Source organism: Chrysemys picta, chromosome 11, assembly GCF_011386835.1.
Source record: "Chrysemys picta bellii isolate R12L10 chromosome 11, ASM1138683v2, whole genome shotgun sequence".
NCBI classification, from domain to species: domain Eukaryota; kingdom Metazoa; phylum Chordata; order Testudines; family Emydidae; genus Chrysemys; species Chrysemys picta.
Window position 1 is genome coordinate 55,507,305 of NC_088801.1, and position 436,437 is coordinate 55,943,741.

At 41.8% G+C, this 436,437-nt stretch overlaps 5 protein-coding genes and 2 long non-coding RNA genes across 34 annotated transcripts; 2 read left to right on the forward strand and 5 right to left on the reverse strand.

Moving 5' to 3' along the window:
- Positions 1-14,513: 14,513 nt before the first annotated feature.
- On the forward strand, positions 14,514-59,128 carry CCDC150 (coiled-coil domain containing 150). 6 transcript variants are annotated; one of them, XM_008174235.4, is made up of 28 exons: positions 14,514-14,646; positions 14,859-15,028; positions 15,277-15,497; positions 15,625-15,803; positions 17,459-17,527; positions 20,236-20,352; positions 26,904-27,033; positions 31,015-31,058; positions 32,203-32,295; positions 34,524-34,631; positions 36,056-36,180; positions 36,443-36,620; positions 37,098-37,176; positions 37,916-38,004; positions 39,888-39,971; positions 41,699-41,806; positions 41,913-41,975; positions 45,999-46,127; positions 48,121-48,290; positions 50,126-50,219; positions 51,072-51,241; positions 52,125-52,251; positions 52,931-53,125; positions 53,716-53,784; positions 53,871-54,032; positions 54,414-54,500; positions 55,635-55,754; positions 56,852-59,128. In XM_008174235.4, the coding sequence occupies exons 2-28, from the start codon at positions 14,883-14,885 to the stop codon at positions 56,966-56,968; spliced, it is 3,273 nt and encodes a 1,090-aa protein (XP_008172457.2). In that variant the 5' UTR covers positions 14,514-14,646; positions 14,859-14,882; the 3' UTR covers positions 56,969-59,128. The 6 variants fall into 6 exon arrangements, with proteins under 6 accessions (XP_008172457.2, XP_008172458.2, XP_008172459.2 ...); XM_008174236.4 differs by having other exon boundaries at positions 37,098-37,166; positions 37,912-38,004; XM_008174237.4 differs by lacking the exon at positions 45,999-46,127.
- Positions 26,191-56,852, reverse strand: LOC122173857 (uncharacterized). The gene is made up of 3 exons (XR_006174783.2): positions 56,674-56,852; positions 30,395-30,522; positions 26,191-26,456 (listed from the first exon to the last, which is right to left on the reverse strand). It is a non-coding gene; the product is annotated as an uncharacterized LOC122173857 (long non-coding RNA).
- Positions 59,129-60,555: 1,427 nt separating the features above from the next.
- Positions 60,556-89,323, reverse strand: GTF3C3 (general transcription factor IIIC subunit 3). Of its 5 annotated transcripts, none has more exons than XR_010591343.1 (19): positions 89,094-89,323; positions 86,408-86,510; positions 84,898-85,088; positions 83,702-83,825; positions 82,944-83,135; positions 80,424-80,589; positions 79,514-79,661; positions 78,281-78,353; positions 76,989-77,081; positions 75,658-75,761; positions 74,934-75,105; positions 74,114-74,316; positions 73,252-73,353; positions 72,013-72,148; positions 70,782-71,019; positions 70,086-70,276; positions 67,678-67,902; positions 63,332-63,484; positions 60,556-62,785 (listed from the first exon to the last, which is right to left on the reverse strand). XR_010591343.1 is itself a non-coding variant. In XM_065560871.1 (19 exons), exons 1-19 carry the CDS (start codon positions 89,193-89,195, stop codon positions 62,663-62,665), a joined length of 2,739 nt encoding a protein of 912 aa, XP_065416943.1. In that variant the 5' UTR covers positions 89,196-89,320; the 3' UTR covers positions 60,556-62,662. The 5 variants fall into 5 exon arrangements, 1 of the variants encoding a protein (XP_065416943.1); XM_065560871.1 differs by having other exon boundaries at positions 67,678-67,802; positions 89,094-89,320; XR_010591344.1 differs by lacking the exon at positions 70,086-70,276 and having other exon boundaries at positions 67,678-67,802; positions 89,094-89,322.
- Positions 89,324-92,215: 2,892 nt separating this feature from the next.
- C11H2orf66 (chromosome 11 C2orf66 homolog) lies at positions 92,216-101,616 on the reverse strand. Its single transcript, XM_065560873.1, has 4 exons — positions 97,370-101,616; positions 96,692-96,832; positions 94,614-94,814; positions 92,216-92,534 (listed from the first exon to the last, which is right to left on the reverse strand). Exons 2-3 carry the CDS (start codon positions 96,812-96,814, stop codon positions 94,632-94,634), a joined length of 306 nt encoding a protein of 101 aa, XP_065416945.1. The 5' UTR covers positions 96,815-96,832; positions 97,370-101,616; the 3' UTR covers positions 92,216-92,534; positions 94,614-94,631.
- A 10,399-nt stretch (positions 101,617-112,015) lies between these two features.
- Positions 112,016-174,876, reverse strand: PGAP1 (post-GPI attachment to proteins inositol deacylase 1). Of its 3 annotated transcripts, none has more exons than XM_065560878.1 (27): positions 174,723-174,876; positions 165,006-165,159; positions 159,924-160,099; positions 158,799-158,970; positions 157,010-157,170; positions 155,245-155,297; positions 154,998-155,064; positions 150,065-150,170; positions 148,533-148,588; positions 148,367-148,450; positions 145,060-145,109; positions 142,682-142,733; positions 141,062-141,139; positions 137,159-137,234; positions 136,770-136,843; positions 136,607-136,658; positions 135,265-135,331; positions 131,919-132,027; positions 131,440-131,478; positions 125,974-126,067; positions 125,224-125,314; positions 124,779-124,976; positions 120,677-120,812; positions 119,711-119,761; positions 116,391-116,617; positions 115,829-115,933; positions 112,016-114,408 (listed from the first exon to the last, which is right to left on the reverse strand). In XM_065560878.1, the coding sequence occupies exons 4-27, from the start codon at positions 158,923-158,925 to the stop codon at positions 114,270-114,272; spliced, it is 2,292 nt and encodes a 763-aa protein (XP_065416950.1). In that variant the 5' UTR covers positions 158,926-158,970; positions 159,924-160,099; positions 165,006-165,159; positions 174,723-174,876; the 3' UTR covers positions 112,016-114,269. The 3 variants fall into 3 exon arrangements, with proteins under 3 accessions (XP_065416950.1, XP_008172462.3, XP_065416951.1); XM_008174240.4 differs by lacking the exon at positions 174,723-174,876 and adding an exon at positions 174,534-174,716; XM_065560879.1 differs by lacking the exon at positions 131,440-131,478 and having other exon boundaries at positions 174,723-174,872.
- A 5,480-nt stretch (positions 174,877-180,356) lies between these two features.
- ANKRD44 (ankyrin repeat domain 44) lies at positions 180,357-393,426 on the reverse strand. Of its 17 annotated transcripts, XM_042851681.2 has the most exons (30): positions 393,174-393,426; positions 302,539-302,622; positions 291,612-291,690; positions 283,022-283,092; positions 270,614-270,814; positions 267,061-267,148; positions 264,529-264,671; positions 262,999-263,211; positions 260,937-261,015; positions 254,899-255,013; positions 249,827-249,909; positions 248,457-248,574; positions 244,353-244,421; positions 241,191-241,331; positions 237,114-237,197; positions 234,291-234,402; positions 224,543-224,569; positions 217,264-217,335; positions 213,551-213,752; positions 205,867-205,945; positions 204,612-204,729; positions 203,530-203,746; positions 202,671-202,758; positions 200,226-200,309; positions 197,431-197,576; positions 196,329-196,411; positions 194,710-194,792; positions 189,231-189,322; positions 185,142-185,412; positions 184,056-184,187 (listed from the first exon to the last, which is right to left on the reverse strand). In XM_042851681.2, exons 1-29 carry the CDS (start codon positions 393,198-393,200, stop codon positions 185,147-185,149), a joined length of 3,264 nt encoding a protein of 1,087 aa, XP_042707615.1. In that variant the 5' UTR covers positions 393,201-393,426; the 3' UTR covers positions 184,056-184,187; positions 185,142-185,146. The 17 variants fall into 17 exon arrangements, with proteins under 17 accessions (XP_005294345.1, XP_023966552.1, XP_005294344.1 ...); XM_005294288.5 differs by having other exon boundaries at positions 180,357-185,412; positions 237,114-237,194; XM_024110784.2 differs by lacking the exon at positions 185,142-185,412 and having other exon boundaries at positions 180,357-184,187.
- Positions 322,633-324,679, forward strand: LOC135974378 (uncharacterized). Its single transcript, XR_010591631.1, has 2 exons — positions 322,633-322,843; positions 322,971-324,679. It is a non-coding gene; the product is annotated as an uncharacterized LOC135974378 (long non-coding RNA).
- Positions 393,427-436,437: the final 43,011 nt, after the last annotated feature.

A 436,437-nucleotide genomic window follows, 5' to 3' on the forward strand; every position in this document is an offset into this window, starting at 1 on the left:
TACCACAGGTACAATCAAGATTTTATTACCATTGTATGTTTTGAGTTCAGAATTGTTTAGGTAATCCTGACAATATATTTTTCTCCCATCTAAGTGGGGAACTTTTTCTTTAAAATGCAGAAACTTCAATACGCTTTAAAAAAAAAAAGTCACATGTTTAAATCTCTGGGGCTCTGTCTACTGAGACAGATTAGCAATTATGGTATGTTCAGTTTGGTGCAGATTGTAAAAGGGACACACCCTGCATGCTATCTCAGATGGAGACTAGTTTTATTATTCACTTATTCTAAAGTGAAGATCATTCTGAAAGAATCTGTTTGTTCTTTGTGTATGAAAAAACATTACAGTACCAAACTAAAAACAGCACAGATGTGATGTCATTTCTTTACCTCCAACATCAATCAAATCGATATAGAACAAAATGGAGACGTGAGTAGAGATTAAGCTAAATTTGTTTGTCAATTAAGAGCCAACCCAATTGGGCCTGGGCGCCAGAGCCGCGGCCGCTGAGCTTGGCCATCGGCCGCTTCCTCCCCCCGCGGCAGTGGGAGCTGCAGCAGCAGCTGCTCCCGAGTCCCGCTGCCCGGGGGGGGCTTTATGTAGTACTGCTGAGGGAATTCTGCAACAAAAAGTTAAAAATTCTGGGCACAATATTTTTATATCTGCATATTTTATTGGTCAAAAACAACATAATAGAATCACATCAGTTTCAATTATTTTGGGTCATTTATTTCAAAATACCTGTCAAGTATGTCCGTAACAATACAGACAACAAAAAAGATTCAGGAAATGTTTTTTGACAAATAAATTCTTACTAGGGATATTAATACAGAATTCTGAGTAGGAATTCATTTAAACTACAATACAGAACTGTATTTTCCATACCCCTCAGAGGCAGTTCAAAGGCTTGGGGGAGTCAGGGGTAACGGAGGAGCTGAGGGAGAGGGAAGTAAATTGCTGGGAAGGAGACTGGGTATGAACTTGGAGGGTTGTTTTGGGTATGGGTGTGAAAAGTATGGAACAGGTTTGTTTGTTTTTTTGAGGGGGGGGGAGAGCGAGGAGGGATTGTTAGGGAGCTTCCCCCATGCAGACCCTGGCTGACCCCTTGCCTCTCCCATTCAGTCAGGCACATCTGTCCCCATGTGTTCCTGCACCCCCATGTGTCCCTGCACCTCCTGTCCACATGTGTCCCTCTACCCCCACTCAGACACCAACTCTCCCCATCTCCATGTGGCCCGCACCCCTCCCTGTGGCCCAGTACCCCCTCCCCCATCCCCGTGGTCCCATACCCTCTCCCCCATCCAGCCACTCCCCTGTCCCTATTTGTTCCTGTACCCCATCCCCCATCATAATGTGGCCCTGCAGCTCCTTCCCCCCTGTGGCCCTGTGCCTCCATCCCCATTCAGCCTCTGCCCCAGTCTGTCCTCCCCACTAGCCCTTATGAGCCCATCTGACTCCCCAGCAACCCCACGCTGTCTCCTGACCTGGCCTGGCAAGCGCTGTGAAGAAGGCAGGCTCTCTTCCCCCACTGGCCAGGAGCTGCTGCTGTGTTCTGTCACCACAGTGCCCTCTGGGGGCAAAAGGTGGAACTGCAGCAAGATTCCAACATCAGCTTTTTTCTGTGCAAAAAAATACACAGCTCATTAATTATGCATGCACACAGTAGCGCAGAATACCCCCAGGAGTAATATAGTTTTTGCATATGGCGGGAACCCTTAGTTCCAAAGCTTGGCTCCCAGACCACTCTGTGGAAAAATACTGACATCCCAAGATGGCATCCAGAGACATGTGATCTGATCACATGTCCTTGTAGAGTCATAGCAGTCATTACTTATAGGCTGTTTGGAGCATTCTCAGGAAGGCTCACCAGGTGGGAGATGAGCTTTTCCTAAGACCTACTGTTCTTTCTAATGGCTCCTTGCACTGAATAGGCCCTTCCCACCCAGCTGACTGAAAGCATCTTGCCTAGTGGGCATTACCCAGGTGTAACGACATTTGAAATATAGATATACAGTCAATATTCATAAATTCAGATGAAAAAAGATACATGCATACAAATAGGATAATACTATTCAGCAAATCATAATTTTCCCAATGACACATCTTGCATAAAAATGCATAATTATGGTATAACTATATCATAATAATATCACTGTGAGGAATATCGGGTGCATGTCACACCTCCCACTCCATGAAGGAGGCATTTGCCTCTGAAAAGCAAAAGGGTGAAGAGTTTGTACTGTCACAATTGGGCACTGAATGGTGAATCCCTAATGAAGATAGGGGGATCGGACTGTCAGCCGGGTTAAGTCAGCCATGTATATCAATGAAGGGAATGGAGCTATGCTAATTAAAGCAGCTGGCCCATGGTCAATTTAGTAGTAAAGGAGCTTCTAGCTGACCTTATTAGCCACAATAGTTCAGATGTGCCATTTAACAAACTTCCAAAGAGATCTGGTTGAGTGGTTGAATCCTAAAAGCTATTCCCTTTTACTGTGACAGTAAAATGAGACAGATAGTTTGTTTAAATGATGTGGAAGTATGGTAGTAAAATGGATCCTGATTAGAATAAGGATTATATTATACTAAAGGTACCAAGTTATGTTATTGTCTAGGAAATAATGATATAGAGGCCGATTCCGATATCACCTATACCAGTGTAAAGCAGGAGTAACCCTAATTAAATCTGTGGAGGTACACTGGAATACCATTAATAATGGAAATTAATAGTTTGCCTTTCTAAATCTCTCAGTATTATACGCATAGGTTAAAAAAGTGAAATACTTGCGCTGAGATTCTCAACTGCCTGCAAAAGAAATTGAGTATCATGAATAGAAATAATTCATAGGACTGAAACCTACTGTCACTGAAATCAAGGGGAGATTCTCAATTTACTTCAATGGGAGGAGGATAGGTCCCATACTTTGTAGACTGGTCAGACAGAAGACAGACAGCTGTTTGAATGAAAGCACATTTCTTTGATATTGATTGCCCTTGGTCAGGTGCCCTGTAGCCTAATTGGCTTCCAAGATCTAGACAAAGGGTTATTTGAAATCAATATACCACTTAAGTAGGGTTTTTTTTTAATTGAATTTCTTCCTGGAGTGACTGAATGCATTAGTTTGCTATAAACAGAGTGCTAATTAATTAGCATATTTTCTTATAAAGTTACCATATTTTGGACAGAAATTGTTGGCTATTCACTGGGAAATTCCTTGATCTCAGCATTTTGCTAAATCAAATATATTGACCATAGCAATCTTAAAACACTGTTGAAAACATTGTCAATTAATATGTGCTTATAGGAATGGATTTTAAAAAACATTAGATTGGACAAGACATTCTAGTGGATTAGTTTGGATGTCCTGAAGAGCATACTTCAGCTAAGCAAGTCTGTCTTCCATTGTGTAACTCCATGGTCTACGCGCTCCTCTATAACAACCCCCCCACACACACACTTCCTGTGTTTACTTGGATGTAACAACTATTAATTTGCACTATAGGAAAATTTCTTAAGATGTGAGGTCTGGGAAGAGCCTCATTGGGTGTGTCTGCAAAGCAGCGGGGAAGAAGCTGACACACATTTCCCCCAAATAACTAACACAAGGAGTACTATTATCCTTGAAAGGAAGAACGTCATACATGACCTATACAGAATGTTGTTTCAAACATTTAAGTTTCATATTAAAACAAAAAACAAGGGGGGGGGGAAACAAAGCCACATTATGGCAAATTTAAACTGGAGATTTCTTATGTGCCTAAAAAGTAAAAGGTAAGCCCATGCTGCAACATTCTGATCCAGATTTCAAACACCTCAATGGCTGCTGTTGTTCAGACCTGGAGTTTTAATATGGGTCTATTTCAGGGGTGGGAAAACTACGGCCCGAGCCGTTTTAAGCTGGCCCCCGCTCCGGCCAGGGCGCTGGGTTGGGGGCCGTACCACATGGCTCCCAGAAGCCGTGGCATGGCCCCACTCCAGCTCCTATGCGCTCCAATGGGAGCTGCAGAGGTGGTGCCTGTGGATGGGGGAGCGTGCAGAGCTGCCTGGCCATGCCTCCATGTAGGAGCTAGAGAAAGAACATACCACTGCTTCCGGGAGCCGCTTGAGGTAAGTGCTGCTCGGAACCTGCACCCCCTGAGCCTCTCCCCATGCCCCAACCTTCTGCCCCAGCCCTGATCCCCTTCCTACTGTCCAAACCCCTCGAACCCAGCCTGGAGCACCCTCCTGCACCCCAAACCTCTCATCCCCAGAGTCCACACCCACTCCCCAACCCCAATTTTGTGACCGTTCATGGCCCACCATACAATTTCTAATCCCCGATGTGGCCCTCGGACCCAAAAGTTTGCCCACCCCCGGTCTATTGTAAAGATAAGCACATCTGTGAAATTCAGGTTTGGATTTGTATACTTTCACAAACTCAAAGTTCAGGGTCGTAGGAAGGGGGTGGGTCTACATTTTTTAATTGGGCTTCATAGTGGTGGAGGAAAAAGATTTGAGAGACTGCAACAGGAAGGACGAGAGAAGAAGCTATTAGGTGGTCTCAGTGTGTCTCTCAGAAAGTAGGGGGAAGTCTGACTAACTTAAAGACCTACCTGCTGCTGTCACAATTAAAGCTTTGAAGAAGATTCCATTTAGACAAATATTTCTGTATTTTTCTTCCCGTTTTTATTAGAGATACTTGCCTGCAGACAAGATGTAAGTAAAGCATACGATGTTGTTGAGTTTCTCTGCTCCTACTGCTTATGCAATGCCAACAGACCCAGGGACATCTGGAGCTTTAGTGCATGAGCCTCTACCGCATGAGCGAAAAGCCAACTGGCTCTTTGCTAAGGCCGTAGAGCAGACTCATTTTCTCTCTCTCTCTCTCTCTCTGTGGTCTCGGTGCCACTAGATGGGACAGAATACCACATCCCGAAGGTGTATGGGTTACACTTACTCCTCACTGCAACATCAGAATTGGTTATCCTAGAGATTATGATGATGTTACAAACTACCTTCCAATAAAATAATAGAAAAAAGACATAAAATTACAACTATTCTTAGTGTCACAGGGCACTCTATGCACCACTAGATGGCACCTCCTCCTGGTCACTGTGGGGATTAGCTCAGCAAGGCTGACACCCCTTCCTGTGGTTGCACCCCATCTCTCCATTGCTCTCTCTATCTGCAGCCCCTCTCTCACTCCAGGAGTTACTGCTACTGTTTCTTCATGACTTGGCCCTCTAGACAGGTCACCACATGGTTTACCCTTCTGGGGTATTCTTTCAAAGTCTCTTTTCACCCACAGTGGCAGCCAGCCCTCATACCTGCTGCCCTAACTCAGCCACTCCTGCAGTGACACAAGCAGTCTTCCAGTTCACTGCCCTGCTGGAGCCATTTCCTCAGCGGCCAATAGGAGAACCCTGGCCCACCTACACCAGATTACAGCTCAGACCTCTAATCAGCAGAGAAGGTCTACTCCCCTCCTAGACCTTGCTGCTACTTTCCCTGAGCCTTTCCTACCTGGCTGGATGGCTAGCTAGCTTCTTCCCAAACCCTCTGTGTTTGCCAGCCTCCCAGCTCCCTCCTCTCAAGAAGTAGCTGTAGGCTACTTACCTCTGTAACCTGCAAACTTCCTCCAGGAAGTGACTGCAGCAGACTTCCCTACAGTCCCCTTCTGCTTGGAGCTTCTGGGCTATATACAGGCCTCTTCTTCCTTCACAGGTGAGCTTCTCCAAATTAGCTCCCTCCACACAGTTTAATTGTCTGATTGGGCTCACCTGGCCTAATTAAGCCCTCAGAACCAGTGTGGGAGTTCTCGAGGTGGGGGCAGCACGTGAAGCCCAATGGCCCCCCTGCCTAGGAGCCAGACCTGCTGTTGGCTGCTTCTGGGGTACAGCGTGGTGTCAGAACAGGTAGGGACTAGCCTGCCTTAGCCGGGCAGCACCGCCGACGGGACTTTTAACGACCCAGTCAGCGATGATGACCAGAGCCAACGCGACCCAGTGCCTTACATTCTGTGATCCAGTACTGGGTCGCGACCCACAGTTTGAAAACCATTGACCTAGGTATTGAAGAGGCATAATTCTTTCCTACCTCCCAAGTGAGCAGAAATACCACTTGCCATTAGAACTATGTGCTGGCATTTGTTCCCTGAAGTGACTTTACAACAAAGATTGTTTTATCAAAAGTGGGTTAAACAGGCAAATAATTGGGTGAGCTGAGAGGAAGAGAACCCTACAGACAATAGTTGTAGGGTGTTAGCAATCAAGATTCCACCTTGAATACAGAGTTCGGCTCTAGGCATTTAAATAACGGAAACGAGTAGACCAATTGAAGGGAATTTAGAAAAGAGCAACAAAAATATTAAGAGAATACAAGATTTTATATATGCAGGAAAGATTTAGAGGAGTATATATGTAAAGCTTTTCTACATAATGAGAAGGACAGGATATAACTAGCTACAATTAAATTAAAAATGTAAACAAGAAGGGAGAGGAATTGTTTAGAATAGTAAGGGATGGTATAACTAAGAGCAATGTGATTACAGTAAAAGGAAGTATAAGCAACACTTCTGGATAATGAGATCTATTGGACTGTGAAATAGTCTCCCAAAGGAAATAGTAGAAGCCCTGTTGTTTGAGGCATTTAAAACTAGACTGCACAAACTATGAAAAGAAAAGAAAACTGTTGAGAACAAAGTTGCCCTACCAGGGAAATTAACTTAGATAACCAGCATTTTTGTCTCTAGCTTTTACAATAGCGTCCTTAGAATTTGTGATCTGTTGTGAATGTAGAGTTTCAGAGTAGCAGCCGTGTTAGTCTGTATCCGCAAAAAGAAGAACAGGAGGACTTGTGGCACCTTAGAGACTAACAAATTTGTTAGTCTCTAAGGTGCCACAAGTCCTCCTGTTCTTCTTTTTGTGAATGTAGAGTGAATCATATGCACCTTTGCCTGAGAATGCAAGAAAAACAGAATGTTCTAAGTGAAGAGACAAAGTGTTTGGCAGAGAGGGAGGAAGAAGGGGCAGAGGCATGAAAATGTCTCCCTAGAAAAGTCAGATCTCAATCTAGCATTACTTTTAGAGCCTGGTTTACAATATGCCTCTGCTTACAATTTTTTGTGCACTGCCATCTGCAGCATGCAACTCTGATAATTATCAGATGCACAGGTAGATACTGTATAGGCTTTGTACACAAGTGGAGACTGATGTTGAGAACACAAGTTAAAGAAAATAATCCTTTATCATCACAGGGCCTTGTCTCCTGCATCGTTGTCTGTGCAGAAGAGCAATTTTAAATAAATAATCACAGTTTCAGGCACTTCTGAAGTCTGAAGTGAAACTCTATTGTGCAAGGATATCTGGGGCTGCTAAGTACATCAGACTGCTTCATCTCAGTCCTCACAGTTAAGTGCTTTGATCAGATTCTTCTTTTGAGAAGTTTAACATAGATAACACCACAGACCGGTTGATTTATGCTTTTTACTCCTGCTGTTTTGATGTGACGTTACTCTTGCACAGCAGTTTTTGAAAGGAAGATCAAGAATGTGAACAACAAGTTCTGCTCAATCATTTCTTTTAATGCAAACTAAATTGGAAATCTGTTTGATCTGTTTATTACAAAAATGAGTCTGTGCCTTCAGGCTGAGATATCTTTTGTCAAATATTGTTCCCATACAGCAACTTATGAAAGGATCTAATTTTAATTTAACCTACATATCAGTTGCTCTTTTTATATGTACACCTCAGGTATATGCTGTTCGTCTGTATAAGGGGAATTTTGCACACACACAAAATAAAGATTCTGCACACAATATTTTAAAATTCTGCAAATTTTATTTTTCAAAATAACACTATATAATCATGCCAGTTTCAATTATTTTGGTAATTTATTTCAAAATACCTGTCAGCAAGTATGTGTGTAACAATACAGACACACACAAAATTCCCCTAGGAGCAGAGAGTTAAAGAAACTCCTAAGTGTACTTCAAGGCTGTGTACCAGATTGGGTTCCATTCAAAATCAGGAAGGGAGGTGGGGTGCCCACCTTACAACTTTTAGCTCAGGCTTTCAGTCGTTAAAGCAGTCACCGGGGCTGTGGGAGACGGGTGTTCAATTCCTCCCTCTGCCAGAGGAGGAGAAAGGATTTAAACATGGGTATTCCATCTCTCAAGAGAGTGCCCTAATCACTGAGCTATGGGATATTCTGATGTGGGTCTCCCTCAATCTCTCCTCTTGAAGCTGTTCCATTTTTAATAAATAACTAGAGAGTCAGTAGAGCAGGGGGGACTAGATCCTTGGTCACCCATCCCAGATGAGTGCTCTAACCACAGAACTAAAATTTACAAAGTGGGTGGCACTGCTACTACCTCCTCCTCCTCTGGCTGTTTTGTGGGTAGTCCCGTGCCTGCCTAGCTCACTCTCACAAGAATGAGCCACCTGCCTCCTGGAGAGGGGTTCCCAGACATGAATCATTAGGAGAGACAGGCACTTAACTCCAGGCTGCAAGGAGGCACCTATCGCCATGAGCAGAGGAGGGATTAGGACATACCCCTGTTTTCAGCATTGCCCTTTGGTTAGCTTAGGTGACTTCTCACCTAGGGTGCTGACTTTTGCTGATCGCATTCTCAGCCACCTATCTCTCCCCATTCATTGTGTAAGGATCCTAGGCAACTCACACAGGCTTTGTGAACTGCAATGTTGTTCCTGTGATTTTTTTAGGCACCTAAAAGTTAGGTGTTGTGACTCTGTGTCAAAATACCTAAATCCCTTTGTGAATCTAGCCAGAAGCCTTAAATTAGCAAAAGCCTTCTAGTAAATTTTCATGTTAAGATTAATCTATCTGGGTTTTTTTTTTCATATTACTTCCAAAGGGTAAGAGCACAATCATAGTGGAAGGTAGTGATAAAGATAACAAATTATAAAATCAGTGCTTCTTATCCAGTTTCTATTGTGTAGAATGAAATATGGTATTAAAAGAAGGTCTTGTGCTGTTTTTAGATATGAAGCAATCCCTGGACCACTGAATGGGGAAATATTTGAAAGAACTTGTCAGAAACCACAGAGAGCTGCAGATGTAAGTCTATTGATAGCTGCCATTCATGGTAACACAAATCAACCAAACGGTCATCATGATCCCTTTTTGGGATAGCACAGATGTCTAGAGAAAACGTGTATTAAAATAAAGCCAAAAACAATCCAGTATACAAGAAAAACTGTATAGTTTAATGTATTACTCATACTTTCATAGAATCATAGAAGTATTCATGGCTGGAACAGATCCAGTTCCTCCTCCTCCTCCCCCCACCAACCTTGCACTGAGGCAGGATTAAATATACTTAGACCATCCTTAAGAGATGTTTGTTTAACCTCCAATTATGAGGATTCCACATTTGATTCTGTATATTTTGTTTTCCTCCCTACAAACATGGACCAAGCCTATATTAAGCTCAAAAATATTTTATGGTATCAGCTGTAAGTTACAATTGAATTTATTAGCCAATTTGTTACAAATATCATATCATTTATGATATCTTAAATTGAAATCATTAACACAAACACTAGAACAACAATTACTAATAGTTATCCTACTTAAGCCTTCTTTTGTATTATGCCAGAAAGCAGGAAGTCATTTGCAGTATTTGTCTCTCCAATAATTACCATTAAAAATTTAACAGGAACTGTCCACAGGTTTAGATTCCAAATTCAAAACTATGAATGTGATTTTTAAGTACTCTATTTGCAACTCTTATTTCTGTACTTAAGATTTCTGTAGTATTTGACTGAAATTTTTTTTATTCTTTTCAATATTAGTGCATAACCACCATTTGCAGTTATGCAAGATATTATAAGATGCATAGCCATCTCATTAGGATTACTGCATCTATTTTATAAATAAGGACGTTGAAGACCAGGTGTCTCATGGTGCCCAAACTTGTACTATCATGGCCCATGATAATAATTTGCCTGAAGGAGATACATAAATCTCCATATAAACTGACCTAAATGCTTATATTAAAAATATATACAAAACACCAAACTATTTCTTGTAGTGTAGTCTTCTGAATAGACTAACAGAAACTGAATGAGATATCATCAATAAAAATCTGCAGATACTTCAACTGGCTGCTACATTGATAGGCTGTGTTCACGGACCATATTTTATGCAGGGGTTAGCAAAAACACAAAAGTCTAAGCCTAATACATTAAGAAATTGATTACAGATAATATCTCACCCTCAGAGATGTTCCAGTAAGCTTCTTTCACAGACTAGACTCCTTCCTAGTCTGGGCCTAATCTTTTCCCTGGTACAGTCCTTGTTAGTTCCAGCAGACATCTTAGGTGAAAAACAGGGGCTCTCTCATAACTGGCAGCCCTTTGTCCTGTTTCATCCCCTTTTATAGCTTTGGCACAAGATAGGAATCTTTTGTCTTTCCCTAGGTCCCCACCCCTCTTTCTAAATCGAAAAGTACCAGATTTAAGATGGATTCCAGTATCATGTGATATGGTCACATGTCACTGTAAGATCTCATTCTTCATTACCCATGGGCTGGCCCACACATACACAGGAAGGTTTGCAGGTAAATAAACCATTTACAACCAATTGTCCTAGTCCAGGTGTGGCCAACCTGAGCCTGAGAAGGAGCCAGAATTTACCAATGTACATCGCCAAAGAGCCACAGTAATACATCAGCAGCCCCTCATCAGCTCCCCCGGCCCCAATCCCAGTGCCTCCCACCCACTGGCAGACCCGCTTATCAGTGCCTCCCTCTCCCTCCCGATCAGCTGTTTCATAGCGTCCAGGAGGCTCTGGGGGGATGGGGAGGAGCGAGGGCACGGCCGGCTCAGGGGAGGGAGCAGGAAGGGGTGGAGCAGGGGCAGGGCTTGTGGCAGAGCCAGGGGTTGAGCAGTGAGCACCCCCCGGCACATTGGAAAGTTGGCGCCAGTAGCTCCAGCCCCGGAGTCGGTGCCTATCCAGTAACTCCTCACTTAATATTGTAGTTATGTTCCTGAAAAATGCGACTTTAAGCAAAACCATGTTAAGCTAATCCAATTTCCCCATAAGAATTAATGTAAATGAGGGGGTTAGGTTCCAGTGAAAAATTTTTCACCAGACAAAAAATACTATATATATTGTGACAGACCCAGACCAGGGGGATACAGGAGTCTGGTAGAGGGCAAATATACTGGTCACTGGATGAGTAGTTTGCTGTTCCCTGAGTGACCAGAACAGGGGCTGCACTAGAGTAATCAGGAACCTGCTAGAACCGGTTAAGGCAGGCAGGCTAATTAGGACACCTGGAGTCAATTAAGAAGAAGCTGCTAGAATCAATTAAGGCAGGCTAATCAGGGCATCTGGGCTTTAAAAAGGAGCTCACTTCAGTTTGTGGTGTGAGGAGCTGGGAGCAAGAGGTGCAAAGAGCTGAGAGGGTGTGCTGCTGGAGGACTGAGGAGTACAAGTGTTATCAGACACCAGGAGGGAGGTCCTTTGGTGAGAATAAGGAAGGTGTTTGGAGGAGGCCATGGGAAAGTAGCCCAGGGAGTTGTAGCTGTTGTGCAGCTGTTTCAGGAGGGACTATAGACAGCTGCAGTCCACAGGGCCCTGGGCTGGAACCTGGAGTAGAGGGTGGGCCTGGGTTCCCCCCAAACCTCCCAATTGACCTGGACAGTGGGTTCTTCCAGAGGGGAAGGTCTCTAGGCTGTTCCCCAACCCACATGGTGAATCTCTGAGGCAAGAAAATCTGCCACTAAGTGCAGGACCCACCAAGATAGAGGAGGAACTTTGTCACCATACATACAGTATAAGTTTTAAACAATTAATTTAATACTGGTACACAGTGATGATATGATGATGTGAAGCTTGGTTGAGGTGGAAGAGTCAGAGGGTGGAATATTTCCCTTACTGCTAAATGATGAACTAGCAATTGGCTGAGCCCTCAAGGGTTAACTCTCTCACTCTGCAAGGCAGCAGGAATGGAGGAGATATGCGCATTTCCCTTAAGTACACTGCTGTTGTTAATTAGATCAGCTTGCTGAGACTGCAGCAGCTGCAAGCTCCCTCTGTCCTGAGCCCTGCTCTACGGAAAATAGGGTAAGCGAGGTGCATGATCAGGGGGAGGGGGACATCCTGATCCCTGGGGGGGGGGGGGGAATGGAAGGGAGGGGGGGGCTAATGTCAGGATGTCCCTCTCCCCCTTCCCTTCTCCCCCGGCACAGCAAGCAGGAGTCTCTGGGAGCAGCTCCAAGGCAGAGGGCAGGAGCAGCACATGGCAGTGGGGAGAGGGACACAGCTGAACTGCAGGCAGCTGCTGCACGGGGAGCTGATAGGGGGCTGCTGGTCCACCCTGGTTCCAAGCCCCCACCAGCTGGCTGCAATGGGCTGCTCTTCCTGCAAGCAGTAGACAAAGCAGGCAGCTGCCAACTGACATTAGAAGGGAGCATTGCACAACTTTAAATGAGCATGTTCCCTAATTGATCAGCAACGTAATAACGTTAAGCGGGACGACTTTAATTGAGGAGTTACTGTACAAGGAGCCGCATATTAACTTCTGAAGAGCTGCATGTGGCTCCGGATCTACAGGATGGCTACCCCTGTAGTCAGTGGGAGCCATCAAGATTCTAAACGGCCATTAATGGCCCACACTTTGCATAATTACAATAGGACCTCAGAGTTATACTTCATAATTCTCATTTCAGATACAAGAATGAAACACTTATACAAATAGGATGAATATATTCAGTAGGTTATAATCTTTGTAATGATACCTTGAGACCTTTTGCATAAGATATATTCCACTTACATCATATTCACGTTCATAAGAATATAAGGTGTCTCCCCCCTTTTTGCTGTGAAAGACAGGTAACTTTGGGACTAAATTAGGGTTACCATATTTCAACAATCAAAAAAGAGGATGGGAGGAGCCCTGCCCCTGTCCTAGCCCTGCCCCCGTCCTGTCCTAGCCCCGCCCCTGCCCCTTCCACTCCCTCCCACTTCCTGCCCCCTCAGAACCCCCAACCCTCCCCCCCACTCCTTGTCCCCTGACTGCCCCCCAGGACTCCACCCCCTCCCTAAGCCTCCCTGCCTCTTGTCCCCTGACTGCCTCCTCCTGAGACCTTCCCCACATCCTAACTGGCCCCCTAGGACCCTACCCCCTACTTGTCTCCTGACTGCCCCAACCCTTAGCCACCCCCCCACCCCCTGACAGCCCCCCCAGAACTCCTGACCCATCTAAACCCCTCTGCTCCCTTATCCACCCTCCCCCAGAAAGCCCACCCCGAACGCCCGATCCCCCCCCGCTCCTTGTCCCCTGACTGCCCCCTCCTGGGACCCCTGCTCCTAACTGCCCTCCAGAACCCCACCCCCTACCTAAGCCTCCCTGTTTCTTGTCCCCTAACTGCCCCCTCCTGAGACCCCCCCACCTGTACCCTGACTGCCCAAAACCTTACACCCCCAACCCCCAGACAGCCCCCCCGAACTCCCTGACCCATCCAACCCTCCCCCCTGCTCCCTGTCTCTTGACTACCCCCCCCCCCAGAACCTCCCTGCCGCTTCTCTGGCCCCCGGCCCCCTTACTGTGCTGCAGAGCAGCGCGCTCGACAGCAGGGGAGGGCAGCAGGGTCGGAGCTCCAGACGGCCTGAGGCCGAGGCCGGCGATCTGTGAATGCAGGGGGGGAGGGGGAGGAGGGGAGTGGTGTCAAGTTTCAGGAGAGAGGCGAGGGGAAGTGCAGGAAGGGCTCTGGCTCTGGCTGTCGGAGCCCCGGCTGGTCTGTAAGCCGCGCATGCTCTGCATGGGGAGGAGGGGAAGTCCGGACATTGACAAATTCCCCCCGGACGCTATTTTTAACCCGAAAAAGCCGGACATGTCCGGGGGAATCCGGACGAATGGTAACCCTAAGTGACTAAATGAGTGACATCCTTCAGAATGAGGAGGGAAACTGAGACCGATTATGAGGTGGGACAAAAAAGATGGTACCAATTTTGCCAATCCCAGCATTCAAAAACTGTGAGGTTTGGCCCTCCCAAAACCCAGTGAGATAGATTGGGGAGGAAAATCCATTATATGTTTTGTTTCCTTTTTATTTCCCTTCTGGGTTTTGAACCTTCAGGAACCACATTTTCAAGGTTTTTTTCTCTACACCCAAAAGGGCTAGAAACAAACTAAAAAAAAATGAACACTGAGATTCTTGTGTACTCATATCACTCTAAGAGCTGGAGCTTAAAACAACTCAAATTTTGTGACAAGCGGATTACTCACAATACCTGGAAACTAAAGCATCAAGTCACCTTGAATGCCATACAGAACGAGAACCCATAGTGCACTGCCAACCCTCAGCTCTCACCACTAGACCAGGCTGCCCCACGTTGCTCTATGCTGGCATAGCGAGAGACCGAAACTACATATCCCAGCATGACCCGCTCCACCCTGGTGAGGTTCATTGCGCATGCGCATCCGGCAAAAAAAAAATCATCCCAGGTGCCTCTCCGGCAGGCCGGCACTGTTTGGCTCCGTGGCCGGATGGGGCGGAAAGGACTACATATCCCAGAGTGCATCGGGAGTTGGGCTCGCGGCGCGTGCGCAGGATGGTGTCCGCTAAAGCCGCGGGTCGGTTTGAAGCGGGGAAGGAGCTCCATGGAAACGGGGCCGCGAAGTGTCAGCGAGCGGGGTAAGGGGTGACGCTGGCCCGGGTGGGGGGGAGATAGAGCGCAGCCCCCAGTGCCCGTGGGGCCCGTCTGCTCTCGCGGGGGAGAGGGGCTGGGGCGGGCGGCTGGGCCTGGGGGGTCGCAGTTAACGTGCCTGGGAGTGACCGAAGGGCCTGCCCCGTCCTGGGGCGGCAGGTCAGCCCGGCGCCCTGTGACATGGCCACATCGCCCCCAGGTAACGGCTGGGTGCGGGGCAGCTATGGCCAGGCCGACCATCGCCCCCATGAGCGTCAGTGCCACAGCGCCCGAAGCCTTCGCCGTGCTCCAGCAGAGGATGAGTGTGGTTGAGGAGCAGACCAGCGCGCTGGCGAGAGACCTGGAGCTGCTCGGTGTGAACGGACAGAGGTACGGTTCGGATCGGATCGGGTCCTCCTTTCCCTGGGGAACGCGCGATATTGTGTTAGTAACTTTTTCCCCGCTTGTTCCACTTTTGTTTGAGTGAGCTGGTTTCTCGGCTTCTCTGGGGAGTGGAAGTTGCTGGCAGAGACACATGCTGCAGCCATCAGGCATAGCAAGAAACATTCTAGGGGCATGAAACAAGTTGTTTTTTTTTTTAAACGATATAAATAGTGCCACGTGTTCTCTTCTTTCAGCCTTGATCTCTTCCATTCAAAGCCCTTAGAGACACCTGGGAGCCACCAGCCTGTTAGCCCTGTTCGGGCCAGGGTAGCCTTTGTAGGTGAAAGTGACATGCTATGGAAGAACTGTGAATCTCTAGTGAATCGAATGTGCCGGTTGGAGAGTGTTGTGCAGACCTTGAAGCTAAACCTCTTCCGGTTGCAGACTGAAAAGGAGCTGAATCCCAAGCATGCAGGTACAGAAGTAGAAAGCTGGTTTTTGTGTTGGTAGCAGATGTCCTCATTCTCTTTCAGCCCTTCAGATGCATTTTTTTCTGTATTCTTTATAATGACCATTTTTGATCCTCTCTTGTTGTCTGGCAGCCCATCTGGAACAGCGTATGAACGCAATGCAGGAGGAACACCTGCAGGAACTGAAGATTGTACAGATAGAGGCAATGAAGTTGCGCCAACAGCTAAGTGAGGCAAAAGAGGATGTAGAAAAGGCCCAGGAAGAAGTTCAAAGATTAAGTGCTGCTTTGGAAATTGCCACAGCAACTAAGGTACAGGAGCTAGCTGTGAATGTGCATGGTGGGCTGTTGAGCTAAGTTCCCTCTAAGCTGTGCGGCTACGCAGCTGCCTATTAAGCCCCACACAGGGGCTCAGGGCCACAGCGGGGAGAGATGTCTCTCCCCCAGCATGGACCTGCAGCGGCAGGGAGAGGCTCCCAGGGGTGAAAGTAACTTAAAAGTCTTACAGGTATGGAGGCCCAGCTCTGGGCCTCAGGTGGAAGGGGCGGGGATGGGGGTCAGCCTTCCCCAGCCAGCCTTCCCCACCCAGCCCTTCAGGGCTGCCTGGCCTGCGCTGCCTGGGTCTCTGGTGGCAATTTAAAGGACCCAGGGCTCTGGCTGCTGTTGCGGTAGCAGCGATGGCGGCCGGGAGCCCGAGGCCCTTTTAAATTGTCGGGCTTCAGGGCAGCTGCCTCTTTTGCAACACACGCACACCCCACCCCATCCCGGCGGCCGTGGGCTGTGGCGGCAGCGCTTTAACGTCAGCTGTGTACCGGCCCATACCAGCGGCCACTTCTTACCGGTACGCTGTACCGGCCCACTTTCACCTCCGGAGGCGCCCCTCCCCACCGGTCCCAGCATCGACCTGCCTGGACTTACTGTGGCTGGGGGAGAGGAGCCCCTCCCTCGGCCTGGCTCCACTTTGCCAGAGCTGTTGCAGCCGGGGAGAGGCGCCTCTTCCGCAGCCCCAAGCTGCTGCAGTGAGAGGGGCTGGGGGGAGTCTCTCCCACGGCAGCCCGGGGCAGCCTGCACCCCAAACCCCTCAGCCCTGGCCCCACCCCAGAGCCCGCACCTCCCCCGCATCCCAACCCTTTGCCCCAGTCCTAACCCTCCTCTCATAGCCCTCGTCCCTGACCACACCCCAGAGCCTGCACCCCCAGCTTTCATATGTGCATCAATATGAAGATAATGTGTCACACATCACCTCCATATGGGTGCACATAACAAAGTTCATTCTGCACATGGGTGGGAAAAATTAAAGGGAACACTGGGGCTGAAAGTTGTAGTTTTTGAAGAGTGTCTATACTGATTCCAATATTAATGCACTGGTCTTTAAATGCTGCCAACTTTGAAAATAAGACTGTGCTTTGATGTGCTCAGAGGTTAGGTGTGTGTGATTAGAAATGACATTGTGTGGCCGGTGCCATTTTTTGTTGGAGAAAAAGACAATCTCATCTTTGTGAATGGATCTCTCTAGATCCAGCAATAAATGATGGTGATAAATTGAGTGTGACTTAAAAAAAAAAAACGAACTCTGTATTTATATATTTTTTTAAACCCCTCAAGAATTGAGGTTTTTGCCCCCCCCAACTCATGGATTGCTAAGCACATCTCTATTTTTCCCCATATACGCTCTGGGTCCTACAGCTAGGCCACCATCCTTCCAACTGAAGAGGACTGTTCTGGAATCTGTTACCCATCTTCTTAATTGTCTTAAGTGGTTGCTGAAAAGCAATGCAAGGTGTTTGTTGCTTTAGAGCACGAGACTAGAACTAGGAATCAAACCCAGGTCTCAGCATGGCATGTAATGTAAAATAATATGCAATGGGTTACTGGCCAGCCTGGTTTTGAAATACTTTTGAAAGTTTTGCTGCAGTTGTTGTGAGGCATAAATTGTGTGTGTGTGTTTGTTTTTTGTCCTCTTTTAGACAGATGTAGCCATTGCAGCAGAGGAGCTGAGGACAACAAAACACATAATGAACCATAGACTTCACGAGGTAAGCGCAAAAGAAGGTTAGAAGGAAGAGTGAGGTGATAAATTTTTGGGGGAAAAGCCTGGATGGTGATCTGGGTGTGAATCTATGAAAACCAGGAATGGAATATGTACAGCTGAAAGAAGACTGCTGAGCATGTCCCGATCTACAAACCTAAGACAGAATTTCTTTCATGCAAGATACAAAAAGTATGAGTTGAAGTTACTAACAGAGACCTGAGTTCTATGCTGTGGAAGTAGGTTTTACCCTTAGCCTAAATGTAACTGCTTCTTGCAATCATGGAGAATGACTTTATTGCATCCAAAAATGGAACTGGTGACTTAATGTCTGCTAGCTAGTGAACAAGTTGTAGCACTTACCTTGTTATGGACTAATTAAAGAAATAGAGTGCAGGCATGAGGCATCTTATTGTCCTGATGAAGGAGGGTGTGAGCTTCTGAAAAGCAGCCTAATCCTGTTGGAGAGTGTGGGTTATGTCCCTTATGTCATTTAATAACTTTTCAAGCCAAATGAGCAGCCGTTCTGAAGGACTTAAAAGGGGTCTTGATCATGTCTTGGCCAGAAGGATGCTTGATGCACTATGCAAGCTGCAGTGGTGGTAATCCTTTTAGGGAACAGAAAGGATGTGAGGTGGGTAATGGAAGCAGTTGGTGGGATCATGCAAATTGCTCTTTCCATTGGGAAAATGGATTTCCTGCCCCCCAGCCCACCTTGCTCCATAAAATGGGAGGGAAAGAGAAGATGTATCCCCTCCTTGGTTTTAAAAAAAAAAGCCACAAATGCCTCATAGGAGTGCCAAAAAGCTAAGTGCTTTCTCTCACTGTTCTTGGAAGCTTAAGGCCCCAGTTGTCAAAACCTCCAACTACAAATACAATGTGGATACTCTGTCAACATAGGTCACACTGAAAACTTAATCATAAAAGTGAGTATCAAAGTAAGTAGTACACTTATGTGTACATGAGTGGCTTCTCTGACTTCTGGTGTGGACTACCTCCCCTCCCATTCACAATCACACACAACACCGTCAATTGATGATTAAGTCTCTCTGTAGCAACGATAACAATTACTTCCCTGGCATTCCTTTTCTATGTCTTTTCAGCTTCTTTTAATGTTCCTTAGTAGCTGGAAACAAGTAAAGTTATCACTGTGTGTAACTGACCAGATCTCCCCAGACCACTAGTCTGGTACAGAGATGATCACTCACTTTCAGTTAATTATTAAATAAAATCCTCTGTTTTTAAAAATAGAGGACGTTGCAATAGAACTTTCCAGTTTGCTATGCTGGAGAAAGGCTGTAGGCCTTGCAGTAACATTCAGATTGAGCTTGCTCTGAAGTACACATGGCCCTTGTTATAAGCAATGCATTTAGGTACTTGATGCTTCAGATCTGTCATCCTTCAGCGAGTACAGCACATGTGGAGTCTCTTCAGAGAAGAGTTGTCATTATACAACTTTAAACATTTCTCTTGGTGTGTATCTGATGCTCTCTTCTTATAGTTCACAGAGGAACAGAAGTCTCAATTCCCAGATACACTAGCTCACATGTTTAACACTCAGTATTTTGGCAGTACTCGTGACCAGCATGGAGCTAGGCCCTATTTCAAATTGGTGCTGGTTTCTCTGCAACAAACTGAAGAAAAGCCTCTTCTCATAGCCTAACTTATTAATGTTTGTCCCTAGGAATTCTCTTTTTATTATGGGCCCCTTCTTAGTAACTTGATATAAATGTCTTTAGCGAATCAGGCTTCAAAGTAATCTACATTTTCTGTCAACACCACCTGGAGATAAGAGAAACGCTCCTGGGTCCTAGCTTTTCCTGGGGACACCAGAGATTAGAATCACCTGTTGCATAGGGTCAAGAGCATATCATGTGTGATTTTGCTTTTATACGATGTTTCACACTATATATCTCAAGCTTGTAGTTCCAGTTACAGAAAGCTTTCATGGAAGAATCTTGCAGCAAGAAGTTTTCAGTGTTAATAAAATGATAGATTCCAACCTGGGAGATTCAGCTGAATTGGGTTTTTGGGGAAAAGAGTCGCTGCTTAGTCCTTATTGAATGGCAGCTATCCCTTTTAGCAATGAACCCAAAAGTCTCATAGTAACACAGTGTGCTACCCTGCAAGGAATTGAACTTTGAGTGTGGTGGGGAGACTATATGCCTGATTCTAGTCTTAATTACATTGATCGTCAACTGGAATTGCACTGATATGAGAACAAAATCAGGCCCACTGTGTTTGCTCAGTCCCTGTAGTAGAAGTGCCTCATCTCTGCAGTGACTCTTTCCAACATGTTCAGAAGCAATGTTGACTCTGTCCAGAGGAAGACAGACACAGCAGGCCCTTGGATGGAGGAATGGTAACGTGGCACAAGAGCAGTAAGATTTGAGACAGAGAAAAATAGTTGGGTCTCTGAGCACACTGTAGGGAGTAGAATTGCCACTCTCAGTAAACACAAATTTTGGTCCAGGTACTAAATCTGTCTGGTTATTAATACATTTTCCATAGCTGAGTGGGTTGTTTGGTATTGCTTCCTTGCTTTACCACTTCCATGAAATGCTTACTCCATAGTGTTATCACCTTTAACAGATCACTGGATATGACTAATAATGGTTGCTTTGCTGTATTGAACCCCTATCTGCTTCATTAATCTTCAGTTTTTATGGCTTGTTGCTGTCTCCAGCCACATACCCAGTGTTTTGTCTCTTGTAGCTAAGGGAGCAGCTTTCACAGGAGGCAAGTCTGCGGGAGTCTTTGGAGGAATCCCAAGCAACCATGCTGAGACGTGTGCAGGATATGGAGATAACAGTGGAGGCAGAACGGGAACAGGTTGGAGAAGCACAGCACCTCTTCCACTTTTTCTTTGTGTCTAACTTTTTTTTTTTGCCTCCTAGCAAGAAGAATAGTAAGAGGTTGGAGTGTTCTTCCTAGAGAGCAGTTAACATATCTTTGTAATCACTTAGCTTCAGTATGCAAGGTGTGGAAAAGGGAATCTTGATTAAATAATTATAATGAGGTGTTTAAAGGTCTAAAGGTTGACAAGCAATTCAGTGTGAATGCTCTGCAGAGAAACAGACGGGCAATTGTGAGATCCAGCAAAAGTAACAATAATGCAAGCAGAAAGTCCTGCAGCAGAGTGAGGGTGATTGAGTTTATTGCACTGAATGTAGCACGTATAATTACCTGCCTTGTGGGTAGATGGCATATGTGTGCATTCAGTGCAAGCACCTGATGGTCCGTAGAGACAGATTACAGGCTCTTGAAATCAGAGTGGCTGAACTGAAGGAACTAAGGGAGACAGATGTACATAGATAAGACTTTCCTGGACACAGTAGAGCAGTCCTACTCCCGCCTCATAGCCCCTGTGCTGTTGAGGAGGATGAGAGTCTTGGGGAAGGAGAACATCAAGCTGAAGTGAAGGGAAACAATCCCATAGTGGGGATCCTCCTTCCAGATGATGTCATGGTATCCTTGTAACAGATTTCTGTTACCAATCTGCCTGAGGCATCAGGTGATCAGGTTGAGGTCACAGGATCGTTGGGGAGGAGATGACGAAACACCAAGTGTTTAAGTTTTAAAGCTTTATTAATAAAATACTAAAACAACAGTGGAGAGTGCTGGGGGGAGGGAAGGGTTCCCCATGTCACTCAGAGGAAGGAAGGAAGAAAGAAAGCGTTAGTGCCCCAAGCCCTAAACCACTTTCATACTCACACCTGCACTACCCGAGACTGACCAAGCCTGGGTGAGAAGAAGAGGGGGAGGGATGGACAGGAGTTCTTGTCCTGGGCCCAGGTCGTCCGGGGTCCGCTGTGATCTCCAAGTTGCTCCAGCTCTCAAGAGGGTTTTAAGTCCTGGGTTCCTTTGGGGGTGTTCCATTTAGGGACCTCTGCTCCTGATGCTCTTTGTACCAATCAAAACCAGCTCTCTGTGGTCTCCTCAACTTTCCCAAAACACACGGGCTAGACTTTGTTGTCCTCTTTGCTGGCCTTTGCCCACTTGTTATGGGCTGGCTTTGCAAGTCTGTTCAGCTGAATCTTTCTTTCTCACATCTGGTCGGTGGATTCTGGGCCCACCTCTTTCTTGGCAGGCAGCCGAGAGTCAGCTGTGTGCTGTATGTGGCTTTGAGCTGGCTGGAGTCCGCGTCATATTTTCGGGCCTAGCAGGAGCATGGAGTTAACCCATTCTTTGCTCTCTTCCTTCTTCCCCCTCTGGCCTCTCTCAACCTGCAAAGGAATCTTCCATTCCACGCTCACTCACACCTTTGACCCTTCCCAAAATGTCCTGCGATGCTTGCAACAGCGTTAGCAATATACAATGCTAATCTGCCTTCCCCAGGGGACCCCTTGAGGGAGGGGGCCATTGGGGTGTGACATCCTCTCCCACAGAGCATACCTTTCTGGGGCAGGGATGCCTGTTATTAGGAAGAGACAGGTCATAGTAATAAGAGGATGCAATTATTAGAAATATAGATAGCTGGGTTTGTGATGACTGGGAGAACCGCACAGAGAATTGCCTGCCAAGTGCAAAGGTTACAGACTTATGGGTAGCTCTGGGGAGGAGCCAGTGGTCATGGTACATGTAGGTACCACTGACATAGGGAAAGATAAAAAGTCCTGGAGGCCAAATTTAGGCTGTTAGGTAAGCGATTTTAAAATTCAGGACCATCATGGTAGTACTCTCTGAAATGGTTCCAGTTCCAATAGGCAGACCTGCAGCATCTCGAATGAGACAGTGGTGTTGGGAGGAGGGATTTAGGATTATTAAGAACTGGGGAACCTTTTGGGAATGGAGGAATTTATATTGGAGGGATGGGCTCCACCTAAACCAAAACAAAACCAGATTACTGGCATGTAAAATTAAAAAGATCATAGAGGTTTTTAAGCTAAAGGCTGAAGGTAAGCCAACACGTGCAGAGGTGCACACAATTTGGGCAAACCCATCCCTTAGAAGAGGATTTATTAAAGGGGATACTCCATAGACTAGTAAAGAGAAGAGGATAGAAGTTGATAAAGTAGAGGTATGGACTGAAGAAAAACAGTCAAACAAAAAAGAGTGCTATTCAATTACACAACGTGCACAACTAAATAGTGACAAATTTTATAAGTGCTTGTATACAAATGCAAAAAGTCTAAATGCTAAGATGGGTGAACTTGAGTGCCTGGTATTAAATGAGAATATTGATATAATAGGCATCACAGAAACTTGCTGAAATGATGATAATGTGACATTATACCAGGGTATAAAATATATAGGAATGATAGAGTAAGTTGCACTGGTGGAAGAGTATCAGAGGGGTAGCCGTGTTAGTCTGTTTCCATGCATTTGAAGAAGTGGGTTTTTTACTCATGAAAACTTATGCCCAAATAAATCTGTTAATCTTTAAGGTGCCACCGGACTCCTTGTTGTACTGGTGGAAGAATGGCATTATATGTGAAAAAGCTTAGATTCAAATGTGTAAAAATCTTAAATGAATCTAATAGTGTCATGGTATCTCTATAGATAGAAATTCCATGCTTGAATAACAACAGTAGGAATATACTACTGATCACCTGACCAGGATGGTGACTTTCATTGTTAGATGCTAAGGGAGATTGTGTAGACTCTCTAAACAGAAAATTCAATAGTAATGTAAGGGATTTCAACTATCCCCTTATTGACTGGGAACATATCACCTCAGGATGGGAGGCAGAGATAAAATTTCTAGCCACTGTTCATGACTGCTTCTTGGAGCAGCTAGTTCTGGACCCACAAGGGGAGAGGCAGTTCTTGATTTAGTTGTAAGTGGCACACAGGATGTGGTCGAAAAGGTGAATATAGCTGAACCATTCAGTAACAGCAACCGTAATGTAATTATATTTAATATCCTTGTAGGGAGGAAAACCAAAGAAACCCAGCAGAGTAGCATTGAACTTCAAAAAGGGGAACTACACTTAATGAGGAGGTTAGTTAAATGGAAATTAAAAGCAACAGTCACGAGTGAAATGCCTGCAAGCTGCATGGGAACTTTTTAAAAACATCATAGTAGAGGCTCAAAACTATATATGCCCCAAACTTTAAACAAAAACAAAACAAAAAAATACCAATAAAATGCTACCATGGCTAAAAAGTGGAGTAAAAGATGGCTAGAAACAAAAAGACTTCTTTTAAAAATTGGAAGCCAGAGCCTAATAAGGAAAATAGAAAGGAGCAAAAATCTGGCAAGTCACGTATTGCCAAAAAAGAATTTGAAGAGCAACGAGCAAGAGACACAAAAACTAACAGCAAAAAATTGTTTAAGTACATGAGCCGCAGGAAGCCTGTGGCACCGCTGGATGATCAAGGAGATGAAGAAAGCTCTCAAGGAGCTAAATGCATCAATCATCATTACAGAGGATGTGAGGGAGATTCCCACACCTGAGCCATTCTTTTTAGGTGACAAATCTCAGGAAATATCCCAGGTTGCGGTGTAAATAAAGGAGGTTTTGGAATAAACTGATGAATTAAACAGTAATAAGTCACCAGGACCAGCTGGTATTCACCCAAGAATTCTGAAAGAACTCAACTATGAAATTTGAGAACTACTAACTTATGTGGAGCTTCTCTTGTAAATCAGCTCCTGTAGCAGGTGACTGGCGGATAGATAACGGGATGCTGAAATTTAAAAAAGGCTCCGGAGGCGATCCTGGCAATTCAGGTCAGGAAGCCTAATTTCAGTAACAGGCAAATTGGTTGAAACTATTGTAGAGAACAGAATTCTCAGACACACAGATGAACACGAGTTGTTGGGGAAGGTCAACATGGCTTCTGTAAAGGGAAGCCATGCCTCACCACTCAGAATTTTTGAGGGTGTCAACCAACATGTGAACAAGAGTGATGCAGTGGATATAATGTACTTGGACTTTCAGAAAACCTTTGACAAGGTCTCTGACCACAGGCTTTTAAACAAAGTAGGCAGTCATGGGATAACAGAGAAAAGTCCACGGGACCGGTTAAAAGATAGGAAAAAATGGTGGGAATAAATGGTCAATTTTCACAGTGGAGAGAGGTAAATAGCAGAGTCCCCCAAGGATCTGTACTGGAACCAGTGCTGTTCACTATATTCCTACATGATTTGGAAAAAGGGGTAATCAGTGAGATGACAAAGTTTACAGACAATACAAAATTAGTCAAGATAATTGAATCCAAAGCAGATTGTGAAGAGTTACAAAAGGGATCTCACAAAACTGGGTGACTGGACAATAGAAAGGCAGATGAAATTCAGTGTTGCTAAATGCAAAGTAATGCACATTGGAAAACATAATCCCAACTGTACATACAAAGTGATGAGATCTGAATTAGCTGTTACCACTCAAGAAAGATCTTCGTGTCATTGTGGATAGCTTTCTGGATACATCTGCTCAATGAGCAACAGCAGTCAAAAAAGCAACAGAATGTTAGGAATCATTAGGAAAGGGATATATAAGACAGAAAATATCATAATGCCACTATATAAATCCATGGTACACCCACACCTTGAATACTGCATGCAGTTCTGGTCACCCTATCTCAAAAGAGATATTAGAAGTGGAAAAAGTACAGAGAAGGGGGTGGGGGCGGGAAGATGAGGGGTATGGAATACCTTCCATATGAGAAGAGATTAAAAAGATGGGGACTGTTCAGTTTAAAAAAAAGAGACAACTAAGGGTGGGATATCTCAGAAGTCTATAAAAGTATGAATGGTGTGGGGAGGGGTGGGGGAGTTTTATTTACCCCTTCACATAGTACAAGAACCAGTGGTCACCCAATGAAATGAATAAGGCAGCAGGATTAAAGCAAACTTCTTCACACAATGCACAGTCAACCCATGGAACTCATTGCCAGGGGATGTTCTGAAGGCCAAAAGTATAACCGGGTTAAAAAAAAAAAAAAGTTCATGGAGGATAGGTCCATCAATGGCTATTAGCCAAGATGGTCAGGGATGCAACTCCATGCTTTGGGTGTCCCTAAACTTCTGACTGCCAGAAACGGACTGAACAACAGGGGATGGATCACTCAGTAAATTGCCCTGTTCTGTTCGTTCTCTCTGAAGCATCTGGCACTGGCCAGACAGGATACTGGGCTAGATGAACCATTGGTCTGACCCTGTATGGCCATTCTTCTGGAAGGCCTCTGTATGTATTGTGGTTCTATTAAGAAATCTATATTAATATTCATGATACACCAGAAGGTGAAGGAAGTTAATTATGACTGTTTTATCCTAACTTTTCAGCTGGCAATTTCTCTAATTTTAGTTAAGGGTTTGGGTTTTTTTTGGTCTTTTCAATATTATCAATGGTACAAATGTTTTCAGTGTTTTATAAGTAACTAAACAATATTGAACATTAAAAAGAAATATGCATAGTAGTATCAGCTAGCAAAGTACTGGTACAGCTTTCTGCTAGAAAACAACATTTCTGAAGATATGCCATAGAGTTCTTAAACCTTCTGGAGTAACAATGTTTTGCCCAGGAATTCCCACAATAACAAAGGTGGCTTTCAGTTCACAGGTGCGTTTGCAATATGAAGCCCTTGTGAAGCATGAGGGAGGTGAATGCAGAGAGAGATTGGTTATACTTCAGATCAACAACAACAAAAAACCCAAGCAACAAAGGCTGCCTAAACATTTCTAAATCCACAGCACTACAACAGGATTACAAACAACAAAAAATCAGATTGAGATTTATTCATGTTTAAATTAATCAAATGAGCAAACACTGATTTATTTATGTATTAAACACTGTCAATTTATGTATTTTGTCAATCCTGGGAAAACAGGTTTTGGGCTGTCAAGCATCTGCTTAATCTGTTCCTTCAAGGTCCCTTCTGCTGCCTCTGGAATTGTTCAGCATACTGCTAATAGAAATTTCATACTTTCTTCTTTTCCTAGCTTTTGTTAGTTATCTTAAGATTCTTGTAGACTTTAGTTATACAGGAAACTAACAGTGAATGAGCAAAACAAGATTGGATTAAAAGGAGAGAAAATGGTTTAATTTAATCCATCCCATGCTTTCTGATGTTTGTATCTATCACAATGTCCTGTTTTGATAAGTAGTGCGGGAAGAGACAGAATGGTTCAGACTTTGCTTACTCACCACCCTGCTAATTTGATTTCACTTCTCTTATAATATGCATCTTTATTATCTCTAGCTCCACCGGATTGACTGCATAAAATAAGCAGGCAATTGGGATCCTTTCTACAACCTCTGATACCCCACTACCTGCCCTTTGTGATTCTTCTTTAAAACATTATGCTTGAAACAATCTGATTAGCTTTTTCCTCTCCAATAGGCTAACCCTTTGGATTCCGAAACTTGCTTAGGTTCTCATGTTTTTTATAAAACTCTATATCCCAGAGAAAAGCTGATTGTGTGATATCCCTGTAGGTACAGGTGCTGCAGCAGGACTGCCATGGCCTGCACAAGGATGTCCAGCTTGCCCGGGAGAGGTTACAGAAGGAGGAGGAGAGAACTGCACAGCTGGGGCAGGAGTGTACACAGCTGAAAGCTGACCTGGGTATGATAGCAGGTTCTCAGCTAGGACTGAATATTGCCTTTTTTGTTTCAGTTTTCACCAAACAAGTTAGCAGTGATTGGACGACTAACAGAGTGAACATCATTGTAAATGGGGTAGAATCTGAGGCCAAGATAGGAAAAGAACAAGTTCATAATTACTTTAAACAAGTTAGATATCTTCAAGTCAGCAGGTCCTGATGAAATACATTCTAGAACACTTAAGGAACTGGCTGAAGATATTGCTGAGCCATTAGCGATTATCTTTGAGAACTCGTGGAGGATGGAAGAGATCTCACAGGACTGGAAAAGGGCAAATATAGTATCAATCTATAAAATGGGGGATAAGCACAACTCAGAGAATGATAGACCAGTCAGTTTAACCTCGGTACCCAAAAAGATGATGGAGGAAATAATCAAGCAAGCAATTTGTAAGTATCTAGAAGAAAACAGGGTGATAAGTAACAATCAACATGGTTTTGTTAAGAACAAATCATGGCACATCAACCTAATATCCTCCTTTGACAACAAGCTGGTGGATGTGGGGAAACAATAGATGCAATATCTCAATATCAGTAAGGCTTTTGATACTGACACGCTTGACCTTCTCATAAACAAACCAGTGATATATAGCCTAGACAAATCTACTAGAAGGTGGGTGCATAACTAGTTGCAAAAACAAAACAGAAAGTAGTTGTCAATGGTTCACAATCAAGCTGGAAGGGCATAGCGAGTGGGGTCCTGCAGGGACCTCTCCCGGGTCCAGTTCTATTCAATATTCTCATAAATGATTTGGATAACGGCACAGAGTACATTTATAAAGTTTACGGATGATACCAAGGTTGGAGAGGTTGCAAGCGCTTTGGAGTGCAGAATTAGAATTCAAAATGATCTGGACAAACTGGAGAAACGGTCTTAAATAAATAGGATGAAATTCACTAATACAAATGCAAAGTACTACACTTAGGAAGGAATAGTCAATTGTACAAACACAAAATGGGAAATGACTGCCTCGGAAGGAGTACTGCAGAAAAGGGATCTGGGTGTTAAGTGGATCACAAACTAAATGAGAGTCAACCATGTAATACTGTTGCCAAAAAAAAAAAAAGCGAACATCATTCTGGGATGTATTAACAGGAGTGTTTTAAACAAGACACGAGGAGTAATTCTTCCACTCTACTCAGCACTGATAAGGCCTCATCTGGAGTGCTGCGTCCAGGTCTGGGCACCACACATTAGGAAAGGTGGACAATTTGGAGAAAGTCCAGAGGAGAGCAACAAAAATGATTAAAAGTCTAGAAAACATGACTTATGAGGAAAGATTTTAAAAAACTGTTTGGTTAATCTGGGGAAAAAAAGACTCGGGGGGGGGGGGGGGAGGGCACGAGAAGTCTTCAAGTATATAAAAGGTTGTTACAAAGAAGAGGGTGAGAAATTGTTCTCCTTAACTACAGTGGATAGGACAAGTAGTACTGGGCTTAACTTGCAGCAAGGGAGATTTAGATTAGACATTAGGAAAAACTTCCTAACTGTAAAGGTAGTTAAGCACTAGAACAAATTACAGAGGAAGGTTGTGGAATCTGTCATTAGAGGCTTTTAAGAACAGGTTAGACAAACACCTGTCAGGGATGGTCTAGATAATAGTCCTGCCTCAGTGCTGGGGACTGGACTAAATGATCTATCAAGGTCCCTTCCAGTCCTACATTTCTATTATTCTGATTTGTTAGCTTTACAACACCTTCCCTACCAGACAGCAGAGGCTTGAGTGACTGAGGTCCATCATTTCAAAACTAGTAGGGTTCTCCTGATAGGATACAGCTATATTGGCTAATTGGAGGACTGGTTATGAGGTGATGAACTCTTGAAGAGACTTCTCTTGGGTTTTATCTGAAGCTCCTGAACCTTTTCCTAGCTGGAGGAAAGTGGCTGCAGTAATAATAGGGAGAAGGGAATAGAATGATAGCAATTTTCTTAACAGATTTCATCAATGCGAGTCTCTTTCAGAGAAGATTTGAGCTAGTGAGTAATCATGGGACTTAATTCTTGAACTGATATTTGGGTATTATGCTGGTTGCTAATGACTCGGTCTTTTGGAGCTATGGGTAGCCGTGTAAGATAGCACAGCATGGAAAGTTCCCTGACCACTTTTCCTTTAGATAATTTGGGAGATGCTGTGAGCACTGTGATGCAGGGGAGGGATTTAATAGGAACACAACAGCCTCTCAGAACAAAGATGTCAGTGAACGAAAATGTAGTTGATCTGATCAGGAATCCCTGCTTCAGTGAAGTAAGCCGGTGGAATCCCCCCAATTCCAAACAAAAGTTACACACTTGCAGAATGAAAGGACCACTCCTCCTAGGATCTGCTTTTTTCTTTAAAAATAAAACAAAAAATAAAATCCCTGTCCCCCACTCCCGGAAAATCCTCAATATTGCCTAAGCGTTCTTCCTAGGGTTCCTTCCCTCAAGACCTGTCTGTTCCAGATTCTAGTTTCTTCTGCCAGAGAGCCACTCCCGCTTCCTTTATATTCAGGATGAAATTTAATGAGCCATATCTGCCTCGAGACAGCAATAATTAACTTGCAGCTTGCTTAAGGGTTCCAGCACCCACTAGGAGGGTATGAAAACAGGAGAATCTTGGCACCTTGTTATAGTAGGAGTGGGTGGGTGGGTGGGTGGGAGAGAGCTCTCTTCCTGTACAAACACAGAACAGTTCCATCCCCCCCCTCCCCCCCCCCCAAAAAAATCCATCTGTTACCCAAGTGCCAAATTTGGGCTGAAATTTAGTGAATTTCTAGTGTTCACTAAAGGATTAAAACCCCGTACTTGTCACCAATGTTCCCTTTAATTTTTCCCACCCACATGCGGAATGAATGAATTTTGTTATGTGCACCAATATGGAGGTGATGTGTGACACAGCAGGGTGGGGCCAAGGAATTCGGTGTGTGGGAGGGGGCTAGGGCTGGGGCAGAGGGTTGGGATATGAGGGCTCCGTCTGGGGGTGCGGGCTCCGGGGTGGAGCTGGGCCTGAGAGGTTTGGGGTGCATTGGTGCTCCCTGGGGCTACAATGGAGAGAGGCATTTCTCCCCGCCGGAGCCCTGAGCACCTATGCAGTGCTTAATAGGCAGCCATGTGGCCATGCAGCTTAGAGGGAACTTAGCTTGTCACCATGTACTTTGATCCCTTCCCCACAGATTGAATTAGGAAGAAATGAAATGGCATTTTTCATTTAATTTTTTTTTCCCTTTAGCTTCCCCAAAGGAAGTTTGCTTACTTCTGGGGGAGAGATTCATGCAGAAAGTAAAAGTGAACTTATCCTTCTTAAGGCTTTCTTCCTTTGTTATTTGAAATATCTTTTGACTGACCTTTCCAGAATGTACTTTGGACGTTGTAACCAAGAATCTTTGATTGGCTTCATTTTTATATTCTTTTCATTCGTGTATCTCTTGTCCTCTTCACCTTTGTCAGTATCTCATTCAGAAGCAGTGCAGAACTGGAAGACACACAGTATACAGATAATTCATTCAGACCAACACAAGTACATTCTTTTTGTACCATGTGTGTTTTTAAACTAGGGGCCTGAGGTTTTAGACACAAAAACATATATGGTATTGCACATACTCTGTGTGTACAATTGCCACATAATTCAGGTTATGAGCACAGTTACCCAGGATGCGTGTGCAATCACAGTAATTGCATGCATAAGTGAGAGGTACAATTGTGTGCTTTCCTCTTTAAAAAAAAAAAAAAATAGTAGTAGTCTTGCCTGTGATTAACAGGAAGGAAGGATGTGCTCTACAGTGATCCTGCTGAAAGGTTAGATCCATCAATAAAAGTGTTATCAGACAGAGCAGCATGTTCATGGAAATCTTGCACATTTGTTCCATATTCAGTTACCTAAGCAAGCCACTTTAATTAAAAAGGTGACATTTTGATTTACAACCATATAGTTTCATGGCTTTGTTTTGATTTTGCTCTGCCTTAGATTCCAGAAACTGCATCATTTCCCAGCTCAGTGAAGAAGCAAAAGTAAGTTGTAAACAACTGTTGAGGGGGAAAGGGTTGATTTTTCTCCTTTTTCTAATGTAAGAAGCAAAATACAAATGTACCTCAGTCCTGACTTGCAGACCCTCTGTTATTCCTCTCATGTTCAGGGACTGTTATGTGGGTGAGATTGGATAGCGTCTTTTTTATGTGAACAAATGCCACTCAGAGACTCAAGGCTAAATAAAATTAAAGCCACTGTAATTCTGAATAAGAACGTCTACACGGGCTTAATGTGGTTCAACTAATCCATTTTAAATTCACACTTTAGTTAGTTTGGATTAATTTTTCTGAATTCCCTGTGTAAAACAAGCCCTTAAAGGCTACTACTAAACAGTTAGCAAAACAGGGATTAATGTCACAAGTTATGTGCCTAATCTAGGTTTGTCTTTGATTTTTGGAGGTATTTACTACTATGGGGAAGGGCTCCTATCAGTGAAGAGTCCAAAGTTGAATGCAAAATTCCAAGTGTGGCTGCAACAGGGTCATAGAAAGAAGCTATTTACTTTCTAATCCATTATTATTATTTATTTTGTGTATTGTGGTAGTGTGTAGGAGCCTGAGTGATGTAACAAGACCTCCTTGTGCTTGGCACTGTACAAATACAACAAATAGTCACTGCCCCCAATGAGTTTACAGTCTGTATGCAGTCTGTGTCTATGCAGCCCAAAGCTGTGCTTGAAAGTAAAAAGGTTTTAGTGATGTCAAGGCTTGGTATATACAAGTAGTGCTGCAGCAGTGGTGATAGATGAGCAGATGTAGAATTTGTAGCAGAAGGAAAGTTTAGGGTAAAAGATGATGCCAAGATCACTGACGGTAAAGGCAAATAGGTGTTTTGAATTGATATGAGGTTGTGCTTTACTATCCAAATAAGGAAAACACACGTGCAGAAAAGACTAACTGGAGTCTCATAATCTTGGCTAGAATTGGCAAGGAAGTTTATATTAATGGAGCCCAGTCTGGCATCTGCAGGTGCTTAGGTAGCACTGTTACAGGCTAACCAGCTCTGTTAAACAAAAGGTGAGAGACAAATGTGAAATGCCCTGAAATTCTTGGCTGTATGATGAAATATACTGTGTCTGTTTTAACCTTTTCTCATGGAGAAATTCTGTTTGATTCTTCCCTTTAGAATGCACAGCTGTCTTTCAGCAAAGAACATGAGGAAAATGTGCAACTACGATCTGAAATAACAGCTCTGCGAGAGACAGCAGAGAAAGTACAGGTAATGAAAGTAGCATCTCTTACCATATCACGGAGCTAAAATATGGGAGACAGGATCTACAATGACTAATTGAGTGTGATTCTCACATCTTGGTATGCCTCCCTGGTCTGGGGTAAAGCTACACAATGAAAGCTGCACAGTCTGCTTGCTGAGCTGGTGACAATGAAAAGGCTTCAGATACAGATGTTAAATATGAGGACTGAGTTTCTTGATGTTGTAATTTGAAATCCCAAAATATTCGCTTTAGTTTATGGTCTCTGTTTTAGCCACGATTCTAACATAGGCTTCCATTCTTGTGGCTGCTTTTATGGATATACTTAAACTTCTAAGAAGGCGCAATTTCTACATATTGAAAAGGTATATTAGGGCTGATTCTCCATTACTTGAAGACTTTAAATCAAGACTGGATAGCTTTCTAAAACAGATGTGATCGCTCAAACACAACTTATTGGCTTGATGCAGGATTTACTGGATGTGTTATTATGGCCTGTGTTAGGCAGGAGACAAGATGATTATAATGGTCCCTGCTGGCCTTAGAATCTATGAAAGACACTTAATTGCTGCTTTAGTAAAAACAAGATGTGCTGCAAAATGTTTGGAGTTTTTGGCTATCTAATGCTCTCCTTCACTTCCATCCTGTACAACAGTTTTTCTGTTTAGCAGCAGCTCTCCAGTGAAGTTAATGGATCTTTAGAGTCTTGGCATTTCTGCAGCACTGCCATAGTGTAAATTGTAAAGAGATGTCCCTTACAAAAAAGCATTCTGTAATGATTTTATCACAGAGCTGAGAATAATCACTCACAAAACTAAGTGATTGGGCAACAAAATGGCAAATGAAATTTAATGTGGATAAATGTCAAGTAATGCACATTGGAAAAAATAACCCCAACTATACATACAATATGATGGGGGCTAATTTAGTTACAACAAATCAGGAAAAAGATCTTGGAGTCATCGTGGATAGTTCTCTGAAGATGTCCGCGCAGTTTGCAGAGGCGGTCAAAAAAGCAAACAGGATGTTAGGGATCATTAAAAAGGGGATAGAGAATAAGACTGAGAATATATTATTGCTCTTATATAAATCGATGGTACACCCTCATCTCGAGTACTGCGTACAGATGTGGTCTCCTCATCTAAAAAAAAAAAAAAGGATATACTGGCACTAGAAAAGATTCAGAAAAAGGACAACTAAAATGATTAGGGGTTTGGAACAGGTCCCATATGAGGAGAGATTAAAGAGGCGAGAACTCTTCAGCTTGGAAAAGAGGCGACTAAGAGGGGATATGATAGAGGTATATAAAATCATGAGTGATGTGGAGAAAGTGGACAAGGAAAAGTTATTTACTTATTCCCATAATACAAGAACTAGGGGTCACCAAATGAAATTAATAGGCAGCAGGTTTAAAACAAATACAAGGAAGTTCTTCTTCACGCAGCGCACAGTCAACGTGTGGAACTCCTTACCTAAGGAGGTTGTGAAGGCTAGGACTATAACAGCGTTTAAAAGAGAACTGGATAAATTCATGGTGGTTAAGTCCATTAATGTCTATTAGCCAGGATGAGTAAGGAATGGTGTCCCTAGCCTCTGTTTGTCAGAGGATGGAGATGGATGGCAGGAGAGAGATCACTTGATCATTGCCTGTTGGTCCACTCCCTCTGGGGCACCCGGTATTGGCCACTGTCGGTAGACAGGATACTGGGCTAGATGGACCTTTGGTCTGACCCGGTATGGCTGTTCTTATGTTCTAATACCTAGATCTCCTGATTTCCCGTCCTGTATTTTTGTCACAAGGCCATCTTTCCCTTCCTGGAGAAAGGCAAAGGGCAACCAGCATCTAGACAGTCCTGCAGGGACTGGTTCTAGACAATGTATTTTTTAAACTATAGAATGGAATCTGGTCCTTTGTTCTTGCCTCGTGCTACTTCAAATACTAAGTGTCATTGAGTGAATCAGGGTAGAGCTTCAGTACCATTAGCTTTGCTGATACTGGTTTGTGCCAGTCTTACAGCATTTTTACAGCAGCACACTTTGTGACCCTTCCACTGAAAACTGGTGTTATCTGAACACTTTTCTCAGAGGACCTGGTTATAGCATAGGTCAGACTGACCTTCAAAACTGCAAGATGATGGGGGTAGAGGAAAGATAAAAGAAATTGATAGGGTTTTAAGTGTTTTTATTTCTACTGTAGAAAGTTTGAAATAAAACGTGTGTGTTTTCCCCTCTGTAGGCCATTAATGACCAGTTGACCCAACAATGCTCAGAACTGAGTACTACACTTCGAAGCGTTTCCATGGAGAATGCTAAACTCATTTCAGATCACCAGGCCATGCTTAAGGTATACAGTTCACAATTAGGCTAGTAACATAGCCAATGTGAAGCATCTGTGGCTCAGAGACCAGGAAGAATAGATGAGGGGAAAAGCTCAATAAACCAGTTACATCCAGTAAAATATTTTATGGAATAAGACTCTGAATTGTAGTCAGCTTGACATAGTTGGTTTTGAACACTTGGTATCAAACCCCAATAAAATGTAAAACCATGTTATAATTCTCCATCCTCTTCCTGCTCAAATGACAGGCAATATCCTTGATAAAATGAAAATTAATGTGAGAATAGAATCAGTGCACAGTTTGGTACCCAGGAGTGTGTTTAATTGACTAGATCCAATCTTTCCCCAGGTCACTCATTCTAATATGGATCACCTTCTGGAATTTATTCGCTCTTCTTTTCTCCTTGCTCCACACAGTTCCTGCCTTCTCTTCAGTGCAGAACTAGCCCCTGCTCATTCTGGCATCTATAACTATTTTTCTGTCAGCCAGTTGGTGTTATCAGAGAATGACACAGAGCATTCTTCCCTTGGAACAGAGAATTCAAAACTTAGACTGATAGCAATCTTCTGGGACTTGATTCATTTCTCAAAGGTTAAGGACTTCACTATTTTGGTTTGATGTGTCTCCAAGTATTTATTTAAAAGAGACATCATCAGAGTGATGATTTTTTTAATTGACTAAAGAAATTCCAGTTTATGGTTGGATACCCTTTAAATAGCAAGTACAGATTTTTTAAAAGTGTTTATGCTCTCTTGCATTGCTTAGAAGGGTATTTTGGGCAGGCCCAAACACACCACCAAACATTTACATTATTTAATATTTTTATGAATGACCTGGAAGAAAACAGAAAATCATTGCTGATAAAGATTGCTGATGACACACAGAGTGGGAGAGTGGTAAATAATACAGGCTAAACAGGGCACAAGCGGACAATGTGTTTCCATACAGCCAAATGTAAGGTCTTCTAAGAACAAAATATAAGTCATAGTTGCAGGATGGGGGACTGTATCCTGGAAAGCAGTGACTCTAAAAGAGATGTGAGGGTCGTGGTGGCTAATCAGCTGAACATCAGCTCCTGGTGTAATGCTATGGCCATACGCTCATGCAATCCTTGGATGTATAAACAGGGGGCTATCAAGCAGGAATAGAGAGATTATACTACCTCTGTATTTGGCACTGGTGCAATCTCTACAGGAATACTGTGTCCAGTTCTGGCGTCCACATTTCAAGAAAGATGTTGAAAAATTGGCATGAGTAGTGTTATACTATCCAGTACTAAGAGAGGATACAGAAATCCCCGAACTGACCAGGAGAGAACACTTTGGTTTAAATAATAGCTTTGTGCCCTCTACCAGTCTTTTTTTTTTTTGCTGAAGACTTTTCCATAATCCTTTGAGTTTTCACACTGACATTTCCTTTCCGTCTTTAGGCAGAACAGGAGAGGATGACTCAGAAACTGCTGGAACAAGACTTGCTGCTGGATGCTGCACGTGCCAACATTATAGGAGAGCTACAAAGCATACAGAACGAAAAAGGCCAACTTCAGAAAGAGCTGTGAGTGAGGAATATTCTAAATCTTTATCCTTTGATCTCTTCTCCCTTGTGTACTAGCCATCTTTGGTGTGTCCTGGTCCCTGTATCTCTCCAAGCCTCCTACAGGCTCTACTTATTTCCTGCTGGCTGACACTTAATCGGGACTTTTGAACACAGTAAAACAGGTACCAATAAGCATGTCTGGTATATAACAAAATCCATTTTCTGTTCACGACAGAGGTATAGAACTCCAACTCAGCTGTTTCCTGTCTCACTTACACAGGGAGGCTTTGCACACGGAGCATGCTGGCTGCAGACAAAAAGCATGCCTCGCCGAGGAGATGACAACCACACAGAAGCTGCTCCTGGAGTCTACTATTGCTAGACTACGAGGTGAACTGGAGACAGCACTGAAAGAGAGAGGATCTCTACTAATGGAGAAGGAGAGTCTTCAGCAAGAGGTACAATGGATATTTTACAGTCTCTTACACCTTTAAAATAAAAGTGTATCATAGTAGAAGACATTGGATCTACTTTGCTAAAATTCCCATCCTCCCCAGTATTGGTCCCATGGTGAAGTAGTATAGTCTCATATTCTCTGCAAATGTGGAAAGATGGGTTGGAACATAATCTTTGGCCTCCTCCCATTCTGATGCTTTAGTGTCATGGCAGACAGCATTGGTGATATGTTTAGTAGTGGATGGACATAAGAGAGTAGATTGCAATGTAACAGTTATGATGTTGCCTTGCCCTGTCAGGGAAGGAAAATGAGGAAAGTGCCTTGTTTCTAATTTCAGGGTTGGTCTTGTGACCCTTCTGTCTGAGATGAAGTGCTCCATCTCTCTGTTGGAAGTTTTAATGGATCTCTAGGGTGGATCTAGTAGAGTCGCTTTTTGGCTGATTTTTAAAAGTGATTTTATTTTAATTCCTTATTGCAGATGAAGAAAACAGCAAGTGACGTAACACAGGAGAAGAACAAACTGGAAGTGGAACTAACTGGGAACAAGGTACTACCAAGTACGCATGGCTTCACTCTGACTTCTTATTCTATCCCTTCTTTTGGGTTGGTATCCATAGTACAAACAGTGTTATCTTAACTGAACCTGTGACAGGGAGGTGAGAGTTTTCTTTAGCACTGATGTTAGTGATGCAGATGGATTGGAAGGGAGACCTGAATCTCTGGACTGGACTGCAGGATTGCATCTGCTTTAGCAAACTTTACAGCCATAATTTACCATTGGTGCAACTCTTTTGACTATAGCAATGATTGTAGCTGTGGTGAGACAGAACTCAGTTGTTTTTACAGCTATATAATCTGTGGTTAGACTCACATCTACACTACAGCTTCCACCATTGCTGGAGATTGATGGTCACACGAGACTAACTGTTCCTTAGGGGTTGAATGCACCACCTCAACAGCATTTTCAGCCCCCACTGAATTTTGAGGCCATATGTACTTATTTTCTGTGTAGCTTTCTCAAACCTGCATAGCTTGGAGAAATTAAAGGTTGGATTTGTGATGTATACTTGAGTGTGTTTGCAGCATAGTTACTGCTGAGCTTACCTGACAGGTTAACTTTTTGGGGAAGGCTGAATCACTAGTGCTGAAGGGAAGGTAAAAGCAAGTAGCTCTGGGTAGGAGGGCCTGTGAATAATTCACACACTTGGGGTTGAAATTTGGTCCATTGATTTATATTGCATCTAAGACACTTAAGGAAAAATCCAATTCCAATCATGTCTTTTGTTTTGAAGCTAGAAATGGGTGCTATGAGATCCACACTGCAGAATCTGGAGAGGGAGAACAAGAGGCTAATGGATCGCTTGGCAGCACTGGAACACCAGCAGGTAACCTGAGATTTTCAGTCAGCTTTTGTTGGCCTGTGTACTCTCGCCTTCAGTTTGTTCTAAAATAGGTAGGTAACCCTAGTGTCCTGCCTGGTGAGTGACTATGCTAGGAGTCAAGCTACAATCTGAAATAGTTATCCTGATCACATGATATTTCTGTGCCTAGTTTCCAAACTAATGGAATGTGAGAGAGGGGAGACAAAAGAATAAAATAACGGCTACATGTTAATTTTGTTTTCAGGTTTCCATTTGAATTTGTTAAAGAGTGAAAAGTGTTCATGCTGTGTGGAAGGGAATTTATGACTAGCTGAAGGGACCACTTATGCTATGGCTACACTTGGAGTTAGGGGTGTGATTCCAAACTTGTGTGGATGTACCTGTGCTAGTGCTCCTCGGGCTAGAGTGCTAAAAATAGCTGTATAGCCGGGATAGCATGGGCAGTGGCAAGCAGTGACACAGACTAACCACCCCGAGTATGTACCCATGGGGTCCTGAAGTACAACTATACCAGGGATTTTCCCCTGGGTATTCTGTTCCATTATGTAGTGTAGGTGGGACTTTAGCCTGCATACACTGTAAGATAGAAGATAGCCAGCTACAAGTCAGTTAACACTTCTGTTGGTACTTTGAGATGTCATTTCTGCTGTCTTTTTTCCTATCCTCTCTCACTGTTGCTGTAGCACTGAAACTTGACCAGTGCTAGAAACAGTGGAAGTGTTAGTGCAGACCAGCTGCAGAGTTTTTACCACTGTGTCCTCCAACTGTACTGAGCAGGTCCAGATCTCATGGTAGTAAAAACAGTCTACGCTAATTGTGTCAGAGACTTTCAGAAAAACTTCATTGTAAATAGGTCCTCAAATCAGGAAGCTAGAGAAAGTTCAGCTGAACCAGCTTATGAATGTCTGTCATGTGGTGATCAAAATTAATTATAAGATAGTTAAGTTCTTTAAAGTTAAAATATAATAAGGGACAGTTTATTTACCATCTCCCCTCCACACACAAAATTAGCTTCACAATAATTAATCACTCATAGGGTATGAATCAACAGAATGTTCTGCTGAAGCTTAAAAATAGTTCATCTCCATAATTTTCCAATTCTTTGTTCCTTCTGGTACCTGCTCTCACTCTGAACCATTTTTTTGCCTATGACCCTTGCCTTCTCCACTCTCTCTGTCCTTTGCCAATTCCTTTTCTCCTCCTTTCCCTCTTGCCAGAGGACAGGTTCTTCTGCCATTCACTTTCTTGCTGCCTGTGCTTGAGGTTAGGCTCTATGATCCAGGGATTGGTCTAGATCAGGGATAGGCAACCTATGGCACATGTGCCAAAGGCGGCACACGAGCGGATTTTCAGTGGCACTCACACTGCCCGGGCCTTGGCCATCGGTCTGGGGGGGGCTCTGCATTTTAATTTATTTTAAATGAAGCTTCTTAAACATTTTAAAAACCTTACTTACTTTACATATAATAGTTTAGTTATATATTATAGACTTATAGAAAGAGACCTTCTAAAAACGTTAAAATGTATTACTGTCACGCGAAACTTTACATTAGAGTGAATAAATGAAGACTTGGCACATCACTTCTGAAAGGTTGCCGACCCCTGGTCTAGATGGTTGAGAACCAGTGTGTGCCTGCTTCTTCCTATAGGCTGGCGTAGCTTAGTACCAGTGTGGTACAACTACATCTTTCTGCTGCTCTGTTTCACTTGGTGAGAACTCTTGTTCATTTTTAAATGAAAATCTGGACAAAACAGGAGGACAAAGGTAGTGCTAAAACTTGAAGGGGAAAAGGGCTAAACCTCAGGGAGAGACAAGATGCTGAAGCCCAAGTCCATTTTGGCTTGTTTTTCCTAGGAGAGCGTGACCTCTGCTCTTGTTTTCCCAGTGTGCTCAACAGCAGGTCGAACAGGTTCTAGCAGAGCTGACGGACAGTAAGAATAAACTGGCCTACGACAAAGGAAAGCTTCAGGTACCTGATTTTTGCCTTTATTTCAGTTTGTTCAGAGCAGGAAGAAATCCTTCTGCCCAGCCGATCCAGGATTATTTAACCACACCTTCACTATTATAGTTGAAAAGAAGTTCTTGTATTTCCTTCAGCAGATGTCATTTGTGCAACAGCTGCCAGATATTTTTAAGTAGTTTGGGATTTAAAACAGTCTTTGATCCTAGTCAGACCATTTATTGCCTTTAGGTAAAAGACTGGGTTGAGATGCCTCACTTATTACAGCTATAGGATTCCGGGTAAACAAGTCACTGGATGTATGAAAATCATTGAGTAATGAGGAAGGAAAGGGGAGCATTCTAAAGCAACATGCATGTTAAGAAACCCTTGTCAAAGAGAGCCTGGGAGTTTGGAGCGTCTTAGATAAGCAGGTTATTCCAAGGGATAAAATAAGAAGGGAACAGACAGCATGGTTATAAATATAGATAAAGAAAATTAAAGTAAGTGCACAATAGAAGGGGATGATGAAAGCGAGATATTTTCATTTCTGAGTTGCAGATGGGTGCCTTAGAATTTGGGAAAGGGGTGGATGGATTTTGGGGTGCTTGTGAAAAAACAGCCTAAAAGAGACCAGTGGAGAGAATGGTGGCTATTTACATGGTGAGACAGCTGCATGTTTGTGTAGTGTCACTACATCTGGTGATTAAAGCCTCCACAATAAAGTCTTGATAGACCAGCACGAGATGAGCAGCTATTCAATAGGTGTGCAATTTTCTCAACCTCACTGCAGCTACACAGAGGGCTGTTCCTGAGTCCCCAGGGGTGGTCATTTGCTGCACACCTCACCACTCCACATCTGAAATGGTTGAGTCTGCACCAGAGACAGCATGGCAACTCAAGGCCAGGAGTCTCTTGTAAAGCACTGAGTGATGAGGGAGGAGTTTCTTACAGGGGGAGCAGCTTGTTCCCATTCTGCTTGCCACAATGTGATGAGATGGTTGGTAACAAAGTCCATATTGGTCTTTTATTGATGAGTTGGTGGCAAGGCACCTCCTATCTATCTCTATATCTATATCTATCTCTCTTTGAAAAGTGGCAGTTGTAGTATCTCCTGGATTGTGTCAAGGAGATTCTTTCCTGCAATATAAGGCCTGATGTTAGGAGGAGGTATATTAGGAGGCCTGATGTTAGGAGACTGGTATCCACTTATGTTTTGTGCTCTCATGGTTCCTGTTGTTAGTCTCATCATTAGATTCAATTGTACATCAACTAGCTTTGTGTGGGGAGAGTTTGAGACCACACAGGAGCCCAATAGTCTCTAACCAAGTAGCAAAGAGCTATCGTGAAGCTGTACAGTGTTTGCGCATTAGCTCCCCAAGCTGAGCCTGCAAGCTTATTGAAGAAGCCATTTCTTTTCTTAATCTTCTGAGCTACTTGGAGAGGTAAGTGTGTGAGCTAGAATTACTCCTAAATGTACTGATGATAGTCATAGGTGAGGAGCCAAGACACTATACTGAGCTTTATATTAAAATGATTCATCCTGTTTTAATTTTGCCTTTATGTGAAGATAAAGTGAAATGACTCTCCTGCTGCTCCTCATATTCTGAGACTTTGCTCAGTGTTAATTTCTTTTAGTTTTACAAACACTCTCTCGCTCTCTGCTTCTCTGGCTGTCTCAAGCACATTCCTTCTCTTCACTTACTAAATAGGTGCATTGAGATTTATGCTGACTGCGTCTCTGCTTTTTCCTTTAGACCAAAGTACAGCAGCTGGAGGAAGAACTGCAATCTCTTGCAGATGCACATTCAGAGAATAGTCACCTTCGCAAGCTGAATGCAGCCTTGGAGACCAAATATACTCAGGTACAATCAAACTCAGAGGATTCTTCACTTCTCAGCGTTGGAGTCAAACTGCTCCCCTCAAGAACATCAATAGCTTAATACTAACTTTTATTATAATAAATTACAGGTGAATGTAGAACTTGGCTCTGTCAAGATTAACATGCAAAGGATGGAAGCTCAGCTGAAGCAGGTACCAAAACAACAAGGCTGTTTTCCTGCAAATGTTATGTGTGTGTTTAGGGCTGGAACTTGCCAAATCGGTGGGATTGTAGGAATTTTCACGTCTTTCTACTCCTGGCTCACAGTAGAAAGTATAAATTGTCACAAATTATTTGGTTGCTTTTCTGGGTGGGGAAAAAGGAAGAATGCTGTGAATGTTCAGCCTAATCTGATCTAGATCACTTATTCAGTCTTGTTAGGAACAGCACAAACAGGGGTTATGTTGCACTGGGCAGAGGTACCAAGCTTGCATGTTTTATTAGGTGCACTAGGCCATGTTTTCTGCTAGTCTTGTTTGGATGTCTGAGAAGAAACAGTCTGTGAGTGCCAGTTTAATATTGCCAATTAGTTCTTGGTCAGAGAAGGAAATCCTTTAGATTCTTAAAGAAAATTACAGTTTATAGTAACTGCCTTAAAGTGTGTTCTGTTGGGATGGATTGCTCCTAGAATGGTGAAGGAAAATGCTCAAGTTGTAGGATATGCAAATAGTATGTGCCACGGTAGTTTGCACTTCAGATTAGAGAGGCAGGATGCAGCTGTGATTAGGATGGGAATCCTGTAGCGCAGTAGGCCTTGGTTCAATTCCCTGCCCTACCACTTACTCCCATGGGTAAATAAGTCATCTAGTCGTCATACCTGTAATAATGCTGCCCTACCTCACAGGGATGTCAGGGGGGATAAATACTGGAGCTGGGCAGAAAAGTGTTTATTTGTCAAACACATGTTTTCCCATCCTGAATTGGGATGACTAGCTCAAATTTTCGCAAACCAAAAGTCCAACAACAAAAATGTGGTTTGGGGCACTCAAATGTTTAGAAAATCAAAAGTTGTTTTGAACTTGAAAACCAGAATTTTCAAATTTTTTTTCAAAAACTAATTTGAAAAATTCATCTAACTTAACCCTTTCCTGCAAAAAGTTTCACTTTTGACAAATTGGAATTTTTTGACAAAATATTTCATCAAGCAATTCCCAACTAGCTCTAACAGATACTTTAAAGATTGTGAGACAGTCTGACATTGTGGTAATGGGAGCCATAGATTCACACCAAAATACAGCAAAATCCACTATCCGAATGCCCTCAAACTTTGGGAAAGCAATTTACAAAGATAATATTAAGTTATCTCCATTCTACAGATAGGGGAAAAGTGGGAGACACAGAAAGAAAGGTCTCACAGCAAGAGATTGGCAGAATCATGAATAGAACCCTTAGAATGTTCTGCCTCACATGACGCAAGATTAAGTTCCAGATGGTGAGCTGTTACATTCTGCTTGGTGAGGTCACAGTGTATAATATGATCAGAAGGGGAAAGGCATAGTGACATTGCATATAGTTCTAATGCTGTACTGGTGAGCAGTGAGGTCTCAGTGCTAATAAGATATGAAGGGAAACCACACATATTTAGCTTCCCCAGATAAGTTGCTGTGGAAAATTTGGGCTTGCAAAGTATTGGGAAAGAAAACTGAAAACCCCCCTCAAATTAATCAGAAATAGTAAATGATGCTTTAAAATGGCTTACACGGTCTTTATAAAGTGCAGGGATAAGATGCAATATCTGAGTGTGGCCTCTGTTGTGTCTTCAGTGGGATAGACATTTTGGGGGTAGTTTGTTACCTTACTGTGCGCTCTTCTGGTTTTCTTTATTTCTTCCTTTTTCCCTCCTCCCACCCATTTCTGTCTACTTGGACTGATTGATTTGTTTTGTAGCAACAATGCCACCAAAAAGAAGAAAAGCCTCAGAGAGGCCCTGGCAGCAGAAGCCCAGTGTTCATTACGTTAGGTCAGATATGGGTGGTTTGGGAGAGGGAGCTGCAGGCTTTGGATCGCATGCTTCTACTGTCCATTGCCCTTCACACCGGGTTCATTTCATGCCGGGTCTACATTCAAGGAAGTCTGCTTCTGAATGTGGTGACTGTCCTAGAATCTCTCTGAGGACTTTGTTAAATGCTATTAAGACCATGGAGGAAAGACTAGAGGGTAAAATAGACATCCTCGCTCCAAGGCTATTGAAAGCTGAATGGTCTGCAGAACTTAGTGAAGAAGATTTCCGGATGGTGAGTGAAGACTTTGAAACAAACCAGCAGGGGTGCCTAGCCTATGGCCTACCAGAGCATTTCATAAGGCCCATGGCCTGTTTCAATACAATCTACTAACAGCGGATTCATTAGCATTTTGTCATCATGTGCACATCATTTTAGTTTACACAAGTGTATAAATAGATAATACCGCACATAGAAACAGTCTATCCAAATACACACAAAAGAAGCTGAACTTAAAATATAAATCAATACAAGTGACTTTAAATCTTATTAAAATATCTAGAATCTGTTTGGCCCATACAAGTTTGTGCCTAGGTTTACGTGGCCCTCCTGGGTAATAAGGTTGGGCACCTCTGAACTAGATGATGGAAACTTAAGGCAGTTTCTGGGGCACTAATAATTAAATTGTTAGCAAAAATTAGGAAATACTGGAAAATACCAAATACAGGTGTCTTTGGGAGCTTCTTGTATAGAAAGGTGCAGGCTTAGTTAATAAAGTCCACTTAGAAGACAAAGTTTTGAGACTGAAATTATTTCTGATTCTAGACTTGAGATAATGTAGTTATGGTCCTGTCTGAATTGTTGATGTAAAAAGGCCAGACCACCTTCTGTATATTTAGTTTGTTGGAAGATAATGATCAGGTTTGGTTTATAATGGGATTGGGACAAAGGAAGCCCTCTGTGTTCTAAATTGTATCTCAGTAACCCAGCTGAGAAGCTTCGAACTTGATTTACAAGTGGAAGTTTCAAGGAACAGGTAGAAACAAACTTTGAGTTACCGTGGGTGACACAAAGTAGATCACCTTTGATTTTGAGAAAGCCAAAAGTATTTTAGTTTTAAAGGGTTTTTTTTTTCCCTTGGGAAGCAGAGATTGGAGAATATTGTGTACCTGATACCCAGAGGACGTCAATAAAAGTTATAATTTTGGAATAAAAAATAGTAACTGGCTTATTCTGGTTCCCATTTTTTGGACAATATGTCAGGAGTTTGGCTAAAAAAAATTTCTTCTTTTCTGCCGTATCTTTTTGAATTACCTATTTTATGTTCTCTTTTAATATTAAAACAAGCGGTATACCTAAAGACTTGTTCCTATGCCTAGAGCTATAGTTATGGCTGGCAGTATCCAGAGGAGTCTCATGAAATGTCAGTTATTTGTGTTTAAAGTGGCCTTTGGATTTTGCAAACAATTGACTTGTCCCTCCCTCCTCTCTGTTACAAACTGTGGCTTAAGGATTGTGTTTATTGGGAGATTAGTGAGCAGCGGCTCTTTTCTTGCGTAGTCTAAATTTCTTATTTCATCTGATTTTAATTTTGTCAGATGTTATGTAAAATATTGCAGATCTCTAATGATAATAAATGTAACAATTAAACAGTAACGTGGACTAAAATGAGGAAATGCTTGAACTATGTATGATCTGCAGTGAGAAACCGTAATGACTATCGATAAAGCGAGCACCCATGACTCTGTACATTGTAACAAATATTTAAAAATCCATTAAACTAGAAGACTATTCTCTAAAAATAAAACCAAGGAAATAAATCCTATCAATAGATTCAGGAGAAAACACACATGCTTGTTTTACTGCTACTCATGTTTAATTTATTTTAAAGCTTGGATTCTGAGGGAAATATTGGATCTTTGTTTCATAAAGTCAAAAAGAGGTTTAATGCCCCTGAAGGAAAGTACTGCAGCCCCTACTGGGGTTGGAGTCTCCAATTCCATCTCTTTATCTCCCTCACCGAGGCCAGATGAGGGATGGCAGTTTCTTTATAATGCTTGTTTTGAAAAATAAAATCTCTTGTTCTAAATACCGAATCAAGGTGTCTAGATTTCAGGACATCTGGACCATTTCGCTGGTAAAGTCCCTCCACCACCTTAAATTGTAAACTATTAGAACCAATTCATTTGATTTGGAAAACTAAACTTCACCCTTTTCCTCTGTCTCTTTGCAAAGGCACAGACCACCTTTGAACACAAAGAAGAAGAATTTTCTATGGCAATCAAGTCCCGTGATGAGGCATTGCGAGAGAGTCAGAAAATTAAGGGGCACATGGAAGCCATGGAAGAGAGGGAGAAGCAAAAGGCAAGGAAACAGGATTTTTCTTTAAAGAAGACATGATTTTTCTTTAATCGAGACAAATCTGATATAGTCTGGCTCAGATTCCAGCACAGCAAATTTAAACTTCAACATAAGTCTTATTAGCTTGTTGATGTCTACATGGACAACAGTGCTCCAATACTGGTTCTGGAATGTGTGTAGAATACTGACTCCTGAGTCTCAAGGTGCTGTACAATCCTGTATGATGTTTTGCAGTATTATGCAGCATTCAACTGATGGTCATTGATAAAGTAGGCAGTTGATGCCAGCAACATACAGGTGGTAACCAGAGGTTAATATTTACTTAGAAAGTTCTGTATCAGCAACTGGGACTTGATTCTCCTCTTACATCACTGTAAGTCAGAAGTTACCTTGAAATCAGTGGAGTTAACACTTATGTAAATGTAACCCTTATTTAATGTTGGGCCATAAACCTTTGAATAAGAGTGCAGAGTCTGGCAGATGCAACATAGTCAATGTGGACTTCATAGTGGACAGTACCGCAACATGCTATTAGAGTTCGTATTCCACTCTCTCTTGTGCCCTATGCTGATGGGAACTGAATGCCACAGAGGCAGCATATTCAACCAGTGTTGGTAAAGTTGGAGGGGTTAGGGCTGGCCCTCCTTAGCCAGAATGACAGGTTCCTTTGATGATTACACCAAAGGGTGGGTGGGAAATGGAGAGGAATTCTGGAGAACTTTTCTCCTCCCGGCACACCTTCAAATACAGGCTGAAGGAGATGTTCTGATAATTGGGCCTACAAATTTACCCTAATTGTGAGGTAAACTTTAAATAGTAAGTGAAAGTTCATAAGATGTCACAAATCATAACAAATGTTGATGGGAAAAGGTACAAAAGGGAGACAGACTGAATTAGTCCATTAACCGCTCCTTTTTGGAGGCCTTAAGAAAGTGACTTTAGAGAGAAAAACTGGCTACTGGCTGCCACTCTCGCTGTCTCTTGGGACTCGGTCATCCTGATCCTGAGAAATGTCCTGACCAGGCCAGAGAGAGGGAGCCAGGTAACACTGCCACTGGCTCCAGCAGAATCCCGAATACCATTTGGGATGTGAGACTTCGTCTCCCCACCCCGCCCAAAAGTACGTGCTTTTCCTTCCCTGCCTTATGGCTTCTTTCCTATCCCCCCTCCTTTTTCCTGCTGTCTAATAAAACTCTGGCTTAGCTGGCCAAGATTATATTTTGTAACATAGTGGTAAGCCTGTGACCAGAAAGAGGCAGCTAAATGCAATGCCCTCCAAAATATGCAATGCCCTTGATGCTGGTACAAGTTTGCTAGGTCTCAGAGTGAATAAGACCAGGTACTGTGCCTGTGTTTTTCCAGCAATGAAGTTGAAAGTAAAAGTCAACACCAGAGACAGAAACTTCATTTTCTATCTTTGCTGTTCTTTTCTCTCTCCTTGTGTTTGTCTTGTTTTATCTTTTAGGTAGTGGAAATGGACTTTAATAACAAGAAGAAGAACTGCTCATACCCATCTCTACTTACTACTTTTCTTTTCCCCAAAAGGACAATTATTACCATCTTTAATACCATCAGACAAGGGTTTTTTTCTTTCTAAGAAAACCTCTTAACTAAAGGGAAAGGAAACAAGGGATGTTGTTGAAATGAAAGCCTTATTTGATACTTCTTATTTGAAATGCTTTAACTGTGTTTCCTTCTTTTCTTTATCTTTAATAAAAGGCTAAAAGGATTTTTAATTGTGTGTTTGCCATGGTACTAAGCAGGCTGAAATCGCTATATTACCAAACCTTGTTTAAAACTGTTTAGTGTTGGACAGTGACTGGGTTATATTAACACCTCTGGCTCATTTTTTAATTAATACAACAAAGACAAGACCAATCTTCCCTGAGCCTGCAGGGGTGTAGCCTACTTATGATTTATATAAAGAGTATGATCAAAGTAGTCTTTATTGGAAGATAACCAATTTCCCCCCTCTGCCTGCTTTCTTGTATTTTAGATGGCAAACTTAAAGCGCCAGCTAGAGGAGGCAAAGGAGGATAACGACAAGGTGACAGCTGTGCTGGAGAATGTGCTGGCTTCTCACAGCAGGATGCAGGCAGCTCTGGAGAAGGTGCAAACTGAGCTGGGGCGCAAGGATTCTGAGATCACAGGGCTCAGAAAAGACAGGTAACTGTGCTTGAAACTCTCTGACTCTCCGTATCTGCAATGTAGTGAAAAACTAAACAAGCCAGGCCAGGGAATGGCTTGATCACTAGCTCTTTCCCTAGGGCTCAAGACCATTATCTGCCTTTTGGTAAGCAAGCAGACTATATAGGACCAGATAAGGTGGGAACCCAGTTTGTTTTTATAGTCCCTGCAGTTAGTTTTTTTCTGCAATATTGGGAGAATGGAGTCATAGCAGTGGTGAAGCACCAGCTGATTTGCCCCTCAGGTACATATGACCAGTTGTGTAAGGGTTGTAGTTGAGAATACACTGCCTTCTCTGTTAACCTACCTATCATTCTTGTGCAACAGGTACCCTGCACTTATTTCATAAAAATATCTCCAGAAGTCAATCGTGTGTAGGGATTTATAACTGGGAATAGTGGGAGTCAACATCCAAAAACCTTTTACAGACTGTTTTAATATCGTTAACTGAGGGATCGGCAACCTTTGGCATGCGGCCCATCAGGGTAAGCCCCTGGCAGGCCGGGCCAGTTTGTTTACCTTCTGCGTCCACAGGTTTGACCGATCGCAGCTCCCACTGGCCACGGTTCACCGCTCCAGGCCAATGGGGGCTGCGGGAAGGGTGACCTGCACATCCCTTGGCCCGCGCCGCTTCCTGTGGCCCCCATTGGCCTGGAGCGGCGAATCGCGGCCAGTGGGAGTTGCAATCGGCTGAACCTGCAGACGCGGCAGGTAAACAAACCGGCCCGGCCCACCAGGGGCTTACCTGATGGGCCTCGCGCCAAAGGTTACTGATCCCTGCCTTAACATGTAACATTTTTCCCCACTGAGGCATAACTCCTTGAGTATCTCTGCAAATTTCAGGGCGCACATACCCTGCAATTTGTCTTACTTTGTGTAGTAACTGTTGATTCTTGAAATTTTAGGGGAAGTGCTCTGTTATTATAAAGCCAATATCTGATTATTAATCCCTATAGGAACTTACGTAGGCATCTAGCAGAGAGGAAATTGTAGTGTAAATGTAAATAGCACATTAACTATTTTTGTCTCTGATCTACCTTGATTAGCACATGGAAAGACTACTCCATTTCCTGTGTGGACAGAATTTATTCTGTATTTTTTTGAGGTTTTTATTCTAGTTTGAACCAGTTAACATCCTGGCCCAAAATCTCACAGGTCAAAGATATCTGAGAATTTGCAGCACTTTCCTCTTTATGTTTGTTGACTGTGTGTTAATTGTAAAAGAAAGTTTCAGATTAATGAGTTGGCAGAACATGTAATTACAGTTGTGATGTGAGCCAGTGAAGCATGTCAGCCACATGTACAATGGTATTTATGGGCAGGCAACTCCTGTCAGCCATGTGTATAGTGCCAGTCATGATACTATAGGCCAGCAATCCCTGTGTTGCAGATTTTCATGAATGGGAGATGACTGTACATTGCTGCATAGCAAATCATAGTGCTGGGAATTCAATGATGCTATAAAATTAAAACTGATCTTGGATGCCTAGACCTATGGCTATACCAGTTAGCTAACATTAACATCATTTGGCCTACCTTTACATGCTGCTTGGGAATACACCAAGTGGTATGATATCAGTGGCTGAAGCCAATTCATAATCTCATGGTGTGCATAAGAAGGGGAAGAAATTGGGGGTTGAGAGAGAAGATTGACAAATTAAAATTCAGTTCTAGTCCAAACCAAATACTTTGAAGGTAGAAAACTGAACTGTGATATGATCTCTGCTCTACAGGGCAAAGGAATGCATAGATATCTTTGCTGTTAACCATGTCCCTTGATCGATTCTTTATTCTCTAACTCTGTTTGTTTGCAGGACCCAGAACCAACAAAAAATCCAGAGATTAGAGGTAGAATTGGAACAGTACCAAGCCAAACTGGTTGTCATAGAAACTCAGCACAATAGTCAGGTAGAGACCAAGTTTTTCCAATGATAACAGGTTTGATTAGTTCTGTGGTACTGAACCATCCTGCTTTTTTGGAAGATGGAATGTGGGGGAGTACCTACTGGGAAACTTACAAGGCAAAATCTGTAAACCTTGGGGTAGATCATTTTCTGGAGATTATAGAAAGGAAGTTTTACTCCATCCAGAGATGCCTTGAGAGATGTAAACTTCCAACTGTCTTCAAATGGGAACAGAGAATGTGGACAAATGTTTCTGAAATGTGCATTTCCTTCTCATTAATATCTTTATTTTGTTCTTCACATTCTCCTCTTTACCTCTCTTTTTTTTGGGGTGGGGGGCATTGCTGCTTGTGTTTAAACTTAGAAATATTTAGTCTAGTCTTCTGTTTTTTTGCTGGATGGAGGCATCTCTTGGGCCATGTCTATACCAGGAGAAAGTTAAAACAAAATAGGTTTTAAAACACAATTCTAACACTTAAAGACAATTTTGCTCTTAACGTAGACAGGGCCGTTATTAGTGTCAGTCATGGTTATGCCTACCATGGAAAGCCTTCATTTGGAAGGAAGTTTGCTGTCTTGTGAAGCCTTGATGGAAAGCAGGATGTGATGCTTGGTCTTCTGAAATTGAGTCTGAGGATTTCCCTCTGGCAAATACAAATGGTGTGTTAGCAGCCTCTGCTTAATGACTATCAATTGTGGGCAACTGGTGGCCAGAATTCTAGTTCAGTGAACTGACACTGACTGGGAAAAAGATCCCTTCTGTTCTTACTGGGGAGGTGGTGAGGGAAGGAGTGTTTATACAAGTTCTTTTCATCCAACTAAATATAAATTAGATCTCTCTCTCTTTACCCCTGAGGTGGACCCACTTTGTAAAGCACTAGAAGTCGCTAGAGCAGACAATAAGAAGCTTGCTTTGAGTTTGGAACAAGCTCTGCAGGCCAATAGTACCCTGCAGAGCAAGGTGATACATACTCAGGAAGAATTGGACAGGAAAGAAATTGAGCATCAGCAATTGATGGCCTGCAGGTAAGAACAAGGGCAAGGTGCCGTGGCCGAGGAACAATTCGCTTTTCCATTTCTAACTGCAGAGCTTGTGGCCCTTTCCGTCCTTTTGTCAGTTGCAGCAACAATCTCTGTGGTGTTGCTGTTGCGCCAGCAGCTTGGTGGATTGATGGGCCGGTGCAAAGCCACATGCACGAGCTATTTGCCTGCTGATGCAGTGACTTCTCCGGGCTCCTCTGCAGTGTTGGAAGGCTGCAAATGGAGCCCAGTCTTTCCTCTGGGCTGTATGTGCGGCACAGCCCAGAATGCAGGAGCACTATACTGCTGTTTGAGTGAGTCACATGCCTGCGTGGCTGGCAGCACTTGCCACTGACAGCCTTGCGATATAGCTATTGTTCCTGTACTGCCAGCAAGGGATGGGGGCGGGGAAGGAGTCTGCCTCCTGGAAACTGCAGGCTGCTTGCTGATGGAATCCTTCAGGATTTCCTTAGAGATGAGGAACGCTATGAGCTGGAGCAGTCCACCTCATTCTCCTGTCAGAACTCTGCAGGCTGGCCTAGAGCAGCCACCTGCTGGCTCTGAGGGAAAAGCCTCCCTCAGGCAAGGAAAATCTGTCTTGTATTGCTATTTGGAGCTGTTGTTGAGGAAAGAAATGTGCTGAACATGCAGTTGGATGAACAGATTGAACTGGCCTCCTGGATGCCCATGCTTCAAAAGCTAAGTCAAATCCTCGTGGTGCACATAATGTGGCAAAATGAGGCCCGCCCAAGCAGAGGAAATATTTTTTGGATCATCACTTTTTCCTGCTGTTTTCTTTTTGTGGCCAGGTCTTCCCACTTGCAGTGTTTATGAATTCACTCAGTATGGTTTATTTCCTATAGCTTGTGTCTTCCTTCTTTCCTGAAAGGGAGCAGCTAATTGAAGAAGCCACAATGGAAGAAAGGCTGTATTCCGAACGCTTGGAGTCCTTGAAGAAGCAGTTTCAGACCGAGCGAGAGGCTATGAGGAAAGCAGGTCACAGAGAATCTGCTGAGGTGAGGAGGGGCAGAATTGCAAGATTCCTTCCATGGTCAGTGTCCCGAGAAGATCTCTGCTTCCCAACAATAAGAAAACAAAAGGGATCCATGACACTTCTTGTCCCCCTTTTGTGTTGCAGTATCATTTGGTAGCAACATAGAGTTTGGCCTGCAGTGGACAAAGTGATGCTCTAGCAGCTGTAGCATAGTTAGTGATGTATTTATCATGTCTGTCCCTCCCCTTTTGTTTTTTGTGCAAACCTAACTGTATTTCCCCCTAGGGCCTATGGAATAAACCAAAGATTAATTAGAACATGGTTTCCAGGAAGAACCAAAAGGCTATAGTTTGAAGGTTGTCTGATGTTTGATAGCATCCTCCAATTACTACAAAATCCTTGTCATAAAAACATGGTATATGGAAGAGAAGAGGCAGTAAAACAGTGATCTCTGCTTCTTTGGTCTGTCGTGGGCTATATTCTTTCTATAATCTGTGTCCTCTGACCATAGAAGTATTCAGAAACCCAGAGGTTAAGCTGTGTATTCTTTCATTCCCTATGAATAACTGGAGGATCCAGCTTACCAGCTACTTACCAGGCACTCTTCCTGGTGATGTTCACAGGAAATACATGTCTCTGATTACCCTAGCCAGACATTTTGGGGGATGAACGTGAATTAACCTCTTCTATATGCCTCCTAGCTGAAGAAAGCCCTTGAAGAGGCTTCTTCCAAATCTGCTGAAGTGTCCCGGGCTAACAGGGAACTGCGGCAGAAAATAATGGAGTTGGAAAAGTCCCTGGTCAGTTACAGGGGGAAGCTAAAGAGCCAAAGAGCTCAAATCAGACACTACTTGGCTTCTAAGGCTAACAACATCCAGAACACAGAGAGGATAAAGGTTTGTGCAGATACCTTTTCACTCTGAAAAACCCCATTCATCTCTCCCCCGAATGGGAAAAACTACTGCTGTCACTGCAGTGGGGCCAGGCCAGGATACTGCCATTGGTATGGAAAAAACCTGGTGCCAATAGGAGTCTGATCGTGTCAGTAACAGCTGGGAAATGCTTGTCCTTTGGGGTTTTTTTTGCTGCATTAAATGCTCCTTTTGCTATGGGGTCACTCTATAGTTTGACAGATCACTTCATGGCAGTCTTTTGTTTCCCAGTTCAGTGGATTGGATAAGGCATTTTTTTGCCAACGGATCATGCTGAAGGGAAGGGCCTGCAGCTTCTGGCCGCCTTTGTGTCCTTTTTAAAATGAGTGATTTCCAGTCAGTAGAACACTGCTGGGTGCCTGTGCCTTCCTCTCCCTGCCTTAATCCTCTGTTGCTGGGCTCCAGTCCCATTCTACTGCTTGCTTGCCCCCAGCAGAGCATGTGTTACTCCAAACCTCAGTCGCACAGTAAGGATGGGGTTTGGAGTAGCCCAAGCTCTGTCACATGAAACAGTTTCACTGGAGCTTCCTCCTTTCATTTAAAATTATTTTCAGGAGATTGAATCTGAGCTGAGGCAAATGGAGCTGATCAAGGAGCAGTATCAGAAGAAAAACTATGAGCAGGTGGGAGCTCGCTATACAACTCCCCCTTTCCATTAGATTAGAATCTGCACGCGGTCACTGAGGTCTCACTTTCATGCCATCCCTAGTCACAGAGCATCCAGAAATTCATGACAGAGTTAACAAGTCTTCAGAGTGAGATGCAGACCTTGGCCAAAAACCAGCATGAAGTGGCAACACGGAACAGGCAGCTTGAGAGCCAGCTGGAAATGGAGCAAAAAGTGCGGCAGCAGCTAGAGAACCAGTGTCAGGTAAAATGCTCACAGCCTTGGAAATACAGTATGATCCATGCTGAGCTGCGTGATCCTATCCTGGGAGCCGAATGCTTATTGCCTCTGAGCATGGCGCTGGGCCACACATGTAGGGTCCTATTGCCGGTGGTGGGTGCTCATTCCCATGCCAAGGGGGCTTTTATAACCTCTTTATAGCTGCTTATAGGAGCGTGGCCAGCAATGTAAGGCATGTGCTTTTATGGAACTTAATATTTGACCTACTGGGCTGGGAGTTGTTATTCTACTAAAACTTTCCAGTCCAGCTTCCTGCTCATTCTGTTACATAAAAATGGTTTGTGTTATATCCTGCATGAGCAAAATAAAGAGAGGGGTTTGGGTGTTATTTTTCTCTCTCTCTAGAAGCTAGATGATACAATCAAACACTTAAAGAAATGCAAAGAGGAAACTGAGCAGAAACTGAAAGAAGCCAGTGTAGAATCGGAACAGGTGAGTACAACAGTGGGAAAGAAGAGATCCTCTGGTACAAAGCTAGAGTTATCCTTCCTTGGGGATGACAAGATTTGTTTGTGGGACATGCACGGGGGACTTTTTAAATGTTAAGAGCAAGCTTTTGATGAGGTGGGAAGTAAGATGCAGCCACAGTCTATTGGCTGGTGCTTATCCCAGGCCCTTCTTCTGTTAGAACTCTTAATAGTCTCCTATACAAATTATTATAGTTTAGTTGGGCCTGCAAGAGGAAGTTCTCTCCATGTCTGTCAGTTTCCACCTGGTTCAATGGCTGGTGTGTGTTGACAAGTTTAAAACACCTGCATTTAATCTGTCCTCTCCATTAAGCAGTGTGTGAGCTGCTATGTTCTGCCATTTTGAATGACATTACACCAGAGCACCTCTTTTAAAGATGAGTCACATTTCCCCATGCACCTCATCACTTATTGAAAGCCGATGGTATTGCACAGTAATAGTCCAAAGCACGATACCTTACAGAAGTGTTACTACAGTATTTTGGTGCCAAATTGTACAGTACTGTAGTTATTTTACAAGGCAGGTCTCCTGTGTAGGTAAGGGAGTAAGTAATAAAGGGCCTTTCAATTCAAACTCTACAGTACTTTGTAGTATCTGCATATAGGATTGTCCTTAACAAGAGTTCTTGCTAACACAGGATGTGAAATAACTTGCTAATACAGTGGGAGTGGTAATTTTACAGCATTTGTTGTTCTTTAAATGATCCTGGAGCCAGCACATTGCCAAGCAAAGGCCATGCTCTCTCCCCTCATTCTTCTGTGGCTTACTGTAATTAGCCTTCCTTTTACTCTCTTCCTCTACCACCTTCTTTATGCTTTTCCCTCTAGTTAGAATGGTCTTCTCTTGGGCAAGTGCCAATGAGAGGCCCATTAGTTACCCAATAAGGGGGTAACAGCAGTGCAGTGTGGACCTTTCCACCCCCTCCACAATGTTGCAGGAAGTTGGCCAGGATAGCCAAGCAGCATGCTCTATGCTTGCATAGAGGGGGGAAGATTTAAAGAAGTGTGGCTTTGGAATTCTGCCTGTCCAGTGTGCAGCCCAGAAGTTGGAAATGTTAACAGTTCTCTCTCTGACTCTAATCACTACTCTCTTCCTCAGATCACAGCTAACCTGGAGGAAGCTCACCACTGGTTCAAATCTAAGTTTGACAGCCTGCAGCTAGAGCTAGTGAAAAACAAACAACAGAATATCCCCAGTGAAAGGAACTATGGCAAGGAGGTAAATAAGGGAATTGCCTTTACTTTCAAGGTAGAGGCGCATAGTTAATGGAAGGATGAGGAACAGGGAACAGCCTGTAGTAGAGTTCCCTGTGTATGTGTCAGAAGACCAATGATATTAGTACAGCCCGGCGGTGCTGTTGCAGGGAAGAGTGCTGGCGCTTGTTGAAGTGAAGGTAATAGCAAGGTCATGCGGGACTGTAGGAGGTGTTTCCTATACAGAGGCGAGTACCAGTGCCAGTACCAGAAGAAAGCCAACACTGTTTTGTTTGGATGCATTTAACATGGGCAGGAGACAGTTTCTGGAGAACTATAAGAGAACTCTACCCTGTTGTGATGTTCTGCTGTATGTAGAGCAGGAGCAGAGAGGCGTGATCTCCAAACAAAACTTCCCCACTTCAAGCGAGGGGAAGAGCAAACCTCAGACCAAAACTTCCCCCCCCTTTCCGATCTCATTTCTTTAGCAGGTTAAAGGTGACAATCAGAATTTTGGTTTCTTAAGCCCTATTGATTTCTGCAGTTCCCATCAGCCCACACCTCTCTCAGCCCAACTAGCATCTCCTTGGGGCAGGAAAACACTCTCAAAGGAGTAAGCCCCTAGACAAAGGTTTAGAAGTTTAGTTTGTTCTCTCACTTCTTGCTGATGTTTCACAGGATGTGCTTATTTGGTGGGTAAATGACATTTGTTTAACCTACTAGGGCCAGGTGGGAACAGGAGAGGAATGAGGGAGCCCCTTTCTCTCCATTATCCATGTCCTGCTTCTCTCCAGCTATATTTTATTTCTGATTAAGCTCCTACCCAAAAAACTGTATTGAAAATGAGTGGCTCTAGTGTGCCTTCCTCTCTTGCTTTTCTCCATCACTGCTGCCATTCTCCCCACCACTCATCCAAACAGTTCTGTAAAGACAGTTCTCCTTACCTTGTTTTGTATGGAGATCTCAAAGCCTTTGTTACAGCTATGGCAATTCCCAGATAGCTGTTTGACCTGCCTCTAAAGATGTATCTTGAGCTGCTGCAATCTCTGTATTTTCTGCTGTTGTTCATTGGGAATGAGAGGAGATAGATCAGTTTTCATCCAGTACCCTGTCCTTTAACAGACGGAGAAGGAAAAAGCTGTGAAACTCCCTAGCCAAGCCTCCCTGAATCGGTGGGAGACTAAACAGCAGCTCAAACTCATCTCCAGGAAGTACCAATCAGAGCTAGACAGGAAGTGATGTCATCTAACCCAGGAGATTCCAGGCTGCCATACCACCCTGCACCTGTGAATACCACAGTTCAGACCAGATCTTCACATGCTGGAAGATGAGCCCTAAGGTTGAAGTATCTTGATCTATAAGCAACTGCATAGTTCAGAAGATTTTAAGTGTCTATAAGCAGAGGTCCTGTATGAACTGGGTCTGCTTTGTATCAGTGAAGAAGACCCTTCAAATAAAATGCACATTGATTGGCTGGCTGATAGGAGACCAGTGCAGACAGGTTTTGGAATATTAATTTAAATTGTGTACTACAGTTCAGCTTAGCTAATAAGTCTCACCTGTCTGACACATACTAGAATGTATCATTTTGTGAGGCAGATTTCCATTTCCCCCGTCCTAACATGGTCTGTGAGTGTGACTAGTTTGCTTAAATGCTTCATCATGGAACCATAATTTATAGCAAAGAAATTATTCCTCTCTCTAAAGCTTCCTATACAAGTAAGTTTACATTCTGGATCTATGTCGCCAGTCACATCTCTCATTTGTGTTTTAGCAGCTCAAGAGGAGGGTAGTGGGTTGGAATGAGCCCTGCAAAGTGAGGAGGCATCATTATTATTGAGAGCTCAGATTGCTGTGCAGGGATTCTGCCTATCCAGAGGATGGTCTCCTGGATTCCTAGGCTGGTGATGATAAACTTGCTGAAACAGGACAGTTGTCCACTGTTGGATACTGATGGTTGCTTGACCAGTACAGGGAGAATCCCTTCTTAGCTGATGGGAATAGCTACCATTAGTAGGAGTAAAAGGAGCCTGGGCCTGGGCCCTGAGAGGACGGTGCCCTTGGGCAATTGCAGGAGCCCTGTCTTTGCCCAAGGCTCCATTGCTGGAAGGTGCGCCATGTGGGTGTGAGAGGCTGCCAGGTAGAACACCTTGCACCACTGGTACCCATGTGCTTAATAGAGTAGGTTAATTCTGCTCCACAGTGGAACAAGCTTCCCAAAGGGTAGGAGGTGTCCAGAGCAGGTGCTATACACCCGTAGTTGCAGCGGGTTAAGACTTTAACTACCATTCCCTTACAATATAGAAACAATTTTCATCCACTGTTCAATTAATGAGCACTTATGAGTAGCTCAGATTCCCTCCTTAAAACTTCATCTGTCTCGGCTTACAGTGTAACCTAGTTACAGCAGATGTGCTGTTACACACCTAATTTTAATTTAATAATTGCAGTGCTGTTTCCTAAGCTTCCTCCAGTTGTCTGATCCATTTGTTTCTGTGGGACTAGTTTGAAGCTCTATGGGGCAGAGGCCATGCCTTCCTCTGTGGTGTGTACAGGGCCAAGCATATTGCTGGGACTTGGCAAATAACAATCATTCCACCCATTTTATATACCTACCTTTATAGCATAATTAGGTTTATATGACAACAGCCTGAACCATTGTTTTAGGGCCTGGTCCTGCCCCTATTGCTGTCAATGGGTATTTTGCCATTGACATCAGTGAAAACAGGATCAGACCCTTAGTGATTAAGCACCTGATTGGAAGCTCTTTAATAGGTATCTTTCATTAACTTCAGTAGCCTTTGGCTCAGCCCTAATCCTAACGACTTATGTTGCTGAAATTCCTAAGCAGCAGAAGCCTTCAATACAACCTTATGTTCCTCCTCCCCATGGCGAGATGAGTTTCTGCACACCACATCACTTCTGAGTGGCGGGGTTAAAATGAGCCTATGTGCAGGATTCTGTTCTCCTCTCAGGTCAATAGCAGTTGTGTAGTCTAACTCTGCCAACTGTAGCACCAAGCTGTAGGCAGCGCCTGAAACCCACCTAGCCTGGCACTGGCAGCCTTATCTCACACTGCATCGATTTGATCTAGTTAAGCTATGTAGCTAACTGTTAATGACAAAACACACTGCCCTTTGTCTAGAAAGAGATGCTATGAGGTATGGTCCAGTGGCAGGGGACAACTCCAAATACTACCATCGAGTTTCCTGTTGTAGGAGTTGTTGCTACCAAGGAGTTGCTGTTTTAGTGATTAGTGGACATGGATTCCTTCTTTCATCAGATCTTCTTTTCACAAATACAGGGCACTAGAGTGCTGTGTGTATAATTGTTGTGTATAGTTATCTAATCTGCTGACTTTGTATTTAAATAGTCATTAAATCTGTTTTAATTACTACAGTATTTGCAGTTTGTCATTCTCATCCATGGTGCATGAAACCTATTATTTCTTTTAAAGAAGTCCACGATAAGCACTTGTCCTGAGGTGTTTAGGATTGAGTGTGGTGAGACTTAGGTGCAGTCTAAGCATAGAGTAATACTTACACTGCTATAGTGCTTTCCATCCTAACCACTACCAAACTATGGGCTATATACTTGCCTGCTACAGTAAACCGCAGAGGATGGGACAAAGGACTAGGGAAATGCCTTGTTGTTCACTGAATAGTTTTTGCTGAATACTCCCTTCATCGTGGCGAGGTTTGAGGAGTAGCATGACAGGAAGTAAGGATATCACAGCCTATCGCAACTGCATAGCAAATTGATAAAGGCAGAATGCAATTACCTGAATTTTACAGGAACAGTATGGTTAATGCTGTTCTTACAGAGAGCACCCTGGGCTTGGGCTCTGTTTTGTGTCTGAATGAGAAGAGAGATGCTCCTAGTACCATGCTGGGGCACTGATTACTGGCACTGAAGGAAGAATACCAGCTCCAGAGTCACCAACCAGCCTTTCCTGCAGGGCACAGCTATTCCCTGGCAGGCTGCTACCCTGCACTGACCTGCCATTGCCTTACTTGGCTTCTGAGCCCTATAGAATTAGAGCAGAAATAGCTAGGACTGCACTGTTGAGAGGTTCTGGGCTGGGTGGTCTCCACAGTTCTAAATTCTCAAGGAGGAGAAAAACAGCTTTGTTCTTATTAGGTACTGTCTCACAGTACACAGCTATGGGTTGGACTTTCCCGTGCACTTAATGGAGGTAGGCGCGCACACGCTGTTGAAAGCCATGGGATGTAATCTTTTAACTCCGTTTCATGTGGTGGGATTTCCAAATGCACCCAACTCTTTCTAAAAATTGTCAAAGGGGACAACAGGACAGCTGAGATCGCTTTATTTTCATTGTAGTAGGCCGAGTTAAATTCAGACCTTAACTTTACCACCACCTGCTGAATACTGGTATGAGTAGATAGATGTACACCTTTCATTGACACTGCCATACTGTAAGTGGATAATCAGGATAAGAACGATGAGCTGCCACGGTAAATAGCTATAGGAAGTGTGAAATTTCTACTAAATAAACATTTTCTACCTCAGTAATATTTGGAAGATGGCAAAACCGAATAAAAATATGCTCACTTACAGAGCTCTAGTATTACACAGCACTAGACAGTGTTAGCCCTTACTCTGGCTCCACAGCCTTCAATGAATACATACATGTGCTGAGAGCGAGCAGCTTTCTAATGGTCGTTCCCAGTATCACTCAGACAGAACACATTTGTGGTTAGGGTTTGAGGACACTTTTGTAAACAACCTTCTAGGGATGTCTAATCTACCCCTCACTACTGTACCTAAGCACACGCTAATAACTAAGAACAAGAATATCCAGGTAATTAAGCCCAATATTGTAATAATTTATTATTTGATACAGAACTGTCTACAAGTTATTTTCTTACATTCAACTGGAAAAGGAATGTTAGAGCTGGCAGCAACTACAGTTAAAGCTGCCTAACAATTTTTTTCCATTCTAAGCCACTTATCAATTGCTTACAACTTTGCCAACCATTAAAGCTAAAGGTTTCCGCCTCCGGATGATTTTTTTTTTAGTTCTAGCAAAAGCAGTTTGGCCATTTAAGAGAATGCAGTTGGGGGGGGGAAGGGGATTTTAACCTGTGAAAAACAATGTAACAAGTTTCTCTGAGAAACTTCCGTGCATTCATGTTTTGGATCCAATTAATTCCTTGAGTACTATCCATCCTGTGCACTGAATAAAGTTGTGGAAAAAGCAGTATCTGATCATAAAATTAGAGACTATCATACTGACACAAAAAAGGGAGCCAAATTAAGGTTGCACAGTCTAGCATTCAAGTTAGAAAATAGCAGAATTAAAGCTGGCTTTTGGGGAAGAAAGTATAATATGCGGGATACTAAATGCTGGTCAGTTATGACCTATCCTCCAAAACACAAGTCATTTTCTCTTACCTTCAGCACATTAGAAATCCACAGATTGTGTGATTTTTTTTTTAATGTGTTGATTAGTGAACAGCAAACTTTCAATAGTAGTATGTATGTGTCGTCATTTTGTCTGACCATTTGATCTCATCATCTGATCTAATATAAACAAATTATATTTTGGTTCCCCAGGAACAGAGTATTTGGCAAGACCATTGTTCCAATTTTCTTCAAGAGCTGTAACAAGTGGCTGAGATTTAATGCATGATACCACTAAGCTAACTAATGTGTTATCTAATAGAATTTGTGTTACCATTAAACTTTAATTAGTTGGGCCAGCTCAAAGTACTACACCATACCAAAATGTAGTGTTGTAATGCTACAAAGGCTTTTAAAACAAATCTTACTGAAGACAAGTTTCAGAGATAGGGCTATCATCATCACTTCCAGCATGAGGTTATTTCTCTGCTGGACAAGAGTAACATATATGACACCTGTATAATTGGAATTATCATTCTTGATTAGCAAAGCAATATACAGAATTTGCAGCAACTCTCTCTCTCTCAATATTTCCTTATTTAGTACAGGAAGATAATGGGCTGTAGGTTATTACACTAACAAATGTTTAGCCCACTAAACAACTTAGGACTTTTTTTGTGTGTTTGTCTTTGCTGAGAATAAGTTATTTAAATGATTGTTGATTTCATAAATAACTAAAGATCTTTACTAGACCAATTTACAATACTCCAGAAAATGGATACCTTTTACTGATGTGACACTGATTTACTAATAAAAGAAAATTACTTTTCTTAAACAGACACAGTTTGCAATGAAATAAAATATTTTTCCAGGAATCCTTATCATCCTTTTTAAGTACTTTAAAGGTCTTGCAATTGCAGTTATTTGTATCACTAAGTCTCTCTGGAAAAATTCCCCCAGGAATCCAAGAGCATCTATTGTCTGGGGGGTGTTCGGCTTATATCTTCCCCCGCCTCTCAAGCCCATTTCTTCAGTCTTCCCTCTCCTATATAATAGTAACAATTTTGTACAGCACACGGCAAATGTAACCAATTGCCAGAATTGAACTTGGACAGTAGCCAGTTAAATTACTTTTTAAAAATCTTCTCCAAAAAAATGTGCACATCATATTTAGTCCTTTATTCAGTTGAGAATTCTGTGTACCAGCACCAACTTCAGGCGTCACAAAAACTCATCAATAAGGTGCTCAACCAACATCTAAGTATGTCTGGAGAATCTGCTCACAAAAGCCTGCTTGTTGAACTTTGGTTGTATTGGGGCATTTTACAGTTCCAACCTCAGGAAATGGAAAAAATAGCTCAAAAGTTCAGGAAACAAAATATATACAGTAACTAACAACTCTGATCCAATCACATCTAGATCAGTTTAGAAAAAATATGTACATATCTTTTTGAATGGGTCTTTCCATTGGTGTGTAATGCCTGAGATCCTCAATGCCCCAGTGGAAATGACAAATGTTATTTTCCTAGCAGGCTACCTCTTAGTCACAAACAGGTGCCACAAACTCCATCATACGATTCCATATGTATACAACAGCTTTTGAGCCATTCTTAAATTTCCACTGCTCTGATAAATTAGTGACAAGTTGAAGGCAACATCTCTTCGCAAGTCTGTCTGATCAGCTTCTATTCCCTGGAAGAATTAAAAAATCATTTACTAGCTTGCATGAATACTATACCATAAGTTACATTAAAAAACAAAATCAGTGCAATAACATACATGGGCAAGTTCTTCATCATCTAGGTACTCAGTTCATTCCCACCACATTCAGATAGTTACATTGGAATTCTGTATTTTTATACTAAACCTTCATACTCATGAAACACAAAATGCCAGTTATATTTAATATTATTCTGTCTTTTAAAATGGCCCTTATGTACACTTCTTTATTCAGGTGGCAAAGTTCTTCAGCAACCATTTTCTTGCAGTTGCTACACCCAGCCAGATAATAAAATAAACCTGACAATCATTACCTGAGCAATTTGAGTTATACATGTTCATAAATACAGCTCAGATGATAAATCAAGTGCTTTCTCTAGTGCCTATGAAATTATATTGGGGTTATTCAATGCAAATATAAACTAGACACTCGTGCACTAGTTTTACTTCTGGTTAAAACATATTAGTAATGCTGATCTGATTTTACTTTTATAGTTCAAATGTTTAACCATATGGTACCTCTAAGATGAGAGGAGGAAGCTCAAGTGCCTTTTGGTAATAATGGATTGCCAGATGCACTAATCCCAGCTGATGAAGGCCACGGCCTAGGTTATAGAAAGATTCTTGGCACGGTCCACGGAGGCCCAGGTACCGGTGAAGGAAAGAGAATCCCTATGCACAAAACATACATTGGAAGCTTTATTTTTTGTAAAACAATAAAGCAGCATGTTTTAAATTTGCAAAAAAGAGTATTTTGCCCATAAATATAACTGCCTAATTTAAGACCAAACGTAAAAACTAGCCATCCACTTTCCATGACACACTAGACCAACAGAGGAGATGCTTTGTGGCCTCAGCGTCTCACAGGGTGAAGACAATGGACAGATCTTTTGATAAGCTGTGTGCAAAGTTGTTCAGAATTATTGTTATTTCTATAGTGCTCAAATTTGATAGATACTTTACAGACATGTAAGACAGGCCCGCGCCATGAAGAGCTTACCATCTAAATACAGAGACAAAAGGAAAGGAGGAACAAAGGGATACAATGAGATTGTTTGTTTAACCCCATACCTATTACGCTTTAGAACACCACCTCTTGTCTACTATTTTTTTTAAAAACTTGCCCACCCCACCCCCCTTTATCCCCATTTGAATTTGAACCTGCTGTGACGTTACACCTCATATTATTTATGGAAATATGCTTATGATATGGATATGGCATAACAGATATACACTTCTACCCCGATATGACACGAATTCGGATATAATGCGGTAAAGCAGTGCTCCAGGGGGGCGGGGCTGCGCACTCCGCAGAGGGGCGGGGCTGCTTTGGATCAAAGCAAGTTCAATGTAACATGGTTACACCTATAACGCGGTAAGATTTTTTGGCTCCCGAGGACAGCGTTATATCGAGATAGAGGTATTTTATGGGCTTTATAAGGTATCATCAGAAAGGTTATAATTTACTGAATGTGATTATCCAATTTATATGCATGTATCATTTCTGTATCTAAAGTTAGGAATATTGACCATGTAACAATTACAACTGTGTGTGCATTTGGGAGACACCCACTAGACAACAGGCCATCACGTTTGATGGGCCATTAGGAAGAAACAATAAGGCTTCTAAAGATACTAATCTCTCTCCTTCCTGAGAGGTGTCCTGGGACTAGCTGTGACATTACTAGGTCAGGTGGTCCTGTCACCTGGTATAAAACACCATCATGGACTTCTAATAATTTTCCACTAAAAGGAAGGGGAGGTCAAGACTGGGAAACAAAAGATTCCCGCCTTATGTAAATCTTATTTAAGGCTGGGGATTAAATTGATCTTCACTGAATTCCCACCCAGGATGACTGCTGGAAACACCTAAGGAACAAGGACAAAGGGAAAGGGGGAGGAGTACTGAACCCAGGCTGGAAAAGGGATCTAGTCTGTGAATAAGATGCTTGAAGATTTAAGCTGCAATCATGGTAGCTAACCTTCAAGAATTTCTGCAACCTGCCCCAAAAGCAGCATTTAGGGTGAGAAATTACTTCCTGAAACCAGTTTCTTTAAGATTTTAAGCTTAGTATGCATGTTTTGTTTTATTTGCTTAGTAATTTGCTTTGTTCTGTTTGCTATCCCTTATAATCACTTAAAATTTACTTTTTATAGTTAAACTTATTTCTTGTTTATAACATAACCCAGTTTGTGCAATTCATATCGGGGGGGGAGAGAGAAGCTGTGCATATCTCTCTCCACATTGAAGGACAGAGCGAATTTTTATGAGCTTGCGCTGTGCAGATCTTTCTAGACAGCACAAGACGATATTATCTTGGGTTTACTTTCCAGAGGGAAGTTGCACTTGAGTGCTGGGCAATTTCCTAGCTGAATCTTCCCATAGAGAGCTGTTTGCAGACTGCTGCGCCCCGGAAGTGGCCACCAGCGGGTCCAGCTTTTAGGCAGGTGGGCCATGAGGCTCTGTGCGCTGCCGCTGCGCCAAGCACTGGATAATTCCCCTTGCTCTCCCTCTGCCCCCCCATTCAGAAGGATCTACTGCCCCCATCCCTATCACCACCTCTGCCACTGACTTGCTATGTAACTTTGGTAAAGTCATTCAACCTCTGTGCCTCAGTTTCTCATCTATAAAATGAGAGATGATACACTTGCCTGCCTCTCTCCCTCACGGGGTTGCTGTGAGCATTCATTAGCTAATGTCTGTACAGTGCTATAAAGGTGAATAGTGTTAGGACCTGAGTCACCTCCCAAAGAGAACACATTCAACACAATCATTTTCAGATTAAAATTCACCAGAATATTTCTCTTTTTCAATTGGAAGAGTCTTGGGAAAAATCAAATTGGGTTCAGGAGGAGGCGGAAAATGGAACACAAATTACTGTATAGTAATTACAAGAGTTATGTCTCATTTTGATGTCACACAGGAACATGCAGCCTCTGCTGTAACCAGAGGGCTTGATTTCTACAGCCACTATTGATAATCAGAGAAAATAGCTCATTCAACAGTAAGGAATTAGCTCAGACTCTAACAGCTAATCATGATAATTAGGGTCCCCACTAGGTCACTGTCTGGGTGAACTACTGAACAAACAAACTTAGAAGCAAGCCAAGATTAAAACCCCTCAACATGGGTGAATACGAAATGAGAAAAGCAGAGACACAAAAAGAAAGGCGGGTGACATTTTTCAAGTATATTCTTAGGAGACCGTCAGTAACAGAGATAGGAAGGAAGGATTATGACAGAGAAAAAAAAGTGGTTAAACATATTTAAAATTAGGCCAAAGTATGGAAACTTGAATGCCTAAAGCTCGGCATCTAAACAAGTGCTCTGATTGTAGAGTTGTTCAGCACCTGCAACTCCTACTGAAATTAACGGAGCTGCAAGTGCTCAGCACTTCTAAAAATCAGGCCCCTTATTTAGGTGCCTCACTTCATGCCCCCGAACTGGAATCTGTTGGCCCGAGCTCTTAGCCTCATTTGGTTCACTGAACGGTAAAGGGAGGAGGAGGAGAGGGAATAAAAAAACTGGATTTTCCGAGGGAGGGATTAGAAATAATGAAGAAAATCAGGATCGTGCCTGCCCAAGAAATGGGCCTGATCCACAAGCTTCAGCTCCAGTGTAGGGCTGTCTGGCAGGCGAGGACATGAAGAAATGGGACGGGTTGAAGGGGGAAGAAGATAGGGTGGGTTGTGCTGGAGCTGCAATCCAAGAAGAGAGTCTCCTTGTGGGCCATGCAAATCCAGGAATCCGTGTAAACCTTCAAGGTTATTAACCTAAATTTGAATACAGGGATCCAGGAGAAATCAGCAGAAAGGACAGTGATTAGCACTTTCAATGTGTGTCATATTTTAAAAACAGACAGTAGCTGAAATAGCTTCAGAAAAAGAATGTGGGTTGAAATTTGACTTATAAGGTTGAATATCCAGATGCAAATTAGTTTGTTACTTTTTTTTAATTAAATCAATGACATTTTCTTCACGGGCTTAGGGTAAGAAATGAAATTTCATAGGCAATTTGTCCATAGTGGTCTTATGCACAGCTGATTATCCACACACTTTCCTGTACAAAACTTGCAAGCCAGGTATACAACTGAGCAGAGCCATTGCAGTATATCAAAAGTTAAATCACTTTAATACCATTATGCATAGGTGCCAACTTTCCCCGGAGCCGGTGGATGCTTGTCCCCCCCTACTGTACAGTTGGTAGAGCTGCCAAACTATTTCTCATGCTCTCTAGGAATTAGCCCGTTTTGCTTAATGAATCATTCATGAATCAATCCAGAATGATGATCTTCCCATGAGCGTCCCTTCATTTGTAGGTTTTCAGCAAATATTTTGGACAAAATTTTCAACCTATGGTTATTTGTGAACTGTTTGCTTCAGCTACATTATTCGTGGTTAGTCATCTAAGTCATTTGGTGGTGTTCCTGCTCCCTGGTTGGGTAAGGGACTCTTGTTTTTAAAAACCAGAGTAGTGAATGCTTCACTTCCAGCACAAGGGTCAGATGAATAAACATCCATATTAAAGCTAGTGAAGCTGAAATTATTTATATTTTCATGAATACATTGCAGCTGCCTAAATATATGCAAATAATTAAATATTCCCCAAGTCACAACAAAATGAACTGAATTGCTTTTATTCACAAAGGGGAGATTTTCAAGAACTGAAATGACTTAGGAGCACAAGCTGACTGTCACTGGGACACGTGTTCCTAAGGTACTTGGAGGGTTTTGAAAATCCTACCCTAAATCTATTTTTTAAATGTCTATCAGCTCTAATAATGTGTCAGAGCTGTAACTGTGTGAGCCAGGACAGAACTAAATGACACCATGTGCTATGCACAAAGAAGAACAAAATAACTCACTTGTACAAGAAGAGCATGTCTTTTTAACACATACTTCTGAGATGCCATATGGATGAAAGTTAAGCCTATGCAAAGGCTGTACAGAGGTTCATCTGGGTTAGTACGGAAGGCTTGCACATATTGTCCTAGGAGAAACAGAATAAATGATCTGACACTCTCTCTCTGAAACTGGGTTTCGTTTTTTTTTTTCTCCCCAAAAATCCAACACTTTTTTGGAAGTGTGAACTGAAAAAAGGAAAGAAACAAGAAAGAGAATCAGATTTCAAAATGACTGCATCAAAACAGGAAAGAGGGAGAATACGAGTTGCAGCAGATCTCAGATACCATACTTAACATTCAGAATAAAAACAAAGACTTACTGAGAGAGGAGAAAGAGGGTCTTGTTGGGGTTGGAGCTTAGAATGGCAAGGTGCAACAGCAACAATATCTTTTGAAACATCATGAGTAAATTCTGTACACTTTTGGTGTATACTGCTTTCTAATGAATTTTCTTTTGAGAGACCTGGGGCAGATCCTCAACTGGTATAAATTGTCATAGCTTAACTAATGTCAATGGAGCTATGATAATTTACACCAGGTGATGAACTGGTTGCTTCTAGCATATTAAAAACAAAACATTTATAATAATAAAGATCTGTATTATTTAAAAGCAGAAAAGAAATTAAATGGTATGTACTGAATGTGTACAATGAACAAAGTGTGAAATTAACTAATTTTGTTATAGAGTTCGTGGGCCAGAGCCCCAGATGGTATAAACTGATTTACACCAACTAAAGATCTAGGCCTCTCCTGCATATTTATTTTAAAGCCTGGTTAATGCTCTTTAGATGAAAGAGTAAAGACTATCATAATTCAGAACATGGTCAATGTTTCTGATTGAGTGCCTAGTGGTTACTTGACAAGAAAGAAACATCTTATTTTCCTATTGTCATTTTATAAAGAAAATGCCACTTTCTAATGGATCACAAATTTTAATTTCAAAAGGTTCATTCCGCACATTTTCTTTTTCTTGAATATTAGTGCTGAGAAAGATGTCAAACAGTCAGCCTTGTGAAGAAGAAGAAGAAGGGGTGAAATACTGAAGTCAATGGCAAAACTCCCACGGACTTCAACAGGGCAAGGATCTCACTCAAGACTTTCGAAAGAGAGTAGGTGATTTTGGGTGCCCAACTTTAGATACTTTAAAGGCACCTGATTTTCAGAGAGTGGGTGCTTAGCACTTTCTGAAAGTCAGACCCATTTGAAGTCTCTCAAGTTAGACAGCCAAAAATGGAGGCACTCAAAATCAGTAGTTACTTTGAACATTCTGGCTGCCTTCTATGGTTATCCACAATACAGGTAAGACATGGATAGTGGCAATACAGACCTCCCACTTGACCACCTCCAGTGTGCCTCAACACTAACCTGAGGTACCACTCTTAAGAATGGGAGGGTGGGTTCAAGCTCCAGGACCAGTCAGTCCTTGGTCACTCTACTGAGAATTACAAAAGGAGTTCCAAGCAGGATGTTGATTTTTTTTTTTATGTGGATTCATATCCATTAAGAACTGTGCTGAGACCACCAACTAATTTCACACCTTTGGACTCTGAGTGGTTGCTATCAGAACCTGAAATTCCTCTGCCCTAATCTATATAAGGAGACTGGCAAAATGGCAACTTCTTGTTTATTTTAATTATACAGGCGAGTCTCACCTTATGCGGGGGGTTCCGTTCCGCAGTTAGCGCGTAAAGCGAAAACCGCGTATAGTCAAAATTACACTGAGTTGAATGGTGGGCGAAATCGCCCGCACTACAGGTATAGTATTAAAATTGTTATTTTTCCCTTTTTTGGGGTTTTTGTTTTTGCCGACTGTGTAAAGCTGAAATCGCGCATGTTAAATGCGCGTAAGATGCGACAGACCTGTATTGTTAGTAACTTGCTCTTCTCTGAAACTGCATAGGCTGATGACAATTTCTTAAATTAACCCTGCAATGTTCCTTTGAACAAACACTTGAAACTTCACATTTGCCATATACTGCTGATTAAATGGGCCTGTTTCCTTCTTAGTGTCATCATTTAATTATCTTTCTTGCAGGTTAGTTAGAAAACTTCTAAATCACGTATACCATATATATTTTAAACCAAATATTGAAACATTGCCAGTCCATTCAGTAATGCTCAGAGATTCTGTTACCAAATGGTTAAATAGTATGAAAATGCCTACTAACACTAAGAACTGTACTTCATTTATTGAAGCAGGAAATAAATACAGTGATTTTTTTTCTACCTGAAGGGCACATTCACTCTACTTTGAAAAATACACTCAAAATATGAGAAATTTGATGGTAAAAATAAGTACAGGAGATTAACATTTCACACCCCCAAAGGTCATACTTGTTGATATTAGTACAGTATAATGATGGCCTTACCGAGAGCATGCTTGAAACTACCAGATACGAATGCATTATGCCCATTTAGGACACACAGTGCATGATTATCAGGATTTTTCAGCATTAATCGAAGACAAAAGCGATGATGTCGTACATCCTGAGAATGCATGGTGACTTGATTGAAGATGTTCCAGAGTTGTGGTTTATTAACATTTTCCATTAGCATTATCCTAAAATGTGAGCGAAAAGCATTTATTGAATATGTAAATATGCAATAAATCAGTGAGCGAACAATCTATAGGGGAAGCCACAGGAGCTACAATTTGCTTTAAGACTATTCTTTCACTTTGGACTTCCCAGAAGTAAACGTTAGATCAGTAAAAGAGACAAAACTTGGGATAAGAAAGCTTGTAGAGTACCTTCATAATGTACATCAAGATGACCAAAGAGCTGCACTGCATATAGAGCTAGTTACTGTATTACACTGCTTTGCAATTAAAGGACACCAAAAAGCCCTATCGTTTCAGTCAATGAATCTGCTTTTAAGGCAAATTTAAAGTAAACAGTATTCAGTTTCTTTTAGAAACAAAAGATCATCCCACCCGCAATTCAGAAATGAACTATTACATCAACAGCAAATGTTCTCAGCAATGTAACTACAACCTCAATCGAAATCATTATACAAACCATTAAAAAACACAACGTTGTGATCAGCTACAGTTCAATGCTTCTCACCTGATATAGTTGTAACCTTTTCTGAAGTTCTTGTCCAGAATTGCAGCTGAAAGACCGAAGTACTCCAGCTCTTTGCGCTTTTGCCTATCATCATAAAATGAATAATATTCCAGTGAGGAATCCACCAGCAGCTCTGCCTCCTCATATCGGGAAAGGTCACACAAAGAGTATATGGCTTTCAGGAGGAGGTTCCACCAGTCATCTTTTGTCAGCACACTTGTGAGCACAGCAAATATTGCTAAAATATTAATAAACACCATCAGTCAAGGAAATTCAAGTCTTAAAGGGCTAAAGACTTACACTCACACACAGGCTTTTTAAACTTCAGCCTAAACTTTTATTTGTTTTTTTGAACAAAGAGTCTTTTACATTAAGAGTGGAATCCATTTCAATGGTATTTGAAATCTTTCATAACACAATTTATGAAATACCTGGTTTTTAAACAAACCCATAACCATTAAAGTGAGAACTTCAGAATTTAAAACAGCAGCAATTCAAGCTGCTCCAGTATTACATAAACACACATTAAAAACCTCCCCATTCACCTGATGATGCTAAATAACTACAAGTCTGAATCAGTCACAGTTTGGATCTAGCTGGAAAACAAAGCATTCTGTTTTGTTTTTAAATATTGTTATGCCTACAGAGACTTTTCCCCTAGCAGCAGTACTGACTATACTATCTGCCTGTCAGATTAGAGTAACTTGCTTTTAAATAAGGGGAAAACATGACTTTCCTAAGCCCATCAATATAGGCTCGTGCAGTCCCAACGCTTGTGGCAAAGCTTGGCTTGATGGACTTTCATTCATTAATATACTCTCTTTCATGTTAACAACAAGATTTTGCAACCTTTACCCATTCAAGTAGTCCTTACTTATGAAAGTCATTTCCTTGGCTTCAATCAGACTATTCATCTGAGTAAAGTCTGTAGGATCAGAGTCTAAATTAGGCACTGTATGCAGGACCGACTCTAGGCACCAACAAACCAAGCACGTGCTTGGGGCAGCACAATTCCAGGGGCGGCATTCCGGGAGGGGTTTGGTTTTTTCTGTGCACGCTTGGGGCGGCAAAAAACCTAGAGCCGGCCCTGACTGTATGAATAAAGCATGGGGGTGAATCAGATCTAATAAAGTCATGTACATTTGAATAAGGATTTGGAATGTAACATAATTCCAGGATTTTTTGGTATGTAGGAAATTAACATGATTTATTTTTTTTAAAAGTCTGTTACCTTTTGCATCACAGTTTGCAGACTCTTGGTCATCATTGTCTGAAATTTTATCCCTAGACACCTTCATAAGGTAAAGGTGTCTCTCCCCGGATTTGGAACTAGATATCAAACACACCTGAGCTCTGTTCATTGCTACCTGGAAACAATTATGAAGGACAACCATTCTAAGTTTCTGATTATATGAATACATCCTGTTGCCAATACATCTCGCTCTAGCTGTGTTCAAAAATAGTTTTCAGATCAGTTATGCCATAATAAGCAGAAGCATACTTGACTATTGTTCACAAACAATAAGATTGTATTTAGCATTGTTTCATGTTCCTGTTTAGACTCCAAAAAAGAAAGATAAAAGCTCTCCAGAGGAGTTGAATTTTATGAAGGTTGGTAGACTTCTGTTTATAACCGAATCAAAACTTCTTTCCTAGAGGCATACTAAACAAGATGCCATGCTACCAGTATCAAGATTTTAGAAACAGGTGGACAGTCAACTATCCAATTGGTACAGTGACTGTGATCCCAAACTGTAACAATTTTGGGAAAATGGAACTCTGAATATAACAAAACTCAAACAAAAAGTAACAACTTGCAAACTAAGTAAATTCTACCTAAAAATATTTTTGTTATGATATGAATAGAACAACAAGAACATAAAAGAAAAGTTATTTAAATAATTCCACTTTAATTCATCTTATGTTGCTTGTGTAATTTACGGTAGCTATATGTGAAACACAATACTGTCTACCACAAAGATTAAAAAGTGATTCTATGTTCTGATTGTTCTATGCATAGTCAGGGATACTGTAGACCTGAAACAATCTTGAAATCATCCAGTAAAGACCCTAGTGTATATTTCATTTAACGAAACATATGCAGACACTTGTGAGAAAATACCACTAAAAACATGTCATATACTAATAGGGAGTATCCGTAAAGAAGGCATATCAGTAGTTTAACGCATACAATAGAAGTTCTGCTTATACAGAACAGAGCATTATTTTGATTACAAATTAATGGCCTAATTCTCAAAAGATACCTAGTGGCTTTGATTGGGGTACCTCTGAAAGACTCAGGTATACCAGATGATGATGCAGGCATATTAAACTATGATATTTCATATACAAGATATCGGTTTACAATTATTTCTATACATTTCTAATACTTTTGAGTACATTTATCCTTTGGCTTAAACAGGACATGTCTGTCCCTTCCAGTAAAGCTTGGCTACAAGAATTAACTTACCTTTAATAGCATTGCTAGCATGGTAAGCAAAGTGTCCACATAACCATACATTTTGCCTTGAGAATACAACAGCGTTGAACGATGGAGCAGTAACTTTAATTCCTAGATAACATTGAGCAGAGTTAATTAAGTCATAAACTACCACTACCTACACTAAGTGTTTTTATAAACATTACTTTTCTGGCTGCTAGTATAGTATCAGTACCAAAAAAGAAAATAACAATACTTAGAAAACTGTAGTAAAAGCTTAATGACAGCACAGGAAAATCAAAACTTCCCTCGGATAATAGTTGTTTTGTTTCATCATTTAAATTTAGAAGAAAATCTGTATAGATCTTATTCGATGGAGGAGCTATTGGAAATGGGATACAGAACCTATCAACTACGTCACCACTTACAATCAGATCAGTAGTAAACAAAAGTTAATGTCTGTTGAACAGCTGATGTGAAGTGACTGGTCTTTAGTCCAGTTCCTATTGGACAGGTGGTCATACAGCACGCAAAAATCAGAGTTAGAATTTAGATTCTGGGAGTCGGGATTAAACAGACATGTAGCGTGAGATACCCTCCTGACCCTAGCAGTGGTCCCTCTGGAGCACAGTAGGGAACGTTTCACCACAACCCCTATTGTGACTTGTGCTGTAGATAGATGGACCACAGTCTCCAGTATTGTCAAGCTGGCATCTTTTACCAGCGTTAAAATTACAATGTGTCTTTACAGAGTATACAAAATCACTCTAAATGCCATGGAGGAAATTTACCAAAGAAATGCATTTAGCAATACATTCTTGCCGTAACAGAATTATGTACACCAAAACTGTGGACAAAAGAGTCAAGACACATTATATAGCATTTCACCTACCTGCTGCGCAGCATTAGCATCTTGTGCCAATGTATCTGGATCATACATTGGTTCCAGAGCCTCCAGAGCTTTCTCAGGCCGACCCAGCTGCTGCTGAAGTGTAGAAAGTGAAATTCTTGCATCCAAATGTAACGGGGCAAGATCAACAACTTTTGCATAGCTCTCTGCAGCACGCTCCATATATCCCAAGGCTTTTAGACATTCTAGAAATAAACATCAACAAATAAAATATGCTTATATGACAGAAGTGAGACTGTGCCTATTTTCGTACAAACCAGACTAGTTCTGTATCACACACAGGCTTTTGCTGTGCTCTACAAATAGAACTACACTGAGCACATATTATTAAAATAGGAACACACAATACAGTATCTTGTACCTGAGGAATAACAGTGTCATTTAACCTGCAGAATCTTAAAAGAAAAAACACTGTTTAGTCTTAACAATGAAGACCCTTGTTCAACTTAATATTTATGTTGAAATTGTTTCAATCAATGTGAACATTTTTGGACACACTTGAAGGAGACCTCCATAAAAGAAAACCTTCCACCACAAGGATAAATGTGATATTCTCTAATCATAACTACAGCATGGTAGACACTTATGACAATTTATCATATGAACTCTCTATCCAATGTTCAGACATTCTTAACTAATGGCCTAAGAGGTCAATGGGACATGATGGTGGTCAGCACTGCAAAAGCACCTATCAGTTTCAGGCCTTTAAAGCACTAATGTCACCAGAATGTTATTAGCATCATATGGAAATGAGTTTCTACTCTTCAGTCAGAAGTGTTAAGCAGTATTGCGATGTCGTTACCTGCATGCCGGAGCCAAACTACAGCCAAGTTATATCTTTCAGAACAAACTAGGGCACTCAACAGTGGTAGTGCTGAATTGTATTCTCCAACATCCAGAAACGCCTCTGCAACATCCAGGTACAAGTCCCCCATATCTTCTGGATTTTGCTCCACTAGAGTAGTCAAAAGAGGCTTCCACCCAAAAAAATAATAATATAAAAAAAAACAAGTAAAAATGAAATATTAAGACCAGCCACATACATAAACAATTACTGTGCTAACCCATTTTATATTGGAAGGCAATGGAATATTTACATTTTCTATTCAACATCTGAAACAATGTGCATAGGTGGTCCATCCTGAAACTTGAACCCTTCATTTTTATGTGATTTCAAAGGGAAAAAATGAGATTAGTATTTCAGGATAGGTTCCTAAAAGAACAATGTTATTTTGGCTCTGATAGAGGAAAGGCAAACTTCACATCCAAATACCCTTGTAAAAGCTCCATCAGGATGGTGTGTGAGAGGTCTTGAGATTATATTATAATTATGATTTTTAAAATCCATCCTACATGCCTCCTGTAATGCTTGTGACGACCTTCCTAGCTTTGTGGCCATTTTTAAAAATGAACAGTAAAAAACATACTGTCAAACTTAAGTCCTCACTCATGAAAAAGTGAGAACACCACATTACATGATTTACCAACATTACCCCCATTTTATCTATGTATTAGTTTTTACTTACATTGAGTGGCTCTAGGATGTTCAGGTGAACCAGGCACACCATTAGTTTTACTGTGATGTCTATTGGAACTCCATCAGGTATAGAGCAGCTAACTTTATCTTCAGCTACAAAAGACAACACTTTGTTCTGAAACAACAGCTTTTAACAATGACACCACATCCTCAAAACCTTTCTATTATACCCTCTTCCTCATTACACTTCTCCGCACCCTCGTCTCTGGTCCTGATTCAGCTCCACAAAAGTCAATGGAAATCTTTCTATTGGTTCAATTAGTGTTAGATCAGGTCCTAACTGATTCACTTCTTTCTTGCTTTCCCTGATGTTTGAAGCAACTTCCTGCTCCCCGTGACCTAAGCACCTGAGCCTACGAATTGCCATCAATTTTGACTGACTTCAGCAGTAGTTGAAGGTGCTCTGCACCTTGCAGGATATACTCAGCACCAGAGTCCTTAGTGCCCTCCCTCTCCTCCTTCAAACTCTCTTCTTTCACAAAGCCTTCCTATACTGACCTACTCATCAGTGTCCCCAGCTCCTTTACTATTAAGTGAACTGTAGTCCTGCATATGCTACTTTTCCACATTAGACCACAAGCCCTATAAGAACAGGGACTAACTCTTTCTGCATTTTGTAACATACACAGCACATACCTACAGAACTCTCTAAGTAATACCTACAAAGACGGCAATAAGGAGAGAATGGCAAGTGTGCTGTACATGTCAAAGAGGTTACTCTTGTTAACTAACTACTAAATCGTATAGAAATCCCACACTAAAAGTTAATTAATTTGGGGTTACGGTTGCTCAAATGTACTTCCTGTAAACGCAATCACTAAATGTCAAGGAACTCACCAAATCTGGATCAACCTAACATGCCTCACCATCAATCAACATGAACCGCAAATACATTCACAGACTCCTCAGGTCTATAATAAACTCCATTTCACGTCTAATACACACTTCCAGGACCTATAAGTCACAGTTGTGAGGATTAGTCAATGTCTGTACATTTCTTTGAACAAATAAAGGACTCCAGATATGCCAAGTATAATAATTATCATTATTTAGTTGCTGATACATGTTTTAAAATCATCACAAAACAGCAGTTTCAAAATGGATAATTTCTGGAAACTGGGTGTTTTTAAAATGTGAAGGTAGACAGGGTAGGAGGCAGTAATTTTCAACCAAGGAGAAAGGCAGATCAAGAGTCTTCTCTAGACTAAATCCAACATCCCTCCTGTCAAAAACCTTCACTGTTGCCCAGACTTTCAAAAGCTGAATACTGACCATGATCAGGTTTCACATTTACACTAGATTCAGAATTAAACTGCTTACAAACAGTGCTGGATTCAGCTGGAAAATCTTGATAGTCAATCACGGCCACTTGACTCTCCTGAATTTCCACGACAGCCACTACATCTTTCATGTCTGACAGGAAACAAAAAATCAGATTAAACTCATTAGCAGTTTTCAGTGAATCCAAAACTATTTAATTTGGTGTCTACATTTGATTAGTAGCTTTTTGTTAACTACTGAAAAATAGGCCATCTTTTTAAAAGATGGCACAGTGACAAGGGCTTTAAAAAGTAGAGCGGGGAAAAAGGGAAAGCAAGCTCCTAGCAGATTGTATAGGTTTGTCCTAATAACTATGTGATCTGGCATGACATAATAAACTGCATTTATTTTTTGATTCATAGTAGTTTTGCTCCTTATTTATGTTTAGTAGTGAGAAGATTTTTGAGGAGTTTTGCCTGAAAAGGGAGTGCAGGACTAGCTCTTATACACCTCTACCCCAATAGAACGCTGTCCTTGGGAGCCAAAAAATCTTACCGCGTTATAGGTGAAACCGCATTATACTGAACTTGCTTTGATCTGCCGGAGTGTGCAGCCCTGCCTCCCTGGAGCGCTGCTTTACCGCGTTATATCTGAATTCGTGTTATATTGGGGTAGAGGTGTATTTGCACTGGGTTTGGACTTCACTGCTAAACCAACTGGTCAGCCACAGACAAATATTACTGGCCTGGGCTAGCTTATTTATTTATTTAAAAAAAAAAATCATTTTTCAGCTTGACAAACCATTTAAAAGGACGGCAGACAAACATTTTCAGAACCAAGCAATGGCTTTCATGTGGAAGCAAATTTATGATCCCAAGCTAGTATTTATACATCTGCATAAACCAAAAGACTTGAATTTGTAATTGCACAGGTAGGGTTTATAAAGAACATAATTAGTTTTATCTCATTTAGTATAAAGACAGATATTTGAGTCAAGATGCTATTAAATTAGTGTTTTTCAAAAGCTATTTATCTAAGAGAAGTAAATCATCTGATCTGAAAACCTCAGTGGGAGTTTTAGCAATTTAACTAGCCACCTATTATATTATACCCTAGACAGCAGCAGCCCATGGGTTTAATGAGTCACCACATCAAAGTGGCCAATTGGCTTTTATGGGCAAAATTAATTTACTATAAAAAGTTTAATAGACCATGTGTCACTCAATACAACAATGAAGAGCTTTTCAAGAAAAATCTAGAAGTATTGAATAGCTCAAAAAAACATGCACTATAAGGGAGATGGTATATTACACTGACAATGGCATCCTATTAGCTGTTTGTTTGCCAGTTACCTTTATTCTCCTCAGAAGAGCCTTGTTCAGTCACTTTCTTTGAAACTACAATTCCTGAAAAATCCGTAATAACCTAAAAATGGAAGAGCAATTCATGTCCTGTTAGAAACAATAAAATCAGCCCCATAAAATAACTGGTTTAAGTAAACAGCGTCACAACGTGGTCATAGCCAGAGTAACCCATGCAAAAAGTAGTTAATACAGGGTTTTTCAATTTTTTCTTTCCAGAGTCTAAACCCCGTCTTAATACAGAGACTGTCTTGATGTAAAATATTTAGACTTCCATAGAGAATTAGTGAGTAGGAGCAGGAAGGTGATTTCACCTCTGCATATGGCATAGACTGATACCGGTATTATGGGTAAAATTCTGGTTTCCACATTTTAAAAAGAATCTTGAAAAACCAGAGAAGTTGAAGAGTCAGAAAAATGACTGAAGGGCTGGAGAAAATGCCTTATCAGTCAAAGACAGAGAAGCGCTCAATCTGTTTAGTTTACCAAAAAGAAGGGGTGCTTTGATTACAGTGTTTAAATACCTTAATGGGGAAAAAAATAACAGGTACAAACGGGCTCTTTCATCTAGCGGGGAAAGGCATAACAAGAACCAATGGCGTGAAGCTGAAGCCTAACATATTCAAATTAGAAATAAGGCACACATTTTAACAGTGAGTGATTAACCATTTGAACAAACTATCAAGGGGAGGGTGTATTCTTCATCTTGCGAGGTCTTCGGATCGAATCTGTCTCTCTTTCTGGGAGATATGCTTTAGCCAAGCACTACCTGTGTTTGACTAAAGCATAACTTATTGGGCTCAACACAAGGGTAACTGGGTGTAATGACCTATGATGTATTATAGGTCATAAAGATGATCTAATGGTCCCTTCTTGCCCTAAACTATGAATAATCTGTGATGATGTGTCATAGACACATCGATCACGACTCATTGGCTTCATCAGGCTACCCAGATCAATACATCTAAGGAAAAGAAAATCACATTTTTAAAACCTTCCCCAAGAAACAACATACAAATCTTCTGTTGCCTCTTACCGAATAAATCAAACTTAATTTCAATGCTAATTACTGACGCACTGGAGTAATGAATATTAACTTATTTGACTTGCTGAACTATCACAAAACTGGAAAAACTATATTGCTTAATAACATCAAGATAAAATCTGTCCTTCTAAAGGGCACAAAACTGTTAAACCTGACACAAAAGCATTTCATTCTCATACCGCCATAGCTTTGTCATACTGTTTGTTGGAGATATACAGTTCAGCCGCTATGTTTATATCTTCCATGGAGATGAGGCTCTGATGTTTAGTAAAGGCTTCTTCCATTATCTCAATAGCAGAAGTGACATCATTGGCTTCATAGTAACTCCTATAAAAATATGGGTATGAGATATTAGTGACAATTTTCAATGCTACGCATATTATGAAAACTAGTCAACTAAGAGACTCACCAAAAAAAAGTAGATATTGAACATGTTCCCTTGTTCTCTTCATTTGTCTTCTCCTTATGAGAATTTTTATTAGAGCAAGTCAATTTTTTTTAAGTGAAAAGGGACAGATTTTTCAACCTTGTGACAATTTTTTTACCATTTGACTAACTGATTTTTATCATTAGTTTTTCTCTTACATGCTAGCATTTTATTGGGTTTTTAAAAAGTTTTCTCCTGCTTCCCCCCCCCCAGTAACCAAGTTTGCAGGCTTTATTGTATTAAGGTACTCTCAGCTGAAACTCTAATTTGCATATTTACACCAACTCCCATCCACGGATCTCAAAGAGCTTTAAATTATTAAAGAAGTAGCCTTGCTGGGCCTCTGTGAGATGAAGTAAGTTATTCTTAGCCTGTTTTACAGATGAGAAAACTGAGGCACAGAGCAGTAACTGATTTGCTGAATAAATCAAACAGTTGATTTCAGTGCTAATTATTGGATATGTAATACTGTCCAGAAAAGGCTTTAGTCCCTGATTTCAGGCATGGATCCTGAACAAACTAGGTTCTACAGAAAGAGCATTATTTTAAAGGCTGAAGAAGTCACAAGAAGAAATTCCCAATGATTTTTCTAAAGGTCTTAAATTAATCAGTTTTCTTTCAATCTTGGAAAATCAAGTCATGCTATTGGCAAATGAACTTACTTCGCCATGTCCCTGGCCAACTGCATAAAGCGTTCTCCATCAAAAGGGGACAGAAGATTTAAGATTCGTCTATAGCCATCCATTGCCATTTTATGGTCTCCCATCTGCTCATACAAGCTTGATCTCTCCCACAGATAACGCACATTGGTAGGGTCATACTTCAGAGCTACGACAATAACAACAAGTAGTCAGTACTGTACGTGGCTTAGACAAATGCAAGTCTGGGCTCACTATGCTTGCTTGACTATCCACCTGAATGATACATAAGAACATAAAAATGGCCACACTGGGTCAGACCAAAGGTCCATCCAGCCCTGTATCCTGTCTACCTACAGTGGCCAATGCCAGGTGCCCCAGAGGGAGTGAACCTAACAGGCAATGATCAAGTGATCTCTCTCCTGCCATCCATCACCACCCTCTGACAAACAGAGGCTAGGGACACCATTCCTTAACCATCCTGGCTAATAGCCATTAATGGACTTAACCTCCATGAATTTATCCAGTTCTCTTTTAAACCCTGTTATAGTCCTAGCCTTCACAACCTCTTCAGGCAAGGACTTCCACAAGTTGACTGTGCGCTGTGTGAAGAACTTCCTTTTATTTGTTTTAAACCTGCTGCCCATCAATTTCATTTGGTGGCCCCTAATTCTTATATTATGGGAACAAGTAAATAACTTTTCCTTATTCACTTTCTCCACATCACTCATGATTTTATATACCTCTATCATGTCTCCTCTTTTCCAAGCTGAAAAGTCCTAGCCTCTTTAATCTCTCCTCATATGGGACCCGTTCCAAACCCCTAATCATTTTAGTTGCCCTTCTCTGAACCTTTTCTAATGCCAGCATATCTTTTTTGAGATGAGAAGACCACATCGGTACGCAGTATTCAAGATGTGGGCATACCATGGATTTATATAAAGGCAATAAGATATTCTCCGTTTTATTCTCTATTCCCTTTTTAATGATTCCTAACATCCTGTTTGCTTTTTTGACTGCCACTGCACAGTGCGTGGACATCTTCAGAGAACTATCCACGATGACGCTAAGATCTTTTTCCTGATTAGTTGTAGCTAAATTAGCCCCCATCGTATTGTATGTATAGTTGGGGTTATTTTTCCCAATGTGCATTAGTTTACATTTATCCACATTAAATTTCATTTGCCATTTTGTTGCCCAATCACTTAGTTTTGTGACATCTTTTTGAAGCTCTTCACAGTCTGCTTTGGTCTTAACTATCTTGAGCAGTTTAGTATCATCTGCAAACTTTGCCACCTCACTTTTTACCCCTTTCTCCAGATAATTTATGAATAAGTTGAATAGGATTGGTCCCAGGACTGACCCTTGGGGAACACCACTAGGAGAACCCCCCTCCATTCTGAAAATTTACCATTTATTCCTACCCTTTGTTCCCTGTCTTTTAACCAGTTCTCAATCCATGAAAGGACTTTCCCTCTTATCCCATGACAACTTAATTTATTTACGAGCCTTTGGTGAGGGACCTTGTCAAAGGCTTTCTGGAAATCTAAGTACACTACGTCCACTGGATCCCCCTTGTCCACATGTTTGTTGACCCCTTCAAAGAACTCTAATAGATTAGTAAGACATGATTTCCCTTTACAGAAACCATGTTGACTTTTGCCCAACAATTTATGTTCTTCTATGTGTCTGACAATTTTATTCCTTACGATTGTTTCAACTAATTTGCCCGGTACTGACGTTAGACTTCCGGTCTGTAACTGCCGGGATCACCTCTAGAGCCCTTTTTAAATATTGGCGTTACATTAGCTATCTTCCAGTCACTGAGTACAGAAGCCGATTTAAAGGACAGGTTACAAACCATAGTTAGTTAGTTCTGCAATTTCACATTTGATTCTTTCAGAACTCTTGGGTGAATGCCATCTGGTCCCAGTGACTTGTTACAGTTAAGTTTCTCAATTAATTCCAAAACCTCTTCTAGTGAAACTTCAATCTATGACAATTCCTCAGATTTGTCACCTACAAAAGCCAGCTCAGGTTTGGGAATCTCCCTAACATTCTCAGCCGTGAAGACTGAAGCAAAGAATTCAGATATGATAAAGCCTGTGACACGTGTTAGTATCATCTTGGAAAATAAGAAAAATAGTACAGAAAACAATATTTGCAGCCTGAGGAACGGTCTCCTCTAACACTCCAAATCCAATAGACTTATCTAGTATGTACATTAGCTACTAATGTAACGCTTTCAAATATATAAGTTTATTACATTTATCTTCTCCCAATACACAGCAAAAGGGGTTGCTCGATCATCCATAGATTTTTAATGCTCCCACACACTTTTAGTAAGAAGAAAAAACTCTCAGACCTCGTAGAATGAGATATGCCTACACACAAAGTTCAAATCAGTTTTAAACAACGTTACCACAATCTCAGTGAACAGAAAACTGAATGGGATAGCTAAAGCAAATCAAATGATTATATCATTACATTATCAAATAAAATTACCACAAGTACAAAGGAATAGTAAAATAGTCATTACATTACCTTTTGAATAGCAAAATATGGCCTGTTTAATATTGTCCTGCTCTAGTGACATTTCTGCCAGTCTAACCCACTCCTCAGTGTCACTAGGGTTTAAATGAGCTGCAATCAACTCAAATTGCAATGATTTCTCCATATCACCTTGGTCTTCATAGATCATGGCAAGAGTAGAAAATGGCTCATAAGCAAGAGGAGCTATTAAAGACAAAAATACTCATTAAGTTTTAAACTTTTTAACCAACCTGAAATAAAATAATTTAGGCTTCTGAAAATAATGCACATTAGAAGTATATGAAATATTCAATTAATTTGTTAAAACAAAGAAGAAACTTTCAATCTCCCAGTTTATCTTATGTGCAATTAAACAAATTGACTAAACTTTACTACAACCTTATATAGTGTTTTATCCATACAGCAAACTATTTCTACAAGCCATTTAGACCCCAATTCTGCAAAGTTAATGGCACTTAAGTACTTAAAGCTAGGCAAGGGCATAAGTCTTTGCAGGAACAGGGTCTTAATTTCTTTTTACAAACAACAACAACAGAGAGAGAGAGAGTGCTTAAAGATGAGCTAGGAGTATTCATATCATTAATTTGGTATTAGAACCATTTACAAATAGTCCAGTTCCTGATGCTGCAGTATCTGATATTAAATGAAGCAACAGTTAATTTTTACAGTTTCCTTGATGAATACTATAAATTACACATAAATCTTATTCCTTTTGATGGCTCACACACTCCCACGAAATATTGAAATACCTTGTCTTATGATTTCCATGCACATCAGTATAGCCTCCTCGTGTTCCCCTCGAGCAAACCTAATGTTGGCTTCTCCCATGAGGCCTCTGAGGGCTCGAGGAAGTTTACTACGAGGCCTTTTCTCCTAAATTGAAAGATTATAATAGAAACAAATATAAATATACCATAATAGGTTTGGCAAGCTGATCAACTGACCAGTCCAACAATATCAAATTGACCGCCTATTATTTCACCAAGGTCAAACATTGTCAAATATTCTAACAAGAATGCCCTGATGTAGGCGGTGGCATACCTTTTAGATTACATCATGGTGTACGTCTCTCTTTTTTTATAACCTCATTTCACTGTGTTTTGCATTTTTCTGAGTTAAAATAACTGCTAAGTAACTTGGTTGTTGTAATTAGGCATAAGCATCTAAGGCTAAGCCTACTGAAGATCATAAAGCCTTACTCTTTTCGGTTACTGTTCTAATAAATTAGTGCTCTAAAATATTTGACCATTTTTGGCTTTACTTGACTGGTCAATTGTCCGATTATTTTTGGACTGCTCAAATGCCATCCCTATTCTATTATGCCCAAATTCAAAATCAATCAATCAATCACATCTGTAATTTTTGTTAAACAAATATGAAATATTTTAAATTTGTTTCAGTACCAGTGGTGCTGATACAACTGTCAGAACTCATTTTGGTAGCTCACTGTGTAAACATCCATTTATAAAAGTTTAAAATCTAATTATAGAAAAACTAAAAATTATTCCCCTATTCTTTAACCAAGTGCCTTTTTATGAGCAGCCCCACGCTGGGATAAAAGAGGAGGACTCTGCAGCTGAATTTGTGACTTTGGTGAAATCTCACTGCAACAAGAACAGTTCAGTTAAACCAAAACTTGAGGATGGTAAATGCACATGGAGCTCAAAACCCAAGCATGACAGATCTCAATGACAGCTGAAGGAAGCTTATATAAAGCACAGTCAACAAACCGACTCAGGAACCAGCAGGAATCTTTTAAAATATACAGACATGTAAACAAATCAAACAGTTAAAAGGGATCAGGAGACATCAATTAGAACATTTTCAGTTAAGTTTTCAAATATTAGCACCATGTCTCTAAAATGATGCTACAGAAAACATGTATTCACTGTGCCTCAGTGGTATCATGCAGACTACATGAAGATTTTTAAATGCAAATACTTGCTTTCATCATTTTCTTGGTCTCTCGATTAAGCACCATCTCCAATACAAAAACATCTCCTGCTGTGGGTTGCTCAGGGGTTTCTTCATCTTCCTCCTCCTCTTCCTCTTCTTCCTCCTCCTCATCTTCATTTTCCCCTAGCATGGAAGCGAAGACCCGATGGACAGATTTACTGACCCCATCTGTCGTTTCTCCTGGTTGAAGAGAGTCAGAACAGATTTACAATACATCCTGATGAATCAGTGTGTGTTGATGTTTAAGTCAGGTCTAAAATACTGCTAGTAGTACAAATGGAATTGCAACGGTTGTTGCTGACCCCCCCCCATAATTTCCCCAATTCCCCCCTATGATTGACTGAGCCTGCCTCTTGGAGATACAGGGCACCCACCGGTGCAATGGCAAGCTTGGATATGATGGAGAACAAACATTTCATACATACATTCTCTAATTGAACGAACTGTAAACTGTTTTTAAAAGTCACTGTGATAAATGGAGGGGGCGGGGGGGAGGGCTACCTTTTATGGACACCCAGCCAGCCTCTTAGCTATAAAATCCCTGTTAGTAGCGGTTCTCTACTTGCTTTACCTGTAAAGGGTTAAAAAGTCTGACTGCATGCCTAGGTAAACGGAAGTGAGTGGATATCTGGCCAAAAGAGCCAATGGGAAGGCTACAACTTTTTAAAATTGAAACAAGACTCCCCTTTTGTCTGTCCGTTGTTCTCCGGAGAGGGGACGGAGCAAAACGGGGCTGAAGCTATGATGTAAAAAGCTGTGAACCAGGTATGGAAATCATCAGATCATACCTAAAACTACTCAATTTGAAACCCCAGATATGTAAGTAGATCAGAAAACGTCTAGAAAGACACAATTAGGTTTCTTCCCCCCCCCCCCCCCCCAAATTGGCTTGTGGACTCCTCTGTGCTAACCCCAGATGCTTTTGTTTTGCTTGTAACCTTTAAGCTGGACCTCAAGAAAACCATTCTTGATGCTTAATTATTATATTTGCTCTTTTTAAATCTAGCAATAGCCTAAGTTCCAGATGTATTTTCTTTCTTTTTGTTTTTAATAAAGTTTACCTTTTTTAAGAACAGGATTGGTTTTTTGTGTCCTAAGAGGTTTGTGCACATGTTGTTTAATTTGCTGGTGGTAACAGCTGAGTTCCTTTGTTTTCTTTCTCAGCTCTTCCCCGGAGGGGGTGTGAAAGGGCTTGAGGGTACCCCACAGGGAGGAATTCCCAAGTGCGCCTTCTTGGGTAAAAAGGGTTTTTTGCATTTGGGTGGTGACAGCATCTACCCATCCAAGGTCAGAGAGAATCTGTAACCTTGGGAGTTTAATACAAGCCTGGAGTGGCCAGTATTAATTTTTAGAGTCCCTGCGGGCCCCCACCTTCTGCACTCGAAGTGCCAGAGTGGGGAATCAGCCTTGACAGTAACCTATCAAAGAACACATAGTTTCAGCAACAAAATACTGTGATTTTTACATTTCTTCACTTAAGCCAGCATAGTGACACGTACCTTCCGTTTCACTGTGACTCCGGGATTTACCAGATCCTTTTCCAGATGTCGATGGAGCATCTGGGTCATATGTATTTTCCTCAGTAGGTACACTTTCTCCATCCTAGATATGAACAAAATTAGTCACAAGGTTTGCAAAAATTAATTTAATTTTACTGTTCCACCTGTGTTTATAATTACTGGCATTTAGACTATGAGTTTCTGGCTTTTTGCATTGCTGATGGAACAGATGCTATATTATTCCATTAAAACAGGCACCAACATTGCTTTTAAGAAACTTCTGTTCTCATCAGTGCAAAGTGAACTCAAATTCTGACTGTACACTGTTGTCCTACATTAGTTTTGAATGAAGTCTCTTGAAGAATACGGCTTGTATTGAAATACACTGGAATAAGATTATATGGTACCCAACATCTCACAAAAAAACGAGGTGCGACTATCCAAGTGAACAAAACTGTAAACAAACATCATGAATACTTTTAAAAGCTTGCCTCCCTTATCAAAATTAAATGCAATGCTGAAACCACTACATGGTTAGATGTTGCAATTAATAGTTTCTTTAGTGGTTTGAGCATTGGCCTGCTAAACCCAGGGTTGTGAGTTCAATCCTTGAGGGGGCCATTTAGGGATCGGGGGGGAAAAAAAAAGTAGTTGGGGATTGGTCCTCCTTTGAGCAGGGGGTTGGACTAGATGACCTCCCGAGGTCCCTTCCAACCCTGATATCCTATGACCCTTAAAAATTTTGGATAAAAATGGTGTAATGCTCTCCTGACCAGTAAGGCCTCCTCTGGAGGAACAAAGTATTTTTGTTGTGGAACAGCAATTTCAATGGCCCACAGCAATGGCTCTCCTATTTACTGTAGTTGGAATATAATGGAAAATATACAAATAAATGAAGCAATGAAAAGAGCACTTCAATAATCTTTGAAGGAGTTGCTTCTTGTATCATGAAATTACATAAAGAAAAAGAAAATATCAGATGTTCCAAATTTCCAACATAATCTACGTTTCTTTTCGTTAACTAAACAAAAATTGCCTAGAAAATAAGAGGGGCAGTTTTTAGTCTACAAAAATAGCACGTTTATAAAACAAGACAACTCCTGCTAGCAAATCTACAGTCAGGAATAATGAATCAAAACAAAACCTTTGTATATGTACAAAATTATATTTATTTCATTATGGGAATGAAAAATGCGTGGCCTTCATGTTCCTGAGGGAACTTTGAGTATAATCCTCATTTTCTCCAATTTTAACCCACTCCAAACTCTGCAGTGTGCCAGCATTCCTGCCAGGGAATGCCAAGATTCTCTTCGGAGCCAGACACCTACCCACTCTGCAAAAGTAACTGCCATTTCTTATGGCGTCGGGCTCCGTTCACCAAGAATTGCCCTTGTCTTTCCAGAAACATGGCCATGTACAAGACTCTTATTTTAACAGTTATCAAATAATAATAATTTCTCACATGTATCTCAAGATCATAAATTAAGTTCAAAATGCACAAAGTATTTCATGGATTAACAATGTCCACATGAAGAGCACAGACACTATATGCGTAGCTACATGCCGCGGTGGAAGTTAGGCTGCGCCCACACGTGTCACTGCAGCACATACCTACATACCAAAGTGAAAGGCTCTGACAGCAGGGAGGTAATGGGGAAAGGCTCTGGCAGCAGGGAAAGGCTCCAGCAGTTCCCCACTGACAGAGCCTTTCCCCACAGCAGGGACGGTCACTCTGGCATGGAAAAGCTCTGGCAGCAGGGACACAACACTGTGGACACTACACTGCCAAAAACTGCAGTGTAGATGTGATAGGCACTGCTTGGGCATGTAGTGATTTGTGTAAGCTACACACCCATGGGAGATGGGAACATAGGGCACTTTACTTGCCTAAACCATTTCACTGTCTACACTGCTATTTATACCCTGCTGGGCATCCCCTGTCTGTGCCCTGCCTGCTGCAGGAAGCACAGCAGACCCGCAGGGCTGATCTACACTAGGGGGCGGATCGATCCAAGATACACAACTTCAGCTACGCAAATAGCATAGCTGAAGTCGAAGTATCTTGGATCGAATTACCTGAGGTCCACACGCCGCGGGATCGACGGCCGCGGCTCCCCGTCGACTGCGCTACCGCCGCTCGCTCTGGTGGAGTTCCGGAGTCGACATAGCGCGTCTTAACGAGACACGATATATCACTCCTGGATAAATCGATTGCTACCCGCCGATACGGCGGGTAGTGAAGACGTACCCTAAGACTGAGATTGCCAAAAACAACTCTATATAGCCTGGTTCTGTCATTAAAACAGCCGCCCTACGCATTCCAAGGCCATTGCCCTGCAAACTTCCCAGCCAGCAGCCATTCCCCCCTTCTCCTCCCCGCCCCAGGCCATTACCCTGCACCCTCCCCAGCCACTCATCCTCCTCCAGGCCATCCCCCCACGCGCACACACACACACCCCCGGCCATCCCCCCGCTGCTAGATGCACTCAGTTTTCGACACGGCGGCTCCCAGCCACTCCTGGGGCCCCTGTAACTCCCCGCATGCCCGCACAGTGTGCACACGCGCCGGCCACGGTGCGGCGCGCGCGGAGCCTCCCAGCGAAGGGGCACCGGGGCCGGGCGGGGGCGGCTCTAACGGGCCAACGAACGGCGTGACCCGCCTGAGAGGAGCGGCCGGGCCCCTCACCTTCCTCTCGCGGCTCTTGCGCTCCTCTCGGCGCCTCTCGAACTCCTCGAAGGAGATTTTCCCCTCCAGGTAATCGATCAGCTCGGGGCTGAAGCCCGACATCGCGCGCCTGCCGCTACGCCGCGAACCCGGGGACGGGGGGGTGTTTCGCGCACGGACTCGCGTCCCTTGTTAATCGGGTCCGACCGCAGCTCGCTGCCGCCGCGCAACAGTTCCGGGGTAGCGCCAGCTGGCTGAGCTCTGAGCATGCGCGGTACGGATGCGAAGCCGCTGGTCTCCCAGGCACAGAGGGAGGGGGGCAGCAGGGCGATGGTGGAAGGGGATTGGGCGGGTGGGGCCACAAGTGGCGGAGGGTGGGGCCAGGGTCAGGGTCAGGGGCCGCTCTGTCCTGCCCCTCCCTCCCCACGGGGTACGTAGTGATGCTAAGCAGCCTGATCCCACTTGGCCCTGGGTGCGACCCCGAGCTCGTGGCCGGCCTGAGGAAGAGCTCGGTGGAAGCTGGAGAGCGTCTCTCTCCCCCACAGAAAGTGATTCAATAAAAGATATTTTACCTGCCTCACCTTGTCTCTCTAATATTCTAGGACTAATAGGGTGACCAGACATCCCGATCAAAGCGGGACCGTCCCCGTATTTAGGTGTTTGTCCCGCGTCCCGACCAAAGCTTGGTCGGGACGCAATTTGTCCCGATATTTCGCTCCGCCGGCAGCACTCCGCTTTTTTTTTTTTTTTTGCTCTGCCGGTGGACTTCCCCCTCCCCCATGTGTCCCGATATTTTCTTCCTCTCATCTGGTCACCCTAGGGCCTGACAGCACTACACCAACACTGCATACATTAGGCAGAGCTGTCAGGGTGGGCCGGTAAGTGTACTGACTGCTATGCATCACCTCCCAACGGATCTGAACTTAAGCATTTCCTGTACTGAGTTTACCCAACATCTTTCCTAAACACTAAAATTACCCCAGATACACCACTCTTTTCATAATAAACCCTTATTTACAGCCCAGTGTTCTGTATGGGGCCGATCCAAAGTCTATTTCCATTGATGTCTTTCCTTTAACTTCAGTGGTCTTTGCATCAAGGAGGTACATATTAGAATAATAGAATATCAGGGTTGGAAGAGACCTTAGGAGGTCATCTAGTCCAAGCCCCTGCTCAAAGCAAGACCAATTCCCAACTAAATCATCCCAGCCAGGGCTTTGTCAAGCCTGACCTTAAAAACCTCTAAGGAAGGTATTGATAGCTGAAAGGGCATCTCCCATTCCTTGTACTGTTTTAAGTGGTTCAAAGATCACAGTAGACCGGAGTTACTGAATCCTGACCAGATAAAGGAAGTGAAGGACTACGACTAGAACATAAACTACAGCAATAGGTATATTAGAAGGCCACAGATAAATCAAATAAATGGATGCAGCTATCCAGGAAGAAGTCTATCTCCCTAATTTATAACGATACCATTGGATGTAAATATTTATGGAAATCTATATTGGGAAAGCACCCTAGATTTGCTCAGGATTAAGTCAGATTCTTGTGCAGCACAGTTCAAAGTGTGTATGAATCATAGAATTATAGGACTGAAAGAGACCAGTCCCTTGCACTCAGAGCAGGACTAAGTATTATGAAATGCTACAAAGTCATAATAAGAACAGTTTACACCCACGTTGCCCTCACTTTGTATTAGTGAAAATGAAAGGCAGTGTTAGATGAGCCAACTGATACAGGAAATACACAAAGGTTAGATGCATATTTAATAACTCCAGTTTTACGGATTACATTGATTGTTTGGAGGAAAGACATCTGTAGTTTTTCTTTTCTTTTCATCAAGTGGAAACAGAGTAGCAGAACCATTTCTATGACTCATCTGGAATAGGGCAGTGATTATGTTTCTAGAGCAATTATTGTATTATAAAACAGATGAAATCACTTACAGATATGTATTCTAGCTTCTGAGTTGCATTAACTTACATCAACTTCTATAGGCTTTTCTAAATATGCTAGTCAGTTTCCTGTTCCTTAAGAAAAAAAAAATTCTCCATTTGGTGGGCTAGATGGGTCCAGACTACATACCTGGTTTGTAAAATAAAATCCTTTCAACGACTAACAGCTAAAGGAGTTTAGTTTAGATGATAGATGCCTGTGTTTTGAAGCCAGTGGCCTGCCTTCTTGTCCCGGTTCTACAAGTGCGCACCTATAGCTGGTGACCATGTCAGTACTGAAACAACAGTGGAGCTAGTACCTCCATATTTCATACCTATTATTAAACAAGGGATTAGGCTCTGATTCTGCAAAGACTCATCCATGTGCTCAAGTTGGGTGAAATCCTGATCCTAGTGAAGTCAATGGGACTTTTGCCATCGACTTTAATTGGGCCAGGATTTCATCCTTTAACTTCAGTCAGTAGGACTACTCACATGTGGAGCATTAAGCATGTGTGTAAAAGTCTTCTCAGGATCAATGCTGTACCTTCCAAATGAGAAGTACCTGTGGTAATCTGAATGCAGGATTTCCTGATGCCATTTTAGAATATGGTACTGGAAATCTGTAATGGTTCAGCTACATAAGGAATGGTCAGAGCAGAAATAGTAAGATGGGCTCTTACGAATAATTTATTAGTTTAATTACTAAATTGTGGGAATCATAGGGATTCTTTACTATGAGATTCCTATCAAAACATAAAAGCCAAAACATTTACGTACTCTGATGGCTATTGTGTATCTGAATGAGACCTTGAATATGACATTAATAATGTATGTCTTAGGACTTCACAGGGTTTTTCTTATTTCCACGTTTATGGAGGCTCTTTTTGTATTATCTTCTGCCTTTTTCAGTAGGATGATCTTGGGATCTCTCTCAGATGTATACATCTGATGAGTCTATCTTTCTTTCATGAAGATTTAAAAAGGTTATTATTTGTATTGTGGTAGCACCGAGGAGCCCCGGTCAGGGACGAGGGCCCTTTGTGCTAGGTGCTGTACAAACAGAGAACAAAGAGATGGGTTTCTGTAATGACTGAAGTGGTGTTTTTTTTTTAAATTCCACACATCTCCAAACCAAATACAAAGCACTGTAATGAAGACTCAGTAAAATTCCATTCAAGAAAACAGATATCTAAAACCTAGATGTAATCAATTTAAAAGGTAACATTTATTTACATTCCTTGACAAAGACAATTAGGAATAGTCAGACATACTACATCAGATTGAACTTTTCCTTCATTTACATTTCAACAAGTAAAATCTTGTCAGACCAATCTTCACAACCATCCATACCTCACCACCTGAAAAGTGAGCAAATATGGCAATTGCAGCCAGATGTCAGATTTGTATATGTAAAGACTCGGATGCTGAAGAAAATGTTAAATTGTCAGATAATAGTTAGAAACCCCAAAGCAGTAACATTTTGCCATGTATGCTTCCAATTCACATGAAGTCCAAAAGTAACCACCTGAAAGGAAAAACAAATAAATAATAAAATAAGAATGGTAAGTAGGAGCATTTAAAAGCACATGGGGTCGGATCCAAAGCCAAAGGACCCTAACTGAAACACTCCCACTGACTTAGATGGGCTCATAAATCCCAAATTATTAGCATGAGCATTGTTAACCAGTAAATTATCTTTTCTGACTGGGAGTAATCTCTGTAAGGGTCAGGGTGAGGAACAGATTCCTCAAGGCCATGTAGTGTCAGTGGAGCTACTGTGGCTGCTTGTTTCTGGCCACTCATCTTTCATAGGACCAGCCATTGGCTGCATACGTACAAATACACAATTTCCATTCTTGCCCATCTCCCTGCATGATTATGGCACGGAGACCCGGAATACAGCTCTGTGGTGCCTGAGGACTGGATTTCAAATCCTGTCCCCACCTACAGTGGAAATGTACAGTTCTGTTGTGTTTAGCACATTATGTTGCTGCAAGACTGATAGGGTGGAGAGATTAGGAAGTTGTAATTAACTGAACACAAACCCTGGTTAGAATTAATTTTTTTTTTTAAATGCCGAGTCTTTCAGCCCCTAAATCTTCATCAAGTTAACAACAGAATCATATTTTGGGGGCCCAGAATCTGATCTTATGTGATGCAATATTTAGACAACAGAGTAAATCAAGGATAGGGGAGCATAGTTAATTCTGTGTTCCTAGGTCTTCATCAGTTTGTGTCAAACATCAGTGTTGTTTTATGTTCCTTAGGCCCCAGACCTTGAGTTATCCTCTGTGTGGCCGATGCAGCAAAACACAAGTGTCCAGTAATTTAGTAATTTCACAGTAAATATAAACTATTTTGTAAGAACACTCAAAGCAAATATTTTCATTTATGAACAGCCAGAAATTTATGTTCAGAAACCATCTCTTACCCACTATTTATTACTAAAAACAACCCAAAGAGTCATTTAAATCACATTTGAATTTATTTGAGTTTAGAATTTTCATAGCTTCACAAATTTTAAAGCCAGAAGGGATCACTATGATTATTTAGTCTGTCTTCCTGCGTGACACAAGCCATAGATTTTTACTCCATAATTCCTTCACCAAACTAATACATTCTGATTGAGGTAGAGCACATCTTTTAAAACCACTTTTTAATCCACTTTACATTGTGTGGTGCTGATTTTTTTTCCAAATTAAACCCATCAAAAGGTGATTTAAAATGAAAATATTAATACAATTGTCACTATAATGTAATGAATGGTGGTGGTGTGCTACATAGTTCAGACAGAGCCATGGACTAGTGAGCTAAGCACAGGACTGGCAGCCAGGAACTCCTGAATTTTAACCTTCACTGCCACTGACTCCTTGTAGGTCCTTGGGCGGGATCCAAATCCTATTGAAGTTCTTACTGTTTGTAGAATGGGGACAATAATACTTAGCTACCCTCATCCTGTTGTCATAAAGAGGATTATTATTTATATAGTATACAAAATAAATAACCAAGTTCCCTGCAGTACATTTGGTCATGGATATACTAAGCTTGATTCATATAGTATAGAATCAGTTTGCACACTATTTTATCCAACCTTCACTTTTAATTGAAGAAATAAAAACATCACATTTACAGAGATTTAAAAGGCCGATTACTCTTTGTTACTGTAATGTTTTCTTTTTTGAGTCTGTTTTTTCCTTGATGTGCACATATCATGGGAGGCTATCTGCCTCCATTAGAAAAATTTAGATTGTACTAGGTTTTACTTGATCTCTTGAAATCTTTCCCTGTTTAATCCAGCAAATGTCAAGTATGTGTCTCTGGAAATAAATTAGAGACATAAGCAGTGCATAAACTTCTGACTTCAGAATACTTCTTACCATGCATATACTCCTGTTATTCCAGAAAGAAATTAACTCCCCAGAAATTTCTCCTTAAATAAATTTCAATCACCTTTGAGTGAGAGTTAAAATACCACACATTTCTGATGTGTTATCAAGAGCAAGTTATTTTTTATCCTTCATATAGAAGGGAAAATTACCAGAATCCAAATCTGTAACTCAACCACATGTAACGGTCAGCACAGAGGAAAAACAATCACTTTTACCTTGGTCAGCAGCTTCTTTCAGCCTTTGAAGTAGTTCTGAAATAATTTTTTCTTTTTTTCATAATCTGCAAATGCAGAAGCAGTGGGATCCGAGTAGATAGCTACAGGCCTGGGTCTGTCATTATTCATGGAGAAAGTATCTAGGAACTTTCTCAGATCAAGACCTCTTCCCGAAAAATAACCCTGGAGTGTTCTGAAAAACTGAACACAGTTTACATTTTAAAAATGTAAAATGAATAATCATATCCATTAAAACAAAGTAAATATACTTGTGAAAGGAACTGGATGGGAATGAAGTCCTCTATTTTATCCACAAACATGTACAGCACAGGCAATGGCAGAGCAAGCTGCTCCACTCTGCTTTCACAATGTGTTTCAAGTGTGAACTGGAATGATTACACCTAGCAGTGATTTAGTCATATTCATTTGCTGAGTACAGTCATTAGCCCCTATGATGGGACTGGCCACACACAGACCCAGCAATTGTTGCCAGATTCTGACACTGAAGTTAATGGGATTGCATGTGGAGTAAGGTACTTCTCATCGTGAGGAAGGGAGTCAGAATCTGGCCTTGTGATATGGACACCTGTCCAAAGACCACCAACCCATTAATCTGCGAGGTCTCAGCTGAGCTGTACTGATTCAAACTGGTAACCTAGAGGAGAAAACCTCTCCCAACTGCCAGTCCCCACAATGTGTATACTTCTGACACTGAGAATATTAGTAAAAAATATTTGTTGGCTTTGGTTTTCCAAATAAGAGGTGGCATAAATCAGGAATCAGACTGCTTCAAAGGTCTTAAATTATTTCTTCAGATCCCTAGGCTTTAAGGATTGATTAATGGGGTAGATACTCAACTTTTTAATGCATGCCTTTTACACACGAACACACCTTAACTGTGAAGCTTATTAAACAGCCTACAATATCTGGAAGTCCCTCAAATTGACATGTGTTCTAAACTATACAAGAGTATAGTTTATGTAAAGCCTGTAAGATCTGCACAAGAAATGTGATCCGAGTATTATGCTGCCCAATTTGCTAACATTTTCTTTAGAAACGGCACACAGTGAAACCTCCATTAAGAGCAGCCTCTAGCAACAGCCACAGTAGCCTCAGGTTTTCCAGTACAATTTTATTTATCCTAAAAGTCACCTGCAACTGATTTGAGCTGATCCTTTGGCTGGATAGTCTTTGTTATAGTTCAAAAATATTAGGTTTTAGTTACTATTTTTTAAATGTTATATTTGGTCACCTTCCAAACAAGTGCAAACATTGCCGCTAACCACTGACATGTTTCTCACAACTTTTGCAGAAGACCTTATAAATAATCCTTTGTAATTGAATATTCTGTTATTGTTAATTGGCTGTCAGATCTTAAACCATTCAAGGTGCTGTGTCAGATATGAATATATTTGTGTTTTCAAACCATGGTTTACCATTTGACTTAAACAATATTGTCTATACAGTCAACAAGAACAGGACTAGGAGAACACACAGAGCATCCCTATTCTGTTGGATAAAATTAGTTGTATTTTCACAGATCAAAATACATCTCTTTTTAAATTAATGTGTATTGTACATAGGTATGAGGAAGATCCATGTGCAGTATATTAAATTGAAAGTGTTTCTTCAAGTTAGATTAAAGCATGTGCAGATGGCTGCTGACACTGACCATACAAAGCACATCAGAGTTACTAACACTAGCTAAGAGGGTCCCTTTTCACTTGGAAGTTTTTAACTACAAAAGGTAAGAAATTCTTATAATGAGACACCTAAATATGAGAAAAGAACAGGAGTACTTGTGGCACCTTAGAGACTAACAAATTTATTAGAGCATAAGCTTTCGTGGACTACAACCCACTTCTTCGGATGCATATAGAATGGAACATGCATCCGAAGAAGTGGGCTGTAGTCCACGAAAGCTTATGCTCTAATAAATTTGTTAGTCTCTAAGGTGCCACAAGTACTCCTGTTCTTTTTGAGGATACAGAGTAACACGGCTGCTACTCTGAAACCTAAATATGAGAAACACACAAAGTTTGGGCTTCATTACAATGTTTCCTGCAGGGTTTCCTTACCAGATCTCGGTTTCTGGGATTGTCCAGAGGTTTCCATTTTTCTTCTGGCCTCAGCGGAGCCCCCTTTGCCAACCCCCTCAGAGTAAGTATAGTACCCAGAACCAGAAGTGCCACTTTCCACATGCTGGAGAGATGAGCAGGCTGCACATGAGAGAAAAGAACAAGACTGTATGAGTTCTATAAAATGTGCACCACTGACACATGAAAGCAAACATTTCATATAATTAATGCGGATAAATGGTTTAAAACAATCAATCAGTCCATGACAAGGAGGATCTACCTACTGGAGAGGAGGAGGAGGAGGAGGAGTGTGTGTGTGTGTGTGTGTGTGTGTGTGTCTGTGTTCCCCCTACCCTGCCTTTAGTGTATCTTGAGGAACAGATTAGTCCTAAAGAAATGCTTCCCATTCCATTGCTACCTCTGAGACACTGCATCCCCTCTCTATTTCCATCATATAATAGTTCTAAAATAGTTAATCATTTAGTTACAGCAGCAGATCTTTGTGTGCCCTGAGGAAAATATAGCAATATAATTAAAAATCCAGATAGCCCAATTTTAAAACTGCTTGAGAAAAACTAAATGTAGTAAATATATGAAATAATAAATTAATAATAAATATAGAACATTTTACAACTTGATGCAACCCTTACTCTCACTCTCTCCTTAAATAAAGCTTACCTGTAAGTTTGGCTCTGGCTTGCCCCTTCCTGGTTAGCCTGTCTGTATCTGCAAAACAGACTGATCTCTCCACTTATATTGCTAGTGGACTGGCTGTGGGTGGGTGCCAATGACGTTAGTAGTATTGCAGTAATGATTCCATTTCCATCCATGACAAAGACCCTTGAGAATCTCATCCTCGATACTCTTAAGGCCCGTTGCTACTAAATCTTGCAGCACACACTGCCCTCCCTCCTCATCCAGCCACATCACTGAAAATTTGTGGATGGCAAAATAAAGAAATTTCCTGCAGGGATGGTGGAAGCTTAATAAAATGTTACTTTTAAATCAATTTTATACATTTGTTTTTCAGTTAATAATATCTAGCAGAAGGATTTCCAAGATAAGCTAGATATAGAGCAATTTCCTAGTGCTGGAAGACAGCAAGGTGAGGTCTATTTCAAGATGCAAAATCTTAGCACCTTAATGAAAGTATTGACCTGATATCCTGATGTTATCTGCATTCATTTACAGATTGCATATGGGGATACTAGAGTGGATGATTCCAAGGTATTACAGACAAAGATTCTAAAAAGGACTACACTGTTTAACTTGTTCTTATTCAATAATATCAGTTCAAAACTGCTATGACATTTGATTTTAGTTCTCCTCATATATTTTTCTCCTGACAGTTTAAAGAATATTTTAGTTACAGCAGTTGCACCAAACTGTCACTTTTCAAGTTGGGAATCTTGGTCATTCTTTTAGCAACAGTCCATTATTATTCTTAATAAATATTTGTATAGAATGCCATACCAGTAGGTGTGTATCTTTATTTATTGAGATTTAAACTTTTTAAAGACACTGATCTATGGCTCTATGAACCCTGACTTCGCTAACACAAATAAAATTCCAGTTGCATCATTTTGCTATCTATAGTAATGTGTGTACCTAGCACATAGATTATCTTATAGGTTACACTAGGAGTTATTGTAGTATTTAGACTAGAGTGTTTTAACTGCTTTGTTTTTGTTATCTGTGGGCAGCTTGGAGACATTGAGTTCTTAAGTACATGCATTCTGGCTTTCAGATCAGCACCAGGGACAGCAACAACAGGAGAAACAGAACGAAGGGGGAAAGGCTGAGTAAACTTAACGGGGTTTCAGCTATTTTAAATTAACCAGTCTGACAGAATAAGCTAGTCACAGCACACATAAACACCCCCCACACACTTTATATGTCTGTCAAGCAGATGCTTCTCATAGAAGGCAGGTGAAAGTTGGGAAGGACCTCAGTGTCCCCTAGTGGGGAAAACTTCTGGTTTCACTGCAGTTCCAGGGCATTCACCAAGTTTCACTCCAGCAATTCTGTTTGTAGACACAGAAGAGGCTGTGTTTTTCCTGGAGGTTTCTGCAGATTTTAATGAGACCAGAAAGAGAACATAAACTGATCCAATAATTAACTCATCTTTGTCTTTGCTATTTACTTTCCCCCCATAGAAACAGTTATTAAAAAAAGTTAATTGGCCACGTTGCATGAAAAAAACAAACTGTTGCTCCTCGATTAAGAGATCTCAGTCCTGGAACTCCGGTGATCTGGATTGAATGTCTGGCTCTGCCATTGGCTTCCTATGTGATCATGGGCAAGTCACTTAATCTTTGTGCCGCACTTCCCTGTCTGTAACCTGGGGATTGTCTTATCTATTTAGATTGTAGGGGCTTCAGGCAGGGATTGGCTTTTGCTAAGCATCTGTACCACACCTAGCACAAGGCCCTCCCCTCTGTTGAGGCCTCTATGCACTACTGTAATACAAATAATAATATTTTAAAAATATAAACAAGTGAGAAAAATAATTAGAAGTAACATGGAAAAATAAAACATTTCTGATATGTCCTGAAAAAGTATATATTGTTCATCTCATTTTTTTTAGGACTTGCTGCTGTAGAAGCCATTATTGCTTTTCTGTCTGCATTCACTCAAAAACCCCCGCAAATGAACAGACAAAAACATATACTATCTAGATAGTTCTTCAGAATAGAAGCAATTTCAGGTGTTTTATTTTATTATCTTATAATGTGGGCATCTTATCTACATGATATATTGGCTGCAGACTAAATTGAATATGACTAATACAATAATTGAACGATGTGTTGAAAAAAATCTTTTTAATTTCTATATCCATTATAAACATCTGAAATTGCCCATTACTACTTCTGTATTAATCAACTCCTGTACTGTAATTTAGCTTTCTAACCTAATATCTCACATTTGTACTCCTACCACTCCCTGATTGTGGCTGATCCTACTGTTGTATAAGACAATGCAAATTTCTCTGACTTTAATGGCAACAGGACGAGTCCAAAGGTATCACTTGTCTCAGACTTGACGAGCTATCTAGTGGTTTGTTTTGGCAATGAGGGGAGCGGAAGGAGATGCTGTTACATATTTTATGTTGGCCTCTGAACTAAAATCATTATATTCTTGTTCTTGAAATGAAATCAGAGTCAAAAATATCCCATAAAAACTCTCAGTACCTGGACCAGGAGAAAATAGCTGCTTCTATGGTCAGCTAAAGCAAAGGCTCATTGAGTCTTAGCCCTGGTCTACACTACGAGTTTAGGTCGAATTTAGCAGCATTAGATCAATTTAACCCTGCACCCGTCCACATGACAAAGCCATTTTTGTCAACTTAAAGGGCTCTTAAAATCGATTTATGTACTCCTTCCCTGACGAGGGGATTAGCGCTGAAATCGACTTTGCTGGGTTGAATTTGGGGTAGTGTGGATGCAATTCGACAGTACTGGCCTCCGGGAGCTATCCCAGAGTGCTCTACTCTGTGCTGGAGTATTGTGTCCAGTTCTGGGTGCCAGAAAAGATGTGCACAAATTGTATAAAGTCCATAGGAGAGCAACAAAAATGCTTAAAGGTCTAGAAATCATGATCTATGAGGAAAGAGTTAGAAAATTGGGTTTGTTTAGTCTGGAGAAGACTGAGGGGAGACCTAACAGTTTTCAACTATATAAAAGATTGTTACAAGGAGGAGGGAGAAAAATTGTTCTCGTTAATCTCTGAGGATAGGAAAAGAAACAAGGGGCTTAAATTGCAGCAAGGAAGGTTTAGGTTGGACATTAGGAAAAACTTCCTGTCTGGTTAGTTAAGCACTGGAACAAATTGCCCTAGGGAGATTGTGGAATCTCCGTCATTGGAGGTTTTTAAGAACAGGTTAGGCAAACACCTGTCAGGAATGGTTTATTACTTAGTCCTGCCTTGAATTCAGGGTGCTGGACTAGATTAGGGTTACCATTCGTCCGGATTTACCCGGACATGTCCTCCTTTTGTGTGCTAAAAATAGCGTCCGGGGGGAATTTGTAAAGCACTCACAATGTCCGGGATTTCCCCCTCCCCTGGCAGAGCGGGCGGCTGGGAGGGCTGCAGGAAAGTCCCGGGCTGGACTCCGGAGCAGCTTCCTCCTCCCACCCACCCCCCCTGCATTCTGAGCCGGCCGGCAGCTCCTCCTCCTGCAGCCCGCTCCGGCAGCCCTGTGCAGGGCCAGGGACCGGGTTTTGTGTTGTGCAGGGGAGCTCAGCCATGTGTCCGGCTGGCACAGAGCCCAACACCCTGTTCTGAGCAGCAGGGTAAGGGGGGGCAGGAGAAGGGACAGGGAGGTTCTGGAGGGGGCAGTCAAGAAACGGGGGGGGCTTTTGGAGGGGAGTGGAGAAAGTTTTGGGCAGTCAGGGTACAGGTAGGGGGTAGGGTCCTGGGGGGCAGTTGGGGGGGGGTCTTAGGAGGGGGCAGTTAGGGGACAAGGAACAGGGAGTCTTAGGTAGGGGGTGGGGTTCTGGAGGGCAGTTAGGAGCAGGGGTCCCAGGAGGGGGCAGTCAGGGGACAAGGAGCGGGGGGTAGGGGGCTGGGAGTTCTGGGGGGGAGCTGTCAGAGGGCAGGAGTGGGGAGAGGGATCGGAGCAGTCAGGGGACAGGGAGCAGAGGGGTTTAGATGGGTTGGGAGTTCTGGGGGGGCTGTCAGGGGGCAGGAGTGTGGAGAGGGATCGGAGCAGTCAGGGGACAGGGAGCAGAGGGGTTTAGATGGGTTGGGAGTTCTGGGGGGGGCTGTCAGGGGGTGGGGAGTGGTTGGATGGGGCGTGGGAGTCCCAGGGGTCTGTCTGGGGGTGGGGGTGTGGATAAGGGTTGGGGCAGTCAGGGGACAAGAGGCAAGGAGGCTTAGATAGGGAGTGGAGTCCCGGGGGGCAGTTAGGGGCAGGGGTCCCAGGAGGGGGCAGTCAGGGGACAAGGAACGGGGGGAGGGTTGGGGGTTCTGGTGGGGCGGGAAGTGGGAGGGGCAGGGGCGGGGCTAGGGCGGGGCTCCTCCCGTCCTCTTTTTTGCTTGTTGAAATATGGTAACCCTAGACTAGATGACCTTATGAAGTCCCTTCCAGTCCTACACTTGTATGATTCTACGCCTGCACCTTAAAACTGAAGAATATTTTAAAGCATGAATATTTTGCATATACGTGTCACTATTTTTCCCCTTTGCCACAGAAGAAAGAGGTGGGTTGATAATTTGAGATACTTCGGGGCATCTGTTATTGAACAGGCTGCTTATTATTGTATGGACAGTTCAAGAATTATGTTGATGATTAGTTTAATGTACTTTTTAAAATGTAAAACAAAACAAATCAAATAATTTAAATTTGATGAATGCTAATTTTCAAAGAGTAATCCATGTTATAAAGGAATGTAAATTAAATTTTGATTATATTTTAAATTTGCAAAGGGTAGTTGACAATACATAATGCTTTAACTTTAGACTTTGAGTCTACTTACGTTTAACCTACTGTTTTTGTATATACCCCACGATGATTCTTTCTGAGTAGGAGATATAGCTCTGTAGTTAAATGAGTAAAACCTCTGCTGGAACTATGGGAAGGAAAAAGGAGACTTGATGCATTTCTTCTGACTCTGCCTTCCCATACAACACTTTTGTGATGAAATCAGGTCCCATCTGAACAAATAAAAAAATCCTAAATAAGCTGCAAAAATCTGTCAAGAAGTTGTCTTTTGTACTGAACCACACTATGCCCTACAAAGAAGCAAGGAGTCCAATAGCCAAGATGACCCCACAGAGGAGTTCTCAGACTCAGTTGTACTTGGATCACATGATCAGACAGATCAAAAAGACATCAATGCTTTGTTGGAGTAGGCAGACTGCTTTTAGAGCAGAGAGAGTAGCCGTTGAAAATGTAGTTTCACTTTATGGGTCCTACTAATATAACCCCAGAAATTCAGAGAATCGGTCTGCTGCACGAGAATGTGGCAAGACTGTTGGAACACCAAAAAAAAAAAAAAATCCAAACAAAATACCCCAAATAAAACCAAAAACAAACTACCTTTTAATTAAACCTTTCCACTTTGTGTGTGAGAGAGACATCCCAGAAATACATTTGCCAAGTTCAAATCAGAAAAAGCTGTTATGAGATACTCTGATAATCAAATGCATTACATTAAGAAAATGAAAGTCTGAACAGGGATTGCAGATATCTGATTGGTACATAGAAATGAAAGCTTCAGTGAATTTGAAGATATTAGAGATAGTTTGAAGAACAAAGATTTTGATCAAATTGAGTCCTGGAAGTATATTCCTAATCTGAAAGTCTTGTACAAATATGTAATCTTCATGATCGTTTGCATACCAAGTTGCTTATACGTCTTCATTCCCCTATTTCTATTTAAACTTTTTAAAGTATTTCAGTAGGGAGTGAAATATTTCTCCTAAAAGTGTATTTTGACACTCTCAATATATTCTACTAGTAAATATGCTGAGAACTAATGTGAATTTTCAAAAATTACATTGCTTCTGGAGGAGCCTATGCTCCATATAACTGAGTTTAACAGAAACCATGAACATTGGGTGGCTGATGATGTAGGCACAAACATGAGAGAGTCAATTATTTTATCCTTGTTGAAGGTTCTCTTTTTAATTCAATAATCTTTTATCTGAAATTATGTTTGTTACTGAGCCAAAATGAAGTGTGAACAGATTTAGCACTGGCTTCAATACTGGGACTCTTTTTTGGCCAAAAGCATATTTTTGAAAGATAATTCAACTGCAACCTTTTCAGTGAAGTAAACTCAGACAAATAGTACACATTCAGAATTGAGTACTATTAGTGCAATTATACTCATTAGACAAAATTACATCCTTCTATGAGGACAGTGGTTGGCTTCACAAATGCTTTCCAGCTATCAAAATGTGCCACTTCAAATGTGTCTAAATTCAGATTCTGCTTTTCTCAGCAAACCTATCTAAATGGACACATCCCTGCCAAACTGAAGATTGTTAATTAAATACACTGTACATTATAATATGAATATTAATGTGTATCTGAATTAAACTTCACTGAAGTTAGATAACAATTCCTTAAACTAAGGCAACACTTTCAGATGATCAGCCTTTAGGAAGTCACTTCTCTATATCTTTAACCCCCTCCCCCGCCATTGGAACACCATAAAATCCAAACAAAATACCCCAAATAAAACCAAAAACAAACTACCTTTTAATTAAACCTTTTCACTTTGTTTATGTGAGAGAGACATCCCAGAAATGCATTCACCAAGTTCAAATCAGAAAAAGCTGTTATGAGATACTCTGATAATCAAATGCATTACATTAAGAAAATGAAGTCTGAACAGGGATTGCAGATTGATACATAGATATGAAAGCTGCAGTGAAATCCAAATCCAAAAAAATCCAAATCCAAACGAAAAAACAAAACAAAAAACAAAACAAAACCCCCACCAACCCCAACTGTTCTTGAGCAATGATCATGGGGGAAAAAAGAAAAGAAACCAGACCAGGTGGTGTCCTGGAGAGAGCAGAAAGATAAAACACCAGGAATGTGGTTTAACTAGGCTGAAACTTTGTTAGGTAACATATCTGATCATCTGAAAGTAACATATCTGGGAACTATTCGGCAATGGTGTGCCCAGTGCAGTCATCCTCCTTTTGTATTCCATTCCATCGTGTGAAGGGATGCAGACAGCTCCCCATCCCATTAACCTGGTCCCAGCACCCTTGATGAGATCCAATACCCTCCCCCTGGTCTGAGGGTTAAAGGGGGCATGAGGAAGAGAGGGTTGTCTCCCCACTGTACCAGTGGGTAGGAGCTCCTACCCCATACCCTACCTTCTTTAGGAGTTGCTTCTCCTAACCCACTTCCAATTCCAGTTTGTCAGGGAGCCAGAATACCTACTGAATGAGAACCTACCAAATTGTGACAAAACAACTTTGGTAACTTAACTTACCCACCAGGTCCCAGGGCTGCGGAGAGAAAGGTGAGAAAACTACAGTTATACTGTATAAGAAAATACTATGTGAAATATTAACAGTTTGGGAAAGAAGACAGACTAGAGGTGAGGAAAGAATAGTTAGATTTTTCAGCAAGCATCATCTCAGTTTATTATATTTTCCCTTATAAGAGCTAGGCAGATGATGCGTGCCTACTAACTAAGCATAAATTAACATTTTGGAATCTACTCTATATGGAGTATAATTACTGCTTCCTGAGTCCCAAGTAAGCCATGTACTCTTTAGGTCTGAACAAACAAATTATAAAATTCCCCAAGTAATGCTATTAATACACATGCTTTTTTTGTTCACTGTTTTTATTTTACCTTTTGAATACTTAGAATACCAAGTATTACAATTTAGAAAGAAAAGCACTAAACTGCTCCATCAATACCTGAGCAAAGACCAAAGGCAAATGTTCACCACTATGCCCAATAGCATAGGTAAAAATACAGGTAACAACATTCACAACACTCTGCACACAGTATGACTAATAAGTGACACTTTTTGTGAATTACAACCATTTATATTAATGTGTTAGTGTACCATACAAAAATTATATACAAAAAATAAGATGTGTATTTAATACAGTATATATAATGCTGGACAAGATACTCCAAAAGTCATGCACATTTGTGTGGAAAAGACAAGTAAAAATTAAATTTGGAGTACATACTGCAGAGAGTAGACACTTCACACAGTACATGAAGGTCCCAAACGAGTTCCCGTTCAAATATAATGTCAATAGAAAAAGGATGTGTCTCCAAGAGCACAACATTGCGAGATGGTGAGAGCTCTCAACTTTCTTTGATTTCAGTAAGGTACTCAACATCTTTCAAGGAGTGTTCAGCACCTCACAGGATCAGGCCCTAAGTATATTTATCATATATTGCACAAAATGTATTTGAGAACTCAATTACAATCATTTTTATAAAGAATGATAACTGATGATAACCGCAACATTCACACAACTTTAATTAAGACCCTGTCAACAGTCTCTATAAACCTGTAACTGCTGGGGTTAACTCCACCAAAAACATTCACACCAGGTTTAAACTGACCATACAAGATCTGAAACCGTAAGAAAAATTTTACAAAAAAGTCAATTAGGCTGTTTGGAAATTATAAAAATTCCAAAATTGTTTGTGGTTTCCAACATTTTTAAGAGCTCTCATAATTACACCTCTACCCCGATAGAACATGACCCGATATAACACGAATTCGGATATAATGCAGTAAAGCAGCGGGGAGCCCCGGGCCCTTTAAAGCGCCACCCGAGCCCCGCTGCTTTACCGCATTATATCTGAATTCGTGTGGAGCACCGGGCCCTTTAAATGACCGCCCGAGCCCTGCTGCCAGAGCTCCGGCGGTGATTTAAAGGGCCTGGGGCTCCCTGAAGTGGCTGGAGCACCGGGCCCTTTAAATCACCGCCGGGGAAGTCGGTCCAGTCCACCACGGCATAGCGGCTCTTGCTGTACCAGACCAAACCTGATATAACGGGGTCTCACCTATAAGGCAGTGAGATTTTTTGGCTCCCGAGGACCGCGTTATATCAGGGTAGAGGTGTACTTTAAAACAGTATGAACTGATATTTTGCAGGGGCAAGAGTCCATCATGGCATTTGGAGGAGAATCTAAAAGATGATCTGCAAAGGAAACAAAAATTATTGGGCTTGTTCAATTTTTTTGGTTATGATGTATAAAGGTGCTCTCAACATTGGTACGCGGTGTGTGGTAATGTTTTTTGTTTTTTTTAAAGATTTTTCATATTAGAAATTCAGGTTTTGGCTAGCCTGGAAAGGAACAATGATTGGAACTAGCAAAATGACAACAGCTAAAGAGTCAAGAGAGTGAAAGCTGAGTGACTGATAGGAGAAGATTTTTACTCACACCATTTAAACAGGAATTAATAAAAATAAAAGTTTTCAAGTCCAATGACTATTTAACATTTTGAAGAAAGGGCATCTTTGTTCTAGATTCAACATCCCTGCCCCTTCAATTGAAAAGTGAGGGTTAACAATCTTCTGATATCCATTAAGTCCTATACCAAGAGCCAGAAAAGCCACAGTTGACTGTCCTCATAGTCTTAAAAAATAAATAAAATAAAATAAAAAAAATAAAATAAAAATAAAATAAAATACCAACATTAACAATAAAAGAATCTGAAAGGCTTTAATGTAACAGAAGGATCCAAAATATGGCGTGTCTATTTTTTAAAATCCTTTGCAGGTTATATGTAAAATAATTATTTTCTCTTCAGAAATATAATTCACTATACAATGCTTATGGGGCAACTGCAGTATTATACCCTTTTGCTTTTAAATAGGCCGAGATATTAACTATTCATTGTTAAATACAATACTTTCTGTGGTCTTTACAGCTTTAGGTAAGGTTTCTAGAGGAAAAAATAAAATCTTAATATAATTACAATTAATTTCTATAGAAGATTAGGATTGTGACACAAAAAGCAACGAAAGCCAAGACACACACCTGAGGCTTATACGTCTTGCTACTCTGTGTGTGTGTGTGTGAATGAGTTCAGGAATTAAATGTAAACAACAATTCTGAATTTCCTGATTTTAAGGTTTGGATTCAAAGCAACCAATGTAAAGAAAATTTAGTTGTATTTAAAAATAGTGGAGGCCTCCAAGAATGCCACAGCTAACACAGGAAGAGTAAGAAACTAACATCCCCCTTTCTCCTGCTACTCAATCAAGTTGCAGTTATGATCCATACTTAAAAAAAAATTCTTTGGCCAACTTCATATGGACTTCCACAATGTAATCAGAGGCTACAGACGTTTACAGGCTAGAACTGCAGTGTATTCATTTAATTGTTTAAGGCACAATGTTTTGCCCCACAAAACTACATGCTTTAAATCACAGTGAGAAAATATTATGTCATTTTCATTTTGGTTTGGCATTCTAATTGTGTGTGTCATTTTTATTCTTTGTAGAGTGCTGTAATGTTATAGTTGTCAGTTACTGAAGTATCTCCAATATTGTTCTCAAACTGCAGTTACATAATTGAATATTAAAGTTTTGATTTTCACCAGAATAAAATTGTTAATAGTCAAACACTGCAATAGAAATAAAAAACTTAAAATCAAAATGCTTCATACATTTTTTCAGATTTAGAGTAAATACAAACATTTTCTCACTTGTTGGTATTTTGATGAACACACAAAGCTTCAAAACACTGATTTCTAATGGATCGATCCTGCATAAACTTAAGATGCTAGTTATAGCATTTATTACTGTGAACACAACGCTTGACAGTGTTTGCACAAATATGCCTTAGGGTTAGGTAATGATCCTGCAAACCTTTACTGACATAAACCCTTATAGACTATGGTCCTGATCCTGCAAGAAGCTCCACACAGTCAGGTCTTGTGCCCATGCAGACATGCTTGCAAGAGCAGAGTGTAAAGTGGGATTACTCATGAGTCAGGACTACCTATGTAAGGGTTTGCAGGATCAAGCCCTAAGTCTGAATCCAAATAAAGGGCCAAATATCACAGTTCTTTCTTAGGCCTCAATTCTGGTAGGCACATGCTTAAGTACCTTGCAGAATTGGGGGCCAAGGAGATTTGCCTGACTAAAGAAAGGCTGCCGAATTTTTCTAAAGTAATTTAAAAATTATTAGAAAACAGAAATACTGTAGTAAGGGTTTTCCAAGGTACAAATTTATACACTTTATTTAGTTTAAGCTTTAAAACACATAGAACTCTTTAAAAGAAGAACTTTGATTTGCATTCTTTCATTATTAATATATCAAAGTACTACCATTCTAAAAGGTTTTCAAAGAAAGATTTTAAATACTTATTCATTTTGAATGCTAGCTTAAAGTTCCAGGTTTTAAAAAAAATTAAGTAGAAAAACTTGATTTTATTTAGTCCAGTATGAATTTGTCTATTAAATGTAGGTCATCGGCACAAACATCAAGAGGTATATAACAGTTACATATAGCTTTGGTGGCAAATGTGCATGTTTTACTAAGGTAATGAACTTTTTAAAACAGTTTACAACACAGTGCTAAGTGTTATATAAACTAGCTCACTTATTTTCCAAAAATGGAATGTAAAAAATCTAACACTAAAACTGAACAAATGTCTAACATTTAACATGAAATATAAATCGAATCTCAAGATTTTAGGCTGTTTTGTGGTTAACAGCTCTCTAGTAGTTTAACAATTTATAACAGCAGCAGCAGTATTATTATATAAATACAAACTCAGAAAAGGACATTGCAGTTCTATTAAGCTGCAGGATTTTATATCTATAAAATGTCCACTCTCTTTTCTCTCACCACAAGCAAGACTGAGGTCCAAATATGCAAGTAATCTCTCATCATTTTACTGAAAGACATCTGGTCATCAGATATGTTCTTCATGAATGTTTAAATCTGTTCACAGACACTAAAACTGTATTTATACTCTTCTGTCAACATTTAGAAAGCAGATATCAAAAGCTATTACATATAATAAATTAATTGTTACTTGGCATTTGAGGTGTTTATTACTGGCAATGGAACAGAAAAAATAGACTTTGTATCAAGAATGGTAATGATAAAAAGCAGTAACTTTTTAAACCCTTAAATAAAATATATAAATCTGATTCATGTTATTATCAAGACTGTGATTTTTGTTCAACAGCAACTTTTAATATGACTGTTCATCTGTAGCCCGGCTGGGTTAACTTACATTTTGTTCTGTTCCATGCAGATGCTCCATTATATTTAATCACATAGCACTCCCAAGTTCTCCTACTTTGTGTTATAAATAGAATTTTTTTAGTTTATTTCTCAGTGCTGTATTGCTATATCATTCATTTTGCAATGTGCAATAGCTTGCTATTTCAATCAGCTCCATAAATGATAAAAATTGAACTGTGCTGAATATTAAAAATAATTCTAAATGAAACTCCAGTTACCACAATTATTTTTAAAACAACCCTACACACACACACACACACACACACACACACACACACACACACACGCCCTATTTAGGATGATGCTGACACCCAACTTGCAGAAGTCCAGTTTTGTTTTGAATAATTATGATACCACTCCTTGTGGGCAATATTAATTCAATTTTGAGGTAACATTGGTTTGAAAAGACCCAGCTAACAACAGAAGTGGTACGAGTTCTCCTTTCCATCATCACACATTATGGTCACATGATGAATTGGAAGCTACGGAGCAGATACTAATTATTGCAGGGGGACAAGACAGTGCAGAAAAAACCTGCATGCTTGGTCACAGTGACAAGAAAGACAATACACATCAAGTCAAGAACAACTGATGATACTGGACTTTATTCTGGGGACACCTTACTAACAAGTTCTAGTTATAGCCCATTTGCAAAATATTGATTTTACTGTATTTTAACTAAAGTTACTTAATTTTGTTACTGTGTTCCTGTCCTGCTTTTGATTCGGTTTCTGAAAACTTATAAAAACAAGCCAAAAAGCACACTTAAGAATTCTTACACTGAATGGATTTTGAAGTACAGCTAAGGAACATTTGCTCTATACATGGCATGCACCAATCCAAATCTGACAGATCCATTTGGAAACGTGCAAGCAACTAATATTGCATATTAATACCCTCCCTGCAGCTTTTATTCCCATCAGAGACAGGGAACAGGAGTTAGAAGACAGCATGGCTCCTGAGTGACTTGCTGTCAAGGGGGTGAGAGTCCCTAGTCTATTAAATTTTAGGACACGATTTTCCTGTGGTAGGCTAATTCCTTGGTCCTAATTCCCCTATATGTCAACAACCATCTTCACCCTGAGAAGGGAGACTGCCCCTAAAATATCACAAGATAACTCCGTTTTCAGACGGCTTTCTCTCATCTGACTATAGGAGAGGAGAATGTAGGCTAAATTACAAGAATAAACTGGAAACTGAATCCAATGAAATTTTTAAAAACATATTTTACATATCTGCTCAGAATTGTTTCATAAATATTGGAACACGGTATATTTATAAGGTATCAGAGCTACATTTACCATTATTCACAGAGTCAACTTGATTCCCTTACAGAGGGAGCACTTAAATTTGTGCTGGTTTAAAAGATTATTGGTTCTACCCCTATTCCCCATTTTAAATATAAGGACTCTCATTCCAACCCATAGGATCTTTAAAAGAAAAATAAACTGAAATTTAATAAAAAGTGTATTCTTTATACCAGTGTTTCCCAAACTTGGGACGCCGCTTGTGTAGGGAAAGCCCTTGGCGGGCCGGGCCGGTTTGTTTACCTGACGCGTCCGCAGGTCCTGCCGGTTGCAGCTCCCACTGGCCACGGTTCGCTGCTCCAGGCCAATGGGAGCTGCTGGAAGCAGCAGCCAATACGTCCCTACACAAGCGATGTCCCAAGTTTGGGAAACACTGCTTTATACCATATGAAACAGCGTGTCTTTTTTTTTTAGAAAGCAACAGAGGCAAGCAAAATTAAACCCGCATTAATAGAAACAAACATATATATGTACACACCTCTAAAGGAGCCTGATTTGCAGAGCGTCAGTGCTCAGCACAGTCTGAAAAATTAAGTCCCTAAAAGGAATTCCATGTTGGTCATCCAAAAATCATTGGTCACTTTTGAAAATCTAGACCAAAGATTTTAACAGATCTGCAAAACACACTCAGGCTGAGACTGCTGTATGGGAATCCTAAGAGTATCATCATCTCATTTGAGAAAAGGTACTGCTCTGTATAAACTAGAGAGACAAGGTAGATAAGATATTGTTTTTTTTACTGGACCAACTTCTGTTGGTGAAAGAGACAAGCTTTCAGGCTACACAGAGCTGTTCTTCAGATCTGGGAAAGGTATTCAGAGTGTCAGGGCTGATTTAGCTGTCAAGCTTGAAAGCTTGTCTCTTTCACCAACAGAAGTTGGCCCAATAAAAGATAATACGTCACCAACCTTGTCTCTCTAATCCCTGGTACCAATATGGTTAAACAACATTGCTATATAAATTACACCATTAATAAACGCAAGAAAGTTATGTCATTTCTACCTAACATGAAAGGTGTTCCATCCATACCCCATGACGGTGGTTTGGGATAGCAACAGCTCAGAGGTTTGTCTTAGAAAAACACAGTAATATTCTGGGTTTGACTTCCATCAGTTCTCATTTTGAGACATTTAGGTCCTAAAAGCAGTAAAAATACATTTCTATATTTGCTATTTAATGAATAGTTTACTTAAAATAGGGTAACATTTTATTCTAGTTTTCATAATGTCTTAACCTATGCTATGTAGATGGCAGTTTATAAAATAAAAATTTCATATGTACCCACAGAAGGCTATAATCAACAGAAATAAGCCGAAAGACAGGTTTTATTCTCCTCATTCACAAAGTGTTTTACGAACAGGGAAGGAGGTGATTTGACCTTTGCATAAGGCACTGGTGAGACCATTGCTGAAATACTGTAGCCAATTCTGGTGTCCATACTTTAAAAAGGGTGTTAAAAAACTAGAGGGGATTTGAAGAACAGCAACAAGAATGATTTATGGCCTGTCTTATTTAGCAAACCAGGACATAAAAAAGTTAAATTAGCAAAGTTCAAACAGGAAGTAAATATTTAACAGTGAGGATATCTAACCACTGCAATAGTGTAAATGGATCTATTTGCAGAATAAGGTATTACTCAGTGGTCAGGGTAGCAAAAATCAAGCCCGATGCTAGAAGCACAGTACAATATGCAGCAAGGAAGACCAACCTAGGATACTTTCCCTTGATTGTAATGGCTAAAAGAGAACTCTACATGGCTCTGCAACTCTCTCTCGTTACACAATCATCCTAAACTAGAAATATTATTACTCTACTCTATATTTGAATATGAGGTTTTAGGATAAAGGACTGCAGAATTTGGCTATAAATACACACACAGCATATTATGAGTGTTTGTGTCATATACATACATACTGTAGCATACATTTGGGTAGAAATCAAATTTCAGAGTGTAGTTTGTTCAAAGACCTTTTCTGATTTACAAAAGCTATGAATAGCCTAGCATTATATAAGTGTTAAGATTAGAAAACCAGCATATACATTACTGATAACAGTGATGGTGACACAGGTAGCTACTGTTATCTTATACTTAAAGCAGTCTTAAGGGTTCACGGATAGCTTGGACTGCTGGCTTGTTTATGAGCTGACAAAAGTAAGGTGCTGCAGTTCGTCATGTCACCTCACACTTTCAGTTTGGAAAGTCATTGCATAAACTTACAGAGACTTCCCAGCCAGCTCAGCTACATGACTCTTAAAAACAAGCCAGAATTAACGGAGGCACTTCAGGCAAGAATGATGCAATACAATAGAACAAATGGGTTTAGGCTCTACTGCTGCATGGAGCATATGCTGTAACTTGACTGTAGGTACTGGATTTCCTCAAACTATTCGTAAGAAGAGAAGATCAGAAAAAAGGAGCTATCAGATAGGATCAGTGCTTTGATATTAAGGTGATCGGTGCCTCAGAAATACTAGAGATAGATAAGACACACAGAAATGAGTAGACAGTCCATCCCTGTTTAGAATCAACCAATCAGATTTACAAGGACTATAGATCATTTTAGCTTGATGGACACAATTTTTGTTTCTTTTGTTTTAAAACACTTATACAGTACCAAGGAAGAGATTTCCCATACATTACAGATATCTGTCTTAGATATTTTAATAATGCCAGTCACTTTAGGATCGAGGCAATAAGATGCTACTTTACAGAGCTGATTATTATGGTCAGTATTTCCCACTATTACTGAAATTCTGGCACCGTTTTTTTTTCAGCATTTGTCAATGTTTTAAAACAACATTACAGAAATTGTGTATGAATCTATGACATCCTTCCTGAATAGAAAGCAACAGAGTATATATATAGTTTTATCACTCTTACAAAAGATAAAGTTTATAAGCCACCAACACTTTCAATAAATCACACAAATGTGCCACAGACACTGATAAAAATGTTTGATTTGTTAGAAATTAACAGATCAGTAGATAAAATACATTCTAGTTTGTATAGATACAAGAAAAGAAAATTGTGACAGCTTGTTACTGTGGCATAAAATGATTAAAAGTATTCTTGGCTATTTCGTTTTTGTGATACAGTGCACTTTCAATCATTTGTGAATTTTAACAATCACATTTTAAAACCCAAGAACAAGATGTAGGTTCAATTCATACACACAGGAGGGTAAACGTGTTTCAACAGAAAGCCAAGTGTCAACAGAAATATCAAAATATCTGCAGTGTGGATACAGAATGGTCTGCCTACTAAAATCTAGAACACTGAAGTGTTATGCTAATAAGAAAAGAGATTTTTTGTGTCCAGAGAAATATTGCAATTCTCCCATCAATTTTTCAATTAGTAGACTAACACCACAAGCAGGTTTCTGAGATTTCCCAAACACCCCAAACTTCACAAGAACTGTTCACAATTCTGTCATCTTCTCCAAATGATGTTGATTAGCGGTTACATTGATCTGGACATTTCTTTGTTCAACTTGACATTTTTTTCCAGCATCCATTTCTGGGCCACACTGCTTTTCCGATTTCATTTGGGAAACTAAAGATTTACACAATACAACATAACACATGTAGAAGAAGAGAACAGATTACAAAGTATGGTACTCTGTATAAATGCATTGGTCCAAAGGCCACCACAGCTACAGACAAAGGAAGAGGAAGTTGCGCTGCAATTTTTGACAGTTTACTGTGAGAAGAGAGAAAAACAGTTTACCATTTTTGTAACTGCAAGCCATATAGCAGGAGTCAAAGTTGTGCAAACACACTGTTTAACTTGATTTTAAGAAAGATGTATTGATTTTAAGGTTTTGTGATTTTCATTTAAAGAAGTTACCTGTTCCCCATTAAGGCTATTCATCTAAAAACAAGAATATACAACATGAAGGCTAAAAATAATCTTAACAAAAAACAAAACAAACATTTTAAAGCCACCTTAATGTCCATGTTTTTAATATTTGGAAAAATAGTATTTAAAAATAAATGCTCTATAATTGTTTTACACATAAAGAAAAAAACATGCTTGATGTTTTACAGCACTTTAAACAATTGGTACTAATTGATAGCTTTTGCATAGAAGCCAAAAGTTCTAATGGGCCTGGAAAGGACAGAGGTATTTTGGTGCAAACACACTATTGCACTTGCTTTTAAGAAGAATGTATTAATTTTAATGTGTAATGGGTAATTTGGAAAACTTTGTGCTGTGGCTCTCTGCACTATACCTGTACTCTGGATAAAGAAAGGACTTCATCTACTAGCATTGTCAACTGAAACCATTCATGGAGGGCTTCACTCTGTTGTTAAAGGCTAGGTTGACTATTCACACTGTGCTATTTTGCGCAACAAAGTATTTTAATTTAGAAGTAGATGATTCATGTGCACTAAGTTTTTCATGAAATTTTTTTATTAAAGGCTTGCCTATATGGGAATTTTTTCCAGTTATCCTGCCCTAATTATATGATGCAACTCCCTCATGTGGAGACACTAATTTTGGAATAAGAGCTGATTTTTTTAAAGTTTAACTTGAACATCTTCCAAAGCAACATAAAGTAAACCAGAAAAAGACATTCTTATCCCAGAATAAGTGTCCATTCAGGGAATTAACACAGTGCAACAATGTGGGAGCTTAAATTCACATCTTTACCTTATACAGATATAACTTGCCCATGTACACAAAGCCTTAGACTCACAATAACCTGCTAAGAATAAAGGTCTGAAGGATTCAATAAGGTCTGAATGGAAAGCTAAAAAAATAAGAAGTTCTTGATCTGACAGATTGTTTAGGTGTCAAATCAATATTACATTCATGTCCTGGTTGGTGAACACAAGTGATCTGCTGCATTTGACTAAACTATAGCTGATCTGTGTCAATTTTTAAATGTAGTTTGAAAAGATATCCACTCAGATACCTGGCTCTCCATTTCAAGGTTTTATAAAACAAATGTCATGAATGTTAATGAGAGGTTACCAGTTAAATATATGTGTATCACAAATCAAATTTAACCACAGAAGTGAAAAAAGGACTCAAGAGTAAGAATTAAACATTAAGACAGTTATATGGTCTACAAGAGGACTGGAAATAATTAATAATAGAGGATTAGCTAGCATACCTTGATTTTACTTTAGTAGTACTTGAATTCATGAGAATTCCCAAAGTGGATACAAGAATAATAGCCGTAGTTCTACATGGATCAGGATCAAGTCTAATATTGTACCTACAAAATAAGCAAATTGTGCAAAGACAGCATATTATTCCCGCCCTTTTTTTTTTTTGAACCACTATAAACCACACAGAAGTTAAACAATCAAAAGGACAGCCCGGCAACATGTGAATAGCTAATCCCATATGAATGAAAGAAATTAGGGTGGAAGCATTCTCAGTGTAAATCACAGGGAGCTAAGATTCGGCCCTGCCTGTAAATCCCTTATGAAATAAGTCTCTTTACCATATAATTTGATTTACATAATAGCTAACCATAAATCATTATACAAAACTGATGTGTACGGATACCTGTTATTTAAATCATTCGATTAGAGGCTTTGAGTGCTACTATAAAGTAATATTAATAGTCAGAGAAAGCTTTGTAATTTTGAATCATCAGCTGTTTGGAAGATAAGAACTAAGCAAACTATAATGCTGATTTTTTTTTTTCCTGGCAGCTTAAAGGTTACCTGAGATTTTTAAACCAATAAATTAAAGATGGTAAACTGAGTAGCACAATCCATGTGAGTAAATTGATGATTGTAACATGTATCTTAAGACTGTTTACAACATTGTCAATAGCTGTATTGGTGGTGGGTGATGCTGCTGCTGCTTCTGTAATGGTCTCTGCTGAATCACAGTTCTTTACTGTCTCTTTATTGGAATTATCTGAAGTTTCTTTTGAGTGCTTTGGATCCTGTAAAGAAAAAAAAATAAAATTTTGGTAGAGTAGATAAGACTAATACAATTAACTAGGGCTATCAAGCATTTAAAAGATTAATTGCAATTAATCGCACTGTTAATAATAGAATGCCATTTAAATATTTTTTGATGTTTTCTACATTTTCAAATATATTGATTTCAAGTACAACACAGAATACAAAGTGTACAGTGCTCACTTTATATTTATTTTTTATTACAAATATTTGCACTTGAAAAAAAAACAAAAGAAATAGTATTTATCAATTCCCTGATTGCAAGTACTGTAGTGCAATCTCTTTATCATGAAAGTTGAATTTACAAATGTAGAATTATGTAAAAAAAACCTGCATTCAAAATTAAAACAATGTAAAACTTTAGACCCTACAAGTCCACTCAGTCCTACTTCTTGTTCAGCCAATCACTCGGACAAACAAGTTTGTTTACATTTGCAGGAGATAATGCCACCCGCTTCTTGGTCACGTCACCTGAAAGTGAAAACAGGCATTCACATGGCACTGTTGTAGCCGACGTCACAAGATATTTATGTGCCAAATAACCTGAAGATTCATATGTCCCTTCATGCTTCAACCAGCATTCCAAAGGACATGCATCCATGCTGATGACAGGTTCTGCTCGATAACAATCCAAAGCAGTGCGGACAGACGCATGTTCATTTTCATCATCTGAGTCAGACGCCACCTGCAGAAGGTTGATTTTCTTTTTTGGTGGTTCGGGTTCTGTAGTTTCCGCATCGGAGTGTTGCTCTTTTAAGATTTCTGAAAGCATGTTCTTCATCTCGTCCCTCTCAGATTTTGGAAGGCACTTCAGATTCTTAAACCTTGGGTCAAGTGCTGTAGCTATCTTTAGAAATCTCACACTGGTACCTTTTGTGCATTTTGTCAGATCTGCAGTGAAAGTGTTCTTAAAACAAACATGTGCTGGGTCATCATCTGAGACTGCTAGAACATGAAATATATGGCAGAATGTGGGTAAAACAGAGCAGGAGACATACAATTGTCCCCCAAGGAGTTCAGTCACAAAATTTAATTAATGCATATTTTTTTAGACGAGCGTCATCAGCATGGAAGAATGTCCTCTGGAACGGTGGCCAAAGTATGAAGGGGTATATAAATGTTTAGCAGATCTGGCACGTAAATACCTTGAAATGCCAGCTACAAAAGTGCAAACACCTGGTCTCACTTTCAGGTGACATTGTAAATAAGAAGTAGACAGCACTATGTCCCATAAATGTAAACAAACTTGTTTGTGTTCGCAATTGGCTGAAGAAGTAGGACTGAGTGGACTTGTAGGCTCAACAGTTTTACATTGTTTTGTTTTTGAGTGCAGCTATGTAACAAAAAAAATCTACATTTGTAAGTTGCACTTTCAAAAAGAGATTGCATTACAGTACTTGTATGACGTGAACTGAAAAATACCATTTTATATCATTTTTGAGTGCAAATATTAGTAATAAAAATAATAATATAAAGTGAACACTGTACACTTTGTGGTCTGTGTTGTAATTGAAACCAATATATTTGAAAATATAGAAAAAAATCCAAAAATATTTAATAAATGTCACTTGATATTCTATTGCTTAACAGTGCAATTAAAACTGCAATTAATCGCGATTAATTTTTTTTTTTTACTTAATAGCATGAGTTAACTGCAAGTAATCAACAGCCCTAAAATTAACATAAAGAACCCCATTAACATAATAGCAATGTTCCATATCTGATCTAGGAAAATAAATAGATTTGCAATTTACCCAGACCTAGCCAAGGTTAAAGGACCACCATCTTGGATTCCCTGAAAAAGCCATTTTTAAAAGAAATATTCCTCTTTTAAAGCTTCTAATTCAACCAGCCTCTCCTTTTAGAGCAGTGGCTTCAGGACTCCAAGAAGGAATGAGAACAAGGATGGGGAGTGGAGGTACCTCAGGGAGCTTCTGGAGGAAGGACAGAAAAAAAAAAAAGAAAAGAACAGAATACAGGGGACAGTAAAGAATCTACGTGAAGATCAGAGATGAGACTGCAGAGAGAAAGGAGGAAGATACCATAAGCAGAGTTGGAGACAGGCAGCAGGAGTGAAAGATGAAAGAAAGGGGATGCTGATTTTCAAAGAGAATAATAAAAGAAAAAGGAAGACAAATGGGAATGTTATGGAGATGGACAGAATGAATTAGAGATGGAAGGAAAGAAATAAGACAGCAGAAAAAAAATTAGAAAAAAAGCAAGAAAAAATTGCAACTTTTAGGTTAGTGAATTAAAGATGTATTTTATTTCATTTCCCTGGCATAGAATTCTAAACTTGGAAAGTGATGGGTAGCTATTCTGAGCATATATATTAATATACATACCCCTAGCTTCTATTGTTAAGTAATGGGAAAAGAAGCAGAAAATATTCTAAGTGTCCCCATGCATGAAACTGGTCTAATATTGAGTTTTTCACTCATTCTTAACAGCTTCCTGGCCATCAGAATTTTAGTCAATATCTCCCCGCCCCCGGCCCGCAAGTCCTTATTAATTAAGTCCTACTACCTCTCCTCTTGTATCCCACCATGGTTAATTCCTGAGCTAAGTATTTACAGGCAGAGCACAGGTTATTACCAGCCTATACAATTAGACGCAAGAAAGAACATTTTCTCCCTATTATATACAGGGAACACAAAAGGAAAACTACACACAGGAAAATGCCAAAATAATTAGCTAGACAAATAATTACTGTTACTTCCTATCCTAAGATTAAAGGCTTCTTACCAATAGCATCAAATCTCAGGTTATCACCTCCGTGATCTTAAGAATGAGAATAAAATAGACATCAGTGCTGACAGAGGCTACTCAGAAGTCTCTACTTTTTCCTCTTCTACTCCAGGGAACCAAAGAAGCCATTACCTCTAGTGCTAGTTCTAGACCCCTCTCGTCACCAAACCACCGACTAAACTTATTTCCATTTTAAGTTACCAAGTCTGGGTAAATCACAGCTGTCAATGTCGCTTGCCACCAGACATTGTTGAGACATGATAAACACACAACCCCGTACAGGGGTGCTGATTGTTTTCTATCATCTGTAGTATTAATAGACTTACCATATTAAGAACATTTTGCTCTATTCTTACATTTGAATGCAGCTTGATAACCTGTGAGAAGACAGACATGTTTATTTTTTACATAGGTTCTACACACAACAGCTGCAGTGCCTAAATAAAAAAACCACTGTGCTGGCTCTAGAGTCTTCTGTCCTGATATTTTGGCTCCTTGGGAGCACAGCTTAACTGAAGCTGTAATGAAATGTCCCCCAGAAATGTCCTATGACACCTTTTCTTGTTCTCAGAATGGAGGGTGTATTAGCTTCTCTGTTTTTTCCACCGAGTTTGACATTTCCTTTAGTTCCATTTCGCCTCCTCAGAATCCCTCAACAAAATACACCAGAGATGCCTATTTTCAGAGAATCTGCTGCAGTCAAAAAGGTGTGCGTGTGTTGAAGGGGTGTCAACATGGAGGTAACATGCAAATGGCCCTAGCCCTCCTGTGGATCACAGAGAATACAGGGAGTTTGGAGACCAAATTGCTACTCATTTGACAGTGTGCACACACACGTCCCCTCTTTCCCTACCCCAGAAAATTTTTGGCAAAACTCAGTGATGGAATTTTTGCAGAATTTTCCTCCTATCAAGGTCTCTTCCCATTACTCAAATTCCATAAGGGGGCAAGATCAGGCCCTTGGTTTTATAAACCTGGGTTTGAAAAGTAGACTCACCCCATTAAACACCTGTGCCTAATATCACTTTACAATAGAGACAAACAGATTAAGTTTGTAGTTCCTTCAGGAGGACATGCTCAGATGAGTAAAAGACTTAAAAAGTATCATTGGATTATGAAGCACACCAGATAAGTAATGATTTTAAAGGTTTCTGCAAATAAGCATATTAGGGCATTTTTAAAATCCTGAAAAGGATAAACTGTTCTATATTTTCCCTTTGGTATTCATCTACTATTAAAATACCTAAAGAGTTTAATTCAGATATTGACTCAATTATTTATTGTTTTAATACCTTGAATATGTAGTGAAGATAGATAATCAATATAGCAAATGCCCCACAAGTGGTACAACTAACAAAAACCAGAAGAATAGCCATAAATGCTCTTCTTGGTGTCATCAACTTGCTGTCTTTAGGAAGTCCAGTGGGTCTACAATGACAAAATTACTATCTGTTACAGTTCTGAGACAAAAATCCACAATTACATAGAAGGAAAAAGGTTTCTGGTACATGAATAACTTAAATCAATTATGTAATAAGTTAGGAACTAGCTCAGTGATTTTCAAACTTTTGTACTGGTGACCTCTTTCACATAGCAAGCCTCTGAGTGCGACCCCCCTTATACATTAAAAACACTTTTTTATATATTTAACACCATTATAAATGCTAGAGGCAAAGCGGGGTTTGGGGTGGAGGTGGACAGCTCATGACCCCCATGCAAGAGCCTTGTGACCCCCTGAGGGGTCCCGACCCCCAGTTTGCGAAACCCTGATCTAGCTACTGCTTACCTTCTCAGCGGCCCATAAGCAAGTTTAGAACATTGTTAACCAATCAAATCACATGCAAATTACAGTGCCTGAAATACTCTTCAGCTGTCAGTTTGTTACCTCATACTTCTATTTCTTCAAGAATTTCAGGTATTTGAGTTAATAAATTCATGGCCTTTTAAGTGTCTGAGACTCTATGTAATAAATAGTTCAGAATCTGACTTCTTGTGTGCATGAAAATCAAAATTTTTAAAAACACTGGCCTAGGTTTTGCATCAATCATTAAATCGTCATGTTTACCTAAGGAGAAGCCAATAACTGGGAATAACTGGCTAAGCTGTAGTCCTGCGGAAAAGGATCTGGCAGTTATAGTGGATCACGAATTGAATAAGAACAAACATGAAGATGTAATTGTGAAAAAGCACTGAAACAGATTTCAAGGGAGGTTCTGGAATCCTGTCATTGGAGTTTTAAAAAACAGGTTAGACAAACACCTGTCAAGGATGATCTAGGTATACTTGGTCTTGCCTCAGTGCAGGGGCTGGACTAGATGACCTCTCGAGGTCCTTTTCAGTCCAATACATTTCTGATTCTATCTGCTTATTATTATTGTAGTACTAGATCAATACACAATGGTGCTTTCTATTAGCAGTGTTAATGAAATGTAGTGTTACATGACAGTACAGAAGCCATAACAGAGTGCTAAAAAAAATTCACTTTGTGACACACATTTTTCCTCAAATAGAGATTATTTCCTGCTCAAAGTGTCAGAAAGACAGGAGCAGATATCCCAATTCTTTGGACATTCAGTTGACATTACCATGAGTCAAGAATTAGTTTTTGAGATTACAAAAACCAGCTGAGAGGAGGTATTTCAGCAACAAAATGAGTGAATGGAAAAATGAAAATCCTAATGAAAAATATGTTCTTTGTGGAAATACAGTGGGCATTTTGATGCTAAAAATATTTCAAAATAGTAATTTTAGAACAGAAACTGAAAATAGAAACAAAAGCTATCTGGGCTGATTAGGAGGTGTGAAATGATGTACAACTGAACACATTGTGCTAATTGGTAAAACTGGATGTTTCTGAAGAAGCTCAATGATTTTCTGAGGATCAGAAGAAGATGCTAGATATCAACAGTTCATCTTGAACTTTGAGATACCAGCTGAAGTTAGGACTCATGATGTTATTTCCCAATAAGAAAAATGTTTGGTCTGAGTGGAATTGAGGCACAGAATGGGTGAAACAAGGCAAGAATTCAACAACTTAAATGTTCGCAATGACCAGAAAGACAGCAAACAGGTTAGTTCTTAAAAAAAATAAAATAAAAGAAGAGACATTCTATTATGTAATACTTAAACATGAGACAAGGACATGATTGAATGGAAGAAACATCAACTGAGAAAGTTTTCCAATTGAACCAAGGTAGTCTGATATGGAAGATGTGCAGTACGGATTCAGATCAGGAGGATAGATAAAGTATTCACAATGTGAAAACAGGTTTGTATTCTGGAAGAGACAGAGGAGATGGGGAAGTGGGGGAAGGACAGGGCCGGTGCTACCATTTAGGCAAACTAGGCGGTTGCCTAGGGCGCCAAGATTTGGGGGCGCCAAAAAGCGGTGCCCCCAATTTTTTTTTTTTTTTTACAGCGTTCCTGGGCTGGGCTGCCGGCGGCACGCTGACACGTGCGGCTCAGACTCCCTCCCCCAGCACAGCGGCCGCTCCACTTCTCCCGCCTCCCAGGCTTGCGGCGCTAATCAGCTGATTGGCAAGCCTGGGAGGGGAGGAGAATTAAAGCGGGGGCAGTGTGCTCGGGGAGGAAGCGGAGCAGAGGTGAGCTGGGGTAGGGAACTGCCGCACGGCTACCCGGGAGGGTGGGGGGAGAGCTGCCGCGGGGGGGCGCGCTGCCGTGGGTGGGGGAGCTGCCGCAGGGCTGAGGGTCGGGGCGCAAGGTGGAAGTTTTGCCAAGGGTGCAAAACTTCCTTGCACCGGCCCTGGGGAAGGATGCCCAAATGGACAGAAATTTCAAACAAGAGGAGCCAAGACAGCTAGAGATCATGGATTGGATGGCTGTGTTGGAGGATTAAGATGACAGGACTTCTACACTTTTCTCCAAGTAGCAGCACTCTGATTAAGGGGACATTTATCATTTTTACTTTGTGCCATAATGCACCCATTAGAGGCATCCAAGACATCATGCTTCTTTCAAAAGTCACTAAAATAATATTGGTCCTAGTGATCTAGAAACCACCCATTCAACTCAATGTGGGCAAAAATTATAATCTAAACAGGAAAGGAGTGTGTAAAATATGGACTGCTCCAACTGAAAAGGTTTAGGTCCAAATAGTGAAGACAGCTACACAGGGACCCTGGCCGACAGTATTTAAGAAAGAATTCTACAGAAGGGCCCCGACACACAAATCCCCTGCTCCTGGCCTTGGCACACCACGTAAGTATAGACAGCAATTCTCAATTGCCTTCTAGGGATTCATGGAAAGATATAGTTAGTCACAAACCTCAGGACTAGACTACTCCGGTCTTTAAAAACAAAACAAAACAAAACAAAAAATCAGCAAAACTCGGAATGAAATCTATTGATTTACTGGCAGCCAATGCAAACTGTGGAGCATGGGTATTAAATTTCTTTACCCTACCCTGAATGTTCTCAGACTTAGCAGGCAGTCACGTTGTTCAGTCAACATAGAACAAGAATTGGGCATCTATAAGAGAAATCTATCCATAGCAGGATTCTAATAAAAATATCCTCAAACTGAAAAGTTACAGCTTTATCACTTCAGCTAAATTCTATTAGGTTTCAGCAGTGATAAGAGTATCTCAGTTGAAATGTGACAGGTTGTGTGTGCACTACATGTATTATTGACACCTACTTGATGGAATGTCAAAAGTGCAAATGTGTAGAAAAGGTTCATCTGGTGGATCAGCTCTTTGCTCAGAGAGTAGAGAGATTAAGTTTCTGGAGCTAAAACACTAAATTAATTTCTATGTGAATACAGCCAAACTATTAAAATATGATTAAATATATAATCCAATTTGGCTAATTTAGTGTTCTGTCCTTTCAAAAAGTCTTGTTAGGCTTCTAATAGTTTAATAGTCTGTACATATAAATAAAAATTGAACATTAAAGTGTTTTCAGATATATCCGTAAAATACATGTTTTCTGTACACTGAAATGTGTATCTGTACAATTCTCTAATTCAGGGTATCAGACACTAATAACAGATTATGAGTTTATGGCTTGCCCTGGGCAAGAGTGCATGTTGTTGTGCTGCCCCTGGAGCAATCTGGGAAGGAGATGGTGACTCTGTCACTGTCGTCTTCCCAGTTTTCCGAAATCAAAATCGCAATATAGGTAGCCAGCGCAAGAAAGGGGGCACCTTAATGTCCCATTACCTGGGGCTGTAGTACAGGCCACAGTCTGGCCCCTTATATTGCTTTTGTATTTGGTGTTGGCAAATCCTGATGATCAATAAAAAGGAGTTTATTATAACTGTATTGTAGGATCTCATCCACCCAAGTATTCCCAATCTTACAACTGCTATGTTTCTCTGATTTACTTATTATTGTTGCAGTCATCTACAGGAAGATAAGTATTATGCTGCTTTACCTTGTCAAAGATAACCACAATGAAGACAAGAGCCTTAGAGATGAAGAGAAGAGTATGCCACCCCAGTAGGCAATTCCTGTCCCAAAAAGAAATAGAATCAGGGACACAAGGGGGAACCACATATCCTGCTTATTCAGTAAAACAGCATCCAACTCTGGCAAAAACAATACATTCCATATATCTTTAAACCAGTTAAACCTGCCAAAATATGAAAGAAATATTAGTTGTCTTTTCTGGTCACGGTTTCAACAAAAAATACATAATTATTCCCGACACTACAGCCTTTTAATCAGATCAACATCACATGGCAAAAGATGTCTCTGAATCAAAGGATCACAAAGAAAATAAAAGAATACTACTTTGTTTTTAAAAAACGTATAAATAAAACTTCTACACTTTGGAAACTGCTACACAAAATTAAAACAAGTAACAGAAAATAACTTACCCCAATAGAAATTTAACAACATTCACAAAAGGGTCCACTTTGTAGGGTCTGGCTGCTCTACCCAGTGCAAGAACAAAATCTGAACAGTGGCCTAGAAAAAAAAAATTATCGAGACACAATTCATACCTTGCCACAAAGTTCAAAACAAAAGCACAAAAACAGAAAGTGAAATTAAACACAAAGCTTCAAAAGTGAAAATAAGAATGATAACATACTAAGACTATTACTGTACAATAGCAAGGCTCTTGTTCAAAATCCTTATTAATCAGTTGATTGCTCAGAAACAGATGGCATGGGACAACAGTTTTTGATAGATAGACACGATAAAAAAAAAGTTTGTGACCGATACTAACATCACCTGAGCTGGAATAAAGATGCTTTTAGTGACAAGAGATTACCAGTTTCCTGCACACATTTCAGTTTATTTTTAACTCTTTCAAAATAAGTCCTACCCCTATTTTTTTCTTAAACTTCTGACCAGGGCAGAATGTCGCTAGAGGAGGACACTAATGGGGAAAAACACTGTGCTCCTTTTTGTTTGTTTGTTTGATATCATGGCCCAACTCTTAAAAGAAGAAAACTCTTAATTCTGAGGGATTAATATGATCGTAAACCACAAGAAAAACTACAGTGATGTTTCATATGAGGAGAATATTAATATGGTGGTTTCTAAATTCACAATGTATGAAGATATGACTACTATACACACAAAAAAAAGTGTGGCTAACAAATCTTTTTACACAATGTTACCTGTTGAAATTAAGGCACTTAATTGTCCTCCATATGCAAGAAGCATATTAGAAATAACATACACAGGAAGGGAACCACTGTGAAACCTTATTACCTAGAAAACAAGGATATTATACAGTTAACTTGAGCATGCCAAAAAGGATTTAAAAGATTAACATGAGTTACCTCATGGAACAATAATGAAATTGTTTTCATGAGGTTCAGGTTCTGCTTTCCCCTTGATGTGTATGCTTCAGTAACTCCCATTAGCAATAAAAGTTATACTTGATAAATATCCACGAACCATACTCCTGAATGGCCACCTGATTGTGTTTGGTTTAGAAATAAAATACCAAATTACATGTGGTTCTGATAAAGTATTTTGCAGTCAGGATAAGTGTGGAAGGAATACCGTTGCATCTGAATCATGTTTCACTGATAAAATCAAATATATTTAACAAAACTTAGAAATCAGTTTGAGATAATCATTTGTCTGCAGTGCCAGTAAGTATGTAGCCAAGGAGCTTTTCAAATCACAGTTTTAGACATTAGTTAGAACGGGTATAGAAACATAAAAATACTTATAACAAGTGACAGAGAGGAAATAACTGAGCAAAACGGACAGGTCCGATTGTTTAGTGAATATTTTATTCCTTTTTCATTAACAGCATCAGAATTTAGTAAAAAACTAGGATAACAGGAGAGTATAATTCAAAGACTCCATGTTAACTATCCAATAAACCAGTATTTCATGATACAAAGCTGTTTTATTTTGCCAAATCTGTGTAACTGATGTCCTAAAATGACAGCTAATAAGTTTTTTTAAATGTACATCGTAACATAGAGACACCTTCTGGGAGGCTAGAAAGGTGGAAATATTTTAGACTGATGTATACATTTTGGAGATGCTTGTGAACAGCATTCCTAGTTACCAGTACTTTGGTACCATGAAGCTTCAGATGGCCTGTCTATTTCTACTGATTCTAGCATGGAAATGCATCCTTCCTGTATGACAATGTCTGCCGAAGAAACAGATGACGACTCTAATTAGAGGTTTTTTTGCCATTAGAATAAGTTATGTTCACCACCAAGCAACATTTCTATGTCTTCAATGGAACAAAATAAATACCTGGAGGCAAGGTGAAGAACACCCACTGCAGCACCCTTTTCAGAGGTTTAAGTCTAAATAAGTGATTGAGGACTGGCACAATCGAGTCTTACCCCTCACTTGGAACTAGGGAATTTCTACTTACATAGCAAGTCCATCATTAGCACGTGCCAGTGATCTGTAGTGCAAGATTTGTCTTGTTCAGTGCTCCATTATGCTATTAAGACACAACCCATCACTGGGTTCTGCACAGGTGCACTGTCCCAATGGGTGCTCCTGGAGGCATTGTGCCTGACTCAAGTACAAACACCTCTGGAAGCTTCAGAAAGGTTTGGCTGCTAGTCTACATTTTAGCCTCATCTACATTAGCCTCTTCCTTATAAAATCTCCCACAGTTGCTATCACCATTTTAAGTCTAACAGTGGGAACTCTAGCATAGACAAGATTCCGATGTTCGCTGGTTCTCCTGCAACCATACTGTCTAGACCTGTTCAGAATCCTTCTGGGTCCTCTGATTGTGCCCTGCTTTTGGGCAGGACTCAGTTAGGTCTGACATAGGCAAAAAATTCCTTTTATGTTTCCCTAACCCTTTTGCACTCAGGTAAATACAAAGGGTTTGATTTCACAGCAACAAATTAGCTTGAGTTACTACACTCTAGTTCAGGGGTGGGCAAACATTTTGGCCTGAGGGCCACATCGGGGTTCCGAAACTGTATGGAGGGCCGGGTAGGGAAGATGGTGCCTCCCCAAACAGCCTGATCCCCATCCCCTAGCCATCCCCTCCCACTTCCTGGCCCCCAACTGCCCCCCTCAGAATCCCTGAACCATCCAACCCCCCTTGCTCCTTGTCCCCTGACCGCCCCCTCCCGGGACCCCCTGTCCCTAACAGCCTCCCCCGGGACCCCACCCTCTATCCAACCTGCCCTGCTCCCGACTGCCCCGACCCCTATCCACATCCCCACCTTGACAGGCCCCCAGGGACTCCCACGCCTATCTGCACCCCCCCCCAGGACCTCCGCCCCATCCAACCGCTCCCTGTCCCCTGATTGCCCCCTGGGACCTCCTGCCCCTTACCCAACCCCCTTGCTCCCCACCCCCTTACCATGCCACTCAGAGCCAGCAGGACTGACAGCCGCTCCACCCGGCTGGAGCCAGCCATGCCGCTGCGCTCAGCAGGAGCTTGCAGCCCCGCTGCCCAGAGCGTTCACGGCACAGTGAGCTGAGGCTGCAGGGGAGGGGGGGACAGCAGGGGAGGGGCCAGGGGCGAGCCTCCCCGGCCGGAAACTCAAGGGCCTGGCAGGACGGTCCCGCGGGCCGGATATGGCCTGCAGGCCGTAGTTTGCTCACCTCTGCTCTAGTTACTCCATTCAAGCTAGCCTAGCTGGAGTGAGAGTGACCATACTGCAAAACAACACTTGAGGTACACAAAGTGACTGGATAAGCAGCTGATGAATTGTTTTAATTCCAGCTGCTGCATCCCCACTCAAGCTTCACCCATTCCCATGCCCTAACCCGTTAACTAGCTCAAGTTTAAAATACCACTTAACTTGTCCTAAAGATTTTTGTGCATAGATGGGAGTCAGGGGGTGGGAGAAAAACTTGAGTTATAGCTCAAGCTGACAATGCAGTAAAGACAAGCCCTTAATGTTTATCATTTGTTGTATCTTTGCCTACTGATTTTATAAAGCTGGGTGGTAAGTGGAATGGAGGAAGGGAAGTGACCCAAGCTAGTGCTAAAAACACATTGTTAATATTAAAAAGTGTCTTAAGTGTAACAAGTCACAGTTCTTACTGATATACGAACATAGAATCATAGAATATCAGGGTTGGAAGGGATCTCAGGAGGTCATCTAGTCCAACCCCCTGCTCAAAGCAGGACCAATCCCCAACTAAATCATCCCAGCCAGGGCTTTGTCAAGCCGGGCCTTAAAAACCTCCAAGGAAGGAGACTCCACCACCTCCCTAGGTAACGCATTCCAGTGCTTCACCACCCTCCTAGTGAAATAGTGTTTCCTAATATCCAACCTGGACCTCCCCCACTGCAACTTGAGACCATTGCTCCTTGTTCTGTCGTCTGCCACCACTGAGAACAGCCGAGCTCCATCCTCTTTGGAACCCCCTTTCAGGTAGCTGAAGGCTGCTATCAAATCCCCCCTCATTCTTCTCTTCTGGAGACTAAACAATCCCAGTTCCCTCAGCCTCTCCTCATAAGTCATGTGCTCCAGACCCCTAATCATTTTTGTTGCCCTCCGTTGGACTCTTTCCAATTTTTCCACATCCTTCTTGTAGTGTGGAGTCCAAAACTGGACACAGTATTCCAGATGAGGCCTCACCAATGTCGAATAAAGGGGAACGATCACGTTCCTTGATCTGGCAATGCCCCTACTTATACAGCCCAAAATGCCATTAGCCTTCTTGGCAGCAAGAGCACACTGTTGACTCATATCCAGCTTCTCGTCCACTGTGACCCCTAGGTCCTTTTCTGCAGAACTGCTACCTAGCCATTCGGTCCCTAGTCTGTAGCAGTGCATGGGATTCTTCCGTCCTAAGTGCAGGACTCTGCACTTGTCCTTGTTGAACCTCATCAGGTTTTTTTTGGCCCAATCCTCTAATTTGTCTAGGTCCCTCTGTATCCGATCCCTACCCTCTAGTGTATCTACCACGCCCCCTAGTTTAGTGTCATCTGCAAACTTGCTGAGAGTGCAGTCCACACCATCCTCCAGATCATTAATAAAGATATTAAACAAAACCGGCCCCAGGACCGACCCTTGGGGCACTCCGCTTGAAACCGGCTGCCAACTAGACATGGAGCCATTGATCACTACCCGTTGAGCCCGACGATCTAGCCAGTTTTCTATCCACCTTACAGTCCATTCATCTAGCCCATATTTCTTTAACTTGGCGGCAAGAATACTGTGGGAGACCGTATCAAAAGCTTTGCTAAAGTCAAGGAATAACACATCCACTGCTTTTCCCTCATCCACAGAGCCAGTTATCTCATCATAGAAGGCAATTAGGTTAGTCAGGCACGACTTCCCCTTCGTGAATCCATGCTGACTGTTCCTGATCACTTTCCTCTCCTCTAAATGTTTCCTTGAGGACCTGCTCCATGATTTTTCCAGGGACTGAGGTGAGGCTGACTGGCCTGTAGTTCCCCGGATCCTCCTTCTTCCCTTTTTTAAAGATGGGCACTACATTAGCCTTTTTCCAGTCATCCGGGATCTCCCCCGATCGCCATGAGTTTTCAAAAATAATGGCTAATGGCTCTGCCCGCCATCTCACCCGCAATCTCACCCGCCAACTCCTTTAGCACCCTCGGATGCAGCGCATCCGGCCCCATGGACTTGTGCACGTCCAGTTTTTCTAAATAGTCCCGAACCACTTCTTTCTCCACAGAGGGCTGGTCACCTTCTCCCCATATTGTGCTGCCCAGTGCAGCAGTCTGGGAGCTGACCTTGTTCATGAAGATAGAGGCAAAAAAATCATTGAGTACATTAGCTTTTTCCACATCCTCTGTCACTAGGTTGCCTCCCTCATTCAGTAAGGGGCCCACACTTTCCTTGATTTTCTTCTTGTTGCTAACATACCTGAAGAAACCCTTCTTGTTACTCTTAACATCTCTTGCTAACGGCAACTCCAAGTGTGATTTGGCCTTCCTGATTTCACTCTTGCATGCCTGAGCAATATTTTTATACTCCTCCCTGGTCACTTGTCCACTGCGCACTAACTGGTTCAATTTAGTTTGTTGAAACACCTTGTAGTCACAGCTAATCAAATTACTAATTCTGTTATTAACCATTAACTATTATTAAAAATTTCAAATGTTTGTTTTTAGTACAACTTGCCATGACAGAATCAGTGCAAAATATATTAGAACCCATCCATACCAAAAATAAATAAATAAAATAAAATAAAATAAAAAAATCTACACAGATCTGAGGAAAGCTAGAATACTTTTTATAATTCTTTAAAAATTTAGGGCAACATCTATCCTGGTATGTTGTCTTGCTGAGTAAAAATACTTTAATCTAACATTGGATGGTATCTTACAGCAACACGCACACTCTATCTTAAGAGAATCCAAGAAGGGCATAGTAAAACAGCTAGTTTTAAAATAGCGCATACACATTTAAAAGAAAAAAAAATCCGAAAACTACTTTTGGCAGAACTTTGGGTTCCATACATCATTCTTTTGAAATATTGCTTTTATAGTCCACATAATTTTCTCAGATACAGGACAGACTTACTTCACTCAAGACACAGTACTCAAGAATGTCACATGTACTTTCATTTAAGTCTGGCATTAAGCAAGAGGGCCAACCACAGACTTACACTAGTGATGCACAAAACAAAATTAAATATTAAAAGGGTTTCCTTACTTGCCCAAGAACTTGTGAGAATGAGGTCTTGATGGTTACCTAATTGAACACACATATTAAAAAGAACTTTAATATTTTGTTGTATATTACTGTCAAGTGATGAACCTTTTGAATAATGCGAAGCACAAAAAATAGAAAATTAACACTATATTTCAGGTTTTGGCTTTCTGAAAGAAAAAAATTACTCTGTATCAGCAGCAGATCAGTAGTTGAAATGTACATCATATCACCCACACACACAGGGAAAGCTCAATATTTTAAAAGGTTTTATTTGTTTGAAGACATCAGCCCACCTTTAATAGCCCTTCACCTGCTCCAAACTACTTTTAACTGCACGACATAAATAAAAAGTGATTGAGAATATTAAACACCTTTAGATTTGATGAGCAAGAAATAAAAACGTTAATTGTTAATTCCTCAAAATATGCAGATAGAGACACAAATTATATATGGTAAAGAAAATAACCCCTGTTACTTACTTCATATTGACAATCTGAAGATGAATAAATATTTAATACTGCAACAGTGCTGTCATTTTCAGGTTGTGCAATGTGCAGTTTTGCAGAAATCTCAGTAAAAGATGGAACTCTGAAAGGAAAATGATTAGTAAATGCTCTAGTTATAATCAAAAGATACAGAAATATTTTAGCATGTTCAATACAAGTGGCTGCAAAACACTAGCAACATATAAAAGCATCACAGCAAGGACCAGCCTGATGGCATAGTGGTGGTGATTTATACGATCATGAAGAATATTAATCCAAGTCTCTTTTTCTCTGAGCTGGCATGGGCCAGGGTACTAACAAAGGAAGACTTCAAGATCAATCCCGTAGGGGAGGAGGCCTCATAACACTCCTGCGTGAGCTAAGTGAGTGATGGGCTCTGATTGACTCAAAAAATTCAATCCCGTCCTCAGCAAGTAAACTGTCGATTGGGGCTTGAGCCTTCAAGAGCTGAGGAGGATGAATATGTGCAAAAAAAAAAAAAAGGAAAGTGAGAAGCTTCAGAGCTCTGAAATGAACAGGGAAGGCTATTTTCAAAACATTAAATCTAACTGTAACGTGCGATGTATTACAATTAATCCTATTTCAAACCCATTTTATGTTCTAACCTCAAACCCAACAAGCTTTTGATGTTGGCCAGAGCAGCTGGTTATTTATGAGAACCATTAGAATAAATTGTAGACTATTTTAAATATGTACTTGCCTAAGAGAGCATAAAAGTATAATTGTCACTAGGTTATCGCTAACCATTAAATACAGTATGAATTTTGGAACTTGTTTTATATGAAAGAATATTTCTTCAAAGCACCATAAGCATTATCACAGTGTAGGTCAGATAAATAAATGGACTGTGTTACCTGATGTTCAGGGACTGACTTCCCCAGTCTGAAATAATTGGCTGCACTTCTCCTCCTGCAAATACTAGAGGCAGTTCAAACTTGTTCATGTCTTTTCTGCTATTACCCACCATGTACTTCCAAACCTCCATGGATACACTAGGCCTAGATGCTTGCCCCGCTCTGTCCCTTTTGTTCACCTCTAGGAGCACAAAGAGGGAACGTCACCCTTTTTTTCCCTGGTGAGAATTCCTGCGGCATCGATGAGTCGCCAGGGACTGATAGCCCAGGTAACAAGCTTCTATGCCACCTCCTCCACATAGCCATGGGACATTGAGTCTGTCAGGGTACAGAGGAGCATGCTACACCCCAGTTGGCAGCTAGCATAGGTTAAAGAAGCTTCCAGGTCATAATCAACTCTGATGCCTGTCCCCGATTACACCAAGTAGAGCTTTGGCGCAGCAGAAAATCTAGGCTTAAATTCTTCTTACTAGAGTAAATATAATCTAACAGAAATATCTTATTCAGTTGTGTTAACTACATACATGGACCCTGAAGAAGCCATCAGAAAGATACCTCAAGGAATAGTTAATAGGGAGAAATACAGGGGAAAAAAGTTTTCCCCATTTCTAAAAATCAGTAATATTAATCTAATTTAGAAGCACTGTTAGAAGCATACTTCCAAAGGGTGCTTCTGTGTAGTGCTTTAAATGGTGTTGACCAGACAGCTGCTTAAAGATTTCCTTTGTGATGGCTGTCATCTTTTCTATTCAGGAAGCCACCCCATGGCACATTTTCTGTGGGCTCTCATCCCTTTTGGCTTCTGTTATGCTATGATACAGCACTTGATCCACTTAATTATGGAGGATTTGGATTCCTCCAAGGCCAGACATGTAAGCTGGTGGTAAAAGAATACTGATGACATTTTCCAGAACTGAACAGTTCTACTCACGTATATTTTAAACAGAGCTTCACGTATCTACTATGTGCCATGCTGCTCCTTTAGGGCGCTAAGGCTTCAGGTAAAAATGAAGGAAGAACAAATTCCTATGATACGGAATGACTCTGAGGCACGCAACACCCACCCCATTTGTCCTTAAGGAAAATGCAGTAAGGCTTGTGCCCTCCAAGAATAAAATTTCTGAGACTCTTCTGGCCAATGGGACTGCAACCAAGAAGCAAATTTTATGGAAACGAGTGGCCTATCTCCCAGGATTTCAGCTGAAATACTACTTGGATCAGGGACAATTCTATGTTGCCCATCTGCTCTCCCATTCACGTGGCTTGCCCTCACACCCTAGAAAGATATTTGCCCTGGCTTAAAGCTTGGTCTTCCTCTTCACCACATTCATCTCCAGGGACTAAAAAAGTATCTTGGAGAGGAAAGGAACCTTTCAAGCTTCTATGGCTCAGGGTTATCGTGGAAAATGAAGAACTGAATTTTTTTCTGGCTTTTTTCCCCTCTCTGGGTTTTGACCATTTTAGTTCAGATTATCCTTCTGGAGGATTTGTGACAGCGCTCATTTTTAGGAAATGAGTCTCCTCCTTGCCTGGTGTTCTATTTTAGACTTTATCTCAGGGTTCTGAGCCCTGGTATTCACTCCTCATCCTCTGAAATATAGCTGGAAAGGAATAAGAAGAACGTCCAAGATAGCCCAGATCTTCTTAGGCAGGAGAAAATGAGAACTGTGCATGAGAACTACATGTGCTCTAAGTGGATAATTGTGTCATTTGGTAAGATGCCAGATTCCTTACCAAATGACTCAATTATCCACTTAAAGCACATGCAATTGAACCGTGACGCTTTTCCCCTTTAGAAGTGGTTCAGAACAAAAACTGTGGGATATTTTAGATTTACTACTGAAAAGCTGTCAATCAGTGAGGAGGGTCCAGTTTGCCGAGTCCCAAGGGCTGAAGAGGACAGAGAGAGAGAGAGAGAGAGAGAGAGAGAACACACAGAAATCCAGACACACATAACAAGCTGCCCAGACTCCACTCCTGGCAGAGTGAAGATCCGCATCCCTTCTACAGCTTCTGGGAGGTTTTCTTGCACAGATATAACATCTCCAACTTCAGATTGCTGCAGGGATATGGCCTGTCTACACTGATGGGACAGGAGGGAGCACATAGAGAGAAAGAACAGCACTGGAAACGTTGGCCCCTTAAGGGAGAGGAGTCAAGATTTTACTTGTTGCTTCCCCTAAATCAGCTTTACAAGCAAAAATTTGCAATATATAAAGGGAGAGCGCTGAACTACTCATCTGTCTTCATTGGTGGATTTAGAGAATCTGGTGCAAGCGGTGCAGCCAATCCCCTAAATCTCATGGACAGATCTGAACTATCTCTGGTATTTAGAGGAAGAGAGAGGCAGCTCAAATGTCTAAAACTGAAATCTAATTCCAGAAAGTTTACTCTTCTAATATGTCTGGGATGTAAACTCTACTTTGAAAGATAACAAGGAAAAACAGAACCTCAAAACACCTTACTTAGAGACAGTTATTGAGTCTTCATGTGACCATGGTATGTGGAGTCTGTAAACACTAGTTTTTCTTCCTGGAAAGAAATAGAAGTAAAAATGAATTATGAAACATTATTGAAATGTGAAATTAAAATTACTGTAGCTCATTCACAGTTCAACACAATGGATAACATGACTATTGGATTATTTCTACATTTCAAATACCTGCAACAACTGTTACAATTTGCACTTTTAAAAATCACTATTGATACTTTGTAAAACAAGATTAAATGGAGAATATAGACTATATCAATCTGTATGGAAAGAAATCTAAATTGAAAGCCATATAATAATATATTGAGAGTTCATATTTGGTTGACAGTATAAAGTTTGGAATAGCGTGTGTGTGAGATAGATATATATAGAGAGAGATGTATATATCTCTATCTATCTATCTATCAATATATGACCGTTAAGAGTGAAATGTGTCAACTATCCTCCAATAAGCAAAGTAGGAAAACTTAACAGGCACCCCACTGTGCCTAGATCATCTTTTTGTGTCCATTTTGTAGTCCTTGCAAGATCTTCCATGGTGCATAGTATCTTCAGGAACCTAGATAAATCCTTGCTAATTATTTTCATTTAGAACCACTCTCCCACATACCCAGTGATATAGATTATAGATTTTTCCTTTGAAACATGTATTCACAACAGAATTTTTTCCAGCTTTTGTTTAAAAGAAGTGTTTAAACAGATTGAGACCTGCGCAAAGATGATTTGGGTTCTTTTTAAAAGCCATAAAAATCTTCTACACCAAACTGAAGGGTCTAAATGGTACAGGAAAGCAGTAATAAGACACAGAGCATCTCATCCCTAAGTCAACAATTCAGATTTTACTTCAGTCAATAGCAACTGAAAACCCTTGCCATACAAGGACTCTAGAACTCATAGTCCAGATCCTGAGAGACAGTGTCAACCTAACCAAAGCTCACTAATATAAGTGGCACCTCTCTTTGCAGAGACACCAATGATGGAATGGTTAAGGAGACCAGACTACTCCCTCACCTTTACAAATGGTCCTTCTAGAAAGAGAGGTGAAGCACACTGGCAGGGTTGGGAAGCTTGTTCAGACACTGCCCATATTTTATCTATTCACTGGACAGAACAGAGGATTTCAGTCTCCAGAGCGCTCAGTCTGGCAACTTTCACAGCAAAAACAATTATATAAAAAGTAAAGAACTTGATAGCAATCACATTACAGTATGGAACATGAGAGAGCTGGGAGGCAGATGTACAATAGAAAAAAAAGCTGTCAAAAATATATTTTACTGCAACCATTTATGTGCACTTCAGGAAAACATTAAATTTACCTTTGTGTGGTTGGCAGTGGCTCTCAATGTAGATTTTAAAAGCTTGGTATATCTAAACAAAACAAACAAACAAACAAACAAAAACCCAAGAAACATTTATTCACTTGCATTTCAAAAGGAACTAGTTAGTTAATATCAATTTTGTTTAATTCAGTATTTTTACCTGGCCAAAGTGTTGGAGCTGTACATTGTAAATTAAACCAGTTGAATTTAATACAATTTTGCTTGAAGAAAGCCCTGTAGAAATGACAACCCTATATTATTTCCAATTAGTAAATCTAAAAGTAAAGGACTAGAGACTGATTTGCTTGAAAAGTTTACTACATCTAAGGTTTTTCTTGGAAGTTGAGATACTTTACATGTACACCCGATATACAATATTTATGAAATCCCTAATAGTAAGAGGGTGAAATAAGGCTTGCTTAATAGGAAATTATCTTTGAACTTCACTCCAAAGATCAATGTTTTAGTATTTTAAGGCCAAATTTATTACTCAAAATATGCCAACAAATGCAGTTTTCAAGTTTTGCAAGAGCAGTGCATTATACCTACCAAAAGAAAAAAGATGTGTTACAGGAAGTTGTACTGTTCGGGAATCCTCTTTAAAGAATTCACAGTCCAAAGTAAACTGCAACATAGACATATTATTTTATTGCATAGATCTGAAATGAACATAAAACTAGAGCATTGAGTCTGGCCATACTCTCTTCAGAACCCCAGGCAAACGACAACGCTCAAAGGTTGCTGCAAGTCACATTTCCATGCTTCACTTACAGTGGCTGGCCAGCCATTGGTTCAGCCACTAGCACAAGCCAGAACAACTTTAGAGTAGTTTGCTCCGATTTTCACCCAGCTGCAACGTGTTGCGGCATGGCCAGAGAGCTAGTATCTCTAAGTCAGTGCCTCCTATTCTGGGCACAAGAGGGTGGTATATGGCAGGCTGTGCCCCTCAAGGATTCCCACACACGAAGAATATTTAGCTGGCCAATTATGCCAGCTTTAACTATGCTTTGTGCCCCAGCACAAATGGGCTGAGCTGAGCTGAGAATCTGGTCCACAATCTATAAAATATATTTAGTTCATTTAAAACTATTCTCTCACCTCACCTTAAAATCAGTATTTCTCACTTTCCTTTATAAAAGTGGTTTTCAAGCTGTTTATAGCTTGAAAGTTATTAGTTAACAGAAAGATGGTCTCTCTATGAAACAATCTCCCTTCTTATTCATGATTATACAGACCACCTATTATCATATTCTCAATCACTAAAACATTTGTGTCACAGCTAGTGCAGCTACTTACATGAAAACGTAGTACTAGGAAAGTATTAATGTATATTGAGCTCTCTTAAAAATAAGCAGAAAAACAGAAGGAAGAGAGAACATAAGAATGGCCGTACCGGGTCAGACCAAAAGTCCATCTAGCCCAGTATCCTGTCTACCGACAGTGACCAATGCCAGGTGCCCCAGAGGGAGTGGACCTAACAGGCAATGATAAAGTGATCTCTCTCCTGCCATCTATCTCCATCCTCTGATAAACAGAGGCTAGGAACACCATTCCTTACCCATCCTGGCTAATAGCCATTAATGGACTTAACCTCCATGAATTTATCCAGTTCTCTTTTAAACTCTGTTATAGTCCTAGCCTTCACAACCTCCTCAGGTAAGGAGTTCCACAAGTTGACTGTGTGCCTTGTGAAGAAGAACTTCCTTGTATTTGTTTTAAACCTGCTGCCTATTAATTTCATTTGGTGATCCCTAGTTCTTGTATTATGGGAATAAGTAAATAACTTTTCCTTATCCACTTTCTCCACAACACTCATGATTTTATATACCTCTATCATATCCCCCCTTAGTCTCCTCTTTTCCAAGCTGAAGAGTCCTAGCCTCTTTAAACTCTCCTCATATGGGACCCGTTCCAAACCCCTAATCATTTTAGTTGCCCTTTTCTGAACCTTTTCTAATGCCAGTACATCTTTTTTGAGATGAGGAGACCACATCTGTATGCAGTATTCGAGATGGGGGCGTACCATCAATTTATATAAGGGCAATAATATATTCTCTGTCTTATTCTCTATCCCCTTTTTAATGATTCCTAACATCCTGTTTGCTTTTTTGACTGCTTCTGCACACTGCGTGGATATCTTCAGAGAACTATCCACGATGACGCCAAGATCTTTTTCCTGACTTCTTGTAGCTAAATTAGCCCCCATCATACTGTATGTATAGTTGGGGTTATTTTTTCCAATGTGCATTACTTGACATTTATCCACATTGAATTTCATTTGCCATTTTGTTGCCCAATCACTAGTTTTGTGAGATCTTTTTGAAGTTCGTCACAGTCTGCTTTGGTCTTAACTATCTTGAGCAGTTTAGAATAATCTGCAAACTTTTCCACCTCACTGTTCACCCCTTTCTCCAGATCATTTATGAATAAGTTGAATAGGATTGGTCCCAGGACTGACCCTTGGGGAACACCACTAGTTACCCCTCTCCATTCTGAGAATTTACCATTAATTCCTACCCTTTGTTCCCTGTCTTTTAACCAGTTCTCAATCCATGAAAGGACCTTCCCTTTTATCCCATGACAGCTTAATTTACGTAAGAGCCTTTGGTGAGGGACCTTGTCAAAGGCTTTCTGGAAATCTAAGTACACTATGTCCACTGGATCCCCCTTGTCCACATGTTTGTTGACCCCTTCAAAGAACTCTAATAGATTAGTAAGACATGATTTCCCTTTACAGAAACCATGTTGACTACTGCTCAACAGTTTGTTTTTCTGTGTGTCTGACAATTTTATTCTTAACTATTGTTTCGACTAATTTGCCCGGTACCGAAGTTAGACTTACCGGTCTGTAATTGCCGGGATCACCTCGAGAGCCCTTTTCAAATATTGGTGTTACATTAGCTAACTTCCAGTCATTGAGTACAGAAGCCGATTTACAGGACAGGTTACAAACCTTAGTTAATAGTTCCGCAACTTGACATTTGAATTCTTTCAGAACTCCTGGGTGAATGCCATCTGGTCCCGGTGACTTGTTAATGTTAAGTTTATCAATTAATTCCAAAACCTCCTCTAGTGACACTTCAATCTGTGACAGTTCCTCAGATTTGTCACCTACAAAAGCCGACTCAGGTTTGGGAATCTCCCTAACATCCTTAGCCGTGAAGACTGAAGCAAAGAATCCATTTAGTTTCTCCGCAATGACTTTATCATCTTTAAGCGCTCCTTTTGTATCTCGATCATCAAGGGGCCCCACGGGTTGTTTAGCAGGCTTCCTGCTTCTGATGTACTTAAAAAACATTTTATTACCTTTGGAGTTTTTGGCTAGCCGTTCTTCAAACTCCTTTTTGGCTTTTCTTATTACATTCTTGCACTTAATTTGGCAGTGCTTATGCTCCTTTCTATTTGCCTCACTAGGATTTGACTTCCACTTTTTAAAGGAAGTCTTTTTATCTCTCACTGCTTCTTTTACATGGTTGTTAAGCCACGGTGGCTCTTTTTTTAGTTCTTCTACTGTGTTTCTTAATTTAGGGTATACATTGAAGTTGGGCCTCTATTATGGTGTCTTTAAAAAGCGCCCACGCAGCTTGCAGGGATTTCATTTTAGTCACTGTACTTTTTAACTTCTGTTTAACTAACCCCCTCATTTCCCTTTTGAAATTAAATGCCACAGTGTTGGGCTGTTGAGATGTTCTTCCCACCACAGAGATGTTGAATGCTATTGTATTATGGTCACTATTTCCAAGCGGTCCTGTTATAGTTACCTCTTGGACCAGCTCCTGTGCTCCACTCAGGACTAAATCTAGAGTTGCCTCTCCCCTTGTGGGTTCCCGTACCAGCTGCTCCATGAAGCAGTCATTTAAAATATCGAGAAATTTTATCTCTGCATTTCATCCTGAAGTGAAAAGTTCCCAGTCAATATGGGGATAATTGAAATCTCCCACTATTATCGAGTTCTTAATTTTGATAGCCTCTCTAATTCCCCTTAGCATTTCATCATCACTATCACTGTCCTGGTCAGGTGGTCTATAACAGATCCCTAATGTTATATTCTTATTAGAGCATGAAATTCTATCCATAGAGGTTCTATGGAACATGTGGATTCACTTAAGATTTTTACTTCATTTGATTCTACATTTTCTTTCACATATAGAGCTAGAACCACAAGCAAGCAGCAGTTCAAAAATCACTGCTCTATACTTGTTTGTGAGTAAATATACAATCTGTAACTCGTGTTAGGAATTATAGCTACTTTCAGTAGACTAGATGTTAAATTAGTTGAAAAATCTACCTTTGAATCACATACTGTAAGACAGAACTATAATTTGTAAAAGATATTTAGTGCAATTCTCCATATTTAATACATTTTCCTTGCAACCAAGAATGACAAAATATAGTATTCGGTTGTCTTTAACAGATGCTGAATAAAGTGTTTTTAAGTCTCATCTTTGTTACCTTATTGCCATTAATAGCTGGAACATAAACTACAAGATTGGTCAAAGAAGGATATTCCTGGAGTTTCAGAGTTACAACCTAAAACAGGAAAACAAAAATTACTTACAGTAAAAGTATAGTTTGGTTCAGTTAAAAACCTGAGGTGAGAGCCTCACTCCTACTCCAGCTCTTTTATGTGGGGTAAGGGGCCCTAAAAACCTGATATCTGGCCGGGGAGAAACTTGCAAGCCCTGGTACTAAGGGGATATGCCAGGGCAGGGCTAGAGCCCACAGTGCTACTTAGATTCCAAGAAGCAATGCAGGAGGTTGCTGACACTGAGAAAGGCTCCCAGGGCTGTCTAAATTATGCCAGGGCCTGCTCCAGCCCCTACAGATGACTGGGAGTGCTCAAAAGGAGACTTAGAGCTACCATCACACCCCACACACTGCCGGCACTGGGTTCTGTGCTGTGCCTCTTGAAGGTACATCACAGAATCTCACACCTAAATGTGAACACTTGTAATCATTGTAACCTTCACAAATAATAGCAGTTACAATTAAGGAAAAACCACAGTTCATATGTAAGTGTCCTGCATTAAAAGAGTGCTGTGTACTATAGTGAACTACACTGTGCACCATATCACGTACTCTACTGAAGTTTAATACAGTGTTGGAAGACTGTACACAACTTTTTAGAGATGGCCCAATCCTGCTCCCATTAAAAAGCTACAGGTAAAACATTTTATTATGAATTTCCAGTTACAGATTTCAGATACAGTAGGTGCTGAAGGAATTGATGAAATACACCCTTAAATTGCATATATTTGGATAGCAATTGAGAAATGGATTACTATAACTACCACTGCTCATGTACTGTCACTCCCCATGGATTATTAACTTAAATAAATATTCTCCTGCTATGATGAATGTGTACCATTGAAGTTTCATTAACGATCGCATATCACACAATATTCAGTCTGTTTGAACTCTGTTGCTGTCTTTATTTATGTGGCTGCAAACTACTATCAACTTTAGAAGTGAAAGAAAATGTCTGCCAATAGAGGTGAACTATACAAAGTCTACAAGATGTAAAATACATGCTGAGCCTTCTGCTATAAGAAAGGGAGTGAAGGAAAATCTCCTAAGAGTAGAATGACAGAAGAAGGTATTGACTTTGCCAACAGTAACAGAGAAGTCAAGTTGCATTCTAGAACAACTCAAACACAATTTAGAGTCTATTTGTTTCCTTTGATTATAAACCCAAGATGATTTTTTAAACACAATTTTATTGGTGTAGTTTTAGTAAACTACAATGTTCTTTTAAGTTTTCTGTAGGCTTATCAATGAATTAGCCTTTTGAAAACTTCAACTTTCTTGCTGGACTTCTGAAAACCAAGTCATTGATATGGAATAAATATCACTTTCATATACCCTCAAAAATGGGGAAGAAGCTGAATTTTTAATTAAGATGTTTCCCACTCCCCCAGTAGCATATATCCCAAGAGGAAACCTGGCTTAGAAATCATATCAATGCTATACAATATGTGAATGTATTAAATTATTCATAAACCCACACAAAACCTCTTCACGTAAATGCTCACTCTATTTTGTTGCAACAAAATAACATATAGTACAATTTACCTTAACAGTTGGCAGTAACTCAGCTTTCCAGGATAAATCAAAACCTTCCAGGCTGTAAAAGTTAAAATACTTTAAAGTGCAAATATACAAAATGCACATATTCATTATGAAAGGAGGTAGGCAGTAACAGTGTATTATTAATGCACCAGCCTTTCTCTACCTCTATAGAAATGCACAAGGTTAAAAACAGGACACAGATCTAAGTCTACTATAATTAAGGCTCCGTATTTGTCATGGAGGTCACGGATTCTGTCACGGGAGCTGCCTGAGCGGCTCGTACACCCTCTGGGCCAAGTGCACCAGCCGCTGCTGGGGCAGTCTCAGCCCCCCACCTCACTCCCCAGTAGCAGGAGTCTGTGTGTGGGGGGCTTTGGGGTGGGGGAGATGGATGGTGCTTACCTGGGGCGTAGGGGGTCCCCAGAAGGGCGACAGCAACTCCCCTCCCTCAGCTCCTAGTTCCATGTGCTGCCTCCGCCCACAGGCACCATCCCCGCAGCTCCCATTGACCGCGGTTCCCAGCCAATGGGAGCTACAGAACTGGGGCTTAGGGCAGAGCGGAGGCAGCACATGGAACTAGGGTCGCCACTTTCCAGGAGCTGGGTAGGGAGTATGCCCCAGACCCACCAACACCCCCCTCCCCAGCACCCGCGGAGCCCCTCTCCTCAGCACCCACAGCGCTGCACCCCCAGGCTGCACCCCCCTCCCCAGGACCTGTGGCACCCCCAAGGCCGCCCTCCTAAGGGGCCCCTCCCCAAGTTTTAGTCAGGGGTATATAGTAAAAGTCATGGACAAGTCACGGGCCGTGAATTTTTGTTTACTGCCTGTGACCTAACCATGACTTTTAGTAAAATTACCAGTGACTAAAACATAGCCTTAACTATAGTTAACTGAACGATTGTCTGTATACCGAACATTATAATTTAGCAATCTAAAGTAATTTACAACTCAAATAGCAGAGATGTTGCAAATCTGATTTCAGACAGAGCTGTATAGCTAGCAATATCGCTGCATTCACAAGATCTGGCTGTTATTAGCCTCAACTTTTTGAAGCATAATGAAAACACTTAATGAACTGATATCTGCATTTGTACTGAAGTAATGCACAATAAGTAAAAGCATCCACTGCTCTCACAGCTTAAGGGAACTTATAAAAGTGTATCATATGCAACATCAGCTTTGCCTATTGGTGCAAACCTTTCAGGTGGCAGTTCAAAGTGGATATTGGATTAATGATTATCTGTTAATGAATTTACTTTAGGTCAGTTATACATATTTTAAACAAAATCCGAGACATTTCACAAAAGATGCACTTTAAGATACCAAGGCCAGAAGGCACCACTGTCATCATCTAGTATGACCTCTTGTATACCACAGGCCATAAAACTTTCCTAAACTAATTTCTAGAGAAAATCTTTTAGAAGACCATCCAATTTTGATTTAAAAATAGTCAGTGATTGAGAATCCACAACCACATTTGAAACTGTTCCAGATCCCTTTAAATGGTGCTGTTTGACTAAATGGATTTAACTCACAATTAAAAAAAGATACTATATTTAATTAGATTTAATGGCCCCAACTCCCTCTACTGGCAGAGCTTGATGCAGAGGGTGTGCAAAGGGTTATAAAGACACCTTAGTGGTTCCTAATCCAAAGCAGGGCAATTATAACACCTAGGTACCAGGTGGTCATACAAGCACCTTGGCCATGCTCCCTTACTTCTGGGCCAGAACACAAAGGCATAGGACCACTACACTGACCTATGCCAAATGGGGATTCCCCCAACCCAAGCAGTAGATTAAATTTGCTTTAAGACAGCTCTGAGCAGTTGGAGTGCAACAAAGCAGATTTTAAAAGGCTAGTAAATCTGGCCCTAAAAATAGTTTCAATTTGCATTAATTCATTACAAATTCCAAAATTTATCAATTAAACCGGACAATCTAATTTGCTAAAATAAAGTTGCTAAAACAAGCACATCCATTTCTAAATGTCCTCAAGTGACAATAAATTCATAGTAGTATTTACAGAAGATGATCATTCAGTCCATCCTTTGCATACAACGGATACAGTCCCATGACAGAGGACTTATTAAAATGATATTACATATAAGTCAGGGACAAAACAAGTTACACTGTCATAAAAGTTAGGAGAGCCATATTTTTTCTTTAAATACTAGGTCACTTATTATTGCTTTGAATTTATTTAACTATTAAGAAAGCTGATTGTAAATTATACCAGATAATAATGAATTTTAACAGCAGTAATCCTTCTTAAATCCCTATAGTTCTTCCTCCTAAATTGCTCTGTGTTACAAGACTGAATGCCCAAAATTGATCTTATAGTAACTATTTAAATAAATTACAAGAAGCCTTTATACTCACCACATAGATGAACTATTGTCTGAACAGCCATAAATCCAGCTACTTGTATCCTGTTAAATCAATATCATGTGAAAATGTGCGTTACTACTTAAAATTTAAAAAGTGTGAGTTTATATATAAAAATATTAAACTTCACTCCAAAAAAATTTAGAGTTAAGTGTGGATCATCCACACTTAATTTATACCTGCCTAACTGTGACACCTCATCAGACATCACCCACTGTTCTAAACCTCCTTCAATACTTATATACATCAAAGTCTATTAAAAAGAGCAGACTTCAGTCTTCATTTTCCTATCCTTATCTATCACACATTTCTATAGTGGCCCTCACTATAACCACCAAGTGCTCCTAAGAGGGACTTTACACACACAATCAAAACACAAAAATGCAGTTATTTATGAAGTATGATTCATCTCCTGTTTCCTCAGCTATTTGTAATCAGTAAGATTCACCATCTGTTTTTCTTGATCCTGTAGAGTGTTAATGACATCGTGTCGGCTGCCAAGAGGCTAGATACCACAAACTCAGAATTATGATTATGAGATGAAGTAGAACGAACAACTTAAATACAAGAATGAGAATCTTTGGCTAGACAAGAAATATGTTTAATAATTTCCTTTTGTCGTTTTTGCTAACCATGAAAATGAACAGCAGATATTGCAGTCTAGAACACTTATTATTTCTTATGAAAAACAAAACTGAAATGTTTAGAAGAGTTCTTTGAGACTTCTCAAGAGATAGGGTGGTAATTCCAGTGTCTGGGTAGTTATATTGTGCCTACCTAAATCCCTCAAACAGAATGTGGTGGTGATCTTCATTTCTTGTCCCAAACTGTTGTGTAAAGTTACTGTATTATTATTAACCGACTGCTGTGCATTCCACAGGTGGCAAAAGTGTTCCCTATATATTCCTCACAAGCAAATTGAAAGTAAAGTATTTGGAAAACAACAGATCCTCCGATAAGATGATGATGACAGGGGCTGTACAAAACGAAAGTATTATTTATATACTTGTGTAATCAACAATTCTAGTTTAAGGACTGTTATGAAAAACAACTACTGAAGATGTACTGTAGTTATACTACAAACCATAAATAATTTTTGGCAATCAGCAATTGTTTTGTCAAAATCCTGTAAGCAATTGTATACCTTATAATGATGAAAAATTCAGTTTAGTTAGAAATTAAGCCTTGTCCAAAATACCCAAGCAGTCCAAGTAAAATTTATATTCTTACCAAGCAATGTTGTGTCTGATTTAAAGAACTTCAGTTATTTTACATCTTATAAAGCAAATTCTATTCTGATGCAAGAATCAGACACAACATTGCTAATGACTAAAGCTGATCAAAAGCCAGAATTTCTATTTTGCAGAAAATGCCAATATTTGGGGGGGGGGGGGGGGGGGAGAGGGGAAGAGGAGGAGGAGGAAGGTGCGCGACAGTGTTCCGTTTTGGAACAAAAAGTAGAATTTCCAAAATTTCCCACAGAAGGGAACATCTGAAAAAAAAATCATATTGAAATAATCAAAATATTTTGTTTAAAATTTTTTGAAATGAAATCGAACTTGGGAGCCCAAATTTTGAGGCCCCTGGCTCAGTTGTAGCTCCCAAGGCAGAAGGCTCCCAGATGGGCTGGGAGCCTAGAAGCCCTGGGGACCATGGCTGAGCCAGGAGCCTCTAGGCATGGGAGCCAAAGGCTTTCGGTGCCTGATTCCATGGACTAGCAGCCTTGAGAACCACACCTCAAGCTGAGTCTCCCAGTGTTTCCACAGCTTCCAGGTGCCTGGCTCTGCAGCAGGAAGCAGGCTCCAGCTATACCTAGGTCTCCAAGGGCTTCCAGGCTCCTAACTCCGCAGCAGGGCACCTAGAAGCCCTTGGTCCTCAGCCATGGGGTAGGTTTTATGTCTGGGCTGCCCCAGAGCCATGGACCCTGGAAGCCCACTAACTGAGCTAGCAGGAAGCCAGGCAGGGATTCAGGTAAGTCTGAAGTGATGCCGGTGGGAAGGGGGAACAATTATAGGAGCTAACCAAGACACTGATTTCTCCTTCCACTAAAGGCATCTACCCTCCATTCACCAAGGTCGTATGAAATCTTGGAGTCTTAGTGGACTCTTCTCGAATACCTATGTAGTAACAGTGGTGAGAAATGCATTCTTCCACCTCCATTTAAGAAACTACATTCCTTCTTTTCAAATGAGGAGGTGAGTCGAAGTGATCCATGTGTTTGCCTGGAGGTTAAACTACTGCAAATCATCATGTTTGAGGCTGAACGTGGAAGAAACACAAACTCCAGTTGTATAGCACACAGCAGCCCATCTCCTCAACAGGAAAAACGGCTGAGAACACATCAACTGGTGGTGCTCCATATCCTCTACTAGCTCCCGGTTCATTTATATTGCTCTGGGTAAGTCCCTTACTACAGCCCCATTTTTGGGATAGCCTCCCTATTCAGGAAGGTCACTTAAACACATGTTTTCCTGAATGAGGGCATAAGATGGGGCCTTGCTACATTAAAGACCTACTCTCCATTCACAAACCATTGAAACAGCTGCACCAGACCTTAAGGACAGTGCAGTCAACAGCAACAGAGACTAGACACAAGAGAACCAAAGATAAAGGGTCCAGGAGTCAATGGAATGTGCAATGGAGTAATGGAGGAGACAGAACTATGCTAAAGGCTGATCATTTTCATACCACAATTTGCATGTTGAATTATGATAACAGAGAATGGGGTTGAGAAACAGTTGCTAAACTGCTGAAGTTTGGAGTGGTGAACTGCAAAATCTATTATAGGCAACTCTAAGTCAGTCTTAGGGCTTGTCTTCATGAACAATTAGACCACAGCAAGCTGAGATGTGAATCCACCCAACACTAACCTGCCACGGTCTAACTGTCCATGTGCTGACACGTGTTAACAGTTCATTAAAATCTTAAAGAACCCTAACAAACTCTTAATGCGTCAGCAGGGTACATACACACAGTTAGACCTCAGCAGGCTAGTGTGGGGTGGATTCACACCTCAGCTTGTCACTGTCTAATTGTTCATGTAGAGCAGGCCTTAGTATATATGTGCAGTACTCAGATACTATGATAATGAACACACTAGAAATAACTAATACAAAGGCATGCACCCCTAAACAAATAATAGGTTGGGATTACAGTAGAAAAGCTGGCTCTGTTTAATAATTACTGGAGAAGTTATCTCAATACAGCTGTTTAAATGGAAATATCAATTCAGTTTCATAAAGTTAAAATCAGGTAACAACAGATATATTTACAAAAATACAGAAAGTATGTATTTTCTCACCAACATACTGTTTTGACAGTGGACATGACTGTAGGTTTTTCTGTGGTTTGAAAGAGGAAACATGAAATATTTTCCATCAGATTCCTTAAAAGAAAAAATATTGCTTATTAGAAAACACACAGAAATGACAAACTTGAAATTAGAAAAAGAAATTAATGCTACTTACATTGTAAACTGTATAGGTCCATTTTGAGGATTTGATTTTCATCCAAATCAAAGTTCCTAGAAGTAAATTATATGCTTTAATTTGCTCACTTGTGTGTGATAAGAAAACCTTAATTCTAGATGTATGTTACTGCAGGAATTGCCTATGATGTATAATATAATCTTCAGCAGACCTTCACAAAACACAAATATTCTACTTTAATCAAGCATATTTTAATCAACTTCCTGTTCATATCTCCAGAAGTTAGACATTGGAACATTAAAATATGTAATCCAATACTCACAACTGCTATTCAGAATTGCATACAATGGTTAAAATCAACTATCTATACAGCATGCCAAACCAAGGGATGCTATTATTACTTGCAAAATGTATTAATAAGTGCTGCTACTAAAATAAAAGGTCTCAAAGAAAAATAGCATTAGCATCTGGTGGACATCTACGTCAGTATGGGGGCTGAATACAGACAAGAGAGTGTTGAAAATATAGCAGCACAACATACTTTCTTTGCCCCACCACACTTTCAGTCTCACAGGGAAGGAACATAAAAAGCCCAAATTCAGGCAGCAGAATTAGGAGCAGAAGACTCACTACAAGAAGAAAGTATGAGCAGAAAGAAATATGAATAAAGGGGGACGAGTAATAGAAACAGATTTATTAGACAAACAAAACACACACGCTCAAATTCACCCTTACTGTAACTCCTTTGAACTTAATGGCATTACAGCATAGATAAATTTAGCCAACTGTCAAAGGGAATGAGGAGAGAGGAAAATCCAATTGAAAAAAATTGCACATAAATATACTCCAAATTGCTATTGAACAGGGAGGGCGGGGGGACGGCGGAATATCTGACTAAATGATTAATGAAAACTAAAGAAATGCAAAGATATTATTCACCTCCCCCAGTGTATTTCAACAAAATTAAGCCTTGGTATTTACTCCTGGGCTCTACAGCCATGGCTCCTCCTTGTTAACTTCCTAGCAGCCAGAGAATGCCAAATAAGGAATTCTGCAGATGTCCCAACCCAAGAGAGGAGCCAATTCTTCATTATAGCATGGGTCTCTTTGCCCAGCTCTGTCAAGGGAAAGGAGCCATTGAATCTGCACATCTGGGCACCTAGGAATTCCCCAAACAGCCAGAATTAGCATATTGGCTTTACAACACATACATACCAACCCCCACCAGGATAGGGGATGGACATGGGAAAGGCTATAGTCAGAACGTCTGAGCTCCAGCTACTCCTGTGATTGCTGGAGATCAGTTAGCCAGGCCTAAACTGGAACAACTGGCTACTCCCCAGAAACCGAGAAATACAAAATGGCATGTCTTTTCCCCACTATGGTCCTCAACCAAGCCTAGTTCAGCTAGAAACAAGAATCAAGACCATAGTTTGTCGCCATGCATTCCAAATGGTGTTTGAGTGGTGCCTAAAGAAAGAGAGTGCGCTTCAGCAATTTGGTAGTGAGAAGATTAACTCTTAGACAAAATGTGTCCCTGAATCCTGGTCAAAGCAATTAGAGTTGCATACCTTTAAGTTCAGTAAGTGTTTCAGGATCTTCCTCAAAGAACTTTGCTGGGTGCCTCACAAAGTGATGATTCAATACTAACATTCTCTTCTTTGGATCCTCAGTGATCTAAAAATACCAGACAACTTGTTAATAATCTGCTTAGCATTTTATGTGATTTATAAGAATTACCAAGACATCAAGCCAGCAACGCAGCTTTATTTATAGTAAAAGTCAGAGCTCCAAAAAGGCAGAGGATAATATGGTTTCTAGTTTCAATTCAATAACTGGAGCTAATAAAAATACTCTATTCATCTATATCCAATTACTGCTATATGCAAATTGCAACTGCTCAAACTATACAAAAAGTTAAACCTACGTATACATAAAACCAAAAAGCTTTAGCTATATTTATATAATATAATACAGAGACAGACACATGCACGCACCATAAGGTGATATCTATGTGATAAATTGCAGACCCATGTAACAAGTTAGTTATAGGTGCCTGAAAAATTAAGGCTAAGCTTTAGTCACGGGTATTTTTAGTAAAAGCCATGGACAGGTCACGGGTAATAAACAAAAATTCACGGCCAGTGACCTGTCCACGACTTTCACTATATGAATACCCATGACTAAAAAAAAACAGTTACTCACCTTTTCTGTAACTGTTGTTCTTCAAGATGTGTTGCTCATATCTATTCCAGTTAGGTGTGCGCGTACGCCGTGTACACGGATGTCGGAAACTTTTCCCCTAGCAGCTACCCGTCAGGCCGGTTGTGGAGCCCCCTGGAATGGCGCCGATATGGTGCTCTATATATGACCCTGCCGGCCTGAGCCCCCTTCAGTTCCTTCTTGCTGGCTACTCCAACAAAGGGGAAGGCGGGGGGGGGAAATGGAATAGATATGAGCAACACATCTCGAAGAACAACAGTTACAGAAAATGTGAGTAACGGTTATTTTTTCTTCAAGTGCTTGCTCATATCAATTCCAGTTAGGTGACTCCCAAGCCTTACCTCAGAGGTGGGGTCGGAGTCAAAGTATTGCAGACTGAAGAATCGCCCTGCCGAAGGCCGCATCATCACGAGATTGGTGGACGATGGCGTAGTGCGATGGGAAGGTGTGCACCGAGGCCCATGTGGCAGCCCTGTAGATTTCCTGGAGGGGTACGTCTGCCAAGAAGGCTGCTGATGAGGCCTGAGCCCTCGTGTAATGAGCCGTAACAGCAGGCGGAGGGACATTTGCCAGGTTATAACAAGTGCGGAAACACGCGGTGATCCATGAAGATATTCGCTGGGAGGAAACCGGTGCACCTTTCATTCGTTCGGCGATGGTGACGAACAACTGGGTTGTCTTGCGGAATGGCTTGTCCGGTCTATGTAGAAGGCGAGCGCCCTTCTGACATCCGGTGAACGCAGCTGTTGTTCTTGAAGGTCGGCATGTGGTTTTGGGTAGAAAACTGGCAGGAAGATGTCCTGGCTGACATGGAAATGGGATACAACTTTTGGTAGGAAAGCTGGATGAGGCCTCAGCTGAACTTTATCCTTATGGAAAATGGTATAAGGTGGTTCACACATGACAGCCCGTAGCTTGGAAACCCGTCGTGCTGAGGTAATGGCCACTAGGAAGGCAACCTTCCAGGGGAGGTAGAGGAGTGAGCAGGAAGCCAGCAGCTCGAAAGGGGGACCTGGATCGACAGATCCAAGAGAGTGGGGTACCAACACTGGCAAGGCCAAGCTGGCGCCACCAGTATGACGTCCACCTTGTCCCTGTGGATCTTGTGGACCTGAGGAAATGGCAGAAAGGTGTAAAGCCATTGGCCAGACCACGGGATCAGGAAGGCATCCACGATCGAGCCCAGGCTGTGACCCCGGAAGAAGCAGAAGGCTGGGCATTTCCTGTTGGTCCGCAAAGCGAACAGATCGATTCAGGGAAACCTCCAGCTGCGGAAAATGGAGTGGATGATGTCCGGATGCATCGACCATACATGCATAAGGAAACATCTGCTCAAGCTGTCCGCCAGTACATTTTGAACACCCGGCAGGTATGAAGCTTAAAGAAGGATGGAGTGGGCTAAACAGAATTCCCAAAGCAGAAGGGCTTCCTGGCAAAGGGGAAACGACCGGGCTCCGCCTTGTTTGTTCAGATAAAACATGGCTGTGGTGTTGTCTGTCAATTCTGCTACACAACGGCCCTGTAGGCGGGACAGGAACGCTTGGCACGCGAGGCGGATCACCCTGAGTTCCTTGATATTGATATGCAGGGTTAGTTCTTCTACCTGCCATAAACCCTACATTGTCAGGCTCCTGAGGTGTGCCCCCCATCCCAGCGCAGATGCGTCCATTACCAGGCTCAGAGTGGGCTGAGGAGGGAGGAACCGAACCCCAGCCCCTATCATGTGGGGGTCCAGCCACCAATGCAGGGAATCGAGAGTATGGCTTGGGACTGTGAGCACCATGTCCAGGATACACAGACGCCAACCACGTCTGTAGGGGCCTGAGCCTCAGTCTGGCGTGTTGCAGCACTTAGGTGCAGGATGCCATGTGCCCCAGTAACTTGAGACACTGCCTCGCTGTGGTAATGGGGAATCTGCAAAGGTCGGTGATTATGTTCGCAAGAGTCAGAGGTTGGGCCTCTGGGAGGAACGCTCTCACTTGGTTTGCATCCAGGACTGCCCCGATAAACTCTATTGTTCGAGTTGGGGTGAGAACAGACATTCAACATGATGCCCAAGCGGTCGAACACATCTGTGACCATCTGCACCTGAGACTGAACTTGCTGGCGAGATCGGCCCCGTATGAGCCAGTCGTCTAGATACGGGTAGATGTGTATGTGATGTCAGCGAAGAAAAGCTGCCACGACCGCCATACATTTGGTGAAGACAAGAGGGGCTGTGCACAGGCTGAACAGGAGGGCTGTGAACTGAACCACGAAACGGAAAAAACATCAGTGGGATGGGGTGATGGAAATCTGAAAGTATGCGTCTTTCATAGGGAGGGCAGCGTAGCAGTCTCCCGGATCCAGTGAGGGAATGATCGCAGCCAAGGAGACCATGCGGAACTTCAAGTTGACAATATGTTTGGTTAGGTCCCTGAGGTCCAGAATGGTCCTTAGGCCTCCTTTTGCCTTGGGGACGAGGAAGTAACGTGAGGAGAAACCCTTGCCCCAGAGCTCCCGAGGCACCTCCTCCACTGCTTCTAGGACGAGGAGTGCCTGCACTTCTTGAATAAGAAGATGCTCATGAGAGGGGTCCCTGAAGAGTGACGGGCAAGGAGGGTGGGAGGGCGGAGTAGAACAGAAGTGGATAGAATATCTATATACAGAGATAAGAGATAGCTAGGGAGTAGTGGAGCACTTGATAACAAGAGACCACTGTTCAACAACTGTCACAGGCGGTAAGAAGGAATTGAAGTGGGGGGTCGTGCCGGCAGGGTCATATATACAGCACCATATCGGCGCCACTCCAGGGGGCTCCACAACCGGTCTGATGGGTAGCTGGTAGGGAAAACGTTTCCAACATCTGTGCACACAGCGCGCGCGCACACCTAATTGGAATAGATATGAGCAAGCACTCGAAGAAGAACTTAGCAGTTCCTGGCGCCCCAGGCAATACTGCTCTGGGGGTCCTCAGGACACCACCTCTGTGGGGGCCCAGGGGCCGAAGGCTAGCCCCTACACTGTCTCCAAGACCCTGGGGACCGCTGCTTGGGCGCTCCCTGGGGCACTCCCCAGGGGAGCTGCCCCGGGCTGCCCGACCAGTGGTTGGAGCAGCTGGCCCCAGGGCTGCCCCCGGACCGCCGCTTGGGCGCTCCTCAGGGCCAGCCATCCTGGGGCCACCTGAGCAGCGCCCGGTGCAGCTGGCTGCAGGGTACCTGGGGCCAGCTGCTCTGGCGGCCCTGGGATCAGCCACACTGGCCATTGCATCTGCGAAAGTCAGAGGTTGCAGAAAGTCACGGAATCTGTGTGACAGTGTCACAGCCTTACCTATAACTGATTCACTTGCTTGCGCCCATTAATCCAACTTCCTGGGCCCAACTCATACACTTCACATGTCTGAGTAGCTTCAAACCTATGCCATTTCTTTTTAAAAAAAATCAACCTCCCAAAGTAAGTTTCCTCCTACTTCCTGCAAATATAGCTTTGCAATTTCTAAGTATTATGACCATCCCCAATGAGTTCTGAAAATTTTTACCCCCAATAGACCAGTCAACTTCCCTATATCCAACTGAACAAGCTTCAGAGACCAGTGAAGCTCTCAAAGAATGACCCAACCTCTCAGCCTTATTCCCAGTTCTTCATTTTTATTGCTGTAAAATTACACAAAGGTTCAGGAATAAGATGAAATATGGCGAAAGGTTCTTCAAATAGTTTTTCAAACAGTAACATGCAACATAACACTTAAGCAGGTAGAAAAGAAAAACGAGACAGCGGGAGTAAAAAGAAGAAATAAATAGGAAGAAAGCGAAGAAATGTAGTAAACTCATCAGCTTTTCCCTTGGTTTCCCCTAAGAAGCATTCCAAATTTACATAGAGGGTTTTTGTTTTGTTAAAATAATTTGCAACAGGACACTATACGTTAGTAAATTTGTATACCTAGTCACAGTACAGCTGAACAGATTTGTTCAGACTCACAAGGTCCCAGGCCTGTTTAACTCATTCTATCACAGTGAGAAGGTCAGGATTTTACCCCAGCTATAATTAACTCATCGACTCAGCCAGCAGCAAAAACTCAACCATTGTCACATTCTTCACAGAACCCAAAACACAAGATTCTGGAGCACTAGACATCAAAAAGCCAGCAATTTTTTCAACATGATACAAAATTATCAGAAAGTAATATAAAGTATTTGTCCCTGACTATTACAATGGTAGCTAAAACATCACTTTGTTGGGGGGAGAAAATCCCCACCTTCCTCCCAGTATTTGTGGGGCATGCAGGAGATGGGAACTACAGACCTGTTTGGTGGTTTCATCAATAAGATCAAAAAGTGCCCTAATGGTTGCCAAGATCAATTCTTTACACCTAGAACAAAACATAAGGAGGAACACTATATTTAAAAATGCAACAACAAAAAAAGGTATGGGCTAGATGTTTTCAGAATATTACACTCTGAAATTAAATGAATTTATAAAAGGTGATGAAGGTAAGGGATGGAGAAAGAGGTCATGTCAATTACCTAACTTCTTTGTTCTATTTGCTTACCATACTATAGAGAGGTGATCTGTTGAGGCCCAAGTTCTAGGCACTGCTGAGCTCTGTTTGGGGGAGAAAGAAATGCATTAGCTTTTGGGGGGTTCAATATTTAAACATTAGAAATTTGAAAAATTATTTGAGATTTATGTCTGAATATTTATTAATAAGATGGGCTTTTATAAATTTATCAAACGAAAGCTTGGTTAGCCTTAAGATAAAGCTGGGGGAAAAACCTTATCACTTCAGGAACACACTTTGAATTCTCATGGTTATTTTTATTTTTTTTTAAGAAAACTATATAATTTTCCCCAAAGCTAAGGTTCGCTTCCTTTAATGAAAAAGGAAGAAGATTTCTCAACTTATTTAAATTGATTCTATTATCCCTTGTTCCCAACTATACATCAGCCATCTGCAGCCACATCCAAAACCTGGGAAAGTAGGAGAGTCTTGCACTGTAGCCTGAATGTCACCAATTCTGGACTCTGACAGATCCAGGGTGGAACAGAGGGGGAAACAGTACCAGATGGAACATAACAGAACCAAGACACACACACCCATACCTCCCACCTACAAAGAATATTTATCGACTGTACATTCCAACCATTTAACCTTTTAGCCTTAGAGCATCACAATTTCTGTCCTACCACTCTGGGGGGAGAGTTGGACTTGTAAAAGGCAATATCCCATTTAGGGCTTTGCAGGTTAAAACTAACATCGTAAATTTCAACCGAAAGTCAACTGATAGCCATGGAAGATCATGGAGCAGAGTTGCAATATGTTATTTGAGTGAAATGCCAGTTAAGTGCCTTTATGTTCTGCACCAACTGCAGTTCCCTAATAACATGAAGATAATGTCTCACCTAGAACATTTTGTAATAGCTCAGCTTTGAGGTGAGAAAGACATAGATCACCACTGTGAACTCTGCACCAAAACTAAAATTATGCAAATTTATTACCGAAAAAAGATGATACTCTTGACTACTACTACCACCTGGATACTCAGAATCAGGTAGGAATTCAACAAGATTCACAGGCTGCAAACCTTAAAATGAATGGCAAGCACCTCTCAACAGACAGGGATTATTTCAAACTTTCAATGTAATCATTATAGCATGGGGTAAACAGCAATAGGGAAATAATTCACTTGTCTGGGTTGAGTTTCAAGTCACTAGCCAACACCCAAATTTCCATTTGACCCCAGGTAAATCTCTCCATACCTCCAATGGGGTTGGTGGAGACAGAAATATAAATCTGGGCGTTATCAGCATTACAAAGTTGCCATGTACCATTCTTCAATATACAGGTTGTAAACCTCTGGTACCCTTTGCTCAGCGTATGTATACAAGACCACCACTATGAAACAGCACATGAAAAGCCTTTGTTGAAAATAAACATTGTCCAATACTACCCTTTGATTATGCTCTTAGTTACTAGCCAGCTGAGTTCTGTTACAAAACAGGTTAAAGAAAAAACAAATTTCCAGTTATTTATTACTAGTGATGCAAGTTGCTTTAAATCCACCGTAACTGAGGCTTATGAAACAGAGTGGAAAAAGTAACTGCAAAATGAAATATTTTCTCCACCTCACCTTTGTGCTCCAAAGTGAAATTTGTATACAGCACATCTCATTATCAGATGTGTTCTTTCAAACCTAGTAATATTGCAATAAGAATTTATTATACTACGCCTTACATACTGTATTCAGACACAGGTACATACTGCCCCTAAACAGTTAACATAATACCATTAAGAGACAATTAAAAATTTTTTTTACCACAACAAATAAGGCACGGCTATGTTGACTTAATCTGGGTAGAAAAGCGAGTCCTGAACGAACTTGGTAATCTCGGAATCCTCCCGCCACAGAAAGTGTAGTTAGATTTCTTACATCTTGGGCTTTTAAAATCCAATGATTGTTTACAGCTGTATAAAAATCTTTTAAAAAATTGAAAATAGATTAAAATTCACTTTATACAAAGAAACAGTGGACATTTTTTCACAGCATTTAGTAAGAAAGTTTTTTGTGAGCTATGCTGGCAGTCTACCCAGCAGTCAATTTTCCATTCCCATTTTTGAGTCTTGTGTTAGAAAACAATACTGTATTTCTGTACCCAATGCAGGGGTGATGAGGCAAGTCAGATGCAACTATGCTTTTTTACACCAGCTAAGGATGCGCTTCCAAATATTTAGTCTCATGCCGAGAAAGGTCAAGACATCAACCACAACACACAACAAAACCCTGTAATGGCCCGTACATAGTATTGTAACAGTGATCGATAAGGAAGGCCAAATGGAAGTATGCATTTGTGATATAAGTCAACAGTAGAAGGAGAAATTAATAGAAAGGCAGCAGTTACAAAATCAAGGGGATAGGAATCACCCATGCTTAGCTGCCAGAAAACAAAAACAAAAAGATAGAACACAAAAAATTCTACATATAGCAGCACAATAAAATAGAGAATTTTTTCACTTGTACTACTGCACAGTTAGGGTTGCCAACTTTCTAATCGCACAAAACCGAACACTCTAGCCCTGCCCCTTCCCTGAGGCCTTGCCCCTTCCCCGAGGCCCTGCCCCCCCACTCACTACATTCCCCCTCCCTCAGCGGTCCACAGTTCCTGGCCAATGGGAGTGTGGAGCCGGTGCTCGGGGCAGGGAAGCGCGTGGAGCCCTGTGGGCCCCCCACCTAAGCTGGATCTGCTGGCCACTTCCAGGGTGCACCTCGGAGCCAGGACAGGTAGGGACTAGCCTGCCTTAGGTCCGCAGCACCACCGACTGGACTTTTAATGGCCCGGTTGAAAGTGCTGACCGGAGCCGCCAGGGTCCCTTTTCAATCAGGTGTTCCGGTCGAAAACTGGACACCTGGTCACCCGATGCACAGTACAGATTCATAACTTTTGAAATGTGCATTCTTATCAAGTCTAACTTCATAAAAATTAAAATATTGTAGAGTATTGATATAATGTCAATACAGTAATTCTTTTCTCCTTTTGGGCTCTGCAGATTTGTATGTTTTATGCCATCTTCAAACATTTAATCTCAATTAAGACCAATATTTGTATTTAATATTCTCACCACCCCACCCAAATACCTTTTAGTTCACTGAGTGGGCAGGATGAAACTTGCCAAATTACAAAAAAAGTAACAAAATAACTAGGTATTCGGTCAGAAGAGAAGATGATTTTGAATATGAAGGTTTAACACAAATAAGCATTTGCTCATGGGGGAAAACAGGAAATCACTTTGAGCTGTAATTTACAAGGTTCCAAATTGCTTCTATTTTCTGTGTAAAATGCTGGAAATTAAGTGCTCCTCCCACTACACCAAAGGTCAAGTTAAAAGCTGAAAGACAATATTTTGATATTTATGTGATATAAACTGATATTCTTTTAGTGTCCCAGTTCTGTCAAATAGGAGAAAGAGAGTAGAAGATTAGAGCATCTCTCTTTTTCCATAACAATGTGTTTTCAGGCCACAGTAATGCAGCAGATTCTCTCTCTCACACACACACACACACACACAAACATAGTGCCCAATGCAACACTTAACTGAAGTAAACTTACCAGTAAGATATTTGTCTAAAGGCATTACAGGTGCAACATGAGGTGTGGCTTGTGTAATGAGGAGGTTTATGAATTCAGGCTTAAAATTCTTTAGAGTGAGCAATGCTCTTGCAACAAGACCACCCATGGAATGACCTACTATTGCAACACTGCTTGGAGCAAATTCTTGATCCTTCAGAAAAAGAAAATAGCAATCACTCAAAGTTAGAATTTGAGAACATTCATTTAAACAAGCAGATGAAACTTAGGGCTTGTCTACACTTACTGGGAGATCGACAAGCAGCAATCGATGGTTGATTTAGCGGGTCTAGTGCCACTAAATGGACCGCAGATCGCTCTCCCATCGACATTGCGTAGTGTGGACCCCACGGTAAGTAGATGTAAGCTACTAAGCTATTCACGTAACTCAAATTGCGTAGCTTAGATCGAATTTCCCTTGTAGTTTAGACAAGGCCTTAGACATTGACCTATCATTTAGTTAACAGTTCTACATTTTTTCTCTGAAATTAATCATGTTGCTCAAAGAAAATAGTCTGGTTTAATAGTTTGACAAGTTGTTACTAACTGACCCATATTTTAGATGCTTTGGTCTTCCAAAATCACTAAGTAAACACAGGCTCATCACAAGAAAAAGTTAGCATGTAGGCGGTGCTGTACTTCAAAAACCGTAGTATATAGCTGATATTATGATGTTTGAAAACCTTAAGGAAGTAGACCAGCACATAAGCTTTTAGGCTGAGGAATATTTTCTAAATCTATATTAAACATTTAAATAAACAGTTCTGGAAACATAAATGAGCCTACTGCATTTCTACTACAAAGAAGTTTACATATTACATGGAGATATTTTATTTAAAAAAAATGATAAAACTATCCAGGGCTTTGGGCGCCCTCACCATGAGAGTAAACACAAAATCCAAAATTTGTTTACAAAATCAAGACTAAAGCAGGAGTATTTTTCTCCCATCCACATAATTTACACCACATAATTAATAGCCAATATATCTATTACAATTTAAAATTTCCATCCCACAATTTCCCACTGAACAAAAATCCCATCCCAGTTTTTAGGAGAAAAGGATAAAAAACTCAAAATACTATTCATGTGGATACTTCACGTCTTACCTTGTACAGCTTAAGAATTACTTTAATGCACTCATGCACAAATCTGGTTTGTCTTTGCAGACTACCACCATATAGTGCAACCAGCTCCTCATTAAAATTGACAGTGAAGAAATTGAAATGGTACTTGAAGTCAACGTCTTCTGCTTTTCTAAGTGCTATAGAGCCAAGAGAACGTACTAGGAAAAGAAATTGCACTAGTTAATCACGGAAACAAGATTAAATCAGTTATCCATATAATAAACCTCCATGACCACTGAAAAGAGAGTTTGTTTGGATTATATACAATTTGCTCAAGAGCATCAGATTGGACCACAGGTGTTCAATCTCCTCCAGATCTGGTTTTCTCCTCCTTACACATCAACAGCACAGCCTAGCAAGAGGAATATATTAGCCTTATTGTAGATGCTCTACTATTGCTAGGGTCTTCCAATTAGTTCTTTGCAGAACATGGGACCTGGGCAGCTTGACTTCCAAACTACATGGAGCCATGGAGAAAGCACTTTTCCCTTCATTCTCACCACAAGAGTAGATGTGATTCTCCCACTCCTTTCTTCCCCAAATCTTCAGCCTTGCAGAGGTAGAATCCTACTTTTCCTCTCCAGCCCTCGCTGCTACTGAGCATGGCCTTCTCACTGTAATGCTGCCACTCAGTTACTAGCTCTTAGAAACTGCACAGCTGAAAGACATGGGACCCACCCCAGGCTGCAAATGACTAGTTTGTGAAGACAATATAAAGCAGGGTTGTCAATTAATCGCAGTTAACTCACATGATTAACTCAAAAACTGAATCGCGATTTAAAAAGTTAATCGCGATTAATTGCACTGTTAAGCCACAGAAAACCAATTGAAATGTATTAAATATTTGGGATGTTTTTCTACATTTTCAAATATATCGATTTCAGTTACATCACAGAATACAGAAGTGTACAGTGCTCACTTTATATTATTTTTTATTACAAATATTTGCACTGTAAAAATTATAAACAAAAAAAAATAGTATTTTTCAATTCACCTCATACAAGTACTGTCGTGCAATCTCTTTATCCTGAAAGTGCAACTTAAAAATGTAGATTTTTTTTGTTACATAACTGCACTCAAAAACAAAATAATGTAAAACTTTAGAGCCTACAAGACCATTCAGTCCTACTTCTTGTTCAGCCAATCGCTAAGACGAACAGGTTTGTTTACATTTACAGAAGGTAATGCTGCCTGCTTCTTATTTACAATGTCACCTGAAAGTGAGAACAGGCGATCACATGACACTTGTAGCTGGCATCGCACAATTATTTTAATTGCTTGACAGCCCTAGTATAAAGACTACAAGGAAGAATGCTTGAGCACGGGGAAAAGTCTAACTGGGGACAAAATGCCAGTCTCTCCTAGAGAGCAACATTTTGTGAGATCTAGATCCTACTTTGTCTTTATTCACCCCTGGAAATATCTTCTCACTGTGGAGATTCAGTTATCTAATAACTTCAATGAGCCCTGTTGAAAAAGCTAAACAATACATTCAAAGCACTGAACAGATATTAAATAATTCCCACAGCACTCTGGTAAGATTAATATATTTTAAGATCAGAAGGGACCATAAATCATCTAATCTGACCACCTGTATAATACAGGCCATAGAATTTCATCCAGTTACTCCTGTACTGTACTGAGCCCAAAAACTTGTGCTTGACCAAGGCATATCTTCCAGAAAAGAATCCAGTCTTGAATTGAAGATTTCAAGAGAGGGAGCTCCATCACTTTCCTCGATAGTTTGTTCCAATGGTTAATCAACTTCGCTGTTAACTTTGTACCTTATTTCTAATACAAATTTGTCTGGCTTTAATTTCCAGCCACTAGTCTTTGTTATGCCTCTCTCCCCTAGATTAAAGAGATCTTAAGTACCTTTATGGGGAGAAAATATCCGGTACTAACACACTTTAACCAACTCTCTTCTTGATCTTTTTCCCTCACGGTAAGGCATTTTTGCAGCTATCAAATAATTTTTGTGCCTCTTCTCTATCCCATTTTTCAATATTATTTTTTAAAATGGAGACACCAGAACTGGATGAAGTATTCTGTTAGCAGGCTCAGAAACGCCACATATAGTGGTAAAATCACCTCACTACTCCTCGGTTTATACATCCAAGCATTGCATTAGCATCGGACTGGGAGCTTATGTTTGTCCACTATGATCCCTAAATCCTTTTCAGAATCACAGCTTTTCAGGATACAGTTCCCCCATTCTGTAGGTACAACCTGCATTTTTTGTTCCTAGATATATGACCTTCAGTTTGGTCGCAACAACACAAATTTTGTTTAAGTAGGCCCAGATTACCAAGTGATCCAGATGATGCTATGTTTCCCTTTGATTCCAAAACGGTCACTCTCTGAATTGCTGTGTTTTCAAAAAGACCTAATTAGTTCACAATAGGGTCTGTACTACTTTAAACATAATTACAAGTGTCCATTTGGCATCTTGTGTGATGATTATTTCAGTAATCTTCTTTGGATATCATTGTCCTCACATCCCTTTATTAAAGCTATAAATTATGAAATGTTTTACTATGTCATTATGACAAAGAATGTATAATTTCAGTCAAAAGAATTAAAGCACCTTTGAAGGTTAAAAAAGTCAACATAAAAGGCTTATTTACCCAGCTTAACAAACAAACTATTTTGGGGCATATATTAATGGTTTACAAAAGCACAGAGGTTTTTTTAACATGACCATTAGAGCGCTGAGTAATTCTGTTTCAAAGCACTTTATAAAACAAGTAATGGTCTAATGAAGAATGACTGTTCAGAATAACACTCATTATGCTATATTTAATTAGTTAATGGTTGCACAGCACTTTCAAAAACGTAAAGCACTACTTAACTGCAAAGTACTCACATATCTTCATTTTCCTCTACAAATATACAACTATTACTTCCAGTCTCTGAATGGAATGAAGTACAGCAGGAGATAATGAGTTTATACCGAATGTAGAAAGAGGATACATTAAGACTTAGAACAACATGCCAGGGTGGAGCCACTTGCCCATCAGGTAACTAGCAGGGAATCCAAAACCGCTTTTGTAGATGGGAGGAGGAGTTGAAGCTTATTTTTAAGGTATCTAAAACTAGATTTGATATCAAAGATCTCAGAATTCTCCAGTAGCTAGTGAGTTTTACCCCTTCTTCTAATTCAGTTGTGCTTTTATTCAATATGACTGTTCTAAAATATCATTCAAGTCAAAATCAGATGTTTGCAAGTCACCCAGGTTGCCAATAATGGTGTAAATCAACAGACCTGATTTGAGTAGCAGCCTGTGGGTTTTTCCTGCCTACGTTAGTGAAATTTAGAGGAATTACAGAGTGATCCCTGTGGGAAGCATACAGAGGTGCTGGGTTCCTAAAGCACAAGTACCTTTTAGGATGTATCCACAATAGTGAAAATAGGACCCCAAACTCATCACTGGAGCCCACAAGTGGTAGCAACAGTGAAACTATGATTTAGGGGCATTTTCACCACTGTGTGCCTGGGCTGGTCTGAACTCATTTACATAAGAGCTTCCACCAAAGGGCAACAGTATGGGTCCTACTTTTGCCAGTACAGAAAGGATCGCACTGACCCTAGTCTGTGAAGCTGTTTTCCTACTTTCCTTGGGTAGAGGACAAAGAACGCTTTGTGGTCAAGTGAAGGAAATGTAATAACGTAATTAAGTTATCTTAACCTCACGTAGAACTGTGTAAAAATTTTTAGTTAAATCATTGGACAGATAATATACATGCATCTTAAACACAGAGTGCATTATTTCAGTTTTACATTAAATCAATTTGATTTCAATGGACTTACACTGGGGTAAAGCCAGGGGCGGCTCTATGTTTTTTGCCGCCCCAAGCACGGAAGGCAGGCGGCTTTCGGTGGCATGCCTGCGGGAGGTCCGCCGGTGCCGCGCCATCAGCGTCCCCGCCGCCGAATTGCCGCCGAAGTCGTGAGACCGGCGAACCTCCCGCAGGCACGCCGCCGAAAGCCGCCTGCCTGTCGCTCTCACAGCAACCGGCAGGCCGCCCCCTGCGGCTTGCCACCCCAGGCATGTGCTTGCTGCGCTGGTGTCGCCCCTGGGTAAAGCTGGTGTAATGCTGTGGGGAATCAGGCCCAAAATTAAACCTATAATCTTAATAGGTTTAATACATAATACATTCTATCGAGTCAAGTTATTTAAAGCTATGCTATTCCTTTGTTTTTGTTTTACTATATATTTATTTATGAAGTGTTAACAGGCTTACAAATCCTTGCCATGTAAATCTCAGAAACAAAAAAATAATCATAGTTTTTGTTGAAAAAGACATTATACAAGAAAATAGTCATCAGCTCTCTACTGATTACAGTGTTACCATATTACAGACAGCATACATAAAACACCTTTGACATCATTTCTAGTTATTTTATTATATTGAGTGAAATGTCTGATTACACATTTTTAAACAGACTACACACGTCTATCAAGAATTAATATTAAAGAAAAGGACAGGTATGCTTTTTTTGGGGGGGGGGGGGAAGAGGGGACAGTTAAATGTATTTTGTCTAAGTATTGAATAAAAGGTAACCAAATTCTTAAGTATCTTTTTGTCCTCTATTTCGCTGGGTATGTAATTGGTATGTTAATTTTCCCATAAAACCAACCTCCTGTATTTTTTTAAATCATTTCTCTACAGTTGGACTATTTTTCTTTTTGCAACGAGAGGCTATCAGTCACTGAGCAAATATGTCTATGGCTTTATGGACTTCAAAAACTGTGAAGTCTCATTCCAGGTAAACATCTTCGACTGGGTTCTCCGCTGGTGAATAGCATCATAGCTTCCCTGACTTCAACTGAGCCACACCAATTTACAGCTAAGAATATGGCCCCTTATTTCCTGGACACTGTACATAAGGAAATTCTCCATTATTTATACTTAAAGTAGTAGCAAAGAGACATTTGGAGCTTTGACCATTAAAAGTGTCTTTCTTTGGCAATATTCCAGAGACTAAACTCTTCCTGCCTTTAACTAAAAAAGATAACTCTGTTTGTACAACTTTCAAAATTCACTTTACTATATTCTTACCTTGTTTGTAACTTCCGGCATTCCCAGGAAGGAAGAGAACTGGAATCCCTGTCAATATCAGATTTTTGTTTTCTTCAGCATAATTCCCTTCCCCATAGAGATAGAGCTCATAGGCTGGAAAACGTCTGGATATTTTCTTAGGTAGTTTTATTTTCTGTGACAACAAATACATATGGTTAAACGTACAGTATCTGACTAAAATTAATGGATCTTTAGGAACGCCTAAGAATTCAAGATACTGGACTCCTAAAATGTAAATTAAGAGTAACTACAAAAGAAGCAATTTGCATCATTACAGACAAAGAAGAGGATTTAGCCTCAGTAATGCTTACGCAAATTTACAAAAGGGAAAAAACTGCTATGGGAAATAATTCCCCCCCCCTTATAATCTATAAGTGAAGGAAATAAAACAAATGTGTTTTTTGTTTTTTTTTGGAGACCTATTCTGTATGATGCAACCAGAAAAAAAAAAAAGGTGTCTTATACTACAGCCTTGTGGTCTCTCCACCTAATACTCTTTTCTCTGTACTACTTTTAGAAATTTAATTGTAACTTTAATCAATTTGGGACTTGCATTTTCTGTAATACAGAAGCTCGTTGTCTTGACTAACAATTGCCTGGAAGGGTGAAATACATTAGCTTCTGTTTGCTGTTTTAGCTTCAGAAGAGCAATTGCATATATTGTAGCAAACAAAAAGTCATACGGTGTGCACAGCAATGTATTGTACCTTATGTATTACACACTGCTTTATCTTTATATTTTGACAGTGTACAAAATGCACCACTTAAATGGGTTTTGCTGTGAGGACCTACAAAAAGTTACTAAGATAAAACAAAAAAATGGTAGTTTTATTTATTATTTTTGCTACATATAACCAATCTCAAAAGCTGAAGCCAACAACAGGCAACAGTAGCTGGATAATAAGATCCTAATCCAAACTGTACTAACATCAATAAACTCCAATTGACTTCAGTAAGCTTTGATTCAACCTCCCAGTGAACTGCAATTATCATCTTTCAGAACTATAAAACTACACCAAAGTGAAAGCGAAGAAATATCTGTACACAAAATAAAGATCCACCCTGATTACTACATCTCAAAGGAAAAACAGCTTTGTGGAAATCCTTGTCACAAAGACCATTAAAAATTCCTCCTGAGGCATCAGGATCAGGGCTGGCTCTAGCTTTTTTGCCGCCCCAAGCAAAAAAGGGCAGCCGGACTGCCGAAGCAAAAAAAAAGGCAGCCGCAGGGAGCGCGTGGAGGGCGGTCAAGGTGGCTCGCAGGGGGGTGAAGGGCAGCGCCTCGCAGCCGGGTGAGAGGGGCTTCCCCCTCCAGCATTGGGGTGCCTCTCCTGGCCGGGTAGGCTTAGCCCCCGGGGACTGCAGGAGGTGTTGGCTCAGCCGCTCCTTTAAAGGCGGCTCGGCTGGGTCGGGCTCAGAGCGGCGCAGGAGGCGGAGGCCGGTGCAGGCAGCGGAGAGTGGCATGTCCCGGGGAGCCTGGCGGCACGGTGAGCGGTGGGGATTGCTAGTTCCTCCCCCCCCCGCCCCCCGAGGCCAGGGTCCGTGCCCCTGCAAGGCTGGGCTGGGACTGGCGGAGTGCGGGAAGCTGGCCGGGGGCTCCGGAGCTGCGGACCGGGCTGCCAAAGCACAAAAAAAGAACCACAGCAGGGCCTTACAATGTGCCGCCCCAGGCATGTGCTTTCTCGTCTGGTGCCTGGAGCCAGCCCTGATCAGGATCATAAATTGGGGCATCCGAGTGACCCTTGTCATTATTCCCAAATATAAAAGGTTCCAGAATCATGCTGGTGCAAATATTGTTCTACTCTGAAACAGGACATCCAATTTTACCTGACTTAAAAATTAAAACCCTAAAATGCAATTCTACCTGGAAAGTGACTAAAATGATAGTGTTTCACCTGCTTCCAATTCAAATGTACTCCATTTACAAGTAAGAGGTTTTCTTCACCCTCAGTCTGAACTCAAAGGCAACCTGGGTTCTTTTCTTCTTAATGAGCAACACCAGTAATAAAGAGTCTGCAGGCTAAATTATGCCCTCAATAGGACTACTAAGTATCTCTGTCTTCAGTGGGTTTTGCACAAATAAAATTGACTGGATATGTAATTAGAATTTAGCAAACAATTCTGATGGTGATGCACAAGACGGAATAGAAACCAGCTCATTCGGTCTTAAATGTGTTACCCATATAAGCCTGAAAGGAGTAAAAAAATAGTGTTATTTTTTGTCACTAGTCAGAAGATGCGACTCTGCATACGCGTATCAGATATGAATTGAGTAGAGACTCATTTTACAGTCATCCTTTAGACTAAAATCACATTCAGCTCTGAATGAGGTTTGGTTTTGGTTTTTAATAAAAGCAGATTTCTACTGTGCTACAGCAGCATTTCCTCCAGACAGTCTGAATCTTGGAAACAGGGTCTAACTACTGACATTTCTTGGGAAAGAGTTATGAGTTACCTACACGCTCAATTCAATCTCAGTTACAGAACCACGACCAGTGACCCCATAACTAACTAACCAACCAACCTGCGCGCGCACACACTCCCATCCCCCTTGTACTAGTATTTTTTGTACACATCCTGGGAAATAGAACTGACTGACTAAGTAAAAGAAATCTTCACAAGGAGGACAGAAATGGCAGGCTCTTCTTCCCTTCCTAATTAAAAGAAATATGTTTCACATGGCAAGGCAATACAAGAAGGGAATTTACACCAAAAATGCAAGACAATGTAGCAGACATGAGCAGAGCTACCCCTCCCCAAAATTAACTGAAATAAGTCAATTAAAATGACTAAAACTACAATTTTAGTGGAAAACATTTTATTCATACTCCTTACAAGGTTCTAGACCAGGGGTTGGCAACCTCTGGCACGCGGCTGGCCAGGGTAAGCACCCTGGAAGGCCGGACCAGTTTGTTTACCTGCCGCATCCGCAGGTTCGGCCGATCGCGGCTCACACTGGCTGCGGTTTGCCGCTCCAGGCCAATGCGGGCTGCGTGGGCCGAGGGATGTGCTGGCCGTGGCTTCCCGCCACCCCCATTGGCCTGGCGCGCCGAACCACAGCCAGTGGGAGCCGCGATCAGCCGAACCTGCGGACACAGCAGGTAAACAAGCTGGCCCCGCCTGCCAGGGTGCTTACCCTGGTGAGCTGCGTGCCAGAGGTTGCCGACCTCTGTTCTAGACTAATTGTACCATCTCAGGAAGAAGGACCTGAACATCATTATGGCCAGCTCAATGGAAACCTCTGCTTAATGTGCAGAAGCAGTCAACAAATCCAAGTATTAACATGCATAAGAAATAGAATACAATACGAAAAATGTTATAATGGCACTGTACAAATAGTATACCCTCACCAAGAGTACGGTGTTCAATTCAAATCACTACAGCAGAATTAGAGGGGTTTCAGAGAAAGTGTAAAGATAAACCATTATAAAATAAATCTATGGGCTTCATACAGAAGCAAAATATTCATAATTTTGAGCATTACCCTAGCAGCATGCTACGATTTCTCACCATACTGTTACTTAGAACCAGTATATAATGTACAAAAAGAGGAAAAAAATAATCAAAATGGTAATATTTCAAACAGACTGAGCTACAGAGAACTACATCACCATTCACTTAAAATAATTCAGAGAAATTCTCACTATTGCAATTTAATAAAATATAATATTACTGAGAACAAACGTGGCACTTTTCACTTTATCTTCCAGTTCTGTACAAACTATGTTCATAGAATCATAGAATATCAGGGTTGGAAGGGACCTCAGGAAGTCTTCTAGTCCAACCCCCTGCTCAAAGCAAGACCATCCCCAACTAAATCATCCCAACCAGGGCTTTGTCAAGCCTGACCTTAAAAACCTCGAAGGAAGGAGATTCCACCACCTCCCTAGGTAACCCATTCCAGTGCTTCACCACCCTCCTAATGAAAAAGTTTTTCCTAATATCCAACCTAGACCTCCCCCACTGCAACTTGAGACCATTACTCCTTGTTCTGTCATCTGCTACCACCGAGAATAGTCCTTATTATCCTACTTTTACAAATGAGGGAACTGAGGCACTGTGGTTAATTGACTCACCCAAGGTCACACAACAAATCCATGACAGAGATGAGAATAAAACTCTGACCTCCTAACTCCCAGTCCACTGACACATCCAATAGGCCATACTGCTTAAGACAGTAGAGAGATGAATCAACAGTCTGGGAGCAGCACCACTTGCTTGCATGTTAGGAGGTGATATCAAGAACAGAAAATTAAGGGTGAGGCCAGGTCTACACTACGAACATTTGGTGTCATAGTTATGTCAGTCATGGATGCGATGAAGTGTGACACAGGAAGAAATTCCCAAGTGCGCCTTCCTGGGATCTGAAAGGGGTTTTGCACTTGGGTGGTAGCAGCATCTACCCATCCAAGGTCAAAGAAAAGCTGTAACCTTGGAAGTTTAATACAAGCCTGGAGTGACCAGTATTAATTTTTTAGAATCCTTGCAGGCCCCCACCTTCTGCACTCGAAGTGCCAGAGTGGGGAATCAACCTTGACAACCTGTGAGAAGTGAGTAAGGGGAAAGGAGAGAAAAAACAAGTTAACGTAACCAGAAAGATACGTATGAGACTTATTGAGTAACTGAATGAAACAATTGTTGCATTGTCCTTCAACTCTCCTTCCCTCCTGCTTTTTTGGTCCACTTGTGACACCCCTTCTATCCCATAACTCGTATTAATAATAATAATAAAAAAAAATAGCCCCACCACAAACCAAGTTTAGACTCCAAACAGGGAGAAATGCTAGAGACTTCCTGAAGCCTACTAGGGATTTTGCTATTGATTTTAGTGAAAGGCACTCCGATATTATGATGCCTGGCAGCACTATAAAACTCTAAATAGATAGTTTTAGGACCTTCACATTTTGTCATGTTAAATTTAGGTTCTAAGTGCCTCAGGCTAGATACCATGTCATTATGGTTTTGTTAAGTGTCTAGCATATTTTTGGGTGTTTGAAAATAATAACGCCAATTAATATTGCACATACCTTTTGTGATGTGGATACTTGCCACTTAAAGTCAGGCTAGGTAGCTCTGACATACACCAAATTCTTATCTAATAACTTTCCGTCACTGCCAGCCTTAGCTACATTTAGACAGGCACTTTAAAGATAGACGGCAGATGGATTTTGTTCTGTGTATGTACAGCTCCTGAGAGCTACAGTAAACAAACAATAAATAATAGAATACAATACCTAAGCCATCCAGTCTACCTCATTTTCTTTCCCCAAACTTCCCCCTCCCCCATGCCCCAAAACAACAAAAGCCAGATACTTGGAGACAGAATATTCTGCGATGTTGTCCCTCTAGCTATGACTTCAGGCATATTGCTAGGGAAGTGTGGAGAACCTTGGACTATCACTGCTTGTTCTACCACTGTACTGTAGATTGACACTTCAATCTTGCACCTTTCACCCCCATAAAACTTGCTTATAAGACAGATAATGAGAATTTAAGTGCTGACAATCAATGAACAGAACAGTCATGCTGGTGGGTGTTAATTTTAGACAACTTCCAGTCCTATAATCAAAACAGAGATGTTGCCAATTACTTGTAAATTGGTAGTACTATATAGATTGAAGCTGAAGTAGGTTTTAGCTACCGGTAGTTCTGAATATTATATTTATAAAGATCGTAACCATGTACATGATTTTGCTTAATGAAGTGATCACTTAAGCAAGTTAGCCCATGTATTTACATTAAGTAAGCTTTCTCTTGTGTTTTCCTTTTCTAAAGTGATAGTCCCCAAGTAAGTAGATCCTAAAATTAACTTGCTGCTTTGTTACCTGTTTAGAACACGCAATGCAATATTTTGTTTAAAGAAAAGTGCTTTAGTGCTTTTCTCCTCCACAAACAATGCCCCCAGTTTTCATCTCATACCCACCAAACAATAACTGACCACTAGCTGGAAAAGTGATTTTCAGTACAGTATATATAGGATGCTTAAATATAATTTATTATAGTGACTTTTTTCTAAAAGTTATTTGTGTTGGGAAACATTTCATTAAAAAAATTAGAAGCACTCTATCAGTATACACACTGCAACCACTGACAAGTCATTCAGCAGATCAATAACAAGATTTAGGCTAGTTCCTGCCGAAGATCTAAGTTCATGAAGGATGTGGATAGATAAAACATCCTTGAAGTACAAGACATAAACTATGTCTACACTAGCACTTTTGTCAATATAACTTACGTTGCTCAGAGATGTGAAAAAACAGCCCCCCGAGTGACAAATTGCACCAACAGAAGTGCCGATGTGGACAGCAGTATGTTGGCGGGAGACATTCTCCCACCAACCTAGCTATCACCTCTCATTGGGGGTGGTTTAATTATGTTGACAGGAGAGCTCTCTCCTGTTGGCACAGAACGGCTACACAGGAGAGCTTACAGCAGCGCAGCTGCATCGGTACAGCTGTGCTGCTGTAAGCTCTCTAATGTAGACATGGCCATAGTTGTTTTGAGGAGGGACTATTTTTACAAAAAACTCTATTAGTACAGAACGTGTGCGCAAACACACCAGCTCTCTTCCACAGAATGGCGTCTCCTATTACTAGATTCGGCAATTGTGTCATAATCCTGTATTTGAAAAATGTTCATTATCGTAAAGGATAATTTGCAAAGCAAATTCAAAGGAAAACAGCTCTTCGTTTGATTCAGGGCAAAGTGGTCCTTATAAAACCCCAAAAATCTTTCTATCTTTCACTAATAAAACTAAGAAAAACAGTTATCAGATTTTATTGTTCAGATGTAATGTCCTACACCATATGAAAGTGTCACTTTAGAGACTTCTTCTTGTGTCCTTGCCACAAGCTAGAAGTTTTTCCGAAGCATGCACAAGAGATGGCTCTTTCTTTCACTGCAGCGAGGTCCTCCTTTGTACAGATTTCCCCAAAGAATCAGCAAACGTGTAAGTGCTCCATGCTCTGCATCTCACCACACTCCCATATATTCGTGTCATTAAAGTAATCCCATTTTATATTAGTCTTCGATCTGCCAGTTTGCATACGCAGGCGGTTCAGGCATCGCCACAATGACCAGTCTGTATTGGGCTCTCTGGTAAAGTCCTCCTGGGGCGCCAGGATGCGGATAGATAAAACTATTTCAGTGCATCCGGCTGCACATAGCCTTTCATTCCATAACCTCAGTCGTGCCTTGCCAACTGTCATATCCAAAGGCACAACACTGGTTATAAAACTCTTTCATAATATAAGGCATTTGATTATTCCTGTGTGGTCATATAACGAATGCCTTGAGTTTCATCTGTCATGATCTTTCCCTGTGACTTGCTACCTTCCTCCTGATATCAGGTAGTGCAATGCCAGCCAGTAAGTACAGGCTATCCTTTGGTGTTGGCTTCAGGCATCCTGTTATTCCATGACAACTGTCGTTTAGCATGGACGGATCATTCAGACACTGGACATGCATGCTGTATGGAGTAGCACAAGATAGCAATGGTTTGCAAAGTAACTGTATTGGCTCCCCACTTTGAGGTGACCAACTTTCAGAGGATATTGTTACAGGTGCTAACCTTCCCTGCTTTGAAGGAAACTGTCCGGTCCAATGTCACTCCCAGGTAGACAGGGTTCAGATGATTAGCCAATGGTATTCCATCCCAGATGAGGTTTAGTTTCTGCTTGGCTTTTCGGTGTAGATGAAAGGCCGTCATCTGCGTCTTGGTCAGGTTGGCACGAAGCTGGTTCTTATTGTAATAAATTGTGAGATTGCTCAGTGCACATCAATCTATTCTCGACAGTGGCAAAGTCCTTCTCCTGGGACATGATGCGTAGATTATCGACATACAGAGCTAATATTAATTAACGAAAAATATTTCTCTCTGAAGTTGAGTTTACTCTTTTAAATACTATTTGTTATTTCATGTTTATATAGAAACAGGGGAAATGCATTAGATACGAGTAGGATAATACTACAAGAAATCTATCATAAGCTTTTAAAGAAACATTGTGAGATCATATCTGGCCCCAAATTTTTGCTTTGTAAAACCTTAAAGGTTCATCTGCCACTCACAGATAGAGAGATGGAATTTCACTTGTCTGAAAATTTTGTCCTTACCATTAAACATTTTATTAAGATGACGTTAAAAAAAATAGTGAACAGAGTTTGAGCATAGAAGTTTCTGGTTATCAGAGAATAATGTACAGACTATCGAGGGTGCAAAGTTTGGTTTAAGATCAGGTGGCATAAGGAATACATAATGTGCAATATCCCCGATTGGGGGTAAAAGGCTGATGGGTCAAAGTACAGGCATTGAGATGAGGGTATGAAGTTCATATAGTGGCTATGTATGGGTTTGGGGTATAATGAGTAGATATGATGATGAGGATGGATTGACCCTCATTTGGTGAGATTTAATGTCCAGGGAGTTTATGGTTCCAGTTCATATGATCCAATGGAGAAAGTCTCTTGGTCCCTTTCTCGTAGTCGAAAAACGACGTCACTCTGGCTCACGCCTCCTGGTACTGTCGGTGGCCGGTGATGTGCTCGATGTAGATGTCCCTGGACCATCGGATGGTGACTGAGACCATGAGGCGCCGCATGAGCCGTGCGTAGCGTCAACCGATCCCACAGGTCTGCAGCACACGCTCATTGCAGGGGTCCCAGGCGCCCAGGACTCCGACAATCAGGGCATCCATCTGCCCCTCGTAACCCTTCACTCTCAGGGGGGCATACTTTTCCAGCTTACGAGTAGCAACTAACCTGTTTATAACTGAAAGTTTACAGAAAAAGCACTCTTTTCCGTTTGAGACAGCACTCTGTGCAGCATCACTTTCACAAACAGCCCAAGGAAAAGTCAGTTTTTCCCATGCTGAAAAGAGATTATATAAGGTATACTACTAGCAGCTGCTGTGCAAGCTTCTCTACAGCATATAAACTCTTAATACAATTTTAAGTGGATTTGGTTTACATTGCATGACACACCATTCAGGTGGCGTTCTATTCAAAACTAGAATTACAAGGAGTCAGTTGATTACAGAAAAGTAGCCCTCTAACAGTCATGCAACTGCTTTCTTGATGTTAGTTTTTCAGTGACCATAGTGCGGGGTGTGAACGACACGCATTGCTGACCCACAAGCCAGGCTAAACTCGCTGCACAGACGCTAACACCTGAGCGGCACACACAGGTTACTGGTCTGACTGCAGGGCTTGCAGCCGGGGGGATTGAGTGGCCTGGGGGAGACAGGACGGTCAGAGCAGAGGAGCTAATGGCCCCTCAGGACTAAAACCCAGGGGACGTTTGGACTCAACAGAGCAGCCGGGTACTGGCAAGCGCCCTGGGCGGGGACAGGGAACCGGAGAAGCCGGTTTGCTAGTGACACGCCAAAAGCAGGTCTGACCCGTTACACCCACTGTGGGGAGCGGCCGCCCCAAGGCGCAGGGCGGGCAGGTGCCCGGGCGCTGTGCCCACGGAGAAGTAGCCGCCCCGTTGCCCGGGGGCCCCGCACTCACCAGGTACTCGGGGTACTCGTACATGTAGGTCATGCTGCACCGGTTCTCCTCGTACAGGAACAGCACGTCCCGCACCCCCAGCAGCACCAGCGCCGCCACCGCCCCGTAGAACAGCGCGGCCGCCACCCCAGGACCCCTACCCATCGCCCCCGCCGCCCGCCAGCGCCACCGGCTCCACGCGCCGCTCACCGACGGGCGAAGGCAGGGCTGGTCTCCGGAGGAGGAGGGACGGGGGCGTGGCCGGCGCAAGAACCTGGGAAGAGGTCCGCCATGATGGAAAGGTCCGACTCTGGAGGAACCTGTCAGCCATGTTGGAGAGGTCAGGACCTCGAGGGGCCCGTCGGCCATGTTGGGAAGGTCGGGCTCGGCCTTAAGTAGGGGTGTGTCCATTACGTTCGGGATTACCTTCGGCAACACGCGCCTGCCATGTTGGGAAGGTCAAATGCAGGAAATAGGGACCTGCCCTGCCGGCCATGATGTCCCGGGTGAGGGAAGGCTGTACAACAGTGGGAAGCAGGGCTGGTGCTCATTAAGGCAAATTAGGCGGTTGCCTAGGGCGTGCAGATTTGGGGGCGCCAAAAAGCAGTACCCCAATTTTTTTAACAGCTTTCCTACGCCCCCTCCCCGAGCGCACGGTCGCCGCTCCAGTTCTCTCGCCTCCCCGGCTTGCAGCGCCAATCAGCTGTTTGGCACCACAAACCTGGGAGGGAAGGAGAATTAGAGTGAGGGGCAGCGTGCTCGGGGAGGAGGCGGAGCAGAGGTGAGCTGGGGTGGGGAGCTGCCGCATGGCTCCCCAGGGGGTCGGGAGCTGCCGTGGGGGGGAGGGCGCCTCAGGGCAGAGGGGGGAAGCTTGCACGTGGGGGCAGGGAGCTGCCGCAGGGCTGCGGGGGGCGCAAGGTGGAAGTTGCGCCTAGGGCACGAAACATCCTTGCACCGGCCCTGGTGGGAAGGTGAGAGGACTCTCAGAGAGCTTGGGAGCCGGTATCTCCTCACTGCTTCTGTTGAGCTGCTCTGGCACTGCATGACCCTGCCTCCTTTGCATGAGGCATGAGCAGCCCTGCCTAGCCACTATGCCCCCCTTCCACTCAACGCTGCCCCCATCCCCTTATCAGTTCTGCCCAGCCCCCGCCCCACCCCTGCCAGGCACCAGTCCCTCAGCTCTGCCTGGCCGCTGCCCCAGCACTGCCGGGCACCAGCGCCTCAGTGCTGCCTCCAGATCAGTTTTGCTCCCCTCATCCTCACCACTGAGGTGTGGGCCTATTAGGGTTGCTGTGACGTTATTGACATAAACTGGGACCGTATAGATCATTGTTGCAACCAAGGTCCTGTAGTGGCACCCAAATCTTGTATAAAGGGGGTCAAATGGGGTGTCTAGGACAAGGTTATGGTTTACTGGTTATGATTATGCTGTCTAGATGTGTGTATCAGTTTTGTAGTTGAAGTTATGAATATTGGCTCTATACTGTCTGTATGGCAAACTTATGCTATGCTTCTGGGTGACATCCCAGACAAGCTGAGATTAGCTCTGCCTAGCCTGCTTGATGGCCCATTAAGGACCATCAGCTATACAATGGACTCATTGAGAGAAGGCAGATACGCCTTGTACCTCAGCGAAGTATGCAGGGACTGGCCCATGTGACTCCAGACTCCATGTTGCTGTAATCTTCCACAGTAAGAACAAAGAGGTGTTCTTACACCTGGAAAAGACTATATAAGGCTGATGCCTGATCTCCATCTTGTCTTCAATCCTGCTTCTTACCTCTGGAGGAACTTTGCTACAAGCTGAAGCTTTGAACAAAGGACTGAGGACCCATCCCAGCGGGGGATGTATTCCAGAGACTTGATTTGAACCTGCAGTTTATTCCATCGCTGCTGCAAGCCTGAACCAAGAACTTTGCCATTACTGTATGTAATTGATTCCATTTAACCAATTCTAACTCTCATCTCTATCTTTTTCCTTTTATGAATAAACCTTTAGATTTTAGATTCTAAAGGATCGGCAACAGCGTGATTTGTGGGTAAGATCTGATTTGTATATTGACCTGGGTCTGGGGCTTGGTCCTTTGGGATCAGGAGAACCTTTTTCTTTTACTGGGGTATTGGTTTTCATAACCATTTGTCCCCATAACGAGTGGTACTGGTGGTAATACTGGGAAACTGGAGTATCTAAGGAGATTGCTTGTGAGACTTGCAGTTAGCCAGTGGGGTGAGACTGGAGTCCTCTTAGTCTGGCTGGTGGTTTGCCTTAGAGGTGGAAAAAACCCCAGCCTTGGGCTGTAACTGCCCTATTTGAGCAATTTGTCCTGAGTTGGCACTCTCAGTTGGGTTCCGCCAGAACCGCATTGTCACAGTTGCCAGGTGTCCAGTTTTAGATCGGAACGCCAGGTTGTAAAGGGATCCTGGTGGCTCCAGTCAGTACCCGCCGACCGGGCCATTAAAGGTGCAGTCGGTGGTGCTGTGGCACTAAGGCAGGCTAGTCCCTACGGGGCCTGGCATTGCGCTGTGCCCCAGAAGCAGCCAGCAGGTCCAGCTCCTGCCCCAAGCACCGGCTCCGCAGTCCCATTGGCTGGGAACTGTGGCCAATGAGAGCTGCAGGGTGGTGCCTGCGGGCAAGAAGTCTGCTGCGCCTCCACCTAGAAATGAGATCTGCTGGCCACTTCCGGGGCACAGTGCAGAGTCAGGACAGGCAGGAAGCCTGCCTTAGCCTCGCTGACCGGGAGCCACCAGAGGTAAGTTCATGCCCCAACCTGCCCCCGCCCTGAGCCACGAACTCAGAGCCCCCTCCTACACCCTAATCCCTCATCCCCAGCCCCACCCCACAGCCTACACCCCCAGATACAGCTCTCATGCCCCCAAACCCTAACCACCGTCCAGAGTCCCTTCCCACACCCTGAACCCCTCTGCCCCACCTCCCAGCCTGGAGCCCCTCCTGCACCCCATGCCCTGCCTCAACCTGCAGCCCCCTCCCACACCTTGAACCCCTCTGCCCTGCCCCCAGTCTAGATTCTGCACCCCCAGCTCAAGCCCTCATCCCTTGCCCCAGCCTGGAGCCCCCTCCTGCACCCTGAACCCCTCATTTCTGGCCTCATCCCAAAGCCCTCATCCCAGAGCCCACACCCCCAGTTAGAGCCCTCACCTCCTCTCACCCCCACCGTCAGTGAAAGTGAGTGAGGGTGTGGGAGAGAGAGCCACTGAAGGAGGGGGAATATATTGAGCAGGGGACAGAGCCTCAGGGAAGGGGTGGGGGAAGAGGGCATGGCCTCAGGAAGGGGCAGGGGAACATTGTTCCGATTTGTACGATTAGAAAGTTGGCAACCCTAGGGCCCATGAGGGCCGACAGCAATAAAGACTCCTAGGACTCACACAGAGCTGGGGGGAAAATGGTGAACAGAACCACCTGCCACGTGGGCAAGGGGCCCAAACGTCCCAGGGGGGTGGAGGGGGGGAAACAAGGAAGAAACTCTGCTAGTAGGCCCTGGGTGGTTTTCCAAGCCATTCTGTAAGAGATACAGAGCCGGGGACCAAAGACAGTTTAGGGTCTTGAAGGTAGCTGTGAAAATACATAGATAAAATGAATAGCTTGTGTTTCGGAGGGTGCATTTGGATTGATGAAGACATCATATCTTTTAAAAACATAGCAACCGAACAGAAATACTTGAGTTTTTTCCAAAATACAATGGGGCATTTTACTTGAAAAGTGCTCAAAACTCTATGAAGGAAAAAAACAAAACAAAACCAAGGCTTCCTCCATGGTAGAGCTGTCATACCAATGTGTAATACTAAAGATAACTTGAGCAGAAGATCCACAAAAGGATATTTTCCTTACCTGGTGTTTATTTTTCAAGGACTTCTCTATCGATCCAGACACTTGGGTCATAGTTTCTCTCAGCGAATATGTGGAGACAGAACGCTGACACTTGGCCTTTTCCAGAGGGGCTGGCATGGTACACTCTTAAAAAAGAAAAAAAAAACACTACCAAAAGAAGGCAGTGGTATTTTCTCTCAGGCTCTCAACAACTCTGCAGGTTCAGGAGGTGCCACAAAGCATATGCTCAGGACTGTTGTTCTACACTTTTCTTATCTAAGGGGTTGTGAGGGGGAAGGAGTAGAGTTGCTGCTCTGGAAGAGGGCTACTGGGGTTTAAGTGCAGTCATTTGGCTGGACAGCTCTGGCACTAAATGGAGAATCTTGGGAGGAGTTTGTTACAAGGATTCCTATGTTTACAGGACTTCCTTAGGGGAGACTCCTCCCTAGTCACCTCTTCCAAGTCTGAACTGCCCCTGGATGCCAGGGAGAATGATCTGACTGAAATGAAGTCTGGCCCTCCTCCTAACCTGGACTTGGCTCTGGTTCCCTTATGCGACCAGTTATAATGGATGTCTCTAAAGGGTGGCTCCCCTGTTGCATGTGAGACTGAGCCCTCACAGGTTGTCAAGTGCCTCACGTACTGCTAGAGGAGCTTTGGGTCTTTGAGGCATGTTCTTTCTTCTCTCCTGCAACAGGGTCTTCAAAGGACAAGGTTCCCTATCTTACAGTCAGAATCAGACAACAGCTCAAGGCTGAGAGATATCCTCACATAGAAGGGTCTTGGGTGTGACATCCTCAGGTTGAGAGGAGCTATAACCCCAAGTATCTGCCATGGTATAAATTATTTACAAACTCCAAAAGAATAGTGTGTAGTCTCAGGAAGTAAGAGGAACTACGGTAAAACCATAATACTGCTTATGCTACCAGGCAATAATCTAAGTTACTTAGGGTATGTCTATACTACCTGCCGGAACGGCGGGCAGCGATCGATCCAGCGAGGGTCGATTTATCGCGTCTAGTCTAGATGCGATAAATTGATTCCCCCCTAGCCCTCTCCCGTCGACTCCTGCATTCCACCACCGCGAGAGGCGCAGGGAGAGTCAACGGGAGAGCGGCAGCAGTCGACTCACCGCAGTGAAGACACCGTGGTGAGTAGATCTAAGTATGTCGACTTCAGCTACATTATTCATGTAGCTGAAGTTGCGTAACTTAGATCAATCTCTCCCCCCTCTCCACCACCGTCCCCCCCGCCATTGTAGACCAGGCCTTAAAAACTGAAGTCTGCACCTTTGTGACAAAGTAAAACATTTCAGGGGACATGTGGACTTCATATCAGACTACAAGTATCTCAGAAAAATGTAATGCACATTACTGTGTGCTGTGGCTCCTTTGCTACAGATACTGACATATGCGTAGTAGTACAGTGCTCTGTCTTCTTCCCATTTTTCCTCAACAGTATCTACAGTATTTTAATCTCTTCAAGTGGGTAGAATTCTAGTTATGCATGCTGCAGGTTACTACAGGTGAAGCTAGAATTTAACCCTGTATCTTTCTTCCCCCATAAGTTAGCTGAATACCTAGTTATGCAGCTCATTTTTATGGATATTAACCCTTTTTACTACAAAGAGGAACATATCGGTTTATAATATTAAAATAGGTAATTGCATTGTTGAATTTATTTTAGTATTGGCTAGTCCCTAAAGATACAGCAATACAGTTTTAGTGAAATAGTCTGAATTTTTTTTATCAAAAAAATTCAAGAGCACATTTGTCCAAATACGTAACTGAACAAAATTACGTATACAGTAGTTAATACTATCCTAGTACATTTCTTGAGCCAACTGAGATAGTCAATGCGTAAGAGAAAATGTAGAAATACAAAATGAAGTATAGACAGTTCAACCTACATTATCCATCTTTTTTCTGCTATACTGCTTAAAACATTTTTCTAGTGTAATTTCACAAAAAGTTTTTGATAAATATACAATAGTTTTAAACAAACAATATATTACTCAGTTTTGCAACAATATTTGTACCATTTTTATTTGTAAAAATAACCATCTGAATGCATTTCAATAGTAGTTTACAGTCAGGGTACTTCATTACATTAATACAGCATTCAGTAGTTGAAAAAGATACTAAGCTGTGCTTGAACAGATTCAGATTGGATTCCAAGTCATTCACTGGAATAAGTATTTTTTCCCTCATTTTGTACAGTCATGACATTTACTGAAGTAATTAAACTCCAATTTACATAAGAAAACATTACAGACAAAACCCCACCAAAACCATCAAACAATATTTTATATTGTTTATAACAAATATGTTATGCAAAATATAACACTGGCACCAGATTTGTATCACCATGGTTTGTAAAGATATATTGCACATGCTAAAGCATAAAATAAGACAAAACCACAAAACATAAGGTTATTGGCTTTTAATATGTAGATCACTGCATAAGAAAGGCATAGAATTACATTTTATGCACACTCTCAGATTGTCACTATTTTAAAACGTTCTGCCCTATAAACACTGACCTAAAGTTTACTTTTTGTGTAATAAGAAAGCCTTTTCAGCACTGCAAAAATTATACATAATTTCCTATAGAAATTTAGCAAATTAATTTTCATTTCAATGCAGGTAGAACATACAAAAAGAAAAAAACTACTTTATACTTTCCCAAAAAGGCTTGAAATGAAAATTTACTGGTATTATATTGCTTTGATAACACTCAAATGAAAAACAAAAGATAACAAGTTTCACAAAAAACTTCCAGAATACACAAATATAAAAAGGCACTCTAAAGTTTCTTACATGACAAAAAAAATCACAAAGTCATTAATTCATCTCAACTGATACATAACCAAATTTCTCAACATTACAAAGGATAATAATCCATTTTATGTATTTGTTCTGATTTAATAATAAATCTGGCAGCTGTTTACTGCATAAAAAAGTACCAAACATACTATGGTGCCCTTTTAGTAATGATAAACTGAAATTCCCATAGCTATTTCAATGTAGAATCATGGCAGGTTTTAGGCAATTTGAAGATTGTAACTTTTGGTATTTATGATAGAGACTTGAGAACCATTCCTGCAATTAAGTCCACCTACAACTGTGGTTAAAATATAAACTAAAACCCTGATCCTTCACATAGAACCCTGGGGACGGACCAGTGCATTCACACAGAGCCCCATGTTGTGTACAGGCACAGAGGTAGCCCCTATAACAACATTATAACTCGCCGAATCAGGGCTGAAGTGCCTCATCCTGTAACATTTATGCACATAGGTAACTTTACTCCTGTGAATAGTTCCATTAACTCTGTGGGACTGACTATTACAAGAGTAAAATTATTCCCATGTTTAAATGTTTGCAAGATAACGTCCTAAATCACAAATTTATTTCTGTAAGTGTGTACAAATTATTGTACTAATAAAAATATGAGGGTGGGATTTTCAAAAGTGTTCAACATTTTACCTAACTCTGTTCCCATTGACTTCAAAAAGAGCAGAATTAAACCAAAGCTGACCACTTTTGAAAATCTCACCCAAATTGTACTTTTTTTCTCTTAAGAGTACTATGCTCAACACATGATTTTCCCAGTGCCCTTAAGAGGGTAACCAACAAAGCATATGTGATATCTTTTCTACGATTCCTGTAATATAGCATGCTTGAAATCACCGCTAAAACTGGATGGCCAGTTTGTAGTCAATGAGAAAATTTAGATTTGGTTCCTTTGTCTTTGTTTTAAATACCAGATATACACTTTTGCTATTTGTAGATTGTACTCAATCCAAAATCTATTTAATTCAATAGGAATCTTATTCTGCTGACTTCAATGGATTTTGAATTGGGACCACAGAATGATCAAAGAAATTCAATAATCATCTAAAGTTCTATAATGTTAGATATAATGGGTCATCATAAAATCAGCATTTATTGACAAATACCACACAGATACCACAATTACTTCCTACTAAAATATTGGTATCTTCGCTATCACTGTGTGGTAGCTAATAGGGAATGCTGACTTTTTTTAAATGACCACTGTGACTATTACCTCTGCATTTCTAGGGTAAGTGTGACCCTTTTCTCCTTCTAATAAAAAAAAAAAAACATGGCAAATGAAGTTTTAAGTGTTTGTTCCATTTAGAAACAACAAAAAGCAAAATGTGGGATTTCCATTCACTTCTAAACAGACACCACAGAACCCACCACTCTTTCCATGTTGGTCTCTCCCCTTATTTTCAGTGCTTTAAGTAAAGTAGTTATTGCTCTTTAGCAATTTAAAAAAAATCAAAATAGTCATACAGTACTAATGTAGGAGAGGAAAGCCCATGGTTCAGGTGCTTGGGATTTCCACTGCAGGAAAAATATAGAAAAAGAGAAATGTGAATCCTTAAAGGGAACACCCCTTGAGTTTTTTTTAACTTTTAAGATTTGAAATTTTCTATTTCATAATATTCATAGAGACATTAAAATCATTTAATTTTAGCAGGGCAAAATACAGGTAATGTATTATCTATACTACTAGATACCCATATATGCATTAAAAGTCTCACAAAGAATTACATACTTAAAATGTTTTTTTCCCCTTCATGAAGAATGGGAACCTGTCAACAAATTTTAGAAAATGTTGACATTGATTATATAGAATACTGTCAGAATTGGCAATTAAAAAAAAAAAACACCAAAACTATTTTTTCTTTTGCCCTGCCTAAAGTGTTTACTGAGGAGACAGCTCCCATCCTTCCAGCATAGACTTAAGCCTGCAAACAGCCTGAGTGGGAATCATAGGTAGTTTCAACAAATTTCTTTACTCCAAGCCACATTACATCTCCTCTATCCTCCCTGTGCCACATAATTTAGCTGCGTTATGATGCCCCCCCTTCCCTGCTAGGAAGTTGCGAGTTTTTCCTATGCTCTAATCTGTCGGATAAAGGGTGTTCGAGTGGTGCAATGCACAAATTCACTCTCCACCCTTTACCAACAGAGGCTGGTTGTTTCATCTTCACATTACATCCAGCCATATGAGTAAGGACCTGAGGTTAGTTTTGAGCCCATGTGGCCACACTACACACTCCCACCCTCCTCCCCACTCAGGCCAACAGGCTTGGCTTATATTCACATTTCATTTTGTGTTATGCCAAATAAGATTCACAAAAAAGGAGAACAAGCCATAGTTATTTTTCCTGGGCATTGGTTTCATTTAAAATAAATATAAACACATTTACATTAAAAGTATATGAACATTCTCTCTAGTCTGGAAAAAAATAAACTGTGGTCAACACATCATCAGTTAAAAACGTCAAGCTGTCAGCTAGAAATTTGTGTCATAAAATGTAAAATACACCCCAGACTATTCATTACTCAAAAAGTTTACATTTTTATTGTTTAGAAAAATTACTTCATTCTGTCACTTGCATTCAGAAAAAAATTAAAATCTTCCATTTAAATACTGAAGCATTTTGGTCCTCGTGGTATAGAGCTGGTTAGTTCATGGTAATTTATTTGCTTATTTTTTTAAAGTCTCAGTCTTCCTTTTGTACATCTGTTCCAGACGAGGAACGGGGTCCATTTGACCTAGAAGCTTTGGCAGAAGGAGTAGATATATTCACAATGTTGATGTTGCTTAAGCAAGCTGGTGTCAATCGGCTGTTCTAGTACATCATGATTCCCTTTCCATAATATGCTTTCAAATTTACTGGCGTTTGTTTGGTATGTCCACTTTTGATGTAATGCTTTCACTTGCTCTGTATTTACCTTTGCTCTATTCATTTTAACCCAAATATTGGCAAAAGTATTTTAAAACCTGATAATGTTCCTGGTAAAAACAAGCTATATAAGTTTAGAAAAGAAAATGAAAAATATCAATTTAAATTGGCAACAAAATTTAGATGCATCATAAATCAACAACTTATTTTTTTTCTGATCTCAGATTGGTGGTTAATTGCTCAGGTAACAGAAGCTCCTAATGACCCTAATTCTGTAGTGCAAATAAACCATATATATTTGTGCTGAATTGAAAAAAAAAAATCATGCTGAATCATGCTGACTTCACACAAGTAATTCCACTGATGGTCAGTGGGGAAATATTGGTATGAGAGAGACAAGCAGGATTTGGCCTTAAATTTTTATATCAGTATTCTTCTAATTGTGTGCTGTACCTAAGATCTTTAAAAAGTGCCTTCTGTATATTTAAGTGCTTAATACATGCAGAGTGTAAAATGTTTTATTTCCCTTAGAGAAGGTAATACAGGCAGTAATTTAAAAAGATGCACAACTTTACCTTTGGTTTGTGTAACAAACTATTATCTACCCAACAGAATCTGTGTTAACTAGGAAATAGACAACAATGAGGAGAGGGTTGGGGTTCTTTCTTGGAATCTAAGAAAGCCACATTGGAAAGACATCTGTGTACCAACTATACAGCTAGGACATATGAATATTTTATACAACAGTTCCCTGTTCATTTGTGCTGTCAAAAAGAAAAAGGCATTTTCTCTTTTTCTACTTAAAAAAAGAGGTAGAAACTTTCATAGGAGCACTTGGGGCCTAAAGAAAACACGGTGAAACTTGAAGCTACAGAACATAAACGTGAATTCATTCAAATGAAAATCCCTAACTTCTGTATTAAAGGTTAGATTATTTTTAATGTTACTAATCCTTCCAATGCCTAATTCCGGAAGTTTCAGTCAATAATAATACTTTAAAAATATAATGTGGGATTCAAGCTTTTTAAAAAAAAAAACAAAAAAACCCCAAATGTAATTAAGAAAAAGCTTTGAATACCAAAGTCAAAACGTTTCAGAATCGGAATCATTTTCATTGTACCCATCCTCTGTTCCTATATTGTTACTCAAGGGTTTACTGTAAGAGTTAATGCTGCCCATATTGGAGCCATCGCAGAGATGTGTCCTGCTTAAATTGTCTTTTTTAAAACAAACGAAGTTGAAAGGCATCATTGAACTGGAAGGAGAAAAAGGCATCATGGTAGCCAAAATGAGTGCCAGGCAGTCAGCCACGTCTTTGTTAGGAGCGCAAGCCAGGGCTGGCGTATGACCTGGGCACAAATGCAGACAAGGCAATGGTTAGTACTGGGAGTACTGAGAAGGGAAATGAGCATTCCTCAAATACATCTCTAGATGACTTCATAATAAGGAGATGTATGTTTAGTTACAATCATGCCAGGCAAGAGAGTGTGTTACTTATTTTAAATTAGGCATGCTGGGAAAATACACAATGTATGGAGTGTTTAAGCTAATGTGACCACAAAAAGCACTATTTTAAAAGTCAGGCAGCATACAGCCTTCACAAAATGAATAAAAATATTTGGTAAACACAGTTCCACAACACAGACAATATGATTGCAAAACGACAACATAAATAAGCATATGGCACTATGAACTGAAGTTGATTTCCACTTCAGTTCATATGAACAAATCACATTCTGAGAACAATGACCTTCAGTTGAAGATAAATGTGCATTACATAAAAATATTAAGTTCTGCATTAATGAATTTTTAAAAAATGTTATAATATTGATCAATTGAGTATTTTAGAGAGTAATGTATCTAGGAATTAAGTTATCAAAGGGACTAGCCACCCCCCCCAACACACGATATTTACAGTAAGTATGACTGTATTGCTTATTATCCAAAATTTACCTTCCTGTTAAGAGAAGAATGGTTTTATTCAGGAAGCATGAAATATATTTTTTAAAATTAAGTAAATGTAATAAGGGCTTGGTGAAATGAAGAACTGGGAAACTACTAATGGCAGCCAATCACCCAATTGCAGAGTTAACTTGGGCTCTTATTTGGATGTTTGTTCCACAGCTCCAATCTACTCACAAAAAGCTTTAAAAGACTGAGTTTTGCTTACAAGTGAGTTGCTAATCTTTGCAGTGAAGACACTGGCTAAATCACTCAAGTCCAGTGCCTTCCCACAATTCCCTCTGTATGCCCAGAAGGACAAACAAGTTCTCCTACAATTCACTGGGAATCAGAGTAGCTAAGCTTACTGTACCACTAGGAACCATGGGATACTCCTAGCAGTTCCCACAATTTAAGTACAGCACCACTATGGATGCAGCCAAGCGGACATCCTCAGGTATAGCTTTGCAGTGTGGCCACTCACACCTGAGTTTGGCCAACCATGGTTCTTACACTTGAGTGCCAATCACTGAAGTTAATTCTGCAGTGAAGACGTACCCTCTGTGGGTTTCATATACAACTACAGCCGAGCAAATAATTTGCAGCTAATAATTATTAGTAATAATAATAATTGATTAATTTAACCTTTTTTTCTTTGGGTACTATGTCCATGAGCAGATCATGACTTCCTAAAATTTATTCATTAATTTGAGTTACTCAGATATGTTTTTGTACTTTGGTTTGGTTGCTGTTGCTTTAAAATTTCTAAGGATGATAATAAATAATCCATTACAAGTATTTTAGAGTGGAGATAAGAAATTTGAACTGTGGTGATTAGTTATGATCACATGATATTAGTTTTGTTCTATGACTGGAGAAGTGTGACATTTTTTTAAATTTGGAGGTTGGCTTGAAATCCCTCAGTGAGAGGTAGATGATGAGGATTAGGAAAATCTGAACCTTTTCCTTTCAGGGCAGCAAAGCCTTATCCAAGACACCATTCATCATTACAGTGCTTTCAGACGTACTGCCTGTGTGAAGAGTTTAAATTCAATCTTCACTCTTTATAGTCACACAAAAGTAATTGGTTTTATATTAGTTGTAAAGAGTGTGGGGTTTAGAGCCAAATCTGGCTCATTTACTTCTTTCTATCCCGAGCTCTAGCAAAAGATTTTCAGAGCCCCATCCTTTGGCCACTTCAAGAGATGTACTATCTCATACAAAACATACCACTTCTAATACAAATACTAGAGCCTGGAAAGTTAAAACTGATAAAACTTGATAACTCATACATTTGTAGAAAGTGGCTTAGGCAAATTCACTTTTATGTTTGAGAGAATATTTGAAGAAAACGTTTGCAGTATTCATTACTCTAGGTACAACTTTTGATACAGTAAGTGAGACTCCAGTTATTTATTTTTAATCAGCTGCCAAATGCTATTTATTAATTGGGTTCTTGTTTGTAGTCATATAATAGATACTTCAAGTACACTTTTTCAGGAAGATGGGAGCCAGGCAAACAGTGAAAGCTCCGGCATAATTCCATTCAATTAATTGCTTTTTTTTTTTTAACATAAAGAATGTTTAGATTGCTGAACAAAAACAATCTTTGTAGATTGCTTTATTAAAAAGAGAAAAACAGGGCCAGCCTGAAATTGTAGCAACACTGCTCTTTAGGAGCCTCAGATTCAGCAATGACCTTGAGGTTCTGACTCATCAGTTTGGTGGAAGTTTTGCAAGCCATGGAAATGGTTGGATCCTGGGAATAGTATCCTTTCTGGACTGCTCTTCAGAACATTCTAACAGCAAATCGATGGAGTGGCAAATCAGTGGCATTGAGAAAAGCAATGTGTCTTTGCATTCAGCTACAATCAGGTACCACAACAGTAGCCATTCACTAAAAGCATAAGGGTGAGGTGAAGGGTAATAAAAGGAAAAAATTAAGCAGTAAGATTAAATAGTTTAGAAACCTTCTGCTCCTCCCAGATCAGTTGGAGGGGATGTAGAAGATTGCATGCTATAATAAATGGGACTGTGGCAAACAAAAAATCTTTAGGAGTTATCTAATGTTATTGGTACAATTGCTTAATTCTGTGAAATATGCAGGAGCTGTTCATTAGAATACCTGTAATAAACAGGTAATTACATTTAGTTAATACATTTTATTATCATAATTAGTGCTACATTTTGGGTCAGGCAAAATTCATTCAACAGTGCTCCACAGGTTTTTTTTGTAATAAAACATGATATTTTAGTCTTGATGTAATAGACATTCTTCTTACAAATGCATTTATTTGGGACCAAATCCTGTCCACAACTTAGATCCAGATGACTTTAATAGAATTAATTCATGCAGTCTGACTAGTATAATTTGGCAAATAAGATTAATCGCTTTTATAGTGTTTTTCATCCATAGATCTCAAAGTGTCTTACAGTGATGGGTAAAAATTATTATTCCCACTTTACAGGTAGGGAAACTGAGGCACATAAATGTTACATCAAATACTTAAATGCCATTGAGTCAGTGTTGTAAGAGAAACCAGCTTATTTCAAGAAAGAAGGAATTTTAAAGGTTAATTTCAGAATACCAGAAAAACAGAGTTTTGACTTTCCCTTACAGATATTTTGTGTTTAGAAAAAGGATTTCATAGATGTCTGAAATAAAGTGTTTAATTGGTGACTAAACTTGAAAATATGTTTCACACTGTAGTCACACTTACTACAGGCTGGTAATAATTTGTTAGCATATCAGATTTGGTCAGAAAATTTGATTATTAACTTTGATCTCAGAATGAATTGGGGTACAAACAAACAATTGCTGATGTTTTTTCTCCTAACCATTAAACATGCTCTGATGAGATGTATAATCCTTAACTCTAGAGCAAGGAGTCAGAATTTTCTGTTGCCTTTTGCATGTTTAGAAAATTCAAACCACCATTGCACCCAGGGGTTAAAGAAAGATTAGCCGTTGACAGCACATGCAAAATTAACATTAAGGGGACTGTTGTGATGTCTGCAGTGTGTTTGATATAAAATATACAAAAGTAGTATCCTTGTTTGGGTACTTATTGACTGAACGTCTATATAACTGAACATCTTATTCACAAAGGAGTATAGGCATCAGTGTTGTCTAATTAACCAGTTGGCAGGTCTATTTCTTTGGTCACTTGTAAAAATCACCTTAGGTGCTCTTCTTAAGGCTGTCCAATTACATTGTTTCACTTACCATTTTCATCTACTGCTAGTACGCACGCCCCCTTAGCCAGCAACTGCTCAACCACCATTTTTAGGCCATTTCGTGCAGCAATATGGAGAGGTCTACAAAACATAACACTCTAGATTCAAGTATGGTTTGAAATATATTTGAAACATCTGGTTAAGTAACACTTAAGAGCATGTTCAGTTGCTTTTCTGGATCCTCAGAATTGTATTCTAGATAGATTTTAAATAGCATCACCTCTTTTAAACATAAAATTTTAATTCCACATCTATAAAACATCTTGTTTTTACATACATACATTTTACATACTCTTTCGGAATGTGCATGCACATATATGTGTGTATAGATAGATAGAGGGGGAACTGATAGTGACCCTGTATATAGTGCACGCATAACACTTTTCATTATAAAATATTTAGTTGAAAAGCTCTCACACCTCCCTTGTTTGCAGCAGGCCTTTGATATTTGGCAGGGGAACTGACCTCAGTCTAGCGAAATGCCTTTACTTTGTCCCATCTTCAGTTTGGCTAAGATATCAGTTTGGCTACGATGAAAAATTCACTATTTCCCTTTCCTTTTCTGCAGGAAAATTATGGCAGAATGCCAGAATCATTATACATTTTGTTGCTAGACTCTTTCATTGCTGAAGTAGCAGGGGGTGGAGAGACTCTACTCAGCACTGTTGCAATACATCCCAACTGGTAATCAAGGCATCCCTTCTCTCCCCCTGGAGATGGACTGTTGTGTTTTCACCTCTTCTCCAGGGGTGAAACCTCCATCAGCCTTCCACACATGCCCTCTTGTCAGTGGGAGCAAATAAACCCCTCAGTCTACAAGACAGGTCTTGATCCTATCCTTAGATATGTGGGTGCATCATTATCTGCAGCATTGCCGACCCCAAACATTCAAAAACCACGAGTCACAGATTACAGTGCAGGCAGTGACAGGACCCCTGACTGGTCTAGGCCTATACAAATTGCTGTATTGTCACCTCTGGAGAACTGGCTCTGAGCTCCCCTGGAACAGTATTTGCTGCACTTCCTGTTAGCCTGGGAGGCGAACAGATCTGGCTAGGGAATTCCCCACTGAGCGCAGAAGTTCACCACTGAGCTGTCAAACTCCTACTGATGGTCAGTGGCAAAGTGCCTGCTGAGGCTATTTGCAAGCCCATTCTTGGTTCCTAGGAGTACACTGCTGATAGGGTAATATGGTTATTGATACACCAGTTCCATAAACTTGACAGCTTTTATACACAGGGGAATGGATCTCGCATCTCCCTGTTTGTTTACGTAGAATACGGTTGTCCTGTTGTCTGACATGAGAATGTGGTGAGACTGGATTAATGGTAAGAATGCCTTGCCTCTTTCTTGGACTGCTCTGAGCTCCAGAGATGTATGTGTATCCTGGTTTCCAAGGGCATCCAAGTGTGACCATCTATGTGAGCCTCCAAACTAACAAAGAGGTATCTGTGATTATTATCTTGCTGGGTGTGGGGGGTAGAAAAGGAATGCTCATGCACACTTGTGCAAGATCTTTCAGCAAGTCAGAGAGGCCCTTATTGTGGTGGGAATTGTTACTACAATGTTTATGCTGTGTTTGCTCAGTATATATGCTGTTCGAAGCCAAGCCTACAGGCAACGGAGTTGGAGTCTGGCAAATGGAGTTACTTAAGTACATGACTCCAAATGACCCAGGAGAGTTAAACAAATCCAGACTGATGTCCAAGGGTTGTGCATAACTTGATCTCTCAGGCTACCCATGGCTTAGAATCTGTCCATAGGAAGATAAGCTCTTGCTGTGACTGAGTCTAAGGTCACTCCTATGAAATCTATAGTCTGTGTCAAAGTCACAGTAGACTTTTCCATGTTCACAAAGGTTTCCAGAGATGCTAGGAGACAAAGTAGCAATGAGGTCAGTGCTATGACTTTTGGACATGTCCTGCCTTTAAGAAGCCAGTCGTCTAGGAAGATGGTGGAATCACCTTATCCGAGTGGCGCTGCTATTATGGAAAACACTTTTGTGAAGACCCTGGATGCAGTTGCTAGACCAAACCAAAGTAGCCTGTATTGACAGTGGTTGGGACCCACCAGAAATCTGAGGAATCTTCTGTGGAAAGGGTGAATATCAGTGTGAAAGTACAAATCTTTCATATTGAGAGCTGTGAATCATGTGTCTTTATCCACAGATGGTATTATTGTTGCCAATCTAATCATGCAGAATTTCAGTTTGCAAATAAATACATTGAGTTGCTGCAGGTTGAGAATGGGTCTCCACCCTCCTCATATTTAGAATAAAACCCTTTTTCTTGATTTGCTTTTCCTTGCTCCCACTGGAGGAGAAATTCTACTCCTAATGTAGGATCGCCTCATGAGAATGGTCTCTGAAGAGAGACAGGGAAAGAAATTTTGGTGGGGTTGGGAGCCAATAGTATAACCAGAATGGATGATATCTAGTACCCACTTGTCCTTTGTTATTGCTGTCAGCTGTAGGGAAAATTGTGCTAGATGTCCACCAAAGGAAATCTCGTAATTGGGTGGAGATGGCATCAACATTAGTTCGTAGCTCCCAAGTGTCCCATCAAAAGAATCATTTGGCTGATGGGAAGAGACAGGCCGTGGAGGCCAGGTAGCTGCAATAGAGGTGGATGGGGCAGTATCTCAATATTTTTGCACCTTCTACGGTTTGCAAGATAGCTCATAAGAGCACTGGTAAAGACCTCAACTTGTAAGACTGCTTACGGTACTTCCTCTTCAGGGCTCGTCTATATACACCCTGGGAATGGAGGGTTGCCCTGGAGTCTTTTAGTGAGTGCAAAGACTTGTCTATCTTCTGATTGAAAATACTGACTTAATCAAAAGACTAGTGTTCTGTACCTCCCCGAAACCCCAAAAATGCAGCTAAATTTCATAGCACATCACTATAGATCTTGAAGCAATATTGGCAGCGTTGACTGCAGCCTTTAATGAGGTTCTTGCCACTAATCTTTCCTTGTCAATAAGGGCTTGAAATTGAGCCCTGTCCTCCTGGGGTAACTTGTCTTTAAAGCTCAGGAACTTCGAATATTTTGCCAGGAAGTCCTGGTAGTTGGAAATTCTAAATTGAAGGCTGATGGAATTAAACACTTTTCTCCCCTCAACACTTGACTTCCTTATCCGCACAGGTTGCCCTTGGGAGCTGGTGGCTGGACCTTTTTGTGGCTGTTTGGATGACTAGGGTGTATGGGGCAGGGTCAGAGAACAAAAACTCCACTTCCTTAGCTGGGACAAAGTACCACTTTTCCATCCTCTTAGGTGTACTGGCACACATAACTGGCATGTGCCATTCAGTTCTTGCTGGTTCTAGTATGGCCTCATTCACTGGGAGTGCTATTTAGCTAGACTCCTTAGGCTGTAGGATGTCCAAGAGCTTGTGTCCTGGATCTCCTGGGATCTGGAACTTTTCTGCTACTCTCAAAAGCATGTGTTGGTGACTAAGACTTTCTTGGAGATTTACTCTTTACATCTTTCTGTGTAGAGACAGATGTTGAGGCTACCTTTGGTGAGGTCTTTGGTGCTGTGGATGCAATCGGTGCCATGATACTGCCTAAGTCTCTAGCGACCTCTGGTATTCTAGATGTTGATGTAGTCATACTGGGAGGCCTATGAACAGGGAGATCCTCTGCCCCTGGATCTGAAGCCGGTCTTAAGGATTGTTGCATCACTAGGAGTTTAAACTTCATCCTCCTATTGTTTCAGAATCTACCCTTGAAGGAAGTGTAGATCTTGCACTTACTGGGTATATGAGCATCTCCCAAACAGCAACGGCACTGAAAATGCCTGGCACTGATCAGGACAACCTCACTGCAGGAGAAGCGCCTTTTAAATCTCTGGGAAACCCCAGCATCCCCAAACAAAATAACAAAAAATGATTTCCTAAATGGGGAAAGATTTGAAATCTCTAACTATATCTATGAATGAAATTTTTTCCTAAGGGAAAGGGAAAAAAAGGGGGGACAACTGTTCCAACAACTATAAACCATATAAAATAACTAACTATATACTAACTAGCTAACTAACTAACCGCTGAATACTAAAGAGAACAGATACACAGTAGACTAGTGATTCTCAACTTGCGGCCCAATCAGCACACAGCTGAGGTCCATGTGACATCCTCAGGGCTACACAGGTAATATTGGATGTGGCCCACAATGGTAAATAGATTGAGAACCACTGCAGTAGACCCTGTCTTAGGTCACAGGTGATTGAGAAGGAACTGAGGGCAGTTCGCTGTGCATCCCCATATAGACTCTGTGTGTGAGGTGCATGCACAGGCCAAACGGGCACTGCTACCAAACAGCCTCGCACGTGAATTGGCGCCCCCACAGGGACTCTACTTGAAGAAAAAGAAAAAGTTATTGCTAGCTTTCCTTCATCAGATCAAGCCAGGAGAACTTATTCTTTCAGCCATAAAATCTGAAAAAGGACCAGATTTCTTCAGGACCCATTGTGGACATTACACTAGTTGCCCTTCTTTCCTTGGGGGCTAGGAAGGAATTTTTCCCTTACCACCAGGTTGGTCAAGACAGGGGGAGATTTTTTATTTTTTTTGCCTTTCCCAAAGTAGGTTTGGAACCCAGTGGGGTGGGGCAAGGCCAGGAGATTAAGTTATAGTGTCACAATTTAGTATATAAAATGCAGGACAGATGTCCAGTGCAATGGAAGGATTACAGTTATTGGATAAAATGGATTGGAAAAGGATCTGAAGGAAAGTATCCCTTAAGGGAGCTGAAGGAGGAAGGTTCGGGGCTCCTATGTCTGGTATAGTGGGGAGCCAACTCTCCTCCTTTTCTAACCCCCCTTTAGCCCTCATATGAGGGAAGGAGGCGAGGTCCAACCAGGCTGGAGATTATGTGGAAGTGATTAAGGAACTGATGATGACCTGCACTGTACAATTTATGGCCGGGTACTTCCAGATATTTTAAGTGAACAAAGTTGCAGCCTAATTAAGCCACATCCACTGCCTTGTATCTTTCTTTTGGTGTGGCTGGACAATGTGCGGATCAGATCCTAGTACTTTTCTAAAGACCATAGCAGGGGGGGAAAGTGTTGCTCTTCTTTAACTTACTTTGTTTAATCTGCAAGGGATAATACTTTTTTTTTTTTTTTAAGACATTAGGAGTCACATTCAATACAACAGGCTAAGATTTCTGCTTTATTGACTGGAAAACCTATGTTTGTTTTTAAAAGAATAAAGCAGCTGATCTTCACAGAAACACCTTATACTACATGCTCCATAGGACTAAATATAGCTCAAGATATTTCAAAATTCAACAGTTTTCAGATATTCTACCACAGTGAAACATTTTAAGATTAATTTTTTTTTAACTACACACTAATGAAAAATCTAAGTAACTTTAACTTGAAATTCCAAATCTGAATTTTCTGGTAAAAACAATACATAAGAACACAAGTGAATAAATAGTAAAATTATTTCAGCATTTACTTACGTCTGCAATGCATTATTTTTTGCATTAATAAGGCTCTGTTCTTGGATCTTGTCAAGTATTAACAAGGCACATTTTTCATGACCCTAATATTAAAAATAAAATAAATAATGTTAATTTGTAGAGGGCTTTAAAATTGAGGCAACATAAATTAAAAATCCAAATCCAAATTAAATGCATTTAGAATTACAAACATGCTTCTGAGTTTATAAAAGGGTGCATATTTGATGAATGTCAAAGGCCAGGAGAGACAGATTGCAGTCCCTACCATTATTACTGGGTGAATTTTAAGTAATCCAAATGTGCCAATTGTGGCTTTTTTCCCTTTAAAACACTGCATGCCTTATACATATAGACCCTACTTTAAGCTGTATTTGAATCCATGTCTTCATGAAACAGTAGTGATCTTTTGAAAGAGCAGTTAACTGATTGTATATTTTTTAAAAATAAATGAGCAATATTTAGCACTAGTAATAGTACTTCTTTGACCTTTAAATGCCTGATTGCTTATGCATTTTAATTAGGCAAGGAAACTTTAAATAATTTTTTTCAGTTAAATAGTTGAAGAAGTATTTTCCCTCTGTATGATAAGGGCACTATTGACAATTAAACTTTCCAAAGATTTTATTAAATAATGCAAAATTGGGCCACAATTCTGCAACTTCTTCTGCATATGTGCAGGGGTCAGCCTGGGCAGAACAAGTTGCAGGGTTGGGGCTTTGGAGTATAGGTGTCTAGCACACTGTCCATTCCTTGAAGGTGGTCCAGTGCCAAATGTACCATATTAAACAGCTGATATGAGATGCTAACAAATAAAATAGCTGATGCATCTTTATAAATTGGGGAGGGGTGTACAGTGGGGTATGGCAAAGAGGTTTTGAACAAACTTGATCACTATTAAAACTCCCACCTATTAAAAGGTGCAATCGAAAAAAAAAAACCTGTTAAGGGAATGAGAGCATTTCTTTCTTGCTAAGCCAGGTAGTGGCAGCAGAAGACTAGGAGGAGAGAGGAGGTGAAGCCTACTGAGGTTACTAACAGGGCTGGCTCCAGGACCAGCTCAGCAAGCAGGTGCTTGGGGTGGCCAACGGAGAGGGGCGGCACATCCGGCTATTCGGCGGCGGGTCCCTCACTCCCTCTCGGAGCGAAGGACCTGGTGCCGAAGAATGAAGCGGCGGCGTTAGAGCCACCGCCGAAGATCACGATCACAGCTTTTTTTTTCTTTTTTTTTTTGCGCTGCTTTGGGCGGCAAAATCCCTGGAGCCAGCCCTGGTTCTTCTTCGAGAGATGTCCCTGTGGGTGCTCCACTCTAGGTGTTGGTGCGTCCCTGGACACAGAGCCTGGAAAAGAAAACCATGACCTAACCTGATCTCTGCTGTAACCTTGCTGGATAGGCCGGAGAGCAAGCCAACTCTACTACATTTCCTCCCCACCCCCACCCCCCAAGTTTGTGTACATCACAGCTTCATTGCACTCAGGATTTCATTGGCCTGAGAAATGAATGTCTTCAATACTCTGCCAAGGCCTTGTTTTAAATACCTCTTCAATGCACACATATATAGTATATAATGCGAGTCAGTGTGTGTGTGTGCACATGTAGTCTACAAAGTTCCTTAACATACTTTACTGCTAGCCAAGTGCAAGGGTGTATTCAAGTCCTTATCCTTTACAGTCAGATCAGCCTTGGCACTGTTCACCAAAAAATCTGAAATACAGAAACAAAAACCATCGGATAAATCCTACAGACAGATGCACATGCAAACTGCAAAGGAGAAAATTAACTCCCATCTCCATAATATGTGCACGCAGTACTGTACGTGGTCAAATAGATCCTTATTCTATATAAACCATACAAATACGGAGGGAAAATTATCAATGAACAAATTGTAATTTGTGCAGTTAATCAGCAATCAAACCAAAGCTAACAGCTGGTTGAAAATGGAAAACTGTTAATTAAATGTTCACTTTACCCAAAACTGTCAGTTCAAAGGTATTCATTTTAATTTGACTGATGAAATCTGCAGCATCAGAATAGCAGTTTTGGCCTGAAACAGTCCACCCAGTTAACAACTGTGGATCCTGCTTTGAGAGGATTAAGTGGGTTCTGCTGACTCATTACATCTTTGAGGGGGATAATGGGTGTAGCAATTCAGGATGTGGGCTACACAGTCAAGTCTGGAGAGAAAGTATGAGTTAATCTTTGTTATAGGGTTTTTAAAAAAAACAGTAAGTCCAGACTCAACTTACAGTTGCCCTTTCAAAACAATATTTTGCACTTCAAAATAAACATCTTTTAATAATTTAACTACAAAAGATTACTCTTCATCTTCCTGCTAGAAGGAGATTCTATTGCCCTGTATAATCAGGGAAATTAGACAAATGAAGGAATTAATACCAAGATCACTTTTTAATCACATGCTACACAACTTTTGGCAGAATAATGGGCATGGTTTATCTGTTATTGAGACTATTTGCAAAGTGAAATGAAAACAACTGACAAGAATTCTGGGTGCAATAAACATGAGACTTTTTAAAAATATGAAGGTAACTTCTTTTTACCCATTATATAAAATAGATGGACACACATTTAGGTATGTACTCTTAGTATCTCTTAGTATTTTAATTATAATCCCCAAGGGGGAAAAAAATGATAAAGCACTTGGATGGGTAAGTACAGTAGCCTTCATTTTCTTTCAAGATTTACAGAAGCAAGTAGGTACCTACCTACAGCACCTGCATGTCCATTTTCAGCTGCCATCATAAGTGGCGTTTTCCCTGAATTATCTGCAGCATTTACCAGTGCATTGTGATTTAAAAGAAGCTGCAAGCATTCTACATGATCAGCAAAGGCTGCCGCATGAAGTGGAGTTCTAAGAGAAAAAACAGCATGATTATAGCTTTAGGATATTAAATGATCTATAAAGAATTACAATATTGTTGTCCTTTGTAGCCTTAGGCAGAACAGTACAAGAAGTTTTGAAGCTTTTTTCCTATGAAACTTAAAACTCTCAACAAGGCAAGTTAGGATGCTACTCTCATATAAGCAATAAAGATAACAGTTGCCTCCTCAGTGTTTGTACACAAAAAGTCTAAAACTGGCAAGCATCAGATGGATGGAGTTGTGGACAAGCTCATAAAAACAGGATGTTTAACTTAACAGAACATACCGCACAATGCAAAAAACTAGCAGACCTCCCTATTATTCCTGATTTTTTTAATAAGCTTGTGACAGAGATAAAATATAAGGAAAATTTGGATCTGCCCTTCCTGTTATTAAAAAAATGCTACAGTATTCTACCTACACTAATGACCTGAAAACTGCAGTAACAGTACTGTAACCCATAATGTTTGACAACATTATTGTAAAGTGTAGCGGTGATTTTATAAGGTTTGTAGCTTATTGTAATTTTGAGAGGATCCCACAACTCTAAGAATGGGTTCTTTGTCTCCACATATTAAGACTGAGACATTTTGGGGGGGAAGGAATTGGGGGGCAGGAGTTGTTTCCAGCAGTGTCTGATGATTGGGTGTTCTTATTTTGTTTTATGGCTGTTTTTGTTTTATTTTGCCTTTTAGCTTTATTGTTATCTGGAAAACTTTGAGAGTGAGGTATTTAATTTTAATTATATGACCACAATTTTATTTGTTGTAAGGGTACCCAGAGCATGCAATGGGCAGCAATTCAATTGTTATACAACTTTAACAAAACGAAATAAATACATAGTGTGACGTTGCACTCCATATGTTTTATGGAAATATGCTAATGAGTGTGAATATAATGTAACTGGAATATGCTTTATGCAAAAGGTCTCTTGTAAGATATCATTACAAAGCTTATAATCTACTGAGTGTGTTCATCCTATTTGTAAGAATGTATCATTCTTGTATCTGAAGCTAGAAATCTGAAGTATTACTCTGAGGTCCTATTGTAATTATGCAAAGTGTGGGCCATTAATGGTGGCTTAGAATCTTGATGGCTCTCATTGACTAGGACAATTGGTTGTGAATGGGTTTATTTTCCTGCAAGCCTTCCTGTGTACATGACTTGGGTAATGAAGAATGAGGTCTTACAGTGACATGTGACCATGATACCGGAATCCATCCACCTGGTGCTTTTCCATTTAGAAGGAGGGGTTGGGACCGAGAAAAACAAAAGATTCCCGCCTGGGGCCAAAGCTATAAAAGGGGGTGGAACAGAACAAAGGGGGCTGCCAGTCATGAGAAATCCCCTAGTTACCACCTGAGCTGGAACTAACAAGGATTGTACCAGGGGAAAGGATTGGGCCCAGACGAAGAAGGAGTCTAGTCTGTGAAAGAAGCTTATGAGGGTGAGATTTACCTGTATTCAGTTTCTTAATGTATTAGGCTTAGACTTGCGTGTTTTGTTTTATTTTGCTTGGTAACTTATTTTGTTCTGTCTGTTATTGCTTGAAACCATTTGGATCCTATTTTTTATACTTAATATAATCACTTTTGTTTATTAACAAACCCAAGTAAGTGATTAATACCTGGGGGAGCAAACAGCTGTGCATATCTCTCTATCAGTGTTATTGAGGGCGGACAATTCTTGAGTTTACCCTGTATAAGCTTTATACAGAGTAAAACGGATTTATTTGGGGTTTGGATCCCATCTGGAACTGGGTATCTGGGTGCTGGAGTTAGGTAACCTGCTGAGTGGTTTTCAGTTAAAGCCTGCGGGGGCATGGTTCAGAGCCGGGTCTGTGTTGCAGCAGACTAGCGTGTCTGGCTCAACTAGGCAGGGTCCTGGAGTCCCAAGCCATCAGGGAAAACAGTCTCAGGTAATTTCAGCACATCAGGTGACAGTCCCAAAGGGGCCTCTGTGACCGAACCCGTCACACATAGAAATACACTGAGGAGATTTTCACTGCCCCCAAATAAATTAAAGATTTGGGTGTGTCCATGACCCAGCTGATCCCATCTGTCATTCAGAGTCCGTAGTGTATTCTGTTTAATAAGAGTTCTTTTAGAAGTTAAATACTTTTCTATCTAAATTATGGTCTTGCAAAACTGAATGTGCTTATATGTTTTTGCTTAATCAAAGCCTATGTGAGGACGCATATATAGTTCTACTCTTGTTTCATAATCCCTGTCAAGTGCACTCTTAGCTTACAATTTTTATGCTTTACAACTAGGAATTAACGCAGCTTTTTCATTTGCCCCAAACTGGAGTCTACTGTTTCCTTTTAACCATAAACAGCAATCTGAGAAGGGGGGTAAAAAAAAAGCTTAACTACCACCATACTGGGTTGCAGTGAACAGCCCTTAGCCCTGGGCATTTTAAAGAAAACAAAGTCATATTTATTTTGGTAGCAATGTGAAATAATATTCTCTCTTGAAGTGGATCACCACTTCCTTTGTTAAAGTTCAACTTCTGTGTCATCAGGAGCTGCTCTGACAAATTTTAGCCCAGATGTAGATTAGTTGCACAAATAAAAATTATGATCTTAGACTGATTTGTGAAGGTGAAATGCATTCTGTTCAAGAAACTGAACTCTTACCTTCCTTTGTCATCTTTACAGTTGACAATGCTGGCATCTATGGCCCCAATGAGCAGTGAAGCACAATTTTCATGATCATTGATTCTATAAAGGAAAGAACAATTCTTTTTAAGGAAGAATGTCTAACTGTTTTCCACTGTGCCAATACCCATTTCCTTTCCCCAACTGACAGGACATTAGTATTTCTTTCTGTATATTTGTAAGGTGTCCCAATTAATTTTTGCTTTAATAGTACGGGCCTGATCCTAGCTGCTATAAATCAGTGTAACTCCATTACAATAAAATTGCAGCTACTATTTTGGATTTGTAAAAAGCAACAGAGGGTCCTGTGGCACCTTTAAGACTAACAGAAGTATTGGAGCATAAGCTTTCGTGGGTGAATGGCCACTTCGTCAGACACAAGATTTTGGATTTGAATCACAAAAGAAAAATAGACACTGGTCCTGCAACTGGCTGTGCACAGCTGATCCCGTCAACGGAGCTCCGCCGACACAAAACAAGCTGAAGGTTCAATGCACTGACTAAACCTTAAAGCAAAACAAAACAAAAACCAAACACACCCCTTCATATTCAACTGGAACACTTGTCAAAGTTTAAAATGGCTATGGGGAATCCTTCTCAGAAGTAAATCCGAACTAGTGGCCCTGAGTGAACTCCCCAAAACTTCTTTAAACCCTTTAAAATTAGTTTAAACTTAAATCATATGTCTGAGCCTAGGCAACACTCAGATGTGTGGGCTTAAGTGACAGTAACTTTATTCAAACATTTAAAGTATTCACAAAGTCTCACTATTTCCAAGGAGTTGAGAGGTTGGGGGTGGGAGGGCGAGAGGAGAGAAATAGCGGTCTGTATTTGGCAAAACATTGCAACACCAAGCAGTTTGTCTCCTGGATCCAACAGGCCTTTAAGCTGAGAAGAATGTTGTCCCCTTAGTCTTTAATGAAGTTTTTAATGTTTAAAAATATTAACTGTAATTATTATATGCAGCATATGCCATTTTATAGTTAATATAGAAAACTATTTTTTCATAGAATACTGTCACTTTTTAGTAACCTTTTAGTCAAGCCACTATTTCTATAGAAATGCTGTCATTTTATGGATGACCATGACCTCTATTATCTTAAACCCAAAGAAAAGTTTATTGAGTTTTGGTCCCTGTCTCCGGATTGCTCTACTGGGGAGAAGGAGACCATGTTTTTTTTTTTTAAAGTGACCATTTGGGGTTAAGATTTTATATATCAAGTTTCAGTCAGAAGCAGTTTTATTTTAAGCAGGTTTTTGAAGGGTTCTATTTTTTTTAATTTATCATTTTTATTATTAAAAAAATCAAGGTTTAGTTTAGGATGAACAAATAGATCATACAAATAGAAAAGCTGACAATTAACTAGAGAAGTGAGAGCAGACCTCTGTACATTTATATAGGATCCACACATTAATTATCTTCTCCCAGAAATGACTGTTCTACCAGCAGAATGAAGAGTTCATAAATCAGTAATTCTAAACCTCAGCAGGAATCATGAATGTGTCTGTTTGATTCTATAATTATTATTGATTTTTCTGCTGGCTTACCCCACTCAAAAAGCACATTCTTCCAAAATACTGCATATGCTTTGCCCTAAATTGAGCTAATTTTTTCTGAGTGTGACAGGCAAATTTGGAGCTGGCCTGTGGTAATTTATTGACAGTGTATGTTGGCCTAGTTATTGGGATGTTTACTCTGTGAATATGCTGGTTTAACTCAATAGAAGTCTGTCTTAAATACAGATAGGAAGGAGATGAATGGCTCAACGCAGCCATCTATTAGTAAACACTTCGGAGTTGTTAAGGCACAATGCCAGAACTGCCAGAGCTTTGATGATGCTGCCTCCATCTTCAGCCAACCTACAAAACTGGTTTTGGCCAGGAATGGCCAGAACCTGGCAAAACAAAAGAACAAAGAACTGGAGCAGGGTTTAAAGAGGGATGCTCTCTCTCGGGGCAGAGAGCGCTCCAGGGAACCAGACTCAAACCAGCCTCCTCCCCAGGAGCCTGCTGGGGGTGTCTCAGCATGCGAAGCCTGCTTAGGTCACCATTAGGGGATGCCTGAACTTGAGGTAAGGTAAATATTTGTGTAAACTTGTTTTAAATCCTTTTTTCTCTAATGCTGCACTCAGAGAGACCAGAAAGGGGACAGAAGTGCAGCTTGCCCTGTAATCGTGAGAGTGCAACTTCAGGCCATTAGATGAAAAGTGTAACAAATTCATTCAAACTGCAGTAATTCATATGGCTCTTGATAGCTCCAGTTTTTCACCACAAGGATATATACATTATCATCATCAGATCTAAAAATCATTTGCTAGTACTATTATCTCTACACCCAGCTAACTTTATTGTTCTCATACTACTCATTTTCTGGATATATCCTTAAGCAAAATAGTCAGATTTAATATTGATATTTCTACTTACACGGCACAGTGCAATGGAGAGAAGTTATTACCATTAAATTTGCGGAAATATTTCTGTTCCAATAGTACCTCTATGCAGTTTTCATTACCTACAAGAGATCAGATGATTTATTGTTATAAAAAAACAAGAGAATAGTACATTTTCATATTAAGATCACATGTGCACTGCATTTTAGCATTTGAAATAAGCTAGGCTGTACTGCATATGTAAGTTCTTATGCAATAAAACATAAGGCACGTGAGATACTTTTAGAAGTGCTGCGAACTAGACCGATATCTAATTTGGGCGCTTTTTTTTTTTTATAAAGGTCTCTTGTGTTTTCACATTGTGCTATGACACTTTGCAAAATAGTCTTTTAGATCTTCAGAGATGGTCAGCCATCTATCACTCTGTACTTAGAAGCTTAGTCTTCGATGTACAGCCCCAAACCACCCTAATGAGAAGCCACTAATGCAAGCCTGTTGTACTGTGTGTACTACAGTAACTGGAGGGATAGTCTCATGCACCAGTGTACAAGAGGTGACTCTTGTAGGATGGAATCCTAGTCTCAGTGATGTCAATGGGAGATATGCCATTAATGTTAAAGGAGCCAGATTTCATGCCCAGCCTCCAAGGGATGGCTCCAGTGTGCATCATGATTGAGGCATGCACCTAGTGGCTGACTCTGAAGCAAAGTTGCTGTCTTGCTGGAATTTCCCTGCCTTTTGACTTGAAGGATAAATATAGCAATTTCTTGCTACAACTTCAAAAGGCAAAAGGAGAGAATCTACATCTCAAACTTTTTATGCTGCTAGCCATTTTACTATTCTACTTCCTAACACTAAAGTTTGGCAAAAGGTATAAAAAGAGAAAAGCTTACCATTATAACAAGCCCAGTGCAATGGTGTATAACCTTGATTATCTTTGAAACTACAGTCCTCTTCTGACAGTGCAATCTGCAGTAATTCACTTAACCAAGTGGCATGACCATGAGCTGCTGCATAATGTAGAGGTGTCCTGCCTCTGGAGTCTTTACACAAGATAGATACTTCTTGTTCCAACAGCATTTGAACGCATTCCTCATGCCCAGTCATAATCTGTTAACAACAAAGAAGTGAATCAGCAGGTTGATATAGTGTCGGCACTGTGACAAAGGATTTGTGAGCTACGTGATGTGCTTTTGAATACTGGGTGGCAAGGTTGCGCTCCAGGAAATTGGTGAGAAGCAACTTGCTCCCGAGTGCCTCTTTATATTGAAAAGCACTAGTACCAGCTTCCAGTGTACCTGACCTCACAGTTTGAGGATGAACACCTCCAGTGAAGTCAGGTACAACTTAGACCATTAGGAGTTTATGGCTGAACACAGAGATTCTTAGAATAAAGGGTGGAGTCCTAAAGATCCTATTTGAGTCTAACTGAATGGGCGTCAGTCAAGAATGAAACCACAAATACTAGGGAAGAAAGGGTGAGTGAGGAGCAATAACAACATTACCAAAAATATCAAATATTTTAGAAAGCTGCTCCAGTAATCCAACTACTGCTATCACATCTGCTGCCTCTGACATTGATTTATCTCCTACAGTATTTTAATCATGTTCATATATTGTTATCAGTATGGAACAGAAGCTTTATGCAATGGTTTCTATTTTGTACAGGTATTTCCAGGACTCTTATGGAAAACTGTTCACTACATGGTCATATTGACATGTAACCCTATTAGCTCTCTCAGCAACTGCATCTTGACTGAGGAGCTTACTCCTAGAAGAGATTATATCTACCCCGAATCTCATTGCCTCCCACTCAAAATTTATGACTCACTTCTTTAACCCAACCTTCCCATGCTGGTTAATATTTTCATTTATTTACAATCATCTCTCCATTTAATACCCCTTTGTTCATAAAAGAAAAGCCATAACCATCAAGTTAATGTGCATAGTTAAGGGTCATAAAATTAATAGTCACCCCTCGATGTAAAGCTGTGCATCCCAGGAAATCGGCTGCATCTACAGATGCTTCTTTTTCAAGTAACAAGGAAACAGCATCAATGTGCCCATATGCCACAGCTAGCATCAGTGGGGTTCTAGAAAATGAGAAGTAATCACAGCTTTAAGAACACATGCCATTTCTATTGATAACTTATCCTTTGGGGAAGAGGGGCACCAGGAATTCCTGCCATTTTCCACCACCATCTTCATGCCCTATATTCATCTATATAACCCAAATTAAGGTACTTTTGTACAATTTTATTGTTAAGCAATGCAACAAACAAAATCATTATTAACAGAGAAACACATATCTGATTTATAGGCAGTTTACATTGCAGCATCATTCAAGCCAGTCCATGTTAAAAATTTGTTCTTTAATAACCCATGATTATAGCAAACTGCAGCAGAATATCAGCCTCATGATAAACCACGAAGCTCACTTGTGTAATCACCCCCCCGCCAGGTATTAAGGTAACTATTTATGTAATTTTTAAAAAATCCTGGGCAGAATTGTTTAATAAGTGGGAGAAGCCAATTGTATTCAGTATCTCATTTGCACCAATCATCCCTCAGCCAGACACTGGAGCAATATTTCTTCCACTTCTTTTCAAAATGGGATTTATTCTCTTTTTGCTTTAAGGTGATGGTTCAGGGACTGAAATTGATGCCCTTTAAAAACATGGCATTCATCTGTCTGTGTTTTCCCAGGTGAAATTTTAAAGCCATTCACAATTTCCACATTTAGAATATACAGTACTTGCATCCTCCCTCCATAAGTACCCTTTAATAAGAAGTGAAAACCACCATCATATACATCAACTCCAATGTAAGTGTCATATTAAATTAATACTCTGTCCAAATTCTCTGTCCCAAAAGACCAAGTATGTCCTAAAATATCAATGTTTTGGGAGGGATGAGGATCTCCCTAGAAACAGTTCAGAAACTTATCAGTTTTTAACTGAATTTAGCTTTAAACATCTCAGAAGAATTGCATAAAGATTGGGGTAGCATCTAAAATTAATAAGTAATGGTTTCCTAATGTTTATTCCATGGCTTTGATCGACTGAATGTGTACTTTGTAATGTTTGCCAAATTCTATGAGGAAAAATTGGACTGGTGCAGGAGATGTACACAGTACTATATTCAGTACTTCATACAAGTACCTATACTGTGAGCAATTTATGGAGCTGCCGTTCATATCACAGTACTGTATCGAAACAAAGAAAACTTACTGTCCTTTGGCATCTGTCACATCAGGGTTGTCTGCAACTTCCAGCAACAGCCGCAAACATGGTGTGTGACCGTTGATGACTAGAAAGAAACAACACATATTTACCAGTCTGTAAACATACGAAAACTTATGAAACTAACACAAGAACTGCAGTTCAGACGGTTCCATCAAAACACCTATGGCAGGGAGATTTATTTAAGGTGGGAAAAGACATTCTTCAATGACAGAAATGAACAGTCAGGTAATTTTCACTTAGCTTGTGCTAATGAAATTGTGCTCTTGGTTCTGACTGCAGCAAAAAGAGGTTTTTTGTTACATACAAAAATCACAAACAAGCAACGCAAAAAAGTATCTGATATTTTTTGAGTCACATCTGAGAAGACCCCTACCAAAGGAAGTAACATTTCAGAATCCTGCAGATTGGATGAGACAATACTTTTTATTTTTAATGCATTGGCAGTTACATGAGAAAATCTTATTATTGTTGCTTGGACCTCTGTATGCTGTTCCTTGGACACCTTAATGCTACATGCCTCCACAACTGGCACCCAAGAGGCGTAAGGACTGACTGGAGACACCCTCAGAGTTTGTCCCTACAAAACAGGGATGAGATAACATTGGTAGAGGAGTGAGGGAAGCTTGTGCTACTGCTCCCCACATTGTTCCTTGGCAGCGGGACATCAAGTGTCTCCCTCCACCCCCCATTGCCAACCTCAGACCTTTCGATGGCATAAGTATCAAGAATTCACCAATTCTCAAATAAATAATTTTTTGTAAAAGTAAATTTGTTTGTCTCAAGGCTAGTTTCTTCTCCCCGTTCCCTCCTACTTTCCCCACACCATTTGGCCAAGATTGTCAAAAGTGATTAGCGGTTTTGGATGCCCAACCGGGGACCTCAAAGGAGTCTGATTTTAAGGAAGTGATGACAACTTGCCCTCTGACAATCGGCCCCCTTTAAGAGGACTCAAACTGGGCACCCCAAATCACCCTCATTTCTGAAATTCTCAGTCTTTATCATCGAAAAATGGCTCTCTCTCTCAGTTCTCAACAGAGAGCTCCAATCTTCCTCTCATCCCTCCAGGCCCTTTCCTTAGCCAGTGGAGGTTGGATAAGACTCTTTGGATCCTCACAACACAGTTAGCAGGGGGTTACAGTGCACAGTGATTTGAGGCATTTTCTTGTACGTCAGTGCAGAGGGCTAACCAGAGCCAAGAATTCAACTTGAGTTTTTCCTCTGTTTTTCTAGTTTAACATTGGATGTCAGAATCATAGAAGATTAGGGTTGGAAGAGACTTCAGGAGGTCATCTAGTCCAACCCCTGCTCAAAGCAGGACCAACACCAATTAAATAATCCCAGCCAAGGCTTTGTCAAGCCAGGCCTTAAAAACCCCTAAGGATGGAGGTTCCACCACCTCTCTAGGTAACCCATTCCAGTGCTTCACCACCTTGCTAGTGAAATAGTGTTTCCTAAGATCCAACCTAGACCTCCCGCACTGCAACTTGAGACCATTGCTCCTTGTTCTGTCATCTACCACCACTGAGAACAGCTGAGCTCCATCCTCTTTGGAACCCCCCTTCAGGTAGTTGAAGGCTGCTATCAAATTCCCCCTCACTCTTCTCTTCTGCAAACTAAACAAGCCCACTTCCCTCAGCCTCTCCTCGTAAGTCATGTGCCCCAGCCCCCTGATAATTTTCATTGCCCTCCGCTGGACTCTCTCCAATTTATCCACATCCTTTCTGTAGTGGGGGGCCCAAAACTGGATGCAATACTCCAGATGTGGCCTCACCAATGCTGAATAGAGGGGAATAATCACTTCCCTCGATCTGCTGGCAATGCTCCTACTAATGCAGCCCAATATGCCATTAGCCTTCTTGGCAAAAAGGGCACACTGCTGACTCACATCCAGCTTCTCATCCTCTGTAATCCCCAGGTCCTTTTCTGCTGAACTGCTGCTTAGCCAGTTGGTCCCCAGCCTGTAGCAGCGCATGGGATTCTTCTGTCCTAAGTGCAGGACTCTGCACTTGTCCTTGTTGAACCTCATCAGATTTCTTTTGGCCCAATCCTCCAATTTGTCTAGGTCACTCTGGACCCTATCCATACCCTCCAGCATATCTACCTCTCCCCCCAGTTTAGTGTCATCTGCGAACTTGCTGAGGGTGCAATCCATCCCATCATCCAGATCTTTAATAAAGATGTTGAACAAAACCAGCCCCAAGACTGACCCTTGGGGCAATCCGCTTGATACTGGCTGCCAACTAGACATCAAGCCGTTGATCACTACCTGTTGAGCCGACAATCTAGCCAGCTTTCTATCCACCTCATAGTCCATTCATCCAATCCATAAATTTGTAACTTGCTGGCAAGAATACTGTGGGAGACCATATCAAAAGCTTTGCTAAAGTCAAGATATATCATGTCCATTGCTTTCCCCATATCCAGAGAGCCAGTTATCTCATCATAGAAGGCAATCAGGTTGGTCAGGCATGACTTGCTCTTGGTGAATCCATGTTGACTGTTTCTGATCACCTTCCTCTCGTCCAAGTGCTTCAAAATGGTTTCCTTGAGGACCCGCTCCATGATTTTTCTGGGGACTGAGGTGAGACTGTAGTTCCCTGGATTCTCCTTCTTCCCTTTTTTAAAGATGGGCACTATATTTGCCTTTTTTCAATCATCCGAGACCTCCCCCGATTGCCACGAATTTTCAAAGATAATGGCCAATGGCTCTGCAATCACATCAGCCAATTCCCTCAGCATCCTCGGATGCATTAGATCTGGACCCATAGACTTGTGCATGTCCAGCTTTTCTAAATAGTCCTTAACCTGTTCTTTCACCATTGAGGGCTGCTCACCTTCTCCCCATACTGTGTTGCCCAGGACAGCAGTGTGGGAGCTGACCTTGTCTGTGAAGACCGAGGCAAAAAAAGCATTGAGTACTTCAGCTTTTTCCACATCATCTGTCACTAGGTTGTCTCCCCCATTCATTAATGGTCCCAGACTATCCCTGACCTTTTTCTTGTTGCTAACATACCTGTAGAAACCCTTCTTATTACCCTTCACATCCCTTGCTATCTGCAACTCCAGTTGTGTTTTGGCCTTCCTAATCACACCCGTGCATGCTCGAGCAATATTTGTATACTCCTCCCTAGTCATCTGTCTAAGTTTCCACTTCTTGTAAGATTCTTTTTTGTGTTTAAGCTCACCGATTATTTCACTGTTAAGCCAAGCTGGTTGCCTGCCATGTTTGCTATTCTTTCTGCACATGGGGATGGTTTGTTCCTGCACCTCAGTAAGGCGTCTTTAAAATACAGCCAGGTTTCTTGGACTCCTTTCCCCCTCATATTAGCCTCCCAGGGGATCCTGACCATCAGTTCCCTAAGGGAGTCAAAGTCTGCTTTTCTGAAGTCCAGGGTCCATATTTTGCTACTTTCCTTTCTTCCTTTTGTGAGGATCCTGAACTCAACCATCTCATGGTCACTATTTCTCAACTGAAGAAAAAAAATTAAATGTAACCCTTACAATTTTACAGCTCTTACAGACCTGGAGAAAACCTCTCTCAGTTTAACACATTATGTTTTTGCAGGGCTAGAAACTGACAACATTTTTGCTTTTTTCATCTGTTGCAGGACTTGTGTTTACACAATCCACCAAATGGATGATACAGCACTGGATTTTTTTTAATTTTTTTTGCGGGTGGAGGGAGAGGAGTTGTTTTTAATTGCAATAATTTCTCCACCATGTGATCCTGTTCCCATCCTAACAGGAGAGTTGTTCCTTCTCACTGCCTGGTTTCCATGGGCTGATGCAACAAACTTTTTGTGCACAATGCCATGTCACATTGTGCTGGCTGAGAAACTTGTACACATCATCACGGCTTTAAATTGCATACCCAAAAATAACCTTCCCTGCTCTAGCTACAAAAATAAGAATTTCTCTGATATTTACCATTAAGTAATGGCATAGGCAGAACATGTAAACAACTCTGCAGTGCAAATGAGTCACCGCTTCACAGTAAAATCTCTCCTTCAGTAGGAACTAGAGAAATCAACACTTTTCACACCAATGTGTGAAAAGGGTTTAGGCAAATGATCAATAGAACAGACACTCCAAGATGTTACTTCTGTTAGCACTGCAGAATCCAAACACCTCTGTGAGAATGACCTCTGGACTCTGTATTAGCTTGTGCAGGTATAACAGAATTATGAACTACTTCTGAATTGCAAAATCTTTGATACTGGTAATGATTCACAAGCCGGAATGAATACTGCTTGTCCTTAACTCAGTTTGCAACTTTGGCAGTTCGAAAAATTCTGGGCCTGATTCAAAATTGCATTACTCTAATTTTATGCAGGCTTTGCTCTGTTGATTTAAACAGCATTAAACCAGCATAAGGCTGCAGAAAGGCAGAAGTGAATCAGGTTGTTTTTTGTGTTTTTTTTTTAACTGAACACACATGAGATTGAGTCACTGAAACACAATGAACATGGAAAGCAGCTATGCCATTTGCACAAATAACTTTCCAGAGTATGACCACATTTTAACGGAGAGAGGGAAACCTTCTATTGTGACCATCCTCATTACTGCAACATTACAGAGAGGTCAGGCAGACAATCCTTAAGCCCTGACCATGTTATACAAATAGAATCAGAGGTTTTTGGTGGCAGAGTAATTATGTTTTCTCTATCCAAGTAAAATACCAAACTCCCAGGGTGTCTTTTGAGTCTGCAGGAGCTGACTGTGAGCACAAGTCTTCACTAATGCTTCTGTCACATCTTGAAGCTATAATGATTTGCCAATCTCGGGTTGAATGTGCTCTGGTCTTTGAATAATGTGATGTCATTTAAATACAGCAATTTTTAAATGTCACAATTAATGGGAAGGAGTGTGGAAGGGCAGGACCCCCTCTGATTGTGCAACTCCAGATACCATGCTCCCCCTAGATGAAAAATAACAAAAGGCTAAGGCCTGAAGAATTTTAAAACATCAGTACCACAAGGCTCTGCCTCTTGAGCTAACATTACTGCTGAAGCTAATGGAGAGTCACTAACAGTTCTATCCTCTTTTCAGATGTTTAGCCACTAGAAGGTAAAATCATTGCATGATACTGAATCATACGTCCAACTTCAACCACACCACTTGTCTCCTTTACTTTTCTGAGACTAATCCCATGCTCAAAGGATAGTCAGGTGCTTAAGAACCTTTCTGACTTAGGCCTAAAGCTTTGAGCAGTTCTGATATATTCCAACCAATTGAAGAGAGTGGATGCAGTCGACATTGGGTGCATGCCAATACATTACAGTTGACAGGAAAAATAATATATTCAGGCTAAAGACTCAGCTGCAGGCTAACAACCTGTGCACTAGCTGCCTAGATGGCAACTTGGGACATCTCCAGCCCACCAGGAGCCTTCAACATGATAAGGCGGGACTCTGGTAGGTATAGATACACATTGAAAAATATGAGCAATAAGAAAACATACTGTAATTTTCAGCGGCTTTAATAGGGCATGGACTTTTTGAAAGAACTATAAACATATGGAAATAAAGCAGGAGGCACAATTTGAAGATGAGGTGAAAGGAAAGGAAATCAAATGACATCAATACTTATGGCAAACGTATACACAGAGCATGATCTCTCAGTGCAAATCTTATGTGCATACATTACATTTAATCATGGCGTTGTAAGGCGTATATTCTCCTCTTGCACCACATGCACTATTAATTCTATACAGGAATTAAAGTATGTGATATATCAAAAGGAAATTATACCCTTATATCTGCACTCAGGGCTGCCTCCAGCGTTTTTGCCACCCCAAGCGATGGAAAAACAAAACAAACAAACAAGCAAGCCGCAATCGGCGCGGCACTTAGGCAGCAGCTCCACCACGCTGCTTCATAATTCAGCGGTAGGTCCTTCCCTCCGAGAGGGACCGAGGGACCCGCCGCCGAATTGCCACGAAGACCCAGACATGCCATCCCTTTCCGTTGGCCGCCCCAAGCACCTGCTTGCTGCACTGGTTCCTGGAGCCGGCCCTGTCTGCGCTGCATTTTACAGTCTACACTCAGTGACACATTGGACAACCATCTAAAAGACACTCTTTTTTCAAAATAAAGATTCGGTGACTTCTGATAATCAGTTTGTGCAGTTGCCATACAGCTCTTCTTTGCTGCACTATGGCAATGTTACTATATGCATCTTTGATCCACAATTTAAGAAGGTCCAAAGCATATTGTTTAATGCAGAGGTGGGCAAACTATGGCCCGTGGGCCACGTCCGGCCCGCAGGACCGTCCTGCCCGGCCCCTGAGCTCCTGGCCAGGGAGGCCCAGGGGGCGGTTAGGGCAGGGGGGTCCCGGGAGGGGGCAGTTAGGGGACAAGGAGCAGGCGGGAGGTTGGATGGGTCAGAGGTTCTGAGCAGGGCAGTCAGGGGGTGGGAAGTGGGAGGGGTCAGATAGGTGGCAGGGGCCAGGCTGTTTGGGGTGGCACAGCCTTCCCTACCTGACCCTCCATCCAGTTTTGCAAACCCAATGTGGCCCTCGGGCCAAAAAGTTTGCCCACCCCTGGTTTAATGTATACCACAGGACAACAATCTAGGTTTTCCTCAGATACCGTTAAAATGTTCTGCAGACAAAGGTGAGCCACAAAATAGGCACAGCATATTTTATCTTGTGTTGCCTGTTTGCATATATGATTGCATTTTAAAAATTGTCAGAGAGATTTTAGAGATTTAGATTTTATTCTAAGCAGAAAAAACAGCTGCGCAGGAAGACAAGTAAGTCTGGCCCTGAAAACGAATCTATAGCAAACAATGTACGGATTGTATTTTGCCACTAGAGGTTGCTGTTAGACCATCTGAGTCCATCAGTGTGAGGCACGATGACAAGTAGGTTTATTGTTCTGTTTGTCAACTATACATATATTAGCGGGGAAAAAACCTGCATATACAGAAATCTTTAACTGTTAAAGAACAGCCTTTAAGATGTAAGATACCAATTCCATACTCTGTAATCAGAATACCTGACTTACTAAGGAGCACTCAACAAGCGAAGAAGAGAGAGAGAGGCTATTAACCCTTATGGAACTCTCTGGTTTCCAAGAAGTTTACTAGCTAGGTGGATAACACGTAGAACCTGGTGATTTTCTCTGGGTTTGAGGGGAAATAAAGGTGCGGGGGATGTGCTGCTGCAGAAGGTCACTGAAGGTTTCCGACAGTGGAAGGGTAGGGTGGGACATATCTGGAGTGAGTACAAACTACCTCACTTCATCATCAATGGGAATCCACCTTGATTTTCAGTCTTTTTTCCTAGTAAGATCTGCCTCATTACTACTTACTTCTTCATCTGATTCTCTAGCCTGAAACCATCAAGTATGAGGTGGGGTGGGGGAAAACTGTCATGCATCAGAGAAGGCAGATAGGTGTGGAAAGAGGAAATAGTCCTGGTGACTGGGGTCTAGGGTCAGTGGGGGGAGAATTGGAGCACTTCATGGTGACAGAGGGAAGGTTGAGGAATGGAAAGATAGTTAGCTCAAGTTCCTGGTAGCAATTCACTAAGATGACGTCTTAATGCTCCAATAGTTAATTAGGTTAGCAATAGCCTTCAAAAGAGATGGTAGCTAAGCAAACTTCACTACTAACCTCTGTCATGTTATAGGTTTTCTCTCTCAAGATAAAATACAACTACACTCACCTGAGGCATGGAGTGGGGTTCTTTTGGTGACATCATCTTTTACCAAGATGGAAGCACCCTGGCTGATGAGAGCTTCAACACATTCTGCATGTCCTTTAAAGGCAGCCAGGTCCAAGGCAGTGCGTCCTTTCTCATCCTTAATATCCAAGTCTACCAGAGACTGAAGAAGTACCTCCAAGGCTTGATGATGACCATTATAGGCCTAGAAATCCAAAACAGCTTATGTTTGGAATAAAGCAATACAGATCTTACTCACTACTCTCCTGACTGAAAAGCACAACATGTGCTGCCCAGGAATACAATTGTTCATTGCGATAGTTATTTGAACACAATGGAAACTATAGTACAGAGATACTTTATTCTGATGTTTCATGGTTCTATGGCCCTGAAACTCCCAAGAACATGTGGGTTTTCCCGCATGCCAGTGTGAATGGTATAGGAGGCCAGAGGGTTGCAGGTGCCTGAAAAAATTTGTTTTTTAATGACAGAAGAGGCCATAATGAACATCTAGTCTCTGATCTCCTACATGCCACAGTGAAAAGACCCTCACCCAGTCATTTCTGCATCAAGCATTATCAAATATATACAGATAGCTCATTGTAATGACACATGCAGGATATAAATATGAGAGAAGACACAGGATGGTGTAGTGTGCCGCCGAGGTATGAACAGCATGAGTCAGGCACAGCCACATTACTCAGAAGTAGCAAAGCCACAAATGAGTTCTGCATGCCAGCCCAAACAAGTGCTCATAAAACTTATACCCACACCATCTTTGTATATTCTTTATATGGAATGTCTTTTAAATAAAAAATATTTTAGATATTTAAAGTCAAATTTACTGGCATATCCTTCCACAGTCAGGCCAAATTACCTTATTACCATGAGTCCAATTATTGAGATCTCTATGGAAGAGAAAAATTCTAAGTAGTAAAATGTACAGAAAAGCTATTTCAATTACCTATTAATATTGCAGCTTTTGGCTCTCACATTTTGGGGACCTTCTGGCACTAAAAGCCAGAGAATGCTTCATTGGAGAAGCCTGCCTAGTGAGCTTCCCATTTACAAAGGTGTTTGGCTCTCATTTCTAACCCTGACAGCATGAAAGATAGTTGATGTTAAACCTCTCATTCGTCCTGTACTCTATGTTGCCTGTCCTGGTCCTTAGGCCAATGTGATATGGGTAGAGAAGAAAACAAAGAAAACTTCTGGCATCAGGTTGATTTTAAAATAAAATAGTGGCTTGCCAAAAATTGTGGAACTTTTTGGCTAGACATCCCTGGAAGGCTTTGTCTCATGCAACTTTGGAAGTCCACAAGAACGAGCCCCTCCTTTTGTCAACCTTCCCTCCAGCTCTTTCTTTTTAACCCAGAGTATTCCATACAAAAAACAGCTCTAAGAGAACCACTGGTAAGCAGCCAAAAGTTAGGAATTGCCAAAATTAAGTTTGTATGAGGTAGGAGGAGGGTGGAAAGGAATTTGAGTGGGAAAAAAAAAAGTCAAATGTTGATAAAATCCATGACTTTTTGCAAAATTTGCTGTCTTACATGAGATTTTATTGAATGTATCAATACAACAGAAAAAGAGGCTCCCTTAAATTAGTGAATTCTCTAATTGGAAACAAGAAGATATTTTCTCCCGTAGGCTTCTGACCCTTCAAGAATTATTATGCATATGCTTACTCTAGTGCTGTGAGTAGTCCCATTAAAAAAAACTACTCACAGTTGTATGAATTTAAGCATGTGCTTAAGTTTTTGCAGGATCAGGACTTTGTTTATTTTATTTTAGTGGAATTTTAAGATTCCACAGCAGCTTTCAGAAAAATAGTTGCTTCAAAAACAAGGTGCAGTGATCATCAGATGTCAGGTGTGTGCATATGCTAGGGAATCTGTGTATATCCACAGATAGCACAGATAACATGTCGTCTCATTGCTCATTCAGTTTCAAGAAAATTTAAATTAATCCCTGCCGAGAGAGTTTTGTGAAAAACAAACCACTGAACATGCATTACGAGAGAAAGAGCAAATTAATTTGAAACAAAGGGTTTGATACACTTCACCCCTTTTCCAGTTCAGACCCATTCTCATAAAGACTGTGACGTTCTTTAATTTATATAATATTCAAACTGATTTGTTGAATAATTTCTTCTAACAATCCTTGGGCTGTGATTTATTTCTGAGCAAGCAGTTTGCTGTAAAGTCAACATTTGTGCTATTTTGATTGGATATTGAGGTTACATGGAATGTTTCTGGTCTCTGATTGAATAAGACCAATTCTCAGAACAGGTTTCCGGTGCAAATGTTCAGTTATAAGCTTGAAAGTTTGTTTATATTTGATGTTTCAGGGAACATGTATGCCAGTAAACTCAAGCAAAAAAGAGGGATGAAACCAGCTGAAGCTTATTCATTTAAAAACTCCAGTGAATATCCATGAAAATTATTTGCAAGGTTCACCCAACTCTAGTGGGCATGAACTGCGCTGCTTATCATTGGACTCAGTCACATGCTGGGTTGTTGTTTTTTTGGTCTTTTATTGATTGATTGATTGATTGCATTAACATCTGCAGAGTTGAAACAATTCATGACAAAGACATACAAGAAGGAAACACAAATGTTAAAGAAAACAAAAAAAACCACCCACTAATAGTCATTGTAGTTCAAAGTCAAGTCTTATTTTTCATTTTAAAAATTATGACTTTCCAAAAATAGCATCAACTAAGGATTAAAGAAGCTAATTCTTCCCCTGCCTAACTCCTATTAACATTAACCGGAACCATACATATGTATCCAAGGGAAGATTAACCTGAGGACTCAGAATTTCCTGGCTTTTAGGTATGAACCAGACTATTAACCTTATTTAAAGATTTGATTGTCCTCAATATTTACAGCATACCTACTGGACCTGTTTTTTTTCTGACTCACATTGGTTTTACATTGCTGTAATGTGAGAAGGATATGGACCCCCAACATTCTAAGTATAATTAGTATGATTATACACCAGCAGTAATAGAAAAGATTTCAGAATCATATGTAGATGCAAAAAAGAATAATCAAGATTTTCTAAAAATGAGTTCCTAAAGTAAGGCTCCTAAATCCTTCTTTAGGGACCATTTTGAGAAGTGCTGAGCAGCTCCTATGGACTACATTGGGAGCTGCTGAATGCTCAGCCCTTTTGAAAACCCGGCCAAGTCAGGTATGTCTACACTTGGAGCTGGGGGTGTGATTCCCAGCTCCAGGTGACATACCCACGCTAGCGCTGATCAAGCTAGTGCATTAAAAACAGAATGTAGCCATGGTGGCGCAAGCAACTAGCCACCCAAAGTGCATGCCCTCAAAGACACTAGATGGGTAACTTGGGTGGCTTGCACGCTAGCTCAGTGAGAGCTAACACACGTATGTCTCCTGGAGCTGGGAATTACACCCCTGGCTTGAAGTGCAGACATACCCTTAGTTAGGTACCTTGATAAGGATTTAGGGCTATGATTTTCAAAAGAAATTCAATGTGAGCTGTGCACCTAGCTCCCTTACAATTGCGGGGAGGTTGTTTTGTTTTTTGTTTTGAAAATCCCAATCAAGGAAGCATTTTTTAAAATCTTGGCCGTAAGTCCCTTTCCAGCTGTTACAATGCAAGTCTACATTTCAGGTAAAGCTTACTTCAAAGAGGTTAAGTGGTTATTTATCCGATCAAACACTGAACATGTGTCATATACTTACAGCTAAATGCAAAGGACTTTTAGTAGCTACTGAATCTGGTTCATCAAAAATGTTGCTGGTTTTTTCCAGAAGCTAAAAAGAAGAAGAAGAGTTTTAAAACATCTTGCAAAACATAAACACTTCACAGCAACCTAAATAAAATCAAATCAAATCAGATTAAGAGTTACAACTTGTTAAAAGCAGGTTTACGGTTACTTTCGAGAAGACAGAAATATTTGCCATTTTTACTGTATACCAACTAAAGTACCAGGAACATTTTAATACTAATCTTCAAGAATACCCGATTTCTAAATATAAAGGAAAACACTAAGAATCCTACTTCTATACAAATGGCTTTACAAAGTGCCCAGAGTATGGGGTACTCTACTGTATGTAAAACAGATGTTATTTGTAGTCATCTGTCTCTGTTAAATAGATGCTAGATTTAAAAGTCAATCTGGTTCCCACTGAAGTCAAACCACTCACTGATTTTAATGGCAGCAGGATTGCCCCCTTAATTTGTTCTCTTTTGAGTGACTATTAACTTGAAAAAATGTGGTCTTTTAAAAAAAAACAAAAAAACCCCCAACTTATTCTTATATACACAGAGTCCGTATGTAGCTATGCTAAATGGAATGATAAAATTAGAAAACAGAAGTCTACGTGTGGATCTTTCCAGCACTATCATCACCTGTAAGCCTTCCTGGAAATGACCTCCTGTACTAACCAAATTCCTGTCCTAGCTTGACTGTTAGTCAGAGTGAGATAGGATAACCTCTGTCACTTCAAGTGTCATAAATTAGCAGGCAGACAAAAATATTTTGTTTGCAGTCTCAGTCATTTCCCATAAATACTTAAGGAAGGTTTTAATGAGTGTTCAGCAGCTTTTTGTTGTGACCTCACCCACAAAATATTTTCCAATTATTTGACACAATGAAGTCAAAACTAGTCTAAGCCCCAGTACGTTCTCATCCATGTTAAGAGTCCCACTGAAATCAGAGGGACGACTTGCATGAGAAAGGATTACTCACAAAGGAACAAGGGTTTGCAGAGCCGAGCCCTTAGCCCAAATTATGAATGATAATAAAACTGTAAGAAGAATGTACTGTTTGTATATGCTTATCAAAGAAGGAGTTACCTTTATAATGACACGGCCAGCACATCTCATAACTAATCATACTTACAGACAGCTCTCAAAGCACTTTACAGGCTTGTCAAGTGGGATAACTATTTGCCATCTGAATGGAACACGGCAGCTATTTAACAGCAGTAGCAACATTTCACTGGGATGATTATTATTTATATTATAGCACCTATGAGTTGGGGTCATGGACCAGGACCCAATTGTGCTAGGCGCTGTACAGGTAGAAAGTGGAGTCCAATAACTTGTCCAAGTGAAGCTGCCCAAGGGTGATGATGTGTTTGTATACAGTGCCACTGGTGTGCGTGGAATGTTGCATTACAATTAGAGACAGTTCCTGTCCTAAGGCCTTTATGATCTAAGATGAGTATGGGTATGACACCAAGAGGATGCTGGAGGAAATAATATCAGGTAAGAGTTGATGGAAAGAATGATGGGTAATTAATAAATTTGTGGGGCTGCAGAAGCCATGACAGTTCTTTTTATAGTTGTTTATTTTTATGATGTAGATAGATAGTTGAGGATTTGTAGGAAAAGGTGGGTTTCAAGGAGGAGAGGAAGTTTTGTGGCATACACAGGATCAGGGGCAACACTCCAAGCATATAGGGCAGCATGGAAGAAGGTATGAAGATGCTTGTATGAGAGGAGACGAACTGTAGCCACAATATCAAATGTTTCCCTGATGTAATGCCATTGACTTTAAGAGTTACACCAAGAATAAATTTGACCCATCATAACTATCCAACCTGAATCCCATCTAGTGTTAACAATCTAGTCAAATGCCACAAAGATATGTATATGTATAATTCTACTGTAATTTTAGGAAAATAAACTGATTTTATTTACAAATACATGGTTAGTGTTTTAGAAAATATTAAGATTGGGAAAGAAAAATATGTTCATGTTGGACACTGCTGATAATTTAATATTCATGTATGTTAACACAAAATATACTCCTTGCAGATATAGGCCTCAGTCATGCAATCTAAATCTGGAATCAAATCCAACTCTGATCTTTCAGAATATTGGGTGGTGTGGGGATGGGTGTTGGGTTTAGTTTTCCAGTTTGGGCTCATCTCTAATGCCTACTTTGTTTTCCTCTCTCTTTATAAAGTTATTTAACCATTTATGAAAAAATCTTTATTTAATAATCTGCATTTTTAAGGTGCCTTTTTGATATATCTATTTTCTTTGGAGAAATTTCGCAGTGAGCAGCCAATATATATACACATTAGTATTCAGCACCATTTTAATCTAAATATTTGGCCAGTAGTCCTCAGTTCCATGAGGCATGCTCTTGTACAGATGATTAATTTGAATTCCTATTTTCTCCAGTGGGTAATTAAACCTCTAAAAATAAAAGTGACCACTAAACTGGCTCCCCTGTCTGCTTAACACTTATCCCTTTTTAATTAAATTCCTTCCATTTATTGAACATCAAACCACTACATTTTGGGATCAGAACCTTAACATGGAAACATCTCCCGTTATCTATTAGGAGGCTCTAGAAGTCTTTGAGCAAGACAGATAATTGTCTTTAGAACAGAGCAAAAATAATTTGCAAGTTGCCAGAATTAAGGCTCTAGATGAAGAAACTGCAGGATTGGAGAGCTCTCACAAAAGGAATCTTAGTGTCTTAGAATTAAAGCATCTTAGATTCTGCAGACTAATCTTAAAGAGCTTACTCCTCAAAATGCTGAATTTATCCATCATAAAGTCAAGCATAAACCCAAATTTGATGGTAAACCAGGTAACTCTCGGGGCTCTCAGGTACACAGCCAAAAATACAAGACAAGAAATTTATAAAAGAAAATAAGCTTAAAAAGTTCAAAGAGATACAAGTAATGATTTTTGAGTGCATCTTGCTACGTGTAATTCTTCATACTAATTAAGGCTAAATTTCCTTTGGATTCTATAGAATTAAACATTACACCCACAAAACAGACAAAAATGGCCAGATCCATGTTACTGTGCAAAATGTCTCCGCAGTTAAGGTTTTGTCATTATTTCCATGACTTTACAATTTGTTCATAATAAATCACAATTGTTCATGTGCCTAGACAACTCGGGGGTGGGGAGAGGAGGTGGCATGACGACTTTAGACTTGCTCCCCAAACACACATTTTGGGATTCAATTAATAAATAAAGGAAACGGAGTTTGGAACATAAGTTCATTTATCTCACTTTAATAAAAGTGAATAAATTTAGTTATGGTGCAAGACTACTCACTAAAGCGATATTCAACAGCTATTATTTTATCTCTAGCTCCATCCCACCCTTCAAAAGAAGTTATCTACACTCCTGTTATTGTCACATTTGTCATAAGAACAGGTAAATGTAAAGTAATGGGTCTATATGGAGTGCATTTATAGTTCTAACTCCATAATGCATTCATCTCGCATTACACTTGTGCAGAAATTATATACAATTAGGTATTTTTTAAACATATGTGAATTTAGTGCTCATGAAAGGTGACAGACTGACAGCCCTGGAGACCAAAATGCTCTTAACCAACAGAACTTGGTTTGGTGTGGTTTGTTTTTTTGTGATGTGGACACTTGTCCACTGAAAACAGGACATAGATGAATGTATTTCACACAAAACCATCCAATAACCATCAGATGTTAGCAACTTTTGGTCACTACTGAACTGGACTAAAACCAATACCTGACTGTGAAAGGCTTCTCATATCCCATTTCTAATCCCCTGAGCAATCTAGTCCTTTTAGTAATCTAGCCTGTTTACTAAGTAGGCTTCTATGGCATTTAAGCCAGTGTCAATAACTTAACATCATAAAGGGACATTTTAAGTAAAAGTGGTGAGTGACACTTTTTAAAAGATTAGGGATAGGATACCCATGCTTTCTACTTTCCACATTTCCTCACTTGACACAAGCACCTTTAAAAATGTTCAGTTTATGTATGAAGAGTTGGAGAAAAGGCTTCATTTTCCTTCACACGGTCAACCTCTTCTGAACCCACGTCCCTGCAGGGCATTTTAGTAGCATGATGCTAGTTTCACAAAGCTGGTACAATGTAAGCAAACTCTATGGCAATGACTTAGTTATGTTACTGCTCGTTAATTACCCTGTGAAGCTGTTATTATAAACTGTATCCTGTCTCTCTCAACTCTGTGCCATGATTAGTAATACTTATTGTTCTTGCACTGTTTTTTACAGTAGGGGTATTTATTGACATCAAGAGGATTTGTTGCCTGTTTTAATCCTCTGGTTATAATAATGGATTATGATCAATTATTGTCAAAGTTTTTCTGGTTCTGATATATCACTCAATGATACAGGATGGTTTATATGCTTCTTCTTATAGACTATATAGTATGTTCTAGAAATTAGCTCTGGTAAAAATAAGAAAAAGCTCTACATGGCATTTCTGAAATTTATAATTATTGTTAGACAGAATGGCAGATGAACAGTTTAGTCACTCATAACATTTTTAAATCAGGCTGCTTAAAGGAAGAAGTTAGAAGCAATTTCAGTCCATACATATCATAGTGAGGGGTGCTATGTTAAATCATACAATAGATAGAAATACATGGTTGCAGACAAGATCTGACAAGTTCAAAAGTATTATGTGTATTGCTGGTAACTGTGTTAATTAAAGGTCTGATCCAGCTCCCACTGAAGTTAATGAGAGACTTTCCATTGATAAGTACTCCACTCTACACTGTAATACAACTTCTATATAGATATTCAGAGTTATATTCAAACACGAATATTTTAAACACGTTAATGAACTTTTTCAACTAGTATGATTAATATTAATCACATAAAATAGACCTTTAGGTTGGATGGGTATAATGTGATAATCTAGCAGTGGTATTTATTTTGAAAGGGTGTCGAGCAAATAGTATATGGAAATTTTCACACTCACACAGAGCTAATCAGAAGGCAATTAAGACAGAAATATTAGAACAGTGCACTTTTGCATTAAAAAAATTATGTACAGATATAACTTCTAATACATGAGGTCATCCAGAACAAGCAACTAGTTACGATTTCAGAATGCCACTTTCAAAACGGAGCATAAATATTAGACTGACATGTAGGTTTGAGACTGATCTCCCCTTCTCCATTGCAATATGAAGACTCAAGCACTGTCTACACTGCAGGAAAAACATATTAGCCAAAGCTGTGTTTAAATATAGCTCTGCACCATTCTACATCAAAGGGAGAACATGTTTTAGCTTCAGAGTTCATTCTAAATTAAAGGGCTACATTCAAAGCTGATGTATAAAGTGATACAAATTACACATCAGTAAGTAGGAGTAAGGGTATCTATACTAGAAAAGCTGCATAGGTTTAACTCGATCAAGTCAAACTGGTGTGAACCTCGATTCAGGAAACAAGCCCTTGGTTAAGTACTTTAATGAAATCAGGATCTTAAACAAGATTAACCATTTATAAATCAATTTAGCTCATGTTAGTAATTTAGCTCAGTAATTTACTGAATTAATCTAATGCAATTTAAAGACTAAATAAATTTAGGTGCCTGTACAATTCAGATTTACACCAGTTCAGTTAGATTGATTTCAGTTTTGATTCACAGATTAACCAGTGCAATTTTTCTAATGCAGACAAGGCCTTTAGAGGTCAAGAGTCATGAAGAAGGTGTAAATTGAAATAGAGTTGGAGCTAATTTAAATCTGCACCTTTTGTACATACTCCTGGTTAGCTGATTTTCCAGCTATGCTCCTTTCTTTTGTGCACTCTCTGTGTAAATTACTTAGGGCTTGTCTACAGTTAAAGCACTACAGCAGCACAGCTATACCGCTGTAGCGCTTCAGTGAAGACACTACTTACGCAGATGGAAAGGGTTCTCCCATGGGTGAAAGCCACCTCCCCGAAGTGGTTGATCAGAGAATTCATCCCTTGACCTAGCGCTGTCTACACTGGGCGTTAGGTTGGTTTAACTGTGTTGCTTGGGTGACATAGTTATACCGACCTAATTCCCTAGTGTAGATCAGGCCTTAGAGTCCCATAGGGCATGGCTACACTTGCAAGTTAGAGCGGATTAAAGCAGCCCCGGGTGCCCTAGCTTACTACCTGTCCACACTGGCAAGGCATGTAGAGCACTCTGACTCCAGGGCTAGAGCGCTCCTGGTACTCCACCTTGGCGAGAAGATTAACACTTGGTGCGCATTGGCTGAAACGCCCAGGCGTCAGTGTGAACGAGGTGTTGCATTAGCCTCCGGAAACGTCCCATAATCCCCTTAAGTCAAGTGGCCACTCTTGTCATTGTTTTGGAATCACTCCAGGCATGCTGATATGCCCTTTGAAAGCTCCATTTCTGACAGCCGGCATGCTTATCTGCTCCGAAACAAATCATTACTGTGGAATGCTGTGTGTGAGAGAGAGAGAGAGAGAGGCAGGGAAGGGAGAGGGGGGTCTGTTGCTGTCTGAACTTACAAGACAGCATGCTGACATGCTCTCAGCCCCCCAAAAACCCACTCTCTCTCCCTCCACATACACACAACACACTCCCTGTCACATTCCATCCCACCCCCCTCATTTGAAAAGCATGTTGCAGCCACTTGCATGCTGGGATAGCTACCACAATGCACTGCTCTCTGTAGCTGTTGCAAGAGCTGCTAATGTGGCCACGCCAGTGTGCCTGCAGCTGTCAGTGTGGACAGATTGCAGCGCTTTCCCTACTGCACTCTAAAAAGGCTGTTTTAACTCAAAGCGCTCTACATCTACAAGTCTAGCCATGCCCACAGATTCAGACGCACTTCTGAAATGGCTCTGTAATTTTAAAAAAAACAAAACAAAAAAAAACCTAGAAACTGTAGATTTTGCTTAACATTACCAAAAGCAGCATTAATTTATATACAGAAAGTGACATACCAATCAGATACATGTGACTGATCCACTGGATCTAGAAAATCACACTGATTGAAGAAAAGCAAAATATTTTCAAGTGGAAGCTTGAAATCTAGTTTTTAAGAAGCAGCAATCAGAAGGCTTGGTTTAAATAAAAGTGATACACATGCATTTATTTGACATACATAGCATGCTGGCTAAGAAATTGTGATTGTTCTGTTGAGTTCACAACAGAATGAATACAAGAAAGTGTGTAGCAGTAAGAACTTTAAATGAAAATCAAAATACACAACATGCAATTATTTTTTTCATTTACTTACTATATCCAATGGAGTTTTGTTTCCAATCTGATTAAAAATGGTAATTAGTATAATTAAAACACAGAATATGAAAACATTTTGGTGCATTACAGATGTTTCTTTTTTAGTTCTTTGCTTTACAATAAACTGCATTACAAATATTTCTTGAAATTTGTTGCATGAAATAGGTCTCTGATCTAAAGGTCTTGATCCTGCAGGTGTCTACTTATATATGTAGCACTTCTAAAGCAAACGGGACAACTCACTACTGAAAGACTGGGCCCCTGAATATGTACAATGTGGAGTCAAACATTTTCTTTACTGGAAAAAAAATAGAAAAGTAGGGGGGAAATACTATGGAATACAGATCTATCACTAACCTGTTTGTTCAATGGGTACTGCTAGAGATATATGCTTAAAATTATAAAAAATGCTTTTTTATGCTAGCAAAAAAAAAAACTTAATTGTTTTTATATTATCAATGAACACAGAGAGTAAGCAAACTATTAAAAAAAACTTTGTTAAGAAGCTAGAAAACTCTGTCAGCAACCCAATTATTTCATTAACTCAATCACAGAAATAAGGACGTTTATTTACCATTGGATGGAATTTGGACTTGACCTAAAACTAGCAATAAGAAATCATTTTAATGGCTGTGTTACAGGTGATAATTATGTTGCCGATGTGCTATTTAAGGACACATTTTGATTCTTGCATGAGATTTATACACATAATTGCCATTTGTGCTAATGGGAGTTCCATGACTCTCTCCAACACACAGCCATGCGCTAATAGATTCTCCGTAGACTCCACTCTAAGCAAAGTCACACTAGAATCCTTCCTGTTCCACTAAAAGATTAATCATCAATATGGTGATGCAGGAGACATTGCTAACTGGTGGTGCCACTAGGAAGCCTGAATGATGTTGAATAGCTATTGCAATTGCAATTTGAGTCCAGTCAGAGAAGAACAATTCATATTACTCCATTTTAGATATTGTTTAATAAAGTTACTAATTAAATTACACATTAGGACAGTGAAGTGACTCTAGTGTATTTCCCAGTTTTGTTCCACAAAAAAAGAAGGTGAAAGTGGTTGAGGTTTAAGTTTAATAAAAAAAGCACAATGAGCCACAAAAGTTTCCTGTGCTCTAAAATGTACAGCTTTGAACCTTGTTTCCTGCATGGAAAGTCAGTTTCAGTTAATGTTAAAACCATGTAGTTTTACAATGTTGCCTTCCTAAAAACCTAGCTTTCTCTTTGTTAAATACATGTGAAGAACGAATGCTCATCTGCAAGTTGCCTTCAGGAGGGCTAGAATAGAGATCATAATTTTATCTTCATTATAGTTCTTTAAAACAACTGCAGAGATGCAATTATATGTGTTATGCTGCAATTTTCCTATCATAATGAACTCAGGTTATGCAGTAAAACACTGTTACACCGTTTCGATTTCAGTAAGGTTCTATGCATTAACAAAAACAGATTTACTAACCAATCTTTAATCCAGCAATAATTCTACGTATTCTATTTAACGCTGTTCCTACATTTTATTAGAGTCCTTGGCACATATCCCACAGCTCTGTACATCTGAAGAAAGGAGATGGCAGGATATTGCTGCTGTGGGGATAGGAGTCTTCTGTCATTGATTTGTGTTATTAAAGTTGGGCAGATTTTTTTTTTTTAATTACATGACATGGTTACAAGTGATTTTTTCCCTCTGAATTTCAAGCTTTGATTTGGGACAAAAGCGAAGGAATTAAAACAGCTAAAAGGGAATTAAAGGGAACAAAGAAGGAAATAGAGCAGTGAATGTGAGGTCCTAACATTACAGCAATCAGACAGTTTAGAGGTAGACATGCTGCTCCTTGAGTCACCAGGAAGGTCAAGAAGTCTGACAGCCACCCACCCACTCAGCAGTGCATATACATTCCAGACCACAAAGAGATACAGGCAGTATTGGCCTGGGTATATGTATGGCTACTAGGTACTCTGGGTACTCACATTAAATAAATATCACTGCCTATATTATTTCGGGTTAAATAATTTGGACTGACTTGGATGATAATCGTTTTTTAAAAAATGCTGTAGGAATTTTCGTTTCCCTTCCTTGGAAATTTTGATGTCTCCAGACAGGGCTCAGCATGACTGTCACTTGGTTTATGAGCACTCCCTCTCTTAGTAGTAAAGGGCATTTTTCTCCCTCCATTTTATGCCTAGATTTGTGTGGTGATGGTAGTTGGAACTACTCTTGGTTAGTTATGGTCACATTCCAGCAGCCTGAACCAGGTATATGCTCTTTTGTCAGAATACCTTATGCTATACCAGTAGATCTTTCTTATTGTTAGAAATAAAGGGCCCCATTATTAAAGGGTGAAAGATGATTTCAAGTTACTTCAATAGAACTAGGATGATTTACACCAGTTGAGGTGCTGCCATCCTTTTGCCTTGTCCACACAGAATCCAATTCTTTAATGTACTCTTCACAATACAGTTTCCAGGGGAGACACCGAAACCCCTCTTTTATTAAAAGCCACTTTTAAAAGAAGGATTAATGAAGCAGAGCTGGCCTCATACAGACCTCCTGTATACGCTCCTGATGTTTACACTTGCTTCCACAATGCACACTTTTACCCAAAATGATGCCCTGGAGACTGCTGGACTCCAATTTTTAAATATCCTGACAACAACTCGAAGTAAAGTGCAGAATGAGGATACTTTTCCTTCTATACACCTCTTCTCCACCAAGGTAGTAATACCAATAGGGTCAAGCTCATCCCTGGTACAATCCCTTGGCTCTGGCATCCAGCCTCTGACTCCAGCTCCGGCCTGAGCTCCAATTCCTGAACGCTGACTCCAGCTCTAACCACTAGACATGACCACCCACGTCCTGGTCTCTGACACTAAATCTGGGATGGTTAATGTTGTGTATTTGGTTGTCGTGGTTTTTGTTCCTATGGCAACTGAGTTAGATTATTAGGGGATAGCCAGCCAGTTCCAACTGGCTGGCCAGGTCAGTGAGTGTCTATAAATAAATGGTTGCTTTGTAAGCTTGCTGTTCTCTGGTCTCAAGTGATTTCTTCCTAAATCTGCTGCCCCCAAGGATATGACAGTTAACAACTCCGGTATCAAAGTCATGAGCAAGTTACTCTAGTCATCCCAAACAAGTGCTGATAAAGGCCTCGATGCTGGATACACTTATGCATATGCTTCATTTTCAGTTCATGCTTAAATTTTCCAGAATTGGATCTAAAATCTTGACCCTTGAAGAACCAGAGTGGGAACTGCCTCCATTTAGGGCAGTCACAGCAGGGGTGTGCCCACAGTAGGTAGAACCGTGTCCTCATAATAAAGAGGTGGAGACGCAGGCAACAAGGAAGCCCAACAGCTGCATCTGTACAAATATCTGAGTCATGGCCAGATGTGGAAAGGGAACTTTTGAATGCTTATCCAAACCAAACATGAGGTTAATTTATCAATAATAATTAGCCTCTACTCCCTGCTGTGATGGATGGATGATTGTTGATAAGGGATATATAAAATTAGCATTAACCATATGACCGATTTACTGGGTTAATGATTTTAGCTTCTTCACATACCAGGTTTACATTGTATGTCCTCTGCATTCTTAAGATGTTTTTCTGAGCGTAGGGGCTCTCTCTCACACTTCAACAGACTGCCTCAGTTAAATGAAAGAGACATATCGAGATCTGACTCTTCTATTAGATGTGATTTTCAGTGCAATGATGTTCTCATTCCACCCTCAACTGTATTACAGTTGCATTAATTCACTTTCTGCCTCAGCCAAAAGGTAGAATTCATTTGCTGACAGAACAGAGGGGATAATAGATTACAATAAAAAAGAATAATTAATTCTTGTGGCCAATCAAAATATTTCACTGCTGCAGAAGGACATTTATTTTACAGGCTCTAAACCTACATAAAATCAAAAGGATTTAAATGGCTTTCCAGATAACACTTTAATGTGAAATTACAGTTTAAATTTCACACTTTGCACATCAATTCAGATTTTACATTAATAGCCCATTTCAGTGAAATATTCAGGTTTTTTAAAAACACCAATATTAACTCAGTGATGTTAATCTCACCATGACTCCAAAATATTAGGTAGTGACCTCCCTGAATACTAAAGAAATCAGTCCAGATTTAAACAAATGTGTAGGAAAAGAGGTTATTTTTAGCAGAAAGAAAGCAGATGGGAGATACTGACACACATTTACTCAAATATGTGTGCCTACCATTCAGTCTTTTATGGCTGGTTACAGATGGAGATAGAATTCAGGTATCCACTCTCATCCCCATTCGTTTAGCTGCATGATGTCATTCACTGCTGTACAGATATTCCATTAACATCACAGATGATGTAAGTGTCATCAGCTACAAAAGCCCTCTGGATTGAACACTATTTCAGAACAAGATATTATGATAGCGGGTGACCATGTAAGCTTTATCCGACTGGGTCAAAAGATTTGCCTTTTCACTATTAATCCCCTTCTCTCCTAACTACCCCCATTCACACACAACACTCAGTTCACTCCAACTGGTGTGGGAAGATGTAGGATTTCCAACTCCATGCCCTGGGGCAGGCAGATACTACACACAGGATGTCATCACAAAGGATGGACAGGTAACATTTCCATGCCACCCTCCCTCCAAGGTTCCACTGTGGGGGAGGCAACGTTAAGTCACGATTGACTAGCAGCCCTACCAGTTTAGACTGACATGGGACTATCTCCCAGCTGCCTAGGGCACACCCCTCTCCAGCTAGCACCTCCTACTTTGGGGCCTGTGGTGGAAGAACGGAGATCGTCATGCCTTAATATGCCCACAGTCTTTTTGCCCCACCCAGATGTACTTTCCAGTATCCAGAGCCCTGCTTTACGTTGGGAGAAGCTTACACTTCTGAATAAAACGCATACACACACATATAATGCTGTGAATCACACATTTTAATTGTAAGGTTGGACATTTTTCTAAAATCACCTTCCTGTTTGCAATGTGAATACTGAGGGTCTGAGTTTCTGAGGGCACTACAGATCACTGATGCTTTGAGGATAGAATCTCGCCCTCAGTTATACATGTGCAACCTCAACCTTATAGAAAAGCATAATTGTGAGCAGAAATTAACCTTAATTATTTAATCTTAATGAGAGCTGAGGGGGCTTCTTTGTTCCTAGGATAGGGTCCACAATGAATTACAGAGAAGCCAAAAAAACATCATATTCCATGGACAATTATCCTTTCCCCAACTGAAACCAAGGAATTTTTTTAAATAATACTGATAATAGTGGGATGCTTAAGAAAACATGGATCAGTTCTACTAACTAATTTATCTCCATTTTATATTGTCTCTTCCCCTTTATATCTTTTAATTAAGAAGTGACTAATTATTTGAAATAGGATTTTTTATATACAGTTTTGGTCAGAAACCTCCATAAAACAGAAAAACAAGAATATAATCAGACCTTTGAAAAGTCTGATGAATTGCAGAATGCTTGAAGCAAGCAACCCTATGCATCAATCCACAGATTCAACCTTGGGGTTAATTAGAATTGAATGCTTCCTGCAACATTAACTAAGGAGTTCTGTAACAGGGTGGGTAGCCCAACCCTTCAGACATTAAGAGTCAAATCACCCTGTTTTGTATCTCCTTCCCCCCACCAGGAACACTGCCCACACCAGGACAAGTGCTACGGGGGGATATATTTATATTTTCCTCCATTTAGTGATGCTTTCGGCTTTGGGACTGCAGGGTCTGGGCACTCTCCAATTCTCTGTCCGGTTCGCTAACCATAATAAGCAGATGATCCCTTTCTTCTAGTGTTGTCTGATGCTCCTCAGCAAGATCACCCCTTTCCCTCAGGGCCACCTGCCTGGCCGCCTCCAATGCAGCCATTTTCTCCTGGTACTCCTCTGTCAGAAAGATCAGCCTTTCACTCTTCTCCCGTCAGCAATGTGTCACACACAACAATGTGTCTGTGAACTGTTCGTACACGCTCCTGGCTGACGTTTTCTGCTGCTTGACTTCTTAGACCCAAGTCTGCAGCTGTCCTGCTTTACTCAGGGGAACTTTCAACTCATTAGCCTCCTCCTTCATTCTGTGCTTCAGTTCTTTTACTCGGTACCTGATCCTCTCCGGCTCATCCTTCCAACGCAGTGTCATCTCCCGCACCTTGGTCAGGGAAATGATTTGTCCCTCTGGAGCTGGCAGCAGACTATAGCATTCCCCTATCCTATGGGCTTCTGATGCTACAGAATGCTTCTTGACTTTTTTCTCCTTAGGCCTCTCTCTTGGGAATCTGCTGCACCCTCTCACCCTTGATCCGTCTAGCCAAGGATTATCTTCCTTATTCTGCAGGGCTTTCCTCAACTGCTTCTTCAGAGGGCAGACCTAATGTGCCCAGCCTTTCCACACTTATAGCATTTAGGTTGCCTCTTCCCCCATCCTTCAGCATTGCTCTGATTCTGACCAGATCACCTCTGGAATCAGGTTGCCATCCTGGGCATTCAAACTGTCTGTCCTCGTTTCCCCCACTAGAAACAGAAGCCCATTGCATACCTCTCCAGCTGATCACGTGCTGTTGATTTTGCTGGGCTGCTCACAGCACGTCCGGTTGTCTGCTGATCCTGCAGAAGCTGCAAGAGGACAACCTGGATTTGCTGTTGTCACACCAGATACTGCAGTATTTCTTCCATCTTGCGCTCCAGCGCTACACCATTGTTGCTTCCCTCCTTGACAGGAAGGGGTTCAGAGATCCTGGCGACTGCACTAATTTGTAGCAGTGTGGCCACTATTGCCTCCTGAGCTCCCTGTCACAGACAGGGGTGCCTCTGCAGCTGTCCATCCCTGTTTTCTCCTTCATGGGGCTCCTTAAACTCCACACAGTTTAAAGGAAAAAATAAAATATTCCCCACCTGGTGTCCAATTTATTTAGTCCTGAGACACTCACTGATCCTTCTGACCCCAACGTGTCTCTTTTCCCTTAGTTGGGGAGTTCCTTGTCTTCTTTCCCAGACCAGGGCCACAGTTCAATGTCTCCACAGAAGTCAGTCTTGCTTCCTGCAGCTGCTTCTTCAAGCCAGCTCCCACTTCTCAGGCTTCTGTTTTCTGAGCATCCCCCACTCACTGCAGCTACCTGCTGCTCTTTATAGGGAATTAGCAGCCCGCACACAGGTCTATCTCCTTTAATGATCAGGGTTGGCTAGGCCCGGGCCCTCCAGCCATTAAGGGGCAAGCCACCCTGTTACACGTCCCTATTCTTATTTATGGTAGAGGAGATGGTCAGATTGGGCATGATTCTAAATCTCAGTCTAGGATGAAGAAAATAGTTTATATTTTCTTTCTCTCAAATGAATAAATGGAGGGTGGAAGAACAGGTATCAGAATTTGACGACTTACTCTTCCTCCTTGTGTTACATGGAAAAGGAGGGGCTTGCAGTACAAAAAAAATCATGGATGGAAATGAATAAAAATTAAGGGCTGATTTGTTTAAACTAAGAAAAACCGTGGCAATCTGCTGCAGTCAATAGCTAAAATCAAGGTTGTGGTTCCAGACAAAATCCTAGACACACCTCTCTTGTTGAAGGCACACTAAATTATAACCAAACCGTGCCAGGGTCTCCCACCACACACACTGCTGCTGTTCCTTTTCACCTGAACTGTATAGATTCATATCTTAGCAGACACACAATCTTCTACCACATCTCCATAAAATAATCATGGTACACGACAGCAGTGATGATTTTACACTGGCCCCTCTGCAAGTCACAGCATAGTGGATGTGCTGTGGATGGAACTGCTCTGTTATGGCCACTCTGGCTTACGCTACAAACAGCACCAATGAGGCTGCTATAACCCTTCAGACTGTCTTAGTTATTTCAGGGTCCATTTTGGCCAGGGGAACAGCCAAAGATGGGCAAGATGCAAAGGTGGCGCAAAGCCCCCTTTGTCTTCTCCCCCTTGCCTCTGGGAGGCACAACATAGAATCTGACCCAGTGCAGCCCTAGAACTCAGACAAAGGAGAATGAGAGATCAGAGCAGAATACGTTTGCTTTCCTTGCACATCTGTGTCATTTCTAAATGAAAGATCCACACAAGGACAGCCTCCCAAACAGGACAGGACACATGAGAACATTGCTAGGAGGAGGCGCCAAACAAGGGAAGCCTGGCAGCAGTGACTAGGAAGAGGGGACATGTATGCTCACAAATTAAGGGGGGGGGAGTTAGTAAGGCTTAATGCTCCACCTAAAACTTGGACTTAGCGCTGCCATAGGGAAATTTCAATTTGGAGTTTCCTTGCTTTTGTGACTTTGATGTAGACCATCAACACAATTTCACATATGGCAACTATGATTATTACTATGCATATTATGAAAAGTAGTCCATGTGTATTGTGCAGTCATCCCTTTCAATACAGAAATACTTTGGCCTATTAAGCAAACCCAGGAAGCAAAAAAAGGTACTAAAAAGGCACCAGATGCCTCCATTTTACGGGACTGAGTATATATAACATTTCATTTCTCAACTTTAAGCCATTTTTGGTGTGATTAGAGCCTGCAAAACATCCAACAATATTAATAAAGTCTTCATCATACTGCAAATTTCAAGCACTTCAGCTAATCTGCATCACATGCTACTCATTTTTACAAGTCATAGCTTTTTATGAATTCACACTATATAATTTTCTAGCAACTCTGCTTTTTTGCTGACAAGTACACCTCTACCCTGATATAACGCTGTCCTCAGGAGCCAAAAAATCTTACTGCGTGATAGGTGAAACCGCATTATATCGAACTTGCTTTGATCCGCCGGAGTGCGCAGGCCCCCCCCCCCCCGGAGCACTGCTTTACCGTGTTATATCGGAATTCGTGTTATATCGGGGTAGAGGTGTACTTTTGTGCAGTTGACAGTAAGGAGTGTCATGCTACCATTACTTAGCTTCCTTAGATCATTCAGTTAATGTGTTATCTATGATGAAGAACCACATAAAAAAACACATGTAAGTAATGTTTTGACTGCAATCAAAACTCAGCAAAGCCATGCAACACTTAGGCTCTGATCCAGTGAAGCATGTAACATGTGCTTAAGTCCCATTGATCTTGTGTGTTTAAGTGTTTTGTTGAACAGAGATTGGATTAATCACATATTTTATAGCTAAGCAATGCTTAAGTACTTTGTTGAATTGGAGCCTTAAAGCAAACACAGACCACATGTTCAACACCACCTAAACACAAAGACCCAAACTCTGCCTCCATTCCTACAGGCAAGGACATTTCTAATCAGAGATAAACCCATTATGGTTCCCCTGTGCAGGGGAAAGAGGCTTCGAGTCTGTATCTCCTGCAGTCCTCCTTAGTGGCTCTTTTCATAGCAATGCAAAAGGACAGCTGGGACTGGGGCACATTCAGTATGCCCATGACTTCATGGATAAGATATAACAACTAGCTTTGTGCTCCATGCCCCTGGAAAATGGGGTGGGAGAAAGGGAGGAGAATGCCACCTCTCTGCCCCCACATGAGGGCCATTTACTCTGGCTTTGTGCAGGGATCAAGGATTTGTCTTGAAAAGGCCATAACAATGCCAAGTTACATCTGGTTCTGAATATTTGTCTGTAGTGTACCTTCCTCTACATTTCTTCAGCATCGTGAACATCCATGGTGCTCAAACAATAACAATTCTGTAGAGTTCATAACATGCCCATGAACATCTTCTAAAAATGGAAGTCTTAGCACTGATTGAGCTGACTCACCAATTCCAAACACTGTCTATGGCCATAAGCAGCAGCATAGTGCACTGTGTTGTACCCTTCTTTGTCTTGGATCGATGGATTGGCATCATTTTGAAGCAGGAACTCTAGACACCTGTGAATAATTTACACATTTAAATTACAGATCATACCATTTAACAGAATCATCTCCATTGCAACTATGAGCAATACTAAAGCTTATTTTATAAAAGGCTGGCTATTAAATATCAGAGGGGTAGCCGTGTTAGTCTGAATCTGTAAAAAGCAACAGAGGGTCCTGTGGCACCTTTAAGACTAACAGAAGTATTGGGAGCATAAGCTTTCGTGGGTAAGAACCTCACTTCTTCAGATGCAGACATCTGAAGAAGTGAGGTTCTTACCCACGAAAGCTTATGCTCCCAATACTTCTGTTAGTCTTAAAGGTGCCACAGGACCCTCTGTTGCTTCTGGCTATTTAATGTTATATTCCCTACAGAATCGTATTCACCCACGAAAGGTCATGCTCCAATACGTCTGTTAGTCTATAAGGTGCCACAGAACTCTTTGCTGCTTTTACAGATCCAGACTAACACGGCTACCCCTTTGATACTTACAGAATCTTGTACAACACAAGAGTTTTCCTGCCTTAAACTTCTATGCAGCAATATCTGCTGGTCTTGGAGTAGCTTGTTTGATACTGTGACACTCTGTATCCCAAAGCAACACCATGACACCCCCATATATACCATGATTATATGATTATGGTATGTCTTATATGAAGTATGTCATGTAAAGTATCAATGGAAAAGTTATGATTTGCTGAATATGATTACCCTATTTGTATGCATGTATCATTTTTGTATCTAAAGTTATGAATATTGACTATGTACCAGTATTTCAAATGTGTTTGCTCCTGGATAACACCCACAAGGTAGTTTACATCCAGTGTAGCCAGTACATTGTGGATGAACCATTCAAGGTGATGGCCCATTAAGAAACACAATAGGCCATAGAAGAACCTTATCTCCACCTGATGGGCTTTCCTGTGGACAGTTCAGTCAGTATATGGATAATGTCTGCTATGACTCATCAAAGCATGCAAGGGCATGTGACTAGATCATGTGATACTGGACTCCATCTTGTACTTGTACTTTTCTACAAACTGTGCTGGAGACTCTGCTTGGAAAAATGAAGTTCCCTCCACATGGAAGAAGCTATAAAAGGGGGAAGTGACATAATCACTTGTCCTCACTCCCTCCTCCCCCCAACTCAACACCTGGAAATACCTTAGGAACAAAGACTGAACTGGGGAGGTGGTCTCAGATGGGAAAGGAGGAATCCCAGCCTGTGTATGGAAGACTGATGAACTGTTTGTACCATAAGGGTGAGACACTGCTTGATTCAAATCCTGTCTAGTTTATAGGACTTAGATTGAGATTTTGTTTTGTTTCTTAGGTAATCTACTTTGATCTGTACACTTATTACTTATAATCACTTAAAATCTTTCTGTATCTAATAAATCTATTTTATATTTTACCTAAATACCATGTGGTTTGAGTGAAGTGCATGAAAAAATCGTAGCTCAGTTAACAAAAACCTCTGTATGTCCTCTCCACATTGAGGGAGGAGCGCACTGGGTAATAAACTTACACTGCTCAGGCTTTTGACCAGGGCAGGATGGTACAGTTCTGGGGTCCTAGGCTGGGGAGCTGCGAGGGAACTGGATGGAGTCTCTCTATTTGTTGGTTCGTGAGTGGCTGGAAAAAGCATTCATGTAACTCAGTTTGTTGTGTCCCTGCCTGTAAATGTTTGTGTGAGTGCAGGACCAGGAGAGGTCTGCAGCTTGTCACAGCATCATGGTGAGAGGGGTAGCCCATGCTGGTGCAACAGAGGGCTCAACAGTACACCAGTTCCAGGTTGCACCTCAGCAACGCCCGTCAGAGATAGTAACAGATCTGAAGTTCAACGCAGCCAGTACTGCCACTATAGTTTTTAAGATACATTTCTACAACAAAGAGCCAACAAGAAAATTATGTTTAACTTTATCATGGGGTAAATACCTAGAACTAAGAAAAGTGACAATGTCATCACATCTGTTAGTCTTAAAGGTGCCACAGGACTCTCTGTTGCTTTTTACAGATCCAGACTAACACGGCTACCCCTCTGATACTTAATGTTATTATTGATACAGTTCAAAATTCACTGATCAAAATCACAGGTATCTAAACTAATCCAATAGCTGGCTGACTCTGAGCTCAATGGCAACTAAGCTATTATCCCAAATACATATATTTTTAATTCTTTTGATAGTGATAATTTCTCTATCTGAATCAAATATGTTCTGGGTACTCCCTGGGTCATCTATCAGAGTTTAATTTTTTACCCCTCTGGAAAAAGATTTCAAAGTCACTCTCTTCCATATGTCACAACATGTAGTCAAACTAACGTAAAACTATTACCAACAACAGTGACATTTTAAACAAAAACACAGCACAAAAACATCAGCTTTGAACACAGTAATACTTGTGGAGGACACTGGGTTATATTTTCCTTGCAACATACAAACCTAGTGTATCGCATTTAAATAAAATAGTGTGTGATATTAAAGAATTATCAGAGTACCAATGCAATAAACATGTAGTTAGGAAAAGCAACAAGCATGGAAACAGAATTGGAAAATACATTAATAGATCAACGAGCATTTTACTCAGGTTAGCTCCCAATAATATCAGGCAACGTTTGTAGCAGAGCAATGAGTGAACAAGACAGGAGTGTAAACTGCAGCCCAAAGAAGCAGAGGCATTCTCTAAAAATGGAGTCTAACTGCTGTATTGACACCAAACTTACAATGCAGCTTCTTTTTCCTTCATCTCATTGGCTCTTTCAAGTTCTTCGGCATTTTCGTGGGAGTTACCTAAAATATTCTTTCTTCTTAACATAAGGGACAGAAAATGCAACTCGTTTTCAAAATGTCAGATCAGTGATTTTGGTGTAATTTACCACCCCCACTCTCTCCTCCAATCAAGTGACCACTTCTAGGCATTAGTAAGGTTAAATAAAGGGCCTAGTATATGGGCTAATCACATTCCCAGACATTGAACACACCTAAAATATGCCAGCTCTTCATTCTGTACGTCAACTTCAAAAGTAATCAAAAAGTTTTGATTTCTATCAGAACCAGTTTGTTCATCACTTTCTGGAACTTTCTGTTTCCCCACACCCAGGGCCGGTGCAAGGATGTTTCAAAGCATCCTAGGCGAAACTTCCACCTTGTGCCCCCCCCAGCCCTGCGGCAGCTCCCCGCCCCCCCTCCGCTGTGAGGCGCCCCCCCCCATGGCAGCTCCCCCCCTCTGCCGTGAGGCACCTCCACCACAGCAGCTCTCCCCCCACCCCGGGAGCCGTGCGGCAGCTCCCCACCCCAGCTCACCTCTGCTCTGCCTCCTCCCCGAGCACGCTGCCCCCGCTCTAATTCTCCTTCCCTCCCAGGCTTGCGGCACCAAACAGCTGATTGGTGCTGCAAGCCTGGGAGGCGGGAGAAGTGGAGCAGCGACCGTGCGCTCGGGGAGGGGGTGTAGGAACGCTGTAAAAAAAAATTGGTGGCACTGCTTTTTGGCACCCCCAAATCTTGGCACCCTAGGCAACCGCCTAGTTTGCCTTAATGGTAGCACCGGCCCTGCCCACACCTGCCCCTTGCCCTCAAAGACTCTTCTTTGCAACCCTATGTTCCCAATCGTTATCTCCATCCTCTACCCATGGTAACTTGCTGTACTTCCCTGTTGACCAAAGGATAGAACCCTGTGAAATTTTAACCACTAAATTGGCCTGACTTGACCCTGCTCTCCATGTGTTGCTGGGTACAAAGAAGAATCATCTTCAATGGTCTTTGGACCTAAATAGCCTGATTTCTGGAACTTTTTTCCATATGTTGGAAATAGCCATGATGACCTACAAAATGACTTAATTCTGTCCAGGTAGAAAATAATGGCCCTCTTCACCCTTAGCCTATACAACCTGGCCTCTCCTAGCAAGTCTCAAGCTCTAGGAAAAAAAGAGAGGGCAACGAATATGAAATAATCATCAGGCATAAATTCAGGGTAAGGCCACAAAAGCATAGTATCACTCCACAGCATACTAAAGGCAGATCAGCCAGGAGTTCTTGAATCTTACTCACTCATCTAAGTGATACAGTGGCTACTAAAAGGACAATATAAGAAGACAAGAACACTCCCCTTGATGTTCAAATCCAATTTCCAGTTGGAACTAAGTTTGAAATGTGTTTTTTCTGTGAAAAATGACTGGGCGTGGAGGGGAGAGAAGAAGATGCATCCACGTGTGCTGTGTCTCAGTGCCTTCCACATCAAATTTGCTCAGTGTTTTCTAACTGCCAGCACCTTCTCCAGTCTCCAAGATTCAACAGACTGTGCTGACTGTAAGCAACAGGAGTAGTGGGTCAGACAATCTTACTCGTCTTGAAACAGAGCATGATGAATTCATGATTGGGATTACATGACAGGACTGCCTGTAATTTAGGACTGGACTCAATGACCCAGGAGACCCCTTCCAGTCCTAAATCCCTTTGTTCCCTCTCAAAGAACAGGAAGGAGTAGGATTAGTTTCAAGCTCTATGGCACCACCAGGTGAAACAGCAGACAAGGAGGACATATACCATGGCAGATAAACATGGTCTTTACTGCAGTTGTTAAATTCAGAAGTCTTAGCAGGCTTAGATGCTTTTTGCTATTGCTGGGATTGGCACCCAGAGAGATAAGAGGACTGAGGAGATTCTGAAATGAGAAAGATGACAACTTTGGTCTGAAAGATGGGTGAGAAACCCCTAGGGATTTAGCAATAGATCTAGTATCTAGTTTTCTAATTTCAACAGATTTACTATTACCTCAGGGTCTCTAGAGAGCAAATCAAAAACATTAGAGTGCACTTCTTGCGGCAACCCAGACAGTCTGAGCCATAAAACATTGTGAAGTATCACTGCTGATGCCAGAAAATGAGCAACAGTGCTAGACATGTCCACCAACATGTGTCTCACCAGGAAAGGGTCATATCATAGGAAATTTTTACTGCATAAGACGACATTATAGAGGTCCACCGCCACCTGATAGTTTAGTATCTTTTTGGATATGCACATTGCAAGATCCACCAACAAATAAGATTGTTTTCAAAGCTGGACTAGTTTATGTGATTCTCTATCCTGGGGGGGGTCTCATGTGAAGGTACTGCCACCCTTCACTATCTTGGAAGCCATAGAAACAACCAGGGGTGCAACGAGGGAAAAGCAATCTTACTAATGTTTGGGGACTTGTCTAAATGAATCAGGCTTTTTGCCACTGCTAAAACTGTCTTGATGCATCCTAAACTTGGTCAAGGGCCCCTGATTTGTCATGTCAGAACTCCAGACAGCAGGAGAGGCCCAAAATCTGAAAAGTTGGCTTTGAACCAAGAGTTTCAGTACAAGGAGTAGCAGCTCCTGATGGAGACTGGCCTAGAAACTTCCACTTGCCTTCCCTCTACTCTATCATATACTAGGGATGGATGTACAGGAAGTGCAGTCCTTGGAAGACCCTGCTGCCTCATGGCTAGGACCATATGGATCTGAGGGTGACGTTCATGTACTTCCTATCCGTTTTACTGCAGGTAATGGTTCTGTGGTTTGCAATTGCCTGGCACACAACCTTCTACAGTGGGGCCATTTCAAGAGAGCAATGAAGCTTTTAGAAGGTGTTATACTGGAAATTAATTGTATGTCAAACAATTTTTTACAAGACTTAAATGTATAAGAAACCAAAGTGAATGATCCCTTAGACCAGGAGAGAAGCAGAGAAGGAACAGAGAAAACTGTGTGGGGATATCGAACAGGAAATGAAAACAGCTGACTAATGGTTTTAAATTCCAAAGGAGACCTAAGGCTATAATCAAGGCCATTCGATCTATACGTCATGTCATAGGGCAGACACCACCAAATTATGTAACAAACTGAGAATTAGAAATTGTACAGACTAACCAGAGATTTGAGAGAAGGGGAGATGTCATTAATGAAGCTGTTGAAGAGAGTTTCTTAATCCCACTAGAATCAGACTTTGTTCCCAATGGGCTTAAGAGCACTGCATAACACTGGCCCCATCCTCCAACCAACATACCTCCAGTTCCCACAAGTACAGTGGTCTTTTCTGCTAGTGGCTGTTCCCAGTGGCTGGAACACAGAATCTTGCCTCTCCTGTTGCTTAGCAGCCTCTCACCCCCAACGGGGGTTCTGTTTCTGTCAGTCCACACAGTGACGTTCACGAGGGGCCTAACTCATAGGTGCTGGAACTAGAGATGCTGGTGCACCCCCTGGCTTGAAGCGGTTTCCATGATATACAAGATTCACAGTTTGGCTGAATGGCTCTTAGCACCCCCACTGTACAAATTGTCCCAGCACCCTCGGACCTATTCCACCTCTGACAGAAAAGTATGAGTAGGCTGGCAATAGCTTGTCTTTGTTGTCATCCCCCATCTGGAAAGATCTCCCCTCCCATTGCCTCAAGCTCTATCCTTTTAAAAAGACCACAACAGTAGAGCAGGAATGGGAAATTCGCTGAACTCTCCCTTGTGGGAAAACCACCAGAATAAGGAAACAGGAAGGCAAAGTGGGAAGGGAAGTCGTTCAGCAGGAGAAGGTCGGCAGCATTTGGGGGATTTATGTGGCAACTTGAATAAAAAGGTAAATTGCGCAGCTGCGTAACTGCACTATACATGACTCTGCTTATAATCAAAGCTATTTCAATAATGGGTGTATCTATGAGGAGGAGGATTACCTTTGCTAGGGGGTTTATTTTTGTTTGTTTAAATGAGATTGTGGCATGAAAAGAATATAAATGACAATGAGTTAGAAACACAGTAAAAACAAGGAATACAAATAGGCTTTTTTACTTTCTGTCCATGTCAGAAGCAGCAGCATAGTGCAAAGCAGTACGTCCCCAGTCATCCGTTTCATTAATATTTGCCCCTGTGGTCACCAGTGTCTCAATACAATGGAAATGACAATTCGCAGCTGCATAGTGCAAAGGTGTCCTGCAAAACAAATAGCAATTTATTACTTCAGACACTATCTAAAACATGACATGGATTATACTAATGAGTCCCAATTGCACCATTCCTATAGAGGCCTCAGGTAAAACAAAACAACCCCCCCATGCTCCTCCTTCCCTTCCCCCCCCAAAAACCTCAGGTTTTGGGGTTTATTTACAGCTTCTTGTTCAACCAAAAAACACAAATTAGTCTCTGGCCACATTCACTTAATTAAGTTTAATGGTCTAAACCAGCGGTGGGCAAACTACGGCCCGCGGGCCACATCCAGGCCGCGGGATGGTACTGCCCGGCCCCTGAGCTCCTGGCCCGGGAGGCTAGCCCCGGGCCCCTCTCCCACTGCTCCCCATCTCCCGCAGCCATGGGGCCGGGGGGTTGGATAAGGGGCAGGAGGTCCCCGGGGGGCAGTCAGGGGACAGGGAGCGGTTGGATGGGGCGGAGGTTTGGGGGGGCAATCAGGGGACGGGGTACAGGGGGCAGTTGGATAGGACAGAGGTTCTGGGGTGGGCCAGGGGATGGGGAAAGGGGGAGTTAGATAGTGGGTGGGGTCCCGGGGGGCAGTTAGGGGCAGTCAGGGGACAAGGAGCGAGGGGAAGGGTTGGATGGGTGGAGGTTTCTGAGGGGGGCAGTCAGGGGGCGGGAGGGGTCGGATAGGGGTCGGGGGCCAGGCTGTTTGGGGTGGCACAGCCTTCCCTACCCAGCCCTCCATACAGTTTCACACCCCAATGTGGCCCTCGGGCCAAAAAGTTTGCCCACCCCTGGACTTAACTCCAGACAAGCAATATAAAACCAAACAAACCACCACCAACAGGCCAGTTCTTATGTTTCCAGAGCTCTCTGCCTGGTTTGTGCCCGGTCTCTCCCTCCAATGAAAGTAGCTCAGCCCCTTTTTAAGTCAGCAGGCTCAGCTGCAGCCTGTTGCCTCAACTCAGGGTGACACAATGAAACATCAGCCTGTATTTAATCCTCAAAACATCATGATGTTGCCTAGCTCAGTCAGAGCCTATGGGCAATGACTGCGGTGAGGTGTGACATAGCTGTGCGATGACCTATCCACCTTGTCACACTGACAGATTCCAACATCCAAGAAAGGATTCATTGTGCAGTATAGTTCACAGAGTCAGAGATTTGGCATCCCCAGCTCAGAAGCATGAGTATCATTCAGAAAGCACATTCATTGCGGGAAGGCAGGAGTACCCTGCTGGGTATGAAATTTTCAAAGGCTGCTTCTACCACTCAAAGACACAAAAAACCTCTACCAATTAAAATTCTTCTCTCAAAAAAAAAAAAAAGTTTTTTTGTTTCACTTATTTTTTGGGGAAGTTGTGAAATGCAAATAACCAAAGAGTGCTTCATTTTCTTACTAGCTCTCTCAGTTTTGTACCTGTTTCGTTTACACGGGATAAAGAACAGCTTTGTTTTTATTTCAAAGCTGTTGCTGAAAGGTGACATACCTCACTGTGTCTCTTTAGTGCATATGGTTTAAAAACAAATCAGAAAGCCCTTTATTGCACCTTAAGGATGGAATGCCAATAATGCCTGTAACACATTAGAGCCTTTTAATGTTAGATTAGTTTATATCGTCATTACGAACAAGAACAAAACTTCCTAAAAATTATAATCTTGTATATTTAGTTTGCTAAGGCTTTTACAATGTCCTTTGTGGGATAAACAGCACAAATGGTCCTTAAAGAGTACCCATTTAAAAATACTGCAAGACTCATTTTTTTTCTATTTTAATTTGGTTACAGTACATTTATGTAGTATTTTTTGGATTACACTTTCCTTCCTATCCAGCTATTTAAAGTGAACTTTGCTATTACTCATATAGCAGTTCAAAAGCAAGTAACACACATATTGGGACCAAGATGTTCAAAAGTGGGGACCTAAAGTGAGGCTCCTAACTCATTTTGGTATTAGCTTTGCTGCACTGCCACCATTGAGAAAAGCAAAGGTGTTTGAGCTGGTGCCCTGCTGGCTAGCATGACAGGGAATTCTGTGAACACAGATTTGAAATTTCTTCCCACCTGTGGTCCAAAATAGCCCAAATCTGACTAATGTCTGGGTTCATTACAAGGCTCATCTGTTTTCCGATTTTAAAATGGGGAGGAGGGGGTTGGGAGAAGAGAAATTTTAATGGGAAGGATGGAAAATTGTTCAAGAGGGAGGAGGAGATTTGTGATGGGTTATTTTAAGCTGTTGCCCTCAAAGGTGCATAGTGCATAAGATCTGGCCCCCTTTTTACCCTTTCAATAACACAAAAATAATTTAGGCTCTTGAAATATTCACTTGATTTTCAAAATGGCAGACCAATTCAGCTGTTCCCATTGACTGACAGCTCAGCCATTTTGAAAATTTGTTTAGGTGCCTAAGGCCTCAATCTTGCAAAGTCTTATGCACATGGTTAACTTTACACACCATGAGTAGCCACTAAAGTTAATGGGACTACTAACAGTGTGTGAAGTTAAGCACATGCATATGCATTTCCAGGATCAGAGCTTAAAGATGGAGTAGGCTCTTATTTTTTAAATCCGTGGCCTGGGTGAAAACTGTTTGGCTGAATGTGTAATGTACATCCGGGGCGCTCAGGAAGTTGAATCAGCACATCCATTTCAGTCATAACAATACCGGCATTATTTACTTTGAGAAAGTCTAGAAAGCAGGCTGATGAGCAATAGTTCTCCCCACAGTGATGTGCAGGTGCTATCTTGGGCACAAAAGCACAAGGATCCAAGCAATGCGAAGAGCAATGAGGAATAAAATTAAACCACTGATATTTTTAAACAAGAAAGACTCAAGAGCATGGGCTTGGCTTTCATGTATTTAATGTAGTCTGCACCTGCCTTTTTGGCATTTAACTTCAAGCGCAGTATCCTCTTGGGAATGGTGATTTCCTACCTCCTTTTACAGTTTACCTTTTTAAGCGGAACATATGATTTCCAGATTGAGGGCTTTTTCTCTTTCTTTCTTTGAGATATATCTGAAAAAGCTTACAAATTTACATACCTCCCACATTTGTCCTTTTTATTAAAATCTGCTCCACTGCTCTGCAAGAGTTTTACACATTCAACGTTACTGAAAAGACAAGGAAAGAAAACAAAGCATGAGCAAAACAAAAGTTTTCATCTTGGTCAGTACCAAAAAAAAAGTTTTATTTCACTATTTGCAGTGCAGAAACTGGGCATAAACTGCAATTCAAGCCCGAACAAAAGAACCGAGAAAAAGGCAACTTGTAAAGATCACACCTTTATTACTTGATAAGCTTGGAATGCTATTCCAGACAAGTTAAAAACTAGGGCTGTCAAGCGATTAAAAAATTAATCGCAATTAATCACACTGTTAAACAATCATAGAATACCATTTATTTAAATATTTTTGGATGTTTTCTACATTTTCAAATATATTGATTTCAATTACAACACAGAATACAAAGTGTACAGTGCTCACTTTAAATTTATTTTTTATTACAAATATTTTCACTGTAAAAAACAAAAGAAATAGTATTTTTCAATTCACCTAATACTGTGGTGCAATCTCTATCATGAAAGTTGAACTTACAAATGTAGAATTATGTACAAAAAATAACTGCATTCAAAAATAAAACAATGTAAAACTTTAGAGCCTACAAGTCCATCAGTCGTACGTCAGCCAATCGCTCAGACAAACAAGTTTGATTACAATCTGCAGAAGATAATGCTGCCCATTTCTTGTTTACAATATCACCTGTAAGTCAGAACAGGCATTCACGTGGCATTGTTGTATCTGGCATCGCAAGATATTTACATGCCAGATGCGCTAAAGATTCATATGTCCCTTCATGGTTCAACCACCAGTCCAGAGGATATGCATCCATGCTGATGACAGGTTTTGCTTGATAACAATCCAAAGCAGTGTGGACCGAAGCATGTTCATTTTCATCATCTGAGTCAGATGCCACCAGCAGAAAGTTGATTTTCTTTTTTGGTGTTTCAGGTTCTGCAGTTTCCACATCCAAGTGTTGCTCTTTTAAGACTTCTGAAACAAAGCTCCACACTTGGTCCTTCTCAGATTTTGGACAGAAATTCAGATTCTTAAACCTTGGGCCGAGTGCTGTAGCTATTTTTAGATATCTCACATTGATACCTTCTTTGCATTTTGTCAAACCTGTTGTGAAAGTGTTCTTAAAACGAACATGTGCTGGGTCATCATCCAACATTGCTATAACATGAAATATATGGCAGAATGCGGGTAAAACAAAGCAGGAGACATACTATTCTCCCCCAAGGAGTTCAGTCATAAATTTAATTAACACATTATTTTTTTAACGAGCATAATCAGCATAGAAGCATGTCCTCTGGAATGGTGGCCAACGCATGAAGGGGCATACGAATGTTTAGCATATCTGGCATGTAAATACCTTCCAACGCCGGCTACAAAAGTGCCAGGCGAACGCCTGTTCTCACTTTCAGGTTACATTGTAAATAAGAAGCAGGCAGCATTATCTCCTGTAAACGTTCCTGTGGCCTGTCACTTCTCGCAGCTCCCACTGGCCAGGAATGGCGAACCATGGCCACTGAGAGCTGTAGAGGGCCGTGCCTGCAGATGGTCAACATAAACAAAATGTCTCACGGCCTGCCAGTGGATTACCCTGGTGGGCCGCATGCCGAAGGTTGCTGACCCTGCTCTAAAGTTTTACATTGTTTTGTTTTTGAGTACAGTTATGTAACAAAAAAAAAAAAGTTACACTTTCACGATAGAGATTGCACTACAGTACTTGTATGAGGTGAATTGAAAAATACTATTTCTTTTGTTTATCATTTTTACAGTGCAAATATTTGTAATAAAAAAGAATATGAAGTGAGCACCATACACTTTGTATTCTGTGTTGTAATAGAAATCAAAACACCCAAAATATTTAATAAATTTCAAGTGGTATTCTATTATTTAACAGTGTGATTAATCAGAATTAATTTTTTTAGTTAAACACGTGAGTTAACTGTGATTAATCAACAGCCCTAGTAAAAACAAATCAATAATATAAATAGGAAGTAATAAATATATCCTGGATTCAAGGTGAGAGAAGGCAGTCAAAAATTTCCAAAGGGAGTTGTGCTGCTAATGCTTCCTATGCTGAGCTGAGAATTTTTCCAAGAACAATTTTGAAGTTTGAAGCAAGCTTACAAAATGCTGGGCTAATAATGAGGAGGAGATTTAGGCCCCAATTCAGGAAAGCACTTAAGGACATGATTAATTTTTTATGCATATGCTGAAGTCCACTTTTTTCTGCAAAACATTTAGCATAAATTTAACTTTAAGCACTACTTAAATCCCATTTTCTTCAATGAGACTTAAGAACAAGCTTAAAGTTAAGCACATCCTTAAGAGCTTTATTGCATTCAAATAGGATTATTCATAGTTTTTATTCCCGCTGCATGAATTCAATATGTGTTGTTATTGTTTAAACTGAAGTGATTCTTAATGGAAAATAAAATAGCTGCATTTTAATGTCTTTGTAATTCAAGTAAATAAATGTACAATACCAAACCAGAAAATGATGTAATGAAGCACAATAATCTTCCAAGACTCCTTTGTCATTCAGAGGGGCAATAAATCATTTCTACTACGAAACAGGAAAAAAGAGATCCTTTGGAAGGTAATCTTGTCTCAATGCCAATATAACTCCCATTAATATTAATGGGAGTTACAGGCAAGCATCAAGAGGAAAATATGTGTTTTATGTACAGCTCCAGTTCCAGTCTAAAAGAAGCGGATGGAACAAAACTGGTGTTCACCCCAATCTAAAATTGCCAGTGTATAAAATATCTACAAAATGCTCCCCACAACGTACCCAATTTTTGCCTCTTATTTCAGTCCCTTTCTTTCAGACACCTGGGGTATTATTTTGAGTCCAGCTTTAAGGAGAGGTACTTTCTGAAGAGTGCTCTATCATGGTATTCAGTCCACCCAACTACTATACATCTTCTGTTAACCATATGAAATAAATGCTTAACAAGAACAATTCTGTCCAGTGTTTGAAACACTTTCATTATGTACTTGTGTTGGTGACGACTTGTGTGAGGTGGACAATGGTCCACTAAGAAGTGAGCTGACAACTCATTCTTACAAAGGCTACCACATAGTCACCAGGTAGTTACCATATTTGGTCAATACAACCACTGCCAATCTAGGATGGATTCTAGAAGCTCAATCCAGCAATCTTCTGAGCAATCAAGTCCTCAACAGAAGAGCAAGAAAACAATAGCTTGCCAAGTGTTTTGTGCTTTTTCTGTGTTAATTTAAAAAAAAATCTACTGGGAATTAACAAGAAATCTTGAAAGGAAGTAGGCAGGAGGGCTACAAATGAAACTGACGTAATTTAATTTTCATTCATTTTCACTCCTAGGATCCCATCGCCCATCTGAATTGCATCATCAGAGGATGAAAACCTTTTGATTCTGTATTTTGGTTACTTTCAATGGGCTTCAGAGGCTTAAAATAATCTTTCTCTGACTGAAACCTAGAAAAAATGCCTTACAAATCTTCTTTTATAACTAGATTTTGATGCAAGGACACAACAAGGGGGCAGTGCCTCGCTGCATCCCACCAGGAGCATCTCAGGGAGCCGCTATTCCTTCCCTGCATCCACCTTCAAGGGATGGTCATTTATTGCTGGCCCATGTCAGCCTTAAACTACAACCCCACCTCCTGTGCTGACGTGTCAGTACTGGCCAGTGAGTGAGAGGCATGGAAGCCAAGAGTCCAACCCAGGCCATCAGGGAGAAGCGAGTGAGTGTGTAGCCTCTCTTGCTCCTGGTACTGGGACCCAAAGTCTAAGGAGTCTGTATATAGGAAGAAGACAGGGGGATGTATGTTTCAAATCACAAACTAGCCTTCTGTAATAAAAGGCCAGGTCCTACCACTCTTACTCACAATACAAGTAGCCCTAATTTGAGCCTCAGTTTACCAAATGGTGGCGGGACACGGCCTGGAGAGAGAAAGATTTTACATCGAATTGTTTTGCTCCTCTTTAATTAGAACGAATTCCTTTGCAGATTGTTCAGCTGGCTTGAGTTACACCGACTCCACAATTAAATTACAACTAGCGTAACAGCTACAATTGTAACTACTCACCCTCCTGCAGCAGCAGCGTGGAGGCACGTTCTTCCAAAATTATCTGGGGTGTCTATTTCAAAGCCTGCAGACAGCACGTGCTCATTACTAAACAAGGACACTATGCTATACTTTTGTCCTAGTTAAACCACAAGAAACATTGCAGAGACAGAAAAAACAGTTAGTTAGAAAAACCAGAACGCAAGCAACTCTAGTCAGCAAGTGGTTGTCATGGAAACGGACAGTGGCTGCTCAAGCTTGGTGGCTCTATAAAAAGAACTATGAAGTCAAAAAGAATCTATTTCCACATTCAGCCTTGGGCTACATAACTATTAAATCATGTGACAGGCATTTATGAGGCAGATTCTTATCGAGAGAATTGTGATAGCACGCTATGCAGACACAAAAAAATAATGAAATGAGGAGAGGCACAGAGTGAGCCCTAGCATGCAGGGAGTTGAATTTTATTTCTTTGTGTGTTTTCCAGGTTGTTTTTAGATTCTGGAAAGATGCTTCCAGGAATGTGCAACAGATGTTTTTAAAGATGCACCAGGCTGTAGACGTAAAACCCACCGCAGATTCTTACGGAATTAACCCTGTTTCCCCTGCTGACCTAATAGCCCGGGACAGAGCACATCAGGGTTTGTTGTAATTGGATATGCAAGTTACATTTTTCACGCTATTTTCCCCCTAAACATCCCAGGGGACTCAACCTTATGGCTGAGAGTGGTTGTGGAGGTTTCACATGCTAAGGAGTGATACATTTTTCTGGAAAATATATGAACTGCTCTCCATCTTTGAACTCAGTGGAACTTCTGCCTGCATAAGGAAGTCAGGAGTTGGCACCTTATTTCTTTGAAAGAGCAGTATCAGCAAACTAACACTTTCCCCCCACCCCCTTCTGAGAACTTTAGCTACCTCATTTTCTTTACTAGAGCCGTGATTCAGGAAAGCATGTGTTTTAGTCCCATGAACTTCAACGGAATGTAAGCATTTGCTCAAGTGTTGTCCTCAGTAAGGGTACTTTCCCCTGAATCAGGTCCTACAGTTGTTTGTTTCAGAAGAACCTACCATATCTCACATTTTTACAGCTTGGTAAAGGATTTTCCCTTTCCTCCCCTTCCCTGTGAATTAAAATAAACTCTCTGTGACTGCCAAGGGGAAAAAAAGCATTCTAAGGGCTTCAGGCATGAACGATACAGGATGCTAGTAATTATCAGCATGCAGTTAGGAAAGCCACGCACACTCCCGTATGCCAAGCCACACAATCACATGAAGCAGCACAGGAAGTCTTTCATTTGGACAATTCACAACACTGAATAAAACAGAGGCCATAAGCAGCATGTTCATGATATTAATTAAGCTCCACAGTCGCAGCTGGATTCACTTACCTGATGACAACAACTTCCTGCAGCAGTCCGAGTGAGCGTTTAGTGCTGCTAAATGTAAGGGGAACATGTTGTGGATACCACACCTGTTAGGCAGAACAGTTTGATTAGTTACCAAAAGACTGGGTTACATTCAACACAGATGATGAAAATTCCTCTCTTAAAAAATATTGTGTCCATACTTCTGTAGGTGGCTCTTTCGTGCATCATTAATTTTATTTGTACCTTCTATAATCTCTCTCTGGGGTTTAGTTTGTTTGTTAAAGTATAATGTTAGCATCTGATTTTGATTACAATCTGACAGCAAGGCTAGTGGTTTTAAAAACGAGATGAGAACCTAAGAGAGAAGAAGCTAAGAGAACGGATTTTGTTTAGATTCAATTTCTACTGTGACTGTCAGTTGCAACACAAGTATTCTATCACATGAGGTGAAAAAGTAAATGCTGAAAGAATCCCTGTATTGTCTCTAAAATCCATCTTTCTTCTGCATCCCTATTGCTAACATGCCAGTGTAAGTCTTATTTAGTTCTCACCTAGATTATTGCATCTCCCCCTCGTCTTTGGCTTCTTGGTGTCTCCTTTTTCCATACTTCAGTCCATCCAAAATACCATTGTAAGGACATCTCCCTGTGCTCTGATCACCACACCCCTTTCCTCACTCATGTCTCACAATTGCCCTTTCCATCTACATCAAGTTCCAAGTCCTCATCCTCATCTTTGAGGTTCTGCCCCAGCCCATACATTTCTCCTTTTTTCCCCACACTATATGGCTGCTTCAGCTAACTGCTCTCTTTGTCTCCTGCCACTTGCAGCTTCTTGCCTTCTGTCAGACTGCCATTACACTTGTAACCGCCTCCCAAGTCCTGTGGGCCAAACATCCCACTTCATCTCATCCATCCTTAAACCCTCCACTTTCCCCAACCCTGCCTATATCCTCATGAGCAGTGTCTCCAGGCATTTTTGTTTTCAAATCATTATCCCATGAATCCTTTTTCAGTTAGACTGTAGGCTCCTCAAAGTAGACACCTTGGCAAAACCCTAAAACAGAAACCTAAAAAGTTAGGGTCCTACATCCATATCAGTCATTTGCTTGATTTTTCAAATATACTGAACCCTTAACAGCTCCCACTCACATCAATGTGGAGTGCTCTGTACCTTTCAAAATCAGGCAGGTGGCTAAATATGGATTTAGAAGCCTAAGTTTAGGCTCCTGGTTTTGAGACTCTTGACTCTTGTATTTTGGCAAGTTTTTGCAAAGTGTCATTTATGCTTACATTGTTTTACCAATACTACGACATAGACAGTCATAGAATCATAGAATATCAGGGTTGGAAGGGAACTCAGGAGGTCATCTAGTCCACCCCCCTGCTCAAAGCAGGACCAATTTCCAACTAAATCATCCCAGCCAGGGCTTTGTCAAGCCTTACCTTAAAAACCTCTAAGGAAGGAGATTCCACCACCTTCTTAGGTAACCCATTCCAGTGCTTCACCACCCTGCTAGTGAAAACATTTTTCCTAATATCCAACCTAAACCTCCCCAACTGCAACTTGAGACCATTACTCCTTGTTCTGTCATCTGGTACCACCGAGAACAGTCTAGATCCATCCTCTTTGGAACCACCTTTCAGGTAGTTGAAAGCAGCTATCAAATCGCCCCTCATTCCTCTCTTTTGCAGACTAAACAATCCCAATTCCCTCAGCCTCTCCTCATAAGTCATGTGCTCCAGCCCCCTAATCATTTTTGTTGCCTTCTGCTGGACTCTTTCCAATTTTTACACATCCTTCTTGTAGTGTGGGGCCCAAAACTGGACACAGTACTCCAGATGAGGCCTCACCAATGTCGAATAGAGGGGAATGATCACATCCCTCGATCTGCTGGCAATGCCCCTACTTATACAGCCCAAAATGCCATTAGCCTTCTTGGCAACAAGGGCACACTGTTGATTCATATCCAGCTTCTTGTCCACTGTAGCCCCTAGGTCCTTTTCTGCAGAACTGCTGCTTAGCTATTCGGTCCCTAGTCTGTAACAGTACATGGGATTCTTCCATCCTAAGTGCAGGACTCTGCACTTGTCCTTGTTGAACCTCATCAGGTTTCTTTTGGGCCAATCCTCTAATTTGTCTAGGTCCCTCTGTATCCTATCCCTACCCTCCAGCATATCTACCACTCCTCCGAGCTTAGTGTCATCTAAAAACTTTCTGAGAGTGCAGTCCACGCCATCTTCCAGATCATTAATGAAGATATTGAACAAAACCCGCCCCAGGACCGATCCTTGGGGCAATCCGCTTGATACTGGCTGCCAACTAGACATGGAGACATTGATCACTACCCGTTGAGCCCGACGATCTAGCCAGCTTTCTATCCACCTTATAGTCCATTCATCCAGCCCATACTTCTTTAACCTGCCGGCAAGTCCTTTGGTGCATATCACTGTAGAGCTTCTGAAATCAGCTATTGTGTATGAGATGAGAATCTACTATTTGCTTTTGCAGATGCAGCTAAAAACAGTTAACTAAATTCCTGGATGATGCCAGATGGATTCATAGCCATCACTCAATTTCTTCAAGACAACCCAAGGATATACGTAACATGATCATATCACTAGGCAGGATTTCAGATATGGACCTGAAGGAACTTGTTTTCATGAAAGATTTGGTGGCAGAAAAATTCTTAGAGGAGAACTACAAAGCTTTAGTGAAAGTTATTAAATACCCAGGATAAACTGTTTAAAATCCAGCTTTTACACAAAGGCTTAAATTTACAAAAGGTGGCAACTGAGCTGAAACTGCAAAATATGTAGCTGTGCATACAACCCAGGCAGACGTTTGTGCAAATATGTGCTGTCTTTCTCTCTCACATCATATACATTTTTATTATGCACACAAACATGAGTGCAGTTTTTAAAAAAATATGTATGATTTGTTGCAAAATCTATATTCCCATTCCTCTTTTCCTTTCACATTGCATTTGTCAACCTTCCTACTTGGCCACAATCAGAAGTGATCTACAGTGCTGTACACATTTAATTTAATCAATGCCCTGCCAGCATCTAGGGCTCCCACAGAGTAAACCTGCCCAAGGATGTTCTGACACTCTATTCTTTGAAAGGCAATAGCACAAGCTCCACCAAGCTGCTCAAGTCTGTCTAAACAGGTTGCATTTCTAAGCTGTGGATGTATTTATTTAACTTTAAATCACAAAGAGGATTTGTTATATAGTCATAGTATTCTCCATGCAGCTCTGATTTTTACATCAATTTCCCCTTCCCCCCTAGTTATCTCAAGCCACATTTCCCCATCACTGTATAGAGATTTCCACCCCAGTGCATATTTTGGCTGGTGTCCATCAAGAGATGCAATTTGCACATCTGCTAGCCAGTGCCATACTGTGCAGAGCTGCTCACAACTGCTCCCTACATTATTTACCTTCCATATCCCTGAAATGGAATTGCATCAAATAGCTGACCCTGTTGTCTGCAGTTTCTGCTAGCAGCACTGTAGAAATTCTTCCTTTTCCATGCCAGTTCAAGGAATTAAGCCAAAGTTATTTACATAGAACACCTATTAAAAGCTCATTCCCTCTGGCAGGTAGGTAATTTCTTTTTCAGAACAGTGCCATCATTTGGATCTGCCTACTACATCTAAGCAGTCTTCTCACTTCAGATATTTCTGCTGTTGGCAGAGATATTTTATTTGATCAATGCACAGGTCACCCAAGTGTGAAATAGAAATTTTGAGCAGAAATCTTAGATTGCAAGAGCTAGTTATCTCACTGCTATTCATTGTTACCTTAAAACTCAGAAAACAGATGGACTGAAACTTTATATATTAGAAAGAGCTAGCAAAAATCATATTTAGACACAAAGGACCAGATGCTCAAGCTCGTATAAATCTGACCCTGTCTTTTTTGTCTGACGAGAAGCAGTTTTAATGAAGCAGATAGCAAAACGTGGTGAAAAAATACTTATTTCAAAATCTCCAAATGAAAAGCCTAGAAAACTGCAAACATCTTTAAAAAGAAAACAGGTTGACCTGGGTCCTAAAGCAGGATGTTCCCCAGCAACTACGGCAGTATTAGGCATCACATATACTTATGGTTGGTTCTAGTCAGGAAATACTCAATTGCATGTTCAGATGTGTATGGTGAATATTACAAAACATTTATAAGAATCTTTATGATGCTTCATTCATAGAGATGGGCAAATAACTAGATCTATCTGTTCCCTGCTTGTTCAGGGAACAGGAGATTCACAGTAGATATCTAAATCAGGTCTCCTCCCTGGCATTACCCTATGGCCACCAGGCTGCACTCTACACTCCGAATACCATTTCCTTTCCCTTTCAGAGTTAATTTTACTCTTCCCTCAACTATTTTGGAAATGTAGTGCTTTGTTACCTCACTACTCTAGGGCGAGGTCCTAGGAGGTGCTAAACGTCCAACTCTCACTGAAATCAATGCACCTCCTAGGATTCGGCCTGCAATATGTATACATATATGTAATCATTAACATAGTCTAATGCAGTCTCTTTCTCATACACACAAAAATGCAGAGTAAAATCAGCCTAGCAAATTCAACCCCTTGGAGCACAAAGAGTTGAACAACATATCGAAATGTATCTCTCAGTTTCACTCAATAAAACCCCAAAACAAAAATCAGCCTCATCATCTCAGCCAGCTGAAGATCTGAAACTAAGACACAAAGACTGGGCACCACGGCTGCATTAGGTTCTGAAATAATTTTACTGACTAAACCCTGCTTTGTCTTTGAACATTTCTACTGATACTTATCCAGCACCAATGGATACTAGATAAAGGAATAAATCAGTTTAGTACTACAAGCTTATGGACGTAAATATATTTATTTTAAAAACTGAGGGAATTACATGCCCTTCATTAGCAGCTTTATATTTTATACTGATTTCAAACTGACTTCCTGATACAAACTATTTGTTACTGAATTCATAATTATGCACATGCATTTTAACCTGAATACACCGGAATCTGAAAAATAAGCATTATCTAGCATTACCCATAATATTTGACCATTAGGAACAGCATTTCTTCAGCAACCTACTTGGCAGCATCAGCTCCGCTGGTTATTAGGGTGTTAATCAAAAGCTCATGTCCATATCTCGCAGCCACATGCAGAGGGGTGTTGCCATCCTTATCAACACAGTCAATTTCACCTCCTGGAAAAGACATTTTCACACAGTGTAACACACAAGGATTTAGTGAGAGTCAGCGACCAGAAATACCATTTATTTATTTCCAGTGAATGCAGCTTACCCTCATAGTTACAGCTGTAGTTTAGTTTGTATACTAGCAGCAGAAACACTAAATTTCTGGGACAGAAATACACAGCAAGCCATTTGCTGTGCCAGTCATGCAGGATGGCCACAATTCTGGCTGCTGCATTTTTTTTACTTCATTCTATTCCCACCTCTCTGTATATTTCACATAGGCCTTTCCCCATAATTGCCTAGTGTGGTACACAGATACTGTAGGTGCTTCTGTGACTCTGAATTGTTGCTGATATAAAGGCATGAGCAGTTGCCCTAAATTAAATCAACAAAAGTAATTGTTGAAATTTTGCCACAATTCTTTAGATCACTGGTGCTCAACCTTGTCCATAAACCAATGACAGAAGATGGAGCTCTTCCAGGTGGCTCACCTGGCTGCCTACTGCACCCTCACCAACTCTGTCAATATTTGACCAGTGGTGCTGCCTGGTAGCTGTAGCCCAATCTACAGCTGCCTGAGGGTTTTCACAAACAGAAGACCCCAAGTACTTGCATAGCTGCTTCCTATCTTTGTTTGTCATGTGCTTCTTCAGGTGTAAATTCATCTGTAATCAAACCTACATGCCACAACACAATTGTAGGTGCAGCAAGAGACACAGGAAGAGAGAACTGAATGCAAAGTAACCTGGAGTAGAGCAGGGAGAGCTGCAGGTTGTAAGAGAAGGTTTATTCACAAAGAGAGAAAATAAACAGCACAGATACAAAACAGAGGTGGGGGAGAGAGTGTATTTAACCAAACAGCCCAACCCATGACACTAAAGCAGGTTTACTTTCAGCTTGTCTCCATAACCCTTTTGTAACATCACTATTTCATGTAACTAACTACTATATTTGCCACCGCTTTAGGCAGTCAGAAGGGAAGATAACCCTCCAAGAGGATCTCTATCCAGAGACACGATCCTCAGTATTAAGAAGTTTAAACACCACTGCATTAGATGATGTTCTAGATGGGTCATAGATTCTAAGGTCAGAAGGGACCACTGTGATCATCTAGTCTGACCTCCCATGTAGCACAGGCCATAGAACTTCCCCAAAATAATTCCCAGAGCAGATCTTGTAGAAAAACATCCAATCTTGATTTACCAATTGTCAATGGTGGAGAATCTACCATGACCCTTGGTAAATTATTCCAATAGTTAATTATTCTACTAGTTAAAAACGCACACCTTATTTCTTGTCTGAATTTGTCTAGCTTCAACTTCCAGCCACTGGATTGTGTTATATCTTTCTCTGCTAGACTGAAGAGCCTATTATTAAATATTTGTTCCCTGTGTAGGTACTTACAGACTGCAATCAATTCACCCCTTAACCTTCTCTTTGTTACGCTAAATAGATTGAGCTCTTTGAGTCTATCACTATAAGGCATGTTTTCTAATCTTTTAGTCATTCTCATGGCACTTCTCTGAGCCCTCTCCAAATTATCAACACCCTTCTTGAATTGTGAACACCAGAACTGGACACAATATTCCACCAGCGGTCACATGAGTGCCAAATACAAAGTTAAAATAATCTCTCTATTCCTACCCGAGATTCCTGTTTATGCATTCAAGGATTTCATTAGCCCATTAGGCCACAGCATCACACCGGGAGCTCACGTTCAGTGATTATCCACCACGGCCCTCAAATCTTTTTCAGAGTCACTACTTCCCAGGATAGAGTCCCCCATCATGTATGTATGGCCTACATTCTTTGTCCCTAGATGTACACATCACTTAGCCATATTAAAACGCATATTGTTTACTTGTGCCTAGCTTACCAAGTGATCCAGATCGCTCTGTATCAGTGACCTGTCCTCATCATTCTTTACCACTCCCCCAATTTTTGTGTCATCAGCAAAACTTTATCAGTGATTATTTTATGTTTTCTTCCAGGTCATGGATAAAAATGTTAAATAGCGAAGTGCCAAGAACTGATCCCTGTGGGGACCACACTGGAAACACATCCTTTTGACAATGATTCTCCATTTACAATTACATTTTGAGACCTATCAGTTAGCCAGTTTTTAATCCATTTAATGTTATGCCATGTTAATTTTATAATCAAAATGCCATGCAATACCAAGTCAAACTCCTTACAGAAGTCTAAGTATATTACACATCAACACTATTACTTTTATCATTCAAACTTGTAATCTCATAAAAAAGATATCAAGTTAGTTTGACAGGATCTATTTTCCATAATCCCATGTTGATGGGTATTAATTATATTACCCAACTTTAATTCTTTATTAATCAAATCCTGCATCAGTTGCTCCATTATCTTGCCTGGGATCAATGTCAGCCTGATAGGCCTATAAGGCATAAACCAGATTTTTGATTCTTTTCCCTTGTAATAATTTAGGGTATTGTTAGAAACATGGGTAAGGTATTTTTCTTTTTTTAAATATGACTGAGTATCAAAGACACCTGAATTCTATTCTTGACTCCACCATTGACACATTCTGTGACATTTGCCAAGTTATTTCACCTCTCTATCTTCTGGCATAAAACAAGGATAACTACCCTAAAATAAGGATAAACAACACTGCACACCTTTGTAAAGCACTTTGATGTTTACACATGAAAACTGCCAAGTAAATGCTAAAAATTAGGATTATTACAATCGAGAACTAGCATTCAATGTTTTCACTCACTCTCTCAGCATTTCTAGTGGATCCATCACCATTGGTGCTCTTCTAAATCATGTGATTTATTTTAAGTTGGACAGTATTAGGGCAAAGATGTGAGTCATGACATGTACACTGGTGGTCCCCAAAGTTTTTCATTAATACAACTTCACTTCTTAGTCATAGAACCCAACAAAAACAAAAGATCACTCAGCTGCAAATCTTACTGAAAGAAGAGCAGTGAGAGAACATAGCTGATTCAAATCAGCCTTCTAGTCTCATCTAAGCCTCTACCGATCTCAACAATAAAATAGTGATTTAACATTACCAGGACAATAATTTGAAGACTTATCAGATGTCTCCAACATTCATACTCAACACAAACAGTAGTTGGCAAGGTATGTGAACGGGGACTTCTGATCAAAACATTAACAGCTTGATTAAGCTATGACACCAGGAATACTTCTGTATGTTCAGGTATACGCGGATGTCATAAAAATTGACTGTACAAATAAAGCTAGTTCTTTCTGAGAATCACCAAATTGGTGTCAATATCCTGCTGTACTAAGTCACCTAGCAAAGTCCTCACAGACATCTGAGAGAGATTTAAATTACTAGAACAACTGTTATCATACTGTATACTCCATCCCTTTACAAGGTATTACCAGCTAAAGCTGTAACCTTCTGTCTTGATTTTCAGATGGTTATTCACCCTCAAGGCTCTTTCAGGCACAGTAGGTGGGAAAGGGAGCTATTTCTGCTAACTAAACCCTTGGCTCCATTCCATATTTTTCTGGCCAGCTGACTTGCACCTTTGGCTATTATCTTATTTTTGTGACACTGGCCCACAATACCCATACTGTAGTCCCCAGGGGTTACAGATGATGTCTGATTAAATTAAATTTAATGCAATTAAACCAAACTGCTACTACATTTCTGACAGTGAGAACATTTTCAAGAGTAGTCACTGATTTTTGGTGCCTCAATTTTTGGATGCTTAATATGAGACATAACGGGGCCTGATTTTCAGAAGCACTCACAGCTCCTCTACATGATCTGAAGGGGAGAAGCAGGCACTTAATACTTTTATAGACCCGCCCCTTCCTGTATCATGACACAGGCATATCCCACCCTCTTCTCTGTTACTCAAACCCATAATCTCAGCTTCATCTCTGACTCAGCTCTCTCTTTTGGGCCTCACATCCAGGCCATGTCTAGATCTTACCCCCTTCTTTCTACGCAATGTCTATGAGAGCTGACTTCTCCTCTCTCCCTATACAGCCAAGACTCTTGCCCAAGCTGTGATAATCTTATGCTCTTATGCCTTGACGACAGTGTCTTTTCTAGCCTTGATGCCTGCCACCTTACACCACCCATTTCCTGGCTTGGTGGTCTGCCTATGTCACACACACACACACACACACACACACCCCCTTTAAGTCCCTCCACTAAATCCCCCTCTTCCACCACATCAGACACTAACGCCTTGTTCTAGCCTTCAAAGCCCTTCACAATTTAGTCACACCCACCTGTCTGCCCTGTTTCCTTATCACGAGGTCAGCTCTCGCCTTCACTCTTGAATTGCCTGCTTGTCCACATTGCCACAAGAACCTTTGTGCTTTCTCCGAGGCTGCTCTTCCAAGTGGGAAAAACTCCCAGTCAAAATCCATAAAGCCACCACTTTATCCTTCTTCACATCCCTCCTTACAACTCACCTCTGCTTGAATTACACAAGAAACTGCCATACAATAGTGAGTAGGCAGGAGGTGTGTTATGATCACGCCTTCAGATGGACTAAGAATTGCTCACAGAGCTAGTCTGTGCTAAAACATCTTATTATTTCTGTTACTCTGTCCTCCTCCTCTACGCTCCCCATCCGTTGTTTGTCTCACTCTCATCCTATGCCATTTAGTCTGTAATTTCTTTGGAGCAAGGACTGTTGTTAAGCTGGAGCTGGTGGTGACAGTATAGTTAAAGTTGTGTTTTTAACATGTTTCTACAATGCCTGTTACAATGACGTTTCCACCTGGTCGACATCTGTGAATGCTACCATGATATAAAGGGTAAATAACGATAGTAAGAACAGGACAAACTGGAGGGTTATTATATTTGATATAGGAGAACAACTTAACATGTGTTAGGTGCTTTACGCACAAGAAAGAAGACTGGTCATTGCCCTGAAGAGGCCGCAATCTGAACAGACAAAAATGAACACACAAAAGAAGGAGAGGAGGAGAATGACAAAATGTCACAGGTAGGACTGTTTTGATTTGGCCTTTACTTAGTGCAACAAATCCCCGTTTCTCGGTGAGTAAAATTTGAAGACAAAAATTAAGAAGCTGGGCTGATGCCACTTGGAAAATGTGTGTTTATCAGACCACTCCCAGAAAAGCTTAGCCATGCTGCATACTGAATATTTCTGGAGGACATGGGGGGGTGGCAGGAGTTGAATTCCAACACTCCCACCCAAGGCACATACAAGAAAAAAATGCACTTTATTCCATGGTTTGAAGCCGAATGATTTATAATTTCATACAAATAAAAATGTAGTTGTCTAAAATATGAATAATTATTGCATCTTCATATCTGGGATGGAAGGAGGGCTATAGGGGTAACGGGCTTAGTCCAAAAGGCAGAGGGGGCAGGGGAGATGAAAAGAGTGCCTAGTATTGCACAAATATGTCTTCTCCAGGCCATTAAGGAAGAGGGTATTTACTCCTTAGCAAGAGAGGTGGCTATAATGGAATTATGATCTTTAAGAAGTGAAGGAAAAGCGTGGGAAAAGAGATTCTTAGAGTCTGGAGAACTCCTGGAAGTGGAAAAATTGCAAACTTTTTTTTTTTAAAGCTTGTTTTAAGAAACAAATTGTGGCCTCTTCTGTAAGATACAGAATCTGAATGCTGCTTTTGCTTTCATTTTCAGGTCAGGAAACACACACACACACAAATCATAGACCACTGTCCGCTGGTGGAGAATGGGATTTCTTGATTAATTATAAGCTTTGTCTAACATCACATTATTAAATGACAGCTTTAGGACTAGCTAGCAATCAGATTTCAGTTGAGTACTTACATACCTTTGAATTTTGGTCCCTCAGCATTTTAGCACAGAACAACAAACTGCCCCCTCAAGGCAGTAAGTGGCTTGGAAAAAGCTCTGAGCAGATCATTGCTGATGAATTACTTAAGAATCAGAAAGACAACTTACCATTCTGAATAAGGGTTTGCGACCGTGTGAACCTCCCGTGGACAGCTGTCATGTGCAGTGGACTCTTGCCATCTTTACTCTAACAAAAACAAAATGAAAGACACTTACCTACAGTATAAAGTAATGCCATCAATGTAGAGTTTCTCAAATACAGTACTATCAATAGTTTGAAATAATAAAAGTAACTAGAGCTCAATCCTGTAGTTCTTACTCAGACCAAAATCCCATCAACTTTAAAGGGCTGTATGACTGAACCCAAGATTCATATGAGAATACATTCAGAATGCCTTTTTTCTGTAGGTGCCAGACCTTCTTCAGCAACAGGAGTAGGAAATAAGGCAGTGATTGTTGCAAATAAATTTTCAGAGACATTCCACCAATGTGGGGTGCGTGGTCCAAATTGTTAATGTCAATTATATTCCTGAGTGTTATTTACTTTCTAAACATTATGAATAATTCTCACAGTATTTCCTTATCTTCCATATTGCTTGGGGAAAAGCCAGGAAGAACACAGAGCTAAGTTTCAGCAGTCCCTGGAAAGTGTAAGCAAATACCAACTATTTTGCAATTTAAATAGACACACATTAAAATGCAGTCCAGTACATAAAGAAAAGAGCTTTGGTTAATAAACTGCCACCCTAAGAAAAATTGGATGTCCATCAAAGACCATTAGAAAGCAGATGCAAACAATTAAGGAAAGGTATAATGTCTAATGGTCAAAGTTTTGGAGCCAAGGGAAAGGACCTCTGTCTAGGAATATTGACAGGGAGCCTGAAGAGGAATAGAGGAAGGATATTGAACCCGATGACTCAAGCCATACCTTGTTTATTTGAATCAGGCTTTGAATTCATTTTCAAACACAATTCCCAACTTTATTTTAATAAAATAATACTGATTTTTGAGCATCGATTAATTTCAAAAACTTTACAAAGGTGGGTAAGTACTATTATTTCCATTTTTCAGATGGGGAAACTAAGGCAGTATGTGTAGTAAAACTGTGTAGTATTTGTGATACAACAGCATACTTAGGTCTCAACCAGGATTGGGGCCCTATTGTGCTAGGACTGTACCTGACATTTTTACTACTGGACAGAAGCCCAGAGGAACATGCAGAACTGTGTTGAACACATTTTTGGGGGGAATACCCAAAAGAATAGTTTCTGTGATAACTGTAGCCCACTGGATGTGATCTGGGATTGTAGTTAAGTAACGGCGCAAGTCCTCAGAAACTGATTGGCCTGAAGTTTCAGGGTGCCATTATATCATATCAATCAAGGCACTGTGAGCTTCCCATGAAGAAAACTTAATTCCCAGCATCACTGTGTTATTCCATCAGCCAATTCCCTGAAGAATTTACAGTAACACTGCTGTTATTCTCATTTGCAGCCTCTTGTGGCATGCAGAGATTTTAAACCAAAAGGGTATATATATTTAGCAGGGCCGGCTCCAGGCACCAGATGAGAAAGCACGTGCCTGGGGCGGCACATAGTAAGGGGCGGCATTCCGGCCAATCTTGGGGCAGCACATTCCGGTCACCCTGCCGTGGTTCTTTTTTTTTTTTTTCCTGCTTTGGCAGCCCAGTCCACAGCTTCGGAGCCCCCGGCTGGCTCCCTGCACTCCGCCAGTCCCAGCCCAGCCCTGCAGGGGCACGGACCCCAGCCCAGGGGGGCAGGAACTAGCGATCCCCACCGCTCACCATGCCGCCGGGTTCCCCGGGACGCACCACTCCCCGCCGCCTGCACCAGCCTCCGCCTCCCGCGCCGCTCTGAGCCTGGCCCAGCCGAGCGGTCTTTAAAGGAGCGGCTCAGCTAGCATCTCCTGCAGCCCCTGGGGGCTCCGCCTGCCCGGCCGGGAGAGGCACCCCAAGGCCGGAGGGGGGAGCCCCTCTCACCCGGCTGCGAGGCGCCGCCCTTCACCCCCCTGCAAGCCACCTTGACCACCCTCCACGCGCTCCCTGCGGCTGCCTTTTTTTTTTTTTTTTTTTGCTTGGGGCAGCAAAAAAGCTAGAGCCGGCCCTGATATTTAGGTAGTTAAAATTGAAGAGATGAAAGATAAGCTGTACCTGAATATTAACATCTGCTCCATTATTCACTAGCAGTTCAAGACACAAAGCTCCATGAGTGGAGGCAGCAGCAAAATGCAAGGGGGTAAATCCACTGTTATTAGGCTGATTAACATTAGCACCATAGTCAATCAACTCATTAACTACAGAATCCTGACCATTATAACATGCAATGTGGAGCGCAGTATTTCCGTAGACATTCATTTCATCAATCTGCAATGAGACAAGAACATACAGTTAAAATTACAGACATCAGCTCATGGCTTTTCATCAATGATACTCAGACCTCAGTGGTTCATGAGCCACATTAGAGATCAACATTACCCAAGAGTCACAATAGTGTGAATGACAGGGGAAATATTTAGTTTCTATCTATCTATACTATAAATATAAAATTCTCATAGCAAATAAGTTAATAACATAGTGCAAGTTCATAACTTAATTGATTAATAACATAGTAAAAGCACCCTGATTGGTTAATTATTAAATCACAGTGTTTTAATATCATGTGCTGCAAAGAACCACAGGAGATACCCTGAAGAGCCACTTGCGGCTGGAGAGCCACAGTTTGAGTATCACTGCTTTACAAAATGCATTGCACACTGCAAGTGGAAATAGGTGGAGGTTTGAATTGTCATGGGTCAGTGTTCATAAGCACATTTCATTAATAACAATACACCCCAGTAACAATTCATTCTGAATGCTTTGCTTTTATTATTAACTTTTTGCCCTGGTGGCATTTTTTTAAAGTCAATGTAAAGCTAAAGACTGGCAGCAGAACAATCTGATGATGACAATGAAACTAAAAAACTGGAAAAATAATAAGTTCAGGTTCCTTTAAAAATAATTATTGCGGTTTCATTTTAGTGACAAGCCAGACTTCAGGTCTGTCTCTGCGGATTTCTTGGGGGGCAGGGGGACAAGGAAACCACACAGTCCTTTATACTGCATTCTAACAAGAAACCAATACTCAATACTACGGTATAATAAAGGTATTAAGAAAATCTTAGATACAGACTTTTCTGAATTGTTGGTGTAGAAATTAGTTTTTCTACAAAATTAGATGAAGCAAGGTCAACAATGACACTCTACAAAGTCAAGGAGACTACGGCGCAAGTCATTATCCCCGCTTCCCAGACACAAATGCTGTATGTTCCCCAATTTCATGGGATTATTAGTCTCTGCGAGAGATTTTTAGTCTACTGGGGAATGGACACTCAGATGATCACACACAAAATTTGCATCTCTTGGCAACTACTGTACACAGCATTTGGGCCTAAAAAGCTGTCCAGTGTGTGAAACAGATTCCGTAATCCAGAGAATGGGAAATGGTTTCTTCAAAAACTCTGCCAATGTCTGTAGCAGCAACGCCAGCCAGACAAAATCTCCAAATAAATAGGTGAACAAAAGCCAGGGGAGCAGGGAATTTTCCATGATTAAAGAAAGATTAAATTATATAAAAAGATTACAAATAGTGACTCAAACCTCAGTATTTTGTGGCTTTTGTTTAAAATACCAATTGCTACTTACCTCTACACCTAGATTAAGAAGGTGTTTCACTACATTAATCTGCCCATTGGATGCAGCAGCATGAAGTGGAGTGTAACCCTTTTTGTCCTTACAAGTCACCTCTGCACCATGGTTAATCAGCAAGGCAACAACTTCCAGGTGGCCTTTAAAAGATGGGGTAATGGAAATCATCAGTGACCTATACGCTCCTACAGTGTAATTGACTCAAATTACTGCTTTCTTCCTAACTCACTGTTCTTTTTGCTGCTGCTTCATAAATGCTCTCACAGATGGCGCATTTTGCAAGAAAGGATTCTTAATCCTAGTGTAAGCCATGCCTGCTCGGTGTGGCACTCTGTCCCCTTCTAGTAGTGGCTCGGTCAGCTCGAGATTGATGAGCCTGCTACAGCAGCTGAGGATACGGAATGCCTCTTTCCATGTTTTCCATCCAGTTTTTTTGTGACCTCAAGTTAGTCAGTAACGCCTCATTCTAACAGCCACGAACAAACTGGCTCTGGATGTAAAAATTCAGTTCAATGTCACTTATCCCTCCAGTTTATGAGATTTCTTGGGCTAAAATATGTTGCTGGTGTGAGCACAGGTTGAACTACTTCACGTACTCTACAGGCCACCACTTGGAGTGGGCAGCGGGGATCAAACCTGGGAGCTCTTGATCTTAATGCATCAGCCTCCACTGCCTGACCTAAAAAACACATCTCTGTCAGCCAAGGTTGTAGCAGTTGGTTAATCCATCTCTAGCTGGCCTAGCCACCACTAGATGGGGACAGACTGCCACACCGAGCAGGCATAGCATACACTAGCATCACTTCTCATTAAGGAATCCGGATGAAATGAGTGTTTGTCTTGAAAAATGTGTCAACTCCCTGCCCACTGAACAAGTTCCCCATTCTTCTCTTTACCCTTTCATAACCTGTTCTCATGCTACTCCCCCGTTAATACCAGCCTGACAGCACTGAAAGATTCCCAGAAGAGGGTTCTGTCAATGCCATCTATTAATTCAGCTGCCAGGTCCTTTCTATGATCATCTTTCTGGCAATTGCTCTGACTAAATGAACCTCCTGACTGGGGCATAAGTGCATTGCATTTAACTAGCCTCTCTGGTGACCCCGACCACACTGTGCCTACTACCGGGTTAAGACTGAGTTTTCCTCTATTATGGAGGACATAATTAGGTCACCTTAGTCAAGGGGTTGATCCCAAGCATTTTGAAACCAAATGTGAGACTTTCCATTGACTCCAGTGAGCTTAGATCATGTCATAGGTGAGCAAGTGTAGTAAGTGAACGTGCCCCCCACCAAAAAATTTTTTTTTTATTATTAACCTCAAAATATGCAAAGAGCCATAATACCCATGGTATTTACACATGCCTGAGTCCCAACCTTCCTTCTGTGTCATACAACCTGCACGCTGTAAAGGCTGGAAAATCTTTCATCTCTACAGAGCAAAGTTCAAATCCCATTCTAGGTCAGAAGCCAGTCTTTTCATTCAATATGTGGGCATCACAAAACTACACTACATTTTCCCACAGTTTGGTAACTACTTGTTATCTCTTTACCTAAGGGACCAAGATTAGAATTAAAGTGAATGTTACAGGTCAGATGTGAAGGTAGGGTGACCAGACGGAAAATGTGAAAAATCGGGACAGGGGGTGAGGGGTAATAGGAGCCTATATAAGAAAAAGACCCAAAAATCGGGACTGTCCCTATAAAATCGGGACATCTGGTCACCCTATGTGAAGGTGCAGTGGCAGCCACTTTGAGGGCCCAAGAATTGGGGATCAGGGGATGTGGTAGGTAGAATTGTGCGAGGGCATGCACAGCACTGGCCAACATTATGGTCCCTGTACTTCTACCATTTTTACAGGAGAGCTCCCATTGAATTCTATGGTGCGTATTATTTTTAAAATGGATGGGATGATATGGTCAATTATTAATTTAAAAAGCAAATTTGCTGAACATTGGCAAGGGTGTGAATGCATGAATCAAGTGATCTTGCCGGTCTTGTGATGAAGGAAGACAATTAAGAGTGGAAATTATTATATAGGACTTTACCGCTATGTTGTAACCCAACTTGTTCTGAATAAAGAGACAAATAGGAAAAACAACGATTTCAGAAAAAGTGTATTAACTACATTTGTGCTAGTCATTTTATCTAACCTAGTTCTTATTGAAATCCACGCTACTGCTAATTGTGGAAAGGAGAGTTTAATTTGTATTTTTCATACCAAATATATTTGAGGCTGGAATTAAAGTCAGGAGAGAAGATGAGATTTAAAAAAAAAAAGTAATATGAAAAAAATATACAGGTTGTGTTAGATGGACACTTTGGGCCAGACTCTCAGCTTGTATGAATCAGTGTAGTTCCATTGAAATCAGTGGAGCTGTGTCTATGATACCAACTGATGACCTGAGCCCATAGCCTTAATCAATGTAATTACAACTTTCACTTTCCATGGCAGGAACTGGGTGTTGTGTAATACAGAGCACACTGTCGGTACTTCAGTAATGAAACAAACTACAACATGGATCTTACCCATATATGCTGCCCAATGAATAGCTCTCCTGTCTTTTTTGTCGAAAGCATTGATGTTTGCCCCTTTGGCTAAAAGCAAGTTCACCATCTAAAACAACAATGAAAAGTAAATCTTTGGGTCAGCCATATATTCCATTTACAACAGATCAGTCTATGAAATAATGCTATCACCCTGAATGTAACGCTTGTGTCGAAGGGTAATACACATTGTTGTGAATTGCTGAGCAAATCACACTTGCCTTTGTGTGATATGAGCATAAGTTATGCAGGAAAACTTGAGCCTTAAAATTAGAGATAGTTTAAAAATCCCTTCCAGGAAACTGTAGTTTAATTAAACTAATCATTAAAAACGTATGCTTTTTTTGTAAAAGGCACTAGAACTCCCCAGCCTGGCCCAGCCCCACCTGAAACATGCTGGTTACAGCCCTGGTAAGAGTCAGTTTTCATTTGTATATTATAGTTCTACATTGCAACTCTTTCAATACTTTATTTTTTTTAAACGGTGTGGAGTTAGTGATTGTGGAAGGTGCTGGATTCATGACAGTGGGAGACACTCTGGAATCAGAAAACAGCATGAACAGCAGCACTGCATGCTTTTACATGCTACCCTTCCAATGCACCTCAATCCTGAGCGACAGGGACAACATTCTAAAGGTGAAAGGATAATTCAGTCTTCATGCTTATTCAGGACTCAATCCTGCAAGGTGCTGGGCCTTGAGCTAGGAAAGCACTTAAGTATCTGCTTAATTTTAAGCATGTGAGTAACCCTTAACATCAATGGTATTATTCATGTACTTAAAGTTAACTACACACTTAGATACTTTGCTGGATTGGGGCCAATTCTCCATGCCTAGCATGATAGAGCCTTCAGTCGTTGTTCCCTCTGCTGACACTGCCAACAAGTGTGCCATTTGCTATTAACTTATCACGATACTGGCTTGCTTGAAGTCACCTCCTGCCCACTGGCAACTGGACTGAGACCAACTCATTTCATATATGCCAGCGAATAGCTAGCAGAAAGTACAAAGCTTTAGTTGTGATGACGAAAGGTAAAAAGTTCCAGATCTCCAAGCGCCATCCAGACATTAATATAAGGATAAGCAAAACACACAAAACAATTTGAATGTAAAACATACAACACTTTAAGCTTTTCAGTACTCACTGGAGAAATGAATCAGAGATTTTATTAAAACTATTTAATCTATTACTAGTTATGCTCTTTATTACACTCTACCCTTAAACGGCATTACATCAAAGAAAGTCAATCATATTAAAAATGATAAATATTAACTCTTTCCTAAAATATAAAACTTTTAAAAGGCCAGTCTCTATAACCCTTTAATAGCAATTACCTGTAGGCTGCTTTTTGTAAGTTACAACACAGTAAATCAATTTCAGATTTTTTGTCAATTGTATCAATCTCAGTTGGAGAATTTTTATTCCACAGTGGTTCTCAACCTATTTACCATTGTGGGCAACATATGCAGCGCTCTCTGTGTTACGTGGGCTGCATCCACACACTATATATACTACCTGTATGGCCCTGAGGATATCACACAGGCTGCAGCTGTGTGCTGATTGGGCTGCAAGCAGCCTGCGGGCTGAGAACCACTGGCCTACATCCTGATGTCAATGAATCTCTGTGCTGGGATCAGGACCTTAATACAGTGGCTTTCAATTTATAATGGTGTAATTGTTTAGTTCAGTGGTTCTGAACCAGGGGTCCACGAGCAGGTTTCAGGGGGTCCTCCAAGCAGGGCCAGTGTTAGACTTGCTGGGGCCCTGGGCAGAAAGCCGAAGTCCCACTGCATGGGGCTGAAGCCCAGGGCCTGAACCCCGCCACCTGGGGCTGAAACCAAAGCCTGAGCAACTTAGCTTCGTGGGGGCCCTGTGGTGTGGGGCCCCAGGCAATTGCCCTGCGTGCTATCCCCTAATGCCACCCCTGGCTTTTATATGCAGAAAACCAGTTGTGGCACAGGTGGGCTGTGGAGTTTTTATATCATGTTGGCGGGGGGGGGGGGGGGGGGGGCTCTGAAAGAAAAAGGTTGAGAACCCCTGGTTTAGTGAATACTGTAGAGCAGTGGTTCTCACACTTATCTGATCGCACCCCCCTTCTTTGTGTTTGTAGTAGTTTATGCTCCCCACCACCACACAAGTACGTATACTGATAAAAAAAAATCAACATCAACATGCGACTCTCACTAAATCAGGGGTAGGCAACCAATGGCACGGGTGCCAAAGGCGGCACACAAGCTGATTTTCAGTGGCACTCACACTGCCCGGGTCCTGGCCACTGGTCTGGGGGGGCTCTGCATTTTAATTTAATTTTAAATGAAGCTTCTTAAACGTTTAAAAAACCTTATTTACTTTACATACAACAATAGTTTAGTTATATACTATAGACTTATAGAAAGAGACCTTCTAAAAATGTTAAAATGTATTACTGGTACGCAAAACCTTTAATTAGAGTGAATAAATGAAGACTCGGCACACCACTTCTGAAAGGTTGCTGACTCCTGCACTAAATATTAAAAACAGTAAGGCATTGATGGAAACAGAGCCAACGATCCATTGTAATAAGAGCAAAAAAGCAAAATTGTGCTTGTGGTCAATGCTTACAATTAAATGTGCACATCGCATCGTAGCAAACGGGTTAACGTACAGATGTCAACAACTTTGCATAATGCTACGCAAACTTAACAGAAATCTGTCAAAATGCACAGCACCATCTAGAGCCAACTGTACAGCACCATCTAAAGACCTGATCATAGAATCATAGAATATCTGGGTTGGAAGGGACCTCAGGCGGTCATATAGTCCAACCCCCTACTCAAAGCAGGACCAATCCCCAGACAGATTTTTACCCCAGTTCCCTAAATGGCCCTCTCAAGGACTGAACTCACAACCCTGGGTTTAGCAGGCCAATGCTCAAACCACTGAGCTATCCCTCCCCCGTTCTGTCTGGAGAAACCTGCTTAACTAGTAATTCATTACTGAGGGTAAAATGTGTGCAGTACGTTTTTTTTCCCCAAAAGCTTCTCACATACCCCCAGAATACATTCCGCACCCCTCACGTTTGGGAACTTCTGCTGTAGAAGGACTTACTCCACAACCCTACAAGGTAAACGGAAGTAGCATGTTCTAGTTTTAAACCAGAAACAAATTTTCTAGAAAGCGAATTAGAAAAGCACAATGATTGATTTCTGCATATCCCACACACTTGTGTTCCTCTTATGAGATAATTAATGCTTCTTCAACCATTTTTGCATAATTCATTGTGCTCATAAGTTTCTGTATTGCACAGGCAGTTAACTACAGGATAACACATTGGACCAAATTTTGCTTGCATTTACAAATGGTGCCAGCCCACTGACTTCAGTTAGGTATCACCAGTGTATCTGAGAGCAGAAGTTGGTCTAATGTCTCTCATAAGTGAAGGTTAGATATCTAGCTATCTATGTCATATAGAGATACATGAACTCATTGTTAATTCTGACAGACAACTGTGCCAAGAATCAATAAATTATATCAACAATGCTTCTAGGCCACTTACCTCAATGTGGCCGTTCAGAGCTGCATGGTGTAGTGCTGTCCGCCCCCCTCTGTCAGAGACATTGACGCTGCTCAGCATTGGAATGATTACTTCTGCGCACTTCACTGCTTTGTTTGCAGCTGCTACATGCAACGGTGTCTGCCAGTTCTTGTCCCGAGCATTAACATCCGCTGAATGCTTAATCAATACTTGTACTGCTTCCTGCAATGGAAACACAGTTATAAACAAACTATTAAAATAAACATAGGGCATGTCTACGTATAAACATATCTCTCTACACATCACATGGTGAAGTGTGGAGAAAACAAGGTTCTTGACTGTTACTGGTAGCCATAGGAAACTCATATGCGAGCAGAGAAAAAGACAACCAGAGTCAGTCATTCAAAAATATTTCAGGTGAGGGAAGTGAAATTGTTGATTCAAATGCCCTTATATTACGTGTCATCTTATTGTGATATATTTAACTTTCTTCATATATATTTGTTATCATTTAAGGCAGAGTATCGCATTTCTAGCCTACACAAACTTTCCCTTTGGGGTTTTAGGTTGTGCAAAACTGCAGGGTTGGGTCGTGCCAGATAGGTCCACTGACCTTTAACACTAGACATTATAGCCAAGTTCTACTCGAGGAAATGAATGTATTTAATGTATCTGAGATTGAAAAAATGGGGTTAGTGTATGATGAATCCATATATAAAATAAATGAAGCACTATTTAGAAAGTAAGGTTGAGACAAAATTGCTATACATAGCAGTGGTAACAGGACAGAGAGAACAAAAAATCCAAGTTAATTGTGCGGGCGAAAAATTTCAGGTTCAGAAAGTGAGAGAGTCCCAGATTAAGCTGACATTCATGTCCTTAGTTCCTATCAGCACTCTTTTCCTTTTCCAGTGACCAGAGTTTATGTCAAGTGTCTCAGTCGGAACACTGAATTTCTTTGGCTTTTTATCACTTTTAGATAAAACTTAGTTTTTACAAGTGATAATGTAAGTGCATATACCAACAAAATTAAACTACATATTTTCCATTTGAGACATTGCACATCTCTTGACCAAGGAAATATGTACCTCCCATACTTAGGTGGGGGGGAGAGGGATAATATATTTAGACATCTCACAGTTGAACAGAGAACTGTGCCTCAGAAGGGTGTCTCAGGCAGGCTGAGACTATACCAAGGGCAGTGTAACGTGGTCCTTTAGCTACAACCCTGAGCAAAGGATAATCTAGCCCTAAAAAATATCAGAAGGACCAGAAAGCTCACATTGTCTTGTCAAACGCATATATAATGGTACTACATATTTTTGTTAAAAAGTACAATTATACAATAGCATTTATACAAAGCGTAACTAGGTATTATATAAAGTTCTAGACACACACACACACACACACACACACAAACACTATTCACACAATTGCACCACTTTAGATAAAGGAAGAATAAGCAGTTTATTAACGTGCCTATTTGTGTATTTAATATTCATATTATACACAAACACACATGTATTACACATATATATGATACCTTAAGTTAGATTTAACAATTGTATCACAGTAAATGTGGTCTGACTCTTAGGGTGTGTCTACACTACGAAATTAGTTCGAATTTATAGAAGCCGGTTTTATTGAAATCGGTTGTATACAGCCGATTGTGTGTGTCCACACATAAAATGCTCTAGGTGCTCTAGTCGGCGGACCGCGTCCACAGTACGAGGCTAGCGTCGACTTCCGGAGCATTGCACTATGGGTAGCTATCCGACAGCTATCCCACAGTTCCCGCAGTCTCCGCCGCCCCTTGGAATTCTGGGTTGAGATCCCAATGCCCGGATGATGCAAAACAGTGTCGCGGGCGGTTCTGGGTACATGTCGTCAGGCCCCTCCCTCCCCCGTCACAGCAACGGCAGACAATAGATTCGCGCCTCTTTACCTGGGTTACCTGTGCAGACAACATGGAGCCCGCTCAGCTCAGCTGAGCTCACCGTCACCATATGTCCTCTGGGTGCCGGCAGACGTGGGACTGCATTGCTACACAGCAGCAGCTGCTAACTGCCTTTTGGCGGTAGACAGTGCAGTAGACTGGTATCCTTCATCGGCGATCTGGGTGCTGGCAGCCGTGGGGCTTGCCTTTTGGCAGTAGATGGTGTATTACGACTGTTAACCGTCCTATTACAAGTCGGGTCATCGCACATTAGCAGAGTCTTCCCCGAGCAGCCGATCGTGCAATAGGCCTGAAGACCATCGTCATACACTAACTGCCAAGCGCCCCGTATTTGCTGCCAAGTACCCAGAAAGATGCTGAGGGCTATCAGTCACGCTGCACCGTCGTCTTAAGATGTAAAAAATAGATTTGCTCTGTATTCATTTGCTTCCCCCTCCCTCCGTCAAATCAACGGCCTGCTAAACCCAGGGTTTTCAGTTTAATCTTTGGGGGGGACCATTCTGTGTGACAGTTGTTTGTGTTTCTCCCTGATGCACAGCCACCGTTCTTGATTTTAATTCCCTGTGCCTGTACGTCATGTCGTCACTCGGCCCGCCCTCCCTCCTTCCCCTAGTCCGTCAGATACTACTTTCGCACCTTTTCTTTGAATTCTGGGTTGAGATCCCAATGCCCGGATGATGCAAAACAGTGTCGCAGGCGGTTCTGGGTACATGTCGTTAGGCCCCTCCCCCCTTGTCACAGCAACGGCAGACAATAGATTTGCGCCTTTTTACCTGGGTTACCTGTGCAGACAACATACCATGGCAAGCATGGAGCCCGCTCAGCTCAGCTGAGCTCACCGTCACCATATGTCCTCTGGGTGCCGGCAGACGTGGGACTGCATTGCTACACAGCAGCAGCTGCTAACTGCCTTTTGGCGGTAGACGGTGTAGCATGAGTGATAGCTGTGGGGCTGGCATTGCACCAGCCCCTTGCCCTTTTGTAGGCGATGGTATATTATGACTGGTACCCATCGTCGTCATACTAGAGTGGCTGTCAATCATGGCCACCTGGGCAGACATGTTTCGATGATGATGGCTACCAATCGTAATATACTATTTTCTGCCAATTGCCCAGTATTGTCTGCTAAGCACCCAGAAGAGGCCGAGGGCGATGCTGGGTGCTGGCGGACGTGGGGCTGGCAGACGTGGGGCTGCATTGCTACACAGCAGCAGCCCCTTGCCTTTTGGCAGACGATGGTATATTATGATTGGTATCCATCATCATCGTACTGGAGAGGCTATCAGTCATGCTGCACCGTCGGCTGCCAGCTTAAGATGTAAAAAATAGATTTCTTCTGTATTCATTTGCTTCCCCTTCCTCCGTGAAATCAATGGCCTGCTAAGCCCAGGGTTTTCAGTTTAATCTTTGGGGGGACCATTCTGTGTGACAGTTGTTTGTGTTTCTCCCTGTTCCTGTACCCGTACGCCATGTCGTCACTCGGCCCTCCCTCCCTCCCACCCTCCCTCCTTCTCCGGTCCATCAGATACTACTTTCGCGCCTTTTTTCTGACCAGGGCGCCATAGCTAGCACTGGGATCATGGAGCCCGCTCAGATCACCGCGGCAAATATGAGCACTATGAACACCACGCGCATTGTCCTGGAGTATATGCAGAGCCAGGACATGCCAAGGCGAAACCCGGACCAGCCGAGGAGGCGATTGCAGCGCGGCGACGAGAGTGATGAGGAAATTGACATGGACATAGACCTCTCACAAGGCACAGGCCCCAGCAATGTGGAAATCATGGTGTCACTGGGGCAGGTTCATGCCGTGGAACGCCGATTCTGGGCCCAGGAAACAAGCACAGACAGGTGGGACCGCATCGTGCTGCAGGTATGGGACGATTCCCAGTGGCCCTGCCGAAACTTTCGCATGCGTAAGGGCACTTTCATGGAACTTTGTGACTTGCTTTCCCCTGCCCTGAAACGCCAGGATACCAAGATGAGAGCAGCCCTCACAGTTGAGAAGCGAGTGGCGATAGCCCTGTGGAAGCTTGCAACGCCAGACAGCTACCGGTCAGTCGGGAATCAATTTGGAGTGGGCAAATCTACGGGTGGGGCTGCTGTGATCCATTTGCCAGGGCAATGAAAGACCTGGTGATAGCAAGGGTAGTGACTCTGGGCAACGTGCAGTCAATAGTGGATGGTTTTGCTGAAATGGGATTCCCAAACTGTGGCGGGGCCATAGACGGAACCCATATCCCTATCTTGTCACCGGAGCACCAAGCCACCGACTACGTAAACCGCAAGGGGTACTTTTCAATGCTGCTGCAAGCCTGGTGGATCACAAGGGACGTTTCACCAACATCAACGTGGGATGGCCGGGAAAGGTACATGATGCTCGCGTCTTCAGGAACTCTGCTCTGTTTCGAAAGCTGGAGGAAGGGACTTTCTTCCAGACCAGAAAGTGACCATTGGGGATGTTGAAATGCCTATCGTGATCCTTGGGACCCGGCCTACCCCTTAATGCCATGGCTCATGAAGCCGTACACAGGCAGCCTGGACAGGAGTCAGGGACCTGTTCAACTACAGGCTGAGCAAGTGCCGAATGGTGGTGGAATGTGCATTTGGACGTTTAAAAGCGCGCTGGCGCAGCTTACTGACTCGCTCAGACCTCAGCGAAAAGAATATCCCCATTGTTATTGCTGCTTGCTGTGCGCTCCACAATATCTGTGAGAGTAAGGAGGAGACCTTTATGGCGGTGGTGGGAGGTTGAGGGCAACTCGCCTGGCCACTGATTACGTGCAGCCAGACACCAGGGCGGTTAGAGGAGCACAGCAGGGTGCGGTGCGCATCAGAGAAGCTTTGAAAACGAGTTTTGTGACTGGGCCAGGCTACTGTGTGAAACTTCTGTTTGTTTCTCCTTGATGAACCCTCCAAACCCCCCCCCCCCGACCCGGTTCACTCTACTTCCCTGTAAACCAACCACCCCACCCCACCCTCCCCTCCCCAATTCGAGCACCCGCTTGCAGAGGCAATAAAAAGTCATTGTTTTTTCACATTCATGCATTCATTATTAGTTCCTCACAGAAGTAGGGGGATAATTGCCAAGGTAGCCTGGGATGGGTGGGGGAGGAGGGATGGAAAAGGACACACTGCATTTTAAAACTTTAACTCTTATTGAAGGCCAGCCTTCTGATGCTTGGGCGATCATCTGGGTGAGTGACTGGGTGGACGGAGGCCCCCCCACCGTGTTCTTGGGCGTCTTGGTGAGGAGGCTATGGAACTTGGGAGGAGGGCTGTTGGTTACACAGGGGCTGTAGCGGCGGTCTCTGCTCCTGCTGCCTTTCCTGCAGCTCAACCATACGCTCGAGCATATCAGTTTGATGCTCCAGCAGACGGAGCATTGACTCTTGCCGTCTGTCTGCAAGCTGACGCCACCTATCGTCTTCAGCCCGCCACTTGCTCTTTTCATCCCGCCATTCAGCCCGCCACCTCTCCTCTCGTTCATATTGGGCTTTTCTCATCTCCGACATTGACTGCCTCCACGCATTCTGCTGTGCTCTATCAGCGTGGGAGGACATCTGCAGCTCCGTGAACATATCGTCCCTCGTCCTACGTTTTCTCTTTCTAATGTTCACGAGCCTCTGCGAAGGAGAAACATTTGCAGCTGGTGGAGGAGAAGGAGAGGTGGTTAAAAAAGACACATTTTAGAGAACAATGGGTACACTCTTTCATTACAAGGTCGCATATTTCGGCTTGCAGGCAGCCATGGTAGGCCACAGTGTTTTGGCTTTTTTAACCTCTTAACATGCGGGAAAGGTGCAAACAGCAGCGCATTTCCCATATCAAGGATGAATTGGGTTGTCCAATTTAAAATGGTTTTTCAATGTAAAAGGAGGGGCTGCGGTTTCCCGGTTAACATGTGGCACAAACACAAGTAAACCACCCCCCCCACACACACACACGATTCTCTGGGATGATCACTTCACCCCTCCCCTCCACCGCGTGGTTAACAGCGGGGAACATTTCTGTTCAGAAGAGCAGGAACGGGCGCCTCTGAATATCCCCTTAATAAAATCACCCCATTTCAACCAGGAGAGCTTTCTGGAGATGTCCCTGGAGGATTTCTGCTCCATCCCATACACGTTAACAGACTTTTCCAGTAGATGTACTGCCGCGATTGCCAGGGCAAATTAATCATTAAACACGCTTGCTTTTTTTTTTTTGTAATGTTTACAAATATTTACAAAGTTACACTCACCAGAGGTCTCCTGTGTGCCCTGAGGGTCTTGGATGAGTTCGGGGGTTACTGGTTCCAGGTCCAGGGTCACAAACATATCCTGGCTGTTGGGGAAACCGGTTTCTCCGCTTCCTTGCTGCTGTGAGCTACCTACAGTACCTCCATCCTCATCTTCCTCGTTCCCTGAACCGTCTTCCCTGTGTGTTTCTCCAGTGAGAGAGTCATAGCATACGGTTGGGGTAGTGTGGCTGCACCTCCTAGGATCGCATGCAGCTCCGCGTAGTAGCGGCAAGTTTGCGGCTCTGCCCGGACCTTCCGTTTGCTTCTCTGCCTTTGTGGTAAGCTTGCCGTAGCTCCTTATTTTCACGCGGCACTGCTGTGTGTCCCTGTTATGGCCTCGGTCCTTCATGGCCTTGGAGATCTTTTCTAATACTTTTCCATTTCTTTTACTGCTACGGAGTTCAGCTATCACTGCTTCATCTCCCCATATGGCGAGCAGATCTCGTACCTCCCGTTCGGTCCATGCTGGAGCTCTTTTGCGATCCTGGGACTCCATCATGGTTACCTGTGCTGATGAGCTCTGCGTGGTCACCTGTGCTCTCCACGCTGAGCAAACAGGAAATGAAATTCAAACATTCGCGGTGTCTTTTCCTGTCTACCTGGTCAGTGCATCTGAGTTGAGAGTGCTGTCCAGAGCGGTCACAATGAAGCACTGTGGGATAGCTCCCGGAGGCCAATAACGTCGATTCCGTCCACACTACCCAATTCCGACCCGCAAAGGCCGGTTTTATCGCTAATCCCCTCGTCGGAGGTGGTGTAAAGAACCGGTTTAAAGGACCCTTTAAGTCGAAAGAAAGGGCTTCGTTGTGTGGACGTGTCCAGGCTTAATTCGGTTTAACGCTGCTAAAGTCGACCTAAACCCGTAGTGTAGACCAGGCCTTAGAAGCGCTGAGCACCCTCAATGACTTCAGTGGGATTGTAGGTGCTCCAAAACCTCTGAAAATCAGAGCACTTACTGCCCCTGAAATTCTTTGGAGATGAAGACAGAATTTGAGGCTAGTGTCTGTGTAAATAATCTATGTATTGTAAAAATGGGACCTGATCCTGCAGTCGTTATTCATGGAGTAAGGGGCCCCTAATTAATTAAAAGTTTGGGTGCCTCAATTCGTAGATTTTTAAGACCCTAAGAGAATACTATGATAATCTTCTTTGACTTCCTGCATAACACAAGCCATCAAATTTTACACCGTGGGTTCGTCTTCAGTGCAACAATTAACTCAAGCTACTCCACTTGAGCTAGCGTCCACTCCCTGAAACAACACACAAGCTACATAGAATGATTGAATTAGCAGCTAATCAGTTCTAACTCAAGCTGCTGCATTCCCGCTACATTACTTGCTTGGGAATCAGCAGCACTCAAGCTTCAACCCACCTCCAACAGGTTATAACTAGCTTGAGTTTAAGGCACAACTTAACTCGAGCTAGAGATTTGTGTGAGCACATGGGGTAGAGGTAACACTAGGGTTACCATACGTCCGGATTTTCCCGGACATGTCCGGCTTTTTGGTCCTCAAATTCCCGTCCGGGGGGAATTGCCAAAAAGCCGAACATGTCCGGGAAAATACTCCCAGCTTTGCCGGCATCCCTACCCAGTTCCCTGCTTACCTTAGAGCGGCTCCGGCAGGCTGGGAGCTGCAGGTGGATTCTTCCGCGGTGGCGGCGGCAGCGCCTGCTGCTCCCTCCAGACACCTCAGCTCTGTGTAGCTGAAGAGCCGAGCTGCCCGAGCGCTACCGACTTCACGGTTTGCCAGGCAGCCCCCAGACCTCCAGACCCTGCACCCCCGGCCGGGCGCTTCCCCAGCACAGCCGGAGCCCGGGAGGGGAAATGCCCGGCCACGGCCAGGGGCGCAGGGTCTGGAGGTCTGGGGGCTGCCTGGCAAACCGTGAAGCCGGTAGTGCTCGGACAGCTGTTTCGCGTGGCTGGGAGGAGGAGGGGGAATGCGGGGCGCTCAGGGGAGGGGGCGGAGTTGGGGCGGGGCCGGGGGGCAGGGAAGGGATGGAGTTGGGGCAGGGCCGGGGTCCTCTTTTTCCAATATTCAAATATGGTAACCCTAGACAACACATGAGTTATAGCTCCAGCTATCCCTAGCCTCTGTTTGCCAGAAGCTGGGAATGGGCAACAGGGAATGGATCATTTGATGATTACCTGTTCTATTCATTCCCTCTGGGGCACCTGGCATTGACCACTGTTGGAAGACAGGATACTGGACTAGACCCAATATGGCCATTCTTATGTTATGTTCAACTAACAACTGCAGTGAAGACAAGCTCAACAATTCATGCATCATTCACATAGTTTCTGACTGAGCTACGCCCAGTCCTGATCTAAAGACTTAAAGTAATGGAGGATCCATCCCATCTTTATGTAAATTATTCCAGTGGTTAATTACTCTCCATGTTTAAAGTTTGCACCTTATTTCTAATCTGAATGTGTCCAACTTCAGCAATTGGAAGCTGAAAGACAAATTTAGACAGAAAATAAGGCCAGGCATCTAAATAAATTGCTTGATTTGCTTGCTTGATTTGCAGACTTGCTGCATGCTCTCAGCTCTAGAGCTAACAGGAAAATGGAAATCTCATCCTGGGAGAAATTCCAAGATTTCAAAATTTAATTTAATCATGAGTCAGGTAGAAATGTAGAAATCACGGCATTTTTTGTTAAATGAAACATTCCCGTAACATTTCATTTTGATAAGGTTGAAACATTTCATTCTGACATCATATTATAAAATTTAGAATACAATATAATTGAAATAATAAAGCCTGAACAAATATTTCAAAACTTATCAACACAACCTTTTGATATTGTCAAAATGAAATATTTTGACTTTACCAAAAACTAAATGTTTTGACAATTTCGACAAAAATCAGTATGTTCCCATAATTTGTTTGCAACAGAAAAACAGCATTTTCAATAGAAAAAACATTCTGTTGGAAAAGCTACGACAAGCTCTCTTCAGCTCTTAGTAACAATTGCCCTTAGGCAATACATATAGTCTTAAAAGAGGACTCTCAAAAATTTACTTTGTGTGCCTTTTGCTCTTTACACAAACATAACATGAAGGAACCATGTGAGGGTACAGTGGGATCCAAATAACCCTGTTTACTGACTATAAGTCACAACCATTTAAAGCGATACACCCATATTCCTGTACACTACAGTACTGTTTTTCATATACAGAAATGTTTTCTATTAAGGCTAGGCAAAGTTTTATTAATGTACAACAAATACATCATGTATGTATACATCACGTGCCTGGGAGAGCACACACAGCCTGGATTGACACTACAACTATTACTGTAAGAGTTTTACTCTTTTGTCCTCTATTGATTTCAGCAATTTCATCTTCTATGGCAATCCCATAAATTGGTGTATAGCAAATTTACTCAGGCCTTGGCTACACTGGCGCTGTACAGCGCTGCAACTTGCTGCGCTCAGGGGTGTGAAAACGTGCTCCCCCCCCTGAGCGCAGCAAGTACAGCGCAGTAAAGCGCCAGTGTAATCAGAGCCTGCAGCGCTGCACGCTCACTCGCAGCGCTGCAAGCTACTCCCCTCGGAGAGGTGGAGTACATACAGCGCCACGAGAGCTCTCTTGCCACGCTGGCGGCGCGACTACACTCGCGCTTCACAGCACTGCTGCGGCAGTGCTGTGAAGTCCTGAGTGTAGCCAAGGCCTCGGTAAATGAGAGTGCTTATCTTAAAGTGTTGATAATCATATATTATTGTTAGTCTCTTAGAAGTTTTATTATTAATTATTATTATTTACTACTACTACTACTACTACTACAGGCCAATTACTTTAAAGTTACTTAAAGAAAATTCACTTTGTACACCTTTGGGACCAAAATTCTACTTGAAGTCAATGGAAAAATGAACATAAATTTGACTCTTGAGATAGAAAGAAACAGGTGTTGGAGGGTAAAAATAAATAAATAAATAAATAAATAAATAAATAGACTTGGCAGGTAATTTTTTAATTCCATTTAAAAATGTGTATATACACTTTCATTTACATCTACATATGTATTCCGCTTACATTCCATTTGGGAGCTTAACTTTATTCCAATTCTTTACAGAGGTGTTTTTCTCGTAACTTTTAATTATCTGGCTTTTGAGGATATAAAATATCCTTTATTTTACTATAATTTCCCTGTGTATATTTAGTACAATGGTACTGCTTAGGACTCTGCATTTATATTTCTTTTAGCATTTGCAGTATAATCCAAATATCATAATGAAATTTCTCAATTACTTCTAATTGTACAATGCTAAAATTTGATATATACATGAAGTAGCCAGTACAGAGACATTTGAGGGGTTGCGGTTTTTTAAATAACCAATTTAAATCCCTGAAATGAACTTTACGTTTTAATGAGTTTTTAATCCAAAAAAAACATTTTTGTATGTGTTTTTGTCAGACTCTAAATGGTTGCAGGGAGACAGAATCTCAGTGTTGAATGGAAGCTTCAGAATAAGCCTCTCTCTGTATAAAACCTTAGCCTTACAGGTGATTGCTCTAGAAGTGGACTAAACCCATGGAGACTTGACAAAATATAATGAGGCCTTACAGTCAACTTTTGGCCCAAGAACCCCCTGGATGGCTGAGATTGATCTGGTATTATGGTATTCACATTGGAAATGTGTCAGATAACCTGTGCAACGATTTATTTTCGCAAACAAATCAGTACCAATAGCCGCAGGATTTTAAAAAAAATCTTATGATGCTAAATGTCATTCAAAATGTTAGTAAAGTAATGGCCTTCACATGAACAAGAATTAACAAAGGAAAAAGAACACAAGAAAATGACGTTTTAATAAAAATATATACATTGAATTAAGATGAGCCAGTTTACATGGGTGACAGCTCACTTTTTCTATTGCTTCCTCACATACTGTACCTGTGATATCATTCCTTTTGGGATGCTAGAATTACCAGAACTATGGAAAAGAAAGTTACTCAATGGGAACTCTGCACAGGGTCTTCACTTGCTTTCAGCAGCAACGGGTTAAGGGTGAGGCACAAAGCCATAGTAAGACATGGATTTTTAGCTAGGGACGGTCACAACAGATAAAATTCACCTGTATCTAAAACAGCTACACCATATAGTTGTAATTACTGGGTTATAAAGATTGTGGCTGTTATTTAAGGTTTATGTTTTATTTTTAATGTGGGTTTTTTTTTTGTATTTCACTCCTTTACAGCATTCGTATTCTATTAGCTATTTCTTTCAGTGGGCTTCATTGGACGTCAGCAGCTGGGAAGCTCGGCTAGTAGCTAAGCAATGCTTGAGTTCAGAAATGAGCTAAGGATTCCTGCCTCCAGGCTTGGCAAGCACTGGGATTGTTATGGAGGTGCTTCCATCAATTTCTGGAGGACAGCCAGCTCATGTCTCTTTTAAATGCTCCTCTCAGCAGCCAGTTCAGTCTGCAGTTGCATGCATCATGTTGACTCAATATTAAGAGGATAAAAATACACAAAGAGGCCAAAAATGGAAGCCCAGAATGATGGTATCCTTGAAAATTCAGTCATGCTTGGGTTATTCTCTCTGATAATTATTATCCCTCATCTTTTGAGGCAGCAATGAAAAACACTACAGTGAGATGCTGAATGATTTCTTGTTGCCAAATGGAAAAAATATGGACTTAACTCTATTTTATGGGTGAATCAGGGGAATTAAAAGGAAGCTTTATGGTTGCCTTTAAATACAGTTACTCAAATCAAACTACACATTAAGCCTGTTTGATCACTAGATTCACCCCCTCCCATTCCAATCCCTCCTTCTTACCTCCTCCCCACACCCTACTATGTCTAACCATTTTAAAGTGCTTAGACCAGCATCACTGCACAATATATCCCACTTACATCATGATCATTCTATCTACTGACTGTCCGCTGAAAGTCATGCATTACAGTAACTTAAATTAGGCACCATGTTAGGGAAAACAATCAAATACACAGGAGTGGAAAACCACAAGTATCCAGCAGGCTAACAATAAAAACAGCATACAGACAGTAACTGATTACTCTTGCTTTAGTGAAGAGCAAAGGGTTTTGGAATCAGAAAATCCTTTTCCCCTTTTTTTGGGGGGGGGGGGGCGGGGTCTCCATTATTACTTTATTGTGGTAATAGTATTTTTTTTCAGTATGTTGTTTGCATGCAACTACTGGGGTAATCAAACCTCACTCACTTCGCTCCTTGAGGCGACAGCCCGATGAAGAGGGGTCAGCCACATATTGTCCTTGGCATTGACACGAGCCCCTGCAAATAAACAGTACAGATTATTGACATGCTTTTGATGTAATAGAACAACAATAATAATATTAATACATTTCTTGATAACAAAGGCCATGCCGTATAAATATGCACAGAATTTAGCTAACCTTGCTAGCATCAGTTATTTTAGGGTTACCATACGTCCGGATTTCCCCGGACATGTCCTCCTTTTGTGTGCTAAAAATAGCGTCCGGGGAGAATTTGTAAAGCACTCACAATGTCCGGGATTAGCAGAGAGTGGCTGGGAGGGCTGCAGGGAAGTCCCGGGCTGGACTCAGGAGCAGCTGTAGAGGAGCCGGATCCGCCCTGCATTCTGAGCCAGCAGCTGCCTTGCAGCCCAGTCCGGCAACACTGTGCAGGGCCAGACCGGGTTTTGTTGTGCAGGGCCAGACCGGGTTTTGTTGTGCTGGGGAGCTCAGCCACGTGTCCGGCTCGGCTGCACAGAGCCCAACACTCTGTTCTGAGCAGCAGGGTAAGGAGGTCAGGGGGCAGGAAGGTTCTGGAGGTGGAGGTCAAGAAACGGGGGGGGCTTTTTGGGGGGAGTGGAGAAAGTTTTGGGCAGTCAGGGTACAGGTAGGGGGTAGGGTCCTGGGGGGCAGTTGGGGGGGGTCTTAGGAGGGGGGCAGTTAGGGGACAAGGAGCGGGGGGGGGGGGTAGGGGGCTGGGAGTTCTGGGGGGGAGCTGTCAGGGGGCAGGAGTGGAGAGAGGGATCGGAGCAGTCAGGGGACAGGGAGCAGAGGGGTTTAGATGGGTTGGGAGTTCTGGGGGGGGCTGTCAGGGGGCAGGAGTGCGGAGAGGGATCGGAGCAGTCAGGGGACAGGGAGCAGAGGGGTTTAGATGGGTTGGGAGTTCTGGGGGGGGCTGTCAGTGGGTGGGGAGTGGTTGGATGGGGCGTGGGAGTCCCAGGGGTCTGTCTGGGGGTGGGGGTGTGGATAAAGGTTGGGGCAGTCAGGGGACAAGAGGCAGGGAGGCTTAGATAGTCCTGGGGGGCAGTTAGGGGCAGGGGTCCCAGGAGGGGGTAGTCAGGGGACAAGGAACGGGGGGAGGGTTGGGAGGTCAGGGGGGGGCGGGAAGTGGGAGGGGCAGGGGCGGGGCTAGGGCGGGGCTCCTCCCGTCCTCTTTTTTGCTCGCTGAAATATGGTAACCCTAGTTATTTCTACTTCGTTAACTCTGAGAAAATTACCTTACTTTCAAAAACCAGAAAGGTTCGGCAGTAAAGGTGGGTAGGGGGCCTAGGTTGTCTATCAAAGATTAGCAGGTCTTCCTAGGACCAGGCAAATGTGCAAGGGATGTCAGGAGGCTGGACAGCTGAGGTAGTGATCTGGGACCTGATCCTGCAAGCTACTGAGCCGCTCAACTTTTGGAGCAGATAGCATTTAGCACCTCAGGATCAATTCCACAGTCACTCATCCAGGAGAAGGGAGGACGAGGATTCTTCAGCTTGGAGTGCTTGTTGGAAGTGTTAGTGAACTATTTAAAGGAGCAAATGGGGGGAAGTTGGGCAGCTGGATACTGTTGGGTCACTTGCTGAGTGGAGGGGTAACAAGGATGTTTTGGGGCAGCTAGAGTGGGGTGGGTCAACAGAACACACACTAAGAAAATGAGCTTCCACATCCATGGGGGGACACAAATTTAGTTTTAAGTAATATTTTAAAGCAATCTATTGAGGCAATAAGACAAACAAGGAGACATCACTGGAGGGAGCAGAGAAAATAAAGACAGCACCTTAATTTAAAATATTGTTATTATTGTTTGAAAGCAGAACATTTTACAAATTAGCAGAGTTGTCTGCAAATCTGTCCTGATACAATTGGATAAGCTTTAGACAAGTATAAGCATCCTGCATATATCACAAATGAGCCTTCAAATTCTTCACTAACAAAAAGGATGTTTTAACCACATTTTGCACTAGAACTTAAGCTCATATAATGTACCCAATACAGGGACTTTGGCTTTAATTTTCCCTGATGGTAGTGGATCATTCAAGGTCTAAGCACCAAAAGTATTTTCCAAAAACCCACTGCTCATGGGTGCTTACAAGTTTGCCCCTCACTTGTAATGGTCATTGAGAATTTGGTTCTAATGATCAGAGTGGAAGCAATTTCTCTGGGTTTCTTTTCAGGTTTTAAACGTTGGAAAAGGTTTCAAACCTCCCGTGTCACCTGGCTTCAGAAAAATAACATTACAATTTGTCAAAGTACCAATATGAGATCGACAGTTATAATCTATCTGACTGGCCTGGGAGTTTTACATCTAATGGAACTTGCTATGCCCATGCAAAACGCATGTCTGGTTTAGTGAGTTAGATGTTTGATTTGAGAAGTTCACTGATGATGGATTTACCTTTACAGATAATTCTGATATCATGAGTAAAACAGAAGTGAGGTGTTACCCTATTGATCTTCATAACAGGATTATTATTTATAATGCAGTGGTGCCTAGAGTCCTCCATTATAGAGCAGGGCCCCATTGTGCTAGGCACTGTGCAAACACAGAACAAAAGACAGTCTCTGCCCCAAGGAGCTTTCAATCTAGGATTCCAATGTAAATTGTGTTACACCATTTTGGATAAGTAAGGTTTGCCAGATGCAAACTGCTTGGCCTAAATCCCAATGACTGGCATCAAATATTTCTTTTCAAGTGATTTATTATGTGGTTCAATTTTTTTTTAACTGAGGTTCTCCTGATTTATCTTCACCCATTCAAGAACTCCCATGAGCAGAAAGGCTTATGGGACGAATAACATTATGTGATAAGCAGTTATATCATTCCTCAATATTCAGCAACTATAGTGGCATCTGAGAATAAGAAGATGATTAGAAAACCCAGGAAATTGTTTCTTTCAGTAGCTGGTTAAGCCTTTCACTGATCCACTCACCCTTCTACAAGCTGAATAGGCAGCTGCCTAGAAAACCACCGAAGAAAATGATAAAAGCAAAACGATCATGACACACACACACACAAATTATGCAGCATGTTCTCAATCTTATCTCCCTCTACTGTTTTCCACATCCTTTTCCTCTGTATGTTTTTCAATGTGCTGTTTACCTAACAGAGTGGAATGGCTCATTCATAGCTAGTTTAGTCTATCACACATTTGTAAACATTTGTCTTTTCAGATGTTTCACTCAATACACCTTGTTTGGTTTAACCAAATGCCTAGGATATATGGTGTTGCACTTTTAAGCTTCAGCTTCCATCCAGGGATCTCAAAGCACTTTTCAATACTATTAAGAAAGATTTTACATTCCTTAAAGGTGGGGAAATGTGACATTGTATAGAAGGTAAAACAGAGGCACAAAGAGGAAAAGGCCTACTTTGTCAAAAATGCTCTCTGTTTTTGGGTGCCAACTTTTAAAACCTAGGCAATGCTTTTCTGTTGCTGAACACCTACACTGCCCATTTAAGTCAAACTCTGACATCCAGGCCCTCTGTGTTTCAATTAGGGCACCCAAAGACAAAGGGACCCTCAAGTCAGTGAACACTTGTGAAAATGTAAACATAAACATATGTCTGTCTTCATTGCAAAGTTAACCTGGGCTCTTAGCTGGGTATTTTCTAAGTGGGGGGTCCTCAGAAGGCACCTTTATAGCTGTCCCCCTCAGTCTCTGCACTGGAGGAATTCTCCCCTAGCTGGAGACAAGGATTTTAGAGCCCCCTTTACACTGCTCTGGCCTTTCTACCCAGTTCAAATGGGCTGAAGTCTCACCCATGGTACCCAATTATCCAGGACTAAGGTGGCCTCAACTGAGTATTGTGTCCAGTTCTGGACGCCACATTCCAGGAAGGATGTGGACAAATTGGAGAGAGTCCAGAGAAGAGGAACAAAAATGATTAAAGATCTAGAAAACATGACCTATGAGGGAAGATTGAAAAAATTGGGTTTGTTTAGTTTGGAAAAAAGGAGACTAAGAGGAGACATGATAACAGTTTTCAAGTATGTAAAAGGTTGTTACAAGGAGGAGGAAGAAAAATTGTTTTTCTTAACCTCTGAGGATAGGACAAGAAGCAAATGGGCTTAAATTGCAGCAAGGGAGGTTTAGGTTGGAGATTAGGAAAAACTTCCTGTCAGGGTGGTTAATCATGGGAATAAATTGCCTACACAGGTTGTGGAATCTCCATCATTGGAGACTTTTAAGAGCAGGTTAGACAAACACCTGTCAGGAATGGTCTAGATAATTAGTCCTGCCACGAGTGCAGGGGACTGGACTAGATGACCTCTTGAGGTCCCTTCCAGTTCTATGAGTCTATGATTCTAACTGCAGCATTTGAGTGCAAGGACTGCACAGGACTAGAGGTGCACCAAAAGGGAGCAGAGAGGATGAAAAACCATGGCCAGTAGAGCTACGTGGAGAAGAAAGCATGCTGCGTCCTTGTAAGCAATGGTCAGGACTACACTCTCCGTGCCTGGCAGGAAGTTCATTGCCTCCTAAAGTTTTGTCGGGGCAGCATGGCTCCATGGTTAGTGCCTTAGTGACATTGCATGTGGTTCTGCCATAAAGGTTTGACAGTGTCCTTAGACAGCAAGCCCCTCAGGGCAGAGACCGGACCTCAGATTTCTACTCACTTGTACACCAGTGCCACCTCATTGAAGCCATGAGATTGCACTGAAATATATTTCCTCTCTTGTGTTTCTATTTGTCTGGACAGCTCTCCATGCACATCCATGATTGGGTGTGGTTACAGGTTGTCAAAATAAATAAAATTAACAGATTTTTACTACTTGACTGCACTTCCTATTCTGGGGAAAGGGCGTGAAGAAGGCAGTAAAGTCCAAATCTCAACTTCATGTGTTTTAATGCACATCAGACAAACTCACAATACACTCCCCCATTTCAGCCAAATATCACAGGCCAGATCCTCAGTTGATTTATACCCACTGAGGATCTGGCCCCACATCTTCCATTTTAATTCTGAATCCACTCCTATTTTAATGGTTATCTAGAATGCCATTTCTGGTATGTCTCAGTGCACCAGGGCAGAAGCTTTATTTATTAGCTGCTACATTTATTTGTGCTGCCACCAGTTCATGGGCTATAAATCTAAGTATGAGCATATGTCACTGAATTTCTCTCCTGAGTCCTGTCTGAAATGCAAGGGGCTGATACTTTTCTGGGCTTCTTGTCATGCTCCGAATATTGTGGTTCAAATCTGACAGTAAATATTCCATGCTTTTATTCTTTAAATATACTGCCTGTCCTCTGATTTTAAAGTCGGGCATCAGAGGTACACTTTTTAGAGTGCTAACTGTTATCATCAGATTAATCTTTTGTGAAGTATTTTACAAATTGGGTGGTGTTGAAGGCAGAAGGGAAACGTTGCTGTTGCGATCTGAGCTCTGCTGCTTGGCTAGCCCTGGCGGATCACTACATCACAGAAATTTACAAAGACCTTGTCTCTTCCAAGTGGGTACAAGTACTGGTATGTCGTGTGAATAATGATACTTCAGAGACTAAAATGAGATGAAGAGGTAGAACATACCACATACAGAATTAGCTCTGACTCAAGCCCTGGGAATGTAAGTATTAGTGTTAATAGTGCTCCACTAAGTCAAATCAAACTGAACCCTTGCTGGCATGAAGGTTAATCATTAAAACCTTAAATTATGAGCTAGTTTCTCTTTGTTTAACCCCCAGTTGGATATTTCACAGAGTTGGGCGCATCACCTGCATTTTATCCTATCCTCCAGACAAATACTAGAGCCAGTAGATGAATTTTGGCTTGTAACTTATTTGAATTCATATTGCCTATAAGAGCATGGAGATATTCTTTCCCACATAAGGAACACATTGGAAATCAAGAAATGAAATGTATTTTCCACAGCAAAGCCACATCTTCACTAGGTAATGCACTAGAGATGCTACAGGAATTCTTGGGAGACACGGGTCAGAGCTACCTTATCTATTCATTCATAGAAATCTTCCTTGTGCTGCTACTTGCAGTCCTTGAAAAGATAATGCCTCTGCATCCTGCTCATATGCTGACAATTCACAATAACAAGATATGACAATGGCTACATGCTGTATTACCACATGTCAAAATGAAAGTAATTAGTCTTTACCTCCTGTTGAAGAAAGGCATGCTTGTGTCTAATGTATTGGAGAAACCATCCAAGCTTAGTCTGTCAATGTAATATTCACTCACGTTTTTCTGCTGGGATCAATGACATACTGGATGATCACATGTGAAAATGTAAGTCTCACAAGTTAAAGCTCCATGACTAAGGCAATTGGCTAACCCACGATTTCTAAATATATGATGGACAGAGGGATTGTGCATAACTTTCTCGTTTAGTTGAATCCCTTTTTTGCTTTCCTCCAACCATTTTTTTTTTTTGGACAACAAACTCCGCTTACAAGCTGTCTGTACAACTTACGTCTGGTGGGAGAACAGCAACATCAAAATTTAAATGGAAGAGCTCTATTACAGTACTGTTGCATTTAAAGATGTACATATCACTGATAACTGGGGCATCAGGTAAGCCAGAATAGGAATTTCGAACAGATGATGTAAATGTCAGTAGGAATCTTGACAGATATTGCTTATTCCATAAAATACCACTCATGGGCTAATGCAGTGGTGTTTGATTAGGCTGCAGTTTATTGTTACAAACTTTGATATTCCCAAGTCATTTATCCATCACAGAACTAATACCATATTCATTACATGAATCCGATCTGAAAATAGTTTTATTGTTTTGGATTAGTAACAGCAGTCAGATGCAGAGTGCTAGACTCAATTACAACAACAATGATCTGATGCCCTATTGCAGGGGTTCTCAAACTGGGGGTCAGGACCCCACAGGGGGTCACAAGGTTATTATGTGGGGGGTCACGAGCTGTCAGCCTGCACCCCAAACCCTGTTTTGCATCCAGCATTTATAATGGTGTTAAATATATTAAAAAGTGCTTTTAATTTATAAGAGGGGGGGGTCACACTCAGAGGCTTGCTATGTGAAAGGGGTCACCAGGATAAAAGTTTGAGAACCACTGCCATACTGTCATATTCCATTCAGTTGGGGGAAAAAAGCTACCATCTGGCAAACCATACTCAGATAAAATCTTAGCCAATTTGCACTCTTACCCCAAACTAAAACAATTTTTTCCCCCAGATTGTAATAAATTCAACTATCTTCCCAACCCTCACTTTTAATTTTTGGTAATCTCTTCACATTCTGCATTTGGTCACAAGTAGAAATGCTATATTACTGTGAACAGCCCCTTTCTGTGAGATTTCCTTCCCTACCAGAACAGCAAAAGTGTTGGAAATTTTGCAGCAGAGCTTTTTCTTCTGAGATTTAAAGCCCAAATTCTTAACTAGAGAGATTCAAGGTAAGCCTTCAAATTTGCTCATCTGAACAACCAAAACTGAATTTGAGGTTTGCTCTTCAGAAGACAACTTATCAATTAAATAATTACTTTTTATAATACAGTATGTGTATATGTGCAATAATGTGATTCAATCTCTAGACTACATGTCACACATAGCAGTAGCTGTTTAATGCTACAGAATCTCAAGAGCTTGACGATCAGATATACGCCTGCACTCAATTCTTACCACATCAAGGATGTTGATAAATGTATTTCCTATTACAGCACAGTTATATTTTTAATATGTGCTCCTTACTCTTTCAACTTGTAGCTTCTTCCTCACCCTCAGTCAGTCGACTGTCATGCAATAAGCCCTACTCTTAACAATCTGGTTTAGAAACACATGATGTTTGGGCATTTGCAGGCACACCCAGGAGTTAGCCATGATCTTCTATGCTTCTTGTGAGGTGCCAACTCTACCTTTTATTCCGACAACTATCAATCATGCTTTTCATTTTCAAAGTAGTATTGAAGCACTACTAATTATTTATCACAATGCCTCTACAAAAGGTAGGTGGGTATTATGTTCCTGCTGCAAATTGGAAACCAATACAAAGAAGGTTAAGTGTCTTGTCAGAGGTCACAGAAGTAGGCAGTGTCAACCCCTGGGATGAAAATTCACAGTCCAGTGCTCAATACCCTGTCTCAGACTTTACATTGCACAACAATGCAAGGAGAGATTTGACATTCCATTCCTGAATCACCCCTCATACACTATATATACACATGGATAGGGATCCATCCATCACTATGAAGCAAAAAACTTAAGCATGTGATTAATCCCACTGGAGACATTAGGAGTTAACACATAAGTCCTTCGCTAAATAGGGATGGTCTTAAGCATGTGCTAAACTTGTTTTCTGAATCCACAAATATCAAATAGTTTTGACCCACTGCAAGTTAGTAACGATTTGTAGTTTTGGTTCATTGTGTTCTCAGAGTATATGTTATGTAACTATAGCAAGCAATTTAAACTGGTTCTCTTATCCTGCAAACAGCATAATGCTCCTTGGAACACAGAGATGGACAGGGCCCGCATTTAACCTGCATAAGTTAAAGATGCCTCCCTTGGGTATTCACTGTAGTTTGTAACATTGGCTTCTCTGTTGATGACCAATTCAGTCTTCACATTACCTGACAAAATGAGGAGCTCAATGATCTCTGCATCCCCCAGAAAAGCCGCAACATGAAGCGGGGTGCGTTTCTCACCATCCTGTAAAACAGCAAAGATTGCACAGCTATAAAGTATGGTCAATACTGGTAAGAGCTAATGCTAAAGTGTCATTAAGCTTTAACTAATATTTGATTTTTTACCAGTTTCTCATATTAGAAAGATGGGACTCAACCAGTAAAGAATGAACGAAAAGTTCTGAACCAGGCATTTGTCTTTAACAATCCACCTTACATGCTATATTTTTTCCATCAAGCATGGCACAGAAACTATTCTTTTCTGGGTATTCTTTTTCACATATATAGTGAATGTAATTTGTATCTCATCTGTACCTCTCTTCCTCCCAACCCTGGAGAAACAGTTATGCATGAGGGAAAACATTGTCCTCAGTTAGGCCCTTTTTGAAATGTTTGCTGCTTTGCTTTTATAATTCAAATCCTTCTGGACATCAGCCTTTGTGATGCAATTTAATTGAACAACACAGCACAAGGCTCTAAAAATAAATACTTTTGAGAAAGGAATGGAACAGTTCACAAGGTCATTATAGATAGAATGCCCTTTCTCTGCAAAGGTAATCCAAATACATGCAGCCTTTCATAAACTGTTCATCAGTAAGTCGTTGACTCAAAATAGAGATGTCTGGCACAGTCTAGTCCGATATTGCCAAGCCCAAGCATTCAAAAGTCTTCAGTCAGGCTTCCCTCCAAAAATCTTGAGATTGGCTTAAACACAAAGAGATTTTTAAAGTAACATATTTGAAGTTCTTTTTGTTTGCCTTCTGGCTTTTGAACCTTTAGGGTTCATGTTTTCAAGCTTATCTCTGCAACCAGGAAGGCTAGAAACTTCTGTAATTTAAAAATGAAAGCCAAAATTCTTTTGTAGTCTCATGAATCCAAGGTCTAGAGCTTTAAGAAAAAAATCCACCAAATATTACAAGACTCACAATAAAATCACAAGAGCAGGTAACAGTTCTAACCAGATAAGTACTGAGTGTTATTAGAGTTATCGTGCACTTCATATGTTTATTTATATTTAGAGACAAACAACATTAAAAAACAGCCATACAAAGAGATCTAAGTGCCCTATCAGTTAATAAAACCTACAATAACAGGACCACCCAGCATTAAATATTCATATACAGGTAACAAAGTAACTCACTAGCCAACAAATCAAAGCAATGGAAAAGCCCCATTTATATTCCCACCCCACTCCAGAGACATACCCCAGACCTCTGTCAAGTAAACAGCTGTTGCAGAATGCCTTTAGGATCATCATTTGTGGGTTATTCGGACCATCTTCAAAATGTTCTATAAACACTAACAAATCGATGCTGCAGAATCTTTTTTCTTCTGAACAATGAAAAATGTTTCCCCAGGTTACACTATACACAAGCACTGCAAGCCTAGGAGCCACTGATGGACAGGGTGAGTTATGGGTGGGAGAGTGTTTAAGTCTCTCATATGTATATATTATTACAAAGCCTTAGAATTATTTAAAAAAAAATCTAAAATACTGTAAAACACTTGAAGACAGACTACTCAAACACGGCCACACTGATGGAGGAAAGATTTTCTCACAATCTCCCTTTCTCACCTGGTGGGGAAGGTATAATAGTATTACAAATTTCTAGTTTTTCACTTCAAAAATATCACCACTCTATGCACTTGTAGGCCAGAATTCTCAAGAAACCTCAGTGCCTATTAAGGCACCTAAGTAAATGGCCAGATTTTCTAACATGCTCACTACTCAGCAGCACCTGCTGAGAACAACAGAGCGCTGAGCATTTTTGAAAATCTGGATCTACATAGTTTATTCAGTAACATTTTCTATGATGTAATATATTATGCTTCAGTTTGCATTGGCAGGGCAAGTGTTTGCTGTGGGATAGTGCACCATAATACCCATAAGGATTACTTCATGCTTCTCTCCTAAGACTGTACAATACATACAAAATCATAAAGCAAAGACTGGTCAAAATCCTGAACAAAAATAGAAATGTTTTCAGTGCATTATATTTTTTTAAATTAATGCATTGCACTGTAGAATCTCTCTTGGTTTTGGTGCAATATTAGCAACAGCTCTTGCATCTGTCAACTCTAAGCTTTATAGTATCACCTTGGGAACATATACAAGGCTTGATAAGAGAACAGAGGGATGTGAAATGGGGTATTAGTGATGCAAGTTCAAGCAAGTATCCAAAACAATCCCGTTAATTGATTGATGGCCTATAAGGAACATTTTACAATCATTCAAAACTTAATGGGGACTTGGCTATCAGAAAAAAAGGTGCAACAGGGAAGTGGAATTTTGTGCCTGTGACTTGTTTTGAGGTAACATTTTGAGCCAACAAGATATTTAGTGGATCATCTGAGATGATCAATTCATATGGTCCTAAAAATAAAAGCACCAACCAAGCGGAGCAATGTCTATCCACAAGCATCTGATCCTCAGACACCAAAGCCATTGAGAGACGACTTCCATAGCAGCAGCATCAGGTTTTAAACAAACAAAAAACGTTTTTTTAGTGATTTGGTTGTTTTTAAGCCTGATTTCTACGTTTCCTAGATGAGAAAATAAATCTTCCTCCACCTGTCACAATTGAGCACCCAACAACAAAACAGGGCTCATGCTGATGCAAGTTATAACTGAAGAAGATAGACTGAAATAATCTCTAGTAAAAGGCAATAAAACAAAACAAAACCCAACCCGCCAGAGAGTGATCATTTATTGGGTTACTTCTGAAGAAGCCTGACTATTACATCTGTAGCTGAGTATGTATATAAGTAGGTCAGTCAGAGGATCACTCTCAGGTTCCTGTTTATGCTACAAAAAGCATAACAAAGAAAACAAGAGGAACTAGGGCATATGCACATACAATGAAATTCACTCCTTGTGTTCACACACCACACAAAGACCATCCGCCAATTAAATGGTGCCCAGTCTTTGTGCAGAGCCTACGCACAGAGAGATAAGTTCAACCACAGACATAATTTTGACATGATGGTAGAACAGTGAAAAATCAATGAGGTCTAAACATTGAAGGCTACAAAGAGAGAGAGAGAGAGAGAGAGAGAGAGAGAGAGAGAGAGAGAGCATTATTTCAATCTGTAAAAGGTTTGGCAGTAACTAAGTTCATATAAACATTTAAAGGAAACAAAGAAGCAAGGGGAGATAGTGAAAGGAAAATTGGACACAATGGTAAGACAAATAATAAGGCATTTTTCAAATACAGTACTTAAAGGAACAAGACAATAGATATGTTACACCATGACTAAGACAAGTTACTGAAAGTGAGGTAAACATTCCCCCTTCAAAAATGAATTACTTTGTTGCCTTGGTTCACAAAAGAGCATGTACATCTACTGAAAGTGTAAATGAAGATTTAATGGAAAGCTAATGTCTGCCTTCATTTTTGGCCATATGAATTGGTTGAGCCACAGAGACCTATGTAATACATTCAAAATAGTGCTTAGCACGATTAAAATCAGAATAATACTTAACCAATTGCCAGGTCTGATTCTCCTCTCACTTACACCAATGTCAATCAGGAGAAATGCCACTGATGTTAATGGAGATAAGAACAGAATCAGAGCTAAAAAGCTTTAGGGATTCACACTTTCTCCAAATTAGCCAGGGTCAGTTTAGCCAAGGCAGACTAAATTACATCATATTGGATACATATCAATGACTAGAACAGAAATTGACTCAAATGTAATGGAAACAGTCACACAGAAAGAACCTTCAACTTATTTAACACAATTTAAGCCACACTTACAATTGCTAAGAGACAGGAATGTATCGACACAGAAGGGACAGTTCACAAACTGGGTGGTAGTGTTGATAGAATAATTCAGGTGCAATTTTACTTCAGAAAAAATAATGTAGGATGTTGGGAGCAAAGGCACACTTAGGCCTGCTAGAAGCCTGCTGGGAATTTTAAGAGTCTGCTCTGATAACATTTGACAGCATGAGTATAAATAAAACTGCACATGCGCACAAAATTGCAGAGCAATCGTTTAGTGCTGTGCATGTTAGGAAAAAGTTCCTGTCAGGGTGGTTAAACACCGGAATACATTGCCTAGGGAGGTTGTGGAATCTCCATCTCTGGAGATATTTAAGAGTAGGTTAGATAAATGTCTATCAGGGATGGTCTAGACAGTATTTGGTCCTGCCATGAGGGCAGGGGACTGGACTCGATGACCTCTCGAGGTCCCTTCCCGTTCTAGAACCTATGAATCTATGTGTAAGAAATTGCAGAGTAATCATCTTTGTGAGAAAAAGAAAAGACAAGATAAAGTAACTAAAAAAGCTAGAAAAGACCACTCTGAACTAAAACTAAACCTGTACTGACAGGAGGAGAGTTGACATGGAAATCAGAGACTAATACACACGTATAAGAAAAGATACGAAAAAAAGTTATAAATAAATCTGTGTAACAAAAGGGGGTTGAAGCTGTATTGTCTGGACTGGAAGGCAATGATGAGCTCCTCACTTGTAAGTAACTGATCACCACTTGGTGAGTGTTTTGCCTTAATAAAGATTTGTTAGACCCATCTGATGAGTAAGTGAATCTCAATCCAACATACAGTAGGCAACTGATTAGGAACTAGTAAGAGGAAAGAGCAATTGAGCTGGTTTAGCTCCTGGGCTATTTAAAAAGTAGCTATGGTCAAAAAAGTTTATTTTGTAAAAACAATATCTCTTTCTCTTCAATATTTATTTTCCTTCAGTGATTCCTCTGTTAAACTGTGCAATTTACAAAACAAATCCAAATGCCTAACCAGGAGCACCAGCTGGCATATGAAAGTCAACTTGTGTTATTTCTGCTCTCTGCATTTTCAACAGCCATAACCACCCATACAGGTTTCCTGAATCAAAACCTACTAATCTTAACCCCCCTAGGTATGTTTACACTGCAATCAAAGACCCTTGGCATGCCACTGCTGGCCCCTGTCAGCTGACTTGGGCTCACAGGGCTATAAAACTGCAGTACAGACATTCAGGCCTACACCCAAAAGTCAAGATTTGCATGACTGGATCCTTAACTGGTGATTTTGTGGATACCATATGAGGTAGAATAGAAATGCATTTTGCACTTACACAAGCGATAAGGATAACAACGTAGGGTTTTTGTAGCACTTTTCCTTCCATGGGGCTCAGAGTATTTTACAGAGATTTGTGAATACACCTCTATCCCGATATAACGCAACCCGATATAACATGAATTCTGATATAATGCGGTAAAGCAGCGCTCCGGGGGGACGGGGCTGCACACTCCAGGGGATTAAAGCAAGTTCGATATAACGCGGTTTCACCTATAACGCAGTAAGATTTTTTGGCTCCCGAGGACAGCGTTATATGGGGGTAGAGGTGTACTATCCCCTGCTTTCAGATGAGCAAACTGAAGCACAAAGAATTACAGGCTTGTCTACATGGGGCGGTAAGGTAATCCTGCTTGAAACAGTACTACAGTAACACTCATTTTTAGAGCACGTTAGCAGGGAGTACGAGGCAGTTAGAGTGCAACACTTGAACACTCTACAATTTATACCCCTCTGGTGTGCACTGCCGCACCATATAGACAAGCCCTAAGCAACTTGCCCAAAGTCACTCGCAAGTCATTAGCAGTTACGGCAATAAATCCAGATCTCCTGTCTCCCAACTGCATGCACAATGCAGTTTCCCCTGATATATTGACCCCAACATCCCAACAGTAGCTTGCTTATGTCAGTGAACAAGGCGCACAACAGAAAACACAAGAAAGAGATATGTGCAGTGGCAAGTGGCATTTTATGATCACACTTTAAACTACATGTGGAGTATTTCTATTCCAGTACTAGACTTTTCAGGATCCATATATGCACAAATAATTCTAGCTAAATGCAAGTGTGCTCAAGTCGTCTTCATTTACAGATGTGTCAGGGTGATGTATTAACAAATTCCAGGCCTATTCTGAGAATGCCAGCATTGAGCAAAATACAGGAAAACCTGAATTTTTCAATCAAACAAGGACATGTTGTGAAATGACAAGACACTTATATAAAGTGTGGTTACTAGCCTAGAATGGCTGCGCTTGCTAGTTAGAGTGGTTATTTTGTCACTGTTACAGAAAAGGTCATGTGCAGTTTCTGTTAAATATAAGTGACTCATCCCTCTTCTTAGATAAAATGGGATTTGAGGAAGATATGTGGCTTGCAGATCACTTGTCTAAGAGTCTCAGTCATTCTGAGGTTCTGTAGGGGCCAAATTAAGTCTTTTAAATAATATTTTTATTAATCAATCGATCATCAATACACAAATGTGACTTCATGAAAAGAACACAACTTTTTCTCACTGAAAATGGAAATACCATATATTAAATTGTATTAAATCTTCAAAATGATTTTTCAAATATCTCTACCTTACTCTGTTGACTCCTAGTAAGGGTCATGCTTATGGGTTTTGGTATTATACTTAAAATACCTTTAGTCTAATTCTTATAGAGTAAGACATTGCACTGGAGAATATTAAGTCCTATGCATAATAAGTATCTTCATTATTTTGGATGAATTCTTGATCTGTTATGACTATGTGGATTACATAAGGTAAGCAAAAGTGCTCAATATTGTTTTGCTGCTGGTTCTCTTTCTATACATAATCTCAGGCTAGGAAACTGTGGCTTCTCAATTTGGGCTACAAATCCTCGTTTATAGTGGTGTACATTGGTATCATTCCAAATTCATGCAAATGTATTTAAGTTTCTAGCTTTCATGGTTGCAGACTAAAGCTTGAAAGCATGGCATGAGTACTCTAAGCTCAATAAACAGAAGGCAAATAAAAAGCATCTGAAAATTAGTATTTTTTTTATTTTAGGATTTTGTAATAAATGATGATGATTTTGGGAGGCTTGACTCTCAAACTTTGAGCACTTCATGTTGGCAATGCTACTTTAAGGAAAATGAAACCAGTTGCATCTGCACACTGCCTACGCATTTTAATTTGTACCCCATCCTTCAAGCTAGTCCTTCTCAACCACTCCACTTCAAGAAACACTTGTGTAGATCTTCATAAAACGACTGCAAGAGACTTTATTTATTTATTTATTTTAATGGAAGGTGAAAGTGGAGAATGGGGAGGTATGCAGTGTTGTTCTTCCAGACCTGAAGAGCAGCTCCCGTGTAGCTCGAACGCTTGTCTCTCTCACAAACAGAAGCTGGTCCAATAATGTAGAGGTATGTCAGCAAGCTCTCCTAACGAAAGTCAATGTGATTTGAGCAACTACTTCCCTTATGCACCTTTGAAAATCCCAACCCAAGTTATTAATAAATCCCTACATAGATTAACTGTAACATCCCAGCAAAGGGGCTTAGGAGTTTAAATAAATAGTACATGCAGATGGTGCTTTGACTGGTAGAGCTGGTGAAAAATGCTATATATTTTCCATTAACAAGTTCAAACATGATATAACTTCTGGAAGAATTTTCTTCAGAATTTGTCACCTTTTTCAACAAAAATTAAAACAAAACACAATTTTGGTTTATTCCCCTCCTAGACACACACACTCTCTCTCTCTCTCTCTCTCTCTCCCTGGCATAAAGAAAAAAAGGAAAAAAGAAAAAGGGGAAGAGGGAAAAACAAAGAAGTTTTTCAGTTTTCAAAAACCACACACTTTTTGTTCTTTATCTTTTTGAAGTGGAAGATTTAAAGCTAGATGAAAATTTTCCATAAGTTAATTTGTTTCACTTGAAAAGCCGTTTTTCTCTGAAAAAAATTGACCTGCTCTTCTGCCTGGTGGGCTAGAATCCTGGATGAGGGAAGCCCTAAACAACCGCCTAGGTTTCAAATGCCCACCACTGGTTCACACTGTGTACAGGGCCATCACTAGAGAGAGGGTCAAAAAGCTTTTAGGGAAGAGAGAATGAAAGAAAAAAAAATGTCAAAGCTGTCCCCACCTCCTTCTCCAAATTAAAAAACAAACAAAATTACATTTATATTTCCATGTATAAAGGGTAAGTATTAAAAATACCTGCCTGCAGCTAGATCAGTGGTTTCATAATACCGTTGGTTTATAAAACTAAGGGCAGGTCTTCACTACGGGGGGGGTCGATTTAATATATGCAAATTCAGCTACGCGAATAGCGCAGCTGAATTCGACCTATCGGAGCCGACTTACCCCGCTATGAGGACGGCGGCAAAATCAACCTCCGCGGCTCCCCGTCGACGGCGCTTACTCCCACCTCTGCTGGTGGAGTAAGAGCGTCGATTCGGGGATCGATTGTCGCGTCCCAACGAGACACGATAATTCGATCCCTGAGAGATCGATTTCTACCCACCGATTCAGGCGGGTAGTGTAGACCTAGCCTAAGACACAGGGATTCCAATCAAAATCCCTATTCCCTGAGCTGTAGGCTAGTGAAAATTGCCTGCAGACCCACCTCTGGGTAAAAACAGTCAAATGTTTAGTGATAAGAAGCAACTACTGCCCGCTAGATAAAAAGGATCATTGCCATCAAAATTTAAAAGCAGCATCTTGTTCCCCATGACGACCAGTGAGAAACACAGAGCGGTCACTCTGACCTCTATCTTGGCAAAATGAACTAAAAACAAACAAGCCGTTCTAAGCCAAACAGTTACAACTTTTTCTTGGTTACAAAATAAAAGTCCCAATTACAGAAGTATCATCTAGACCTCAGAGTCTTTTATTTTTTAAACACACACTTCCAGGCTAGGAAAGATATTGTTTATATTGCTAGGTTACATAATTTGTTCTTCTAATTTATGATTTGCCCTGAAGTCTTTTCCCAAGGTTAATATTCTATTTCCTTAGATAAGGACAACTCTCATGCTGCTTTGACAGTTTACTATTGTTAGGTATCACTGATTTTTCATAGTTTCCCATGTCCCATTTTGTTCTGCCATGCTAATAGCTCTTCTGCTGTGGGCTCTGAAACATCACATATGACTTTAGAAATTCTTAAAGCTCACTGTGAGAGCAGTCAAATCATATTTTTACTTTGTATTTACATTTTAACTCTTTCAATATTTTTACTATTAACCAAAAATGATCGGGGGAAAAACCCATCACTAACAAACAGTGCCAAAGCTTCCTGTCACATGGCTAGAAATAGCCAAGCATTTCTGAAACACTTACATGGAAGGAATTAGAAACAGACTGAAGATAATTCGCATATACAACTACCGTGACTAGCCAGCTCACAGCAGATGGGAGATGTGGTGTCTTCTACCCATTCTTTTAGTGACATTTCCAGTGTTTGGTATTTATCTGAAATTACTACTTTAAATTTATATTTCTGAATATATCCTGGAAAATATTTTTGTAATTACTGCAAAGAACATTCCATTTCTTATATACAGGCAGCAAGCTGGTGGGTTAACACAGTCTTGCAAGAGCTTTCATTATACTGAACAGAATTCTGCATAAAAATGTTCACATCAACTATCTTTTTTCCATTAAAAGCCATGGTCTCCTCATAGAAAACATATGCTACCCACTTAATATTTTACCTGGGAATTGAGTACATCTCCATAGCAACAATACCCAGCAACCTTGGGCTGAAGGGGACATGAAAACATTTTATGGGTAGAACTTAAAAGCATGTAACCATATGGATCTGCACAACAAGAGCTATTTTTGACAAACTAATTGCAGTATAAAGAACAGATTACTCACCTTGCAAGTATGTCAAAATTCCATTGTTATCATTGGAGAAAACAAAAATAGAGGGGATATAAAGGAGACAATATTTTACAATTAGCATCTTTAGAATCTTATTTCAGGACAGGACACAAGAACTGATACAGTACTTACAAAAAGACATCATCAGCTTCACCTCAATCTCTCCTTTCATCTCTCTATATGAGCCTGATCTGGCTCCCATTTAAGTCAATGGCAACTCTTTCTGCTGATATCACTGGGAGTTGGATGGAGCTGTTTAACTAAAGCTGGGGAATCACTGCTACAGCTGTAAGACAAACCTCTAAGTCTACCTCTTTCAACCAGATTTTTGGCCCACAATGGCCACAGGAGCTGTAGTTCCAACCAAGAGCTCCTATGTTGTAAACAAACCAGACAAACCACTGGAACTAGCTCGGAATAAAATAATGGTGATTTTTTTGGTCTGGAAAAGACACAGGGAAAGGATGTTTAACTTAAAAGACCAAGTTGACAGCCTGCAAATCTCTGTGCTGTCTCAGCTTCACAGTCTAACCAGCTCCAGAGCTTACCAACTGTACTCAAGATGTCAGCAAAAACTGCTCATTTTAAAGTTCTAATGTAATTTAATACAACGGGGAAAAGTGTAAGACAAAAAACAAACAAGTTCCTAAAGAAGAACAGGCTCAGTTTTGAGATTTTCCCCTGTTAAATACTTAACCTCTGCTTGTTTACAGCTGTTTACCATTGTCTAAGCTAGACATAAGCCAATCCATCCTGCAATAATTCCTCTGTGTGTATATCACTGGCCAAGCTGCAGCTTCCTTAATCCTGTTGTTTGAGATAGCTGTATTGAAATTAACTTAGACGTTAAATATATTCAAATCCTGAATGAAGGTCAGTCCCAAATCTGCAAGGGCTCATTAGTGAGAAATTCTACAGAGATTCAAGATATACTAGTTTCAGCTGTTTTAGTTCACAACAATAGGGATTTGGACAAAACTTACTGTCCCTGACTGACTTGCACATTTGAAGTAATTATGGTACATGTAGGGAATTACTACTCTGTGCGGTAGATAATTATTTGTTCCAGTAATAATTAGGAATCTATTTAAACCATGAATCTCTAGCTACCAAATATTTTCCATTTTGTTAGATTTTTTTTTATACTTATGGAATAATTCATATTGAAGTTATGACAGTTCATAAGCACAGTACATACACACACAGTCACTTACCAGAGCATTAACATCCTCAGTTTTGTAGATCAACATCCGTATCTCCTCTGGATCACCGCTGAAAATTGCTTGGACCAGTGGTGGCTGAGAATAGAAAACAATCATTAAAGGTTTGGTTTTTGTTCTTTTAAAGACAACATATTATTCCTTCTAACATTTACCAATACAATGCACAGACATTATGCATTCAATCCTTTGTCAGCCTCAAATCAACATGAAAATCTTATAAGCAAGGGTTATTAGCTTGCACCAGGTATATTTGTATGCATGAACACGGAAGGGTACAGAGCGGGGTCCCCATTAAAATGGCAGCTTTTGCCAACAGATACCACACAGTCAGCATAGTTGTTTCCTAGTCTAAGTATGAAGTTACCAGTTTTCCCTTAGACACTACTTAGCTCTAGCTGTCAGCATATGGCAAAGTTTTAATGACAATCACTCTATAGACATATTTAAGCAGAAAATAAATGAACAGCAGTGTATTTCTCCATGATTATTATGCATCTCAGGTTAGTTTACTAAAGAAAAAGCCAATAAGCACAGTTTAACTATCCCAGAAGTGAAATAATTGTCTCACTGCTTGAAATTAGGAAGTGGAATGTACAAATATATAATAAGGCAGAAAGAAGGAAAAATCTGGCACACCCATTTCTTAAGTGTTGTTGACAGGAAAGATGACATCACTGCCAGTTAATCAGAATGTTGACTACTTCACTCTCTCTCTCTCTAGGTTTGTATTAGGCCCACAGCACTATTGTATCTGAGCTGTCAAGTAAACTGACAGGACACAATCAACTTCGAAATCTACTCAATTTAAAAAATAATTGTTTCAGATACCAGACTACAGATCCTGTGCCAATGTTTGCAGTTTTACAATCACATTTTGCCTTTTTTTTAATATTTTTCTCTCCCCCTTGGTGTATGAAAAGCCCACATAAGCAGTAGGGGGAAATGACTAAGACCCCCTATTCCTGTAAAGGGTTAAGCACATTTGTAAAGCAAATTGACTTCAAAGAGACTACTCAAGAACACAAAGTTAGACAGAGTTAGTCTTTGTAGGACACGGACCTAAGTGACTATGCACAAAATGCTGTATACTGCACAATGTCAACAAACTAAAGGAACGGGGAAGATTATCATTGAAAGAGGATGGAAGAAACACTGTCCTCTCAGTTCTTACTTGTAACAAAAGCAGGTAAAAAAATTCTGACAGACATGATTTTTAAGTTGACTGTGTCCCTTTAAGAGAGACTAATCTGGAGAAGAGGCCAGGGAATTTGGGGACTGGATGGATACAGCAGATGTAAGGAGGGAATGTGGGATAGGATGAAGGAAAATGGAGAAGAGAAAAGGGTTAGTTAAGTGGAAGGTTGAGGTGGAAATTGTTCCTCTCTCCTGGTATTTTGAGGATAAAATTAAATAACATATACTGTATATACTTGTTCACTAGCCTGTTCGTTTATAAGCCACCCACCCAAAATGGATAGGTAAAAATAGCAAAAACTGTATGACCCTTTCATAAGCCGACCCTATATTTCAGGGGTTGGAAAACTTTGGCGGGAAGTGGCGTGGGATGAGGGATCTGCTGGCCGCCGCTTCCTGCCTCCCTCATTGGCCTGGAGCGGCGAACCACGGCTAGTGGAAGCCGTGATCGGCTGAACCTGCGGACACAGCAAGTAAACAAACCGGCCCGGCCTGCCAAGGTGCTTACCCTGGCAGGCCACGTGCCAAAGGTTGCCGATCCCTGTATTAGATATTCAATTCCATGATTCCATAGAGTTTAAAATCATCAAATTTTGGTGTAGACCCATTTATAAGCCGACCACTGCTCTTTGATGCGTCACTTTTTTACCAAAAATATTCAGCTTATGAACAAGTATATATGGTACATATATCCAGTTATGGATACTACACTTTAAGAAATGCTGAACACCGAAGCATTATTATCCTTCCACTTCATCTCTCTACTTATCAGGTGTTCAGTTTGTGAAAGACATTCTTAATTAGGTTCCCCACTACTGATGACGCTTTTGCAGTGCAGGCTTCAAGTTCTCCTCAAGCTCTCTCTCAATGCTGCCCATGTTATCGACAATGGAGCTGAGGCAGGTGAAATCACCGACAATCTCAACTGGCTGGTCGCCCACTAAAATACTAGAGTCTGCAATATGTTCAAAATCATAGACTGGAAGAACTTCGTTTTTACCCTAATTAATTTTCAGGTCGACTATTGACACAGATCTTTTCAGGGCTTTACGTGTCATGACTAGCTCATTCATTGATTTGAAAATTAGCACTATGTCGTTGGCAAAATCTACATTGGTGAGGTTCTGATCATCATGGCGTATTTCTAAACTGCATTCACTTAATGTCTAGTCAAGCACATAGTCTATGACAGCACTGAAATGTTCTGGGGTAGCAACACATCCTTGTCAAAGGCCCAACCTAATCTGGAACAAGGAGGTTCTTTTCCCTTTTCCAAGAACACAGCTTGAGGAGCCATCATATAGAAGATGGAACATTCTACAGAGCTTGCCAGGGAGGCCTGTGAGTTTCAAGATCAGTTAAAGCGATTCCCTGTCAACAGAGTCAAAGGAGGCCTTGATATCCACAAATGCAATGTGAACAGGGCAATTCTCGTGCCTTCTCGATAAACTGGTGCACAGATGAAGATCTGCTCTGCTGTGAAACATCCAGGAGTGAAGCCAGCTTGTGGTCTGCTCTTATTCCTCAAGCTATCAGTGGCTCGGGGCAACAAGAAAGAAGCAAAATCTTTCCCCATGATGGACAGAAGAATAATGCCTTGATAGTTACAATAGTCTCATTTGCTGCCTTTACTGTGGAAGGGATTCACTTGTTATAAATAAATTACAATGACACTATTACTAGTAATTGTAACTATGTGTGTGTGTGTGTGTGTGTGTGTGTGTGTGTGTGTGTGTGTGTGTGTGTGTGTGTGTGTGTGTGTGAGAGAGAGAGAGAGAGAGAGAGAAGAGATCATCCATAATTTCGTAAAAAATGATTGTAAGGCTTATGGGTCAGTAGCTACCTTCAGTTACTCCTATGCATCCACTGACTAATGGATATTGTTTCTGAAGTGCACAATAGAGGAGATAAAGGTTTAGGGTTGCAAAAGACACTCTAAGATGTGTGTGTGAGTTCATGGAGAAGATAGCATCTTCATAAGATATGCCTATTTTTGGAAAAATATGCCTGAAATATTTTGATTTCCTTGATTTTCAGTCAATGCTGTTTACACATGGATGACTAACTGTACCAATGATTGTTTTATTTTTTTGGGCGGGGGCAAGGTGGAATTTCCTAGGTTTTTTAAAATGTAGAGTGTGATTTTGTAAGTAATGAGACTAACAGATTTAATGTGATATTCTATTGACAGAACAGTTAAAATATTTATTTATTTATAGAAAATATTTTGACTGAAAATTCCTCCAATTCCAAAAGCAGCAAAAATTCTAATACGAAAAAAATTAGAATATGAATGTCAAAAAATGCATAGTAAACTATGGAACTGGAAATAGAGTGCATATGTCATTTATGTTTTTTCTATTCCAGATTTTTAAAATGTGTACACTTGCTTTATTGATCTGGATTTTAAGTGGTGTCAGATTCCAGAGAAGAGGTCATTTAGGATGTGTCCAACATTTTCTCTTAGAAATCCAAACCAGCAGCCAACATAAAACTTTTGTTTTATTGTTCTTCTATAATAGCTATTACATTTGTGATTATGAAATGTGTCAATAAGTTTTCTTACTGTGGGACTTTAGGTGCATCATTTACTCAAAGAATCATGTGGATGAGAGATGTTCCCCAACTGTAATGTTCTGCTCTCCAACATTAGAGAAGCACTTCCCCTAGGGATAGATTAGCTCTGTTGAGGAGAAACTGAAGCAGTGAAAAATATATCTGAATACAGATTCAGGAGCACAAAGTTCCCTTGGACTTTTCTTGTGTATGCAGAACTTTATTTAGCAAACTACTAAAACATATACCTAACTTTACTTCAATAGGGCAGTCATGAACCTCATTTTAAGCATGTGAGTAAAGCACCTTACTGAATTGAGACCATAGTGAGTATCTGAGTAGTATACAGAAGCAACTCTAGAGGCAAGATCCTCAGGTGGCGTAACCTGTTGTAGTGGAGCAGGAGCGCCCCATGGAGGGATTCCATGCTGACCCCCACACCTTGCTTGAGAAGAGGAGGCTGGGGGCCACATGGGGAAGCTGATGGCGCCTCTGGGTCCCAAGGCAGTGCAGTCCAGGTCGGGCCTGCAACTGCCCCCCACCCTTGGGGTCATGTGGTGCTGCTACAGTGACCAAAAAGGACCCTGTGTCCTGAGGTGGACCTGGTGGGGCCAGGCCGGTTATCGTGGGACTTCCTTTACACCAGCTCACATGGAGGAGGGGGAAGGAGGCCGGGGGGTCACACGAGGCCACTACATCAGCTGAAGAGTGCCCTGTATCCCTAGGGGCCCTGCTGGACCTGGTTCTGAAAGCTGCTCCCCTCTTCGCAGTGGGCCACTGAAGACCTACTAAACAAGGTCAAATCTACAGGGGGCACCAGGAGAAAAGATTGCCACATTACAGCCAGCCAACAGGAGACACTCACGAGAGACAAGTGTCCCCGTTACAGGATGCATACTAAATCAAATCACCAGAAAAAAATCAGGACTCTCCCCTTACAACTTGAAAAGACAGTACATAATATTTGTAAATAGCGTTCTACGTGACATCCTTTGGGCTGGGATAGGGGATGCTTGAAGTCAACGGGAGTTGGGAGTTTGCAGAAAATACAGGACTTGTCCATTTGTGCTGCATGTGTTAATGATCGTTTTATTTCTTAATAAAGCTACTTTTCAAAAAAAATTAACTCAGTTTTACCATTAGACTTAAGATTTTTTTCAATTTGTCTTGCTGTAATAGCCAGGATGATCTCTCTTATAGAGATTCTCCCCTCCCCCAAATTTCCCTGCACAACATATGTGCACTCATTGTGATGGGACATGCTACTCTGCTTGGTCCTGAGAGAGGCAGAAGAGTGACTGCATTAGAAAGTACTCTCCAGGCCAAAGTTCTATGAGGGGAAGAAAGGGTTAATCAGCAGAACTACAAAACAACATGTGGGGTGGTGTCCCAGCCCCATTCACCACAGAAAACTAACTATCCTGTACTGTTCTTACTCTATATTGACACAAACAAATCTTTGCTTCCTCCAGTTTCATTATCCCATTAAGTTCCATAATACATTATACATCAAGTTGATGTAGAACACTCTACAAAAAATTATTTAAAAAAACACATTATTCAAAAGGCATTTCAAGCAAAAGAGAACAAAAAAACTATGCAGCAAAACAAAAAGTAGAAGGTAAAAGCAGTCATACAGACAATGCAGTGAGACAGGTGACATTTTAATACAAAACAAATTAATCTATTCAAGTCTTCACAATGCTCAGTAAAGACTACGGGACTGATTCTGCAATGTTCAAAGAATGCAAGATGAAGCCTAATATTTGTGTTCACACATTTTTTGCAGTGCCACTGTCGACAGTACAAATACAATAATCTCTTCTCTGATCCCTGTTCTATTCCTGGCTGTCAGTTTGGCTCCAGATCTTGGCTGCTTTCAATTTTTCTTTAAATAGGCAATCTTTTGCCCTAGGGATGGCTAATATTTCCAGGTGAAACAGAGGTTATTTCCTGCAATTCCTGGAATCCTGCAATTCTTCTACCCAGAAAACCTCAGTGACAAAGCTATGTTGTGGCAAACTTATGAGCCAAGTCACTGAAAATAACTCACAACTTTTTAAATTTTAGGTCACTTCTAAAAAGGTAAAGAGCAAAACAAATGGATGCAATTTGCCAAGTGTCTTTTCTTCGTATTAATTACTTCAAACTGACCATTTACCCCAATTTCTGTATCTCATTTTAAAATGTGTCTGGAGATCACATCTCCAAATTACCTGAACAATTAACAAACAGTGCTTTGGAGTTAAATGAATCAAATGGAGACAGAGATAACATGCCGCAGACTGGTTAAAATCTGGCAGTATTTTGCTGTGTTAAAAACGAGGATGACCAAAAAAATAATGTAGGGAAAAATTTGATTTATTCATCAGTTCTGGTGATAACAGACTTTCCCCCAAGCTTAAATGAAATATGTGCAGGACTAAATTATACATTATCTTTAGGATTATAAAGGGAAGATTTTCAAAAGCACACATGGGTTTCAGGAAACCAAGTCTTACTGGCTTCCTAATCTCTTAAGTGCTTCTGGAATTCTCCAAATTCCTTGGGACATGAAATGTCTTTAAATTTTGTGTACTGTATAGCATTTGAGCACAATGATGGCACCAAATCAATAAATAATAAACATGGGGCATTTGATAAAAAATTATTCTCGCTGCATGTTTCCAGCATTGGGTGCTTCATTGTCCATCTATTTCTATACTCTGTAGCTCATCAGTATTTTAGCTTGCAACCCTTTTTCATAATATATTTATTATATAGGAAGGACAAAGATCTAAGAACAACACTATGCCTAAAAGAGTCCACAGAATCCAAGAAGATACAACTTCTGAATGAAGTGAAGACCACACAGTAAAAATCTCTATGGATATAAATCCCAAATTACAAGAATACAAATAAATCAGGACTACTCTACTGGCCTCTTGATAAGGAAGACTATATTGAGTGCACAATGCTGATCCTGATGGGGGCCATCGGTGCTACTACTGTAATCACAAACCCTACTCACCTCCAATCCCACCCCAGAAAACAAGATCCAGAGTGCGGACAACTATAGTATGAACTAAGCCAGGAGTTACCTAGAATAAACCCAGGATACGCCCATGGTTGTCGGCTTTATGGGCAGAAGTAACTCTGACAGTGTTATGCCCAAATATAGATGCAGGGCTATGCATATATATAGACAGTATATATGACCCTCCGATGGTGTAAATCAGTTTAGCTACTTTGACATAAATGGTTTGATGCCAATTTACATTTGGCCTTCTGTCTTCAAGAGGGACCCAACCATTTGCTTTCTAAAGAGTGAGGAGCTTTCAAAAGAGCTTTTCACTTGCTCTCCCAAACAGAAGTCAGCAAAAGAGTGTTAGGTTTAGAATGTCAAAAGAGATAAAATGGTCATCAGCAGGACAGAGCAATAGAAACCATTGTGGTGGGCCTGCTATGTCCTGAAGACTTTATGGGGAGAGGAATTCTTTATTAATTAATAGCCATTGCCACTTTGGCTGTAACTGTCCTCTTAATTTCTCAATATCCTTAAAGCCTCACTCATATATGCAAACCCACACCCACCCCTGTTCTCCACTAACTCCAAATCCTCTAGAGACAGTCAGCATCCCCTCATCTCCCTCTATGCTATGCAACAGCTGCAAGCAAACAAACACAAAAATGGAAGAAAAATTGAACTTTTGCTAATTTGTCTTTCTTCATAGTTTCTGATTTATGAAACAATCTCATCTCAGATTATCATAAACCTACACACACACCACTTAAGCCAAAAGCTACAATGTTAATAATAAAAAACAGATTATAATCATCCTGCCATGATGATTGCTTATATCTCCACTTCTTTAATTGTGCCACATTCGGGTGCGAAATGGTTGAAAATTATTCAACAAGTAAATCGCACAGGTTGTGTACATCTAAAAATCAATTCCTAGATAACTGAGAGCTAGGGGCTCACACTAATGAAGAAATAGACTCCTCATATTTATTTAACCTTCATGAGATCAGACTAATCTGTTTTTAAAGCTCTTCCTTACCCTTCAAATCTACCTCTTATTTACAGTTACTTTCCTAGCTAAAAGGTCTGTTTTCTATAGAGCTTGGTCAAAATATCAATATTTCCATGATTACATACCATGCTTATAAAATCATTGTCCTAACAAAATCTGAAAACCCAACAATCAGATCCTGAAGCTGTTACTCAATTTCTATCTCACTCAGGCAGCAAGACCTGGATTTTCCCCCCAAATGAAGAAAATATCTTAGATTTATTTGATAAAGGAACAAATGCTGATGATACTATATAAATAAGTTACAGTTGCACTTTAAGTAAACAAAGCAGTATTAAAATCTCCTCAAGAAGATTCAGCTCAATTAAATATTGGTCACAGAAACTGTTCGAGGATACTTAGAAACCTTTGAAAAAGATTTCATCTTGCAGTAGGCTGAACAGATGTCCCGATTTTATAGGGACAGTCCTGATTTTGGGGTCTTTTTCTTATATAGGGTCCTATTACCCCCCACCCCCTGTCCTGATTTTTCACACTTGCTGTCTCCTCACCCTATCTTGCAGCAACTTTAAGTCCACAGGGAGATAATCTCAGAACATGGCCCACATACTGTGACTGAGACCCAGTCATTGCTGGTGTCTCTTTGTTCTTCCCTGCTATGGCTTGGAGGGAATGAAAAATTTCTGACATTTCAAAAGGGGAGGGGAGGGGGAAGGAAGGGCAGAGAAGGGATCATAGAGAACAGCTTGATTTGTGCAGTCCCATTGGAAATGTTAAAGATAAGTCTCTCAAGCCTTGGGGATTTGTACTACATTATATGCTATCCAAATAGCATTACAATTGACCACTGTGACAATACAGCCATGTGGGTTTAAAAAAAAAAAAAACACACACAGCAGCAGGGGGAGGAACTTTCTTTATCTGCCTAAATGTTCTACAGGAATGGAAGCTCAAATGCCATTTTGACTGTTCTGCATGATATTTCATCACAAGAAAAGCACAAGGGCGGGGGGGGGGGAAATATTAGATAAAAACAACCATCACCCCCACATTGGTATCAATTCAGTTTTCCAGGATATTTTTTACCAGCAGATTCACTTCCAGCCCTCCCCCACTTTAAAAGACTCATTACAAAAATGTTTCCCCAGTTATCTACAGCATTGACTAATTAATGGATATGAAACAAATATTGCATACGGTACTGGAGCCAAACCATTTCAGGTGTTAAGTGAGGAAAAAAAGAGAGTCATGTTCAAAATGGATACCTATAAAACAGCCATGTTAGAAAAGGCTAAACATTTAAATAGTCCTATTAAACAACACAATTAGGACTGACTAGAGGCCAAGTCCTCCTCTCTCTGGACTCAATGGGATGTCTGCCATTAACTTCAAACTGGAACAGAAGCAAATACCAGATCCAAATCTGGTATTCTAAAGTTCACACACATTTCTGCTCTCATTAAAGGCAATGCAAGTTATGCTGTTGATTTCATTGGCAGCAAGACTGGAAGCCCTGAACTGGGGAAGGAAACCAACTTTTCAGACATAAGGCCTGGTCCAAAGCCCACTCAAGTCAATAAGAGTCTTTGCACTGACTTGCGTGGGTTTTGGATCAAGCCCATAAAAGCTACTGAGCACAGACAAAGCCTCTTCCCCAAGTTCACAGTACACCTATAAGCATGCAAAATTCCATGCAAATTGGATATGATACTGTGCGTTTTGCAGCTTTAGTGAAGAAGAAAAAAAAAGTGCGATGAAGAACATTAATTTGTCCACATTTACACTGGACATTAATCCATAAAAGCGGCAGTTATTGAAGTAATGTTGTGTGTGAGGCTACAGACATTATGTCTGTATAGAAAGACAGAGGGCCAAATCCAGATTCTACTGAAAACAACAACAAAAGTCATGGAGTTTAATAAAGATTAAACAAAATACTAGTGCTTGTTATAACCACAACAAAATCCACAGATCCCAGTCACGTTCAGTCCTCTATAGGCAATGGTGCTTTTTCTGTTAGCTTGAGTCTCATGATGACACACTATTATGAATATAAGTATTTGGTAGGCATATACACTCTAGTTCTCTGCTTTTAGAGGTTATTTCTGTTCTGTGCACAAACTATTTCTTCCTGCTCTTCCTCTTTATTACTGTTAGTACATCAGCCAACTCATGACTCACGCTAGTTGCAGACTTTTGTTTCTCAGTTCCCTCTCCAAAAACTATTCAAGTATCACCAGTCCTAGTAATTGCTAGTCAGCTCACATTATTGATAGGCTCTTTCATCCAGTTTCCACTATCCCCAGCAGCAATTATTCTTAACAAAACATCTCTTCCTAACCTGTCAATGAAACGCTCATCTTGTGCTGGTAGTGTCAGGATCCAAATTCACCATCAAGTTCAATACAATTAAAAACCATAGTGAATACAGCTGAACACACATCTCAGATCAATAAAACTGGGAGGGGATGGTGATACTTTCCATTTCATATAAGGGAATGTTTTAAAGTTGAGCCTCAATGAGGAATTTGGATAGTTCAAAGAGAAGAGGACAACATATTGATTCAATTTTTATGCAGAAAATTCCCAGTGAAGCAATCATTAATATCTTTGTACGGGACTCCAATACTCAAAAATTCTGTGCAATCTTTGTTAACACAGGAGTTATTTTTTTCTTCAAGTGAGACAAAAAAGAGAAGCTGCCAAATCTGCCAGTTTGAAAGATGTTTTCTTGTAAATTAAAAAGCTTTTGCAAAAGTCTACAAAATTTGTGAGAAATAGAAAAGTGATTCTCTTGTTAATTCTTTAGGCTTCTCCTGATCCATAGGCATTCCTAAAGACAATCATGTGACACAGGAAATGCACTGCAAATGAAGATGTGCTTGTTGCAGGAGTAGGCATATCCACACTAACTTTAATCTAGCTAGCGCAGCAATGATAGCTGTGAATGTGTGGCAGTGTGGACGCTAGCTGGGCTAGCAACACTAGTATGTACCCAAAGTCCCCAGCAGGCTTGTACAAGGTTGGCTCCCCGACACCAAAACCTGTGTTATATCCTCACGACCATGTAACCCTTGCCAGCTAGATTAAAGCTAGTGTAGGTATGTCTGCAAGCCCCCACACCCCAACCCCGCTGCCTGGCAGGAGCACCGGGTGGAGCAGGGCAAGCCCCCGCACCCCAACCCTGCTCCCTGGCAGGAGCACCAGGCAGGCAGAGTAGGTCGGGGCATGGGGACGTCCATTTTTCTGAGGGCCCCATAATTGGCCTGGGCATGGGTCCTGCTGGCACAGTGGCTAATCCACCACTGGTCTCTCACTCCCTTCTGACCAGGGTATTTCCAAGCAGCACAATTCTCTGCCTTCACTGCCTTATTCCCAGCAGAGGCAGGCTGCCCAACCACACCTGCAGGGCCGGCTCCAGGCACCAGCCCACCAAGCATGTGCTTGGGGCGGCGCCTGGAAGGGGGCGGCGCAGCGGGGCCCCAGCCGGGCTTCCCCGCCCTCCCTCCGGTGCTCCGTCCCGTCGGGGAGAGCGGGGCCCCGGCTGGGCTCGCCGCCCTCCCCCCGGCGTTCTGGCCGGTTGGGGAGAGCGGAGAGCCCCGGCCGGGCTTGGCGCCCTCCCCTGCTGCGCTTGGGGCGGGGGGCGGCGAGGGCAGCAAAAAAGCCAGAGCCAGCCCTGCACACCTGCTTGCTTTCTCTTCAGATGTTAACATGTGTAATTACTACAGTTATAAAGTACCACACTGCACTGCCTATGCAAGCTTATTTTATTCCTGAGGTAAAAAGCTCAGTGTTAGCTCAGAACAAGTATACTCATGACATGTTTAGTCTGTTCTTTATACAGTTCAGGAGTCTTTGAACTGGAGTTTCCAGGAACAGGTACATTACAGGACAATTGGCTTCTCTCACCACAGTGTAGCTTCAAAAGGATGAATTCAAAGTGGGTCATGTGTATTCCCCTCACCCAGCAGGTATTTCTTAGGAAGCCCACTTTGCATGTAAGGTCCCCAAAAGTCCTTTGAAGTTCCTAACATTTACATTAGTCAAGTCCCTAGAAAAGCTACAAACAGTTCTACAATAACACAAACAGTTGCCTCTTCAATACACTGGACGCCAAAGGCACCAAGCCCAGTTAGTAAGGTGTAACTTAATTCAGGGAAGTTTATCTTAATTCCATAAGGTTTGTCAGGATATAGCAGGATACTGTCAGTCCGTCACACCATGATCTTTGGAAATACTCCAGTCACTGAGGTTACCAAACAAAGGATGAGAACTTCAAGTGGAGAATAAGCAGCAAGAACAAATTACTTCAAAACACAGATCCTAATTTCATAACAAAGTCCTTAGTTTTAAAGCCAAGGGTAAGCAAATAGGACATCTATGCAGCAGAGCTTATAAAAAGGGGTTCGCATGAAGCTTCAGTGGTCTCTAAGTTCTACTATTCTAAGCAGTCAGGTGTGGGAAGAAAGAGGGAAGCATCTTGGGTAAGAGAGAGGTCTGTGACACAGTGGGCCACTGGAAGTTCACTACTCTGTCAGCAATTTGTCAGGTGACATACTCACTACACCTAACACACTGCTGCCATGGTATATACCCAAAAGATGGCATGTAATATATCATTTGAAAACGAATAACTTACTTATCATTAGTATTCTCACATGATATACGTATGGGGTGTGCATAAAGTGTTATAAATATACACTAGACTGTTCTTAAAATGTGTTTGGCAAGCAATGCATAAGCACAAGACTGTCTACCTTAGACAAAGGAATATGTATTAGCTTGTGTGACCAGCCTGGTGGCCAGGCACAGATAACGAAGGTACATTTACATAAAAGGTAAACAAAGCCATCAACTAGTGAGTGGGGGAGATAGCCTCTTAATTATCATAACCGGTTGCAAAAATAAACATGGTGTCAGCTCCCTAGTGCAGTGGTTCTCAACCAGGAGTCCAGGGCCCCCGAGCAGGTTTCTGCGGGGCTGCAAAGAAGGGCCATTGTTAGACTTGCTGGGGCCCTGGGCAGACAGCCAAAGCCCCATCACATGGGAGTGAAGCCCGGGGTTCTGAGTCCCACCACCTGGGGCTGAAGCCAAAGCCTGAGCAATGTAGCTTCACCGGGGCCCCTGTGGCATGGGGGGGCCCCTGTGGCATGGGGGGCCCCAGGCAATTGCCCTGCTTGCTACCCCCTAATGCCGGCCCTGGCTTTTATATGCAGAAAACCAGTTATCATGGCACAGGTGGGCCGTGGAGTTTTTATAGCATGTTGGTGGGGGCCTCAGAAAAAAAAAAGTTGAGAACCCCTGCCCTAGTGGACACAGCAAGCTTAGCCTCCAGGAGGGCTTCCTGCATCCGGAAACAGGGTCAGTGAACTTTGGGAAGATATAAGGAGAAAGGAAAGCAATTTTGGCATCCTTCAAATGAAGAAACAAAGGAACGTTGAGATCTGTGAAGGATACTGGCCAGAGAGTCTGGTCAGCCATGCTCGAAAAGAGACTTGGTGACAATCTCTTATCTGTTCAAGAGAGAATCTAGTTTGTTAAATCTGGTTTTACTTTTAGAAACATTTTTACTTTTGTTTGCTTGTTACCCTTTCTATCTTTATTCCTTATTTTTGGTATCACTTAAGCCTATGACTTTTATTTAATAAACTTGTTTTACTTTTAATATAAACCAACACATGGGTTTATATTATAGGCTATAATATATAATATATAATTATATTATAATAGAATGTATTATAATGTTATAATATATTGTATTATTATATTAATAATATATAAACCTATGATTGAAATAAAATAATTTGTCAAACCCCAGTTAAATTAATGAGTTGCTGTTTACTGACTCTTTGAAAGAGCAGCAAACTTAACTTCTGTGAATGTGCCAGGATAGGGCTGGACACTAAAGGCAGAGAGTTTGAGGGAAATACAGGGAGGGAGGTTGGTCACCTTGCAAGGAGCAGCAAGGCCGGTGGAAGCCAGGGCAAGGCTACTGTACTGCGAGCATGTAACTGGTGTCAGGGCTCTGAACCAAGGCTGCACAGCACTGATGCCGAGTTACAGGACAGGTGGTAACACAACCTCTTACTGCTCTGCGTCTCATTTACTGATCCATGGAACGAGTGTCAGCTTCACTATACCTAATAGTAACAAAAAATGCTTTCAAGGAACTGAATATTCATGCACATCGTGCCAGACTTGTTTTCCCTTGGAATTCCTTGGTGGCAGTGAAGAGAACTTTAGGGAAATTATTCCTGTTTTCACAAAGTATGCTATTTCCTGTTGCTTGTTTCTGATCTAGTACACCTCTACCCTGATATAACGCGACCCGATATAACACAAATTCGGATATAACGCGGTAAAGCAATGCTCCAGGGGGGCGGGGCTGCGCACTCCGGTGGATCAAACAAGTTTGATATAACGCGGTTTCACCTATAACGTGGTAAGATTTTTTTGGCTCCCGAGAACAGCATAATATCAGGGTAGAGGTGTACTGCCCTTTTTTAGTTTAGCAGCTACAATGTAATGCAAGAGTCAGATTTTTTAAAAAAGATTAAAGTTGACTACAATGTTACTTGTATTAATAACACTGTAACCGTGTGAAGCTGCATATCAGTTCATAACAACACTTCATCCCTATGTTTGCATTTGGAATGTTAAAGTTGGCCTGGAGATTGGTTTAGCACATTAAACAGATGTTTCACCTCTAATTTGAATCTGGAACACATTAGCAAAATTAGTTTGATTCAATATGCCCTGACAACACCTTTGCATTCAGCACTAACCACACAACAGAACCTGACAACAAGCTCAAACTCTGGCTGCTGAATGCAAGGTTAGCTGTCAACAAAACCACGAGGCCAAGCAAAGAAACAAAATGGTATACAGAATAGTATCACTCCTGAAACCAACATTATGATCTTCAAGGCCTGACACACCTAGTGGCGTACGAACTCCAACACTCTACAGATGTAGCCAATGGTTTTGTAGAGGCTTCAGTCAATCAATCAGTCTAAAACAGGGCCCTGAGAGCTGTAATGACAATCTGCTCTTCTTCCCCAGGAGCTTTTATATTCAGGGTTCTACAGCTCTTATCCCTCCCTCTTCTTCAATATCTACACATGCTTTTGGAAAGATTGTGAGATGCCAGATTCTTGTCAGTGCTAATGATGTTCATCCCATAACTTCTTATTAGTCACAATCAATCCCGTCACAAAGACATCATTATGTGTGCATTCAATTAGCACTTGGATGAAGGGCAATTGGCTCAAACTGAACCCAAGACAAAACTGACATTAATATTGTATAAATACTGTGATGAGATAGCCAAGATGTTGACGTCTCTTCCATCAAAGACAAATATTCTCAATTCATCAAGGTACTGTGGTCCAAAATCTCAGTCTTACTACATTTATCATTAGTCCAGGATACGCCTATAGCAATAGTGGGAGCAACAGGCTTCTTTCACCTCCACTTTGACAGGAGGCTGTGCCCCTTCCTCTCAGAAGAGGTTCTACCCATAGTGATTCACAATAAACTGTTGTAACTCTTCATATCTTACGGTGAAGATGGAGGCAGCCTAGGAATTCAGCTTGTGCAGAATACAGAAGTCCACCTGCTAGGTAGGGAAAACAACCAAGAAAACATTTTAGCAGTGCTACCAAGCCCCCTACTGGCCACCTGTTCACTTCCAGTGACAATTCCTCACACACTACTCTTGATCTTTAAAGACTTCAGTTTGTTAGTACCCAGCTACATTAAAGACCACTTCTCCACTCATGAACCACTGAGATAGCTGCACTCCTCTAGGGCAATGCAGCTAATAGCTCCCAGAATGAAACTCTCATTAGCTGGAGACAAGGGGCTCTCCATTGAAGACATTTGAATGGGGTGGAATGACAGCCAAGCCCAACCCCAACCCCAACCATTTTCACAGAGCATGTTGCAAGACTCATCTGTTTGTAAAAGCTGCCTCACAATAATGGATGACAAGGAATTACAGCATGCAAACCAACCATAGAAAGTAAAAGCTGATGAACCTGAGAGACGTAAGGAGCACAGTCCACTATGGACATCTCCATGCAACATTTAATTACAGTGCATGGTGCTCAGATACTATAGTGTCTGGAAGTAATATAGGTTAGATAAATAGAAAAAGATTTCAAGTTCTTAAAAAAAAACAAACCCTGTATCATTTATTTAAAAAACCTACAGACCAGCTCTCAACACATTGCTAGGCAGTGCCACAGATTATTAAACCTGAAAGAACTTTAAAAAAAACGAATTAAACTTTAACACTTATGCTGTTTATTTTTTTCACATCACTCAGTTTGAACAACGAAAAAGTAGTTCGGTTTCACTCTTTCATACACAAGCATAATTAATCTTATAAAATAGAATGTTGTAATGTTTGGGTATGTGGGAAAAGTTCAAAATTAAAACATTTAAATTCATTAAAACATTTCTGTTAAAAACATTTTAGTGTTGTTTTTTTTAAAACAAATCTATGCCTTGAGCCTCAAATAGGCTTTTATAAAACAGTAGATCATTATTTGCTCTCCAGTTCCATCATATATAGTCTGATATTGTCTTTTTAAAAATTCCCTGTAAACAGGCAACATTACAAAAAAAGCTAATTAGATAATTTATGGAACTGCTTATTAGCCAAGGAAGTGGCAGCTTGCCTTACACTATTTGGGTCTGTATTATTGCAACTGAGCATGATTTAGAACATTTCTCTAATGATAGCAACAAAGAAAGTTGGCGATCATCAGTTGAATTGCTAAATTCAGATGAGCACACAACTAATTGGGTAATCAAATCAGGAGATGCAAATTGACCACTTCATTAAATAATTACACTGCATTACAAAAAAAACCCCCAACAAATGACGACAACACCAGTAGGATTTCCCAGTCGAGATCTATTTCACTGTCCTTTGACGTTTTCACAGCTTGCCGCTGCAATCAAGCCTTGGTGGAGGCTGTTGGGATTCTAACAGCATTTCCTTTTAACAGTGTTTCTCTCAGACACTCCCACATTTACAGGTGTTTCTGCAGTTCAGGGAAAAGCACATTAGAGGGACAGTGTGGGGGATAAATTTGTCGCCACCTATTCTACACCTAATCAATGGAAAAGGTCAGGGCTTTGGTTTCCATGCTTTCAATCTGGTTTACATGAGCACCTATGTTTAAGCTTAATTTTTTTAAACTGCATTTTCAAATGGTTAAGCACAATTTACTTTTCTTCTCATTTGGGCGCAGTGGGAAAACGGGCCACCATAGTTCACCATACTCTTGAACTTTTAGGCTTGGATTCTCAAAAGCATGCAGATTTGGCTTAACTCCACTCCCATTTAAATTAATAGTAAAACTTTCATTGACTTCACCAGGAAAAGAGGCCAATGCTGAGTGGTTTTGAAAATCCCATCCTTATAAAGTTCAACTATGAAACCTTTGGAGACATAAGAATGTATTTCATGGCAACTTACTTACATTTTACTCCACAATTTTACATTCAACAACACACACAGTCTCCAAATCATGGGAATAACCATGGGTACTAGGATGACTCCCCCGTATGCAACCTCTTCATGGGCCAGCTTGAGGAAGAATTTCTGGTTTTGTGGTGCATTTGCCTGATATATACCTGTGAGATTTTCATCCTCTTGACAGACGTCCAAAACTCCCTCATACATTTCCACCACAACTTCAACAACCACCACCCATCCATCAAACTCTTTCTAGAACACTCCCATACTTTAACAGTGGAAACCTACAGACAACTATATATAAGAAACCCACAGATTACCATTCTTACCTTCATACATCCAGTAGCCACCCCAAATACAATCTGTTATCTACAGCCAGGCATAGGCACCCACTCCATGGGTGCTCCAGCCAGCAGCCAGCTCCTCTCCCTCTCCCGTAGCGCCTCCTGCTCACCAGTGGCCCCACCAATTAACTCCTCCCCCTCGCTCCCAGTGCCTCCCGCCTGCTGTGGTTAGCTGTTCTACAGTGTGCAGGAGGCGCTGGGAGGAGGGGGAGGAGCAGGGATGGGGCATGCTCAGCGGAGGGGGCAGAACTGGGCAGGAAGAGACAGGATGGCAGAGGAGCAGGGGCAGGAAGAGGCGGGCGGGGCTTGGGGAAAGGGGTGGAGCAGAGGCAGGGCCTGGGGCGGAGCGGGGGCAGGGGCGGGAAGAGGCAGGGTGTGGTTGAGGGCTTGGGGGAAGGGGAGGGGTGGTTGAACACTCCCGGGGCAAGGAGGAAGCCGGTGCCTGTGCAGCCAGGCATTCAGATACCATAGAATATGCTCCTAGGAGAAAGTCCAGGATATACACCTTAACACACTTAAAACTGCCATCACCAAACAAGGAAATTCCGCCAGAGAATTAGATCACATCACGAAATAGGCCACCCAAATACCCCCAAGAGAACCTGCTACACCACAGGAAAAAACAAAAAACTTTCCAACCACACATCCCTAGTTGTCACCTACCACCCTACCCTGGAACCCATACCGGGTATCATCAAACAATTACAACCCATATTCGATGGGAACCATATCCTGAAAGCAATCTTTCCTGAACCCCCTCTTCTGGCCTTCAAACAAACTTGCCAAGCTCATAATCAGAAGCAAGCTCCCCACAGACCAGGACACACCAACTCCAAGTGGTACCAGACCCTGCCAGAACAGACAAAACTTGTAGACATATCTCCACTGCTGTAATGATCAACACCCTGCCCTCCTCACACACAACACACCTTTCAAGATCCTTGGGTCCTACACATGCCTATCACAAATTGTGTTGTACCTCATCCAGTGCACTAAATGCCCCAATAACTATGTGGGTAAAACCAGACAATCACTAGGCTCTCAAATGAACTCACACTGAACAATGGTAAGTGACAAAACATCACATCACTTGTGGGTGAACACTTTTCCACAAAGTGATCACTCCACATATGACCTCTCGGTTCTCATCCTCAAAGGAAATCTACACAAAACCTTCAAAAGACGAGCCTGGGAGCTTAAATTCATAACTTTGTTAGATACTAAAAATCATGGACTTAATAAATACCCTGGATTTATGGTTTATTACAACAATCTGTAACCTACTAAACCTTCCCCCCCTTTTGGCAGGAGTGTTAACTGGCCACTTCATCATTAATGGTCTCTTACAATATGTGTTAACTAATTACGCTAAACAATCTGTTCCACCTCCTATTTAGCTGAGTGCCTTTCCCAGACCGGAAGAAGAGCTGATCCAATAAAAGATATTACCTCATCCACCTTGTCTCTCTTTTACTCCACAAGGCATTTTCCATATTTAAATCCAGCTTCTACTTAGAGTACTCGCACCCCAGTATACAGAATTCCCTCTCTCTGAGTCTTTCACTCTTACATTACATTAACCTAATATTAAAGCAACTTTATTAGTTTCAGATTCCTTGCTCCTCAGGGCTAAATCCAGTAGGGAGACAGTGTGCTCTCTCCCCGGAGGGGACCAGACAAAGGCTTCCATTGTTCTACAGTGTTTCTGAAACCAGCTGAAAATAAACAACAGAGAGCGGCCCAAAGGTCCAATGCTACTCAACTTTGAGAACATGCTTTTGTGCTTTGGATACATTCTAACATCAGCTGTCCCCAATCAGTAACTTTGTTCTATCTGCACCATAATCATTTCCACCACACACTGAATTTTAGCCATTACTACTGTAACGTTAAACAAAACTGTATAAATATTTGAGCAAGTTTTTGCACACCAACTGCTGGAAATTTCCAATCTGGTTTCAGGTTATGCAGAAACTTTAGTATCACTGTGCTACAACAACTCTGCTCTCAGAGGCAGAGCTGTGGGGCGGCACTAGCGCTAATTTGCAGCTCTGCCGCGGTTTCTGAGAAAAACCTCAGGAAATACTTAAGGCACTTTTCTGTGTGAAAAAAAAATCATGTTTTCTAAATGACTTCATCCTCCCCCCCCCCCCCATAAGCTCAGCCTGTGTTTCAGATAATAGAAGAGCTACAAAATTACTTGGTCTTATAGCAAGTAGCAACTGAATGTGCCAGTCCTTTTGGGGTTGTTCACTGAAGTGGTATCTGACTCTATCTATTTTATTGGCCTTGCTGCGTTAAGAGAGTAGAGTCTGGCTACAGTGCACTCAGCTCAGAGTTTGCTAAGCAGTGTTTAATAGAGATAAGGAAAGTAAACCACAGTTCTTCATCACTGTTCAGCCTCCTGCCACACTTGGCTCAGATTGGACATTTGCAGCTGTAGTCACTCCCAAGCCAACATGCTCTCTGCGGTTCAACGCGTCTCATCGTTCTGCATTCAGGGTTTTAAAGCCTGCTGACAAAGTTCAACTGCTTTGAGAGGGATAAGTTAACAGCAAACTGACCCTCTGTGCAAAGTTTCCTGGATGTTCAGTGAATGGGAGGAGAAAAGATGCCAGGAGAGACCTGCATGTATAGCAGAGCCATGCCTGCCAACCACAACAATGACAAATGCTGGAGAGTAGGCTTCCTGCAAGGTATGTACACCCTTCCGTCCCTCATTATTTAGGCTGCAAGTGTAAGGAGTTAACCACCAAGCCATTCAAAACATACAATCCAGACTAGTCCTCTACAATTTCCCTCCTGTGTGTCCTCCCTCTGCAGGTGATGTGACCCTTCCAGGAGCATTCAGCAGCCATCAGAAGGCACCCTGCTGGGGTGCGAAAATCCAGCAGTGCGAGTAACAAGAGAGCAAGAGTCCTGTATGTCTGTCCCTTTGGATGGTGGGTTATTTGGCCTGCTAGAACGTACTCAACACGTTTTTAGATTACATGAAAAAAAAAAACACATTGGACAAACAAACGGAAGGTCGCAGAGTCTAGCACCCAACAGTTAGAAAAGCCAGATGTAAAGCTGCCTGTGGCATCCTTGCCCCAGCCTCCCTTCTCGCCTCCACCCTTTATCCTGCTCTCACTTCCTGTGCTGGGCACCACAATGACCCCTGGCTATCGGGGGAAGCAATTGCAGGGGGATTGATGCTCAGCCCCTGCAGTCTAGGGATGAAGCAGGCCCACGAAACAAACTCTTACTTGAGATATTTTAGCAGCTAAATTCTCCAGATTATGTGAGAACTGAGATTTTCAGAGACTCATAACTTGGCCAAATTTGGGCAGATTTTCATGGAGATGTGCCATTTGCTGTGCCTGACACCAATGCAACCCTCCTGCCAAATTTCAAGTGCCTGCTGTAAAGCTAAGAGGCACTAGAGCTTCTCAATGAAATGGCTACAAGAATTTTTTTTAACATGGACAAAACAATGTGTTTTTCCCTACCCTCATTCTAAGAAATAGCTGAACTGGTTTTGCTGAAAGCAGACAATAGCTATGGAAAATTTCAGTTCAAGCTGTTAAAGCTTGGCAAAATTATAAGCCACTGAAAACAAGGTCTTAAAATGGAAAGTGTCAGGAACCTTAGTTATACATGCAACTATGTGCACCACCTATTATAAATACAGGGTCCAGTGCATACAGTGTGTTAATCTGAGCCTGTTTTACCTACCTAATGGGGCCCAGTTAATTACCAGCATAGTCTCTGCTCTACTGACAGCATTGGTTTGCTGCAATTTAGGGCAGACAACAATAGAGACGTTCTCTTGCTGTCATTAAGAAATGTCACTGGGAGTTCACGCATTCATGAAGAATTACTATGCCCCTCAACCTGGATAAGAATATGACCATTAAAACAAATCTCCCACCCCTCCGCTTCCCAGAGTACACTACTGGGATTAGATTCTGTAATAAAGTGGAAGGCAATACTAGGAGTACATTTCCTGATAGTATTCCATAAGGCTAGACTGGATGGTTAGCACTTATTAACCCCTTTACATTAATAAGACTATTATAGCTCATAGCCTTAAAATGGGAGTGAATTTTCAATGTTGCTTCAGTGTTGATTTAGACAATCGGCTAATGTTATCTGAAGGCCAGGGTAACTTCTTTAGTTCCCATTACCATACATTTCATGACCTTTTAAAAATCATGGAAGCTTCTGTATGCTTCTAAGAAGCCAGGAATTATGCCATGACTTGGAATCTTAAAGTAATGCTCTAAAATGTACACAATTGTTATGATTATGTTGTATCACATTCATTCTGTGATATTGGCTTAGTGTTACTTATTTGCTCTATTTTTAAACTAGGTAACAATATGTAATTCAAGCAATCACAACACCCCTTGTTGTATTTGTTTCACCTGAGATTTTAAATCCTTGCTCAGAGCCTGACAACACCTAAGGATGAATATATTTTATTTAACCTATCAGTTTGCCAGGTTGCAGCAGGCTTAACACCATGGTCCACTTGAGTTTAAAACAAAGAATTGATGCATGCTATCTGATCACTATACAAAACCTATCTAAACCTTCTTCATCGAATAGCAATCTGGTAGCATTAAATATAGAAGGTCTTGATAATCAATACATTTGCTGGCATGATGGAAAAACAAAGAAAAACAGAGGCCCTGGAGGTTTTTCGCCTTCCTCCGCAGCATGGGGCGGGGGTCGCTAGCTGGAGGATACTCTGTGACTTGAAGTCTTTAAATCACAGGATTTGGGGACTTCAACAACAGAGTCAAGGGAAAGGGGGTGGGTCAGCTTTTGTGGCCTGCGTCATGCGGGAGGTCAGACTAGATGATCATAATGGTCCCTTCTGACCTTAAAGTCTATGAGTCTATGAACAATCTGAAGGCTCCAGCAGGCTGTAAAATGAAAGTCTGTGCCTGTTGGAAATTAAATAAAACTACAATATCTAACAATTGGCTGTCTAACAAAATACTGGAATAAGCAAGCTTCTATTAAAACAACAGTGCAGGTCACACTAAAACCCACAAATAAGAGGAAATTGATAGTTAAATCCTTCTGTTGTCCTGTTGTGCCAAAATCTTGCAGGGGTCTCTGCTCAATGAACAACTTTATATGCCATATGGGTTGCAGTATTTAGGCAGAACAGGGACAGTTAAAGGAGGTATGTTAGTTTCAACTATTCATTTTCAGGGGGTTGCCAGATTAAGAAAAAATGTAGGGCTACCATATGTCCAGATTTCCCCGGACATGTCCGGCTTTTCGATCTATAAATAGACGTCCGGGGGGGATTTTTAAAAATCTAAAAATGTCCGGGATTTCCCCCCGGTTGGCTATTTATAGATAGAAAAGCGGCGGCCAAGCGCCGCTGGGCACCCAAAGCCCGTTCCCGGCTCCCCCCATCCCCTGCAGCCTTACCATGCTGTCCGGCCCGCAGCTGTCTTCCCCCTCCTCCCCTCGCCTGAACACTCCGCCTACCTGCTCCTCCCCCTCCCCTGCTTCCCGCCAATCAGATCTTCACGGGAAGACTGAAAAGAAGCAGGGGCAAGCGGGAGGCAGCAGCAGGTAAGCTGGGGCGGGGGGCGTGAGGAGGAAAGCTCTGGGGAGGCGCAGCCTTGGCCGAGCAGCTCCCTCCAGCCCGGGCCGAGCGGCGCCCGGCTGCCCCAGAGGCTCCGGCCCAGCTCGGGCCGCAGCAGCCCCAACCCGGACCCAGCCCGGCTCGGGCCCCAGCACCCCCGGCCTGGACCCGGCCCGGCTCGGGCCCCAGAAGCGCCGGCCCGGCTCGGGCCCCAGCACCCCCGGCTTGGACCCGGCCCAGCTCGGGCCCCAGCACCCCCGGCCGAGCACCTCCGGCCCCAAACCCCACAACCCTGGCCGGAGCATAGCCCGATTCCTGGGCTCTTTAAAGCCGGCCCTGGTCAGGGTACAGGGAGGGGGGGTTGGATGGGTCGGGAGTTTGGGGGGGGGGCCTGTCAGGGGGGCAAGGGTGTGGAGATTGGTTGGGACAGTCAGGGACTGGGAGCAGGGGGGGTTAGATGGGTCTGGGGGGGCTGTCAGGGGGGCAGGGGTGTGGAGAGGGGTTGGGACAGTCAAGTAGCAGAGGGGGTTGGATGGGTCAGGAGTTCTGGGGGTCCTGTTGGGGGCAGGGAGCAGTTGGATAGGGCATGGGAGTCCCTGGGGGGTCTGTCTGGGGGTGGGGGTGTGAATATGGGGTGGGGGTGTGTATAAGGGTCGGGGCAGTCAGGGGACAGGTAGGGTCATAGGGCGTTCTCAGGAGGGGGCAGTCAGGGGACAAGAAGTAGGGCGGCTTAGATAAGCGGTGCGGTCCTAGGGGGCCGTTAGTGGCAGGGGTCCCAGGAGGGGGCAGTCAGGGGACAAGGAGCGGGGGGGGTTGGGGGTTCTGAGCGGGGCAATCAGGGGGTGGGAAGTGGGAGGGAGTGGATGGGGGTGGGGCAGGAGTGGGGCTAGAGCGGGGCTCCCCCCACAGTGTCTTCTTTTTTGCTTGTGGAAATATGGTAACCCTAAAAAATGTCAAACACTGTTTAATCTATTTCTTACTTTTACAGTTCATTTTGATAAAGGGACAAAATCAGATCTCTCTTCTGGAAGTATTGTATGGTGCACACACATTTACTGTACATATGTCTCCAAGTTAAATAGTTCATTTAATCTACTTTATAAACAAAGTACCAAATCAGGTAGATACCAGAGTGGTTGCTATAAATACAGGTACCAAAAAGCAGAGCCCCATGTCCAGAGGCTTTCAAATTTCAAGGGATTGAGGGTTTGGATTCTAATTCTGACCCTTTACAGTTTTGTTTTGGAGTCTGATAGGGCCTATTTCCCAGTTTGGATCAGACGCAGAGAATAATCTCATGAGAGAGCAGCTGTTTTTGTGAACTTTCAGTCCAAGACAAGGGAAATCCTCCAAGAATAGGATGTCATGATCTTTCCATGCTTCAAGATGGCAGAAGCCTCAGGAGATCAACTTTCTACCATTTCAATATAAATTCTCATAAAACAGCCCACAAGATTCCGTCAGCATTGAACCTGACCCTCTATTGACTTCAGACCCCATTCTTAGCATAAATAAACCTAATCCTGATCCAATAAAGTATCTCCTTAGCTCCTTAGTTATTAATAGCTCACCAGGTTTTATTTATTCAAACAAAATTTGTTCTTGGGTTTCACTTTTTCTTCTCTCGCAAATCAGATACATTTTTTGTTGTTGCTTCCAACACATGAATTGCCATACTGAATCAGACCACTGATCCATCTAGCTCAGTATCAAATGCTCCAGAGAAAGTAATACTCCTTCTCATACCAAAATGAATCTAATCAACTCTGCAAGGCTATACAGGAGAGCAGTGGGGGATTGTTTCCTGGAATGATCATTTTATGCTCCTGAAACCTGGAGATCTGATGATCCCGATCACAGTCTTAGTTTGCTAGCTCCCTTTATATCAGGGGCATAGTGCCAACTTTCCTCGGAGACAGTGGGTGCTCGTGCCCCCCCGCCCCAGCCTCGCCCCTACTCCACCCTTTCCCCATCCCTGCCCCACCCCCATTCCAACCCCTTCCTCAAAGTCCCCGCCCCAACTCCGTCCCCTCCCTGCTCCTATTGGACCCTTTCCCCATATCCCCGCCCCAGCCCTGCCTCTTCCCCAAGCGTGCCGCATTCCCTCTCCTCCCCCCTCCCTCCCAGCCATGCAAAACAGCTGTTTCGCGGCGCAAGCGCTGGGAGGGAAAGTGGGCACGTGGCGCATTCAGGGGAGGAGGCAGAGGTGAGCTGGAGGAGCGGGGCAGGAAGCTGTCGGTGGGTGCAGAGCACCTACCAATTTTTCGGTGCCTATTATCAGCAATTATCAATTATCCACTCCTTTTTTTAAAAAAAAAAAAAAGCCTGGCCCTCTGTGACAATGAATTTTACGGATTCAAATACAGGATACTGTACGTAGTGCAGGACTCCCTTTTACTGGTTCTAAATTTCTAAGTTTGAATTGTGTCTACACTCTTCAGAGCTCTGAATTGGAACCACTGCACTTTGTATTCAGTCTCAATGTGCCTTATGCAGCTATTTAAGGGAAAGAAGAAGATATCTTTCAAACTGGAATATTACCCACCTTCATAAAGACATGTTGATACAATCTATAAACAGAACTCCTAAGCACCACAGCAAGTAGAAAGGTTTTCAATGCTCTTTAAAAACTTCTTGTGCTTTTACCAATATATCCTCTGTCCCCCTCGTGGAGGTGAGGTGGTCTAGGGAGGTTATTAGAATGGAGAAACAAGTGTTCTCATATAAACCTATGTGATGTCAAACATTCCTTATTGGTATGTACATCTACATACCCTATGTTATTTCAAAAAGCCTGATTTAAAGGCTCACACAAGTGCTTGCTACTCACCGCTATCATCAATTCATTTGCAACCCCTGCTGTTTGACTTCTATTGGGGAAGGCAGAAGGGGAGCTGTTCTCAAAGTGAATGTCAATCCCAATTTGAGGTCCAAAGCACATGCCTGGCTGAAATGTCAGCAAATCAAAGTCAGGACTCAAAGACAATCATCTCTCTCTGACTATAAGCAGAAGCAGATAAAAATGTGCCCATTCTTCGGGAAATAATTTCATTTAAGGCCTGTTAGCAGAGTATCAACTGGGAACAAAGTTTTTAGAACGTAACTCTGGATCATTTATATAAAATCTCAAGTGAATGCAAATCATTAGCATGTTTATATCCATGATGAGGAAGTAAAGATATTAGCAGGTTACAGCTCACATACTGTATAGATATTACGGTACACTGGTGAAAAACATGCAAAATATTAAACTGCTCCCTGCCATCACTTTCCATAGGCTCAGTGTATCTTGATTATTGTATAGATTAATTAATGGATGTCTAATGGTTCTGCTAAGTCAGTCACATAACTGATGAGAACACAGACAAGAGTTTTGGATATACAAGAAATGCAAGATGTTAAGGGACATATTTACAAACTTTTTAGTTCCCATTACTATGATAAAACAGGGTAACACAGTGAAAAACCATTAAACTCTCAGCTAAGTTCTTTAGTCTCCTCCTCTGTCAGTTTTCTGCAGCATTTTGATACAAGGCTATTCTTTAACCCCAGGTTGGATAGAGGGCTCCAGCTAGCTGAGGGAATTAACAACATTCAAAGCCTTTCAGTTCTAGGACATCAGTTCAACTTCAACCCAGAGCAGTCCTGATTGTAAGCTGTTAACCAGGCAATGGCCATTTATTGGCTCAGGCAAAAAGAAGTTAGGTGGGGTCTTGGTTCTTGTCCACTTCCTAAGAGACGAGTGTCCACATCACAAAAAACACCATCACAACTGGCACCCAAATTGTCAGCAGGCTAAGCAAAGAGGCCAGTGAAAGAGAAGGAATGGAAACAGACTCCTTTCTCACCCTTAGAGATGGCCATTCCGGGGCTGAAGCACATTTATGTGGAAGCCTACATTGCCACTGCCTGGATTCTACATGTTTCTGTCTCCAGGACTGCCAGCTAGCCACCATTCCCTAAATGCTATCTCCACCCAAAAGACAACACACACCTAAATGGGATAGTGTAACAAAAGAGCACATTAATAGGGGAGTCAGTGTGGTACAGTGGAGCGGGTGCTGGACTGCAACTCAGGGGAGCTGGGTTCCATTCCTGGCTCTGCCACTGACCTACTAGGTGACCTTGGGAATATCACTTCACCTCTCCATGCCTCTAATGGGCAGATGGGGCTCATCAGCTGTGGCAGGCAGTCCAGCTAGATGGAAAACCTCAAATTTCATACCAAGATCAGCAGACCATCAGCTTATAAAAGTTGTGCCACTCCTGCATGCTCTATGCCAGGGGTAGGCAACCTATGGCACGCATGCCAAAGGCAGCACACGAGCGGATTTTCAGTGGCACTCACACTGCCCAGGTTCTGGACACCAATACAGGGGGGCTCTGCATTTTAATTTAATTTGAAATGAAGCTTCTCAAACATTTTAAAAACCTTATTTACTTTACATAACAATAGTTTAGTTATATATTATAGACTTATAGAAAGAGACCTTCTAAAAACGTTAAAATGTATTACTGGCACGCGAAATCTTAAATTAGAGTGAATAAATGAAGACTCAGCACACCACTTCTGAAAGGTTGCGGACCCTTGCTCTATGCAGTCTGCACCATCAATCCCAGCTAATGGGACAAGGCAAAGCAAGCAACAAAAGAGAGTGTTATCAGTGTGAAGCCTAACATGGACTGTATACGTTCCCAGGCATTGTTTGTTTAACCCACATCTGCAAAGTACTTAGCTACTTTGAAAACTGCATCTCAAAAAGTATCTATTTAAAAAAAAATCAATGTGCATTTGTTGCCCTTTCAATACATTATTTCATCACAGGAGTAAAGAGAGGTCAGCAGCAATATAGGCTGAATGCAGTTCCTTCGAAATTTCCAGAGATGCACACAGAATGCTGCAAGTACATCATAACCATACTGTGCTGCATTCTCCACTGCAGTCACTTACACTTGTGCAAAATGAGTGCAAAATGCCACCATTCTGATTTGTTAGTATTCTGCATGAACTTTATACAGCACTAAGTGACCAACACAAATCAAGGGAATAAATAATCAGGCCCACAATACAAATGGGAACAAGCTCATTTCAGTTGGAGACATATACACAGAAAAGTTCTATCGCATGAAGGAAAAGCAGGTATATTACATGGACTTTCTGTTTATACAACTTCCCATTAATTAAACCTCAATCCCTTGCCATATGCAGCATAGCAGTAAAATATGCTCTGACTCCAGTTATGGATCATTGTAATGCACAGTAGCTAAATAATCTATAGAATCATAAGAGAAATATGGTAATATTTATTTTAAGCTACCTTGCAAAACTAGAAAATTACATAATATATCTTATCTACTGCTCCAGCAGCACTGATTCAGCTATTCCAGGCTCATATGTGTAATTCTGATTGCACTGCATTGTACACCAAAGACTTCTGTGTATCGGATTCTGTTGAGTCATCACAGCATTGGATTCCTGGATCTGATCCCAAACAATAGGTAATATTCTATACAGGTCTTGTCTGAAACTGAATACGGTGTAAAAGTCACATATTGTAGGAGAAGAGGAGTTAACTTGTAATCGCTTTGAAGAACTATAATTAATCTGACAGGGCAATTAATTCAAGTCTTCATGGTGCAGCTATGCTAAATGCCGAGAAGTCTGAACACGCACAATGCATGGATACACAAAACAAAACTTCAAAAGCAAACCACAAACCCCAGTCATGTTCCACCCATTATGCAACATACATCTATCTACCTGAGCTGACAGCAGAATTTATATATGACATACAGGTTGTTCTCTTATTTGCAATTCAGTTTGGCAAAATGTAACGGTCATTAAAACTGCTAAGTCTGACTAGGAAATCAAATTTAATTCCTACTGTTCTTATGCACTATTTTTTCCTTGAATAATTCATTTTGCATGCAAACCAAGCTACCCTTGGATAACACAGCCACAACCTGTGAATTCTAAATAAGATGTGGAGAATGATCAAATACAAGGAATATTTCTCTGTAACAGTCTACAAAAACTGAGCTGGTTGAATGACATTGAAAATGTAATCAATGTTTCATCATAATATTTTTCTAACAATTATTTGCAAATTATTGTTTTCCATTATTATTATTTATATTTCCATATAAATTATTAGCCCAGCTCCAAGATACAGTATGCTTTTTAGTTCTCATATTTGAGCACTATTTCTTTTTCCCTGTGCCTTTTTAGCAAGATATTTAAGCAGAGCATACATGGCGATATAAATTTATTATTGGATTGAAAACTGAGAATCTTGGGGGCAATTAGAAAAATGGTTATAATCGCACAGTTCACACTCAAATTTGGTGTTATATATTCAGTTCTAAAGACCGATTTAAAAAAAGGCTAAGGATGCCACTGAATAAATAGTTGTTAATAAGACCATTAAGGAGAAAATGAGCTAAATTGTGGTAAAAAATAAAAATCAAGATAAAAAACAGCTCTTTGTACCAGACCTTTTAGCTATGACCAAGGGTTCCACCTGCTCCCATCAGAGGAAGTGGCAAAAGTGTAATATAAGTCTAATATCCTGAAATCAATGGCAGTTTTGCCATTGACATAAATGGAAAAAAACTGTTGACTTCAGTGGGGTCAGGATTTTGCCCTATACATTTTCTAATGGATGAATATATTGTATCCAAGTGGTGAAATGGGACCAGCAGCCCATCTGACTATATTATGAGAAGCAGCATGGTCTAGTTTATTAAGCACAAAACTGGGAGTCATGAGACCAGGGTTCTGGTCCCGGCTGTTCCAGTGACTTGTTATGCATTGTGGACAATTCACAACTTCTTTGTGCCCCAAATTCCACTTGTTTCACAAGGGTCTTGTGAGGAGTAAATGTTTATATAGCACTTACATACGTGCTAAGTATTATAACTAAATGTATTGTTATGGTCCTGGGGCAGCCACACTGGCCGCTTGTAGAAGTCACAGAGGTCGCGGAAAGTCATGGAATCCATGACTTCCACAATCTCCGTGACAGACAACGGAGCCCTAGTTAGCATCCATCCTATTTCAGTGATGGACAGAGTTGTCTCAGCTCATGTTCAGCAATCTATGATGTGAGCTGGCTCAGCATCCATGTTAAAAAGAAAACAATGCCCAGTAAGGACATGCTCTCTGAACTGAATTGAGTCCGTTAGCAAGTCAGGATAAGAAGTACGTACTGCCACTGCTTTTGCCATTTTTGTTCTGAACCCAGTCATGCATGGCTAAGATAAATGGTAACTTTGTCTGAATTAGGGTTACCATATCTAATAAATAAAAAAAAAAGGACCCTCCACGGGCCCTGGCCCCGCCCATTTCCCCACCCCTAGCCCAGCCCCAACTCCGCCCCTTCCCCGCCCTAACTCCGCCCCCTCCTCCCTCCCATTCCCAGCCACGGGGAAAGGGCTGACCCAGCGCTACCGGCTTCACGGTTTGATCCTGCGCCCCCGGCCGGCGCTTCCCCAGCGCATCTGGAGCCCGGGAGGGGAAGCGCCCACCCGGGGGCGCAGGGTCTGGAGGCTGCCCGGCAAACCGTGAAGCCGGTAGCGCTCGGGCTTTGGGCAGCCCCTATGCCTCCGGACCCTGCGCCCCCGGCTCGGCACTTCCCCTCCCGGGCGCCGGCGGCGCAGGGTCCGAAGGCACGGGGGCTGCCCGAAGCCGGTAGCGCTTGGGCAGCCCGGCTCTTAAACGGAGCCGAGCTGCCCGAGTGCTACCGGCTTCGGGCAGCCCCCCCGCCTCCGGACCCCGAGCCGCGGGCCAGGCACTTCCCTTCCCGGGCTCCAGCTGAGCTGCTCTGCTCCTCCCCTCTCAGACTTTAAGAGCCGAGCTGCCCGAGCCAGCGCTACCGGCTTCGGGCAGCCCCCCTTGCCTCCGGACCCCGAGCCACCGGAGCCGGGGAGGAGAAGTGCCTGGCCGGCGGCTCAGGGTCCGGAGGCAGGGGGGGCTGCCCGAAGCCGGTAGTGCTGGCTCGGGCAGCTCGGCTCTTGAAGTCTGAGAGGGGAGGAGCGGAGCAGAGCAGCCGCGGGAGGGGAAGTGCCCGGCCGGCATTTTCCCGGACATGTTTGGCTTTTCAGCAATACCCCCCGGACGGGGGTTTGATTGCCGAAAAGCAGGACATGTCCGGGAAAAACCGGACGTATGGTAACCCTAGTCTGAATAAATTGAGTGGGACCAAGAACATGATGGATAGAAGACATTAGTCTCCACGGCTGTAAGTCTGGCATCTTTCCCAAGCACCAAATTTCATTTTGAAGATATTGTAATATTATTAAACAATATTGCAATGATATCAAGTGGTTAATTTCTTTAATCAGTTTCAATTTGTAATATTAAAGAGCTACAGAAAAAGGAAAAGGAAAGCTGCTGAGAGAAGAGCAATACAATGAAATTACTAAAGCTTGTTATAGGAAACATTGTTAGAATATTTTACTCACCTCTTCCAGCAACTGTGAATGATGCTTTATTATTATTTGTAGCATATCAGACTGCTCGGTACTTTACAGAATATAGAGTATGATATAGTACTTGCCCTGAAGATCTTGAGGTCTAAGAAGCATTTTCATAGATTCATCGATTCTAAAGCCAGACGGGACCATTGTGATCATCTAGTCTGACCTCCTGTATATCACAAGCCATAGAACTTCCCCAAAATAATTCCTAGAGCAGATCTTTTAGTTAAACATCCAATCTTGATTTAAAAATTGCCAGGGATGGAGAATGCACCACGACCCTTGGTAAATTGTTCCACTGGTTAATTACTCTCACCGTTAAACATTTACACCTTATTTCCAGTCTGAATTTGTCTAGCTTCAACTTTCAGCCATTGGAATGTTTATACTTTTCTCTGCTTGACTGAAGAGCTCATTATAGAATATTTGTTCCCCATACTTATAGGCTACAATCAAGTCACTCAACCTTCTTTTTGTTAAGCTAAATAGATTGAGCTCCTTGAGTTTTATCAATATAAGGCATGTTTTGTAAGCCTTTAATAATTCTCATAGCTCTTCTCTGAACCCTCTCAAATTTATCAACATCCTTCTTGAATCTACCAACCCTACAAATAGAGAAAAAAGTGTAACAATCCCATTACAGATAAGCACCAACACAAATACCCCTACCACTTGAGCTAATGTCATAACTCCATTTGCTAATTGCAGTTAATAGTTTCTTATCCTCTAGGGAGACCAGCTGCTCATTAGAGGAGGAGGAGGAGGAGGAAACACCACACTTAGGCTTCATCTACACTTAAAAGTTCTGCCGGTATAGCTATACTGGCAAAATCCTCCTACTGTAGAGACAGCTTCTACAGTCAAAAAGTGCTTTTGTCAGTACAGCTTATACTGGTTCAGTGACGGATATAAGCTATACCAGTAAAAGCACTTTTAAGCAAGTATAACTGCTTCTAAGCTAGGGCTGTTGACAGTATAATTATGTTGCAAAATACAATTTTGAAAAAAGCACCAAACTAAAACACTACCACCCCAACTGAGATTGCTATACAGGCAAAAGTTTCTATTCTAGACCCGACTTTAGTCAGTCAGTGTGTTACACACACTTTACATACGCAGAGATAAAAAATTGAAGAACCATGTGATATAGAAATTATCTTGTACCTTGGAGTGCCTTATCTGCCCTCTGCTTACTAATCCATCTCCCTGGGATATATACCATTCCAAATAACTGACTATATTCATTCATTCATTCATTTTAAAATTGACCTGTCAGAAAAACACCTCTTCCACTTCCTGGGAAATGTAAGAATTTCTCCCCCCTCAAAATTATATTGCTCCAAAGCCCAGTATGGGCAAGACTCAGACCACAGCCATGAACAGCTCTTCTGTACCTAACATTTGCATGTCTTTGAAGTCTTATATAGGTACCATTAGAGGACTAGACGTGAATGCTGGGTCCCACTAACATAAATGGGTGAAAATCCACTGAAGTTAATGGAGCTGAACCCACTTATGCCAACAATGAACTAGGAGTGGGCAGGTGAGGCTGTTACAAAAGGTGCATGATAAATAAATGCATCATATGGCTCCGCAGTAGATCACATGGATATCTATATTTCTCATACATGGAGGAGTTATCCATGTGATAAATGTATTGCAGGGTTCTGCAATTTATCTATCCTGTGCCTTTCACTATCTCACCTGCCCTATGGTCACAAATCCATCTTCCTGGGCTTTATTATAGCATTCCAAACCTTTGAGCAGCTTCAAACAGCTGCCATTTGTTAAAACTATCAATCAGCCAGACAAATGCTCCCCTTCAAAAAACATTATTCCCACCACAGCCAAGATCAAGCAAGCTTGTCTTGAACCAACAGAAATTTTTCTATATCTTAAAGGGCTGTGACTATAAGTACTCCATCTCATTGCATTTCAGGTTTAGAAATGGGAGCTGTCCACCATCAGAAGCAGATGTCCTGTTCGCTATAAACATGTAGCAATGCTTCAGGGCCAAATTTACCACTGGCACAAATAGGTGAAAATCCACTCAAGTCAATAGAGTTGCACCCACTTATGCCAGCAGTGATCTTGACCCATACTTCTATGGTCTTGGGAAAAAACATTACAAGAATCAAAAATCTGAACAAACACAAGTGCTCCGGCAAATTAAACACAATTATAAATGTTACAAGCTGGGCAATGCAGATATATCTTTAACAGTGTAAGATCAGCACCATCTTCCCGCATGGCAATCACTTTATTTCAGGCAGTTTCCAAAGACTATTTGGAGGGAGGGAGGGGAAAGTAATTAAGACTTTACAAGTTTTTTGTAAAAAACAACAACAATCAGTTGTAAGGCTAAGTCACTCCATGGCAGCTTGAACTCCTGTTGCAGGAGTGAACCAAACCACGACTTGTACAGCAACTGCTTCAGGGTTGCTCTGGTGAGAGAAGTAACACACTGACAGGTGGTATGACCCAACCATAAATCCTGAATACGAACTCACAAAGCCAGAATGGGGAGCTGGCACATGGCCAGTGCTCTCTTAAACTACCCGTTATTATAACGCATTGTTGGCAAAGCTCCTGAAGCCACAGCAAGAGAGGAGGAAAATTAACTCAGGCTTAATAAATACTGTAGGATAAACATAATTTCAGACATGCACTGTATGTCTTAACTTTTTATTTTTAAAGACATATTCAACAATAATATCCAGCTCCTAAAACTATGCAGTCTCCCACATCCTTTCTTTATAGCAAGATGGAAGAGAGGTCCTGTCACTTTTTTCTGTCGTAACATAGGATCACAGTACAGAAAGGCTAAGAACACTTTGGAGTGAGTCTTTGCTGGCAAGTAGACTACAACAAGCAAAGCAAAATGGAAGCAAAGAAGAGTTAGTACTAAGTTTTTTTGCTTTTAAAGCAAGTAATGGGGGCAGGGAGCACTATCCATTCGCTTGTCCTCAAAATACACTGCAGATAGCACCAAAGGAAGTAAAAGTTTTGGCCATTTCCCTCTCAGTCTAGGTTTCTTTCTAGTAATGTCTTAAACTAAGTTTAGTAGAACCACAAAGACTAGATTATTGTTATTCAGCATGAAATGCACAACGTTCATTTTGTACCTTTAAGATGTATCAGTCATGCACCAATCCAATGTGAGATCATCAACAAATGTTTGCTCTTCCATTACTAAGGGCCAGTACCCAAGTACAATAGTTCTGTATACCTTTAAAATGACAACAGCTCGGGCGCTGGGAGAGAACAGGAGGGAAGAAACTTAAGTGCAATTGCTAGTTGTGACTAGTCTTATAATACCTGCCCAAATACCTACGACAATCATAATATATAAAAATACAGAAATAGAGGAAGGAAAAAAGAAAATACCATAATGAGGGGAAGGAAGAATGACTCTTGGCTCAAGAAATTTGAGTTCCATTCTCGATTGCCATAAACATGGGGCAAGTCATTGAATCTCTCTGTACCTCAGTTCCTCAGGGGTAAAATGGGAATAATAGTCTCTCTGTGCGGGGAGTGCCGTCAGGTGAAATCCATAAATATTTGGGAGGCACTCAGGTACTATATCGATAGCAGTCATGTCAGCAGAGAGCTGTAGTAGAAAGAGTCTCTGTTTGTAAAATCAAATCTCCACAGTCGGTGGGTTTTTGTTTTTAAACCAGCAGTGGGAATTGGAGTTAGAAAAAGAAGGAAACTCATGTCCATTTCTGGCATTAAAGCATAAGTGTGTTGTTGGTGAGTTTCTGTTCTGTACTAGCCTGCCAGGTTCTTATTTTACAACACCCAGTTGTGTGCTAGATGCTTCTTGTGTATAAAAGAAAAATGACATACAACCCTATCCTACAGAGTTTACAGTCCAAATAACCCATGTAACCCAGGATTTACTTTCTGCTGTTAAAAGTCCAGTTAGGTGTTTACCATCATATTTGCCCACCTACTCCTTTATAAATATCTAAGAGTATCAGGCACAATAGATTTAAATGCAAACATAACAATAATTGAAATTTTGGGTCCCCTGGGTGTTGTGACAAAAAGGGGGAGGGAGGTTTGTTTTGGGGGTTTCTGACAATGGGATAGAAATGAAGCTTTTCACTTCTAGGCATTGATTTGAATCTAGATCAGTATCACTATCACCATTGGTACCCAGTTCGCAGTGTCAGCTGAGAAACAATGATCTGAATGGGAATGGACAACAGATTATGCCCTCTAATTCTAATTTTAAAAAGAAAGGCAGCATAGGAGAGATGGTGCCAAAAATCAGTGGTTCTACGTGGCAGCTCCTATGTTCTCATCATCTTCCACAGTTTATCAGCCATCTGCCCAGACTGCTGTTTGCCATTAAGCAGCAGAACATTTTCATTAAGTAGGCCCAGCTAGCAGATTAGTGAGCAGAGCACTGCTGATAAGAATGAGGTAAAACAGAGGTTCTAAGGATGCTAATACTGTATTCAAATCAAATAATTTGGTATTCAGGTCCAGAATGTGCCATTTCATTCCCCTGCCCTCACACCTTTACATTCTTCCTCCTCCTCCCTACAAAGAAGATGCTCAGCCTCTTTTGAGCCTTACTCCTGTTTTATAGAAGATGGAATATTATGATTTACCGAGGCCCTTTAAAGAACAGATAGAAACAACACCATGCCTACAAGGGTCACAATATAATTCTGGATATGGTGTAAAGAGTGAAAGCAACAAACAATGGGGATGGGGAACAGGGAGCGAGGAGGATGGAAATCGCATTATAATAATGCCTACCTCTTATGTAGCACTTTTCATGCAGAGATCTCAAAGCACTTTTACACAGGAGGATCAGTATCATTACCCCCACCTTACCCAGAGGGAAACTGAGGCACAGAAGGGGAAGTGACTTGTCCAAGGTCACCCAGCAGGTCAGTAGCAGAGCAAGGAATAGAACCCAGGTCCCCTGAGTTGCAGCTTAGGGTTCTAGTCACTAAACCACACTGCCAATAAGTCTCACTATTGTGTAACCCATGTCCACTTACTGTGATGCTCTGCCCTCCATCCCAAGTGATGGCTGGGACACATATAGAGGTTGATATGCCTGCTATAGCTTTGGCTACCAGAGATAGGTCTCTCATCTCAGGCAGAAGAGGTGCAAGCTTTAAGATCCAGAGGTCCCAGCTTTAATCCCCACTGCTGAAGGGTCACTCAGAGGGTGTGGGGTTACAACTGCACAGATCATCTGATCTTCCCTCTCTCCCTACAGAGGGAATGCACTAGGGTCATACAGAACAGCACCAAAGCCTTGTGGGCAACATTCCTGCCTCCTTCCCTCTGGGAGGAGGTCCTACCCAGAAACAAGCTGACACACTCAGGCTAGAGATGGGGGGCAAGAATTGTCCCACAGAGACTCATATTTCTCCAGAGAATTTGCTATTTTCACAATGTTTGTTCTGCACTCACAATGAGCGTATAAATGGTTTTAGTTCCCTGGAAAAAGAAATCTCGTCATTCGTTTTATATAATTCACACGGTTTCAAAAATAGGCTGCCACTGACAGCCTTCCTGGATAGGACGACACTGTTCCCATCATAGCGTTCCAAAGTAACAGCTCTGCTTGCTAAAACAAGGACTGCAGGACTGGGGGCTGAATGTAGCCAATAACCATTAAAACTCTGGACGATTTCTGCTAGCGGAATGATGTAGTAAGATGCACAGCATTTGCTAACTCAAAGCCCTAAAATGGTTCCTCTTCCTTTCCCCCCTTCTTGTTAGCTGCAATTGACTGTGAAGTTGGCATGAGACCTTAATTGCTTAGTCTTTCCATGTCAGCATTTCCAGGCTCCTGTTTTGATTGGTTTTCAGTGCCTTTTATTACAGAAATGTGGAGGCCAGCAGAAGATGTATAGTTTTCTTCATATCTAAACAAAAAACAAAATAAAAATACATTCCAGGGCCCAGCAAATCCAGCTACACTGCAGCAGAAACCAAGGACAAAAAGAGGAAGATAGAGTGTCATATTGTAGTTCAGCTTGGATTAAGTTAATTAGTTTCTCAGAAGAATGGTTTACCAAGGAATATTTCAGACCGGCGTGTGCATGATTCTCCTGCAGTGAAATCAAAAGAAACCCACACACAGACACAATTCTAAGGACAAAATGCATATACATCAGCAGTGCAGGGGAGATTAGCTGCCATAGACTTCTGCTTCTGCCCCCTGGATCCTGTTCTAGGTGGTACTGCGCTGCTACAAGTTGAAAGAACTCACATGTAAGTACATCTTGTGAGGCAGAATTAAGGTTATTAGAATGTGCAATGTGAATAGGTACATGACATATTAAGTTACTTAAGGAAATATATAACCTGTGAGGGTAAGTGAATATTTTTCTTAACTCATCATCTCCATACTTTTTAAGGCTAAAGGTTATGGTAATGTTCTTCTTATCAATTTTGTATATGGTTTGTTTACTGGAGCAATTTTTGTGTGAATATTTTCCTAAAAGAAAAAAAAATCATTCACCTAAAGCCCCACATTGTCAATTGCAGCATAAAAATCTCCAGCATTATTAGACAGGCCATTAAGAGCACAGCTTGACAGTATCCTTCCAGGAAAGTGAAAGCAGAGGATACAAACATGTGGAGCAGTTGGACAGGGGCTGGTGGTTGCACTCCACTAGCTTGGTCCTATCTTACATTACTGGCATTTCATCTATCTTCCTGCAATAAGCCAAAGTTTCAGTCAAGTCCTTTATGATTTGTGGGGAGGGAAGTGGGGGGCTGGCGACAGACCACAATAGTAACCTATAGTGAAAAAGCGCAAAGAGCAGTATGTCAGTGTGTCAGGTAAGAATTCAAGCAGTGACTCTCCAGAGGATTAAAGCTGTAAAGGTCTCTAAAAGTTAAACTGGTCAGTAAGTTTCAACTGTACAAAGAAAAAGTTCAGGGTAAACAACACCGGTCAGCTTTCAAAGTCAGCTTCATGAGCTGCTCTAGCACTTCACAAGGCCTAAAGGCAGCATCTCATTTCGTGGAGGAAAGAGTAAATTCATTTTTTAAATGTTTAACCACCCCTTCTCATTTGATGGCAGGAAGCCACTTTTTCCATCTCTCAATCTCAGAGGTCAACACACTGCTACATAAGCTACAGCACAGAACTTATATTTTTTCCTAAAACCCTTAATGTTTTTCCCTGCCAGTGGAACTTGTCAGATAACACATGTAACAAGACAGGAAGAAACCATCATGCCTTAGTCGTAATCATCTGGGTTTACACACTAAGCTTAGAATATTTGCTATGTCAAAGGATCTTGGGGAGGAGGGTGAGAGGAACAGTCATCAGAAAGAGAGGGAATTTCCACTAGCAACCTATGAGACATTCACTTCCACAAAAAGTCCAATAAAGAAAAATTATGCTGCATAGAAGAGATGGGGGAGATAATGGTGTGCTGTGTGTGCCAATTGATGGGCATTCGTTATTAAAGTTAGTTGTAACATTCATAGTATTATTTTATGGACACCTGAATCAAATCCGAAATCTGAATATTCCACAAGGACATTCAACTTCTGAACAAAACTTGGCAGCTGGCCCTCTCTTCTCTCTATGCTGGGACAGAACAAAAGCCCAGTCAGAACACGCCCCATACTTTGGAGAAATTGGGATACAAACTTTGTTGCTTGGACCTGCCTCTAGCCACCATTGCTACGCATCAGGAGTATTACACTAACCACCAGTGCATAATTAGAAAAATGAAATAGGAAAGGGATTATGGAGTTTCCCTTAGGAAACTTGCTTAGGAAAATTCCCTGTTAAAAAAATCTCCCAACTGCACAGAGGCCTAGAATAAATAGATGACATGCCTCAAAAGCAAGGACAGCATGAAATACATAAAAATAGGAGACACTGCTCTATTCAGGAAGGAGACTATAAAAAAAAAGGCATGTGATTTTTGGACAGTGTCCGCTATTTATCACTGAACCTTTGTTGCTGCTTGGTTTTTTTGGTGTGTGTGTTGAGAGAGAGAGAGAGAAAGAAAACTGATGCTGTATTACCAAATATAATGAAGTAGGTTTTAACAGAGTTTAAAGAGTCATTATTTTGGGGACTCTCACAATGTTCTGAGAGTACAGTTTACGGGACAAATAAATTGACCCATCCCCCCAGGCTAACAGTGCCAATTTTATAACTAATTGAACTCTACTACACCGCTTTCTCTCACCTCTTTACTCTGCCTTTCTCATTGGCATCTAAAATGCAAATAAACCAGTTTGTAACTCGGCCTCTCTTGCTGCTTGTAAGTGAGAGGAACAATAGAGTTGCTGTTAAGTTTTAATATTTTGTTACTAAAGCCATGAATAAATTCCAGTCCCTTTGTGCACACACATAACGTACATAGTAAGTGGGCACCATGAAAGAAATGTGTATGAGATACCTCAGCAGAGTTGGCAGCACAGGATACTGAGGAAATGTGTGTTCATCCCCTTTCCAAAAGGGCAACAAATTAAGTTCAGTTTTACTTAGTATACGTGGCAAGAAAACATGGATATTTCCCCCCAACAAAAACATTAGGTCCATTGATAAACAGCAAGCGATGGCAACTGGCCAAAAAATGTATCATAAATACTATCAGTAGCTATATTTTTCACTACCCAAGGCAAATTAGCTATTTTTATTTTTTTATATTTTACACACATACACACACACGTGTAACAAAGTTCTTCAATATGTTCCCCTTTGAGATCACAAAAGAGGAAACGACAAAACAGTCTTTGATACTATCACAGCCTGCACAGAGATGATATTTAACAGAATAAAGTTGGCTGGAGACTAATTTTTTAAAGCAAATCTCAAAGCTATGAAGTGATACTTTTTCCACGAACTGTTGTTCACATAAAAATATGAAACACAGGGATCTTTTAAGAGAAAATCTGAATTAAAAATACCATTATAGATCTGAAAATTTTGTTAAGTGCTTAGATTCCTGTGTTAAATGGAGTATTCATCCACTTCCGTAATTTAAAGTAAAAGGAACAACATTTTATAATTTATAGAATAGCTTTTTAGCAGCTTTTCACAGTAAAAAGGAATATCTTCAGACAAAATGTGCATGTACATTAAAAAAAATCCATACCTTCAGAGAGCTTTACATCCCACATAATTCACTTAAAAACATACCAGGACAGCAATGTTTTGTTTGTGTTGTAACTTGTCAAGTCTTAAACAAAAAGTAATCATCCAGTTTCTTTCATAATGAAACTTTAATCAAGGCATAAATATGTTCATTTAAAGTGTTCCATAGAAAGTTTCTATTCAATGTGATATTTTATGATCAGTTTCTGTTATGAATATTGTCCTACATTTTGCAGATGTCTAAATAACATCTGATATACAGTATGTAGATGAGCGCTTATCAGTGAAATTAAGACACAATGCTGAGCATGAAGAGCTAAATTCCTAGATTGTTCTCCATTATCTGATGGGGCCTAAAATAATTCCCCATTTTTTTCCTCAAAGATGTTATTGCCATAAAAGACAGCACTCAATTCCACTGCAAGTAATGGAGTTTGATCTAATGTGATAATTACTTTGAATCATAGGTTAAGAATGTACTATTACTGGGCTGATTTCTGTTTTTTCCATTCTCACTATGGGATACCAGAGGCCGAGGAAGGTATGTACAATTACCAGAATGGTACACTGCCTCCATTATGTATAAAAATGCTATAGCAACTCCAAGAAAATTATCATCTAACATTTATATTGTCGTGGCATCTAAGGAGACAACTGGGTTGGGACCCATAGTGCTAGGCTCAGTATAAACATCTGTCGCAAAGAGCTTATGATCTAATGATGGCTGTTACATTTTCACTTTACTCAACCAATGCTCAGAAATTAATAAGAACAAAACCAACAAAAAACAGAAAGCTCGCCCGCCTGCTCTGGATGCCAGGATGTCAGTAGGGCAGGCACAACTGCAGCCTACAGGACAGGTTTGTTATTTTCTTGCTTATTTTAATCAATGGCCCTCGTATCACAATAGCTCCTTCCAGCACAGTGCCAGGAGTTAATCACATTAACCAACAAGATAACCCTAGACCCTTTACACCTACCTTCCCCAGCCAAGAGAAGTTGCCTGATCGTTGTGATCTCACTGCTTTCCACGTTCACTCTGTTCAAAACCTTCGAACATCTTCAGTTAGAACTCCCCCCCCTGGGGCGCTGGCACTGTGCAGCTAACCTACCAACACTTGCCTACTAAACCAGAGATGGAATTATTTATCTAATCCACACCAGTAAAACCTGTTGTCATTATAGACCGGGAATACGGTTTTGATAATAGCTTTTTTCCATTGGTCTTTGCTCAGACTGTGGCTGGCCTTGCACAGGATGGGGACAGGGCACACACAGCCATTTCGACCCTACTTTGTGTGCTTGTGCAAGGGCTAAGCCCAACTGTCATGGGAAGTGGTGGCAATGCTCTAGGCCAGGGGTGAGCAAACTACGGCCTGCGGGCTGGATCCGGCCCCTCAGGGCTTTGGATTCAGCCTGTGGGATTGCCACCCCTGTGGCGCCGCGAACCCCACGCCACTCCCAGAAGCAGCCGGCACCACATCCCTGCAGCCCCTGGGGAAGTGGGTGGCAGAGGACTCCGCACGCTGCCCTTGCCTGTGGGTACCTCCCCCTGCAGCTCCCATTGGCTGGGAATGGGGAAGCACGGCCAATGGGAGCTTCCCACAGGCAAGGGCAACACGCAGAGCCCTCTACCCCCCCTTCCGCAGGGGCCACAGGGATGTGGTGCCGGCTGCTTCCTGGAGTGGCACGGGGCCAGGACCTGGGCATGCAGGGAGCCTGCCCTGGCCCCAGTGCATGCCGCTGCCACCCTGGATCCGCCCCAGGTAAGCAGCACCAGGCCGGAGCTCGTACCCTGAACCCCTCCTGCACCCCACCCCCGAACTCCCGGCCTTGAGCCCTCTGCCTGCACCCCAATCCCCTGCCACACCCGTACCCCTCCTGCACCCCAACCCCCTGCCCTAAGCCCCCTACTTGTGCCCCAACCCCCTGCCGCACCCCAACCCCCTGCCCTAACCCCCTCGTACACTCCACACCCCTCCTGCACCCCAACCCCCTGCCCTGAGACCCCTGCCTGTGCCTCAACCCCCTGCCGCACCCCGCACCTCTCCTGCACCCCAACCCCCTGCCCTGAGCCCCCTCTTACACCCTGCACCCCTCCTTTGCCCCAACCCCTTGTCCTGAGCCCCTTCCTGCACACCACACCCCGCACTCCCTCCCGCACCCCAACCCCCTGCCCCAGCCCTACATTCATGGCCCTGCATGCAATTTCCCCACCCAGATGTGGCCCTCGGGCCAAAAAGTTTGTACACCCCTGCTCTAGGCACTAACCACCTATTGATGCTGGACAGAATGGGGACCACAGCCCCACCTAGAACAGAGCTGGCCTTACATGAGGTGTGGGGGGGACACCTTTCAAAAAAATGATGCAGTTGCCACTGTAATGTCGGCTCCCCTAGTGCACTAGAGGAAATTCTCCCTGAGTCAGCCAGAAATCTTCCATTGGCTCCCACCGCAGTCCCTCCTCACCATCTCCATGAATGGTGGCTGAAAGCGCTGTTAGCATGACTGGCCCTGGCAAGTTCTACATTTATACCACAGATTTTAATTATTGTTTATTACTGTATTGTAGGTGTCGATGCAGCACACCCAATGCCTTGAAGGGTTCAGCTTTTTAAACACTTTATACACAGATATAAACATACAGAGAGGTTGCCCAACCCATCTTGGGAGAAGCTAAGGACCAGAAAAAGCTGCATTTCGTTCCTCTCCTGCATTAGCAGAACTGTACAGGGGAGACTGCACAATACTTACTTGCATTATGACTGAGTCTAGCCAATGCCCTCAATCTGTCACTTCCCTAGTGTTGCCAGCACAGTTAGATACACAGTTCTATCCACTTGGATACTATTTCTGTAAGAGGAAAGGAAAGAGCGAGCCTGGCCGGGAGTGGAGGAGAGAAAACAGGCCGGGGGGGTGCAGAGAGCGAAGAGTGCAGAAGCTCTTCAGTGCTGTGTTTTGGTGAACAGAATATGACAGCAGTTGTTATTCATGAGCTGCGTTGCGTACATTTGTTACAAACATGAGGAGGGATACTTATATCCATGCGCAATAATAGTTAATAAATCACTCGTGTTTTAAAACAAGCATTAAGCTTATGACTCAGAGACAGAACAGCCAGAAGACTCAACGAAAAGGCCCTAGCTTCCCAGAGCTCAAGAAAGGAAGTAAATACATGAGTTGAGGGATTTTCAATCTTTACTATGAAATTCATGACTTTTGTTACTTTTTCCACAACATCCGTGTTATTAAAAAAAATGAAGGGCCAAATGCTTTTGTCAGTTAAATAACAGAGGCCCCGGGATACTACACCAAATGGTGCAGTACAAAGACTAAGAACGATCTGGAGCCAAAGAATTGTATCGCTGATGTGGCAATGTAGTATCTAAACTTATCATATAACTCTCCTCACAAATTAAAATAGAAGTCAACCCAAACATGACAATACCAGGCAATTATTGCTAACAAGCCTGAACCACAACATTTAAATCACTGAGATTTTTTTTGGCTTGGGACAACGGCTTAGTCCTATCTGTCTTATGAGCCACATGAAATTATCTGAGGCTATTGGCTGGAGTTTGGGCTCATCCTTGGTCATATTCAAATAAGAAAACACTCCAACCATGAAATAAATAAGGATGTAAATGTACATTTTTAACACCCAGCATCAGCATTAGTCGGGAATGTTCATGGCACAACCTTGCTCCTATTACAGTAAATGACAAAGTACCCACTGACTTCAACCTGAGCAAGACTGGGCCTCCAAACTAACTATCACCACAGAATTAATGACAGGTTCAGAGTCAGTATTCATGACATTCCACCCTTTTGCTCTGAAAGTCTTGCCGTTATCAGTAATGCTGTTATGCTGGGGGATCAAATGAGCATAAGTGAGATCAGGCCCGACGTACTCAGGTCTGGGTTCCATGCAGAGCCAGTTGCAGGACTGGAGCCTGACTTACTCAGAATTTACAACAGTGTAAATGAGCAAAATTTGGTCCAGAATCTTCTGTGGTGAATACCTCTTAACTTCCCTGCATAACAAAGCACCTCCCAAATTTAACTGCCTCCAACTAATACTTACTATCAGATAATTATTTGTGGTTTTAGACACAGAGAATTACTTGACAAAGTCCAAACCTTGAAGTAATTATATAAAAAACTATGCCCAAGACATGCTCTCATGTAATGTCAGACTGCCTCTTCTCTTACTTAAAATCAAAGTTACATAAATATTTTGGAAGGAATATAAAACCTTATACTTTGGGCCTTAAACAAATTACTATCAGGGATCAGGACAAGACCTTCCTGCAGTGAAAGAAATTACCCCATATCTCCCTTACTGCAATATTTCTTGCATTTTCTTCTGAAATATTTGGTGCTGACCACCGCTGGAGACAGGATACCAGACTAGATGAACCTCGAGTCTGATTCAGTAAGGGCAATTTCGATGTTCTTTCACATTTCTGATTTTTGTCGAGTCCGTTATTCTGGAATTTTGTGATATATATCAGAGGCAAGGGGCCTTGTTGGGAGAACCAGAATGTGACATGAGCTAAACAAGATTATCAAACAGAAATGTGATCAGTGTAGGTGAATTATAAGAAGAATCCCTGTGTTTATTACACATATGCAACTGTTATGAAATGCATGAAATAACTCTTAAAATAAGAAAGCTATGTTTGATGTCCCCGGTATATCAGTTTGAGCAGTAAGTAATTAAGATACATATCAGTAATGTACCATATGCTTCTGGTACTGATCACATGGAATTAGAAAGAACTTGTCATGTACTTGTGCATTTCAATCATTCATAATAAATACAGTGAAATACACTTGCTTTTGCTACATCTAAAACACCATGCTATTTTACAGTAAGTACCCAAAATAATCAATTTCCTCATCCCTCACCATAATATCTGCATGTTAGGATTTAAGGATGGTCACTCTCCATTTATGGCCAGGGCTGGATAGAACAATTACAATAGAGTTAAGGTGGCAACACTTTCATCTCATGTGTCATATCAGAAAGGAAATTACACATTAGAATTTCCCCATACCTTTGGATCTCTGCATCACAGCCACTGCCCTTCCGGAATAACTGAGCAGACCTGATTTGAGAGCCCATCAGTATCCCTTGTTTATAGCTGGGAGGGGTTGCTTTTGAGAGACATAAAGCACTCCCTCCCTCCCTCTCCCTCAAGAGGGGAGTGTGAACCCACAGCCTCTGCTAGCTAAGGGATAAGAGACCTGTACCAGACAACGAACCTATTCTTCAGGGCAGTGCAGAGCTCTGACCCTTCAAAGTTGCCTTTATTGTTGTTTGGCTTTCTTAAATGTTGAAAATGCTTAGTCAGTATTCCCAACACAAACATTTAGGGCCAGGGTTATCACTAATGCTGATGCAGAGAGGTGCAAATTAGATCTCCCTCTACCAGCAAAATGTTTTGGGCCTCAGTTGAGTTACCACCATACCCCTCCTGCTCATAAGGGCAAAGGGATGCAGCTTCAGTTTCCAGGTTTCCAGTTTCCACAGGATTCCCACCAACAGAGAATAGCGCTGAAACACAACCTCCCCCAGGCCGCCTTCTTTGGAAATCCTACGTCGGGTTTTACATGTTTTAATAAGCGAAAGGGTTAAGGAGTTTAAATAAGTCAATGTAAACGGGATGAATTTGGCTTTTACTCTTTAAATCCAACGCTGTTAATAAGGGTCCCAGCCTTAGTTCAGTTGAGTTACAGAAGATTAATTTTTCTGCTCTTTGGATTGTAACTATTAAAAGCCACAAACATGTTGAGTTTTGATATTAGCTTTGCAGTTGTTAACCCTAAAAGCTATCAAATAAAATCTTGTTTATACCTATATAAAAAGGTAAGCAGTTGGTATGGCTCAGTATGGTGCATTTTGTCTTGAACATCTTTAATAATAATTTCAGTGTGGACCACTCTGAAAAGAAACAATGAAAATCTAAAACCTCTGGTTTGGCCAGATGTGTTGTTTGTAGAGCACTTGACCCTGGGACTTCCTGAGCTTCCAGTTATACTGGGACTCTAGAAATAGCCAGGATTAGTACAGACCAAACAGTACTGGCATGCGGTAGTTAGGTTACAAATAACTTCCTCCATTGAGACATTTCCCTCTGTAATTACAGCAGAGCAGAATATAGCCAGCAGAGGCTATTCTGCTAACCAAGTGCTTGTTTACTTTGCTGGATCCACCATTTCACTGTTGTTCAAAAATTTTCTTCTAGTTACACAAAATTGCTACCCTCCGTCTCTGTTTCTCCCAGGACCCCCTAGAAACTTCTTTGCAGTTGCTCAGACCTGGGCTCTGCCACAGAGGCAAAGAAAGCCCCAGATTAAGCAAAATGAGGCACTCTCTTCGGTATTTATGGTTTATTTACAAGCTTCTTGTACACCCATAAGAACACTAACTAGCCGAGTCTCAGTCACATTGAAGTAGCTTAGCCGTCAGTAAACAAGACAACCAATATAAAAGCAAACATAATCGGGGTAGCTTTAATATCTCCAGAGAGTCCTACCCTAACTTTAGGTCAGCAAACCTCTGCTTTTCCCTCGCATGAAAATAACTCAGTCCCTTTTGAAGTCATTGAATCTAAGTTGGCTCAGCTGCACTGGACCACCTCAGCTCAAGGAAGTACCTGGAGATGAACTCGAAAACCCCTCTCAGGAATTAACACAAGAACACCTGCACACAGACCCACTGAAAAACTGGAGCTCCACATAGGAACACAGATCAGCCTACGCAGAACATGCTGCAGGATTACTGTCCACAGGTAAATGCGGCTTCTGATTTTGAAACTGACGTAAATAAAAAACAGTAGTTACCACCCAAGAAAAGTTTGCCTTTTGAAAAGCTACAGGAAGTTTCTAAATTTTATCTCAGTTCCTCTCGGAAATGCTCAGAGTCAGACTTCAATATAAATATAAAAGTTGAGTATCATTATTATTCAATGAACCCAAATAAGGATGGACAAAAGGACCCCAGCTATAGCTCCCTGTCTTTGGCGGAATTCACCCAATAAAAATGGCAAACCACTGCCAAATTGTATATCCATACCAGATTATTTTGTATAGGAATAGTGGAAGTAAGAGCGAGCAGCATTTTAGGAAATTTATCTGCAGCACTGAAAAATAAACTTTCATTGCATAAGCTATGTTAGAATATAGCAAAAAGCGGATTGACCTCCCAGCCCTGAAATTATCTAACCAACCACGTCAACTACGAACTCAAATCTGGATCTCTTCCAGTCTCTCTTATGAAACTTCTGATTTTGCTTCCTTGTTATTACAATTTCTGTTTTTATTTATCTGTATAATTGGAGCTCTCTGCTTGTGTAGTAGCATAGTCTATTTTGTTCAAGCAAGTTCCCAAAATATAACTGGAACTCCAAGGGTGGATACAGCTAATTTGTTTGATTCTATTTCCTGTTTGTGATTATCCTAACATTTCTTTGAGAGAGGGGAATGAGATCATTAATAAGCAATGGAGAAAGAAAAATGTACCCACCAAATAGGATTTTAAATGCTTCCAATTTATTTCACCTGAGCCTGTAGACCCAATCATTCTGTATTCAATGGAATTCAATGGACGTTCTCGGTGCACAAAAAAATATAGAATCAGACTCCCTATTACTGTTAAAAACCTCCATTCAGGGATCAGGATTCCAAAGGCTAGTTGGCCGTTGACTGAAAATTTATCATCTGCTTTTAAAACCTCATATTTTAATTTTTTTCTGAATATTCTGGGAAACAAGGAAGGGAGAAACCTCGAGAAATTTTATTCTTTAGAACTGAGAGAGAGAAAGTAATCTGAATACGTCCCCACATAGTCTTTAAAATGGCCTTTGACTACAAATAAATTAAAGAGCAATTTATGCCAATAGAAAATAGTTGCACATATTTTTGTTAAGCAAAGTACTGTCCATCTTAAGGCTTAACAAATAAGCCTTAGACATAAATATGGTTTCCATTTGTTGTTACTAATATCAAGATAGGAAACCATTTACAGCCAGAAATCTGAGATGACTCTCTTTCCAGCAACTATGAACTTAGTCAGTAAAACTCATACTGAGAAGATGTATATGGATCCCACAATGCTGAGAAACATGAGGATGGTGAAAGAAAGTGAGGAGGCTCACCAAAAAAGCCCGATACTTGATGCTCAGAAATTCCTAATAATACTCCTCCTGAACTATCGCTGGGCTGCAAAGTCTATGTCATGCTACTTCATTTCAGAAAGGTTCTGTCTTAAAAGAAAGGGTAAAAAAACTCTCCACATGACAAAACATGTTCCAATTCAGCCATCAGAATTAAAAGAAAAGAAAAAAAGTTCAGATTGTAGCTCACTTCTATCCATTACATTTTAGGTCCCACACACTGCCCTTAGATCACAGGTTAGGCGGTTGGCTCAATCTATTATTCATCCCTTTCATTATTAATGAACCACTGCAAGACAAAGCAGTGCAACAGCAGGTCAAAATATGTTTCTCAGATGCTAAGTATGAAATATGGGAAGTGTCTGACAACGAGACTGCCGAGGGGATTGCTCAGGGCAATAACACAATATTATTATACTGCTTTTTCTTCAGTGGGTGGAAAGCTTCTGACTGCTACACATGTAATTTGCCATTGTAAAGAGAACCTGGCAAGCTGCTTTTTGAAAAAGCATTAAAGACATTCCTGAGACAAGATAGCAGCTCATTTCTACCCCTGTATTCTGCAAGAACAGTTTTGGTGATACAATATATTCGGGAAAGACTTTTTGTAATAGTTGTGTAATTCTGTGACGCTGTTTTAGGTTATGGCCAGCAAGTTCTGCCACATAAATTTAGTTGTCTGACGGACTGATGGATTATCCAATTAACTATAAGTAGTGATGTATCTTTGTACGCCTTGCAATCTGTTACAACACCGCATAGGGACACACTGCCCTCCTGATGATGTAAATTCTCTTGATGTGTTGTGGCAAGTGCCATTTGTTAACTCCACCAAGATCAAGGGAAGTGGGCACAACCCTCTACTCAGGAAGATTTAGGGCAGAAATATAAAAGTTACACTGGAAACCATAGGAACAGCAAGGCTTGGGGAGAATCTACGCTAAGGTTAAGCTAATATGGCCTATTATTATCATCTGAGTTACCAATAAAATCTATCCCCAGAAAGGAGGCAAGTTTCACTTTGTACACAGAACGTAGACTTCATCTGAAGAAGGGTGGGAACGTCACCTGCTCACAGTCTTGTTTTGCTTAGAAGATTTCATAACACTTCTGTTTTTCCTTCTCTGCACTGTTGTTCAAGGCCTGGTATTATACGGACAGTATTTTGAAACACAAGTGTTTTAAGTGTGTCACTATAAAGCTCATTTTGAAGATAGCTTCAGAAGATTACTGAACCCCTCAATTGCATTACATAAAACATTTTACATTTCTATAATACAAACCTTGATCTGCTTGGCTAAAACGAACTCTAAACTAGAATTATATTTGTGCACCTGCACACAGATGCACACACCATTCAAAGCACTTACTCTCTATTCTTACCTCTAAAGATAATGTTACTTTGAATGAGGTGTCAGTTGTTTACATACGTCTCACATTTTAATCCTGTGGGAATCCTATTAATATTACAGCCATTATTTATGAATCAATTACGCAATGCTTTGCAAAAGCTGTAAACAAACTTACCTAAATCTCACTTACGTTCTCTACATGCAAGAGTGCCGAATCATTACATTTGTCAGTCTCAGCAACCTATGTGAGCTGACTAGTAAAAGTACAGCTGGAGTAAAAAGGCTAAATATATCTTCTATGATTACGTAATTCAAACACTCAATTTCTGCTTCTACAGTGAGGAAAAGAGTGGACGTGAATTTTCTCTGCTGCTCTTGTTAAGCCAGCTAATTGTCTTGATTTTTTCTCTTTTTCCAACCCAGCCATCAACATTACAGGCAAAACTCTCACAAACCCTGCATATCACATCAGAGATGAACAAATAAGTGATCATCTCTTCCAAATCTGTTTATTTTCTTTTAAGGACAATTTATTTGGGCTTTTATTAAATCTGCATTTCGGGCAGGCCCACGAGTTTAAAGACAGAAAAAGAAACTATTGCGCTGCTGCTTCTAAAACGAACTGAGAGTTTACTGCAGAGAGTTTGCTGTAGTTCCACAAGTGCTAAACTGTAGAGATGTGCCCAAAACACCACAGGACCCAAACACCAGGTACTTTGGCACTTTGGGATCATCAGAAGCCACCTCTGGATCTCGATTTTGCAAGTCTGGTCCGTCTCTTCTACAGCATTGTGTTTATTTATCCAGTAGCTCTTCTCCCACACAATGACCCAGCTGCTTTTGTGTAGGAATTTTTCATGTAAGAGTATTTCCGGATTGGGCCTTAGATCTCATGGGCATGTTTACAATACAATATCGTCATATCCGTTACCGCCATTAAAAGTGAAGTAGACACATGCAGTTATGATTTTTCAAAAGAAGATCATATCCAAGACCTCAGAGAACCTAGCTTCTTATTTTTGTTGCTGTTCCCTGCTCATCTTTTTAAAATAAACCAACACTACAGCAGTGGAATTACATCAGTTCATGTACACAAGAAGCTGGCAAGTCTGCTATCTCAATCCAGTTCTCCAGATCACCAGTACCCCCAAAGTATTTTAGCACAAGCACACTGATCTTTATTAAAATGTTGCAAAAGCTAAAAGGGATTTCAGAAGTGACCAGTGACTTTAGGGCATCAAACTTAAGACACATAAAAGGGGTAAGATTTTTAGAGCACCCAGTTTCTGACAATCAGGCCCCTTAGAGGAGCCTCAAGTTTCCCTTCCCTTCCAAAAAAAAAAATCACTGGTTACTTTTGAAAATCTTGGCCCAAAACATATTCTCCAAATTATGACCAATAAAATGCCCCATAGAAATGTTATGACTGAAGGAGGGCCCATCTTGTAATAAACCCATTCCATGTTTGTTAGAGTAGGGATCTAATAGGCAACCTCTTTACAAAAGCAGGCTCACAGGAGAAGCCGAACAGCTCCATACTGGTGCTGCGTACTGACAAACAAGTGGGAGAACGTGCTTAGCATGTTCAGGACATAGGTGAGGGATGAAGAGAAGCCCTTTGTGATGCTCACCGCAAGTCTATTAGGCAGCCAAGATGTTCCCAATGGAGATCTTGATGGTCCCTGGCCTAGAGGAATACAGGCTACAGAAACAAGGTAAGAAGCACAAAGCGGATGGGGAGTTCCTGAAACTTCATCAGTGACAGTGGGCAATCATTCTCCAGAAAGAGAAACCACAAGGTCAGATCCAAATAATTCCAGCAACCAGCACTAACTTCCTTGCTATCAGAAGTCTCCGGTTCAGTCATAGGAACAACTGACTGAGAGCAATACAAGAAGAGCAATAAGCTCCCTCATCTTGCCCAGAACACGGATACAGAATTTCACAATGATTCAGCCCCTCATCTTGCAAAACTTCGTCATATAAGGATCAAGAAAGTGCTACTCTTACAAAACCTCATAGGTTAGGCAGCCTTCGAAATCCAGTTGATACACAATTTTCCGCAGAATAGCAAAGAACTGGAAAAATAATCCCTATAAACTAGCTCTTTTATCAGCCAATTTTTTAATCACCACCACAGTAAATCCTATACCTCAGCAACACGGAAGAAATCTTCATTGTGATTTTTTAGGTACAGATATACGAGATATGGTCTTAAGTTTCAGGCACATCTGTTTCTAAGTGATAGTTGAGGTAGGGCCTACAAAAGGAAACTGGATACAAAGAATTCATTTTTCTTTTGTATGGGCAAACTGTTGATATGTAAGATTTGTATTATACACTTTTAGCTCTCAAATGGTAGAAAATTAGTTTCACTACCACCAAAACTATCTCAAACAGAGAAAGTACTCATGCCAACAGTAATTTTTAGTTTCACTCTGACCCATCATTTTGAAAAACAATTTGGTTTTATTCAGCCTTCTTTAAGTCGACACAGAGTGAATTACAAAATACATCTGTCTAGACACAGAGGCTCACTGTCATTTGTTCAAGCAGGTTTATTTGTATATCCTGGCAACTGGGTCAGAATGTCAAGCTGACATGCTAGGATATAAGCAAGATCATTTCAAAACTGAATGGAAGCAAACAGAAAAGCCAGTATAATGCATTACCAATGTTCATTACAGAAAATTAGCTAATACTTACATCATAGCAATATTCACATCCCTCTGCTTTCACAGAACATCGATCCCTAGGTGTGAGTAGTGGTGGGAAAACACTGCATATAAAATATTGTTCTCTCACAACATAACAAACTGCTATTAAAGATTTTCTTTTTGTCCTCCCCACCAAACTACTATGTATGGTAATATATGCAAAAGCTGGGGCAGCAGGGTTCACTTAAATTTGAACAGTTGGGATTTTATTTTTACCTCCAGAATTACAAGTGTAGCCCCAAAACCCACACTCAGTTTGATCACAGAAGTTACTACAGTCTCACTCTTTTTTAAACTGAAGTAAGAATTGATTTTCATTGTATACTAGGCACATGTATACCACCATATCAATAATATTGTCACAAATGAGGATATATCCAGAAATATGTATTTTTCATAAATAAAAGTTAAATTTAACTCTTTAGTGCCTAAAATAATATGGTTGAAAAAAATAAATACTTGGCCCTTCCATCCTGTTTTTCATCTTCCATATAATTTTCAAAATATGAACAGATTCATCCCCTGAGAATTTGAACAAGAAGCTTGAGGTTGCATACCTAAGCAATGGGGAGGATAACAAATATCTCAGCTTAGTCATAAGTACAGTATCAACAAACTGAACTAACACTGGTATTCAAACAAAGACAGGCCGCAATACAAATTCGAGCTCTTAACCAGGCATACAGCAACAAAAGGCCAGTGCAGAGCAGATGCCAACTGTGAAATGCAATAACTGATGCCACATATATACACTCCTCTCTGTTTGACAGGAATAACTGGTACTTGCTTGTGGACATGGTCCAAAAATATTGGGAACCAGAATAAAACTATTCACAAAGGTATAAAGAAACAAGCAGATTAATAAACAACATCTTACATTTGCTAGCACCATTCATCCCAAAGGATCCATAAATGCTTTACTAACAAACTTGTATACAAATTATGCATTTCACCTACCACTGAAATGCTGCCACCTCTGGGGTAAAATGGGGCAACGGTTTAACAGCACACAGCAACATGAAGGAGTTTAAGGTAGAAAATGAGGAATTCTATATCCAACTAAAAAAGGGTTACAGACACCAACAGTCCTGACATCCCAAGAAAGAGTAAGACAAACATTATAAATATTAAAACAGCACCGATTCACATGTGCAGCAGTTACCCAAGCCAGCATCCCATAACTGTCAGATACCCAAAACACCAGGACCTTCCCACTTACCCATCCCTCAGGACAAGAAATGCTTCCAGGTTCATATTTAATCAGTTTGTTTCAGTCTGATGTGAGGTGCATTTTTTATAAAGATAAAATGTAATGTGCCAGCATGGTTTTTTTTCCATTTCTTCTCTTTCAGCAGCATATGGAAACAACAAGATCACAGACTCTCAGTTGCCAAGGGGAAGACAGACTAAACTACTGGTCAAAAGCCTGGCTCGTGGTTTTTTTTTTTTTTTTTCCCCTTTAGAAGGGGAGAATGCCAGGCTGATGGTCTAGCAGACGGCACATGTTTAGCGTACAGATGCAGGTAACTAGGTTAGATCTCCAGCACTGGAATGGGAAGTGAACTTGTGTCTGGGCTCGGGAAAGAAAAATTTCCTCGCACTTTGAAGCTGGGAGGAATTTTCCAATTGATGCAGCAATGGTCTGTATAAAAGAGGGAGATAGCCATAAGGTGAAGAGAGAAAATATTCCAGTTTACTGGAGGAATACTGCTGTATGCTGTTTTGCAAATAGGTTTAAAACATACTTTTAAGATAATCTCCTGACAGTACTAATTAATAGGGTTGTCCACTTTGAAAAGGTCTTTATTAATTAGTTTGGTGGTTTGGGCTCAGTTCCTAGAAATCTAGAAGCTGCACCATAAAATCACCACTCATTAGGCACCACTCACAGCACTAATATCAGATCAGCATCAAGAATTAAATATTTCTACCTATTCCCTGGAGGTTTTCCTGCTTAACCTGTTCTCATTTTGCCACGCTGGGATTTATGCTCTGAGCATTTCTGCACAAAAATCCATGCCCACTTAAATTAGATCATGTACCTAAAGGTTGGTAAAAGTGAACCCAAAAAATCACACGTTGCTTTATAGCACTCACAGAATATAAAAAACACAGGGACTGCCATACTGAATCATCTCAGTGGTCCACCTGGTCCAGTATTCTCTCTGTGACAGCTGCCAACACCAGATGCTTTCAACGGAAAGTGCAAGAAACCCTATAGTGGGCAATTATGGAATGAACTGCTGATAGAGATTAGGAAGAAAGATTTCCCCATCAGTTAGTGGTTGGCTTATGGCCTGAATCATGAGAGTGTATATCCCTTATTAAAAAAAAGTTATCCTGTCTAATGCAACTGCGGACACTATTATCCATGTAAATATCTAATCTTTTAAAAAAAAATCTTGCTAAGCTCTTGACCTGACCAATATCTTGTGGCAATGAATTCCATATGTTAAGGTACCCGTTCTATTAAAAAATATATATATATTTTTTTCTCAGTTCACTGGATGACCTGTATTATGAGAAAGGGTGAATAAGAACATTTGACTGACCTTCTCTATACTATTCATATTTTGTATGGCCTCTATCATGGCCCCTCTTATTGGTTTCCTCTCTACGCTAAAAAGCCCAGAATAAATAGTCCCAGTCTTTCCACGCTCTCCTGAGATGCAGGTTTACCATATGTCTAAGACATTTTCCACTGTCCAACTCTGATCCCCTTCCATTGCTACTGTATCTTTTTTATGATAGGGTGACCACAGCTGAACACAGTATTCCAGCTGACAGCATACCATCAATTCATACAATAGCATTAGAATGTTGTTTTCTACTCCATTCTTTATACATTTAACATTATTAGCTCTTTTTTTTACCTCCACCACATAATGGGCAGAAATTTTCATTCAACTTTGTCCACAGAGATGCCCAGGTTGACTTCCTGAGAGGATGTTAATTTAGAACCTAGTTGTTAATTTAGAACCTAGTAGCGTGTATCAACAGTTTAAATTATTTTTTCCAATGTGCACTGCCTTAGATTAAAGGCGACCCAATGTTAAGATCAAAATACTTTACCTAGTATGTTTTGTTTATATTAACAAATTACAAGATACAGGTTAAGAATAAAACAGTTCTATGCAGTAATCATGTAGTCTCCTTCAATTCTAGGGCTTGCCAGCAGTAAGTGTTAAATCATAAGTGAATAGCTGACATTTTTAAATCTGTACTAACAGGGAGCTTTGATTTTAATAATTCCAACAAATATATATTTTTAATCTCCATATTGAAGACAAAAGCAAGAAGTTTGGAATGATCTTTCAGAATCTTATGTGCAACTTGGGAACGGTTATTAAAATTAGCCTTAATTATCCCTTGGACTTAATACCACTCCTCAACCAGCTGCAGGAGATATTAGTGAACAACATGAAACTGCCGCATGGAGCTCACAATCAACTTAAAGAAGGAAAAGATGCCTCCAGAGCACGCCCAACACTGGAAGCAAGAGTCTGGGAATGACATCCTGGCCCCACCAAAATCAAGGGCAAAAACTCCACAGATTTGTACAGAACTAGGATTTCACCACCATTCTCTAACGGAGAGCTTCTATGTGGCAGGGCAAAGCATTAACTTTAGAGGCAGTATGCCAGCCCCAGATAGGGTGACCAGATGTCCCGATTTTGTAGGGACAGTCCTGATTTTTGGGTCTTTTTCTTATATAGGCTCCTATTACCCCCCACCCCCGTCCCGATTTTTCACATTTGCTATCTGGTCACCCTAGCCCCAGAAAACTGCATTTGTGTGAAAGATAATATAGAACACTTGACTATAATTGAATTTTAAGAACTGAACACTTATAATAGATGATTGACAGTCATGGAAAATATATTCTTTGTCTGCCCCACCAGCCAGCCAAACTTATTTTATACAACTCATGACAGGGCCATAATCTTTGCCAGTAAATGATAATACATTTGTCATGCTAGCCTGAACCTGTACAGACCCTTTAAACATACCAAATAATACCAAAGTGTACACAAAGGGTTTCTGCTATGAATCTCTGCTTCCCATCCCTTAACTGTTGGGCTAGTTATGTAGTTGCTGATAGCAAGCTAACAGAAAATTCAGGCAGGAATTATTTTAGTGATGTCAGCCTGGAGATTCCCACTGAAGATCATTCAGTATACTTTCAGTATTGCAGAACACTTGTGCCCACTTCCAGAGCAGTTTTTCAGATGGAACGTGTCTATACAAGTGCTGTAATTGCACTGTTTTCCAATTTGTTTCTGGGTGCAACTCAACATGATGGGTCTGATCCATAAAGCCTTGTATGTTGGGGATCCTGGCTGCACTAGACACCACCTTGTGTTTCATATGGGCCACTGAGGTCAGCTGGGTTGCTCTTTGTAGCTATTTCCTACATATATACATCGGGGGGGAGGGAGCAATATATTTTGGGGGGCAAGAACTCAAACCTGGAATTCTCTTCTTCCTGTCCTTCAAAAGAACTGGAATTTGTTGACTTTCAGAGGCACATTTCAAGGCCTATCAATTCACTCAGGCTGTGCCTATAAAGGAGGTGTGATGGGTGGGGACTGATGTTCTTTCATTGTTTAAGTTTCTACGAGTTTTCTTTACTTGATACTTGTCAGAATTTAGCTTATATACACATATACACGTGGCCAGAGGCCGAGAGAGAGAATTTAGTACTAGTAGTTTTTTAAGTTTATAATCTACAAATGTTAAGAACTGTAAGAAAAAAATGATTGCCTTACAATAATTTTAAACTTATTCTGACTGTGGTTTAAGAGAGGTGTTGGAAATAAATCATAGAAGATCAGGGTTGGAAGAGACCTCAGGAGGTCATCTAATCCAACCCCCTGCTCAAAGCAGGACCAGTCCCCAGACACATTTTTGCCCTAGATCCCTAAATGGCCCCCTCAAGGATTGAACTCACAATCCTGGGTTTAGCAGGCCAATGCTCAAACCACTGAGTTATCCCTCCCCCGCAATGAGATCATACTAAAGGATGTGACACTGTGAGGCTATAAATCATTTCAGTGAAGTAGCCCAAGGATGGAGAAAATCAATGTTAGTGCAAGTAACAATGATGTAGTGTCAGACTCATGCTCTAGTGGGCCTTGAATAAGAATCACTTATGAAATGGCACAGAAACTCAGCCTGGTTAAGTACTTATAGCCACCTATTACACATACACTTCAACAATAGAGGAGGAAGATACCTTACGTCTGGGTCACACTGCACATTTCTTATTTTGGTATTGGAAACCTTGCTTCACTTCCTTGACTGTATTGGGGCATCTTTAAGTTTTGTCTGTTCCTTTTATGGCCTGTGCTTCATCTAATAAAAATGACTGATAACCATTTCCTAGCTCATAAGAATGGGGGGAGGGGTTGGTTGTTTTACAAGAATCCAGTTTTACACAATTCAGGCCTTTTATGTACTGTTCACATAGTCCCCACTATGAGGTAGCTTACACCACAAGCTTATCACTATGCTGTAGCATTCTAAAGATATTTTGATGTATAGACTACACATAGTCCCACAGTAGAAAATAGATGTAGAATAAGGATGTGATTAAAAAAAAACAATGCTGAACAGTCATTCCAATGTTGCACAAACCTCATTTTGTCTTAATTATTTTTTTTATTGTAATGGTTTTACTTAGGCTATGTCTACACTAGCACTATTTTGGGTATAACTTATGCCACTCAGGGGTGTGGGAAAAAAACACCCCAGAGCGACATAAGTTACACCGACAGAAACACCGGTGTGGACAGCGCTATGTCGGCAGGAGAGTGTCTCCCGCCGACATCGCTACCGCTGCTTGTTGGGGTGGTTTAATTATGTCGATGGGAAAGCTCCCTCCCATGGGCACAGAATGGCTACACATGAGATCTTACAGTGGCACCGCTGCATGGGTACAGCTGTGCTGCTGTAAGCTCTCTAGTGCAGACGCGGCCATAGTGTTGGCATTTTTAAGCCCTCTCTGCATGTATGCACTGAATAGGTTTCTTACAATTCAGTAACATTTCTGAGCTTGTAGAATCAGGATGTGGTTTCACTGTTTTAAACCTTAGCTGTATGTGCAACACAGCAGAAGTCATTTTTAATAAAAAGGCAATTTAAAAAACAAAAACAAATGCAGCTGTAAAAAAAGGTGCCCTCTAATACCATGAATATGAGCACTTCACACATATTTTAGTACCAGACAATTCAAAACCAGAGGACATAAAATATGAGGCACAGTATTTTATGACCACATATGAAGGAACGACCTTCATGAGAGGAGTTCTTGACTGAATGGGTTTTCTGTGTCTCATAGCTGAAACTCATATAGTAGGCTCATCATTTACCTACAGATTACTTTGGTGTAAAATCATAAAAAGTATTTCTTCAGTTTAGCCAAAAATACCTTATTTTATTTTGCCAAGCCTCCCATCTGATGGCTGGTGTTCTACACTCTGGACTCAGGACTCATGCCTATACTGGAGCAGAAGTAGTGAATCACCCACAATATGGCTGCTGGTCACCTCATTTGTAGCCACTGGATAGTTTTTAAGGATGCATTGCTTAGCCATCCCCTTGGTCAATGGAGGTGGTCTCAGAAGCAAAACTCTACAGATGACCCCATGCTCTGGAAGCTCTGCTATGTAGGAGCATTGCCAGGAGAGTATGCCAACAAAATCATGGAAAGTGAGGATGAGAAGCATGAACTCAGTTCAGAAGGCAAGAGGAAGCCACTGAAAGCATCCCAAGAGGGGAATGACCTGGAGCAGTGAGCGAGGAACATAGTTTTCACAGAGCACTTTGGGTTAGTTGAAAGGAATTGAGGTGGGAAGTTCAGAGAGGAGGAGGTTGGAGTAGGGAAGGCAAGAGATAGTCGAAGAATAGGCAACCTGCATATCAGGTGAGGAAAGGAGATACCAAAGGGGAAAAACAAACAGGATTCAGTGACTCCTTGGACCTGGGATGAGAAGAAACACAGGAGACAAGTTCAACACCAAAGCTGCAAGCCTTGTTGACAGGAAAGAAAGCAGAACTGCCAGGAATGATGCAAAGAGAAGAATTTGAAAAGCATTAAGTGGTTTGAACTCTTCAAAGGAAGTCTCGTGAAAGAGCCAAGTATCCTTACATTATTGTAGTACATGAGAGACAATAAAACCAGGCTCTTCCTTGCTTTTTACTGACCTCAAAAGGTAGAGAAGTATAACCAGGGGAAAAAATCATGTAAAGCTTTTACAAACAAGAGGGTCAATTAAGCATTCTAGAACCAGAACTACATTCTGTGGCATCTATGGGGTAAGAGAGGAGGAGATGGGGCACTAAATGGCACAAGGGCTCCTGGTAGACTGTGTAAGTGTGCTTATGGCTACACCTTTAGCAAGATGTAAGAGATAACTTCTCCTATACATGATCAATCAGGAGAAGCAGAAGGGCTCCCAGTCACCCACAATGGAGCAGCCTGTATGCAGCATCGGTGCAAGGAAGTTTCGCACCCTAGGCGAAACTTCCACCTTGCTGCAGCTTCCCGCCCTGAGGCACCTCCCCCCCCCCCCGTGGCAGATTCTCCCCCCCCCTGCCCTGAGGCCCTCCCACCCACCGCGGCAGCTCCCCGCCCCAGGGAGCCGTGTGGCAGCTCCCCACCCCAGCTCACCTCTCCTATGTCGCCGCCCCCGCTCTAATTCTACTCCCCTCCCAGGCTTGCGGCGCCAAACAGCTGATTGGCACTGCAAGCCTAGGAGGTGGGAGAAGTGGAGTGGTGACCGCACGCTTAGGGAGGGGGTGTAGGAACGCTGTAAAAAAAAGAAAAAAATTGGGGCAAGTGTGAATAAGAGATTCTACCCCTCCCAATAGATGCACAAAAATGCATCGCTGGTGCAGCGCCCTTTGAAGCACCCAAGAGGCTCAGCTGTATCCGACACAGACCCTGTGACTGCTGCAATCTCAATTCAGTGGAGTGGAAAAGCATGCAGCATTCAATGAGCTCTAAAGTTTCCAGGAGCAGCAACTTAGTGTAGCTGTGGATCACGGCCAAATATAATAGCAAAGGAAGTGTTTACAATGTGGCTTGAGAGCTTGGACATAAAAGGAAGAACTGGCATGGACCCCAGAGAAGTGTCTATCACATGGGATTTGCATATGTGAAATGCCATCAGCCTCAGGTATTCTGGGTATGCGGAAGTCCTCTATAGCTGTTCTTGCTAACCTCCTTGTTTAATCTTTCTATTTGCTCTCAAGATCCTGACTTATTTAATCTTGCTTTCAATATCTCTCAAGCAATTACAGTGCAGATACTTTAACCATGAGAAACAATTAAGTGTATTTAAGAATCTGCTGTGTATACATTATATTTGCCTGTATAACTAACTTTCTCAAAGCTCAATTCCCCTCAGTTAGAGTTTAACTTCAAAAGATTTGATTGATCCTTTAAAATACATGCTAACAAGAGAAATGCTATTATACCCAAGTTCCAGCAACTGCTGGAAATAAACAGTTAGAAATTGGGGGATGAAGAAGGGGCGTTAATATAGTTTAATAGAAATGTAAAATAAAGCGCTCGACCAGGGGTGAGCAAACTACGTCCCGCGGGCCACATCTGGCCCGTCAGCCGATTTAATCTGGCCCTCGAGGTCCCGCTGGGGAGTGGGGTCTGGGGCTTGCCCCGTTCCTGTGCTCCAGCCGGGGAGCAGGGTCAGGGGCCGCGCCGTGCGTGCGTGCCATGGCTCCATGCAGCTCCTAGAAGCAGCGTCATGTCCTCCTACTGCTCCTATGCATAGGAGCAGCCAGGGGGCTCCACACGCTGCCCCCGCCCCAAGCACCATCCCCACAGCTCCCATTGGCCGGGAACTGAGGCCAATGGGAGCATCATGGGTGGCGCCTGCGGAGCTGCCTGACTGCAGCTCCATGTAGGAGCTGGAGAAGAGACATGCCGCTGCTTCCGGAAGCTGCCTGAGGTAAGCGCCGCCAGAGCCTGCACCCCTGAGCCCCTCCCATGCCCCAATCTCCTGCCCCAGCCCGGAGCCCCCCCTCCCACACTCCAAGCCCCTCAGTCCCAGTCTGGAGCACCCTCCTGCACCCCAAAACCCCTCATCCCGAGCCCCACCCCAGAGCCCGCACCCCCAGCCAGAGCCCTCACTGCCTCCTGCACCCCAACCCCAATTTTGTTAGCATTCATGGCCAACCATACAATTTCCATACCCAGATGTGGCCCTCGGGCCAAAAAGTTTGCCCACCCCTGCTCTGGACGGTATCGTATGTGTACACCAGAAAATTTTCAGTCAATTTTCATCTTCCACTCAGGGGATTTGATGTGACAGCTTAAGAGACCTGACTAAGTTTATGCTTCTAGCATTGCAAGTTGTGCTCGCTGGTCTTTGTACTACACCAATATCACAAAAAATGTCTAAAATGACCAGTTTTCTTACCCTGCCAAAAATCTACTGGAAATTAGTGATTGTGGCAATTTAGCATGTGGCAATTTAGCATGTGCCACTCCATTTCAGTTCAGATTTCTTCATTTATCCAATAGCATACTAAAAATATAGTAATTTCATGTGAGAAAGTTACAGACTTTAAAACATTTAACAAAGCAACTGCTTAGCAAGATTTACGTACACCTCTACTCCGATATAACGCTGTCCTCGGGAGGCTAAAAATCTTACCACGTTATAGGTGAAACCGCGTTATAGCGAACTTGCTTTGATCCGCCGGAGTGCGCAGCCCCGCTCCCCTGGAGCATTGCTTTACCACATTATATCCGAATTCGTGTTATATCGGGTCACGTTATATCGGGGTAGAGATGTAGTAAGAATGTATTTGGTTACAAGAAAGGTTCAGTATGTTATGGGTGTATTCAGCCCTATTTAAACTTCCCTACACATTTACAAGAGAGCGCACTTTTCCTTTAGTTTGACAATTTCCACTTAAAGACACACTTTTCCCCCTCTCAGATTTTAGAACTGTAATTACAAATCTTTGTTTGACAACAAAAATCCTACAACTTGTGTAGCACGTATTCATGCCAAAGACATCTTTCTTTGCACATTAATTTATATCAGCACAGCCCTTGAAAGAGCGCTTATTAGAAAAGTATATAGCCAGCAAAGGGAGAGAAAAACACTTCTTTTGGGACCCACAAATATAAGTGACTGGTGGGGAAGGAGAGAGTGTTTGGTTTTTCTTAATCATCCTCCCAATTTAGCAGCAGAATAAAATTGTCTAGATGTAGCCATTTCGCAATGCCCCTTCTCTGAGGAACGAGCCTAGCACTTAATGTCCCTTAGTGTTGCCTCTTTTGGCTCAAGCGGTTAGCTAGAGTTTGGGGCTTTGCTGGTCTGTTTCTGTTAGGAATCGCAATCAGTGTATGAGTCATGTATATAGTCTTGATGTAATCTTGTTTAGTTACAAAAATTATATGCAAAGTCCTGTTGCCTGAAACACAGTAGAAAACCAAAAGCAGACAGTTCCCATGCTCAGAAATCCTCAAGTCTGCCACTCTAGCAGGTTCTGGACCCCAGAAGTTCTGGCCCTCTGCTTCCTGTCAGGGGTCAGACAGTCAACTCCTTCTTCAGACTGTCTGCCTCCTATACGTACAGCGTGCCACAGATATCTTAGGCCCTGTGTTTCCAGCCAAGGAAACCACACAGACCACATGCCTTAACTATGACCTGCCGTGCAGCCCAATCCTTTGGGCAGTAGCCCCATTGTGTGCAGCTATTTTTACTACATAGAAGGGTTTGATTGCTCCTTCTCTTGAGCCTGAAAGAGTGCCTGGCACACCCATTGACTTTCACAGATTCATTTTTGTCTTTGGACCCAAGATGCAAGTGATGGCATACACTCGTCACTTTTGCCAATAGAATTATGTCAGCTGGAGGAGGGTGATTCTTTATGATATTTTTATATTGGCAAAAACACCTACTGTAGATGCAGCAGTACCAGCAAAAAAGTCCTGTTTCAGTACAGCTTTTTTTTTTTTTTTTTTTGAAGAACTGGTATACGTTTTACTGGGGTTTTTTTTGCTGTTATGAGATATGTCTCTACCGGGGGAGTTTGCCAGTATGGCTATAATGGCAAACCCCCCCTAGATCTGGCCTACGTTGTTGTAACAGGGCTAAATCAATGCACCATGGACTTCAGTGTGACCAGGATTGGGCCCACTGTAGTTAGAACTTTGAGGACCTTCTTCATCTGATTATAAAGGAGCCTACCAAATTCATGATCCATTTTGGTCAATTTCATGGCCATACGATTTTAAAAATCATAAATTTCATGATTTCAGCTATTTAAATCTGAAATTTCATGGTGTTGTAACTGTAGGGGTCATGACCCAAAAGGAGTTGGGGGGGGTCATAAGGTTATTGTAGGAGGGGTTGCGGTACTGCTACCCTTACTTCTGCGCTGCTGCTGGCGGCAGCGCTGCCTTCAAAGCTGGGCAGCTGGAGAGCTGCAGCTGCTGGCCAGGAGCCCAGCACTGAAGGCAGAGCCACCACCAGCAGCAGCGCAGAGCAAGGATGGCCTGGTATGGTATTGCCACCCTTACCTCTGCACTGCTGACTGCAGAGCTGGGCCCTCAGTCAGCAGCTGCCACTCTCCGTCCGTTCAGCTCTGAAGGCAGCAGAGCACAAGTAAGAGTGGCACGGTATGGTATTGCCACTCTTACTTCTGCGCTGCTGCTGCTAGCGAGGTGCTGCCTTCAGAGCTGGGTGCCTGGCCAACAGCTGCGGCTCTCCGGCCACCCAGCTCCGAAGGCAACACAGAAGTAAGAGTGGCAATACTACAAACCCCCTAAAATAAACTTGTGACCCCCCTGCAATTCCCTTTTGGGTCAGGACCCCCAATTGAGAAATGCTGGTCTCCCCCGTGAAATCTGTAGGGTATAGCATAAAGGCACACAAAAGACCAAATTTCACGGGGGGAGACCAAATTTCATGGTTGTGAATTTGGTAGGGCCCTAGTTATAACAAATATTGTATAATTGTAAAACTTGAACAAGGTCCTTTTAACTTTACAGGGCCCAATCCCGCAGCCATTCTATGAAGTCAGTGGAGGTTCTGTGCACAGACTGGCTGCAGATCTGGGCCCTTAGCGTGGACTAATGCAAAACACAAAGCAAAAAGCATATCAGGGACACCAAGTTGTTTTCATGTCTCCATTTAAACTATGGGAACCAGCATCCATTTTCATGTGGTAATGGTACACATCACATACAAACACCACCAAAACTGCAATTCCAGCTCTATCTGAACAAAGCACAAAACACTGCTGAGAGCTATGCAGGCTACAGGGGCCTGGATCCTTGACTGGAGTTCCTAGGAACTACCCTAATGTAAACAACAGGAGGTGAAGGCACTCACAGGACCAGACTCACACTCTGTAAAACGGTACCTATGAGTATGCACGTATTCGTAAGTGATGAAGGCATAGGAAAGATTTTTCAGCCTCAGTAACATAGGCACCAAAGTGTCTGAGATACAGGATATCACATGTAATATAATATATGATGGAAAAACCTAAAACCAATTTGATAGTTAATTAGTAACCCTCATGCATGGAGTGCCACCAGGTATGGAGTCCCTAGATCTTACAGCTTTTGTTAGGGGGGGAAAGGATAGGATCTCAGTAGTTCTAAGGCTAAATGTGGATGGATAATCAGATTTACGTGGAGGGCTGAAGGATTTCTACCAGGAAACACAGGGAAAGAGCTATTGCAGGGAGAACTATAATTGCTGTTTTCATCTGACTACACAGACAGAGCGAATAGTAGGTCAGCGTCAAGAAAGAGACCTCACTGACTCTACAAAGAAAAATAACAAAACTAGCATTTCAGGCCCCAAGCCTAGCAAAGTAGATACATCCAAAAACTCAGTGAAACAAGCTTAGGAGAACAAAACACTACAGCTTCTGTACTGTACCCTGCCAAGTTACAAAAGCACAGGATGGGGGGTGGGAACCCTTCATCATAGGGAATAAAAGGCTGCTAAAGAAAATTACGGTTGAGAAAGTGATGGGGAGAGGCTGACCCAGAGACAGACAGCTCAGAAGAGTCAGGTTGATTTTCAGTAGTATCAGAGGAGTAGTTATGGTACTAAAATAGAGAACTGTAATTGTTATTGTCATTACTATTAAAAAGCTTTCCCCTTTCAATGGGAGTTGAATGCTCAGAGGATTGGTAGGATTCTAGTGACTAATTTTACAACAAACCAGAGGCCACAACCACAAGTTCAGGAGAGAGCTTGTAACTGAGACAAAATTTCTGCACACACAGGGTAGATGAAGTCTGGGATGAACTGCCAAAGTCAGCAATAAGAAGCAGTGCTAATCAATTAAAGAGAGATCTGGATGGGTTAATGGAAAAAAGAGGGAATCCAGGCCTCCAGCTACATTTTTGGTGTGAATAAATATGGAGAAGTGGGGGTTGACTCGCATTTCCTGGATTAGGTCAGTGCCAAATTGTTTTTCATTATGGAAGTGTCCTATTTGCTTTTTTTTTTTTAGTAACAATTTCTAATTTAAAAGTTGTAGACGTGATGCAGAAATAATTTGGGTGAAATTCTACAACCCATGTTGTGCAGAAGGTCAGATTAGATGATCTGAAGGGTCCCTTCTGGCCTGGAAATCTAAAATTAAAACATCTTTCCTTTTTTTCCCCCCTGTACATTGGTTTGTTATTGTAGGATTGTTCTGGCTATTATATTATAGGGGTTCTTAAATTAGGGTGGAGATGGCGGAAAGCCATTTGTCTTGGTGCAGAAAGGGGACAGAGCTGCTCATCAAAGGCCTGGTCTACACTACAGGGTTAGGTTGAATTTAGCCGCATTAGGTCGATTTAAAAATGAATGCGTCCACACAACCAACCCCGTTCCGTCGACCTAAAGGGCTCTTAAAATCAACTTCTGTATTCCTCCCCATCAAGGGTAGTAGCGCTAAAATCAACTTTGCTGGGTCGAATTTGGGGTAGGGCGGACACAACTCAATGGTATTGGCTTCTGGGAGCTATCCCAGAGTGCTCCATTTTGACCGCGCTGGACAGCGCTTTGAATTCCAATGCACTAGCCAGGTACACAGGAAAAGCACTGGGAACTTTTGAATTTCATTAGCTGTTTGGTCAGCGTGGCGAACTCAGCAGCACAGGTGACTATGCAGTCCCCTCAGAATCGTAGAGCGTAGAATGTTTCTATGCTCCCCCTATCATCTCTGTCCCTGAGGTTATTGCAGATTAGAAGGCGAAAAAAACCGCACTCACGATGACATGTTTTCCGAGCTCATGCAGTCCTCCCGCACAGATAGGGCACAGCTTAATTCAGTGGCAGAGGCCAGGGAAGAATTAAGTGAGCACGAAGAGCGGAGGCAGGACGCGATGCTGAGGCTAATAGGGGAGCAAACGGACATGATGAAGCATCTGTTGGAGCTGCAGGAAAGCCAACAAAGGCACAGACCCCCGCCGACTTAATATGCTTAGTGTGGACATACGCAATCTACTGTATAAAATCGATTTCTAAAAATCGACTGCTATAAAATCGACCTAATTTTGTAGTGTAGACATACCCAAAGAAACAACATGAAGTCTGCAAGGCCAATATGCTATAAAATGAGGTGAGCCCCTACATTTAAAAGGAAAAAGAATGACATGAAAAAAAAGGGACAAAAGTTATTTGTAAAAGAGAAAGCATCCCAGAAGCTTTACTCATTGCACCAAATCATGTATTAGCACCCCAGCATCTATTAGGCAGGGAACCAGAAACTTCCCTTAAAAACACAGAACAAATGATCACATCAGCATATAAACATAAAGAGCGGGTTAAATGTTTGGGCCTTTCAACCACAACAATGTCCCTTTAACAAAGGCAAGCATTAATGGACTATATAGTTTTATCACTGCTCCAATAAAAAAAACCCATAAAGATCAGGCTATATCTACTATCGGCTCTATTTTTTTTAGTGTAACTTATGATAACATACAAAGATATCCTCGGATGACTCATTAAATTGATAGAAATATCTCTACATGCCTGGTGTAATTAATATTAATAATCCCCAGTGCAGGCATTTGTTATTTTTGATTTAATAGCTTTTTAACAAAAGAAATCATGTTTGTACTGTACCTCTTGGTCAAATAAACCTCAAGATGTATATGGGGTATCTGAGGTTTTCTAATTCAGGAAACTGTATATATTAGCACTTAGAAAACAAGACCCAGTTGTTTCCTTTCATTTCATTATCGGATCCAGTCAAAAACTCTGAACTTGTTCTTACTAGGCACTTTCGTCGCAAAGTTTAAAACATTTCTTTGACTCAGTCTTTTGACTTTTTCGTGATACTTTCATCTTTACAGGCATTGCAGATTGTAGCTGTAAAAGTGAGTGAGAAACAGATAAACCGGTTATTAAAAAGTGTACAATGGCAGGTTACAAATCTACCCTTCCAGCACTGTTAGTGCTCATACTAAGCCAACAATAATTAAGAAACAAGGAGTTGATGAAAGACATTCCAAAAGATACAGAGCCAGTTTCAACCTGGTAAATACAATACACATAAAATTAAAGAAAGAAAATATTTGGGCAGGGGAGGGGGAAACAAACCCTTCCTCGACTTTTTGCCCGTCCTGCTCCACTGGAGACACACAAACAACTGTCACCTTTTGAGCTAAAAATTTCTTCTTGCCTCCATTAAAAAAAAAATCATCACAGGAGATGAATCATAACTTTCAGTCATCACACTGACTCTTGAAACCGTTGAAACCACTTTTGCTGCTGTTACTGTAGTAACTGAGTAGCTTACAATCTTTATAAGCCAATACCCCAGAGCGGTGTTCTTGCCTTTTTATGGATGAGGAACTGAGGCATAAAGAGACTAAGTGACTTGCCAAGATCACACAGGAAATCTGTACCAGAGCAAGAAACTGAGCCCTGGTCGCTCAAGCCAAAGCTAGAACCCAAACCACTGGACTAACCTCCCTCTCTACTATCACTATCCTATTGTGACTTGTGGGGGGGGGTTGCCAATGACTTCAACAGGAACATGAACAGGCCTCATTCCTCATGTGAGAGACTTCAAATAGTTTCAGCCTATTACACTATAGAAAATCAGATACTTCTGTGCAACATCTGAATACTTCTGTGTAACTCCGAACCCTCTAATCAAATCTGTGTTGATTTATAGAGTTCTCTCACATCAACAGTTTGACTGCTGTTACATAAATGGCTGTAATTACCAAATAGCCACCTCCAAATACTACTCCTGTCAATCTTTTACTTAATAACCATCAGGGAAAACTAATGGGCACATGTTGGCTAATGAACATGCAATATTTTAAGAGGTATATTCTGTACAATTTACTATTGGGATAGGTTCCTTTCTACAAGCTCATGTGAGAAAATGGAATGACTTTTAAAGTCCTAGGGAGAATCTCACACTGAATTGGTGAGACTCTACCGTTCACCTTTGTTCTTTGTGTTGGAGCTTCTCTACACTTGGAAACATACCAGAAAAGCTATTCAATAATTAATCCACTCCCAAAGTGGATTAAGCTAAATTGGAAAGAGGCACTTGGGACAGCACCCACCTCCATGGTGCCCCCTTGTGGCCCAATGGGAAAGTACTCACTCTGTTGCGAAGTCTCAGACGGTCAGGTGCCGCCTCTCACGGGTCCAGCACAGTGGTGCTTTAGCCCTCCAGCTAAGGCACACTTCACTCCCACCCCTTCTGGGGTATTAAAGTCCAAAAATAAAGGAATACTATGAACTCAAAACCAGGGTCATCCAATGAGTCTTCGGCAGTACCCAGCCTTTCTACTCAGATCTTATCTTCATGCAGCCAGTCCTTTTAGTCAGGCTTTCTGGGCCTAGTCGTCCTCTCCAGCACGAGGCTCATCCAGGCAGCAAGCTGTCTCTGACTCTTGGCAGAAACCAGACTTTCCTCACTGAAAGAGAAGTAGCGCTCTGCTCTCTCCTTCCTGGTCAGCCCTGAACTTAACTGGGCCTTCTCTTCCTCACTCCCCACTCCATTCCTGACATCTGCTGCAGGTATAGTGGGGCAGGATCCATTGGGTCCACAGGCCCTTATTAACTCTCTCCTGGCCAGTGTAGGACCTGTATGTCCCATCACAGCACTCTTATGTCAGAATAAACATCTCCACACAGAGGCTTACATGAAAATAACTGTCCTGAAATCATTATTTCACTACATTTCTAAGTGTGAACAAGCCCACCAACCACAGCAAATGGGGTAACCTCACTTGATGGCAGCAAGTGAAAGTAGAGCAAAATGATACTTGAACTCCTATGTCACCTCTCAGATCCTAGGGCCCCTGTTTATGAAAAAAATGATGCTAGCCTAACCCAGTGGATCCCAGCTATAGGGTGAAAACGAGAGCAAGTGCCAAGTCTGTGGTATGCTCCCCTATTCGCCAGCCCCCATGAAAGTGGAAACTAGCTCAAATTACAAAAGATGAATATAAACAAATAACACAAGTATGTAGGGACAAAATTAGAAAGGCCAAGGCACAAAACAAGTTCAAACTAGCTAGAGACATAAAGGGTAACAAGAAAACATTCTACAAATACATTAGAAGCAAGAGGAAGACCAAGGACAGGGTAGGCCCGTTACTCAAGGAGGGGGAAAAAATAATAACAGAAAACGTGGAAATAGCAGAGGTGCTTAATGACTTCTTTGTTTCGGTTTTCACCAAGAAGGTTGATAGTGATTGGACATCTACCGTAGTGAATGCCAGTGAAAATGAGGTAGGATCAGAAGATGCTAAAATGGGGAAAGAACAAGTTAAAAATTACTTGGACAAATTAGATGTCTTCAAGTCACCAGGGCATGATGAAATACTAGAATACTCAAGGAGCTGACTGAGGAAATATCTGAGCCATTAGTGATTATCTTTGAAAAGGTCATGGAAGACGGGAGAGATTCCAGAAGACTGGAAAAGGGCAAATATAGTGCCCATCTATAAAACGGAAATAAGGACAACTCGGGGAATTACAGACCAGCCAGCTTAACTTCTGTACCCAGAAAGATAATGTGGCAAATAATTAAGCAATGAATTTGCAAACATCTAGAAGACATTAAGGTGATAAGTAACAGTCAGCATGGATTTTTCAAAAACAAATTGTGTCAAACCAACCTGAATACTTTCTTTGACAGGGTAACAAGCCTTGTGGCTGGGAGGAGCAGTAGACGTGGTATATCTTGACTTTAGTAAAGCTTTTGATACTGTCTCACATGACCGTCTCATAAACAAACTAGGGAAATAAAACCTAGAAGGAGCTACTATAAGGTGGGTGCAAAACTGGTTGGAAAACCATTCCCAGAGAGTAGTTATCAGAGGTTCACAGTCATAACAAGTGGGGTCCCACAGGGACAGTTCTGGGTCCGGTTCTGTTCAATATCTTCATCAATGATTTAGATCGGGGTGGGCAAACTTTTTGGTCCGAAGGCCACATCTGGGTATGGAAATTGTATGGTGGGCCATGAATGCTCATGAAATTGGGGGTTGGCGTGTGGGAGGGGCTGACGGCTCCGGCCGGGGGTACAGGCTCTGGGGTGGGCCTGAGGATGAGGGGTTGGGGGTGCAGGAGGGTGCTCTGGGCTGGAACCAAGGGGTTCGGAGGGGGGAGGGGGATCAGGGCAGGGACAGGGGATTGCGGTGTGGGAGGGGGTCAGGGGTGCAGGCTCTGGGTGGCACTTACCTTAAGCAGCTCCTGGAAGCAGTGGCATGTCCGTCCTCCAGCTCCTAGGCAAAGGCGCAGCCAGGCGTCTTGGCGCACTGCCCCGTCCACAGGTGCCACCCCTGCACCTCCCATTGGCCATGGTTCCCAGCCAATGGGAGCTGCAGAGCCCCTCGGCTGACCCTACATATAGGAGCCAGAGGGGGGACATGCTGCTGCTTCCGGGAGCCACGAAGCCACAGCACAGGCAGAGCGGGGCAAGGCCCCGACTGGAGTGCCAGACCAGGCCAACACCCAGACCCCAGTCGGAGCTTGAGGGCCGGATTAAAACATCTGAAGGGCTGGATGTGGCCCCCGGGCTATAGTTTTCCCACCCCTGATTTAGATAATGGCATACAGAGTTCCCTTATAAAATTTGTGGATGATACCAAGCTGAGAGGGGTTGCAAGTGTTTTGGAGGACAGGATTATAATTCAAAATGATCGGGACAAACTGGAGAAATGGACTGAAGTAAATATTATGAAATTTAATAAGGACAAATGCAAAGTACTCCATTTAGGAAGGAACAATCAGTTGCACAGATACAAAATGGGAAATGACTGCCTAGGAAAGAATACTGCGGAAAGGGATTTGGGGGTCATAGTGGACCACAAGCTAAATATGAGTCAACAGTGTAACACGGTTGGAAAAAAGGAGAACATCCTTCTGGGATATATTAGCAGGAGTGTTGTAAGCAAGACACAAGAAGTAATTCTTCAACTCTACTCCACACTGATTAGGCCTCAACTGGAGCATTGTATCCAGTTCTGGGTGCCACATTTCAGGAAGGATGTGGACAAACTGGAGAGAGTCCAGAGAAGAGCGACAAAAATTATTAAACATCTAGAAAACATGACCTACGAGGGAAGGTTGAAAAAAATTGGATTTGTCTAGTCTGGAAAAGAGAAGACTGAGAGGGGACATAATAACAATTTTCAAATACATAAAGGGTTGTTACAAGGAGAAGGGAGAAAAATTGTTCTTCTTAACCGCTGAGGATAGGACAAGAAGCAATGGGCTTAAATTGCAGCAAGGGAGGTTTAGGTTGGACATTAGGAAAAACGTCCTAAGTGTCAGGGTTGTTAAGCATGGGAATAAATCGTTTAGGGAGGTCGTGGAATCTCCATCTTTGGGGATTTTTAAGAGCAGGTTAGACAAACACCTGTCAGGAATGGTCTAGATAATTAGCCCTGCCACGAGTGCAGGGGACTGGACTAGATGACCTCTCAAGGTCCCTTCCAGTCCTATGATTCAATGAAAGCCCCTTTAGAGGGGCCAAGAATAGAAGCTGGTCTCCACAGTATTCTCCCCTTCCTCGCAGCAGGTATCTGAGCAATTATCTGTGCTTGTACAATACCAAACCAAATGACAACCTGACCCATGATTAGGGTTCCTAGAAATGATGGTAACACAAATAATAAAAAATAATAAAATCAGTGTCTGCACCTGCCCCCACTTTGAGAGGGAGGGTTAGCACAGGGGCAGGTAGTCTGCCCACTGGCAGCATTGCAGGAACCAGGCACTCTTACATTATAATCCTTGCTCTAGTTCTGACTTTGGTTATGTGTAAGTCTACAGGAGCAGCACAGAGGAACAGCCCTGCCACTGAACTCGGGATTCCTTTCCCCACAGAGCCCTGCAGCCCTACCCAAACCCTCCCTTCTGAAGGGAGAGCCCCAAGGAAACGCCACAAGGCATCTCACTGAGATTCTAGGTCCCCTTCCATCATCTCACTACATGGGGGTTCCATTTAGCCCTTAGGACTTTCCTACACTGGGAAGTTTTTGTATGTGCCTTGAAACCAGTTCATTCAAAAATGGATCAGGCCATTTTAAACTAGGTCTACACTAGTTCTAACCGATTTTAAAATTGGCTGAAGCTAAACCAGTTTTAAAACCAATTGGAAAGGGTCCTCAGTGTAGGCACGTCCTTTGTCTGGATTCTGTTTTAGTACATGTCCCCCTCTATATGTATAACTCATATATACATTTAACACTTCAGGACAGAAGTAAGTGAGAGTTCCCCTTCGACTAAGCAAATTGTTTATCCCTTTACAGAGAGAACTAGTAGTGAAACTCTACTGGAACTTCCATTTATTACTGTATGGATTCAAGATTAATTTAATAGATTGTCTGAACATTTCCAAAGGATCCTATATAATTTGGACTATTTTCCCTCAAAGACTACTGTTTCAGAGACCAGCAAACAAAAATACCAGTAGAAGTATTAACAAGAGTACAATAAGCAATTTAAATAGTAATTATCCTCAAATACAACTTTATTCCTGAAGGGATTTACCTGTGTACCTGAAGTATAGCTATTTATGTAGAGCTCACTTTGATGCTCAAACATGCTAGCAAACACTAACGTAATTCATTCTGACAGTCTCTGAACAACAGACTGAGCACACATGTCCAGATAATGCATTAAGCCAGTTTTGTTACTTTTGTGGTTTGAAATCTGAAAACTCTGCCTGCCATGTACTATACCAGTAACTAAAAACAGATGTTGAGTGCAAGGCTGTGTGCCGAATTCCTTGTTAGGGCTTTTTGATGTGGAATATATGTATGACAAAGACAAAGGCGATGGTATATGCATGTTTATCCAGCTTCTCTATGTTTTTGCTAGTACTGTGTCTGAAAGAAGAAGACGTCCCTGAAATTCTCTTCTTCTGAATTTGTATAAAAAGCAGTTCCTGAAACAGTGTGTGCACTGCAATTCGCTCTCCTTTTGCCTTTCTTTCCAGAGAGCCTGGTTGTAGAGTGTACACCCATCTCGGAGGGCAGGAAGTTTTAATATACTGTGCTAGTGAACAGAAGACAGATTTCATCTGCAGTAATAAAAAAGGCATTAGGAACTTGTGTGGTCTGAGCACAGGACTAGGGGCTAGGAACTTCTAATACTGAACCTGACCCATGTTGACTCTCTCTGCCTTCAGGCAAGTCAATTAACCTCTGTCTCAGCTTGTCTCAGTCTGTAAATTAGGGATAACACTTCTCTACCTAGCTGGGTTGTTGAGAGGATTCACTAGTTCTTATTTTGAAAGCACTTCACAAATGTTAAGTGTTATCAAATGCCTGCCCAATACTATTATTATGGAAAACCATTTAATAAGCTAAATGTAATCATAGCCAGAACAGGACATATTTTTAGCCTAACAGCTGGAAAATGATGCGCCTGTAAATACACATAAGAATACCATCTGACCCGTTACCATCAAAAACTCCCATTTCTACAGGCACCTGAAATTTTCAGAACCAGCCCAGGCTCTGTTAATATGTATATTATATAGGCATAAAACACAAGAACAATGCTGGATTCTATTGGGACTTTCATTTGTACTCAGGCATGTACTCAGCAGATTGTGGCTTGAGAGATACCTACTCTGCATGGTACTCTATAGTTCAGATTTTCTGCTGCACAGAGTTTACACAAGGCACAGCAGGGGAGGGAAAGCTGTTCCCAATTTCATTGCTCATTGAATCTCTTGCCGCTAATGTTGTCCAGTCAGCTTCTTGTGTATTGATAACGGTTTCTTTTAGAGGGTGCATATAATTTTTAAGGTTGAAATAATCATAACACAATGCAAGCAAGCCCACCTAAAAATAACAAGCAAATTTCTGTCCTGCTGGAGACCAAAGGGGAAAGAGATTGTTTCTTCATGGAAATATTTGCCTGTGAGCCCACTATGTTAAATAGCAAAACATAAAAGGTTTCTCAAGTCACTTTGCACAGATATATAATAAAAAATAAATATATCACAACAAAGATTCATCTCATTCTTCTCCTGAACCATCACATACCTAGCTAGGAAGTTTGCTGATGTTTTATAACATCATGGCCTGAGAGATCATCAAAAAATCTATTGAGACTAAAAATCACTGTAAGGTCCCCACATATTGAAAATGAACTGGCATACGAGATTCATATGTTCCAGAATTCTGGCAATTATCTTCTCCAGACTGACAGTCTCACTAAGCCAATGTTTTGGTGTCAAGAAGGTCTAAAATCCAAATAAGGAAGAGGTATAGCTTTTACCATAGCTAACGTGATCAGGATTAGCTACTGATAATGAACATCCACTGCAGAGTCATCCAAAATAAGACTTCGGACTAGTCAACAACCTAGAAATGATTTCATGATATTGCACATCCTCATTACTAGCATAGTGGATCAACATGAATTTTACAAATATTACAGGAGAGCTATTTAAGGAAATTATGTAGGTGGAGTATAAATTAAAACCCTTGTTATGAAACTGTTTATTTTCCTCTTACGACATCATATGATTTAACTTCAGCCTGTTTAGTAAACACTAATAAAAAGAACATTCAGAGAGGAAGGCACTGGAATCAGTAGATCAGGGTTCAATTCCTTGCTGTGCCACTTACTTCCTGTGTGACCTTATACAAGTCACTTAATTTCTCTGTGCCTCAGTTTCCCATGTGTAAAATGGGGATAATCCTTCCCTACTTGCACAGAGGTATTGCGAGTATAAATTAAAGTTTGTCAGACACTGCCACTATGTAGTGGCTGTCCACTCTACCCTTTCCACACCCTTGCTTCGCTGTTTCCTACATGACCACCTCCATGTAGGCTTTTTCTACCACCTTTCCTGGCCCTCTTCCTAGTCCATTGTGCCAACCCCACCCCAGCATCTCATTCTCCCTGCAGGTCTCCCACCACAGTGAGTTCAGGCTGCTTCTTACATAGCAGCCCTTGCGTTCATTCTGCAGTCACATGATCCCTCTCACTCATGTGCTCCATCTGGAGAATACCCTCTCCTAAAAACAAGTCATAAAGGGGTTCCCCAATCCCTTTAACATCCTGGGCAAGCTGGGGCATGCATATACCCAAAGGACCAGGGCCCTGGTGCATTAACCTAGACGAACTCTCCTCACTTAGGGCGTTAACTCAGAATGAATAGGATTGAATGGGATAACTCATGTGAGCATGCGCAACTCAGACAGAAGCAATGGTTACAGAATCTGGCATACTGTATTTACTAGGTTTGCACAGCATTTTGAAAACCTTCCTAGAGTGGATAAGGAAATAAGTCCCCTTTTGATTTTAAATTAGAGATGAATGCATGTGTCATATTGGAGAGTACATTAAAACAGCTGGAAGTGCACAGACAATATGGGATATTTTAGGCTTTTATTCTTCCATTTTATTTTTCCCCCATGACATGTTAAACCACAACTGAAGAATGTAATGAGCAGGTCAACACTAAACAGCTTTAGCATTACAGTATTCTAGCTTTTACATCTGAACACCTCTGTCCAAAATCACCCATGCAGCAGGGCTGGTTGAGAGATCAACAACAGCAACAGGACATCTGTCACCCACATCACCCCAACCAAACGGAGACAGCCTGGAATGTTAATGTGATATTTGCCGCCCATATTCCAGTGCAGAGTTAGAGCTATGTCTACACAGAGCAACTCTTGGACGATAAAGGTGGGAATCAGGGTGTCTCCAGTCTTCACAGGCCTGTCTGGAGCACACTGCAGGTTCCCCAATCCTCCTGTGTAATAGGAAAACACCATCCACTACTTCCCTGATTCTTCCACAAAATCTTGGATGACACAGAACAGGAGTCTAGAGCAAGACAGGTGAGATGGGAAAGGGATGGGGAGGAATAGTCGCACACTGAATCCTGGGCCTTGTAGGCAGGAGGTTAGGGGCCAAGTCATGGTTTTGCCATGATCTTCAAGCCAGGGACAGCACTGTTGTACTGCCCTTCTGAATCAGAACAAGAAATAGACTGTGACTCTGACACTCACAGTCTGCCTCCTGGGCTCCCTTTGCTCCACAAACAAAGTAACCTGTGCTGAGTCTCCACCTGACACTATACACTCGCTGTTTTGGACTCTTGTGTGGTTACCACCACCTACAGTCCTGTGCTTATTTAAGAATCTCATCTTTCATTTAAAAAAAAAAAAGTTTCTGCCCCTCCTGGTGGCAGAGAAAAGCTTGAAAATGGGACCCAAGTGCACCCGGAAGGTTAAAAAACATAAAAATAAAAAAGCTACTTCCTTCCTTTTGCCAGCTACCTGGATGGTGAGGGGGACACCTTGCATTCCACTACTCCACTGGGCTGCCATGCAAGCCAGGCTGCGATCTAGCCCTAGGGGAACGGCATTTCAAAAGATCCCACATTTGCTTGCACCCGCATTCCTGTGCAGAGCGTTGAAAGAATATACAAATAAAACAAAACAGCAGTGTAATTTTTATGATCATGAACCATAACCAAAGCAGGCCTAATAAAAAAAACCGCACTGCTCAGCCTAAAAGTGAACAAGAAATCCCTTGAAAGGAAAAACACTACTAAAATGGACAGAAGGAAATAAACATATTAAAGGTGACAAGTTAAAAATAGTCAATATCCTTAATAACGACCAATTTTGCCAGCGAGATCTGCAAGTTATCATTTAATGACTAAAGACATTGCTCCTAGGCAGCAGCTCAATACTGCCACACAGTACTATACTGAGCAGTATATCTTATTGTACTGACTGCCCTATGAGTATACTACATGTTCTATTAGTTTCACACGTTCAGTCAATGATTATAATGAACAGTTGAGAATAATGCTGCAAGATCGCTGCTGGATAAGATTAAGAAGCAGTAGTTATCAATTCATCTTTTAAAAAAAAAAAACCCATCCACTTCCACACTAATATCTGAAATACTTGAAAGCTCTGGATGTATAAATGCTTAAATTACTTTCCCTGCTACAAACTGGTGATGTACACCTATGTAAAATGTGAGCTCTTGAGTCCCCATCCCCCAGCCAGACTTTTTGCAGACTGCATTAGAAGTAGTTAGTTCACTGTTTCCGTCTCCACATCTGGAGATTAAAACAAGTTTAAAAAGGCACATGATTTACAATGTAAATATATGGCTTCTCTCTCCACAGTGATACTATTTGGCATTCACATATTTTTAAAAAGTGTTTTTTTAAGCAGAGTATGTTAAGTTATTTATCTTTCAGAGACAAAGAGCTTGATCCAAAGCCCAATGAAATCAACAGGAATATTTTCTATTGACTTCACTGGCGGTTGCTAGATAGGGTTCAAAGGCAGGAAAATAACACAGGTCCAGATTCAGCAAAGCACTGAAGCATGTGTCTGAAGTTAAATGCTTTGCTGAACTGGGCCCATACTGATATCACATGTATTCCCAGACTAGATCAGAGCCATGGCCAATCTAGTCTCTTGACATTGGCCAGCACCAGATGCTGGAGAGGAAGGTGCAAGAACCACACAATAGGCAGATGTAAAATAATCTGCCCCCATAACAGGCTCATAAAACTTCATGCTTCAAGGTTTACACCAATCTCATTTTATTGGAGATTAGGTGTCAATTACAGGAGGGGGTGGGTGAGTTTCTGTGGCCTGCAACATGCAGGAGGTCAGACTAAATAATCAAGATGGTCCTTTCTGACTGTAACGTCTATGAGTCTATGATAATGCTTAAAAAGTTTGAGAAAGCCTAACAAACAAATCTGGGTATTTTTGTTATTCATGCAAATGTCCAATCACACCCTGAATCTTGCTAACATCCTGTAGCAATGAGCTCCACAGTAATTATGTACATGTCTGAAAAAGTGTTTCCTTTGATCAGTTTTGACATGAACGCACCCCTAATGACACTGTATCAGATTAAAACTGTTAAGGGCCAAATCTTCCAGGGTTGTCTTCAAATTTCCCCATTTCTCAAGCCTATGTATCTATTTTTAGGCTCCTGAATAAGGCCTTGAGCTTGCACAGCTTTAAGACTTCAGTGGCTCATGCAATGGGATTACTCAGTGAGCAAAGTTAAACATGGGCACAAACCATTATCAGGAACTAAAAGTGGCCTGATTTTCAAAGGTGCCAAACATCTGCAGCTTCCACTGACTTCAGTGGAACCTGTGGGTTCCCAGCAGCTCGGGGGGGGAGGAGGGAGGAAATGAGTCTAACTGTAGACAGCCAGTTTGAAAGTCTAGACCTAACCCTTGTGTGTAAATTAACATGTCACATGAAAACAAAACTCCTATTACAGATTTCTGAGCAAAGGCTCCCTCCGAAGGCTGATGAATACCACAAACAAAAAACTTTCTTTTTAAATTAAAAACCAAGTTGCTAAGAGACCAACTGTTCTGTCAAGAACATAGGAAGAGTCAAGTTTAACTTCTTACTATGGAATAGCCTGAAGGACCAGTTTCTGTCACCTGCAAACACATCAAATCCTTCATGACCTGGTCTACACTAGAACAAAACATCACCTGTTGAAGACAATGGGTGTGAGCAATTGTTTCAGCACTGATTCCATTGCCTATAGTTTAACTGCAAGCATAGACCAGGACAAACCCTGCTCAGCAACATTTCAGAAAGCCAGGGTTCAGACTTGCAGCTTAACTGTGTATAGTGGAGCCAGTACTGAACCCACTGTCAGCAATTGGTAAACGTATCTAATGGAAACCAGACCCATGAGTACTCCCAGTGATTTCAGTACTGGGGGCCAATCCTGTAAAGCGCTGAGCATCCTGGAGTGCCATTGAGGGAGCTCAGCATCTGGCAGTATCAGGCCCTTAGAGAGCAATCTAAGGTTTTAACAGGTTAAAAAAAATGATTGCAATCAAATGAGGAAGATTGTCCAGTTTTAATCAAATAAAAATGCCGAGACAATGCAAACTGACATTATTCACAGAAACCAAAAAAAGGGACCAGACGCGGCTCTCATTTATATCAGTGTAAATCTGAAGTGCCTCCATTATATTCAGCACAGTTACTCTGGATATACACCAGCATAATTGAAAGCAGAACTTGGGCCAAGGGTAAGATTTCAGAATGCAGTCAAGACTCATTTAGCCCTGGTAATATGAGGAGCCTGTAAGGTTAGTCTCGAAGTACGCAAAGATGAATGTTAAAATGGGTATACTGTCTCTCTGAACTGTACTAACTGCATTATTAATCAAGCAAAGCATATAAAGGCTGATGAATGTTCACAGCAGTTTCGCTTCCCAAAAGAATTGTATTTAAAATGTGAAAGTTCATGTTTCCATCCTTCTAACAAAGAGGAAGCTGGAGACAACATGTTGCCCAAATTAAAAAAGGTTCCTCATAAAGACAAATATACTTGATTTTACATTTTTACAGTTACAATTTCTTCAAGCCAGATGTGCTCAGTTGGCAGTTATGCTCTATAAAGCCTTAACTAAACTGTTAATTATTGGTGAGCAACTAGTTATAACTAACCGGTTATTTTAGTAAAAAAAGCTTTGCATGGCCAAAAGATAGTATGTTATCAAATTAACAAAGTTATGAATGCTGCAACGTAAGAAAAATATACCTCATATCAAATTAATTTACAAATAAGTGTCAGAGCAGAAGTGGCAGTACCTAAATATTGCACCATTTGTCATTAGGGATTATATGCCAATTTAAGAAATTATTTGATGCAAAATATCAAGATATGGCCTTTAGACAGATCTCATATTTATGTAATGCAGTAGCTTGAGTGTTGGGATTTTGTTTTGCTTTTTTGTTGTTGTTGGGTTGTTGTTGTTGTTGGGTTTTTTTTTTTTTGGGGGGGGGGGGGGGACAAATACACATGCACATCCATGCAAAAACCTGAAAGCTTTACCTCAGTAAATGGCTTCAGTCAGGTATGTGTCAAAACTTGCACAAAAATCAACCATTTTGGTTTTACTTACTTCCTCATAAAGATGCAGTAACATGCAGCTGTAGAGAGGAAGTGGAGGCTTTGCAAAGCCATTTTCTCACTGCATCCTTTTTAAAATTAGAAACCAAGCCATTACAAATAATTCCAGCACAAGAATGTGTTCCTGCATGTAAAGCCAGCTAATAATGTGAAGTACAAACAGCAACCAGACGAGCTTATTTCAAACTAGGGCATACAATATTGTATGGTACAAACATAGTAAACTGTCTCAATTTTTAGCTACAAAACACTAGTTTGTTTCCAGTGCATAGTTAAGAATTGCTTTTTCTTCTAAAAAAGCAAAATACATATAAGTGTTTCTCACCAAAAAGTAAGTATTCTTCCAGATTTTCACAGTTATCTGTAATTTATTGGCCAAGACTATACAACCTCCAGTGATGACCTCAGTCCATTGGTTCACAATTGCAGAATTATCTTCTCTCTTTAAAATTAAACGTTTTGTGCTTTCATTCTAATCTATTGCCAGGCCAGGAGGGCTCCAATAGTAAATAGTCACCGGTTACAGCAATTAAACCCAAGTTGAAGACACAGGATAGTGGCTGTGGGAACTTACCAGGCTATGATCTCCGGAAAATAAAGTGACAAATGTCAAATCTATGCTCCTGGAGAGAGGTGTTATTTAAAAACAGTTCTATAGCTCAATAAGTGCACAAATATTCTGTCACTGGAACACTGCAGCTAGAATGTTAACATTTAAAAGTCTCAGGAAATGCAAAAGTTAAAGTTCTATCAGCAACATTAGCCTGGCCATGTTTCACCTGTATATTTAATGGTATATTTTCATAAAACATAAATAGCAGTGTATTAAGCAAACACATTTAATAAGATAAACAAGAATAGAAAATACAAGATCTGTTCAATGTGACGAAGGCCGAAGTCTGTGCCTAGGACCCAGGCTCCTGGAGCCATGTGATTACATCAGAATCTCAGCTTTCATTAATTTTTTGTTACAGTTTCTAGCCCTCATGGTTGCAAAAAGAAAAGGCAGCCTTGAAAACATGGCTCACTGTGCGTGTAATCAAAGCAGCCATATCTGCCTGAGTCTGCAGACAGCCTGAACCAATGTCTCTGAGAGGATGAACTACTCCAGGCCTCTCAAGGAAGTATTTACCCCAAGGCCCACTGCCTCCAATAGAGGATTCTGTTGTGTGACAGGAGGGTTAAGAGAGCAGCAAGCCCAGCCTAACCACACACCCAAGTACATACCCTAGCAAATCAAGGTATAAGTACAAGGTGACCCCTTCAGCTATCACTCCGTCTTTCCCGGGAGGAGAGAGAATCTTGGCTGCTCCTGAGAAGAAGCCAGGAGGCCTGGCTGCCACTTGTGCTGGGATGAGCGTGGGGAGAGACAGCCTCCATGCTTGGGGTTTGTAGGGCCCTGAAGGTGTCTGACTTCTCTTTCTGTCAAAACCTTACCTTTCCTGTTTCTCAATCAGTTGCAATTCGGTGATTTGCCACAAAGCTGAAGACACCTACACCTGGTCTACAGCAGCATTTCTATCATTGCCAGTGCTGGTGGAGCTGCACCAACCCTTGAACAATGCCAAGAGAATGATGGCACCAGCAAACAGCACAGCTACACCACTGGCAGCAACAGTGGGGCCCCAGCGAAGGCATTTTTACCACCAGGTCAGGCCTAATTTTTAGGATGCAGTAAAGAAAAAAAAAAATAACAGCTTTCCTAGAGAGCCAACCCAGTAGGCAAATATGTGCCCCAGACTACATAGGACACGTCTCTATTAAACATAGCCATGACAACCAAATCATATTTTAATAGTTGTGCAGGAAAAGGTCAGAAGATGAATGTCTGGCAGAGATAAAATACCACACCTCAAGCATATAAAGAAATATGAGGTTCTGCTGACAGTTATTCAAAAAAGAGCAATGGTCTAACACAGGGGTCGGCAACGTTTGGCACGCAGCTCGCCAGGGTAAGCACCCTGGCGGGCCGGGCCAGTTTATTTACCTGCTGACGCGGCAGGTTTGGCCGATAGCGGCCCCCACTGGCCGCGGTTCGCCGTCCCGGGCCAATGGGGGCGGCGGGAAGCCGTGGCCAGCACATCCCTCACCCGTGCCACTTCTTGCTGCTCCCATTGGCCCGGGACGGCGAACCACAGCGAGGGGGGGGCCGCGATCAGCCGAACCTGCCGCGTCAGCAGGTAAATAAACTGGCCCAGCCCGCCAGGGTGTTTACCCTGGCGAGCCGCGTGCTAAACGTTGCCGACCCCTGGTCTAACATGACATATACCCGGAGTTTCCCAGGCACTTAACACATCCATAGCAAAGACTTACTGTATTGCCCCTTTACGGCTCCATCGCACTTCTTGGGATTTTAGGACTGTGTCACTTTCCCATTGGAAGAGAAATCTGCAGACCGATAGTCTCTGAATATTTCTTTGTCTATGTTTATTTTTTAGAGCATGTGCACAGGTCTCATTTACTTGAACACAAATGACAAAACCAGCAACAAAGCTACCCCAACAGGTAATTCCACTTGCAGAAATCTCAGCCAAGAAAGCAAGCCGCTTCCTGACCCTGTATCTCGCTGGCCTTGTCTACACTAGACCTTATTTCCTGCTCTGAGTATGGTTGGACAATGTAACATTTCAAAACAGGGCTTTAGAGCAGAGCCCGGAGCTGAACATGGAGCAGCTCCGGAACAGTGGAGCTGCAGGTTTTTGCCTGGAGCTAGAGCGGAGCTCCAAAGCCCTGTTTCAAAAGCTGGTGGCCAGTCTACACTAGAGCTCTGACCAGGGTGCCAAGAGATGTGAACCAGAGAGAGAAATGCCATTTTTTAAATATACTTTTTCTTTAAAATATGTGAATATATTTCCACAACTTCTGTGGATGGTGTGTGGCTGGGACTAGTGTGGCCAAAGGAAGCAATAGCTGCTGTGGTGCAGGGTTAGAGCAAGGGTTACATATGTGTAGGGTTAATTATTTCAATTTATTTTATTTATTCATTTATTTATTTATCACCAGAATGACTGGCCATATACCTGTTGATGGGTAAATTATTCTTGTTCCACAGTTACCTTAGTTTATAATGACAACATTTTTAAAATCTCAAGCTGTTTTTCAATTCATCGATTAAAAAGCCAGAAGGGACCATTTTGATGATCTACTCTGACCTATGTAACACAGGCCAAAGGACTTCCCTGAATGAATTCTTTCAACTAGAACAGTGTTTCCCAAACTTGGGACGCCGTTTGTTTAGGGAAAGTCCCTGGCGGGCCGGGCTGGTTTGTTTACCTGCCGCGTCTGCAGGTCCGGACGATCGCAGCTCCCACTGGCCGCGGTTTGCTGCTCCAGGCCAATGGGAGCTGCTGGAAGTGGCGCGGGCCGAGGGACGTACTGGCCGCCGCTTCCAGCAGCTCCCATTGGCCTGGAGCAGCGGCCAGTGGGCACCACGATCAGCCAGACCTATGGACGCGGCAGGTAAACAAACCGGCCTGGCCCACCAGGGGCTTTCCCTAAACAAGAGGCGTCCCAAGTTTGGGAAACACTGAACTAAAACATATCCTGATTTTGAAAAATTCTTTTAAACTTTCATATTTTGTATAAAAGGTTTAGTGAGATCCTTTCTTAGCTAGTTCCAACTCCTTCTGAGACAGGACCTGCAAAAAAAAATTAGTTTTGCCACTTTAATTACTATCACATGCTTGATTAGTCACCGAATTTATTATTTTCTGCAACCTAAACAAACTGATTTCTCATCTTTATTCCCATCCCTTCAAATGCCCCCTCTAATTACAACACCTACTTCAGGGAATGGAAGTGCACATATGGGTGCCCAGCACTGTGGAGATGCACACGCAGTTTCCCAGGAGGAGCAGGGAAGTTTAGCTGTTAAACGAAGCTTTGGCATCACTTATGAATGGTTAGAGCAATATGGGCAGCAGCTGTCTATCTTCCCACTCACAGAGGTAGTGCAGCATTCACTGGTGCCTTGAGGGACAGCTAGAATTCTATTACGTTGCAGGGCAGAGGGAGAGCAACATGACTCAGGATAAGATAGGGGGCAAAACACTTGGTAGTCCACTAAAGCCATTAAAAGCCAGTCACTGCACAAAGATGAGTCCCACAACCCCTCAAGTCACACCCACTCTGGCCATAGTCGAGGAGGTCAGAGGAAACCTGAAGCACATTGGGACACTGGAGGTTATGGTATGTTTGCCTGAAGAAAATCAGTCACTGAAAAGAGTACCAAATCACTTAAAGGAATAATATCAACTTGCAACCTGGTCAGTGTTTTTAAAAATGAGTTCGAGAACTTTCAGGCACTTATCCTCCCCCTGAGACCACCTGCCAATTTCTGTGATTTTACCATCATGTGTCCATTTTAAAATAAAAGGTTTCTTTCCATCGTAGATCTAAAAGCACTTAAATTTACCACGCCTGTTGTAATTGGCACGCACCGTAGGGGATGCAAGAAACTGCATATGTGACAAGTGGATTATCTGGAACGGATGTGGAAGGCTTTAAGTAGCACTGTCACTCAATACTGCTGCATACAAAGGTGTCAGCAAAGTTGCAACCTTAAGTGTCTAATCACAATTTAGGGTTTGTTCATTTTTAAAATCTTACTACTTCAATCATTCATATACAATTTTTAGAAGAGGAGGGCTAGGAACAGAAGGAAGATAGATAGATTCACTTCCACAAGTGAATGAGGGTTGAAAATACTTCCTTCGGTTAAATGATTAAAAAGCTACCATGTGATTAGCTAGCAATTGCCATCACTCAGAAATGAGCTCATGTAACTTGCTTGAATAGAAACAGATAGGACAGGGATTGGCAGCCTTTGGCACACGGCCCTTCAGAGAAAGCCGCTGGCGGGTTGGACAGTTTGTTTACCTGCATCATCCACGGGTTTGGCCGATCGCAGCTCCCACTGGCCACGGTTGGCCATTCCAGGCCAACAGGGGCTGTGGGAAGCGGCGCAGGCCAGGCCACCTCTTCCCACAGCCCCCATTAGCCTGGAACGGCGAACCGCGGTCAGTGGGAGTTGCGATCGCCCGAACCTGCGGACACTGCAGGTAAACAAACCGTCCCGGCCCACCAGAGGCTTCCCCTGATGGGTGGTGTGCCAAAGGCTGCCGATTCCTGTGATAGGATATAGTCTTAAACTAAGCTCTTTTACCTAAGAACTATCTGAATACAACCAGGATAGCTTATAAAGTATACCTACTTTATTGTTCCACCACCACAGTATCTTAGCACTTCTCAAGTGTCTTAAAATAGAAACAATAACAATCTCTTCTTTTTTTTTGACCCTGTATGAAAAATAGATTAATTAGCTTATGATTATCTTTGTTTGCCTGCTTTGTTTGCTTGGTTGGCTATGTGTGTGAAAGACGACAAGAGCGAGTGGGTGCACATGTGAAAAAAATGAGGAAAACCTAAGTCACAGAAATAAGATTTATCTTTACTCCTCATACCAGCATGTGGCTTCTTTCGTCACTTGCTACTAAGTATCGTCAAACTTTTACAGAGCTGGAGGTAGGCTGCTTTGTTGGACCCTATTGGTCCACAGTTTCATTGTTCCAGTGGAAGGCAGTTGTTAAGGGAAGTTACACTTATGGAGGGAGAAGAGATCTCTCAAGCAGACAGAACCAATCCCATGGAGAACCTGATCCAGATTTTGTATGCAGCGCAGAGAGCTGGAGTGATGTGATTGTGGTGACCTGTGTTGATAAACGGACAAGCTGCTACATTTTGTACCCATTGCAGCTGCTAAAGGGTATGGGGCTTCATTACTAAATATAACAAATTGCCATAATCAATACTGGAGATCACAAATGCAGGAGTCACAGTGCCACTTCTGTGTCTATGCAAACGGTATGCAGTCTTCTGGCTAGCCACAGATGAAAGCTGGTGTGTTTTGCTGCCATGGCTGTCTGGACATCCAGAGCAATGTAGCCTGTGGACCAACTAAATCTGAAGACACATACTGTAGGCAGTGGAGGATGTTATAAAGATGTAAGTGCTTCAAAGTGCATCATTCTTCCTACCAACATCACCTCAGTTTTACCAGGGTTCAGCTTTAGCCAGCACCCAGGTACTGATTTCAGGTAGGCATGGAAAAAGCTGTGAGACAGTGATGTAAAGGAGGATGTAGCACCTGGCATCCTCTGCACACTACTGGCACTTCAGCCCATGTTGTCATGCAAGGCCTCCCACTGGCTTTGTTATAGATACTGAAAAACATGGGGAAGAGGATGAGCCTTGGTGGGAATCTAAAGGCAAGGGCTTTAGAAATGGAGAACTAGTGGCTCATAACTTCCTGGGCTCAATTTAAAAAAAAAGCCCTGAGCCATTTTGAAACACTTCTGTTCACTCCTGCATCCTCGTACAAGTGAGACAGGAATATCTGGTGATCAACCATACCAAATGTCACAGAGAGGTCCAGCAGGAAGAGTATGGATATGTCTATGGAGAGGAGAAGGAGGACATCCCCCAGAATAAAAAGCGTTGCCATACCATGCCCTGAAGCCAGACTGGAAGTGACCCATGACACTGTCAAGCAGAGAGTATTTAGAGTGTGCTGCCACGCAAAGGCATACTGCAAAGTCACCATGCCAGTTCTGATAAATCAATCTACCAGGTCTGGAGAATGTTAGAGGTGGGGGAGGGGAAGAGGAGAAATAACTAATCTTAAAAAAAGTCAAGACTGCCCCCCACCCCCTCAGCATCCTTTGTTGCAATACACACTTCACAAGATGCAATCCACTTGGCTCAAACCACATTTTTTAACTCTACTACCAGTGATGAAGCAAGATCCTTGTTGAGAAGGTTTAGCAATGGTTTTAAAACCTTTAGGGCTTTAATTCCAAGGACCTCATGAAACACAATTTCAGACTTAGACGTAAATGCTACACTTCCTTTACCAGCTGTAGTGCAAATACCTTTAATATTATGCTGCAGCCTAGACTTTAAATTTACAGATCTCACCTGAATCTTCTGATTTATGAGACTTGTTCTATGCACTACAGGGCAGAATGAAGTCTCATGGTATGAAACATTTTCTTCGTTTGCTATAAGCACCACATCCGAAGACATGAGTGTATCAAGGGACATGCCAGGAGACAGAACTATAAACACTGTCTTTGGCTAAATTATGGAAATGCATTTAGACTACTATAATTCATACAGTCACTTTCAGTGTTTATTTAATTTTAAGAGTAGCTCATTTTTTCCTTTAAAAATGCCAGGTAGAGGATTTTTTAGTGGAAGGCTTCTTTGGAAATACATGTGCATGCATTCTCTCTCTGTAATTTTTTATATTATATATGTGTGAGTGTGTGAGGGGGGGGGGAGGGAGTTGTTTGAATAAGGGCCTGTAACTGCTGATGATCATATTAAAAGTAACAGGAAAGTTCTGGACTTGAAGGACACCCACACTGCAGATTATAGGCAGACCAAGTTAAACTAAAAATAGCTGATTAAGACAAGCAAATGTGTAACAGATGGTACAATATGTTGATAAATTAGGCTGTGGGAACCACAATATCACTTTACTAAATATTTTAAAATGCTTTTGACTATGAATGGTAAGAAGTGTTTTAATACAAATTATAGCTGCTCTATTATTAAATTTAACATTTTAACATAAGGTGAGAATTGAACATTGCCGTTTTCTAATAACTTGCAAACAGTTATGGCAACAAAACCAAAAATGCACTCTTTAAACATGAAGGCCTAGTAGAAAAATAATTACTATGTATCATGGTAATAAATAGCACTGAATTCCCAAAAGAAAGTTAATACACCTTAGAGACCTTACACAAATAGCCAACATCCATTTTTATCCTACCCCTCAACTCTGAGAATTGTAAAACTGCATGTTTGACTTGAAAGCTGGATTTTATATCAACTCTAACTCATCATTGGGTAAAATTTTCAAAAGCGAATGAATGTCAAACAGAATACTAGGTTCACTTAAGTTACATATATAGGCCCCAATTCTGCAAGCTGCTCCCCGCAGAAGAAACAAAGGCAGAATCGCATTGTCTTCAATGGGGATTCACATGGGCACCCACTTGGAGCCCATTACAAGACTGTGGCTCTAAAATCCGATCCTGCATAGCAGTTGACTTCAATGGGAGTTTCAGGTGCCCAACAAGGGATGCAAAAATGGGTCTATCATTGGTTAAACAAACAACCTACATGATTAAAAAAAATATCACTTATGTTTTCTATGTGAAATAATCTTTTAAAAGAAACCTACATGAAGAGTTGTAAGTTAAATACCTTAGTTTAAAAAGCACCTAGGAATCTGACAGTGTTTGAACAGCCAAATAACAACCATTCATGCAGTTGCAAAGTGTTAATGTTCATAGGAAGGAAGAGACAAATTAAAACATTAGCTTAAGCAACTCATTAATTAATTAATTCCAACGCTGGACTGATGAGAAAATGTAACTAGTTAATTAAAGTAAATGTTCTGTCTAATATTTCTAATCTGCCTCTTGTCTCTAAGTGACACTGAAACACACTGAAATCTACCTTGAGCCACCATACTTCACTGATTTAAATAAAAACAGGTCTAGGCTGCGCCGGAATGGAATGCCAAACCAATAAACACCAGAATGATGCAAAATAACTGTGCTATTCTAGATGGTTGTTTCAGTGACAAATCCTCTAATCTATTCATTGTAAAGACGCCAACAAATAGCGCCTTTCTTTCTGGCATTTTGACATTTGCCTGTTCTCCCCACACAATGCAAAACTTGACTGACTAGTAACGCGGTACATTATTAGCCTCAGGCAAAATAGCCTTATTAGCCCTCCTCCCTGTTCTCTGCGTGCGTCTCCCAGAGAAGAAACACACACACACACACACAAGCCCGAATGGCGAACGTTGCAGGGCGCAGTATATGGGACCGAAGAGCTGCCAGAGTGCGGGGAGGGTTTTAGTGCCTAACGAACGGACGGGATATGCGCAGGCGAAGCATTGCAAGACACCGCTTCACTTTGCTGAGCTGCACAACAACAAACCCATCAGAGCTGGAGCTGCCATAGCCACTGCCTGCTCCTGCTCCTCCTCCTCTCCTCGCCAGCGGCAGCGGCTCCCTTCCGCGCAGGGGTTTTCCTAGCCTCCTGCAAGGCTGCCTGGGCTCTTTGCTGTCTCCTACCTGGTCGGTGAGTTTGAGGACTGCCATTCTCCCTCGGCTCTGCTCGGGCACATGCAGCTCCGCTCCCGGGAGATGTCAGCCAGCGTCCAGAGTTGCGAGCGGGGGGGGAGGAGAGCTCAACGCAACGGTGCCTGGGAGACCTGAAATTGACAATCCAGCTGCTCGCTGGGTCAGGAGGAGCAGAGGAGCCTGCAGCTAACCGAGCCTGCCTGATACAGGAAGTACTGACTGCACCAGCCCAGCTGCCACTGACATCACCCCGTGCACAACACACGCACAGAGCAGCTCTGGGCAAGGACAAGGCTGCCTCCTACTGCTCGCATCGCCCCCAGAGCATCCCTCTCCTTCCCCCCCACACACAGACAGACCAGGGCTGCTTCCTGCTGCTGCTCACATCTGGGCTACACGCACCCTGCTGCACCTCCCCTCGCCAATATTTTCTTTGTTCCTGTCACAGCCTTGCCTAAATCTGTGTCTTTCCCTTCCCTTCCTGCCTGTTTCTCCAGCATGTTGCACTTATTACATTGAGCAGCCCTTGGCATACCTGACTGCCAGCCCAGTTCTCACTGAGCTTCCTGTCTGTACACGTTAAGGACCCGTGGCACTTATCACCTTGCTATGTAGGCACAAAACACTGCAAAGCTGTCGTTCTCAAACTCCAGCCTTTAGACTAGTCATACACGTTGTCCTAGGGGTCTAGAAGGCACCAGAATGGAGAAGGAACTGAGGGAGGTATGGTGGGAATGAAGGGAGGAGATGGGCCAGGGGCTGATTTTGCTCCTATAAAGCAGTCTTTAGAATTAAAGGATGGGAGAAATTGTATTATTTAATGAGTATAATCAGGGAGTTTGGCCCTGCCCTGAGAGTTTGCAATCTAAGGCCCCAAATCTGCAAACCACTTAGGTATAAGAGTAACTTCATGCACATGATTCGTGACCCCTTGTTGCACATTTGCAGGATCAGAGCCTGAAATTTCATAAAGAACGAGGAGTACTTGTGGCACCTTAGAGACAAATAACAACAACAACAACCAAATTTATTTGGGCATTTATTTATTTAGTCTCTAAGGTGCCGCAAGTACTCCTCGTTCTTTTTGCTGATACAGACTAACACGGCTACCACTCTAGATTTCATAGTCTGCCTCCAGTGGGACTCCAAGCAGGTATAAAGGTTAGTTCACACAGAACAGATTGCAGAATCAAGGCTTAAATTACAACAGACAGGACAGGCTAATAGTACACAAATACATAATGCAGACAACAGATTGGAAAACCTGGCCTGGGACTTAGGAAAAATAGGTTACAGGTCTGTCGCATCTTAGGCGCATTTAACATGTGCGATTTCAGCTTTACGTGGTCAGCAAAAACAAAAACAAAACCCCCAAAAAGAGAAAAATAACAATTTAAATACTGTTTCTGTAGTGCGGGTGATTCCGCCCGCCATTACACTCAATGTAATTTTGACTATACGTGATTTTCACTTTAGGCGCTGACTGCGGAATGTAACCCCAGCGTAAGATGAGACAGACCTGTATATTCCCAACAATCAGTTCTGGCACAGGCTTCCTTGGGCTAGTCACTTAGCTTGTGAGAGATTAATTTAACCTGAAGTGCTAGTTACCTCTGCCCTTTCCCCTTTTATGGAGCCTGAACCTCAGAATATGCAATAGAAGTGCCTCCATAGCTTTGCCACTGCTTCCCCCTGCTGCACCATCCTGCCTCGGTTGCTTCTCCCTTTGCTTCCCTCCCTTGGACCAGTTTCCAAATTCAGATAATTCTGTATACGATAGAGGTAGTATTTCTTTTTAAACAAATGAGCCAATGCTTTATTGGTCTAAATAAATTTTTTAAAATAATCCTTCATTAACAAGCCATCCTCATAATGACTACAGTGTTCTACAATGACCTTCAAACATTACAGGTAACCCAACTGCAAGCTATAACATTTTGGCCCTTCGCTACAGCATGCTATAGGTTTTGTAGGTTTTTTCCTTAAAAAAAAAATAATAGTAATAAGAGCAGTACTTGCAACAGAAGCAAACCAGCCTGATGAGGAGACTTCCAAGAGATTACTATAAATGGTGATTTAAAGTTAACAAGCAAATTATGAAAAATATTTTGACACTATGCATCTTCTTAAGAGTTTTTCCAAAAATTAAAAATCAATATAAATTAATAAAAAAACCCACAACCCTCTAGCTGTTAGGAATTTGTGAGTTCTGCTAGACAATTTTCCTTGAAAATTTCATTCCCTTATGGTCTTTGTCATGCCAGAATACCTAAAGTAGTGAGCTTGCATCAGCAGTTTTGTTGTGTGTCAAAACATATGTTAAGAAGGGCTACTGGCAAGACTGCAGTGCTGTCCAATGTAGAGCTGGGCCCTTTCTGTATCTCGCTGATTCTAACTAGACCTACTACGTTGACAGCTAATTCACAGACTTTGTTGAAATACCCACTTATCACACAGTGGCCAAAAGTAAGCATGTCAAAGAAACTTCTAGCTGAGAGCAAGCAGAAAAAAATTAGCCTTTATTTTAAGTGAGGATCTGTCACTATTTCCATTATAAACTCCTATTCTCAGGTATTTAGAACGTCACCATATTTGCTCTAAGGTGAAACTTAGTAGATACATAAGGAGCTTGGTTTTTGGAGCTGTTGAGCACACAGCTCCTTCTGGGCCAGATCCCCAGCTAATATAATTCAGCATAGTTCCCTTGAAGTCAGTGGAACTTTGCTGCCAATCAGTTCGAATGGAATTTGCTGATTCATGGCAGCTGAATGAACTTCAGCTGGAGTTGGGGATCAGGCCCAGTTTCTCTGCCTATAAGTGATTTCTTTGGCTTTACAAAATGCTTAAATAAGATTTTCTGATATTTTCTGTTTCTGGCCAACCATAATACCACCCCTCCCTAGCTACTTTCCAACCCTATGTCCTGTGGCACAAATCCCCACCTGAGTAGAAGCTTTCCAGGTTGAAAGCACCCAGACAGCTACCTGGTGTCAATTTTGAAAAGTCTCTGCATTTTTAAGAAGTCCTTAAATGAGTATTTACACAATGTGTTTAAATTGTCACTCAGACCCATTGGGAGCATTCGTTACATATTATTCATTATGAATGATTATTAATAGAAGTATTTATGGAGGGCCCAGCACTGTGGTGTCTGGGTGCACTTTTCATGGTGGAATTAAGAGAAGTTGACAGTAGCCAAATATACAGAACAAATATACTGAGACCACAAGCCCACCCTGTAACACCACAACTTTACAGGACAGAAAAACAAGAAAATGTATCCAGCAGGCTAAATGCCAGGAATTCCAAAGGCAGCAGTAAATGGAAAGCCTAGACAAAAAGATGTGCCTTACAATTACAACCCATGATAAATGTCACCAACTTGGGGCTTCAATATATTTCTGGCAGGAAACCAGAATTAATTTTTGTATAACACCTGCTTTACACTTGGGAAAGGTGTCATACAGTTGGAGTCGTAGGTCAGAGCGAGAGGCAGTATCTTAAGCAACTTGGGCATAATGTAGGGCTTAGAAGATGATAACCAGCATTTTGAAGTAGACTAGAAATCATTGCCGAGCAACAGGGATGTAATGTGCTATTGGTGTATTCAGAAAGCTGGTACAGAGGTTGACACTGCATTAGCAGTAGCTCCTGAGTGCCCAACCAGCTTATCAAGTAAAGCATGATGTAGTTGTTTAGCTTAAAGGTAAAGAAGGTGTGGATGATTGTGGTGAGGTCTTCGTCTAAGATGTTGGGGCTCAATCTCTTGGCCTTTCCAAGATGGACAAAGATATTTTTGACACTGTTGCATTTTAGGGACATAGGGACTCATAGAGATGAGCCTAGCAAGATTTGTAGTCACTTGGACAATAAGTATGCAGATGCTTTCAATTTACAGAAAAGTTAGAGATTTTGCTAGATTTTCAAGATTCTTATTAGCTTTCCTCCAGGCCCCTACTTTCTGCCAGACACTGGGAAGGGCGGGAGATGCTATATCTCAGCTTCATGAGGACACAGGATTTCACCAGTATGACATCATAGGCCTGGCCACTTCTCACCCAGCATCTTCACAAAGATATCAAAGAAAAGGGGTGATAGGACTGAGCCCTGCGGGACTTAATTCCTGAAAGTCCTGAGGAGAGTAAAATCATTCCACGATAACTTCTGGCAATTACCATGACAGTACAGACCAGGAACTACTCTAAGGTGATTCCGCCCACTCCTGCCAGTTGGTCCCACAGTTGTGTTAACAATACTTCATGAACAGTGAAATCCAAGGCTTCTGATAGACCATGTGGTATCAGCAAGGATGCCTCTCACCATCTATTGTCTGGAGAGATTTTGTTGACCACAGTGAATAACACCATCTCTATGCTATGTCTAGGTCTGAGCCCTGACTGGTTGGGATCCAATGAATCTGCTGATGTCAATTAATGTTGGAATTAGGGCACTACTACGTCTTCAGTGGTCTTTTTTGGAAAGGGGAGGTAAGAGACTAGAGGATAGTAGACAAAGACACTGGCATTTCATAGACTCATCAAGGTCATCAAGTCCAGTCCCCTGCACTCAGGGCAGGACTAAGTATTATCTATACCATCCCTGACAGGTGTTTGTCTAACCTACTCCTAAAAATCTCCAATGATAGAGATTCCACAACCTCCCTAGGCAATTCATTCCAGTGCTTAACCACCCTGACAGTTAGGAAGTTTTTCCTAATGTCCAACCTAAACCTCCCTTGCTGCAATTTAACCCAATTGCTTCTTGTCCTATCCTCAGAGGTTAAGAACCAAAATTTTTCTCCCTCCTCCTTCTAACAACCTTTTATGTACTTGAAAAGCGTTATCATGTCCCCTCTCAGTCTTCCCTTTAGGGCTGATTTCTTAAGCAAAGGTCACACTGCCATTTGTTTGTGAGTTGCTGATAGGTTGCCTTCCTTTAGTGAGATGTTAACAATTTCCCGCAAGATAGGTGTTCCCCACTGGCTTTAACTAGCCAGTATGGGTTCAATTTGCGGTGGAAGGACTAAAATGCCCTCAGTGCATACGTGATCTCTGATTGGGAAGCTGGAAGACACTTACTCAGGAAGGATGGTACATTTGTTCCCACTTGCCCTGATGCTGCCCTACCCTGGCTCCTGAGAGAATTCCCAGAATCCAGTCAATCTTATTTGTGAAATGAGAACACACATGGTTACATTTTCAAAGAACAGAAGAGGAATATAAACCCTCATGCCTGAAGGCATAAGGCAATGGCTAACAGACAGTGGATTGATTAGAAAGGAGTTCCCTGTTGGGCTGTTCATTTCTTAACTGTCCACTATGGGGATTTTTACAGTTTCTAAAGTATCTCATGATGGCCACAGTCAGAGACAGGCAGGGCTGGCTCCAGGCACCAGCCGAACAAGCTCGTGCTTGGGGCAGCAGATTCTAAGGGGTGGTATTCCGTCCAATCTTAGGGCGGCACGGCTGCCCTGGTTTTTTTTGCTTTGCCTCCGGGTCCGTCCGCCCTGCGCCCTGGGGTTTCTTTATTTTATTTTGCTTTGCTTCTGGGTCCAGCCGCCATGCACCCAGGAGGTTTGTTTTGTTTATGCTTTGCCTCCGGGTCCAGCCGCCCTATGCCCAGGGGTTGGGGGTTTTTTTTGCTTTGCCTCTGGGTCTGGCCACCCTGCGCCCTGTTTTGTTGGTTTTGGGTTTTTTTGCTTGGGGCGGCAAAAAAGTCAGAGCCGGCCCTGGAGACAGAGTACTGAACCATATAAACTAATGCTCTGACCTAGTTTAGCAATTTGCTGTTTTTAAATAGATATAAAGTTTCTCAACGCCAGAAACAGTCCCTGCTGAAACTGAATGGAGGAGATTTATTAATATGTGCTTGCTCATTCAGGCCCCAATTCAGGAAAGCACTTAAGCACATGCTTAAATCCATGTTTACTCAGGTTAGCACTTAAGAATGGGCTTAGTTTTAAGCGTGTGTTTAATTCCCACTGATTTCAATGGAACTTAAGCACATGCTTGCCCTGAATGGGAATGCTTTGCTAAATCAGGAACTCCCACCCCACTTTCACATAGTCCTGGAATGCAATCTTGGTTAGGGCCCTAGCCTAGGATCCAGAAGACCTGAGTTCAGATAGACCTGTTCTGCCACAAACTTCCTGTTGGATGTTACTTAGGGAACTGAGGCACAGAGAGACTATCTGTAGAATGGAAACGATAGCACTTCCCTACCTTACAGGGGTGTTGTGAGGATAAACACATCAAAGAGTGTGAGGGGCTCACATACTACAGTAATGGGGGCCCTTACAAGTACTCTAGATAGAAAGGTATAATAGCCTATTGCTGTGAAAGTGATTCTGATATCACAGATTCAGCATTATTACTTCACTGAAGGACCAAGAGGGAAACACAGGTGACCTGCATGAGGAAAACCAACTTTGTTTAAATAAGTAGATTTGGATGTTTTTAAGCATGGAAAATGAAAATGAAACAGTGAAAGGAAACAGTTTGAAAGCTAAAGGAGTTATTCCAGATTTAGGGCTTGTCTGCACAGTGAAGCAATACACTAGAGGTGTGTGTGTCCTAAAGTACACCAACGTGTTGCACACTAACTGGTCATGTGAACCCTGCTGTCATGCACTAAAGGTCCCTAGTGCACATTAAGGTAGCGTTGTTTGAAATGGGAATAACACATCCTATTATGTGCCAGACAGTATGTGACATGTTGGTGTGCATAAGAAATCACACCCCTCTAGTGAGCACTGTAGACAAGTTCTTAGAGTGAGGGTGAGATCAGGATCTGCTGCATGACTTTTACACTATTTAGGATTACAAACTGTGCTGCAAGTTAGTCCCTTGGTTCCCCACACGCTTCTCATTTCATACAGATGGTAAGATCGCTACATCGGTCTAATGATTCTGCAGCTTAGTAGGATGTGGTCACTTGAAGAGAGCCAAGCAACTGGACCTCCTGTCTAGCTGAACTGCCCTTTGCAACGCTGGGCCTGCTGCTATATTTAAGTAGGGTGATCATTTGCAGATGGAGTAGAGGTAATCGTCCCCAGATTTGTGCATTGTTCTTACCCTATCTATAAAGCTTAAGTAAATATCTCATTCTTCAGCTGTATTATTTGCCACTGTTGAGAGATGGTCCTCATGGTAAAATCTGTCTAACTTCTCTGATGTCCTCAACACTCCAGAGCATGTTTGTAGTCCCCATCCCCTACTCCCAGCCTTAAGAGGCGCAGGAGTTCTGTGGACAGGAAATGTGAATGAGGAGTGAAAGTTGAGGGCTAGCCATTCTGTTTGGAAGGAGGGGAAGAGAGGCTCTCACTAGGTGGGACAGAGTACTGTTAAGATGGGAGGGAGGGCAAGTATCCTCATGGCACTGAGGGGGGATGTCTAATTATTTTGGGTACTGTCTAACCTTACCAAGCTGTTGCCGCGTGTGGAGTGGTAGTAGGGTTCACCTGCATGAACTGCCTTTTATTGCCCACCTGAATTCATCTCCACTTCACAATTTATTTCCAGAAGGCAACATTTGGTTTACCTTTTTTCCCCCTAGGAAGATTTCTTCCTGACACCATTTTAATCTGTTTTTATTCCTGGATGAGCCTATTTCTAACAGGCAAATGGGAAGAATATGTAAACAGCAAGTTTAAAAAAAAAAAATACAAACCAGGGCATGGGGTGGGAGGGAAGGAAGGCATTCTCTTGTCCATCCGCATGCCTCTCTGCATCGCAAACATTTTTAAAATGACATTTCTGCAGGCATTTAGGTGGTATATATGAAGACCGAAACACACAATGCAGCAGGAAACCATGTGCATTTGTAATCTTAAACCATGGCCATGGCAGTGTAGTGCTGTGCTGAGCAGAGTGGAATAAATACTGTTAAATCCATGCCTCTATCAGGTGTTCCCTCATTTTTTTCTGCCCAGGTTCCTCTCTTTACAGGAGTCTTCACCCAGCTGAGGTAAACCATTTCTTGGTAATAGTACCCAAAGAAGAATGAGAATATCTGAAAAACATACATCAGGTTAATCTGGGGCCAATTCTCTTCTCAGTTACACTGCTACAATTGTATTTAAGTGTAACTGAGAAGAGATTTTTGCTGACTGTGGTAGAATCAGGACTTCTACCATTATCTGAGTAATTTCTCAGCTGTACATGTAAGAGAGAAAGAAACTACTCACCATGAGCACAGATCCCTGACTGGACTGTTAAGACTGATCAGTTTTCAAAAATGACTTCACAGATCTTTGCACATCTTTCAGATTTAAGACAACAACTATTTTACATCTGATAAATTAAAAATCTTTTGACAACTGACAGAATGAAAACCTCCAATGCGTCAGCCATATTTCACATAGCTCTCTGCTTTCAGTGGGCCTGATCTAAAGCTCACTGAAGTGAATCAAATAGCTCCCATTGACTTCAATGGGATTTGGATCGAGCCCAGTGCCAGACAATGGAAGACTGAGGGAAAATTGATTTGTGGTCTTTTTTAGGTTCATCATAATGTATCAAAGAAGAACTGAAAGGGCATTTTTGTTTGTAAAGACATTTTATTTCCCTCCCTTCCAAATATCGGGTCTTTCTTCTCTATTGTCATATTTCAAGAAGCTAAGCCATATGGGAGGAGGGGTTTCCTGGGGCTGGTTACAAATGCAGGGTCTAGGGCAGGGATGGGCAAACTTTTTGGCCGGAAGGCCACATCGGGGAATAGAAATTGTATGATGGTCCATGAATGCTTACAAAATTGGGGTGGGGGTGCGGGCCCTGAGGTGGGATGCGGAATGAGGAGTTTGGGGTGTAGGAGGGTGCTCTGTGCTGGGACCGAGGGATTCGGAGGGCGGGAAGGGGATCAGGGCTGGGACAGGGGGAAGGGAAGGGAAGGGATGCAGGTTCCGGCTGGGGGTGTGGGCTCTAGGGTAGGGCTGGGGATGAGAGGTTTGGGGTGCAGGAGGGTGCTCCTGGGCTGGGATCGATGGGTTTGGAGTGCGGGAGGTGGATCAGGGCTGGGGCAGGGGGTTGAGGTGTGGGGAGAGGCTCAGGGGGTGCAGGCTCCAAGCTTACCTTAAATGGCTCCAAGAAACAGTGGCATGTCCCTTCTCCGCGCGGAGGCGCGGCCAGACGGCTCTGCACACTGCCCCATCCGCAGGCACTGCTCCTGCGGCTCCCATTGGAGCGCGCAGGAGCCGGAGCAGGGCTGGATCCGGCCTGCAGGCCGTAGTTTGCCCTGGTCTAGGGGATTGATTAGGGTTACCATATGTCCGGTTTTTCCTGGACATGTCCGGCTTTTCGGCAATCAAACCCCCGTCTGGGGGGAATTGCCAAAAAGCCAAACATGTCCGGGAAAATGCCGGCCGGGCACTTCCCCTCCCGCGGCTGCTCTGCTCCTCCCTTGACTCTTCAGCTCTGTTTAAGAGCCGAGCTGCCCGAGCGCTACCGGCTTCGGGCAGCCCCCTTGCCTCCGGACCCCAGCCAGGCACTTCCCCTCCCAGGCTCCGGCGGCACAGGGTCCGGAGGCATGGGGGCTGCCTGAAGCCGGTAGCACTCGGGCAGCTCGGCTCTTAAACAGAGCCGAAGAGTCAGGGGAGGAGCAGGGCCTCCGGCTGCGGCGGCTCTGCTCCTCCTCTGACTCTTCAGCTCTGTTTAAGAGCCGAGCGCTACCGGCTTCGGGCAGCGCCCATACCTCCGGACCCTGCGCCGCCGGAGCCCCGGAGGGGAAGTGCCCGGCCGGGGGCGCAGGGTCCGGAGGCATGGGGGCTGCCTGAAGCCCGAGCGCTACCGGCTTCATGGGTTGCCGGGCAGCCTCCAGACCCTGCGCCCCCGGCTGGGCGCTTCCCCTCCCGGCTCCAGCTGCGCTGGGGAAGCACCGGCCAGGGGCGCAGGGTCTGGGGGCTGCCCGGCAAACCGTGAAGCCGGTAGCGCTGGGACAGCCCTTTTCGCGTGGCTGGGAGGAGGGGGCGGAGTTAGGGCGGGGTTGGGATGGGAAGGGGAGGGGTGGGGCGGGGGTGGGGGTGGGAAATGGGCGGGGCCAGGGCCCCGTGGAGGGTCCTCTTTTTTTATTTGTTAAATATGGTAACCCTAGGATTGATCACTTGCAGCTGTGTATGTGTGAGTGGCAGAAAGCCAGTCAAAACGGAGGGAAACAGTCAAGAGCCTGGCCTAGGGAGTGAGCAGACAGAGCTGCTTGGGGCACAGAATTGACAGGAGGTGCTTGGAAATTGTGAGCAAGGAAACTGCCTGCTGTTTTCTGATCCTACTTTTTTCAGGGAAACAGCACTTTGTGAACACTGAAATAGGATTGCACCAAAGAAATAACTGACTCCTACCGTTAATTTCTTTTCCTAGCAAGATGCAATCCCACTAGGCCTCAAATAGCAGCTAACTGCTTGGGCCAAAAGGGTTAAAATTTTCATTGTAAAAGTACTAGTATGTTATGATAGGGTTACCATATTTTGTGCCTCCAAATGGAGGACACTCCACGGGCCCCGCCCACGCCCCAACTCCGCCCCTTCCCCAAAGTCTCCGCCCCCTCCCCTGCTTCCCGCGAATATTTAATTCGCGGGAAGCCTGTAGCAGGTAAGGGGGAGTGTGGGGGGAGGAGGCGCGGCGCAGGCTGGCCCCCCGGCGGCTCCAGCCTGGGTCGGCTCGGGCCCTGGGGTGCCGGCCCCAGCCCCCGGCCGACCACCCCCGGCCCGCCCAGCACTGCCGGCCCCCGGTGGCCTGGCGCACCCCCCGGCTCCCGGCCCCGCGGACCCCCCGGCTCCCGGCCCCGCGGGCCCGGACCGGCTCCCGACCCCCCCGGCTCCCGACCCCCCCGGCTCCCGACCCCGCGGCCCAGCGGACCTCCCGGCCCCGCGGGCCCGGACCGGCTCCCGGCCCCGCGGCCCAGCGGACCCCCCGGCCCAGCGGACCTCCCGGCCCCGCGGACCCCCCCGGCTCCCGGCCCCGCGGACCCCGCGGCCCAGCGGACCCCCTGGCTCCCAGCCCCGCGACCCCGGCCCGGCCCCGCACCGGCCCCGGCCAAAGAGGCCCCGGCCGAGCCCTCCCGATTTTCCCGGACATGCCCGGCTTTTGGGGATTTCCCCCCGGACGGGGATTTGAGCCCCCAAAAGCCGGACATGTCCGGGAAAATCCGGACGTATGGTAACCCTAGTTATGATTATTATTCTTAAAGTGTATTACAGCAGCACACAAACTGTGGTAGGTGCTGTACGGACCAAAGAAAAAACCTGAAGAGCTTGCACGTAAAACCTTTAGTGTCTGAGGAAATGGGGAAGTCCAGCAGAGCAATACTTTGTTTTATGTTATCACATTTTAAAACCCAGTGAATATGTTTTATACTCATAATAGAGAATCCTTGCAATTTGTTTGCAATGTTAATTTGAGAAGACTGTGTGTGGGTAGCACCTGACATTATTTACATGAAATTGAGAGGAGGCAGGGTTAATGGACGTTATGCCCCATCCTTGTTACTTCCTTGGTAAAAGCTGGTATTTGAATTTAACACTGGCTCATGCAAACTCTGTAAGGGAAGAGAAAAAAAATCCATTTTTCTCTTGGTGCTACAGTTAAAGAAGAAAATCAGTAACATGACCCAGGAAAGGACTTTGATCCAGAACTAGGGAATGTAAATGCTTTACAGATGCCAAATAAGGACGTTTCCAAACCAAAAGTAAACAAAACACTCTCTACCCAAAACCCCTTTCCCTTCCAAACATTTTAATAGAAAGGGAATTTTATCCACCAAATTCTGATCCACATTTTTTTTTAAGTGGTTATTGAAGTGTGAGGACACAAACGCAAAGAGCCATGAGTTAGGCAGCAACTAGAGAACCCCCTAGCCACAAAGTCCCTACATTTCCCACTGCAACACATCCTGGTCCTCTCTGGTCACTGTGGAGGATCAGAAACTCCATAATCACTCCACAGCTCCCTGTCCTTATAGTAAAAAATTAAAACAAACTCTAAACCAACCTATACACACACACGCGTGCACAGTTCAAAATACACGTCAAATTCCTTAATACTGTTTACATTACTATGTCCCCTTGTGAAGGGACATGCCCTCACCCTGGTATGAAGGAGGCTAGGAGCTCCTCTGGGCCTGTTCCATGCTAAGGAGACACCTGCAAGGCTTGCTCAGCTTGGAGGGGGAGGAGCTTAAGGAGTGGGGAGGGAAGTTAGCACAGGAAGAAGATTGCTGCCTAGGAACTGCTGGCAATAGAGGGAGCCCAGCTGAGAAAGAGAGAGCTGTGGGACACACCGCTCCTGAGGCCGCCCTGAGCGGTGGTAAAGCAATATGCCCCAGGAAGAGGGGGTCAAAGGTAAGCCCTGCCAAGGAGCAATAGACTCAGAGACTGAGCCCTTAGATCTGACTCTCTAGGGCAGGGGTGGCCAAACTGCAGCTCGTGAACTACATGTGACTCTTTTACACTTAGTGTGTGGCGCGGGGGGGAGGGGGAGGTTGGGGCTTCTGGCCCGCAGCGGAGTGGTGTAGCTAGAGGCTTCTGCACTGTGGGGAGGGGGATCTCGGGGCTTCAGCTGAAAGCCCTGAGCCCTGGCAGGCACCTCCCATGGGGCAGAATCCCCGCAGGACAGAAGCCCCGGCCCTACCACCCTGCAGCAGGCACATCCAGCTCTTGAACTTCTGAAGATGATCATACGTAGCTTGGAGGGTCAGTAAGTTTGGCCACCCCTGCTCTAGGGGCTGCCTGAGAGGCTGGTCCTTGTTCCAGCCAGACCTTCCCCTCTTGCAAAGGGAAGAAGAGGAGCCAAACCCTGGCCTGTGGTGGTATCCCTCCGAGAGCTTCCCCAAAGGCTTCTAACTGGGGGAGACAAGGGGGTAAACGATGGACAGTAGGACCTGGGGGGAGTGGGAGGTGTTCAGGGAGCCCATCCCTCCCCCACCCTCCACTCCTTACCCGTTGCATTTAAAATAGTCCCGAGCAGTATTCAAAAGATCAAGTCTTTGAGGCGATCTGATCAGTCTTTCAGGCAGTGTTCTCACTTCTGTTGTGTTTGGATTTCCCTGAGGAGGGGTTCACTTCCTGACAGAGTACCGGCAGCACCTAGATCCTCTCTTCGTTGTATTGTGATATATTGAAGATTAACCTGATTCCTCTGGAGAAAGCCTTCTAGAGAGTCTCCACTAGAGACTCTGCTCAGTTCCAAATGTCTGGGAGTTTTTGGGCCAAACTTTGTTCCCTGGCCTCAGTTCCAGTAGCTAACTGTTCAGCACAGAATAAAAGAAGTTTTGCTGAGAATTTTTATTTTCGCACCGTGTTCTCAAAATTCCTTCAGGTCAGGCCACTTAAGTTTAAGCTGTACCAATGCCCCATGTAAAGTTGTCCTTAGTCGTCTTCCCATCAGAAATACTGCTGGAAATAATTCAGACACTACCTGTGTTTACAGTTACGCTAGGAGTGCTTTATATGGGGGTCCACCGATTTTTTCAGAAGTCTTTTTAAAACTCTGCATTGCTCTGGGGGTAATGTGGACTACTAGCTCAAATGTGCAGATCAAAGCCCTATGCCAGTGGTTTTCAACCTGGGGTCTGCAAAATAAGATTTCCATTTTAAGTGTGTTAGGAGTCCACAAATGAAAGCCACTGTCCTATGCAAATACAAGGGACAGAGGTAAAATGAGCCCCATGATCAGACATGAGGACTTCAGGAACTCCATGTCTTGCAGATATTGACTTTAGTTTCTGGATGACCTGTGCATGAATAGCAGAGTCAATAGCTGGAGTAGTGATCAGCTACTGTTATGTGTGTGTCTCCTTTACAGAAAAACAAATCTGTGTCTATCATCTGCCAACACCTGTCAGGTAGCTTTGTGGAGAGTAATGGTTCTGGTAGTTGATTAATTTTTTTTCCTGGTCTCACAGCCCTCTACTATAGACTGAATTTGCCTGCTCAGATGAGTCCATACAGATTGTTCTGCTCATAACCTGCACATGTTTAGACCGTGGTGTGCCTCAGATTTCGGAGAGCATCTCTTTCTGAAGTACTGTAGGGACATGAATATGCTGTCCTTTCAGTCGTGGGCCATTGGCTATGTGAAGGTAATTGTAGTCCTGCTAGCATGGTAGTAGGGCTGTTGGAAGTGGATTCCTTTGATCCCCACCTTCTTTGGTAGAGATGAGTCAGTTTCTGGCAAGTCTCGTCCTTTAGCTGATCATCTCTAATTTGCGGAAGAGGGTTGGCAGATGCTGGAATTGCTGCCGGAACAAGGTCAATGTAGTCTTTGAGATCTCTCTCGGAAGCCTTTTCTTTCTGCCATTGGTGACGGCTCAATTGTCGCTGTAGGTAGAGCAGCTGCTGCTATGAGTGTTTTCCCTGATGTGTGCAATGTTGAAAGAAAATTGCACCAGCTGTAGTCAAAATCTTTGAATCCTAGGTGGAAGGTCATCTGGTGGTCTTAACCCCAGTAATGCCAATAAGACTTTATGATCTGTTTCTTATTTAAATTCTAGCACTGAGCCTTTCACAGGTCCAAGTGACTGCAAGAACGTCCTTTTCCACTTGAACATACGGCTGCTCGCTTTCTGAGCGGCTTTTGATATGAATGCAACAGGTCTCTCATCTCCTTCTGGCTGTTATTTGTATGAGCACTGCTCCTAAACTATATGAAGATGCGTCCATTGCTACTGTTGTTGGACGCTTCGGCACAATATTCAGTAAACAGATAGAGATATCAGTTTTTATTGTGTTAAATGCATTTTGTTGTGTGCTCCCCCAGATCCACATATTGGGACCATTTAAGAGATCCCTTAAGGCAGTGATAACTCAGACTGAGGTTCGTGAGCCAGAAGTGGCTCTTGGCTGCACATGATATTAAAAATGTGTGATTTAATTATTAACCAATCAGGATGCTTTTACTCACCTTACCCAAACCCAAAGATGTGTCTGCTGTAAGAAGATTACTGGACATGACAAGTCATTTGAGGAAACTCTTACCAAATGTAGTTCGTCTAACAAAATCCTTAAGACCGGGATACCCAGACCTCAGTGGTTCAGGAGCCAAATTAGTGATTAACATTACCCAAAAGAACCACAGTATTGTGTGAATTCATTGTTTCATTTACTATATATAATATTCTCACAGCAAATAAGTCTCTAGAAATACGGACTTGTGGCCATCTGATAACACTCCCTCTTGGATTGTTTCCACTAATTTTGGTTACCTGCATGCTATTGCAAAATGTCCCATTTCTGTCCTCTTACATTCTGCTTCTTTAGTTGGACATTGCTGCCAGCTCTGGGTTGGTATCTTGCCATATCTTCCACAACCTTTCTAAGCTTCCCTCCTGTTAAGGTTCTTTGGTCTCCCACTCTAGTTGTGAGGGGTTCTTACATTGTAAATTTGGTCTGACTGCTCTTTTCACGTGTCTCTCTCTTCCTTTTACTGTGTCAATATTGTCTGATGCAGTCTCGGCTATGCTGCTAGCATGTAAGTCACATTGTTGTTTCTTTATGTTTTTTGACATTTGACATTTGCTAGGGTGAGATCTGGGTTTAACTGAAGCTGTGCTTGTAAACTGGTTATCTTATACCAGCAATTATCCTTGTCTTATTAGTTCTTCTTCTAACATTCCATATTTGCAATGTTCAGCAAGACTATGAATGGCATTCATAAAAGTATCAGAGGGGTAGCCGTGTTAGTCTGAATCTGTAAAAAGAAGAGCCATTCTTTGCACATTTGCTCCAACCCCTCAGACAGAGACCAGCACCTACAAGATCTTCACCAAGCATTCTCAAAACTACAATACCCGCACGAGGAAATAAGGAAACAGATCAACAGAGCCAGACGTGTAGCCTCCTTCTGCTAAACAAGTCCAAGAAAGAAACCAACAGAACTCCACTGGCCATCACCTACAGTCCTCAGCTAAAACCTCTCCAACACATCATCAGTGATCTACAACCCATCCTGGACAACAACCCCTCGCTTTCACAGGCCTTGGGAGGCAGGCCAGTCCTCGCCCACAGACAACCCGCCAACCTTAAGCATATTCTCACCAGCAACCACACACCGCACCATAGTAACTCTAACTCAGGAACCAATCCATGCAACAAACCTTGATGCCAACTCTGCCCACATATCTACACCTGCAACATCATCACAGGACCTAACCAAATCAGCCACAACATCACCGGTTCATTCACCTGCACGTCCACCAATGTAATATATGCCATCATGTGCCAGCAATGCCCCTCTATGTACATTGGCCATACTGGACAGTCCCTACGTAAAAGGATAAATGGACACAAGTCAGATATTAGGAATGGCGATATACAAAAACCTTTAGGAGAACACTTCAATCTCCCTGGAGACACACTAGCAGATGTAAAGGTAGCCATCCTGCAGCAAAAAAACTTCAGGACCAGACTTCAAATAGAAACTGCTGAGCTTCAGTTGATTTGCAAATTTGACACCATCCGCTCAGGATTAAACAAAGACTGTGAATGGCTAGCCAACTACAAAAGCAGTTTCTCCTCCCTTGGTGTTCACACCTCAACTGCTCGAAGAGGGCCTCATCTTCCCCGATTGAACTAACCTAGTTATCTCTAGACTGATTCTTGCCTACATATTTATACCTGCCTCTGGAAATTTCAACTACATGCGTCTGACGAAGTGGGTATCCACCCACGAAAGCTTATGCTCCAATACGTCTGTTAGTCTATAAGGTGCCACGGGGCTCTTTGTCGCTTTTTACAGCTCCAGACTAACACGGCTACCCCTCTGATACCTGTCATTCTTTAGTCATTCTACTTTCTTCTCCATCAGTGCTGACACATATCTGATCATATTGTCTGGGGTAGTGTCAGTTGTTGCTTTCACATCATCTTTGTAAACACAGATGTGGCCCTTTGGGGCTATGTTCATAATGTGTACATTTTCCACCAGTAAACAAACAGTTCCATCTGTTTCTTTCACTCACTCCTTGTTCCAAAAAAACCCTTGTCCTTTATTTTAACTTCTAGTGAAATCCTCCTTTGTCTCCACCACTGCTCTTATGACCTGTATAACATTTTACAACATAATTATGCATTTTCTTTGATCCTCCATTCAACCTTGTTTCTCTCTCCCTGGTGTCCATTTTTAACCTTGATGACTCTTTTGCACATACACCTCTACCCCAATATAACGCGACCCGATATAACACCAATTCGGATATAATGCGGTAAAGCAGCGCTCCGGTGGATCAAAGCAAGTTCGATTATAACGTGATTTCACCTATAACGCGGTAAGATTTTTTGGCTCCCAAGGACAGCGTTATATCAGGGTGGAGGTGTATTCATTCATCTTGCATGCAATTTTTTAAAAACTCCAGGTGGTCATAGTTGACTCTTGGGTACATGGTATAATTCTAGGTCCCTAGTAATCTTAATGCTTTTCAGTATGCATAACCTTTAGATGCATGCTCATTCATCATAGAATGTTCCATTGTCCTGAGTGTACTTTCTTTCCATGGCTTTGTGCCATGCACTTTTTTTACTTTGTGTTACCAAAGTGTATTGGTTTAATAACATGCTTTAGCTCAAGAAAGTATATGCACTAGTAGAAGGAGAAATACCTAGTAGTTAAAGCACAGTATTGATAGCCACGGCTTGTGGTTTCTATTCCTGGTTCTGCCAATGACTGGCTGAGTGACTTGAACAAGTCACTAAACTTCTCTGCAAAATGGGAATAATATTTAGTACCAGCACTTTGATACTATTGTAATAGTTACAGGAAAAACCTAAGATATAGATAATATTTACCTTGCTCACAGGGATGCTGAGAGACTTGGAGGCAGTGTGGGCTAGTAGATAAGCACTAAATGTGGTAATTGGTATACGTCTGTATGTATTGATATCAAATTCCATTTTGTTTTGTGAGGACCATTTCAGTGGTAAGACTATATACTGTGGTTTATGAACATAAGACTGATCCTTCTAGCCCAGTATCCCATCTTCCAACAGTAGCCAGTGCCAGGTGCTTCAGAGGGAGTGAACAGAACAGGGCGGCACTCTAGGGAAGGCATGCTTAAGCAAAGACGGAGAGTTAGAGTTCAACACTGGTTGTCTGGCCTAGGGAAGCTGGACTGTGAGGTTCCACTTCCAAGAAGAGGTACCAGACAGTCTGCACCCTGGGAATGATCTTGAGAGGCTAGAGCCAGAGATGGTGCCTGGACATTGCTTGGTCTCAGAGGACTTAGAAGCACATAAGATTCAGCACTTGGATCCAAACACAGCAGCCTAATGAGTGTCCAGCAGGGAGAACTCAACCCGGTCTGTGTCACTAGGACTCAGGAGACTAGCTGTGCCACTGGCCTGGTGGGTGACCTTGGGCAAGTCATTTCACCTCTTTGCCTCAGGTTTCTCCATCTGTAAAATGCAGGTAATGATACTGATCCTCCTTTGTAAAGGGAAACTACATAACAAGGAGGAGCCTAGTTAAATTAAAAAGCAACCATCAGGAGCGCTTTGAGATCTAATGATGCTTTATATACTGATGTTATTATTGGTTGATATTTGTAAAACACTCAAAGGTCCTTCAATGGAAGGGTTCAGAAACAAAGTTGTTTCTGCATTAGCTTAAGCTAAAAAGCTTGTATAATAAATGTTCCTGTTTAGGTCTCAGATCTACTTATTTTGTTTTCTGTAGGGTATAGCAGGTAAGATTTTGAAGTCCTGGGGATATAGCCACCTTTCTGGACAGCAAAAGGAACACATTTTGGAAATACACCACTGTCAGCTTTGCTAATGAATTACCTACTGTTGAGGCACTGAGGGGTGAAGTGACTTGCTCAAGTGGACATAGCTAGTCAGTAGTAAATAGACATAGCCACTTGCAGTAAATTGAACTTTGCTGTCTGAATTCCCATGCTCCTCTCTAACCATGCTACCCCCTCCCCACGTTTTTTCTCCCAAAAGGAAATGAAGCTGAAGAATATTTTATTCTAACACAAGCAATTTTTAAAATAAAATTATCCTAAACTTGTAGTTGCTGAAAATTTAATAATGTGCATGTGGAGTAAACTACTGCCAGGCAAATCTGCCCACAGGAAGACATCTGAGAACCCAGCTGGTGCTATTTATTACAGCAGAACAATGCTTTCTGAACGAACACCAGCCTTCAAGAAGGCAGGGTCCCTTGAAACTCTGTTCTGTAAGATCGGCAATGTTAAGACTTTTTTTTAAATGTTTCTTTTTTCATATTAGCTAGAGTGAACTCAAGCCATCTGGAGTGGGACTGGTGAAGAAGAGTAATCTGCTGTCAGCAGTCTTACACTGTTAGCTAGTCAGCAGTGTGACATGAAGGACTTAGCAAGGAGTCTCACACTGAAACGAATATCCTCATGATTAAAACCAGTCCAGCCTACTTGGCATGCTTATTCAAGATGTTACTGTTTAGTGGGTGGTGGTCTAATAATTCAGGCTTAGCTTTTCCTGCCTTTGATTCTTTGTGGATAGCCTATTCGGTTCCATAACATACTATTTGGAAAATTATACTTTACGGCATTGCCAGCAATAAGAAACTCATGGACATGTCCCAAAATGCTACATTGTAACTTGTTTCCTGCACTGAAGGAACTGCAAAATCTGCCAGGAAGCCCTGCACTGTGGAGCCATCTCTACAGTACGTGTGTGATTTAAACCAGCCACTTATAGCCAGTGTTATTTACCTGCGGTATTACGTTGTGTGGTCAGCAATGTTAAAATAAAAGGTGAACATAGTATTAAACAGTAATAGTGCTAAGTACATGCAAGCACAAACTTGCTCTTGGCATTAAATGAGGAAATACATGATTTCCTGCTACATTTGCATTTGTTTGTGTTTCTTGGGATAACAGTTCATTGTACCTTTCACAATCCCTGAAGTCATAGGCTGGACTTCCCAGAACTCCATGCAGACCCATCAGGCACGACCTGAATTTGGACAGCTTTGCACCACTATGCCTGCAACTACACAAGATAAAACCTCCCAGGCTCTTCATTGCCCTGATGAGAATGCAAGGAGCTAGGGCAGCAAGGCAGTCGCAGCAGAAGCTAGAAGCCAGAACATTCTTATTAACAGTTATCAACCTCTTCTTCTCCTGGTTCTCTCTTCAGGCATAGGTACAGATGCTAGCTATGTCAGCTGGAGCACAGCCATTTTCAAACCCTGACCCCACAAAGAGCTCCATACAGGGAAGACCCCTGCACTGATGCATAACCTTACTGAGGCTCCAGGAAGTGCAGGGTTCATCTGTGTGGACAGACCATAGACTCCATCTTCAAATATGTGCCTGCACTGTGCATTGATTATTGGCTTTGTGCAAAGCACATATAACCCTGTACTGTGCATACAAATAATTTTTCATTCTTCTGTTCTCCATCATTTAACTCAAGGCTATTTAGCAAATACTCACTTTTTAAACAAAGCTAATACAACCTGGGAACCCAAACATCCACGTAATATAGACTCTAATTGGATTCTATAGTGAAAGACAGATCCAGTTAAGATGGATTTGAATCGTTTAAAGGGGGGGTTCTCTACCTGGAGGTCATGATGTTAAGGGGTTGCCAACAGTGTGCTCTTCCCATATTGCTAAATGAGACAGGATTCCTGATTTAGAAGCGGGGGGCGGTGGGGAGCTCCGTATGGAAACACTTGTGGACCACTGGGCTAAAGGATTTCTGATTTGTTTGTGGAAAGCTGTAAGAGGGGAAGAAAGATTCCATGAATCCCTTCTGCACAGTTTTATGTACTTTTGCAGGGCTAGGCACAGGCTAGGCCTGTGCAAAGGATGGTTCTAGCAGCAATGTTCAATGGGTCTTTAGTACATATGTGGTATTTTCTGTTCCTGGTTAAATGTGTTACTGTTTGTTGTAAAGTGTGCATCACCAAATTTACAGGATGTGCAACACAGCTGACTTCATGTTGCTGCTAGAACATTGGTGTTTGTTTCTCCTGACTTTGATTTTTATCAGTGCATCTTTACAGTTGCATAGACTTCATTTTGCATGTAATACAGTATAGTGTATATATTGTGCTAATGCAACAGGGAAGTAGGAGGACTAAGAATGCATCTTTGTATAAAACAAGCAGTAGTTTACTCCAGGTGAATTTTTTATAATTGTGGAGTAGTTACAGAGTTCCTGGTCCTCCACTGTTACCAGAAAGGACTAGCATGTGTTGCAGCAGGGAGCGTAATAAACACAGGAATTTCATGGTTAGAGGGTTCTGCAGTTACTGCTTAAAATACGGCTCTCTGTGTTTGTTCTCACACTACATTGTGTCAGAAGTGAGTAAATCTCGGTCTAAAGGAGGAGTAAAGGAAAGAAAAGACCTTTTAGATTGCCAGTGTGATGAGTGAGGATGTGGGGCAAGTGGGAAAAACCAGGAAGGAGACCAATGAAAGCTGTAGCAGTAAGAGGCAGAGCCATGTCTCAGCACTGCAATGGAGCCCATAGCACAAGAGGCTCTATTAGAGTAGTTTGATTTTGGCAACTCGGGCAGCTGGCCTTCCTGGAATCAAAGATCTGAGCAATTCTTGCTGGCTTCTGGTTAACAGAGAAAGCCCAAGAATACCCAGTAAGTGCCCTGATATTTGCGATGCTGCTGCTAGTATCCTGTATGCCTTATCCCTCTCTTTGAGGAAAAGAGAATACTCCAAAGTGAAAGACTTTTGATAGACTTTTCATAAGCAGACAGAGTATTATACATCGGGGTCAAATTTAATAGTTAGTGTCAGGAACAAGGAGAAACAGCTGAGACTTTTATGAATGAAGCAACAGAGGGTCCTGTGGCACCTTTTAGACTAACAGAAGTACTGGGAGCATAAGCTTTCGTGGGTAAGAACCTCATTTCTTCAGATGCACGTAATGGAAATCTCCAGAGGCAGGTATAAATCAGTGTGGAGATAACGAGGTTAGTTCAATCAGGGAGGGTGAGGTGCTCTGCTAGCAGTTGAGGTGTGAACACCAAGGGAGGAGAAACTGCTTCTGTAGTTGGATAGCCATTCACAGTCTTTGTTTAATCCTGATCTGATGGTGTCAAATTTGCAAATGAACTGGAGCTCAGCAGTTTCTCTTTGGAGTCTGGTCCTGAAGTTTTTTTGCTGTAAGATGGCTACCTTTACATCTGCTATTGTGTGGCCAGGGAGGTTGAAGTGTTCTCCTACAGGTTTTTGTATATTGCCATTCCTGATATCTGACTTGTGTCCATTTATCCTCTTGCGTAGGTTTGGCCAATGTACATAGCAGAGGGGCATTGCTGGCATATGATGGCATATATAACATTGGTGGACATGCAGGTGAAGGAGCCGGTGATGTTGTAGCTGATCTGGTTAGGTCCTGTGATGGTGTTGCTGGTGTAGATATGTGGGCAGAGTTGGCATCGAGGTTTGTTGCATGGGTTGGTTCCTGAGTTAGAGTTGTTATGGTGCGGTGCGTGGTTGCTGGTGAGAATATGCTTAAGGTTGGCAGGTTGTCTGTGGGCGAGGACTGGCCTGCCTCCCAAGGTCTGTGAAAGTGAGGGATCATTGTCCAGGATGGGTTGTAGATCAATGATGATGCGTTGGAGAGGTTTAAGCTGAGGACTGTAGGTGATGGCCAGTGGAGTTCTGTTGGTTTCTCTTCTGGGCCTGTCTTGTAGCAGGAGGCTTCTGGGTACACGTCTGGCTCTGTTGATTTGTTTCTTTATTTCCTTGTGTGGGTATCGTAGTTTTGAGAATGCTTGGTGGAGATCTTGTAGGTGTTGGTTTCTGTCTGAGGGGTTGGAGCAGATGCGATTGTACCTTAGTGCTTGGTTGTAGACGATGGATCGTGTGGTGTGACCGGGGTGGAAGCTGGAGGCATGAAGGTAGGCGTAGCGGTCGGTGGGTTTTCGGTATAGGGTGGTGTTAATGTGGCCATCGCTTATTTGTACGGTGGTGTTTAGGAAGTGGACCTCCCGTGTAGATTGGTCCAGGCTGAGGTTGATGGTGGGGTGGAAGCTGTTGAAATCATGGTGGAATTCTTCCAGAGTCTCCTTCCCATGGGTCCAGATGATGAAGATGTCATCAATGTAGCGTAGGTAGAGAAGGGGCGTGAGTGGACGAGAGATGAGGAAGCATTGTTCCAGGTCAGCCATAAAAACGTTGGCATATTGTGGGGCCATGCGAGTGCCCATAGCAGTGCCACTGGTCTGGAGGTATATATTTTCACCAAATTTGAAATAATTGTGTGTGAGACTAAAGTCACAGAGCTCAGCAACCTGTTGTGCTGTGGCATCATCGGGGATACTGTTCCTGACAGCTTGTATTTCATCTGTGTGTGAGATGTTTATGTAGAGAGCCTCTACATCCATGGTGGCTAGGATGGTGTTTTCTGGAAGATCACCAATGCATTGTAGTTTTCTCAGGAAATCAGTGGTGTCATGGAGATAGCTGGGAGTGCTGGTGGCGTAGGGTCTGAGTAGAGAGTCCACATATCCGGATAGTCCTTCAGTGAGAGTGCCAATTCCAGAGATGATGGGGCATCCAAGATTTCCAGGTTTGTGGATCTTGGGTAGGAGATAGAATAACCCCGGTTGGGGCTCTAAGGGTATGTTGATTTGTTCCTGTGTTGGTGTAGGGAGTGTCCTGAGTAGATGGTGCAGTTTCTTAGTGTATTCCTCAGTGGGAGCGGAGGAAAGTGGCCTGTAGAATTTGGTATTGGAGAGCTGTCTGGCAGCCTCCTTATGGTAGTCAGACATGTTCATGATGACAACAGCACCTCCTTTATCAGCCTCTTTGATTACAATGTCAGGGTTGTTTCTGAGTCTGCGGATGGCATTGCGTTCTGCACGACTTAGGTTATGAGGCAAGCAATGTTGTTTTTCCACAATTTCTGCCTGTGCACGTCGGCAGAAGCATTCTGTGTATAGGTCCAGACTGTCATTTTGACCGTCAGGAGGAGTCCATGTGGAGAATGACAAAACTCCAGAACCAGTAGAGACCCTCGCCAGAAATCCAAAAGAAGAAAGAAAGGAGACAAAAAACGGTAGCAGATGTGTTAAGAAGCTCTTTGATACGTGAGCTGGGCTGTCGGCCTCAGCACCCTTCCGAACGGACAGGTGTCCATATCACATAAGGATCCCGGTCGGTCCCTGCAGGGATACCAAAGATTGACTAGGCAAGGAAGTTGCATTATCATCACACTCCTAAAGGTGGTCCCTCCACACTGCGCTGGGGCACACTGGAAAGCCATTGTAGGAAAGCTTTTACTGCAGCTACCAATACCATATCCAATCTGTGGATAGTCACTGGGTTTCAGTCTCCAAAGCTGTCTCATGAATACTACAGTCACACATTTCAAAACCAAACAAAACCCCCAAACTCTTTAGAAATAGGAAGCCATCTACAAAGGAGGACCAGGAAGGGAAAATCCAGGATATCACAGACCTATATGATTATTTTCCTCATGGGTCTTTTTAGAAAAGGAAGAAGGGGGACACACTTGGAGAAACAGGGATTTATATCACAGTTCAGAGTGGTGATTTCAGAACAATAATCTTATGCCCACCTCAGTCAGCTATACGATTACAAGAATTGATAGAGCAGCAAAAGTATGAACAGTGGGCATATTTTATAGGTATCTATACAACAGTACAGGGTATATCCTACCCATTCTCTCTGGACAAAGCAGTCCATGATATGAGCAGAACTGACAGTTCTGTGCTGCTGGGATGTTGGGGTCAGGGTGCCAGGGCTGGGAAAGAGAAAAGTTCCAAACTGAAGTCTAAGGAGTGAAGGGCTGTGGGATACCGAGTGCATCAGATTGACAATCCAGAGCTGTCAGTCAGCAACTTGGCATGAATGAGCGCTAACTTTACACATACGAATGATTTATACATCTAAAATATAACTACTTCCACTAGAGTAAGCTTTGTGTTTATGGCAGCACCTAGAACAATGGGGACCAGGTCCATGACTGGGGCACCCAAATGCTACCACATATGTATATTTATTATTCATCTTATTTCCATGCAACTTCACCAGACTTGGCTACAACTAAAAGCTTGTCTTGATAGAAAGGGGATTTTTGTTTAAGAACGTTAGCTAGCATGTTCCAATTAACATATACTAGGCTTCTAATGTAGGCAAAAGGAGGTTCTATTTTAGCATGGTAACTGGTTGAGTTAAGCTGGGCTTCAACTTGACCAGTGAACACCCTCTAAACTAAGGTACACCTTGTCTTATCTACACTAGGATTTTAGAACACATTAGCACATTCTAACGAACACATTACTAACCCCCCCCACACACACACACACATAATCTAAGCAGGAAACCTGACAGCTTGAAGACTTGCAGATGCTTCACTAACATGAGAGCAGCGCATCAGCAGACCACCGGGAAGTGCTTCGTAAATCAAGGATTGGGAATCACGGTTACAAACAGAGATGGAGTTGCAAGTGGAGTGTTCACTATGAAACCAGCTTTTGCCCATGGTCCAAAATAGTCCTGGATTATTCACCTTCAGAACACATGGCAAAGCCCAGCTTTTTGCCTGAGCTTTTGAAAAGGATGCATTCTGTTTATTTTAGGAGACAGCAATTTTGATGAAGAAAGTTTTTCTACTTGCTTGAGATGGGGATGGAGTTGTCTTGGGATTCACTGCTGGTTTCAGTCGTATTGGTTCTTTCAGTGTTAGAAGTGCCCAGTGTAGTACATAGGTGCCTTCTTTAGGTCATTATAAATTAATGATTCAACATTTTATCAAGAAAAGATTCAAAAAAACAAGTCTTCTCGAAAACTGGAGTGTTATTTCCCCTCAGTTCTTTCTGAGGTTTAACTGGTAACTGTTCCTGCCAGAAACAGTATTATTTACTCAATGCAAATCAATAAACCAAAGACATTACAATTTAGATTATTTCTTCTAGAAAATGCCTGAGGCTAATTCATTTTAGTACAAAGGCTTTATGATAAGAATGAGGAAATAAGAGAATGATCAACCTCTATTTCTCAATGTTTGTGACAGGGCAGTGTTTTTTTTAAATACTTTGTTTAAAACAGAGAAACATACAGGATTTGTACCTCCATGTGAGAATGTCATTGACACTTTAACACTTGCATATAGCTGAAAGCCTACTATAGAATTGTATTTAGCCAAGAACCTCAGCCTGCTTTCACTGAGAACTATATACTCCCGCTCCCCATCTTTTCAAAATTAACTAGAGAACATAATGCTACAGAAATACCTGGCTACATTCCAGTGTGTTCATTGTGTGGAGACACTACGAATAAGATAACAGAAACATCTGCAAACAAACTTAAGAGATAATTAAATGGTTTTGTTGTTGGTGAATTTGCTTTTTTAAAATGAGGAAATAACCCTTTTTGAAAGTCATATCTTTCATTTTTAAAATTCAAACCAGTAACCACCTGGTTTTCATTTCCTGGACTCCTCCTCCTGTCTCAGCTGTGTACTGTGCAAAAAACAAAGAGTCCATTCTTTAATTGTGAATTTCAGATGCCTTTAACCTCTGTTCCATTACTAGTGCCTTGGAATCTGGAAAAAGCTAATATACAATATCTGCCTTTATTAGTTAAAATAATAAATGGCTAGTTCCACTTAAAAAAAAAAATCATTTATTCTTTGGGCCTACCAGAGTTTGGATAGCCTCAGAGCTTTGTACTTTGATAGACAAAAGACAAATGAAAGACTTTTCAGTCAAAATAGCTGTATTAGAACAGTACATTGGTATTTGACAGTCTCAGGTTGAAGGTTACCTACCTGCTTTTCAATGAAATGGAGACAGACTTTTTAAAGTTGGTTCCTACTGAGAGTAGTACGTGGCTTAAACAGACACACTTTTACACAATTTTCAGCATGTAAATAAATACCAGTTCCACAGCTAAATGCCCTGGCTCTTGAAAGGGAGAATCACAAGGTTTGAAGTTGTTTTTGCATCTCTTCACAAAGTAGTTTCTTCAATGACTGAAAACGTTTATTCTCTTGAGTAAGTAACAGCTAAACAGAAAAAGTAAATGTTGAGTCGAATGCAGCACTGCGTTTAAAAATTGTACACCTCTTCCCCAATATAACGCTGTCCTAAGGAGCCAAAAAATCTTACTGAGTTATAGGTGAAACCGCGTTATATCTAGGGTTACCATATTTCAACAATCAAAAAAGAGGACGGGAGGAGCCCCGCCCTAGCCCCGCCCCTGTCCTAGCCCCGCCCCTGTCCTAGCCCCGCCCCCGTCCTGTCCTAGCCCCGCCCCTGCCCCTTCCACTCCCTCCCACTTCCTGCCCCCTCAGAACCTCCAACCCTCCCCCCCACTCCTTGTCCCCTGACTGCCCCCCAGGACTCCACACCCTCCCTAAGCCTCCCTGCCTCTTGTCCCCTGACTGCCTCCTCCTGAGACCTTCCCCACATCCTAACTGGCCCCCTAGTACCCTACCCCCCTACCTGTCCCCTGACTGCCCCAACCCTTATCCACACCCCCACCCCCTGACAGCCCCCCCCAGAACTCCTGACCCATCTAAACCCCTCTGCTCCCTGTCCCCTGACTGCCCCCTCCTGGGACCCCTGCTCCTAACTGCCCTCCAGAACCCCACCCCCTACCTAAGCCTCCCTGTTCCTTGTCCCCTAACTGCCCCCTCCTGAGACCCCCCCCACCTGTACCCTGACTGCCCAAAACCTTACACCCCCAACCCCCAGACAGCCCCCCCCAGAACTCCCAAACACCCCCCCCGCTCCTTGTCCCCTAACTGCCCCCTCCTGAGACCCCCCACCTGTACCCTGACTACCCAAAACCTTACACCCCCAACCCCCAGACAGCCCCCCCCCGAACTCCCTGACCCATTCAACCCTCCCCCCTGCTCCCTGTCTCTTGATTACCCCCCCCCCCCCGAACCTCCCTGCCGCTTCTCTGGCCCCCGGCCCCCTAGCACGCTCGACAGCGGGGGAGGGCAGCAGGCTCGGAGCTCCAGACGAACAGCCGGCGATCTGTGAGTGCAGGGAGGGAGAGGAGGAGGGGTGTCAAGTTTCAGGAGGGAGGAGGGGGAAGTGCAAGCAGGGCTCTGGCTCTGGCTTTTGGAGCACCGGCTGCTTTGTAAGCGCGCGCACGCTCTGCATGGGAGGGGGGAGGAGGGGAAGTCCGGACATTGACAAATTCCCCCCGGACGCTATTTTTAACCCGAAAAAGCCGGACATGTCCGGGGGAATCCGGACGAATGGTAACCCTAGTTATATCGAACTTGCTTTGATCCGCCGGAGTGTGCAGCCCCGTACCCCCGGAGCGCTGCTTTACCACCTTATATCCGAATTCATGTTATATCGGGTCGCGTTATATCGGGGTAGAGGTGTACTTGGACAACACAGCAATCACACTAGCAAGTTTGAGGAAGAGAGCCTAGTAACACAGTATCTTGTGAAATATATACTTCAAACAGAGAATGACTAGATCTCTGGGCTCAGTCCTGTCTTCAGTTGCACCACGCAACTCCAGAGAATCACATAGATGTAAACGACAAAAGAATTTAACCTAAAGAGAGACACCCACATACCAAGAAGTTTATAGGCAGTGCTAGTAGCAGGACATAGTTAAGGTTGCCTGACACTTTGCATTAAGACCTATTTGCAGTTGCTTAGAACTGTGCCAAACTTTAACCATTTGGGATGAAGTTTCCCATGTTGGTTGCCTACCTTAGCTTGATTTTTGTGTGTGTAAGTTTTGAAAAAAATAATAATGCTGTAACTGTTTCCCCAAGAATGAGATAAGGGAGCAGTACATTGTTTTGCCCATGTTTTAAAACAAACAACCCACAACCATTTTGTTGAGAAGCATAATGCCTCCATGCTTGCTACAGGGACTTGAAATTTGGCAGATTACCTGTGTCCATATGCACGTTTTGTTGTTCCTGTTGAAAAACACCCACATTTGGCCAGTTTCAGCCTTAGAAAAGTCTCCCTGTGCACATACTCAGAAAAGACTTTTTAGCATTTAGCAGCCAAATACTTTGACGCTCTGAGAGCCTGCACTGCACGTGTTCCAGTCCAGGGCTGTGGGGGCTGAATAGGACTTTTCCTTCAAATGGCTCCTCCTGGCTGCCAGGGGCTGCTATAGTGCCTGGTATAGAAATGAATAGCAGGAGACTCTCTCTCACACTCTCCTGGGCTTTTAATGCTCCCCCTGCTCCACCCAGGAAGCATAGAGTGAGGAGCAGATTGACTCAGATGCAGAGGGATGAAAGATGAATGCGGCAGCTAGACAGTAGGCAGGAGCAGAGGGACGACAGATGAGGGGGGAGGTGTGGATAGAAGCAGGGAGGGAGGGGGAGGTAGTATGGAGCATATGGGAAGGAGCTGGGATGGTGGCAGGGTTGAATTGGAAAAGAGGGGCAGGGAAAGGAGGGTGGAACCAGGAATCCGGGAGTGGATAGTACCAGTGTTGGGGGTAAGAGAAGGTGCGACAGGGGACTCTACTCAGTGCAGGTGCCACCCCCTCCTGACCATTCTGGGAAACCACACCCCCACTGTGTTTACACCCCACCATGCTCTGGCCCTTCTCCAGCTCCAGGAACCGCTGCTTCCTCTTCATGACTCAGCCCTCCAGCCAGCTCCCTCAACATGTATTTCCCCCTCCGGGCACTAAAGTCCTTCCACATGACTGGTCTCAGGCAGTCTTCTCCAGCTTCCCCACAGGCCAATAGGGGAACTCAGATCCACCCTCTACCAGGGCCGGCTCTAGGCACCAGCAAGTGCTTGGGGTGGCTCTTTTCAAGGGGCAGCATTCCGGTCTTTTTTTTTTTTTTTTGCTTCAGTGGCAGCACTCCAGCTTTTTTTTTTTTTTTTTTTTGCTTGGGGCGGCAAAAAACCTGGAGCTGGCCCTGCCCTCTACTCCAGGTTCCAGTCTAGGGACCCTGTATCTGATAACTCTGTGTTGCCAGCTCCCCGGCTTTGGACATCATCAGCAAATTAGGCTTTAGCATGCCACGGGTGCAGCATATAGGTTAATTGGGCTCATTCACCCCTTCATGCCTTGTGTGGGGTAATCACCCCATTGCAGAGGGGAACAAAGAGGCTAGAGGCACGGGGAAGAAGGGTGTATAAACACTAGAGAACACTCTTCTACAAAACCTGAAAATTAACCTTCTCCACCTTCCTCTGCTGTCAGCAAATAGCTGTGAAGCCCATTGGCAAAGTGTTTCATCCCCTTCTAGTATTCTTCTAGAGGATAACAGCCTATTTTGCTGCAGCTCAAGTGGTAGAGGCCTGTGCTCTGTATTTAAAGGTCCGAACCATGCTGATCACCCAAATTAGGTGTCATTATAGGTCCATGTGATGGCATTTGTTTTTTCAATTTGCCTTTTTTTTTTTAAATTAGGAAATTACATAGAAAAACTGCATTTTAAAGATTGTACAGTAAAAAACTCAAAAGTTAGGAAATGCCCAAACTGAGCTGGCCTGTACAATTTTAATTCGGGCCCCTTGTGTGCCTGCATTATGGTACAGTATTCAATTACAAAATTGTATACTGTTTTTTCCAGAGGACCCCTTGGCCTTATTCAGGGCACTGGATGGATGGTGCTCTGGGGATGAATCAGGGTATTGCAGTGAAGGAGGCTGTTGGCTTTAGGACCCCTGCCTCATTTGTTGCAGAAGTTGGAAGGTGTGTAGTGAATGAGGCTGTGAATGACAGGAAGAGAAAGGACAGTCTCATAGTTAAGGAAGAGAAGGACAAACTTGAAGGATTGGATTCTGCCACTAAGTTCCTATGATGCTGGGCGAGTCATTCAAATCAAACTTCTCACTGTTACCAATTTTACCAACAAGGGTTTGAATTTATTCAGTAATTTAAATAGATCTCAGATCAATTAGCTTGAGTGAGTTTTATTGACAGTTAGTTAATTAGGCAGAGCATAGCAGAAAGAGAGAGACATTACCACAAACTGTGAGAACCTATTCCTAGAACACCATGACAATTAGCTTACACTAGTTGTGTGGGTATAAAAATGTCAGTTTGTAAGCCAAATTCAGAACCAATTCTATTGTTTTCTTTTTCACAGACGTTTTATTTTTCCCCATAAATTTCCAGTATATTTGAACATCTGTTGCTTATCTCCATCTTTCTAGTAAGCATATTAAATTCTGCTGACCTAAGCATCGGTTACTTGTTGTTAATACATCACTTGAAATAATAGCCCTGAACAAGTCTTCTAAAGATTGTCAGGTCTTTTCTGGTAATTCTTAGCAAACTATTTTCTCCTTACGATGACTCCCAACTACTTCGGGAGTTTGGTTCACAGGTAAACTATAGGCCTTACAAAAGTCTGTTTCATTCACCAGCACCACAATTGGCCACTAACTGTGAATTCCTCATTTTTGGGCATCAACTTTAAGACATCTGGGACCAGAGTTGCAGAAGTGCTGAGTATTCGCATCTGCAATGGAAGTCAACTAGAGTGTGATTTGAACCTATAAAATGCTAAGTACTGTGGAAAATCAGGCCCTAGCTGCCTCAATTCATCACCTGTTCAGTATTGTGAAGATCAAATCATTAATGTTTATGAAGCACCCACATTATGGTGAGAGAAATGCCCAGGAGGAAATTAATACTTCAGTATTCAGTGCAGGGTTTGGATGGTGTATGTTAAATAGGTCTGGGGTCATATATTGAGTATGGTGGATAAAAGAAAATACTGAATAGCAGCTCATTCACCCATTCACAGAATGAGGCAATGTCCTGCAGAAAAAAAATAGTATCATATAATTAAAGCCTGTATCATAATGTGTACACACAGGGGGATGAAATAATGTTTCACAGGCAATCTTAATTCTGGTATTTCCTTACTTTTGAGTGCTTGACTTTGCAATGTTAATGTTCTTTTAACAGTTTGCCTTTATGCAATTTGCTATAGGCACAGTTTTGGGATGATGGTACTTATATGGTGAACTACATTTAATTATGCTAAATCATCCCAGATAAATGGAAATCCAAAAGTATGTTTCACCTAATGCTTTTTCTAGAGCAGGCACTCGAAGAAGAAAAACAGTTACTTACCTCTCTTAACTGTTCTTCGAGATGTGCTACTCATGTCCATTCCATTTCCCACCCTCCTACCCCTCTGTTGGAGTTGCCGGCAAGAAGGAACTGAGAGGGCGCAGGACCGGTGGCGCCCGATATACCGTCCCATGGGGCGCAGGACCGGTGCCGCCTGATATACCGTCCCAGGGACAGCCACAGCCTGCCCTAAGGCAGAAATCTCCGACAACTGTGCACATAGGCACACACACCTAAAATGGAATGGACATAAGCAACACATCTAGAAGAACAACAGTTACGAAAGGAAGGTAAACATTTGTTTTTTCTACTCATACTGGAAAGGGAATACTAGACAAGTTTTATGCACAGTTGGATGTTGTGTGAGTATCAGCAAATCTTCTAACTACAATTATCTAAATATCAATTACACCTCTACCCCAATATAACGCTGTCCTTGGGAGCCAAAAAATCTTACCGCGTTATAGGCGAAACCGCGTTATATTGAACTTGCTTTGATCCGCCGGAGCGTGCAGCCCTGTTTCCCCCGCTCTCCCTCCCCGGAGCGCTGCTTTACCGCGTTATATCCAAATTTGTGTTATATTGGGTCGCGTTATATCAGGGTAGAGGTGTATCTGAAACCCCTTTTCCAACAAAGCTATGCCTATTGATTATATTTAAAAATCCTTCTTTTATCCAATAGATGGACTATTCAGTAGGTCACATGACATTTGGATAATTGAGGTTGTACTATACAAGGAAGTATAGTACAGCTCTGTAATAGAAAACTATTCCCCCGGGGCTTAAAAAACGTGCCTTCAAGAGAGTAATAACGACACCCTCAGTATGAAGAACTGGGCTCACCAAAGTAGTACTCATACTTTTCCCAGTGGATGGCCCCAGTCATTATATGCCACTGTGGGTTACTTTTTAAACGCACAGCTCCAGCAGTTACAATGCATCAGTCTTATGACCTTTTAACTTAAAGAGTAACAGTTCAGAGGATTTGCCTTTATCTTCATCAGTAACTACTGACTGCATTCCTGGTTTTCTTTAGTTTGAACCAACTAGGTTTAGATTTATACTTTGAGTCCAGGGTAATATACATCTGTATGAGACAGTTGTCCTAAGTAATTCAGCATTTTAACAGACTCCTATTGGTGTCAATAGTGCAGAACCAGTCCTTAAATCTTCTTTAAAGTGTACTTTTTTCCAGAAAAATGACTGTATGGGATGGTGGCTTTCAGTATCTCAATGACTTGCTCAGCATACAAGTGAAACAATATCTTTTCTGCCAGCCCTGCAAACTTACCCTGGGATCTGAGAATCAAGCTGCATTCTTTCCTTTTCATTTCTTGTCACCAGTAATAATGACTCTGCAGGACAAATTACGCTTTCAGTTATATCTGTGCAACACAATTAGGATTCTTGCAGTTGCACTGGTGTAACTACTGAGGGCTTACCTGGAAGACACTGGTGTTGCACAGATGTGTCTGAGGGTAGATGCGCAGGGTAAAAGAAGGCAGGAAGTGGGCATAGAATGTGTGAGAAGATGGGTTTAAATGCAATCATCATCAGGTTAATTTGGCACTTGGCTACATGTCACCTTGACGGTCCACCGTGCTCCTACTGAAATAACTGACAAAACTCCACTCACTTCAATGGGAACAGCATCAGACCTTTAATGTCTTGGCCTTGTTATGGGAAGGAGTAACTTGGGATGTGTCTACACTGCAGTGTAAACCCAGGGTTAGTGGGACTTGAGTCTGTGGATCCTGGGTTTGCAAGCCCAGGGTTTGAGCATCCACACTACATAGTGACCCTAGGTTTAGAATATCGGAACCTGCCTGTGCTGCAGTACACAGATCTGAGTCAAACGATCTTATCCCAGGTTTCCTGGCACTCTCCCCCAGCTGTTCTAGCCATTGGTTCATGGTGCAACATGGGAAAACTTGACTGTTCACCCCACGTTACAGGAACTTGTTGCAGCCTGCCAAGTTAAGAAACCATAATCTGTCTCAGAGGGCCTGGCCAAAGAAGGTTTAATTACATTCTCAGCAAGTGCAGAATGTTGGCTGACTGTGCATTTGGAGACCGAAATCCTGCTGGCACTGTTTACAGACACATTTGGATTCCTGTCATCAATGCTGTCTGCGTTATTGTGGCTCCCTTCATAATTTTTGTGAAGCCATTTCCACCTGAATAGAGCTGTGACGGTAATGGATTGGTGAACCAGTATGCTGAGGCAACATGTGCCCCTATCGCACCTGGGCAACACAAATCAGGGATGCTCTGTCTATGGGCTTGCATGGGCCAAGGGAAGAGAGAAAATAGTATTTTTGTGAATGTGCTTGTACAATCTTTACAGTAAATGAAGTACTGATACATCACACAATGAAAAGCATGCGTGTTGCCGTGCACTGTAGTTATGAATGACATGACCACTTATGAAATGGGGGCAGGGGCAAGTGGCAAGAACTGGATTTACAGTATGGCTTGATGTAGAGAAATATATTGAGAAATAGTGTTTGCATACTACTTCCCAGTTGTCCCTATGTTCCTCCTCCAGAAACTGCAAGCCTCTCTTCACATGCTGAAATTTTGTCCACTTGCTCTGTAGCCTGTCTGTTCCTTTCCACTTGCCATGAATCCGTCTCCCTTCGGCACTGCACCTGTTCGTTGGTCCTGTTCAGAACGTTCACCATAAGTTCATCACAGAAATGCTTCCACTTGAACCTGCCTGTGACTTTTGCAGCCCGGGGCCACACTACAGTGGGCCTAGTGGAAGGACTAGCAGAGCTCAAAGAGCCCAAAAACAGACATCAGAGTGTGCATTATTATTTCAGGGCTTCACAACAGGTTCAGGGCATCTCTAGGCAAAAGTGCTGTGTGTTATCTCAAGGCCAAAACACACTTTGTAAAACTGAGCTTCAATATATTCTGAGGAACACCTCAGCTCCCAGAAGCTCCTTGGACAAAACTCAATTAATCACAATGAAAAGGCTGCACAGAGAATGGTAAGTTACAACTTTTTTGTTTTTAAATTGCAGAGATCCTTTGCTTTTGGGGGGACAGGAAAGCTGCAGCTTACTACACAAGCCTTCTCTATACTTTCAGCCATTCTGGAGAACATAACAATCTTAGTGGTTCCAGAATGGCAAAGGGAGATTTTATTCCAAGCTGCCAGTGGTAAGCTAGCTACATATGCCATTGAGGTTTGCAAACCTATGATGACTGAGCAACACATCTATAGTGGGGAGGCTGGAAAATATTCCCTTCCATGATATTCACTACTTATCTGGAGTTCCTACTACTGGAAAAGTTTGCAGCCATCAGTGGCTGGGATTGGGTCAAAATTTATGGGGGAAATCTACATGATGCTGTGTTAGCATCCACAATTCTTAACCCTTCTAGATTACTGTACTCCTTTCAGGAATCTGATTTGTCTTGCGTATCCCAAGTTTCACCTCATTTAAACTCCTTGCTTACAAAATCAGAGATAAAAATACAAAAGTGTCACAGCACACTATTACTGAAAAATTGCTTATTTTCTCATTTTTACCATATCATTATAAAATAAATCAATTGGAATATAAATATTGTACTTATATTTCAGCATTTAGAGCAGTATAAACCAGTCTATGAAGTTTTAGTTTGTACTGACTTTGCTAGTGCTTTTTATGTAGCCTGTTGTAAAACTAAGCAAGTATCTAGATGCATTGATGTACCCTCTGGAAGACCACGTACCCCTGGTTGAGAACCACTGGTCCACATGGCTGACTGCCTCCCTACGGCTCCTGATGTAAGCTGTTCTGAATGCATCTACCCAGGGACTACAAGCAAACACACACGCTAATATAGACTCTCAAAGAACTACACAGTTGTTCCTTCCCACCCCATCACATTTTCGGACTGTATACAACAGTATATGGATGTTCTCACTCATGGACTACATTTAGCTCCCACCCCCCCACCCCCATGCTGTAAGACTCATTAATGCAGAGTCAGGTTCCCCTGTGCCCTCTGGTCTGTTCTTTGCTTATGTGCACGATCCTTTACACCTGTAACGTGTGAGAACAAGACTATTGCTACATCACAATCTACTTGTAAAAACAAATGATTTTCTGTTGCGCCACATGCTATATCCTAGATGGGCAGATTGGATTTGGCTGTGCAGTTGACACTGAAGTTTACGTGAGCTACACAGCTAAAACTCCCTGTGCCATACTCAACAGGAACTTGCTGGTAGAAGTTGTAGTCACAGCCAGATCTGCAATTTAATGACAAACACTAAACAATATGAAGAACAGGAGTACTTGTGGCACCTTAGAGACTAACAAATTTATTAGAGCATAAGCTTTCGTGGACTACAGCCCACTTCTTCGGATGCATCCGAAGAAGTGGGCTGTAGTCCACGAAAGCTTATGCTCTAATAAATTTGTTAGTCTCTAAGGTGCCACAAGTACTCCTGTTCTTCTTTTTGCGGATACAGACTAACCCGGCTGTTACTCTGAAACCTGTCACTAAACAATATGCAGCTTCAGGAAATATAGAAACTACAAAATAAACAATATCAAATAAAATGTGGGCAATGAAAACATTATCAATGGGATGCCAGACTCAGGATGTAGTATAAAAAAAACAGTTGTTCACCTTCTCGTTGTTGTTGTTCTTCGAGATGTGTTCATGTCCATTCCAATAAGGTGTGTACACGCCGCGTGCACAACAGCCAGAAGATTTTTCCCCTAGCAGTATCTGTAGGGCTGGTCTGGGCGCCCCTTGGAGTCACACCTTCGTGGCACCCAATATAGGGCCCTGCTGACCCCCCCCCCCGAGTTCCTTCTTGCCAGCTACTCCAACAAAGGTGAAAGGTCCGACTCCTAGATGGGTGGACCACCGGGCTCTGCGCGCTGCCCCTACCCCGAGCACCGGCTCCACACTCCCATTGGCTGGGAACCACGGTCAATGGGAGCTGCACGGTGGTGCCTGCGGGCGAGAAACCTGCTGCGCCTCTGCTTAGGAACCGGGCCTGCTGGCCGCTTCCAGGGCGCAGCATGGAGTCAGGAAAGGCAGGAAGCCTGCCTGAGCCCCGCTGCACCACTGACTGGGAGCTGCTGGAGGTAAGCCTGTGCCCCAGCCCGGAGCCCTCTCCTGAACCCCAACCCCTCATCCCTGGCCCCACCCCAGAGCTTGTACCCTGACAGAGCCCTCATGCCCTTGCACCCCAACCCCAGCGCAGAGCCCCCTCCCACACCCTGAACCTCTCATTCCCAGCCCCAAGCCCTCACCCCCTCCTGCACCCCTGCCCCAGCCTAGAGCCCCCCCCATGCCCTGAACCCCTCTTCCCCATCCCCCAGCCTGGAGCCCCCTCCTGCACCCCAAACCCCTCATCCCTGGCCCACCCCCAGCCCGCACCCCCAGCCGGAGCCCTCACCCCCTCCTACAACCCCACCCCCTGCCCCAACCCGAACTCCTCATTTCTGGCCCCACCCCAGAGCCTTCAGCCCTTCCCACACCCCAACCCCCTTCCCCAGCCCAGTGAAAGTGAGTGAGGGTGGGGGACAGCGAGCCACCAAGGGAGAGGGAATGTAGGGACCAGGGGGCAGGGCTTCCGGGAAGGGGCAGGGTTATTTTTTTTTTGCAATTAGAAAGTTGGCAATCCTAGCGCACACCTGATTGGAATTGACATGAACAAGCACTCGAAGAAGAACCAGTGTTTCTCTACTTTGTTCAGATTGGTGACCACTTATTCAAAAACAAAAATTTATACAACACACTTACATTTACTATGAGAAGAGACCATATCACGGATTAAAATAAGTCTATGTAATACAACTTTCTATATTTGACCTCACCAACTTGGACAGTTTGGCTACTCTGGAGATATCCTAGAAATTTTATTCTCTTTGCTTTAGAATAATAAAATTTCCAAAGCCTTGTGATCCCACCAATTGCCTTGCATGAGCTGCCAGGGGTTGCAAACCTTAGGTTGAAACACTGGTGTAAACAGACAGATGTCTATCCTGAATTCTGAATACTTTAATCCACATTTTGGAGGCAGTTAACGATCAACCCTAAAGTATGCAAATTCTGACAAAGACAAAATAATGAATATTTGATGGTATTCCATTAATTATTTATCTTATTTCCATGATGCATGTGTCTTGGTTTTATTCAGTTCATAATACTTTAATAGTTTATGTCATTTTTATGATTCATCTTTTGAACTCCCATTCTGGTGTGTTCTGTTTAGCTATCATCAAAGACAAAATTGCTACCTTAATCTCCAGTTCTTTTAGACCAAAGTGGTATTTAATTGTGAAAGTTCATTTGACATTACATGTGCCTTTAAACTATTTTTCTTACTAAGATGAAAATAATTTTAAAAAAACCCTCAGATTTCAGGAAAGTGGAACTGTTGCCATCAAATTAATTTTACTGCTGAATTTAGGATTAAATCAGTTTGGTTTGCAAAATTACAGACAGATATTGTTGCATGCTACCCAACATATTTATATATTGCTCTCACTACTTGTCACAATCAACTGTTTCTTTTGTATTGTAACACCTTATTGACAATTATAATTTTTCAGGCATCAAATACAAACTTATCCTCAGCCTTTGCAAATATATTTTCACACTCAAACCCACACATTCAGTTTTTACTTACCTTTGCAACCCAAATGACATTAGTGGCAATGGTACAGATGAGGACAGAATTTGGCATCAGGTGCTAAAAATAGAGACAAATTAAATTACAATTAAAGGAACTTTATTCATAACATTTTGTTTTACAACTGCATGTCAATTGTGTGCTCAAGAGTAGGCAATTGTACTTCTGGAGCAGTGTGTTTTTTTTGTTTATTTGCTACCTTGCAATTTGTCTCAGGCTGGATATTTGTTTTAGGGAAATACAATCTAGATGGAACTACTAAAAAGGGTGCATAATTGGTTGGAAAACCATTCCCAGAAAGTAGTTATCAGTGGTTCACACTCGAGCTGGAAGAGCATATTGAGTGGGGTCCCGCAGGGATCAGTTCTGGGTCTGGTTCTGTTCAATATCTTCATCAATCATTTAGATAATGGCATAGAGAGGACAATTATAAAGTTTGCAGATGATACAAAGCTGAGAGGGGTTGCAAGTGCTTTGGAGGATAGGATTAAAATTAGGGCTGGCAAGCGATTAAGAAAATAATTGTGATTAGTCGCACTGTTAAACTTGTAATAGAATACCATTTATTTAAATATTTGTGGGTGATTTCTACATTTTAAAATATATTGATTTCAATTACAACACACAATACAAAGTCAACAGTGCGCACTTTATATTTATTTTTGATTACAAGTATTTGCACTGTAAAAAACAAAAGTAATACTATTTTTCAATTCACCTAATACAAGTATTGTAATGCAATCTCTTTATCATGAAAGTTTAACTTACAAATGTAGAATATGTAAAAAACTTGCATTAAAAAATAAAACAATGTAAAACTTTAGAGCCTATAAGTCCACTGACTGGTCAGCGAATCACTCAGACAAACAAGGTTGGTTACAATTTGCAGGAGATAATGTTGCCCACTTCTTGTTTACAATGTCATCTGAAAGTGAGAACAGGCGTTCGCATGGCACTGTTGTAGCCAGCATTGCAAGATATTTACGTGCCAGATGCGCTAAAATTCATCTGTCCCGTCATGCTTCAATCATCATTCCAGAGGACATGCATCCATGCGGATGATGGGTTCTGCTCAATAACGATCCAAGCAGTACAGACCAACCCATGTTCACTTTCATCAGCTGAGTCACATGCCACCAGCGGAAGGTTGATTTTTTTTTCCGGTGGTTCAGGTTCTGTAGTTTCTACATCAGTGTGTTGCTCTTTTAAGATTTCTGAAAGCATGCTCCACACCTCGTCCCTCAGATTTTGGAAGGCACTTCAGATTCTTAAACCTTGGGTCAAGTGCTGTAGCTATCTTTAGAAATCTCACACTGTACCTTCTTTGCATTTTGTCAAATCTGCAGTGAGAGTGTTCTTAAAACGAACAACATGTGGTGGGTCATCATCTGAGACTGCTATAACATGAAATACATGGCAGAATGCAGGTAAAACAGAGTAGGAGACATACAATTCTCCCCCCAAGGAGTTCAGTCAAAATTTAATTAACTTTTTTTTTAATGAGCATCATCAGCATGTCCTCTGGAATGGTGGCCGAAGCATGAAAGGGCATATGAATGTTTAGCATATCTGGCACGTAAATACCTTGCAATGCCGGCTACAAAGTGCCATGCGAATACCTGTTCTCAATTTCAGGTGACATTATAAATAAGCCGGCAGCATTATCTCCCGTAAATGTAAACAAACTTGTTTGTCTTAATGATTGGCAGAAGAAGCAGGACTGGGTGGACATGTAGGGTCTAAAGTTTTACATTGTTTTGTTTTTGAGTGCAGTTATGTAACAAAAAACCATGTAACTTGCACTTTCATGATAAAGAGATTGCACTACAGTACTTGTATGAGGTGAATTGAAAAATACTATTTCTTTTGTTCATCATTTTTACAGTGCAAATATTTGTAATAAAAATATAATACAACACTTTGTATTCTGTGTTGTAATTGAAATCAATATATTGAAATCAATATATTTGAAAATTTAGAAAAACATCCAAAAATATTTAATAAATTTCAATTAATATTCTATTGTTTAACAGTGTGATTAAAACTGTGATTAATTTTTTTAATCGCGATTAATTTTTATTTAGTTCATCGCATGAGTTAAATGTGATTAATCAACAGCCCTAATTAAAATTCAAAATTATCTGGACAAATTGGAGAAATGGCATGAAATTTAATGACAAATGCAAAGTACTCCACTTAGGAAGGAACAATAAGTTGCATAAATACAAAATGGGAAGTGACTGCTTAGGAAGGAGTACTGCGGAAAAGGGATCTGGAGGACATAGTGGATCACAAGCTAAATATGAGTTAACAGTGTAACACTCTTGCAAAAAAATATATATTAAAAAATTATAAGTAAACGTCCTTCTGGGATGTATTAGCAGGAGTGTTATAAGCAACACACAAGAATTCTTCCGCTCTGCTCAGCGCTGATTAGGCTTCAACTGGAGTATTCTGTCCAGTTCTGGGCGCCTGTTTCAGGAAAAATGTGGACAAACTGAAGAAAGTCCAGAAAAGAGCAACAAAAATGATTGAAGATCTAGAAAACATGACCTATGAGGGAAGATTGAAAAAATTAAGTTTGTTCAGTCTGGAGAAGACAGAGGGAACCTGATAAGTTTTCAAGTACATAAAAGGTTGTTATAAGGAGGGAGAAAAATTGTTCTCAATCTCTGAGGATAGGACAAGAAGCAATGGGCTTAAATTGCAGCCAGGGTGGTTTAGGTTAGACATTAGGAAAAACTTCCTGTCAAGGTAGTTAAGTACTGTAATACATTTCCTAGGGAGGTGGTGGAATCTCCATCACTGGAAGTTTAGAGCAGGTTAGACCAACACCTGTCACAGATGATCTAGATCAGTGGTCTCCAAACTTTTTTGATCGCGCACCCCATCAGTAAAAAATTTTTGAGCACGCACTCCTTGCCGCGCCGAATAAAAGAAAAAAAGCGTTCCTCCTGCCACGCACCCCCCAGGATCCTCTTGCGCACCCCACTTATCTAGACTAGTGGTCTAGATAATATAGTCTTGCCATGAGTGCAGGGGACTGGACTCCATGACCTCTTGAGGTCCCTTCCAGTCCAATGATTCCATGATAACTCTCTGCCCTCATCCAACAGGACAGTGATGGAAGAGTCATCAAGTTGTCCTAGATACAATGGACCCATGAAGTGCTTTTACTACACAAATGTGGCTGCAACTATCAAAGCATGTAATAACATTCCCAAAGTGCAGTTTTTGACTTCCAAAAATGCCAAACCAAATAAGAGTTGGACTTTATCGGATAAGGCAATATTGTGGTGAGAGAGTTGGGAGAAATCAAGGTAGTGCAAGTGGACTATTGAGGAGTAACAAGCAAACTTGTTTTACCAGTATTTGGCATGAAAAATTTCCTTTCAATTTTATTGTTAAAATATATATATTTTTGTCAACTGCTGCTGGAGATAAAGCATAAAGATAAAATAGCACAACGCAATTTTTATACTTTTACTGTATCAAGTAGGATCTCTCTCTCCTTTCCCGCCCCCTTTTTGGGGGGAGGTGTTTGGGGGTGGTGACAGATTATATGAAGGAGTTTTTCCCCCTCAAAGAGCATTTAAATTAATAGTTGACTGCTAGCTTCTATTTCCCGCTGAATAATCTCATGTGTTTACTTGTCATATTAATAGCTTAGAAAACATGGTTTAGTTAACACACAGGACTGGGAGTCAGGAGTCCTGCTTTCTATTCTGTTCTGCCAGAGACATGTTGGGCAAATTTCTTAACCTCACTGCGCTTCAGTTCCACCTTCTCCCTCCCCAGTCAAAGGGAGACTTACACTGACCAACTTTACAGGGCTCTTGAAAGACTAATTGCATTATCGTATTTGTATAATGCTTTGAAATCAAAGTGAGAGGCCCTACAGAGATGCAAAGAAAGCATTGCTGAACAAGAAAATCTAGAAACAAGTTCAAGTGATACTATATAAAAATGCTGTTTGTTGTTCTGTGAGGAAAAGAGCTCCTGAACTATAAAGCCATCATCTCAGCTGTTGTCGTGCAATAAATTCCATAGCGACAGACTGTTTAGTGCAAGTAGAATTATTATGGTCATATTTTAAGTTCCCAACAAAAATCAATATTGTCAGAAAAAGTAACAAGTAATGATCTGCCTCAGAAATAGGGTTGCAAATTTCTCACACTTTAAAAAAACAATGACAATTCAGATGACATATTAAGTGGCCTTGAAAGTTAGGATAAACAATAGTTGCTTATATGCTAAATAGGAAAAAGAATGTTGTGCATTGATACAAATAGCAGAAAGAAATTAGCTAGAACATTAGAATTCAAATATGAAGGGAGAATGCAACCTTATCAATCACTCACAAAATAATGCCATTGATATCTCACCACTCCTGTTTTCATTCAAGTATTTCATTAACATGCAATGACATCATCACAACAGTAACCTTACATGGCAATGTCAGGACATCATCCCATGTTTTGTGTGGTTTTCCATGTCTCCATTTTACAATATGTCCTTTCTTCACTTATTTTTTATTGCTGGAGTATGTATAATTGGAGGTGAGCAGGAAGAAGGGAAGTTGTTTCTTCTACCCTCCCC

Bases quoted from the DNA above. Each gene is read 5' to 3' on its own strand.
- CCDC150 (XM_008174235.4), top strand. From the start codon at position 14,883: ATGGCCAGGCCGACCATCGCCCCCATGAGCGTCAGTGCCACAGCGCCC. The intron at 41,976-45,998 runs GTACCAAAACAA...CTCTTTGCAAAG, and splicing joins TGGAAGCTCAGCTGAAGCAG to GCACAGACCACCTTTGAACA. The intron at 50,220-51,071 runs GTAGAGACCAAG...TTTACCCCTGAG, and splicing joins AAACTCAGCACAATAGTCAG to GTGGACCCACTTTGTAAAGC.
- GTF3C3 (XM_065560871.1), bottom strand. From the start codon at position 89,195: ATGTCGGGCTTCAGCCCCGAGCTGATCGATTACCTGGAGGGGAAAATC. The intron at 86,511-89,093 runs GTGAGGGGCCCG...GTTCATATCTAG, and splicing joins GCAAGAGCCGCGAGAGGAAG to GATGGAGAAAGTGTACCTAC. The intron at 72,149-73,251 runs GTAAGTTAATTC...AATTGTTTCCAG, and splicing joins TGCTAGCAATGCTATTAAAG to GTAGCAATGAACAGAGCTCA.
- C11H2orf66 (XM_065560873.1), bottom strand. From the start codon at position 96,814: ATGTGGAAAGTGGCACTTCTGGTTCTGGGTACTATACTTACTCTGAGG. The intron at 94,815-96,691 runs GTAAGGAAACCC...AACTGTGTTCAG, and splicing joins ATCCCAGAAACCGAGATCTG to TTTTTCAGAACACTCCAGGG.
- PGAP1 (XM_008174240.4), bottom strand. From the start codon at position 174,677: ATGGGTAGGGGTCCTGGGGTGGCGGCCGCGCTGTTCTACGGGGCGGTG. The intron at 165,160-174,533 runs GTGAGTGCGGGG...TTGTTGTCACAG, and splicing joins ACGAGTACCCCGAGTACCTG to AAAATAAAACTACCTAAGAA. The intron at 136,659-136,769 runs GTAAAAATACTG...TGTTTTGTTTAG, and splicing joins AGCTCCAACACTTTGGCCAG to ATATACCAAGCTTTTAAAAT.
- ANKRD44 (XM_005294287.5), bottom strand. From the start codon at position 393,200: ATGGCAGTCCTCAAACTCACCGACCAG. The intron at 203,747-204,611 runs GTGACTATTAAT...TGTTGTTAACAG, and splicing joins GCACAGCTTTACATCGAGGG to ATTATGACTGGGCATGAGGA. The intron at 202,759-203,529 runs GTAAGCTTTTCT...GATCTCTTGTAG, and splicing joins GCACTGGGCTTGTTATAATG to GTAATGAAAACTGCATAGAG.